The 576,716-nt window shown below is 44.1% G+C and overlaps 6 protein-coding genes, 2 non-coding genes and 6 pseudogenes across 10 annotated transcripts; 9 read left to right on the forward strand and 5 right to left on the reverse strand.

The window, feature by feature from the left end:
- Positions 1 to 1,210: 1,210 nt before the first annotated feature.
- Positions 1,211 to 3,214, forward strand: LOC136383270 (periodic tryptophan protein 1 homolog; annotated as a pseudogene).
- Positions 3,215 to 6,861: 3,647 nt separating this feature from the next.
- LOC136383136 (zinc finger CCHC-type and RNA-binding motif-containing protein 1 pseudogene) lies at positions 6,862 to 7,917 on the forward strand (annotated as a pseudogene).
- A 23,673-nt stretch (positions 7,918 to 31,590) lies between these two features.
- Positions 31,591 to 59,183, forward strand: COPG1 (COPI coat complex subunit gamma 1). Its single transcript, XM_066352441.1, has 24 exons — positions 31,591 to 31,732; positions 32,677 to 32,729; positions 33,349 to 33,429; positions 33,694 to 33,765; positions 33,935 to 34,014; positions 35,491 to 35,566; positions 35,811 to 35,903; positions 36,325 to 36,411; positions 37,659 to 37,816; positions 37,900 to 38,033; positions 40,357 to 40,424; positions 40,658 to 40,846; positions 41,800 to 41,895; positions 45,121 to 45,364; positions 46,025 to 46,100; positions 49,549 to 49,652; positions 50,107 to 50,232; positions 50,795 to 50,863; positions 52,926 to 53,068; positions 53,403 to 53,574; positions 54,253 to 54,350; positions 55,945 to 56,083; positions 56,348 to 56,446; positions 58,726 to 59,183. Exons 1-24 carry the CDS (start codon positions 31,696 to 31,698, stop codon positions 58,854 to 58,856), a joined length of 2,625 nt encoding a protein of 874 aa, XP_066208538.1. The 5' UTR covers positions 31,591 to 31,695; the 3' UTR covers positions 58,857 to 59,183.
- Positions 59,184 to 60,586: 1,403 nt separating this feature from the next.
- LOC136382915 (uncharacterized) lies at positions 60,587 to 62,111 on the reverse strand. Its single transcript, XM_066352305.1, has 2 exons — positions 62,008 to 62,111; positions 60,587 to 61,892 (listed from the first exon to the last, which is right to left on the reverse strand). The coding sequence occupies exons 1-2, from the start codon at positions 62,109 to 62,111 to the stop codon at positions 60,587 to 60,589; spliced, it is 1,410 nt and encodes a 469-aa protein (XP_066208402.1).
- On the forward strand, positions 60,665 to 87,890 carry HMCES (5-hydroxymethylcytosine binding, ES cell specific). Of its 3 annotated transcripts, XM_066352504.1 has the most exons (8): positions 60,665 to 60,702; positions 60,791 to 60,804; positions 62,241 to 62,440; positions 74,242 to 74,385; positions 75,214 to 75,339; positions 76,945 to 77,126; positions 79,964 to 80,156; positions 87,090 to 87,889. In XM_066352504.1, the coding sequence occupies exons 3-8, from the start codon at positions 62,258 to 62,260 to the stop codon at positions 87,324 to 87,326; spliced, it is 1,065 nt and encodes a 354-aa protein (XP_066208601.1). In that variant the 5' UTR covers positions 60,665 to 60,702; positions 60,791 to 60,804; positions 62,241 to 62,257; the 3' UTR covers positions 87,327 to 87,889. The 3 variants fall into 3 exon arrangements, with proteins under 3 accessions (XP_066208601.1, XP_066208603.1, XP_066208602.1); XM_066352506.1 differs by lacking the exon at positions 60,791 to 60,804 and having other exon boundaries at positions 60,674 to 60,737; positions 87,090 to 87,890; XM_066352505.1 differs by lacking the exon at positions 60,791 to 60,804 and having other exon boundaries at positions 60,682 to 60,721; positions 87,090 to 87,890.
- Positions 87,711 to 90,342, reverse strand: LOC136383026 (broad substrate specificity ATP-binding cassette transporter ABCG2 pseudogene; annotated as a pseudogene).
- Positions 90,343 to 111,826: 21,484 nt separating this feature from the next.
- On the reverse strand, positions 111,827 to 113,433 carry H1-10 (H1.10 linker histone). Its single transcript, XM_066352509.1, has one exon. It carries the CDS (start codon positions 112,804 to 112,806, stop codon positions 112,192 to 112,194), a length of 615 nt encoding a protein of 204 aa, XP_066208606.1. The 5' UTR covers positions 112,807 to 113,433; the 3' UTR covers positions 111,827 to 112,191.
- Positions 113,434 to 117,570: 4,137 nt separating this feature from the next.
- Positions 117,571 to 151,540, forward strand: LOC136382916 (dnaJ homolog subfamily A member 1-like; annotated as a pseudogene).
- On the reverse strand, positions 145,433 to 145,508 carry TRNAT-UGU (transfer RNA threonine (anticodon UGU)). The gene has a single exon. It is a non-coding gene; the product is annotated as a tRNA-Thr (tRNA).
- Positions 151,541 to 157,753: 6,213 nt separating the features above from the next.
- On the forward strand, positions 157,754 to 235,206 carry RAB7A (RAB7A, member RAS oncogene family). Its single transcript, XM_066352508.1, has 6 exons — positions 157,754 to 157,980; positions 204,923 to 204,983; positions 207,725 to 207,851; positions 223,707 to 223,925; positions 225,931 to 226,059; positions 233,781 to 235,206. Exons 2-6 carry the CDS (start codon positions 204,931 to 204,933, stop codon positions 233,874 to 233,876), a joined length of 624 nt encoding a protein of 207 aa, XP_066208605.1. The 5' UTR covers positions 157,754 to 157,980; positions 204,923 to 204,930; the 3' UTR covers positions 233,877 to 235,206.
- On the forward strand, positions 159,862 to 160,379 carry LOC136383069 (transmembrane protein 14C pseudogene; annotated as a pseudogene).
- Positions 235,207 to 255,320: 20,114 nt separating the features above from the next.
- On the reverse strand, positions 255,321 to 273,215 carry LOC136382917 (protein FAM210B, mitochondrial-like; annotated as a pseudogene).
- Positions 273,216 to 316,089: 42,874 nt separating this feature from the next.
- On the forward strand, positions 316,090 to 367,415 carry RPN1 (ribophorin I). The gene is made up of 10 exons (XM_066352503.1): positions 316,090 to 316,429; positions 324,299 to 324,363; positions 335,459 to 335,765; positions 342,129 to 342,338; positions 345,943 to 346,135; positions 352,993 to 353,092; positions 355,255 to 355,393; positions 355,621 to 355,740; positions 365,333 to 365,578; positions 366,824 to 367,415. The coding sequence occupies exons 1-10, from the start codon at positions 316,097 to 316,099 to the stop codon at positions 367,004 to 367,006; spliced, it is 1,896 nt and encodes a 631-aa protein (XP_066208600.1). The 5' UTR covers positions 316,090 to 316,096; the 3' UTR covers positions 367,007 to 367,415.
- LOC136383614 (U6 spliceosomal RNA) lies at positions 326,193 to 326,299 on the forward strand. The gene has a single exon (XR_010747439.1). It is a non-coding gene; the product is annotated as a U6 spliceosomal RNA (small nuclear RNA).
- Positions 367,416 to 576,716: the final 209,301 nt, after the last annotated feature.

The raw sequence follows: 576,716 nt of genomic DNA on the forward strand, positions 1-576,716 counted from the left end.
CCGACGCTCTACCACTGAGCCAACTGGCCAGGGCCTAGAATGGCTTTTAGACAATTCAAATATTACAGAGACAGCTAATGTTCCCTTTAACTCTGTTCACCCCAAATTCTACTTTTATTTCCCCCTGCTATAAAAATGTATAGAGCCTTCTGGTCTATTTTTTTATGTTACAGAGGGTCCTCGGGTTTTGACAGTCTCAATATATGACATTTTGAATTTACAACACTCGTTCCCATAAAAACTTTAAAAAATGGAAACATAATTGTTTCTACTTACTCCGTTAGCGTCGTACTTTTTTTACACTCATTTTTGTCATTTTTTTCTGTTACTACATACAGTACAATGTATAGTACAGTATATTTATGTCCTTTTTTCTGTGGCTTAGTTGTGTTTTTATGTTCTAGATTATGACTTTACAACTGCATTAGGATAGGTAAGTGACTTAGGCTAGAGTGTGTTTCAACTTACACCAAAATTTGGGTTACATCACTGTCTTAGGAATGTAACTGTGTCATAACCAGAGGACCCCCTGTATATTATAAGTTCATATATATATATTTATATATATAAAATCTCAAACCATACATGAACAATTTAAAATTTTACATAAATAGTATCATATCTCTTTACTAATTTGTGTTTCCTTACAAGAACATAATACCCACAAAGCAAGGGCTTTATCTGGCTTTGTCTATTTTCTCCTGTATTTCCAGGTTCTAGAACAGCTCCATATACAGGCATTCAAATATTTTCTGAATAAATAAATATCAATCTGTACCTTGCTACTCAAATGTAATATTGTGTTTCTGATATATCTATGTACATATATATATATAATCTCATCTAGTTCATTATTTTATTCTGCTGTGTATTATAAATATACTATATTTTATTTATCCATTCCCCTGTTGAGGGCATTTATGTTTTGCTTTATAGACTATGTTGTAGGGAGCACCCTTGAATATAGTCTCCTCAGGACAAATGGAAGAGCCTCTCTGGAGTATACAAACCCAGAAGGGAAATGGCTGGGGCAATAAAAGGTGTGTATTTTGGGGTTGGGTTTTTTTCCCCTTTTTTAGGGTCTGAGCCTGTGCTCTGCCCAAGCGGCATCCTGGTGCTCATCCTGGAGCGTGTGGGCCAGAGGGCAGCGAGGATCCCAGTTGCACTAGGGCCGAGTGTGCGGCGTGAGGCATCCCTCCAGCCGAAGACCATGAACCGCAGCCACCAGGTGACGTGCGTGGCCTGGGTCTGCTGCGGCGTGGCCAAAGAGGCGCCAGACAAGGTAGAGCTTAGTAAAAAAGAAGTAAAATGTCTCATTGCTGAAGCAAAGGAAAAATTACAAGAAGGTGGCAGTGATGAGGAGGAGATGGGCGATCCTTTAGAAGAGGGCATGCAGAATGCACACACCCAGGTATGACCCAGGGAGTCCCTGGAGGATGGCACCCCTGAGGATGAAGGACAGTGGGTGACGATGGGCTGGCTGAGTATGAGCTAGATAAATATGACAAGGAAGGCGACCCAGATACTAAAACTCTTGGAGAATCTCTGTTGGGTCTCAGTCTACGGGAGTAATGATCAAGATCCTTAGGTTACTCTGAAGGATACTGAGCAATATGAATGGGAGGATTTCTTGATTAAGCCCAGTGACAATCTCATAGTTTGTGGCAGAGCAGAGCAGGACCAGTGCAACTTGGAGGTACATGTTTATAATCAAGAAGATTCTTGTTTATGTACACCATAATACACTGCTGTCTGTATACCCTCTGAGTGTGGAATGGCTGAATTTTGATCCTAGCCCCGACAATTCTACTGGAAATTATATTGCTGTGGGAAACATGATCCCCGTCATTGAAGTGTGAGACCTTAATATAGTGGACTCTTTAAAGCCAGTCTTCACACTTGGAAGTAAACTATCAAAAACGATGAAAAGGAAAGGGAAGAAGAATTCCTCAGCAGAAGGGCATACTGATGCTATCCTGGACCTTTCTCGGAATAAGTTGATCAGAAATGTGCTGGTGAGTGCATCAGCTGACAACGCTGTACTCCTGTGGGATGTCTTTGGGGAAACTAGCAGCAAGCCTGGCTGTACACACAGACAAGGTCCAGACTCTACAGTTTCATCCATTTGGAGCACAGAGTCTAATTTCTGGATCATATGATAAGTCAGTGGCTCTGTATGACTGCCAAAGCCCAGAGGAAAGCCATCAGATGTGGCGGTTCAGTGGGCAGATTGAGAGTGACCTGGTCTATGGCCATACCACCCTGAACGCGCCCGATCTCATCTGATCTCGGAAGCTAAGCAGGGTCGGGCCTGGTTAGTACTTGGATGGGAGAGAGTGACCTGGAATCACTTTTCACCTTGTCATATTTTAGCCAGTAGGGATGATAGCTTTGTATATAATTTGGATGCACGTTCAGATAAGCCAATTTTTTTATTTTTTTTTGTATTTTTCTGAAGCTGGAAACGGGGAGAGACAGTCAGACAGACTCCCGCATGCGCCCGACCAGGATCCACCCAGCACGCCCACGAGGGGCGGAACGCTCTGCCCACCAGGGGGCGATGCTCTGCCCCTCCAGCGGGGGGGTCGCTCTGCCGCGACCAGAGCCACTCTAGCGCCTGGGGAAGAGGCCAAGGAGCCATCCCCAGCGCCCGGGCCATCTTTGCTCCAATGGAGCCTTGGCTGCGGGAGGGGAAGAGAGAGACAGAGAGGAAGGAGGGGGTGGGGGTGGAGAAGCAAATGGGCGCTTCTCCTATGTGCCCTGGCCAGAAATCGAACCCGGGTCCCCCGCACGCCAGGCCGACGCTCTACCGCTGAGCCAACCGGCAGGGCCAGATAAGCCAATTTTTATACTCAATGCACACGATGAAATCTCTGGTCTTGATCTCAGCAGTCAAATCAAGGGTTGCCTTGTTACTGCATCTGCAGACAAGTATGTGAAGATCTGGGACATCCTAGGAGAGAGGCTAAGCCTAGTTCACTCCAGGGACATGAAAATGGGAGTTCTGTTCTGCCCTTCCTGTTTCCCTGACTTGCTATTTATTTATGCCTTTGGAGGTCAGAAAGAAGGGCTTCGGGTCTGAGATATAAGCACAGTCTCTTCAGTAAATGAAGCCTTTGGAAGACGAGAGAGGCTTGTTCTTGGTCATACAAGAAGCTCATCTATTAGCAGCCCTTTTGGGAGCAGGAGCTCAGCCACACCAATGGAGTCTTAATGAAGATCATAGTTTTCCTGTCTGTCTGTTTCCCTTAACTCAGCGTGTTAAAGGCTGCCTAAAAATGGTGCATGTGTAGCGACAGAAACAAAATCCGTTTCCTACTACCTGACCTTCCTCTCTGCAGCTGTGGCAGCAGCAGATGGGCCAGGCTTCATGCTTGTGTAAGGCTCCCATGGCAGGTCTCCTTGGACAGGGTAATAAAAAGTGTTTTGTTTTTTTAAAAAATAATTCCTTAAATATGCCATCTGTCACAGGTAAAATCTAAGTTTGTAAAATAGCTAGTAATCTATATAATTGTAAAAAAGAGGAAAATCCTGTAATCTTAACACATAGGTCAACCCCAGCCAGGAAGACTGTGGTTTGGCCAAGATTGCACAGTAGGCCACGAACTGAGGCAAGTGTCCCAGGGAGTGCACTTTTCAAACTGACCGTTCTCCAGTTAATGCTCATGACAAAAAGTGCTGTTTGGTAACTCGATTAAAAGTGGCATGCCTTTTCTCCCCTAGCATGGCATTCAGTGTTATCAGAGAAAAGAGACATTACATAATGATAAATGTCAGTCCAACAAGAAGATAGGCTATAACATTCATAAATCTTATGTGCCCAACATAGAAGCACATAAATATATTAAGCATTAACAGACCTAAGGGGAGAAATAGCAATACAGTAATAGTAGGGGACTTGAATTCCCCACATTCATCATCAGCTAGATCATTCAGACAGAAAGATCAGTAAACAGTGACCTTAAACAATTCGTTAGACCAGGTGGACTCTACATATACAGAACATTCCATCCAGAAGAACAGAATACACAGTCTTGTCAAGCACACATGGAAAATTCCCCAGGATAGATCACATTACACCACAAAACGTAAGATAAGGATGCCCACTCTCAGTTTTTATTCAACATAGTATTGGAAGCCCTATTCAGAGCAATTATGCAGGGGGAAAGCATCCAAAGCAGAAAGAAGTACAACTATCAGCAGATGGCATAGATAAAAAACCCTATACTGTATTTACCATGTATAAGATGCACCTGTTTTCAAAAAATTTGGGGTCTAAAAACTGGGTGCATCTTATACAGTGATTGTAGATTTTTTTACTTGCATTTGACAGTGATGAGTTGTATGACTTTTATGAGTAAAACTTGAGTTCTTATAAAAAAAGTGTGTATTTTTTTTGCCTTTTTTGTCTAATTTTTAAAATCATGCCTGACCAGGTGGTGGCGCAGTGGATAGATCATTGGACTGGAATGCAGAGGACCCAGGCTCGAGACCCCGACATCGCCAGCTTGAGCGTGGGCTCATCTGGCTTGAGCAAAAAGCTCACCAGCTTGGACCCAAGGACGCTGGCTCAAGCAAGGGGTTACTCGATCTGCTGTAGCCCCATGGTCAAGGCACATATGAGAAAGCAATCAATGAACAACTAAGGTGTCGCAACAAAAAACTGATGATTGATGCTTCTCATCTCTCTCCATTCCTGTCTGTTTGACCCTGTCTATCCCTCTCTCTGACTTTCTCTCTGTCCCTGTAAAAAAAAAAAAAGAAAAAAGAAATCATTTTTTATTTTTCAATTGTCGTTGATATACACTATTATATTACCTTTAGATGTACAACTTAGTGATTAGACATTATAGAACTTAGTGGCCTGACCTATGATGGCGCAGTGGATAAAGTGTTGAACTGGAACACTGAAGTCACTGGTTCGAAACCCTGGGCTTGCCTGGTCAAGGCACATATCGGAATTGATGCTTTCTGTTCCTCCCCCTTCTCTCTCTCTCTCTTGCTCTCTCCTCTCTCTAAAATGAATAATAAAAAAAAAAGAACTTAGTAAGTGATCATCCTGATAAGTCTCATACCCATCTGATACTACACATAGTTACTAGAATATTACTGACTATATTCCCTATGCTGTACTTTATATCCCCCTGACTATTTTGTAACAACCAATTTGTACTTTTTAATCCCTTCACCTTTATCACCCATCCCCCAACCACCCTCTCATTGGGCAACCCTCAAAATTTTCTCTGTATCAATTAGTCTGCTTCTGTTCTGCATGTTTGCTTATTTTGTTTGTTAGATTGAATTGTTGATAAATATATATTTATTGCATTTTATTGTTTATGTTTTATATGGATTATATTTATTGATCACAGACAATAGAAATATAAATTATTGTTCATAACTTTGATTTTCTTATTCTTATTATTTTTTTTATTCATTTTTTAGAGAGGAGAGGGAGAGACAGAGAGAGAGAGAGGAGAGACAGAGAGAGAGAAGGGGGGAGGAGCTAGAGGCATCAACTCCCATATGTGCCTTGACCAGGCAAGCCCAGGGTTTTGAACCGGCGACCTCAGCATTTCCAGGTCGAGGCATAATCCACTGCGCCACCACAGGTCAGGCCTCTTATTATCATTAAAGAAGATCCTTTAACATTTTATGTAATACTGGTTTGGTGGTGATTAACTCCTTTAGCTTTTTCTTCTCTGGGAAGCACTTTAAATATCTTTCCATTCTAGCCCTGGCCAATTGGCTCATGGGTAGAGTGTCGGCCTGGCGTGCAGGAGTCCTGGGTTTGATTCCTGGCCAGGGCACACAAGAGAAGCGCCCATCTGCTTCTCCACCCCTCCCCCTCTCCTTCCTCTCTGTCTCTCTCTTCTTCTCCTGCAGCCAAGGCTCCATTGGAGCAAAGTTGGCCCGGGCGCTGAGGTTGGCTTGGTGGCCTCTGCCTCAGGCACTAGAATGGTTCTGGTTGCAACAGAGCGATGCCCCAGATGGGCAGAGCATCGCCCCCTGGTGGGCATGCCGGGTGGGTCCCAGTTGGGCGCATGCGGGAGTCTGTCTGACTGCCTCCCCATTTCCAACTTCAGAAAAATACAAAAAAATACACACACACACACACACACACACACACACACTAGAAAGCCTGGCGGTCATACGAAATGACCGCTGTTCTAGATATTATAAATTGTAATTAAAATGATTTGTGCAAAGGTGTCTGCTAATTCAAACTGAATTACCCAGGGCAGGTGGCGAGGACGCTCAATTAGTGGAACTACAATGTTTCCGTACTTGCAACATTGAGAAAATCCTTTCTTGCCACGGTCAAATCGATTAGTTTCTAACTTGAAGTTTAAGGACTGACAGTGTTCACATTTAATATTCATGTCACCAGAGGAATGCTCAAAAATTAAAGTTTCTCCGTTTGAAACTGTTTTAATCCTTTTTGCGTTTTGGTCAGCATTACTCTGTCGTTTTTTTGCATTTCTCTCCTGCCTTTGTTCAAGGGACTCATTTTGTCAAGACAGGCTTTTTTGTCTTGCATCTGAGGCAAGCCTTGTTTCTCTATGCTCATCAGTCTCATTTTGCCGAGAAAGACGCATTTGCTCTACGACTGAAGCAAGCCTTGTCTTTCTCTGCTCAGTGGTTTCTTTTTGTCGAGAAAGCCGTTTTTGTGCAGCTTTAGCTCCTTTTCTCTCCTCTTCAGTGCTGTATTTTCTAGGAGGCATTCTTCAAAGAAATTACGTTAAGACGTAGTTTTTATGTAAAACAGATGATTGCCAATGCAAACAAATGTTCACCTTCCCCCTGACACGCTCAATTTGCGTTCAGCCTTATATTGTTTCAAAAGCAGATGAGGCTGCTGCTACTTTCACGTCGGCGGCGGCTGACCCTTCCCAGCACCCGTGATGACAAGGCTGCTGCGAGGGGTGAGGAAGAGTCGGGGTTGAGCCCCAGCTGACCCGAGAGCTCAAGCTCTGTGGATCTTCCGGGCCCGCCCCATCTGAAGAAATGAGTGGTGGATTGGCCCCTAGTAAAAGCACAGTGTATGTATCCAACTTGCCCTTTTCCCTGACCAACAATGACTTATACCGGATATTTTCCAAGTATGGCAAAGTTATCAAGGTTACTATAATGAAAGATAAAGATACCAGGAAGAGTAAAGGTGTTGCATTTATTTTATTTTTGGATAAAGACTCTGCACAAAACTGTACCAGTGCAATAAACAACAAACAGTTATTTGGTAGAGTGATAAAAGCAAGCATTGCTATTGACAATGGAAGAGCAGCTGAGTTCATCCGAAGACGAAACTACTTTGATAAATCTAAATGTTATGAGTGTGGGGAAAGTGGACAGTTAAGTTATGTCTGTCCTAAAAATATGCTTGGAGAACGTGAACCTCCAAAGAAGAAGGAGAAAAAGAAAAAACAGAAAATTCCTGAACCAGAAGAAGAAATTGAAGAAGTAGAAGAAAGTGAAGATGAAGGGGAAGATCCTGCTCTTGACAGCCTCAGTCAGGCCATTGCTTTTCAGCAAGCCAAAATTGAAGAAGAGCAAAAAAAAATGGAAACCCAGATCAGGGGGTCCCTCAACATCAGATGATTCAAGACGCCCAAGGATAAAGAAAAGCACATATTGCAGTGATGAAGAAGAACTTAGTGATTAAAATTATATTTATTATATAAATATCATTTAAAATTTTGTTTTAATCTTAGAGTACCAACTTCGGTTGGGACTAAAGATTGCTTTTAGTATTTGAGCATAAGAATACCACATAATTTTTTACTATAAAATAGGATATTAAAAAGAAATTTTAAAGTACCAGGTATGTCCCAAGTAAAATATCTTGCCTTAGCAGGGTATTAAAAATAAAGATTTGCTGCCCTGGCCAGTTAGCTCAGTTAGTTAGAGCATCATTCCAAGATTTCAGGTTCAATCCCAGTCAGGACACATACAAAAATCAACCAATGAAGGCATAAAAAGGTGGAAAAACAAATCAATGTTTCTCTCTCTTTCTCTTTCTCTCCCTTCCTCTCTGATATCAACAGAAATAAAATTTTAAAATGAAGATTGGCTCATAGCCATTAATCTTGGAAACAATTTATTTAAATAAAAAAGAAAATAGAAAAAAAAAAAGCAGATGATTGCCAATGCAAACAAATGTTCACCTTCCCCCTGACCCGCTCAATTTGTGTTCAGCCGTGGCAACTTCACCCCATTGGCTAGTACAGTTACGCAAGCAACCAATAAGCTATCGGCGACAAACAGACACTTAAGCCGCATATAATAAAGATATATATATATATATATATCTTTTCGTTCTAAATGATAGCTTTGCTGGGTAGAGGGATCTTAGTTGTAGGTCCTTGCTTTTCATCACTTAGTATTTCTTGCCACTCCCTTCAGGCCAGCTAAGTTTCTGCTGAGAAATCAACTGATAGTCTTATGGGTGCTCCCTTATAGATAACTGCTTTTCTCTTGTTTCTTTTAAGAGTCTCTCTTTGTCTTTAACCTTTTGCATTTTAATTATGATGTGCCGTGGTGTGGGCCTCAGTTTCATTTTGTTTGGGACTCTCTGCACTTCCTGGACTTGTATGTCTATTTCCTTCATCAAGGTAGGGAAGTCTTTTGTCATTATTTTCTCACATAGGTTTTCAATTCTTGCTCACTCTCTTTTCCTTCTGGCACCCCCATGATGCAAATGTTGATACACTTGAAGTTGTCCCAGGTTCTCCTTACATTATCTTTATTTCTTTGGATTCTTTTTTCTCTTTTCTCTTATCTGTTCTGTATTCTAAATAGCTGATTTGATTCTCCACTATATCTAATCTAATATAGATTCCCTGTAAATTATTCATTTCAGCTAATGTATTCTTCACTTCTGACTGGTTCTTTTTTATGGTTTTTATCTCCTCACTAAGTTCCTTGAGCATCCTTATAACCATTGTTTTGAACTATGTATTTGATCATTTACTTGCCTCCATTTTGTTTAGTTCTTCTTGAAGTTTCTCCCATTTTTTCATTTGGGACATGTTTCTTTTTTTCTGCATTTTGGCTGCTTCTTTATGTTTGTTTCTATGTATTAGGTAGATCAGCTACAACCATCAGAGATTTGGTAGAGTAGCCTTGTGTAATAGGTGTTCTGTATGGCCCAGTGGTACAGCCTGCCCAGTCACCTGAGCTGGGCACTCCAGGTGCGCTCCTGTTATGGTTGAGCCTTAATTGCTGTTGGCGTCACTGGAAAGTATTGACTTACAAGCCAATTGGCTATCAGGACTGGCTGTGACAGTGGAAGAGATGCTGTCTAGGAGTCAAGTCTACTGAGCAGGACTTGCTTCAGTGGGGCTTTGGTGCTCACTGAGTCTGCCCTGCTAGGCCACTTGGCATGAGCTACAAAGTGATCTGCAGATGACTGCTACTTGTGCTGGGCTTAGTGGTGCCCAGGAGAGGCCAAGCTGTGAACCAAGACTGGCTGCTGGCAGTGCCCGGCCTGAGGTCACTTAGCAAGAGGTATAGTGTACACAGAGGTCAGAGGCTGCTTGTTAGATATTGTAGGAAAGTCTGAAGTAAAAGGCAAGAAAGCGCATTTGTATAGAAAATCCAGTACAAATGGCTTGGATGGTCATGCAAGGTGGGTGGGGTCGGGTCTCAGGAAATCACCAGGGTGAGGCAAACAGAGTGAGCCAGGTCACACTGGAAACTCAGATATGGTGACTGCTGCCACCTCAGTGGGGTGTGGGGTCTCAGAAAAGGAACAATGGCCTCTGCCAGCACTTTTAACTGGCAGAAAGCTGTCCCCCAGGTCTTGCCCTGATGCCAGAAAACCCACTTCTCCCTGTGTGTCCCTGGTTCCTTTCAAGCTGCTGTCCCAGCGCTGGAGTTCAGAGGGAGAGGGTCTAAGTAACGCAGTGCACAGGCCCTTTAAGAGGAGCTACCTGGGACTCTGGCAGCTGTCACTCAACCACAATCGCTGTTGGTTTTTACAGCCAGATGTTGTGGGGCTTTCTCTCTCTGGCACTAGAAACCTTGGCTAGGAGGCCTGGTGAGGGGATGGACCCCTTGCTCCTCAGAGGGAACTTCCATAACTTAGATATCTCTCCTGATTTTAAACCACCACACGTGGCTGTGGGACCAGCTTCTTCTGCATGTCCACCCCTCCTACCAGTCTCAATGTGGCTTGTAATTTAAAAACCTTAGTTGTAGGACTTATATTCAGCTTGATTTCAGGTGGTCCTAAGTAATCTAAAGGTGTGTATTTTAAATATCACTGGTTGCCTGCCTGCCATATTACTCTCAAAAGTGGCCATACCAAATCATACTCTCAACAGCAGTGGATAAGGGCACCATGTTTCTGAAATTTTTGCCAACACTTTATATTGTGACATTATTTAATTTTTGACCAATCTGATGTATGTTCTATGGTGTCTCTATTTTTTTTTTAAAGATTTATTGATTATGCCTGAGCAGGCAGTGGCACAGTGGATAGAGAATTAGCCTGGGATGCTGATGACCCAGGTTCGAAACCCTGAGGTTACCAGTTTGAGTGCAGACTTACCAGCTTGAGCGTGGGGTCACTGGCTTAAGTGTGGGATCATAAACATGACCCATGGCCTCTGGCTTCAGCCCAAAGGTTGCTGGCTTGGCTGTAGCCTCCCAGCCAAGGCACATATGAGAAAGCCATCAATGAACAACTAAAGTGCCGCAATGAAGAATTGACACTTCTCATCTCTCTCCCTTCCTGTCTGTCCCTGTCTCTCCCTCTCTCTTTCTCTCTCCCCCTCGCTTGCAAAAAAAAAAAAAGAAAGAAAAAAAGAAAAAAAAGATTTTATTAATTGATTTTAGAGAGAGGAGAGAGAGAAAGGGTGGGAGGAACAGGAAAGCATAAATTCATTTGCTTCTCGTACGTGCTTTGATCAAGCAGTCCTGAGGTTTTGAACGGGCAACCTTAGCATTCCAGGTCAATGCTTTATCCAGTACCACCACAGGTCAGGTTGGTGTCTTTTTATTGTTTGCTTGTTTTGAGATAACGGTAAATTCACATGTAGTTTAAAGAAGTAATACTAAGAGATACATATATCCTTTATCCAATTTCCCCCAATGGTAACATCTTGCAAAAGTATAATAAAATGTTATAACTAGGATACTAAAATCAATACAGCTGACCAATTTTGTTCAGACTTCCCCAATTTTACTTGTATTCTGTGTGTATGTGTTTTATTTAGTTCTATACAATTGTATCTCATGTGTACATATAGGTCTATATAGCCACCTCTACAGTCAAGATACAGAACAGTTACACCACATGATTCACTCCTGTTGCCCCTTTACAACCACACCTACTTTCTTCCCACCCTCTTCTTCCTTCCTAATCTCTGTTCTCCATTTCCAAAATGTCCTCTAAAAAATGTTATATAAATGAAGTCATGAAGTATGTAACCTTTCAGGATTGGCTTTTGTTACTCAGCATAATTTCCTGAAGAATCGTAGAGTTATGTGTAGCAACAGTACATTCCTTTCATTACTGAGTAGTGTTCCATGGTATGATGGACCAATTTCTTTAACCATTATCCATGGAAAGACTCCTGTGCTGTTTCAGTTTTTGGCTATTCCAAATACAACTATGAACATGTGTGCACAGTTTTTTGGTGTGAACATGAATTTTCATTCATTATCTCATATTTTCTATTAGCATCTCCCGGATTACCCGTAAGGTAGGCTATTCAAGTTTCCTCTTTTGAGAAGGGCCAGTTTTGGTCATGTTTTTCCGTTGAGTTGTTGCCTTTTTCTTACTGAATTGAAAGAGTTCTCTATATTTTCTGGACACCAATCTCTTGTCAATTATACAAGATTGTACATGTTGACATTCCGGTGATCATTGTTTCTCAGAGTAATGTGAAGTTTAGGAAATGATAAAGAATTTCTAAAACTTGGATTTGGATCATTAATGAGGGACAGAGATGCTTCATTCAGGGAATGTCATTCAGAGCCACCCACATTGCGTTTGAGGAGACTGCTGCTTTGTAGCGTCTCTTTTGCATCTGTTAAATGCCAGCAATATGCTTAGACTGTGGCATATTGGATGCTAGGCAAAACATAGCAAAAGCTTTTTCTGCTCGAGAACAGATACCATAAGCCCTTAGATTTAATTTTAGTAAATCTTTTGCCTCATTTTGAGGGGGCATTCAGATGCATTTACTGCATCACAAAGCCATCTTTTTTTCAGCATTTTGACCAACGCTCAGAAACTGCTGACATTACGATGTACTCCTTCACTGGTGTTTCTGCTTTTCCTGGTACTGCAGCCAGAATTTAGAATCCTGACTCACTCTTCAGCCGCAGGGAATGCTCATTATTCTGCTGTGGTTAATGCTCACAAAGTGACTTTGAAGGGGGAAGTAACTATTGGATAAGCCAAAGTCAGTACAATTTCAGGTAATATTGAGGCTTTTTCTTTTTCTCTCATCTACTCAGTTGCTTATTCTTCTTCCTTTGACAGAAGCAGAAGCCCTGTTTCTGCAATCCTGGCCCCAAAGCTGCAGATTATACAAACTGGCACGGCCAGGGGTGTCCTGAGCTCAGAGAGCTGTCTTTCCCTTTTGCACCGAGAGCACACTGAGTACTGGCTGCGATGTGACACAGTAAAATGGTCTGTATACCCTGTATACCTAACTTAACAGTTCCAAATTTCGCTCTCATTTCAATAAATTACCTTATAAAGCATTCACTGCTCAAAATTACCTTGACTGGTTTATTTATATGAACATTGCAATTTCCCAAATTACTGAAGAAAACTTATATACAAAATTTCTTATAATTTCCCTTCAAAACCAAAGCAAAAACTTAGAGCAAGTACCAGGATTTCTAGAAGCATGAAGTTTATACATGTGCTATACAATTAAATGTTGAGGAAAAGAGGGTTTGGACATTTTCAAATGGCTGTGGTAAGGATTAAATAAAGTATAATATATGAAAATGTTTTGTCAATTCCAAAGTGTTTTACCAAGGTAAAGATCAGTTTCTGTCAGCCTGACATATCTAAGACACAAAATTCCTTTTCTACACTGATATAAAGGAAATATTTTGATGTGAATAGGTAATGATAGAATTTCTATTGCATTTGAAGAATGATTGAAAGTAATCCTCAATTAGATGTTGGATTTCTCATTTGATGTTATAAGAATTCTTTTTTTTTTTTTTCTTCTTTTTTTTTGTATTTTTCTGAAGCTGGAAACGGGGAGAGACAGACAGACTCCCGCATGCACCCGACCGGGATCCACCCGGCACGCCCACCAGGGGGCGATGCTCTGCCCCTCCGGGGCGTCGCTCTGTCGCAACCAGAGCCACTCCAGCGCCTGGGCCATCCTCGCTCCAATGGAGCCTCGCTGCGGGAGAGGAAGAGAGAGACAGAGAGGAAGGAGAGGGGGAGGGGTGGAGAAGCAGATGGGCGCCTCTCCTGTGTGCCCGGCCGGGAATCGAACCCAGGACTTCTGCATGCCAGGCCGACGCTCTACCACTGAGCCAACCGGCCAGGGCCAAGAATTCTTAGAGGACTAAAACTGATGCTACAAGACAACAATTTATCCAAAACAAAGTTTTCTTTGGGTGCTACAGAATTCAAGGACAGCTCTGAACTCAACTGAAGTGGGTCATGAATTTGATCTTTTTGTGCTCCCTCTTTTCTTCCTTTTGCATACTTGAAATACACATCTAGTCTTGTAGGGATTTCACTTCCTTCTCCCTTTAAGATTGACCTGCCCCATTCCATCAGGGACACAAACTTCACAGAATCCAGCACACCCTCTCTAGGTAAGAGCTATGGACTTAAGGAGAAGGCATTAGAATCCCAACCTAGTGTTCTTCACAGGATGGGATGCACAGAACGCTTCTCAGTGGTATATGGCAAAGCATCAAGTAAAGTTGCATCACATGGTGGCCCTGGCCAGTTAACTTAGTCCCTTAGAGCAGTGCCCTGAAACAACAAGGTTGTGGTTCAATTCCCAGTCAGGGCACATACAGAAGCAAACAATGAATGCAAACTAAGTGAAACAACAAATGAATGATGCTTCTCTCTCTCTCCCTCTTCCCCTTCCTCTCTCTGTCTCTATAAAGCCAGAGACCTTGGGCTTCAAACCAGTGACCTTTGGGCATAAGCCAGCGAGTTTGGGATTATGTCAATGATTCCACCTGCAAGCCAGTGACCCCACACTCAAGCTGATGAGCCTGCACTCAAACCAGCAACCTTGGGGTTTTATATCCAAGACCTCATTGGCCCAGGTTAATGCTCTATCATCCACTGTACCACATAGGTCAGGCACATTAACATTTTATTATAACCTAATATAAAGTTATACTGTTTTCTTACTTGTAAAGTTTCCTCTTTTTTGCAGATGCACACATACATATTTTATTGTTGAACAATCTGAGAGTAAGTTGCAGAACTTGAATATTTTAAAATCAAGATATAATTGATATATAACAATATTAGTTTCAGGTATACAACATAAAGATGCGATATTTTATATATTGTGAAATGATCACAGTAAGTCTAGTTAATACTTATCAGCACACATAATTACAGTTTCTCTTCTTATGACAACTTTTAAAATCTACTCCTTTGGCAACTTCCAAGTATACAGTATAGTATTTTTTGTTATTTTTTTTAGAGAGAAGATAGAAAGAAATACAGAGGGAACAGAGGGAAGTATCAACTCACAGTAGTAGTTGCTTCTCGTATGTGCCTTGACTGGGCGAGCCTGGGGTTTTGAACCAGCGACCTTAACATTCCAGGTTGACAATTTATCTACAGTGCCACCACAGGTCAGGCTACAATATAGTTGTTTTTTTTTGTTTGTTTTTTTAGAGATAGAGAGAGAGTCAGAGATAGAGAGGGATAGACAGGGACAGACAGACAGGAACGGAGAGATGAGAAGCATCAATCATTAGTTTTTCTTTGCGCGTTGCAACACCTTAATTGTTCATTGATTGCTTTCTCATACGTGCCTTGACCATGGGCCTTCAGCAGACTGAGTAACTTCTTGCTGGAGCCAGCGACCTTGGGCTCAAGCTGGTGAGCTTGGTGAGCTTTTGCTCAAACCAGATGAGGGACCTCGGGGTCTCGAACCTGGGTCTTTCGCATCCCAGTCCGATGCTCTATCCACTGCGCCACCACCAGGTTAGGCTACAGTATAGTATTTTTAACTGTAGTCAGTGTGCTGTACATAACATCCCTGGGACTTATATACTTTTTAACTGGAAGTTTGTAACTTTTCACCACCTTCACTCACTTCATATACCCCTACCTCCCCCATTAACAACCACCAATCTGTTCTCTGTATCTGTGAGTTCATTTTCTTGATGTTTTTTTTTTATTTTAGATTCCACATATAAAAGAGATCATATGGTATGTAACTTACTCTGTCTGACTTATTTCATTTAACCTAACACCCCCCAGGGTCCATCCATGTCATTCCAAATAACAAGATTTCATTCTTTTTATGGCTGAATACTATTTCATTCTACATATGCACACTTCTTTATCTATTCATTTGTCAGTGGATACAGGATGCTTCCAAAAGTTTCCTCTTAAAATAAGAATAAAAGGTGACTTAATTTAAAAATAAATATGAAGTGAATAAGAGAAGTACAACAAAATGTTAACAATCACAAAGACAGTGCACAATGAAAGGTAAACTTGGCAAAAATGGAGCGGGTGGTACGCAAGTGGAATGAGTGTGGGACACCCAGTGAAATCTAAAGGAATGTTTGATGGTGGAAGAGAAGAAGGAAAGTTCATAAGCGACACTTTCACAGCCTCTCAAGCTGATATATTTTGGGTATCTGCCTTCAGACTCTGACAGACCTTGAGGTTCACCTGTATTATCTGTGTGATAACTATGGTAGAAGAAAAGACCTTCAAGAAATATACTATTACAAAAAAGAACAAAAACAAACAACAAAAAAGAAATATACTATTACCATTCATAGTAAGACACAAGATTGTTTTCTCCCTTGGATATGGCAAGAACACTCTTGAGTAATCGTAACACTTTGGCCAACTATCATTGAGGTTTTAGAATGTTTTTAAATTGGGGGAGGACTGAACCAAGTTTCTATTTCTTTCTTTTTAATTTGTTGATTGATTTTAGAGAAAGAGGTAGGGAGAGAGAGAGACAGAAACATTGATCTGTTCCTGTATGTGTCTGACTAGGGATCAAACTCACAACCTTTGTGTACTAGTACAACGCTCCAACCAACTGAGCTATCTGGGGAGGGCCCAAGTCTTTATCTCTGATTCCTTCTGCCTGCAGTCTTCAAAGCAGAAGAACCTGGAACTCAGGGCTGGCACCAGAACATTTGAGTATCTGGAGACCACCTGTTTGATCAGCTTTTCATGTTGACTTGCTATTCTGAGGAAACTGTGTGAGGATGAGGCAGGGAGTAAAGGGCTAATAGGAGGGACATTGAGAGTTTCAGCTTCTGAATGGTGTGTATGTCTTCAAAATTCAGTGTAGGTAGTAGGTGGTAGGCTCTTTAGCCACAGACACCATCCCAAGTTCAGAGCAACAGTCTGTGTGTGTGTGTGTGTGTGTGTGTGTGTGTGGTGTGTACACCTTCATGCAGCACTTCATATACCACTTATTATTGGAAGATTGGAAGAATAACACAGAAGGATAAAGCTCCTGGTGATCAATAATCCTAAGCATGTTGACTGGGCCTCAGGGGGACCTGAGACCCAGTGGGAGGGAGGGTGAAAACTGTCATTGATTTCTACCCCTCTTCTTTTTTACAACTCCCTTTCCCTTTTCTATTATCTGTTCAGTGCTCTTAGGTAATGGTCCTAGCTGAATAACAGCAAATAAATAACTTCCCATTGAGAGGTCAGGGGACATTAGCCAAGGGTTTTAGCTTCCTTGGTTTCTTCCCTGGGTCCTTCCTGAAGACCACATTATATCCTTTGTGGTAGGTTTTACAGAGAGGCTAATAAAATATAGTCTCCTCAAGATGCCTCACATTATAGCCACAGACTCTTACCTACTTTTTCCTCCTACTCACTTTTTAAAACCTTTGGGTTATTGTTTAGGGACATAAATGATGAAACTGTAGTTTAAGATTCACAACAGAGAAAACATAACTCTGAAGGGTGGGGTCATAGGAAGTTTTTGAAAACACACGTCTTGGTTTAATTATATGTCTCTAAACTCTAGACCCTCCAAGGTCAAGGGTTGGTAAGGTCTAATATATATAGTTCCAGTACCTAGAAGGGTAAGGTATACAACATAAGCCTTACATGAATTATTATTGGATAAATGAGGATTTTATTTATCCTCTCAGCATCATGCCTAAGATTGCCCAAATTGTTCATTGTCCTCAGTGCCAGTATTTTTTTTTTTTTTTAGTGAGAGACAGACGGACAGACAGGAAGGGAAAGAGATGAGAAGCATCGACTTGTAGTTGCAGCACTTAAGTGGTTCGTTGACTATTTTCTTATACGTGACCAGCTGAGCCAGTAACCCCTTGCTCAAACCAGCAACCTTTGGGCTTAAGCCAACAACCATGGGGTCATGTCTATGATTTCATGCTCAAGCTGTCAACCCCATACTCAAGCTGGTGAGCCTGCAGTCAAACTAGATGAGTCCAAACTCAAGCCAGTGACCTCAGGGTTTCAAACTTGGGTCCTAGTGTCCCAGGTCAATGCTTGATCCACTACGCCACTGCCTGGTCAGGCTAGAGCCAGCATTTATTATATCTCACTCTAAAGTTGCTAAGACAAGGCATTATTTCATAAGCTTTTCCTGCTTGTTTATTTGTTTCTTTGTTTTTAAGTACCTTCCAACCTTGATTTGCTGCTGACAACATCTTTTTGGCATATGTTTTATGCTGGCCTTCACATTAATAAAATAAACAAAATCTGAAATCTCCTCAATCAATATTAATACAAATAGAACTACCACACAAAGGGAAGGTTTATACTTATCTCACCAGTGTTGTGAGTTTAGAATAATGAAAGAAACACTTTTTTTTAAAAAAGAAACACTGTTTACACTATAAATTGCTATCCATATGTTATTATTATTCAAATATAAAAAAATAACTTATAGGACTTTACAAAGAGTAATTATTCCAGGGCATGTTTACTCTATGTGACAAAGCAGTAGTCTCTAATATTTTTGATCAGTTAATCATTTTATCAAAACACCTCAAGACTTGCTATTTCATTTTTTCTTGGTATACAAGCCAAGAGTTATCCCAGAATAAATGGAAAGAATAGGGCTATTTTTAATTTCTGGTTTTCAATAACTTTATGTGGGAAAGAGAAAAAGGAATAAAAGAAGTGTGGAAAGGAGTTCCAAATACAAGATCAATGATGAGTAGATTCTTGATCAACTCCCAACTCTTCCAAAATCAACTATAATCATATTCTTGATGAAGCAACAAGCAACAAGAAGCCAAGCAAAGCATTAGGGAAACCCAAAAAAGAGCCCAGAGGTAAAAGAACTAATGAACACAGACCTACCACTGTGCCTGTTTTCTTTCACCTCTTAATCTTTAGTTGGTGTTCCTGAAGGATTTGTCATTGTCTGTTCTCTCCTCACTCCCTAATCTCCTTGTTTCAATTACTATCTACCTAAAATGAAGGGAGCCAACTAAAATAACCTGGGGTAGAATGAAAATGATCGAAATGAACCTGAGCATGGGAACCTGCCTGCCTAAAAGCTCCAGCTAGTTGTTATCTTTGGAGAAAATGGGATTAGGCTTTCCAGATGTCTGATTTTTCAACAGAAGTGAAAATTCTTGGTTTTTATAATAAACGTCCTAATTTTCAATTGTTGGCAATTTTATATTTAAAATTTGTATATTAAAATTTTCATATTTAGATTTTTAGGGGGGTGAATCCAGTACATATGATAGTATAATGGCAGACAACATATCATTATACATTTTCCTAAATCCATAGAATGTACAACACCAAGATAACCCTAATGTGAACTCTGAACTTTGGGTGATTATGATGTCAATGTAGGTTTCTTAGCTGTAACAACTATGCCATTCTAATAGGAGATATTGGTAGTACAGGAGAAATATTGGTGGTAGAGGAGGTTGTGGTGTGTTGGAAGAAAGGGGGTAGAGAGGAACTCTCTGTACCTTCTGCTCAATTTTGCCAGGAACCTAAAACTATTCTAAAAAATAATTTCCACTAAAAAAATTGCTCTGGCCAAATGAAACCCATTAACAGCATGGATTTGGCCCACAGGCCACTTTTTAGCAAACTGTGACACATATCTGGCTTTACCCCACACTTCTTTCTTCAGCTTTAGGCCTGTATTTTTTCATTAAAATTTGGGTAAACTAACCTGGACGTTCCCCAAATGGCACAAGTGCAATTTGTATAAACTAGAACATATTTTTGTCATACAAACAAACAAAATGAAACCTGCTTCCCATCTTGAAGTCCCTGTCAGTCACAACCCATCTGTCCAGATTAGTAGCCCTGGAGTCATCTGTGGCCTTCCTCTGTACTTTATTGCTCACCTCCAATTCCTTCAATAAACTTTCACTGAGCATCTTCTAAGTGTAGGTTGTGCTAAGCACCAAGGATAAAAAGATGAACAAATGCAATCTAGGCTCTCAAGATGTTTATGTCCATAGGTAGAAAGGAATAGCTATTTACAAAACAATATTTAACAAGATTTGTAATATGCTTGTTTAAATGCCACGTGACCTTTTTAAATCTGCAAAACAACCTTATGAAATAGTAGTTATCTTTTTATAACAGCTTTATTGAGATATAACTGACATACCACAAAAGTCATTCTTTTTTTTTTAATTTTATTTTTCTGAAGTTGGAAACAGGGAGGCAGTCAGACAGACTCCCACATGCACCCGACCGGGATCCACCCGGCATGCCCACCAGGGGGTGATGCTCTGCCCATCTGGGGTGTTGCTCTGCCGCAATCAGAGCCATTCTAGTGCCTGAGGCAGAGGCCACAGAGCCATCCTCGGCGCCCGGGCAAACTTTGCTCCAATGGAGCCTTGGCTGCGGGAGGGGAAGAGAGAGACAGAAAGGAAGGAGAGGGGGAGGGGTGGAGAAGCAGATGGGCGCTTCTCCTGTGTGCCCTGGCTGGGAATCGAACCCGGGACTCCTGCACGCCAGGCTGACGCTCTACCACTGAGCCAACCGGCCAGGCAGGGCCGCATTCTTTTATTTAAAGTCACTTTTTTTTTTCTTTTAGAGAGATGAGAAGCATCAATCATTAGTTTTTCATTGTGCGTTGCAACACCTTAGTTGTTCATTGATTGCTTTCTCATATGTGCCTTGACCGTGGGCTTTCAGCAGACTGAGTAACCCCTTGCTGGAGCCAGCGACCTTGGGTTCAAGCTGGTGGGCTTTTGCTCAAACCAGATGAGCCCGCGCTCAAGCTGGCGACCTCAGGGTCTCGAACCTGGGTCCTCTGCATCCCAGTCCAACGCTCTATCCACTGCGCCACCGCCTGGTGAGGCTAAAGTCACTTTTATAGTGTACAGTTCAGTGGGTTTTAGTACATTCACAGAGCCATGTATCCATCACCACTATTTGATTCCAGACTTTTTTTTTTTTAGGAGCTGTTTTAGATTTGCAGCAAAACTGAGTGGTGGCCTGACCAGGCGGTGGCGCAGTGGATAGAGCGTTGGACTGGGATGCTGAGGACCCAGGTTCGAGACCCCGAGGTCGCCAGCTTGAGTGCGGGCTCATCTGGTCTTAGCAGGGGCTCACCAGCTTGAGCCCAGGGTCGCTGGCTCAAGCAAGAGGTTACTCGGTATGCTGAAGGCCCGCGGTCAAGGCACATATGAGAAAGCAATCAATGAACAACTAAGTTGTTGCAACGCGCAACGAAAAAAAAAACTAATGATTGATGCTTCTCATCTCTCTGTTCCTGTCTGTCTGTCCCTGTCTATCCCTCTCTCTGTCTCTGTAAAGAAAAAAAAAAAAGTAAAAAAAAAAACTGAGTGGAGAGTTCAGAGAGTTTCCTAATCCCACCCCTGGAAACCCTGGCAACTACAGATCTTTTTGTTATCTTCATACTTTTACCTTTTCCAGATCATCATATAGTTGGAATCAAACAGTAGGTAGCCTTTTCAGATTGCTTCCTTTCACTAATAATATACATTTAAGTTTCCTTCATGTCTTTTTTGTGGCTTGATAGTTCATTTCTTTTGAACACTGAATAGTCTTCCGTTATATGGATGTATCATCATAGTCTAGATATTCCAAGTTTATGTATCCACTCACTGAGGGACATTTAGGTCGCTTCCAAGTTTTGGCAACTATGAATAAAGATGCCATAAATATCAGAGTTTTAGCGTGGACTTAACTTTTTAACTTGGGGTTAAATTCCTGGGTCATATGGTAAAAGTGTGTTTAATTTTTTTTTTAAGTGAGAGAAAGAGAGACACACAGGAAGGGTGAAAAATGAGAAACATTAACTCGTTGTGGCACTTTAGTTGTTCACTGATTGCTTTCTCATATGTGCCTTGATCAAGGGGCTCCAGCCAAGCCAGTGATTCCTTACTCAAGCCAGCAACTTTGGGTTCAAGCCAGTGACCATAGGGTCATATCTATGATCCTACACTCAAGCCAGCAACCCACGCTCAAGCCAGATGAGCCCACACTCAAGCCGGCAACCTCAGGGTTTCAAACCTCTACATCCCAGGCTGCAGCTCTATCCACTGTACCACCACCTGGTCAGGTCAGAAACATTTTGAATGCCAGCTCTGTCACTCAATAGCTGTGTGTTATATATATATACATAACTCTGCTGGCATTCTGTTTTTGTGACTATAAAAGCACAGTATAGGCAGCCATGACCAGGTAGCTCGGTGGGTAAAGCATCAACCCAGCACACCTGAGGTTATGGGTTCAACTCCCAGGTAGGGCACCATACGAGAATTAATCAGAGAATTAATCAATGAGTACACAACTAAATGAAACTACAAGTTGATGCTTTTCTCTCCTCCCTCTCCCTTTCTCAAATCAATGAAGGGAAAATAGCATAGTACAGGCATACAGTATTTAAGAGATACTATGGGTTCAGTTCCAGAACATTGCAATAAAGCAAGTCACACAAATTTTTGGTTTCCCAGTATATATAAAAGTTATGTATATACTATAGTATGGTTTATTAATTGTCTAAAATTATATCTAAATACAATGTACATACTTTCATTTAAAAATCTCTTATTGCTGCCTGACCAGGTAATAATGGTGCAATGGATAGAACCTGGAACACTGAGGACTCAGGTTCGAAACCCCGAGGTCGCAGGCTTGAGCGCGGGCTCACCAGCTTGAGTGCAGGGTCACCAGCTTGAGCGTAGGATCTTAGCCATGACCCCATGGTTACTGGCTTGAGCCCCAATGGTCCCTGGCTTGAGCAAGGGGATCACTGGCCTGGCTGGAGCACCCAAGTCAAGGCATGTATGAGAAAGCAATCAATGAACAAAACAACTAAGGTGCCGCAACTATGAGTTGATGCTTCTCATCTCTCTCCCTTCCTGTTTGTCTCTCTCTGTCTCTCTCTGGCCCACTAAAAAAAAAAAATAACAATCTTATTGCTAAAAAATGTTGACCATCGCCTGACCAGGCGGTGGCGCAGTGGATAGAGCGTTGGACTGGGATGCGGAGGACCCAGGTTTGAGACCCTGAGGTCGCCAGTTTGAGTGCGGGCTTATCTGGTTTAAGCAAAAAACTCACCAGCTTGGACCCAAGGTCGCTGGCTCCAGCAAGGGGTTACTAGGTCTGCTGAAGGCCCGCGATCAAGGCACATATGAGAAAGCAATCAATGAACAACTAAAGTGTTGCAACACGCAATGAAAAACTAATGATTGATGCTTCTCATCTCTCTGTTCCTGTCTGTCTGTCTATCCCTCTCTCTGAATCTCTGTCTCTGTAAAAACAAAAAAATGTTGACCATCATCTGAGCCTTCAGCAAGTCATAATTTTTTTGCTGGTGAAAGCTCTTGCCTCAATGTTGATGGCTGACAACTGATCAGGGTGGTGGTTGCTGAAGGTTGTCTGATCAGGGTGGTGGTTGCTGAAGGTTGTCTGATCAGGGTGGTGGTTGCTGAAGGTTGTGGTGGTTGTGGCAATTTCTTAAAACAGGACAACAATGAAACTTGTGCTTTGATGGACTCTTCCTTTCATGAATAATTTCTCTATAGCATGCGATGCTGTTTCATAGCATTTTACCCACAGAACTTCTTTCAAAATTGTAGTCAATCATTTCAAACCCTGCCACTGCTTTATCAATAAGTTCATGTAATATTTTAAATCCTTTGTTATCACTTAAACAATCTTTAAAGCAACTTCACCAGGAGTACATTTCATCTCAAGAAACCTCTTTCCTTGCTGACCCGTAAGAAGCAACTTTTCACATATTCAAGTTTTATCATGAGATTGCAGAATTCAGTCACATCTTTAGGCTTCACCAGTAATTCTTGTAGGTCTCTTACTGTTTCCACTACATTTAGTTACTTCCTCCACTGGAACTCCTCAAAATTAACCATGAGGGTTGGAATCAATTTCTTCCAAACTCCTGTTAATATTGACATTTTGACCTTTTCCCTTTAATCATGAGTGTTCCTAATGGAATCTAGAATGATGACTCCTCTCTAGAGGTTTCCAGTGTACTTTGCCCAGATCCACATGAGGAATCACTACCTATATGGCAGCTATAGCCTTACAAAATATATTTCTTAAGTAATAAGCCTTAAAAGTTAAAATTACTTAATCCTTGATCCATGTGCTCTAGAATGGATGCTCTGTTAGTAGGCTAGAAAACAACATTAATCTTATTGTACCTCTTTTTTTTTTCTTCCCCATTTGGGCTCTATGGACTGGATCATTACACATCTCTTTGGTGACCAGGTGTAACTGTCAATGAGCAATAATATTTGGAAAAGAATCTTCTCTAGGTCTCCACAGTGGGCTTAAAATATTCAGTAAACCATGTTGTATACCAATGTGCAGTTATCCAGGCTTTGTTGTTCCATTTATAGAACACAGGCAGAGTAGATTTAGCATAATTCTTAAAGAGTCCCAGGATATTCAGAATGTTAAATGAGCATTGGCTTCAACTTAAATTCACAAACTGCATTAACTCCTAACACGAGTGTCAGCCTGTCCTTTGAAGCTTTGAAGCCAGGCACTGAATTCTCTCGGGGTATGAACGTGCTAGATAGCATCTGCTTCCAATGTAAGGCTGTTTCATCAACATTGAAAATCTGTTGTTTAATATATCCACCTTCACTGCAATAACCATTTTAGCTAGATCGTCTGGGTAACTTTTGTTGCAGCTTCTACATCAGCACCTGCTGCTTTATGTTGCTTTTTAAAAAAATATTTATTGATTTTAGCAAGAGAAGGAGAGAGAGAGACAGGAACATCAATCTGTTCCTGCATGTGCCCCGACCAAGAATCGAACTGGCAACCTCCATGCTTTGGGATGATGTTCCAACCAACCAAGCTATCCATCATGGACTACCTTGCACTTTTATGGAGATGATTTCTTTCCTTAAGCCCCATGAACCAACCTCTATTACTTTCAAACGTATCTGGTGCAGCATCCTCACCTCTCTCAGTCTTCGAAGACTTGAAGAGAGTTAGGGTCTTACTCTGGATTAGGCTTTGTCTTAAGGGAATATTGTGGCTGGTTCGATCTTCTACTCAGACCACTAAAACCTTTCCCACATCATCAATAAGTCTGTTTTGGCTTCTCATCTATCGTGTGTTCACTGAAGTAGCATTTTTACTTTCCTTCAAGAACTTTTCCTGAGCATTCACAACTTGGCTAACCATTGGTGCAAGAGGCCAAGCTTTTGACCTATCGCGGCTTTCAACATTCTCTCTTCACTAAGCTTAATCGTTTCTGCTTTCGATTTAAATTGAGAGACATGCAACTTTTCCTTTCACTTGAACACTTAGAGGCCATTTAGGGTTATTAATTGGCCTAATTTCAATGTTGTTGTGTTTCAGGGAATAGGGAGGCTCAAGGAGAGGGAGAGAGTCAGGGAATGGCCAGTCAGTGAAGTAGCCACAATACATATACATTTATCCATTAATTTTATCATCTTTATGTGTGTGGTTCCCCAAAACAATTAGTAACATCAAAGATCATTGATCAGCCTGACCAGGCAGTGGCACAGTGGATAGGATAGAGCATCAGACTGGGATGTGAAGGACCCAGGTTCGAAAACCTGAGGTCACTGGCTTGAGTGCAGGCTCCTCGGGCTTGAGCATGGGCTCACCAGCTTGAGCACGGGTGGCTGGCTTGAGTATGTGATCATAGACATGACCTCATGGTTGCTAGCTTGAGCCCAAAAGTCGCTGGCTTGAAGCCCAAGGTCGATGGCTTGAGCCTAAGGTCACTGGCTTGAGCAAGGGGTCACTTGCTCTGCTGTAGCCCCCCGGTCAAGGCACATATGAGAAAGCAACCAACTAAGATGCCGCAACGAAGAATTGATGCTTCTCATCTCTCTCCCTTGCTGTCCCTCTCTGTTCCTCTCTCTGTCTCTGTCAAAAAAAAAAAAAAAAAAAAAAAAAAAAGGATCACTGATCACACAGATCACCATAACAAATGTAATAATGAAAAAATGTGAAATATTGCAAGAATTACCAAAATATGACAGAGAGATAAGTGAGCAAAATCTGTTCAGAAAATGGCACTGGTAGACTTGCTCAAAACAGGGTTGCCACAAACCTTTACTTTGTAAAAAAACAAACAAACACAACATTGCTTGACCTGTGGTGGTGCAGTGGATACAGTGCTGACCCAAAAAGCTCAGGTCACCAGCTCAAAACTCTGGGTTCGCCTAGTCAACATGTGTACAAGAAGCAATCAATGAGCCCTGGCTGGTTTGCTCAGTGGATAGAGTATCATCCTGGTGTGTAGACGTCCTGGGTTCAACTACCAGTCAGGACACACATGAGAAACAACCATCTGCTTCTCTTCCCCTCCCTCCTGCCCTTCTCTCTCTCTTCTCCTTTCGCAGCCAGTAGCTGGATTGGTTTGAGTGTTGGTCCTGAGAATAATAGCTCAGTTGGTCTGAGCACTGGCGTTAATTGTTTAGGATCAGTTGGTTGATTTGAACATCAGCCCCAGACAGGGGTTGCTGAGTGGATCCTGGTCAGTGCACATGCAGGAGTCTGTCTATCTTCCCTCCTCTCACTTAAGAAAAAAAAAAAGAATAAAAAAAAGAAGCAATAAATGAACAACTAAAGTGAAGCAACTGCGAGTTGATGCTCCTCACTGTCTCGTCTCTCCCTCTCTCTCTAAAAATCAATAAATAAAAATTAATTTTAAAAAGCAGAACATCTGGGAAGCACAAAAAATGAAGTGAAATAAAGCAAAGTGAAATAAAATGAGGTATTGCTATTTACTTTGAATTTTCTTTGGGTGGGTTTAGGATATAATATATGAAGTATCTGTCTACTTATAAGTCCTTGAAAATGTCAGCACTTATATTGTGATCCTCCTACCCATTAAAAATCATAGTTTGTCACAGAGTAGCAGTTTGTAAAGGTGGGTTAGTCATTATCTCATCCTAAAAAAAAGGTTAATATTTATTAATAATAGATTATATGTATAGAGTGCTTGCTCTATTTACAAATGTTACATAATAGCTGGTGTTCAATAAGTGCTAAATGAATGAATGAATGAATGAATGAATGCTTTCAAAGGTGGATGTGAGCAGAGAAGAAATAGGGGACTGTTGCCAGGACTGCAGAACTCATTTTATGAGGCTAGAAGCTTCCCTTAAAGTAAAGGGAGTTCTGAGTCTCCCTGTTATATTTGGGGGCCCTTAGGGAAGGCTCAGAACTCTGAAAGTCCCCGGAATTATTCTGGTGGACAGCCAGGGACTGTCAAGGGGCTCTGCTCTGACTTCTGAAAAACCAGAGGTAAAAAGAGAGTTGGTGTTGCCTGGAGGGTGAAAGTGGACACCTTAGAGGAAGGCTGGGGAAATTTTTAGAACAACACAGTTCTTTTAGTTCTGGAGTGGTGGTGGTGGTGGTGGTGAGAAGGTAGCATAAAAGTAATCTCTGCTTTTTCAATTAGATTTTTATTAAAATAATTGTAGATTATCTGCATTTGTAAAAATAATACAAAGAGATCTTTGGTATCCTTTGCTCATTTTCCTCCAATGATAACATTTTGCAAAACTATAGTATATAGGTCAATAGAATACAATTGAGAGTCAAGAAATAAATTCATACATTTATGAAAAAATTTTTTAGATTAAAAAAAAAATTTATTGATTTTAGAGAGAGGAGAGATAAAAGGGTGGGAGGAATGGAAAGCATCAACTCATATTAGTTGCTTCTTGTATGTGCCTTGACTGGTCAAGCCCAGGGTTTTGAACTGGCAACCTCAGCATTCCAGGTCAACACTTTATCTACTGTGCCACCACAGGTTAGTTGGTTTTCAAGGCCTTTTTTTTCTTTTTTACAAAAGTGCCAACACAATTCAATGAGGAAAAAGAACAATCTTTTCAACAAATGGTGCTGGAATGTCCATATGCAAAGGAACGAAACTGAACCCCTACCTCACACCCTATAGAAAAACTTACTCAAGGCCTGACCTGTGGTGATACAGTGGATAGAGCACTGACCTGGAGAGAGGAGGTCACAGGTTCAAAACCCTGGGCTTCAAGGCACATATGAGAAGCAACTATGAGTTGATGCTTCCTGCTCCTCACCCCCCAAAATCAATAAAGAAAATCTTTTATTTATTTATTTATTTACTTATTTACTTATTTTTATTTTTTTAATATTTTTAAGTGAGAGGAGGGGAGATAGTGAGACAGATTCCCACATGTGCCCAACCAGGATCCACCCAGCACCCCGCTTCTTGTATCGATGCTCGAATCAACTGACCTATTGTTAGCATCTGAGGTTGACGCTGGGACCAACAAGCCATCCTCAGCACGGGGCTGAGGCTCCAATCAAGCTACTGGCTGCAGGAGGGGAAGAGAGAGCAGGGAGAGAGAAGCAGATGGTTGCTTCTCCTGTGTGCCCTAACCAGGGATCGAACCCAGAACGTCCACATGCTGGGCTGACACTATCCAGCCAACCAGCCAGGGCCGATAAATAAAACTTAAAAAAAAAAAAAAAAACTTACTCAAAATGGGCCAAAGACCTAAGTATAAAAGGTAAAACTATAAAACTCTTAAGAGAAAACAGGGATAAATCTTCATGACCTTGATTTAGGCAATGACTTGTTATATATGACACCAAAAGCATAAGCAATAAAAAAAAATAGATACATTGGACCTCATCAAAATAAAAAACTTTTATGTTTCAAAGGACACTATAAAGACAGTGGGAAGAAAACCTACAGAATGGGAGAAATTTGCAAATTAAAATATATATTTAATAAGGATCTAGTACTTGGAATATATAAATAACTCTTAAGTCTCTACAATAAAAGGATAAAAAACCCAAATTAAAAATGGCAAAGGATTTGAATAGACATTTCTTCAAAGAAGATACAAAATAAACCAATAAGCACCTAAAAAATGCTCAACATCACTAGCCATCAGGGAAATGCCAATCAAAACCACAAGATACCACTTCACACACACGAGGATAGTTGTAATCAAAAGGACAGTAACAAGTGTTGGTAACAATGTGGAGAAATTGGAACCCTTATACATTGCTGGTAGGATTGTAAAGTGGTGCCAATGCTTGGGGAAAAAAAGGCAGTTTCTCAAAAAGTTAGACAGAGTTATTATATGACCAGCATTTCTACTATTAGGGGTATACTCAAGAGAAACAAAAACATATGTTGCACAAAAACTTGTACACAAATGTACTTGTATACAAATATAGCAGTATTATTTATAAGAGCCCAAAAAGCAGAAACAACCCAAATGTTCTTCCACTGATGAATAGATAAACAAAATTTGGTATATCCATAAAATGTAATATTATTCAGCAATAAAAAGGACTGGGCCCTGGCCGGTTGGCTCAGTGGTAGAGCGTCGGCTTGGCGTGCAGGAGTCCCAGGTTCAATTCCCGGCCAGGGCACACAGGAGAAGCGCCCATCTGCTTCTCCACCCCTTCCCCTCTCCTTCCTCTCTCTCTCTCTTCCCCTTCCACAGCCAAGGCTCCATTGGAGCAAAGTTTGCCCGGGCGCTGAGGATGGCTCTGTGGCCTCTGCCTCAGGCGCTAGAATGGCTCTGATTGCGGCAGAGCATCGCCCCCTGGTGGGCATGCCAGGTGGATCCCGGTCGGGCACATGTGGGAGTCTGTCTGACTGCCTCCCCATTTAAAACTTAAGAAAAATAAAAAAAAAAAAAAAAAAAAAAAAAAAAGACTGAAGTACTGATTCATGCTACAATATGGGTGTACCTCAAAAACAAAAACGAACAAACAAAAAAGGAGCCAGACACACAAAAGGCCATATGATTCAATTTATATGAAATACCCAGAATAGGTAAACCCATAGAGATAGAAAATAGATTAATGGTTGGGGGAGTCTGGGAAGGAGAATGAAGAATGAAGATGACTGACAATGGATATGAATTTTTTTTGGGGGGGTAATGAAAATGTTCTGAAATTAGTGGTAATGGGAACACAATCTTTTGAATATATTGAAAACCACTGAATTGTACACTTTAAAAGGGTGAATTTTAAGGTGTGTAGATTTTGTCTCAATTTTTCAAAACTAGTAAAATAAATAAAATAATATCACAACTAGGATATTGATATTGGTAAATCTACCAAGGTCATCCACATTCCCCCAGTTTCTGTTACCCCAGAATACTTTCAGTATTCTGTTTTTACAAAGCACTTAGCAATCACCTTGAAGAATGTATATTACACTTTAATTTTTAAAACTCTACTATTATTTACAAGCCCATACTTAAAGCTGGAGTCACAACCCACAGTTTTCATTGTAAGGATGAGGTTTATAAAAATTTCCCTGGGTATATAGTTTTTAAAAATATAACATAAAAGGCTATTTTAACTCAACGTAATTCATCCATATTTCTGTGTCTTAACACAACACTGGGATTCTTTTCTGGTTTTTAACGACGAAGCAAATTTTTTCACCTTAATTATGGCACTTTTACACCCTGCTTTTCTTTTTAAATGTCTTATTTCTTGTAAGAAGTTTGCATATTGCCTCTCAAGTCATCAGAAGTATCCCTTTGTCTAATTACTATGTTGTACACCTAAACTAATATAATATTGTATGCCAACTGTAATTTTAAAACTAAAATAAAAACAACAACCAAACAGAAAAATATTTCTTCATAAAGAGTAAGGAATATTTCATCCCCATGGCTGTACCTTAATTCCCTGGTTGCTAGACATTTAGGGTGTTTCCAAATTTTTTGCTGTAAACCGCTTAAGTGGCCATGTTTATTTTTCTCTTTTGGATGATTTCCTCTGGATAAGAGGTGGGGTTACTGATGAAAGATTTTGAACATATTTCTGGCTCTTGGCAAGTGCATCTTGGCTCAAGATCGCTCTTCCCACCCCTTGCTTCCTGCTAGCCCCAGTCATACTCCCAGAAGCCTGAAGGTTGGCTCTGCCTCCATCACTTCTCTACCAGTTCTGCTGTCATCCTCACCTTCACAAGGCTGTGACCCAGCCCCCTGCTGCCCTTCTCCGCTCAGCAAGGCTCCTTCTCCCCGCCGGTCTTCAGGCTGCCTCCTCCTGAGGCAGGCTGGTCGCAGTTCTCATCATCCAAACTCGGCTTTGCGGTAGCCAATGCACCAATGCAGTAGCCACGTTGGCACGCACCACCCTTACCTTGGTTTCAAGTTGCACCACCCAAGTCCCACATAAAATAAACCCTGGGTATTGTTTCATCCTACCCCCCTTCCGGAATCTCTTCCTGCCCCTAGCGCTAGGCAGCGCATATAGTAGACTTTCGATAAATACCCAAAGTATTTAAAAAGCACATTGAAGTTTCTATGCTGATCTTTCACTTTAAAATACAAAACAAGTTGCACCAGGCGCAGAAGATATAATAGAAGATGAACAGATGTAAATGATAAGAGCAAGTTCATGCTATATCGCTTCTCGGCTTTTTGGCTAAGATCAAGTCCAAGTCCATGCATTAATTCATTCAATAAGAGTTTACTGAGCACACCGCACGGCAGTGCATAAAAGCAATAAAATAAAAAGTATTAGGTGGTGATTCGAGTTAGGCGGAAAAATCAGGCAAAGGAAGGGCGTTGAAAGTGAGGAGTGGCTAGAGAGACCTCCCACATACGGAGACAATGATAAAAACAGGTAACATTAATTGAGGGTTCCAGTGTGCCAGGCGCTTCACTTCCAGAAGCCTGTTTAAACTCCCGCCACAACGCAATGAGTAAGGCACTATTAGACTCCTATTGTACAGAGAGGGTGGGTGTAAGGTGCAGAGCCGGGATGCCCGTCAGTTCCGAGTCCAAGGCCTCCGCGGTGCCCTAAAAATTCCCTAAGGCGGTTCCCAGGCCTCAAGACCCTCCCGGGCAAGACCGGGTTAAAAAAAAAAAAAGCCCAACAAGGCGGTGCGGCCGGAATATACGCAGGCGCAAAGCGCAGAGTGAGCCTGCGCAGAGCGCAGGGTTACGTGGCTGCCGGAAGTGGCTTAGCGGACCGCCATCGGAGCACCGCTGGTAGCCCCGGCGGTCTATCACCAGGCGCTGCATTGCGTCCTCGCCGGCACCACCATGTTGAAGAAATTCGACAAGAAAGACGAAGAATCGGGTGAGGGGGCCCAGGCCTGAAGCTGGGCCTGGGAAGGGCTGGTCCATCTCGCAGGCTTTCACCATCTTTCCTGGGAGCCCTCCTTCGGGCCTTCTGTGCAGCAACCGAGGCCGAGGCCCAATGAGGGGCAGAGGCTTCTGCGAAGGTCCACAGCTGGTCAGTGGCAAGCCTCGCAGAGCCCGAGCATGGTCCACTGCCTTCCATTCATAAGCTCGGGCCGCTTTTCGCGGGGTGACCTTGGGCGGGTCACTCGCCTGTCTGGGTCTCAGTTTCTGCATCTGTCAGGAGAGTAGTAGATGCTCCTTTGTTCCTTTCTCTGTCGGATCTCTTGGGATTCGCCGGGGCTGCGTTGGTTCTGGCCAAACTGGGGTGTTATCCGTGGAGACAGTGTCCTGTGGCTCAGAACTTAGACTCGAGTTCATTTATTCAGCAAACATAATGAGCGCTTACTGCATGCCAGGCACTTGACTGTGTCCTGATACTGCAGTAAAACAAGTAAGACACACTCTGCCTGAGCCGGGGATATTAGAATGGTCATAGGCATAGTGGAGGAGAGAGACATAAACCAAATAATAATAAGGCATGTAGTTATTTGCAAGTATCACATCTGCTGTGATAAAACCTAGTCACTGGAAGATGGTGGTCTCCACATGTAGTAGGGTCTCAGTTATGTAGCTTTTGCATAAATGAATGCAAGACAAGACACTATGAAAGGCACAGAAAGATTAACAGGGCTGCTAAGTGACTGTCAGTGGTTTGGGGCAGAGGATGACTCTTGTATGAGAGAGGTATGATTTATATGCAGGTTATAGAGTTTTGATTGCCATCAGAGTAGTTAAAACTTGACTAGGTAGACAATAGGGACATCTGTCCCCTCTCTATGGAAGAGTTTTGAAAGTCAGGGTCAAAACTTGCACTCAGTCTTCTCTGTTTTCTGACTGTAGGTGGAGGCTCCAACCCATTCCAGCACCTTGAGAAGAGTGCAGTACTCCAGGAGGCAAGTGTCCTGCGCTCCCTCCATCTTTCATCATAATGTTCAGGATGGATGCAGTTGAGATACTAACACATTCAAAGTGCTGGTTTAGAGAACAATAGGGGAGAAGAAACCTGTTCCTGGAAAGACAGGAAAATTATTCCTAAAGAGTTTATTCTGCTTACATTTTTGTTCTTTATTTCTCTTTCTATTGTAGTTAACAAGCGTTTACTAAGTATCTGTTAGTTAGTAAACCAGTCCATTCCTAACATTTAAATTAAAGAAGATTTCAGGAGTTGTTAGATGAATAAAGAAAGAAAAACCCCTAACTCTTTCCTTATGAAAATAAGCTTATCTAAGCAAGTGCATTTATTTACTCTGGGATGTCTCAGCCCTTGAATGTGCTTGAGGATAGTCAATGGAAGGGAAACAATACACCTTTGTGTATTGGGATGATGTCTCACCAACTGAGCCATCTGGGCAGGGCAACAGTGAGACTTGATTGACATTGGCAGGCACCCCTTCATCTGCTAACTCCCTCATCCTTCATTTACTGCTCTCCACATTATGGCAGCCTCCACAGTGTCTGTTTCCCTTTTAATTCTCTGGCCTAATTCTAATATTTTTGGTCACTTTTTCTTAGGCTCGTGTATTTAACGAAACTCCCATCAACCCTCGGAAATGTGCCCACATTCTCACCAAGATCCTTTACCTCATAAACCAGGTAATAGGGGAAGGCTTAGAAGTGCAGAAAAATAGTGTTGTGGGATGCTGGGGTATACAAGTCAAACAGACGTTAGGCTATTTAAAAAGCTTTTGTGTGGTTGTAGCCAGTTGCCCAGCTTTGGGTCCTCAGCAGCCAACTGTGATGTGTTGCCTTTGATGGAGCCTCTGAAGGGTCTGAGGATCTGGCCTGGACTGATCGGCAGGAAGAGGCTTCTGGCTTCTTCTCCATCCCAAGCTGAGACTTCTTTCTTGATTAAAATAGGGGGAGCACCTGGGGACCACTGAAGCAACCGAGGCCTTTTTTGCCATGACTAAGCTCTTTCAGTCCAACGATGTAAGTGCCCCAACCCCAGCTTTCCTTGAGATGGGACAGCTGTGACTGGGGGGTGGGAAGACCAAGGGAAAGTGACCCCACCAGTCAGTGTGAACTGGAGTTTTCTTTTTCTGACCCTGGCCCTCATGCTTGGCTCAGGGTCATAGGGCTTTTTCCATTTCTTTCCCAGCCCACCCTCCGTCGGATGTGCTACTTAACCATCAAAGAGATGTCTTCTATTGCAGAGGATGTCATCATTGTCACCAGTAGGCAAGTCTTGGGTCTGTGGATGGTTCCTCTGATGGGTTCTATTGATGCAGAGGCCATTTTTCCTTATGTATACCAGACAACGGGACTTTTTTTTTTTTAAGTTTATTTACTTATTTTATACAGAGAGGAAGGGAGAGAGAAACATTGATCTGTGTCTATATGTGTCCTTACTGGGGATTGACCGGCAACCTTTGTGTATTGGGATGATGTCTCACCAACTGAGCCATCTGGGCAGGGCAACAGTGAGACTTGATTGACATTGGCAGGCACCCCTTCATCTGCTAACTCCCTCATCCTTCATTTACTGCTCTCCACATTATGGCAGCCTCCACAGTTTCTGTTCCCCTTTTAATTCTCTGGCCTTAGTTTGAGCACAAACCCTTCCTTCCCTTGATTTCTCTCAGTCAACTGAGCCAGCTAGATTCTCACAAAAACTAGTGAGTACCTAGCTCGAACCCAAGAAAGAGGGACAGAAAATGTGGGAGGTATACAAATAGGCTTCTTTACTAAGTACTGGTTTCTACATTAGGTGAAGTGACTCAGGGTACAGATGTGACTAAGATATAATCCCTACCTGTAAGAACTGGGGCTGAGCTCTCTTATTTCTTTTTGTCAAGTTTTTCTGTGGTGGCTATAGAGGAGGAGGTCATATATTCATTTCTAGGTTCATTTAGAAAGTATGTATTAACTGTCTATCCCTGTGTTTAGCTCTGGGAATAGAGCAGCAAACAAGACAGACACGGCCTCTGCAGCCCCTGCATTCCCAGAGAAATAGCCATGCAGTCAGGGCATTCAGATAGGATATAATACAGTTTACTATGGGATGTATGTAGAAGAACTGTCTGAATGGAGTCCTGAAGGAAGAGTGAGAAATAGCAGAAGTAGAGATGAGGGAACAAGGAGTTCTCCAGGCTAAAGAGCTAGCATACCCAAACCCCTGGAGAGGAGTGACTACATGGCTAATTGGGCACCTCTTTGTTAAAGAGTTTATGCTTGGTGGTAATGGCAGTAGGAGGCCTCGGAAATGTTGTTTTAGTAAAAGCAAGGGAGCGACCTAGTCAGTTTTTTTTTTTAATTTATTTATTCATTTTAGAGGAGGCAGAGAGAGAGAGAGAGAGACAGAGAGAGACAGAGAGAAGGGGGGGAGGAGCAGGAAGCATCAACTCCCATATGTGCCTTGACCAGGTAAGCCTAGGGATTTGAACCGGCGAGCTCAGCATTCCAGGTCAATGCTTTATACACTGCGCCACCACAGGCCAGGCAACCTAGTCAGTTTTGAGTTTTATAAAAAAAAAAAATTCTCCATCTGGCTGCTTTATGGAGTTTGGTTTGGATGGGGCAAAAATAGAGAAAACTAGTCAGGAGACGTGTAGTAATCCAGGCAGGTGTGACGCTGGGAGCTCCAGAGGACTGGGTAAGGACTTGGGCTTGGGGAGGGCAGCCCAGACGTGTGGACAGTGCCTTCTCCCTCTGCAGTCTGACAAAGGACATGACCGGGAAAGAAGACAACTACCGGGGTCCAGCCGTACGAGCACTCTGCCAGATCACTGATGTGAGTGAGTTTGCTGCCCCTACCCAGCCATCTGTCCTTTTCCTCTTTTCATCAACGTTCAGTCTCGTGCTTTGCATGCTTTAAGTTGTTCTCGTTCCTGGGCAAAGCACTGAGCCAGCTGATGATGGGTGGGGTGCGCAGGAAACATGTTTGCTTCTTCCTCCCCTCACTTCTCCACATCCCATCACCTGCATTCCTGAAGGTTACTGAGGATCGATTGGGTCCCCACTCCTTGTCCCCACAGAGCACCATGCTGCAGGCTATTGAGCGCTACATGAAACAGGCTATCGTGGACAAGGTGCCCAGTGTCTCCAGCTCTGCCCTGGTGTCTTCCCTGGTGTGTACCTGCAGTTGGGGCCCTGCAGGGCCAGGAGTTGGGGGAGGGGGCAGGATCGGGAAACTGAAAAAAATATCAGAGTTGTTTTTCAATAGGTAATAGTCACATAGATCTTAGAGTCCCACTTACCTTCTTAGGGAAGAGCTCCAGGGAACTCTGGATTGATTGGGGAGGGGCTGGTTGAATGGCCTTGATCGATCCTTTAGGGGGACAGATTGTTGGGAGTTTGGGCCTGGGAGAGGGAGGGTGAGAGCCATCCTGTGCTGTATACCAACCATCTCAAGAGGACCAGGACAATGGAAAGGACCTAGGCTTTAAGGGAAAAACCATGGCTGGCTGAACTGCTGTCCAGCTCAGGTCAGGAATTGTGATGGGAGAGCCTCCTGCCTGCCTGCTCTTTAATGTGCCCTGTTGCCCACAGCACCTGTTGAAGTACAGCTTTGACGTAGTCAAGCGCTGGGTGAATGAGGCCCAGGAGGCAGCATCCAGTGATAACATCATGGTCCAGGTGAGTTGTGAGCGGAGCAGTGGTATTTAAAATACTTAGGCAGATGGTATGGCACTGGCCAGTCAAAATAGACTCTCACTGTAGAGATCCTGGTGGCCCCTCGCCAGAGCAGGCTTTATTCCTTTGGTCATTGGATTTGGGGGAGATTTGGGAGATTTTGCAAAGCAGGGGGAGCTGGAGGCTTGGGTTAGAGACTGCTTACCTCCTGATGCCAAAATATTAAAAGTTATTTTGATAAACAGCCGAGTATTGTTTTGGATTATGCGATGTAACAAACCCGGCCCAGTCAGGCGGAGGGCCTTTGCCCAGCTGGCTTTGTTAGTGATGCATGGAAATAACAAAGCTCTTCTTTAGTGATCTAGGCCAGGAATTCTTTCATCCATGTGGGGCTCAGTTTGCTTGTCTGTAAAGTGGGAGTAAAAGCTTCTGCCTCATAAAGCTGTGAGGATAAAGTGAGACATCTGGAACATCTGATGCATATGGTACATACCTATGGGCTGTCCCTATGTGTTTATCTCTTCACCTTCTCCTCACCTTTGCACTGATTCTCATCTCCAGGGTCAGCTGTGGCCCCTCAAAATAATTCCCAGGGTCAGAGACGCTTCTCACATAGAGGGCACCCACAGGCTTCTTAGTGCTTGAATACCATTCTGGTAAGGAAAAGAGAAGAGCAAAAGAGACAGGAAATAACTTCGTACACCTCACATCTCTAGAATGGAGTTTCTGAATTTCGTTCAGGTCCTCTAGATCTTGCTTTGTCAGTACCAGCCCTGAGTCCTTGGTGAATCAGTGGGCTACTATCTGTCTATGTAAGGTTTACCATTATAAGGCCTCAAATGTGAGGTATCTCGCATGACACTTTACAACACATGTTCATGCTTAGGGCCCAGCCCCCTCTTTCTCTTGTCTGAAGACACTGGGTTTCATCCCATTCTTTCCTCTCTGCGGTGTATGTTGTCCCCTTTCACATCTGTGCTCATGATACCTGTCAGGGCCTTGGCCAGAATTGGGGCAGGCGTGAGAATTACAGATATATTCATGTGCTTTGTTGACCACCTTGTCAGGAGCTGTTTATACAGACCTTCTGGGGCACTGTCGCAGCTGCTCTTTGAGGCAGCTACTGTGGTACTCATTTTAGAAATGAGAAGGCTGAAGCCCAGAGAGATGCAGTCGCTTGCCCGGGGCCACACAGCTAGTAGACCTAGGCTTCTCATGTTTGTACTCTGCTATTATCTTGTGTCCTCCAGTATCATGCACTGGGGCTCCTATACCATGTGCGGAGGAATGACCGCCTGGCTGTCAATAAGATGATTAGCAAGTTCACCCGGCATGGCCTGAAGTCCCCCTTTGCCTACTGCATGATGATCCGGGTGGCCAGCAAGCAGCTGGAGGAAGAGGACAGCAGGTAATGACCTCGTTAGATGATGCCTCATTCAACCTACCATGTTGGGCCATTTCCAACTTCTTCCTGCCTGTGTTCTTTTGTAGCCGTGACAGCCCACTGTTTGATTTCATCGAGAGCTGCTTGCGCAACAAGCATGAGATGGTGGTCTATGAGGCTGCCTCAGCCATCGTCAATCTGCCAGGCTGCAGTGCTAAAGAGTTGGCCCCGGCTGTGTCAGGTTACCAGACATTCCTTCATCCCAGTCTTATACGTTTGTGCCTGCTGGAAACTAGGCCCTGAACCAGGGCTTAGAAGAAGAAAGAAAATTCCCTCATACAGGCCACAATCTAATGTTAAGAAAAGGAAGTCTGACCAGGCAGTGGCGCAGTGGATAGAGCATTGGACTGGGATGTGGAGGACCCAGTTCAAAACCCTGAGGTCACCAGCTTGAGCACAGGCTCATCCAGCTTGAGCGCGGGGTCACTGGCTTGAGTGTGAGATCATATACATGACCCCATGGTCGCTGGCTTGAGCTCAGGGTCACTGGCTTGAGCAAGGGGTCACTTGCTCTGCTGTAGCCCCCCAGTCAAGGCACATCTGAGAAAGCAATTATTGAACAACTAAGGTGCTGCAACGAAGAATTAAGTCTTCTCATCTCTCTCCCTTCCTGTCTGTCTGTCCCTAGCTGTTCCTCTTTCTGACTCTCTCTGTCAAAAAAATTTAAAAAGAAAGAAAAAAAAGGAATTAGTTCCTATAGGCACTTGCTCTGTGCCAGGCACTCTGCTGCGGCCTCTCACATGTGTTACATTTAGATGGTGGGGTAGTTTGAGTTCCATCTTACCACTAGGAGGCTGGGCTCTGGGAAGTGGTGTAGGTGAGCTTCAAATCTGTCTACCCTGTTGGGCTTGCTAGTCATGGCAAGAGGACCTGGTGGAACCCAGGATTAATGAAATCAGGGTGTGCTCCATAGGGGCTGAACTGTCTCAGGTAAAGGAGAAAGCGAGTAAGAGATATTTCAGAGCCTGGACACTGGATCCTGATAGCCAGGGTGAGAGCCCTGGCTCTGCCACTTAGCAGCTCAGCCTGGGCAATCCTCCATCCTCTCCGTGCTTCCCCTTCTCTGGCAGGTGGATAGTAATCATGCCTGCTACATAAGGTTACATTAGGCAGTAGACTTGTATGATCTATACCAGTGGTTTACAATAGTGCTTAGTACCATGGTGAAAGTTTTCTTTGCTGTTACTAAAGAGAATCCACCTGCCTTGAAGTTGTTTTATATCAAGTCTGAGCATTTATTCATTGCCTGTTTGTGCAGGTCCTTGTGTTAGGTGTTGCAATCTCAGTGTATATCAAAATAGCAAGCATGTAAGTATTCTAAGTGGTTGGTACTGAAAAGTGGGTACATTGGAGAGGTTAGAAAAGGAGAGGTTCTTAGGGATGCTAAACACAGATGCAGAGAGGGGGAGAGTTAGGTTCTCTAAGGACAAATCTAATACAAGCCAAGATGTTATGGGAGGGGAGTTTGAGTTGTAGATTTTTTGGAATGAATGAATCTGTTTTTCTGATCTTTATAATAATGGTATAACCTGGCCAGGCAGAGAGTTGGGGTTCATGTTTGGAAAGAGTTTCCCCTTTCTTCTTGGAAACAAAAATACAAGAACTAAATGAATTCATTCACTGATTTGAGTATTCATTCATTGTAATTGTATTTCCCGTATTTCTAGAAATACAAAAGACAAATAAGACAGAGCCTTCAAAATAAGAGTTATTTTAAGAAAAACAAAGATAAGTACTGAAAAAGTGTGAAAGAATAAAAGCCACATTATAGAAAGGAACATGGATACCTCAGAAAACAGTAGTCATGTTTACTACTACCAAGAATGCAAAACTGAGTCCTGAGCTTCCTGACAACTAAGGCACAGGAAAGGATATGCTGCCTGCCGTGTCCCTGCGTAGTAAAGGAACCAAGGCCATTGTTTAAGCCACAGCTGAGGAAGTTCTGTTGGTTTCTGTATGTACCTCAGGAGAGAGGAGTGGAGTTCTTCTTCAAAGGGGTCCGTGACTCGGGCTTCAGGTGCAGACAGTCCTAGATTTCAGTCCTGGCTCTGCCATCTACTGACTGCTAACCTAGGCTTACTTTAGTTGCTTTACTTTGTGCCTCAGTCTCCTTATCTGTTATATGGGGATAACAGTAGCTGCTTCATTAGGTTGTGAAGAATCAAAGAGACAAGGCATAGCAGCTCCTCTGCACAGTGCCTGGCACATAACAAGTGCTTCGTAAACAGCACCTCTTGTCATTCACAAGACCCATTTGGCTGTCACATGTATATTAAGGCTCTGTGCCCATGGCTCAGGTAACCAGGGAGAGAACTTGCCCTCTTGGTTGAGGTGGGGGTGCCAGCAGGGAAATGAGCTGAGTGAGGAGTCTAGGTCTGAACAGTCTCAGAGCCCCTGCATGCTCTTGATTCCCCGTTCCTGCCCATCCCCTGGAGGCCTGCCTGGGTTTTCCCAGCTGCTGAGCAGTGAGGGCAGACTGGCACATGGCATCCGTCTTCCCACAGTGCTCCAGCTTTTCTGCAGCTCCCCCAAGGCCGCTCTTCGCTACGCCGCTGTCCGTACCCTCAATAAGGTAAGGATCAGGGGTGGGCAGAAGTGGGGGCTGGCCTTCTGAGAGGGTCAGGGGAGGTGGCCTGTTGCAACTGGAGGTATTTTCTAGTCTCTGAACTTGGATGAGTGTAGCCCTGGTCCCAGTTACTTTCTACTAGATGGTGAGATGAGTTCATCTAAAGAACCTCTGACCAAGCCAGACGCGTCCAGTGGAATGACAGAGTCCTGTATTTTATCTCTTTCCTCCTAAAATAGGTTGCCATGAAGCATCCATCAGCAGTGACAGCCTGTAATCTGGACCTGGAGAACCTGGTCACAGACTCGAATCGCAGCATTGCCACGCTGGCCATCACCACCCTCCTCAAGACTGGTAGTGAGAGCAGCATCGACCGCCTCATGAAGCAGATCTCCTCTTTCATGTCGGAGATCTCGGATGAATTCAAGGTACCCAGGGCCCTTTGGGAGCACCCACACTCTCCAGAGTCAGGATGATGCTCTGTGCCCTTTGACCTGGGGGGCTGGCTGTTCAGGCTGAAGGACTTAGTGGAGAAGGCTGGTACATAACCATTCCCGGGGTTTGGCCTTGGGATCTGTCCACAGTTCTGCCTCTAGTGTTTGTCTGTATCGTTCCTTTGTGCGGCCAGTTGGCAGGGACTAAGGAGTAATCGTTGTCAGAGATGATGCTGTTTTCCAGTTTGGGGTGATGGTGGTGCTGTTAATTGTTTGGGGAAAGAGGGAGAAGGTTATGTCTTGCATGAAGGAAGAGAAAACATAATTTAATGATAGTGACGGCAGACATGTTGTGTTTGTGGGCACCAGGTGGTTATCTGGTAGAAATTTGGAAATACTGAGCTCAAACAAGAGACTAAGATCTGGGAGTCAATGCATAGAAGAGGTGTTTAAAACCATGGGAGGTGATAAGATGAAGAGACTGTGAGAGGAGAGGAGAGGAGAGGAGAGGAGATAGGAGGAGAGGGGTTGGCGGGGAGGGGGGGGAGGTGTGGGATAGGAGACAGAATACCCAAAGGAGTCAGAGAAGCTGAAGGGAATATCAGAGGAGTGGAGAGTGGTAGGAAGAGAAGCATAGAAGCAGAACAAGTGAGATGGAGAGGCGGTCATAGACTTACCTGGATGTCTGAGTAGCCAAGCGGAGTTTTGGGTCCCAGAGTATGGATCCGGGACTTTTGGGACTGCTCTGCCTGCCACCCTGCCCTGGATGGGCTCCGGGATCACGTGCTTCCCTGAGGGTGGAGATGGAGTTCCTCTTGTTTTCCTGCCCTGTGTCACATCTGGGGTCTGACGTTGCCTAAGGAAGGACATCATTGGCACTTAGTGGAACTAAGTAACTCCACCTTGGTGGCAGGAGGCTGCTGCTTATGCATGTCTGTTTGACTCAGGTGGTGGTTGTCCAGGCCATTAGTGCTCTGTGTCAGAAGTATCCTCGCAAACACGCTGTCCTCATGAACTTCCTGTTTACCATGCTGCGAGAAGAGGTAAGAGTAGGGGGGCATGCAGAGCATGCTGGGAACGACTTGGCTGCTGGCTTCACTCCATGTCAGTTTGGGTTTACCCAGATCAACTTGTTAACTGGGTAGATTTCCTTGTTTCTGTGGCCCTTTAAAAGAACTCCTCATGAACCAGTGGATAAACATATAGCAGTTACTACTAATAATAACAGTAATAATTAAGACTTAGTACCTTGGCTTTAAAGATACAGTAGATACCCTGAGGTGATGCTTGTGTAGATGATGGGGAATCGTTTTTTATACTAGTAGCTAGTGTAAAAATATTCTAGACCATTTCTGGAGCTCCACGGGGGTGTTTTCCTGTGAAACCTATGCTAATATTGTGACATTTGTTCTATTTTTTCCTGACATGAATTAGTGATTCACTTACACCACCTTTCTTCGATGACTCAACAAAACCAGTTAATTCAGAGGGGCAGAAGGAGCATGCTTTTGGAGTAGATTTGATGTCCAGATATATGGTACCCCTTTGCCCCCAGAGTGGCCCTTGGACCAAAGCAGTAGAGGAGCCATTGTCTTGGGTGTTTGGGAACCCCAAGGGAAGGGAGGAAACCACTAATGCTTAGGGAGCCTTCAGCTAATGGCCCGGCACTTTGAAGACACTACACAGCGTACACAATCTTGTGGTCCTCATAACAGGCCTTGTCCGTAGACATTATTTTCTCCCTTTAAAAACCAGAGATTTGAGACTCTGAGAGGTGAAGTAACTGCCTGTCGTTACCTGACCAATACATGTCTGAGCCAAGATCTGAACCCAGATCTTACTCCAGAGCCCACAATTTTCTCTTGAAATTTATGGTTTCATATAACAGTTGAGTGTAATACCTTCACTTATTAGAGTACAGCACTTAGACACTGAGACCTTGTCTTTTAGAAATGTGTCTGTTCCAACTTTCTGCAGAGGTTTGTCATTTTCTAGTTAGAGCAGCTGCCAGCAAAGCCTTGATGCTTTTACTCTGAAATTGGTACCCATCAGGCTGGCTGAGTGGCTATAGAACTGATAACAAAAACAGTGCTTGAAGGTTTACAGTGTACCTACTCATATAACAGCCTTATTGAAAGGTACAAATGCATCTTATTTATTCTTCAAAATAACCTGTGAGGTAAACACACTGATGATCCTCATTGTGAAGGAGTATGAGGCTCAGGTAAGAAAAATGGCTCACAGCCATAAAACAAAACTAGTCTGAGAACAGGGGCCAGATTTGATCCACAGATAAGTTTTACTCGACTTGTACAAAGTTTTAAACATTTCAAATTAGTAGCCATTATTAAAAATTCAGGAAAACAATTACCACCACCACCATAACAGATTTCCACTTTCTCCTGAAAAACTTGTCAGATCTGGCAACACTAGGCTGAGTGGTGGTTTCCCTCTTCAGATGGGACAGGCCCTGTCCATTGCCAAGCTTCCCATTCAGTCTGCTTAGTGTTGCCAGGTTACATGCCTGGTCCCTATTGTCATCTCACTTGCCACCTTTGCCATCAAAGGTAGCAGATCATAGACTTGATCTAGGACCTTCTGACTCTCCGCTGCCCTGTTCTGCCTTTTTTTAAATTGTAGTAAAACATGCATGACAAAATTTACCATCTTAATCATTTTTAAGTATGTAGATCAGTATTAAATATATATAATGACATTGTTGTGCCAACATTTCTTTTTCATCTTACAAAACTGAAATTATACACCTATTAAACACCAACTCCCCAATTTCTGCCCCTCAGCCCTCGGCTACCACCATTCTACTTTCTATCGCTATGAATTTGACCTCATATAAGTAGAATCAAGCAATTCCACAATCTATTTGTCATTTTGTGACTGGCTTATTTCATTGAGCATAATGTTGTCAAAGTCTTACCACATTGTAGCATATGTCAGAATTTTCTTTTTAAGGCTGGAAAGAAAAAGGCTGAATAATAATATTCCACTGTATATGTAGATTACATTTTGTTTATCCATTCATCTGTCAATGGACACTTGGCCTGCTTCACCTCTTGGCAATTGTGAATAAATACTGCTATGAATGTGGGTGTACAAATATCTCTTCAAGAGCCTGCTTTCAATTCTTTTGGGTATATACCCAGAATTGCAACTGGGATCATATGGCAATTCTCTTTTCTTAAAGTTTTGTGGGTTGTTTTTGTTGGGGGTTTTTTTTTTGTATTTTTCTGAAGCTGGAAACGGGGAGGCAGTCAGACAGACTCCCGCATGCGCCCGACTGGGATCCACCCGGCACGCCCACCAGGGGGCGATGCTCTGCACATCTGGGCGTCGCTCTGTCGCGACAAGAGCCACTCTAGCGCCTGGGGCAGGGTCCAAGGAGCCATCCCCAGTGCCCGGGCCATCTTTTGCTCCAATGGAGCCTTGGCTGCAGGAGGGGAAGAGAGAGACAGAGAGGAAGGAGAGGGGGAGGGGTGGAGAAGCAGATGGGCGCTTCTGTGTGCCCTGACCAGGAATCGAACCCGGGATTTCCGCACGCCAGGCCGACGCTCTACCACTGAGCCAACCGGCCAGGGCTAAAGTGTTTTTTTTTTTCCCGTGAAGTGAGAAGCAGGGAGACAGAGACAGACTCCCACATGTACCCGACCAGGATCCACCTGGAATGCACACTAGGGGGCAGTGCTCTGCCCATCTGGGGTGTTGCTCTGTTCCAACTGGAGCCATTCTAGCAACTGAGGTGGAGGCCATGCAGCCATCCTCAGTGCCCAGGCCAACTTTGCTCCAATGGGAGTAGAGAGTTACAGAGCAAGGAGAGGAGGAAGAGTGGAAAAGCAGATAGGTGCTTTTCCTGTGTGCCTTGGCTGGGAATTGAACCCAGGGCTTCCACACGCCGGGCCAATGCTCTACCACTGAGCCAACCAGCCAGGGTCTTTTCTTAAAGTTTTTGAAGAAACAACATACTGTTTGCCGTAGCATCTGCATCACCCACTTTTGTCTTTTATCTCAAAATTAGGAAGAAAATAACTCAAAATGTTTCTATTAAACCAATGTTTGACCTGGAAAGACCCCAGCAAACATTCAATTCAGGTCTTTTGTTTTCTACAAAAAGGAGATTGAGTGCAGAGAGTCGGGTTTCTTGTCTCCAAGTTCTGTGTTTGGACCATTGTCTTTGGTCCTGGTTAGGCTCTGAGCCTCACACCTCAGTCTGGAGTGAGCAACCTCCTTGTTTAGCTCAACCCTTCCCACTGCAGGGTGGCTTTGAGTATAAGCGGGCCATCGTGGACTGCATCATCAGCATCATTGAAGAGAACTCAGAGAGCAAGGAGACAGGACTGTCGCACCTGTGTGAATTCATTGAAGACTGTGAGTTCACTGTGTTAGCCACCCGCATCCTGCATCTCCTGGGCCAGGAGGGGCCCAAGACCAACAACCCCTCCAAGTACATACGCTTCATCTACAACCGAGTGGTCTTGGAGCATGAGGAAGTCCGGGCAGGTAGGTCTGAGAGAGAGCTGAACTTGGGCTTTTAGCTTGTTCTTGAGTAGATGTCCCTGGGAAAGGGCCTGAGCCCCATTGGGAACAGGACACTTGGTGTCCTTAACTCACAAGCTCAGTTTTTGATAATATTGTAGAAGGACCACAGATGCTTGGGAGTCATCTAGTTGAATGGTTAACCTATTTGTTTTATTGTTTTTTTTAAAGTTTCAATTTATATTAGTATTTAACTTTTTTTAACAATAGCCTTGAGATATAATTCACATATCATGAAATTCACTCTTTTAAATGAATGCAATTCATTGTGCAACCATCATATTATTAATTTTATTTTTAATTTGCTATTTTTTTCCTCATGCCCACTAGACAGGTTTTTATTTTCAGTAGGTGGTAGTCATGAAGTAATTAATTGTTCATCTTCTCCTTGATGTTAATTTAACACTTAACTATGTATTAAGGCCATTTGGATACAGAAGCTGAGAAGCCTGGCATTGTGGCCAGCTCCTGGGACATCATCATAATTAATGCTGCAAAGGGCTCCTAGGACCCTAGACTGGGGATGCCAGGAAGTTGAGACCAGGCAGTGGCAGTATCTGCCAGAGCCATTTGTTGTTTTGGCTCTGGTGTATCAGGTATGTTTTATGTGCTTCCTAAACACAGGGGCTGTGAGTGCTCTTGCCAAGTTTGGAGCCCAGAATGAAGAGATGTTGCCCAGTATCTTGGTGTTGCTCAAGAGGTGAGTCTAGGCCTGAGGGCTCTAATGGATGAGAGAGTTCTCTCAGGCTCAGACAGTTTTCCTTGGTCTCTTATTAAGTAAAAGGGAGGAAGGATGAAGTATACAACTATGGATTGTAGGGGGGAAATACAAGGTATAGAAGAGCATGAAAAAAAATAACATACAAATATGCCTTCACCCAGATGTGACTGTTGTTCATTTGAGTTTAAAAAAAGAAAAACTTGCCCTGGCCAGTTGGCTCAGCGGTAGAGCGTTGGCCTGGTGTGCGGGGGACCCGGGTTCGATTCCCGGCCAGGGCACATAGGAGAAGCGCCCATTTGCTTCTCCACCCCCACCCCCTCCTTCCTCTCTGTCTCTCTCTTCCCCTCCCGCAGCCAAGGCTCCATTGGAGCAAAGATGGCCCGGGCGCTGGGGATGGCTCCTTGGCCTCTGCCCCAGGCGCTAGAGTGGCTCTGGTCGCGGCAGAGCGACCCCCCCCCCCGGAGGGGCAGAGCATCGCCCTCTGGTGGGCAGAGCATCGCCCCTGGTGGGCATGCCGGGTGGATCCCGGTCGGGCGCATGCGGGAGTCTGACTGTCTCTCCCTGTTTCCAGCTTCAGAAAAGTACAAAAAATAAAATAAAATAAAAAAATAAAAACTGGCCCTGGCCAGTTGGTTCAGTGGATAGAGCATCAGCCCAGCATGCGGACATCCCGGGTTTAATTCGGACATCCCGGGTTTAATCCCTGGTCAAGACACACTTGAGAAGTGACCATCTGCTTCTCTTCCACTCCTTCTTTCTCTCTTTTTCCCTTCTCTCTTCTCCTTTTCTCTCTCTTCCCTTCCTTCAGTCAGTGGCTTGACTGGTTTGAGCGTCAGCCCAGGCACTGAAGATAGCTTGGTTACTCCGAGCATTTGCCTTAGGTGCTGGAGATAGCTCGGTTGATTTGAGCATTGGCCCCAGATGGTGGTTGCCAGGTGGGTCCTAATTGGGATGCATATGGGAGTCTATCTTCCTCTCACTTAGGAGAAAAAAATTTTTTTACTGAGATATAATTAGCGAACCTTACAATTCACCCATTTAAAATGTATATGATGGCTTTTAGTGTATTTACAGAGTTGTACAACCATTACCACAATCTAAGTTTAAAAGATTTTTCTCAACCCCCAAAATAAATGCTCTATCAATTAGTAATAATTTTATACTCCCCTTAAAATACCAACACCACCATCCCTAGACAACCATTAATCTACTTCTGTCTCTATGGATTTGCCTATACTGGATATTTCATATAAATTCCATCATATAATTTGTGGGTTTTTTTATTTTTGAGAGAGCAACAGGAAAGGAAAGAGCATGTGAGAAGCATCAACTTGTAGTTGCTTTCACTTTAGTTACGCATTGACTGCTTCCAGGGGAGGGAGGAGAGAGAATTTGTGGCCTTTTGTGTCTCTGGATTCTTCAAAATATTGTCAAGGTCCATCCATGTTGCAACATGTACCAGTACTTCATTTCTTTTTATTTACTTTTTTTTTTATTCATTCATTCATTCATTTTTAGAGAGGAGAGAAAGAGTGAGAGAGAGAGAAGCAGGGGAGGAGCAGGAAGCATCAACTCCCATATGTGCCCTTGACTGGGCAAGCCCAGGGTTTCGAACCAGTGACCTCAGCGTAACAGGTCATGTGTATTTTTCTGAAGCTAGAAACAGGGAGGCAGTCAGACTGACTCCTGCATGCGCCCGACCGGGATCCACCCGGCATGCCCACCAGGGGGCGATGCTCTGCCCATCTGGGGCATTGCTCTGTTGCAACCAGACCCATTCTAGCGCCTGAGGCAGAGGCCACAGAGCCATCCTCAGCGCCCGGGCAAACTTTGCTCCAGTGGAGCCTTGGCTGCGGGAGGGGAAAAGAGAGAGAGAGAGGAAGGAGAGGGGGAAGGTTGGAGAAGCAGATGGGCGCTTCTTTTGTGTGCCCTGGCCGGGAATCGAACCCGGTACTCTTGCACACCAGGCTGACGCTCTACCACTGAGCTAACCGGCCAGGGCCCAATCATCAGTTTTTCGTTGCAACACCTTAGTTGTTCATTGATTGCTGTCTCATTTGTGCCTTGACTATGGGCCTTCAGCAGACCGAGTAACCCCTTGCTCAAGCCAGCGACCTTGTGTCCAAGCTGGTGAGCTTTGTTCAAACCAGATGAGCTCTCACTCAAGCTGGCAACCTCGGGATCTCGAACCTGGGTCCTCCGCATCCCAGTCCAACGCTCTATCCACTGCGCCACTGCCTGGTCAGGCTCATTCCTTTTTATTAGCTAATAATATTTCATTATATGGCTATACTACAGTTTATTTAGCCACTCATCAGTTCATGGACATTTGGGTTGCTTCTACTTTTTGGCTCTTGTTAATAATGCTACTATGAACATTCCTATACAAGTTTTTATGTGGACTTGAGTTTTTGGTTCCCTGGAGGATATAACTAGGAATGAAATTACGGGGTCATATTAAATTCTTTTTTTTTAAAAAAAACAATGCTTTTGGATACAGGAGATTGATTGCCTCCCTCACTGGGTGGATCCAGGGAATATGAATATGGTCATCTCCTGTAAACCCTTTGTGGGGTTTTTTATTTTTTATTTTTTTTGGCAGAGACAGAGTCAGAGAGAGGGACAGATAGGGACAGACAGACAGGAAGGCAGAGAGATGAGAAACATCAATTCTTCGTTGCAACACCTTAGTTGTTCATTGATTGCTTTCTCATATGGGCCTTGACCATGGGCTACAGCAGACTGAGAAACCCCTTGCTCGATCCAGCAACCTTGGGCTCAAGCTGGTGAGCCCCTGCTCAAGTTTGCGACTTCAGGGTCTCGAACCTGGGTCCTCCACATCCCAGTTCGATGCTCTATCCACTGCGCTACTGCCTGGTCAGGCCCTTTGTGGGTTTCATGGTTGGATACCACATCTGGGAACTGAGCTCCCAGAACTTTATTTATTTATTTTTTTGTTTATTTTTAGTGAGAGGAGGGGAGGCAGAGAGAGAGAGAGAGACTCCCGCATGTGCCTCGACCCGGATCCACCTGGCAAGCCCACTAGGGGGCAATGCTATGCCCATCTGGAGCTGTTGCTCCTTTGCTCAGCAACTGGGCTGTTGTTGTTTTTTTAGCGCCTGAGGTGGAGGACATGGAGCCATCCTCAGTACCCGAGGCCTATTCCTTGTACCAATCGAGCCATGGCCGCAGGAGGGGAAGAGAGAGAAAGAGAGAGAAGAGAAGGGGGAGGGATGGAGAAGTAGATGGTCGCTTCTCTTGTGTTCCCTGACCAGGAAACAAACTTAGGACATCCAAATGCCAGGCCGATGCTCTAGCATTGTGCCAACCTTCCAGGGCCCCCAGAGCTTTATGAGAGCAGCTTTCTCTCACCACTGATGAAACCCTGCAGGGTCCCAGTCAAAAGTGCCTTGTGTTCTGGCTGCAGGTGTGTGATGGACGATGACAATGAAGTGAGAGACCGCGCCACCTTCTACCTCAGTGTCCTGGAACAGAAGCAGAAGGTCCTAAATGCAGGCTATATCCTAAACGGTGAGCCTTTCCCTGTCTCTCTGTGACTCCTTACCAGAGCAGTGACCCTTCTCATCACTGCAGAGCTGGGTAGGGGTAATCTGAGGTAAGACACTCTTTCCTCGACTTCCATGGCAACTTCATGGCATCCCTGTGAACCCAGGAGACCTTGGGTCATGTGGTTCAGACCAGTGTGGGTGAAAATAGCCCAGTGAATTGAAAAGCTCGTCATTAATAAAAAAATTCTCTATTTGTACAGCCCCTTACCCTTATCAGTCACTCCTGCGTGTATGTTTGTTCCCTACACCATTCCTTTCAAGGAGGTTGTGGATGAGGAAGTAGCAGCTCAGAGTTAGGGGACTTTCTCAGGGTCATGCAAGCTAGACCACAGGACCTCAGTTTTCCATGGGGGGTTCCTAGTGCTCATTCTGCCATGTGTTCCAAGCAAAGTGACCACTCTCCTCCTGGCCTCTAGGTTTGACTGTGTCCATCCCTGGTTTGGAGAGGGCTCTACAGCAGTACACTCTAGAACCATCGGAAAAACCTTTTGACCTCAAGTCTGTGCCCTTGGCCACCGCACCCATGGCAGAGCAGAGAACAGGTAAGTAACACCTCTACTTTTTTCAGAGGCCCTTAGGTTCAGGCCTTCATTGGAGGATTTGCATTGGCCATGAAGCTGCTCATGCTAACCCGGATGGGTGGGGTTGTGCTGAAGGAGGGAATAATCCTTTTTGTCTTTGGTTCCAGGAACTAGAGACAGACAAATACTTACTCTCTTTTTTCTTTTCTTTTTTTTTTTTTTTTTTGAGAGAGAAGCCTCAACTCGTTCCACTTAGTTATGCCATTGATTGCTTCTCATAAGTGCCCTGACTGGGGTTCAAACTGACAACCTCGGGGCTTAAACTGCTGACCGGGGGTTGAGCCAGCACCCTCGGGATTGATGATCCTGGGGTCAGGCCAGCGACCCCAGGATCAAGCTAGCAATCTCAGTGCTCCAGGACATTGCTCTGTGCACTGCGCCACCAGCAGGGCTCTTTGCTCTCTTTCTCACATGTTGTATATTACACACTCAGGAAATGATAACCCCCAAATAACAGCACCATGCTCAGCACCACACTGCCCCGTTACTGCAGTTTCATAATGATGTGTATTTGCTCCTGCAGAAGGCACCCCCATCACAGCAGCCAAGCAGCCTGAGAAAGTGGCAGCTACCCGACAGGAGATCTTCCAGGGTGAGTAGTAGTACTGGGAACTCTCAGGAGCAGGGCTTAGTATCAGGGAAATTCAGAGTAAGAACTGTTGCTTAAAAAAAAAAGAACTGTTTATTGGGTTTGTCCTGACTGCTGGGCCCTGAAACTACTTCCGACAGTATGTTTGATCATCATGTGGAAGATACTGGTTCCATTTGAAATTTGAGGAATTGGATGTTCAGAGAGGGTAATTTGCCCAGCATTGCACAGCAAGAAAGTGAAGGGGCTAGAATTACGATCCAAATAAAACTGGCTCAGAGCTGCCTCTCAGCCTTGGTTCTGAAGGCACAAACCTCTGGAACCCAGGCCAGTTCAGGATGTCTGATTCAGCATAATTGGGGTCAGAGGACAGTGGTACTTTTTCTTGGGTTCCAGATGTGTTCAGTGGATATTGTATTGTAACAATTTAAGTATTTATTTATTCCTCTGCTCTTGCATTTTTAAGGGGGAGGAAGTGTATCTAATTGTCAGACCATTTTAATCATTGAATTTTTACCTTCAAGGACTAGTACATACTCCTTTTCCTTTGTGAAGCCCTCCTTGATCTGCTAAGCTCTCTGTCACTTCTACTTCATATCTTCTGTCTTTTTATTTTTTTAAGTGAGAAGAGGGGAGATAGACTCCTATATGCGCCCCAACCGGGATTCACCCAGCAACCCCCTATCTGAAGCCAATGCTTGAATCAACCGAGCTATCCTCAGCACCGGGGCCAATGCTCCAACCATTTGAGCCACTGGCTGCAAGAGGGAAAGAGAGAGAAGGGGGTGAGGGAGGGGAAGAGAAGTAGATTGGGGAGAGAGAGAGAGGTTGAGAGAGAGAGGAGAGAGAGAGAAAGACAGGAACATCGATCCATTCTTGTATGTGCCCTGACTGGGCATTGAACCAGCAACCTCTGAGCTTCTGGCTAGTGTGCTAACCAACTGAGCTATCCAGCCAGGGCGAGGAGTTCAATTTAATTGGGAAGACAAGTTGAAAGTCTTAGAGCAGAGGTCTTCAAATATCTGTAGATATCAGAGTCATCTGAGGAAATTGTTAGAAATTCAGATTCCTGGGTCCAAAACCCAGAGATTCTGATAAAGCAGATTTAGGATGGGTTCAGGAATTGCTGTTCTTAACAAGCTCCCACCCCCAGGTAATTCTGACAAAGGTGATACATGACCATAGTTTCAGGAATCCTGTCCCTTCCAAAGAATAGGGGAGGGAACAGCATCTTTTTCTTTTTTGGGGGGGGCTTAATTTATTGGGGTGACATTGGGTAATTAAAATTATACAGGTTTCAGATGCACAAATCTACATTACATCATTCATATATTGCATTGTGTGTCCACCACCCCAAGTCAAGTCTTCCTCTAGAGAGCAGCGGCTTTAGCTGTCATAGGCAGACAACATGTGCAGACAGCTGCCAGATGCCGCATTCACCTGGACAGGCCAGGGTGGGGTCCGTAGGGCTAGGCTTGACCTAGCCCACAGATACCCACGTACCATTCAAGTCGGCTTTTTTGCAACACTCTGAACCTGAAACATCTCTTTTTTTAATATATTTTTTGTTTTTTTAAAATTTTTGTATTTTTAAATTATAGCTGACATCTCACTAATACAATACTTTATTAGTTTCAGGTGTAAAATGAAACATTTTTTATTGGCCATTTGTCTTAACTAACAAATGAAGATTGTTCTTTTACCTAATTCTGTAGCTATAAAAGCATTCATCTCATCCTCTTAGTATTTTCCTACTTTCCATCTTCTTTTAAGACTCTTTGTTGAGCTCCTAAAGTTGAGAGGGTTCTCCAGATGGATTATACCTAGAACATTAGGATCTCCCAGTTAGTTTGTTGTTTCTGAGGTCTTTTGTGAAACAGAGGGGAGGACAGTATGAGAAAATGTATCAGTATATTTAGGAAATAGTAAACAGTTGTATATACATATCCACCCATCTCAACAGTATGATAGACCTTAAGAATTGGGCATGAACATTTATTAGAAACCATCACAATTTGATCTGGGAATTGAGAAGCTGAGTAAATGTGTGGCCTGTGGTTTTCAGAACAGTTGGCAGCGGTGCCAGAGTTCCAGGGTCTGGGCCCCCTCTTCAAGTCTTCGCCTGAACCTGTGGCCCTCACTGAGTCAGAGACAGAGTATGTCATCCGCTGCACCAAACACACCTTCACTGATCACATGGTGTTTCAGGTGAGCAGGGAGGGCTGAAGCCCTGCTGAATCCTGAGACCAGGGAATGGTCCCTGGTCTGATGGGTCCTGTAGGATAATGGCTTTCCCCGTACTGAGCTGGTTGGGAGCACAACTTGATGACTGAATCTGTCACCAGCAGTTATGTCTCTGTTATGTCCCTTGACCCAGGACCTTTCTGGTTCCTGAGTGTCCGCATGGAGACAACAACCCTGAGCAGGGTAACTGGGTTGGGAGTCACCTTGGCCCATGGAGAGGTAGAATCTCCTGGCTCTTCCACTGCGACAGGACCCAGACCTAGAGCAGTGTCTGAGTAACCCCCTCCTCTCGGTCTAGTTTGACTGCACGAACACACTCAATGACCAAACCTTGGAGAACGTCACAGTGCAGATGGAGCCCACAGAGGCCTATGAGGTGCTCTGTTATGTGCCTGCCAGGAGCCTGCCCTACAACCAGCCTGGGACCTGCTACACACTGGTGGCACTGCCCAAGGAAGACCTCACAGCTGGTGAGCGCCTCTCGAGATACCAACCTGGCTTCGTGGTAGCCCTCAGGATGGAATGGGGTGGGCAGCTTGTGCACCAGCCACTTAGCTCTCATTGGCGCTTCAACTCCTTGATTTCAGTTCTGAGGAGAAGGGCTATGTGCCAGGTACTTTTCGTTGCTTCCTCATAAGAGACCTCTGGGGATAAGGACTGCCATCCCTGTTCAGAGAGGAGGAAACAGACTCGGGCTAAATAGCTTATCTAAGTTCACATGGCTGTAAGAGGCAGAAGCCAGGTCTCTCTGGTATTCAAACCAATATGCTTTTAATATACCATTAAAGAGTACAAAGGCACAAACACTAAAACATCCTGAATCTACTCCTCCCAAGGAAACCATCTGCTTCTTTTTCCAGGCCTTGGCCATTGGGCCTATTGCTGTTATGTGGACCTAGCTATCCTATGTCATTTCTGCTTTTCTTCCTTCCTTCCCCACAAGGTATTTCTCACGCCCATGATTTGACTCTCCTGCCCTTAACAAGGTGGTACCTTCTGTCCAGATTTGTGGGGTTGGACGGCATGTTGCCACTACTGATAATGTAGCAAAGGCCTAGAGGGCCAGCTGTGGCCACCTGCCCTGTGGAGGAGTTCATCCCCTGTAGGGGCTAGGGACATCCTGATAACCCAGCCTTTCTTTCCCACAGTGGCCTGCACATTCAGCTGCATGATGAAGTTCACTGTCAAGGACTGTGACCCCACCACTGGGGAGACTGATGATGAAGGCTATGAGGATGAGTATGTGGTAAGAAGCTAGTGTCAGGGAGTTCAGTTTTGCTCTTGAGGCTGAGGACAGTTCCCTCCAGGAGCTGACAGCCACATCTTGAAGCATTTTCTTGCTGTTTTGGACTTTAATAGCTCTCTTTGAAGGAAACTGTTTTTAACTTGAAAAAGTGCATGCTCACTTATAAAAAGAAAAGTTGGGAAATACAAAAACAAAGTATAAACAGACATTATCCATAGTCCTTGAGAGTTATTTGGTGGTTGGGGGAGAGTTATATAATTGAGGTCATTCTGTACATTATAGATCTTGCTGTTTTCACTTAAACATGGTGTATTTCCCCATGTCATTACAAATACTTTGTAAACACAATTTTTAATGGCTTTAAAATACTCACATAGCTATATCATAACTCACTTGATTCCTTTAACATTGGGCATCTGGGATTCCACATTCTTACCATTTATAAATGCTGCATTGAACATCCCTTTGGGTACAAATTTTTATCTACATTTCAGATTATTTCGTTAGGATAGATTCCTAGAAGTAAAATAATTAGGTCAAAGGGTAAGCATAATTTTAATTTTAAGACTTTGAATTCATATTGGCAAAATGCTTTCTAGAGAAATGTGATGACTTTGCATCTGCTAGCCAGTTGTTTTTTTTTTGTTTTGTTTTTAGCCAGTTGTTTCTTATATATATAAACTGAAACAACCCTTCCCAGTTTCACTTTTCTGAGCTTGGAAGGAATCATTTGGGCTTTAACCATGGGGGAGTGGCTCAGTACCACCTGAGTGTAGATCACGATGCTTAGTGTAAGGATGGAGATTGTTAAGAGTTCCTTATAACGAGAGGGCCATTCACTGTGGAATACAACTGACATTACTGTTGTGTTGTGTTACCCTAGAAGTGTTGTTGAGGAAGGGCCTTCCCTGAGCCAGCAATGACCCAGTGGGCAGGAACTGCTCTAGGACTAAGCTCCTTGGAAGAAGTGGGTCTGAAGCACTGCTTCTCCTATAGGAGCTGAGTCCTACTTAACACATACCTTAAACATCTGCAAGAATAGGGGCTCAGTGAAGATCTGTTGAGTGAATGAATGGGAAACCTTTACATGCACTTAGTCCAAGCTGAAGGGGATAATTATGTGTCATGTTCAGGGAGAACACAGCTAAGAGGGTAATGTGGGTCAAATATCTGTCAGACTCAGAGGATACAGCTGAGGTAAAGGAGAGGATCTGATGAGTCATAAGAGTGACAGAGCCATAAGAATCAGACCTCTGTGACTGTTCCTGTACAGTCCCTGGATCCTTGAGGCACTGAGTCCAGGCAGGCTTCAGAAGGGATGTGATCTTGTAGCTAACACCATCAGGTGAGTACTTGGGTCAGGATGTTTTCCAAGAGACTGCTTGGCTACCTTGAGTACCTTGAGAACAGGTACCCGCTTAAGTTACTGTGTATTCCCAGAACCTAGTACAGTGTTCAGCACCTAGGAAGTAACTGCTTAATATGTTGCAGGAAAGAGTGAGCAGTGAGTTCAGAGCAGAGGTCCAGAGGTGTGCAGAGCAAGGTCTTTCTCCATTGGAGGTATGTGCCTAACTTTTAACCTTCATCTACTCAGTTGGAAGATCTGGAAGTCACCATAACTGATCACATCCAAAAGGTCATGAAACTGACCTTCGAAGCAGCCTGGGATGAGGTAGGGGATGAGTTTGAGAAGGAGGAAACATTCACCTTGTCTACCACCAAGACGCTTGAAGGTAAAATCCTTGGCTAGTGTTGATATGGTCATCATAATCCCTCCCTGCTCCTCCCCCTGCCCCACTAGGATCCAGGGCCATGTCTAGAACACATACTTCATATGCCATTTCATTAAAAGCCCTTCAGAACAGCATTGGGAAGGGTGGCACAAAGGGGAGACAGGTTATGTGCCTTAACTAATACAAAATAATATTGAATGTAAACTAATTGAAAAAAATTAAAAATAATATGTGTCTTAATGATACTATGATTTCTTTCTACAGAGGCTGTGGGAAATATTGTGAAATTCCTAGGAATGCACCCTTGTGAAAGGTCAGACAAAGTGCCAGATAACAAGAATACCCATACATTACTCCTGGCTGGTAAGCAGCATTTCCATTTGGGAAAAGTGTGGGTAGCTTGTAGCCCAAATGTCACTGCATCCTGGGCTGTGGGCTTCCAGTGGTAACACCAGGACTCAAAATTCAGTGTTGAAAATTCACAAAATAATTAAAGATCGACAGTGAAATGTCTTCCTCCTGACCCTCGCTGCCACTCATCCAATTCCCTTCCAACAGGAAACCATTGTTACTATTACAGACATCAGTATTGTCCTTCTAGTGATTCTATGGTTATAAAAGCTAATGTGTACAGGCCTGACCTGTGGTGGCGCAGTGGGATAAAGCGTCGACCTGGAACACTGAGGTCGCCGGTTCCAAACCTTGGGCTTGCCTGGTCAAGGCACATATGGGAGTTGATGCTTCCTGCTCCTCCCCCTTCTCTCTGTCTCTCTCTCTCTAAAAAAATCAATAAATAAAATATTAAAAAAAAAAAAAAAAAAGCTAATGTGTACATATTTCCCCTTTTTTTTGGACAGAGACAGAGAGAGAATCAGAGGGTCAGAGAGAGGGACAGATAGGGACAGACAGGAAAGGAGAGAGATGAGAAGCATCAGTTCTTCATTGTGGCACCTTAGTTGTTCATTGATTGCTTTCTCATTTGTGCCTTGACCTGGGGGCTACAGCAGAGTGAGTGACCCCTTGCTCAAGCCAGCAACCTTGGGCTTCAAACCAGTGACCTTTGGGCTCAAGCCAGTGACCATGGGGTCATTTCTATGATCCCGTACTCAAGCCAGCGACCCCGCGCTCAAGCCTGGGTCCTCCGCATCCCAGTCCAATGCTCTATCCATTGCTCCACTGCCAGGTCAGGCATATTTCCCTTTTTTTATTCAAATGTTTATATACAAATGGTTTTGCTTTTTACTTGACAATGCATATTGGAAATCTTCCCTATCAACACATAAGAGTTTCCTCGTTTTTTAAAAAAAACTGAAAAAGTATACATAACAAAATTTATCATTTTACCCATTTTTAGGTGTACAGTTCAATGGCATTAAGTACATTTGTATTATTGTGCAATTATTGCCATCATTCATCTTCAGAAGTTCTTTATTCCACTGTGTGGACATACCATATTTTACAGAACCAGCCTGACTGATGAACATTTAGATTGTTCCAATCTTTTAGTGTTAGAAAAAACGCTAACATGAATAATCACATATACACATGTGTACCTACACACAAACTTTATTTTGCTTGTGTGCACTGAGGTCAAAGTGCATTTCTCATTTTGATAAATATTTCCAATTGCTTTCTATTGGAATTGTATGCTGGACAAGGCAATGTGTTATAAAATTTTAATGACCTTTGCCAGTCTGAGTGGAAAATAGCATCTTGGTATAGTTTTATTTTACATTTCCTATATATTGAATGACATTAAGCATCTTCTCAAATGTGAAGTACCATTTGTATTTACTTCCTGTTTTGTGAATTGTTTTCATATTCCTTGTCTAATTTTCTAATAGGAATGGGATTTTAAGCATTTGTCATGGAAATTTTTAAACACACAAAAGAACTGAATAGTTTAGTGAGCCCCCATCTGCTCATCCTCCAGCTTCATACTACAGCATCTATATGCCTGTTTGTTTTCTTCCCTTCCCCTCAAATTATTTTAAAGCAAATTACAAATATAGCATTATATATGTAAATCTTTCTGTATCTGTATGTTCCATTAAGAGATAAAACCTTTTGTTTAAAAAGGAGGGGGACAATATAATTATCACACCTAAAACAATGAACAAAAGGAAATGGGTGAGCTTTTTTGCTGAGTGTTTATAAACACGGTTGGTAGGTACTCTGCTTCAGTGCTCTGCTCACAGCTGACAGCCCCTCAGCCTGTGTTTCCGGCCACAGTGGAGCAACCCTGTCCCCTGGGTCTTGCAGAGATCAGCTCTGTGGTTTTGTCATTGTGGGGCTGTCCCTTCATCTGTACTCTTAGATTCAGCCAACATATGTGAGAGCATCTGTGATACCAGGTATACCCTTAGATATCCATAAATTCATTTGATCTTGGCAGAAGCTTAGAATATGTTAGTACGCTTAGTACCTCCTCCACTTTCTGGTTGAAGATTTTGTAGCTTAGAGAGGTTAAATGACTTGTGCAATGCCTCACTCAGGGATTTCAGCTTGGTTTTCCTGATCCCAGGCCCACTCCCACTTCACCACCCCACAGCTGCCTTGATCAGTTGCTTCTAATGGCACCTCAGCATAGCCTCTGCAGTCCTCTCCTGCCTTACACACTTGTACTTCTCTCTTCCTTTTAGGTGTGTTTCGGGGTGGTCATGACATCCTGGTACGCGCCCGGCTGCTGCTTTTGGACACAGTTACCATGCAGGTGACAGCCAGAAGTTCAGAGGAGTTGCCAGTAGACATCATCTTGGCATCTGTGGGCTGAGGCCAGCTTGCATAGGCCCGACTCCTACCCTTTCCCCCCAGCACTCTGCAGAAGCTGCACCTTCCTCATGGACCCCGTGGAAAGTCCCTCCTAAGCCTCTGTATTCAAAAACAATTAGGAATCATTGAGAATTTTTTAAAATGTAACTTTTGCCCCAAGACTTTCAGGGGGTGACTATTTTTTTTTTTAAGGATGATTTTGCATTTATTCTAGAACTTGCTGCCCTGCCTGCCAGGGAAGGATTAATAAAATACTTGCATCTCCACTTTAATTTATCCCCTAAGACACTAGCTTGTCCCATAAATAAATCGGCGTGTATTTATTGAATGACTGCTACTTCTGCAGACTCATGCTTAGGGGCTCCACCTTCCCCTTCTAGGCCTCCCCACCACCAAGAAAAACACCTACTCTATCCCCTTTGCAGCCATAGCCCTTTGGCTGCTGTACTTACCTTGAGGTAAAACCCTCTCGTGGTCATCAGTGTCCAAGTCGTACAGCCAGGAATAGGAGCAGAGTGGGTTTGCTGAAGAAACAGAATTGAGTTCATGGACTTTTTTTTTTTAAGTGAGAGGAGGGGAGATAGACTTCTACATGCGCCTTGACCAGGATCCACCCAGCAACCCCAGTCTGGGACCAATGCTAGAATCAAATGAGCTCTTTTTAACACCTGAGGTTGACTTGCTGGGACCAGCTGAGCTATATCCTCAGAGCCCAGGCAAACACTGGAGCCAGTCGACCCACTGGCTTCGAGAGGTGAAGAGAGAGAAGGGGGAGAGAAGGCGATGGTCTTGCCTCATGTGGGCTCTGACTGGAATGAAACCTGAGATGCCCCCACTCCCAGCCAAGGCCCTCCACCAGGCCACAGTCCAGGGCCTCATGCACTTATTCTTGCATTTTCACAACCACTCCTCCTTTCCTAGGTGATGGATGGAGGCCCCAGAGGGTCTGGGATCCGGACCTGGGGTCTTTCTAACATCAAGTCTGAAGTGGAGTGTGCAGTGGGTTTGCATGCTCCCTCTTCAGTCCAGTTCAGGGAATGCACAGAGGGGAGAAACGCCTTTAGAGAGCACTGTCTGTTGGCTCCAGATGTAGAAACTGGTTAATGTCCCAAGAGAGCAGGTTGGCAGGCCACCTCAGCTGCATTTGTAAACTAAAGCCAGGTGGTTTACGAACTTTGTGGGTAAAATACACCTGCAAAGCCCGTTTCAAAAAACCTAGGCCTTAGAGATTCACTCTGCCGGGAGGGCAGTGGAGGTGGTGAGGGCTTTGGGAAGGGCTCGTTCTGGTGCCCACTGAAGTTAGAGTGACTTTCGCAAGTTTTCCTGATGGTCCAATTTTTGCCCCAAATTATAAGGCAGTTAATAGGGCTGTAAAGAAAATATTTTCTTATTTCACCCCTACAAAAACCTGGTACCCTAGAACTATGGTTCCCGCTACACAAAGAAGGGCACTTCCGACTCCCCGGCATCTAAGATGCCTGCCAGCGCCGCTGGGAGGAGCCCAGTCGGCACAGACCCTTCCCTACCCCCATTCCTGCGGTTGCCCTGGAAGGGAGTTAACCTCGCAGGGGAACAGGACGATGGAGGAAAGTGGAGTTGCAAGAACCCTAGGGTTGAGGAGTCCCCAAAGGCAACGTCTCCCGGAGCATTTTCAGAAGGTTCAGATTCTGGTGGCCACCTTCCCTCCTCAAGATAGAGGCCAGGGCACTAGGGACGTCACGTGCGCCTCCTCTACGTGGGGGTGGGACTAGGCTCCCCCCACCCCCCGCTTGGGAGGCGGGGCCGGGGCGGGGTTCCCTGAGAGTTGGAGCTGGGAAGTGGACGCCTGTGGCGGCGGGCAGGGCGAGGCGAGGCGGGCGGCACGCGGTGAGGCGGCGGGAGGGCGCGGCGGGAGAGCGAGGCGGGCGGCCGGCGGGGAGGCGGCGGGCGGCCGAGGCGGGCGGCACGCGGTGAGGCGGCGGGAGAGCGAGGCGGGAGAGCAAGGCGGGCGGCCGGCGGGGAGGCGGCGGGCGGCCGAGGCGGGCGGGCTGCCGGCGGGGCTGAGGCGGCGGGAGGGCGAGGCGGGCGGGCTGCCGGCGGGGCAGAGGCGGCGGGGAGGGCGAGGCGGGCGGGCTGCCGGCGGGGCTGAGGCGGGCTGCCGGCGGGGCTGAGGCGGGCGGGCTGCCGGCGGGGCTGAGGCGGCGGGGAGGGCGAGGCGGGCGGGCTGCCGGCGGGGCAGAGGCGGCGGGAGAGCGAGGCGGGCGGGCTGCCGGCGGGGCTGAGGCGGCGGGAGGGCGAGGCGGGCGGGCGGCCGGCGGGGCTGAGGCGGCGGGGAGGGCGAGGCGGGCTGCCGGCGGGGCTGAGGCGGCGGGAGGGCGAGGCGGGCGGGCTGCCGGCGGGGCAGAGGCAGCGGGAGGGCGAGGCGGGCGGGCTGCCGGCGGGGCTGAGGCGGCGGGAGGGCGAGGCGGGCGGGCTGCCGGCGGGGCTGAGGCGGGCGGGCTGCCGGCGGGGCTGAGGCGGCGGGGAGGGCGAGGCGGGCGGGCTGCCGGCGGGGCTGAGGCGGCGGGAGGGCGAGGCGGGCGGGCTGCCGGCGGGGCAGAGGCGGCGGGAGGGCGAGGCGGGCGGGCTGCCGGCGGGGCTGAGGCGGCGGGAGGGCGAGGCGGGCGGGCTGCCGGCGGGGCAGAGGCGGCGGGAGGGCGAGGCGGGCGGGCTGCCGGCGGGGCTGAGGCGGCGGGAGGGCGAGGCGGGCGGGCTGCCGGCGGGGCTGAGGCGGCGGGAGGGCGAGGCGGGCGGGCTGCCGGCGGGGCAGAGGCGGCGGGAGGGCGAGGCGGGCGGGCTGCCGGCGGGGCTGAGGCGGCGGGAGGGCGAGGCGGGCGGGCTGCCGGCGGGGCAGAGGCGGCGGGAGGGCGAGGCGGGCGGGCTGCCGGCGGGGCTGAGGCGGCGGGAGGGCGAGGCGGGCGGGCTGCCGGCGGGGCTGAGGCGGCGGGAGGGCGAGGCGGGCGGGCTGCCGGCGGGGCAGAGGCGGCGGGAGGGCGAGGCGGGCGGGCTGCCGGCGGGGCTGAGGCGGCGGGAGGGCGAGGCGGGGGCGGAGTGGCCGAGGGGGTGGCTGGTGGAGGGACCTTAACCTTGGCGCGGAGGGGCCAGGTGGCGCCAGCAGGAGGCCTTAGGGCCACCTTATGCCAAACTTGGGCCGGGGGCGGGCGGGGACCTTGGGGTCCCTGGTATTGGGGAGCAGGGGCGCCACGACGGACGGGAAGAGGCTGAGTTTTGCCGTCATCGAGGTTAGCAGGTGCTCGCTGGTGAGGCCCTAGCTAATGCAGGAGGGAAAGGAGCGGGGACGAGAAGATGAGAACACAAGTGGTCCCCCAGAGGGGCCCGGGCTCCAAGCTGCTGCCCTGTGATCTAGGTGGAGAGGCGCGGAGGATGTGCGGGCGGACCTCCTGCCACCTGCCGCCGGACGTCCTCACGAGGGCGTGTGCCTATCGGGGCCCGCGGGGCGAGCGCCGCCTCCCGCAGTGGAGGGAGCCCGACAAGTACCGGCCGTCCTACAACAAGGGCCCGCGGTCCGACGGCCCGGTGCTCCTGTCCCGGCTGCACTTGGAGAAGGTAACCCACACCTGGCGGAAGGCTGAAATCGACATTAACTAACGGCTCCCTCTCCAGACCCTTGACTAATAGCCTGCGGCGCACGGAAGCCGCACGGATAACAGTAACCGTAGATTAACATGCAGTCTGTACGTTATGTGTATTATAAACTGCATTCTTACAATGCAGTAAGCTAAAGTAAAGAAAATGTTATCAAGAAAACCATGAAGATAGTGTATTAACAGTATTTACTGAGAAGAAAAATCCGCGTGTAAGTGGACCCATGCAGTTCAAACCCGTGTTGTTCAGGGTCAACTGTGTTTGGTTTGGTGTATGGTCAGCTTCTGAAATAATATAAAAACCAGCCTTTATTTGACCTTCCCCCCTTTTGAGAACCACTCTGGGCATCATTGAAAGGCGTTTTATTGGTATCTTACAATTTTGCACTATAATTTATTACGTATTTCTCAGGCTCAATTCAATGCCTGCTTTATACAAGGCATACTGCCTACCCTTAATTAAGCATGTCAAATTTTATGAACCTTGTAGGGTTAGGGTTAGGGTTTAGGGTTTAGGGTTAGGGTTAGGAAAAAAAAATAATTTATGAACCTTGTATTTGAATACATATTTTAAGACAGCATCTTTCCAGCCTCACTGATCAACGGTCATTTGAGTATATTTTTAAAAAGGGAGGTGGGGCTGGCCGCATAACTTGGTTGGTTAGAGTGCCAGCTGGAATTGCAGAGGTTTGTTAGTTCGATGCCGGGTCAGGGCACATGCAGGAACAGGTCAGTGTTCCCATTTCTTTCTCCCTCTTCCTCTTCCTCTCTTACTGAAATCAGTAAAAGGCAAAACCAAAAAAAAAAAAATTTTCATGCCTCTTTCCAGTGGTGCTGAATCAGAAAGGGTTAAGACTCAATAATCTAAAACGCCTCTGCTGTTTCTTAAACATTGAAATTTCTATTCTTTTTGTTTATATTTTCAATATTTTTGTATTTTCTACTGAAGCTAGAAATAGATGTATTTGGTTTGGTTATTGGAAGATTAATTGCATTCATATTTATAGTATTTACCCATTATAGTGTTGGAATGACCAATAATTTATATTCAGGTTTTGGTTCTTTGCTTTATTTATTTATTTATTTATTAAAGATTTTTTATTTATTCACTAGAAGGAGAGAGAGAGAGAGAAGGGGGGAAGGAGCAGGAAGCATCAACTCCCATATGTGCCCTGACCAGGCAAGCCCAGGGTTTCGAACTGGCGACCTCAGCATTCTAGGTCAACACTTTATCCACTGTGCCACCACAGGTCAGGCCTCTTAGCTTTATTTTTATTATTAGCATGTCTGTGATAAAAATGCTTCATCACAGAAGTTAATGGTTTCTCTGTGTCTTGTTTTAATTTAAATGTTAACCATCCTTCATATGTTTTTAAAAACATAATTGTTTTTATTATGTTTGATCCATAGTGTTTAAATCACTTTATAAAGCTGATTATATCACTGCTACATACTCTTCAGAACTCTTGTGATTATATGGTAGTCAAAAAAAAGACTCATTTCACCTGATCAGGAGGTGGCGCAGTGGATAGAGCGTTGGACTGGGATGCAGAGGACCCAGGTCCAAGACTCCAAGCTCGCCAGCTTGAGCACGGGCTCATCTGATGATTTGAGCAAAGCTCACCAGCTTGTACCCAAGGTCGCTGGCTCGAGCAAGGGGTTACTCAGTCTGCTGTAGCCCCACGGTCAAGGCACATATGAGAAAGCAATCAATGAACAACTAAGGTATCGCAAGGAAAAACTGATGATTGTTGCTTCTCATCTCTCTCTGTTCCTGTCTGTTCCTATCTATCCTCTCTCTGACTCTCTCTGTAAAAATAAACAAAACTCATTTCTACAAAGGGCCACATTACTTGAAATAAACCAAAAAACATTATTCCTTTTGGTTAAATAAGCTATTTACATAAAATAGTTTATTCTTGAGCCATTTAAGAAAGCTTTCTAGGCCCTGGCCGGTTGGCTCAGCGGTAGAGCGTCGGCCTAGCGTGCGGAGGACCCGGGTTCGATTCCCGGCCAGGGCACATAGGAGAAGCGCCCATTTGCTTCTCCACCCCTCCGCCGCGCTTTCCTCTCTGTCTCTCTCTTCCCCTCCCGCAGCCAAGGCTCCATTGGAGCAAAAGATGGCCCGGGCGCTGGGCATGGCTCTGTGGCCTCTGCCTCAGGCGCTAAAGTGGCTCTGGTCGCAATATGGCGACGCCCAGGATGGGCAGAGCACCGCCCCCTGGGGGGCAGAGCACCGCCCCTGGTGGGCGTGCCGGGTGGATCCCGGTCGGGCGCATGCGGGAGTCTGTCTGACTGTCTTTCCCTGTTTCCAGCTTCAGAAAAATGAAAAAAAAAAAAAAAAAAAGAAAGCTTTCTATAGTGAGAGGATAATCAAAATAAAATGAATATCAAGGGAAACCTTGATTGGAAAGGAAACAATAAAATGTTTCAAATGAAAGTGTAATTTGAAGGGAAAGAAGGGTTAAGTGTGTGAGACTTACTCTTTTTTAGCTTTGGTTCTTTTTCTGCTTCTTTTCTTTAGAATTATAAAATGAATGTTAGCTCGGAGAAACATTTGTTTAACAGTTGTAAAGGCAGAAATATAGAAACATTGTCACTTGTCTTAGGTTACCCAATCAATAACAGACAGAGCTGGGACTGAGGTCCAGACCACTGTCCCCACTCAAGTGACTGCTTCCCAGAACTGGGAATGGGAAAGGTAGAGCCCCTAGTAAATAAAAATAGCCCTCCTTTCCTGTCAGTGGTATGAGTTAGCTGATTGATTAGTGTTTTGACACTACTTCTCTAATAAATTTTATTAAGATTGCTAGGGTTTTTCTAACATTTTTTTGTGTGTGTGACAGAGACAGAGGGACAGATAGGGACAGACAGGCAGAAGGGAGAAAGATGAGAAGCATCAATTCTTCGTTGTGGTTCCATAGTCTCCTTAGTTGTTATTGATTGCTTTCACATATGTACCTTGACGGGGAAGGGGGCGACGAAGTGGGGGGGTGCTACAGCGGACCGAGTGACCCCTTACTTAAGCCAGCAACCTTGGGTTCAAGCTGGTGAACTGTGCTCAAACCAGATGAGCCCGTGCTCAAGCCGGTGATCTTAAGGTTTCGAACCTGGGTTCTCTTGTGTCCCAGTTCAATGCTCTATCTACTGTGCCACCGCCTGGTCAGGCACCTTTTTTATTTATTATTTTACTTCTGGGCAATGAAGTAAAATAATACTTCAGTAAAAAATCAGTACCCTTAGTGCTGATTTTTTATTCAGATCTATTATTGACTATTTCTTAACAAATTCTTCTTGCTAATTATTACCAAACAGTGTAAACTACAAAGGTTATAATGTTAAAAGTTTTAATTAGCCACCAAAGAACTAAAAAGTCTCAGAATTGTTCAGCCTCTGAAAGATGAGTACCTGTTTGCTTTACTAAATATCCAAACTATCAGTAATATCTAGACACGTATTTATTTTTTAATTTATTGTCTTGACAGGGTTTCAAGTGTTCTACTCAACATAATACCATCTATATGGCATCCTGCCCTCCCATGCCCATGCAAAGTCTCTTTCCACCCACATTTCCCCCACTTTATTGTGTTCATTAGATTCCAAACATTGGGTTTCCTAATTTTGATAAATAGTTGGTTTCATTTTTCTCAAACCTGTAAATTGTAAAGCAGAATTGGAACCATTTCAGCAGTCAGTTTAATCCACATCATCAACTACCAGCACATATGTATAGATTGCAGTATTTACATTTGAAACCACTGGTTTGCAGATTACTTCCTCTTTTATTCATCTACCCCAGAGCTACCAGCTGTTCTGGTCACAAATCTAAAATGGTAGAGGAAAAGATGACTAATACTGAGCAATATTTTCAGTATTTTGGCTTTGCAGCCACTTTTTCAATTGTTTCCAATATAAGGCAGCCTCACGTTTGGGTTTGATTTATAATTGTCCAGTGAACACACTGAAGTTAAAGGTGAACACTGGAATTTGTAAGAATAACATTTCTCAACCTTGGCACTATTGACGTTTTGTGTGGGATAGTTCTTTGTTGTGGGAAACTGATCTGTGCATGGTAACATGTTTAGCAGTATCACTGGCCTCTACCCACTAGATGCCAGTTGCATCACCCAGGTCATAACAACCAAAACATCTTTTGATATTGACAGTTATACCCACTAGATGTTGCACATCCCCCCTTCCCATCTGCATCTGGTTTTGGGGGAGGTGGTGACGGATTGCGTGAGTGTCAAAATTGTCCCATGTTGAGAACCTTAGATTTAAGAGTTTTGTCTTGCAAATTTCTGATAAGAAATTATTAGTTGGCTATTATGTAATGTTATCTCTTATTCTCATTTCTGCTTTGTGGAGGGGATCTTTTTGATTCTGAAAGAGAGGGTTAGGGTTAGGTTTATAAAGGCTCTGGTCTTCACACATTCTTTCTTCCTTCTAGCTCTGATAAGATGAATAGATTTACATCCCTCCTATCCTTTCTTCTAGCGTTTTCCCTTTTTTAGTAATCCTGTACACTGACTGGTTTTCTTTTTTCTTTTGGCATACAATTGTCAAACAAAGGCCAACACCAGCAGGAAACCCCAGTTTGGGGTGGGGTGAAAAAGGAAACTATTCAGTGCAAACATCTCAACTATGACACTGCAGTGTGGCTGTGAAAACAGAGCTGTTTGGTGGCCCTGTAGCCATGCCCCTCTCTCTCCAGCTAGACATCTCTGCTCTGCACTTCTCTGGTCTGCTTTGGCAAGACCCTTCAGTTTTTCATCTTTGGTGTTTTAGCTCCAGGCAGGGAAACACAGTCTCTAGTCTTTGGTGGAAAGGGAAAGTGCATTCTCAGAGCCAGAAGAGAGCTGACTAATACAGACAGAAGTCTGCATCCCTGGTCTTTGATTGATCTGTCCTCGTGCAAATGAGGATGTGATGTCAAATCCTCTGTCTTACTGATTCAAAAGACACTGTCCTAACTGGTCAGAATGGAGATGCTGATTGGCCAGTGAAGAAGCTGATGAGGGAGAGTGGATATAGCTGTACAGCTCTGATTGGGCAGGGAGACGTCCTATTGGTTGAAATAGGATCCCAGGAACTCCTTTGTAAGAGCTGGCTCAGATGTCAGGAACACAGTGCAGGCTGGCAGTTCAATGCAGGAGGCAGGCAGCTTAATTTCTCTCTGAAATTAAGTTTGCCTGAGAGGCCTGTGTATAGAAATGGCTGCTAGGCTCTGTTTTGTTTTGTTTAAAGTTTTTATTTTAATTTTACAGAAGGGTGGGTAGAGCAAGAAGTAACAACTCATAGTTGTTTCACTTTACTTGTTCATTGATTGCTTTTTGAATATGCAAGCCCAGGGTTTTGAACGAGTTACCTCATCATTCCAGGTGGTGCTTTATCTACTGTACCACCACAGGCCAGGCTAGGCTCTGTTTTTTAAAGTTGAGCCCAGTAAGCCACCAAGTGCCCTTCTTAGTAAGTATCTTATTTCTTAGGGTCCACATAATATACCTAGCTGCTTCTATAGTTGTGGGGGAAAACTACACACACACAGTTGATCCTCATTTATAGATTTTGTATTTGCAAATTTGCTTACTTGCTAAAATGTATTTGTAACCCTGTGGGGAAAACAGCTGTGGTAGGCTTGCTGGCTGGTTTCCTGGCTGCAAGCATGTTGCATAATTAGTGCGTGAGCATGCTGCAGAAAGCCACATGTGTGTCTACGAAAAGCTATGAGTGCTTTCCCTCGGGCCACTATTCTCCCAGATTGCTTTCCCACCACCCTGAAGGGTGGTTTTCCTTTGTTTAGTCGTTCACCTGTCTCTGCGAGCCTCCAATAAATGGGTATGGCCCAACACTTGCCAGCCCCTCAGGTCCTCTACCATCTGCCCAAATTCAGTGCAAACCTGCCTGGCCTCAACCACCAGCATTACAAACTCCCGAAATAATACCCATGTTGCTTTTGTAGCCATTCATGGACAATACAGTGATGAAAATTTGAGTCACCTGATACACATTCCCAGCTGAGATTGAATAAGACAAAGCTATTAAACTAAACAGAAAAAGTGAAGCTCTACCTTCTTGTTTCAGCTCTAATGCTATATAAGTAAGTGTCCTTTTTGCAGTCTGTTTAGTATTATGTTTTTGCATTAGTGATTTCATTGTTTAAAGCTGTCCCTAAGCATAGACCAAAAGTGCTTGCTGCCTAGTATTCCTAAATTTAAGAAGGTGTAATATGCGTTACAGAGAAAATACAAAAAAAAAAAAAAAGAAGAAGATACATGTGTTATTAAATAAGCTTCATTCCAGCATCAGTTACTGTATTGTTGGCTATGAATTCACCATTAATGAATCAACATATATGAAATAACATGTCTTTTTAAAAGAAATTACACATATAACCAGGTGACATATTAGTTGATGAAAATATTGTCACCATAGGCCTATGGGAAACTAGCCCTTTATTTCCCCTAAGAACAGCAGTTTAGGATTCCCTAATTCAATGTTTGCAGCAACATTGTAGAACCTAACTATCATGAAAAATGAGAGTGGACTGTGTGTGTGTGTGTGTGTGTGTGTGTGTGTGTGTAGAGCGGAGATTGAATAATACAGGCAAGATTTTAAAAGAAACAGGACAGGTTTTTACCCAGAACACAGTGGAGGGACTGGCTTTAAACAAAAGGGAATCCCTTCTGAGACACCACTACTGATGATTCCTTTCTTTTCTCATTCTACTTTTTTCTCTCTAGGTATTTCTTCTTAGACTAATTTTTCCTCAGTTCTCTTTTCTCTTTTTGTACCCACAGGTTAAATCTTGTACTTCATTTACTCCCTAAGAAACTTTATCCTAAGGGCTTTAACAGTAACCATTATAATTATAACCTAAAAAAAATTACTAAACTTTAATTTGTATGTGTATTCCATGCCACGCGTATTAATGATTCTGCAAGCAAGGTTCACTCTATTTTGACAAAAAAGGAAACTTGACGGTCCAGGAAATTGAAACTAGTCTGACTTCATGAGTAGCAGAGAAGGAATGCTTGAATCAGGATCTTAAAAATGCCTTATTTTTTCCTCTGTACCAGAAGTTGGCAAACCAGAGTCTTCAGACCAGATCTGGCCCACTGCCTATTTTTGTAAAGAAAGTTTTATTAGAATATAGCTATGCTCATTCATTTGTTCTTTGACTGCTTGCACACTACTTGTGGTGGCAGAGTTGTTGCAACAGACTATATGGACTCACAAAGCCAAAAATATTTACTTTCTGGCCCATTACAGAAAAAGCTTGGTTGGCCCTGGCTGATTGGCTCAATGGTAGACTGTCAGCTTGGCGTGCAGGAGTCCCAGGTTCAATTTCCAGCCAGGGCACACAGGAGAAGCGCCCATCTGCTTCTCCACCCCTCCCCCTCTCCTTCCTCTCTGTCTCTCTCTTCCCCTCCCGCAGCCAAGGCTCCATTGGAGCAAAGTTGGCCCAGGCTCTGAGGATGGCTCTGTGGCCTCTGCCTCAGGCACTAGAATGGCTCTGATCACAACAGAGCAACGCCCTAGATGGGCAGAGCATCGCCCCCTGGTGGGCATGCCGGGTGGATCCTGGTCGGGCGCATGCGGGAGTCTGTCTGACTGCCTCCCCATTTCCAACTTCAGAAAAATACAAAGAAAAAAGAAAAAGCTTGGTGACCCATTCTCTCTACCACGCTGCCTGTCTCCTACTAAACTTTAATTCCACATGCTTTTGGACATAGTAAACAGCTCTATTTGGATTTGATTCTAGTGACTTAAAATAACCTTTATTATGTTCACCAGTGAGGAATTAAGACAAAGCATTGCAGACATGGTTTGTCTCTTCCCCGAACTCTGGGGTCTCAGTTGAAAAGACTTGGCATCTGGGACTAGAATCATCAAGAGCAGGAGTCACAAAACTAGGGCCCTCTGACCATTTTTGTAAATGAAATTTTATGGAATAGAGCAATGTTCGTTTATCTATTGTCTGTCTATGCTTTGTTCATAAACAGCAGTTATAGTTGAAAAGAGACTGTATGGCCTGCACAGTATTTAATATCTGGTCTTTTATATGAAAGTTTGCCAACATCTGATCTAGAGGCATCTTCAGACACTTGTCTGGCAGTTGATGGTGACTCTTAACCTAGGCTGTTGACCAAAACACCTACATGTGGCCTCACCAAGCAGCCTGGGCTTTTTTCACAGCCTGGCACTCTTAGGGTAGTGGGATTTCTTACGTGGCAGCTCAGAGTTCCAAAAGCAAATAAGAAGGAAGCTGAAAATTTTTTTCTGACTTTGCCTTAGAAATTATAGTTCACCTGCCGCATTCTGCAAGTCACCTCCCATTCAAATTCAAGGGAAGGGAACACAGACCCCAGCTCTCAAGAGGGAAAATGGTGAAGATTTTTTCAACCATTTCTTTAAACTTGCTACTATTATCAGAAATTTAACACAAGATCTTTCCCCAGATCAAACCCTTCTTTAGATTTCTTGTTCAATAAGCCATCATTATTTCAGTCTCTGGGCCTGAAAACTTAATCATCCCTGTTTTCTTTTTTCAGTTGCACCACAATTTTATATTTTCTATCTTTTAGATGTCTTTTATTCTCATTACTGTCACCAGAGCTACTGTATCCTTATCACCAGACCCCTGAGCTATTGTAGTAGCTCCCTAAATGCACTCTACTGCTGGTTCTTCCAACCCAACCCATAGTGTACTATATCCCGTGCAGAATAGTGTGTATGTTTATTTTAAAAGATTTCATCAGCCTGACCAGGCGGTGGTGCAGTGGATAGAGAGTCAGACTGGAATGTGAAGAACCCAGGTTCAAGACGCCGAGGCCACCAGCTTGAGCGCTGGCTCATCTGGTTTAAGCAAGGCTCACCAGCTTGAACCCAAGGTCACTGGCTCGAGCAAGGAGTCACTCGGTCTTCTGTAGCCCCCGGTCAAGGCACATATGAGAAAGCAATCAATGAACAACTAAGGAACCGCCAGGAAGAATTGATGTTTCTCATCTCCCTTTCTGTCTGTCCCTCTCTCTGACTCTGTCTCTGCCACAGAAAAAAAAAAAGATTTCATCAGCCTGACCTGTGGTGGCACAGTAAAGCATCGACCTGGAATGGTGAGGTTCTGGTTCAAAACCCTCGGCTAGCCTTCTCCAGGCACATACGGGGAGCATCAACTCGCATATGTGCCTTGACCAGGCAAGCCCAGGGTTTCAAACCAGTGACCTCAGCGTTCCAGGTCGTCGCTTTATCCACTGCGCCACCACTGGTTAGCCAGGGGTCTCAAACTCAACTCAGCATGTGGGCCGCAGAGCAAGATCACAGCCGTTCGGTGGCCCGCACTAGGTCTACAAAAGGCAACTGTTACGCAACACTTTTCTCACTGCAGTTGAAAACAAAAAAAAATCAGTACAACAAGCACAATCGTACATGCAGTTTACTCAGTGTCACAAAACGACCAGAAACTGTAGTTCGCATCACAACTGCTGTTAACTAAGCTAATATCTAGCTAGGATGCTAGAGAAATGAAAAATACAAGTAGGCCCCTAGGCTTACTTAATTTTATCCAAAATATTTTGAACTTCATGGATTAGTCTGCAGGCCTCGAGTTTGAGACCCCTGGGTTAGACGATACTTCTCCATTTTAACCCTCACAAATCACTCCTCATAGAACTTCTTTGACACTCATTGTTTGTACCACTTATATGGTGTAAAGCCAGGAGCCAGGGCCAGAGCCACCATCAGAGCAGCCTGGTCCATGCAGGTTCGCATTGGATTCGGACAGTCGGCAAAGAAACCATGGAGCCAAAAACTGGTGGGCCATAGCCTTTAATCCTACCTTGCACCCGGCGGGCAAGTAAAAATACACACTGGGCTCCAAAACCCAGTCACACTCAGTGCTCACAAAGCCACTGACTTATCCGAGTTTCCTAGAATCAAAGGTTTCTAGCTCACCAGCCTTCTTCTCCTCAGTTCCCCATCTCCTTCCTTATCCCAGATACAAACTCTACACAAACTGGCATCTCACTCAGCACTCCGCCATCTTGGCTGCTTCTCCTGGCCTCCTCCACGTGGCCTCCTTTAGCTGCTGGCTCTACTCTCTCCGCTCTCTCATGCTAACCTCAGGAACCAAGAGCCCAAGCTCCCACTTCGTCCCCATTTTATAGTGTAGCAATCCAAACTCTTAATCCAATATACAAAACAGGGAAGTCTCTAATACAAAGTCACTTCTCTAAGGCATGATTGGATTGTACCGCCCTACATCAAAAAGGGTAGGAAAGGCTTAATCCCAAAACCAAGCCCCAGGCTACAAGGATTCTGCCTGCCTTTAGCCCACCCCAACACACATTAATATCACCTGGGCGACGGCATCTTTAACAAAGTGAGCATAATACATTTTATCTGCCCAACATATGGCCCTTAGCCTACTATTTTTTTCCCATTGATTTGAGAGAGGAAGGAAGAGAGAGGGAGGACAGGAAAGGGGAGAGAGGGAGAGAGGCATCAACTTGTGGTTCCACTTAGTCCCATTTTAGCTGTGCACCCATTGATTGCTTCTTGTATGTGTCCTGACCCAAATGGGATCGAACCCGCGACCTTGGCATACTGGGATGACACTTTATCCACTGAGCCACCCAACCAGGGCCTATCCTACTATTTTTATGTCTTTGTGGACTCATGTTATAGTGTAAGCCCTTTGAGCTAAGCATTCTTCCACATGCCCCTATAGCACCCTCTGTATCCCTTAATCACAGTGTGTACCTCATTGTATTATGCTTGTCTATAACTTGTGCTTTTTTTTTTTTTTAAGTGAGAGGAGGGGAGATAGACAGAATGAGCCCCAACCGGGAGCCACCAGGCAACCCTTGTCTGGGGCCAGTGCTAGAATCAGCTGAGCTATTTTTAGAACATGTGGCTGATTCTCAAACCAACCAAGCTATCTGCAGCACCTGGGGCCAATACTCAAACCAGTCAAGCCACTGGCGGCAGAAGGGGAAGAGAGAGATAAGGAGATAAAGTGGAGCGAAGCAGATGGTTGCTTCTCACCTGTGCCCTGATTGGGGATCAAACCTCAGACTTCCACATGCTGGACTGATGCTTTATTCACTGAGCAAACCAGCCAGGGCCTAACTTATACTTCTTGAGAGCTGGGACCACATGACATTCAGGGCCTAGTACTATGTCTCTCCCTAGTAGGCACTAACTAAGTGTTTGCATAAATGAAACCTCTTTGTGTCCTTTACTCTACCCAAGCAGAATGTCTTACATTCTAATAAATATGATTGTTAGTGAACACAAATTACATCATGATAAATCACTAAAATTGTTCTTGAGTAGAATCTTTCTTTTTTTTTAATGTGAGAGAGATAGACCAGATAGGAAAGGATAGTTATGAGAAGCATCAACTCATAGTTGTAGCACCTTAGTTGTTCATTCATTGCTTTCTCATATGTGCCTTGACCAGGGGGCTCCAGCCAAGCCAGTGACCACTTGTTCAAGCCAGCAACCCCTTGCTCAAGCTGGTGAGCCTGCGCTCAAGCTGAATGAGCCCGTGCGCAAGCCAGTGACCTCTGGGTTTTGAACTTGGGTCCTCAGCATCACAGACTGATGCTCTATCCACTGCACCAACGCTTGGTCAGGCAAATCTTTCCCTTTAATAATCTTTTCTCTATTCTTTGTATCTTGATACTAGTAATAATGTAATGCATGTACTAAATTTGGTTTATGATTTCCTCACTGGATCTTAACCTTTCTCCATGGCAGGGTGCAGACTCATCTGAGCGTGTTATTGTTCCCATGCGATGGGGCTTGGTCCCATCTTGGTTCAAAGAAGGTGATCCTTCCAAACTGCAATTCAATACTAGCAACTGTCGTAGTGAGACCATAATGGAGAAAAGGTCCTTCAAGGTAGGTACCTTACATAGGAAAAAAGCTCATTTTCGGTTCTTTTTTCAAACAGAGCTATTAGTGCCTTATATACCTGAAAAATTAAAAATAAGGTTCTTTTGGGAACCTCTGTTAAAGTTCCAAAGTGTGTTCCCAGTTAATGTTGAATGCTGTTTTATTTATTACTGTGTAACAAACCATGCCTAACAAACAAACAAATACCTAATTATATTATTCCTTATATTCTGTGGATTGACTGGCCTCAAGTGGTCAGTTCTCACTTGGGGATTCTTGTGTGATTATAATCACATGACAGCTGGGGCTAGATGTCTAAGATGGCTTCTTCACCCACATGTCTGACACCCCAGCTGGCATGGGTATAATAATTGGAAGCCTTTCATGTGCCTAGGGTTTCCACTAAGTCAGGGTGGTCAGCCTTCTTCCGGGGCATCTGGCTTACTGAAAGCTTACGATCCAAGACAGCAGAGCAGAAGCTGAAAGACTTTGTGACCTAGACTTGGAAGCCGTATGGGATCACTTCTGTGGCATTCTATTGGCCCAGCCCAAAGTCATTGTGGGAGGGAACGACATGGGATGGCTCACTGGGGAGCCAACTTGGGAGACTAGTGACCATAAGTGCCTATTTGTTAGAGACCTATTGCTGTTGTGTACATTATTTAATCTTTTCAGCATCTGTGTGAATAGTCACTTTATACATATGAAAAATGAGGTACTGAGAAGCTAAATAACTGCTCTAAGGTCACATATTGGTAGACCTAAAATTTTAACTCATGTCTGTGAAACATGATTGTATCGCTAACACCATATCTTGCTCATATTTTCCCTCAGGTGCCTCTGGGAAAGGGAAGACGCTGTGTTGTTTTAGCAGATGGATTCTATGAGTGGCAACAATATCCGGGAACAAGCCAGAGGCAGCCATACTTCATCTACTTCCCCCAAGTCAAAACAGAAAAGGTATTATCAGCACTCACAATAAATATTTAGAAAAATACAGAGAAACTAATCCAAACAAGGACCTTTTTTTTTATTCCCTCATAGAGTTTTTTAAAAAAATAACAGCTTTATTGAGACATAATTTACCTTTTAAAGTATGCAAGTCAGCCCTGGCTAGATAGCTCAGTTGGTTAGAACATCATCCTGAAGCACAAAGGTTGCCAGTTCAATCCCCAGTCTGGGCACATACAGGAATGGATTGATGTTCCTGTCTCTCTCTAGCCCTCTTCCTTCCTCTCTCTAAAATCAATAAAAAATGCCCTGGCCAGGTAGCTCAGTTGAGTAGAGCAGTGCCCCGAACTGCAGAGTTTGCTGGTTCAATCCCCAGTCAGGGCACATATAGGAACAGATCAATGTTCTTGTCTCTTTTTCACTCTGTCCCTTCCTCTCTCTAAAAACAATAAAATAAACATTAAAAAATAAATAATTAATTAATTAAATAAAATAAAAATAAACATTAAAGTAAAAAAAGTATGCAAGTCAGTTATTTTTTTAAGTATAATTAAAGTTGTGCAACCATCATCACTATTTTTTTTGAAAAGCTAAACAAATATTTTATTTATAAAGTATGCAAATTTGAACAGCTAGATTGTACAAGAAATTGCTTGAAAACTCCTTTTTTTTTTTTTTTCTGTATTTTTCTGAAGCCAGAAACGGGGAGAGACAGTCAGACAGACTCCTGCATGCGCCCGACCGGGATCCACCTGGCACGCCCCCTGGTGGGCAGAGCGTCGCCCCTGGTGGGCGTGCCGGGTGGATCCCGGTCGGGCGCATGCGGGAGTCTGTCTGACTGTCTCCCCATTTCTAGCTTCAGAAAAATACAAAAAAAAAAAAAAAAAGAAAGTTATGATTTCATAAATTATCTAGCTTTTTTCTTATTGTGTAAGGTGGAGGTGACACTCTTTCTAGCTTTCTGTATTCTAGGCCTTGAACTGAATCTTAAATGTCAAGTAGGAGTTGGCATGATAAGAAGGGTGGGAAGTCCTGTCCTCTGGTGGCACAGTGGATGGACTGTTAACCTGGAATGCTGTGGTTCCCAGCTTGAAACCCAGATTTGCCCAGTCGAGGCGCATAACGAGAAGCAACTACTACGAATTGATGCTTTTTGCTTTTCTTCCCTCCCCCCCCCCTTTTTCTCCTCTCTAAAATCAGTAAGCCTTTTTTTAATCTTTATTAAAAAAAAGCGTGAAAAGGACATTTTAGGCAGGGGTGGGATGGGTTGTTTCACTAAGTCATTGGGAACAAAATTGCATGATGGCTTCATTATAGACAGCTTGCTTTGGTTCAGATTAACACTGTAAGTAAAAGCTGGAATGATGGGCCAGATCACAGAAGGCCTCAATGCCTAGTGAAGGTATTAAATTGTATTCTGAAAGCATTGCAAGAGGCATAAATCTGTAACGTCAGTGGTTATTTGCCACCAATCCTTTTTCCTTTGAAAGAGTTATAAGACATGGACTAAATTACTTCTAAAATGATTGCAATGCTCTTAATTCTGTGGTAGTGCCTAATATGCATGTAGAAAAAAGCTGCTGAGTATCTATCTGCCCATGTATTTTGCTTTAGTCAGTCAGCACTGATGCTGCAAACAGTCCTAAGGACTGGGAGAAAGACTGGAACAATTGGAGGCTGTTAACAATGGCTGGGATCTTTGACTGCTGGGAGCCACCAGAGGGAGGAGACTGCCTGTATTCCTACACCATCATCACAGTGGATTCCTGCAAAAGCTTGAATAACATACACCACAGGCAAGTCACACTTCTTATTCCTGGGTCTAAAAGGATTCAGAGAGGATTTGTTCTCTTTGATTTTAGATAGGTAGCTTTTGGAATTTAAAGTTTCTATATGCACAGATTTAGACAGGAAACTAAGACACTTGCTTCACAAAATATAGTCAATTTGTGACATGCATCCCTAAAAATCACTACATTATGCAAAATTGTACAATGAAAACCACAGAATTTATTGGAAAAGTGGGGTTAAGAGGATGACAGCCTTGGCTGGATAGCTTGGTTGGTTAGAGAATTATTCCAATATGCAAAGGTTGCCGGTTCGATCCCTGGTCAGGGCATATACAGAAACAGATCAATATTTCTCTCTCAAATCAATAAATAAATTGTAAAAATAAATAAAGATAACTAAAGTTAAAAACTGTGTCAGTGACAAACAAAATAGAAACAGAGGCATGGATACATGGAACAAATAGACAGTTGTCCGAGGGGAAGGGGTTTAGGGGCTGGATGAAAGAAGGTGAAAGGACTAGCCAAAAAAGTATATACATAACACATAGACACAGTCAGCAGTGTGGTGACAGCCAGAGGAAAAGGGGGCTGGAGGTTGGAAAGGGGTCGGGAGGATGGGGACCAAAAGAGATGTTGCCAGGAGCAGAGGGTGCATGATGGAGTGGGCACATGGTGGTTTGTCCAGTTGCCCATTTCGCAACCTAAACCTGTATGGTTTTGCGAACCAACGTCATCCAATAAATTTAACAAAAGAATAATTTGAAAAACATTTTGTGACATATTAAAAAATAATAGAAATCTATTAAAAACTACCACAGTTTTATGCATTTAGTGGTTAAGAAATAGCCTGACCAGGCCATGGTGCATTGGATAAGAGCATCAGCCTGGGACACTGAGGACCTAGGTTCAAAACCCCCAAGATTGCCAGACCAGGCAGTGGCGCAGTGGATAGAGCATCAGATTGGGATGCGAAGGACCCAGGTTCGAGACCCCAAGGTTGCCAGCTTGAGTGCGGGCTCATCTGGTGTGAGCAAAGCTCACCAGCTTGGACTCAAGGTCGCTGGCTTGAGCAAGGGGTTACTTGGTCTGCTGTAGCCCCACGGTCAAGGCACATATGAGGAAGCAATCAATGAACAACTAAGGCGTCACAACGAAAAACTGGTGATTGATGCTTCTCATCTCTCTTTGTTCCTGCCTGTCTGTCCCTATCTGACTCTCTCTCTCTGTCTCTGTAAAAAAAAAACAACAACTTATTTTTCGCTCCATAAGATGCATGTGCATTTTCCCCTCCACTTTTGTGAGAATCTCTCTTTTTTTTTTTATGTGCCTTGACCGCAGGCCTTCAGCAGACCAAGTAACCCCTTGCTTGAGCCAGCGACGTTGGGCTCAAGCTGGTGAGCTTTTGCTCAAACCAGATGAGCCCTCGCTCAAGCTGGCGACCTTGGGGTCTCGAACCTGGGTCTTCTGTGTCCCAGTCTGACGCTCTATCCACTGCGCCACTGCCTGGTCAGGCTTCCCCTCCACTTTTGAGGGGGGAGTGTGTCTTATGGAGCAAAAAATACCATATCTAATATATACACTGGAGTGCTCAGTTTTATGTGCTAGGCCAATGCAAAACATAGTACACACTTCACTGATGAGTAGTACAGTTGATTTTAGGAGAAAAATGCATAAACATCGATTTTAATAATTATTCTCATTTCAACAAATCAAACATACTTTTTAGCCTGACCAGGTGGTGGCACAGTGGATAGAGCAACAGACTGGGACGCGAAGGACCCACGTTTGAAACCCTGAGGTTGCTGGTTTCAGCATAGGCTCATCTGGCTTGAGCACAGACTCACCAGCTTGAGCACGGGGTCACTAGCTTGACCATGGGATCATAGACATGACCCCATGGTCACTGGCTTGAGCCCAAAGTCTCTGGCTTGAGCAAGGGGTTATTTGCTCTGCTGTAGCCCTCCCCCCACCCCCAGTCAAGGCACATATGAGAAAGCAATCAATGAACAACTAAGACAGCACAATGAAGAATTAATACTTCTCATCTCCCTTCCTGTCTGTCTGTTCCTATTTGTCCCTCTCTCTGACTCTCTCTGTCTCTGTCAAAAAAACCCAACCAAACACATACTTTAAAAAATATTTTACAGGGAGTAGGTGAACATTGTGCTCACCTCATCTCATGACGATATCAAAATTACAACTAAATTTAGATCCAGTTATAATTACTGTTCACTGTCTTTGCCATAAAACTTTATAAGTTGGGTCCTGGCCGGTTGGCTCAGTGGTAGGGCGTCGGCCTGGTGTGCGGGAGTCCCAGGTTCAATTTCCGGCCAGAACACCGAGGAGAAGCACCAATCTGCCTCTCCACCCCTCCCCCTCTCCCTCCTCTCTGTCTCTCCCTTCCCCTCCCGCAGCCAAGGCTCCATTGGAGCAAAGTGGGCCCGGGCGCTGGGGATGGCTCTGTGGCCTCTGCCTCAGGCGCTAGAATGGCTCTGGTTGCAACAGAGCAGCACCCCAGATGGGCAGAGCATTGCCCCCTGGTGGGCATGCCGGGTGGATCCCGGTCAGGCGCATGTGGGAGTCTGTCTGACTGCCTCCCCGTTTCCAACTTCAGAAAAATACAAAACACACACACACACACACACAAAACTTTATAAGCTGGCTCTCCCTAATGTTGAGTTTCGTGTCCTGTCAAGTTGTGGTCAGGGAGTACATGGCAGCAATCAGCAAGTTAAGCACAGAGGAAGGGCAAGCTTCCTTTGTGATGATTTGTGCTATCAACTGACTCACATCTATCTCCTTATTCTGCCTCTTCTAACCAATGTCTTGACCTCACTGGCTAGGATGCCTGCCATATTAGATGGAGAGGAGGCCGTCTCTAAATGGCTTGACTTTGGTGAGGTCTCAACTCAGGACGCTCTGAAGTTAATCCACCCCATAGAGAACATCATCTTTCATCCAGTCTCTCCCATTGTGAACAACGTCCGAAACAACACTCCTGAGTGTCTGGCTCCTGTTGACTTATTTGCCAAAAAGGTAAGGGCCTGTGACTGACCGTTCTTTGTGAGTTTTCTCTCTTCTGTCAGTTTAGCATTTTCTTTTAGGATATGGCCTTTTACAATCATAGCTTTAATTTTTAAAAAAGTATTTGATTTCATTGATTGATTTTGTAGAGAGATAAAAGGAGGGAGGAAGAGAGAGAAACATTCATTTGTTGTTCTGCCGTTGGGCAGATAAAATATATTATGCTCACTTTGTTAAAGATGGTGCTGCCCACATGGAAGCCCATCGCCCAGGTGATTAGTTGCCCTTCTTGCTTGGAATGGGCATGATTATATTAATGTGTGTTGGGGTGGGCTGTGTTCAGGCAGGATCCTTGTAGCCTGGGGCTTGGTTTTAGGACTAAGCCTTTCCCACCCTTTTTGATGTAGGGTAGTACACTCTCATGAGGAATACCATTATGCCTCAGATAAGTGACTTTGTATTAGAGACTTCCTTATTTGTATATTGGATTAAAGGTTTTGATTTCTACTCTATAATTAGGGGCAGACCGGGAGCTTGCTTTCTCTGTTCCTGAGATTAGCATTAGAGAGGAGAGCAGAGAAAGGCCACGTGGAGGAGGCCAGGAGAAGCAGCCAAGATGATGGGGTGCTAGGGGAGAACCCAGTTTGTGCAGAGTTTGTGCAGGGAGAAGGAAGGAGATGGGGAACAGAGGTGAATAAGTCTGGTGAGCTAGAAACCTTTGATTCTAGGAAACTCGGATAAGTCAGTAGCTTTGTGAGCACTGAATAAATAGGTTTTGGAGCCCAGTGTGTGTTTTTACTTGCCCGCCGGGTACAAGCTAGGATTAAAGATGATGGCCCACCAGTTCTTGGCCCCAATGTTTCATTACCGTCTGTCCAAATCTAATGTGAACCTGCATGGGCCAGGCGGCTGTGATGGTGGCCGTGGCTACTGGCCTTACATCTGCTTATTATGCATTCATTGTTTGATTCCTTTTTTATTTTTTTGTTAAGTAAGAAATGGGAAGACATTAGACTCCCACATGTACCCCGACCGGGACCCACCCAGCAAGCCCACTAGGGAGCGATGCTCTGCTTCTCTGGGGCAGTTGCTTCATTGCTCAGCAGCCAAGCTATTTTAGCGCCTGAGGCAAGGCCATGGAGCCATCCTCAGTGCCCAGTGCTAACTTGCTGTAACCTAGATGCAAGAGGGGAAGAGAGAGAGAGAGAGGGAAGGGGGAAGGGTAAAGAAGCAGATGGTCGCTTCTCCTGTGTGCCCTGACTGAGAATCAAACCTGGGACATCCAGACACTGGGCCAGTGCTCTACCATTGAGCCAACCAGTCAGGACCCATTGGTTGATTCTTGTATGTGCCTTGACCAGGGATTGAAACCACAACCTTGGTGTATCAAGAGGATGCTCTGACCAACTGAGCTACCTGACCAGGGCCCAAAGCTTTAATTTAAACCACCCCAAAATTGATATTCCTTATTCATGGCAAGAGTGAACTGAGCAGTGAACAGTGATTCAAAGCAGGCTTCAACTCAGAGTCCTCAGGAGAGCTCCTTCAAAATGTAAATGCCTCCTGACCTGTGGTGACGCAGTAGATAGAACATCATTCTGGAATGCTGAGGTTGCCAGTTTGTTTCCCCAGGCTTGCCCAGTGTAAAGCCAATAGCCACTGCCACCATCACAGCCGCCTGGCCCATGCAGGTTTGCATTGGATTTGGACAGACAGTAATGAAACAACAGAGCCAAGAACTGGTGGGCCATTAGCTTTAATCCTAGCTTGAACTCCGTGGGCAAGAAATACACACAGTGGGAAAATATTTCCCTTTCCATTCAGAGCTCCCAAAGCCACTGATTTATCCGAGTTTTCTAGAATCAAAGGTTTCTACCCCACCAGCCTTATTCACCTCTGTTTCCCATCTCCTTCTCTCTGCACAAACTGGCTTTTTCTTCAGCACTCCACCATCTTGGCTGCTTCTCCTCTCCTCCATGTGGCCTTTCTCTGCTCTCCTCCAGCATGGGCTCCTCTGCTCCATTTTATACTGTAGAAATCAAAACCTTTAATCCAATATACAAACAAGGAAGTCTCTGATACAAATTCACTTATCTGAGGCATAAATGTGATTCCTCATAAGAGTGCAGCACCTCACATTATGCAACAGTCAAGGGTGTGGGGAAAAGCTTAGTTTTTAAAAGATCTTAGTATTAGAAGGGTGGAAAAGGCTTAGTCTTAAAACTAAGCCTTAGGCTATAACGACCCTGCCTGCTTACAGCCTGTCCCCCACACCCAATGCAAACTATAAGCGAGCAAACATATACATTATATTTGCAAAGTTATTTGACCCACATTCCACCCCTTTTGCTTTCTTACAATCTAAAGCACAGGTATTCCTGCACAAGGAAATTAGGCACATTACACAAATTACAACAACATGACAAATCATACAGTTTCAACAATTACAAAGGTACATTTCACCAGTCTCTGAGCACTTTGCCAAAAGTGCAAGTGTCCTCGGACTTCTCTTCAGCCATGGGAAAAGCTTCCCGGGGCAGGGGTGTGCTTCCAGCAAAGCCTACCCTTACCCCCATCAGGGTATTTCACATTGTCCAAAATTTGTAAGTCCATCCAACAAAGGAGCCAGTGCCCACTCCGGGTTGTAGTCCAGAAATCAGTCCACACACATGGGGCCTTAGCCACCCCCCTCATCCCTGCCGTCCTGGCAGGTCTTACACTGTCCCAAGGAGGAGCATGTGGCAATGGCAGTCAGCATTTCCATCTCTGCTCCGGAGAGCATGATGGTATTCGCCCCTATGTCCCAAAATCGCAGACCTACCAGGGGTGTAGTAGGTACTCCTTGCTTCTGGGCTCTCACCTTCTGGAGACTGCAGATCGCAACTCCAGCCTGATTCTCCTCATCCTCCAAAGAGGAACTGGAAACACCAGCTCCTGCTGTCAGGCTTGAGCCCCGGGCGGCTGCCGCCTTCTGCTCCATGGGCTTTGCAGCCCCAGCCCCGGCCTCCCACCGCTGCTGGCTCTCCACAATATCCAGGGCAATCTGCAACTCATGAACTTGTGATCCTTCTTCAGTGGCTGCTCAGTTTCCAGGTGAATCTCGTGAACCTGGTCGGCCACCTCTGGTGCTTGCTTCAGCTCCTTCCACTGCTCAGTTTGCAGGTCCTGGGCAGCCTCTTCCACAGAGCTCTTGGTTTCCTTACGCATGGCTGTAAAAGTCAGCCAGCCTGTGGCCCCCAAAAGTACAGCCATGGGGAACCATATCAGCAGCCATTCCTCTACTCCACTGCTCAAAGGTGGTGGTGGCTCCATACCAATCTGTATTCAATCTTGGTGACTACGCCAAATGTAAAGCCAGTAGCCACAGTCACCATCACAACCGCCGGGCCCATGCAGGTTCTCATTTGATTCGGACAGATGGTAATGAAACAATGGAGCCAAGAACTGGTGGATCATTAACTTTAATCCTATCTTGCATCCGGTGGTCAAGAAATACACCCAGTGGGAAAACATTTCCCTTTCCATTCAGGGCTCCCAAAGCCACTGACTTATCCGAGTTTTCTAGAATCAAAGATTTCTACCTCACCAGCCTTATTCACCTCTGCTCCCCATCTCCTTCTCTCTGCACAAACTGGCTTTTTCTTCAGCACTCCACCATCTTGGCTGTTTCTCCTCCCCTCCATGTGGCCTTTCTCTGCTCTCCTCCAGCATGGGCTCCTCTGCTCCATTTTATAATGTAGAAATTAAAACCTTTAATCCAATATATAAACAAGGAAGTCTGATACAAATTCACTTATCTGAGGCATAAATGGGATTCCTCATGAGAGTACACCATCCCCACATCATGCAACAGTCAAGGGTGTGGGGAAAAGCTTAGTTTTGAAATGATCTTAGTATTAGAAGGGTGGAAAAGGCTTAGTCTTAAAACTAAGCCTTAGGCTATAACGACCCTGCCTGCTTACAGCCTGTCCCCAACACCCAATGCAAACTATAAGCGAGCAAACATATACATTATATTTGCAAATTTATTTGACCCACACCCAGTCAAAGGACATAGAGAGGTAACTACAAGTTAATGCTTCTTGCTGCCCCCTTCTCTCTCTTTCTTCCTTTCTTTCTAAAGTCAATAATTTTTTTTAATAAAAAACATAAATGCCAGACCCTATCAACCTACTGAGTCAATCAGTATTCAGGACTGAGCTTGGACTTCTGTAGCTTTAAGAAGCTCTTCAGTGAGGTTGGTAATAAGCCAAGCTTGAGGACTCCTAATCTACAGGGTGATTGTGAGAGAGACAAAAGAGCCCTTGCCCATAATTGTATTTCTACCTATAACCAACTGTGACTTTTTTGGTAAAGACTTTATTTATTGCCCTGCCTGGATAGCTCAGTTGGTTAGAGCATTGTCCCAAAGCATAGAGGTTGCCAGTTTAATTTCCGGTCAGGGCCCACACGGCAACAGCTAGATGTTTCTCTCTCTTTCACTGAAATTAATAAATAAAAAATAAAAATATCTTAACATTCATTTAAAAAACAAATATTATTGACTTGAGAGAGAGAGAAAGAAAAAGGCAGTAGGGGTGTGGTGGGGAGGAGCCAGAAGTATCATCTCATAGTTGTTTTTTGTATGTGCCTTGAATGGGCAAACCCTGGAGTTTTGAACTGGTGACCTCAGCATTCCAGGTTTACGCTTTATCCACTGGGTCTCCAGAAGTCAGGCCCAAATGTGTGATTTTTTATGTCTCTTCTTTGTACCTCTGCTTTCTCAACCACAAATTGGAGAAGTTCTAATCCTTGTTCTCCTTCATGATGACTTGATAAAATTCCTGCCATAAACTTTAACATTTTAGAATTGGTAAGGATCCTGAAGATGTATTTTGAAAGAAGTTGAACAAGCAAATGGCCTGCAGTCGGGAGAGAAGCTCCAGAGCAAAAAACTGGCCCTACTGACATTTGGTGGTAATGGTTTAGGAGTCACAACTGTTTTTGCTTCTTCTTCAATTTTTTTGGAAGACTTTGAGTAGAATAGGAACCAAGTCTTCTTTGAATGTTTGATAAAATTCGCTGGTATAGCCGTCAGGGCCTGGACTTTTATTTTTGGGGAGGTTTTTAATGTTTTTTTCTATTTCTTCTCTACTAATAGGTCTGTTTAGGCTTTCTGCTTCTTCTTGACTCAGTCTAGGAAGGTTGTATTGTTCTAGGAATTTATCCATTTCTTCTAGGTTGTTGAATTTAGTGGCATAAAGTTTTTCATAGTATTCTACAATAATTCTTTGTATATCTACAGTGTCCGTGGTGATTTCTCCTCTTTCATTTTGGATTTTGTTTATATGAGTTCTTTCTCTTTTTTCCTTGGTAAGTCTTGCCAAGGGTTTGTCAATTTTGTTGATCTTTTCAAAGAACCAGCTCCTTGTTCTATTAATTTTTTCTATAGTTTTTCTGTTCTCTATTTCATGTCACAACTGTTTTTTAGGTGGCCTACCGAGTTCTGAAGTAGGACAGGGCTCTGAGTGTTCCAAGAATATGTCTTGGAATGCCTGAGATGTGTTAAGGCAATGATTGCAAGCACAGCTGACCTCTTCTTTAAATCTTTAAAAGTTTTTCATACCTACAGTCAAGTTCATCTATTTTCTTTTGTCTCATTTCTTTGCTAACTCTGCAATCCTGATACTTTTTTAATTAGATGCCTCTAAAAATGATTTTGCACTAGACAATGCTCTTTTTGTGTGTGACAGAGACAGAGAAACAGAGATAGGGACAAATAGGGACAGACAGGAAGGGAAAGAGATAAGCATCAATTCTTCATTGTGGCACCAATTCTTTGTTGTGGCACCTTAGTTGTTCATTGATTGCTTTCTCATATGTGCCTTGATGGGGGGGGAGGGGGTGGCTACCGCAGATTGAGTGACCCCTTGCTCAAGCCAGCGACCTTGGGCTCAAGCTGGTGAGCCTTGCTCAAACCAGATGAGCCCGCGCTTAAGCCAGCGACCTCGGGGTTTCAAACCTGGATCCTCCACGTTCCAGTCTGATGCTCTATCCGCTGCACTACCACCTAGTCAGGGCACAGTGCTTAATTTTTGCCATGGTCTTTACACCAAAAGAATTCACTTTCTGGCCTGACCAGGCGGTGGCGCAGTGGATAGAGCATCAGACTGGGATGCCGAGGACCCAGGTTCGAGACCCTGAGGTCACCAGCTTGAGCATGGGCTCATCTGGTTTGAGCAAAGCTCACCAGCTTCGACCCAAGGTCGCTGGCTTGAGCAAGGGGTTACTGGGTCTGCTGAAGGCCCACAGTCAAGGCACATATGAGAAAGCAATCAATGAACAACTAAGGTGTTGCAACGCGCAATGAAAAACTAATAATTGATGCTTCTCATCTCTCTGTTCCTGTCTGTCTGTCCCTGTCTATCCTCTCTCTGACTCTCTCCCTGTCTCTGTAAAAAAAAAAAAAAAAAAAGCACTTTCTGGAGAGGTGGCATTATGTGAATTCAGAATCTTCAGTTCGGGGAAGAGCAGTGCTGACAAGGAAAGGCTGTGCAGAGGCTGCCCAGTAGGGAAACACCTGTTCAGCCTGAGGCTGAATCCCTACTTGTGGAGGCTATTTGAAACTGCCTCCCCACCTTCATTTCCCATCTCTCTGCCTAGTCCCACCAAGTTACATTATTTTCCCTGAGAATGTTGCATTCTCTGCATGTTTGAATGCCTGTCAGTGCTCTTCTCTGAATGGCCCACATACCTCCGTGAGGCCTTTTCTAAGAGTTATTCCCTACCCCTTTCACCCCTTGGAGCATACTCAGTTGTTTCTTTCTTCCCACTACTGACCCTTAGTAACATTTTCTAAATCTGGGTCAGTACCTTATGTTTCTCCTCCTTCGTTTTTCCTTGGAGTTGTCCTTTTCCCAAAAGCTTGAGCTGACCGGTTTGAGCTTTTTTTGTCTTTTTTTCTAGGAGCCCAAGGCAAGTGGCAGCAGCCAGATGATGTTACAGTGGCTGGCCACAAAGTCACCCAAAAAGGAAGAGCCCCAAGCATCCCAAAAAACAGAGTTAGATGTGCCCCACTGGTCCAGCCAGTTTCTACAGAAGAGCCCATTCCCCACCAAGAGAGGTGGTGCTAGACTCCTGGAAAGATGGCTGAAGCAGGAGGAGGAGGAGGAGCCAGTGGCCAAGCGGCCTCACAGCCAGTAATACAGGACTTTGACAGACCAAGGTCATGGTTTGCTACACTAAACACTCTTGCTGATAACAGATTCTTGCATTCTGTGTCTGTGGATTTGCTTTGGGAGGAGGTAGCACAGTGCTAGTTAACAGTTGTGGCCAGGGGCTCATGGGGGAGTGACTTTCCTGGGTATGACCAGAACCCACAGTGGGCAGCCAGGAAAGGAGAGAGTTCACCTCCCTGAATTTGAAGGGATTCATTATGCCTGCAGCCCTCTCTTGGTGTAGGACTAGTAGAGCCTTCCCTCAAAGCCTGAACCTGTTGGCAATTCTCAGCACCAACCAGACCTGGTGCTGCTAGCAAAAGGCATTTTCTGATCAGCTTTGGGCTCTTTTCAGTCATTTGGAATTAAGTTCTTTTTTTTTTTTTTTTTTGAGATTTCATTTATTTATTTTTAAAGAAAGGAGAGAGAAATGTGGGGTGAGGAAGAGTAGGAAGCATCAACTCATAGTTGCTTCTCATCTGTGCCTTGACCAGGCAAGCCCAGAGGCTCGAACCAGTGACCTCAGCATTCTAGGCCAATGCCTTATCCACTGGGCCACCACAGGTCAGGCTAAGAAAATTTTTTAAGAAAAAAAAATTTTAGGTAGGCAATTGTAAGGAAGATAACAGTTATACAAGCCAGGGCTACATGATTCTTCCACAGGCCCCAAGATGAGAGGTCGACACCCTGGCTTATCAAGAATTCTTCTCCAGTACATATTGCAAAGCTACAGGTATTGTTTGCTGTTACATTGAGTCCCGGGCAGAAGTTTTGTCCCAAAAATTCATTATGCTCCAAAGCCACATTGCCATATAGAGCAATGCTGAAGTACTCAAGCCACGAGATCCAAGGCCCAATTGTTCTGAGATTGACCAACAGCCCTGCAAAAGTCTAACAAGAAGTATGTTATACAAGTAAATATAATACTTTCTATCGTCCTTATGGGTAGTACATCAGCTAACAGTTTCCCAAAGAAATAAGATGACACTCTGTAGTATCCACTGATATGTTCATGTATAAAGAGCTTCTTTGCCACAAAGAGTTCCAGGAAGGCCATACTAGTGAAACACTGTTTGTCAGTCAGGAAGAAGAGCACTCCAGCTCTATTCTGGATTCCTGTAGGGTCATTTTTTAGATCATAGGAAATGACACCAAGAGCCAGTGCTAGGAAAATTGTTACGATTATCTCAGCTATAGAGGCCTGGGGATTACCCAGCAAGTTCTTGAAGGAACGCCTGGAAATCCATCTGACTTGATGACAGAAGGAGGTGGCATAGGTGATCTCCTTGAAGCCCTCGCTCTTCTTCTGAACCCCTGAGAGTTGATCTAACTCAACTTTCACTTCAATGAAGAAAGTAGAGTTGACATTAGAGCTCAGCTAATTTTTCCACGAGTGGCTTATCTCTCTTGGAAGGCTCTTCAATATCGTTTGCTTCTCCATCCTTGTCCTCTCTGGTTAATACCACAGCAGAGAATTCTCCATTAATGATATCCAAGAGGAAGTCTGCAGGGTTATTATAGGGCTCACGGTGGTAACCAGCTGATGCAAAGTATCCCAAGGCCTCATGAGCAGGCCCATGCAACACCAGTCTTCCTGAGGCCAGTAAGGTGAGGCTATCAAACAACTTGAAGATGGAATAACGAGGCTGATGAATGGAGAAGATGAGGGTTCGTCCCTGTTGAGACATCCTCTTCAGGAGCAAAAGGACAGCATTTGCTGTGCTTGAGTCTAAGCCAGTTGTGGGCTCATCCAGGAACAAGATGGACGGGTTGATGATGAGCTCCATTCCAATACTCGTCCTTTTCCTTTCTCCTCCAGACACTCCACGGGTGAATTGAGTTCCAACCTTGGAATCTGCCACTTCCGTCAGACCTAACTCTTGAATGACCATGTTTATCCGTTCATTTTTTTCATGATTCGTCATAGTGGTTGGAAGCTGAACTGCTGCTGAGAACTGTAAATTTTCTCTCACTGTCTAGAGTTCCCATCACAACATCATCTTGTACCACGTAACCTGAGTTACATTTGAAATTGGCAGGTCGAGGTGCTCCGTTTATCAAAACATCTCCAGATAATCCCTGAGGATCTTTCCTTGCAGCTAAGATATCTAACAGCGAAGATTTGCCTCCACCTGTGGGTCCCAGAATGGCGTTGAGGCCAGGTCTCATGATCCCATTGACATTCATTAGTATTTCTTTCTCAACTGTTTTTTGACAAAGTAGAAAGCCACTCTTCATTTTCACACGATAGCAGATGTTATGAAAACTTAACACAGCTCCTTCAGTAAACATCTCCAGGTCGTTGGGGGTCCTCCTTGGGCAGCTGCTAGTTTTCCTATACGCAAAGAACACCTGGGAAGACAGCGCCCTGGGGTCACGGTCACGGTCACAAGCAATGAGCTTCCAGCAGGGACTTCAAGGAGGCAAATGCAGGAAGAGCCGATGCAGGCTTTGCCTCCCACGCTTCTGGCTACAAGCTGGCCACGGTCCCTTCCTCACACCCAGACTCTCCGGGTTCCACGACCGTGGAAGGTGTGGAAGACGTGGTACCGACTGCCTGGCTGGGATAAGTGCTGGAGCCGAGCCCACGTCCAGTGTAGTGCAGGTACCGAGTCCCAGACTGGACCCGCCGCCATCCGTTGGTGGGCTGGCGTCACAGACACGACTGTGCCGCAGCACGCAGGGAAAACCCGAAAGCTTAGTCTCCAGGGTTCGTACGAAATGAGCAGCTGGCAATTACAGGACGCCGCCCCAGCTCATCAGTACCGGTCTAGTAGATGAAGTTGGTCAGCACTGGTGTCCCCTGCACCTAAGCCTGGAATTAAGTTCTTAACACATTTTTTCTGAATAAATTATATTTGATAAACTGTCTATATTTCAGAAAATGCTAGTACTGGTGGGGGGAGTCTGGATCTTACTATTTGGGGCTTTCTGTATAGACAAAATTGCTATTTTGGAAACAATAAAAAGCCTTGGTGGACGGTTCTTTTGTTGAATCTCCTTTCTATCAATATCTTGGAAGCCTCAGTCCTTCAGCTTACAACCAACCTGACTGAATACCTGCCAAACACAAGGGACTGGGGGAGGAACAGCGTACAGAGGCCAAGACCCTGTCCTCACAGACAACATAGAGTCTGGGTGAGGAGAAGGCCCAGCCATAGCCCTCCAAGCCCTCGCACATCCCCAGCTGTGCTGTGCTGTGCTGTGTAGGAGGCACAATACAGAGATGGAATTAACTCACTGATGGATTTTAGGGGGAAATTTATTATGGTTAATAACAATAAAAAATCAAGGCAAAATAAAAAGGGTTTTGAAGTTATGTACTCTAAAGTAGAATAAAGAAATGAAGGCCCTGGCCGGTTGGCTCAGTGGTAGAGCGTCGGCCTGGCGCGTGGAAGTCCCGGGTTCGATTCCCGGCCAGGGCACACAGGGCCCTTGTGCATAGCCTCTGGGAATAAAGAAAGGTCACCACATTCTGAAATAACTAGACCTGCAATCAAGAGATTAAGAACAGCTTGACCAGGCGGTTGCACAGTGGATAAAGCGTCAGACTGGGATGCAGAGGACCCAGGTTTGAGACCCCGAGGTCGCCAGCTTAAGCGTGGACTCATCTGGTTTGAGCAAGGCTCACCAGCTTGGACCCAAGGTCGCTGGTTCGAGCAAGAGGTCAGTCGGTCTGCTGTACCCCCCCCCCCCCATCAAGGCACATATATATGAGAAATCGATCAATGAACAGTTAAGGAGCCGCAACGAAGAATTGATGTTTCTTGTCTCTCTCCCTGTCTGTCTGTACCTCTCTCTCTGTCTCTGCCACCAAAAAAAAAAATTAAGAACATCCTTCCTTGGCCCTGGCCAGTTGGCTTAGTGGTAGAGTGTTAGCCCAGTATGTGGATGACCCAGATTTGTTGAGTCTCAGGGCACACAGGGGAAGCGCCCATCTGCTTCACCCCTCCCCCTCCCTTTCTCTCACTCTCACTCTTCCCCTCCCTCAGTCATGGTTCAATTGGTTCCAGCAAGTTGTCTCAGCATTGAGGTTGGTTTCATAGCCTCTGCCCCAGGGACTAAAAACATGGCTCAGTCACTGAGCAACAGAGCACTGGCCCCAGATGGGCAGAGCATCACCCCCTAGTGGGCTTGCCAGGTGGATCCTGGTCAGGGCACATGTGGGAGTTTGTCTCTGCCTCCCATCCTCTCACTGAAAAATAAAAAAATAAAAATAATATTCTTCCTGGTTGCTGGGGAAATTACAGTAGGATGTTTTATCCCACACTGAGTAAATGAAAGTCATTCCTGTAACCATTTTTTTGGGGGGTGACCCTTATTGTTCATGTTCATTTGAGTTCATATATATTTTTACATACTGTTTCTCCACACCTGCCTCTGGGCAGAGCAGGACACAGGATGATTTGGGCGCCTGGGGTCCAGGCTGGTCAGAGCCCCTATGATTTGCTCTACAGGCTCCTCCTTGGCACTGAATCGCTTTTAGTAGATACCTTATTTGGTGTAGTTACCTATTGTCCCTTTACCCGCCCAGATCAGTAGTTCCATGAAAGTAGGGACTTGTTTTTTCACCATTCTGTTCTCCCAGTGTTAATGGTAGGTATACAAATATCATATTTCTTAGATAAATGTGAGCCTTTACTACAAGGACCCACAGGCATTAACTAGATGCCAGGAGAAGGTCTTCCCAGGGATCCTGGGGAAGGAACCAATGAATCTCCAGAAGCTCCAGGGCTGGTACACTTTTAATTCTGGCCATCGGGGAGACAAGGCCGACAAAGTGCTGTCCCAGTCAGCTGTATGGAAGCAGGCCCCAGACTGACTGGAGGGTGAACTGCTGCACCACCACCACCGCCACAGAACCTCTGGTGGGGTGCTGGCCTAAGCCCTATGCAACTCAAGAATCAAGGTTTTTGCCAATCAGGGCAGCTCTGGCACCTCTTGGCAAGGGTGAGGGTAGAGCGGGCTGTGACCTGGACTCTTGCTACAACCTCCACCCACCCTGCCTTGTCTCTAAAATTATCTTCAGTCACTAGTCCAATGGAGGTAAGAGTGACCAGTGAGTTAGTACTCAGGATTCCTTCACTGAAGGCCAGGGGTGCTTTCACTGACTTCCAGTTTTGTTTGTGTTGATTTGAATGGAGTTTTGGTGGTTATACTGAGAAACTTTAATAATACATATAACTTACCAGAAGTTTGACTGTTGTGATTATTTTGCCATATTTGCTTCAGGTTTAGTGACAAAAACAAAATTCGTTTTATTTTTTATTATTGTCTTTCCATTGTCAGGGTTGTAGATCAGTTTGGTAGGGTCTTTCATTTTAATATGAATGAATAGATCATAACCAGGTGGTGGCACAGTGGATAAAGCGTAGGCCTGGGATGCTGAGGACCCAGGTTCAAAAACCCGAGGTCACTGGCTTGAGCACGAACTCATCTAGCTTGAGTATGAGCTCATCTGGCTTGAGCACTGGCTCATCAGCTTGAACACAGGGTCACTGGCTTAAGTATGGGATCCTAGACATGACCTCATGGTCGATGGCTTGAGCCCAAAGGTCACTGGATAGAACCCCAAGGTCGCTGGCTTGAGCAAGGGGTCACTGGCTCAGCTGGAGCCCCTTGTCCAAGGCACATATGAGAAAGCAATCAATGAACAACTAAGGTGCCACAGCTATGAGTTAATGCTGTTTATCTCTCCCTTCCTGTCTGTCTGTCCCTGTCTGTACCTCTATCTCTCTCTTTCTCTAAAAAAATAAAAAGAATAGGATGTCCTCAGGAACATGCTCTTTTCATTTAGGTTTTCATACTTTCACATAAATGTAATGTTAAAAGCACATTGTTGCCTGACCTGTGGTGGCACAGTGGATAGAGCCTTGACCTTGAATGCTGAGGTTGCCAGTTCAAAACCCCAGGCTTGCCTGACCTGTGGTGGCGCAGTGGATAAAGCGTCAACCTGGAAACACTGAGGTTGCCGGTTCAAAATCCTGGCTTGCTTGGTCAAGGCACATATGGGAGTTGATGCTTCCTGCTCCTCCCCCTTCTCTCTCTCTCTCTATCTCTCTATCTCTCCCTCTCCTCTCTAAAATGAATAAATAAATAAAAAAATTAAAAAAAAAAAAAAACCCCAGGCTTGCTCGGTCAAAGCACATACTAGATGCAGCTATGAGTTAATGCTTCCTGCTCCTCCCCATTTTCCTCTCTCCATTTTCTCTCTCCTCTCTCTCTGAAAAGGTAAATAAAATATTTGTGTGTGTGTGTGTGTGTGTGTGACACAGACAGATAGGAAGGGAGAGAGATGAAAAGCATCAATTCTTTGTTGCAGCACTTTAGTTTCTCATTTATTGCTTTCTCATATGTGCCTTGACCAGGGTTTTGGGGTGGAGGTGGGGGCTAGAGCAGACCAAGTGACCCCTTTCTCAAGCCAGCGACCTTGGGCTTCAAGCTAGTGAGCTGTACTCAAACCAGATGAGCCCGCGCTCAAGTCGGTGACCTCGAGGTTTTGAACCTGGGTTCTCTGTGTCCCAGTCCAACACTCTATCTACTGCGTCACCACCTGGTCAGGCTTATTTTTTATTGTTATTTTTTAATTTAAGTGAGAGAAGGGAAGATAGACTCCCACATGAGCTGCTACCAGGATCCACCCAACTATCCCTGTCTGGGGCTGATGCTCGCAACCAAGCTATTTTTAGCTCCTGAGGCGGAGGCTCCAAGAAGCCATCTTCAGTGCCTGGGGGTGAATGTACTTAAATCAGTGGTGCCATGGCTGTGGGAGGGGAAAGGGTGTGGGTGGGGAGAAGGGAGGTGAAGCAGATGGTCACTGCTTCTGGGTGCCCTGACCGGAAATCGAACCTGTGCCTTCCACACACCGGGTCAACACTCCACCACTGAGCCAACCGGCCAGGGCCTGTCCTTTGTTTTTAAATAATTAATCTCAGGGACAGACAAGTCAGCCTTTACCTGCCTGTCTGTGTGTGGCCCAGTAAGGCTGGGGTGATTAGGACAACCCTAGGATATGGCTGTGTTGCCCCTGGGCTGTGCTCCTGCAGGCAACCCCTCTTCACCCCCCACTCTATGGGGACGATTCCAGGCTATTATTTAGGGGATATTTTCCTGCTCTGTAGCCTCAGAAGTTACAGAAGCTCCCCAACTCTTTAGGTCTTAATAGGCAGGGTGTCCATCCTCCAGTTCGGTCTGCAGTACATCTGGATCCATGTCCTGGTACAAACCACGTGTGCCTAAAACCCACCCCTGCTTTGTACAGAGGCAGAACACACCCAGGCAAGGGAAGGGTTTAGCCAAGGGCACACAGTTGGCATAAGTAAATTGAGGACAAATTCAAGGGATTGCTGGTTGGGGAGGGGTGTTTAAGCTTGGAGAGATCAGCCAAGGTCCTGTTTGCTGCTGGGAAAGCCCAGTGGGCAGTTTTGGAATGGGTACCAGAGCAATGGGTGGCCTCAGACTCCTACCCACCTGAGCTTTTACACCCTCCCTCCCCTCAACCAGAGCAGGGAGCAAGTGATAGGAAAGGTGGAACTTCATTCCTTAGGGAAAAGAGCTTTGGCTCAGGCTGTATGGGAGGGGTTCTCAGTACAAGCAAAACTGACCAAGTCCTTTGTTCTGAGACTTGGTCTCCCGATCTCTGAATGAGGAGAGTGGGTGCTCACAATTGAACTCCCCAACCCAGAGGAAGAACTGCTGGTTGTTGGAGACCCAAAATCTGCCTTTGGGCTGGTGTCCTTCATATGGAGATGGATGGAGGAACCGCCACCCCCTATGTCCCAGGAGAGGGGGACATGCTGCCAACTCTGCTGGCAAAGCTCCTAGTCGGAGGCAGAAGCTAGAGGCCTGTTTGGAGAAGCTGGGGCATCAGTGAAAGGGGCTAGACGGTTGAACTGAATAAAGGGTTGCCAGGCTGAGGCAGGGCCCCAAGGCCATATTCCTAGACCTAACAGGCAGCCACAAGAGAGACAGGAGCTGGGAGAGAAGCAAGAGAAGGTGAGTGAGAAAAGGAGCCTTGGAAGCCCATACGTACAGGGTGCATTGTGCAAGGCTCTGAAAGCCTAATGACAACCCTGTATGAAGAGATTGTCTTTGGTGCAGAACCTCAGAACCCGAACGCTGGATCTCCGCTTTCACTCTATGGCTGTCTTGGTCTCAGTCTCCTTCACAGCGCCACCATCCAGGGCTCTTGTCTGGTGAAGCGGCCAGGGCTCTCATAGATCAAGTTGAGTGATGTCAAATGGAAGACTGCAGGCGACACTGAGCTCACACATGATTTTGTTTGGCCCATAGAGTAACATAAATTTGACCATCTTAACCATTTTTAAGTGTACAGTTCAAAAGTGTTAAGTAATTCATATCATTGTGCAAGCAGTCTCTAGAACTTATTCATCCTGCAAAACTGAAACGTGACCCATTAAGCACCAGCTCCCTATTCCTCGCCAGCCCTGGCAACCACCATTTGACTTGATATCTCTATGAATCTTACTAGATATTTCATATAGGTGGAATCATAGAGTATTTGTCTTTTTGTGTCTGGCTTCTTCCCCTTAGCATATTGTCCTCAAGATTTATCCATTTGTAGCGTATATCAGAATTTCCTTTTTTTTTTTTTTATTGATTTTAGAAAGAAAGAGAAACACTGATTTGTTTTTCCATTTATTTATGCATTAATTGGTAGATTCTTGTATGTGCCTTGACCAGGGATCAAAACCACAACTTTGGTGTATTGGGATGACATTCTAACTAACTGAGCAACCCGGCCAGGGCAGAATTTCCTTCCTTTTTACAGCTAAATAATATTCCATTGTATGGATAGACTACATTTCTTTTATCCATTCATCCATTGATGGACACTTGGGCTGCTCTCCCCTTTTGCCTATTTTAAATAAAGCTGCTATGAACATGAGTGTACAGATAACTCTGTGAGACCCTACTTTCTTTCTTTTTTGATTTTTATTGATTTTAGTGAGAGATGAAGGGAGGGAGGGGAGAGAGAAGAGAGAGACAGGAACACAGATCTCTTCCTATATGTGCCCTGCCCGAACATCGAACCGGCAACCTCTTTTAATTCTTTTGGGTGTATACCTTGAAGTGTATACACCCAAAAGAATTCCTGGGTCATATGGTAATTTTATGTTTTTGTTGTGTTTTTTTTTTTTTTTCAGAGACAGAGTCAGAGAGAGGGATAGATAGGGACAGACAGACAGGAACGGAAAGAGATGAGAGGCATCAATCATTAGTTTTTCGTTGCGACACCTTAGTTGTTCATTGATTGCTTTCTCATATGTGCCTTCACCGCAGGCCTTCAGCAGACCGAGTGAGTAACCCCTTGCTCGAGCCAGCGACCTTGGGTCCAAGCTGATGAGCTTTGCTCAAACCAGATGAGCTCGCACTTAAGCTGGCGACCTCGAAGTCTCAAACCTGGGTCCTCCGCATCCCAGTCTGATGCTTTATCCACTGCACCACCGCCAGGTCAGGCTAGTAATTTTTTTTTTCAGGCTGGTAATTTTATGTTTAATTTTTTGAGAAACCACCATACTGTTTCCCACAGCAGCAGAACCATCTTACATTCCCACCAACAGTGGACAAGGGTTCCAATTTCTCTACCTCCTCATCAACACTTTTTTTTATAGTAGCCATCATAATGGGTGTGAACTAGAATGTTTCTTTTTTAAGCCCACATCTTTTTTTGTGTGTGTGAGAGACAGAGAGAGGGACAGTTAGGGACAGACAGACAGGAAGGGAGAGAGACGAGAAGCATCAATTCTTCATTGCAGCTCCTTAGTTCATAGATTGCTTTCTCATATTTGCCTTGACTTGGGGGGGGGGCTCTAGCAGAGTGAGTGACCCCTTGCTCAAGCCAGCAACCTTGGGCTCAAGCCAGTGAGTAACCTTGGTCTTCAAGCCAGTGACCGTGGGGTTATGTCTATGATCCCATGCTCAAGCCAGCATCCCTGTGCTCAAGCTGGTCAGCCCGTGCTCAAGCCAGATGAGCCAACTCTGGAGCCAGCACTCAAGCAAGTGACCTTGGGGTTTTGAACCTGGGTCCTCTGTATCCCAGTTCGATGCTCTATCCACTGCACCACTGCCTGGTCAGGCTAAGCCAGGAGTTGGGAACATTTTTGGCTGAGAGAGCCATGAACGCCACGTATTTTAAAATGTAATTCAGTGAGAGAGAGCCATACTACGACCCGTGCACTTTACGCATTATCCAATAAAAATTTGGTGTTTTCCCGGAGGACAGCTGTGATTGGCTCCAGCCACCCGTAACCATGAACAAGAGTGGTAGGAAATGAATGGATAGTAATACATGAGAATGTTTTGTTTTATTTATTTATTTTTTTTTTGGTATTTTTCTGAAGTTGGAAACGAGGAGGCAGTCAGACTCCCACATGTGCCCGACCGGGATCCACCCGGCATGCCCATCAGGGGGCGATACTCTGCCCATCTGGGGCGTCGCTCTGTTGCAACCAGAGCCATTCTAGCGCCTGAGGCAGAGGCCACAGAGCCATCCTGAGCGCCCTGGCCAACTTTGCTCCAATGGAGCCTTGGCTGCGGGAGGGGAAGAGAGAGACAGAGAGGAAGGAGAGGGGGAGGGGTGGAGAAGCAGATGGGCACTTCTCCTATGTGCCCTGGCCGGGAATCGAACCCGGGTTCCCCGCACGCCAGGCCAACGCTCTACCACTGAGCCAACCGGCCAGGGCTGTTTTATATTTTTAACATTATTTTTTTTTATTAAAGATTTGTCTGCAAGCCAGATGCAGCCATCGAAAAGCCACATCTGGCTCGCAAGCCATAGGTTCCCGGCCCCTGGGCTAAGTCCACATCTTAAAAGCAGAAGGTTTCACACACCAATTGTTTAGTTTCAACATAAAAAATTCTTGAGAGGTTCCTTAGATGACTGGGCCTCATGTCGGACCACTGCCATGCTAAGGCAGTCTATCCATGCCTCCCTGAGTGGCCCAGGCCACTCCCTTTGCCTCTGAAAGGGGTTCTTTGAAATATTGATTGAGGTGCTGTTGACAGTCTGAACAAATGGGAAGCTCTTGCCATACTAAGCCACATGCTACTTGGCAATAATCATCAGAACTAGATAGTTATTGCCCTAATTCGGGTGGGGTCTGTGTCCTCCAGATGGCCAGAATGCCATCTGGTCTGGTACCTTTGTACCTCCGTGTTTGAGACCCTGGTCTAGTCTCTTCTTAAGCTGATCACACACAGATCTATTTTATAATGGGAAACTGTAATGGCTTTGTCCACTCATCTAGGCTGAACTACATTTCCCAGAACTCCCTTACATTATGGTTCTTGTTAGGGTGGGCCAAGAGGCAGATACTTGCCAGATATGGAAGAAAGCAACCATTTTGGTTGCTGATCTGCTGATAATACCTTTTTGGTTTGAGGCAGCACCGTGGCCTGCAATTACTCTATTTTCCCTGGATTCTCTTTCAGGGTTTTTTATTTTTGTTTTCTACTCCTCAATCGGGTATGTACATGGTTAGCTTTGTGACGAAGGGCCTCAGCTTCTGCAGGATACCCTCATCACCAAGGTCAGAGGCAACAATACTGAACACAGGGCTCCTAGGGTTCCAGCTTGTACCAGTTGTTAGGTTCAAGCTGTGAGTGGCCAGTGCACTGGGGGAAGGGGAAAGCCTCCATTCAGCTTCTCTTGGCAACTGGCAGGTCGGTATAAACCCCCCCCGACGAGGTCTGACCTGGAGTGAACCCAGCGGACTGCCTATGCCCTGTGAGATAGCAGACAGGCTAAACCCCTTCCTAGGTCTAAGGGGTGGGCACTAGGGAGAGCCAAACTGAAAACACAAGGCTGGTGTATTTTAAAAGGAGTGTTTATTTAAAACGCTTGGGTGCAAATGTGCTGAGAGGGACCCAAATGCCATGTTGGCCCCAGGGAGGGTTGGAGTGGGGTATTTATAGTTTAGTCAGGGGTCTTGGAAAAAGCAGCTGACGTCCCTGCCTCTATAGGTACACAGTATATTTTTTTCATATGTGGATTGGAGTGGCGCCACAGTTTCTCCAAATTGCTTATCTCCTGGCTCAACTGTCTAAAGGAGGCCTGTGCTAGTTCAAAAGGTCCTGGGCTGTCCAGGCAGGCAGAGGCTTCAAGCAAGCCAGTCCCTCCTCCTCCCACTGGTTTATACTGCCCTTGGAATGGGGGGGAGGGGTGTCTCTTAGAAGACTTCTCTCAGAAGACAGGGCCACTGGGCCTGTAACTAGGCTTTTACAAACACTTATTGTGATTTAAAACTCCTATAAATGTCAGGTCTTCCCAATGTAAGCTTTCCCTGACATTTCTACATTTCAAAGTGGAGGCCAGGAGTCATTCAGTGAGAGAAGAGCAAGCCCATTAACTATATCCTCATAGTGAGGGAGGAAAATGTGCTGCTTTGAGCCTGGGTAAGAAATTGAGTGAGGGGAATTGTAGTTTTAAAGGAATCTCAGGTTTTAAAAACCACTCTGAACCCAAACATCATGCTAGTGGGTTTCATCCTGCTCATTAGCTTTACCTTCTGACCGGGCACCTCAAATTCCAGCATCAGTCACAGAGATTCAGACTTACAGAAATCGCTTGATCAGTCCAACAAATTTGCAGGCTAGTTCCCTGTAGCAAATCAAATACTATACAGTGGTACCTTGAGATACGAACAGACCAACATACTTTTTTTTTTAAGATACGAGCTGCGACTTGATCTGTATTTTTGTTTGAGATCTGAGTGAAATTCCGAGATACGAGTTGTCATTCGGGAAGCTGACGCTAGCTGGCGCGTTGGCGCATGGGTCCAGTATCGGCAGTTTGATATACGAGTTGACTGACTTACAAGCTGGGTTACAGAACGAATTAAATTTGTATCTCAATGTATAGGTGTCTGTGTGCCTGTATCACTTGTGGTTCTGCTTCTCTGTTGAACTCTGGTACAGGAACCTGAAACCCTCCTAACTATTCCTGCCTCATGATTTATCATTCAGCTCACAGCTTTCACAGCTCCCCAAACTCAGGAGCTTTATTCCTGCTCTTGCTGCTCCAGCCTGGACTGTCCCTACCTGAGAGCTGCGGGTTTACCTGTCCTCCTGCATATGGCTGAGCTCCTCCAGAACAGGGAGCAGGTCTGATAAGTCTCCATCCCTGCCTCTGCTCAGCCAGTATGTGTTCAATTGTCTATGGACTAGGCCCTTGATATAAGAGATTGCAGTCTGTTCTCCCAATACCTCTTCAAGTGTCACGGCCTTCATTTTGCAAGTGCAAGTGTCCCCAAAAGCAGTTTGCTGCCTCAGACTGTTGGAGCTGCCTCTAACCACATCGTAAAGCCAGTATCCACAGCCTCCATCACAGCAGCCTGGCCCATGCAGGTTCGCATTAGATTCGGACAGAAGGTAATGAAACAACAGAGCCACGAACTGGGGGGCCATTAACTTTAATCCTAGCTTGCCCCCGGCGGGCAACTAAAAACACACACTGGGCTCCAAAACCCACTCATTCAGCGCTCACAAAGCTACTGACTTATCCGAGTTTCCTAGAATCAAAGGTTTCCAGCTCACGAGCCTCATTCTCCTTTGTTCCCCGTCGCCTTCTCTCTATACAAACTCTGCACTAACTGGCTTCTCTTTCAGCACTCTGCCATCTTGGCTGCCTCTCCTGGCCTCCTCCACGTGGCCTTACTCTGCTCTCCAACCTGTTCTCTGCTCTAATGCTAATCTCAGGAACCGAGAGAGCAAGCTCCTGGTCTGCCCCACTTTATAGTGCAGAAATTAAAACCTTTAATCCAATATACAAAATAGGGAAGTCTCTGATACAAAGTCCACCCCACATTAAAAAGGGTGGGAAAGGCTTAGTCCTAAAACCAAGCCCCAGGCTACAAGGATCCTGCTTGCCCACCCCCAACACACAATGCAAACTATAAGCGAGCAAACATATATATCATATTTACAAACTTATTTGACCAACACACATCATCCAGGGTCTCATGCCTGGGCACAGAGGTGTCAGTACCCTTGTGCTGAGTGCCCAGACCTTCCAGTAGGTCTTGTGCTCAGCACTACATCCTGCCTTGGCAGAGGGTCAGTTTCAGCTAGATTGGTCTATGGGAGGGAGTCAATTGGGTGGATTAGTAAAGGCTGCACAGCCTGAAAAGGGGGCCTTTTGAGGGCAGCATTGTTGTTCTGGAACCAAGAAATTGGATCTAAAGACTCAGAAGGTAGACCTTAGATCCTTAGGACATTCACAGGGAGGCAAGGTAGCACGAACAGAAAGCAATACACCCAGGAGGAGGCAAGGGTTGGAGACCAGAAAACCTGGAGACCCTGCCCAGAGGCAGTGTATTCAGACCCTTCCTGGTTAGTAGATGAGTAAAAGAAATCTTTCTTTGTTTAATTCATAGATAAAGAAACTGAAGCTGTTGTAAAGTACCATACCTCACTTCTGCGGGTTTACGTAGAGACACCAAGGCCAGATGACTTTTGAAGGGTTTTATTAAAGGAGGAGATTTATTAAATATGTTGACCGCATATAGCTGACACGGGGCATTTGCAGACCCAAATCGTGTGTCCAATACATCTCAGAGGCTGGTTATGTACCCTTGATCACATAGGCTGAATGGGAAGCATGACATCATGACACAAGCTTACAACATTTGTTTAGGGGATCCACAGAAGCATTAAGACTTTCAAGATAATACAATCAAAGATATTTACAATCTGTTAGGGTTCATCTTCCCTTTGCTTAGAGGTATGTTACTCTCAGGATTCCAGGAAGGGAGAAGGAACCACAATCAATGTAGGGTGGTATGTAAATTCTGTCTCTTTTTGAAAGAGAAGTTCCTCAATTAACCTTTATTCTGGATTTAAAACTAAATGATCCATTGTCCTTGTAAGTCAGGAAGCTTCTACATTCTTCTCCCTCCCCTCCCCAAAGAAAGAACGGGACAGGAAAGCCTGACCTTTTCCTCCTAGAATATCAATATTAACTTTGCAGCTTTTTGGTACCTTACTACAAAGCTTTGGGTACAACAGTCTTGCCCCAGACAAAAAGACCAAGTGGAGCCAGGCCCAGAATGTTTGACCTCAGACTCTCGGACTTGTCCCATTTGACTCTGCCTCCTGAACCATTGCTACATAACCTGTCCTTTGCCTCCTTATTGCAAAAATCAAAGGAGGACAGCCTGACTAGGCGGTGGCGCAGTGGATAGAGCGTTGGACTGGGATGCGGAGGACCCAGGTTCGAGATGCCGAGGTTGCCGGCTTGAGCTTGGGCTCATCTGGTTTGAGCAAAAAGCTCACCAGCTTGGACTCAAGGTCGCTGGCTCAAGCAATGGGTTACTCGGTCTGCTGAAGGCCCACAGTCAAGGCACATATGAGAAAGCAATCCATGAACAGATAAGGTGTTGCAACGCATAACGAAAAACTAATGATTGATGCTTCTCATCTCTCTGTCCCTGTCTATCCCTCTCTCTGACTGTAAAAAAAAAAAAAAAAAAAAAATCAAAGGAGGACAAAAATGCCTAGACAACTTGACGAAGGAAGTAGGATTTCTTTAGCTGGTGGAGCAGTGTGAACACAAAAGAGGCAACCAAGCACGTGCTTCTGGAAGTTAGATTTCTTATATGTATTCTTTTACAGAAATACAGGTTTTCATGTAAGGGGCCTCATGATCCCTTTGTCTAGAGCAGGGGTCCCCAATCTTTTTACACAGGGAGCCAGTTCACTGTCCCTCAGACCGTTGGAGGGCCGGACTATAAAAAAAAAACTATAAACAAATCCCTATGCACACTGCACATATCTTATTTTAAAGTAAAAAAACAAAACGGGAACAAATACAATATTTAAAATAAAGAACAAGCCCTGGCCGGTTGGCTCAGCAGTAGAGCATCGGCTTGGCGTGCGGGGGACCCGGGTTCGATTCCCGGCCAGGGCACATAGGAGAAGCGCCCATTTGCTTCTCCACCCCCCTCTCCTTCCTCTCTGTCTCTCTTTTCCCCTCCCGCAGCTGAGGCTCCATTGGAGCAAAGATGGCCCGGGCGCTGGGGATGGCTCCTTGGCCGCTGCCCCAGGCGCTAGAGTGGCTCTGGTCGCAAAAGAGCGATGCCCCGGAGGGGCAGAGCATAGCCCCCTGGTGGGCAGAGCATCGCCCCTGGTGGGCATGCCGGGTGGATCCCGGTTGGGCACATGCGGGAGTCTGTCTGTCTCTCCCCGTTTCCAGCTTCAGAAAAAAAACACAAAAACATAAAATAAAGAACAAGTAAATTTAAATCAACAAACTGACCAGTATTTCGATGGGAACTATGCTCCTCTCACTGATCACCAATGAAAGAGGTGCCCCTTCCGGAAGTGCAGCAAGGGCCGGATACATGGCCTCAGGGGGCCACATGAGGCCTGCGGGCCGTAGATTGGGGACCCCTGGTCTAGAGGTATACGTCACTCTCATGACTTCAAGGTGCAAGGGTGAGTTTAGGTGGGTTCAGAGGATAAGTGTTGAATTTTTTTAATATTTTTTATTTATTCATTTTAGAGAGGAGAGAGAGAGACAGATAGACAGACAGAAAGGAGGAGCAGGAAGCATCAACTCCCATATGTGCCTAGACCAGGCAAGCCCAGGGTTTTGAACCAGCGACCTCAGTGTTTCCAGGTTGACACTTTATGCACTGCGCCACCACAGGTCAGGCAAGTGTTGAATTTTTAATTAAGGTATGTAAACATTGTCTCTTAAAGGCTTTTTTTTTTTTTTTTTTTTACAGAGACAGAGAGAGAGTCAGAAAGAGGGATAGATAGGGATAGACAGAAAGGAACAGAGAGAGATGAGAAGCATCAATTATCAGTTTTTCCTTGCAAGACCTTAGTTGTTCATTGATTGCTTTCTCATATGTGCCTTGACTGGGGGCCTTCAGCAGACCGAGTAACCCCTTGCTCGAGCTCAAACCAGATGAGCCAGCGCTCAAGCTGGCGACCTCGGGGTCTCGAACCTGGGTCCTTCCACATCCCAGTCCAATGATCTATCCACTGCGCCACCGCCTGGTCAGGGTGTCATTTAAAGGCTTTTAAGAAAAGACAAGGGGAAGAGGTTTTCAGATAAGTTCTATCTTCTTTGCTCTGTGTAGCAAGTGGCCACCACCCTTTCAGAGAACTATAGGCAGTAGTTAATCGATAACTCGCTCTCAGTTGCCCCTGCAGGCTCCCTTCCCTTGCATTCTTCTTCTTTCTTCCTTCTCGGGGAAGGGGGGGCCTGCCCCTCCTTCCTCATTCACTGCACTGGAGTCACCTCCCCCAGAAGCCTTCTTCCTGGGCCTTGCAGTGTTATGTGCCTTCAATGTTCATCTGGAATAGAGGCTTTATGAAGCCAAGTCCAAGGAACACAGGAAGCAAATGCTATATTCTGGGCTCCCCAGCTCCATACAGGAGCTGAGTGTGGTGTCAGGGCAGAAAATAAGCCTCCTGGTCTCAGCACACAGGCCAGTAAGATAAAGTATTTTTTTTGTTTGTTTTAAGTATTTATTTATTAATTTTGGAGAGAGGAAAGTGGAGAGATAAACCTGTTCGTATATGTGCCTTGATCAGGTATCAAACCCGCAACCCTGGTACATCAGAATGACTCTAACCAACCAAGCTATCCAGCCAGGGCTTTTTCCTTCTTGGTCTTAGAGGGAGGGAGGAAAAGGAAGAGAGAGGGAGATACATTGATTTGTTCTACTTATTCATGCATTCCTTGATTGATTCTTGTATGTGCCCTGACTGGGGATTGAACGCACAACCTTGATGTATTGGGAGAATGCTCTAACAACTGAGCTAGTTGGCCACAGCTTAGGGTGACTTTTTGAACATTCACCTTAAGGGCTGTGGGGCTGATTTTGACTATCTGTCCTTCAACTTGGGGTACATATCAAAGATATGGGACCCACCCACAGAGGTGTAGCTCAGCTGAAGTGCCTAATTGAGCAAGCTGCAAAGAGAAGGGTAGGGGCCTGTGGGTAGAAAGTGGGACACTGAAGAGTGGTTTCAGGGGAAGAGCAATTCAGGGGATGACAAGGCCCAGGATATGTGAGTATGGGAGGGTAAAGTGAGTCAAAGGCGTGAGAGAGCAGATTGCAAGTGACAGAAAGTCAGTTCAGATTAGCTTATTTAAAAAGCAATGTAGACCCTGCCCAGTAGGCTCAGTGGTAGAGCGTCGGCCCGGCGTGTGGAAGTCCCAGGTTTGATTCTCGGCCAGGGCACACAGGAGAAGCACCTATCTGCTTCTCCACCCTTCCCCCTCTCCTTTCTCTCTTTCTCTCTCTCTTCCCCATCTGCTTCTCCACCCTTCCCCCTCTCCTTTCTCTCTTTCTCTCTCTCTTCCCCTCCTGCAGCCAAGGCTCCATTCGAGCAAAAGTGGGCCGGGCGCTGAGGATGGCTCCATGGCCTCTGCCTCAGGCGCTAGAATGACTGGTTGCAATGGAGCAAAGCCCCAGATGGGCAGAGCATCGCCCCCTGGTGGGCTTGCCGAGTGGATCCCAGTAGGGCACATGTGGGAGTGTATCTCTCTGCCTCCCCACTTCCCACTTCAGGAAAAAAAAAAGCAATGTAGCCTGACCTGTGGTGACACAATTGGCTCAAGCGTCAACCTGGAACCCTGAGGTCGCAGGTTCAAAATCCTGGGCTTGCCCAGTCAAGGCACATGTGAGAGTTGATGCTTCCTGCTCCTCCCCTCTTCTCTCTCTCTTCTCTCTAAAATGAATAAATAAAATCTAAAAAAGAAAAGTACTCTCTGTCCCTGTAAAATAAATAAATAAAATAAATTTAAAAAGCCTGACCTGTGGTGGCGCAGTGGATTAAGTGTCGACCTGGAAATGCTGAGGTCGCTGGTTCGAAACCCTGGGCTTGCCTGGTCAAGGCACATATGGGAGTTGATGCTTCCAGCTCCTCCCCACCTTCTCTCTCTCCCCTCTCTCTCCCTCTCTGTCTTTCTCTCTCCCTTTCTCTCTCCTCTCTAAAATGAATTTAAAAAATTAAATAAATAAATAAAAGTAAAAAAAAAAACCCAACAATGTAGCTTGACCAGGTGGTGGCACCCTGGATAGAGTATCAGCATAGGACGCTAAGGACCCAAGTTCGAAATCCCGAGGTCACCAGCTTGAACATGGGATCGTGGCTTGAACGTGGAATCACAGACCTGACTCCATGGTTGCTGGCTTGAAGCCCAAGATTGCTAGCTTAAACCAAGGTTGCTGGCTTGAGCAAGGGGTCACTTGCTCTGCTGTAGCCCCCAGGTAAAGGCACATATGAGAAAGCAATCAATGAACAACGGAAGTGCCACAACTACAAATTGATGATTTTCATCTCTCTCCCTTCCTGTCTGTCCCTGTCAGTTCCCAACCCCTAATTAAAAAAAAAAGGCAATCTATGCCTGACCTGTGGTGGTGCCGTGGATAAAGTGTTGACCTGGAACGCTGAGGTCACTGGTTCGAAACCCCGGGCTTGCCTGGTCAAGGCACATATGGGAGTTGATGCTTCCTGCTCCTTCCCCCTTCTCTCTCTCCTCTCTCTCTAAAAATGAATAAATAAATAAATAAAAAAAGAAATTAAAAAAAAAAAAAAAAAAAGGCAATCTATCAGCCTGACTAGGTGGTGGTGCAGTGGATAGTTCATCAACCTGGGAGGTTTGAAACCCCAAAGTTGCTACACGGTTTCATTAGGCTTGAGCATGGGTTTACTGGCTTAATCATGGGATCACAGACTTGACCCTATGGTCACTAGCTTGAGCCTAAAGCAGTGGTGGGATTAAAATAATTTAACAATCAGCTCTCTGCCCTAATGACCGTTTTAAGTAAAAAAAGATGTGCCCCAAAACAAAAAGATACACTGAAAGGTAATTTGTTATGTATTTCATGCATTTAATACTTAAATAAGAACAGTAAAAGAGGTACACAAAACTAGATTATAAGAGTTTTAAAATATTAAGTAATACCTGACAAAAACCAATCAAACTTTTATTTCAGATATTCCCATATTGCTTCTTGATTGGTCTCCTCACTTGCAATTTTTTTTCACTTATGGACAGAATGAACATTAATAAGATGCTTAGCCCTGGCCGGTTGGCTCAGCGGTAGAGCGTCGGCCTAGCGTGCGGAGGACCCGGGTTCGATTCCTGGCCAGGGCACACAGGAGAGGCGCCCATTTGCTTCTCCACCCCTCCGCCGCACTTTCCTCTCTGTCTCTCTCTTCCCCTCCCACAGCCAAGGCTCCATTGGAGCAAAGATGGCCCGGGCGCTGGGGATGGCTCTGTGGCCTCTGCCCCAGGCGCTAGAGTGGCTCTGGCCGCAATATGGCGACGCCCAGGATGGGCAGAGCATCGCCCCCTGATGGGCAGAGCGTCGCCCCATGGTGGGCGTGCCGGGTGGATCCCGGTCGGGCGCATGCGGGAGTCTGTCTGACTGTCTCTCCCCGTTTCCAGCTTCAGAAAAGTGAAAAAAAAAAAAAAAAAAAAAAAAAATAAGATGCTTAGAAGATGCTGTTGTGCAGATGAATGTTAAAAAAGAGTAAGATGTTAAGAAAAAAAAAGAGGAAGAAAGGTGTGACCTGACCTGTGGTGGCTCAGTGGATAAAGCATCCACCTGGAATGCTGAGGTTGCCAGTTCAAATCCCTCAGCTTGCCTGGTCAAAGCACATATGGGAGTTGATGCTTCCTGCTCCTCCCCCCTTCTCTCTTTCTCTCTCTCTCTAAAATGAATAAAGTCTAAAAAAATATATTTAATTAAAAAAAAGAGTAAGGAATGTAAATTTGTGCTTTCCACATTGGGCAGCTGCCCAGGCACCCACCTTAACGAGGACCCTGATTACAAGTGCCATTTTAACAACCGATTCTCTGAACTCAACAAAAAAGTAGGTATGGGTTCTGCCAAACCGGTGCAAACCAGCTGAATCCCACCACTGGCCCAAAGGTCACTGGCTTGAGCAAGGGGTCACTGGCTCAGCTGCAGGGTCCCTGCCCCCACCAGGCTATAAAGGCACATATGAGAAGCAATCAGTGAACAACTAAAGTGTCACAACTATGAGTTGATGCTTCTCATTTCTCTCCCTTTCTCTGTATCTCACAAAATGAACAAAAAACAATGTATCAGTGCTAGCCAATGGTTAGAGCTTTGTCCTAAAGCACAGACATTGCCTGTTCGATTCCTAGTCTGGACACCTATAGGAAGAGAGCAGATTGATGTCCTTGTCTCTCCCTTCCTCTTTCTAAATTTAATATATAAAAATTTAAAAAAAGTTTTATTTATTGATTTTTAGATGGGGGGGGGGAGGAGAAGCGGAAAGCATAAACTCATAGTAGTTGCTTCCCGTATGTGCCTTGACTGGGCAAGCCCAGGGTTTCGAACCAGCGACCTCAGCATTCCGGGTTGACACTTGATACACTGAACCACCACAGGTCAGGCCTGGGAAGTCCTAGGATTGACTTTCAATGAACCCACTGGGGTTAAGAACCCATTTTTGACCTAATCATTGTAACAAATGAACAACTAGCTAACCCAACCCTTATTTCCTTTATCTTTAGGTCATGCAACCATCCGCAGGACTGAAGTGGTCAGACTCCCAGAACCATGTGGTGTGAGAGTAGGATGGGGTGGCTTCCCATAGGAAAATTAAAATGTTATTTATTATTGACCCTGGCAGGTTGGCTCAGTGGTAGAGCATCAGCCTGGCATGTGGATGTCCCAGGTTTGTTTCCCAGTCAGGGCACACAGGAGAAGCACCCATCTGCTTCTTCATCCCTCCCGTCGCGCTTCTCTCTCTTCTCCTCTCCTGCAGCCATGGCTCAATTAGAATGAGTTGGCTGCGGGTGCTAAGGATGGCTCCATGGCCTCTGCCTCAGGTGCTAAAAAAATAGGGCTCATTGCAACACAGCAAGGGCCCCAGATGGGCAGAGCATCGCCCCTAGTGGGCTTGCTGGGTGGATCCCCACTGGGGCGCATGCAGGAGTCTGTCTCTGCCTCCCCTCCATTCACCAAAAAAAAATAATAAAAAAATAAACAATTTTATTATCAAATGACTGGGAGGCCTGCTCCGAGGGCTGGTCTACTAGATCTAGTACTCCTGCAGGAGGTAGCCCTTAGGGTGGTGTATACAGCAAGCTGAAGGCCCAGGTCATCAAGGAGCAGAGAGGTGGAGACAGAAGAGGAATGCCACAGCATCAGAGGGAGAGCCAGTGGGAGAGCCAGGAAGTGTGGGCAGCAGAAGAATTTTGGTGGGAAATATGGAATGGCAGTGCTCAAGAGATGTCCTCAAAGGACAGACGGTCACAGGGTGAGTTTTTGGTTAAGGAGGGCTCCAAGGAGATGAAGCTCCATGTGACTAGCTGGGCAGGAAGAAGCAATATGTAATGCAAGTGTCAAGGCCTCTGCAGTAGCCTTTCCCAACCTTCTTTGAATGTCAAAGTGACCTGGGAGCTGGTCTGAAAGCCAAGTTCCAGGCCCCACCTAAGACTCAGACCTGAACAACTGGGGTAAGTCCAGGAGGCATCTAGGCTGGGGTTCTGTTTAGGGAAGGACGCAATCTGAGGGATCACATTAACTGACGCTGATTAGGAGCAGCGTGCCCCAGAATCCTGGGTAGGCTGAGGCCTCTTCCCCTCTAGTGACTGCCCTCCTCACTCACCCTGCAGGCAGTACGGGACAGGAGCTAAGGTAGCACAGTAGCCCAGCAGGGAATGGGACACACAACCCTCCTATCAAAACTGAGTAGATGAAGCTGTTACTGATCAGCGGGTGGCCAGGACATGGGCTGGCAGGATGGGTGGAACTGTCAGCCCTGGTCCACTAGTGTCTCAGTCCCCAACTGAGGCCTCAAACCTGTTTCCTAGATGCCCATAGCTACCCAGAACCAAAACAGCTCCAGCCAAGTCTAGCCTCACATTTCCTCCTCTGCCCTAGTAAGTGCTTCCAGAAGCCATCAGTCACAAGTCTCCACACTCAAGTCAGGACCCAGTCTTGTACTTGGAATTTCTTCCTAGAGAGCAAGGGTGTGCTCAGCAGAGCATTTGTCATAGTAAAATCAAGCAGGGCAGGCACTTGTACTGGTTTTGCCCACTGCCGTGTCCTCCTGGCCTAACACAGGATAAGGTAGGTAAGACTCACACTGGCACCTGGCCCTGCAGTTACTTGAGGCAGGAAGCAGTAGGGAGGAGGCCCCAGAGGAATACAAAGAGACTTAAGGAGTGGCCACTTGCCTTTGTGGGGCACCCAGGCTGGTATGTAGTTGAGAAGTCTACCCTGTGACCCCCACCTTGTGTGCCAGGAGAGGATAGTGACCGCCACACCAGGGCCAGAGGCCCTTCTCCAGTGTGTTCCCTCCCCTTTCCACCCACCCACCCCCAAACCACCTGTAGTATGCATGTGGTTCAAAAGATGCCCTACATCTTTGTTACCTAACCCCAGCCCAGGCCTGCTCAACTTGGCACATATGCCATACCCTCTATTCTAAAGCATACCCTGGGCTTTAGAATTGTCTAACACCGGTTTTGCAGGATTGTCTTTTCATAGAAACACGGCAGAATAGGCTTTGGCCTGCTGCCCAACTCCAAGAACTATTCTATATGCAGGACACTATAGTGTCCCAAGGGCTGAAGGTCATTCTCAATTTGCCCAGCAATCCTCCCTTCCCATCTTGCACTCCAGGTTAGCCAAAACAGGATCAGTGCCCTGCTCTGGCTGCACCTCAGTTAGGAGTGGGAAACTAGAACCCAGAGCCCGGGTATTTCTACCATCTCTGTCGCATCAATACTAAGTCACCTAGAGGCCCTGGCCCGTTGGCTCAGCGGTAGAGCGTCGGCCTAGTGTGCAGAGGACCCGGGTTCGATTCCTGGCCAGGGCACACAGGAGAAGCGCCCATTTGCTTCTCCACCCCTCCGCCGTGCTTTCCTCTCTGTCTCTCTCTTCCCCTCCCACAGCCAAGGCTCCATTGGAGCAAAGATGGCCTGGGCGCTGGAGATGGCTCTGTGGCCTCTGCCTCAGGTGCTAGAGTGGCTTTGGTCGCAACATGGCGACGTCCAGGATGGACAGAGCATCGCCCCCTGGTGGGCGTGCTGGGTGGATCCCGGTAGGGCGCGTGGGGGTGTCTGTCTCTCCCTGTTTCCAGCTTCAGAAAAATGCAAAAAATATATATATAAATAAATACTAAGTCACCTAGAATTCAGAATAGCTAATCTTCATAAAAGCCCAGCCTGGTGTGCCCTTCTAAGAGCTGAGGTTCCAGTAAACCCTTAAAAAGCACTCCTCCTACCCAAGCCAAGGAGCCATTGTTGGGAATGAAACCAGCCTATTTCCATCATTTTTCCACCTGTGCTCACAACGGATCGGTCCCCTGAGGATCCTTCCAAGATCAACTGGCAACTTCCTACCTGCAGAATACCCCGAGCTCCAGGTCTACAAATCCAGGGTGCCAAGAACTCCTGGGGCCCTATCACCACACCCACGTCGCGCGCACACCTTTCTTCTCATAAGAAAATAACGGTTCAAAGGTTTAAACAATTTATTGTGCACACCCACCCCCAAACGCCGAGGAAACGAAGGTAAGCTCTACGCAGTACCGCGCCTGCTTGCGCGCGCCCAGACGATGGGAGAGTGGGGAGCCGTAAAAGGCCGCGCGGCTGCTTCGGCCATTGGCGCCTAGGGGCGGGTAACCGTACCAACAGCCGTTGTCAAGGCCGAGGAGCCAATGGGGCGTCGCCAAGCCGTTTCAAAACAAAATAAACTATCACGGCGGGCGGGGGGATGGGAGGGAAGGCAGGGGCCCTGGCCCGTGCCGGGTAACCGTATAAACTACATACACTTGGGGTACAAAGACCGAACTCCCGCCCATCCGGCAGACCAGCGCGTTCACTTGCGGCCCTTTGGTACTTTGGGGACGCTGGGCTTGGCCGCCTTCTTCACCTTGCCCCCAGCCGCCGCCACCTTAGCCTTGCCGCCTTTGTGCTTCTTGGAGGCAGCGCCCTTCTTGTGCGAGTGATTCTCAGGCTTCTGGTTTGAACGCCGGGAATCCGCCGCGCCCGGGGCCACCTGCTTGGCCTTGCGCACGGCAGCGGCTGGGGTGGTTGCGGCCGCCGAGGCTCCGCGCCGCTCTCCACCGCCTTCCACCTTCTTACGGTTGAGTTTGAAGGACCCGTTGGCGCCGGTACCCTTCACCTGCAGGAGCGTGTCGTTCTGCACTAGGGCCTTGATGGAGTACTTCAGGTAGGTGCGCCCATTCTGTTGGTCGAACCACGCCACTTTCTTGGCCTCCGCGTAGATCTTGGCCAACGACGAGCCGTTGCGCTCGCCCAACCTGCGAATGGTCTCCACCACCAGCTGGCTGTACTTGCCCGGCTGGTTTTTCTTCTTGTTCTTTCTCTTCTTGGATGGGGACAGCGCCGCCGAGCCGCTAGTTTTGGCTGCCTTCTTGCCCGTCCCGTCGGTGGTGGTTAGCGGCAGGGCCTCCTCCAGCTCGACAGACATAGTGGCAAGCGGATTGGTGGAGGGCCGGACGCGGAAGCCCGGTGGCCGCGCCGGGAAGAGGAAAGCGAGGGGCCGAGGGGCCTCCGGGGGGCTGGGGGCGCGCGGCGGCTCCAAGCGGGAGCGGCCGCGGCCGGGCCTGGAGCCAGGCGGCAGGGCTGAGGTGGGGGCCGGGCCGGCAGGCGTCCCGGGCCGAGCCTGGGCCAGAGCAGGAGGAGGAAACCGGAGCAGGGGCTGGGCCGAGAGCGAAAAAGTCGCCCAAACAGGGTAGTTGCTACTGCTGCTACCGCCGCCGCCGCTAACTGTCCGAGAGCCAGAACTCGTCCGCCTGCTCTTTGCGCTCTACGGAGGGGCGCGCCTCTCCTCCTTTTTATGGCTCCGCAGCGGACCACGTTGAGAACAACAACAGCCTGGTCCGGAGCCAGCTCCAATTTGTGCTTTTTGCAGCCTCTTCTCCGCCTGCTGGCTTTGCGGACCGCGCCTCCCCAACCTCGCTGAGCTCATCGCCCTGCTCCTGGGACAGAGCCCGAGGCCAAGGGGCAGCGAAGAGGCAGACTGTGCCTAGGAAGAGCCCGGCATTGGGAAACGAAGGGGTGCACCCTAGGCTGCGGAGCGCGAGAGGAGGGGGACGCCCGGTTTGAGGAGGTATATCGCACGCCCCGGGGGAGGCCCCACGACCCTGAGCTTTGCGGCATGCAGCCAAGAGTGCACCACAGGCACCCAAAACCTGACCAAGTCCAGGAGATGCCGGGCCTGCTCGCTGGACCAACTTTAATTTGTTCGAACTAACACAGGGCACGCCCTCACGTGGTTGGCTAGCACTGTGACGTGAGCGAGGATTTCTTTGAGGGGGATCCGCTGCCCGCCTCCAACCGGGAACCTGTGGTCTTGTTATGCTCCACGGGGCCTGGGTACAATGCGGGAGGAAGCGAGGGAAGACAGCAGTGCCTCTCTGGGGACATTTTCTTGCCGATCCCCACCTCCTACTTCAGATGCTCCAAGTACCCCATTTTGTTGGTTGCCACTACCGCCTCCTCCAAGCCAATGGTGGTTCCTGGGTGAGGCTAATTAGAGGTGTGTAAGGCCGCGGGGGAGTTGTTTTAGTTCGCAAACACACCCCTCTCCCCATTTCTGTGGAGGGAAGTAGAGAGGGTCCTGGAGAGAGATCTCCCAGAACCAGGCAAAGACCTCCATCTTAACTGGGGGCAGTGAGCTTTGCTAGACCCCTTATTGGGGGTGCGGAGGAGGCCTGCAGGACAATCTTGAAGCCAAATAAGCCTAACCTTACGGAAACCAAGACCGAGGAGAGGAGAGCTGATCCCTTGGAATAAGAGCTGTCACGCTCAGGGGCAGAGGGGTGCGAAGGAGAGATTTTTAGGCCTGGAACATGGAGGAGAGGTAGGCAGATGGGAGTCTATAGAATTAGGGTACCAGGGTGCAGAGAGCTGGAGGTTTGCGAGGTTCCTAAAAGGTGGTGGTATACCGGTTTGGGGCCTTCGGTTCTATCAGGTCCCTCGCTTGTTGGCTCTCACCCCTTTCATAGCACTCGCACAGGCCCCATTTGCTCTAGAAAGAGCTAGTGAGTAAGCTCCAGGAGACCAATAATTGAGTCTGGGAAAGGTGAAACTGGGTGGGTTTTTTGGGGGGTGGGGTTGAGGGGATGGTGGTTCAGGACCATGGAGCCCTGAAAACCCTGCCCATCAGAGTAGTGAGTACAGCCATAGGAGAATGGTACTATTTGCCAGGGTTTCATTTTTTCTGTTTTATAGTTTAGAAAGAGAGAAAGAGACATTGATTTCTTGTTCCACTTATTCATCCCGTCATTGGTTGAGTTTTGTATGTACCCTGACCAGGGATGGAACCTGCAACCTCTGGAATGTCAGGACCTAGCTGGGTTTCTGAAAGTGCCCTAAAGCTGAACCCTGGAAGCAGCGCTGGGAAGTGAAAAGAGTCTTGCAGAGACTGCATGTTTGAACCAAGACCTCAAGTTCTGAAATGCAAGGTGTGTGCTGTCTGTGGTTTGTGGGCCAAGACTCAGGGAGGATAAGAGAAGCAGCAAGATGCAGATGCCCCAACCCATGGACAGTTGTCTGCTCAGGAGAGGGAGCCTTTCAAGAATGAGCAGAGGGCACATAGGGGAGGAGCAAGCTGGCCCTCTGGCTGGACCAGAGTGCCTGGATGTGAAATGTGAATGCCCGGAAGAGAGCTGGCCCAGGGAACCCAAGTGGAGAGGGCGTGGCCAGGTAGGGCTTGAGCTCAGGTCTCTGAAAAGTCAAAGGGACAGCAGAGAGTAATACCCTTGATGGAACCCCAGTGTGGACACCAAGGGCACCTCTCAGAATGCCATTCATGCCACCATCACTGGAGAGAAGGTCTGTGGAAATGTGAATCTGGACCTGGTGGCAGCAACAGTCTGGGCACGGGAAAGGAAGGACGTGGAAATGGTGGAAAAGGGAAGCTGCTCCATTGGAGTCACAGGAAGAATGGAAGAGGAAGGAAGAAACTAGGTGTGGCTGGGGTCATGGACGCAGAGGAGGAGGAGGGAGTTTCAACAAGGAAGGGCTGGCCAGTCCGAAAGTGGGTTTATCACCAGAGTGGACAGGTTCAGCAGAGTTGAGATGTTACAAAGTACCGTACCCCAAATTCTGAAAGGCACCGTAACTCACTTCATCGAGTTCACGTAGAGACACCCAGTCCAGATGAATTTTGAAGAGTTTTATTAAAGGAGGAGATTTAATAAATATGCCGGCCACATATGGCTGACACGGAACAGTAGACCCAAATTGTGCAGGCCCAAAAATAGTTCAGGGGCTGCTCATATACCCTTGATCACACACAGGCGGGAGAGAGCATGACATTATGGCACAAGCTGACATTTGTTTAGGGGATACACACAAACATTAAAACTTTCAAGGTAACACAATCAAAGATGTTTACAAATCTTTTAGGGTTCATCTTCCCTCATTAGCCTAGAGGTATTTTATTCTCAAGATTCCAGGAAGGGGGAGGAACTACAATCAATGTACGGTGGTGTGTAAATTCTGTCTCCCATTGAAAGAGAAGTTTCTCCATTAACCTTTATTTTAGATATAAAACTAAATGACCCATTGTTCTTGCAGCCAGAAACATCTACATTCTTCTCCCTCCCCTCCCCAAAGGAGGGACGGGACAGGAAAGCCTGATAGGAAAGCCTGACCTTTCCTCCCAGAATATCAGTATCAATTTTCAGCTTTCTGGTACCTTACAACATAGAAGACAGGTGAACTTCCAGTTATAGAAGCCAGGCTATTCCCAAGACCCACTGGTTGGACTCTTCATTTCATCCAGTGCTTATAAAAAAATATAAATTAGTTCCAGGATTAAAACAAAACAGGTGATTTCAGGCAAAAATGCAGTCCAGATTTCAGATTTCTCATGGAAGACTAATTCCAGGCTTTGGGAGCTGGCAGAGAATAATGTGGTTTCATTCCACTGACCTCATTATGCAGATGGAGTAACTAAGGCCTGTAGGAAGTAGTTAGTGGCTAGAGCTGGGGTCCTGCCAGCCTTCAGGGTGTGGACAAAAAGGGGCCACATGCTAATCCTGACAAACTCTAGGGGGGGCCTGCAGGGTGGCCTTACAAACTCAGAGACCTAACATAGCCACACAGGATGGTCTGAAATGAAAACTTTCTCACTAAAAGCAGTTCAGCGTGGGTAGTTCTGTCCTAGGGAGGTATTTTTCTCTAACAAAGGTCAGTGCCTACTAAATTGGGCCTGTCCTCCTTTGCATCTACAATAACATGCCTCTGAAATGTAAGGGTGATCTTTTCTTCTTTTCCCCTCGGGGTGCAGCCATCCCACCAGAGCAGAAAACACAAATCCAGTCGTTGTTATTATCATGTTAACTATCTCATACCTGCCTATGTAAAAAGTTTGAGTATATATATTTTTACTTTTTATCCAATCACAAAGATTTCCCCTGCTTTGCTTTCTCCTGACTCCCAAATCTATCATCAGTGGGTTCCTGTAACCCCCTCATGTCTTCCCCTTTAATTGTGATGTATAAAATGAGTGGTAAAACTGCCTTTTTCCGGAGTGTTTTCTCAATCTGTTGAGACTTTGCTTCCTGGCAATTCTTGACAATTGGGCTCAAATAAACTTTCTTAGAAAAATTCTTACCGATCTGGACATTTTCTTACATTACATTTACTTGGCATAGTGTGACAGGATTTCAAAGAAGCCCACTGTTGGGCAAATGAGTTTTTAAAATTTGTATTTTTTGAGTTTGTTCACTTTTATTGTTAAAAAATGGTGCTGGGCAGCCACATGTGTGCTTGCCCTCAGAGCAGGGCAGTTGATTGCCAATTACAGATTGCATTCCTGCTTGGGAGCGGCCATTGCTTTGTTAATGTTTGCTGGATGAGGGGTCTTTTGTGGACCCAGCCAATTTTGCAGGGAGAGCAGAGAGTGCAGAGTGCTGAAGAAGAAATCAGTTTGGCAGAGAGAGAGAGAGAGAGAAGGTGTACAGATGGGGAACCAGAGCTGAGGGGCTTTGTGAGCTTCAATGAGACTGATGGGGCCTTTAATTCTAGGAGGAACCAGAGAAGATTCTTCTGGTTGTGAAACCAGAGAATGTGTCAGGGCTTTGGGAGCCCTGAGTGAAAGGGAAGTGTTTTCCCTGTGTGTTTGCTCGTTGGCCAGTGCGAAACTTTAATAAAGGAATGGCCCACCATTTTTTGGCTCCACTGTTTCTTTACTGTCTGCCCGAATTCAGGGAGAACCTGCATGGCCACGACGGTGGCAGCCACTGGCCACACACCCACCCAGGGCTTGGACCTGTGCTTTGGTACCAGCAGGACCCATTTGTGTTCCAACAAATCCTCGTCTTCCTTTTGGTGAACTTGGGTGAGTTGTTTTTTGGAATCCATGGCCTTCCCATGTGTAAAGCCAGTAGCCATGGCCACCATCACAGCTGCCTGGCCAGTGCAGGTTCGCATTGGATTCAGACAGTCAGTAATGAAATAACAGAGCCAAGAACTGGTGGGCCATTACCTTTAATCCTAGTTTGCACCCAGCAGGCAAGTAAAAACACACACTGGGCTCCAAAACCCACTCATTCAGTGCTCACAAAGCTAATGACTTATCTGAGTTTCCTAGAATCAAAGGTTTCTAGCCCACCAGACTTATTCACCTCTGTTCCCTGTCTCCTTTTCTCTGCATAAACTCTGCACAAACTGGCTTCTCCTTCAGCACTCCGCCATCTTGGCTGCTTCTCCTGGCCTCCTCCATGTGGCGTTTCTCTGCTCTCCTACAGCATGGGCTCCTAGAACGTAATCACTCTTCTCCCGGAACAATGTGATCTCTCTTCCTTCTAAAACCTTTTGGTGCGAGCCTGACCAGGCGGTGGTGCAGCGGATAGAGCTTTGGACTGGGATGCTGAGGACCCAAGTTCGAGACCCTGAGGTTGCCAGGTTGAGCGCAGACTCATCTGGTTTGAGCAAAAGCTCACCAGCTTGGATCCAAGGTTGCTGGCTTGAGAAAGGGGTTACTCGGTCTGCTGAAGGCCCACAGTCAAGGCACATATGAGAAAGCAATCAATGAACAACTAAGGTGTCGCAACAAAAAACTGATGATTGATGCTTCTCATCTTTCTGTTCCTGTCTGTCCCTATCTATCCCTCTTTCTGACTCTCTGTCTCTGTAAAAAACAAAAAACAAACAAAAAAACCCCCAAAAACCTTTTGGCACGAAAGTCCTCCCCCAACACATATTAACATAATCATGCCCATCCTAAGCAATCACCTGGGTGACGGGCTTCCACGTGGGCAGCGCCATCTTTAACAAAGTGAGCATAATATATTTTATCTGCCCAACACCATGTTTGTGGTAGAGGGTTGGACTTTATTGGAGCTGTTTTTAGAAAATCCTCAAGGTGAAACTGAAGGTTAAGTGTTGAGAGAACCCAGGCTAAGGGAGGATGGTGGGATAAAGAATAGATGGCTGGGCCCTGGCCAGTTGGCTCAGCGGTAGAGCGTCGGCCTGGTGTGCAGGAGTCCTGGGTTCGATTCCCGGCCAGGGCACACAGGAGAAGCGCCCATCTGCTTCTCCACCCCTCCCCCTCTCCTTCCTCTCTGTCTCTCTCTTCCCCTCCCACAGCCAAGGCTCCATTGGAGCAAAGATGGCCCGGGCGCTGGGGATGGCTCTGTGGCCTCTGCCTCAGGCACTAGAATGGCTCTGGATGCAGCAGAGTGACGCCCCAGAGGGGCAGAACATCGCCCCCTGGTGGGCATGCCGGGTGGATCCCGGTCGGGCGCATGCGGGAGTCTGTCTGACTGCCTCCCCGTTTCCAGCTTCGGAAAAATGAAAAAAAAAAAGAATAGATGGCTGGTTTTAATTTTTGTGTTTTTCAATTAAAACTACTTAATTGCGAGTCTGAACAAAGAACCCTTGAAATTTGTTCAGACTCTGCAGGTATACAAAGAAAACTAAAATTTACATTGGAAATTGTGCCTCTAAGGTCAACAAACCCCAAGAACACCAGCCCCAGTTTAATAATCCTACAAGTTAACTTGCAAGTATTTACTGAAATAGAAAAGTTTCAGCTTGAAATGGCCAAAGTGGGGAACTTTTTTTTTTTACACAGGGTCAGAGATAGAGTCAGCAAGAGGGATAGATACAGACAGACAGACAGGAACGAAAGAGATGGGAAGCATCAATCATCAGTTTTATGTTTTTGACACCTTAGTTCATTGCTTTCTCATATGTGCCTTGACTGCGGGCCTTCAGCAGGCCGAGTAACCCCTTGTTCGAGCCAGCGACCTTGGGTCCACGCTGGTGAGCTTTTGCTTAAACCAGATGAGCCTGCGCTCAAGCTGGCGACCTCAGGGTCTCGAACCTGGGTCCTCTGCATCCCAGTCCAACGCTCTATCCATTGTGCCACCACCTGGTCAGGCCAAAGTGGGGAAATTTTGATACCTCCAGATTTATTTTTCTCCATGCTCAATTAGAAAAGGCCAGCTCTAGCCTGACCTGTGGTGGCACAGTGGGATAAAGCGTCGACCTGGAACACTGAGGTTGCCAGTTTAAAACCCTGGGCTTGCCTGGTCAAGGCACATATGGGAGTTGATGCTTCCTGCTCCTCCCCCTTCTCTCTCTCTCTCCTCTCTCTCCTCTCTCTCTAAAAATAAATAAATAAATAATATATATATATAAAAAGAAAAGGCCAGCTCTAAAATTAATACTGAATGAATGTGAAGCATATATTGATTGGAAATAGAAACTTCTAAGACAGGGGTCGGGAAACTTTTTGGCTGAGAGAGCCATGAACGCCACATATTTTAAAATGTAATTCCGTGAGAGCCATACAACAACTCGTGTACGTTATGCATTATCCAATAAAAATTTGGTGTTGTCCCGGAGGACAGCTGTGATTGGCTCCAGCCACCTGCAACCATGAACATGAGCGGTAGGAAATGAATGGATTGTAATACATGAGAATGTTTTATATTTTTAACATTATTTTTTTTATTAAAAATTTGCGAGCCAGATGCAGCCATCCAAAGAGCCCCATCTGGCTCATGAGCCATAGGTTCCTGACCCCTGTTCTAAAGTAAACCTATTTCACACCCATCATCCCCACTAGAGCAGGGACCCTAACTGTGCACAGGAACAGTAGGTCTTCAATATTTTTATATTTTATTTATTCATTTTTAGAGAGGAGAGAGGGAGAGAGAGAGAGAGAGAGAGAGAGAGGAGAGAGACAGAGAGAAGGGGGGAGAAGCTGGAAGCATCAACTCCCATATGTGCCTTGACCAGGCAAGCCCAGCGTTTCGAACCGGCGACCTCAGCATTTCCAGGTCAACGCTTTATTCACTGCGCCACCACAGGTCAGGCAGTAGGTCTTCAATAAATATTTGTTGAATGGGATTCAAACCCACCTTCAACTCAGTACTTGATGCTTCATGTTATACCACTAACCCTACACAAGTGCTAACTCAAAATGTGTGCGTGTTGGACCCTGCTAGGCCACCTGGCAAAGCAGACAAAGGCCCCACAGGAGTTGACACCTTTGAAAAGTGTAGTAGTGGAAAGCCTCCTGTGATCTTTGCAAGGCTCATAATTTTATTTCATACAGTTATTGCTTGTCCAATCTTGTATATCCTGAAATCCCCTACTAGTCAAGAATGGGTGAACAGCCTGACCAGGCGGTGGCGCAGTGGATGGAGCGTCGGACTGGGATTCAGAGGACCCAGGTTCGAGACCCCAAGGTCGCCAGCTTGAGCACGGGCTCATCTGGTTTGAGCAAAAGCCTACCAGCTTGAACCCAAGGTTGCTGGGTCCAACAAGGGGTTACTCAGTCTGCTGAAGGCCTGTGGTCAGGGCACATATGAGAAAGCAATCAATGAACAACTAAGGTGTTGCAACGCGCAATGAAAAACTAATGATTGATGCTTCTCATCTCTCTCTGTTCCTGTCTGTCTGTTCTTGTCTATCTCTCTCTCTGACTCACTCTCTCTGTAAAAAATACATACATAAGTTAAAAAAAAAAAGAATGGGTGAACAGCTGACTTGAGTTTCCTCCTAAGGTGAGGTCCTCAACCTCAAACCAGACTGCTCCCTAACTGCTTTATCTGAGGGCGGCTGAGAGAATGGAGACATTATGGTTACATTGTGTAGGGAGTAGTAAAGGAACTTGCCACTTCAGGCTGCTGCTGACCACTTACCATCTTCTCCTGTCTGGCCTCTACTTCCTCTGCCTGCCTCCCTCCCAGGTCAGTGCAGTCCTTTCTCCACTTACAGGCTGCCAGAGCAGCCTTTTAAAAAGTGAACCAGAGCTTGTTGCTCTCCTGCTCCAAACCCTTCAGCCACTCCCTCGCCAGGCCTTGCAGCCTCTGGGCCCTGCTGACACCTTTGACTTGATCTCCCAGTGTTCCTACCTTCCACGTGGCCTCCTTCCTCTGTCAGGCTCTCCCCACTGTGTGCTGGGCTGTAGCACTGGCTGCCCTGTCTGCCTGAACCCTCTTCTCCACGCCTCCAGCTCTGATCTCTCAAAGCTCCTTCAATCCTGCCATCCCGATTCCTTTTCTCATAGGTTTTATCCAGCTAAATTACCCTTTATTTATATGCTGAATATCTTCTCCTGTACCTCCAAGACCTCGTCTGTTTTTTTTTTTAAAGATTTTATTCATTTTAAAGAGGAGAGAAAGAGAGAGAGAGAGAGAGAGAGAAAGGGGCAGGAGCAGGAAGCAACAACTCCCATATCTGCCTTGACCAGGCAAGCCCAGGGCTTTGAACTGGCGACCTAAGTGTTCCAGGTCAATGCTTTATCCCACTGCGCCACCACAGGTCAGGGGACCTTGTCTGTTTCATGTAGCAAATGAGAATCTAGAAATGACTCTAACTCCTGGTCCCAGTCAGGATTCAGAATTATATTTGTGGAAGGGGAAACAAAATTAAAAATCAACCAAACTAATACCCAATCTGGAGCCTGATATAAGTGGATCTCAAAAATGTGTTCCTTTGCCTGACCAGGTGGTGGCGCAGTGGATAGAGCATCGGACTGGGATGCTGAAGACCTAGGTTCGAGACCCCGAGGTCACCAGCTTGAGCGAAGGTTCTGGTTTGAGCAAAAGTTCACCAGCTTGGACCCAAGGTCGCTGGCTCGAGCAAGGGGTTACTGGGTCTGCTGAAGGCCTGCAATCAAGGCACATGTGAGAGAGCAATCAATAAACAACTAAGGTGTCACAATGCGCAATGAAATACTAATGACTGATGCTTCTTATCTCTGTCCCTGTCTATCTGACTCTCTGTGTCTCTTGTAAAAAAAAAAAATGTGTTCCTTTAACCCAGAGGTTGGGAACCTTTTTGGCTGAGAGAGCCATGAATGCCACATATTTTAAAATGTAATTTCGTGCCTGACCAGGCGGTGGCGCAGTGGATAGAGTGTCGGACTGGGATGTGGAGGACCCGGGTTCGATACCCCGAGGTCGCCAGCTTGAGCGCAGCTCATCTGGTTTGAGCAAGGCTCACCAGCTTGAGCCCAAGGTCACTGGCTTGAGCAAGGGGTCACTCAATCTGCTGTAGCCCCCCCCCCCCCCCCCCCCGTCAAGGCACATATGAAAAATCAATCAATGAATAACTAAGGAGCCGCAAGGAAGAATTGATGTTTCTCATCTCTTTCCCTTCCTGTCTGTCCCTACCTGTTCCTCTCTCTGACTCTCTCTGTCTCTGCCACAAAAAAAAAAAAAAAAAAAAGTAATTCCATGAGAGCCATACAACGACCCATGTACATTACGCATTATCCAATAAAAATTTGGTGTTGTCCCGGAGGACAGCTGTGATTGGCTCTAGCTACCTGCAACCATGAACATGAGCAGTAGGAAATGAATGGATTGTAATACATGAGAATGTTTTATATTTTTAACATTATTATTATTATTTTATTTTTTTTAGAGAGGAGACAGAGAGAAAGGGGGAGGAGCAAGAAGCATCAACTCCCATATGTGCCTTGACCAGGCAAGCCCAGGGTTTTGAACCGGTGATCTCAGTGTTCTAGGTCAACGCTTTATCCACTGCGCCACCACCGGTCAGGCACATTATTATTATTTTTTTTAAAGATTTGTCTGCGAGCCAGATGCAGCCATCAAAAGAGCTACATCTGGCTCGCGAGCCATAGGTTCCCGACCCCTGTAGTAGATGAATGGATTAGATTTCAGAGTCCAGAAATAAACCCATATGTCTGCAGTCAGTTGATTTCAGTAAGGGAGCCAAGCATTTAATGGGGATGGATGTATCTTTTCAAGAAATGGTACTGGGCAACTGCAAAGAAATGAAGTTAAATTTCTTTCTTATACCATACACAAAAATAATTCAAAATGGATCAAAAACCTAAAAGTAGGCGCTAAAACTATAAAACTCTTAGAAAAAGTATAGATGTAAATCTTCATGATGTTGAGTTGTACAATGGTTTCTTAGATATAATTTGTAAACCACAAGCAAACAATGAAAAAGTTAATAGGGCCCTGGCTGGTTGGCTCTGCGGTAGAGCGTCCTGGCGTGCGGGGGACCCGGGTTCGATTCCCGGCCAGGGCACATAGGAGAAGCGCCCATTTGCTTCTCCACCCCCCCCCCCTTCCTCTCTGTCTCTCTCTTCCCCTCCCGCAGCCAAGGCTCCATTGGAGCAAAGATGGCCCGGGCGCTGAGGATGGCTCCTTGGCCTCTGCCCTAGGTGCTAAAGTGGCTCTGGTTGCGGCAGAGCGACGCCCAGGATGGGCAGAGCATCGCCCCCTGGTGGGCAGAGCGTCAGCCCCTGGTGGGCGTGCCGGGTGGATCCCGGTCGGGCTCATGCGGGAGTCTGTCTGACTGTCTCTCCCCGTTTCCAGCTTCAGAAAATTAAAAAAAGAAGAAAAAAAAAAGTTAATAGGACTTCATGAAAGTTTAAAACTTTCAATGAAAAACTGAGGAGCCACAATGAAGACTTGATGCTTCTCATATCTCTCCCTTCCTGTCTGCCCCTATCTGTCCCTCTCTCTGTTTCTCTCTGTCTCTGTCACACACACACAAAAACCCAAAACTAACTAAATAAAATATATTTAACAAAAAAGAAATCAGCCTGAGCAGGCGGTGGCGCAGTGGATAGAGCGTCGGACTGGGATGCGGAGGACCCAGGTTCAAGACCCCGAGGTCACCAGCTTGAGCGCGGGCTCATCTGGTTTGAGCAAAAGCTCACCAGCTTGGACCCAAGGTCGCTGGCTTGTTACTTGGTCTCCTGAAGGCTCACGGTCAAAGCACATATGAGAAAGCGATCAATGAACAACTAAGGTGTTGCACGCAATGGGCAACGAAAAACTAATGATTGATGCTTCTCATCTCTGCATCTCTCCATTCCTGTCTGTCTGTCCCTGTCTATCCCTCTCTCTGACTCTCTGTAAAAAGAAAAAGAAAAAAAAAAAGAAATCTGGGCCCTGGGCGGTTGGCTCAGCGGTAGAGCATTAGCCTGGCATGCGGGGGACCCGGGTTCGATTCCCGGCCAGGGCACATAGGAGAAGCGCCCATTTGCTTCTCCACCCCCCCCTCCTTCCTCTCTGTCTCTCTCTTCCCCTCCCGCAGCTGAGGCTACATTGGAGCAGAGATGGCCCAGGCGCTGGGGATGGCTCCTTGGCCTCTGCCCCAGGCGCTAGAGTGGCTCTGGTCGCGGCAGAGCGACCTGCCAGAGGGGCAGAGCATCGCCCCCTGGTGGGCAGAGTGTCGCCCCCTGGTGGGCGTGCCGGGTGGATCCCGGTCGGGCACATGCGGGAGTCTGTCTGACTGTCTCTCCCCGTTTCCAGCTTCAGAAAAATACAAAAAAAAAAACCCAAAGAAATCTGAATTCTCATACAGTAATGTGGGAATATGAAGTGATGTAGTAGCTTTGGAAAAAGTTGACAAGTTCCTCAGAAAGTTAATATAGCCTTGGCCAAGTGGTTCAGTTAGTTGGAGCATTGTGCCAACCCACCAAGGCTGTGGCTTCCATCAGCAGTCAGGGAACAGACAAGAGTCAACCAGTGAATGCATGAACATGTGGAACAGCAAAGTGTTGTTTCTCTCCCCTTCTCTCTTTGTAAACTCAATATATATATATAAATTTTAAGTTAAATATAGAGTTACCAAATGACCAGCCAGGATTATACCCAAAATAATTGAAAACACATGTTCACAAAAATCTTGTACATGAAGTTGATTAGCAGCATGATTCATAATAGCCAAAAGGGAAAAACTATTCAGGCCCTGGCCAGGTTGCCCATTGCTCTGATTATCATCCCAATATGCAAAGGTTGCAAGTTCTATCTCTGCTCAGGGCACATTGAAGAAATCAACCAATGAATGTATAAATAAGTGGAACACACATCAGTGTTTCTGTCTCCCTTCCTTTCTGTAAAATCAATAAATAAAATTTTTTAAAAAACGAAGAAAAACAAACGCCCTGGCTGGTTGGCACAGTGGTAGAGCGTTGGCCTGGCGTGCAGGAGTCCCAGGTTCGATTCCCGGCCAAGGCACACAGGAGAAGCGCCTATCTGCTTCTCCACCCCTTCCCCTCTCCTTCCTCTCTGTCTCTCTCTTCCCTTCCCGCAGCCAAGGCTCCATTGGAACAAAGTAGGCCCGGGCACTGAGGATGGCTCTGTGGCCTCTGCCTCAGGCACTAGAATGGCTCTGGTTGCAACAGAGCGACGTCGCAGATGGGCAGAGCATCACCGCCTGGTGGGTGTGCCGGGTGGATCTCATTTGGGCGCATGCGGGAGTCTGTCTGTCTGCCTCCCTGTTTCCAACTTCAGAAAAATACAAAAAAAAAAAACAAACTAAGAAAAACAGGAAAATAATCCACATGTTCATCAACTGATACATAGATAAACAAAATGTGGTATATAGCCACACCATGTAATTTTTTTTTGCCGTAAAAAAAGAATGAGTATTATTAATACATGCTACAACACAGATGCATCTTGAAAACGTTATTGCTAAGAAGCCAGAAACAAAAGGCTACATAATGTATTACAATTAATATGTGTATGTAGACATAATATCTAGATATTGTATTTATATGTATTATCCGGAATAGGCAAATCCATACAGACAGAAAGATTGATGGGTGCCAGGGGCTGGAGAAGTGGGAAATGGGGAGGAACTGCACAGAGTTTCTTTATACGTTGATGAAATGATAAATGATTATGTTTTCACAGCCTGTGAATATACTAAAAACCACTGAATTAGACACTTTTTTTTTTAATAAGACACTTTTAAACTGGTGGATGGTAAATTTTGTGGTGTATGAATTTTTAAATAATTTTATTAATTGATTTTAGAGAAAAAGGAAGGAAGAGAGAGAGAGAGAGAGATCAATTTGTTGTTCCACTTATCCATCCTGTCATTGGTTGCTCCTTGTATGTGCCCTGACCCCGGATGTTGGAATAATGCTCCAACCAACTGGCCTACTTGGCCAGGGCTGTGGTATATAGATTATATCTCAAATAAACAAACAAACAAAAAACAAGTAGATTACAAAATAATGTATATGTGTTGGGTAGGCAGTCTCTAAAATGACCTCAATGATTCTTACTTTCTGGTATTCACACCCTTTGGTATGAACCAAATTTACAGCAGAAGTGAAAAGATGTTTGTTTGTTTGTTTGTTTTAAAAATCTATTTATTGATTTTACAGAGAGAGGAAAGTGTGGGGAGCAAGAAGTAACTCATACTTGCTTTACTTTAGCTGTTCATTGATTGGTTGTCATATGTGTCTTGACCAGGCAAGTCCAGGGTTTTGAACCAGCAACCTCAGCATTTCAGGTAGATGCTTTATCCACTGTGCCACCACAGGCCAGGCAAGAAATGTCTTTTTTTGATATTAAGTTATAAAAAAAAGCATAGTTTCTATACTGGAGACTCCATCTCTATTTCTCTTATTTGCATTCCTTGCTCTGGGGAAGCTGTCATGAGCAGCTCTATGGAGATCAGCTAGTGAAGAGCTAAGTGTTCGGTTAGGTAACTAGTTAGAAATAAGCTGGGACAAGCAAAAGGGGGAGAGGATAAATTGCCCCCATGCATTCCTGCATGTATGCAGGGTCTAGATGAGTCTTTAAGCCAGAAAAGGCCTCACCATACCTAGACTGTTGGTCGCCAGTTCCCTAATATGGTATCAGCCACATAGCAGTACAATAAAGACAGATAAATGAGAGGGAGAAGCTGGAAAAATAAGGGATGGGGAGAACAGAAGCAGGAAAGTCCAGAAAGTAAAAGCCCATAGATAGCTAAATCTCTTTTTTATTAAGTGAGAGGAGGGGAGGCAGAGAGACTCCCACATGCGCCCAACCAGGATCCACTCGGCAAGCCCCCTATGGAGCGACGCTCTGCCCATGTGGGGCATTTCTCCGTTAGTCAGCAACCGAGGTATTCTTAGTGCCTGAGGTGGAGGCCAGGGAGCTATCCTCAGCACTCAGGGCCAACTCGCTCAAATCAATCTAGTGATGGCTGCGATGAGGTGGGGGGGGGGAGAGGTGAAAGGGGGAAGGGTGGAGAAGCAGATGGGTGCTTCTCCTGTGTGCCCTGACCAGGAATCAAACCTGGGACATCCACACACTCCACACACCAGGCTGATGCTCTATCACTGAGCCAACCAGCCAGGTCTGGGGCACTCATTCTTTTTTGTGTGGGTGGCAGAGACAGAGAGAGATAGAGGGACAGATAGGGACAGACAGACAGAAGGGAGAGAGATGAGAAGCATCAATTCTTTGTTGCGGCACCTTAGTTGCTCATTGATTGCTTTCTCCTATGTGCCTTGACTGGGGCGCTATAGCAGACCACGTGACCCCTTGCTCAAGCCCGCGACCTTGGGCTCAAGCAGGTGAGCCTTTCAGAAACCATGAGGTAACAACAAGTGCTTGTTTTTAGCTGCCAAGTTTGGAGGTAATTTTGATACTTCCTGAAGTTTCATAAAACTGGAACTACCTCACCTTGGTGATGGTGTGGAAGGAAAAAAAAATCTATACTTCCCAAAGAACCTACAACTACATGATTCCTTGTCTCACCTCTTCCGGCACTGTGCTCATACAGAGGATGAGTCACTGTGGTAAGACCAGTCCTGCCACTTCTCTGCACATTCCTGAGGCAGGGCCTGTCAGTGCCTTCATCTTAGCAGATGTCCTTAATCATCCTTAAACGTGATGTTCTCAAAGCTCTGTCCTCAAGTTTGATCTCTATTGTCAATACTAGGAAATGGAAAAAGACCTTGTCAATATTTGGATCTAAGACATTCATAACCTATCATGACCTGGTCTCACTTTCTGCTTCCTCCCTTCTAAATGTTCTCTAAGAACTCTGAACCATTGCCTGACCAGGCGGTGGCGCAGTGGATAGAGCATCGGACTGGGATGCGGAGGACCCAGGTTCAAGACCCCAAGGTTGCCAGCTTGAGCGCGGGCTCATCTGGTTTGAGCAAAAGCTCTCCAGCTTGGACCCAAGGTCGCTGGCTTGAGCAAGGGGTTACTTGGTGTGCTGAAGGCCCGCGGTCAAGGCACATATGAGAAAGCAATCAATGAACAACTAAGGTGTTGCAAAACGCAACGAAAAACTAATGATTGATGCTCCTCATCTCTCTCTGTTCCTGTCTGTCTATCCCTTTCTCTGACTCTCTCTTTGTCTTTGTAAAAAAAAAGAACTCTGAACCATCAGCAAGTTCTGGAATGAGTTCTGACACGCTCTCTTTTCCCAAACCTTTGCATATACTAGTCCCTCCGCTGGCAGTAACCTTCCTTTGCCTTTGCCTTCCTTTTCCTTTGCCCAGCAGAGTCTTACTCACCCTTCACGAGTTACCTCAGCACTTCATCCCTTCCCTTGACGATTCTTGCCACCGTGGCTACATCAGGTGCTTCTCCTGGACAGCCTACTCCTTTGCTTCCTTTAGCCTTTTTCAGATTGCAGAGGCAGAAAGCTGCTCACCTGCATTTATTTTCTCTTTCATAGCATACAGCTGTTGCTGGAAGGCAGCTGCCTGACCCAGTCCCAGATTTCTACTTCCTCTTCCATCAAGGTGTGCAATATGACTAACTCTTGCCAAAGTAATGTGAGTAGGAGTATATGTATCACTTCCATACCAAAGCACTGGTGAAGAGGATGTTCCAACGCCACAAAGTTCTTCCTCTGCCACTAGCTGTATTTAGACAATGACAAGATCCTTGGGAATGGTTGTACCACAAGGTAGAAAGAGTCTGATACTCCAACTCAATGTATGGAGAACACCTGCTTCTATTTTGTTTGAGATCTAAATCATTTGGATGTCTGTTTGTTATAGCAGCTAGTGTTGCTTTACCTAATACAGCATTGTAATTTTTTTTTTTTTGTATTTTTCTGAAGCTGGAAACGGGGAGAGACAGTCAGACAGACTCCCGCATGCGCCCGACCGGGATCCACCCGGCACGCCCACCAGGGGCGAAGCTCTGCCCACCCGGGGGCGATGCTCTGCCCCTCCGGGGAGTCGCTCTGCTGCGACCAGAGCCACTCTAACGCCTGGGCAGAGGCCAAGGAGCCATCCCCAGTGCCCGGGCCATCTTTGCTCCAATGGAGCCTTGGCTGCGGGAGGGGAAGAGAGAGACAGAGAGGAAGGAGGAGGCGGGGGTGGAGAAGCAAATGGGCGCTTCTCCTATGTGCCCTGGCTGGGAATTGAACCCGGGTCCCCCACACGCCAGGCCGACGCTCTACCGCTGAGCCAACCGGCCAGGACCTGTAATTTTTTTTATTGGCTCAAAAGCAACACTGATTTATTATCTTACAATTCTGTAAGTCAGAAATCCCACTGGGTATTACTGGGTTAAAATTAAGGTGTTGGCAGGGCTGCATTCCTTCTGAAGGCTCTAAAGGAGAATTTGTTTCTTTACCTATTCCAACTTTAGAAGCCACTGGCATTCTTTGGCTCATGAACTCTTCTTTCATCTTCAATGCGAGAGTTGTAGCACCTTCCAATATGTCCTGTAATGGTGTTTTGTCTCATATATTCTTGCTAGACTAGTCTTGGACAAAATGTGGGAGTTTTTTATGTGAGAGAAGAGGGGTGGGGGTGGGGAATAGGAGAGCAGTGAATTTACCAGTCATTCAAGAAATATTCACTGAGTACCATCTCATGAAGCTAATATTCTAGGAGGGAGAAAGAAGATGTGGTACGTGTATACAATGGAATACTACTCAGCCATAAGAAATGATGACAGTGCCATTTACAACAACATGGATGGAACTTGAGAACATTATACTGAGTGAAATAAGTAAATCAGAAAAAGCTAAGAACTATATGATTTCACACATAGGTGGGATATAAAAATGAGACTCATAGACATAGATAAAAGTAAAGTGGTTACCGGGGGAAGGGGAGTAAAGAAGAACAAATATAAGGTGACAGAAAATGATTTGACTTTGGGTGATGGGCACACAACACAATCAACAATTCAAATGCTATAGAAATATTTACCTGAAACCTATGTACTCTTATTGATCAATGTCACTTCATTAAATTTCTAAATAAAAACTTTAAAATAATAAAAAACAAAAAAAAGGTGAACAAGTAAACAATTACAGAGGATCATTTCTTTTTTTTTTTTTTTTTTTTTTTTTGTATTTTTCTGAAGCTGGAAACCGGGAGAGACAGTCAGATAGACTCCCGCATGCGCCCGACCGGGATCCACCCGGCACGCCCACCAGGGGCAACGCTCTGCCCACCAGGGGGCGATGCTCTGCCCCTCCGGGGCGCCGCTCTGCTGCAACCAGAGCCACTCTAGCGCCCGGGGCAGAGGCCAAGGAGCCATCCCCAGCGCTTGGGCCATCTTTGCTCCAATGGAGCCTTGGCTGCTGGAGGGGAAGAGAGAGACAGAGAGGAAGGAGGTGGGGGGTGGAGAAGCAAATGAGTGCTTCTCCTATGTGCCCTGGCCGGGAATCGAACCCAGGTCCCCCGCATGCCAGGCCGACGCTCTACCGCTGAGCCAACCGGCCAGGACAGGATCATTTCTTAGAGAGGTTATATGGAGAAAATGTTACAATGTAACAAAGTTATAGGATAAAAAAATAAGTGGGAAATAATATTTGATCTAGGATAGTCTCTTTGTAATGTCATTTAAATTATGACGCAAGTGGGGAACTTTCCAGAACATTCAGTGAGAGTCAGAGGAGTGGCGGCTTTCGGAGCTGCGCACAGAAACGCTCTCTTTCCTGCTCCTCCACACCAGCCTCGGCCAGCTCACCACCTCTCAAAAATGGTGAAATAAACCACTTACTATGATGTTTTGGGGGTCAAAACCAGAGGTGGATTTAACGGTGGGCACACAGGGCGCGCGCCCTTGGCCCGACTTCTGAAAGGCCCTGTAAAACCCCAACTATATATATATATATACTTTTTTCTAATGACACCAAGTTTGGTTTCATCTGTGCAATTTTAACATTAATAGTACATAATATTTTTTATTTACTTAAAAACATAGTTAACATGTATTTTTATTTTCCATGTCTCTCTTTATTTTTAATTTTTATTTTATTTTTTCATTTTTCTGAAGCTGAAAACGGGGATCCACCCAGCATGCCCACCGGGGGCGATGCTCTGCCCCTCTGGGGCATTGCTCTGTCGCATCCAGAGCCATTCTAGCGCCTGAGGCAGAGGCCACAGAGCCATCCCCAGCGCCCGGGCCATCTCTGCTCCAATGGAGCCTTGGCTGCGGGAGGGAAGAGACAGACAGAGAGGAAGCAGAGGGGGAGGGGTGGAGAAGCAGATGGGTGCCCCTCCTGTGTTCCCTGGCCGGGAATCGAACCCGGGACTCCTGCACGCCAGGCTGACGCTCTACCGCTGAGCCAACCGGCCAGGGCCCTCTCTTTATTTTTTAAAAGCTTTTATATATTCATTTTAGAGAGGCAAGAGAGAGAGAGGGAGAGAGAGAGAAGGGAGGAGGAGCAGGAAGCATCAACTCCCATATGTGCCTTGACCAGGCAAGCCCACGGTCTCGAATCAGCCACCTCAGCATTCCAGGTTGTCACTTTATTCACTGCACCACCACAGGTCAGGCTCTCTCTCTTCTTTTTAAGGGACCCAATATTTTCTTCTGTGTCTGGGCCTCAACCGACCTTAATCTGCCTCTGGTCAAACCCAGTGCTACCCAGGAAGAACTGAAAAAAGCTTACAGAAAGTTCTTGAAGTACCACTCTGATAAGAATCCAAATGAAGGAGAGAGGTTTAAACAGATTTCTCAAGCTTACAAAGTGCTCTCTGATGCAAAGAAAAGGGAATTATATGAAAAAGGAGGAAAACAAGCAATTAAAGAAGGTGGAACAGTCTGACCAGGCAGTGGTGCAGTGGATAGGATGTAGACTTGGGACCCTGAGGACCCAGGTTTGAAACCCCAAGGTCACTGGCTTGAGTGTGGGCTCACTAGTTTGAGCATGGTGTCACCAGCTTGAGTGTGGAATCATAGACATGACTTCATGGTTGCTGGCTTGAGCCCAAAGGTCACTGGCTTGAAGCCCATGGTCACTGGCTTGAGCCCAAAGGTCACTGGCTTGAAGCCCATGGTCACTGGCTTGAGCCCAAAGGTCACTGGATTGAAGCCCATGGTCACTGGCTTGAGCCCAAAGGTCACTGAATTGAAGCCCATGGTCACTGGATTGAAGCCCATGGTCACTGGCTTGAGCCCAAAGGTCACTGGATTGAAGCCCATGGTCACTGGCATGAGCCTAAGGTCACTGGTTTGAGTAAGGGGTCACTGTCTCAGCTGGAGCCCCCAGGTCAAGGTATATATGAGAAGCAATCAATGACCAACTAAGGTGCCACAGCTATGAGTTGATGCCTCTCATTTCTCTCCCTTCCTGTCTGTCCCTCTCTCTCTCTTTTTTCACTAAAAAAAGAAAAAGAAGAAGGTGGAGCAAGTGGCAGTTTTGGCTCCCCCATGGACATCTTTGATAATTTTTTTGGAGGAGGAGGAAGAATGCAGAGAGAAAGGAGAGGTAAAAATATTGTGTCTCAGCTCTCAGTAATCTTAGAAGACTTATATAATGGTGCAACAAGAAAGCCAGCTCTGCAAAAGAATGTGATTTGTGACGAACACGAGGCTGAGGTGGTAAGAAAGGATTAGTAGAGTGCTGTCCCACTGCCGAGGCACTGGGATGTAAATAAGAATCCATCAGGCCCTGGCCGGTTGGCTCAGTGGTAGAGCATCGGCCTGGCATGCAAGGGGTTCCGGGTTTGATTCCCGGTCAGGGCACACAGGAGAAGCACCCATCTGCTTCTCCACCCCTCCCCCCTCTCCTTCCTCTCTGTCTCTCTTCCCCTCCCCCAGCGAGGCTCCATTGGAGCAAAGATGGCCCGGGCACTGGGGATGGCTCCTTGGCCTCTGCCCCAGGCGCTAGAGTGGCTCTGGTCGCAACAGAGCAATGCCCCGGAGGGGCAGAGTATCGCCCCCTGGTGGGCAGAGCGTCGCCCCCTGGTGGGCGTACCGGGTGGATCCCGGTTGGGCGCATGCGGGAGTCTGTCTGACTGTCTCTTCCCGTTTCCAGCTTCGGAAAAATACAAAAAAAAAAAAAAAAAAAGAATCCATCAGATAGAACCTGGAGTGATCCAGCCAATTCGGTCTGTGTGCATGGAGTGCCAGGGCCATGGGGAATAGATCAGTCCTAAAGATAGATGTAAAAGTTGCAATGATGGAATATCGTTCAAGAGAAAACGATTCTGCAAGTTCAGATGGACAAAGGCATGAAAGATGGCCAGAAGATAACATTCCATGGGGAAGGAGACCAAGAACCAGGACTGGAGCCAGGAGATATTATCATTGTTTTAGATCAGAAGGACCATGCTGTTTTCATTCCATGAGGGGAAGACCTTTTCAAGCGGCTGAAGCATTGTGTGGCTTCCAAAAGCCGATAGCTACTCTTGACAACCAAACCACAGTCATCACCTTTCAGCCAGGTCGCACTACCAAGCATGGAGATATCAAGTGTGTGCTAAATGAAAGCATGCCAGTTTATCGTAGACCATGGGAAAAGGGTTGCTTAATCATTGAATTGAAGGTAAACTTTTCTAAAAATGGCTGTCTCCTGATAAGTGTTCTTTGCTGGAAAATTCCTACCTGCAAGGATGGAAGTAGAAGAGACTGATGAACTGGACCAGGTAGAACTGCTGGACTTTGATCCAAATCAAGAAAGACAACGCCAGGGGTCCCCAAACTACAGCCCGCGGGCCACATGCGGCCCCCTGAGGCCATTTATCCGGCCCCCACCGCACTTCTGGAAGGGGCACCTCTTTCATTGGTGGTCAGTGAGAGGAGCATAGTTCCCATTGAAATACTGGTCAGTTTGTTGATTTAAATTTACTTATTCTTTATTTTAAATATTGTATTTGTTCCCGTTTTGTTTTTTTACTTTAAAATAAGATATGTGCAGTGTGCATAGGAATTTGTTCATAGTTTTTTTTATAGTCCGGCCCTCCAACGGTCTGAGGGACAGTGAACTGGCCCCCTGTGTAAAAAGTGTGGGGACCCCTGGACAACGCCATTACAATAGAGAAGCATATGAGGATGATGCGCTCATACTCAGGATTGTGTTCCGAGTCAGACCTCTTAATGGGGCCAGTGAGTAACGCTCACTGCTGGCCTTTTATATACTGTAGTAAATGAGCAAAGGACTATAATCATAATATGCTCCCTACTTGCTATTGTTTTTGCTTTAATATTCAACTATAGTAGTGTTTTAAAAGTAATACCTTATTATTATTGATATTAAAGAATTGCTTTTTTATTATTCCTTTAAGCCCTCATGATTGCAAGTGTTTTGTGTTCAGTGTTCCTTCACTTAATTTCCAGGCTCCGGTGTAGCAAGACCAGTGGAGAGTTTTGCCTCAAGGTATGGCTAACAGTCCTACTTTGTGCCAGAAATATGTTGCTCAAGCTATCTCTCCAGTACAAAGGCAGCACCCTAAGGCGTACATAATTCATTACATAGATGATATTCTTATCCCTCATACAGATAAAGATACTGCTGATGATTTTGCAACAATTAGAATATTGTTACAAAATCTTTGAAAGAATCAGGACTTTATATAGCTCCTGGAAAGGTACAGCAGTCCTTGCTTTTCTCTTATTTAGGACAAATTATTGAGGGACAGACAGGAATGGAGAGAGATGAGAAGCATCAGTTCTTCATTGCAGCACTTTAGTTGTTCATTGATTACTTTTTCATATGTGCCTTGATGGGGGAGGGGGGCCTACAGCAGACCGAGTGATCCCTTGCTCAAGCCAGCGACCTTGGGCTTCAAGCCAGCGACCTTTGGGCTCAAGCCAGCGACCTTGGCGTCATGTTAAGCTGTGGTGGTGGATGGTTTACACTACCCTTCATGTTCCCCAGAAAGACTGGAGGTAAGTTTTTTCTATCCGTTGTCTGGTGTAAAGTTAAGATGATATGTATGGTGGGGGTTTTCTGCACTCAACACAATAAGAGTAAGAAAAGAGGAATTCTTCAATGTATTGACAAGGAAATGAGAGTTTGCCTTTCAAATATATGCCCAAACATTGAAGAAATGGCTAGGACACATCAGACTCATGTTTCTCATAAACATAAGAGTGAAAAAACTTAACACATTCACGACGGGACCTGCCAAATTTACTAAATCTTACTAAGAATGTATCTATATATATAAAAAGATAACTTTTTTGTCATTTTTTATTTTATAACCCTTTTTTTATGAATTCTAGAAAGCATAACTCAAAAAATGTAACATAAAAGTGTTTTTTAATGTCAGAATAAGTTTAATTATTTTGTTTAATTACCATAAAAGCACACTTGGACTTTATTTTTTTCTTTAATATTTGACTTAATTATTATAACATATTTCTCAGAAATTTGTATATAGTGCACCTACAATTATTTGTAGAATTTTATTTATTTTTATTTTTAATTTATTTATTCATTTTAGAGAGGAGAGGGAGAGACAGAGAGAGAGAGAGAAGGGGGGGGAGGAGCTGGAAGCATCAACTCCCATATGTGCCTTGACCAGGCAAAGCCAGGGTTTCAAACCGGCAACCTCAGCATTTCCAGGTCGACGCTTTATCCACTGCGCCACCACAGGTCAGGCTATTTGTAGAATTTTAAATGCGCCCTGTCTTCAAAAAGTTTGAGAACCACTGGTCTAGACAAAGAAGAGATGAGTAAACAGTCATCAAGCAAGCAGTGTCATGGGGCTGTGACAGGGTATACTATGCACACAGGAGAAGAGAGGGTGGTGCTCAGAAAAGGCACTGAAATGCATGTGGCCTGTGAAGGGAGACACATCTCACAGAGACACACACCTACAGTGTCTCTGCTTAAAACCTTTCAGGACCGCCTGACTAGGCGGTGGCACAGTGGATAGAGCGTTGGACTGGGATGCGGAGGACCCAGGTTCGAAACCCTGAGGTTGCCAGCTTGAGCACGGGCCCATCTGGCTTGAATAAAGCTCACCAGCTTGGACCCAAGGTCACTGGCTTGAACACGGGGTTACTTGGTCTGCTGTAGCCCCATGGTCAAGGCACATATGAGAAAGCAATCAATGAACAACTAAGGTGTCGCAACAAAAACTAATTATTGATGCTTCTCATCTCTCTGTGTTCTTGCCTGTCTGTCCCTGTCTATCCCTCTCTCTGACTCTTTCTCTGTCCCTGTAAGAAAACAAACAAAACCTTCCAGGACCTCTTATCACATGTGGTATGTATTATATTTCAAAGGCCTTACCATGGCCTATGAGAACTCATATGATCTGGTTCTGTCCATTTTACCATCTTACCTGTTTCCACTCATTGAATTGGACACTGTTTCTACACAAGGGTTTGCCCTCACCGTTCCCTCTACCTGTAACATTTTTGCTCAGGTTCCATCTTGTCAACAAGTCTTTGCCAAATGTCACCTCCTCAGTAAGACTTTCTCACTAACTGTGTCTGACATTGCCTCACCTCCAACTTCTATTGCTGTTCCATAATACCATCTTATCACCTGCATCCCGTTTATCACTTTATGGGTTTTTAAAAATTTAAATATTTGATAGTTAATACAAACTCATGGTTAAAACTTAAAGACAGTATAAAAGATATGCCCTGAAAATCTAGCTCTCACACCTATCCCATGCATCAGGTATGGTGGCTTTGTAATGCATTGATTAAACTATGGTTACATTTCCCAGAATTTTCTTCTGTATATAGATCTGCATTTATGTTAGTCATAAGAGATCTTTGCACGTGATTTTGCAAAGGCAAAAGCAGTTCATTGTTTATACTCTGGTCTGCTGGTCTTGCTGACTTGGGGTAATACCGCAAACCCACATCTCCTCCAACCTTGTTAGACTTCCCTCTTCTGTTTCTCTGAGTCCTGGTTAAGCATATTGGCAGCTTTGTGGTAAAGGTACCAGATTTTGTTGCAGGTCACCCATGCACAGAATTGTAGGTGGAGGTGATGAGAGATAGATATGGGCTTCCCTTGGTCCATGTGAGTTCCAGTCATTCTCATGGGATCCAGGATATGATTGTTTTCATCCACATTCAGCTTTTCTTCCTGACAGATGGTCTAGTCGACCTATCGTGGCTGGTATTGGGCTCAACACTGGACATAGAAGCAACAGCCTGCATAGACTTTCTTCCAATTCTGACATTTTTATAAATTCTAATCCCTACCATTAATTCCTTATTCTAATTTCTCTGAGTGTCTTAATTGATATACCAAATAACCAGTTTTGATTTGTTAAAGTATATTTTTAAAAATCTGTATATTTACTTATTATAGAGAGAGAAGGAAAGAGGGCGAAACATTTATTTGTTATTTCATGTATTTACACTCTAACCAACTGAGCCACCTGGCCAGGACCTGCTAAAGTATGTTCTTATTCTACCCTGATAGTTTTTTTTGTTTTTGTTTGTTTGTTTGTTTTTTTCAGAGACAGAGAGTCAGAGAGAGGGATAGATAGGGACAGCAGACAGGAACGGAAAGAGATGAGAAGCATCAATCATTAGTTTTTCGTTGGGACACCTTAGTTGTTCATTGATTGCTTTCTCATATGTGCCTTGACCGTGGGGCTACAGCAGACTGAGTGACCCCTTGCTCGAGCCAGCAACCTTGGGTCCAAGCTGGTGAGCTTTGCTCAAACCAGATGAGCCCGCGCTCAAGCTACAAGCTCTGGGTCTCAAACCTGGGTCCTCTGCATCCCGAACCTGGGTCCTCTGCATCCCAGTTCAATGCTCTATCCACTGCGCCACTGCCTGGTCAGGCTATTTTTCTTTTCAAAGAAAGGAATATATAATATATAATTTTCTGTATCTTGCTTTATCACTTAATAATACTTCTTGGAGATATTTTCATATCTATATATGAAGAATTTTCTCATTTTTTTTACAGTTTTATATTATTCCATTTGCTGGATATATCATACTTTATTTAACCCGTTCCACCTTGATGGAAATATGAATTAAATTCTCATTTATGTGTGTCAGGTTTCTTTGTTCATTTGTTTACTTACACGACGTGTTTTACTACAAAAAGTAATAAGGACCTTGAGACCAAAGGCCTTTTTTTTGTTTCTTTGTTTTATCATCAGCACCTAATAATAACTATCACATAATATATTACTTTTTAATTTAATTTATTGGGGTGACATTGGTTAGCATAATTATATGGGTTTCAGGTGAACATATAATTTATCCTTAGTAAATTGTATATCAGGAGTCCCCAAACTACGGCCCGCGGGCCGCATGCAGCCCTCTGAGGCCATTTATCTGGCCCCTGTCGTACTTCCAGAAGGGGCACCTCTTTCATTGGTGGATCAGTGAGAGGAGCACAGGATGCGGATGCTGGAGTACCGTATGTGGTGGCGCCGCTCACGTACAGTACTACTTCCAGTGACACGGGAAGTATGTGTCACAGCTCCGGAAGTGCATCATATCACTTGTTACGGCTAGCAGTGACAAATATGGAACCGGACATTGACCATCTCATTAGCCAAAAGCAGACCCATAGTTCCCATTGAAATACTGGTCAGTTTGTTGATTTAAATTTACTTGTTCTTTATTTTAAATATTGTATTTGTTCCCGTTTTGTTTTTTTACTTTAAAATAAGATATCTGCAGTGTGCATAGGGATTTATTCATAGTTTTTTTTTTATAGTCCGGCCCTCCAACAGTCTGAGGAACAGTGAACTGGCCCCCTGTATAAAAAGTTTGGGGACCCCTGTCATATATTGAAAGAATAAATATTCACATCCATACTCATTACTACTCTCAAACTGCTTTTTTTAGCCAGGCTACGCTGAGGGACCCAGATCCTAGCTACCCCATCTCTGCCTCAGTCCAGCATATCTAACTGCTTCTTCCACATCTCCACTTGAATATCCCATGGAGGACCTCTGAGTCAGTATTGCCAGAACTGAACTCCTAATTCCTAACCTCTTTCAACCTACCCCTCCTTCTCCCTCTAGGCTCCAGTATTCTCTCTTTACCTCTGATCTCTCACATTCATTTAAATAACACCAGGTCCCACCCATGTTCCACTGATGTGACTAGCTTTCCTTAAGTGAGTTGTATGCATGGATCAATAAATCTCAATCGGGCCCTGGCCGGTTGGCTCAGTGGTAGAGCGTCGGCCTGGCGTGCAGGGGACCCGGGTTTGATTCCCGGCCAGGGCACACAGGAGAAGCGCCCATTTGCTTCTCCACCCCCCCCCCCTTCCTCTCTGTTTCTCTCTTACCCTCCTGCAGCCAAGGCTCCATTGGAGCAAAGATGGCCCGGGCGCTGGGGATGGCTCTGTGGCCTCTGCCCCAGGCGCTAGAGTGGCTCTGGTCGCGGCAGAGCGACACCCCGGAGGGGCAGAGCGTTGCCCCTGGTGGGCGTGCCGGGTGGATCCCGGTCAGGTGCATGCGGGAGTCTGTCTGACTGTCTCTCCCCGTTTCCAGCTTCAGAAAAATACAAATAAATAAATAAATAAATAAATAAATAAATAAATAAATAAATCTCAATCGCCTGACCTGTGGTGGCGCAGTGGATAAAGCGTCGACCTGGAAATGCTGAGGTCGCCGGTTCGAAACCCTGGGCTTGCCTGGTCAGGGCACATATGGGAGTTGATGCTTCCAGCTCCTCCCTCTGTCTCTCTCCTCTCTAAAAATGAATAAATAAAATTTAAAAAAAATTAAAAAAAAATCTCAATCCCTGCCATTCCCTTCCCACCCAGCTTCATATACAACCCTAGCTTAGGCTTCCTCCCCTCTTACCTCCATCAGGAGGACACCAGGTTACCCTTTTGTTTTGTTTTGTTTTACAGGGACAGAGAGAGAGAGAGAGAGAGAGAGAGAGAGAGAGAGAGAGATAGGGACAGACAGACAAGAACAGAGAGAGATGAGAAGCATCAATCATCAGTTTTTCGTCGTGACACCTTAGTTGTTCATTGATTGCTTTCTCACATGTGCCTTGACCGCGGGCCTTCAGCAGACCAAGTAACCCCTTGCTCAAGCCAGTGACCTTGGGTCCAAGCTGGTGAGCTTTCTGCTCAAACCAGAAGAGCCCGCGCTCAAGCTGGTGACCTCTGGGTCTTGAACCTGGGTCCTTCCACATCCCAGTCCGATGCTCTATCCACTGTGTCACTGCCTGGTCAGGCACCAGGTTATTCTTAAAACATCTGATTATGTCATTCCCTTAACTAAAAACTCTGTGGTTCAATCCCCACCTATCACCCAAGCTTGCCTTACTAAAGATCTTCCTCCTCCTCCTCTTCCTCCTCCTCTTCAAGATTTTTGAGAAAGAGGAAGGGGAGGGGAGAGAGGGAGAGAGAGAGAGAGAGAGAGAGAAACATCAACTTGTTGTCCTACTTATTTATGCATTCATTGGTTGATTCTTGTATGTGCCCTCACTGGGGATTGAACCTGCAGCCTTGGCATATTGGAATGATGCTCTAACTAACCAACTGAGCTACCGAGCCAGGGCCTCTACTGAAAGTCTTTTATATAACTGTTCCCTTCCCTTTTATTTTGTGTAGGCTCTAGTCTGGTTATTTATTGCTGTGTAACAATGCAGCCCACATGTAGTAGCTTAAGACAAAATTAATTAGCATTTCTTGATTCTGTAATTGACTAGTTCTCGCTTGGGGCCTTTTGTATGTTTGCAGGCAGATTATAGTTGGATCTGAGTTAACTGATATTTAACATGGGTGGACATCCCAAATGGTTCATATACATGGCTGGTAACTGATGCTGGCTGCCTGCTAGGGGCTCACCTAGGAATGTTGATAAGAATTCCTATACATGGTTTGGACTTTTCACAGCATGGAAGGTAGTTTCTGAGGAGCAGCTTCTACTGCCTGGACTTTCAAATGTTCTGGGAAAAAGGTGTAAGGATTCTACTTGATCAGGCGGTGGTGCATTGGCCTGGGATGCTGAGGACCCAGGTTTGAAACCCCAAGGTCGCTGGCTTGGGGGCAGCCTCACCCAGCTTGAGAATGGGGTTTCTAGCTTAAGCGTGAGATCATAGACATCACCTCATAGTCTGGCTTGAGCCCAGGGTCACTGGCTTGAGCAAGGGGTCACTGGCTCAGCTGAAGCCTCCCCAGTCAAGGCACATATGATAAAGCAATCAACAAACAACTAAGGTGCTACAAATATGAGTTGATGCTTCTCATCTCTCTCCCATCCTGTCTCTCTCGTTCTCACTAAAAAAAAAAAAAAAAAGTGCAAGTCTTCTTATACTCTAGCAGTGGAATTAGAGGTTATAATTGGTCAAACAAGTTAGTAAGGCCAACCCATATTCAAAAGGAAGGGAAGGAGCATATCTCAAAGAAGGGGCAAACAATTTACTTTCACTTCTAATCTTTCTTAGTCCACCTCTGGACTCAAGTTATTTATACTTCTTAAATGTGCAAAATATACTCACCCATGGACCCAGTACATCATTGACTCATAATGGCTATTGTCATGTAAATTAGGTCCAGGTGTGATGAGGCTCTTCACTTATGATTCCTCAAGAACAGATTCCTGAGTACTGTTCCCGTTGATCTGAAGACTTTGAACTACAGACATATTATCTGCTCTCCACAAAGCCAACAAACAGGGTTGACAAACATAAGATAACCAGGGCAGACACGTCTGTTCAAAAAGGGAAAAAACAGTAGTAACAGAGCTACCACTGGATCATAGCAATTCTGAAATCCAGTTAGGCCCCTATTTTGAGCGCTTTGATAAGATCAAATCTTCCTTAGGAAGAATTCTTTATAGTTGTTGACTCCACCCTCTTGGCTCATGGGTTTCTTCTGAATCCTTTCTTTTTTCCTTTATTTTTATTTATTTTATTTTTTGTATGTATATGAGAGAGAGAGATAGGGAGAGAAATGAGAAGCATCAAGTCATAGTCGTGTCACTTTAGCTGTTCATTGATTGCTTCTCACAAGTACCTTGGTGGTAAGGTGGGGGCTCAGGCAGAGCCAATGACCCCTTGGTCAAGCCAGCAACCTTGCTTGGGCATATGCCAGCAACGTTGGCTGTAAACCAGAGACCTTGGGATAATGTGGATGACCCCACACTCAAGCTGGCAATGCTGTGCTCAAGCTAGATGAGCCCATGCTCAAACCAGCAACCTCGGGGTTTCAAACCTGGGTCCTAGGTTGACACTATCCACTGTGTCACCACCAGTCAGGCCACAAATCTCTTTTTATTTGTCTCTTCTTATTTTTGTGATCTTCTTTTTCATTTTTTCTTTTTTTTTGTATATGACAGAGACAGAGAGAGGGGCAGATAAGGACAGACAGACAGGAAGGGAGGGAAATCAGAAGCATAAATTCTTTCTTGCGGCACCTTGGTTGTTTGGTTGCTTTCTCATATGTGCCTTGACCAGGGGGCTATAGCAGAGCAAGTGACCTCTTTTTTTTTTTTTAATTTTTATTTATTTATTTTTTACAGAGACAGAGAGTGAGTCAGAGAGAGGGATAGATAGGGACATCCAGACAGCAATGGAGAGAGATGAGAAGCATCAATCATCAGTTTTTCATTGCGCGTAGCAACATCTTAGTTGTTCATTGATTGCCCTCTCAAACGTGCCTTGACTGCAGGCCTTCAGCAGACTGAGTGACCCCTTGCTGGAGCCAGCAACCTTGGGTCCAAGCTGGTGAGCTTCGCTCAAACCAAATGAGCCCACGCTCAAGCTGGCAACCTCGGGGTCTCGAACCTGGGTCCTCCGCATCCCAGTCCGACGCTCCACCCACTGCGCCACCGCCTGGCCAGGCGCAAGTGACCTCTTGCTTAAGCCAGTGACCTTGGGCTCAAGCCAGTGATTTGGGCTTCAAGCCAGCGACCTTTGGGCTCAAGCCAGCAACCCTGGGGTCATGTCTATGATCTCACGCTCAAGCCGGTAACCCTGTGCTCAAGCCAGCAACTCTGTGCTCAAGCTGATGAGCCCACACTCAAGTCAGCGATCTCGGGATTTTATACCTGAGTCCTCTGCATCCCAGTATGATGCTCTATCCACTACACCACCGCCCAGTCAGGCTTCTTGTGTTTTCTAGTTGCTACTTTATCGTCAAACCTAGCATTTTGAATGGCTGAAGAATGGGTGGGATTATCATAATTCTTTGCTTTTGAGACTGTTCCCAAGTTCCATTCTCTTGAATATTCTGTAAATGGTCCTCATTGAGAACCTAGTGTTTTAGGTATCACTGTTTTAGAAATCAGGGATATAACAATGAATGGGCCTGACCAGGGTGGTGGCGCAGTGGATAGAGCATCGGACTGGGACGCAGAGGACCCAGGTTTGAAATGCCAGGGTCGCTGGCTTGAGTGCGGGCTCATCTGGTTTGAGCACAGGTCACCAGCTTGAACCCACGGTCACTGGCTTGAGCAAGGGGTCACTCGGTCTGCTGTAGCCCCCTGGTCAGGGCACATATGGGAGAGCAGTCAATAGGTGTTTGCTATTGATTGCTCTCAACGAAGAGTTGATGCTTCTCATCTCTGTCCCTTCCTGTCTGTCACTCTCTATATCTCTATCTCTGTCTCTGTCACACACACACAAAGAAGACCCCTCAAAACACAATGAATAAAACAGGCAAAAAATGCTACCCTTGTGGAACTGCTATTATAGTTGAGGGAGATGAACAATAAGCAAGTAAACAAGTAAGCAATATAAAGAAACAAAAAAGCAGGAAGGGAGAGAGCAAGTGGGTATTTTGTATCTAGTGATGATAGAAAGGGAACTTCAGTTTTATTTTATTTTTTGTGTGTGACAGAGACAGAGAGAAGGACAGATAGGGACAGAAAGACAGGAAGGGAGAGATGAGAAGCGTCAATTCTTCATTGAGGCACTTTAGTTGTTCATTGATTGCTTTCTCATCTGTGCCTTGACCGCGGGCCTTCAGCAGACAGAGTGACCCCTTGCTCGACCAGATGAGCCTGTGCTCAAGCTGGCAACCTTGGGGTTTCAAACCTGAGTCCTCCGTGTCCCAGTCCAATGCTCTATCCACTGCACCACCGCCTGATCAAGTGGAACTTCAGTTTTAAATAGAGAAGGCCATTCTCACTGAGAAGATGACATTTAAGACCTGAGGAAAGTAAGGGAGTAGCCATGCATGTATCTGAGGGAAGAGCCTTCCAGATAGAAATACAACTACCAAGGCCTGAATTAGCTATCTGTGCTTTCTCTTTTCTTGGGTTAGTATAGTTGGAATAGATTGATCAGAAGAGACATTAAGAGATGAAGTTAGGGAGATATTTGGGGGTCAGATGGGGTAGGACTTTTTGCTTGTAAAGCCTTTCGTTATTGCTTTGATCTATGGGAGGATTTTGAGCAGACGAATAACATAGTTTGACTTTTTTTTTTTTTTTTTTTGGTATTTTTCTGAAGTGAGAAGCAGGGAGGCAGAGAGACAGACTCTTGCATGCACCTAACCAGGATCCGCCTGGCAGGCCCACCAGGGGGTGATGCTCTGTGCATCTGGGGCATTGCTCGGTTGTAATCGGAGATATTCTAGCACCTGAGGCAGAGGCCATGGAGCCATCCTCAGTGCCTGGGACAACTTTTTTGCTCCAACAGAGCCTTGGCTGCGGGAGGGGAAGAGAGCGATAGAGAGGAAGGAGAGGGAGAAGGGTGGAGAAGCAGATGGATGCTTCTTCTGTGTGCCCTGGCCAGGAATCGAACCTGGAACTTCCACACACAGGGCTGATGCTCTACCACTGAGCCAGCTGGCCAGGGCCAGTTTGACATTTTTATAGAATTACTCTGGCTGCTGTATTGAGAATTGGCAGGAGATAGAGTGGAAGCAGAAAACCAAAGTTATTGCAATAATAGAGGTGTGAATGATGGAGGTTCAGATCAAATAATGGCAGAGATAGAAGAAGTCACATTCTGCATGTCTTTTGAAGGCTCTGATTGAAGAGTACAAGAGCTGAATTAGCTTCCTAGGACTGCTGAAACATACTCACAGACTTGGTGGCTTAAAACAGGAGAAATGGGTTCTAAATGGGTAGCTCAGTTGGTTAGAAAGTTGTCCTGATATGCCAAGGTTGTGGATTCTATCCCCAGTTACAGCACATATTAGAATCAACCAAAGAACGGATAGACTAGTGGGACAACAAATCGATGTTTCTCTATCTCTCCTTTCCTCTCACGTCAAAAAAATAAAATAAAAATAAAAATCAATCGGCCCTGGCCGGTTGGCTCAGCGGTAGAGCGTCGGCCTGGCGTGCGGGGGACCTGGGTTCGATTCCCGGCCAGGGCACATGGGGGAAGCGCCCATTTGCTTCTCCACCCCCACCCCCTCCTTCCTCTCTGTCTCTCTCTTCCCCTCCCGCAGCCAAGGCTCCATTGGAGCAAGGATGGCCCGGGCACTGGGGATGGCTCCTTGGCCTCTGCCCCAGGTGCTAGAGTGGCTCTGGTCGCGACAGAGCGACGCCCCGGAGGGACAGAGCATCGCCCCCTGGTGGGCAGAGCGTCGCCCCTGGTGGGCGTGCCGGGTGGATCCCGGTCGGGCGCATGCGGGAGTCTGTCTGACTGTCTCTCCCCGTTTCCAGCTTCAGAAAAATAAAAAAAAATAAAGAAAAAAAAATAAAAATCAATCAATAAATAAATATATATTTTTAAAAAACAGAAATGTGCCCCTGACCAGTGGTTCAGTGGTAGAGCATCAGCCCTGCATGTGGATGTCCTGGGTTCAATTCCTGGTCAGGGCACACAGGATAAGTGACTATCTGCTTCTCCCTTTCTCTCCCCACCTTCCCTTCCTCTTCCCCTCCCACAGCCAGTGGCTTGATTGGTTCGAGCAGGGCCCTGGGTGCTGAGGTAGCTCTGTTGGAGCTCATCAGCCTCAGGTGCTAAAAATAGTTTGGTACATGAACATCAGCCCCACACGGGGTTTGCTGGGAGGATCCTGGCCAGGGCACATGCAGGAGTCTGCCTCACTATCTCCCTTCCTCTCAGCTAAAAAACAAACAAGTAAACAAAAACATAAATGTATCTTTTCAAATGCATCTCAAATGCAAAAATGCAAAACCAAAATGCCCCCTTCCTTTTTTTATCGCCCCTTTCAGCTTCTGGGGCTGCTAGCATTCTTGAGCTTGTGGCTGCTCACTCTAGTCTTTAACTGCATCTTCACAGGGACTGCTCTTTGTGTTTGTATTCTTTGTCATTTTTTTTAAAGCAAGATAGAGACAGAGAAAGAAAGAGAGATAGATAGGTAGGAAGGGAGAGAGATGAGAAATATCAAGACGTAATTGCATCACTTTAGTCATTCATATATTGTTTCTCATATGTGCCTTGATGGGAGGGACTCCAGCAAAGCCAGTGACCCCTTGCAGAAGCCAACGACCTTGGGGTTCAGTCCGTGACCATAGGATCATGCCTATAATTCCACACTCAAGCTGGCAACCCTGCGCTCAAGCTTGTGAACCTGTGCTCAAGCAGGATGAACCTGCATCAAGCCAGCAACTTCAGGGTTCTGAACCTGGGTCCTCAGTGTCCATGTGTTTCAAGAAATAAAGGAGGACAAAAATGCTCAGATGAGTGCTGGAGGAAGAGGGTTTATTTCAGCCGGCGGAGCAGCATTACCTAAAACAGGCAAGAAAACATGAGCTCCCGAAGTTAGCTTTTCTGAGTCTTATACCTTTATAGCTTTACCTTTCTTATGACAAGTGCCTGATTTCTTTGACTTCTTTGATTGCAGACCTGTGTGACTTTTGTGTCTCTGGGAGGGGAGGGGGTAGGAGAGGAGGTTTGAACCATTTGTCCTTGACTGTTCACAAACCTGTTTTTCTTGCCCCTGTTGCAAGTTATTTCAGGGACTAATAAAGGGGCTACAGCCCCAAACAAAGTGGTTTGTTACTTTTCAAACTTTCTCAGTCAACCCTTCTAGCCCTTCCTCTCTCATTCCACCCCCTCTCCCCCGTGAGACTCCAGAAGTCTCTTTAATACTGGAGTCTCATTTTTTAAAATCCAGAATCTAAAGGAGAGCTTGGTAGTGGTGAATAAAAATGAGCTATTTTTTATTTTTTTTTTGCTATATAGCTTTTCTTCTAGCTGAAGGACCTACACCCTCTGGCTGAATGACTTGTCGCTGTACATATATATATTAAACCTTAGTGTAACCTGACCAGGGTTCCCCTAGACCTTGGTTTGGGCTATTGTTGGTCTATCTATCATTATTTTCCTTATTATGCTACTGTTACTTTTACTTTAAACACTATTGAGGTGGGGGGTTAGAAGACATAGGGATGGTTATTTCCTGGGTCACACACTGAATATTGGGTCTGATTATATGTACAGGTCCCTCTCTGAATTCCTTTACACTCATGGAAACTGTAGAATATCAGGGTGGTGGAAATTCTCTGGCCTTCTTTGGCGACATGGATGCATAATCCGCAGTCCTCTGCCCTGATTTCCCTCCCTCCCCAGAGTCCAATTATAAGGAGCCCCACAATGAGGTTCCTCAGGCTTTGGTCATGCATTGACCAGCCAGCTCCCAGTTTGTGGCTGGCGCAGAGCATGTCGTCTTCTTCCATGTCAGCTTACAAGGGTTGGCAGGGTTCGTCTGTGCTGTCTATGAGAGTGTCTCCGTGGGGGCTGCAGGATTCAGCTGGCTCTGGTGAACCCAGGCGGGTATGCCTTTTACCTGGGCAGCTGTAGGAGTGGTCAGGATTATGGTGTAAGTAAGGTTCCTTCCACTTGGGCCGGAGGGGAGCTGGATTCTAATCTTTGACCTACACTTGATCTCCTGGGGAAAAAGGATGAACAAGAGCAAGCAGACTGATTGGAGCCATTTCTAACACCTAGTTGGAAATGGTTGTGGCCACTCTGCTTAAAGCCTCTAACTGCGTGTGTAGCTCTGTCTCTCCTAGCTCCCGGGGCGGGGGTGGGGGGCTGGCAAGCTATGTAATAAAGGGGGCCTATTGTATAATATCTTATGAGGTAATAGCTAATGTTTTTGGATGGGGTGCACCAGATTTTAAACAATATTAAAGGTAGGGTTTGCACCTATTTAAGACCTGTTTCCTGACATAGCTTGGTAAGCCCTAACTTTAATGTGTCCCACCTTCCCCAAACTCTGAGGCCTGTATGCCACATGAAGCTTCCAAGTTATGTATAAGGCTTGAGCTGTCTCTCTCTCTCTCTCTTTTTTTTGTGACAGAGACAGAGATAGGGACAGACAGACAGGAAGGGAGAGAGATGAGAAGCATCAATTTTTCATCACGGCACCTTAGTTGTTCATTGATTGCTTTCTCATATGTGCTTTGACCGAGGGGCTACAGCAGACTTGAGTGACCCCTTGCTCAAGCCAGCAACCTTGGGCTCAAGCTGGTGAGCCTTGCTCAGACCAGATGAGCCCACCCTCAAGCCAGTGACCTTACGGTTCTGAACCTGGGTCCTCCGTGTCCCAGTCCAATGCTCTATCCACTGTGCCACCGCCTGGTCAGGCTTGAGCCATCTCTTGTACTACTTTAGCCACAAAGGCAGGGCCGTTGTCTGAGCCTATCAGAAGTGGCAGTCGAAACCTTGGAATGACTTCTCTAAGAATCGCCTTTGTCACTTCTCTGGCATTTTCAGTCCAGGTGGGGTAGGCTTCTACCCATCCTGAGTAGGTGCATACTAGCACCAGGAAGTACCGGCAACTTTGGCTTTTGGGCATCTCGGTGAAATCTACTTGCACATCTTTAAAGGGGGCTGCCCCGTAAGACCGAATACTGGAGGTCACTAAAGGCCTTTGTCTTGCGTTCTGATGGCAGGTTGGGTAGCTGACTTCCTTAGCTGAGTTGCTTGGAGAACTATGTAGAAATATCTCCCTAGCAACTTTTCTGTGCTTTTTTTTTCTTGTTCAAAGTCACTTTGCTGCCTCTTATACTAACATAGCTGTAGCTGCTATGCTCTTTGACACAGGGGCCAGACTTTAGCGACACTATTTAATTGTTTGAAAAGGTAGGCAACTGGTCTAGGCTATGACCCTAAGTCCTGGGTTAACACACCTACTGCCATCTTGCTTTTTTCAGAGACGTACAACACAAAGGGTTTTGCTGGATCAGGAAGGCCTAGTGCTGGGGCAATCCATAGTTCCTTTTTTTTTTTTTTTTTTTTTTTTTTACATAGGCAGAGATAGATAGGGACAGACAGGAACAGAGGGAGAGATGAGAAGCATCAATCATTAGTTTTTCGTTGCGCATTGCGACTTCTTAGTTGTTCATTGATTGCTTTCTCATATGTGCCTTGACCGCGGGCCTTCAGCAGACCGAGTAATCCCTTGCTGGAGCCAGCGACCTTGGGTCCAAGCTGGTGAGCTTTTTGCTCAAGCCGGTGACCTCGGGGTCTTGAACCTGGGTCCTTCCGCATCCCAGTCCTCCCAGTCCGACGCTCTATCCACTGCGCCACCACCTGGTCAGGCCGTAGTTCCTTTTTGAGAGTCTGAAAAGCACCGTCCTGATCAGGCACAGACTCCATGGTTTCCTCCCCCCGCCCCACCTTGTGACCTTACGGAGGGGTTTTGCCAGCACTCAAAGTTGGGGATCCACATATGACAGAATGCTGCTGCAACCAGGAACTCTCTGACTTGTCCCCCAGTGGTAGGCCCAGGATATTTTCAGTAACTTGCTTCGCTCTACCCCTGGCCTCCTCTCCCCCTGCTGGAGAATGAATCCCAAGTACTTTACTTGCCCTTGACAGACCTGGGCCTTTTTCTTGGAGACCTTACATCCATTTTCTTCTAAATGGCGGGAGAGCTTGTCTGTCCCTCAGGCACACCCTTGGAGAGTCTCATGGCCCAGCAACAAGTCATCTACGTACTGAAGGAGGATGCACCCAATGTCCTGTGCTGGAAACTGGGGGAGGTCATGAGCAAGGGCCTCCCCAAAGATGGTGGGGGAGTTCTTGAACCCTTGTGGAAGCCGGGTCCAGGTGTGCTGCACCTTTGCTCCTGTAGATGGGTTCTCCCACCGAAAGGCAAACAGCTCATGGCTTTCCTAAGCTAGTCTTATACAGTAAAAGGCATCTTTTAAGCCTAAGCAAGTGAACCAGGAGGCTTGAACAGGGAGGAGGTTTAGGATGGTTGTAGGGCAGGGGTCCCCAAACTTTTTACACAGGGGGCCAGTTCAACTGTCCCTCCAACCATCGGAGGGCTGGACTATAAAAAAAAAACTATGAACAAATCCCTATGCACACTGCACATATCTTATTTTAAAGTAAAAAAAACAAAATGGGAACAAATACAATATTTAAAATAAAGAAGAAGTAAATTAAATCAACAAACTGACCAGTATTTCAATGGGAACTATGGGCCTGCTTTTGGCTAATGAGATGGTCAATGTCCGGTTCCATATTTGTCACTGCTAGCCGTAACAAGTGATATAACGCGCTTCCAGAGCCGTGACACGTGCATCCCGCATCACTGGAAGTAGTACTGTACGTGAGCAACACTGCACTTTGCAAAGGATCCACAACCTGTGCTCCTCTCACTGACCACCAATGAAAGAGGTGCCCCTTCAGGAAGTGCAGCAGTTTGGATAAATGGCCTCAGGGGGCCGCATGCGGCCCGGGAGCTGTAGTTTGGGGACCCCTGGTGTAGGGGTTTGGTACTGTGGGCTGCAAGGTTACTGCTGCCTGGTTTACTGCCCTCAGGACTTGTACCTGCCGGTAGCCATTGGTGCCTGGTTTCCGGACAGGAAGCCGGGGAGTGTTCCAAGGCAATGGGCCCAGGATGATATTGCTGTGCTCCTTAAGCCTCTGCAAATGCGCCTGGACTCCTTCTAAGGCCTCTCAGGGAATCGGGTACTGTCTCTGGCTGACAGGCAGGATCCCATGTTTTAGCTTATCAGCACTGGCACTTGGTTTATTGCTAGCCCAGGAGGATCGTTCTCAGCCCAGACTCCAGACATTTTTGTGTCACCTTTTGGCCGGGCATTTTTCCAGGTGTGGTGGCGAAAATCCTCCACTCCTCCTCTCTGGGGACGGTTAGGGTTAAAACAAGCCTAGGCTTTGGCACCTGCGAGTTTAGCCGGCCATTGTCAGCAAAAGATATAGTAGCCCTTAATTTGCTCAGCAAGTCATATCCCAGTAAGGGCAGTGGGCAGTCAGGCATATACAGGAACTGGAACATTACTTCATGACCTCCTAGGGAGCACTTGCAGGGTCAGCAGAATACCTGTTCTGCCTGTGTTTCAGTGGCCCCTATAACGTCCACTTTACGGGAGGAGAGTGGCGCCACCAGCCGAGTCACTACTGAGTACTCAGCCCCTGTATTAATTAGGAAGTCTATCTGCTGGCCCCCTACCATCATAAAGACCATGGACTCATTGGGGGCTCCTGAGTCGGGTCGACCTCAGTCAAACAGAGAATCTCCTGCCACGTTGAACAGTGTGCCTGCTGCTTGGGGGCGGCCGGCAAGGCTGCCTTCCCCTTGTTCCAGTGAGGACACTCATTCTTCCAATAACCAAATTCCCAACAGGTAGCACACTGATCACATTGCAAGGGGGGCTCACCTGACTACTTTTCCTTTCCCCCACCTGCTTTTTATTCCCCACGTTGGAATGGGGGGATTCCCTTTGCCCCCTTGCTGAGGGCAGCAGCTATGAGGTCAGGCTTCTTTTTCATTCGGCGAACCTCTCCCTTTCTGCTTTCAGCCTCTCTGTTAACAGAAACCTTATTGTCTACTTCTAGAAGCTGGGAGGTATTCATTCCTGCGAAGCCTTCTACCTTTTGGAGCTTCTTTCTTTGTCTCCTGGACTCTGGCTGACAAAAGCTATATTAACCATCTTCTGGTTCTCTGGCTCAAAGGAGTAAAAATCCTGTAGGCCTCACATAACCTCTCACAAAAATCACCTGGACTCTCATCTTTCCTTTGCAAAGTCTCAGCTACTTTGTTCATGTTAGTGGCCCTCTGGCCTCCCTTTCCTAAACCTTGAAGGAAGGTCTCCCTGTATTTCTTGAGCTGCCTCAGGCCCTCCTCATTATTTGAATCTTCTTCTGGCAGCTGGGCCTGCCCATATTCTCAGGGGTTCTGATGTTCCTCGGGGACATTCTCCTCTAGCCACTTAGTCACTTAGTTGCTACCTGAATTACTCAGCGCCTCCCCTTTGTGTTGAACAGAACCAGGAATAACTCCTCCCGTGTAGGATCGTGAGTTTGAAATATGGATTGTGGCCTGACCAGGCGGTGGCGCAGTGGATAGAGCATCGGATTGGGATGCGGAGGACCCAGGTTCGAGACCCCGAGGTCGCCAGCTTGAGCGTGGGCTCATCTGGTTTGAGCAAAGCTCACCAGAAAGATGAGAAACATCAATTTTTCGTTGCACTTCCTTAGTTGTTCATTGATTGATTTCTCATATGTGCCTTGACCGGGGGGCTACAGCAGACTGAGTGATTCCTTGCTCGAGCCATTGACCTTGGGCTCAAGCTGGTGAGCCTTGCTCAAACCAGATGAGCCCACGCTGAAGCTGGAGACCTCAGGGTCTCGAACCTGGGTCCTCCGCGTCCCAGTCCGACGCTTTATCCACTGCGCCACCGCCTGGTCAGGCCTGACCGGGAATCTAACTCAGGATGTCCATATGCGGGGGCTGACATTCTATTCACTGAGCAACTGGCCAGGACCAATAAAACCTTAAAAAAATAATGCTCTCAGGGCTCTGGCCAGGTAGCTGAGCATCGTCTAAATATGCCAAAACTACAGGTTTGATCCTTGGTCAGGGCACATACAAGAATCAACCAATGAATGCATGAATAAGCGGAACAAATAGATGTTTTTCTCTCTCTCCCTTCTTTTCGCTAAAATAAAAAAATAAATAAAACTCTCGGGCTACCAAAAGTGTGGGTGATCATGGATTTGAGAGGACTCACTTATGCTTGCCTCCCACTAGTGAAAGAATGCAACTTGAGCTCAAAGTTCTGTGCAGGTGTGCCTAATGTGTCCACAATGAAGGGAGGAAATTAGGAAGCTGCTTCAAATTCCACCTTCATCACCACTAATGTAAACAAAAATTCAGATACACCTTTGAAAGAAAAATTTAAGAGATTTATTCATATAATAATTTCCAAACTGTAGCCCTTTGTATGAATTGAGAATATGTTCCAAAATGGAGGGAGGAAAATGAAAAAGATAATAATTAACTTTAAAAAATGGAGGGGATAGGGTTGGCTTATAAAAGCAAATGCTGCAAAGAAATGAGTTACTATGGGAAACAGGACCATAAAATACGTCGATGATCTTCTGATTCGTGGGGACAATTGGACTTTCCATGGATAGCTGACTTAGAGACTGAGCAAGTGGGGTTGTGAGGTAAGAACAGTGGGTAATATATGATTCAGCTTTTATCAAGACCTAGTTTCAGGCCAGGCCTATATATTTTAAAACATACTGCTGTCATCGATCATGCAATCATAGTGAAGGAAATGTTTAACTCAGGTTCCTTTCTTCAACTAATTTCCCAACCCCCTTCATTCGCATTCCTCTGACCAGGGAATAGAATGAGAAATAGTTAACTCATTTATCAATTCCCCCAGCCCCCTATGTCCAGTCATCCGACCATTCCTCAACGCCCTTACCTAGTTAATGGTATCCCTATCTTTCTCTTCCACCTTGGTGCGGCCATTTCAACTAGCCAACCGGGAAAAAATAATATTGTACGGTCAGCACTCCAGCCAATGGAGCAAGACCCAGCATCCTGGGGCCGGCGTTAGGTATAAAAACAGAATTTGCCCTCTGCTTATGCGCTTGCTGGCTGGCTTTGAAGAGCAGCAGCACGCCCTTCTGCAGAAGTTATTAAAGTTGCCTTGCGAGGTATTTTGTCTCTATGAGTCTTGCTTAATTTCATCTCTAACAATAGTGTGGAGGAAAAAATGGGTTCTATGGAAAGTAACCTCAGAGGGCGATATGATCATAAATTCCTAACTGGCAGGTCATGGTGGGTGGTCACAGTCTAGGTCTCTTTTTTTTTTTTTTTTTGTATTTTTCTGAAGTTAGAAATGGGGAGGCAGTCAGACAGATTCCTGCATGTACCCGACCAGGATCCACCTGGCATGCCCACCAGGGGGCGATGCTCTGCCCATCTGGGGTGTCTCTCTGTTGCATCCAGAGCCATTCTAGCGCCTGAGGCAGAGGCCATGGAGCCATCCTCAGCGCCCGGGCCAACTTTGCTCCAGTGGAGCCTTGGCTGCGGGAGGGGAAGAGAGAGACAGAGAGGAAGGAGAGGGGGAGGGGTGGAGAAGCAGATGGGCGCCTCTCCTGTGTGCCCTGGCCGGTAATCGAACCTGGGACTTCTGCACACCAGGCCGACGCTCTACCACTGAGCCAACCGGCCAGGGCCTATAACTTCTTTAGTGCAAGATTTTAAGCCAGCCCTGTCCATTGTTCTTATGCATTTAGGTTAACACACCTTAAACTTTCCATTAGAAATATCCTTTGAAGGGGGCATTAACCCTAAAGAGAATACATAATTGTAGGGCTGGGGGCCACCACCGTGGTGGCCATGCAAATACAGGCTCTCATTGGATTCTGGCAGATGGTAAAGGACCTGTGGAGCCAGAAAATGGTGGGCCATTATGTCTATTAAAGTCTTGTAACGATGGACTAGCAAATAGGCAGAGAAGACCGCTTCCCTTTCTCCCAGGGATCCCAAGCCCCTCAGCAGTCCCCAGCCAAACAAGCCTGCCTGAAATCAAGGCTCCCAAGCCCCTCAGCGCTCTCTCTCTCTCTCTCTCTCTCTCTCTCTCTCTGGCTCTCTTGCTCTCTCTCCCCTCCCCAGCCAAAACCGGCTGGGGGAAAAAAGTCCTTCTCTGACAAACAATGGCCCCTCCCAAGCATGAGGCAATCCACAATTTGCAATCTGAGGGCAAGCACCTGCAGCCTTCTGTAGACTACACACCTGGCGCTGCCCCAATAGTAGCAGCAAAACTAAAAAAAAAAAAAACCCACTTGTTTACCCAACAGTAATTTTGTTAACAGTCCTGTAACCCAATCCCCAGCGTGCTTTCTCCAATTTTCCTAATGTCTTCTGCTTAATTTCAAATACATAAAAGAACCTGCAAAACTGTTATTTTCCCAGAGAACTTGAGATCTTGCTCCCTGGCTCATGTCAACAGTTTGGCTCAAATAAATTCATAAAAATTCTCTACAGGTTAGCCCTGGCCAGTTGGCTCAGCGGTAGAGCGTCGGCCTGGCGTGCGGGGGACAGGGTTCGATTCCCGGCCAGGGCACATAGGGGAAGCGCTCATTTGCTTCTCCATCCCCCACCCCCTCCTTCCTCTCTGTCTCTCTCTTCCCCTCCCGCAGCCAAGGCTCCATTGGGCGCTGGGGATGGCTCCTTGGCCTCTGCCCCAGGAGCTAGAGTGGCTCTGGTCTCGACAGAGCGACGCCCCAGAAGGGCAGAGCATCGCCCCTGGTGGGCGTGCCGGGTGGATCCTGGTCGGGTGCATGCGGGAGTCTGTCTGACTGTCTTTCCCCGTTTCCAGCTTCAGAAAAATACAAAAAAAAAAATTCTCTATAGGTTTGGATGTAACGTCAACAAAAGTACAGGTAGTATTGTTTAACAACAAAGCAAGGGATACAATTTATCAAACAGTACAATCAGCACAGGGGGGCTTCTGGCACTCCAGGCTGTTTCAGAGCCCAAAAGGGCAAGGTTATGCTCTGCAAGCAGCTTCAGAACTCAAGCTGTAAAAATCCAAATATTGGGCCACAAATTGTGAAATTAATGTTTTGGGTTTTTTTAATCTTTTGTTTGCTGATTTTAAAGAGAGAAGATGGAGAGAAAGAAAGGTGGGTAGAAGGAGCAGGAAGCATTAGCTTATAGCAGTTGTTTCTCATACAGGCCTTGACTGGGCAAGCCTGGGTTTTTAAAAAATTTTTTTTTACAGAGACAAAGAGAGTCAGAGAGAGATAGATAGGGACAGACAGACGGCAACGGAGAGAGGTGAGAAGCATCAATCATCAGTTTTTCGTTGTGACACCTTAGTTGTTCATTGATTGCTTTCTCATATGTGCCCTGACTGCGGACCTTCAGCAGACCGAGTAACCCCTTGCTGGATGGAGCCAGCGACCTTGGGTCCCAGCTGGTGAGCTTTTGCTCAAACCAGGTGAGCCGCGCTCAAGCTGGCGACCTCCGGGTCTCCAACCTGGGTCTTCCGCATCCCAGTCTGACGCTCTATCCACTGCGCCACCACCTGCAAGCCCGGGTTTTAAACAGGCAACTTCCCCAGTGTTGCAGGTCCATGCTTTATCTACTGTGCCACCACAGATCTGAAATGAATGTTTTTATAAGTCCACACTCTTCTGCCAAATTGTTCTTCTAATGTCTAACTCACCTCTGTTTCTCTATCACCCTACTACCATTGATGCAGTCATTTCCAGTTTCCTAGAATAATACACATTGACATCATAAGTCCCCTTACGGCCACGTACTGTGTGAGTTAGGTCAAGTGACCTGTGTTAGCTTTCAGTTTCCTGTTTGCAAAATGGTGAAAATAATCTTTCCTTAAGTGGTTAAAGTAAGGACAAATGGAGACTATTCAAAGGTCTAGTACAAGTGTACAGTAGATGCTCAGTAAATACAGATGCCCTTCCTCACCCAGCGGTGAATTTGTGAAATAACCACTGTGGTGTCTCCCAGTACTGGAGATTTCTCCCCATTCCTAGAGCAAACTTTGTTGATCCTGAATAGCTCAGGGAACACAGTACAACTTGGTTGACTGAGCAGTGCCTTCAGGAGAGAAACACTGGTGCAAAGTCCACATATCACCCACCCTCACCCCCCATATTCATTATTGTGGGGAACAAGAGGATGGCTGAAACATCGGGTTCTGGGCAGAACATGGCGCCGTCCTTCCCCCTCCAGAAGCTTCAAAGATGGCGATAGCCTGCGGGGGCAGACATGTTTGTCCCACGTGACTCAGGCCCAGGCCTGAGGTTGCCAGAACGTGACGCAGGGTTGAGGCGGGACTCCTCCCCCGCACCCATGACGTAGAGCTCCTCGTGACAGGCACTTCCGCTCGGGGTGCGGCGGTGGCGGAAGTGGGAGCGGAGCCGGAGTCTTGGCCCATAAAGCCCGAGGCGGTGGCTGCATTGGTGCTGGAGCCTTGGAGAGCGCCGAAGAGGTCGCCGGAATCGGAACTTGGACTTCTCTGTCTCTGTCCTCCCTCCCTTCTCCTCGGCGGGAGCCCTCGTGACACGCCCGGCCCGGAGCCCCCAGCCAAACGGCCGAGGTAAGCAGCGGGCCTAGCCCGGCCGGCTGCCTGGCCCCATCCCCCTCTTCAGCCTCTTGGTCGCCAAGGCTTCGCGTCATCCCTTTCTTTGGGCAGGCTCTGGGTCCAGCCAGGCCCTCGCGGGAAAGGGCCGCGTCGCTCAGGGCCCGGGTACAGGCCCGGGATAGGTCAGAGGTCGCTGGTTCTGACCTCTCCCGGGCAGGTGACCGGAGAGCCGGGAAGGTTTTCTGACTTGGGTGGCTGCTGGGCACTGGGAGCCCGGCGTCGCGGCGGGACACGCCAGCCGGTGGCGTTGTGTGGAGCGGCGAGCCGGGCTTTGTCGGAGCTGGTCCTCAGTTACCCTGTGGAGGGACGCGACCCAGGCGTCACCGTCCGTGCGGGCATCGGTCTGAGCCGCGTTCCCATCTGTCTCTTCAGTTGAACAGCCTGACCCTTGTAGTGCGAGATGTTCCCGGATGGCAACTGAATCTAGGCGGTGCGTCAGGTCACATGCACTGAGCTCTCCTCAAACACTTGTATGCATGTGACACGCCTCTGGCTCTGGGAGGCAAGGAACTTTTTATCATAAACATGTTATGGGAAATTCTGAAAGACGTTTCCAAACTTACTGGTGGTTGGCTGTAGAGCTGTGTTTGAATTCCAACCGCGTCGGGGGCCTCTTACTGCATAATGGTTCCTAAAAGTGGGAAAATTGAGAGAGTAATAGCAAACGTTTGAGCACTTGCAGTATGCTGGGCAGCGTGGCCAGACCTTTGCACAAATTATATTTAATTCTCCGAACAAGCGTTATGAAGTACCATTATTGTGCCCGTTTGTGGATGGGGAAATCAGAGAACAGAGAGGTTGAAGTCACACAGCTGATAAGTTTAGGGAGCAATCAGACCAGGTACTCCAGCACTGTACTCAGTCTGTGGATTGTAGTGCTTGCAGATGCTCCGGAAGCTTGTGATTTATCTCATGCCACCCGGTATCTGCCTCTTTCCCTCCGCCTCTTTTCTATTATAGTGATGTCATTTGAAAGCCTCCTTTGGTAGGTAACATTGCTTCTACCTTAAAGCCATAAGATACTCCTTTTTTGGTAGCCTTTTAAAACATCTTCTTGTAGTGTAATGCCAGTAAATTAGGAGCTCTAGAATTCTAGCAGAGTACTTAATTGAGGTTTGAAGATTTTTGTTACCTAAATCTTTTGTCAAATGAGGTAGGCCTGGCACTCTTGCCATGTCAATCTTTTTTATTTTATTTTATTTATTTATTTATTTATTTATTTATTTATTTATTTATTTTACAGAGACAGAGAGTGAGTCAGGGAGAGGGATAGACAGGGACAGACAGGAACGGAGAGAGATGAGAAGCATCAATTATTAGTTTTTCGTTGCGTGTTGCAACACCTTAGTTGTTCATTGATTGCTTTCTCATATGTGCCTTGACCATGGGCCTTCAGCAGACCGAGTAACCCCTTGCTGTTGCCAGCGACCTTGGATTCAAACTGGTGGGCTTTTGCTCAAACCAGATGAGCCCACGCTCAAGCTGGCGGAGTGACCTCGGGGTCTCTAACCTGGGTCCTCTGCATCCCAGTCCAATGCTCTATCTACTGCTCCACCGCCTGGTCAGGCTCAATCTTTTTTTAACGTTTTAAAATTACTGATATTTAGAGAGAGGAAGGGAGAGAAAACGAAACATCAATTTGTTGTTCCACTTTTAATTTATGCATTCATTGCTTGTTTCTTGTATATGCTCTGACCAGGGATTGAACCCCCAACCTTTGGTGTTGGGATGATGCTCCAACCAAAGCAGCTCACTGGCCAAGGCTTCATCCTATCTTAAAACGTTACATAGTGTCCAGCCAATTAGTTCTTTCCTGTTAAAAATACTGTATCTTGGCGGATCTCTGGGAAATTGGTTCGGCCCCTCCTCTGCAGGCACCCACCTGGTGTAGGTACTGTCTGGACAGAGTGAGAAAGAGCAATGCAGAAGGACTCCGGCCCACTAGTGCCTTTACATTGGATTGGCTTTGGCTATGCAGCACTGGTTGCCCCTGGTGGGATCATTGCCTATGCAAAAGCAGGTAGTGTCCCATCCCTGGTTACTGGGCTCCTCTTTGGTAGTTTTGCAGGCCTGGGTGCTTATCAGCTGTCTCAGGACCCGAAGAACATTTGGGTTTTCCTAGTTACATCTGGAACCCTGGCTGGCATTATGGGAATGAGATTCTACCACTCTGGAAAATTTATGCCTGCGGGCTTAATTGCAGGTGCCAGTTTGCTGATGGTCACCAAAGTTGGAATTAGTGTGTTCAACAGACCCCATCAGTCATAGTCATGACCCAGCTTGGATTCATGAAGAATTTTAAAACTTCAACAATTTTTAGAATATTAAGAGAAATAAATGCAGCATTTTCACACGTTATACTGACATTTTACTTAAAAAAGAAAGATACTAAAGTTTGCAGAGAAAAGTATCAGTTGTTATTACAACACTATAAGAGGTGGGTAGACTATAAGAGCTTTTTATAATACCCTCATATAACTAGATTCCTATATATCAATGTTAGTTCTTTCTTTCTGTGTCTTTACATAAAGTCTCAAGGGGTAAAATGTTAGTATCTGTATTGGGGATCCTGAACCCCCACAATCCTATTTTAGAGGAACAGTGTGGAAAAAAAATCTCTTAGATTTAGGATATCTATTCTTTTGCTCATCTTAGAGCATAGACCTATTTTGAATTATGTTAAGTGAATTATCAATGAAAATAAAGTTTGCTATAAATAAAAAAACAAACAAAAATACTCTATCTTGTCCTGGCTGGATAGCTCGGTTGGTTACAGCATTGTCCTGAAGCGCATGGGTTGCCGGTTTGATTCCCAGTCAGGACACATACAGGAACAGATCGATATTCCTGTCTCTCTTTCTCCTTGCCTTCCTCTCTCACTAAAATCAATAAGTAAAAATAAAAAAACAAAACAAGAAAATACTGTATCTTCTCTTTGGGTTCCAAAAGAATAGGCTCTTCCTTGTGATGTAGGCAGTTTTTTAGCTGTAGGACTTCTCATCCATGGAATAATAATCTTCTGTTAGTGTATCTCTTCAGACTTGGGAGAGTTTGTTCAGATTTGAGTCTATGAACTGGAAATTGAGTTGTGAGTACTTCTGAATATACTGTACAAGCTAAAGCATATACTCACAACTCTGTTGTATTGTAATGTCTTTTTCTTTTCTTATTAAATGAGAAGTGGGGAGGCAGAGAGACAGACTCCTGCATGCACCTTGGCCGGGATCCACCTGGCAAGCCCCCCCTATGAGGTGCTGCTCTGCCCATCAGGGGACATCTTGTTGCTCCTTGCTCCAAGGGCAACTGAGCTATTTTTAGCACCTGAGGCGGAGGCCATGAAGCCATCCTCACTCCCTCGGACCAATTGAGCCATAGTTGCAGGAGGTAGAGAGAAAGAGAGAGGAGGAGGAGGAGTGGAGAAGCAGATGGTTGCCTCTCCTGTGTGCCCTGACTAGGAATTGAACCCCAGACATCCAAAATCCAGGCTGACGTTCTACTACTGAGACAACTGGCCAGGGCTCTAATTTCTCCTTTTTTTAAACTTTGCTACCTAACCTAATATATTTAAGTGAGTAATAAGTATGATAGCCTTAAGTAATATGGAAGTTTAAAGGACAGTAATGATAAACACCTTTTCATTCATTCATTAAATGTTTTGAGTATCTACTATGTATCAGGCATTGCTGGATATTGACTCAGGTAGACAGGCATTTTTCCTGTCCTCAAGGAATTTAATAATGTGAGTGATCATGGCCAGGCATTCTCTTGGCGAATGACTTGGCAGTAGCACGTGAGACTTTTAGGAAGAGGAGTTTCTCATCTCTGCAAGTGAACCCATAGTAATCTAGTTTAGTGTTCTGGCTAACTTGAAGGCTTTGTTCATTTTAACAATGTTTGTGTGGTTTGCTCTTGAGGAGAGTATGGAAGAGAATATTGCAGTTTTTAATTGATCCTGTCTTCCCAAGAGTAAACTTCAGCAATCAACCTGTTTCTCCTTTTGCTCTAGTGGCATTTTCTTGTTGAGACGGAGGGAGTTCACGTCCTGCCGTTTAACGCTGCGAATGCTAGCTGTTACAGTGCTCTTTGAAAAAGGCACATTTGGCATTCTGGATTTTGTCCCCTCAGTAGACAGTTAATGTAGTGCATATCAGTCACAGTACCAGTGTCATGCTAGAGAAAACCTATGCCACCCATCTCCCACAACTGTTCTGGTTCCCTCTTCTTTAAAAGGGGACCTGAGTTTGCGTTTATGGTGAAATACACGAGGATACAAACAGAAGGGTGGAATGGAGGAGAAGGCACTCAAAAAAAAGTTTTTCTTTGTTTGTTTTTTTTAGTGTATCACTCCAGCTAATTGTTAGTAACCACTTGGGGCAATATTTTTATTTTATTTTTGTGCCAAATCCTGTAATCAAAGAAAATTGCTTTATATTAAAGTATGTCTTTGAATTCAATTCCTGAGCCCACAGCCAAGTGAAGCAAAAAGGTTTTTGGACCTGACCAGGCAGCGGCGTGGTATAGAGTGTTGGACTGGGATGCAGAGGACCCAGGTCCTCGGCTTGAGCGTGGGCTCATCGGCCTGAGTTGTGGGGTCACTGGCTTGAGTGTGGGATAATAGACACGACTCCATGGTCACTGGCTTGAGCCTAAAAGGTTGTTGGCTTTCTGAAGCCCAAGGTTGCTGCCATGAGCCCAAAATTGCTGTCTTGAGCAAGGGATCACTCGCTCTGCTGTAGGCACCCCCACCCCCAGTCAAGGCACATATGAGAAAGCAATCACTGAACAACTAAGGAGCTGCAACAAAGAATTGATGCTTCTGATGTCTTTCCCTTCCTGGCTCTCTGTCCCTCTCTGTCTCTTTCTCTGTCTCTCTCTCTCTCTGTCTCTGTCACACATACACAAAAAGGTTTTTGGTTATTTAATTAGCTTTGAATTAATCTCCAAAGGATCAGTACTAATAACAGTTTTGCCTTTATTTTTACATTAGCCTTTCTGTGCAAAGATGTAGCAAACCCAGAACACACATATGTGACAATTGTCTTATGTACTACTTCTTTCTGAGATTTGACAATTTGATATATTTGCCATTATTCTTGTGATAAATTGCCTAATATTCTCATGTATAATTTAACATATATGTTTAAGAAAGATTTGAGGTTTTAGGCAAGGTCTTCCCAGGGAAGTAAGGAGAGAGAGAAGTCCTCCTGAGGAAGACTGAAGAGTAGTTCCCCTTGGTACTGATGCCATTCTCTGAAGGTGACTGAAGCTCTAAAAATTAACTGTTCCCTTTCACGCCATTTTGCAGCTACTGATTTTCTGCTGACTCTTATTTCTCATGTAACATTGCTATTGTATTCTCAGGCATCCATTCCTTTGTGTTATCAAACACTTATCTATTAATGCCATCTTATAGATCTCTATGCTTTTCTGCAGTTTTCTGCAGCGACATTCTGCAATATGTCTATATATCTTCGGTTATTTACTCTCACATCGTCTATATTCTTTTTCTTTCCCACATATGTGTTAAACACATAAAAATAGTTTGCATTTATGTTTTAAAACTTCTTAATGGTGATTATGTTAAAAGTGATGTGGCTTGTGAAATCTGAACAGGCTTTTTAAGCACTGTTTCTGATTAGTTTCAGTTTTCATACTCTAGACTGTGATTTCAAAATCAAAGTTAAGAATAGCTACTTGCAAAATGTCTCTTTGGGGAAGGAAGAGAGCTTGTTTATTGGTTCCAGTGGTGACATACAATATTGACCTTGTTCATTTGCCTGAAGATGCAGTACTTAATGCAGGAGACCTCAAGCCTTGCTGACTCTGTTTTGGTGATGTCATCACTGCTTTGGAGATCAGTTTGACTGATTCTGTTGTCCATTTCCTAGTTACCTAGTACTGCTTTATGTAAGTACAGAGAAAATCGAGGAAGCATATTAAAGGAGGCCTCCACACCTGGGCAGTGGTAGGATTTCTGTAACATTGCATGGCTCTCATGCACTTGTGTGACTGTTGCCAGATACAATGAAGGAGCTTCTCTGTTCTCCCTTGTGCTTTCAAATAAAGATGGCTTGCTTCATACTACTGGTTTTCCTGGAGTTAGTTATCCAGCTTGTTTCAGGACTCCTTTAAATTACACTGTAGTATGTCTGAAAGTAATGCAGAATAGTATTGAATGTAAATAGTAATTGAATTTTTTTTCTAAATTTAAAAAATTACCATATTTTTTGCTCCATAAGACGCCCCCCCCCCCCCCCCCCCCCCACCAAGTGGAAAGGAAAATGCCCATGCATCTTATGGAGCATAAAATACAGTATTTTATTAAATATTTTAATACCATTTGGGTCAGAATATTTTTTTCTTATTTTCCTCCTTAAAACCCTAGGTGTGTCTTATGGTCAGGTGACTCCCGCATGCACCTGACTGGGATCCACCCAGCATGCCCACCAGGGGGCGATGCTCTGCCCATCTGGGGCGTTGCTCTCCTGCAACCTGAGCGATTCTAATGCCTGAGGCAGAGGCCATGGAGCCATCCTCAGCTCCCGGGCCAACTTTGCTCCAATGGAGCTGTGGCTGCGGGAGGGGAAGAGAGAGAGAGAGAGAGAGAGAGAGAAAGGAGAGGGGGAGGGGTGGAGAAGCAAATGGGTGCTTCTGTGTGCCCTGGCCAGGAATCAAATCCAGGACTTCCACACGCCAGGCTGATGCACTACTGCTGAGCTAGCTGGCCAGGGTCTAGGTGCGTCTTATGGAGCAAAAAATACGGTACATTGTAAGTAAAGATTTTCATCATTGGTCTCCAGTCTTTGTATGCAATTTTAATTTAAAAGTTTTATTTCCATTTGACAAACCTTTTAGTTTTATTTGAGAATACATGGCAAAGCCATGTGTTAACCTTTAAAAAACCCGATCATGACAACATAGATTTTATGAAAAATGTTCTTATGATATATGTGGTATTTAGTCAGTCTGCCAATAATTCTTGGTGCACCGACAGATCTGAGGATTCGGGTCATCTGGGTCAGCCCGCAGATGTAGAGCTACTCTTAAGTCCTCTGACCTGTGCCATTCAGTGATGGTTGTTAAATTAGTGTTTTGCCCTGATGAGGTGGAGTGTCCTCCTGAAGCGCCAGGGCTGTGGGTTCGATCGCCAGTTAGGATGCATGCAGGAGTCCACCAGTGGATGCTTAGATAGGTGTAATAACAAAACTGATTTCTTTTTCTCTCTCTGAAATCAGTAAGTACATTTTTTAAAAAAGATCATTACTGTTTTGTAGAAATCTCCCTATGCAATATTGATCTTTAAATGCTTTTAATATTTGTGTAGTGCTTAATAATTTACATAGGGTTTTATTTAATGCACACAGCAACTGTGTAGACTTAGAGGGTAGCCATTTCTGTATTTCTAGAAGCCCAGCACTAGTTCTGTTGAAACATAGCTCAGTGTTCTTTCTGAATCACCATCCTGTCTTTTTGATTATTCATGATTGCCCTAAAGGCCTTAGCATTTGACTGGTTATAAAAAAAATGTGTCTTTCTCTTACTACTTTTATTTAAATGACATTTCTCTTTTGTTGATTATTAAGTCTGTCAGTTCTTAGGGGAGAAAAAGCTAGGAAGATACAGAAGTAAAAAAAATAGATTCACTACCTAGAGGAAGACTAAGGTGTTAACTGGTTATTTACCTTAATACCTTCCTTTTTTTAAAAAAAACTCTTTTTTTTTCCTTTTATTTTTATTGTGACAGAGACAGAGAGAGTCAGAGAGACAGATAGGGACAGACAGACAGTAATGGAGAAAGATGAGAAGCATCAATTCTTCCTTGTGGCACCTTAGTTGTTCATTGATTGCTTTCTCATATGTGCCTTGACCGGGGGGCTACAGCAGACCAAGTGACACCTTGCTCGATCCAGATGAGCCTGTACTCAAGCTGGTGACCTCGGGGTCTCGAACCCGGGTCCTCCGCATCCCAGTCCGACGCTCTATCCACTGTGCCACAGCCTGGTCAGGCAATACCTTCCTTTAATGACATTGAATAAAATATATGGTGTGAGAATTTAACTGGGAAGGGGACTGGACACTCTCAGATCCTTTGACTTGTGGAACTTTATTCATAAACACTCAGGGCCTGACCTGTGGTGGCGCAGTAGCTAAAGCATTGACCTGGATTACTGAGGACGCCGGCTCAAAATCCTTGGCTTGTCTGGTCAAGGCACATATGGGAGTTGATGCTTCCTGCCCCCCCCCCCCAAATGAATAAATTAAGTCTTAATAAACACTCAGTGATGAACAGTGGGTTATCTCTTGGAGATCATGAGACTATTTTTTTTTGCTAGTTATGTTTTTCAAACATTTAATGGCAGTAGGTAAAGAACCTGATAAATCTAGTTTTAGAATAAGGTTTATTTGCCATGGTGACACTGGATAAGTGGAATGTTGCTCTTATTTTTAAGTAATTTGTCATTTCTGTAGCTTAGTAAACTTTTTTTTCAAGATTTTCTTTATTGATTTTAGAGAGGAGAAAGAGAGAAAGGGAGGGGGCAGGAGTGGGAAGCATCAGCTCGTGGTAGTTGCTTCTCGTCTGTGCCTTGACCAGGCAAACCTGGGGTTTTGAATTGAGGACCTCAGCATTCCAGGTCGACACTTTTATCCACTGCTCCATCACAGGTCAGGTAAGTAAACTTCGAAGTAGAACATACATACAAAAAGTGCACAAATAAATGAACTGGAAAAATTTCCATAAAATTAGAAGCCCCCTTGTGCTTCCTTCAAGTCGTTATCATGCCCTCCTCCCAGGGTAATGAGTCTGCTGATATTTATTGTTATTATTTGAGAGGCAGAGAGGCAATGACACTTCTGCATGTGCCCTGGCTGGGGTCCACCTGGCAAGCCCACTAGGGGGCAATACCATTTCAGCCTGAGGTGGAGGCCATGGAGCCATCCTCAGCACCCAGGGCCAACTCGCTCAAACTGCTTGAGCCATGGCTGAAGGAGGGGAAAAGAGAGAGAGAGAAGGAGAGGTGGAGAAGCAAATGGTCACTTCTCCTGTGTGCCCTGATCCAGAATCAAACCCAGGACTTAAACATGCCAGGCTGACGCTCTACCACTAAGCCAACCAACCAGGGCCAGGAGTCTGCTGATTTTTAACATTATTAATTTTACCTGATATGGACCTTGTATAAATGGGATGATACACTATGTACTCTTCTGCGTTTGGTTTCTGTGACTTAATATTGTTTGTGAGATTTTGTGTTGAGTGTAGCTATAACTCCATTTTCATTGTTCAGTAGTATTCCATTATGGGATATACTATAACACAGTGGTTTTCAACCTTTTACCGGCTTGGGGACCGGTAAAAATAAGAATTATTGGCCCTGACCGGTTGGCTCAGTGGTAGAGCATCGGCCTGGTGTGCGGGGGACCCGGGTTCGATTCCCGGCCAGGGCACATAGGAGAAGCGCGCCCATTTGCTTCTCCCCCCCCCCTTCCTCTCTGTCTCTCTCTTCCCCTCCCGCAGCCAAGGCTCCATCGGAGCAAAGATGGCCCGGGCGCTGGGGATGGCTCCTTGGCCTCTGCCCCAGGTGCTAGAGTGGCTCTGGTCGCGGCAGAGCGACCCCCTGGAGGGGCAGAGCATCGCCCCCTGGTGGGCAGAGCGTCGCCCCTGGTGGGCATGCCGGGTGGATCCCGGTCGGGCGCATGCGGGAGTCTGTCTGTCTCTCCCCGTTTCCAGCTTCAGAAAAAAAAAAAAAAAAGAATTATTTTGGGAACTGCTAGGGCAAAAATAAAAATCATTAGTATTTTGTGCATTATCTTTTAATTATAATACTATAAAATAAAAATTCTCTAAAATAACCAGATGAATAGTAAAAAATTATGTTTTTAATAGAATACAACTAGAATTTCTACAGAGCAGTATTTAATTCAAGTAAACCTAGTACGAAATTTGCTGTTGCAAGATTTGCAAGAATACTTGATAACACAGGCTGCAGTTCTGTTTCTGAGAGATGAAGTGCTGCATTGACATCTATTTGGTTTCTCTGGTTGGTTTTTATTAATGATGGGGCCAAAATGTCTTCTCATGCGAGTAGGTAGTAGTAAATACTATTAAAAATTTACACTTTGTATAGCCCTGGCGGGCTAGTTCAGCGGTAGAGTGTTGGCCTGGCATGTAGAAGTCCCAGGTTCGATTCCTGGCCAGGGCACAAGGAGAAGCTCCCATTTTCTTCTCCACCCTTCCCCCTCTCCTTTCTCTCTATCTTTCTCTTCCCCTCCCGCAGCCAAGGCTCCATTGGAGCAAAGTTGGCCTGGGTGCTGAGGATGGCTCCATGGTCTCTACCTCAGATGCTAGAATGGCTCCAATTGCAGTGGAGCAATGCCCCAGATGGGCAGAGCATTGCCCCCTGTTGGGCTTGCTGGGTGGGTTGGGTATATACGGGAGTCTGTCTCTCTGCCTCCCTGCTTCTCACTTCAGAAAAATACACACACAAAAAATTACACTTTGCAACTAAGAGATGGATATTCTTCAGTGATATCCAGAATTGTGACAATGATTGCTTTTTGTTTGGACACCAGAGTGACATCAAAAGACAAATCTACCTGTTTTTCTTTTCACAGTGATTAAGGAAGCAAGAGTCGATACCTTCCATGTATGGGTTATTGATCCAGAGGTTACCTCTATGGGGATCCTCATTCTCATGGTAATAATGGTCAAAGTTTTGAACTAACACTCTTAAATGTGTTTTTCTTTTTTCCCCCAACTGAGCTGAGGGAATATAGAGACCCCAACCAGGATCCACCAGGCAAGCCTGTCTGGGGCCGATACTCTGCCCATCTGGGGCTGTGCTTGCAACCGAGCTTTTTAAATTTTTTTATTTTTAATATCACCTGAAGCGGAGGCTCCATGGAACCATCCTCAGTACCCAGGCTGATGCGCTTGAACCAATCGAGCCATGGCTACAGGAGAGGAGAAGAGAGAGAGAAGGGTGAAGGGGAAGGATGGAGAAGCAGATGGTCGCTTCTCCTGTGTGTCCTGACCAGGAATTGAACCCAGGTCATCCACATGCCGGGCGGATGCTCTGCCAGTGAGCCAACTGGCCAGGGCCGATAACACTTTTAAAAGTTGACTTATTATATTAAATATGAATTTCCAATTGATGTCTGCAGCAATCAAAAAATCTTGGAAAGTGGAAACATTTCTACATCTTCTTCCTGTATACAACTTTTCCAAAGAACAAGTTTCTTTTTCAGTGCATCCATCTTATTTATTTTATTTTTTATTTTTTGTGACAGAGACAGGAAGGGAGAGAGATGAGAAGCATCAGTTCTTTGTTGCAGCACCTTGGTTGTTCGTTGCTTGCTTCTCATGTGCCTTGACTGAGGGGGCTCCAGCAAAGCGAGTGACCCCTTGCTCAAGCCAGTGACCTTGAGCTTCAAACCAGCAACGTTTGGACTCAAGCCAGCGACCCCATGCTCAAGCTGGTGAGCCTGCATTCAAGCCAGCAACCTCATAGTTTCGAACCTGAGTCCTCTGTGTCCCAGTCCGACACTCAATCCACTGCACTACTGCCTGGTCAGGCTCTTCCCTAAAGTCTTGATTGTCAGTATACCTCATGAAGCAAAGTAGAATACATGGTTACTCCTGTCACTTGGTTCATCAAGTTGAATGGCAAAACATTTTGATTTCTTTATCCCCTCTACAATTTGTTCTTCAGTATTGTTGGCCATATGAACAATTCTTAGAAAGTAGTATAGCCTCAAGTTTTTGAGTGGCTTGAGGGCCCAAAATTTCCCAAGTGATACCTAAGATGCAAGGCTTTACTAATTCTTGACCAGCAGTGAACAGGTCTTTTTGTTTTTGATATTCACAGGGCAGCTAAATAAGACAATTGAAGCAGTGATTTGTCCTTAGCCATCATTTTCATTTGAATTTTCTAACTTTTCATTTGGTTGTAATCTTTCAAAAAAGCCAGTGGCTTCTCATTAAGATCATTACACTGGGGGCCCTGGCCAGTTGGCTCAGTGGTAGAGTATAGACCAGGCATGTGGAAGTCCTGGGTTGCATTGTGGGTCTGGGCACACAGGAGAAGCGACCATCCCCCTTCTCTCTATTTCTATTTTCCCCCCCTCCCCTGCAGGCATCAGTCACTGCACTGAGGATGGCTCCTTTGAGTCTCCACCTTAGGTGCTAAAAATAGCTTACTTACAAGCATGGCAGAGATGGGCAGAGCATGGGCCCTAGATGGGGGTTGCCAGGTGGATTCCAACCGGGCACATGTGAGAATCTGTCTTTATATCTCCCCTCCTCTCACTTGGAAAAGAAAGGGGGAAGAAAGATCACTGTTTGGAATGGAAATGACAAATAAGGTTGGAAGGTTTCAGGGCATTATTTGACAGAGTCTCAGAACATACTACACACAAGGGCCCTGGTGAGAATTATGACTATCAGAAGCTACAGTGACACCAACTTTTAAATACTTCTAATCATGCTGCCTAACAATTTCCTTTTCTCGGTTTCTGTTTCACCTTCAGCACATTCCTTTTTCACTGTTTCTTTTAAACTTGAAGCACTAGTACTTCGTTTTCTTTCAGTGTCATTCTGCTTTAATTTTGACAATTGTTTTTGATTTTGAAGGTTTAAATGTTTTGTTGTTTAAAATTAACAGCACAATGACACTAAAACATAGTAATTTGCAAACAATATGGACATGTTCTGACCAAACTAGTACATGCATGACTGCTTGTGCAAACGTGAAAAAAATGTACTACTGAGAGAGGGAGGCCAAAATGGAAACAAAGCAACAACTCAAAGTTTGATCATACTGCATATAATAATGCACTGTGGTGCAAGGGGTTCCTTGGTTTCTGAATGCCATACGCATGATACATTGAACACTATATAATAAGTTTGAACATTATTTGTGCAAGTGTGAAAAAAAGAAAGAGGGTGCGTGAGGCCAGTGGCCATGCAGATGCACATTGAATTTGGGCAGACAGTAAAGAAACTGTAGGGCCGGAGGGCGGTGGGCCATTCCAATTTATTGGAGGTTCACAAAGACAGGCAAGCCAAAAGAGGAAAGTAAAGGAAAAAATACGGAGGGGACGGAAAACCTACTTTTCACAGTGGAGGGCAAGGGATCAGGAAACCAGCGCACCTCTCAGTGGCAGGCACTATCTCCTCTCATTGCCCCCTTACAATAGTGCTGTCACATACTCCTGTACTAATTGCACCAAGAGCTTACAGCCGGTAAACCTGTAAGCAAGCCTAACGCAGCTGTTTTCCCCACAGTGGGAGTTAGAGCCTACACCAGCGGTTCTCAACCTGTGGGTCGCCTAAAGCCACTGGAAAATACATAATGCATATCAGGTATTTACATTCCGAATTATAACTAGCAAAATTACAGTTATGAAGTAGCCACCAAAATTATTTTTTGGTTTGGGGTCACTGCGACATGAGGAACTGTATTGTGGGGTCATGGCATTAGAAAGGTTGAGAACCACTGGCCTACACTACCTCTGCTGGCTGGAAATGGAAATATGCAATGAATAAAGTTTTATCTTTATTTGCACGCACGATAGTGTAACACAGTACATGCTAGTGCTTGATTTCTGAACTTCACATGTACAATACATTGAATACTATATACCTAAGTTTGTCCAAAGGCTTTTTTTATTTTTACGGGAGGTGGGGGAATGAGGTAGTAGTTGCTTTACTCCAGCTGTTCATTGCTTGCTTGTCAGATGTGCCTTGACTGGGCAAGCCCAGGGATTCGAACTGGTGACTTCCGCATTCCAGGTCATCACTCTGTCCACTGTGCCTCCACAAGCCAGTGTCCTAAGGCTTTCTGTCTATTGCACTTGATTTGTAGATGCTCTGCATGGTGCAGAAGGATCAAATAAGCCTACAAGTTTCAAAACTATCTAAGACAGCTTTAGTATTATTTTCATCTATGGTACAGGCTGGCTGATAAGTGACAGTTACTCTGAGTATTAGTGAATCCATTCAACAGAGATCATTGAGTCTGTAATCTTCATTGGTGGTTAATTCTTTAGTGGACTGGCACTAGCCAACAGACCAGTGGTTGAAAAACACCGCTATAATGTATTTATTAACTTATTGATAGGCATTTAGGTAGTATATAGTTTACCACTGTTGCAAATAAATCTGTTAAGTGTATATAGATAAATACAGAGGAGTGGAAGACTGAGTTTTAGGGTCTCTTTTTAAAAAAGATTTTATTTATTGATTTTAAAGAGAGAGGAAGGGGATGGGGAGTGAGAAGTATCAACTCATAGTTGCTTCACTTGAGTTGTTCATTGATTGCTTGTTGTGTGTGCTTTGACAAGGGTAAATCCAGGGTTTTGAACCAGGGACCTCAGCATTCCAGTCAATGCTCTGTCCGCTGCGCCACCACAGATTAGGCAGGGTTGGTTTCTGCCAATTTTTTTTTAAATTTTTAAAATTTTTTTAAATTCATTTTAGAGAGGAGAGGGAGAGACAGAGAGAGAGAAGGGGGGGAGGAGCTGGAAGCATCAACTCCCATATGTGCCTTGACCAGGCAAACCCAGGGTTTTGAACTGCCGACCTCAGCATTTCCAGGTCGACGCTTTATCCACTGCGCCACCACAGGTCAGGCGGCAGGGTTGGTTTCTGTAGAAACCTGTCTCCCTGCTTGCAGATAGACCATATGAAACCAACAGTAGAAGATGGTTTTCCTTTGTACATGTTTGTGTTCTAATTTCTTTTTCTTACAAGGACATAGTTTTTAATTTTTATTTATTTACTTTTTATTAAGGTGAGAGGCAGGGAGGCAGAAACAGACTCCCATATGTGCCCCAACCAGGATCCACCTGGCAAACTCCCTAGAGCAGGGGTCCCCAAACTTTTTACACAGGGGGCCAGTTCACTGTCCCTCAGACCATTGGAGGGCCGGACTATAAAAAAGCCTATGAACAAATCCCTATGCACACTGCACATATCTTATTTTAAATTAAAAAAACAAAACGGGAACAAATACAATATTTAAAATAAAGAACAAGTAAATTTAAATCAACAAACTGACCAGTATTTCAATGGGAACTATGGGCCTGCTTTTGGCTAATGAGATGGTCAATGTGCTCCTCTCACTGACCACCAATGAAAGAGGTGCCCCTTCTGGAAGTGCAGTGGTGGGGGGTGGGGGCGGATAAATGGCCTCAGGGGGCCGCATGCAGGGTGATGCTCTGCTCATCTGGGGCTGCTGTTTTACTGCTTGGCAACCAAGCTATATTAGCGCCTGAGGCAAGGCCCTGGAGCCATCCTTAGCGCTTGGGATCAGCTTGATCAAACTGAGCCATGGCTGTGGGGGTTGGGGGAGGAGAGAGAGGGAGGGAGAGAGAGAGAGAGGGAGAAAGAGAGTAAAGGGGGCGGGGTGGAGAAGCAGATGATCACTTCTCCTGTGTGCCCTGACTAGGACTTGAACCTGAAACTTCCACATGCCAGGCCAATGCTCCACCACTGAGCCAGCCAGCCAGGGCCATAAGGACATATTGATTAGGGCCTACCCTCATAATCTTATTTAGTCTTAGTATCCTTTAAAGGGCCTTTCTCCAAATACAGTCACATTCTGGGGTATTGGGGGTTAGGACTTAAACATGAATTTGGGGGGACACAGTTCAGCCCATAACAGTACAGTCATCCCTCACCATATCACGGTTTGCTTTGTGTGGTCTCACTGTATCACGGATTTTAAAATTGTATATATCTAATTTTGTATTGTAGATTTTAAAATTGCATATGTCTAATTTTATATCATGGAATTTTCGCTATATTGTGGGATTTGCTGTATATAGGTATTTTTATATATTATTTTAATTACTTATAAAGTGTTTAAGAGCATACGAAGTGTTTATAATAGTGTGGGAAAGGTTTATAAGAGTGTGGGGAGAGTTTATAAAGTCATAAAATATATATAAATAACAAAATAAATAGAAGGTCACTACTTCGTGGGTTTTTGCCTATCGTGGGGGGTTCTGGAACCTAACTCTTGTGATCAACGAAGGGCCACTGTATCTATTACACTTTGGTAGTTACTGCCAGTTTTCCAAAGTTTTACCAGTTTATACTCCCACCAGTAATATGTGAGAGTTCAACATATTCCATATCTTTGCTGAGTGACACTTGTGATTTCCTGTCTCTTCTATTTTGGCCCCTCTGGTAGAAGCCTAATTCTTTTTCTTTTTTGTGTGTGTGATTTTTTTTTTTGGATTGATTGGGGGCATTCATTTGTTGTTCTACCTAGTTATGCATTCATTGTTTGCCCCACGTATGTGCCTTTACCTGGAATTGAACCTGCAAGCTTGTTTGCGGAGGACACTCTAAGGAACTTAGCTAAATGGACAGAGCATGGGACCTGTTTCTTTCTAGCTCCATTTAGTACCAGGGTAGGCAGTCCTTGAGGGGGTGGGTGGAGCAAAATTTGTCCTAGTTTGAGAGTAAATACTATTGAAATCCATTGGGGTTAGAAAACCAATAGCTAGATGTTGGTCAAATAAGTTTGTAAATATGATATATATGTTTGCTCGCTTGTGACTTATATTGGGTGTGGGGGACAGGCTATAAGCAGGCCAGGTCGTTGTAGCCTAAGGTTTGGTTTTGGGACTAAGCTTTTCCCCACACCCTTGACTGATTGTATGATCTGGGTGGTGCACTCTCATGAGGAATCCAATTATGCCTTGGATAAGTGACTTTGTATCAGAGACTTTCTTGTTTGTATATTGGATTAAGGGATTTTGGTTTTCTACACTATAAAGTGGGACAGACCAGGAGCTTGGACACACAGTTCCTGCTATCACAATTGCAGGGGCTTCCCTGATCCCTGGCCCTTCATGGGAAGAGCTGGTTTTCTGCTTTTCCCTTGTCTTCTTTTGTGGTTTGCCTGTCTTGGTGAGACACCAATAAATAGGATGGCCCCCCATCCTCTGACTCCGCCATTTCTTTATCGTCTGCCCGAATCCAATGGGAACCTGCATGTGAATGGCCACGATGGCGGCTCCTGGCCTTACACTAGATTACATCAGAGTAATGGTGGTTTGAGAGATACCCTTGATCTCTCCCTTTGAAATTTCAACAAATTGAACAGCTTTAATGTGGGGAAAGAACCCTAGCTGGGCTTGCAGACTTGCCTGAAAAGATCATGCAGTGAAACCACTAAAGATGGGAGGGGATAGGAAGGGAGGTAAAAGATAAGCACTTAGTGTGGGCTCCAGAGAGGAGAGAAACCTGGACTATTTAGGTTTTTGTCTGCTGAGGCTCCAGAAAGGGGAGAAACCAGAGTGATTGGGTGTTCTGTGGGATAGAGCAGTGAGATTGGGAAGCAGTTAGGGAGATACTGAACCAAAGCAGTGGCAGAATGAGGGCTCATGGCCAGTGTTTCTGTGGTCTGCCGGCAGCGCACCATAGGCACAGAGACAGAGAAAAATGAAGTGTGGCATCCCCCACCCTCCCAGATCCCTCATTTCTCCCCTTGCGTGATAAGAAGAGTGGCAGAGACATTCCCCACAGCTAGTTCTACAGGACCACTCTTTCCCCAGAAGAACAGAGATGCTCTGTCTAGTCCCCTGGTCCATTGAGATGTGGGGCAGATGCCTAGAGACTGGAAATTGCCATTGCTTCATAATAGGCCTAAAGCCCTCACAGCAGGCACTACCTATCATTGTGCCTGTAGGCCTGTATGACGGCAGTATTTCAGTCAAGGTCAACCCAGAAATGTCACAAAATTAGAACTTGTAATCCAATGCCACCTGCTGGAAGAAAACAGAAAAATGTCAGAACTAGAATTTCTTCTTTTTAAATTTTATTCTTTTATTTTTTATATTTTTTTGTGGATGTTTTTATTTTTTCATTATTGCATATTTTGTGGTTTATGTCTTTATTATTTTAAAGTTTTTCTATTTTTATTGCATTTTATTATTTTATTATTTTTAGTTTTTTGTTTTATTTTACAATACTACTCTTCATTGTCATCAAAGCAGAAGAAAATGAATACCATGACTACACAAGAAAGAGGTGTAGTTCAGAAAGAAAGTTAAAAATCTCCAGGGGAAAAAAATCTCAATCACGTGGAAACCTTGCAGTGAAACGATTGAGAATTCAAAATTGAAGTTTTGAAAATACTCAGATGTGAGAAAACACTGATAGGCAATTTATGAGCTTAAAAAACAAATTAATAAACAAAAATACTTCACCAATGGGATTGAAACTTTAAAAATGAATCAAACAGATGAATAACTCAATATTTCAATAGAAAAATGAGGTAGCTAGTTAAGCTAACAGAACAGGCCAGATAGAGGAGAGAATCAGTAACATCGAAGACAGGCAACTAGAGATGCTATAGAGGGAAGAAGAGAGAGACTCACAAGTTAAAAACAAGACAGAGCTCTACAAGAATTGTCTGACTCCCATCAGGAAGAACGATATAAGAATAATGGTTATATCAGAAGAAGAAGAGAGGGAGAAGGGAATGGAGAGCCTATTTAAACAAATAATTGAAAACTTACCAAGCCTGTGGAAAGAATTAGATTCTTGAATCCAAGAAGCAAACAGGACTCCTAGTTACCTCAACCCAAAGAGGCCTTCTCCAAGGCACATTGGAATAAAACTGTCCAAAAAAAAAGTGACAAAGAAAGAAACCATAAGGCACTAGTGAAAAGAACTTCACATATAAAGGAAGGCCCATTAGGTTATCATCGGACTTCTCAGCAGAAACTCTACAAGCCAGAAGAGAACGGACCCAAACATTCAGAGTACTCCTCCTATTTTCACTGGTCCCCAGGTGTACAAAGGTTGAAAATCACTGCTCTACATCATTCTTACTCCAGCTGAAGGAGTAGCCATAATATAGAGTACTGCTGGCACTCTTGACAAAGTGGGGAAAAGGGTTGGAGGGTCTTGCTCCTGCAGTTAAATGTTTCATACGAGAATTGATATGTCACTTTTACTTAAAACTCACTGGACAGAATGAGTTATGTTGCACAAGAGACCAACAAGTGTGATTCTGTTACGGACTTGGAAAGCAGAGTTGGAAATACCTGGGGAAATGGTGCTAGTGTTACACTGGCTTGCTTTCATGGGAAATAACTGTTGGAGGACAGAATGCTTCCTGTGTAAATTTTTGTTTTGGTGGGCTGGTAATTTAAATGCTAATAAGAAATAACCAGCCTGCCCATCAGCATCACTTATAAATCACCATCCTATCTTAAGAAATCTATTTCTTTTAAATGATAAGTGTGATCACCAACCTCAGTTTATGTGACCTGAAGTATCGTTTGTAGGGCTCTCTTCATTTCTGTGTTAACAAAAACAAATCAACTGAATAAATTTTAAAGATCTTATTGGCTGTAATCAGCATTTCATGAATTAGGCAGTATCCCATCTAGCAGATAGAGAGGAGCTCCAAAGAGCTGTGCAGAATGAAAAACTCACAGGAGGAAGGGGAGACAAGTTAACTAGCAAAGAGTGGATTTTATATTATACGGTCACCTTTCTTTAGAGGGTGCTAGAGGGGTCTGTCAAGCACATACCTCACTAGTGCTGGACAGGTAATTCCAGATTCACTAGTTTAAGATTCCATTAGTTGGGGGAAGCTAAAACTGTTATTAAGTCAGGTGTTAAGTCTCAGTTTGGTTATGTGAGGCTTCGCACAATTAACTCCAGTTTGGGCGTGTGTGTTAAAGATTTTTTTTTCCCCTTTTTTGTATTTTTCAAAGCCGGAAACGGGGAGGCGGTCAGACAGACTCCCGCATGCGCCCAACCGGGGCCCACCTGGCATGCCCACCAGGGGGCGATGCTCTGCCCATCCCGGGCGTCACTCTGCCTCAATCAGAGCCATTCTAGCGCCTGAGGCAGAGGCCACAGAGCCATCCTCAGCGCCTGGGCAAACTTTGCTCCAATGGAGCCTTGGCTGTGGGAGGAGAAGAGAGAGACAGGGAGGAAAGAGAGGGGGAGGGGTGGAGAAGCAGATCGGCGCCTCTCCTGTGTGCTCTGGCTGGGAATCGAATTTGGGACCCCTGCACGCCAGGCCGATGCTCTACCACTGTGTTAAAGATTTTATTTATTGATTAAAATTTTCTTTTTAATATTTATAAAATAATTTGAGAAAGAGAGGGAAGAGCAGGGGAGGAGCAGGAAGAATTAACTTGTGGTAGTCACTTCTCATATATGCTCCGGTTTCAAACTGGTGACCTCAGCATTCCAGGTCCACACTTGATCCACTGTGCCACCACAAGTCAGGCCCTGTTGTCTCTTTTTAATACCTGTCCAGAGAACTTAAAGGTTTTTCATTCCCCTTGGTTGTGGCCTCCACAAACTATCTCGGTCTTCCTGACCTTGGCCTTTTTTTGATGCACATTCTGTATTGTCCTGAGTTGCTTTGGCCATCTTTTCCACACTACACTTTATTCCCTGAACCCTTCAGCTTGGTTTCTGCCACTGCCCTTCATTTCTTAACTGACTCAGGTATCACAAGCTCCATTTTAAAGCTTTTCCTGGCCACTTCAGCTTGTACTTTTCTCAGTTTTCACTGAATTCCTGTGAGTGTATTTTATATGTGTGTCTTAGCCTAGGAGAGGGTCCTCAGGGTAGATCCTACACTGATTTATGTTTACCCCAAGAGTTATCTCTTTGAAAGAACTATAAATATATTCCCCTGGTGGCTTTTGATAGAAGCATGTACACATATATCTTCTGTTCCCTAGCTGAAAAACAAATTCCTCGCGTTTGAAATCAGTATGGTAGAGGAGGTAAGCACTGTGCTTGCTGCTTCTCATGACTGCATCACAGTTGCAACTAAATTATAGAAAAACCACCCTTGAGGACTAGCGACTAGCTTAATAGAACTCCTGTAATTAAGGATATAAAGAAGCAGCTACCTCAAGACAGATAGAAGGAATGGAGATATGGAAGGGTCTGATTCCACACCCACTGCTGGCAGTTAAGAGTCAAATGGAGTATCTTGGCTGCAGAAATCTCTTCTGAGGAACAAGTGATTCCAGCCCCACACCAGACTCCCTAGCCTGGGAAGAGAAGTCCCAAGAATATCTGACTGTTAAAATCAGTGGGGATTACATCAGGGTGAGATGGAGGGCTGCTATACCCAGAGGTTCCCCTGGGTGTACAGCACGATAATCTCCAGGTCCATCCATGCTGTTACAAAAGGTAAGGTTTCCTTCTTTTTTTGTGGCTGTGTAGTATTCCATTGTGTAAATGTACCACAGCTTTTTATCCACTCATGCACTGACAGATACTTGGGATGTTTCCAGATCTTGACTATTGTAAACAGTGCTGCAGTGAGCATGAGGATGTATATCTTTTTTTGAATTGGTGTTTTGGGATTCTTAGGATATATTCCTAAAAGTGGGGTAACTGGGTCATAAGGCAGTTCCATTTTTAATTTTTTTTTTTTCCTTTTTCTTTCTGAAGCTGGAAACGGGGAGAAACAGTCAGACAGACTCCCGCATGCGCCTGACCGGGATCCACCCGGCACGCCCACCAGGGGCAACGCTCTGCCCACCAGGGGGCGATGCTCTGCCCCTCCGGGGCGTCGCTCCGCTGCGACCAGAGCCATTCTAGCGCCTGGGGCAGAGGCCAAGGAGCCATCCCCAGTGCCCGGGCCATCTTTGCTCCAATGGAGCCCCGGCTGCGGGAGGGGAAGAGAGAGACAGAGAGGAAGGAGGGGGTGGGGGGTGGAGAAGCAAATGGACGCTTCTCCTATGTGCCCTGGCCGGGAATTGCACCCGGGTCCCTCGCACGCCAGGCCGACGCTCTACCGCTGAGCCAACCGGCCAGGGCCTAGATTGGAATGAAAGGACTTTGAACAATAACTGAAAGCCTTATGAAGAAATGAAAATCTCTACTAAAGTGAACATGTGATGCCTTTAAAAAAACTATTTTGGCCTGACCTGTGGTGGCGTAGTGGATAAAGCACCGACCTGGAAATGCTGAGGTCGCCGGTTCGAAACCTTGGGCTTGCCTGGTCAAGGCACATATGTGAGTGGATGCTTCCTGCTCCTCCCCCCCTTCTCTTTCTCCTCTCTCTCTCCTTTCTAAAATGAATAAATATTAAAAAAACCAAAACCCTATTTTTTTTATAAATGACTGAAAAAAGATCTAAAACTGCAGCTTCTAGAAGAAACATTTGTTCTTGTCAGTCTTACACCTCTCTTTGAACTTGATCTTGGCTTCCTGTCAGGCCTTTTGTTTTAGAGCAGAGTCTCTGAAGACATCCTTGTTGATGACAGTTTTATCCAAGAGGATCCACAGAGTCTGTTGTGGGCATGAGGCGATTGTAGTTATAAACTTTCACAAGAGACTTGATCTTTTTTTTTTTTTTTAAGATTTTATTCATTTTAGAGAGGGGAGGAGAGAGAGAAAAAGAAGGGGGAGGTACAGGAAGCATCAACTCTCATATGTACCTTGACCAGGCAAGCCTGGGATTTTTTTTTTTTTTTTTTTTTTTTTTTTTTTTTTGTACTCCTCTGAAGCTGGAAACGGGGAGAGACAGCCAGACAGACTCCCGCATGCACCCGACTGGGATCCACCCGGCACGCCCACCAGGGGCGATGCTCTGCCCCTCCGGGGCGTCGCTCTGCCGAGACCAGAGCCACTCTAGCGCCTGGGGCAGAGGCCAAGGAGCCATCCCCAGCGCCCGGGCCATCTTTGCTCCAATGGAACCCCGGCTGCGGGAGGGGAAGAGAGAGACAGAGAGGAAGGGGGGGGGGTGGAGAAGCAAACGGGCGCCTCTCCTATGTGCCCTGGCTGGGAATCGAACCCGGGTCCCCCACATGCCAGGCCGACACTCTACCGCTGAGCCAACCGGCCAGGACCAAGCCTGGGATTTTGAACCAGGCAACCTCAGCATTCCAGGTCGAGGCTTTACCCACTGCACCACCACAGGTCAGGTGAGACTTTAGCGGTCAATTAGCAGTGGAGCCTGAGATGCTTCATTAGTGTTTTTCAGGATAACAGCCTTGTGTCTGGGGTAGTATCTAGCCAGGACAAGCACTACCTTCCCAGGTTTCACAAACTTGCCCTTTTCAAAACAGTAGCCACTTGTGCTTAGAGCAGAAAGGAAAACCACGTGATGATATGAAAGCTGTGGTAACATTGGTTTGTGACTCTACTTTTTGTTTTGAGAGACTAATGTATTAAAAAATAACCCCAATTAGTAATCTGTTTATGGAAACACATGCATAAAAATGTGATTTTGTGGTGAATAACTGAAAGGGGGTGGTTTCAGAACTGTGTAGGAGCAGAGTTTTTATGTTATTGAAATTAAGCTGGTATAAATTTACATAAGAGTGTTACACATTTAAGATGTTAAATGTAATGCCATGGTAACAGAACGAAAATAATTATAGAATATACACAAAAGAAAATGAGAAGAGAACTAAAATGTTTCACTACTTTTTATAGTGAAACAAATGCAAAAGAACACAGCCATGTATGCAATCAATGCGGGACAAAAAAGCTATTAAGGCATATAGAGAAAGCCGATGGCAAAATGACAGACTTTAGTTCTTCGTTATTACCAATTACTTTAAATTAAAGGGATTAAATGCCAATCAAAAGACAGATTGACAGACTAGATAGAAAGACATGATTTGCTGTATATAAGAGACTAACTTTAGATACAAAGACATAAAAAAATGAACATAAGATGGAAAAATAGTTCAGGCAAATAGTAACTAAAAGAGAGCAGACTAGTGGTGCTAATTTCAGAAAATATTGATATTAAATCAGAAAAGGCTACAACTACAAAGACTATATATTAGTAAAAGGTCACTACAGTAAGAACATATAGCAGTGATAATTGCACATCTAATGAGAGGACATCTAAATATACAAGGCAAAAAATTAACAGAACTGAAATAAACAGGTTTATAATAAATGTGGATAGAATCAAACAGAAGATAAATGAGTCCTGATCAGGCAGTGGTGCAGTGAATAGAGCATTGGCCTGGGATGCTGAAGACCCAGATTCAAAACCACAGGATCACTGGCTTCAGTGATGGCTTCTGTGTGTGCTCACCAGCTTGAGCACATGGTTGCTAGCTTGAGCCCAAAGATCACTGGCTCAGCTGAAGTCCCCAGTAAAGGTGCCTATCAAAAAGCAATCAATTAACAACTAAGGTGCCGCAACTACAAGTTGATGCTTCTCATCTCTTTCCCTTTCTGTCTGTCTGTGTCTGTCAATCTCTGTTTCTCTTTCTTGTGCACTTAAAGAAAAAAAGGTGAGCAAGTAAGAGAACTTGAGTTACACAACAAAGCAACACAATCTAACAGACATACATAGGACCCTACTCAACAACAGAATATGTATTCTTCTCAAGTGAACATAGACATCTCTAGAATAGACCGTATTTTTAGACCACCCCAGTTTAAGTCTAAATAGGTTTTGAAAGGTAGCTATTTATTATACAAAGTATCTTCTCTAGTCACAAGAGGATGAAGTTAGAAATCAATATGAGGAAAAGTAGAAAATACATCATTTGTGGAATCTTTTTTTTTGAGAGAGAGATAGGAAGGGAGAGAGATGAGAAGCATCAACTTGTAGTTGCAGCACTTCAATAGTTCATTGGTTGCTTTTCATATGTGCTTTGATGGTGTGGGGGGCCTCCAGCTGAGCCAGTGACCCCCTTGTTCGAGCCGGTGACCCATGCCACCACCGCTCAGGCATATTCACATGCTTCCCCTCCCCCGCCAAGTGAGAGGAGGGGAGATAGAGAGATAGATACCTGCATGCACCCTGACTGGGATCCATCAGGCAATCCCCACCTGGTGCCAATGCTTGAATCAACCAAGCTAGTCTCAGTGCCTGAGGCCAACCCTTAGACAAGCAAAGCTATCCTCAGTATCCAGGGCCAACACTCAAACCAGTGGAGCCACTAGCTGCAAGAGGGGAAGAGAGAGAGAGAGAGAGAGGGAAGGTGAAGCAGAAGCAGATGGTCACTTCTCATGTGTGCCTTGACTGTGAATTGAACCTGGGACGTTCAAAGGAAAGGAAAGGAAAGGGGAAGGGGGCAGGGGAAAAGAAAGGAAGAAAATGCAAAAAAAAAACCACCCACACATTGACAAGAATGTGGAAATATTGGGACCCTTTTGTATTGCTGGTGAGACTGTAAACTGGTACCAGTGTTGTGGAAAGCTGTTTGGTTGTTTGCAAAAGTTGTGCATAGGATTACATATCTTGGCAAAGCTTTGAAAACAGGCTCTCAAACATGCTTATAATTCTGTTCAGAGCAGAACTATTCACAACAGTAAAAATGTAGAAACGACCCACATATCCAATAAATGGATAAGCAAAATGCCATATATATATATATATATATATATATATATATATATATATATATGGTGGTATATTGACTATATAAAAGAATGAAGTTCTGATGTGTGCTACAACATGGATGAACACAAAAGAACAAATATTGTATCATCCTACTTACATGAGCTATTTAGAAAAGGAAAATTCATAGCGACCTTTTACAGAAGGTAATCTCTATTACCTTCTGTAAAAAAAGAAAAAAAATACCAAGGGCTGGGGGAGCAGGAAATTGAGTTATTGTTTAATCTGAATAGAATTTGTTTGCCATGATGAAAATGTTCTGGAAATAGATAATGGCTAAGATTGCACTACAATGTGATATTCTTACAAATGAGGACATGAAGATCAATACCTTTTGTGTGTGTGAAAGAGACAGACAGGAAGGGAGAGAGAAGCATGAACTCATAGTTGTAGCACTTTAATTGATTGTTTCTCATACGTGCCTTGACTGGGGGTGGGGGGTTCCAGCTAAGCAGTGATCCCTTGCTCAAGTCAACGAACTTGGGCTTCAAGCCAGCAACCTTTGGGCTCAAGCCAGAGACCATGGGTTCATGTTTATGATTTCACACTCAAGCTGTATGAGCCTGTGCTCTAGCTGGTGACCTTGGGAATTTAGACTTGGGTCCTCAGCGTCCCAGGCTGATGTTCTATCCACTGCACCACCGCCTGGTCAGGCAATCAGTATCTTCTTTTCAAACAAACTTTTCTCCCAAATAAAAGCCAAACTTCATTTTAACTGTCCAATTTCTGACATTGAAATGTGATTTCATAGTTACATTGAGGTTGATAAATAGCAACAGGGAAACTGAGAACTTCTATTGTAAAGCAGTTGTTTTAACAAAGAAGAGTATAATTGTCAGCTGTGTATAACCACCTGTTAGCATGCTCAACAGTGCGTTGTGAAATCACAGGAATCTAACCTAGGAGTTAGGGTAGTGGTTCTCAAAGCCTAGAAGATTTCCCAGTGCGCCCTATGGTATTCCAGAGAAATATGTGCCTTTGGAGACCAAAAATCCAACAGGGTTTTAGGAGTTTAGATTTTGGGGGGAAAGAGATGTGGGGAATTGGCTGTAAACTGACAGTCTGCCTAACCCCCCACCTTTCTTGCCTGATTGGGTTGCAAAAGGCTGTTAAGCTGTGGTGCTGGATTGTTTACACTACCCCCAAGTTCCCCAGAAAGACTGGAGGCAAGTTTCTTCTGTCCTTTCTTTGGTAAAGTTAAGATGATATGTATGGTGGGGGTTTTCTGCACTCAACACAATTAAGAGTAAAAAGAGAGGAATTCTTCAGTGTATTGACGAGGAAATGAAAATTTGCCATTCAGATATATGCCCAAACATGGAAGAAGTTGCTAGGACACATCAGGCTCATGTTTCTCACAAACACAAGAATGTAAAACTTAACACATTTGCTCCGGGACCTGCCAAATTTACTAAATCTTACTAAGAATGTGTATGTGTGTGTGTGTGTGTGTGTGTATATAAAGATAGCTTTTTTGTCTTTTTTTTTTTTTTTTTTTTTACAGAGACAGAGAGTGAGTCAGAGAGAGGGATAGACAGGGACAGACAGGAATGGAGAGAGTTGAGCATCAATTATTCGTTTTTCATTGTGCATTGCAACACCTTAGTTGTTCATTGATTGCTTTCTCATATGTGCCTTGACCGTGGGCCTTCAGCAGACCGAGTAACCCTTTGCTGGAGCCAGTGACCTTGGGTTCAAGCTGGTGGGCTTTTTGCTCAAACCAGATGAGCCCGTGCTCAAGCTGGCGACCTCGGGGTCTCGAACCTGGATTCTCCGCATCCCAGTCCGACACTCTATCCACTGCGCCACCGCCTGGTCAGGCTTTTTTGTCATTTTTTAAATTTTTTTTTTTTTTTTGTATTTTTCTGAAGCTGGAAATGGGGAGAGACAGTCAGACAGACTCCCGCATGCGCCCGACCGGGATCCACCCGGCACGCCTACCAGGGGCGACGCTCTGCCCAACAGGGGGCGATGCTCTGCCCCTCCGGGGCATCGCTCTGCTGCGACCAGAGCCACTCTAGCGCCTGGGGCAGAGGCCAAGGAGCTATCCCCAGCGCCCGGGCCATCTTTGCTCCAATGGAGCCTTGGCTGCGGGAGGGGAAGAGAGAGACAGAGAGGAAGGAGGGGGGGGGGTGGAGAAGCAAATGGGCGCTTCTCCTATGTGCCCTGGCTGGGAATCGAACCTGGGTCCCCCGCACGCCAGGCCAACGCTCTACTGCTGAGCCAACCGGCCAGGGCCATTTTTTAAAATTTTTTAATCCCTCTTTTTTATGAATTCTAAAAAACATAACAAAAAGTGTAACAGAAATGTTTTTTAATGTCAGAATAAATGTGATTTTATCGTATTCATATCACTTAATTTACCATAAAAGCACGCTTGGACTTTATATATTTTTTCTTTAATATTTGACTTAATTATTATAATATATTTCTCAAATTTGTATATAGTGCTCCAACAATTATTTGTAGGATTTTAAATGTGCTCCGACTTCAGAAAGTTTGAGAGCCACTGAGTTAGGGCATGCATGTCCTTTTCCCTTTTCAGTGTGGTAGTGGTGCGTGCCCATCTTCAGTAACTGTGCAGCAGTGAGATCCCTAAATGTTACCTGAAGCAGGCCATGCTTGGTGATTTTGTGAGAGAGGTGGATCTTTATTTTGCCAAAATCTGGCAAGTACAGTTTGAGTCCCTTTAATATTCTTCTTCAATAATGTAACCTAGGGGTCCCCAAACTACGGCCTGTGCGCCTCATGTGGCCCCCTGAGGCCATTTATCCGGCTGCACTTCCGGAAGGGGCACCTCTTTCATTGGTGGTCAGTGAGAGGAGCACATTGACCATCTCATTAGCCAAAAGCAGGCCCATAGTTCCCATTGAAATACTGGTCAGTTTGTTGATTTAAATTTACTTGTTCTTTATTTTAAATATTGTATTTGTTCCTGTTTTGTTTTTTTACTTTAAAATAAGATATGTGCAGTGTGCATAGGGATTTGTTCATAGTTTTTTTATAGTCTAGCCCTCCAACGATCTGAGGGACAGTGAACTGGCCCCCTGTGTAAAAAGTTTGGGGACCCCTGATGTAACCTTTGAAATGGAAGCAAGTATTTTGAAACTTAACATTTTGTTCTTCAGCACTTTTCCTCAGCCTGAAGGCTGGATGTGTGCTGAGCATTACAGTTTCCCATATTACCTGAAACCTCAAGTGGGTAAGGACTGTTAGGATTTCATATCTACCTGGTGTGATGGTTAACTGTGTGTGTCAACTTGACTGGTCTGGGCTGTCCAGTGATATGCCTAAAGTGTTATTTTGGGTGTGTTGTGAGGGTGTGTCCAGATGAGATAACATTTGAGTCTGTAGACTGAACAGAACAGATTGCTCTCATCCAACCATTGGAAGCCTGAATACCACAGAAGGCAAGAGAGAATTCCTTCTTATCTGAAGGTTTTCTGCTTTCAAACTTAGACTGGATGTTACTCCATCAGCTCTCCTGGTTCTCAGGCCTTAAGACTGCAGACCTTGGGATTTATTCAATCTTCTTAATCATGTGAGCAAGTTCCTTATTATAAATCTCATTTATGTAGCTATATACTTATACATTGTTTGATATATATAAGGTCTACCGGAAAGTTCTGTCCGTTTCTATCACATTTCGACACGTAAGCACGTTTATTTGGCGCATGTGTGCTTCTTTATTTTTATCACTTAATGTATACATACTGATGTAGCAAATTAACTAAAACAAAGTTGATTCACGTTAGTCTTATGTGTGAAGCGATAGTGTACCCATGGCTACTGATAAAGTTCATTTACGCCACTGTAATTTTTATGAATTTCAACAAGGAAGAAATGCTACGGAAGCATGTCTGTCGCATCCACCATATTCCCTGGACTTAGCACCCTCCAACTATCACTTGTTTTTGTCCTTACAAAATTTTTTGAAGGGCAAAAAATTCAAAAATGAAGAAGATATCAAACAAGCACTGGTTCAATTTTTTGCATCAAAAAATAAAACATTTTTCAAAAATGGGATATACAGATTGCCCTCATGCAAGAAATCATTAATAATAATGGCAATTATAAATTTTTTAATAAAGTTTATTGATGGTAAGAAAAATTTGTATTTTGTTTTATTCCAAAAACGGACACAACTTTCCGGTAGACCTTATATAAATCTCATATATATGAAGTTTGTTTATTTTTAATTTTTTAATTGATTTTAGAGAGAGAGAGAGAGAGAGAGAGAAAGGAACATCAGTTTGTTATTTCACTTATTCATGCATTCATTGGTTTATTCTTGTTATGTGCCCTGACCTGGGATCAAACCCTCAACCATGGCACATTGGGATAATGCTCCAAACAACTGAGTCACCAGGCCAGGGCTCTATATGAAGTTTATTTATTTTTTATTTTTATTTTTTACAGAGTCAGAGAGTCAGAGAGAGGGACAGATAGGGACAGAGAGACAGGAACGGAGAGAGATGAGAAGCATCCGTTTTTTGCTGCAACACCTTAGTTGTTCATTGATTGCTTTCTCATATGTGCCTTGATCGTGGGGCTATAGCAGACCAAGTGACCCCTTGCTCGTGCTAGCGACTTTGGGTCCAAGCTGGTGAGCTTTGCTCAAACCAGATGAGCCTGCGCTCAAGCTGGCGACCTCAGGGTTTCGAACCTGGGTCCTCTGCATCCCAGTCTGCCGCTCTATTCACTGCTCCATCGCCTGGTCAGGCTGTCCTTGATATTTATTTAATGAAAGAATATAATGTTAATTTGGTGGTAATGTGGCTTTAGGAGTTCTCTTCGTGGTATGATTATGGCATGATCTTGACTGTTGAGGAAGAAGAATTAAGATGTTTCTGTAAAATATTTGGGCAACTCCTTCTGTGCTTCCCTCACTAGACATTTTTATTTAATGCAATAGTATTGTAATTCAAAGTGTCCTTTTGAAGGATTCTAGTAACTTTTCCTACTGAGTTTTCACCCTAGAGGTGGTAATTCAGAATGGAACAGTAGACCAGCAACCTATTTTTTAATGTTATTACAGTAAAAGTCTTCCTTGGAGCATACAAGTTATGCCTTATCAATGGGCCAGGAATTTCAAGCTGTATAAATTCCAGTGTCTCCCAAAAAATGGAGCAGCCCTGGCTATATGGCTTGTTTGGTTACCGTTAGAGCATCATACTGAAGCTCAGAGATTGTTGGTTCAATCCCCGGTTAAGGTACACAGGAACAGATCTTGTGTACCTGTCTCTCTCCTTCCCTTCCTCCCTCCTTCCCTCCCCTTCTTCCTCTCTCAAACCAATAAATTTTTTAAAAATTATTTTTTAAAAATGGAGCAACTACATAGATTAGTGTAGGTGGACACAAAGCTCTCTTAAAGGACCATGATTCAATAGTGAAGTCCTTTTGGGAGTGGCAGCAGAAGTGAAAATAGTCTTGCAGGTGCCTGTCTTCCAGCTCTTCATTACCCACAGGCTTCTGTGCTGTTAAAGGGACAACAAAAGGGGGCGTGGGCTTCCCTAGGCAGTGAGAAGAGTGTTATGGAAGCTGCTGCTAGGAAGACTTGGGCACTGGGGACAAGGTCAGAGAGGAGTTCTTCATGAAGGCAGTATTTGACCTGAAAGGGAGTGAAAAAAAAACCAGCTAAATATCATGGTGTAGTGAATAAAGCATTGACCTGGAATGCTGAGTTGCCAGTTCAAAATCCTGGGCTTGCCTGGTCAAAGCACAACTGAGAAACAACTACTGTACTTCCCCCTCCCTTCCTCTTTCTCTCTCCTCTCTCTGAAATCAATAAATAAAATCTTTTTTTTTAACCCCAAAATTTAGCAATAGACAAACTTGTGTGTCCTGAATGCATAGAACCTAGATTTAAGACTTTAGGATTATTCTGAAACATAGTTGAATGAAGGAAAATTAGGGATTAGCTAATTAAAGGGCATTGAAAGTGCTCTAGGTCAGTGGTCCCCAACCCCTGGGCCGTGGACTGGTATCGGTCTGTGGGCCATTTGGTACCAGTCCGCAGAGAAAGAATAAATAACTTACATTATTTCCGTTTTATTTATATTTAAGTCTGAACGATGTTTTTTGTTTTTGTTTTTTTTTTGTATTTTTCTGAAGCTGGAAACAGGGAGAGACAGTCAGACAGACTCCCGCATGCGCCCGACTGGGATCCACCCGGCACGCCCACCAGGGGCTATGCTCTGCCCACCAGGGGGCGATGCTCTGCCCCTCCGGGGCGTCGCTCTGCCGCGACCAGAGCCACTCTAGCGCCTGGGGCAGAGGCCAAGGAGCCATCCCCAGCGCCCGGGCCATCTTTGCTCCAATGGAGCCTCAGCTGCGGGAGGGGAAGAGAGAGACAGAGAGGAAGGAGGGGGTGGGGGTGGAGAAGCAAATGGGCGCTTCTCCTATGTGCCCTGTCCGGGAATCGAACCCGGGTCCCCCGCACGCCAGGCCGATGCTCTACCGCTGAGCCAACCGGCCAGGGCCACTATGTTTTATTTTTTAAAAATGACCAGATTCCCTCTGTTACATCCATGAGACTCACTCTTGACGCCTGTCTCGGTCACGTGATACATTTATCCGTCCCATCCTAAAGGCCGGTCTGTGAAAATATTTTCTGACATTAAACGGGTCCATGGCCCAAAAAAGGTTGGGGACCACTGTTCCAGGTGACTTAAGGGAGCGCATAATAATAAAAAGGCAAAGGCTGCTAAAAAGTATAATTCTGGCTTCCTTGCCTAAATGCCTGTTGTGCATCTAGAGGTGTAGTGATCATCCTAACCAATTGCTAATTTCCTGCTTTCTAGTCTAATCCTGTATCAGTTTCTAGAACACTAACACTATCATGAGCTTCCACAAAATGACTTTATGATTCCACAGAAATGGCTATTGTCAAAGCGATAAACTCTTCTTCCTTGCCATATTGGCAGTCTTTCTACTCCTGTCCCCCTGCCTAGAATGAGCTGACTGCCTCTCTTGAGGCTCGGATCCCCTCTGGTAGTCCTGGAAGCATATGGCTGGGCTTCCTACATTTTTGTCTCCTTCACTTTGGTGTACTGCATTTGGTCCCTGTACCATGTGATCCTGGAGTTTCTAAACATCTCCACCTTCATCTTCATTGTTTTCTTATTGATAGGACATTTTTTGCTACTGGTTTTGTTTTGTTTGTTGTTGTTGTTTTATGGTGAGAGGAGGGGAGATAGGCAGATTTCTGCATGCCCCCCCCCCCCATGGGATCCACCTGGCAACCCCATCTGGTTCAGTGCTCAAGAAGGGAGCTATTTTTAGTGCATGATGCTGACATGCTTGGACCAGTGGAGCTATCCTCAGCACCTGGGTCCATGCTCAAAACCAGTTGAGCCACTGGCTGTGGGAGGAGAAGAGGGAGAGAAGGGGGAGAGGGAAGGGGAAGAAGCAGATGGTCGCTTTTCCTTGTGTGCCCTGACTGGGTACTGAACCTGGGACGTCCATACGCCAGGCTGACGCTCTATCCACTGAGCCACCAGCCAGAGCCACTACTGTTTGACAGTATGACTTCAGTTTTAATTCTGTAGCTTTAAAAACATTATTCAGTGATACTATTTTTCTTGCCTCTCACCTGAAACTGTTTTTATTTTTAACTCAAGCCAGGCTGTCACACCCTACCTTTTTTCCTCTTTCTTGTAGTAATTTTCAGTTGCTAACCCTTGGCCACACTTCAACTTCCATCCCAAAGGACACACTGAACATCCTTAAACTATCCCTATGTAGTACTTTATATATATCTATATTTATCTTAACTTTCATGCTCCTCAATTGAAATGATACAGATAAAATACTTAGCCTGGGGACAAGTGCATAATGAACTTTCAAGAGAAGCAGTTGGTGCCCTGGCTGGTTAGCTCAGTTGGTTAGAGCATCACCTAAAACACCAAGGTTGTAGGTTTAATCCCTGATCAAGATACATACAGGAAGCAAACAATGAATACACAGCTAAGTGGAATAACAAAATGAATGTTCTTCTCCCCCAAATTAATCAATAAAAATGAAAAAGGAGCAGTTGGTGCTGAGAGTTGACACACATCAAAGTTGGTCTTTTTGAGCGTAAGTCTCTGTGTGGCTTGTCTTCCTTTGCTTATGCTATATTCCTTGTGCCCATCAAAGCAAACCTCCCAGGTTTTGCTAACCAGTGTAATTTCCAATCTTCCACTTCCTGGCTTGAAGTTGCTATTTAGAGTTGTTTTATATTCTCCTTATGACATTTTATGGCTAGCTCCTGCTGTTCTAGAATCATTGTGCAGTTTCTTTTTTTTTTTTTTTTTTGTATTTTTCTGAATCTGGAAACCGGGAGGCAGTCAGACAGACTCCCGCATGTGCCCAACCGGGATCCACCCGGCACGCCCACCAGGGGGCGATGCTCTGCCCATCTGGGGCATTGCTCTGTTGCAACCAGAGCCATTCTAGTGCCAGAGACAGAGGCCATGGAGCCATCCTCAGCACCGGGCCAACTTTGCGCCAATGGAGCCTCGGCTGCGGGAGGGAAAGAGAGAAATAGGAAGGAGAGCGGGAGGGGTGGAGAAGCAGATGGGCACTTCTCCTGTGTGGCCTGGCCGGGAATCGAACCCAGGACTCCTGCACACCAGGCTGACGCTCTACCACTGAGCCAACTGGCCAGGGCCATCCTTGTGCAGTTTCTTTTTGCCAGTTGGCATTGACTGGATGATAGTAATTGTTGAAAATTCTACCCTTTTTTCTTTAGAGAGAGAGAGAGAGAAGTATCAACTGGTTGTTCCATTTATTTGTGCCACTGACTGCTCTCTTAACGTGCCCTGACCGGGGCTCGAACCAGCCTGCTGCTCTGTCCATTGTGCCATTGGCCAGGACTTGAAAATTCTGCTTTTATTCTGACATTTTGTTTCCATGTTAAGTTCCTCTGGGACAGGAATCCAAATTCATATTCATTTTATTTATTTTTCACTTTGTCTCTCAAACTGATGTTAAATGAAGTTAATCTGATGTGTGTGTGTGTGTGTGTGTGTGTGTGTTTAATGTTTATTTTATTGATTTTAGAAATAGAGGAAGGGAGAGATAGAGAAACAGACAGGAACTTTGATCTGCTCCTTTATGTGCCCTAACTGGGGATTTAACCAGCAACCTCTGCACTTCGGGATGATACTCTGACTGAGCCATATGGCCAAGGCTAACCTGTTTTCAATCAAAATCATAACTTTTTTTTATTTTCACCCCCTTTTAGAAAGAATATGCTAAGTGTTTCTAACCTCAGAGTTTTATGGTGGCAAGACTAGCAGTCTTGCTTGCCCTCCAACCAGAGGCTAGTTATCACATATAACCAGAGATGATTATCAAGCTTTCTTTATTTGTGTGTGAGAGAGACAGAGACAGAGTCAGAGAGAGGGACAGATAGGGACAGACAGGCAGGAAGGGAGAGAGATTACAAGCATCAATTTTTCGTTGTGGCTCCTTAGTTGTTTGTTGATTGCTTTCTCATATGTGCCTTGACTGGGTGGCTGCAGCAGAGCAAGTGACCCCTTGCTCAAGCCAACAACCGTGGGATCATGTCTGTGATCTCAACGCTCAAGCCAGTGCCCCTAAGCTCAAGCTGGTGAGCCCGTGCTCAAGCTGAATAAGCCTGCGCTCAAGCCAGCAACCTCGGGGTTTCAAACCTCGGTCCTTCGCGTCCCAGATCAATGCTCTATCCACTGCTCACTGTCTGGTCAGGCTCAAGCCTTAATCTTGTGTACATTTGCCATAAAAGTTTGTCAAAATATTCCTTTTTAAGATTTTAAAAAATTGATTTTAGAGAGAGGAGAGAGAAAGGGGAAGCAGGGCAGGAAGCATCAACTCATAGTAGTTGCTTGCTTTTTGTATGTGCCTTGACTGGGCATGCTTGGGATTTTGAACCTATAACCTCAGTATTCCAGGTTGATGCTTTAGCCACTGCGTCCCCACAGGTCAGGTTGTTGAAGTATTTTTACTAATGAAAATAAACAATACATTTTTTATTTTTCTTACAAATATTCCTAGTTTGTTAAAAGTATGAATTGCACTTAAAATAAGTATGTGAAAATCTCAGATACATACAAAAGTAGTGAGATCAGTGTTAGGGACCTTGTACAACCATCGCTCAGCCTCCGTTATCAACGTGTCAGACCAGTCTCTGCTCCAGCTTGCCCTCTGTTGTATTTGGAAGTATGAGATGCATTTTTTGATCCTGTTGATCAGCCCAACATAGTAGTTGAGATATGAGGGTCTTTGTAATCAATCCTGGGCTTCAGTCTTACATCTGAATGTTTTTTGAAACCCAGTGACCACCTAATGAACTTCTGTTTTCCCATCAGTTAAATGAAAATTCGACCTGGCCTTGTTTGGAGGATTGAATGAAGGACATCTGTACAGTAGCTGGTACAGAGCGTGTTCAGTTTCTTGCTGTTTCATAGGCTCTCCTCTTCCACTCTTTGGGCCCTAAGACCCTAATCTGATTCCTCAGTTGGAAGGTGAAAAAATGATCTGCCTAAAACAAACACTACTGTTCAGCTTGACAGCTGGCACAGTAATATTTATGACTTCAGATGCCATCCCAGTCTCTCCCCTGTAACCTTCTCTAAAACCTCATTAGCCAGTGTTGGTTGCCTACCTCCATCTGAGTGGGCATCAGTTTTAAAGGTAAGTTTAAAACAAATGAAACAAAGTTCATCAGTTTTAAAGGTAAGATGGGTTGGTCTTCTCTAATGTTCAGGGACAGAGCGTAGAATTTGGGAAGAAAATGGGATGGAGATGTTTCATGCAATTTAAAGTTTAGAATGGTACTTTGAATCTGTTCAGAAGCCTACTACTTCTGAAATCTGTGTTTCCATGATGCTTCCTTCCCAATACTGTATTTAGACTGCAATAAATCACATACTGGTAGATAAAATAGGCAAAGACCATCAGGCAACTAAGAGATACATGGTTCAAATGTTTGACTCTACTAATCTCCAGTTGACCCTCATGTCTAGCTACTGGCAGGTCTCATTGTACCTCACAGGGGTGTGTGTGTGTGTGTGTGTGTGTGTGTGTGTGTGTGTTTAAACAAATTGAAGGGAAGATCCTGTGTCTAGCTACTGGCAGGTCTCATTGTACCTCACAGGGGTGTGTGTGTGTGTGTGTGTGTGTGTGTGTGTGTGTGTGTTTAAACAAATTGAAGGGAAGATCCTGTGTCTAGCTACTGGCAGGTCTCATTGTACCTCACAGGGGGTGTGTGTGTGTGTGTGTGTGTGTGTGTGTGTGTGTTTAAACAAATTGAAGGGAAGATCCTGTGTCTAGCTACTGGCAGGTCTCATTGTACCTCACAGGGTGTGTGTGTGTGTGTGTGTGTGTGTGTGTGTGTGTTTAAACAAATTGATGGGAAGATCCTGTGTCTAGCTACTGGCAGGTCTCATTGTACCTCACAGGGTGTGTGTGTGTGTGTGTGTGTGTGTGTGTGTGTGTGTGTGTGTGTTTAAACAAATTGAAGGGAAGATCCTGTGTCTAGCTACTGGCAGGTCTCATTGTACCTCACAGGGTGTGTGTGTGTGTGTGTGTGTGTGTGTGTGTGTTTAAACAAATTGAAGGGAAGATCCTGTGTCTAGCTACTGGCAGGTCTCATTGTACCTCACAGGGTGTGTGTGTGTGTGTGTGTGTGTGTGTGTGTGTGTGTGTGTTTAAACAAATTGAAGGGAAGATCCTGTACTAGCAAAAGGATTGACTCACTTTATTGAGACACTTAACTTGATTGTTGTGGCAGTGTCTTTGAGGTTGGTCTGTATATGTTTTCTTTTCTAAGAACCTCTTTATTTTGTTGCTGTTTATTTTTATTAATTTTAAGAGAACAAGGGAGAGAGAGAGAAACATCTCCTGTATGTGCCCTGACCAAGAATCTAACCAGCAACCTCAATGCTTTGGGACGTTGCTCTAACCAACCAAGCTACCCGGCCAAGGCTAAGTCTGTACATGATTAACAATGATCTGTGCTAATAGTAGATAGGGTGTGATGAAATGAAAATACTAGTTCATTGCTGGTGAGGGTAAAATTATTTATTCTGGAAAATCATTTGTCAGTATATTTCAAGAGACTTCAAAATATTCATACTGTTCAGCTGAGTCATAACATTTGTGAGATTATATACATAGGTTCATGTCATCATAAAAATAACTGCATACTTGAATATTATGCAATTTCAATGTTAATAACATGGGAAGATATTTAATGTAGAAAAAACAGACTCCAAAGTTATAAATGGTATAATCTCAACCATTTTCAGGAAAACTGGAAAGACCTATAACTGATGCTAATAGTGATTGCTTCTAGGAGATGGAATTGTGTGGGACTTTTTGTCTTTGCTTCATTCTTTTGTACTTATCTGAATTTTTGAAAAGTCAGTACTTTAATTGAAATGTTAAATGGGAGACAAATCAAGTGCAGGTCAGAATGTTAATGGGCTAGCCTGACCAGGTGGTGGCACAGTGGAAAGAGCATCGGCCTGGGGTGCTTAGGACCCAGGTTCAAAAACCTGAGGTTGCCAGCTTGAGCGCAGGCTCATCGGCTTGAGTGCGGGTCATAGACATGAGCCCCTGGTTGCTGGCTCAGCTGGAGCCCCCAGTCAAGGAACATAGGAGAAAGCAATCTATGAACAAATAAGGTGCTGCAACTACAAGTTGATGCTGCTCATCTCTCTCCCATCCTGTCTGTTTCTTGCTTGCTTAGCTTTAAAAAAATGTTAATGGACTGAAAATCCCAGCCTTGTTGAACCTTTAGCATTTATTCAAATGGTTAGCGCCATCATGACAATTTTTTATTAGACACACACGAAAATCAGAACAGTGGTTATTGGCCTCAGTCAGAGTCTCCCAAACTTGGTGCATTTGCTTCAGTCGCCAGAGAGAACTTTTAAAAATGCCTAATGGAGGCCTGCTTCCAGGCTTGGTGAATGACAACCTTTTCACACTTGGGGGCCAGTGAAAATAGAATTATTTCCGGACCGCTAAGGTAGAAATCACCTTAAGCATGTGAATTCCACTAAGATCATTGGGGTCTATAATCTTCATAACAACATCATGGTGATTAACTCTTTCACAGACTGGTAGGAAATGTCTGGCGATCAGCACTGGTCCACAGACTGGTGGTTGAAAAACAATGGGCTATTGAGTACTATTTGCAATAACCGTTTAGCAGGCCTATGTCAAAATGTTAGAGGAACAAAATACCAGCTGTGTGCTAAGGCTCTGCGACTGCTGTAGTGGGGGCTTATGGGACTTCCACACTGCACCCTCAGGTAGTTTCTGGGATTATTATGACGGGTTTGCAGATGAGTCAAGAGGCTCAGCCTGACAAGATGGCCACAGAGATAGGCCTGCATGCAGCCTGTGTGAGCAGAAAAGCACAAGGCAGCCAACATGAAATCTGTCATGCAGGACTATGGAGCTTGTGTATTTCATGTTTTCTTTCTTTCTAATATTAGTAAATAATACTTGTACTCTAGTGAAACTTATTAAACCAATTTATGGAAATACTTTTTCCCATTTGCAAAATTAGTGATCTTCTTAAATATTTTTTCTTTTGACAGAGACAGAAAGAGAGTTAGAGAGAGGGACAGATAGGGACAGACAGACGGGAAAGGAGAGAGATGAGAAGCATCAGTTCTTCATTAGGGCACTTTAATTGTTCATAGATTGCTTTCTCATATGTGCCTTGACTAGGGAGATAGGGGGGTGCTGCAGCAGAGCAAGTGACTCCTTGCTCAAGCCAGTGACCTTGGGCTTCAAGCCAGCGACCTTTGGGCTCAAGGCAGTGACCATGGGGTCATGTCTATGATCACACGCTCAAGCCAGACGAGCCTGGCTCAAACTTGCAACCTCAAGGTTTTCGAACCTGGGTCCTCTGCATCCAGTTTGACACTATCCACTGCATTACCACCTGGTCAGGCCTTTCTTAAATATTCTTTAAGAATTTCTTTGTAAAGCTTCTCTCCTTTTTCTTTTTTTGCTGCAAGAAAGAGGGACAAGAACAGACAGAGGGGAAGGGAGAGAGATGAGCAGCATCAACTTGTAGTTTCAGCACCTTAGTTGTTCATAGATTGCTTTCTCCTATGTGACTTGACTGCGTGTTCCAGCTGAGCCAGTGACCATGAGGTCATGTCTGTGTTTTCACACTGAAGCCTGATGAGCCTGGGCTCAAACCAGCGACCTTAGGGTTTCGAACCTGGGTCCTCAATGTCCCAGGCCAACGCTCTATCCACTGAGCTGCCACCTGGACAGGATTTCCTTTTTCCTAGTTTGCCCTTCTTTGGATTTGAATTTTTTTTTCAGTGTGATATTCTGTCTGGTGTCTAGTCCAAAATGTGCTACCAGAGTTTGGGATGAGATTCTTAAACCTTGGTCAAGGCAGTTCCTGGGGAAAAAGATGGGGCTGTGAGGCTACCAAGGTAACGGGTAGTTTGGAATGTAAACTCATACCTCACTTACTTTATTATGCTTTGCAGAGATTGTATTTTTTGGTTGGTTTGTTTGGTTTTGGTTTTTTGTTATACAAAATTAAGGTTTGTGGTAACTCTGCTTTGAGCAGTTCTATCAATACCATTTTTCCAGCATCTTTTGCTCACTTCATGTCTCTCTTACATTTTGATAATTCTTCCAATATTCTAAAAGTTTTCATTATTGTTATATTTATTATGGTGATGTATGATTAGTGATCTTTGATGTTAATATTGTAATTGTTTTGGGGGGGCACACAAATGTGCCCGTATAAGATGGTGAATGTAATCAATAAATGTGTGTGTTCTTACTGCTCCAGTGACTCGTTATTCCCCCACCTTTATCTCTCGTTGGGCCTCCCTATTCCCTAAGATACAGCAGTATTGAAATTACGCCTGTTATAACCCTTTCAGTAGTATGAACGTTCATGTACATCCTCACTCAAAGGGTTAACAAAAAACCACTCAGGGTTAATAACCCTACAGCAGAGGTTGAGAACCTATGGCTCACGAGCCAGATGTGGCTCTTTTGGTGGCTGTATCTGGCTCACAGACAAATATTTACTAAAAAATATATAACATTAAAAATATAAAACATTCTCATGTATTACAATCCGTTCATTTCCTACTACTCATGTTCATGGTTGCGGGTGGCTGGAGCCAATCACAGCTGTCCTCTGGGACAACACCAAATTTTTATTGGATAATGCTTAACGTACATGGGTTGTTGTATGGCTCTCACGGAATTATATTTTAAAATATGTGGCGTTCACGGCTCTCTCAGCCAAAAAGGTTCCCGACCCCTGCCCTACAGTGTAAGTGTTCAAGTGAAGGGAAGTATCACATGTCTCTCACTTTCAGTCAAAAGCTAGAAATCTTGAAGCTCAGTGAGGAAGGCAAGCCTAATCCAACCACTCTGTGAAGGCCGAGATAGGTGAGGAAGCTGCAGAAGAAAAGTTCGAAGGGGACAGATGTTACTCAATGAAGTTTAAGGAAGGAAAGAAGCCATCTCCATAACTTAAAAGTGCAACGTGAAGTAGCAAGTGTTGGCCAAGTGTTGGCTAGAAAGCTGCAGCAAGTTATCTGGAAGATTTAGCTAAGATAATGAAGGTGGTTATGCAAAACAGATTTTCAGTGTAGGTAAAACAATGTTACATTGGAAGAAGGGGCCATCTAGGATTTTTATAGCCAGAGAAGAAGTCAATGCCTGGCTTCAAAGCTTCAAAGGACAACCTGACTCTGATTATGTCAAGTTGAAGACAGTGCTTACTTGACCATTGTAAAAATCCCAGGGCCCTTAAGAATTATACCAAAATTCCTCTGCCTTTGTTTTATAAATGGAACAACAAAGCCTGGATGACAGCACATGTGTTTACAACATAGTTTACTCAATATTTTACACCTACTGTTGAGACCTACTGCTCAGGAAGAAAAGATTTCTTTCTAAATATTACTGCTCATTGACAATGCACCTGGTCAACCAAGAGATGTACAAGATTAGTGTTGTTTTTTATACCTGCTAACACAGCATTCATTCTACAGCACGTGGATCAAGGAGTAATTTTAATGTTCAAGTCTTACTACCCAAGAAATGCATTTTGTAAGGCTATAGCTGCCGTAGATAGTGATTCCTCCGCTGGATCTGGGCAAAGTAAATTAAAAATCTTCTGTTGTGGATTCACCATTCTAGGTTCCATTAAGAACATACATGATTCATGGGAAGAGGTAAAAATATCAACATTAACAAGAGTTTGGAAGAAGTTGATTCCAAACCTCATGGGTGACTTGAGGGGTTCAAGACTCCAGTTGGGAAGATAACTACAAATGTGGAGGACACAGCAAGAAAACCAGAATTAGCACTGGAGTCTAAAGACGTGACCGAATCCTGCAGTCTCATGATAAAACTTGGATGGATGAGGAGTTGCTTCTCATGGATCAGCAAGGAAAGCCTTTTTTTGTTTTGGGGTTTTTGTTGTTGGTTTTTTTTTGGAAAGTTGTTTCTTGAGATGAAATGTGCTGGTGAAGTTGCTGTTAAAATTGTTAAAATGACAAGAAAGGATTTAGAATATTTCATAAACTTAGTTGATAAAGCAGTGGCAGGGTTTGAATAGACTGACTCCCAATTTTTTTGTTTTGTTTTTGTTTTGTTTTGTTACAGGGACAGAGAGAGAGTCAGAGAGAGGGACAGATAGACAGGAACGGAGAGAGATGAGAAGCATCAATATTCAGTTTTTCGTTGTGATACCTTAATTCATTGATTGCTTTCTCATATGTACCTTGACCGTGGGCCTTCAGCAGATCAAGTAACCCCTTGCTCGAGCCAGTGACCTTGGGTCCAAGCTGGTGAGCTTTGCTCAAACCAGATGAGCCCGCACTCAAGCTGGCAACCTCGGGGTCTCAAACCTGGGTCCTCTGCATCCCAGTTCGACGCTCTATCCACTGCGCCACCGCCTGGTCAGGCTGACTCCCAATTTTTTTTTTTTTTTCATTTTTCTGAAGCTGGAAACGGAGAGACAGTCAGACAGACTCCCGCATGCGCCCGACCGGGATCCACCCGGCACGCCCACCAGGGGTGACGCTCTGCCCACCAGGGGGCGATGCTCTGCCCATCCTGGGCGTCGCCATGTTACGACCAGAGCCACTCTAGCACCTGAGGCAGAGGCCACAGAGCCATCCCCAGCGCCCGGGCCATCTTTGCTCCAATGGAGCCTTGGCTGCGGGAGGGGAAGAGAGAGACAGAGAGGAAAGTGCGGTGGAGGGGTGGAGAAGCAAATGGGCGCTTCTCCTGTGTGCCCTGGCCTGGAATCGAACCCGGGTCCTCCACACGCTAGGCCGACGCTCTACTGCTGAGCCAACCAGCCAGGGCCTGACTCCCAATTTTGAAAGGAGTTCTGTGAACAAAATGCTATCAAACAGTATCACATGCTATAGAGAAATTATTCATGAAAGGAAGAATCAATTGCAGCAAATTTCATTGTCCTGTTTTAAGAAATTGTTGCAGCCACCACCCTAATCAGTCATCTGCCATCAACATTGGGGCAAGTAAGACCTTTCACCAGCAAAAAGATTATGACATGGCCTGATCTTTGGTGGCGCAGCGAATAGAGCATCAACCTGGAACACTGAGGTTTCTGGTTCAAAACCTTGGGCTTGCCTGGTCAAGGCACATATGGGAGTTGATGCTTCCTGCTCTTCCCCCCCCCTTCTCTCTCTCTCATTCTCTCTCTCTCTCTCTCTAAAATAAATAAAATTTTTTTTAAAAAGTTATGATTCACTGAAGGCTCAAATGATTTTTTTTTTTTTTAAGCAAAGCCATGGTTGGTGACCTTTTTTTTTTTTTTTAATTTTTTATTTATTTATTCATTTTAGAGAGGAGAGGGAGAGACAGAGAGGAGAGACAGAGAGAGAGAAGGGGGGTAGGAGCTGGAAGCATCAACTCCCATATGTGCCTTGACCAGGCAAGCCCAGGGTTTCGAACCAGCGACCTCAGCATTTCCAGGTTGACGCTTTATCCACTGCACCACCACAGGTCAGGCCTCAAATGATTTCTTAACAGTGTAGTATTAAAAAAATTTTATTAATTGATTTTTAGAGAGAAACAAGAATTAGTTCCTACATTCATTGGTTGATTCTTCTTTATTAATATTTTTTGTTTATTGATTTTTAGAGAGAGGGGGGGAAAGTGAGAGAAACATTGATTTATTATTCCACTTAGTTATGCAGTCATTGGTTGATTCTTGTATGTGCCTTGACTGGGCGGTCAAACCCATAACCTTGGTATATTGGGACGACACTCTAAACCAGTGGTTCTCAAAGTGTGCGCCAGGGCTCACTGGTGCACTTTAGAATATTTCCAGGTGCACCCTTATGGTATTTCAGAGAAATATGTGCCTGTTGGGGACCAAAAAATCAACATGGTTTTTGGAGTTTAGATTTTGGGGGGACAGGTATGGGGAATTGTCTGCAAGCTGACAGTCTGCCCAACCCCCTACCTCACTTGTCTGATAAGGTTGCAAAAGTCTGTTAAGCTGTGGTGCTGGATTGTTTACGCTACCCCCATGTTCCCCAGAGAGACTGGAGGCAAGTTTCTTCTACCCTTTGGTGTAAAGTTAAGATGATATGTATGGTGGGGGTTTTCTGCAGTCAATTCAAATAAGAGTTAAAAAAGAGGAATTCTTCAATGTATTGATGAGGAAATGAGAGTTTGCCTTTCAAATAATATGCCCAAACATTAATGTAATTGCTAGGACACATCAGGCTCAGTTTTTCATAAACACAAGAATGAAAAAACTTAACACATTTGTGCCTGGACCTGCCAAATTTACTAAATCTTACTAAGAATGTATCTATATATATAAAAAGATAACTTTTTTGTCTTTTTTTATTTTTTAACCCCTCTTTTTTACGAATTCTAAAAAGCATAACAAAAAAATATAACATGTTTTTTAATGTCAGAGTAAATTTAATTTTATTTCGTTTACCATAGAAGCACGCTTGGAATTTCTCTTTCTTTCTTTAATATTTGACTTAATTATTATAACATATTTCTCAGAAATTTGTATATAGTGTGCCTACAATTATTAGTAGGATTTAAAATGCACCCCGACTTCAAAAGCTTGAGAACCAGTGCTATAAACATTTGCAGCTATAGCAGTGATAAAGTATTTGTAATTAAGAAATATGCACTGTTTTTTAGACAGAATGCTATTACACATTTATAAACTGCAGTATAGTGAAAATATAACTTTTATATTCACTGGGAAACCAAAAAATTGGTGTGACTTTCTTTATTGCGATGTTTGCTTTATTATGGTGACCTGGAACTGGACATGCAATATCTGAGGTATGCTGATAGGAAAAAACATAAGAAACCATATGATAGAAGCCTAAAGGAAATGGGCTTCACACAACTCCTTATTTTACACTGTCTCCAAACTAGCATGAGTAGGACTCTTAAAGACAAATATGGGGTACTAAGATACAGTGTCATCATAGACTCTCCATGAGCACAAGGCTTTGGGCACTGAGACAGCTTAAACCTTGAGGTAGTTAATAGTTACTGGGGCCTGGTTTAAGTGGCTGTAAACGTCCTCTAGTCTGGGCCCATTCCCACAATTTCTAAAGACATGGAAAATGTCTCTTTCAGTAGCACAGGGCTCATTATCTAATATTTCCTTTCAGTTTGTGGTCTTTGGTGCAGTACTACTTGTTGAAAGAGAACGGTTGACAGCCAAGCATCTGGAAACAGCAGGGGGTAGTTTAATTATCTTGCCTAATGCTCTGTGACCTGTTTCTCATTTCCTCTGTACTCTTTTCTGGTATTTATTCATCTCTGTCTTTGGCACACATTAAAATAATTTACTAACCACAATATTTTAGCCACTGTCCTGAACATTTTGCTCATTCAGGCTTCACTCTATCCTTAGGACATATGCCTATATCCCTATATCTCTATCCCAACAGAGAAGTTATGCGACTTGCCTAAGGTCACACAACTAATAACAGGTAGCAAAGTCAGAATAAAAATTTAGGTAGTCTGGGATCAGAATTTTATGATTAAGTCACTCCCACTGTAGGCAGAACTATCAGCGCCATCCTTCAGGAAGCTAGGTGGTTAAAGATGAAACTAAAAAGTAGCTTTTCTGAGACCCATTCTTGACTGTTTTATTCTCCCAAACCCAAACTATAGAAGAACACCAGCTAGTTTGAACCTGCTTCCTTACTTACTTGAGTTGGGTGTTAACTTTGTTATTTGTGGACTTCTGCCCTGGCTATGTCAGCGTCTATTGAGGATAATGACCCCAAACCAAAGGTAGGGATTCTCAAAAGTAGTAGATGCCAAATTTCAGAGCATTCATGTTCAGTGTTGAGTTCTGGATTCTAGAGAGCACAAGACTTCTGTTGGGGATTACAAGTGTCTGAGGAGGAGTGCCCCTCTAACTTTAGAGCTTTTTAGTTTTTAGGTAAGTCACTCATGTTGGGGTTCAAAATTTAGAACTCCTACTTCTCTGAAAGTGCCCATTTTCTGAAAGTTACTGATGCAGGCTCTGGGCACTGAGAGGTAATTAAGACAGGAGCTCTGTCTTAATACATGAAATAGAGCATCGTGTTGCCAGTTGTGGAAGAGTGTTAAGCAAAGATTACCTGTCTGGTGAAGGGTATGGAGGGCTGCCTGAAAGGTTTTCTGGAAAAAGCTGGTTCCAAGAGCTTCAAAGTGAAGTATTATTTATGTACTAACCCAATATTTGATATTAATTCTCTACTTGGCCCTGGAGCTACATTGGGCAATAACACTGTCTTTACGAAAATTATTAGAAGAGGGAGAAGGCAGACAAAATAATACATTAAAAATGTCAAGTAGTGGTGATAAGTGCTCTGAAGAAAAGTAAGGCAGAATAAAGGCAAGAGAACAAGTAGGGAGGGATGTGCTAAAGGGAGCACCTCTCTGAGGAGGTGATTGTTCCACAGAGACCTGAAGGAAGTAGGATGGAGCGGAGTAAGCTGGAGCATCAACCCAGCGATTTCCAACCAGTGTGGCCCAAGAGTCTTTTAAAGGATGCAATACCTGACTGGTTAGTCAGGGACACTGACCTCTTTTCCTTTACATTATCAAAATAATTACAACATCCAACACAGCAACAGCTGTCATTGTGAATGGATCAAAATTATTTATTTTTTTTTGATGTGCTACAGAGTTTTACTAATAAGTTTCTATGTGCCATGAGATGGAAAAGTAAAAAAATCTCTGCATTAACCAAATTGATCCCGCATCCAAGTGGGACAGCCCATTCTCTCAGAGCTCTCTCAGAGTACTCTCAGGGGCAGGATGGCCCTGCCATACTGTTTGCCTTACTTTAGGGTCCGGAGTTCTAATGACTGACACTGCTCTCTGTAATAGCCCCTAGGTGGTGGGGAAATAAGCCAGCAGGAAAGCTCAGGGCACAGTTTTCTTGGGGCACTTAGTTGTTTGTGCCAGGGAAAGTGGTTCACCTTGGTGTTTCCACCCTGCTTACAGTGCTTTCTTCTTTTTTCTTTTAGTTTGAAGGATGACCTCTAGGAAGAAAGTGTTACTGAAGGTTATCATCCTAGGAGATTCTGGGTAAGTATTTCTCATAAATTTGAACTGACAAATTGGCTTGGATTTAAACTTCAACTTAGAACCCGTGTAGTTCATGCTGACATTGCCACTTCCTTCTCTAATTGCAGTGGCATTAGGGCTATTCTGGGGCACAGCAGAAATTTGAATTACTCCTTGTTATGTAACTGTATGTTTTCTGATTTTTAGCATGATTTGGAGAGAAGGGTGGCTATTTGACCTCAGCTAAAAATAGTTGCATGGAATTCCTTTTTTCCAAACTGCTTAGACTAGGGACTCCTATTTATGTTGATTGGTTTCTGTTGGCTTTGTGACTATTAGATGTGAGTTTGGGGTATGCTATGCAGTATCTTCCTATTGGTATGCCCATTTCAGGCCTATATTTGAAAGAGCCTTGGAATAGAGAACTCGGTTATGATCTGACTTGACTTCTGAAGTGAACTATGAAAGTTTAGACTTTCTGGAGACTACTTTTTTTTTTTTTAAGTGAGAGAGAGAGACAGGAGAGGCGAGAGATGAGAAGCATCAAGTTGTAGGTGTGTCACTTTAGTTGTTCATTGACAGCCTTGGGCTGAGGCTAGAGACCATGGGATCATGTTGCTGATCCCACATTCAAGCCGGCAACCCTGCACTCAAGCTGGCAACCCTGCACTCAAGCTGCAAGCCTGTACTCAAGCCACGAGTCCATGCTCAAGCTGGTGACCTCTGGGTTTTGAACCTTAGACCCCTCAGCTTCCCAGGTCAGTACTCCACCCATTGTGCTACCACTGGTCAGGTTAAGGCTACATATTTTAAAAAAAAATAAATTAAGGCCCTGGCCGGTTGGCTCAGCGGTAGAGCGTCGGCCTGGTGTGCGGGGGACCCGGGTTCGATTCCCAGCCAGGGCACATAGGAGAAGCGTCTATTTGCTTCTCCACCCCCCCCCCCTTCCTCTCTGTCTCTCTCTTCCCCTCCCGCAGCCAGGGCTTCATTGGAGCGGAGATGGCCCGGGCGCTGGGGATGGCTCCATGGCCTCTGCCCCAGGCGCTACAGTGGCTCTGGTCCCGGCGGAGCGACGCCCTGGAGGGGCAGAGCATCGCCCCCTGGTGGGCAGAGCGTTGCCCCTGGTGGGCATGCCGGGTGGATCCCGGTCGGGTGCATGCGGGAGTCTGTCTGGCTGTCTCTCCCCGTTTCCAGCTTCAGAGGATTACAAAGAAAAAAAAAATAGGAAAATAAATAAATTAATACTAATAGTAAATATAGGTGTGCCTTCTTATTCCAAAGATCCCTGCCCTTTAAAAAGGCAGAGATTTTTCTACTTTGCAGTTTGTTTGTTTGTTTTTGTTTTTTTTTTTGTATTTTTCTGAAGTTGGAAATGGGGAGAGACAGTCAGACAGACTCCCGCATGCGCCCGACCGGGATCCACCCGGCACGCCCACCAGGGGCGAAGCTCTGCCCACCAGGGGGCGATGCCCTGCCCCTCCGGGGCGTCGCTCTGCCACCACCAGAGCCACTCTAGCGCCTGGGGCAGAGGCCAAGGAGCCATCCCCAGCGCCCGGGCCATCCTTGCTCCAATGGAGCCTCGGCTGCGGGAGGGGAAGAGAGAGACAGAGAGGAAGGAGGGGGTGGGGGTGGAGAAGCAAATGGGCGCCTCTTCCATGTGCCCTGGCCGGGAATCGAACCTGGGTTCCCCGCACGCCAGGCCAACGCTCTACCGCTGAGCCAACCAGCCAGGGCCTGTTTGTTTTTTTATCACCTGAGGAGCCTCTTAAAAGTTAACATTTGCCCAGACTAGTGGGGTAAAGCCTGTTTGACGGCACTTAAATTCTCATTCTCATTCTCTCCTGCCCCCTCCCCCTCTTTTGCGTCTCTTCCTCTAATCTTTCCTCTCTCCTCCTCTCTCCAACTCACTCATACACACACACTCTCTTGGTGATTCTGGTGTGCTGCCAGGATGGAAAGCTATTGCTTTTCGGCCTGTGTTACCCGGACTTTCTTGAAAAGAATCACCAGGCCCTTGTTGGACAGATTTCCCAACTGCCTTTCTGGGAATTCTGATTCAGGTGGCTTGGGTTGGAGAACACTGCCGTCAGCTTTATCTGTACTTTCAGATCATCTGCATGTGAAAATGCATGTGCTCCTTTGTGGGAAGGAAAGGTGTTATTGACCATAAGGAAGGCTTTTGCATTATATTCAGCCTGTCCTGCCTAATGTCATCACCCCCCAAAATCACACATTGCATCTTGTTTAATTGTCTTACTGAAAAACATCTCTGGAGGAGCATACTTGGAGGTAGATTCTGGTATGGTGGAATATTGGTGCTTTTTCTCTTTCGGATTTGAAACTTGGAAGAGTAGGTTGGCTGTCACTGTCATATGTGTCTCTTGAAGCCAGAGGCTTTCTTGCTGTTCCTTTCTGGGACTGAATAGCAACTACTAAATGGAGGGACACCTAAGACAGCAGAGATATTTTTGGAGAGCATTTGCTGGCATCCTTCTGGAAGAGAAAAAAATAAGTTCTACCTACTGAGTTGTCTGTTCCAAAACTTACAGGCAGATTATATCATCTGTACCCTGTGTTTTTATCCCAGGAGAAAAGACAGCCTCAAATGAGCAATACTGGAAATTTTGCTCTCTGCCCTCTGTTGTAAGCTCAGTTCTTTGTTCCTCTTCACAGCAGGCAGGTTCCTTCAGAGCTTCAAGTCTCAGAATCAGTTTCACTCCCTTCCTGGTTGATTTATACTTATGGTTTTTCTCCAATTCCAGGGTCGGTAAGACTTCACTTATGAACCAGTATGTGAACAAGAAGTTCAGTAATCAGTACAAAGCCACAATAGGAGCGGACTTCCTGACAAAGGAGGTGATGGTGGATGACAGACTAGTTACAATGCAGGTAAGCACACGTCTCAACTTTGCCAACCAGCTTTGTTAGTTCATTGAATCTTAACCCTTTTTTCATGTCTAGGCATTTTCCCTCCTTGTTCTTCAAGTCCCACTGTGATATTCACGGTTGGCTATGGGTGGTATTGACAGATAAAATACAACACATCAAGTATGTACCAAACATAGCATGAGTCATACTAAAATTTTAACTGGACTTTGTTTTCTGTTTGTTTTGTTTGCTAAATTTAAGATAGGTTCCTTGTATGTCTAAAATGTCTAACTTTTTTTTTTCTTAATATTCTTGCCTAAGTGCTTTAGACCAAAAAAATCTGTGTCTCTCCTAGATTCTTACAGCAGTCATTAAATAGAATCCCTGCTTTTCTGGCTTCTTGTAATCTGTCCTGTCCGTAGTTGTGTTTTTATTAAGCATATCTGGTTTTTTTCATATATCAGCTTAATTTTTCAGGAGCCTGACCAGGTGGTGGTGCAGTGGATAGAGCATCAACCTGGGATGCAGAGACAGGTTCAAAACCCCGAGGTCACCGGCTTAAGTGCGAGGTCATCTGGCTTGAGCACAGTCAGGGTTGCTGGCTTGAGCTTGGGATCATAGACATGACCCTATGGTCTCTGGCTTGAGCCCAAAGGTTGCTGGTTTGAGCAAGGGTTCACTGGCTCAGCTGGATGGCCCCCTCCCCGCCCCCCCCCCCCCCCCCCGTCAAGGCACATAGAGAAAACAATCAATGAACAACTAGAGTACCAGATCTACCAGTCTTTTCCTGTCCGTCTGTGACCTTCTCTCTCTCTCTTTCTCTCTCTCGCTTTAAAAATTTTTTTTTCAAGTGCTTCCCTTCTAGTAGTTAGGATAAAATATAGATTCATTAGTCCTGCCCAGTGGGCACAGTGGATAGAGTGTCGTCCTAGAGAGCCGAGGTTGCCAGTTTGAGCCCAGAGTCACCGGCTCGATCCTAAAAGCACTGACCGATATGAGAAGCAATCAGTGGATGCACAACTACGTGGAACAACAAGTTATTGCTTCTCTCTCTTTCTTGCTTTGTTCCCCACGCCTCTCTCTCTCTCTCAAAAAAAATTACAGATTCCTTATATGGCTTTTTTTTAAATAAAAAAAACTTTAATTAATTTTAATGGGGTGACATTAATAAATCAGAGTACATATGTTCAAAGAAAACATCTCCAGGTTATCTTGTCATTCAGTTATGTTGCATACCCATCACCCAAAGTCAGATTGTCCTCTGTCACCTTCTATCTGGTTTTCTTTGTGCCCCTCCCCTCCCCCCTTCTTATATGGCTTTTTGAAAGCCTTCACATTCTGGCTACAAAACATTCTTCACTCGCCTGACCAGGTGGTGGTACAGTGGATAGAGTGTCGGACTGGGATGCCGAGGACCCAGGTTCGAGACCCCAAGGTCGCCAGCTTCAGCGCGAGCTCATCTGGTTTGAGCAAAGCTCACCAGCTTGGACCCAAGGTCGCTGGCTCGAGCAAGGGGTTACTCGGTCTGCTGAAGGCCAACGGTCAAGGCACATATGAGAAAAGCAATCAATGAACAACTAAGGTGTTGCAGCAAAAAACTAATGATTGATGCTTCTCATCTCTCTTCATTCCTATCTGTCCCTATCTATCCCTCTCTCTGACTCTCTGTCTCTGTTAAAAAAAAAAAAAAAGTAAAACAAAAACAAAAACCATTCTTCACATTCTTCACTCATGCCAGTTCTTCCAGATCATGTGCACATGACTCCAGTGAGGGTGTCCAGGGGCTTCCAGTGAGACCCCTTTGTCACACATGCACCTTTCCTGAAATCTCCAACTAATTTTAGCCAGATGTTATCTCTCTTTTTTTTTTTAATTTTTTTTAAAATTTATTTTATTTATTCATTTTAGAGAGGAGAGAGAGAGAGAAGGGGGGAGGAGCTGGAAGCATCAACTCCCATATGTGCCTTGACCAGGCAAGCCCAGGGTTTCGAACCAGCGACCTCAGCATTTCCAGGTCGATGCTTTATCCACTGTGCCACCACAGGTCAGGCCATCTCTCTTTTTTAATTGATTTGAGAGGGAGAGAAACACACTGATATGTTCCACTAAGGCACACATTCATTGATTGATTCTTGTGTGTGCCCTGACCCAAGATCGAACCTGCAGCTTTGGTGTATCAGGACGACGGTCCAACCAACTGACCTACCCAAACAGGGCCCAGGTGATGTCTTGAAACTCCTACCTCCAGAACAGTTATTCCTTTTCATATTAAAATGATGTCCCTGGATGACTCAGTCCCTAGAGACAAATACAGTTCTTATTCCAAGAATCAAATTTACTGAAATGTTTGAATGATACAGGTTACAGGTAGGTTTTACCTGTGTTGTTCTTGAGATGTAACATGTTTCCAGAGGGTAAGGACTCGACACTTTCTTGATTCACACCTTCAGGACACAGTTATTGTGCATCTCCCTTCCTCACCTTCCCCACACATGCACATAGAGATGTTCAAAATATAACTAATGTTTAAAGAAGCCAAGCTTGAGTAAAGGAAATTTCCAGGTTATAGGAAAGAAGAGAGAACTGAAAGTTTGTGATAAGCTCAGGGGCTCCTGCTATGGTGATTTGCAAATTTATAACAGGGACTTGAGTTTTATCAGTTAGCAGAGACAGAAGATGTGACTGCTTAAGGTGGGGGAGCTAGAACTGAGAATCCCCTGGGACACACATGCATGCACACACTTGGCTAGGACCTTGGAATGGTGTGAGAACAGGACCAAACACCTCAACCAAAGAAAGTGGCAAAGCTTGAATGTGAAATACAGGCATGGGGCTTTGCCTCCTTGTTGGAGAATCTCAGTCTCACTGTGCTCATGTGTGCATTTTGCGTTTATACTCTGCATACAAATCTTCGGAAGAATTTAAAATAAATGCTGTCACTCATGGCAGAAACAAAGATTATCTTACACTCTAAGGCCACTTATAACCTATGGGCAGAAGGTGAGCTCATAGCCAGATGAGGAAATAGTGTACCACAAAAGACTGTTCACAATGACTAGGACTTTTGAAAAAGGAATAGAAACCATAATGAAGAGATACTATTTTAAAAATGAGGATATGGAAAACTTAGAACTTCAAGAAGTGAAAAAATAGTCATTGAAATAAACTAAATGAACAGTTAAACTGCAAATTAAAGAAGCTGTAGAAAAGTGAACTGTAAGAGCTAAGCAGATTATCTTGAAGGAAACTCAAAAAGCATAACACCAAGAGCAACTAGAGAGAACAGACAGATTACTTTTTAAAAGAACAAGAGTTAGATATATGAGTTCTCAGCAGAAGGCAGAAGGCTGCGGGTAAAGAATTTACGTGTGTGTGCTGTTTCCTGTACCAGGAGAAACAGACCTAGATAACCGAGCTGTGGTTTTGATGGTTTGGGAGCTGATTTAGAAGTCAGAGCCCAGCCCCTCTAGGGTTGGGACCATTATATCATACTAGAGCCCACACACACCACTAATCTGGGATTCTGGAGTGCTGTACTTTTGGAGTGAGCACTTTCTGGAGACAGGGCACTGAGTGGAGTCTAGAAAAGGCAGGAAAGAGAATGTGATCCTGAAAGATTGAAACAAAAGGCTGGCCCTTATGCTTTTGCATTCAATTTAAAAGACTTGAAATAAATAAAAGTAAGTGAAAACCATCATCTCTGAACAAAGGCATCATCAACCCAGATATTGAGAGATCCTCACATATTTTTCAAGGGCTTTTTTTTAGCAGCTAACAATAAAATATAATTCAAATAAGAAAACAAGCAAGAACCAGTGTGTGTGTGGTTCTTATATATTGACACACACACACTTTAAGTGAGAGGAGGGGAGATAGTGAGAGACTCCCACATGCACCCTGACCAGGATCCACCCAGCAACCCCCGTCTGGGGTTGATGTTCAGATCAGCTGAGCTATTTTTAGTACCTAAAGCTGACATGCTTTGGACCAACCCAGCTATCCTCAGCCCCCAGGGCCAATGCTTGAACTAGCTGAGCCACTGGCTGCGGGAGGGGAAGAGAGTGCGAAGGGGGAAAGGGACGGGGAGAGAAGTGGATGGTCACTTCTCTTGTGTACTCTAACCGGGAATTGAACCCAGAATGTTTATATGCCAGGCCAGCACTCTATCCACTGAGCCAGCCAGCCAGGACCCAGAAAATATGTTTAGCAGCAGATAAGATACCCCATAAGAGAGCTGAAAGGAACAATGGTGGAAAATATAAGGTAAAAACAGGATTCAGTAAGTAGATCATACCTATTTTTAATCAATCTTAGAAGAGAGAGAATAGATCAAATATAGTATTTGCTGAGTATTAAGCTGGCAGGAGATGCAGGTTTATAAACAAATTTACAAAGACTGGAAAAGCTGAAGCAGAAAATTACTACTTTCTAAGAGGAAAGAACCAAGCACCAAGGTGATAGTGTTGGCCCTGAGTAAGATGAGGGTTGACTTACTTACATTGAGCTTTTTTCAAGGGTAATGTGGTTATTGTCACTAGACAGTTGGGCACAGGACAATGGTATGTTTCTTCAGTTGCCCAGCTGCAGTAGGTCATAAAAATTATCTCAATTGATGGCAGCTGTTTCACAAGGTGGAGGCAGCTTAGCTGGTGGGTTCTTGCTCCTCTGTGTCTGTAAAACAGACTCAAAACTATGTTAGGAGATTATATTAGGAATGAGAGATAGGCCTTTTGGCTTATTTTCATTTTTATATTTTTAAGTGAGAGGAGGGAGAGGTAAACAAATTCTGACATGTGCCCTGGCAGAGATCCACTCAGCAACACCCCCCCCCCCCCCGTCTGTGGCCGATGCTTGAATCATCCATGCTATTTTTAGCACCTGAGGCTGACACTCGGACCAGCTGAACCACTGGCTTTAGAGGGGAGAAGGGAGAGTAGTAGTAGGAGAAGGAATGGGAGAGAAGCAGATGGTTGCTTTTCCTGTGTGCTGTGACCAGAAATTGAACCTGGAATGTCCATATGCTGGGTCACTGAGAATTTTCCAGAACTGATATGGCACCAATCCACAAATCCCAAGAAGCCCAAATTTCAAAAAGGATAAATTAAAAAATCTTCACGAATCATAATGATTTTCTTTCATTATTTATTTATTTATTTTTTACAGTGACAGAGTCAGAGAGAGGGATAGATAGGGACAGACAGACAGGAACAGAGAGAGATGAGAAGCATCAATCATTAGTTTTTCATTGCGACGCCTTAGTTGTTCATTAATTACTTTCTCATATGTGCCTTGACCGTGGGGCTGCAGCAGACTGAGTAACCCCTTGCTCGAGCTAGTGACCTTGGGTCCATGCTGGTGAGCTTTGCTCAAACCAGATCAACCTGCGCTCAAGCTGGCAACCTCTGGGTCTCGAACCTGGGTTTTCCGCATCCCAGTCTGACGCTCTATCCACTGCACCACTGCCCAGTCGGGCACGAATCATAATGATTTTGAAAAGAAAAAAAGGACTGACTTGAAAACAGCCAGAGGAAAAACATGACCATGAATGGCACAGCATTTCCGTTGACTGTCTACATTAATAATGGAAACCAACAGGTAATGAAATATATTCTCAAAAAAACTGTCAGCATATGCCTGACTGGTGGTGATGTAAGTGGATAAGAGTATCAACCTGGAATATTTAAGTCCCAGCTTAAGCGCAGGTCACCGGCTTGAGTGTGGGATCATAGCCCCGCCGTCACTGGCTCAGCTAGAGCCACCAGGTCAAGGCACATATGAGAAGCAATTCATGAACAACAAAAGTGCCACAACTATGAGTTGATACTTCTTATCCTCTCCTCCCTTTTTCTCCCTTCTTCTCTCTCTCTTTCTCTCAAAAAATAAAAACCTGTCAGCATAGTATTCTGTCCTTATTGACAATATCTTCCAAGAATGAAAGTATACATCTTTAAGTTCTAGAAGCAGAAATTCTTTTTTTTTTTTAAGTGAGATGGACACTTGCATGTGCCCCAACCAGGATCTACCCAGCAACTCCCATCTGACCTGTGGTGGCGCAGTGGATAAAGCGGCGACCTGGAAATGCTGAAGTTGCTGGTTCGAAACCCTGGGCTTGCCTGGTCAAGGCACATATGGGAGTTGATGCTTCCTGCTCTTCCCCCCCTTCTCTCTCTGTCTGTCTCCTCTCTCTCTCCTTTCTAAAATGAATGAATAAATAAATAAATAAAGTAAAATAAAATCCTATTAGTATCTTATTTCAGTATAAAGTACCATTTGAAATTTTTCATCCTAAGTAGCAATAAGTATTATATAATTATTAATAGAACTATAAGGATATCATATGACATTTTAGAAGCAGAGCCCATCATGTAGAAAATATTTGTACAACACATTTTTAATTTATTTTTTGATTTTTTTAATTCAGTGAGAGGAGAGGAGGCAGAGACAGACTCCCGAATGTGTCCGGACTGGGATCTAACCGGCAAACCCACTAGGGGGCAATACTCTGCCCATGTGGGCTGTTGCTCCATTGCTTAACAACTGAGTTCTCCTTAGCACCTGAGGTGGAGGCCATGGAGCCATCCTCAGTGCCCAGGGCCAGCTTACTCCAATCGAGCCATGGCTGCAGGAGAAGGTTTGGAGAAGCACATGGTCTCTTCACCTATGTGCCCTGACCGGTAATCAAACCCAGGACATTCACATACTGGGTCAATGCTCTACCACTGAGCCAACCATCCAAGGCCACAGATACTCTTTATTGTATGTATGTGTGTATGTATATATGTATGTATTTATTTTTGTGAGAAAGAGAGAGACAGGAAGGGAGAGAGATGAGAAGCATCAACTGACAGTTGTGACACTTTCGTTGTTTATTGATTACTTCTCTTACATGCCTTGACTGGGGTACTCCAGCTGAACTAGTGATCCTGGGGTCAAGCCTCTTGGGCTTCAAGCCTCTAGCCCCACACTCAAGCTGGTGAGCCCGTGCACAAGCTGACAAGCTCAGGGTTTCAAACCTGGGACCTCAGCGACCCAAGTCAACACTCTATCCACTGTGCTACCATTAGTCAGGCTTTCTAGTGTATATGTATGTATATGTATTTTAGCGGGAGAGAGATGAAAAGCATTAACTCTTAGTTGCGACACTTTAGTTACTCAGTGACTGCTTCTTATACATACTCTGTCTGGGGCAGAGAGGTAGGTTCCAGCTGAGCCAGTGACCCGTTGCTTAAGCCAGCGACCTTTGGGCTCAAGCCAGCAACCATGGAGCCATGTCTGTGATTCCACACTCGAGCCTGTGAGCCCATGCTCAAGCCAGCAACCTCAGGATTTTGAGCCTGGGTCCTCATCCTCTCAGGATGTATGCTGTCTACTGTACCACTACCTGGTCAGGCTCTCTGTTGTATTTAAATAGTAGTTTGTCCGGGGGAGGGGAGGATGAATTTGGGGGGGGGACACTAGAATCTATGTAAACATAATAAATTAATAAATAAAAAAATAGTTGTTTGTCCTTGACCTGTGGTTACACAGTGCATAGAGTATCAATCAACCTGGAACCCTGAGGTCACTGGTTGAAACCCTGGCTTGCCTGGTCAAGGCACATACAAGAAACAATCGATGAACAGCTAAAGTGAAACAACTATGAGTAGATGCTTCTTGCTCTCTCTCCCTCTCTAAAACTCAGTAAATAAAATATTTTTCATTGGCCTGACCTGTAGTGGTGCAGTGGATAAAGCGCTGACCTGGAATGCCGAGGTTGCTGGTTCAAACCCTGAGCTTGCCTGGGCAAGGCACATATGGGAGTTGATGCTTCCTGCTCCTCCCCATTCCTTCTCTCTCTCTCTCTCTCTCTCTTTCTCTCTCTCTCTTTCCCCTCTCTAAAATAAGTAAATAAATAAAAATAATTTTTATTTATTTTTAGGTGAGGGGAGGGGAGATAGTGAGGCAGACTCCCGCATATGCTTTGACCTGGATCCACCCAGCAACCTCGAGTACCGTGCTGTCTTTAGCACCTGAGGCCGACACTTGGGCCAACTTAACTATTCTCAGTGCACAGGGCCAATGCTCAAGCCAATTGAGGCACTGGCTGCAGGAGGGGAAGGGGAAGAAGGAGAGAAGAGGTGGGGGAGAAGCAGGTGGTTGTTTCTCCTGTGTGCTTTGACCGGTAATCCAACCTGGGACATTCATACTCCAGGCTGACGCTGTCCACTGAACCACTGACCAGGACCGATAAATAAAATCTTAAAATTAAAAAATAAACAGACCCTGGTCGGTTGGCTCAGGTAGAGTGTCAGCCTGGCAGGTTAAAGTCCCGGGTTTGATTCCAGGTCAGGGCATACAGGAGAAGTACCCATCTGCTTCTTCATCCTTCCCCTTCTCCTTTCTCTCTCTCTCTCTCTTCCCCTCCCGCAGCCAAGGCTCCCTTGGGGCAAAGTTGGCCCGGGCGCTGGGGATGGCTCTATGGCCTCTGCCTCAGGCGCTAGAATGGCTCTGGCCACAACAGAGCAATGCCCCAGATGGGCAGAGCATCATCCCCTGGTGGGCATGCCGGGTGGATCCCGGTCGGGCGCATGCGGCAGTCTGTCTGACTGCCTGCCTGCCTCCCCACTTCTGACTTCGGTAAAGTAAAATGAAAAATTTTTAAAGTAAAATAAATAAACAGTAATTTGTTACATTTTACTCTGAAGTTATTGAAGCATGTAACTGTAAGTATACAATTATGGAGAGGCTGACAAAAATTAGGTTTTAGCTAGAATGTGGGTAGTATAGTGAATATTCTTAAGCTGGCAGTGGGAATATATTATTGTTGCCTTTTATAGAGGCTACCATTTTGCTCTCCATTGTTGACCACGTGCAATCTAGCATGTCTACCTGTGGGCACAAGAAGAGAAATATAAGAATGCTTATTTCATTCTTGTGTGTAATACCTAAAAACTGCAAATGACTTAGAAGACAAGGGAATAAAGTGTAGTATATTAAGGAATGGAATACTACATTGTGTTAATTTCTAGAATAGAAAAAAGGTTGCAAATGATGTACAGGGTCACACTAAGTGAGACACATCTTCAGGAGCTATTTACTTCTTTGGTGGAAGGAAAAGGAATATTGTGAGGAAGAGTTAACTTTCTTTGAAAAAAACCCTGACAAACTTGCAGTGTTAATATTTGTTACATTAGAGTACATAGGTGTAATTTGAATGTAGATAATAAAATGTTTCTATTAAAAATTTAAAAAGACTGACCAATCAGTGGCACAATGGATAGAGCAGTGGGCTGGGACATGGAGGACCCAGGCTCGAAACCCAGAGGTCGCCAGCTTGAGCATAGGGTCGCTGACTTGAGCATGGAATCATGGATATGACCCAATCGTCACTGGCTTGAACCCAAGGTCACTGGCTTGAGCAAGGGGTCACTGGCTCTACTGTAGTACTCCGGTCAAGGCACATGTGAGAAAGCAATCAATGAACAACTAAGGAGCTGCAACAAAGAACTGATGTTTCTCATCTCTCTCCCTTCCTGTCTGTCTGTCCCTATCTGTCCCTCTCTATGACTCTCTGTCTGTGTCATAAAAAATAAAAATAGAAATTTTAAAAGATCACAGTCAATCATAGAACTGTCCTATTTTCATTTTGAAGTTAAATAAATTTTGGGAATTTGCTAAAAATAACACCCCCGCCAACCCCCATCTCCAACTTTTTTTCAGCTTTTTTTTTTTTTAATTTTAATGGGGTGACATTGATCAATCAGGGTACATATGTTCAGAGAAAACATCTCCAGATTATATTGACATTTGATTATGTTGCATACCCCTCACACAAAGTCAAATTGTCTTCTGTCACCTTCTATCTGGTTTTCTTTGTGCCCCTCCCCTCCCCTCCCCCTCCTTCTCCTTCCTCCCCCTCCCACCATCACATTCTTGTCCTTGTCTCTGATTCTCATTTTTATTTTTCAGCTTTTTTTTTTACAGAGACAGAGAGTCAGAGAGAGGGATAGACAGGGACAGACAGACAGGAACGGAGAGATGAGAAGCATCAATCATTAGTTTTTTGTTGCGCATTGCAATACCTTAATTGTTCATTGATTGCTTTCTCGTATGTGCCTTGACTGCGGGCCTTCAGCAGACCAAGTAACCCCTTGCTGGAGCCAGTGACCTTGGGTCCAAGCTGGTGAGCATTTTTTTTTTTGCTTAAACCAGATGAGCCCACGCTCAAGCTGGCGACCTCGGGGTCTAAAACCTGGGTCCTCGGCATCCCAGTTCGACGCTCTTTTCATTGCGCCACCGCCTGGTCAGGCTATTTTTCAGCTTTTTAAAAAAAAATCTTTACTTTGCCTTCTGTGTATCTGAATTCCAAATACTCATTTGCTTCCAACTCAAATTTCTCACATAGTTCTCCTCTCGGGAGTCTATCCTAAAGAAGCATCTGAAATATAGAAAAGGCTCTGTATGTTACTATTTATTATTAAGTTACTTATAATTATGGAAAATCGGCAGCAGTGCTTTTGTAACAAAAAACAGGAATGCAGTTGTTTATTGAGTTTGTTTTCTGAGTTTGTTGAGCAACACTAAAGATGTGAGTTGTTGCTGGGCAGGTGAATGTTTATGAGAGAGTGTGTGAGTGGTGTGTGGTTTAAGGGTTCAGCTACATAAAACCCTATAATGTTGGTACCTAGAGTAAGACATGAGCTAATGAAAATGGTCTCTGGGAAGATGCTAAGTATTAGGGTTTTTTCTTTTGCTTATCCAAATTACATGATAAGAGTGTTATCTCTGCCTTGGCCAAATAGCTCTGTTGGTTAGAACATTGTCTCAAAGCAGAGGTTGCTGGTTTGATCCCTGGTTAGGGCACATACAGGAAGAGATTGATGTTCTTATCTGTCTGTCTCTCGCTCTCTCCTTTCCTTTCTCTCTAAAAATTCAATTAACAAAAAAAGACTATTACTTATTTAATAAAAAATACTTTATTAGCTATATCCAAACCTGAATTTAAACTTTCCCCTTTTTTTAAATTAGGGGATATTTTATAGTTTCGTATTCATTTTGAAATATCCCCTAATTTTTTTATTACTCTTTTTTTTATCTTTATTATATGTGGCTTAAGTGTCTGTTTGTCACCGATAGCTTATTGGTTGCTTGCGTAACTGTACTAGCCAATGGGGTGAAGTTGCCACGGCTGAATGCAAATTGAGCGGGTCAGGGGGAAGGTGAACATTTGTTTGCATTGGCAATCATCTGTTTTACATAAAAACTACGTCTTAACGTAATTTCTTTTAAGAATGCCTCCTAGAAAACACAGCACTGAAGAGAGAAAAGGAGCTAAAGCTGCACAAAAACGGCTTTCTCGACAAAAATAATCCACTGAGCAGAGAAAGACAAGGCTTGCTTCAGTCGCAGAGCAAATGTGTCTTTCTCGGCAAAATGAGACTGATGAGCATAGAGAAACAAGGCTTGCCTCAGATACAAGACAAAAAAGCCTGTCTCGACAAAATGAGTCCCTTGAACAAAGGCAGGAGAGAAATGCAAAAAAACACCTTTGCACAAATCATTTTAATTACAATTTATAATATCTAGAACAGCGGTCATTTCGTATGACCGCTGGGCTTTCTAGTTTTTTTTTTATACAGAGACAGAGAGTCAGAGAGAGGGATAGCTAGGGACAGACAGATAGGAACAGAGAGAGATGAGAAGCAACAGTCATCAGTTTTTCGTTGCGACACCTTTAGTTGTTCATTGATTGCTTTCTCATTTGCCCCTTCACTGTGGGCCTTCAGCAGACCGAGTAACCCCTTGCTCAAGCCAGAGACCTTGGGTCCAAGCTGGTGAGCTTTGCTCAAACCAGATGAGTCCTTGCTCAAGCTGGCGATCTCGGGGTCTTGAACCTGGGTCCTCTGCATCCCAGTTCGATGCTGTATCCACTGCGCCACCGCCTGGTCAGGCCCTATTTTAGTAGTAGTTGTCTCTCTCTCTCCTTTCCTTTTTCCCCTTTGCTTTGGTCCTGTTTTATGAGCAAAGGCCCACTTGCCACTCTGAGAGATACATTATCATTGTATAATGTTGGAGAACCAGAAACCACAAAGACATCACCAGCAATTCCTCTACTGGTTATCTACTGTTAGTAGAAATCCTATTTTACCTACTGTGTATGTACTTTGTTTATTTTATTGGGGGCAGTATTTAGTCCCCCCATGCTGTTGAGAGGCAGATAGGATAATTAGACTTGAATTTGTCTTTATTGCCCTTTATTCTTATATCTAAGCCATCATTACACCCTTCTGGTTCTGTTTGAGTGGCTACTTCCTTTACCCAGTGGTTTGAGCTATATGCCACATGCAGACATTCACAACAACCTCCTAACTTCATTCCTCTGATCAGGGATGACCTTTGCAGTTGCCTGGGAATGGAGTGGGTTGCCAAGGTCAGGCTCCTGACTACCAGAAGTGTGGCTGAGTCTGGTCAACCACATCGTCATGTACTGATTGTGGGGACCATGTACATCAGAGGAAGAGGCTGAAGTGGGCTTCCCAGTTGCCCTTGGGGATAACCTTTTGGCTCCTGGGAATTACTGTTCAGCAGAAAGCTGAGATGTGCTCTCTGCCAGCACTAACACATAACCACATAGCCCTTTCCAACTTGTTTTTAGCCTGGTCTATTTTTGGCTGACCTGTGAGAGAAAGTTCAGTCTTGTGTAGTGGTGTTGCTCTGGTGAAGCTTCCTTAAGTTTTTTTTTTTTTTTTTTTTTAATTTATTTATTAAATTTAATGCAGTGACATTGATAAATCAGGGTACATATGTTGAGAGAAAACATCTCTAGATTATTTTGACATTTGATTGTGCTGTATACCCCTCCTCCAAAGTTAAATTGTCTTCTGTCACCTTCTATCTGTTTTTTTATGCCCCTCCCCTCCCCCAACCCCTCTCTCCTTCTTCACCCCATCCCCCTCCCCCCACCCCCCACCCCTGTTGCCATCACATTCTTGTTCATGTCTCTGAGTCTCATTTTTATGTCCCTTCTATGTATGGATTCATATAGTTCTTAGTTTTTTTTCTGATTTACTTATTTCACTCCGTATAATGTTATCAAGGTCCATCCATGTTATTGTAAATGATCCGATGTCATCATTTCTTATGGCTGAATAGTATTCCATAGTATATATGTATCAAAGCTTTTTAATCCACTCGTCCTCTGACGGACACTTGGGCTGTTTCCAGATCTTTGCTATTGTGAACAATGCTGCCACAAACATGGGGGTGCATTTCTCCTTTTGGAGCCGTTCTATGGTGTCCTTGGGGTATATTCCTAAAAGCGGGATCTTTAAGGGTTTTAATGCTACCATTTCCAGCCTTCTAGACAATAGTTAAGTTATGGCTCTGCTCCTGTTTGCCACTGTGTCATTTGTGCGAGTCCCCAAGAGTGAAACAACTGTCTGGAATTGGATATTATGTTTTGGGACTCTTTGAGAGGTGTTGGGTTTAAAACATTATGAGCTTTGTTTACCTTGGTAGTAGTAAAGAAATGTGGACCCCGTAATTTCACCCTGTTTTTGCCTTTGTGCATATTTACATATTCTAACCAAGCATCATACCCTTATTTTATATAATGAGGCTCCTCCTACCTGAATTGGGAGTTTAGTCTGTGGCCTGAGTATGGTAGCATGTTCCCCAAGTGTTCTGGTTCACAGGGAGGCAAGTCTGACTGCCTAAGAAGGGCTTCTCAGAAGAGCCCAACTAGCCTTCTGTAGAATCTGGTTCTGGTTATAAAGCAGAACCAGCACGTATTCCATTTTGGCCTGAACCCTGGGCCTCTGAGGGAGTTGACTGGTGATTTGGATGTAAAGTTGGAATTTATTTGGGTTATGAGGACAGTCCAGATTCCCATATTGTTCTAAGTGGTTTTCCTTCAAACAGACTGGATTCAACATTTGAAGACCAGTGTCGGCTGGAAGTAACTGCATGCTGCTCCTGGCCCAGTGCTGGGACGTGTCAGAGCATTCCTCAGAACGCTGGTCATCTCTCCAGGGTGACTAGGGTGGCCCAGTTAGAGATCTAGGGTAATGGGAAGATCCATTCTTGCTCGTGAACTTAGCATGGCAATGAATGATGCAAAATTTTTTGAGCTGGTCACTAGTACCTGGTGTTCTTTTGATTAAAAGCTGACTTCCTTCTGTTCTCTAGAGCAGTGATGGGTAATCTTTTGAGCTTGGTATGTCAAAATTTGCCCAAAAACTGAGCATAACTTGGGTGGTGTGTCGCTTCGAGAAAAAAAACGTAATTTTGTGATATTTATAATTTAAATAACAAAAATGTTAATTGTAATATATAACTGTATTTAATAAACCAAAACCCGATTATTTAACTTACCTGCTTAGTGACTTCTTTGTTCATCTGTCAGTCGGTTTCTTTTGTTGGTCTTGATATTATTTAATTTGTGCGGGGTGCCGTGAACTAAGATAAGTGAGGGGGAATTCTTTAACTAACCTGCCTATTAGTGACTTTTTTGTTGCTGAATTTCATTGGCTAAATCTTCAATTGAAGGTTGGTATTTTGTACACTTTAAGCCCAAGCAAGCGCTACTAACTTCATCAGTCAGTCTGTTTCTTTTGTTGGTTTTGATATTATTTAACGCTGAGAATAAGGTCTCACAAAAGTATGTAGAGGGAAAAATTGTGAGTAAAGCCATTGCTATATTTTCCAGGGTGGTAAAAGTGTCTGGTAATCGGTTCCAGGCACTCCAAATTTCCTGTTTGTAGTGGCACTCCTCTTGATTCTCCAAGCGGCACCTTTCCAGATTCTCAAGCTTTGACCTCAAGTTGACAAACACCTGAGCCCAGATGCTGTCTGGAAATTCTGCAAGTTGCATCTTATGTAAATTAAGATGGCTGCCACTATTTCTAATGGCGGGAAACGGCACCCGTAGCACAGGCCCTCGCCTCTCCCAGCCTCCCTCTCTTATCTCAGTAATGATGGTCAATTAGAAATCCAGGACATCCCAGAACAGTAGATTGGATGATGGTTGCTGTGGTTATGTGGTTGCTGGTAATGGCGATCACAGAGCCCCCAGAGATGCGTCCCCCGCAGTATTCCGCTGCTCCCTGCTCCGCTGGCTGGAATTGAGGTCAAAGATCCTGTAACGGCCTAACTGTAAGTCCCAGAACTAGACGCTCTGTGCCAGAGTTCTGTTGTTTTGGCCTACAGACCACCGGCACAGAGTGTCTACACTACAGCAAATGTTTTATCCTCGGCTACTGCACCTGACCGTGCAGGAGCCGAGGTCCTTCTCGGCATGCGGCCCCATACTTCTCTGGTATGCGGCTGCATGCGGCCACGTGTCATCGAAAATGGGTACACGTCTCAGTGCTGATAGGAGTGTCATAGGTTCGCCATCACAGCTCTAGAGTATGTTCTTGTTGTCTTTTCCTTTATCTCTCTGTCAGGGTTTTTTGTTTTTAAAATTGAGGTATAAATAAACATACTGATTTTTTAAAAATTCTATATAGTAAAAGGCATAGGTTTATATATATAATTTAGCAGTAAGTCACCTCCCTATGGTTCTGTCACCCCCCCTCCCCCAAAGTTCCCAGAGTATGTAAATGTTACGTTTATAATATGAATTTTATATAACTATCTACCACTGTGCCTACCACCTGGAGCAAGATAAAATATTTTCTAGCACCCCAGAGTTCAAACTCAGTATCACCCCGCATAGAAACATGCGCTAATACATGTCTGTTTGTCAGGGTTGTTCTGATACTCTGCTGGTGAAATCTGTTTCCTGAATTCTAAAGTCTCTTGTCTGCGGTGGCCCCAAAATCCATCTTATTTCCTCTCGCATCCCCCTACTTCTGGCGCTCTGACCCTAAGGAATACATACTTTGTTTCTCACAGATCTGGGACACAGCCGGACAGGAACGGTTCCAGTCTCTTGGTGTGGCCTTCTACAGAGGTGCTGACTGCTGCGTTCTGGTATTTGATGTGACTGCCCCCAACACGTTCAAAACCCTTGATAGTTGGAGAGATGAGTTTCTCATCCAGGCCAGTCCTCGGGATCCTGAAAACTTCCCTTTCGTGGTGTTGGGAAACAAGATTGACCTTGAAAACAGACAAGTAAGTGCTGAAGATGGTGGGAATCATACAGGTGTGGCTTACCCTTACATGGGTTACGGCTATTGGATCATAGAAAAGGCCTTACTTTAAAAGTGACAGCTACGTTTGGGATGACACATGCTGTTTTTAGCTTTGATTAGTATAAAGCCACATGCTTCAAGGACCAGCACCCAGAATGTCTGTGTGTGCCCCCACGGTGGGGGTGGGGGGAGAGATAGCTAATGAGTTACCTGCTCAGCCTTTGCAATGGGGTCTTCCCTCTAACTTGGTAAAGGCATACCCTCTTGGCTCCCCCATGGTAGAACAGGACAGTGAAGTCTGCAGTGGTGTCTGTTTGAAGCAGCAAGTCCTTCCTCTGGTGCTGCCTGGACCAGCCACTCTCTTGGTCTGTCCTAGTGAAATAATTTGACTTGAGGCTGTGTGATATTTTACATTTTGTTTTTTTTGGATTTAAAGGCAGAATTGAATTTAAAGCCTGGCTCATGCACTTTTAATTTAGGACTGTTTCTTAGAATGTGAATCTTCACTCACCTAACGAGAACACTGAGGTCGAATGACAGTGAGCCTCAAAGCCCTGGCACCCAAGAGGGCTTGGAAAACGGTGCTTGCCAGCTGTCCCTTTATTACTCTGCTTTCCTATGAGGGACACCTACTTCTAAGGTGTTGTGTGAAATTTAAGGGTTCTGTGCTAAGCCCAGAATTGCTCTAGAGTTTACATGTTGGAGTGAAAACTACCTTCAGGCAGCCTTTAAAGATCAGGGCCCAGGAGACCTGGGTTAAGCCCTATGCCGCGCCAGCTGGCATGATATTGGGCTGTTGCTTTTGCCCGCTGAGCTTCAGGTGCCTTTCTGCACTTGAAAGGAGGGAATTAGATTTTGTCATTCTCAAGTATTCTCCCAATGCCTCAAGGACCTGCCTAGATCATCATTGGTGCAGAAGATTGCTATAAGCTTTGACTAAAATTACTCTGCTTTACGTTCAAATAGCATTTCTCTTGGGGACGTAGACTTTTTCTTTTTCTTTTTTCTTTTTTGTATTTTTCCAAAGCTGGAAACAGGGAGGCAGTCAGACAGACTCCCACATGCACCCGACCGGGATCCACCTGGCACACCCACCAGGGAGCGATGCTCTGCCCATCCGGGGCGTAGCTCTGTTGCAACCAGAGCCACTCTAGCGCCTGAGGCAGAGGCTACAGAGCCATCCCCAGCGCCCGGGCCAACTTTGCTCCAATGGAGCCTCGCTGCGGGAGGGGAAGAGAGAGACAGAGAGGAAGGAGAGGGGGAGGGGTGGAGAAGTAGATGGGCGCTTCTCCTGTGTGCCCTGGCCAGGAATCGAACCCGGGACTTCTGCATGCTAGGCCGACGCTCTACCACTGAGCCAACAGGCCAGGGCCTAGACTTTTTTTAAATTATAGGTAGGTTTATTTCCAACCATTGACCTCTCTTTCTCCCTTTCCTAAGTGACTTAGTTTGACTCTTGTACCTGAAAATGGGCTGAAGTAGGGGAAGAAATTAGGATACGAGAGGCAAAGGTGTTGTTCAGAGCTATAGAATTCTTTGGCACTTGGGTGTGTAGCACAGGTGATGTAACATTAGCAGTAATGGGGAAGGAACTGCAAACCTTCAGACCAAGCTGTCAGGCATTTCCTGTGCTGGGACCTCTGAGGTCCCAGGAAAGACTGTTCACTTCTTCCTAGGCTGGCTTCTTACTCCCTTTACTGTCAGTGTTTGTGTGTAGCTAAGTGTCAGAAGCCATGGGTTGTAGACAGAGAAATGGGCTTTGGGTTTGAATCCTAGCTATAGTGTGCACAGCCAGCAGGGTGACCCAGAAAAGATCTTCAAGTCTCTCCATCCCCTACCTGCAACACACCCTCATCCCTGAAATCTGTTTCCTCACCTGTGCTACCTGTAGACTAGGCACGGTAATCTCCCTGGGATGAATTGAATCAGTGCCAGCTGCTTCTAATATTAGTATGAGCACATGTGCACCCTGCTTCCTCTTCCAGGTGGCCACGAAACGAGCACAGGCCTGGTGCTACAGCAAAAACAACATTCCCTACTTTGAGACGAGTGCCAAGGAGGCTATCAATGTGGAGCAGGCATTCCAGACAATTGCACGGAATGCACTTAAGCAGGTGGGTCTCTGGCAGCTGTCTGGCCTCTGTGGTGATTGACCATCCACCCAGCCCCTGCCTGACTTCCTTGTTGTTAATCTTTTCTAGCTCACTCTTTTCCATGTAGTCAGAAAAACCTATGTTTATCTGGGAAGGTAATGGCACATTCTGCTATAGCTTATAGCAATTCCACTTATTTGTGAATAACCTGAACAATGCTGGGGCAGTGAGGACTACAGCTGAGGCTGCCCTGCTTTGACTGGGCACATTCTTATTCTCTTTGCATGCTCAGGAGATCCGTCCACTGGGAGGTCCTTGGTCCGATTACTCCTGTTTATGGAGGAGATAAACTTGAATTCAAATTCCAGTTCTACTACTTGTAATTAGATCTAGTTTTTATTGTGTTATGAGCTTCCATCCCTCATCTGTAAAATGAGAATGCCAGCTTTGCACAGTGGTTGTACAGGCTAAATGAGATGGACTTACTTTCCTCTTCAGAAAGGTTAACCAGCCTGACCAGGCGGTGGTGTGGTGGATGGGGCATTGGACTGGGATATGGACGGTCCGGGTTTGAAACCCCGAGGTTGCCAGCTTGAGCCCGAGGTCACTGGCTCGAGCAAGGGGTCACTCGGTCTTCTGTGGCCCCCGGTCAGGACACATATGAGAGAGCAGTCAATGGGTAGCTGGGGTGCCGCTGCGAAGAGTGGTGTTTCTCGTCTCTCTCCCTTCCTGTCTGTCCCTCTCTCTGTCTCTCTCTCTCTTTCACGGAAGAGAAGAAAAAAAAAAGAGAAAGTTTAGGAATTGTATTCCTTGAGTAAAATTTGCCTGTATTTTCTTTCTTGTGTTGTTCCCTGAACTGTTCGCAGACAGAAAGGTAATTGTTGGCATGTGGAAGTTGAAGGCTTTTTTGGACTTTGCAGCTCAGGCAGGGCCAGTGAGTTAAGGCAAGTCATGAAGCATTGTCAGTCATCTGTGGTAGTCAGACATATGGATAGAGGAGGTGTGTAATGCTGGTGGCCAAGGCCAGGCAGATCCACATTGGATTCGGGCAGACGGTAGAGGAACTGCAGAGCCGGGAAGCATTGGGCCATTTCTGTTTCTTAGATTCTTACAACAGAGGGTGAGCAAACAGGCAGGGGGGAACTGCTTCTCACAGCAGCAGGTGAGCAAGGAGAAAAATTACCCTTTGTGGTGGCAGGCAAGTGATCTGCGCCAAGGGAAAGCACCTGTAAGTCTTATGTAGACTACACACGTGGCTCTGCCATGTGCTTACACGCTGATCCTGCAAAGTACAAGCGAGCAAGCCTGACAGCTGTTTTCCCTACAAGGTGTCAGAGATGAGGTAGGCATTGGGAATGCAGAGAGCATTTGAGGGAGCACATAGTGGTTGTAAAGAGCCAGGTGGGTTCTCCTTGCTCCAGGAAACAGTACATAGAAGGTGGCAGTTCCCAGCGGGATAGGGCCTCTGGACCTGTGGCAGGGAGATTTTTGGAATGGGTTCTTCCCAGGACTGTTCTCAACTATACTGAGAATTCCATAATGAAAAAGGCCAGCCCTGCCCAAGGAATTGCTCCACCCAAAATGCCAGGAGATCCCCAACTGAGAAGCACTAATACAGCTGGAAGGAGCTGATCAGGATGCGTACTTAAGGCCTTGTTATCTCCCTCTTTCCCCCTGCCTTTAACACACCTCATACCTAGACTTGTGACCTGGTGCTTTTCCTAATTGCATGTATGGGGAGTTGTTTTTCACCAGTTTCCTGTTGACTGCCATCACTGTTGGAGTTTTTCTCTTCAGATATTGCTGTCTTTATATCCTTATTCTTTTTTTTTTTTTTTTTTTTCATTTTTCTGAAGCTGGAAACGGGGAGAGACAGTCAGACAGACTCCCACATGCGCCCGACCGGGATCCACCCGGCACGCCCACCATGGGGCGACGCTCTGCCCACCAGGGGGCGATAATCTGCCCATCCTGGGCGTCGCCATGTTGCGACCAGAGCCACTCTAGTGCCTGGGGCAGAGACCAAGGAGCCATCCCCAGCGCCCGGGCCATCTTTGCTCCAATGGAGCCTCGGCTGCGGGAGGGGAAGAGAGAGACAGAGAGGAAAGTGCGGCGGAGGGGTGGAGAAGCAAATGGGCGCTTCTCCTGTGTGCCCTGGCCGGGAATCGAACCCGGGTCCTCCGCACGCTAGGCCGACGCTCTACCGCTGAGCCAACCGGCCAGGGCTATATTCTTATTCTTATGCTTTCATTTCTATAAGCTAGCCTCTCAGGAGTGAGGTTGTTAGTTCGAAATTTATGTTACAATGCCGGTGGTCAAGGCCAGGCAGGTTCACATTGGATTCAAGCAGATGGTAGAGAAACTGCAGAGCTGGAAAGCATCAGGCCACTACCCATTTATTGGAGACTCGCAGAGAGGCAAGCAAATAAACAAAGGAAAACTGCTTTTCACAGTGGACGGCTAGGGATCAAGAAAACCGGCTCTCACTGTGGCAGCTGAGGGAACCAGCGAACAGTACCTTGCAGTGGCGGAGACCAGTCTGGTAGAATCACCACTGACAGAAAGCACCCAGAGCTCTTCATAGAGACACACACATGGGTTTCTGTTGTGTGCTCACACACTAATTGTGTCAAGTGCTTGCAGCCAGGAAACTAGCAAGTAAGCCTAACACAGCTGTTTCCCCCACATATGTGTATTTTTTTTTTTTTTTTTTTTCATTTTTCTGAAGCTGGAAACAGGGAGAGACAGTCAGACAGACTCCCGCATGTGCCCGACCGGGATCCACCCGGCACGCCCACCAGGGGCGATGCTCTGCCCACCAGGGGGCGATGCTCTGCCCATCCTGGGCGTCGCCATGTTGCGACCAGAGCCACTCTAGCGCCTGAGGCAGAGGCCACAGAGCCATCCCCAGCGCCCGGGCCATCTTTGCTCCAATGGAGCCTTGGCTGCGGGAGGGGAAGAGAGAGACAGAGAGGAAAGTGCGGCGGAGGGGTGGAGAAGCAAATGGGTGCTTCTCCTGTGTGCCCTGGCCGGGAATCGAACCCGGGTCCTCCGCACGCTAGGCCGACGCTCTACCGCTGAGCCAACCGGCCAGGGCATATGTGTATTTTTAAGAGATAATATCAAGGCCCTGGCCGGTTGGCTTAGTGGTAGAGAATTGGCATGAAGTCTGGATGTCCTGGGTTTAATTCCCAGTCAGGTCACACAGGAGAAGTGACCGTCTGCTTCTCCCCCTTCCCCTCTTGCTTCTCTTTCTCGCTCTCTCTCTGTCTTCTTCCTCTTTCCCTTCTGCAGCCATGGCTCGATTGGAGCGAGTTGGCCCCAGGAGCTGAGGATGGCTCTGTGGCCTCGCCTAAGGTGCTAAGAAGAGTTCGGTTGCTGAGCAATGGAGCAACGTCCCAGTGGGCAGAGCATCGCTCCCTAGTGGGCTTCCCAGGTGGATCCCGGTTAGGGAACATGTGAGAGTCTGTCTCTCTGCCTCCCCTCCTCTCACTGAATTAAAAAAAAAAAAAGAGAGAGCAAGATGATATCAGATTGCTTTCCCGAAGGATAGTAATAACTGAGTTCCCACCAGCAATGCAGGGTTTCTTCCTCTAACCTCCTTGTTAGCAAGTAGTAGGCACCATCTGTAACTCTGCTGACACTGTCAGTCTTTGGGTTTTCTCTGGTGTAGATAGCCAGTACATAGCCTGGGCACCTGTCAGTTCTCAGGAGCTCTTTGTGAACTGAAATTACGTTCATCTGTATTGCAAGTGATTGTTCCATTGTGTCCCTGGGTATATATCAATATATATATCCACCATATAAAAAGGTAACTTTTTAGTCAGATATGTCATTTTAAATTTTTGGGTTTCCTATGTCCAGATTATATGATGTCTTATTCAGCTAGAATTTGTTTTGGCTTATGGCAGGAAATGGGGACTGAATTCTTTCAGAAGGATAGCTAGGGCCCTGACCAGTTGGCTAGCGGTAGAGCGTCAGCCTGGCATGTGAAAGTCCCAGGTTCAATTCTGGTCAGGGCACACAGGAGAAGCGCTCATCTGCTTCTCCACTCTTCCCCCTCTCCTTCCTTTCTATCGCTTCCCCTCCCGCAGCCAAGGCTCCACTGGAGCAAAGTTGGCCTGGGCGTTGAGGCACTAGAATGGCTCTGGCCAAAACGGAGCAGCGCCCCAGATGGGCAGAGCATCGTCCCCTGGTGGGCATGTTGGGTATAGCCCGATCAGGTGCGTGCGAGAGTCTGTCTGGCTGCCTCCCCACTTCTAACTTTAGGGGGAAAAAGTACAAAAAAAAAAAAAAAAAAAAGAATAGAAGAATAGCCAGTTATTTCAAATATTAGTAGCTGGTTGTTAAATAAACCCTTTTCCCTACGAGGTTGAAACATGACCTTCCTAATATTAAATGTTCTTGTAGCTTGACCTGTGTTGGTGCAGTGGATAGAGTGTGGACCTGGAATGCTGAGGTCACTGGTTCAAGGTCCCAGATTTGCCTGGTCAAGACACAGGCGAGAAGCAACTATGAGTTGATGCTTCTTGCTCCCAGCCCCCCCCCCCCCCCCCCCCCCCCCCCCCCCCCCCCGCCACACACACCTTTCTCTCTGTCTCTCTCTCACTCTCTCTCTCCTTTGTCTGAAAGTCAATAAAGTCTTTAAAAAAATGTTCATGTATGTTGGGCTCTATGTCCAGTCTTCCCAGTCTGTTCTGGGGTAACATGTGTTTCCTGCCTGGACCATCTTGATTTGACTACCTTTATAGTATGATCTGTCCAAGTCTCTCCTCAATAGTCGTGTTTATAATTTTTACTAGCTATTTTGGTGCATTTTCCATTTAGACTAAGATTAAAAGATTTTAGTTCTACCTGTTTCTTTCCTTATCCTCTTTCAAAACAAAACTTTATTGAGGTTGTGATTGGAATTGCAGTATAACTGGTCTATTAGAACCCTTTTGGAGCCATAACAAAGTACAAACTGGATTGATAAACAACACAATTTTATTTTCTCTCAAATCTGGAGGCCAGAAGTCCATAATCAGGGTGCCAGAAAATTGTGTTTCTCTTCATCTCTTGGAGACTGCTGCTTTCTCCCTGTGTCCTCATACAGCCTTTCTTGAAGACATGCAGAGGGTGGGGGAAAGAGAGAGAACACTTGTTGCTGGTTGCTCCCTCGTGTCTCTTACAAGGACACTAATCCTGTCAGATCAGGGCCCCACCCTTATGATTGCCTTGAGAGGAGGAGAGAAAGACGGACTCCCGCATGTTTCGTGACTGGGCTCCACCCAGCAACCCCCCTGTGAGTCCTAGGCTGAACTCAACCAAGCCGTCCTCAGTGCCCAGGGCCGTTGCTCAAACCAATTGAGCCACTGGCTGTGGGAGGGGAAGAGAGTGAAGGGGAGAGGGTAGGGGAGAGAAGCAGATGGTCGCCTCTCATGTGTGCCCTGACTGGGGATTGAACCGGGGATGTCTGTGCACAGGGCCAGTGCATTCTCCACTGAGTCAGCCGGCCAGGGCCTTATGATTGCATTTTAACCTTCACTACTTTCTTAAGCCAAATACACTGGGGTTTAGGACTTCCATATAGGAATTTTGGAGGGATGCAAACATTTAGTCCATGACAGCTATTAATTTAGGCCTTGTGTTACATCCTTCAAGAATATTTTATAATTTTTCAGATCCTTTGCCTTTTTTTTTTAAGCAGGAGAGAGAGGGGCAGCCTGACCTGCGGTGGCGCAGTGGGTAAAGAGCTGACCTGGAAGGCTGAGGTCCCCGGTTCAAAACCGCGGGCTTGCCTGGTCATGGCACTGTGGCAGTTGATGCTTCCTGCTCCTCCCCCTATCTCTCTCTCTCTCCTCTCTCCTCTCTCTATCTGTCCTCTCTAAAATGAATAAAATCTAAAAATAAAATGACATCTTTATTAAAAATAATAATTTTAACAGAGAGAGGCACAGAAAGGAAGGGAGAGAGATGAGAAGCCTCAACTTGTGGCAGTTTAGTTGTTCATTGATTGCTTTCTCATATGTGCCTTGACCAGGGACTTCAGCTGAGCCAGTGACCCTTTGCTCAAGTCAGCGACCCTGTGCTCAAGCCGGCACCTTCGGGGTTTTGAACCTGGGTCCTCAGCATCCCAGGTTGACACTCTGTCTACTGTGCCACTGCCTGGTCAGACTCAGATCCTTTGCTTTCATATTAAATGTATTCCTAGGTGTTGGTGGGAATGTAAAATGGTGCAGTCACTTTGGAAAATAGGCAGTTCCTCAAAAAGTTAAACATAAACGTAGCTGTATAACCCAACCATTCCACTCCTAAGTACGCAAGAGAAATGAGAACATGTTTACACAAAAACGTGTACATAAATGTTTATAACATTACCCATAATGGCCTTAAAGTGGAAACAGCCCAAACAAATGTCCATCAAATGAAATGTCTGAAATAGGCAAATCTGTTTAAGGCAGAAAATAGATAAATGGAGATGGGAATTAGTTTTTAAAAACATTATTCTTAGAGATTTTAGTTTTAGCTATCATGAATGGAATAATTTTTCCTGGAGAACTTTAAATTTTTTTATTTATTCACTGATTTCTAGAGAAAGAGGAAGGGGTGAAACAGAAACATTTATTGTTCCACTTTCATTGGCTGCTTCCCATATGTACCCTGACCCAAAATTGAAGCCATAACCATGGCGTATTGTGACAATGCTCTAACCAAATGTGCCAGGGCCCCTGGAGAACTTTTTTTTTTTTTTTTTAGCAAGAGATGGATGGACAGATAGGGACAAACAGAGAGGGAGAGAGATGAGAAGCATCAGCTTGTTGTTGTGGCACTTTAATTGTTCATTGATTGCTTCTTGTATGTGCCTTGACCGGGGAGTTCTAGCTGAACCCTTGCTTAAACCAGTGACCTTGGGAGTCATGTCTGATCCTGTGCTCAAGCCAGTGACCTTGGGGTTTCAAACCTGGGTCCTCAGTGTCCCACGTCGATGCTCTATCCACTGTGCTACCACCTGGTCAGGTTGAAGAACTTTTAATAAATAAAAACATTCCTTGCTTCAATCTCCAAATGCTAGAACAGTTCCTGGCACACATGTACCCAGTGTTTAAAAATTGTTTTCCTACACCAGGAAGTAGAAACCTACTCCTCACCGGACTAAATGTTAATTCAGCAAAATTCACGTTAAACTGCCACAGTCTATCTCCTGTGGTCTTTTACCGTAGGTGGTGAGAAAATTCATCCATGGCTGAATGTAGCATTTGGAAACAAAACTTTCCTAAACCTTTGGGAGAAAGAAATAGATCCTAAGTCCAGAAAAATGAGTGGCAAATAGAGAACTGGAAGAATGTTTTGGGACTGGGAGGCAGTTACCAATCAGCTTTAGCTGACTGTTGCCTTGTGGAAATGTTAAGGGTTGCCAAAAATCTAGGCCATATAAAGTCTGACTTCTTTTTAAGTGTTGGCGACTTTGTGGACCATACTGAAAGTATCTGTGAGCTGGCAGGGGCCCAGATTGCAACCTGGTGCAGAGCATGTGTCAGCTTCTGTCCTCGCTTCTCAGTGTGGATTGTTGCTCTTCCTGGAATTACCACAAAACCTTTCTTCCTCTTGTTCAGCTTTTGAGAGTTGGGTGCCTTCTGCCAGAGCCTTCCCTGCACTGCTAGGTCTGTCCCCATGTTCTGTGTACTGGGCCTGGATGGAAGTGTGCCACAGGAGTTCCCCCATGCCTTGAGTAACAAAGCTTTCTGTCTCTCTTTGTCCAGGAAACGGAGGTGGAGCTGTACAATGAATTTCCTGAACCCATCAAACTGGACAAGAATGACCGGGCCAAAGCCTCGGCAGAAAGCTGCAGTTGCTGAATGGGCATTGAGAGCAGAGCACAGAGCCCTTCATAAACCAAGAACACACTTAGGCCTTCCAACACAAACGCCCTCTCCTCTTTCAAAAAAAAAATTAAGTGATCTCATAGCCAGCTGCCAAACACACTCACCCGTTCATATAACACACACACGCGCGCGCACACACACACACACACACACACACACACACATCTGACACAAGCAGACAGACTCCAGCAGCCCGGGCGATGAGGACTCCAGCAGTCTCCCCAGCCACGCCATCAGCCCTCGTGTGGCAGCAGCATGGGCCAGCTGTAGACACTGTTCTGGTGTAGACTTGGCATCAGAAGCTTATTCTTTCTGTCCACCAGGGAGAGAACTGTTTACAGTTAATCTGTGTCCAGTTAGTTATCTGATTTTTTAATGTTCTTGTAATCTTTTTACCCCACCCCACCCCTCCTTGTGAAGGCTATCATTGGGAAGGCTGACGCCCCATGCTCCATTACAGGCTCACACCTAGTCTCATCAAGCTGAGTTTTGTATGTATCTGTTAATGCTTGTTACTTTTAACTAATCAGATCTTTTTACAGTATCCATTTATTATGTAATGCTTCTTAGAAAAGAATCTTATAGTACATGTTAATATATGCAACCAATTAAAAATATATAAATTAGTGTAAGAAATTCTTGGATTATGTGTTTAAGTCCTGTAATGCAGGCATGTAAAATGGAGGGTTGAACCCTGTCTGGATTGCAGAGTATTAGCAGATCAGAATTCAGAAATCCAGCTAGAGGCAGTATTCTGTACAGTAGGCAAAAGAATTATGTATGCCTTTTATCAAAGACTTAAGAGCCAAAAAGCTTTTCATCTCTCCAGGAGGAAAACTGTCTAGTTCCCTTCTGTATCTAAATTTTCCAAAAGGTTGATTTGCATAATACAGTGGTGTATTTAGTGGATAAATGACTGTTGTTAAAATTCTCATTTATCTCTTTTTTCTCCCTATTTGATGAGCATCCTACTTATCAGCAGAAAAGGAAAATCCTAACAGATCTGTCCTAGTGATTTTACCTTTGTTCTAGAAGGCACTCCTTTCAGGGTTGCGGTATCCTTAGGTTAGCAAACCGTTTTCTCTTTTTCCCCAACTCCCCAGTTTGCTCATTATTAATTCACCTGTTTCTTTGGTATAGAACCCTGGCAGTTCTGCGTCCTCCCTAGGATCTGCCCCTGCACTGTAGCTTGCTTAACAAAGCACTTCCTTTTTTCCAAAGGTCTACATTCTAGGGTGTGGGCTGAGTTCTTCTGTAAAGAGATGAACGTGATGCCAATAAAATGTAATAAGAGCAAAGATCATCTGCCTTTGCCCTGTCTTTTTTCCTTCTTCCAGACTGTTGGCTTGGTAGAGCCCATGCTAGCTGATCATAATTAATGCTTTTTTAAGCAAAAGAACACAAATGCCCTCCTCCATAACTGGGCATCTGTGGTGCTTTGAGGCAAAAAGGCCTTCTCACATCCAGCCCTGTAATACTTGTCCCTAGTTTCTTTTGGGTTTTTTTTTTTTTTTTACTTTTTACAGGAGGTCTTAGGGTAGGGACCCTGAATGGAGAACACATTGTCCCTTTAGAGAAGCAACCACAAACTGCTGGTTACCAATGGACCATGCACAGCCTATGAGGGTAACTAAGCCTTTGTGTTGTGTTGTTGTTGTTTTTTTAATCGATGTAGTTGCTAGTATTTAGATATTACATAGTTCTGGATTTCCAGTTTTTCACAGGAGAGAAAGATTTGATAGCGGGGGCCCTGTATTCCAGCATATATAAGCCACCAACTTCAAATGTATAGATGCCTCCTGGAACCAGTTTTATAAAGTAGTAGTGTTTTGCCATGGCCAGATGACTCAGTGGTTAGAGCAGCCTCCCAAAGTACAGAGATTGCCAATTTGATCCCAGGTCAGGACACAAACAGAATAACTCAATGTTCCTGTCTTGCTCTCTCTCCCTTTCTCACTGAAATCAATAAATAAAAAAATTAAAAATAAATAGTATTTCAGTCAGTGGATGGGTATAGATATATTTTGCAGAAATGCCCTGTTGACTTTGCTCTTGGATTCCACGTGTCTAGGCTTTTCTCATTTCCACTTTCCAGGCTACTCTTGTTTTTATTTTTTCTCGTAGCTGCTCCTGGCTCATACTTCATGCATTAAAAAATAGCAATTTTAGCCAGAGCCAAATAACTCAGTTGGAGCATCATCCCAGTACTCAGGGTGCAGGTTCCAACTCCATTCAAGGCACATACAGGAACAAATCAGACCGATGTTTCTGTTTCTCTGTCTCCCTTCCTCGCTCCCTAAAAATCAATTAAAAAAATTTTAAAGCATTTTTAGAAACTCATGATTACAATTCAATGGTAGCTAGGGTGTACAGCTTAAATCTCTGATTGCATTCCCTGAGCTAGGTCTAATTGTTATTCTGTTTGGCTTCTGGAGAAGCAGAGTCCCCTACAACTTGAGACCCAGGAACTGGGCCATGTTTATGCACCCTGTGTGATGCTCACCTCTACAAATCAGGTTACTGTTCCTCTCCGACCTGTTCCTCCAGTCCTAACCTGACTAGGACGTGGAGATTGGACCTTGACTTCTGATCTCGACCATCAACCTAAGAGTGATGATCATCCTAATATTAACCTGCTTTATCTCGAAATAACCTTGAATGTAACCTTGTATGTGGCCCTGATTCCAGTAATAGCTCACCCTAATTTTAATCTTTTTTTTTTTTTTAACAAAAGAAGAGAGGAACAGACAAGAAGGAAGAGAGGTGAGAAGCATCAACTCGTATTATGATTCCCGTGCTCAAGCTGGTGAGCCTGCGTTCAAGCCAGTAACCTCGGGGTTTCAAACCTGCGTCCTCAGTGTTCCAGGTTGATGCTCTATGTCAGGCAACCTAATTTTAATCTTGAACTTAAAATGAACTTGACTGTAATCTTCACCCTTAAAGTCTGTCAGCCATCCTATAAACACATTCCCCATGAAATGACCTTAAAACTGACCCTAATCATAATCTTGATTTTGTAACTTGATTTGGCTCACAGTGTAAGTAGGACCTCCTCTCACTTAACAGCCAGACCCTGCCAGTGACCTCAGAAAACAGATTATTTTATGTGTCTTGACCAGGCATATGGGAATGACAAAATGAACAACTGAACTACTTGGCCAGGAATCCTCACTTTGAAGTCAACATTGAAACCTACTTTAACAACCTTATTCTCCACCTGGGACTAATCAGTCTAATTCCCATCAGCCCACTGGCTGACTGACTTTGATTTCATCGTGTATACCTAAATGGTACACGTACACACTGTGTTCATCTAAACTTGGTTTATCTACCATAAGAAGCAATGGCTAAGACTGAAGTCTGCACTAAAACAACATCTTTTTCTGTATTTGTACTGAGGTTAATCATAAACGTGCACTTTAGAGGAGTCTATTTGCTTCACCAAGCAGTAAGGATTCTTAGTCATACTCCTTAGGTTCATTTGACTGCCCTGCCTCCCAGTAGGAATGTGAATGGAGATGAATGTGTGTTACTGTGTTTACATTCATCTCAGTTTGTTCTAACAAACATTAAGTTACTTTTGAGAATAACGTCTGAGAATGAATTTGTTGCACCAGTACGAATATATTTCAATAGTACTCCTTAGTTTAAACTCACTCTCAGTAGGAATGTGAAATAGAGTACTGCTGTCATCTCAGTTTACTCCAACAAGGTATGAGGAGTCCAGGGCTAAGTTTGGTGCACTAACTGGAAGAGTTCCTCTTTTTTGCTTTTTATTTTACATGCAAAATTTAGTGATGAGGCATAGAAACTCCCAAAGTTGACATTTCCTTTTATTATCCTTGTTATGGAAATTTGTAATTTAGCTGCTCTCATCGATATTATGCAATACAGTATCAATATAAAGGGGATTTACTTTCATAATTCTTGACTGATATAAGCAATACTATAATTTTTTCAAAGTTCTTTATTTATTGGGGTGACATTAGTTAATAAAAACATGTCTGACTTGTGGTGGCACAATGGATAAAGCATCAGCCTGGGAATGCTGAGGTCACTGGTTTGAAACCCTGGGCTTGCCCAGTCAAGGGACATACGGGAGTTGATGCTTCCTGCTCCTCTCCACTACTCTCTCTCTCTCTTTTCTCTAAAAATGAATAAATAAAATATAAATTTATTTTTTTTAAATCATACCAGTTTGCCTGACCAGGTGGTGGCGCAGTGGATAGAACATTGGACTGGGACACAGAGGACCCATGTTCAAAACCCTGAGGTCACTGGCTTGAGCGCAGGCTCATCTGGCTTGAGTGGGGTCTCACCAGCTGGAGCACAGGGTAGCTAGTTTAAGAATGGGATCATAGACATGACCCCATGGTTGCTGATTTGAAGCCCAAGGTCGCTGGCTTGAGCAAGGGGTCACTTGCCCTGCTGTAGTACCCCCCCCCCCATCAAGGCACATATGAGAAAGCAATCAATGAACAACTAAGGTGTCGCAATGAAGAATTGATGCTTCTCATCTCTCTCCCTTCCTGCCTGTCTGTCTCTATCTGTCTCTCACAAAAAAATAAAATTATACCAGTTTCAAGTGTTCAGCTCCATAATACATCATCTGTATATTGCACTGTGTGCTCACCACCGTGCCCCCAGTCTCCTCCTCTCACCAGTTGTGCCCCCTTTACCCTCTTGTACCTCACCTCCTTCCCATTGGCATCACTGTACTGTTGTCTGGGGCTGGTTTGGTGTTTTCTGTTTGTTGGCTTAATCCCTTTACGTTTTTCATCCAGTTCTCCGATCCCCCTCCCATCTGACAGCTGTCAGTCCATACTATATCTGTGATTCTCTTTCTGTTTTATTTTTTGATCACTAGAGTCCACATATAAGTGAGATCATATGGTATTTGTCTTTCTCTGCCTGGCTTATTTCACTTAGAATAATGATCTTAAGTCCACTCATGCTGTCCAAAAAGGTAAGATTTCATTTTTTCAATTTTTTATTTTAATTTATTGTGTTTACATGGATTCAAGTGTCCCACTCAATATAACAGCCTCACCCCTACCCCCATGTCCCTATTTATACCCCCTTTGCCCTCTTTCCCCAACTCCCTCCCCCCCTTCCCTCTGGGATTTGCTGTCCTGTTATCTGTATATATAATTTTACTAATCCCTTCACCTTCTCTGATCTCGTCTCCTCATCCCCCTTCCCTCTGACAGCTGTTCCTCTGGTTCCTGTGACCCCCGCCTCTGCCTCCATTCCATTCTTCAGTTCACTTTGTTCATTAGATTCCACATATAAGTGAGATCATATATTTGTCTTTCTGCCTGGATTATTTCACTTAGCATAATAATATCCAGGTCCATCCGTGCCATTGCAAAAGATAAGATTTCCTTTTTCACGGCCACTTAGTATTTTATTGTGTGTATGTACCAAAGCTTTTTAATCCACTCATCTACTGGTGGACACTTGGGCTGAGTAGTATTCCCCTGTGTAAATGTACCACTGGATTTTTTTGTTTTAATCAGAGAGAGAGGGACAGATAGGGACAGACAGGAAGGGAGAGAGATGAGAAGCATCAATTCTTTGCTGCAGCAACTTAGTTGTTCATTGATTGCTTTCTCATATGTGCCTTGACCAGGAGACTACAGCAGAGCAAGTGACACCTTGCTCAAACCAGCAACCTTTAGGCTCAAGCTGGATGAGCCCACACTCAGGCTGGCGACCTTGGAGTTTCAAACCTGGGTCCTCTGTGTCCCAGTCCAATGCTCTATTCACTGCGCCATCGCCTGGTCAGGCACTACAGCTTTTTTTTATCCATTTATCTACTGATGAGTACTTGGGCTGCTTCCAGATCCTGGCTATTGTAAATAACACTGCAGTAAATATATGGGTTCATATATTCATTTGAGTTAGTGTTTCAGGTTTCTTCGGACATATTCCCAGAAGTGGGAACTCTGGTTCATAAGTGAATTCCATTTTTAATTTTTTTAGGAAATGCCATACTGCTTTCCCCAGTGGCTGTACAAATCTGCATTCCCACCAATATTGCAGGAGGGTTTCCTTTTCTCCACGTTGTAACCAACACTTGCTGTTTGTTGATTTATTGATGATAGCCATTCTGATAGGCATGAGGTGATATCACATGGTTTTAATTTGCATTTCTATGATTAGTGATGTTAAGCATCTTTTTATATGTCTATAAGCATCTTTTCATATGTCTATTGGACATCTGTATGTTCTTTGGAGAACTATCTATTCAGGTCCTTTGCCCATTGAAAAAAAATATTTTTTCCTCTGGCTGGATAGCTTGGCTGTTTGGAGCATCGTCCCAATATGCAAAAATTGCCGGTTTGATCCCGTCAGGGCACATGCAGGAATATGTTGATGTTTCTGTTTCTCTCCCTTCCTCTCTCTAAAATGAAATAAATTTTAAAATATAAAAGTATTTTTTGGGTGTTGAGTTTTGTAATTTCTTTAAAATTTTTGGATTTTAACTGCTTATAAGGTGTATCATTGGCAAATAGGTTCCCCCCATTTTATTGGTTTTCTTTGCTGTGTAAAAACTTTTAAGTTTGATGTAGTCCCATCTGTTTATTTTTTCTATGTTTTCCTTAGGAGATAATATCAGAAAAGTATTGCTACTAAAAATTTCTGAGATTGTGCTGCTTGTTTTCTTTCAGGATTTTTATAGTTTCAAGACTTATATTTAAGCCTTTCATCCATTTTGAGTTTATTCATGTGTATGGTATAAAGAAGTGGTCTAGTTTCATTTTTTTTTGCATGTATCCAGTTTTCTCAACACCATTTATTGAATAGACTGTCTTTATTGTATGTTCTTGCCTCCTTTGTCAAATATTAATTGACCATAAAGGTGTGGATTTATTTCTAGGCTCTCTATTCTGTTCTGTTGATCTATATGTCTGGTATTTTTGCTGGTACCATGCTGGTTGTTGTTGGGGTTTTTTTTGTTTTGTTTGTATGTTATTTTTTTTTATTTTTGCGAGAGACAGGCAGGAAGGAGAGATGAGAAGCTTCAACATGCAGTTGTGGCACTTTAGGTGTTCATCGATTGCTTCTCATACATGCTTTGACGAGGGGTGGAGGGAGCTCCTGCCCAGCCAGTTGACTCCTTGCTCAAGCCAGCAACCTTGGGCTTTAAGCCAGTGACCATGGGGTCATGTCAATGAGCCTACACTCAAGCAGCAGCCTTGGGGTTTTGAACCTGGGACTTTATTGTCCCAGGTTGATGCTCTATCCACTGTGCCACCACTGGTCAGGCAGTGCCATGCTATTTTTTAATTACTGTGGCCTTGTAGTATATTTTGATATCAAGTATCATGATACTTCCAATTTGTTCCTTTTTTCTCAAGATTGCTGAGACTATTTGGGGTCTTTTGAGGTTCCATATAAATTCTTGGAATTTTTTTGTTGTTCTGTGAGATACACCATTGGTATTTTAGTAGGAATTGTGTTGAGTCTGTGGATTGCTTTGGGTGGCATGAACATTTTAATGGTGTTAATTTTTTCTATACATGAACACAGTATATGTTTTCACTTATATCTTCAGTTTCTTTCTTCAGTATCTTATCATTTTATGAGTTCAGATCTCTAACCTTAACAGGAAGAGTTCTTATCCAGACTCCTATTCAGATTAATCCTAATTTCTCCTATCACTCAAAATATGTCTTTGAGATTTATGTGTTGCTCATGTTCATGTTAGTTAACACTAACCAGGTATAAGGTTTTACCTTGGCGAAGAATGTGTGAGGCTGAGCTTGTTTGCACTAGTTAGATTCATGCTGATTCACTCTACTCAAAGTAGGAATGAATCATGGAGATGAATATAACATGAAATTAGGAGTTATGTAAATTCAATGATTGAGACTGAGCTTGCTTACACTAATACAGATTATTTTCATTATTACTAATTACTTAGTTTATTATGTTCATCTTATTTCACTTATCCTAACCCAGACCCTGATGCTCTCAGCCAGATACAGTCTAAAGTATACTCTAAAGACCCGTGATTTTGTCCCCAGTCAGAAATTGAACATGGAACTTGACCTTAATGGTCAACCTCTTACCTTCTTGATTCTGAAGGACTTACTGGACCTCATATGGACCATGACACCTCTTGACATGGAAATAACCTTGAAACTCTTATTCTGACCATGTCTAACTTTGAACTTGACTCTGAAACAGATTCTCATTCTGATTAAGACTATATTTTATGCTAATTTTAAGTTGAACTTGTACTTTACCTGAAACTGGATCTTTATCATGAACCTGATCTTGACCCACCATGGCTTTGAAATGACCTTCAACTCAATCTTGCAAAACTGACTTTGATCCTGACCTGTGGTTCCTCGTGAATTGCCCTAATTTTTTTTTTTTTAAGCAAGGGAGAGACAGACTGGAAGGGAGAGAGATGAGGTGCATGAACTCATAGTTGCAGCACCTTTGCTGCTTGCAAAAAGCAAAACTCCATTCCCCAACCTGCTTTATTTATAGGGCAAAGAGAGGCCATTGGCAAATCAAAGAGATCATTAAAGCAAGGTCACATTTCCAAGGCAACCCAAGAATTCTCCCAAGTATGGAAAACCTCCATCATGCATAACATTTTAACTTCACAAGACAAAGGATAAAAAGAAACATGCCTCAAGTCTTTTTGAGGAACATGGGGGATAGGATGAGTATAAATCTAAAAAAATACAGCACACACAAAAAAACAATCTAGCACCATAGCAAAATAGCCTTTAGCAACTTCACAGAACAAGTGAGGTGGGGGTTGGGCAGACTGTCAGCTTACTGCCAGTTCCCCACACCTCTGTCCCCCCCAAAATCTAAACTGCAGTGACCCTGTTGGCTTTCAGTCCCCAACACAGCTTAGTTGTTCACTGATTGCTTTCTCATATGTGCCTTGACTGAGGGGCTCCAGCTGAGGCAGTGACTCCTTGCTCAAGCCAGTGACCATGAGGTCATGTCTGTGATGCCATGCTCAAGCTGGCAACCCTGTGCTAAAGCTAGTGAGCCCATGCTCAAGCCCATGACCTCAGGGTTTCGAACCTGGGTCCTGAGCATCCCAGGTCAATGCTCTATCCATTGTACTACCACCTGGTCAGGCAAATTGTCCTAATTTTGAGCTTGACATGAACTTGATCCTAAATGTCACTAATATTCATCACAACCTTGGAATAAGTTGGAGTTCACTTTAAAATTGACCTTCAAACTGATGGTAGCATGTTAGCCAAGGTGAGTGCTGAACTTACCCTTGAATTTGATTATCTCATAGTCGCCCTTAAAATTGACTCTTATTCTTGCCCTGGCTGGATAACTCAGTTGGTTAGAGCATCATCCAACTACACAAAGGCTGTAGGTTTGATCCCTGATTAGGGCATGTATAGGAACAGATTGATGTTTCTGTCTCTCCCTTCCTTTCTAAAGTTAATAAATCAATTAAAAAATAACAATACATTAAAAAATTAAAATAAATTGACCTTATTCTGACTATAGTCATCCTTCTAATTTTTATACTGTGTCACTAATTTTAACCTTGAACTTCTTGACCTTTGTATACTGGCTATCCTATTATCTCCTTGAAGTGACCTTGGATTGGCTTTGAAATGAACTTGGAACCTGACCTTGATTCACTAATGTTCTGACCGTGTGTCACTTTTTAAAAAAAATTTTAAGATTTTATTTATTTACTTTAGAGAGGGTAGAGAGAGAAGGGGGGAGGAGCAGGAAGCATTAACTCCCATATGTGCCTTGACTAGGGATTTTAACCCTTGTTCTTACCCCAACCATCACACTTACATATTTTGCACTCATTATTAACTTGTCCTTGAAATTGATATGAAGCAAACACTGACACTGGCCATCTGACGCCCTAAGTTTATCTTGATTTTTTTTTCTTTTTTAGTGAGAGAGAGACAGGAAGGAAGAGAGATGAGCCTGCACTCAAGCTAGTGACCTCAGGGTTTCAAACCAGAGAACTTGGCATCCCAGGTCTACACTCCATCCACTGTACCACCATCACTCAGGCCAACCTTTCTTTCTAAAAGTTGGTTTCTTGCTGGTTTTCTTTCCTGGCTTGTTTTAATAGTACAAACTGCGCTCTTTGTAAAGAAAACAACTTAATTACTTGCCAAAATTTGGCTGGAAGAAGGTTTCTTTTTCTCAAGCCTGGCTGTATATTATAATCAACTGAGACTCTGGACACTACTCAATTTACTGAACTTTACAGCACTGGTGTGGGGCCCGGGTGTTCATTTTAAAACTTCTCCAGGTAATTTTAATGTGCTGCCATAGTTGAACTGGTGTAAAATTTTTCCCTAAGTATTTTGTCCTACAATTATGTGTTAAGGCCTATTGTTGTTTCATAAGACAGATTTTTAGCCTTCAAAAAAATAAAGATCTCAAAGATGCTCTTACACTCCTCACCAACACCATGGTTATAATCCTGCACATATGTTTGACCCACTCCCCCTACACGTATCTAACCAATATTTAAAATTGGGAAATACCATACAAAATTCACTTTTCTAGCTGCTCATGAAATTGAAAGAAAATGCAACACTGTGTTCTCATTCCTGATGAGTAATTGAGGACCTACCTCATTTAAAACTTACATGTGGACTACACTAAGAGGAATTTATAACCAAGCATCACCAAAGGAAACACACTGACCTGGTAGGAAAGGCGGAGACGCAGAAAGGGGTGCCCTGCTCCCAGGAGTGAGCAGCAGCCTGGAGGATCTCTCACAGCTGGGTGGGTTTTTAGGAGAGTTGTGGACCCTCAGCCTTAGGACCGGAGCCCCAACCTGGAGCCTCATACTAGAGGAGGCATAGGGACATTAGTTAACTGAACGAAGAGACAGGTTACTATTTGCAAGAGAGAGACAGAACTCAGACTCAGGCTCCATCTTAAAGGGACCATGCAGAAAACCTCATTCACAGCCACTGACCCAGGGCTCCGGGAGCAGGGAGCGCCAAGAGGACTGGAGTTGCAAGAGGAGAGTGTAGTGTCGGGGCACAGGGAGAGACTGGGGGGGACAGCTACCCTGCCCCTGTACTGAGTCACTCCCCAAACCTAAAGTGCCCATTCTTCCTGGGAGAACCAAGCCAGCAAAGGGAAGCAATTACCCCACCCACACCAGAGGCTCTCCTGCTCAACAGTGCAGAGAGACACTTTGAAACGGGACGAATCAGGGACACAGGATTTGAGTCCTGAGGTCTGGGCTACACAGCTGCCCAACATGCTAAGTACCTTCTGAAGGGCCGCAGGTGGGGGGTGGAGCCTAGCAAGGCAGCCCACGCACCCATAAGGGCAGAACCCTGCAGGGCAAGAAGTCCTCCGTGCCAGTGGACCCCAGTGGGGTGAGGCATCCTGTGTGCTCAGGGGAGATGGAGCCTGGCTAGGGGTAACATGCCCACAGGGGACAGCCAGGTGGCCCAGGCAGAGATGGTGAGGGGCGGAGGCCAGAGAGGCAGCGGGAGCACTGGCAAAGGGTGTATCCTAGCAGCCGGTGCCGCAAAGGAGAGGGTTAGAGCCTGAAGAGGTGTTCCACGTGCTGACGGAGGCGGGGCCCAGCAAGGTGAGTACCCCGTGCCTGTGGAGCAGCCAGAGCTGCAACCGTGCTGGTGCCTAAGTGCCTGAGGAGGCGGAGGTGGAGTAGGGCTTGCGGAAAGACCTCACATCAGGAATAGAAGCCACAAACACTGACCAAGAGTAGATAAAAGCCAGCGTAGGAGTGCAGCTGGTAGTTACAATTGCATCAGGCCCAGCAGAGGCAACCACAAATTCTGGATCGCCTGTAGCTCCAAGGAGGTTGCTAAGGACCAGCCAAAAGCAGTGACCCCCACTGGTCTGCGCCTGGTTCCAGCCAGGGAGGTCCAGGGATGGTACATCCAGCAGCTCAGCACCTACCAACCATAGTTAGAGTGGTATCTAGTCTATGCAGGGACAAAATGGGAAGACAGAGAAGTGCAATTCAAATGAATCAACAAGAGAAATCCCAAGAAAAAGAACTGAATGAAATGGAAATAAGATACCAGATGCAGACTTTAGAATAATGACTGTTAGGATGCTCAAGGATCTTAGAGCAACAATAGATGGACAAAATGAGCACCTAAATAAAGAAATCGTTGAGATAAAAAATGATATTGAAATCATAAATGACAACATCAGAAAAGAAGACTAGAAGAAATTAAAAGTTGGATGAAGCAGAAGAGTGAAGCAGCGATTTAGAGGACAAGATAAGCAAAAGCACGGAAGCAGAACAGCAAAAAGAAGAGGATCAAAAAGTCTGAGGAAACTCTAAGAGAGCTCTGTGACAACATGAAGAGAAACAACATCCACATCAGAGGAATTCCTGAAGGAGAAGAAAAAAAACAAGGGATAGAGAACTTCAATGAAGAAATTAGCTGAAAACTTCCCAAAATTGATGCAGAAAAAGTCACAAGTTCAAGAAGCAGAGAAAATCCCCTTAAAATGGAACCCAAAGAGAACAACACCAAAACACATAATTAAAATACCAAAGTTAAGAGATAAAGGAAAAATACTAAGAGCTGCAAGAGAAAAGCAATCACCTACCTACAAAGGAGCCCCCATAAAGATGACATCGGACTCTTCAACAGAAACACTTGAGGCCAGAAGGGAATGGCAATAAATATTTAAAATAATGCAGAACAAAAACCTACAACCAAGACTTCTTTATTCAGCAAAGCTATCATTTAAGATTGAAGGAGAAATAAAAAGCTTCCCAGACAAAAATAAAACTCAAGGAATTTATCACAACCAAACTAGTGCTGCAAGAAATATTAAAGGGCCTGTAATAAACAGAACAAAGAGGGAAAAATAAATCTAGTAAAAGAGGAATGTACATTTAAAGAATAAAATGGCAATAAACACCTACATATCAATAATATGCTTAAATGTAAATGAAGTAAATGCTCCAATCAAAAGACATAGGGGCCCTGGCCGGTTGGCTCAGTGGTAGAGCGTTGGCCTGGCGTGCGGGGGACCGGGGTTCGATTCCCGGCCAGGGCACATGGGGGAGGCGCCCATTTGCTTCTCCACCCCCCTCCCCCTCCTTCCTCTCTGTCTCTCTCTTCCCCTCCCGCAGCCAGGGCTCCATTGGAGCAAGGATGGCCCGGGCGCTGGGGATGGCTCCTTGGCCTCTGCCCCGGGCGCTGGAGTGGCTCTGGTCGCGGCAGGGCGACACCCCGGAGGGGCAGAGCATCACCCCCTGGTGGGCAGAGCGTCGCCCCCTGGTGGGCATGCCAGGTGGATCCTGGTCGGGCGCATGCGGGTGTCTGTCTGACTGTCTCTCCCCGTTTCCAGCTTCAGAAAAATACAAAAAAAAAAAAATAGACATAGGGTAGCTGCATGGATAAGAAAACAGGACCCGTACATATGCTGTCTACAAGAGACCCACCTCAAAACAAAAGATACATGTAGACTGAAAGTAAAGGGATGGGAAAAACTATTTCATGCAAATGGAAATGAAAAAAAAGCTGGGGTAGCAATACTTATATCTCACAAAATAGACTTTAAAACAAAGGATATAGTAAGAGACAAAGAAGGTCACTACATAATATAAAAGGAGCAATTCAACAGGAAGATATAACCATTATACATATCTATGCACCTAATATAGGAGCACCTAAATATAATAAAGCAGATTTTGATGAACGTAAACAGCAAGATCAACAGCAATACTATAATAGTAGGGGATTTCAATACCCCACTAACATCACTGGATAGATGCTCAAGAAAGAAAATTAACAAAGAAACAGCAGACTTAAAAGGACACACTAGATCAACTGGGATTAATAGATATCTTCAGAACCTTTCACCCTAAAGCAGCAAATTATGCATTTTTTTAAAATTGCGCATGGTACATTCTCTAGGATAGACCACATGTTAGGGCACAAAACGAGTCTTAATAAATATAAGAAGATTGAAATCATATCAAGCATCTCCTTAGATCACAATAGCATGAAACTAGAAATCAAATACAATAGAAAAACTGAAAAACACCCAAACACTTGGAAACTAAATACAGTGATACCTCGGTTCTCGAACGCCTTGACTTTCGACCAAATCGGTATTCGACCAGGAAATTCGAGAAAATTTTGTCTTGGAATCCGAACAAATATTTGGAACTCGAACGTCCGAGATTAGCCGAGTTGAGCCGAATGGCGTTCATTCGGCCGAGCGCGCCTTGCCTGCGTCATCAGTGTGAGTCACGCTTTGTCACGCTTTGTGGAGAGAGAGAATCACGTTTTTGTGGAGAGAGTCACGCTTTGTGGTGAGAGTCACGCTTTGTGGTGAGAGTCACGCTTTGTGGTGAGACTCACGCTTTGTGGAGAGACTCACGCTTTGTGCACACTTTGTACACTGAATTTAACCCTTAGACATGGATCCAAAGAAAGCCAGAAGTGGTAATGCAGACAAAGGTAAGCGGAAAGCTGTGAGAACAACGATTGAGCTGAAAAAAGAAATCATTGCCAAATATGAACAGGGCACACGTGTTTCAGATCTGTCTGCTGAGTATGGCATGCCAAGATCTACTATCTCAACTTTCCTTAAGAATAAAGCTGTTATAAAGGCTGCCAATGTTGCCAAAGGTGTTACATTGTTAACAAAGCAAAGGCCTCAGATAATGGAGGAAATGGAGAAGCTGCTTCTTATTTTCATTAAAGAAAAAGAGTTAGCAGGTGACAGCATCAATGAAGTCGTTATTTGTGAGAAAGCACCAGTAAATAGGCATATTTTTGGGGCTTGGAACAAATTAATCCAGTTTCCATTATTTCCTATGGGTTTCATTGTTTCGGTTCTCGAACAATTTGGTTCTCGACCGTTCTCCGGGAACGAATTATGTTCGAGAACCGAGGTATCACTGTAGCATGTTATTAAATAACAAATGGGTTGCCTGACCGGGTGGTGGCACAGTGGATAGAGTGTCGCACTGGGATATGGAGGACCCAGGTTCAAGATCCCAAGGTTGCCAGCTTGAGCGCAGGCTCATCTGGTTTGAGCAAGGCTCACCAATTTGAGCCCAAGGTTGCTGTCTTGAGCAAGGGGTTACTTGGTCTGCTGAAGGCCCATGGTCAAGGCACATATGAGAAAGCAATCAATGAACAACTAAGGTTTCGCAACGAAAAACTGTTGATTGATGTTTCTCATCACTCTCCATTCCTGTCTGTTTATGCCTCTCTCTGACTCTCTCTCTGTCCCTGTTTAAAAAAAAAAAATTAATCTGGAAGAATGAGAAAACCTAAATAGACCAATTATTACAACAAATGAGATCAAAACAATTATCATAAAACTCCCAACAAACAAAAGCCCTGGGCCAAATGGCTTCACAGGCAAATTCTACCAAACATTCAAAGAAAAATTAACTCCTATTCTTCTCAAACTATTTCAAAAAATTCAGGAGGAAGGAACACATCCAAGCTCCTTTTATGAGTTAAGCTTAATCCTCATTCCAAAACCAGTCAAAGACAATACAAAAAAAGAAAACTGGAGGCAAATATCCGTGGTGAATTTATATGCTAAAATACTCAGGAAAATATTAGCAAACTGGATCCAGCAATACATGAAAAAAATCATACATCATGATCAAGTGGGACTTATTCTGGGAGGCAAGGCTGGTACAATATTCGCAAATCAATTAATGTGATTCATCACATAAACAAAAGGAAGGAGAATAATCACATGATAATTGATGCAGAAATATCATTTGATAAAATCCAGCACCCATTTATGATCAAAACTCTCAGCAAAGTGGGAACACAGGGAACATACCTCAACATGATAAAGGCAATCTATGACAAAACCACAGCCAGTATCATACTCAATGGGTAAAAATTCAAAGCAATATCCATAAGAGTAGGCACAAGCCAGAGGTGCCCCCTTTCACCACTCTTATTCAACATAGTTCTGGAATTCCTAGCCACAGTAATCAGACAAGAAGAAGAAATAAAAGGCATCCAAATTGGAAAAGAAGAAGTAAAGCTATTCTAATTTGCTGATGATATGATACTGTACATAGAAAACCCTAAAGTCTCAGTCAAAAAACTACTAGACCTGATAAATGAATTCAGTTAGGTGGCAGGATATAAAATTAATATTAAAAAATCAGAGGCATTTTTATACACCAACAATGAACTGTCAGAAAGAGAAATTAAGCCTGACCAGGCGGTGGCACAATGGATAGAGTGCCGGACTGGGATGTGGAGGACCCAAGTTCGAGACCCCGAGGTCACCAGCTTGAGCGCAGGCTCATCTGGTTTGAGCAAGGATCACCAGCTTGAGCTCAAGGTCACTGGCTCAAGCAAGGAGTCACTCGGTCTGCTGTAGGCCCCCAGTCAAGGCACATATGAGAAATCAATCAATGAACAACTAAGGAGCCGCAATGAAGAATTGATGTTTCTCATCTCTCTCTCTCTTCCTGTCTGTTTCTATCCCTCTCTCTCTCTGACTCTCTCTGTTTCTGCACACAAAAAAAAGAAATTAAGAAAATAATCCCCTTCATTATTGCAACAAAAAAAATAAAGTACCTAGGAGTAAATTTAACCAAGGAGGTTAAAGATTTCTACTCAGAAAATGATAAAACATTGATAAAGAAATCAAGGAAGACACAAGTGGAAGCATATACCATGTTCATGGTTAGGAAGAATAAACATCATTAAAATGTCTATATTACCCAAAGCAATTTATAAATTTAATGCAATCCCTATTAAAATACCAATGACATACTTCAAAGATATAGAACAAATATTCCAAAAATTTATATGGAACCAAAAAAACCACGAATAGCCTCAGCAATCTTGAAAAAGAAGAATAAAGTGGGATGTATCACACTCCCTGATATCAAGTTATTCTACAAGTTCATTGTACTCAAAACAGCTTGGTACTGGCATAAGAACAGGCACACAGATCAATGGAACAGAACAGAGCACTAAGAAATAAATCCACACCTTTATGGACAACTGATATTTGACAAAGGAGGTAAGAGCATACAATGGAGTAAAGACAGTCTCTAACAAATTGTGTTGGGAAAATTGGACAGCTACCTGGAAAAACATGAAACTAGACCACCAACTTACACCATTCACAAAAATAAACTCAAAACGAATAAAAGACTTTAAGTTGGGAAACCATAAGCATCTTAGAAGAAAACATAGGCAGTAAGCTGTCCAACATCTCTTGCAGCAATATATTTGCTGATTTATCTCCACGGGCAAGTGAAATAAAGGACAGGATGAACAAATGAGACTATATCAAACTAAAAAAGCTTTTGCGCCTGGCCATGTGGTAGCACAGTGGATAGAGCATCGCACTGGGATGCGGAGGACCCAGGTTTGAGACCCCGAGGTCACCAGCTAGAGTGTGGGCTCATCTGGCTTGAGCAAAAAGCTCACCACCTTGGACCCAAGGTCACTGGCTCAAGCAAGGGGTTACTCGGTTTGCTGAAGGCCCACAGTCAAGGCACATATGAGAAAGCAATCAATGAACAACTAAGGTGTCGCAACGAGAAACTGATGATTGATGCTTCTCATCTCTCTCCATTTCTGCCTGTCTGTCCCTATCTATCCCTCTCTCTGACTCTAAAAAAAAAATTAATAAAAAATTATAAAGAACTTCTAAAACTCAACACCTGGAGATAAACAATCCAATCAAAAAATGGGCAACAGAAATGAATAGACACTTCTTCAAAGAGGACATACAGATGGCCAATAGGCAGATGAAAAAATGTTCAACATCACTAGTCATTGGAGAAACGCAAATTAAAACCACAATGAGTCTGACCAGGTGGTGGCACAGTGGATGGAGCGTCGGACTGGGATGCGGAGGACCCGGGTTCGAGACCCCGATGTCACCAGCTTGAGCGTAGGGTCATCTGGTTTGAGCAAAAACTCACCAGCTTGGACCCAAGGTCATTGGCTCAAGCAAGGGTTCGCTCGGTCTGTGAAGGTCCGCAGTCAAGGCACATATGAGAAAACTAAGGTGTTACAACAACATCAACAACAACAAAAAAACCCACAATGAGATAAATCACCTCACACCAGTCAGAATGGCGCTCATCAAAAAACAACACATAATAAGTGCTGGTGAGGGTGTGGAGCAAAGGGAACCCTCCTGCGCTGCTGGTGGGAATGCAGACTGGTGCAGCCACTGTGGAAAACTGTATGGAGTTTCTTAAAAAAATTAAAAATCAAACTGCCTTTTGACCCAGTCATTCTACTCTTAGGAATATATCCCAAGAATACCACATCACTGATTCAGAAGAAGAAATGCACCTCCATGTTTATTACAGCATTGTTTACAATAGCGAAGATCTGGAAACAGCCCAAGTGTCCGTCAGTGACGAGTGGATTAAGAAGCAGTGGTACATATACACAATGGAATACTATGGGGCCATGAAAATGAAGGAAATCTTACCTTTTGCAACAACATGGATGGACCTGGAATCTATTATAAGTGAAATAAGCCCGGGAGAGAAAGAATAATATCATATGACCTCACTCATTTGAGGAATCCAATGAACAATGTGAACTGAGGAACGGAATAGAGACAGAGGTGGGATCTAAGTGTTTAGAGGGAAAGCGGACAGAGGGAAAGGGGATGAGAGGATGGGATCAGAGAAGGGAAAGAGATTGGTGAAATTATATACACATAGCACAGTGTTATAGAGAGCAGAAAAGCAAATCCTGGAGGGAAAGGGGGAGGGCATTATGGGGAGGGGAAAAGGGAGATGTCGAGTGGAACACAGGGAAGGGGGGATGTATTGGGGGGACACTAGAATCTATGTAAACACAATAAATTAAAATAAATAAATAAATAAAACTTACCTGCCAGCTCCTGTGTTTTAAAAAAATAACTAAACAACAACCTGTGTGTTGTTTGTCAATCATATCCCCAAAATGTAACATTCTTTCATGATAAGAGCACTGAAACTTCTATTGCAATAGAAGTAAATGTCCTCAACTTATTAAAAGCCATGTACTGTATAAGCCTGACCAGGCAGTGCCGCATTGGCTACAGCATCAGCCTGGGATGATGAGGACCCAGCTGTGAAACCCTGAGGCTGCCAGCTTGAGCATGGGATCATATACACGACCCCATGGTTGCTTGCTTGAGCCCAAGGTTGCTGGCTTGAGCAAGGGGTCACTGGTCCAGCTAGAGCCCCCTGGTCAAGGCACATACGAGAAAGCAATCAGTGAACAACTAAGTTGCTGTAGCTGTGAGTTGATGCTTCTCATTTCTCTCATCTGTCCCTTCATCTCCCTCTCTTGCTAAAAAAAAAATAAATAAAAAATAAAAGCCATGTATCAAAACCCCCACAGCATCATATTCAGTGAGGGAAGCCTGAAAGCCTTTTCCCTAAGACTGTGCATGACTCCTTACGAAACTAGTAGAGGATTTGGAGTCACTGTATTTCAACATACATTGTCCTGTAAGATGACAGGCTGGCTAGAGACGAAAGGTTTATTTCTATTTCTGCTTTGTGTGTTTCTGTGTAAGAAATGAGAAATCCCTTTTGTTTAATCAGTGGGAAGGCTGGAGAATGCTCTTCACATGCCCTGGTGTGTGCACATAAATATGGTTACTGAAGGAATTTGTGGAATGGCAGACCTGAATCTGGTGCACCGGAGTGGTGTGTTGGGTAATGAACAAAAGCAGGTTGCTAGTTAGCACATAAGGCAGCCAAAAAGTGGCCCAAGAACTAGTTTCTGCTTTTTGGCGCTGAGTTTGGGAACGTCAGGGCTGGGTGTGAGCCAGACCCATGGAAGTTGCCGGGAGCTGCTCTGCCAGACAGCTGTGCTGCTGCTCTCTCCCCTGACCTCTAGGTTCAGCAGTGCTAGGAGGACCTTGGAGAAAGTTAGCTCCACGTCCGGGACGGGAAGTTAAAGGGAGAAAAAAGCACTCTGGCGGTCAGTCTGGCAATGCTGATTGGCCTGTAGCAGTGAGGCCCAGACACCGAGGTGCCTCGGCCAGCTCCCTCTTCTGGGGCTTCTTCCAGGCTGGGTTTCAGGATCGGTTTGGTAAAGAAACCTTGGCCAGCTGCTACTTCTCCATAAGCAGATTTCCTGGCATTCATGAAAAACCATGTCAGGAAGCTGAGTAAGGCAGGCAGGGGCTCCTAGACTCCTGGGGCTGTCTGCACCAGCCACAGGCAGAAAAGGTTGGGGGTCTGCACGTGATATGTTTAAATGAAGTTTTGATAAGTTCATGGGCACACAAGTTTGACTCTGTAGTAAAGTCCAGGATTGTTAACAAGCAGGCAGTTACGGACCAACACTGAACTACAAGTGTTTTTTTTTTTACTTCTTGCAATTTTTAAATTTAATCTGAATTTTGAATGCTCCAATGTTTAAAAAACAAGAAATTAAATGTTTTAAAACAGTGTGTCCACTTCTTGTCAGGATATCTTGCAGCCTCAGGCCTACCTTCCGCTTGGCATCGCAGCTGGGGCTGGCCTCAGCTGCCCCTGCGTGGGTCCGCTACGTCCTTCAGGTCTCCAGTCCCTCACAGTCACTCTGGTTTTTGTGTTATCTACCTGTTCAGGTAGGCCTAAAAATTTGTGTTCTCTGGAACATATAAAAATAAATCCTTTTGGTTTCTTGTGTGGCATCCTGGGACAAAATTTGAAAAGCATTCCAGACAGAGGTGCAGGCAGCATGGAGGAGAAAGGCACTAGGTAGGGAGCGTGGTAGGTCTCTCTGCGAACATGTCTTGGTGGTGGTATGATCAGACAGGTCTGGGAAGCAGCTGTCCCCAGCATCCAGCAGAACCAGAGGGGCTTGCAGTCTAACCGCACAGGAATGGTCGGGGGTACTGGTTAAGGGTTACTTAACCCTTGGGCCACTTTTTTAAACTCTGGAAACCAGCTCTGTTAGTTGGCATTGTGGCAGGCAGATTGGGTATGCACCAGCTTTCACTTTGCTGGATCACCCCAGAAGTCAGCTTTCAGGTCAGCCTGCCCCCTGTTTATTTTTAACACACTGGATGTAAGGTTGGCCAAAGGAGGACACCCAAGATCAGGTAAGAAAAGTTTATTAGGGGTCATCTGCTGGGCTGAGTCCTAAGGCGGAGGTCAGCACTGGTTCTCTAACAGGCAGAATAAATAGGGGATTCGAGGGTGGGGGCTGGTGGTCGTTATGGAGGAAAAAGGATTGACCATAAAAGTAAGCTAGGGGAGGTGATCTGGAATGCCCAGTTTTTTAATGTCCCTTCATCTGCTTAAGGGAGGAGGAGGCCATGGCCCCTGCCTGCAACCCTATCATTCTAGCCTTTTCTTATATGTTAAGGGGCAATGATCATTTTTCTATAACTGCTTCCTGCTGACTAGGGGCGGCTGGCCTCAGGCTGCGGTGGCAAAGTAGGGACCTTCTGGTAGGTGGCTTAAAGTCACAGGAGCTCATGGATAGTCTGGATAGTGAAGGCCTTCAGGCGGTCCTGGATAAAATTAGAGAAAAGGTGCAGGAGACAGGGACCACATGCTAGAACAGTGGTAGTCAACCTGATCCCTACCACCCACTAGTGGGCGTTCCAGCTTTTATGGTGGGCGGTAGAGGAGCAACCAAAATATAAATAAAAAGATAGATTTAGCCTGACCAGGCGGTGGCGCAGTGGATAGAGCGTCCGACTGGGATGCGGAAGACCCAGGTTCGAGACCCCGAGGTCGCCAGCTTGAGCGCAGGCTCATCTGGTTTGAACAAAAGCTCACCAGCTTGAACCCAAGGTTGCTGGCTCGAGCAAGGGGTTACTTGGTCTGCTGAAGGCCCGCGGTCAAGGCACATATGAGAAAGCAATCAATGAACAACTAAGGTGTTGCAACCTGCAACAAAAAACTGATGATTGATGCTTCTCATCTCTCCATTCCTGTCTGTCTGACCCTGTCTATCCCTCTCTCTGTAAAAAAAAAAAAAGAATAAAGTTGAGCTTTTTTTTTTTTTTTTTTTTTAAAGATTTAACTATAGTAAGTTGTTTTATAAAGATTTATTCTGCCAAACAGCGAAAATCCAACATAAAAAATACTTGGTAAGTAATTATTATTATATGCTTTAACTAGCTGTAACTCTGCTTTATAAATTTTATAAAGTAAAGTTACTTCCCTACTTTATAAATCACCATTACTGTGGAACCGGTGGGCAGTTAGAAAATTTTACTCCTAACAGAGATACAAAAGTGGGCGGTAGGTATAAAAAGGTTGACCACCCCTGTGCTAGAATGACAAAAATGAGTGAGTGGGCCAATAAATGGTAATAACCAAGACATCCAGTTTGTGCAGAGCCACTGATCCCAAGACCCCTCTTGTCTTTCACGGATTTGTTGAGCCTGCTTCTTTAGCTTTGTTTCTGCGTCTCTAACCAGCCCTGACTGGAAAATACAGACACCTTGAGCAGTAAAGCATAGGGAGGCAGGTGAAAGGAGGGGGTATTAAGAGTGACTGGCCCTTGAGCAGAAGGGCTTTAGGGTTATAATGTCTCTAGCTGGGATAGTAGGTCTGGTATCGCCTGTCTGCTTGGTCTGCACCTGAGGTGGGGTAATCTCCTGTGAGAGTGTCAGCTCTCTGGAGGAAGGTGGCCTCTTTCTAAATCTTGTACATAGAGTGATGTGAAGGAGATGAGTATTATTAAGAGGAATAGGGAGAGCTGAGTAAGCTGAAGATGACATAGACAGACATATCCAGCAGTTGGCTGCATAGGAGGCATTAGTCTTAAGAGATTTTGTGTAAAAGTAAGAGAGCCTTCTAGATGTGAGGATTCCAAGAGGGAGGGTATGGGGGCAGAGAATGCCTTTAAGGGTAAGGAGATAAGAAAGCATAGAACAAGCTAGAATCTGTCCTGTCTGCCATCAGGGGGTAATCATAGTTAATCATGGCTTACGGCTGTTCTTCTGGGACTTTAGTCAGACTGACCTTGGTGGGCCCTAAGAGGGAGCAGGTGTATCTGGGTGATGATTCAGGTAGACTGGAAGGGTCCTCCGTAGGCATGTGTGGAGATGGGAGTTTCCATCTTCTTTAATGTAGAGAGATGAAACCAGGGGGCCTTTTCCTGGAGTTTTGCAGCTGTAAACGGGTGGTGAGGAGAACTTTTAAGATTCACTATGCTGGGTGGTAGAGGTAAATTTGTAACAGAAGTGGGAAAATCTGGCTGGCTGAGAAACAGTAACGGCCAACTTTGAGGACGGGAGGTGAAAGGAGAGAGAGTCTCTGAATTTGGAGAGTAGGTCCTGGCCTAAAATATGCATGGGGCATCGAGGTAGGAGGAGAAAAGAGTGTGTAAAGGAGACACTATGTATTAGACAAGGCAGTGGATCCATGGCAAACAGGGAGGAAAATAAGACCATCAACACCCGCAACAGGTTTTCAAGGTATGAGCAGAACATGAGTATTTAGGCAAGGAAGAGTAAATGGTCCCTCGTCTATAAAATGAGATCAGCTTACCTGCTATTTGGATGGTCACTAGGCTCATTGATGATGATATGAGATGGGGCCAATGGCCCTGGGCACCTTCAGTCTTCAGTGGTTGAGTCCCAGCAGGCTGGGCAAGGTTAGGTCAGAGGCAGACGGGGTAGGGCTGGAAGAGACTGAACCCTCCCTTGGAGGAACGAGGGGGCAGTCTACCCTCCAGTGTCCCTATTTCCCACAGCAAGGGCCTGGCCCTGGCGGGGGCCGAGGAGCCAGACAGGCTTTTTGCCCAATGACCTTCTTTTCCACACTTGAAGCGGGGCCCTGATGGAGTCTTACTAGGTACCTTAGGGATGTTGGAGTGTTAAGGGCAGCTGCTAAGAGCTGGTATTTTGCCTGATCTTTGGGCTCTGTCTGACTTCTCTGTTCCTCTCGGTCATTATTGACCCTAAAAGCCATGCTCAGGAGATCTCGCTGAGGGGTTTGAGGGCCCTCCACTGCCTTTTTAAGCTTTTTCCATATATCGGGGGCTGATTGGGAGATGAAATGAGTGTTAAGAACTATGATCCCCTCGACCGAATTGGGGTTGATTTTAGTATATTTTTGGAGTGCCTCTGTTAGGTGGGACAGGAATGGGACCAGATTTTTGTCTGCTCATTGTGTAAATTCTTGGAGTTTTTCATAATTAACTGCCTTGTGAGTGACCTCTTGGAGTCCTGCTATTAAGCAGGCGACCATATGGTTACAAAGGTCTCTGCCAGGTTTGTCAATTTTTTTTTTTACTTTTTTTTTTTTTACAGAGACAGAGAGAGAGAGTCAGAGAGAGGGACAGATAGGGACAGACAGACAGGAATGGAGAGAGATGAGAAGCATCAATCATCAGTTTTTTGTTGTGACACCTTAGTTGTTCATTGATTGCTTTCTCATATGTGCCTTGACCACGGGCCTTCAGCAGACTGAGTAACTCCTTGCTCGAGCCAGCAACCTTGGGTCCAAGCTGGTGAGCTTTGCTCAAACCAGATGAGCCCATGCTCAAGCTGGTGACCTCGGGGTCTCGAACCTGGGTCCTCTGCATCCCAGTCTGATGCTCTATCCAATGCGCCACCACCTGGTCAGGCAAGGTTTGTCAATTTGATAGTCCTAATTAGGGTCTTCCCGGGGAACAGCTGCTGCTCCCACAGGGTGTTGATTGTTCTGTGGAGGTCATCAGCATGTGCCTGTGTGGCCAACCAGACTCGCTCCTTCTCCTCAGGCAGTAAAGTGGAGGAGAGGACGATATAGAGGTTATGCCAGATCAGATCATAAGACTGGGTTAGGTATTTAAATTCCTTAACATAGGTGTCTGGGTCTGTGGAGAAGAAGCCTAGTCTCTTCTCTGTGACAGGTCCAAGAGGGAGAACGGAACATGGACTCTAACAATTCTCTTGGTCTGCTACCTCACGGAGAGGGAGGAGGGGAACCTGAGGGCCCTGGGGGGTCCGTCGCATTGGATGGGAGCAAGTATGAGGGGGGGAAGGGAGGTCTGGGGGATCAGTATCTGATCCTGAGCTTGAATGATCCCCAGATGGTGGGGAGTTGTCAGCATAGGGAGGAGGAAGAGAGGGAGCAGACGGAGGGACAGTGTGATCAGCTGGATCGAAAGAAAGAGGGTCAGAATCTTCAGGAGGAGAAGGTTTGGAGTGTGCTAGGAGGATCTGATATGTGGAACATATTTGACAGAGAGAGGGATGAGAGTGGAGAGCAAAGAAGGCCTGAACGTAGGGGATTTCCGACCACTTGCCATTGCATTGACAGTGTTAGAATCCATTGGAGTCTGAAAAGACCAGCGTAATAGGCTTTAATGAAAGGAAATCTGCCTGGCTGTCTCGTAAGGGAGCTTGGCACCAGGCATAGACCAGGACCATGCTTTTTTAAGGGCTAGGGGAGCAGGAGCAGGAAGGGTTGTGAGGCATCAGCCGATTGGCTGCTGGACAAAGGATGGTCTTTTATGGAAGTTTGAGTATGTTTAACTTCTAGCGGTTTTCTTTTTTTTTCTCTTTTTTCTTTTCTTTTTTTTTTTTTTTTTTTTTTTTATTTTTATGAAGCTGGAAACGGGGAGAGACAGTCAGACAGACTCCCGCATGTGCCCAACCGGGATCCACCCGGCACGCCCACCAGGGGCAACTTTCTGTCCACCAGGGGGCGATGCTCTGCCCCTCCGGGGCGTCGCTCTTTTGCGACCAGAGCCACTCTAGCGCCTGGGGCAGAGGCCAAGGAGCCATCCCCAGCGCCCGGGCCATCTTTGCTCCAATGGAGCCTTGGCTGCGGGAGGGGAAGAGAGAGACAGAGAGGAAGGAGGGGGGGTGGAGAAGCAAATGGGCACTTCTTCTATGTGCCCTGGCCGGGAATCGAACCCGGGTCCCCCGCACACCAGGCCGACACTCTACCGCTGAGCCAACTGGCCAGGGCCAACTTCTAGTGGTTTTCAATCACCCAGGACTTCTCGGCTTGTGACATCAGACATTCCTTTGTGGTCATCTGCTGCGAGCCCTGAAACAGACTTACCGGCAGGGTTAAAGAAATGAAACCTAAGATTCCCGACTATTTGATATAAAAAAAAAGGAAAGAGTGTGGTTCCTAGAGAAGCCTCAAGGGAAAATGGGCGGAGGTCATTATCTTCTGTAACTTCTTCCTGCTGAGTAGAGGCGGTGAGGAGTTTTGGCCTCTCTAAGGATTACTCTCAGTGAAGGGAAGAGAGATGTAGTGAAGGCTTCTTGTCCGGTAGGAGTGTATTTATAGGGTTCCATATTTTTCTTTCATGAGGGCAGGTTTCAGGGTTGGTGTGTAGGGTTAGGTAGATTTTTCCAATTTTCTGATTGGCAAAGGTCTGCATGCGGTTCTGTAAGAAACTAGTGAACAAACATAAGGGCAGGGTCCAAAAGTTAGAAAAATAAATAGGAGAGTGAGTGGACCAATGAAAGGTCAAGACACCCAGTTTGTGCAAAACCACTGATTCCATGACTCGGTTTGTTTTTTACAACTTCACTGGGCTTGAGAGAGAGAGAGAGAGAGAGAGAGAGAGAGAGAATAAGACAGGGCAATGGCCAGTCCCTCTACCCCTAGACCTATTTTATAGAAAATTTTAAAGCAACAAGAAGAGGAGTTACCTGTATAGTTTGTTTGGTCCTTAGATTGATGGGTAGTATACTAGGAACTGGAAGAGGCTCATGGGGTGGGATTACATTGATATTTAGGGTGAGATAGATTAGGGTACAGGTTTCTGCCCAATTAGTAGGGAGACACATATAGGTGTTGGTCCCACACAAGTAGAAAGCCCCTGATTGGGTGATACAGGGTGAGAGGTGGATAGAGAATTGATGGACAAGGGGTCGGTTTCATCCATCTGACTCTGAACTCCAGACGGTCAAGGTGGAGGAAAGTGCAGCCCCGACTAGGGGGAGACATGGTCAGAGGCCTGCTCTGAGCACTGCAACCGTGTGGTAGGGGTAGTGAGCCAGGGACATAGCTGTGTGCTGGGATAGGAGCATTTATGTTGTGAAGCTATAAGAGTAGGGGGTCCTGTGAATTGAACAGAATTAGAAAATAATCCATTTGTTTTTGGAGAAACTTGATAGTTGACTCGATGATTGTGATAGTCTTTGGGAAATTGGATAGTTATTGTGGTGTTGCAGAGGTTAGATGGGAGGTGACCCATTGGGACAGTACCTTGAGCAGTAAAGCATGAAGGGCAGGTGAAAGCAGGGGGTATTCAGGGCGACTGGTCCCCGAGCAGGGGGAATTTGGGGTTTTAATTTTTGTTGTTTTTTTTTTTGTACCTTTCTGAAGCTGGAAACGGGGAGAGACAGTCAGACAGACTCCCGCATGCGCCTGACTGGGATCCACCCGGCACGCCCACCAGGGGCGACGTTCTGCCCACCAGGGGGCGATGCTCTGCTCCTCTGGGGCACCGCTCCATCGCGACCAGAGCCACTCCAGCACCTGGGGCAGAGACCAAGGAGCCATCCCCAGCGCCTGGGCCATCCCTGCTCCAATGGAGCCTTGGCTGCGGGAGGGGAAGAGAGAGACAGAGAGGAAGGAAGGGGTGGGGGTGGAGAAGCAAATGGGCGCCTCCTCTATGCGCCCTGGCCGGGAATTGAACCCGGGTCCCCCACACGCCAGGCCGACGCTCCACCGCTGAGCCAACCGGCCAGGGCCGGGGTTTTAATTTTTTTGAGCTGAGAATAATAGGTTTGATATAGCTTATTTGCTCGGTTGGCGGCTGAAGTGGGATAATTCCCTATAAGAGTGTCAGCTCTCTCAAAGAAGGAAGCCCCTTTTTGGGTTTGGTATATGGGAACTGTCATATACTGTAGAAAGTGGGGGTTGTTGTTTGGGATAGGGAGGGCAGAGTAGGCTGAGGAGCACATAGACATACACATCCAGCAATTAACTGCACAGGAAGAATTAGCTTCAATTAAAAGTCTTTGAGTGAGGTTAAGAGAGCATTCTATATACGTGACCTCTAGGAGAGAGGAGATGGGGGCAGCATATGTGGCGCCCAGTAAGAGAGAATAGAGCTGGTGTGAGATCAAGAACTGGGGGCATGGTGGTTGGGCTCAGGGGTGATTAAAAGGAAGAGAAGAAGAAATTGAAAAGCCGCCGTTTCTTTGGAGAATATTTAAGTAGAGAACCTTGTCAGGCCAAGTCCCATATTTAATTGAGGAGTTTGTCAATTTTACTGGAGTGAGGCCTAAACCAGGAGAGGTCCTCGAAGGCCTGAAGAAGGGAGTAGAAGAATCTGGCACGGTGGTAATTGGCAGTTGCCTGTTGTGAGTGCCTGCTGGACTGGGCGGAATGGCGGGATATGACCTCTTGGAGGAGCATTATGGGATGGACTGGTCTGGTTCTTCTTGGACAGGGGAACATGTGGAGATTTTGAGAGACAGAGGACCTGTGGGGGTGGAGATGTAGGTTTTAGGGGTATTGGTGGGATAAGGCTTAATGTGGGAGAGGTGAGTCTCCTTCCACTTTATGGCCGAAGGGGTGGACAGGATAACAGTGTGGGGCCCTGTCCAGGTAGGCTGGAGGGGTTTTTCCCCGTGTCCTCTTGTAGACCTGGTCCCCAGGGAGGATTGATAGGTGTGAGTCCGTGGTTGGAAAGGGCTGTGGAAGGAGCTTGTCAAGCTGGGAATAGTAGGTTTAGTATAGCTTATTTGCTCAGTTTGTAGCTGGGGTGGGGTAATCTCCTATGAGAGTGCTGGCTCTCTCACAGCAGGTGACCCCCTTCTGAATCTTGTACATAAGAGTGGTGTGAAGGAGATGAGTATTATTAAGAGGAATAGGGAGAGTTGAGTAAATTGAAGATGATGTGGACAGACATATCCAGCAGTTGGCTGTATAGGAGAAGTTAGTCTTGTGTATGAGATTTTAATTAAGATTAAGAAAGTTTTTTTAGATGAGAAGATTTTAAGAGGGAGGGTATGGGGGCAGAGTATGCCTTTAAGGGTAAGGAGATAAGAAAGAATAGAACAAACTGGAATCTCCATCCTGTCTTTTATTAAAGGGTAATCATAGTTACAGCTCAGGCTGTTCTTCTTCTGGGACTTTAGCCAGACTGACCTTGGTGGGCCCTAAGGGGGAGCAGGTGTATCTGGGTGACAATTCAGGTTGACTGGAAGGGTCATTCATAGGTATGTGTGGAGATGGAGCTTCCGTTTTCTTTAACCTGGAGACATGAAACTAGGGGGCCTTTCCCTGGAGTTTTGCAGCCGTGGGGGTGGTGAGGAGAACCTTGGGATTCACTATGCTGGGTGGTAGAGGAAAATTTATAACAGAATTGGGCAAATCTGGCTGGCTGAGAAGCAGTAACAGAGCCAACTCTGAGGACAGGAAGTGAAAGGAGAGAGAGACTCTGAGTTTGGATCGTAGATTCCAGCCTAAAATAGGCATAGGGCATCGAGGCAGGAGGAAAAAAGAATGTGCAAAGGAGACACCATGTATTAGACAAGGCAGTGGGTCTGTGGCCAATGGGGAGGAAATAAGACCATCAACACCCACAACAGAGATCTTTAAGGGATGAGCAGGACCCGAATATTCAGGCAAGGCAGAGTAAGTGGCCCCTGTGTCTATAAGAAATGAGATTGGCTTACCTGCTACTTGGATGGTTACCCTAGGCCAGGGGTCCCCAAACTACAGCCCACGGGCCACATGCGGCCCCCTGAGGCCATTTATCCAGCCCCTGCTGCACTTCCGGAAGGGGCACCTCTTTCATTGGTGGTCAGTGAGAGGAGCATAGTTCCCATTGAAATACTGGTCAGTTGGTTGATTTAAATTTACTTGTTCTTTATTTTAAATATTGTATTTGTTCCTGTTTTGTTTTTTTTACTTTAAAATAAGATCTGTGCAGTGTGCATAGGGATTTGTTCATAGTTTTTTTTATAGGCTGGCCCTCCAATGGTCTGAGGGACAGTGAACTGGCCCCTGTGTAAAAAGTTTGGGGACCCCTGCCCTAGGCTTTTTGATGGTGATAGGTCACAGGTGGCTGGAACAGGGCTAGAAGAGACTGAACCCTCCCTTAGAGGAGTGAGGGGGCAGTCTACCTTCCAGGGTCCCTTTTTCCCACAGTGAGGACAAGGCCCTGGTGGGGCTGAGGAGCCGGGCAGGCTTTGTGCCCAATGACCTTCTTTTCCACACTTGAAGCAGGACTCTGGTGAAGTATTATGAGGCCCCTTAGGGGCGTTGGAGACTTTAAGGGCAGCCGCCAAGAGCTGGTATTTTGCCTGATCTCTTTTGGGCTGTCTGCCTTTTCCTGTTCCTCTTGATTACTAGACCTTAAAAGCCATGCTTAGGAGATCTCGTTTAGGGGGTTGGCTAAGAGAGAAAAATTGGGAATCCAGTGTCTAAAGAAGCCTATTATACCAAGGAAAGAAAAGATTTGATTCACGGTGGTAGGTGGTTGGAGACTGTGAAGGGCCTGAGTTCGATCTAGGGTGAGACCTCAGATGGTGGGTGATGCCCAGATAGACTACAGACTTAAGAGTGAAGTTGAGCCTTAGCAGAGAAGACACTTCCTTCATGGCGAGGAAGTTAAGAAGGGTGGTGGTGTGTCTCCTTGAGGCAGGCAGGGAGGGGCTGCAGAGGAGTAGGTTATTTACATATTGTAAGAGAGTACTAGTTTTGAGATTGCATGCTGCTAAATCCTGAGCTAGTGCCTGCCCAAACAGGTGTGGGCTGTTTCTGAACCCCTGGGGTAAGATGGTCCACATAAGTTGCTGGGCTGCATTAGTGTTCGGGTCAGTCCTCCAAGTAAAGGCAAACAGAAAGTAAGAGGGTGTAGAGGCATGGTAAAGAAGGCATCCTTGAGGTCTAGGATTGTGAAGTGAGTGGTGTTTGAGGGAATGTGTGACAGTAACCTGTAGAGATTAGGGACTACTGGATGGAGGGAAACTACCGCCTCATTGATTAGGAGTAAGTCTTGTATGAGGTGATAAGCTCCTGAAGGTTTTTGAACAGGAAGGATGGGGGTATTGCAGGGAGAGTCCATGGGGATGAGTAAGCCTTGATTTAAGAGGTTGGTAATTATTGGTTTAAGGCTTTAGAAACAGACACAGTTACACATTAAACAAAGATCTTACATATAAATTATAAATTAAGAAATTTAAATAAGCACACTTTACTTGTTTCAAATAAATTATATTAGAGGTATTTTCTGACAAACAAAGAGACAAAAGAGATTACTTACTCACACAGCTTAATATACAACTCTGCCTTTTTAAGCTTTTCGAGGTGGCAGGATAGAGGGGAGGAAGAGAGAAAGCAGACGGAAGAACAGCTGGATGGAAAGAAGGAGGGTCAGAATCTGCAGGAGGAGGAGGAGGAGGCTGAAGTGCTTGTGGTGGTGCCACGTGGTCAGAGGAGTCAAAAAGATTAGAGCTCTGAGGAGAGGGGAGGGGACGAGGGGGAGAAAGGCCCAGGTGCCTGTGAGGAGAGGGGAGGGGGCGAGGGGGAGAAAGGCCCAGGTGCCTGTGAGGAGAGGGGAGGGGGCGAGGGGGGAGAAAGGCCCAGGTGCCTGTGAGGAGAGGGGAGGGGAGGAAGAAGAGAAAGGCATTTGCAAGTGAATGAGAAACAGGATCCCCAAAGGGAGGGGGCTTTCTGGAGGGAAGAGACTCGTACATAGGTCGCTGTATGGCTCTCACGGAATAACATTTTAAAATATGTGGCGTTCATGGCTCTCTCAGCCAAAAAGGTTCCCAACCCCTGCTCTATCCACTGCACCATCACCAGTCAGGTTGGTGGAAGGAGAATCTTAAAATTAGCTTAATGAAGTGTTGCTCTTTAAGAACTTAAAGGAGTCCCTTTTGTGTAAAAACCCTCACTGATGATCCTCCAGGGGAACATTTTGCAAGCTAATGGTTTTGTTAATATGAAATGTCACCTGACCAGGTTGCTGGCTTGAAGCCCAAGGTCGCTGCCTTGAGCAAGGGGTCACTCATTCTGCTGTAGCCCCCAGTCAAGGCACATACAAGAAGCAATCAATGAACAACTAAAGTAGTGCAGCTACAAGTTGATACTCTGCCCTTCTGGGGCCATTGCTCCATTGCTTGGCAACCAAGCTATTTCAGCACCTGAGGTGAGGCCATAAAGCCATCCTCAGCACCTGGGACCAAATTGCTCAAACCATTCAAGCCATGGCTGTGGGAGGGGAGGAGAGGAAGAGAGAAAGAGAAGGGGGAAGTAAAGGGGAGGGGTGGAGAAGTAGATGGTTGCTTCTCCTGTGTCCTGACCAGGAATCGAAGCCAGGACTTCCACATGTCGGGCCGGTGCTCTACCGCTGAGTCAACTCTCCCTTCCTGTTTGTCTGTCTCTAAAAAAAAAGACATCTAATTTGTGTTCTGTTCACATTTTAGATAATGTATAAAAGCTCTATGATGAATAGTACTAACTATTTATAAAGCAAAAATTTACAATTATTCAAACACCTGAATTTTGATGGCAAAAGTAACACTTATCCACGAGAACACAGAAATAGCTCTTGTCCCCTGGTCCCCCACCAGAAATACTAAGAACCCTACAATCCCAAAACCAATAAAAATGTGTAACTTAAAAGAAATGGAATTTTTGTCCCACAATTGAGTTCATCAAGGCTTTGAAGCAGGAGGTTTAAAAAAAATCCCACTTTCTGCCTGAATGATGGTGGATAAAGCATCAACCTGGGATGCTGAAGTTCCAGGTTTGAAGCCCTAAGGTTGCTGGCTTAACTACGGTCTCATCCTGCTTGAGCACAGGATCACCAGCTTGAGCGCAGGGTCAGTAGGATCATAGACATGACCCCATGGTTGCTGACTTGAGCAAGGGGTCATTCGCTTGGGTGGAGCCACCTGGTCAAGGCATGTGAGAAGAAATCAATAAACAGCTAAAGTGCCACAACTACGAGTTGATGCTTCTCATCCCTTTCTCTCTCTTGCAAAAAAGAAAAAAAGAAGAAATTCTACTTTCTGAAAATATCTGACAATCAAGGGCATGGAAACTAAGGTAATGGTGATTCTTATAGATGCAAACAACTTGTGAATGGCATAGTCACCACAAAGGGGCTTGTGCCTGCAGCCATTTCTTACTGTATTGATGCCTTTAAACCCAAGCAGTACGGCAGGTATGTCCACACCACTTACAACATGCCCAGGGAGACTAATGAGATTCCAGTGTGCAGTGACAGACACTCCAGCTCCATATACATATATTTTAAGTGAGAGACAGAGATGAAAAGTTATCAACTCATAGTTGCGTCACTTTAGTTGCTCATTGATTGCTTTCTCATATGTGCTTTGATTGGGGGGGGGGGGGGCTCTCCAGCTGAGCCACCGACCCCTTGCTGAAGTCAGCGACGTTGGGCTTCAAGCCAGCGACCATGGGGTCATGTCTAGGATCTCATGCTCAAGCCAGCGACCCTGCACTCAGGTAGGTGAGCCCATGCTCAAGCCACATGAACCCACGCTCAAGCTGGAAACTTTGGGGTTTGAACCTAGATCCTCAGTGTCCCAGGTTGATGTTCTATCCACTGTGCCACCACCTGGTCAGGTTACATATTCTTTTTTTTTTTTTTTAAAGATTTTATTTATTCATTACAGAGAGGGGAGAGGGGAGGAGCAGGGAGCATCAACTCCCATATGTGCCTTGACCAGGCAAGCCCAGGGTTTTGAACCAGCAACCTCAGCGTTTCCAGGTTGACGCTTTATCCACTGCGCCATCACAGGTCAGGCAGGTTACATATTCTTGAAAAATCTTTTTCAGTTGCTGTGATTTGCTTTTTCTTCTCTATATTGCTGATGTCACTGCCTGTTGCCACTGTGATTTTGCTGGGGTCCTGGTGGCCCTCACTGTCCCTGAGGGCCACAGACAGAAACCCAGTGTCTAGCCCTGCCAGAGCAGAGGCAGGAACAGAACCTGTGGGGTACAGGGGGCAGCAACACCCAGGAGCCAGGTGGCATGAAGCCAGACCAGGTGCCCACCCTCCCTGCTGGGCCTAGCAGGCACTGCAGACTCCTTATTTCTTCTTATTTTTTTGAGAGGCGAGGAGGCAGGGAGGCAGAGAGACAGACTCCCACATGAGCTCTCAACAGGATCCACCTGGCAAGTCCCCTACAGGGCAACACTCTGCCCTTCTGGGGCCTTTGCTCCTTTGCTTGGAAACCAAGCTATTTTAGCACCTGAAGTGAGACCATAAAGCCATCCTTAGCACCTGGGACCAAATTGCTCAAACCATTCAAGCTATGGCTGTGGGAGGGGAGGAGAGGAAGAGAGAAAGAGAAGGGGGAAGTAAAGGGGATGGGGTGGAGAAGTAGATGGTTGATTCTCCTGTGTCCTGACCAGGAATCGAAGCCAGGACTTCCACATGCCGGGCCGATGCTCTACCGCTGAGTCAACTGGCCAAGGCCTGCTTTGTTTTGTTTTTTATTTATTAAAAAATTTTTTTTTGTATTTTTCTGAAGCTGGAAACGGGGAGAGACAGTCAGACAGACTCCCACATGCGCCCGACCGGGATCCACCCGGCACGCCCACCAGGGGCGACGCTCTGCCCACCAGGGGGCGATGCTCTGCCCCTCCCGGGCGTCGCTCTGCCGCGACCAGAGCCACTCTAGCACCTGGGGCAGAAGCCAAGGAGCCATCCCCAGCGCCCGGGCCATCTTTGCTCCAATGGAGCCTTGGCTGCGGGAGGGGAAGAGAGATACAGAGAGGAAGGAGGGGGGGGGTGGAGAAGCAAATGGGCGCTTCTCCTATGTTCCCCGGCCGGGAATCGAACCCAGGTCCCCCGCACGCCAGGCCAACGTTCTACCGCTGAGTCAACTGGCCAAGGCCTGCTTTGTTTTGTTTTTTAATTGAATTTATTAGGATACACTGGTTAAACAAAATTATACAGGCTTCAGGTACACAATTCTGCAACACATAATCTGTAGTGTGTTCACAATCCCAAGTCAAGTCTCCATTCAATATCCTTTATCCCCTCCTCTACCCTCCACTCTTCCCTACACCAATCACCAAACTACTGTCCATTTGTTCTTCATCTCTTAGCTCTTTCTACCCAGTACCCCGACCTCCCCACTTCCCTGGCACCCATCAGTCTGACCTCTGTATTTAGGTGTCCCTCCTCTTATTAACCGCCACACCTTGGATATGGAGCCAGCCTGCTCTTGTGTCTCTGCCCCACTTACTAGTCTCAAGGTGGCTTCTTATATCCTTAGTAAGGGAGGAAGAGCTGAGTTAGTTCGAAAAGTAACAAACCACGGCTGTAGCCCCTTTATCAGCTCCCTGAATGAACTTGCAGCACCAGCAAGAAAAACGATATGTGAATAGTCAAGGACAGACAGTCCAAACCTCGCCTCTTACCCACTCCCCTCAAGTCACATATGTGACTTGAAGGTCACATATGTCTACTCACAAAGAGGTAAAAGAAATCAGGCATATTTCATGTGAAAGCAAAAACTGCAAAGGTATAGAAGACTCAGAAAGAGTAACTTTGGGGCGCTTGTGTTTTATTGCTTTTTTTATGTAATGCTGCTCCGCCGGCTGAAATAAACCCCCTTCCTGCAGCACTCGTCTGAGCACCTTTGTCCGCCTTTGATTCCTGCAACATTGGTAATAGCAAACCTGTTCAGCAAATCTTCAGGTGGTTCGCGATGAGAGTTGTTCTGTAGTTTAGTTGTAATTTTGATGAGGTGGTGGAAGTGAGCACGGTGTTTATCTACTTTGCCATCTTGAAAGGGAGTACAAATAGAAGCTTCTTTTTCATGTATTAAGAGCTCATCTTTGTTGGCCCTGGCTGGTTGGCACAGTGGAAGAGTGTTGGCCTGACGTGCAGATGTCCTGGGTTTGATTCTCAGTCAGGGCACACAGGAGAAGCACCCATCTGCTTTTCCTCTCCTTCCTGTCTTTCTCTTCCCCTCCCACAGCCAAAGTTCCATTGGAACAAAGTTGGCCCAGGTGCTGAGGATGGCTCCATGGCTTCTGCCTCAGGTGCTAGAATGGCTCTGGTTGCAACAGAACCACGCCTCAGATGGGCAGAGCATTGCCCCCTAGTGGGTATGCTGGGTGGATACTTGTTGGGTGCATGAGGGAGTCTGTCTTTCTGCTTCCCTGCTTCTCACTTCAGAAAAATACAAAAATAAATAAATAAATAAATAAGAGTCGCCTGACCTGTGGTGGCGCAGTGGGATGGGGCATTCACCTGGAATGCTGAGGTCGCTGGTTCAAACTCTGGGCTTGCCTGGTCAAGGCACATATGGGAGATGATGCTTCCTGCTCCTCCCCTTCTCTCTCTCTTTCCCTCTCTCTCCCTCTCCACCCCCTCTGAAAAATAATTGAATAAATAAAGTCTTTTTTTTTAAAAAAAAGAAAGAGTCCATCTTTGCAGTATCAGGGAGCCAGTCTCCAAATATACTGTTTCTCAACTGTCCCTGGGTATATGCCCTAGTCTGCATGGCCTCACGTGACTTACTGCCTACTAGAAGAAATATGCCTCTGTCCTTTGGAAGACCTTAAGTTGTGCATATCCTACATCCTATAGGCCAAATTTAATTGTATGGCCAAACATAGGTGCAAAGGAGGTTAAGAAATGCAGTATTTGAGCCTGATCTGTGGTGGTGCAGTGGATAGAGCATCAACCAGAAATGCTGAAGTCGCTGGTTGAAAACACTGGGCTTGACCAGTCAAGAAGCAACTATTGGCCCTGGCCGGTTGCTCAGTGGATAGAGCGTTGGCCCAGCGTGTGGATATCCTAGGTTTGATTCCTGATCAGGGCACACAGGAGAAGCGACCATCTGCTTCTCCAAGCCTCCTCTCCTCTCTCTCCCCCACCGGCAGCCATGAACCAATTGGCTAGAGCGAGCTGGCCCCAGGCACTGAGGATGGCTCTCTGGCCTTGGCCTCAAGCTCAGCTGCTAACGAATGGAGCAACGCCCCAGATGGGCAGAATGTCTCCACATAGAGGGCTTGCGGGGTGGATCCAGGTCAGGACACATACAGGAGTCTGTCCTCTGCCTCTCCTGCTCTCACTTCAAAAGAATTTTAAAAAGCACCTACTACAAGTTGATGTTTTCTGCTTCTCTCCCCCCCTTTTCTCTCTCCTGTTCCTATAATCAATAAGTAAAATTTTAAAAAATGGTACTATTTGATCTGGTTGACCATATATCCAGCTACAAATGGACGGTTATGATAATTTGAAAAGTAGTGGAGAACTGATTTTTGGCAAAATTAGCATTCTCTCCTACAGTTTCTTTCTTTTTTTGTTCTTTTTCCAAGTGAGAGGAGGGGAGATAGAGAGACAGACTTCCCCATGTGCCTCAATCAGGATCCACCCAGCAACCTCCATCTGGGCTGATGCTCTGCCCATGTAGGGCTATGCTCGCAGCTGAGCTACTTTTAGTGCCTGAAGCAAAGGCTCTACTAAGCCATCCTCAGTGCATGGGGCAGATGTGATGCATTCAAGCCAATTGAGCCATGGCTGTGGGAGGGGAAGAGAGAGAAAGAGAGAGGGGGAGGGAGAGGGGTGGAGAAACACAGTTGCTTCTCGTGTGTGCCATGACCAGAATCCACACGCCAGGCCGACGCTCTACCACTGAGCCAACTTGGCCAGGGCCAAATTAATCCTTTTTATGTTTTATAAGTTTATATATCTAAAATTTTTCAAAAAGGACTTTTTGTATTTATTTTGAAAATATCTGCTATACTGCATCATCATTTTTATGTTAAACGCATTAATCAGGTTGATAAACTTAAACCTTTGAACTGTACCCTGTTTTAGTCTTCTTTATTTATAAATATGCCAGGAACTGAAAGGATTTGGCCCCGACTTTGCCCAGCTGTGTAAACAAAGACAGATGAGATCTAGTCCCTACCCTCTTGGTCTAGTGTGGGAGACAAATATGTAAATAAATCATATACACAAAAACTATAGAGGCCTAGAACAAGATTTTCTTCAGGGGGTAAGAGAAAGCTTCTAAGAAAAGGCAATCCAAATTCACCTGGTAGAAAAGGCAAGAGCATTTCAGACTAAAGGAACATCTTGAGCAAAGAAATTGAGTGGTCAGCCTGACCAGGCGGTGGCGCAGTGGATAAAGCGTTGGACTGGGATGCAGAGGACCCAGGTTCGAGACCCCGAGGTTGCCAGCTTGAGTGCGGGCTCATCTGGTTTGAGCAAAAAGCCCACCAGCTTGAACCCAAGGTTGCTGGCTCCAACAAGGGGTTACTCAGTCTGCTGAAGGCCCGCAGTCAAGGCACATATGAGAAAGCAATCAATGAACAACTAAGATGTTGCAACGCACAATGAAAAACTAATGATTGATGCTTCTCATCTCTCTCAGTTCCTGTCTGTCTGTCCCTGTCTATCCCTCTCTCTCTCTGGAAAAAAAAAAAAAAAGAAAAGAAATTGAGTGTTCAATTGAACATAGGTGGATGGGTTAGCTGAGTGTCTGCAGATGAGGCTTGAGAGAACGCCCAGGCCCAGGTCTTAGAGAGGAAGATGCTCATTTGTTCAACGTTGGGGTTATGGTGAACTAGTTCTCATCACTCATTGAAATCTTCTAGTGTGCCTTCACATGCCGCAGAGGCTAGAAAGCTGAAAACTACGTTTTCCTGCTGTCCTTGCAGATAGAATTCTGGATAAGAGTCATCTCTTCCAGATAAATTCACTGCTGCAGCTAGGAATGTGTTGGGGCCCTTTTTGCTCTCTGGTTATAATTGCTGGCTAGCATGGCCAGGGGCACATTAGGTTGTAGCAACAATTCAGCTTTGTGGAAGCTAAGAGTTAAGAGAGCATTGCAGCAGTGGCAAAGGCTTCCTCGGATCTGAATCCGTTATGGTAACAGCCTCCTAACTCTCCCCTTCGTGTCCCTCCCCGATTCTGCTGTCTTGTTCTAAGTGCATTCTCGGTGACCCACCCAGAACCATTCCTCTAGGCCTCCCAATGATTTTGTAAGCATCAAATTCCTTGTATTAAATCCACCTTCTGATTAAAATGGCTAGAACATCTGTGTTTCCTGTAACTGAACCCTCATTAATGCAGAGGCTACGCAGTTGGAATTGACTATCCAGCTGCCATTTCACCTAAAATGTGGCTCTAATTCAGTCTCTGGCTCACATTCTGAAGAGCCTCTTGCTGTCATGCCCAGAAGGGAATGTGGACACCTTTTACCAAAAAGCTCCCTTGGCCTGGCTTGGCCAGCTGCAGATGAAGAATAGGCCACTTCTTAAGGCAAATTAGGGCAAGCATAAAGACAGCCTTCTCTGCAGGAATCCTGCTTCTGACACATCTGGTCTTCCCTTTCACACCCAAAGGTAGCGGTTGTACAATGCTAACCAAGACTTAGGCCAGTGGAATGTCTGCAACAACTTACTGAATGGTTTAAAATACCTGTCGTCATAGAGATCTGGGGACTCTCTCATTTCCCTGCAAACAAGCCATTGGAGTTAAATCAGAGAGCAAGGTAATGGAGAGGTATTGGTGGAGATGCAGATGCAGGGAGGAGGCAGTGACCACTCTGCATACGTTACTCCACAATAGCACACATATGAACCACTTTTAATTTTTTTAAATAAATTTTCCATTGATTTGAGAAAGAAATACCAACTCATGTTCCACTTAGTTGTTTCATTTAGTTGTACACTCATTGGTTGCTTCTCATATGTGCCGAGACCTGGGATTGACAGCATGACTTTGTGTGCTGGGACAAAGCCTATCTATTGAGCTACCCGGCCAGGGCCGAACCACTTTTAATTTTAAACATTATCTAATTATTTAAGTAGAGTAGGAAAACATAATATGTAAAATAAAACAAATTTTGTGAGCAGTATACCTTCAGGACATGGCCACATTTACAAAGCAAAAACAATTAGGGGGGGATTATTAGGTAAATAAGAAAACTGGTATGAAAATATGGTCTAAACCAGTGGTTCTTAACCTTTCTAATGCCGTGACCCCGCAATACAGTTCCTCATGTTGCGGTGACCCCAAACCAAAAAATAATTTTGGTGGCTACTTCATAACTGTAATTTTGCTACAGTTATGATTCGGAATGTAAATACCTGATATGCATTATGTATTTTCCGATGGCTTTAGGCGACCCCGCCGGGGTCACGACCCACAGGTTGAGAACCACTGGTCTAAACCATGCAGGTGGCATGCCAAGTCCTAAGATTTGGAAAGTCCATTGCAGGATCCTATCTAGTTCTTGTGACAATTGTAGAAGTTACTTTTTTTTTTGTCCCCACTTTTAGAATGGAAGTAAGAGTCAGAAAATTGAAATGATCTACCAGGGTCACATAGCTGTTGATGGTCAGTGACAAAGTTGGTCTTCATTCATGGCCCATAGCTTCTTCACCTTATTCCTACCCCAGCTTGTCAAATATGAACTCTGACACCTACCACAGTCACCTACCCAATCCTGGTTCTCCTCTGTGGGCCTGCTCCTTTGCAGAGAGAGCTCAGAAGATCCACCATGCCTTTGGCCTGTACATCCAACCTGGCTGCCTCCTCCAGGGTGTAGGTTGGAAGAAAGCAGCTGTCTTCAGGTTCAGGAGAGAAGGAAGAACTTGTCTGGGTTTCTGCCACTCTCCTTGCCCTCTTCTCTGGGTGATAGTATATATCTCAGGAAAACAAGAGAAGCGCAGCAGAAATGGCTCGGGGGGTTGGGATGCCAGCTGAGCACAGGCTGAAAGTTTCTTCTTAAAAGCCAATGACTACCTTGGTCAAGGCATGTATGAGAAAGCAATCAATGAGCAACTAAGGTGCCGCAAGGAGGAAGTGATGCTTCTCATCTCTCTTCCTTCCTGTCTGTCCTGCTATCTCTGTCACACACACACACACACACACACACACACACACACACACACACAAGCCAATGACTAATGTGGCCCCAGGACCCACGATCAGAGCTGTTTGGGCTACAAATGTAAAGGGGGAATGTCCAAGTCAGCCTTCCTGAAAAGCCAGTGGCCATCAATGTTTTGTTTTTTGGGTTTTTTAAAAATTGAATTTAGTGAGAGAAGAGGGAAGGGGGAAAGAGAGAGAGAAAGAGAGGAGTATCAAATTGTTCCTATATGTGCCCTGACTGGGTGCTTTTTTCATGGCTGTTTTTCAAACTTTTTATTGAATTTGTTGGGATGACATTGGTTAATAATTATTTAAGTTTCAGGTGTACAATTCTATAATACACCATCTATTCCCTCTCTACCCTCTCCCACCTTCCTGCACTCTCCTCAATATGCCTTTTGGACCAGAGGTTTCAATGTTGTCCTAGTGCAGAGGCCGACCAGCCGTGAAGGTCTTCTGGGCATGGCTGCAGCCCACTACTCTTGCCTCACTTCAAACAACTCCATTTTATGTTTTAGATTTCTAAAACTAGTTCGAGAAACATGGTCCTAACATCTTCTAGGCCTCAGGTTTGAAGAAATGCTTACAGGGACTCAGTTAGCCACTGACTATGGAGAGAGCCAGGGCAGAGATAGACAGGATGGGAGGAGCATGGCAATGGAAAGTTCTGTTAGAAGGACCAGAGGAGCAGGAAGGATAGTGGGTCCCAGAAGCCAGCCTTTATTAAACCCTTTTTTAAAGTGCTTCCTGGTTATCCCCCTACCTAGCTTTAAAAAAATACATGTTGATCTTGAAGGGGAGCAGAGTAAGCCACCCCAAAATGTGCCACTTTGGCATGTGGATTATATTTAGCTGAAGGGAATCAAGACCCACCAGACTAAAGAAAAATGTTTACCTCTTCATAACTGCCAAAAAATTACCAAACATAAATTTAAAAAATTTTTAAAATTTATTTATTGCCTGATCAGGCTGTGGCACAGTAGACAGAGTGTCAACCTGGGATGCTGAGGACCTAGGTTTGATGCCAGCCAGAGTTCAGGCTCATCTGGCTTGAGTGAGGGCTTACCAGCTTGAGTGTGGGGCCACCAGCTTGAGTGTGGGATCATAGACAAGACCCCATGTTTACTGGCTTAAGCGCAAAGACTGGCTTGAGCAAGGGGTCACTGGCTCAGCTGAAGCATCACCCCCTTCTGGTCAAGGTATGTATAAGACAGCAATCAGGAGAGAGACAAGATGGCGACGGAGTAGGCGGAGGTTCCAACTCCCACATCCCAAAACCAAAGTGGATTACAACTTAATTTTGAGAACAGTCATCTTGAAAGACCACCTTTGGACTAAACTAAGAGGATTCTACAGCCAGGGACCACCAAAGAACCCACACTGAGACTGGTAGGAAAGGTGGAGAAGTGGAAAGGGCTGCCCTGCTCCCGGGAGCGAGTGGCGGCCGGGAGGGACTCTTGCGGTGGGGAGGATTGCCCAGCGAGTTGTGGGTTGTGGGTCCTCAGCCCCAGAACTGGAGTCCCCAGCCTAGAACCCTAGAACCTGGAAGGGGCAAACGAACTGTATTTGGCTGAGAAAGGAGCCTAAATACCGTTTGAGAGAAAGAGACAGAACTCTTGGACTCAGGCTCCATGTTAAATGGGCTGCATGGAGAGCCCAGCTCACAGCCACCTGCCCGGGGCTCCGGGAGTGGGGAGTGCTAAAAGTGCTGGAGTTGCCAGGGGAGAGAGTGGTCTCGAGGCGCAAGGGGAGACACTTTGAAGGATGGACACTAACCCCTGGGCTGAATCAAGCCCCAAATCTAAAGTGTACATTTTCCCTCAGACCAGAAACACCAGCAAAGGGAAGAAATTCCCCACCCACCAGAGGCTCTCCTGCTCCAGTCAGAACAGAGAGGCTCTTAGAGGCAGGCAGCACGTTAGGGACACAGGTAGTGAGTGCTGGGGTCTGAGCTACAGCACCCCCCCAACGCTGCTGAGTGCTCCACGGGGGTGGACGGCCGGCGGAGGGGTGCGTGGCTGCAGGAGGCAGGGCGAGAGCACAGGCCCACCTGGGGCACCAGCCCAGGCGACTGTTAAGGCTGTTCCAGCTGGCCAGGCTGGCCCGGGTTGGCGAGAGAGGAACCGGGAGCCACAGCAGCGGCTGTGAAGGTCCAAGCTTGCGCGCAATCCCACCCACTCTTGGAAGCAGAGGGGGCCCAGACAACAACGGAGGTGGTTGGAGCGGCTGCGCGTGGGCCCGCCCATAGAGGCAGAGGCCATGGCAGCTGCTGCGGAGGTCTGAGCTCAAGCACAATCACGCCTGCAGCGTAGGCCCAACCCCAGCGGTGGCTGAGACCTGGGCTACAGCAGAAATGGTCCAAATGTGTGCACGTGGGCCCGCCCATAGAGGCAGAGGCCATGGCAGCTGCTGCGGAGGTCTGAGCTAACAAGCAATCTGGCCTGTGGTGTGAGCCCGCCCTTGGCCGTGCTCAGAGCAGACACCCGTGGGCCCACCAGGGGCTGCGGCAGCACCCCAGGGTAAATGCCAGACGGGACAGACCACAAATCAGGAGTACAGAGGCCACACCCACTGGACCCCTGAGACCACAGCTTCTGAGTGCTGAAAAAGAGTAAATAAATAAATAAATAAATAAAATAAAGCCTGGTTAGAAAGACATCTGAGGCTAAGGGGAAAGCCACATCCAGTACCGTATCTAATCACTGAATTAGAATACTGAGCCCAACAACAAGTAGATAGCAATAAAAGGCAACAGAAAGCAAATCTCAGGAGAACTTGAAGTTTTAAAGGAACTTCCCCCAGGCCAAGAGTAGATAAAAGCTAGCCTAGGAGTGCAGCTGATATTTATAACGGCACCTGGGCCCAGCAGAGGCAGCCACAAAATCTGGATCACATGTAGCTCCAAAAAGGTTGATAAGAGCCAATCATAGGCAGTGACCCCTCAATGATCGGTGCCAGGCTCTGGCCAGGGAGGTCCAGGGAAGGCACATCCAGTGGCCAGATATGGAGAGCATCAGTTCAGGACCTAACAACCCTTGTTAGAGTGGTAGCTTAAGGAAGAGCTCCTCACACCTGACCCAGCTAAGACATAGAAAACGCCAACAAAAATAGCAAAAAGAATAGTGATAGCAGATAAGTAGTCCACAGCGGATTACAAACAACAGCTGATGCCAACACAAGAAGACCTAGAAACAACACAACTGAAAATTGGAGGCAGACAATACCAACCCTAGAATCAACTAGCTACACAAACAATACACCCCAAGGAAGAGTGTATACACAGACAAAATGGGAAGACAAAGAAATGCAATCCAACTGAATCAACAAGAGAAATCCCCAGAAAAAGAACTGAGTGAAAGCCCTGGCCGGTTGGCTCAGTGGTAGAGCGTCGACCTAGCGTGCGGAGGACCCGGGTTCAATTCCCGACCAGGGCACACAGGAGAAGGGCCCATTTGCTTCTCCACCCCTCCGCCGTGCTTTCCTCTCTGTCTCTCTCTTCCCCTCCCGCAGCCAAGGCTCCATTGGAGCAAAGATGGCCCGGGCGCTGGGGATGGCTCTGTGGCCTCTGCCTCAGGCGCTAGAGTGGCTCTGGTCGCAACATGGCGACACCCAGGATGGGCAGAGCATCGCCCCATGGTGGGCGTGCTGGGTGGATCCTGGTCGGGCGCATGCGGGAGTCTGTCTGACTGTCTCTCCCTCTTTCCAGCTTCATAAAAATTAAAAAAAAAAAAAAAAAAAAAAAAAAAAAGAACTGAGTGAGAAGGAAATAACCAAATTACCAGATGCAATGTTTAAAACAATGATTGTTAGGATGCTCAAAGATCTTAGAGCAACAATGGATGTACATAATGAACACCTAAATAAAAAGATAACAAGTATCAAAAAGGACATTGAAATCATAAAAAAGAACCAGACAGAAATGACAATCACAATATCAGAAATGAAGACTACACTAGAAGGAATTAGAAGCAGGCTGGATGAAGTAGAGGATCGATACAGTGACTTAGAGTACAAGATAAGTGAAAGCACTGAAGTAGAACAGCAAAAAGAAAAAAGGATCAAAAAGTCTGAGGAAACTCTAAGAGAGCTCTGTGACAACATGAAGAGAAACAATATCTGTGTAATAGGGGTTCCTAAAGGAGAAGAGAAAGAACAAGGGATAGAGAACTTGATTGAAGAAATTATAGCTGAGCATGACCAGGTGGTGGCGCAATAGACAGAGCGTCAGACTGGGATGTGGAGGACCCAGGTTCAAGACCCCGAGGTCGCCAGCTTGAGTGTGGGCTCATCTGGTTTGAGCAAAAAACTCACCAGCGTGGACCCAAGGTTTCTGGCTTAAGCAAGGGGTTACTTGGTTTGCTGTAGCCCCCTGGTCAAGGCACATATGAGAAAGCAATAAATGAAAACTAAGGTGTCCCAACAAAAAACTAATGATCGATGCTTCTCATCTCTCTCCATTCCTGTCTGCCTATCCCTATCTATCCTTCTCTCTGATTCTCACTCTGTCTTTGTAAAAAATAAATAAATAAAAATTAAAAAAAATTATAGCTGAAAATTTCCCTAAATTGATGCAGGAAAGAGTCACACAGGTTCAAAAAGCAGAGAGAACCCCATTAAAAAAGAACCCAAAGAGACCCACACCAAGACACATCATAATCAAAATACCAAAGCTAAGAGCCAAAGAAAGAATACTAAAAGCTGCAAGAGAAAAACAGTCAATCACCTACAGAGGAGCCCCCTTAAGGATGACATCTGATTTTTCAACAGAAACACTTGAGGTCAGAAGGGAATGGCAAGATATATTCAAAATAATGCAGAATAAGAACCTACAACCAAGACTCCTTTATCCAGCAAGGCTATCATTTAAGATTGAAGGAGAAATAAAAAGCTTCCCAGACAAACAACAACAACAACAACAACAAAACAAAAAAACAAATCAAGGAATTCATCACAATCAAACCAATACTGCAAGAAATGTTAAGGGGCCTGCTGTACACAGAACAAAGCAGGAAAAAAAATCCTGTAAAAGAGGAATGTAGATTTAAAGAATAAAATGGCAATAAACAACTACATATTAAAAATAATCTTAAATATAAATGGTTAAATACTTCAATGAAAAGACATAGGGTAGTGCCTGACCTGTGGTGGCACAGTGGATAAAGCAATGACCTGAAACACTGAAAAGACATAGGGTAGCTAAGTGGATAAGAAAACAGGACCTGTATATATGCTGACGACAAGAGACCCACCTCAAAATAAAAGATACATAAACACTGAACGTAAAAGGATAAAAAAAAAATTTCATGTAAATGGAAATGAAAAAAAAGCTGGGGTAACAATACTTATACTTGACAAAATAGACTTTAAAACAAAGACTATAGTAAGGGATAAAGAAGATCACTACATAATGATAAAGGGAACAATTCAACAGGAAGAGATAACAATTATAAATATCTGTGCTCCTAATATAGGAGCACCTAAATACATAAAGCAGACTTTCATGAACATAAAGGGCGAGATCAACAGCAATACTATAATAGTAGGGGATTTCAATACTCCACTAACATCACTGGATAGATCCTCAAGAAAGAAAATTAACAAAGAAACAGCAGAATTAAGGGACACACTATATCAGTGGTAGTCAACCTGGTCACTACCGCCCAGTAGTGGGCATTCCAGCTTTCATGGTGGGAGGTAGCGGAGCAAGCAAAGTATAAATAAGAAGATAGATTTAACTATAGTAAATTGTTTTATAAAGATTTATTCTGCCAAACTTAGGGAAAATCCGACATAAAGTACTTGGTAAGTAATTATTATTATATGCTTTAACTTGCTGTAACTCTGCTTTATAAATTTTATGAAGTAAAGTTACTTCCCTACTTTGTAAATCACCATTACTGTGGAACTGGTGGGCGGTTAGAAAATTTTACTACAAACAGATACAAAAGTGGGAGGTACGTATAAAAAGGTTGACTACCCCTGCACTAGATCAACTAAATTTTTTTTTTTTTTTACAGTGACAGAGAGTCAGAGAGAGGGATAGATAGGGACAGACAAACAGGAACAGAGAGAGATGAGAAGCATCAATCATTAGTTTCTCATTGCGACACCTTAGTTGTTTATTGATTGCTGTCTCATATGTGCCTTGACTGTGACGCTACAGAAGACCGAGTAACCCCTTGCTCGAGCCAGCGACCTTGGGTCCAAGCTGGTGAGCCTTGCTCAAACTAGATGAGCCCGCGCTCAAGTTGGCGACCTCGGGGTCTCGAACATGGGTCTTCCGCATCCCAGTCCGATGCTCCATCCATTGCGCCGCTGCATGGTCAGGTGTAGATCAACTAAATTTAATAGATATCTTCATAACCTTTCACCCTAAAGAAGCAGAATATACATTCTTTTCAAGTGCTCATGGTACATTCTCAGACCACATATTAGGGCATAAGATGAGTCTCAACAAATTTAAGAACATTGAAATCGTATCAAGCATCTTCTCTAACCACAATGGCATGAAACTAGAAATCAACTACAATAGAAAAACTGAAAAACACTCAAACACTTGGAAACTAAACAGCATGTTATTAAATAACGAATGGGTCAACAATGAGATCAAGGAAGAAATAAAAAATTTCCTTGAAACAAATGAAAATTAGCATACAACAACTTAATATCTATGGGACAAAACAAAAGCAGTCCTGAGAGGGAATTTCATAGCATTACAGGCATACCTTAAGAAGCTAGAAAAAGCTCAAATACACAACTTAACCCTGCAACTAAAAGAACCAGAAAAAGCACAGTGCCTGACCAGGTGGTGGCACAGTGGATAGAGTGTTGGACTGGGATGCGAAAGGACCCAGGTTCGAGACCTCAAGGTTGCCAGCTTCAGCGTGGGATCATCTGGCTTGAGCAAAAAGCTCACCAGCTTGAACCCAAGGTCGCTGGCTTGAGCAAGGGGTTACTTGGTCTGCTGAAGGCCCACGGTCAAGGCACATATGAGAAAGCTATCAATGAACAACTAAAGTGTTGCAACGAAAAACTGATGATTGATGTTTCTCATCTCTCTCCATTCTTGTCTGTCTGTCCCTATTTATCCCTCTCTCTCTGACTCTCTGTCCCTGAAAAAAAATAAATAACAGCAAGTAAAGCCCAGAGGAAGTAGAAGGAAGGAAATAATAAAGATCAGAGCAGAAATAAATGACACAGACACTAAAAAAAACAATATAGAGGATTAATGAAACCAAAACCTGGTTCTTTGAAAAGGTAAACAAGATCAATAAACCCTTACCCAGGCTCACCAAGAAAAAAAGAGAGAGGACTCAAATAAATAAAATTAGAAATGAGAGGGAGCAGTAAAAACTGACACAGCAAAAAGGATTGTAAGACAATACTATGAAGAACTGTATGCCAAAAAATTAGACAACCTAGGTGAAATGGACCTTGAAATATATAATCTTTCTAAAATCAATCTGGAAGAATCAGAAAACCTAAGTGGAGCGATTACAACAAATGAGATCAAAACAGTTATCAAAACACTCCCAACAAACAAAAGCCCTGGGCCAGATTGCTTCACAGGTGAATTCTACCAAACATTCAAAGAAGAACTAACTCCTATCCTTCTCAAGCTATTTCAAAAAATTCAAGAGGAGGGAAAACTTCCAAGCTCCTTTTATGAGGCGAGTATAATTCTGATTCCAGAACCAGGCAAAGAAAACTATTGGACAATATCCCTGATGAATTTAGATGCTAAAATGCTCAACAAAATATTAGCAAACCGTACAGCAGTACATGAAAAAAATCATATATCATGATCAAGTAGGATTTATTCTGGGGAGGCAAAACTGATACAACATTCGCAAATCAATCAATTTGATTCATCACATAAATATAAGGAAGGAGAAAAACAACATAATAATATCAATAAATGCAAAAAATTATTTGATAAAATCCAGCACCCATTTATGATCAAAACTCTCAGCAAAGTGGGAGTACAGGGAACATACCTCAACATGATAAAGGTCATCTATAACAGACCCACAGCCAACATCATACTCAATGGGCAAAAATTAAAAGCAATCTCCTTAAGATCAGAAACAAGGTAGGGGTGTCCCCTTTCACCACTCTTATTCAACATAGTTCTGGAAGTCCTAGCTACAGCAATCAGACAAGAAGAAGAAATAAAAGGCATCCAAATTGGAAAAGAAGTAAAACAATCATTATTTGCTGATGATATAATACTGTACACAGAAAACCCTAAAGTTGCAGTAAAAAAACTACTAGACCTGGGCCCTGGCTGGTTGGCTCAGTGGTAGAGCATCAGCCCGGCTTGTGGAAGTCCCAGGTTCGATTCCCGGCCAGAGCACACAGGAGAAGCGCCCATCTGCTTCGGCACCCTTTCCCCTCTCCTTCCTCTCTCTCTCTTCCCCTTACACAGCAAAGGCTCCATTGGAGCAAAGTCGGCCCGGGCGCTGAGGACAGCTTATGGCCTCTGCCTCAGGTGCTAGAATGGCTCTGGCGGCAATGGAGCAATGCCCCAGATGGGCAGAGCATCGCCCCCTGGTGGGCATGCCGGGTGGATACCAGTAGGGTGCATGCAGGAGTCTGTGACTGCCTCCCCACTTCTAACTTTGGAAAAATACAAAAAAAAAAGAAAAAGAAAAAGAAACTAATAGACCTGATAAATGAATTCAGCAAGGTGTCAGGATATAAAATTAATACTCAGAAATCAGAGGCATTTTTATACACCAACAATGATCTGTCTGAAAGAGAAATTAAGGGAACAATCCCCTTCACTATTGCAACAACAAAAAATAAAGTACCTAGGAGTAAATTTAACCAAGGAGTTTAAAGACTTGTACTCGGAAAATTATAAAACATTGATAAAAGAAATCAAGGAAGATACAAACAAATGAAAGCATATACCGTGGTCATGGATAGGAAGAATAAACATCATTAAAATGTCCATATTACCCAAAGCAATTTATAAATTCAATGCAATTCCTATTAAAATACCAAGGACATTCTTCAAAGAAATAGATCAAATATTCCAAAAATTCATATGGAACCAAAAAAGAACACAAATAACCTCAGCAATCTTGAAAAAGAAAAATAAAGTGGGTGGTATCACCCTTCCGGATGTCAAGTTATACTTCAAGGCCATTGTACTAAAAATAGCTTGGTACTGGCATAAGAACAGGCATACAGATCAATGGAACAGAAGAGAAAACCCAGAAATAAACCCGCACCTTTATGGACAATTGATATTTGACTAGGTTGGTAATAGTATATAATAAAGTAAAGACAGCCTCTTTAACAAATGGTGTTGGGAAAACTGGACAGCTACCTGCAAAAAAATAAAACTAGACCACCAATTCACACCATTCACAAAAATAAACTCAAAATGGTTAAAAGACTTAAATATAAATAATGAAACCATAAGCATCCTAGAGGAAAACATAGGCAATAAGCTCTCCGACATCACTCGCAGCAATATATTTGCTGATTTATCTCCATGTGCAAGGGAAATAAAGGACAGGATAAACAAATGGAACTATATCAAACTAAAAAGCTTTTGCACAACTAAAGACAATATGATCAAAATAAAAAGGCAAACCACACTATGGGAGAACATATTCGACAGTATGTCTGATAAAGGGTTAATAACCAAAATTTATAAAGAATTTCTAAAACTCAACACCAGGAAGATAAGCAATCCAATCAAAAACTAGGCAAAAGAAATGAATAAACACTTCTCCAAAAACAACATACAGATGGCCAATAGGCATATGAAAAAATACCCAACATCACTAATCATCAGAGAAATGCAAATTAAAACCACAATGAGATATCATCTCACACCAGTCAGAATGGAGCTCATGAACAAAACAACACAGAGTAAGTGCTGGCGAGGATGTGGAGAAAAGGGAACCCTCCTGCACTGCTGGTGGGAATGCATACTGGTGCTGCCACTGTGGAAAACATATGGAGATTCCTCAAAAAATTAGAAATCTAACCTCATTTTGACCCAGCCATCCCACTTTTAGGAATATATCCCTACAACACCACATCAATGATTCAAAATAAAAAATGCACCCCCATGTTTATGGCAGCATTGTTTACAATAGCCCAGATATGGAAACAGCCCCAGCGTCCATCAGTGGACGAATGGATTAAAAAGCAGTGGTACATATGTACAATGGAATATTATAGGGCCATGAAAAAGGAAATCTTACTTTTTGCGACAACATGGATGGACCTGGAAACTATTATGTTAAGTGAAATAAGCCAGGCAGATAAAGAAAAATACCATATGACCTCACTCATTTGAGGAATCCAATGAACAATGTGAACTGAGGAACGGAACAGAGATGGAGGCGGGATCAAAGGGTCCAGAGGGAAAGTGGATGATAGGATGGGATGAGAGCAGAAAAGCAAAACCGGGGGGAGGGCACTACAGGGAAGAGGGCAGGGGGATGCGGTGGGGAACATGGAGGGGAGGTATTTGGGGGGACACTACAATCTATGTACACTCAATAAATTAAAATAATATTTTTTAAAAAAGAAAGCAATCAAAGAATAACAAAAGTGCTGCAACAGCAACTTGATGCTTCTCGTCTACCTTCCTGTCTCTCCTTGCCTATTCCCCCCCCCCTCTCTCTCGCTAAAATAAATAAATAAATAAATAAATAAATAAATAAATAAATAAATATTTACTGATTTTAGGGGGGGAAGACAGAAACATCTATTTGTTGTTCCACTCACTTATGCATTCATTGGTTGCTCCTTGTACATGCCCTGACTGGGGATCAAACCCGCAACCTTGGCATATTATGACAATGCTCCAACCGAGCTACTTGGCCAGGGCACCAGAGATAAGTTTTTATCTGAATGACTTACCTCTATAGGAGAGCAAACATCTGATTACCAAGCATCTGCTCTTCTTATTCTCCTGAGCATCACCTTTCACTTTGAAGCCCTTGGCCCCTATCCTATTTCTTAGCTCAGGATGGCATATAAGCCTCAATTGTCTGAACTGCCTTTGTCTCATACTTTTATGGGGTTCCTGTATGTGTGAAATTAAATTTGTTTTTCTTGCCAGACAGGGTGGTGTGTAGTGGATAGAACGTTGGCCTGGTATGTCGATTACCCAGGTTCAAAATCTCAAGGTCACCAGCTTGAGTGAGGGCTCATATCTGTCTTGAGTGCGAGCTTACTAGCTTGAGCATGGAGTCGCTGGCTTGAGTGTGGGATCATAGACATGACCCCATGGTTGCTGGCTTGAAGCCTGAGGTCACTGGCTTGAGCCCAAGGTCGCTGGCTAGAGCAAGGGGTCACTCGCTCTGCTGTAGCTGCCCCCCCCCACCCTGGTCAAGGCACATATGAGAAAGCAATCAATGAACTAAGGTGCCTCAACGAAGAATTGATGCTTCTCATCCCTCCCTTCCTGTCTGTCTGTCCCTTTCTGTCCCTCTCTCTGACTTTTTGTCACAAAAAAAGATTTTTAAAATTTTTCTTTTGTTAATATGTTATGCCAAATTAATTATTAGACCTGCAAAGAACCTAGAAGGGTAGAAGGAAAATTTGAACCTCCCCTACACTTCAAATATCTCCCCACAATTATTTTTCATTTTATTTTATTTTATTCATTTCTTCATTTTGTGATAGAGACAGAGAGAAGGACAGATAGAGACAGACAGACAGGAAGGGAGAGAGATGAGAAGCATCAGTTCTTCATTGTGGCACCTTAGTTTCTCATTGATTACTTTCTCATGTGTACCTTGACCAGGGGGCCAGCAGACTGAGTGACCCCTTGCTCAAGCCAGCGACCTTGGCGTTTTGAAACCGTGTCCTCTGTGTCCCAGTCCAACACTTTTTCCACTGCACCACCTGTTCAGGCTCATTTTATTTTGAAAATTAAATTTAATGGGATGACTGATCAATAAGAGTATACAGCCCTGGCCGGTTGGCTCAGTGGTAGAGCGTCGGCCTGGTGTGCAGGAGTCCTGGGTTCAATTCCTGGCCAGGGCACACAGGAGAAGCGCCCATCTGCTTCTCCATCCCTCCCCCTCTCCTTCCTCTCTGTCTCTCTCTTCCCCTCCCGCAGCCGAGGCTCCATTGGAGCAAAGTTGGCCTGGGCACTGAGGATGGCTCTGTGGCCTCTGCCCCAGGTGCTAGAATGGCTCTGGTTGCAGCAGAGCGACGCCCCGGATGGGCAGAGCATTGTCTCCTTGTGGGCATGCTGGGTGGATCCCGGTCAGGCGCATGCGGGAGTCTGTCTGACTGCCTCCCTGTTTCCAACTTCAGAAAAATACAAAATAAATAAATAAATAAATAAAAATAAGCGTATACAGGTTCTAGTTAAACATCCCTACAGCATTTGAACTGTTGACTGTGTTGTGTGCCAATCATCCAAAGTCAAATCATTTTCTGTCACTGTGTATTTGTCCCTCTTTATTCCTCCTTTCTTCCCCCATCACAATTACTTAATAATTACAAAACAGTAACTTTACAGTAGAATTTGGACTTCCTCTACCTTAATCAAACAATCATATTTAACATTAGCAATATTAGGATAAAGTAACATGACAGACCTCCTGATATGATGAACTGAGGAGGACACAAAATCACATACAATATTTCTGCCAAAATTGCAAAGCCTGGATCTACTGAAAAGGAAATATCAGGCAGACCCAAACTGAGGGATCGTCTACAAAATAACTGGCCTATGCTCTTAAAAAATATCAAGGTCAAAAACGACGAAGACTAAGAAATTGTTCCAGATTAAAAGAGACTAAAAGGACATGAAAAGAAAAGGAAATGCATGGTCTTGGATTAGATCTTGGACCAGGAGAAAACACTGTAGAGAACATTACCGTGACAATGGAAGAACCGGAATATGGGCTGTGAACTAGACACCAGTAGTGTATCAATGCTAAATTGTACTCTGGTTTTGTAACAGAATGCCTTTGTTCTTATGATATAAACTGAGAAGTTAGGGATTAAGTGTAAAGATGTTTTCAATTTACTCTCAAGTGGTTTAGAAAGAGAGGAAATTATAAAGAAAAAATTACATAAATATGTTCAAGTCAAATCACATAGCATAAAGAAAGGTAAAAATCTCTCCCACATCCCTATTGCCACCTCCCAGACAGACATGAGCAATATCTTTTACTTCTTTCTCTGTGCTCAAATAATCATCTATACACAGATGCATGGTTTGTTGGCCTGAGCCCAGAGGTCACTGGCTTGAAGCCCACAGACATTGGCTTGAGTCCAAGGTTTCTGGCTTCAGCAAGGGGTCACTGGTTCAGCTGGAGTCTCCACTCAAGGCATATATGGGAAGCAATCAATGAACAACTAAGGTGATGCAACTATGAGTTGATGCTTCTCATCTCTCTCTCCTCTCCTCTCTGTCTCTCTGCCTCTCTCTCTCAAAAAATATAGGTAAATTCCTACCTGTACTCAAATATTATAAGACTCTGAAGAAACAATTGAAGAAGATAACAAATTATTGGAAGTATATACCACGTTCATAGATAGGAAGAATTAACATAATTAAAATATCCATATTACCCAAAGCAATCTATAGAGTCGATTCAATGTAATTCCTACCAAGATGCCAATGGAGTATTTCACAGAACTAGAACAAATATTCCAAAAAATTTTATGGAATTAAAAAGACTCTGAATAACCAGAGCAATCTTGAGAAAAAAAGAACTAAATTGGAGGTATCCCACTACCTGATGTCAAACTATACTACAAGGCAATAGTAATCAAAACAGCATTGTACTGTCATAAAAACAGACATATAGATCAATGGAACAGAATAAGAGAGCTCAGAAATAAACCCATGCCTTTATGGTCAATTAATATTTGACATTGGAGGCAAGAATATACAATGAGTGAAAACAATAAATGGTGTTGGAAAATTTGGACAGACATGTGCGAAAAAAATGAAACTAGGCCACCTTCTAATGCCATACACAAGAACAAACTCAAAATGGATCAAAGACGTAAATGTTAGACTCAGAACCATAAAAATCCTAAAGAAATCATAGGCAGTAAAATCTCAGACATCCCTCATGGCAATATTTTTTTCTGAAATATCTCCAAAGGCAAAGGAAACAAAATAATAAAATAAACAAATGGGGCTACATCAAACTAAAAGGGTTTTGTACAGCAAAGGAACCCATCAACAAAATGATAAGACAACTGACTGGATGGGAGAACATATTTGGCAATGATACACCTGATAAAGCATTGATATCCAAAATTTATAAAGAACATATACAACTCAACACCAAAAAGACATACATCCAACTTAAAAAGGAGAAAAGAATTTGAATAAACACTTCTCCAAAGAGGCCATACAGATGGCCAATAGATATACAAAAAAATGCTTAACATCACTAATCATCAGAGAAATGCAAATTAAAACCACGATGAGATATCACTTTACACCTGTCTGAATAGCTATCATCAGTAATCAACAAACAAGTGTTGGTGAGGGTGTGGAGAAAAGGGAACCCTCATGCTCTGTTGGAGGGAATGCAGACTAGTGCAGCCACCATGAAAAGCAGTATGGAGTTACCTCAAAAAGATAAAAATAGAACTGCCTTATGACCCAGCAATTCCACTCTGGGAATATATGTATTAAAAGAAACCTGAAACGCTAATTTAAAAGAATATGTGCACCCCTATGTTCACTGCAGCGTTATTTACAACAGCCAAGACCTGGAAGCTGCCTAAGTGTCTACCAATAGATGAGTGGATAAAAAAGCTGTGGTAGCCTGACCAGTGGTGGCGCAGTGGATAAAGCGTAGAACTGGAACACTGAGGTTGCTGGTTCGAAACCCTAGGCTTGCCTGATTGAGGCATGTAGGAGAAGCAACTACTATGAGTTGATGCTTCCTGCTCCTCCCCCTTCTCTCTCTCTCTCCTCTCTATAAAATCTAAAAAAAAAAGAAAAAGAAGAAAAAAAGCGGTGGTATATTTACATAGTGGAATAGTACTAAGCCATAAAAAGAAGGAAATCTTACCCTTTGTAATGCATGGATGAACCTAGAGAGTATTATGCTAAGTGAAATAAACCAGTCAGAGAACGACAAGTACCAAGTGATTTCACTGAAATGTGGAATCTAATGAATAAACAAACAAAATAGATACAGACTCATAGATACAGAGAACAGACTGACAGCTGTCAGAGGGGAGAGGTTGGGCGATTGAATAAAAAAGGTAAAAGGGGGCCTGGATAGATAGCTTGGTGGTCATCCTGATGCACATAGGTTCCTGGTTCAATCCCTGGTAAGGGCACATACAGGTTGATGTTCCTGTCTCTCTGTCTCCCTTCCTCTCCTGCTAAAATAAAACTTTAAAAAAGGTAAAAGAATTAAGAGAAAAAGAAAACCTCATAAACAGACAACAGTGTGGTGATTACCAGAGGGATTGGAGTTTTGGGGCAATTAGAAGAGGGAATAGGGAGCTAAATGGTGACGGGCTGTGAACACAAATTATAACACACAGATGATGGATCACAGAATTGTACACCTGAAACCTATATAATTTTATTAACCAACATCACTCCCAATAAATTCAATTAAAAAAAATTAAGCCCTGGCTGGGGAGTTCAGTTGATCAGAGTGTTGTCCCAACATGCCGAGGCTTGTGAGTTCAATTCCTGGTCAAGGTACATACAAGAATCAACCAATGGTCCTGAAGCACAGAAGTTGCCGGTTCGATCCCTGGTCAGGGCACATAATACAGGAACAGATCAAAGTTCCTGTCTCTCTCTCTCTCTCTCGCCTACTCCCCTTTCTCTCACTCTAAAAAAGAAAACAATGAAATAAACATTAAGAAAGAATCAATTAATGATGGCATTAATGCATAGAACAACAAATCGATGTTTCTGTATTACTCTGTCCGACTTTCTCCCTTCCACTCTCTTAAAAAATCATTAACAAAAAATTTAGCCTGATTAGGTGGTGGCGCAGTGGATAGAGCAGGGGTCGGGAAACGTTTTGGCTAAGAGAGCCATGAACGCCACATATTTTAAAATGTAACTCCACGAGAGCCATACAACGACCCGTGTACATTACACATTATCCCATAAAAAAATTGGTGTTGTCCCAGAGGACAGCTGGGATTGGCTCCAGCCACCTGCAACCATGAACATGAGCGGTAGGAAATGAATGGATTGTAATACATGAGAATATTTTATATTTTTAACATTTTTTTTATTAAAGATTTGTCTGCAAGCCAGATGCAGCCATCAAAAGAGCCACATCTGGCTCGCGAGCCATAGGTTCCCGACCCCTGGGATGGAGCGTTGGACTGGGATGTGGAGGACCCAGGTTTGAAACCCTGAGGTCGCCAGCTTGAGCAGGGGCTCATCTGGTTTGAGCAAGGCTCACCAGCTTGAGCCCAAGGTCGATGGCTTGAGCAAAGGGTCACTCAGTCTGCTGTAGCCACCCAGTCAAGGCACATATGAGAAAGCAGTCAATGAACGACTAAGGTGCCGCAACGATGAATTGATGCTTCTCATCACTCTCTCCCTTCTTGTCTGTCTCCCTATCTATCCCTCTCTCTGACTATCTCTCTGTCTCTGTCAAAAACAATAAAATTTTTAAAAAAAATTCAAAAGAGCCTGACCAGGCGGTGGCGCAATGGATAGAGTGTCGGACTGGAATGCAGAGGACCCAGGTTCAAGATCCCAAGGTCGCCAGTTTGAGCGCGGGCTCATCTGGTTTGAGCAAGGCTCACCAGATGGTGAGGTTGCTGGCTCGAGCAAGAGGTCACTCAGTCTGCTGTAGCCCCCCCCACCCCCCACCCCCGTCAAGGCACATATGAGAAATCAATCAATGAACAACTAAGGAGCTGCAATGAAGAATTGATGTTTCTCATCTCTCTCCCTTCCTGTCTGTCTGTTCCTCTCTCTGACTCTCTGTCTCTGCAAAAAAAAAAAAAAAAAAAATCAAAAGATATTTAAAAAGCTAAATTCCTTCCATATATACCATGCAGTCTCTAAGATAATAAAAATAATAACATTCCTATAGCAACCTGCCTATTTTTAAAGTGTCGCTGCAAAGTCTCAGAGGCAAAACAACTCAGGGTTGATTCCAAATAATAATTGCTAATATTTATTGAGCATTTAGTACAGGTTAGAAACTTGGCTAAACCCTACACCCATTACCACGTGTAATACATCAAATAATCTAGAGTAGTATGTGCAAGAGTATCCACTTGTCAGTACCTGGCACACTAATAAAAGCTCAGTAATGCTCAGTTGCTCCACGATGGAGGATTGGTACTTCTTCCATATTCAAATATGTGATTCTCAAGATAAATACCAATTTGAAACTGCTACTACTTCATTGACTTTAAGACAGAATAGGGTTTGAACTCTAATGCAATGCTACCATTGTTTTCCATTATTCTAACCCTAAACGCATAGGAAAATACAGCAGCAACGGAAGCCACTGAGATGTGTGCACATAGCAGAAAAGCATGCATGCATCCAATAATGTGCTATTTTCCCTTTGATATAACCTTATAAAAGAAACTTTGCATGTTTATTCATATAATTAATATTTGCAGAAATTATTTTTCCTGCCATCTCTGTTCATCTTTTCATTTCTATTTTTTGTTAGATTTAGCAATCACTGTTACCAGTTTTTCCGTCTTTCCAGCGATATTCTACGCCTATCCAAACTCATATATATCTTTTTTATTTTTTAGAGAGAAAGAAAAAAAGAGACCTCTGGAAGGGGGAGAGAGAAGTAGCAAGTTGTTGCTGCACCTTAGTTGTTCATTGATTGCTTTTTCATATGTTCCTTGACTGGGGGACCCCTGGGGAGTCAGCAATCCCTTGCTCAAGCCAGCAACCTTGGGCTCAAGCCAGTGACCTTGTGCTTCAAGACAGTGACCTTTGGGCTCAAGCCAGTGAGCCTGGGGTCATGTCTGTGATCCCATGCTCAAGCCAGAGACCCCATGCTCAAGCTGGTGAGGCTGCGCTCAAGCTGGTGACCCTGGGGTTTTGAACCTGGGTCCTCAGCATACCAGGACGAGGCTCTATCAATTGCACCACTGCCTGATAGGGCAAGCCTATATATATCTTATGTGGGTCTTAAAAAAAAGTGAGAGGAAAAAAAATGTGAACAGAAATGGATAACATTTTTCTGAGCTTTCCTTTTTTTTTTCTTACTATATCTGGGAGTTCCACATTAGTATATAAACTGCTGCTTTGCTTTTTCTAGCGATGGCAAGTTACTCCTCCGAAAGGCTGGACTCTCATTGATTTTACTGTTATACTCTGGTTTCATGGATAGATAGGGAAAAGTACTTTTCTCTGCAGAATCAGTTTGAAGGTACTAAGAAGACTCATCCTGTCCACCTCTCCACATTATTGGGAGGGGGTCCTGGCCAGTAGCTCAGTTGGTTAGAGTACTGTTTTTCAACTGCAGGTTTGCTGACTGGTCCCTGGTACACAAAAGCGTTAACCACCCTGATGTTGCATGAAGGTTATAGACCCAGTGATCTCAGTCCAATTCGCTTATGCTTAGCGTGATTTCTACTTTAGCGGTCCCCAAAATAATTCTATTTTCACCAGTCCCCAGTGTAGAAAAGGATGGGTGTCCTCTGGACATGCTGAGGTTGCAGCTTCCAATCAACCAATAATGACATGAATAAGTGGAACAAGTGCACGTTGCTCTCTGTGTCTCTACATTTCCGAACAAAAATAACAATAATAAAACGTTGGGAGAGAAAACCCTTTAATTAGAGACAATGGGGTACAATTTTTATGGTTCTGAGTTAGTGCCCAGAAGAGCCTTGGCAAAAAACAGCCAGGGGCGGACAGATGTCGCGGTCCGCCAAGACCCAACGCGAAAGTCCGGCCTCTCTCGCGGGCTGCGGTCTAGCCCAGAAGCGGGTAAGCTCCACGGGTACACGCTTCCACCCTCCCGTCTGCGTGCGAGTGACAGGCTGGTTCTTCTTGCCACCTACTCTGTCATTAACCCTGCGCCGCAGCCACCTTTCGCAGGAAGCCTGCGCTGCCATTACTGAGCTCCGATTACCGCGCTCCCCAGGAACGGGAGAGCGTTTCGGCGTTCCCCGCCACCACAAAGGGAGCAGCCATCTTGTACGGCAAACGCCTCCATTTCCGGGACGGCCGGCGACGTCAGTAAAAAAGGAAGGTGTGAGCCAACATACGCGACTCTCTCTCCCTCTAGCGGCCAGGCCGGAGCAACGATGTCAACTTTGACCTGTTGGAGATTCTGCTTCCGGGTGGGCTTGGGCCGGGCCTTGACGTTGGGGGTCCCGCGATGAACGACAAGCTGGAGCGACGCTAGAGTGAAACCTGAGCCTGCGCATTGCGCGAAGAGATGCAGTGTGACGGGTCCTAGGGATGGGGCGTTGGGGGGAAGGGCGGATGGGCGGATGGGGAAAGGAACCAGCATTTGTTAAGGGTCTGTTAAACCTACCCACCACGTGGTGGGGCACTTCTTTTTTTTTTTTTTTTTTTTTTTCTGAAGCTGGAAACGGGGAGAGACAGTCAGACAGACTCCCGCATGCACCCGATGGGGATCTACCCGGCACGCCCACCAGGGGCGAAGCTCTGCCCACCAGGGGAGATGCTCTGCCCCTCCGGGGCGTCGCTCTGCCGCGACCAGAGCCATTCTACCGCCTGGGGCAGAGGCCAAGGAGCCATCCCCAGCGCCCGGGCCATCTTTGCTCCAATGGAGCCTTGACTGCGGGAGGGGAAGAGAGAGACAGAGAGGAAGGGGGTGGGGGTGGGTGGAGAAGCAAATGGGCGCTTCTCCTATGTGCCCTGGCCGGGAATCGAACCCGGGTCCCCCGCATGCCAGGCCGACGCTCTACCGCTGAGCCAACCGGCCAGGCCTTCTTATTCCCTCCTACCGGTTTTCTGTAAATTCTGGGAGATTGTTACAAGTGTTTAGTTTTTAGATTATAATGCCTGGTTGTTAATGAGGTTATGCATAACACTGGGGAACAATTTTTTTTTTTCATTTTCTGTTGCATGAGGTTTTAGAACTGTTTCTATATATTTCTGCATCGTTGATTCCAAATCTGAAATTCGTGTTTTGGTGCACGCTCTAGTTTTTATGCAATTTTAATTTCTTTTTGTTACAGTTAATAGCATGCATTGGTTTTTAAATTGGAGTTAAAGCGCAACGACTCTTGGATTGAATATAACCACAAGGCAGTTAATGTTTTATAAACATCACTTTTACATAACTGTAGTTGTTTTTAAATGTAAAAAATTATTATCTGATAAAAACACCCTCTTATTTTGTTTTAAGATTGAATCATGGCTTCTTCAAGTAGGCGTAAATGTAAGAATAGTCCTGACACCTTCTGTTATATATGTGGCTGTTACACACTTCAACATCAAAGGCGCAATATTTCATCATTTGTGACACGTGCATATATTGCCTATTTTCAAGTTCCCCTTGGCGATCAAGACAAGAATTGGGCCCCTCATATTGTGTGTCATAATTGTGAGGAAATGCTTTGTGACTAGACAAAAGGAAAATGTGAAGGAATACCTTTTGGTATTCCCATGGTTTGGCGTGAACCTAAGGACCACAGCAGTGACTGTTATTTTTGTCTGATCCATACAAAGGTCATCGGCAAGAAAAAAACGGCATATGATCGTATATCCTAATATTCCTTCAGCAATACGACCTATCCCACACTCTGAGACACTCCCGGTTCCAGTTTTCAATGGTTTTATTTCTTCTAAGGACGAAGAAAGTGAACATGGTGATCAAGTGTATTTTGACAAGATGCATGAGGAAATGGCTATAGAATCTGAAGGGTCTTCTTCTGATGCCAAGCAGTCATTAACCCCTCAGTAGTTTAGCCAACCCTAATTGAATGACTTAGTAAGAATGACATAAAAATTGTCCTCAACTTTCTGAAGTATGAGGAGCATAAGGGGATCACTTGTGTGGATCTTAAAATGGTAAATTTCCTGCTAGGACAACAGAGAGGTTTCATGAAGTATCCTTGCTTTCTGTGTTTGTGGGACAGCCGAGCTCGGGGGAAACACTGGACACAGAAGGAGTGGCCAAAACATGAAGCTCTGGAAGTAGGGATGCAAAATAGTGTGACTGAACATGTAGTTAATCGAGACAGGATCATTTTCCCCCCACTTCACATCAAACTTGGCTTAATGAAGCAGTTTGTTCAGGTTTTGAATAGAGAAAGTGAATGCTTTCAACATATTATTTCTGCTTTTCCTGCCTTGTTTTTCTTTTATTATTATTTTTTACCGAGGCAGAGATAGACAGGGACAGACAGACAGGAACGGAGAGAGATGAGAAGCATCAATCATTAGTTTTCCGTTGTGCGCCGCGACTTCCTAGTTGTTCATCGATTGCCTTCTCATATGTGCCTTGACCACGGGCCTTCAGCAGACTGAGCAACCCCTTGCTGGAGCCAGCGACCCCGGGTCCAAGCTGGTGAGCCCCTTGCTCAAGCCAGACGAGCCCGCGCTCAAGCTGGCGACCTCGGGTTCTCGAACCTGGGTCCTTCCTCATCCCAGTCGGATGCTCTATCCACTGCGCCACCACCTGGTCAGGCCTGCCTTGTCTTTCGAGAAGATAAAAGCAGGTGTATTCAATGGACCTCAGAGTCTAACCCTCATACGTGACGAAGAATTTGCCAGGAAGATGAATAAGGAGGAGAAAGCAGCATGGCAGTCTTTTGTGGCAGTTACAAAGAACTTCCTTGGCAACAAAAAAGCAGAAAGCTATGAACTGTGGTTCAAAGGATGCTGTTGGCTTTCCGCGATATTGGATGTAACATGAGCATTAAGATTCACTTCCTGAACAGTCACCTTAATAAGTTTCCCGAAAATCTTGGAGCTGTTAGTGATGAGCAGACTTCTGCTGGAGCATCAAACGAGATTGTCCTCAACAAGTACACAAACACAGGAGCTACAGATGCAAATTTTTGCCTGAATAGAATTTAAATAAGTTTTGCACAAATTTTTTGATTAAAATAAATATTTTAATATGTTCTGTTTTGAAATTGTAGACAAATTCTGATGCAATCATATCTTTTAGTGTATTAGTGTATTTACTGCATTATATAAATTATTATATTTTCACAAGGATGATGCCCAAGAAGACATTCTACTTCATTATGTTAAACTAAATGTTGAAAATTTTACAATAAGATGAAAACCTAAAATCTTAAATTGCAAACAAACTGTAGCTTACAGAGAAAAACTAATGTCAGATTTGAGATCAGCACACTTGAATTAGGTAAGAACAAGTGTTTTTGTGGATGCAACAAAAATTTTGTTCCCCAGTGTTATTTTACTTTCTTCTCCAAAGAGGCCAGACCACACAACTTTATCCCTGACCTGTAAGTGGTGATGGGTTGTCCTGATGGTGTTCTGGTACCACCTGGCTCTCTGCTTTCTTAGGACCTTTTCTGAGATTGGGCAGTTTTTGGAAGGCAGTCCTGCACTGCCTCAGCCTGGCAGCTTGGCCTCCTGGGGAGTATTCCTACTTGTCAAGGTCTTCATAGGAAGAAGGACTAAATATATATATACTTTTAAATATTTCATTTATTGATTCATTTTAGAGAGAGAGGAAGGGAGAAAGAGAAACATCAATCTGCTGTTCCACCTATCCATGCATTCATTGGTTGATTCCTGTATGTGCCCTGACGGGATCAAACCCGCAAACTTAGCATATCAGGAGGATGCTCTAACCAATTGAGCTACCCAGCCAGGACTTCACTATCTTCTGTAGTCACACTTCCAAGATCCATAGCACCAATTTCTTAAGAAGCTGCAAATAAACAGTGATTTGAGGAATCCAGAAAACATCACTTGCTCTACCTGCTTCAAAGCATCAATCAGGCCACCTTCAATTTCATCAGGATAGTTTCCTGTTTCTGGAAATTGGATGCGTTCGGGAGACCTCTTCCTTAAAGCGCAAACTTACCTTCATATCTGTTATCAATTCCCATGCTGGTTATAAGCACTCCAGAAGTGATATGTTAAACATGTCATTTTTTTTTTTTTTTTTGTATTTTTCTGAAGCTGGAAACGGGGAGAGACAGACAGACTCCCGCATGCGCCCGGCCGGGATCCACCCGGCACGCCCACCAGGGGCAACGCTCTGCCCACCAGGGGGTGATGCTCTGCCCCTCCGGGGCGTCGCTCTGCCGCGACCAGAGCCACTCTAGCGCCTGGGGCAGAGGCCAAGGAACCATCCCCAGCGCCCGGGCCATCTTTGCTCCAATGGAGCCTTGGCTGCGGGAGGGGAAGAGAGAGACAGAGAGGAAGGAGGGGGTGGGGATGGAGAAGCAAATGGGCGCTTCTCCTATGTGCCCTGGCTGGGAATCGAACCCGGGTCCCCCGCACGCCAGGCCAACACTCTACCACTGAGCCAACCGGCCAGGGCCAAACATGTCATTTTTTAAAAAAATTTTACTTTATTTATTTTAAAGAGGAGAGACAGGGGGTGGGGTGGGGAGAGGAGCAGAAAGCATCAACTCTCATACGTGCCTTGACCAGGCAAACCCAGGATTTTGAACCAGCAACCTGAGCGTCCCAGGTCAACGCTCTATCCACTGCACCACAACCTGTCAGGCTACACATGTTATTAAAGGCACGTATGAGTCACAAGGTTTCATAATTATCATCATCATCGTCATCACAATCCTGGGTGAGAATCTAATTCCTAGGGAAGATGCTGTTTCTGTCTTTGGGAAATACACAAGGTTTGTTAACCCAGGTATGCAAATGAGCAGCTATTATTGCCTTATTGGGGAAGAAATGAAGTAAGGAAATGTATTTTTCTATGACTAACAGATTGAAATTCTACAATATTATCCTTAAAGTTATGAATGACATGTTAGAAAACACAAACCAAAAGAAGCAGGAACAGGCCCTGGTCGGTTGGCTCAGTGGTAGAGCGTCGGCCTGGCGTGCAGGAGTCCCGGGTTCGATTCCCGGCCAGGGCACACAGGAGAAGCACCCATTTGCTTCTCCACCCCTCCCACTCTCCTTCCTCTCTGTCTCTCTCTTCCCCTCCCGCAGCTGAGGCTCCATTGGAGCAAAGTTGGCCCGGGTGCTTAGGATGGCTCTGTGGCCTCTGCCTCAGGCGCTAGAGTGGCTCTGGTTGCAACAGAGCAACACCCCAGATGGGCAGAGCGTCGCCCCTGGTGGGCATGCTGGGTGGATCCCGGTCGGGCGCATCGGGAGTCTGTCTGACTGCCTCCCCGTTTCGAACTTCAGAAAAAAAAAATAAATAAAAATAAATAAATAAATAAAAGAAGCAGCAGGAACATTATGAATGACTTTGGTTTTCCCCCCACATAATATATATAATTAATACTTTTTGCAGTTGTCTTTTAAATCAGATAGAAGGGAAAAAGCTACAAACAAAAAGTACATTTATGTTGTCTTTTAGATTTACCTAAGCATTTACTTCTATTGGTGCTCTTTATTTTTTTCATTTGTAACAAAGTTACTATCCAGTCATTTCATTTTAGTGGGAAAGATTCTCATTTCCTGTATTGCAGGTCTGCTAGTAACAAATTCTCTCAGTTTTTGTTTATCCTGGAAAGTCTTTTTTTAAATTAAAAAGTAGTTTACTTACTGATTTAGAGAGAGGGAGGAAGAAGGAGAGAGAAAAACATCAATTTGTTGTTCCACATTTATTGGTTGATTTTTTTTTTCTTCTTTTCCAAGAGAGAGGAAAGGAGATGGAGAGGCAGACTCCTGCATGTGCTCTGACCCGCATCCATCCTGCAACCCCTGTCTGGAGCAGATGCTCTGCCCATCTGGGGTCTTGCTGGCAAAGGCTTCACTAAGCCATCATCAGAGCCCAGGGCTGATGTGCTTGAACCAATTGGGCCATGGCTGCAGGAGAGGAGAGGAGAGAGAGAGAGAGAGAGAGAGAAAGAGAGAAAGAGAAGAGAGGGGGATGGGTAGAGAGCAGATAGTTGCTTCTTCTGTGTTCCCTGACTGAGAATTGAACCTGGGAAATCCACACACTAAGCTAATGCTCTACCACTGAGCCAGCTGGCCAGAGCTGATTCTTCTTATTTATTTATTTATTTATTTATTTATTTATTTATTTATTATTTTAGAGGAGAGAGAGTGTCTGAATGGTGGTGGTACAGTGGATAGAATGTCAAGATGGGACACTGAGGTCCCAGGTTTGAAACCTCAACGTCACCAGCTTAAGCACAGGCTTGTCAGTTTGAGCACAGGGTTGCTGGCTTGAGCATGGGATCATCAAAATGATCTCAGAGTTTCTGGCTTGATCGTGGGGTCATCAACATGATCTCAGGGTTGTTGGCTTGAGCCTAAAGGTTGCAGACTTCAGAAAGGGGTTGTTGGCTCCCCCCACATCGAGGCCCATGTGAGACACAATCAATGAACAACTAAAGTGACTCTACTATGAGTTGATGTTTCTCATCTCATTCTCCATCCACTCTCTCCCTCTCTCCCCCTCCCTTCCTGTCTCTCTGCCCTCTCTTTCCAAAAAAGAGAGAAGAGAGAGAAACATCAATTCACCATTCCACCCATTTATGCATTTATTGGTTGATTCCTTTTTTTTTTTTTTTTTTTACACAGAGACAGAGAGAGAGTCAGAGAGAGAGATAGACAGGGACAGATAGGGTCGGAGAGATGAGAAGCATCAATCATCAGTTTTTTGTTGCGACACCTTAATTGTTCATTGATTGCTTTCTCATATGTGCCTTGACTGCAGGCCTTCAGCAGACTGAGTAACCCCTTGCTCGAGCCAGCGACCTTGGGTCCAAGCTGGTGAGCTTTTGCTCAAACCAAATGAGCCCACGCTCAAGCTGGCGACCTTAGGGTCTCGAACCTGGGTCCTCGGCATCCCAGTTTGACACTCTATTCACTGCACCACCACCTGGTCAGGCTATTGGTTGATTCTTGTATGTGCCCTGACCAGGGATCAAAACCTCAATATTGGTTCATTGGGAGGATGCTTTAACCAACTGAACTACCCGGCCAGGGCTGGGAAACTCTTACTCTCTCTTTTATTTTTATTTTATTCTATCATTATAATATATTACATTAATTGATTTTGGATGTTAAACCAACCTTACATTCTTGAGAAAAGGCCATTTGACCATTGTGTATAATTATTATTTAAAATTTAGTATTTTTATTTATTGATTTTAGAGAGATGGAGGAGAGAGAGGAACATGGTTCTGTTTCTGTATGTGCACTGACTGGAGGTGGAACTGGCAACCGTTGTGCTTTGGGATGACACTTTAACCAACTGAGCTATCTGGCCAGGGCATTGTATATAATTATTTTTATATGTTTCTGCATTCTGTTTGCTAATATGTGTTGGGAATATATGCATACATATTATAAAAGGTATCAGTCTGTAGTTTTCTTCTCTTGCAATGTTTTTCTCTGGTTTTGGTGTTGATAATACTGGACTCATCAAGTGAGTTGAGAAGTATTCCTTCCTCTTCTATTTATGATAAGAATTTAGGAAAAATTGGTACTAATTCTTCTTTATTTTTATTTTTTAGAAAGGGGGGTAGAGAGAGAGGGTGGAGAAGTGAGAGAGTGAGAAGCATCAACTCGTAATTGCTTCGCTTTAGTAGTACATTGATTTCTTCTTGTACATGCTTTGACTGGGAGGATCAAACCAAGCTAGTGACCCTTTGCTTAAGCCAGTGGCCTGCTAGCTCAAGCTAGGAGTCTTGGGCATTAAGCCAGTGACCCTGTGCTCAAGCTGGCGAGTGCAACAAGTCCATACTCAAACTGGTGACCTTGGCGGTTTTGAATCAGGGACTACAGTGTTCCAGGTCAATGCTCTATCCACTGTATCACCACAAGTCAGGTGGTGCTAATTCTTCTTTAATGTTTGGTAGAATATACCAGTGAAGCCCTGTGTCCCTAGGCTTTTTATTGTGGGTCGTTTTTAAAACTTTAGTTCAATATCTTTACTTATTATAGGTCTATTCAGATTATCTATTTCTTCTTGAGTCAATTTTGGTAGTTTGTGTTTTCTTAGGGATTTATCCATATCATCTAGGTTGTATATTTTGTTAGCATATAAAAGTTCACAGTTTTCCTTCATAATCCTTTGTTTCTGAAAGGTCAGTAGTAATGCCTTCTCTTTCATTTCTAAATCTAACAGTTTTCATCTTCTCTCTTTTTTTCTTGTTTATTCTTTTTGTAGATTTGTCATGTTTGTTGAACTTTTCAAAGAACCAGCTTTTGGTTTGATTTTCTCAGCATGTTTCTATTTCATTAATTTATCCTCTAATCTTTAATATTTTCTTTTGTCTCTTTGCTGTTGGTTTAATTGGCTCTTTTACTAGTATCTTGTGTTCAGTGATGTGATCTTTCTTTTTTCTTAATGCAGATATTCACAGTTATACATTTCCATCTAAGCACTGCGATAGCTGCATCCCATGAATACAGCTTGTCTTCATTTTTATTTATCTGAAAGTATTTTCTAATTTCTCAGAAATGGTTGATAGTTTCTTATTTTTTTTATTTGACCACTTTGAATGTGTTATCCCACTGCTCTATGTTCTCCATTGTTTCTGTTAAGAAGTTAGCTGTTGCCTAACCAGGTGGTGGTGCAGTGGGTAGAGCATTGGACTGGGATGTGGACGAACCACGTTCAAAATCCCAGGTCACCTGCTTGAGCGCAGGCTCATCCAGCTTGAGTATGGGCTCACCAGCTTGAACATGCGATCATAGACATGACCCCATGGTCACTGGCTTGAGCTTAGAGGTCGCTGGCTTGAAGCCCAAGGTTGCTGGTTTAAGCCCAAGGTCACTGGTTTGAGCAAGGGGTCACTCGCTCTGCTGTAGCCCCCCGCCCCCCCCCACTGGTCAAAGCACATATGAGACAGCAGTCCAGGAACAACTAAGGAACCACAACAGAGAATGTATGCTCCTCATCTCTCCCTTCCTGTCTGTCCCTATCTGTCCCTCTTTATGTCTCTCTCTCCATCTCCCCCCCCCCCCAAAAAAAAGGTTAGCTGTTAATCTTTTTGGAGTTCACTTGTTTAACTTTCAGCATTTTTATGCAATGTATCTGTTTGTGAACCTCTTTAAGTTTATCCCACTGTGATTTTGCTGAGCTTCCTAGATGTATGTGCAAATTATTGTTTTTATTTATTTATTTATTTATTTATTTATTTATTTATTTATTATTTTTTAGCCTGACCAGGCAGTGGTGCAGTGAATAGAGCATTGGGCTGGGACACAGAGATCCCAGATTTGAAACCCCGAGGTCGCCGGCTTGAGCGCAGGCTCATCTGGCTTGAAGCCCAAGGTTGCTGGCTTGAGCAAGGGGTCATTCGGTCTGCTGTAGCCCCCTGGCCAAGGCACATATGAGAAAGCAATCAATGAATTACTAAAGTGCCACAACGAAGAATTGATGCTTCTCATCTCTCCCCTCCTGTCTGCTTTCCCTATGTGTCCCTCTCTCTGTCTCTCTCTCTCTCACAAAAGGAAAAATATTTGAGAAATGGTCAGCCATTATCTCTTGGATTATATACTTTTTTCTGCTCCTGTCTCTTTCCCTTTTTCTTCTGGTGTGCCTATTATACGTATACGATATTTTGATGTGTTTAATGCTATCCTGTATTTCATTGAGGCTATTTTCACTTATTTTTATTCTTTTACCCCTCTCTTCTTTGGTCTGTATCTTTACTGATCTATGGTAAGTTTGCTTATTTATTTATACATTTATTTATCTATCAAGAGAGGCAGGGAGAGAGAGATAGGAACATGGCGCTGCTCCTGTTTGTGCCTTGACCAAGGAATCACATTCTTTTTCTTTATTATTAAAAAATTATTTATTGATTTGAGAGAGAGAGAGAAACATCGATTTGTTGTTCCATTTATTTGTACATTCATTGGTTGATTCTTTTCTTAAAATCTTTATGTATACCATATTTTTCGCTCCATAAGACACACCTGACCATAAGACACACCTAGGATTTTAAGGAGGAAAATAAGAAAAAAAATATTCTGAACCAAATGATGTGTTAAAATATTTAATTAAATACCATATTTTTCACTCTGTAAGATGCATGGCCATTTTCTACTCCACTTCTGGGGGGAAAAAGTGCATCTTATGGAGCAAAAAATATGGTTTATATATTAGATTTTATTTATTCATTTTTACAGAGAGAGGAGAGAAAGAGAGAAAGAAAGAGAAGGGGGAGGAACAGGAAGCATTAACTCCCATATAAGCCTTAATCAGGCAAGCCCAGGGTTTCGAAATAGCAACCTCGGCATTCCAGGTTGATGTTTTATCCACTGCGCCACCACAGTCAGGCCTCTGGTTGATTCTTGTATGTGCTCTGGGCAGGGATTGAACCCACAACCTTGGTGTGTCGGGACAATGTTCTACCCAACTGAGCTACCCAGCTAGGGCAAGTTTTTTTATTCTCTTTTTTTTCTTTAATTTTATTTATTGATTTTTAGAGAAAGAGGAAGAGAGAGAGAGAGAGAGAGAGAGAGAGAGAGAGAGAGGAACACTGATCTGTTCTTGTATGTGCCTTGACCAGGGATGGAATTGGCAACCTCTGCATGTTGGGACAACACTCTAACTAACTGAGCTGGATATTCTTTATTCTTCCAGTTCAGATTCATTTTTGAGTTCTTCTAGTGAATTTTTTATTTCAGTACTTTTGGGCCTGACCAGGCAGTGGTGCAGTGGATAGAGTGTGGGACTGGGATGCGGAGGACTCAGGTTTGAGACCCCGAGGTCGCCAGCTTGAGTGTGGGCTCATCTGGTTTGAGCAAAAGCTCACCAGTGTGGACCCAAGGTCACTGGCTCAAGCAAGGGGTTACTCACTCTGCTGTAGCCCCACGGTCAAGGCACATATGAGAAAGCAATCAATGAACAACTAAGGTGTCGCAATGGAAAACTGATGATTGATGCTTCTCATCTCTCTCCTTTCCTGTCTGTCTGTCCCTATCTATCCCTCTCTCTGACTCTCTCTCTGTCTTTGTAAAAAAAAAAAAAAGGACTTTTAGTACAGTAATAATATTGTACTTTATAAGTTTTATAACTTTAGAATTTCCATTTGGTTCTTTTTAATAATTTTTATCTCTTTATTGATATTCTCCATTTGATGTGAAATTGTCATCATACATTCTATTACTCTTTTTTTTTTTATGTGAGAGGAGGAGAGATAGTGAGACAGACCCACACTTGCACCCTGACTGAGATCCACCCAGCAACACCTGTATGGAGCCAATGCTCAGTCAACCAAGCTACTTTTTGTGCCAGATGTTGACATGCACAGATCAACTGAACCATCCTCAGTGGCATGGGCCAACACTCCAACCATTCAAGCCTTTGGCTGTGGGAGAGGAAGCGAAAAGGGGGAGAGGGAGAGGGAGAGAAGCAGATGGTCGCCTCTTTTGTGTGTCCTGACCAGAAATCAAACCTGGGATGTCCATGCTCCAGGCCAATGCTCTATCCACTGAGAAAACTGTCCAGGGCCTCTTTTACTCTTTATTCTTGGTTTCCTTTAATTCTGTGAACAGGTTAATAATGACTGTTTGTAGACTTATTTTGATAAAACCATCTGGTCACTCTCACAAGTAGTTTTGGTTGTCTACTTTTTTCTCTTCTGGTTATTATCTTTCTTTCTTTCTCTCTTTTTTTTTGACAGAGATGGAGAAAGAGTCAGAGAGAGGGACAGATAGGGACAAACAGACAGGAAGGGAGGTGGGTGAGAAGCATCAATTCTTCATTGCAGCATCTTAGTTGTTCTTAGAATGCTTGTTCATTGATTGCTTTCTCATATGTGCCTTGACCAGGGGGGCTACAGCACAGCAAGTGGCCCCCTGCTCAAGCCAGCAACCCTGGGTTTAAGCCAGCGACCTTTGGGCTCAAGCCAGCAACCACGGGGTCATGTTTATGATCCTAAGCTCAAGCCAACAATCCCTCACTCAAGCTAGTGAGCCTGCGTTCAAGCCGGATGAGCCCATGCTCAAGCAGGTGACTTCGGGGTTTCAAACCTGGGTCCTCCACATCCCAGCCCAATACTCAATCCACTGCACCACTACCTGGTCAGGTCACACTGTTTCTTTTTTCTTTCCTTTTTTTTTTTAGTGAGAAGGGGGGGAGGGAGTGACACACAAGGACAGACAGACAGGAAGGTAGAGAGATGAGAAGCATCAACTCATAGTTGCAGCTGCTTAGTTGTTCATTGATTGATTTCTCATATGTGCCTTGATGGGGAGGGGTACTTCAGCTAAACTAGTGACCCCTTGCTCAAGCCAGTGACCTTGGGCTTCAAGCCAGCAACTTTGGGCTCAAGCTAGCGACCGTGAGGTCATGTCTGTGATTCCATGCTCAAGCCAGAGACCTCACGCTCAAGCCGATGAGCCTGCGCTCAAGCTGTAACTTGCAGTTTTGAACCTGGGTCTTCAGCATCCCAGGCTGACAATCTATCCACTGTATGATCACCTGGTCAGTCCACGCTATTTCTTTTCATGCCTCATAATTTTTATTGGAAACTGAACATCTTAGGTAATGTATTTTAGTAAGGTGACCAACTTTTTTTACAATTAAAAGGAGGGCAAAAATAAATGGAAGGAAATTATATCATAAATAAAAGAGGCTATTGTTTTGATAATGTCTGCTGGAGAAGAGGCAGAGAAAGAAGTTATGTTTGCAAAAAGAAATAAAAAGGAAAAAAGCAGCAGCAGGGATAGTACCACCTCCATAGTGTTCAGGGCCCTCGCTGCGCTGACCTATGCTCCAAGGAGCAGTGCCAAGTGGCAACTCCTCACGCAGCTCCCGATGCCTGCTCCCCCTTGGGCACCAGGAATCCCAGGCGCTCCTACCCTTATGTTGACTTGATGGTGTAAAGCACTGTAGGTTGAAAAGAGGGTTAGCATCTCTTATGCCAGCTGCATAGCTATGAAATAGTGAGTGCATTTTTTTTTTTTGTAATTTTCTGAAGCTGGAAACGGGGAGAGACAGTCAGACAGACTCCTGCATGCGCCCGACTGGGATCCACCCGGCACGCCCACCAGGGGCGATGCTCTGCCCACCAGGGGGCGATGCTCTGCCCCTCCGGGGCGTCGCTCTGCCGCGACCAGAGCCACTCTAGCGCCTGGGGCAGAGGCCAAGGAGCCATCCCCAGCGCCCGGGCCATCTTTGCTCCAATAGAGCCTTGGCTGCGGGAGGGGAAGAGAGAGACAGAGAGGAAGGAGGCGGGGGTGGAGAAGCAAATGGGCGCTTCTCCTATGTGCCCTGGCTGGGAATCGAACCTGGGTCCCCCGCACGCCAGGCTGACGCTCTACTGCTGAGCCAACCGGCCAGGGCCAGTGAGTGCATTTTGACCATTTCTTATTTTTCTCAGTAAATCAGTGGTTCATTGGGGGGGTAGTAGTTTACAATCTTCTTATTGTAAATTGTACTAAATTTGTACTAATGATGTGACCTATAAAATTGTATAGTCTGCCAAATACAAAGACTTGCCTTTTGTACTAAAGATCCGTTGTTGTGGAAAAAATATTTCTATGTTAGAGATGTATATGTTATTTCAAGAGTCTTTTGTTAATTCTTTTTTTTATTTGCAATTTCATAGCCTTGTGATGTTGAAATCTTGGTTTAAATATTAGGAGATATGTAATGATTATTAATGATATCTTTTTATATGGTGTATAAATGTTCCACTTATTATCATTTCTGAAGCCGTTAAAGGGGTAAGGTCCAGTCTGCTCATGAGCATGTAGACCGTGAAAGCAGTTGTTCAATATTTGGTGACTAATATTACTGTTGATTAGCTTAACGGTGGAAAGGAGAAAATAGATGACAAATTGTGGGAGTAGGAAACATTTAAGTTTTGTGCCCAGATTAAAAGGGCTAAAGGATGTGAACAGAAATCCATTTCTCTTGAGCTTTTTGGACATTATCTTTTAGGGTGCATAAAGTTACAGCATAAATAAGGTATGTTTTCTTAGAATGTAAAAAGGTTGGCCTGACCTGTGGTGGCGCAGTGGATAAAGCATCGACCTGGAAACGCTGAGGTCGCCAGTTTGAAACCCTGGGCTTGCCTGGTCAAGGCACATATGGGAGTTGATGCTTCTAGCTCCTCTCCCCTTTCTCTCTCTCTGTCTCTCCCTCTCCTCTCTAAAAAAAATGAATAAATAAAAATAAATAAATAGAATGTAAAAAGGATTTATGATTAAGTAGAGTATCAGATTTATTTTATGAAGTATTGGTCATTTCAGTTGGTGCTTTTAACTAGATCTTTAGAATTTGAAGCATAAATGTAATAAGACATAGTTTAAATCCCTTTTTTTCCTAGCCTGACCTGTGGTGGTGCAGTGGATAAAGCATTGACCTAGAACTCTGAGGTCGCCAGTTCGAAACCCTGGGTTTGCCTGGTCAAGGCACATATGAGAGTTGATGCTTCCTGTTTCTCCCCCCTTCTCTTTCTCTCTCTCTCTCTCTGTCTCTCTCTCTCCTCTTTCTAAAATTAATAAATAAAAATCTAAAAAAAAAAAGCCAGCATGGTTTCTTCTCCTCCTCCTCCTCATCTCTCCATCTCTTCCTTGTGATTTAAAAAGAAAAGAAAAAAAATCCCTTTTTTTCCCCAAGTGACCTATAGAATTAGAAAGCTCAGAATTCACTTTCTCGAGGAAGGCTCAAGCCCTAACAGGACTGTTAGAATCTGTACTGTACATACACTGCCCCACTTAGGACAAGCCAGACCACCTCAAGAAAATGTTTCTGGTTGCCTGGCCTAAGCAGGACCCTAACACCCAAGCTGGAGAGGAAATTTTGGACACTTTCCACCAGTTTCTGTTAGCCAGGATCAGGGAAGATACTAAGAAAAGGAACCATAAATTTGTCTAAGGTGTCAGAAGTTATTCAGGATTCTCAGAAGACCCCCTCAGCTTTCTTAGACTGTGGAAAGCTTACAGAGTCTATGCACCTCTAGACCCAGAGGTGCCAGAAGATACTAAGACAGTCAACTTAGCCTTTACATAGCATTCAGCTCTAGAAATTAGAAAGGAAATGTATTACAAAAATTAGAAAACTTCCTCAAGGTAAGTTTTTAAAAAGGTAGAAACATCAGCTGCTAAAAATAAAACAAAGTTAAGCATTTTGGAAGGGACATTGCTTTTCCCTCACTCACATAACTCTGTTTGGCCCCTAAGATGGCTGGTTTACCAAAGATGGGTAAGATTCCTGAAGGCAGGAACAACCTAAGACAAGCACAGTTGAAGAGGGGCCATCAGGAGAAGGCTTAAGAACTAACAAAGGGGCCTAACCAGGCAGTGGTGCAGTGGATAGAGCGTCAGACTGGGATGCGGAGGACCCAGGTTCGAGACCCGGAGGTTGCCAGCTTGAGCGCGGGCTCATCTGGTTTGAGCAAAAAGCTCACCAGCTTGGACCCAAGGTTGCTGGCTCGAGCAAGGGGTCACTCGGTCTGCTGAAGGCCCATGGTCAAGGCACATATGAGAAAGCAATCAATGAACAACTAAGGTGTTGCAATGAGAAACTGATGATTGATGCTTCTCATCTCTCTCCGTTCCTGTCTGTCTGTCCCTATCTATCCCTCTCTCTCTCTGTCCCTCTAAAAAAAAAAAGTAAAAAAAAAAGAACTAACAAAGGTGAGGCTCAAACCCTCACCCCAACAATGCAGGAGCCTGCTCCCCAGAAATAGTGACCATCACCCACTGTCCAGAGCACCAAAAGGGGAGACTCCCTAGAAACTCAAGAAAAACAAAGCAGCTGCCTGACCTGTGGTAGCACAGTGAATAAAGCATCTACCTGGAATGCTGAGGTCGCCGGTTCAAAACCCTGGGCTTGTCTGGTCAAGGCAAATATGGAGTTGATGCTTCCTGCTCCTCCCTTCTCTCTCTCTCTCTCCTCTCTAAAATGAATAAATAAAGTCTTAAAAAAAAAAAAGAAAAGAAAAACCAAGCAGCTGATGATACTGCCAATAAGGTAGCCCTAAAATCAGTGGGGTTTTAAGGAAATTTTGGTAACTTTACTAGAACTCTTGTTGCCAAAGGTTTTTGCAACCAATTAGAAAAAGATTTTGCCAGCAGGAAAGGGAGGACTAAGAATAAGAAGAAAGCCTGACCTGTGGTGGCGCAGTGGATAAAGCGTCGACCTGGAAACACTGAGCTTGCCGGTTCAAAACCCTGGCTTGCCTGGTCAAGGCACATATGGGAGTTGATGCTTCCTGCTCCTCCCCCTTCTCTCTCTCTCTCACTTTCTCTCCCCCCCACCTCTAAAAAAATAAATAAATAAATAAATTACTGTTAAGAATAAGAAGAAATAATTAGAAAAACCAGACTTAGAATCTATTGCAGAAGGCTTAATGTCAGACTGTTTAGTCTGTGCTCAAATAAATACTAAGCAAAGTAAAGAAATTATAAAGAGAAACAGGGAGAGAGAAACTGTTCCAGGTAAACATTTAGAAATAGATTTTACTCAAGTAATGACACCTTTCTAGGATAGGTAGAAGTTTTTCTTACTAGAAATGAGACCACAGTAACAGTTGTTAAAAAATTGTTATATGGGACATTAGAGTAATGGCGCGGTAGGAAGCGATACTGATAAATCTCCCCCAAAACTCAACAAGATCTTCAACCAGAAACAGAAAAACCTATCCTTGGAGCCTCCAGATGTTTCGCAATACACCCGAAGGTATGGTCCAGCGACAAAGAACAACAACAACAAAAAAACAAAACTACAAGTAAAAGCTCCAAGAAGAACACAATAAAACCAAATTTAAACTGTGACAACAACAAAAAGAAAGGGGGGGGGGAAGAGGATGGAGATTAACAGTAGCAAAGGACGATGGAGTGCAAAAGCACTCACAAAATAGTGCACTACAATGAACAGGGTAGGAACCGTTTTCATTACTTAAAGGTAACCACCATTGAAAAAACCACCACAGAAGCACATGATTTAAAAAAGATAGCAACAGAGGAAAGATGTATGGAATACAACCAAATAAAAACAAAAGATAGAAAAATGAAAGAGAAGGAAAAAAATTTGTTATATGAAATTATTCCCAGATTTAGCTTGCCCATTAATATTGGGTCTAATGATGGACCTGCATTTGTATCCAAGATCTCACAGCTAGTAGGAAAGGCACTCAATATTAATTGGAAATTACATTGTGTTCAAAAGTTCGGGGCAGGTAGAATGCATGAATCAAATCTTAAAGGTAACTTTAACCAAATTTGTTTTTAAAACTGGTGAAAAGTGGCCCACCTTACTTCCCTTAGCCCTCCTTAGGGCGAGGTACACTCCCTACAGCAGGGGTAGTCAACCTTTTTATACCTACCGCCCACTTTTGTATCTCTGTTGGTAGTAAAATTTTCTAACTGTCCACCGGTTCAACAGTAATGGTGATTTATAAAGTAGGGAAATAGCTTTACTTTATAAAATTTATAAAGTAGAGTTACAGTAACTTAAAGCATGTAATAATAATTACTTACCAAGTACTTTATGTCAGATTTTTGCTAAATTTGGCAGAATAAATCTTTATAAAACAACTTACTATAGTTAAATCTATCTTTTTATTTATACTTTGGTTGCTCCGCTACCACCCACCATGAAAGCTGGAATGCCCACTAGTGGGCGGTAGGGACCAGGTTGACTACCACTGCCCTACAGGGAAGGATTCACTCCTTTTGAAATAATGTTTGGAAGACTCCCTTCCTTACTACCAAAACTCAGAGAAGAAATAAAAGCTGAGTTAAGTAACCACTCCTTCCTTAAGTACTTACAGGGTCTACAGATTACTCAGCAGTCTGTCCAAAGACTGTCCGAGAGGCACTTCCAGCACTGCCAGGAGATCTGGTACATCTTTTCCAGCCTGGGGATTCAGTCTGGGTAAAAAAGTACACTACCCAAGGACTGACTTCCACGTGGATGGGTCCACACACCGTGATTCTGACGACTCCCACTGCTGCCAAAGTAGAAGGCGTACCCGCCTGGGTCCACCACATTGGTTGAAGCCTGTAGCCCCAATGGAGATACCCTTGTGGACAGCGGAGATTGACTGCCCCAACCCCTGTAAGTTGACCCTGAGAAGGACAGCATGCCCTGCTCCAGCCACAAACCGTAAGCTTGCTGGTCCATGGATAACTGATGCCTGAGGAAACTCACCGAGGAACTCCTTTGAATTAGACTTTGGGGAGGGAGGAAAACTAAGGTAAAGGGAAGTCAGAACAAGTTGTCTTAAGGTTTGATGCATGTACTGCTATGAGTCATACAGAAGGGAGATATAAGTCCCTTTGCTAGAACAGAAGCTACAAGGTAAATGAAAAATATATATGTGCTTATAGCTACCCCTATAAAGTAACCTATAAATATTAGCTACTTAGAGGGAGGACACTTTCAAAATTTTTTTTGTATTTTTTTTCTGAAGTTGAAAACAGGGAGGCAGTCAGACAGACTCCCACATGCGCCGGACCAGGATCCACCCGGCACACCCACCGGGGGGCGATGCTCTGCCCATCTGGGGCATCACTCTGTTGCAACCAGAGCCATTCTAGTGCCTGAGGCAGAGGCCACAGAGCCATCCTCAGCGCCCGGGCCAACTTTGCTCCAATGGAGCTGTGGCTGTGGGAGGGGAAGAGAGAGACAGAGAGGAAGGAGAGGGGGAGGAGTGGAGAAGCAGATAGGCGCTTCTCCTGTGTGCCCTGGCCGGGAATCGAACTCGGGACTCCTGCATGACAGGCCGACATCCTACCACTGAGCCAACTGGCCAGGGCGAGGGAGGACACTTTCAAAAAGAAGTATACCTTAAAGAAAAATTACTTATGGCCAGCTTGATTGTCACTAAAGGTTAAGATTTTTAAAATTAAGAGTTCTGACTAGAAAGGAATTGTATGGTTTTGATAATAAAAGGTATAAAGTGTAGAAATACTTTTGAAAGAAAAAGGAAGAAAGTAAGTTGTTATGAAAGCCAGTTATTTGTGAATAGATAAGAAAGTTCATAAAAATTAAGGATTTATGTAAGTTGCAGAAGTACAGGTTGTAAGAGATTAATCAGTAGCATTTGTTTCTTCAGTAGACTGTATTACTGTTAATGAAAACATCAAGGCCCTGGCCGGTTGGCTCAGCGGTAGAACGTCGGCCTGGCGTGCGGGGGACCCGGGTTCGATTCCCGGCCGGGGAACATAGGAGAAGCGCCCATTTGCTTCTCCACCCCCGCCCCCTCCTTCCTCTCTGTATCTCTCTTCCCCTCCCGCAGCCAAGGCTCCATTGGAGCAAAGATGGCCCGGGCGCTGGGGATGGCTCCTTGGCCTCTGCCCCAGGTGCTAGAGTGGCTCTGGTCGCGGCAGAGCGATGCCCCGGAGGGGCAGAGCATCGCCCCCTGGTGGGTAGAGCATCGCCCCTGGTGGGCGTGCCAGGTGGATCCCGGTCGGGCGCATGCGGGAGTCTGTCTGACTGTCTCTCCCCATTTCCAGCTTCAGAAAAATACAAAAAAACAAACAAACAAAAAAAACCCCATCAAGTCTACCTATTAAATATGAACAAAAGGCATCACCCTTTCTGTTGCATGTTATAGGCTGATGTTCCTACTTACAGGATCTTCAGATCACTAATCCTAGCCTTAACTTTAGGCCCCTGCCTACTCAACAGCCTCATGCATCTCATTATAATGAGTCAAGGATTTGACCCATGATATAAAACCAGTGGGGAATGTGATAAGGTGCTAGGGAACTGTAAAACTTAGTATTATCAATGCCATTTTAAAGAGGAAAAGTCAGGCTTCTTACCCCCTCTTTTCTGTAGAGAATGGAAAGGGAAGAATGCAGGAGCTTCCTGGCTTACAAGGACAACTGGGTCACCTAGTCATATGTTGGTCAAATAAGTTTGTAAATATGATATATATTTTTGCTCGCTTATAGTTTGCATTGGGTGTGGGGGACAGGCTGTAAGTAGGCCAGGTCATTATAGCCTAAGGCTTAGTTTTTTTTTTTTAAAGGTTTATAAATGTCTTTGATATTTATTTATTTATTTATTTTTTAAAAGACTTTATTTATTCAATTTTAAAAGAGGAGAGAGAGAGAGAGAAGGAGGAGGAACAGGAAGCATCAACTTCCCATATATGCCTTGACCAGGCAAGTCCAGGGTTTTGAACTGGCGACCTCAGTGTTCCAGATTGACGCTTTATCCCACTGCGCCACCACAGGTCAGGCCCTAAGGCTTAGTTTTAACACTAAGCTTTTCCCTACACCCTTGACTGTTGCATGATGTGGGATGGTACACTCTCATGAAGAATCTCATCATGCCTCAGATAAGTGACTTTGTATCAGAGACTTCCTTATTTGTATATTGGATTAAAGGTTTTGATTTCTATACTATAAAATGGGGCAGAGGAGCCTATGCTGTAGGAGAGCAGAGAATGGCCACATGGAGGGAAGGAGAAGCCAGTTAGTGCAGAGTTTGTACAGAGAGAGGAAGATGGGGAACAGAGGTGAATAAGGCTGGTGAGGTAGAAATCTTTGATTCTAGGAAACTTGGATAAGTCAGTGGCTTTGAGAGCCCTGAATGGAAAGGAAAGTGTTTTCTCTCTGTGTGTATTTCTTGCCTGTTGGGTGCAAGCTAGGATTAAAGCTAATGGCCCACCAGTTCTTGGCTCTGTTGTTTCATTACCGTCTGTCCGAATCAAATTCGAACCTGCATGGGCCAGGTGGCTGTGATGGTGGCCGCGGCTACTGACTTTACATCATAGTTCAGTTAATTCCTAGAATTCTCTGAAAGGGTGTGTGGGGCCACTTGACACACAGAGCAAAGAAGATAGAATTTATCTAAAAACCTTTGAAAACAATGTTTATGTACCTTAATCAAGAATTCTTATACTTGGACTCACCCTAAAGTCATGAGAGTAACGTATACCTCTAGACCAGGGGTAGTCAACCTTTTTATACCTACCGCCCACTTTTGTATCTCTGTTAGTAGTAAAATTTTCTAACAGCCCACCGGTTCCACAGTAATGGTGATTTATAAAGTAGGGAAGTAACTTTATTTTATAAAATTTATAAAGCAGAGTACAGCAAGTTAAAGCATATAATAATAATTACTTACCAAGTACTTTATGTCGGATTTTTGCTAAGTTTGGCAGAATAAAAATTTATAAAACAACTTACTATAGTTAAATCTATCTTTTTATTTATACTTTGGTTGCTCTGCTACCGCCCACCATGAAAGCTGGAACACCCACTAGTGGGCGGTAGGGACCAGGTTGACTACCACTGCTCTAGACAAAGGGAGTACAAGCCCCTCCTTACCCACTGCAACCAGAATGTGATTTGGTCTATAAAATCAGCCACAGAATTGTAGGGACTCTCTACATGATCTGGGATTGTGGTGTCCTATGTAACCGCAGATTAAAATACAGTACTTTACAACAAAGGGACAGTGGAAGCAGAAAATGGTGGATCATTCCCTTTATTAGAATCTTCTAAGGGCAAAGTAGCAAGCAGGCAGGGAAGACCACTTCCCTCTCACTCAGGGCTCCCAAAGCCCTACTCCCTCTGTCTGCACCGAATAGACAGGTCCCCTAAGGTGACCAACTTTTTTACAATGTAAAGGAGGACAAAAATAAATAGAAGAAAACAGTATCGTAAATAAAAGAAACATTTTATTCATTGCAACAATAATACACTATAATGTGAAAAATGCATAATAAAACATAATATTTTATATTGTAATTATGCTTACATGCTTATTAATTTTTAATAATTATAAGAAAAAAGTACTCATTTAGATACAAATACGTCACATCATATGCAGTGGATCAACTCTGCATCGATCGAATAGGGACATTTACAGATTAGTCTTCCAATATCAAAAAGGAGGACATGTATGTAGGAGGACACTTTTCCAGGGAGGACGGAACTTACAAAAGAAGGACTGTCCTCCCTAAAGGAGGAAGATTGGTCACCTTAAGGTCCCCCACACGCCTCAGCAGGGTTCCCAAGCCCATCAGCACTGTCTCAGTCTCTCTGCACTCACCTAGCCAAAAACTGGCAGGGGAAAAGACCCCATCTCAATCAAATATTAGCATACACTGGCCCTTCCCAATTCTCAATTTGCAATTTGATGCCCTGAGGGCAGGCACTCAGCCTTCCATAGACTATGCACATAAGGCATTGCCGCAATGCAAGTAGCAAACAAAAAATATTTATTTACCCAACACTAGGCTTTCACTTTCTGAACTTGTTTTAAATTTTATTATCTAAAGGAGCAGAAAGGCCAGTGTTATTGAAAGGGACAAATGACAGAGAGTTGGCAGGGGATAATTCTTATAAGAATTAGATTAAATTCGGAGCCTGCAATCAGGCGCCAGCAGGCTGCCCGTTGCCCTGGAGACGGGGTCCTTCTTCCTTGGGTGCCGCCACCTTGTGGCGCCAGTCTGGGCCCAATGAGCGGCTGCGCGGTGGCTGGAGGCAGGGCGGTGGCACTGGGCGGCCTGTGGCTCCTCATGGTCCGGGTCATGGAAGTCCGTGCCTCCCCGTTGCTGGCGCTCTTGCTGCTCGGGGCCTGGGCCCAGGCGCCAGGTAGTGCCTCTGCCGATGCACCGCCGCTGGTCAACGAGGACGTGAAGTGCACGGTGGACCTGAGTAGCCACCTGGCCAAGGTGACTGCCGAGGTGGTCCTGGCACACTCGGGTGGCAGCTCCACCTCCCGCGCCACCTCCTTCCTTCTGGCTTTGGAGCCGGGGCTCGAGGACCGGCTGGCACACCTCGGCGTGCAGGTGAGTGAGGCGGGCCTCGGTCGCGCCAGATGCCCGTCAGACGCCGCGGCCCTCCGCCTCCGAGGAAGCGTGGAGCGCTGGCGCTGGCGCGGCGGCCCCGGCTCGGGACACGTCAGCGTAGCGTGCTGCGCGGGGCCGCGACTCCGGCTGGGAGTCCTGCGGGCGGCGTGGCGCGCGCCGCCCACCCGGCACCTGGCATCCCACTCGCCCTGGGGAACGGCGCTTACCGCCTCGGCCGCGGGCTTCCGGGCCTGCCAGTCTCATTTCTTAACGCGGCAGCCCGCCTGGAGGATGAATGAATGTTAAAATTTAATCTCTTTCATTCAGTACCTGGTACTTTGTAGGTGCTTTTTTTCCTAGACTTAATAAGATCGGGAACGTAATAGGGAGCCTTAGCCGGGTTGCTTTAGTTGATGGGAGGGTCGTCCCCAGTATTGCAAGGTTGCAGGTTCCTTGCTGTCGGGTACAGGCACGAATCAACCACGGAATGCATAAAGTGGAACTACAAATCCTTGTCTCTCCCACCCTTTCCCTTCCCCCCTCTCTATGAAATCAATCAATAAAAATAGTAATAAAAAAGAAACGCAATATGGGTAGGTTCCGTGTTTAATTTTGTAATAATTTGAAACCATTGTTAATATAACACTTTTTTAAAAAAACTTTTCTTGTGTCTTTTTTGTTGTTGGTTTTACAGCGAAAAGAGAAAGGAGGTGGGAAGGGAGCGGTGTGTGCCTTCCCAGGCAAGCCCAGTGTTTCCACTGGGTGACTTCATAGTCCCAGCTCCAGGCTTTATCCACTGTGCCACCGCTTGTCAGGCGACATAACACACTTAAGGTCGCTAATAAATGGGTTTTAAAATGTCATCATTCTTTTAAGTTTTAAAAATTATGCAAGGAATAAAAGCCTGTTTAAAGTGTACAGAAAAAGTCCAGTTCTCTACCTTCTCCCTTCTGATTCTCACTCACACTTCAACTCACACGTTTGCTTGTTTACTTCCAAGTATTTCATTTACTACTTTTTTTTTTTTTTTTTTTTGAGAGAAACGAGGAGAGAGATAGGAACATCAAGTTGCTCCTGTATGTACCCTGACCAGGGAATCAAACCCGCAACCTCTGTACTCTGGGACCAGGCTCCGTAGTGGTTCTCAACCTGTCTAATGCCGTGACCCCGCAATACAGTTCCTCATGTTGCGGTGACCCCAAACCAAAAAATAATTTTGGTGGCTACTTCATAACTGTAATTTTGCTACAGTTATGATTCGGAATGTAAATACCTGATATGCATTATGTATTTTCCGATGGCTTTAGGCGACCCTGCTGGGGTTGCGACCCATAGGTTGAGAACCGCTGAGGCTCCAACCATCTGAGCTATCCTGCCAGGTTGCATTGAACACTTTTGTACAACTCTCAAGAGAAGAAAATGTTGGCTTTGGGAATAGAGGGAATATACAACGACAGGGCTTTATTTTTTATTGCCTTTTTTTTTGACAGAAAGTTGGAGAGAGGCACAGATACGGACAGACAGGAAGGGAGAGAGAGGCATCAATTTGTTGCAGCACTTTAGTTGTTCATTGATTGCTTTCTCATATGTAACTTGATGGGGGAGGGCTACAGCTGAGTGAGTGACCCCTTACTCAAGCCAGCAACCATGGGATCATTTCTATGATCCCATGCCTAAGCTAGCGACCCTGTGTTAAAGCTGGTGACCTAGTTTGTGTGTGTGTGTGTGTGTGTGTGTGTGTGTGTTTTTCTGAAGTTAGAAGTGGGGAGGCAGTCAGACAGACTCCCGCATGTGCCCTGCAGGGATCCGCCTGGCATGCCCACCCGGGGGCGATGCTCTGCCCATCTGGGGCATTGCTCCTTTGCAGTTGGAGCAGTTCTAACTCCTGAGGCGGAGGCCATGGAGCCATCCTCAGTGCCCGGGCCAACTTTGCTCCAGTGGAGCTTTAGCCGTGGAAGGGGAGGAAAGGGAGAAGAAGGAGAAGGGAAAGGGTGGAGAAGCAGATGGGCACTTCTCCTCTGTGCTCTGACTGGGAATTGAACCCAGGACTTCCACACTCTGGGCCAAAGCTCTACCACTGAGCCAACCACCAGGGCTGACCTTGGGGTTTTGAACTTGGGTTGTCTGCATCCCAAGCTGATGCTCTGTTCATTGTACCAGTGCCTGGTCAGGCAAGGTGTAGGATTTTACTGCAGGTGAGGAGTTTGTAATCTGGGATGCTAAGTTTAACACCTTATGTGAGGGTTTTTTTTTTAATCTTTAAAAAAAATTTTTTTTTTACAGAGAGAGGGATAGATAGGGACAGACAGGAACACAGAGAGATGAGAAGCATCAATCATCAGTTTTTTGTTGCGACATCTTAGTTATTCATTGATTGCTTACTAATATGTGCCTTAACCATGGGCCTTCAGCAGACCAAGTAACCCCCTTGCTGGAGCCAGCGACCTTGGGTCCAAGCTAGTGAGCTTTGCTCCAACCAAATGAGCCTGCGCTCAAGCTGGCGACCTCAGGGTCTTGAACTTGGGTCCTCCGCATCCCAGTGCGATGCTCTATCCACTGCACCACCGCCTGGTCAGGCCTTATGTGAGGTTTTAAAGTGGTGAGTGAATCAGAGTGTAAGCTAGGTTAGGTTCATACTTTGTATGCATTCTTTTTTTTTTTTTTTTTGACAGGAACAAATAGGGACAGATGGGGAAAGGAGAGAGATGAGAAGCATCGGTTCTTTGTTGCAGCATCTTAGTTGTTTGTTGATTGCTTGTTCATTGGTTACTTTCTCATATGTGCCTTGTCGGGTGGGGGTGCTACAGCAGAGTGAGTGACTCCTTGCTCAAGCTAGTGACCTTTGGGCTCAAGCCAGTGACCATGGGTCATGTCTATGATCCCGCGCTCAAGCCAGCGACCTTAGGGTTTTGAACCTGTGTCCTCCACGTCTTAGTCTGACGCTCTATCCATTGCGCCATTGCCTGGTCAGGCTGTATGCATTCTTCACAGCCCCACATTGCCTCTTCTGACCTGGATGGCTATAACATAAGGTTTTGTTGGGGTACAAGACCTGTATTCGCATCACCAGATATGTTCAGAATTGCTTGTTGATTTTGTAGTACAACAAAACATTTCAATGGATATACGGGCTGCTTTATACCCCTTTCCTAATCAGAGATATAACTGGATGATGTGTGTTTTCCAACAATTGATTTAGAAGATTTATTGAAGTTACTAGAAATTTTCTTTTTCTTTTAGAGAAAGAGAGAGAGAGAGAGAGAGAGAGAAAGAGACAGACAGGGACAGACAGACAGGAAGGGAGACAGATGAGAAGCATCAGTTCTTCATTACAGCACCTCAGTTGTCTATTACTTTCTCATATGTGCCTTGACGAGGGGGCTTCAGCCAAGCCAGTGACCCTTTTCTCAAGCCAGTGATCTTGGGCTTTAAGCCAGTGACCATAGGGTCATGTCTATTATCCCATGCTCACGCAAGCGACCCCGTGCTCAAGCTGGTGAACCTGCACTTAGTCTGACGACCTCGAGGTTTTGAACCTGGGTCCTCAGCGTCCCAGGCTGATGCTCTTTTCCACTGTGCCACTGCCTGGTCAGGTGAGAAATTTTTTAATAGTCACACTACTAGAGAAGAAACAGAAAATTTTTCTGGTATTCTGATTGCAATAGCTTATTCTGGTATTCAGTTTGTAAGCTTCTGAAGTTGGATTCCAGTCACAACTGAAACAGTTCAGAAATGCCTAGAGAGCTTTTTTTTTAAAAAAATTATTTATTTATTCATTTTTTAGAGAGGAGAGGGAGAGACAGAGAGAGAGAGAGAGAGGAGAGAGAGAAGGGGGGGAGGAGCTGGAAGCATCAACTCCCATATGTGCCTTAACCAGGCAAGCCCAGAGTTTCGAACCGGCGACCTCAGCATTTCCAGGTCGATGCTTTATCCACTGCGCCACCACAGATCAGGCCTAGAGAGCTTTTAAAGCCAAATTCATTAGCCTCAGCTTAGTTTTCTGCTTAATTCTTAGTCTCAAAAAAGAAAAGATATTTTTTCAGTGTATTACCTTTAATCCTATATGATTGATTTTAGAGAGTGTGAGGAAGGGCTGGAGGGAGAGAGAGATATTGAGACGAGACATGAATTTGTTGTTCCACCTATTTATGTATTTATTGGCTGATTCTTTTATGTACCCTGACCTGTGGTTGAACCTACAACCTTGGCCTCAGGATGGCGCTCTAACCAACTGAGCTATCCAGCCAGGGCTGTTTCTCTGTTTTTATTTCTTCTTTTGTGAAAGATGAGTTAAAATGTGAAATGAAGAGTAGAATTACAAATTAGATCCAATTCCAGAACCAAGATGAGAGATGATATAGATTAAGGCAGTGGTGGCATTCAAATAATTTAACAACCCATTCTCTGCTCTAATGATTGTTTTAAGTATAAAAAAATGACATACTGCAAGGTAATTTATTATTTTATGCATTTTTTTTAATTTATTCATTTTAGAGAGGAGAGGGAGAGACAGAGAGAGACAGAGAGAGAAGGGGGGGAGGAGCTGGAAGCATCAACTCCCATATGTGCCTTGACCAGGCAAGCCCAGGGTTTCGAACCGGCGACCTCAGCATTTCCAGGTCGACGCTTTATCCACTGCGCCACCACAGGTCAGGCTATTTTATGCATTTAATACTTAAACAAGAACAATAAAAGATGTACATAAAACTAGATTGTTATGAGTTTTCAAATATTAATGAAAAATATTAGATAATTCCTGACAAAAAACAATAGAATTGTTATTTAAGATATTTTCATATTGCTTTATTTTTCTTAATTTTTCTGAAGTTAGAAGTGGGGAGGCAGACAGACAAACGCCTGCATGCACCTGACTGGGATCCACCCGGCATGCCCACCAGGGGGCGATGCTCTGCCCATCTGGGGCATTGCTCCACTGCAACCCGAGCCATTCTAGCGCCTGAGGCGGAGGCTGTGGAGCCATCTTTAGCGCCTGGGCCAACTTTGCTCCATTGGAGCCTTGGCTGCAGGAGGGGAAGAGAGAGATAGAGAGAAAGGAGAAGGGGAGGGGTTGAGAGGCAGATGGGTGCTTCTCATGTGTACCCTGACCGGGAACTGAACCCAAAACTTCACATGCCAGGCAGACAATTTACCACTCAGGCAACTGGCCAGGGCCTCCGTATTGCTTCTTGATTGACATCCTTACTTGCAATTTTTTTCTCTTATAGACGAATGAACATTACTATGAGCACTTAGAATACACTGTTGTGCAGATGAACGTTACAAAAGAGTAAGGAATGTAAATTTATGATTTCTACACTGGGTGGCTGCCCAGGCGCCCACCTTAGTGAGAACCCTGATTACAAGTGCCGTTTTAACAACCAGTTCGTGGAATTCAACAAAAAATTCGGTATCGGTTCTGTCATACTGCTGTGACCTGGCAGAATCCCATCACTGGATTAAGGCATTAGCATTGTGGCTAGAGAAGGAAAAATGCGAGTTATAATAGACTGAAAGGCAGTGGAATCTATAGTATTTGATGACATGTTGAGTGTAAGTGGTAGAGTGTAAGGAAAAGTGAAGTCTTTAGTTCAGGTGGCTGGGTAATATGTTAAAAGGTTTATGAACCTCTAAGCTGGTAAAGTACAATAAACTGATTAAATATATATGTAAAAAATACACTAGAAGGAAGTATTTAAGATTAACAATGGTAATCAGTAAGTGATGCAATTATAGATTATATTATTTCTTTTATTGGATATGTCAGTATTTTTCAAATTAAAAAATTAATAACTTTTAGAACTAGGAAAAATACAATAAACATTCCTTTAATAACTGCACGTGAGCCTGACCAGGCGATGGCACAGTGTATAGAGTATTGGCCTCGGATGCTGAGGACCTAGGTTTGAAATCCCAGTGTCACTGGCTTGAGTGTGGGCTCATCTGGCTTGAGTGTGGGCTAATAGACATGACTCCATGGTTGCAGGCTTGAGCAGAGGGTCACTAGCTTGGTTGGAACCCTGCCCCCTATCAAGGCACATATGGGAAAGCAATCAATGAACAACTAAGGTGTCACAACTCTGAGCTGATGCTTCTCCTCTGTCTCCCTGTCTGTCTTTATCTCTCTCTCTCTGTCTCTGTCTCTCTTACTAAAAAAAGAAAAGTTCAATTTTTTAAAAAGATCTAGTAGTACCTGAGCAGGTGTTGGCACAGTGGATAGAGCGTCAGACTGGGATGCAGGGAATCCTGAGTTCACAGGCTTGAGCACGGACTCATAGACATGACCCTGTTGTCGCTGGCTTGAGCCCAAAGGTCACTGGCTTGAGCAAGGGGCCACTTGCTCTGCTGTAGTCCCCACCCCCATCAAGGGACATATTGTTTGAGAAAGCTATCAATGAACAACTAAGAATCCACAACAAAGAGTTGATGCTTCTCATCTCTCTCCCTTTCTGTCTGTCTGCTCCTATCTGTCCCTCTCTCTGACACTCTCTGTCTCTGTCACACATACAAGAATAAAGGTCTGGTAGTTTAAATACTTTAATGTGAACATTCTGAGGCTGTTGGTTAATTATTGACTCAAAATTTAGAGGCCAGCCTGACAGGTGTTGATGCAGTGGATAGAGCATCAACTTGGGACGCTAGGTCCAAGGTGTGAAACCCCAAGGTTGCAAGCTTGAGTGTGGGATCATCAACAGGATTCCAAGGTTACTGGCTTGAGCAAGGGTCACTGGTTTGTCTTGAGCTGCCCAGTCTAGGCATTTATGAGAAGCAATGGCCTGACCTGTGGTGGCGCAGTAGATAAAGTGTTGACCTGGAATGCTGAGGTCACCGGTTCAAAACCCTGCACTTGTCTGGTCAAGGAACATATGGGAGTTGATGCTTCCTGCTCCTCCTCTCTTTCTTTCTCTCTCTCTCTCTCTCTCTCTCTTTCTCTCACTCTCTAGTCTTTAAAAATGAATAAATAAAAAAATAAAAAATTAAAAAAAGAGAAGCAATGAATGAACAACTAAAAAGAGATGCAACTACGAGTTGCTATTTCTCATCTCTCACTTCCTGTCTCCCCCCCCCCCCCCCCAAAAGAGTCCAAAAGACATATAAAGGAAGAATCATTTTGCCTGACCAGGCAGTGGTGCAGTGGATAGATCGTTGGACTGGGATGCAGAAGACCCAGGTTTGAAACCCAGAGGTTGCTGGCTTGGCTTGAGCTTGGGCTCATCCGACTTGAGCGTGTGGTCACTAGCTTGAGCGTGGGATCCTAGATGTGACCCCATGGTTGTTGGCTTGAGCCCAAGGTCACTGGCTTGAGCAAGGGGTCACTTGCACAGCTGTCACCCTCCCCCCACCCCCATAAAGGCTCATATGAGAAAGCAAAGAACAGCTAAGGTGCCACAATGAAGAATTGATGCTTCTCATTTCTCTCCCTTTCTGTCTGTCTTTCCCTATGTCCCTCTTTCTCTCTCTCTCTCTTTCTCTGTCATTAAAAAAAAAGAGCCTGACCAGGCGGTGGCGCAGTGGATAGAGCGTTGGACTGGGATGCTGAGGACCCAGGTTTGAGACCCCGTGGTCGCCAGCTTGAGCGCGGGCTCATCTGGTTTGAACAAGAGCCCACCAGCTTGAACCCAAGGTCTCTGGCTCCAGGAGGGGTTACTTGGTCTGCTGGAGGCCCACGGTCAAGGCACATAGAGAAAGCAATCAATGAACAACTAAGATGTTGCAATGCTCAATGAAAAACTAATGATTGATGCTTCTCATCTCTCTTTCTTCCTGTCTGTCTGTCCCTGTCTGTCCCTCTCTCTGACTCACTCTCTGTCTCTGTTAAAAAAAAAAAAATTAAAAAAAAAAAGAAAAATAACCTTTTTTACATTTTTATAGGTGAAGGGAGAAGATGAGGAAGAGATCAATCTGGAAGTACGGGAAACCAAAATTAAGGGTAAAAGGTAAGCTAATGAAGGGTCAGAATTTCTGTATCTGTTTTTGCCTCTGGTTATAGATTATCCTGTCAGGGTTAGAATCATAAGCTAGAAGGGTTGCTTAGGAAGTGCGTGGTATATTAGAAGCTGTTTCATTTACTACAGTGTGTGGTAGCAAGCTACATGCTGTAATATATTCTGGACCCTTTGATGGTATTGTTTCTAATAATTATTGCTGAAGTTGGATTCCCCTAACAGTAACCATTTGTTTTGCAAAAAGAAAGTAGTTACTTTCTATCCCAGATTTCTCTAATCTATGTGGCAGTAGAGATGCCCAAGCAATAGATGGGGAGCCAGGGAGAACTCCAAGCTGTTTGCCTTAGCAGATATCTTTTTATCAATAACTGGCTACTACCCTGGCCGGGTAGCTTAGTTGGTTAGAATGTCATCCTGATATGCAAAGGTTGTGGGTTCAATCCATGGTCAGGGCACATACAAGAATCAACTAAGGAATCTATTGATATAAATCAGTGGAACAACAAATTGATGTTTCTCTCTGTCACCCTTCTTTTTCTCTCTGAAATCAATGAAAAAAATTTATATATAAAAAAAACTGGGCTACTATCCTTTTTCCAAGGGACATACAGTACTCCCCTCTACTTTAAAGACCTCGGTGTATAGAAGGTGATGCTGCTTTGGAGGAAGTAGACTGAGCTGTATGAATAGGGAGTTGGATTTCCTTTGTTTTCTGCTTTAACTTCAGCACAGCCTGGGGCCTGGCACTTATTAGTTATTTATATTAAAACACTTTATTGGCCTGATCAGGCGGTGTCGCGGTGAATAGAGCGTTGGACTGGGACACGGAGGACCCAGGTTCGAAATCCCGAGGTTGCCGGCCTGAACGCAGGCTCATCCAGCTTGAGTGTGGGGTCGCTGAGTTAAGTGTAGGATCATAGACATGACCTTATGGTCGGTGACTTGAAGCCCAAGGTCTCTGGCTTGAGCAGCGGGTCACTCACTGTGCTGTAGCTTACCCCCCTTCCCCATCAAGGCACATATGAGAAAGCAATCACTGAACAACTAAGGAGCTGCAACGAAGAATTGATGCTTCTCATCTCTTTCCCTTCCTGTCTGTTCCTGTCTGTCTGTCTCTGACTGTCTCTGTCAAAAAACTCCCCAGCAAAACAAAAAACACACTTGATTGTCTGACCTGTGGTGGTGCACTGGATTAAGCGTTGACCTGAAACAATAAGTTCACTGGTTCGAAACTCTGGGCTTGGCTGGTCAAGGCACATATGGGAGTTAATGCTTTTTTCTCCTCCCTCCTCTCTCTCTCTCTCTCTCTCTCTCTCCTTCCTAAAATGAATAAATAAAATATTTTTTAAAAAAGATTTTATTTAGGAAATTAAGTTTAACAGGATGTCATTGATCAGTAAGAGTACATAGGTTTCAGGTAAACATTTCTATAGCATTTGAAATGTTGATTATGTTTTATACCCATAATAAAACATTTTTTTTAAAGAAAATTCATTTTATTATAATTCTTTATAAAGTTAAAAACAGAGGCAGACCCTTCTCAATAAAGATTCTTTGCAAAAAACAACAAAGGGTCACTCTATTAAGAATCAAATCATCTAAAAAATACCAAAAATCCCATGTTATTAAGAATATTTTTCAAATACACATTGAAAGCATGATGAATTGTATAAAGAACTCTTATATATTCCTTCACCCAGTTTCATTTATCAGTGTTTTGCATGGTATATCTTAGGCACTGAAATACTTGCTGAATGAATGTTGTGGAGAGAAGAAATATTTTTAGCTCAGTGAAATTTTTTTTAATTTAGTGAGAGGATGTGCTTACTTTGGCTGCACATATACTAAAATTGGAATGATACAGAGAAGATTAGCATGGCCCCTGCACAAGGATGACACGCAAATTCTTGAAGCGTTCCATATTTTAAAAATAAATAAATAAATTTAGTGAGTGGAGGGAAGGCAGAGACAGACTCCTGCATGCACCCCGACCAGGATCCATCCGACAAGCCCACTAGGGGGCGGTACTCTGCTCATCTGGGGCCCTTGCTCTGTTGCAACTGGAACCATTTTTTTTTTAGTGCCTGAGGTGGAGGTGGTGGAGCCATCCTCAGTACTTGGGGCCACCTCAGTCCAAATGAGCCATGGCTGCAGGAGGTGAGGGGAGAGTAAGGGAGGGGAGTGAGAGGAGTGGGAGGGGGCGGGGTGGAGAAGTGACGGTCTCTTCTGTGTGCTCTGACTGGGAATTGTACCTGGGACATCCACATGCTGGGTTGACACTCTGCCACTGAGCCTACTGGCCAGGGCCAAATTTTTTTTTTCTTTTAAGTGAGACGAGGGGAGATGGACAGACTCCCGCATGTGCCCCAACCAGGATCCATCTGATGATCCCCATCTGGGGGCCAATGCTCAAATCAATTAAGGTATCTTCAGCTCCTGAGCCTGACACTGGGACCAACTGAACCCTTCTCAGTGCCTGGCTGACACACGAACCAGCTGAGCCACTGGCTCTGAAAGGAGAAGAGGGAGAGAACGGGGGGGGGGGGGGGGGGAGGGAAAGACAAGCTGATGGTTGTTCCTCATGTGTGCCCTGAACGCGGATGGAACCCAGGACGTTTGCACCTTGGGTGGACGCTCTATCCACTGGCCCAGCTGGCCAAGGGTAGCTCAGTGATTTTTACTGGAGTGAACATCCTACAATGCCCAGGACAGGTACCGCCTCCCAACAAAGAATTATCCCCCCCAGAGTATCAAGTGCTAAAACTCTGCTTTAGCTTATGCTGTAGATTATCATAGGAACAAATGAAAAATTGGTTGCTGTGCTCTCCCTCTGGGGAGGACGCCACAGCCTTTCCCTTTCCCCTCTTCCACCCCGCAGGCGTGTTCCTTTTGCCCTTCCCTCTCTCCTGAGCTCTAAGGGCCCGTCTTCTGCTTCTGTGATTTGTTTCCTGAGTCTGTGGAGGCCAGCTGCCTCGATTCTAGTAGTGCACTTTTCTCTTTTAGGTGAGAGGAGGGGATATAGAGAGGCAGAGCCTCGTCACTGGCTGCCCGACAGCAAGAGAGAAAAAGGGTGGGGAAGAGGCAGATGGTCGCTCTTCCTGTGTGTCCTGACCACCGGGATTCGAACCTAGAATGTTTATATGCCAGGTCAACGCTCTATCCACTGAGCCACTGGCCAGGGCTTTGTAACTTTCTAAATAAACTTTCTCTTATAACATGAAAAAAGAAAAGAAAATTTGGTCCTTTTTACTTCTGAAAAATATTTTATGTATACATAAAGCAACCATCCACTCCCCCCCACCCCCCGCCAACCATAGCTTTATTGGTTGGAGTGCATCAGTCCTGGGCACGAGGATGGCTCTGTGGAGCCTCTGCCTCAGGTGCTAAAAATTTCTTGGTTGTGAGCATGGCCCCAGACAGGTTGCTGGGTGGATCCCAGTCGGGGCACATGCTGTAGTCTGTCTCTCTGTTTCCCCTCCACTCACTTGGAAAAGAAGAAAAAACATATTTTACTTATTGATTTTAGATATAGGAAAGAGAGAGAGAAAGGCGGGGATGGAGGATGAGTGGGAAGCATCAACACATAGTTGTTAATGTATGTGCTTTGACCAGTCAAGCCTGGGACTTTTAACTGGTGACTTCAGCATTACAGGTTGAAGGCCTATCCACTGCAGAACCACAGATCAGGTGAAAAATTGGTTCTTGACCAGCAAATAATTGTGTCTTAGAACTGTCAGGCTGCATGTGATTTGGCAGATGTTAAATTGGGCCTCCCTGCTTGTCAGAGTTTTAAAAACTTTTTCTCATTTATTTTAAATTTTAAAAAATAATGAGCCTGACCAGGCGGTGGTGCAGTGGATAGAGCGTCAGACTGGGATGCGGAGAACCCAGGTTCAAGACCTCGAGGTCGCCAGCTTGAGCACAGGCTCATCTGGTTTGAGCAAAGCTCACCAGCTTGGACTAAAGGTCGCTGGCTTGAGCAAGGGGTTACTCGGTCTGCTGAAGGCCCATGGTCAAGGCACATATGAGAAAGCAATCAATGAACAACTAAGGTGTTGCAATGAAAAACCGATGACTGATGCTTCTCATCTCTCTCTGTTCCTGTCTGTCTGTCCCTATCTATCCCTCTATCCCTCTCTCTGACTCTCTCTCAGTCTATGTAAGAAAAAAAAATGAGAATCTGATTTAGGAATGACCTGGTGTTCTTTTTTTTAGTGAGAGAGGGAGAGGGAGAGAGATAGCAAAGGAGAACGATGAGAAACATCAACTCATAGTTGTGGTTCATTGATTATTTTTTCATATGTTCCTTGACTGGGGGCTCTAGTAGAGCCAGTGACCCCTTGCTCAAGCCAGTGGCCTTGGGCTTCCAAGCCAGCAGCCTTTGGGCTAAAGCCAGCAACCATGGGATCATGTCTGTGATCCTATATTCAAGCCGGCGACCCCATGCTCAAACTGGTGAGCCTGTGTTCAAGCCAGCAACCTCGGGGTTTCTAACCTGGGTCCAGCACCACCACCTGGTCAGGTGATAACTGTGTTCTTTTTTTTTTTTTTTTTTTTTTTTGTATTTTTCTGAAGCTGGAAACGGGGAGAGACAGTCAGACAGACTCCCGCATGCGCCCGACCGGGATCTACCCGGCACGCCCACCAAGGGCGATGCTCTGCCCACCAGGGGGCGATGCTCTGCCCCTCCGGGGCGTCACTCTGCCTCGACCAGAGCCACTCCAGCGCCTGGGGTAGAGGCCAAGGAGCCATCCCCAGTGCCCGGGCCATCTTTGCTCCAATGGAGCCTCGGCTGCGGGAGGGGAAGAGAGAGACAGAGAGGAAGGAGGGGGGGGGGTGGAGAAGCAAATGGGCGCCTCTCCTGTGTGCCCTGGCCAGGAATCGAACCCGGGTCCCCCGCACGCCAGGCCGACGCTCTACCGCTGAGCCAACCGGCCAGGGCCATAACTGTGTTCTTAATGCATATGTTTGTACATACATGATTTTACATATGGGTATCAATGGGATCACATTTAAATGTATTATTCTATATAAAGCTAAACAGCAACATTAAACAAGTTCTGTATCCCTAGCATAAAAACTTACATATTTTTGTTTTGGACAACATCCACTTGCAGATATATTTTACATTGTTTCAATTTCTGTGTGAACCTGCTTATAAACATATTTAATGATCGCCTGAGGCAGTGGCACAGTGGATAGAGCATTGGACTGGAACACGCAGGGCCCAGGTTTGAAACGCCAAGGTTGCCAGCTTGAGCATGGGCTTATCCGGCTTGAGCCATGGGGTTGCTTGCCTGAGTGTGGGATCATAGACATGACCTCATGGTCGCTGGCTTAAAGACCAAGGTTGCTGGCTTGAGTAAGGGATCACTCACTCTGCTGTAGTCATGTCATGTGTGTGTCTGTGTGTGTGTCCACCCCCCCTCGTCATGGCACATATGAGAAAGCAATCAGTGAACAACTAAGGAATTGTAATGAAGAATTGATGCTTTTCATCTCTCTCCCTTCCTGTCTATCTGTCCCTATCTGTCCCTTTCTCTGTCACACACACAAAAAAAATGATTGATTTTAGAGAGGAATGGAGAGACAAGAGAGAAACATCAATTTGTTTTTCTACCTATTTATGCCTTCATTGGTTGATTCTTGTGTGTGCCCGGACTGGGGATCAAACCTGCAACCTTGACATATTTGGTTGATGCTTGAACCAACTGTGCCAGGGCCTGATCCTACTTTTTTTTTGTTTTTTTATTTTTATTTTTCTGAAGCTGGAAACGGGGAGGCAGTCAGACTCCCACATGCACCCGACCGGGATCCACCCGGCACGCCCACCAGGGGGCGATGCTCTGCCCACCAGGGGGCGATGCTCTGCCCCTCCGGGGTGTTGCTCTATGGCAACCAGAGCCACTCTAGTGCCTGAGGCAGAGGCCAAGGAGCCATCCCCAGCACCCGGGCCATCTTTTGCTCCAGTGGAGCCTTGGCTGCGGGAGGGGAAGAGAGAGACAGAGAGGAAGGAGAGGAGGAGGGGTGGAGAAGCAGATGGGCACCTCTCCTGTGTGCCCTGGCCAGGAATCGAACCCGGGACTTCCGCACACCAGGCCGATGCTCTACCACTGAGCCAACCGGCCAGGGCCTGATCCTACTTTTTAATCTTTATTTTCCCCTCCCATATAACATTTTCTGTTTTCTGTATGGTGTCATAGTTTCCTTTTATTATTACAGTTAATCCTCCTTGAGTTGCTTTGATTTGTTTTCTTTCTTTATTTTATTTTTTAAGTTTTTTAGGTGAGAGGAGGGGAGATAGTGAGATTGACTCTTGTATGTGCCTCAACCAGGATCCACCTGGCAGCCCTGTCTGGGGCTGATGCTCAAATCAGTTGAGCTATTTTTAGGACCTGAGGCTAATGCTCAGACCAACTGAGCTGTCATCAGCACCCTAGCCGATGTTCCAACCAGTCGAGCCACTGGCTATGAGAGGGGAAGAGGGAGAAAAGGGGGAGGGAAGGGAGAGAAGCAGATGGTGGCTTCTCTTGTGTGCCCTGACCGGGAATTGAACCTGGGATGTCTATTTGCCAGGCTGACGCTCTGTCTACTGATCCAACTGGCCAGTGCTGAGTTGTTTTGATTCCATGTACAAAAACATCTGGGGAGCCATACTATAACACATGGTGATTACCTTGATTTTTCCAGTGTTGTCTCAATGCATGAAATGGGTGTCTTCACCAGCTCTGCCAATGCCAGAACTGAGTTAGCCTTATAAGTTGTTATTAAACCTCCTCCCCCTTGTTAAGATTTCAGACTCTTCCCTCTGTGGCTGTTAGAGGCCCTGTCTGTGTTTACTGGCTCTCACGGTCTACAGCACATCTCTTGGAGAAGCAGAATGGCATAGCTGTTAGGAGTGTGGTCTTATGCAGCCTTACTCCAAGGGTTCAAATCATATCTGTTTCTGTTTACTGGCCATCTGGCCTAGGAAACTGAATAATATTTTCCTCTCAGTAAAGTGATAATTCAGGGGTCGGGAACCTTTTGGCTGAGAGAGCCATGAACGCCACATATTTTAAATGTAATTCCATGAGAGCCATACAACGACCCGTGTACATTACGCATTATCCAATAAAAATTTGGTGTTGTCCCGGAGGACAGCTGGGATTAGCTCCAGCTAGATTGTAATATATACATGCGAATGTTTTATATTTTTAACGTTATTATTTTTTTTATTAAAGATTTGTCTGCGAGCCAGATGCAGCTGTCTAAAGAGCCACATCTGGCTCGCGAACCATAGGTTCCCTACCCCTGTAATAATTCCTGCCTTATATGATCATGGTTAAGATTCATGCAATTAATACATAGAATGTACTTGGAACAGAACCTGGTATATAGTAATTGTTCAGTAAATTTTGACTTAATCAGTAAGAGAACTTAATAAAGAGAAGGAGCATGCCAGGCAGAGACATCTGCAAAGATACAGAGATTTGACATTTCATGGTGTGTTTAGTTCACTGGGCTTTCAGAGTGGCTGGGGCTCAGCGGAAAGTGTAAAGAGGGCTGAGGTCATTTTAAGGGTGCTTTGTATACTATTTTTAGGGATGTGGACTTTACCCTTTAGTCATTGGGAACACTTGAGAACTTTTTTAACAGCATACTATTTTATTTATTCCTAATTCTGAGTACCGTACATGCATTACACAGATTTATCTTTATTGCTCCTTCCTGCCACAGAAACTGACACTACTCAGTAAATTTGTTTCAGTAAATGAGTAATTGCTTTACTTTATCTAATAAAACCAGGTCCATGACAGAATACTCTTCCATTAGGTCCAGAAGGAGAAGAGAGCTAGGAAAAAAATCTGTCTGCTTCTTAGACACCAGCACTTCTCAGCACTGTGTTGTCTATCTAGCCCAAACTTTTTACACAGGGGGCCAGTTCACTGTCCCTCAGACCATTGGAGGGCCGGACTATAAAAAAAACTGAACAGGCCCTGGCCGGTTGGCTCAGTGGTAGAGCGTCGGCCTGGCGTGCAGGAGTCCTGGGTTTGATTCCTGGCCAGGGCACACAGGAGAGGCGCCCATATGCTTCTCCATCCTTCCCCCTCTCCTTCCTCTCTGTCTCTCTCTTCCCCTCCTGCAGCCGAGGCTCCATTGGAGCAAAGTTGGCCCGGGCGCTGAGGATTGCTCCGTGGCCTCTGCCTCAGGCACTAGAATGGCTCTGGTTGCAACAGAGCAACGCCCCAGATGGTCAGAGCATCGCCCCCTGGTGGGCATGCTGGGTGGATCTCGGTCGGGCGCATGCGGGAGTCTGTCTGCCTCCCCATTTCCAACCTCAGAAAAATACAAAAAACAAACAAACAAAAAAACTGAATAAATCCCTATGCACACTGCACATAGCTTATTTTAAAGTAAAAAGCAAAACGGGAACAAATACAATATTTAAAATAAAGAACAAGTAAATTTAAATCAACAAACTGACCAGTATTTCAATGGGAACTATGCTCCTCTCACTGACCACCAGTGAAAGAGGTGCCCCTTCCTGAAGTGCGGCGGGGCCGGATAAATGGCCTCAGGATCTAGCCTTTTATCAATCAGAAACCTTCATTAGCTGGTGCTTTGACATTGCAATAAGATTTGATGTTCATAATGAAGATACTGGAGCACTGAGTGGTTTTGAAGTATTTTCTGAATCAGTTATGTTAGTAATATTTAACATAAAATTAACATAAAAATTAACGTGGGAATGACACTGTCAGATTGTGTTAATGGCTGGCTGGAGGGAGATAGAGATTGGAGATTAATTAGGAAGAGATGCAGTAATCTGGGCAAGAGATAATATATGTATAGTTTTAATTTTATTTTAATTTGGGGAGAGAGGGAGAGAGAGAAGCATCAACTCATTGTTCTACTTAGTTGTGTAGCCATTGATTGCTTCTCGTATGTGCCCTGACTAGGGCTCGAACCAGCGACCTCAGGTTTGAGTGGGTGCCCTTGGGATGGAACCAGAAACCTTTGTACTTCGTGAGGACACTATCCACTATGCCACTGGCCAGGGCACGAGATAATGCTTTGAACTGAGGAAGAGACAATGGGAAGCCAGGAAGGGATAGATCTGAAAGACATTCTCAATCAGGATAAACCCAATATTGGGGATAGGGTAGTGTGAGGCATCAGAAAACGCCTGAGGTTTCTCTCGCTTATTGTTGCTTAGATGGTAGCAGTGTTAACAGAAATAGGGAATTGGGATCAGATGGTGAATGGTATCAGATATTGGATATGTTGAATTGCTTGTGGGGTGGGTGGTGTTGTCTAGAGTGAACACTTGAGAATTTGAGTTTAGAGTTCAGGATAGAGAATGGAATGAGAAGCAGATTTGAGAGTTGAAACCAAGAACTGGTTAAGACTTTTCCTAGAGAAGGTGTAGGGCTGATTATATACAGGTACTTCAGAGTAGCGCTAACAAGAATAAAGTTGTGACTGATGAATACCTTTAAGAACTCGAAATACCATGGAAGCATGTTAAGATGCCTTCAGTTTTCCACTAATGGTTTCTGGGTCTATGAAGAACTGGAATCCTGGCAGATTCATATTTTAAGTTAATACTCTGAATTTTAGTAGTTTCCAGGTCATCTCTTTTTCTTTAAAGTGCTAGTAGCTTTATTTCTTTCAGGTTATGGGAGTAAAACAAGCTTATGATAAAGCAAACGGGTAGAAAACAATAAAATGAAGATTATCTTCCTACCCTGAGACAGTTCCCATTAAACATTGTGTGGAACATTCATTAAAAATCTTTCTTCACATTTGTATATGTATATACATGTATATATATTTAATTACTTATTTTTTTCATGAGAGAGACAGACATAGATAAAGCATCAACTATAGTTGTGTCACTTTAGTTGTTCATTGATTGCCTTGATGGTGGGGGCCCCAGCCGAACCAGTGACCCCTTGCTCAAGCCAGCGACTTTTTGGCTCAAAGCCAGTGACCATGGGATCATGTCAGTGATTCTGCACTCAAGCTGGTGATCCCATGCTCAAGCTGGTGAGTCTGCATTCAATCCGGGGGCGATCTTGGGGTTTCGAACCTGGGTCCTCAGCATCCCAGTTCAACTTTATTCCTTGTGCCACCACCTGTCAGGCATATATATATTTTTAAAAGGAATCATGCTGTGACTTGTAAACTGCTTTGTTATTTACTTTGTACATGGAAATGTTTAATATAGTAGATCTAAGCATCTTTTTTAGTAGCCTCCAGTAATCCATTTTGTGGCTCTCTACTGAACTTTTTTGTTATCCTGTTGTTGGACATGTAAGTTGTATTATACCCTTTTGCTAGTATAAACAACCTTGAGATGAACATCCAGATACTTGTCTCTAAAGGTTATTTTTTTTTAATTTAAGGATTTTATTGATTGATTTTTAGAAAGAGAGAGAGAGAGAGAGGCAGGGGTGGGGGCAGGAAGCATCAACATGTAGAGTCCTTTTGTATGTGCCTTGACTGGGCAATCTCAGGGACTTGAACTGGCGACCTCAGCATTCCAGCTTGACGCTTTATCCACTGTGCCACCACAGGTCAGGCTGGAAAGATTTTAAATAATAGGTTAAAGGCACTCTTTAAAAAAATTTTTTTTTCATTGATTAAAAAAAATTATTGATTTTTAGAGAGATAGGAAGGGAGAGAGAGAAACAGAAACATGGACCTGTTCCTGTATGTGCCCTGACCAGGGATAGGATCGGACCTGCAACCTTTGCATATGGGGATGACATTAACCAAGCTATGGTCAGGGCTAAATTTTTCCCTTGATTTGAGAGAGAGGAAGGGAGATAGAGTCGGGAGAGGGGGAGGGAGGAGAGAGAAGCATCAACTCATTTTATTTAGTTGTGCACTCACTGATTGCTTCTCTTACACCCCTGACGGGGGATCAAACCTGTGACCTTAGTGCACCAGAATGACGCTATACCCACTAAGCCACCTGGCTAGGGTTAAAGGTGATCTTTTAAGGTAACTGCTTTCATCTTGGGTACAAAATTTTGCTGAAGCTTTGAATTCCTGTGTTTTTAATTGCCTCAACTCTCTTGCCTTATTCTTGCTGCAGTGGGAGATTCTTCACGGTCAAGCTCCCAGTTGCTCTCAATCCTGGGACCAAGATTTCAGTCGTTGTGGAAACAGTCTATACCCACGTGCTGCAGCCATATCCAACCCAGATCACTCAGTCAGAGAAACAGTTTGTGGTATTTGAGGGCAACCATTATTTCTACTCTCCGTATCCAACAAAGATACAAACAATGCGTGTGAAGCTTGCCTCGCGAAATGTGGAGAGCTACACTAAGTTGGGGAACCCCACGCGATCTGAGGACCTCCTGGATTATGGACCTTTCAGAGATGTCCCTGCCTACAGTCAGGTAGGCTCGTGGAGTCTAGCCCTTCCTCGTCGACTTCAGAGAAGGTCTTCTAGTGCGACTACTGGCTGATAGGGTTGGTTGGTGGAGGGTGGGTGGAAATCCAAGCTCACCCCTCAGGTTTTTAACCTGCTGTGGAATGATTTCATGGAGTCACTATTCTCATTGTGGTAGTGCATATAGGGTCTGTGTGTTTAGGAAGAACTTTTTAAAGGAAGTAGCATTTGTAGAATTGGAGTGGGAGTTGGGGAAGAAGGAAACAAAGCATTCTGTGGAGAGGCAATAATAGGGCCAAAAGGCTAGGGCTATGAAAACTGATGGAGAAAAATTAAAGAAAAAAGAAAAAGAACCAGATGGGAAAATATGTGGTGTGTTGTCTAGTGAGGCTGGGGTAGCTGCTCTAGAGAGTAAAGCTGCAGCATTGCTGAGCCTAGGGGTTGGGCCTTAAAGTTTTCAGAAAGAGCAATTAAGGCTTAAAGAAGATTTTATTATGAAAAATTTCAAATATATATATCAGAGTATAGAGATAGTATAACAAACGCATACACCCATGACTTAGATTCAGTGGTTGTCAAGATGTTAGCATACTTGCTTCAGCTATCCCTTTTTTCTTTGCTGTAATAATTTTATTTTTTACGTTTATTTTATTATTTTTAGATTTTATTTATTGATTTTAGAAAGAGGGGAGAGAGAGAAGGGAGGAAGGAATGGGAAGGATCAACTTGTAGTAGTTGCTTCTTGTATGTGTGTGTCTTGACCAGGCGAGCCCAGGGTTTTGAACTGGCGACCTCAGCATTCCAGGTCAGTGCTCTATCCACTAAGCCACTGCACACCAGGCTATTTTATTGTTTTTAGAGAGAGAGGAAGGGAGAGAGAGAGACAGAAACATCAATCTGTTCCTGTATGTGCCCTGACCAGAGATCGAACCAGCAACTTCTGTGCTTTGGGATGATGCTCTGACCAACTGAGCTATCTCGCTGGGGCAGTGCTTATATCTTAGGAGTCATATCATTTTACCCTATTATCTCTTTAAAAAATATGGATATTTGAGACATTTATGATTTCTCTGCATCTCTTTGTATCCAGAACGTATGTCACTAAGGATGTACAATCAAAATAGTTTATTCTAACGTTGTTTGAGTAGTTTCTTTGTTTTCTCTGTCTCTCAGATGTCAGTTTGACATATAATTAGGGCTGTTCATTTTGGGTTTTTTAACTTTTATGAGTTTTATATAGGTTTAATTTTTTGGAATATAAAAAATGAGCATGTCATAGTCAAAATTATATAATAAGGTATATTCAGAGAATTCTTTTCTTTTAAATTTTATTTATTTATTTATTTATTTCAGAGACAGTGAGTCAGAGAGAGGGATAGACAGGGACAGACAGACAGGAGACTGGGGAGATTGCATCACTGGGCTCCACAGGACATCTACTACCTAAGATTACCCTGCCCAGACTGGGAGACAACAGATTATCTCATCCAGACAAACACAGAGGAGGCCAAAACGAGAAGACAAACATTTACAAGATGAAACAACAGGACAAAACTACAGAAAAAATTAAATGAATTGGAGGCAAGCAATCTACCAGAGTTCAAAATATTGGTTATGGATGCTCAGTGAACTTACACAAGGGGATAGAAACCATAAAACAACCAGTCGGAAAATACATTAGGTGGAATCAAAAGCAGATTGCAGTATCAAATCTGCAATTTGGAAGACAAGATATCAAAACACTGAATCGGAACAATGAAAAGGAAAAGAATTTTAAGAAATGAGAATAGCTTAAGGGACTGCTGGGACAACATCAGGCATAATACCATTTGTATCTTTAGCATACCAGAAGGAGAAGAGCAAGAGCAAGGAATTGAAAACCTATCTGAAGAAATAATAACAAAACTTTCCTAACCTGGCAAAGGAAATAGACATACAAGTCCGTAAGTGTCCCAAACAAGATGAATCAGCCCAAAGTGGCTCTCAGAATAAATCACACATTAAAGTGGCAAAGAGGAGAGGAAAAAACAAAAGCAGCACAGACAAGCAGCACTAGAACAAATGATTCTAAAATTTATTTGGAACCACAAATGACCCCAATAGCCAAAACAATCTTGAAAAAGATCAAAGTTGGTGGTATCATGCAACCTGATACCAAACTATACTACAAGGTTCTAGTAATCAATAGCATTGTACTGGCATAAAAGTGGACACCTAGAGCATTGGAAAAGAATAGAAAGCTCAGAAATAAACTCAGCCTATATGGTCAGTTAATCTATGACAATGGAGGCAAGAATATACAATGAGGTAAAGATAGCCTCTTTAATAAATGGTGTTGGGAAAACTGGATAGATATATGCAAAAAAAAATTAAAGCTAGACCAATTTATTATTATTATTATTTATGTATTTTCTAGTGAGATTGGTAGACAGAGACAGACTCCCACAGGCTCCTGAGTGGGATCCATCCTGGAAGCCCACACTGGAGTCATTTTTTTACCACCTGAGGCAGTGGCCACAGAGCCATCCTCAGTTCCCGAAGCTAATATTATTATTATTAATTTTAGTGAGAGAGAGAGAGAGAGACAGACAGATAGATGGAGAGAGATGAGAAGCATCTATTTTTTGCGGCACTTTACTTGTTCATTGATTGCTTTCTCATGTGTGCCTTGGGTGGGGGGCAGTGGCACTCCAGCCCAGCCAATGATCCCTTGCTCAGGCCAGTGACCTTGGGCTCAAGCCAGCAACCATGAGGTCATGTCTATGATCCCATGCTCAAGCCAGCGACCTTGGGATTTCAAATTTGGTCCTCTGCATCCCAGGCTGACCCTCTGTCCACTGTGCCACCGCCTGGTCAGGCTAGACCAAATTCTTATGTACAAGAATGAACTCAAAATGGATTAAAGATACGATGAAATCATAAAATTCCTAGAGGGAAACATGCAGTAAACTGTGATATTGCTCTTTTTTGAAAAAAGTTTTTATTGATTGATTTTGGAGAGAAAGGAAAGGGGAGGGAGAGAGAGAGAGGGAGTGTGAGAGTGAGAGAAACATCAATTTGTTAAACTATTTATGCATTCATTGGTTGATTCTTGCCTGGGCCCTGACCAAGGATCAAACCTGCAACCTTGGAGAATTTGGATAGTGTTCTAACTGATTTAGCTTCCCAGCCAGGGCTTGACATTGCTCTTAGTATTGTTCTTTTTTTTTTTTTTTTTTGATATATCTCCTTGGGCAAGGGAAACAGAAGAAACAAATTGGAGTACATCAAACTGAAAAGGTGCACAGCAAAGGAAAGCAACCAAATGAAAGACAAACTCCTGAATGGGAGAGACACCAATAATGTACTGCTCACAAAAATCAGGGGGTATTTATCACTTCATATTTGCTTTGAAATGTCCCCTAATTTTTGTGAGTAGTGTACATCATTTTTTTTGTGTGTGTGTGTGGCAGAGACAGAGAGTCAGAGAGAGGGACAGACAGACAGGAAGGGAGAGAGATGAGAAACATCAGTTCTTCATTGCGGTTCCTTTGTTGTTCATTGATTGATTTCTCATATGTGCCTTGACCAGGGGGCTACAGCAGACCGAGTGACTCCTTGCACAAGCCAGCGACCCTGGGCTCAAGCTGGTGAGCCTTAGCTCAAACCTGATGAGCCCACGCTCAAGCTGGCGACCTCGGGGCCTTGAACCTGGGTCCTCTGCGTCCCAGTTCGACGCTCTATCCACTGCGCCACCGCCTGGTCAGGCAGTAGTGTATATCTTGTAAGTGGTTAATATACAAAACATATAAGGAATTCACCTTGCCTGTGGTGGTTCAGTGGATAAAGTAACAACCTGGAATGCTTAGGTTGCAGGTTTGAGACCCCGGGCTTGCCTAGTCAAGGCACATATGAGAAGCAACTGTTATGAGTTAATGCTTCCCGCTCCTTCCCCACCTTTCTCTCCTCTCTCTAAAAATTATATATATGTAATAGATATTTGCAGACACATGTATATTTATGTATATATGTGTGTGTTTGTGTGTATGTGTATATATATATATATATATGTATGAGTTCCATATATACGGATTCATACAACCTAATCATTTCGAAAACAAACATTATGAACAAATGGGCAGTGGACCTGTTGAAAAAGAGGACATACAGTTGGCCAATAGACATATGAAAAGATGCTCAATGTCAGTAATCATCAGAGAGTTGCAAATAAAACCTGTGGTAGCATGGTGGATAGAGTGTTGACCTGGAACGCTGAGGTATTCGGTTTGAAACCCTTGGCTTGCCAAGTCAAGGCACTTACAGCAAGTAACAGGCAAGCAAGGAACAAATAGAGAAGCAACTGAGTTGATATTACTCACTCACCTTGCTGCCCTTTTCTCTCTGTAAAATGAATAAATAAAATCTTTAAAACAAAAAAATCCCCACAATGAGGTGTCACCTCACACTTGTCAGAATGGCTATCAATAAGTCAACAAACAATAAGTGTTGATGAAGATGTGAAGAAAAGAAAATTCATACTTTTTGGCCTGATAGCGAATTGGTTCAGCCAGTATGGATGTTTCTCAAAAAATTAAAAATAGAACTGCTGTTTGACTCAGCACTCCCACTTCTGGGTGAATATCAAAAGAAATCCAAAATATTAATTAAAGAGATACCTTGCATCCTTGTGTTCACTATAGTGTTATTTAGAGTAGCTAAGATAGGAAGCAACCTAAGGTCCCCCTATCTGTTCATGTATTGGATAAAGAAAATTTGGTACTTCCATGCAATGGAATATTCCTTGGCCATAAAAACAATTAAATCTTGCCATCTGTGAGAATGTGGATGGACCTAGAGGGTATTCTGCTGAGTGAAATAAGTCAGGAAAACAGATACTATACGATTTTACTTACGTGTGGAATCTAAAAAACCAGACCAAACAACATTGAAACAAACTCAGATGTAGAGAACAAATTGACGATTGCCAGGTGGGAGGAAGTTTAGGGGCCGGGATGAAAATGGAGAGGGGTTAAGAAGTACACATTGGCAGTTACAAAACAGCCACTGATGTCTAGTACATTTAGGGAATATAGTCAATAATGTAGTAAATATGGTGTCAGATGGATACTAGATTTATTATAGGGCTCACTTCAAACGTTATATAGATGTCCAACCACTATGCTATATTGAGTGTCAACTGTAATTAAAAAATGAAAAAATTAAAAGGAAAAACAAGGAGAAAGTAGAAATAATCTATAATTCTGCTTCCTGTCTTTGTTGAGATTATTTTTAACTTTATTTATTGATTTTAGAGAGCGAGGAAGGGAGAGAAAGAGACAGAAACACTGGTCTGTCCTGTATGTGCTCTGACTGGGAATCAAACTGGTATACGTGCATTGGGCAATGCTCTTTCCACCTGAGCAGCACGTCCAGGGCTTGTATTGAGATTCTTATGTATTGCCTTTCAGAATCTTTTTTCTCACGTAGTTGCTATGAGTGGAGTATAGATGATTTTTTAATTTTTGTTGTTTTTTATTTATTCATTTTAGAGAGGGGAGTAGGGGAGAGAGGGAAAGAGAAGGGGAAGGAGGAGCAGGAAGCATCAACTCCTATATGTGCCTTGACCAGGCAAGCCCGGGCTTTTGAACTGGCGACCTCAGTGTTCCAGGTCGACACTTGATCCACTGTGCCACCACAGGTCAGGCTAGATGATTTTGTTTTTATTTTTTTAATTGATTTTAATTTATTGTGTTTACATAGATTCTAATATAGCCCTGAATGCATCACCCCCTCCCTGGATTTTGTTTTTAAAACAAATGCTACTTATGTTGGAACCAAAAATAATTTTGTATAATCTATTTTTCTTTTATTTTTTTCTTCAAGTGAGATGAGGGGAGATAGAGACAGACTCCTGCATGCCCCTGACCAGGATCTACCTGGCAACTGCTGTTTGGGCCCAGTGCTCTTGGGTCCAGTGTTCGAGTCAACTGAGCTATCCTCAGCCCCTGAGCCTGAAGCTCAGACCAGCCGAGCAATTCTCAGCTCCTGGGGCCGATGCTCAAACCAGTTGAGCCACTGGCTGTGGGAATGAAGATGGAGAGAAAGGGGTATGGGAGTGGGGAAGAGAAGCAGATGGTCACTTCTTTTATGTGCCCCGACCAGTAATAGCATAAGAGATGTTCATACGCTCTATCCACTGATCCAACTGGCCAGGGCCTATCCTATTTTTCTAATTAATAACTTGTTTATTTATGTTCATATGATATTAAAAATTCTTAGTAAATATTATGTAAAAATGTTACATGTATTATAATTTAACCATTCTGTTGCTGATATACAGTTGCAATCAATTTGACTTGAACTTTGAACTATTTGTTTCCTTCCTTTGCAGGATACTTTTAGAGTACATTATGAGAACAACAGCCCTTTCCTTACTATCACCAGCATGACCCGAGTGATTGAGGTCTCTCATTGGGGTAATATTGCTGTGGAAGAAAATGTGGACTTGAAGCACACAGGGGCTGTTCTTAAGGGGCCCTTTTCACGCTACGATTACCAGAGACAGCCAGATAGTGGTATATCTTCTATCCGTTCTTTTAAGGTATGTAGTATTCAAATTGGACATTGGGAGATATTAAGACTTTATTATATCTGCTCTTTTGTCTGTTTGGTTTTTATTTCTTTTTAAAGATTTTATTTATTGCTTGACCAGGTGGTGGTTAGGGCATCAACCTGGGACATTGAGGTCCCAGGTTCGAAACCCTGAGGTTGCTGGCTGTAGTATGGCTCATTAGCTGAGCCCGAGGTCGCTGACTTGAGCAAAGGGTCACTGGCTCAGCTGGAGCCCCCCAGTCACGGCATGTGTGAGAAAGCAATCAGTGAACAATTAAAGTGCTGCAACTGTGTTGATGCTTCTCGTCCCTTTCCTCTTCTATCTCTCTGTCTTTCTCTCTGAAAAAAAAAGATTTTATTTATTGATTTTAGAGAGAAGAAAGAAAGAAGGGGGGAGGAGTGAGAAACAGCAGCTCAGTAGTAGTTGCTTCTCGTATGAGCCCTGACTGAGCACGGCTGGGTTTTGATCTGGTGACCTCACTTCAAAATGCTTATCCAGCCTGACCTGTGGTGGCGCAGTGGATAAAGCATCAACCTGGAAATGCTGAGGTTGCCGGTTCGAAACCCTGGGCTTGCCTGGTCAAGGCACATATGGGAGTTGATGCTTCCAGCTCCTCCCCCCTTCTCTCTCTGTCTCTCTTCTCTCTCTGTCTCTCCCTCTCCTCTCTAAAAAAAAATGAATAAATAAAAAATTTAAAAAAAAAATGCTTATCCATTGCACTAGCACATGTCAGGCTTTTGTTTGCTTTAAAAAACTTTTTTAAATTGATTTTAGAGAGACATGAGAAGCATCAGCTTATAGTTGCTTCACTTTAATTGTTGATTGATTGCTTCTCATATGTGCCTTGATATGGGGGCTTAAGCTGAGACTGACTCCTTGCTTAGGCCAGCGATCTTGGGCTCAAGCCGGTGACCTTTGGCCTCAAGCCCATGACTCTGCACTCAAGCTGGAGATTCTGCGCTCAAGCCAACGACCTCAGGGTTTCGAACCTGGGTCCTCAGTGTTCCAGGTTAGTGCTCTACCAACTGCGCTATCACCAGTCAGGCTCATTTGCCTTTTTTTTTTTTTGTGGCAGAGACAAAGAGAGTTAGAGAGAGGGACAGATAGGGACAGACAGACAGGAAGGGAGAGAGATGAGAAACATCAATTCTTCGTTGCGGCTCCTTAGTTGTTCATTGATTGCTTTCTCATATGTGCCTTGACCGAGGGGCTACAGCAGACCGAGTGACCCCTTGCTCGAGCCAATGACCTCGGGCTCAAGGCCTTGCTCAAACTAGATGAGCCCGCGCTCATGCTGGCAACCTCGGGGTCTTGAACCTGGGTCCTCTACATCCCAGTCTGACGCTTTATCCACTGTGCCACTGCCTGGTCAGGCTTATTTACTTTTTGAAAGTAACTAAATATGGACAGTTGTTAAAAACTGATGAAAAATCTCAAGTGGTTGAGTGGCAGGATTAGAACCAAGCGGAAGAATCTTGAAAAAATGCTCTTACTTATATAACTAGGTCATTTTTAAAATTTTACTGTTATTAATTTAGAAATGAAACTTAGGGGGGTGACATTGGTCCAAAGGAAGACACAAGTTTCAAGAGTACATCTTCAGCCTGACCAGGCGGTGGCGCAGTGGATAGAGTGTCAGACTGGGATGCAGAGGACCCAGGTTCGAGACCTCGAGGTTGCCAGCTTGAGCACGGACTCATTTGGTTTGAGCAAAAAGCTCACCAGCAAAAAAAAAAAAAAAAGCTCACCAGCTTGGACCCAAGGTCGCTGGCTCAAGCAAGGGGTTACTTGGTCTGCTGAAGGCCCGTGGTCAAGGCACATATGAGAGAGCAATCAATGAACAACTAAGGTGTTGCAATGCGCAATGAAAAACTAATGATTAATGCTTCTCATCTCTCCGTTCCTGTCTGTCCCTGTCTATCCCTCTCTCTGACTCTCTCTCTGTCTCTGTTAAAAAAAAAAAAAGAGTACATCTTCATGGCACGTGATATTGTGTGTGCCCATCACTCAAAGTCAGACCACCTTCTCTCACTGTGTATTTGGCTCCCGGTACCCTCCATTACCTCCCATCCCCCACCCTCTGGTAACTACTTCACTTTTGTCTATGTCTTAACTGATTTTAGAGGGAGAAGGGGGAGAAACATTGATTTTGTTGTTTCATTCACTCACTCATGCATTCATTAGTTGCTCCTTGTATGTGTCCGGACGTGAGATCAAACCCGCAACCTTGCGTTTTGGGACAGTGCTCTAACCCAGTGGTCCCCAACCTTTTTTGGGCCACGGACCGGTTTAATGTCAGAAAATATTTTCACGGACCAACCTTTAGGGTGGGATGGATAAATGTATCACGTGACCGAGACAAGCGTCAAGAGTGAGTCTTAGACGGATGTAACAAGGAATCTGGTCATTTTTAAAAAATAAAACATCGTTCAGACTTAAATATAAATAAGATGGAAATAATGTAAGTTATTTATTCTTTCTCTGCGAACCGGTACCAAATGGCTCATGGACCGGTACCGGTCTGTAGCCTGGGGGTTGGGGACCACTGCTCTAACCAGCTGAGCTATCCAGCTCAAGCTGAGTCATGTTTTCTAAAGAAAATATGAATAATAGTAAAAGGAAAAACATAATACTAACCTTCATATACTAATATTGTGACATTTTATTTAATTAATTAATTATTTTTACAGAGAGAGAGTCAGAGAGAGGGATAGACAGGGACAGACAGACAGGAACAGAGAGAGATGAAAAGCATCAATCATCAGTTTTTCATTGCGTGTTGCAACACCTTAGTTGTTCATTGACTGCCCTCTCACATGTGCCCTGACCGTGGGCCTTCAGCCGACCGAGCAACCCCCCACTGGAGCCAGAGACCTTGGGTTCAAGCTCGCAGGCTCCTGCTCAAACCAGATGAGCCCACGCTCAAGCTGGCATCCCTGGGGTCCCGAACCCGGGTCCTCAGCATCCCAGTCCGACGCTCCACCCACTGCGCTACCACCTGGTCAGGCAATATATTGTGACATTTTAATATTATTTCTTTTAGACTTTTAAAAAAGATTTGATCATATTTTACAGTTTTATATTTTCTTGTCTTAAAATGAGATCTTACAAGTATTTTTATGTACTTATATATTATGGAAGGCTCACTGTATGAAAAAGATACTACATTTTTTCTCTGATTATCAAAATATAATTGCAGATTTAGAAGATACAATAAAGAATATTAGGTGGAGAAAACACTTCTCTAACCTTGCCTGTCACCTAGTCATTTGATGTAATTTCCCTCATATTTAATTTTCCTCTATAAAATAACTTTCAGACTGCTTTTACATTTGTTCTGTCTTTAGTATTTGCAAAGGTATTTATGATTCTCTTTATTATTTACTTGTAGAAGAATTTTGCTATTTATCATTCTTTTCAGAAGTAGATTTTATATCTAGACATTTTGAAGCTTTTGGGGAAAAGTAGGACTTTGTAGGTTGTTGATAGTTTGGGGCCTGTTTTGATCATTACTGTGATGAAGCCCTCGGTGCAGGAAGCCTTCTGTCTTCGGGATCATTTCCTATGAAAAGGTGTGCTTTCTCTCTTGCAGACCATCCTCCCTGCTGCCGCCCAGGATGTTTATTACCGGGATGAGATTGGCAATGTGTCCACCAGTCACCTCCTTATTTTGGATGACTCTGTGGAGATGGAAGTCCGTCCTCGTTTCCCACTGTTTGGAGGGTGGAAGACCCATTACATCGTTGGCTATAACCTCCCAAGCTATGAGTACCTTTACAATCTGGGTCAGTGTTAGCAGGGAGGGAGTAGAAAGGGGAGAGACCATCTTCTCTTTAATTTCCTGCCGTTATTGTTAACTATTAATTTTGACAATTGCCAGGCCTAGATGGGAAGAGAGAATATTCTTCTTTTTAATTTTTTAAAATTTACTTTTTCATTGATTGAGAGAGAGAAGAAGGGAAAGAGATGGGAATTGAGGGGGAGAGGAGAGAGAGAAGCATCAACTTGTTGTTCCACTTAGTTCCACTTAGTCGTGTACTCATTGATTTCTTTCTGTACGTGCCCTGAGCCGAGATTGAACCTGCAGCCTGAGCGTGCGGGGACAATGCTTTATCCATTGAGCCACCCAGCCAGGGCGAGAGAATATGGGATATCAGGAGCAACTTTTCATGGGTGGGTACAGGTTACTGTTACAAAAGTAATATATGCGTAAGGTAATCAAACAGCAAAACTCCTTCCAGTTTAATTATAACTGGATGGAATTGCTTAAATTCTTTTATTTTGATATATTTAAAAATAAAAATTCAGAAAATAAATATTTTTGTACAGGCACCCATATGTTTATATATTTTATTTTAGTTTTTTAAAACCTTTTTAATACAAAATAAAATACAGAAAATCACGCAAAACTAACATATAGCTTGGTAAATTTTTTTAAGAGGAATACCTGGTCAACACTACTCGGGTCAGCAGATTGAAATTTGCCAGCCCCTCAAAAGGCCCTTCATGGACCTCTTCCTTCCTCACAATAGGAATCACCATCTTGACTTTTGAATTTCTTCAATTTTATCACCCAAGAGTATATATTTAGATACTCTGGTTTTATTATTTTCAAAAAATTCGATATAACCCTGACTGGGGAGTGCAGTTGGTTAGAATGGCGTCCTGATACAACAGGTTGTCGGTTCAGTCCTCGTCAGTGTACATACAAGAATTAGCCAGTGAGGCCTGACCTGAGTTGGTGCAGTGGGTAAAAGCGTTGACCTGGAACGCTGAGGTCGCCGGTTCGAAACCCCAGGCTTGCCTGGTCAAGGCACATATGGGAGTTGATGCTTCCTGCTCCTCCCTCTGTTCTTTCTATTTCTTTCCTCTCTCTCTCTCTCTCTCTCTCTCTCTCTCTCTCTGTGTTTCCTCTCTCTAAAAAGATGAATAAATAAAATGTAAAAAATAAATAAATTGTAAGAATTAGCCAATGAATGCATAATAAGTAGAACAACAAATCCGTGTTTCTCTCCCTCTTCCTCTCTCTAAAATCAATCAGTCAATAAAATGATATATATTAAAAAAGGTCTGATCAGTGGAGGTGCAGTGGATAGAGCATCTACCTGGAACACTGAGGATCCAGGTTCATAACCCTGAGGTTGCTGGCTTGAGCACAGGATAGACATGATCCCAAGGTAACTGGCTTGAAGCCCAAGGTTGCTGGCTTGAACAAAGGGTCAGTGGCTTGGCTGGAGTCTTCTGGTCAAGGCACATGTGAGAAGCAATCAATGAACAACTAAAGTGATACAACTATGAGTTGCTGCTTCTCATCTCTCCCTTCCTGTCTGTCTCTCTGTCAAAAGAATTTTTTTTTTTTGTATTTTTCTGAAGCTGGAAACTGGGAGGGAGTTAGACAGACTCCCGCATGCGCCCAACCGGGATCCACCCTGCACGCCTACCAGGGGGCGATGCTCTGCCCATCCGGGGCGTCGCTCTGTCGTGACCAGAGCCACTCTAGCGCCTGGGGCAGAGGCCAAGGAGCCATCCCCAGCGCCCGGGCCATCTTTTGCTCCAATGGAGCCTTGGCTGCGGGAGGGGAAGAGAGAGACAGAGAGGAAGGAGAGGGGGAGGGGTGGAGAAGCAGATGGGCGCCTCTCCTGTGTGCCCTGGCCGGGAATCGAACCCGGGACTTCCACATGCCAGGCCGACGCTCTACCACTGAGCCAACCAGCCAGGGCCAAGAAATTATTTTAATGTTCCAAAATTATATATAAAAAAATGAAAATGCATCTACACATATTTTGATTTTTTTCTTAGCAGTTTCTATTCCATACTTTCCTCTTCCATCTGTTATTTTTTTCTTAAGTGAGAGGAGGGGATATAGACTCCTGCTTGGGCCTGACTGGGATCCATTTGGCAAGCTTTCTCTGGGGCCAATGCTTGAATCAACCAAAGCTTTTTTCAGTGCCTAAGGCTTTTGCTCGGACCAGTCTAGCCACTGGCTGCAATCTAGACACTGGCTGCAGGAATGAAAGAGAGAGAGAAGCGGGGGAGGGACGGGGGAGAAGTAGATGGTCAGTCTTCTGTGTGCCCTGACTGGAAATCAAACTCGGGATGGCTATATGCCTGGCCGATGCTCTGTCTACTGATCCAACCGGCCAGAGCCTCCATCTATTTTTTTAAATAATTAATCTGTTGAAGGACTTGAGCCTACTTGTAGTGGATCCTATAGTTAGGATTTTGCTGACTGCTTACTTAGTGCAATGTAGCATATTTATGTCCTCTCTATTTGCAAATTTACAGTTATCCCTGCAGGCTGGATCAGACTGAGGTTTGACCCCTTTAGCAAGGCTCAGGTGATGACATGTTATTTCACTGAAAGGCATGTAAATAATATCTGGTATCACCTTTTGTGATGCTCAGTGCCTAGATTCTAGTTCTTTCCTTCAAATTGCTGATCTAATTCTAGCATTTTTCCCTCCATTTATTAGGTAGAATTCATATGGAGATACTTCCCCTTATCTACTCTAAGGTTTCTGAGTGTTGCAGTTCATATAGGAAAGGCAGGATACATACTTGATTCTTTTCCTCTTATTTATTAGGTGACCAATTATTTTTTTTAAAAAAAGTCATTATACAGTGTGTCCGGTAAAGTCATGGTGCACTTTTGACCGGTCACAGGAAAGCAACAAAAGACGACAGAAATGTAAAATCTGCACCAAATAAAAGGAAAGCCCTCCCAGTTTCTGTAGGATGATGTGGCAGCATGTGCGCATGCGCAGATGATGACGTAACACCGTGTATACAGTGGAGCAGCCCACGGCCATGCCAGGCGAGATGTGGACAGTACAGAGGAAAGTTCAGTGTGTTCTGTGGCTCGCTAAATTCGAATCTGTGACCAAAGTGCAACGTGAATATCAGTGTGTTTATAACGAAGCGCCACCACATAGGAATGACATTACTCGGTGGGATAAGCAGTTGAAGGAAACCGGCAGTTTGGTGGAGAAACCCCGTTCTGGTAGGCCATCAGTCAGTGACGAGTCTGTAGAGGCTATACGGGATAGCTACCTAAGGAGCCCTAGAAAATCTGTGCATGAGCCCACATCGAACTGCACTGAATAGGTATGAAACAGGGAGAGTTTTCCTTTTATATGGTGCAGATTTCACATTTCTATCGTCTTTTGTTGCTTTCCTGTGACCGGTCAAAAGTGCACCATGACTTTATGGACACACTGTATACTTAGAGATTTCCGATCAGACGAGACCGGGCGTATTCAGGGTGGTGCTCACATTCTCCCATCTTTAGTCACTGAGGGTCTTTTCAAGTTAAGTTCCTGAATTGTTTTGATATGACACTAGTAAGTCTGTTAGCTTCCTTGCTGTCTTATGAAAAGGCATTCTTTGCTCAACTTGTATATTTTATGTCCCAAACCTGGAGCAGCAATTTCTCCTTGATACTCTTTGTTTCTTCTAGTGATAAAAACGCGTTTGGCCTGACTAGGTAGTGGCGCAGTGGATAGAGCGTTGGACTGGGATGCGGAGGACCCAGGTTTGAGACCCCGAGGTCACCAGCTTGAGTGTGGACTTATCTGGTTTGAGCAAGGCTCACCAGCTTGAGCCCAAGGTCGCTGGCTTGAGCAGGGGATCACTCAGTCTGCTGTAGACCCCAGGTCAAGGCACATAAGAGAAAGCAATTGATGAGAAACTAAGGTGCCACAATGAAGAATTGATACTTCTTATCTCTCTCCCTGTCAGTCTGTCCCTATCTGTCCTTCTCTCTGTCCTTTTCTGTCTCTGTCACAAAACAAAATAAAACGTGTTTGAAGACCACAATCTGATAACTGGTAATACTCATTACTCTTGGTTTGGTTAATTTCTAGGCCTTTTCAGTTAACAGAGCTAGGTATGTATTATCTCCCTTATTAAAAATTTATGCATTCATGCAGTTACTTACAGTATGACCTATAGAGATTTTGCTTTTATGTTTTGTCTATATCTAATTCCATATTGAGAATCCTGATTGTGAAGGACTCAGGATAATAGAATTAGAATATTTTATAGTGATTTGTTTTATCTCTCACCTAATATACAGCAGTCAATAAAAGTGGGCCTACTACCTCTTCCAATATGATTACTGAAAAGAGTTAATTTTTTTTGCATATCCTTTCCTTTCTTCATGGTACCCCATTTTTTTGGTGTGCTATATATGTATATTGTCAGAAAAACAATAGCCATTACATAGTATGCTTTCTCCCTGTTAACTAGAGGCTTCGTTCTGCTGTGTTTCACTATATTTAATGCTCAGCATCAGTCCTTACATTGATTGATACCGGTAGTCATTTTGGTAATCTGGTGTTCATTCTCTAGTAGAGGCCTCAGGAAGGGCTCAGGATGCGTTCCTGCAGGTTGGAAACAGGTTCTGCCTTTTGTGCTTATAAGTCTCTTTTGCTGAGTATAAAATCCTTGGCTTACATCTCTTTCCTTGAGTATCTTATATGCTTTTCTTTTTTTGGTATAAAGTATTCCTGGCAAGATCTGATGATCACTTGATTTTTTCCCTTCATAAGTCACTTGCTCTTTTTATCCTGGATGCTAGAGAATTTTTTTTCTTTAAAGTAAATACTTTTATCAGAACATGGCAGTGGTTGCTATCATTGGGTGTTCATTATGATCTGTGAACTTAGAGTTTCAAACTTTTTTGAAAGTTTTCTACAGTGGGGACTCCTGTTATTTCAGTGCTGAATCTTTGCCTGTTTTCAGTATTTCTTATTTTCTCTAGAATCTTTTCTTCATTTAAACCTTTTCACCTTTTTATGATAAGGCATTATCTGTTTATTCACTCACATTTTTTTCTAACTTAGCCTTCATTTCTTTGTTATTTTTTAAATTTTATTTACATATTGACGTTAGAGAGGGGGAGAAAGAGAGAGAGAGAGAGAGAAACATTGATTTGTTTCTCTTATTTATGCATTCATTGGTTGATTCTTTTATGTGTCCTGACCGAGGATTGAACCCGCAACCTTGGCCATTCAGGACAGTACAAGGCTCTAATCAACTGAGCTATCTGGCCAGGGTCTAAAAAATTATTTTAATTATAGTTGACATTATAACTTTTTAAAAATATAACAATCTAAAAAAGGGAGTCTTATACTTTTCTGTTGCTTGTTTTTAATGTGGACTTTTAGGAGGAATAATTGTAATTACCAAATTCTCTGCTGTCGTAGTGTAGTATAAAAAATATGGTGGCTCAGGCCCTGGCCAGTTGGCTCAGTGGTAGAGCGTCAGCCTGGCGTGCAGGAGTCCCGGGTTTGATTCCCGGCCAGGGCACACAGGAGAAGCGCCCATCTGCTTCTCCACCCCGCCCTCTCTCCTTTCTCCTTCCTCTCTGTCTCTCTCTTCCCCTCCTGCAGCCGAGGCTCCATTGGAGCAAAGTTGGCCCGGGCACTGAGGATGGCTCCATGGACTCTGCCTCAGGTGCTAGAATGGCTCTGGTCGCAACAGAGCAATGCCCCAGATGGGCGGAGCATCGCCCCCTGGTGGGCGTGCCAGGTGGATCCTGGTCGGGCGCATGTGGGAGTCTGTCTGACTGCCTCCCCGTTTCCACTTCAGAAAAATACACAAAAGAATTTAAAAAAATGGTGGCTTGCTTTCTGAGCTTACGCTGGCTTTTCTTGTAGCTTTCTTGTCCCTGTTATACTTGATTTTGATTTTACTCTAGCAGTTTTTTCTCAGTGTAGGACACTGTCCTGGAAGGGGAGCTCAATGGGCTTTTCAAAGTTCTCAGGGACTAGACTTCTTTAGACTTCCAGATCTTCGGCAGGCCCACTGTACTCACCCATGGTGCGGTGTGTAGGACTCCTGAGTCTTAGTTCTTCTCCAGTTGGCCTGTCACGCTGTTGTCTGTTAGTGGCTCTGTGTTGTCAGGTCTATCAGTTGTCCGGTTGCTTCCCTCTACTTTCTCATTCACAGATAATACTAATGAGTAAGTCTTGTGCTGTTAGTGTTCTGTGGACCACACCCTTTTGTAATTTGGGTTCATGGAGAGTTTGTTGTGAGTATGGTCAATGGGTTTTTTATTTTGTTACCTAGTTGGTCTTTCTTTATGTGGCAATTGGGGAAGACGCACAATCTGAGCTGTCACCACCACTTCTCTCTCCAGAGTCTCTTTTTTTATTATTATTATTATTATTATTTTTTATTTTACAGAGACACAGAGGGATAGATAGGGACAGACAGACAGGAACGGAGAGATGAGAAGCATCAGTCAGTGGTTTTTTGTTGCGTGTTGCGACACCTTAGTTGTTCATTGATTGCCCTCTCATATGTGCCTTGACCGCGGGCCTTCAGCAGACCGAGTAACCCCTTGCTTGAGCCAGCAACCTTGGGCTCAAGCTGGTGAGCCTTGCTCAAACCAGATGAGCCTGCGCTCAAGCTGGCGATCTCGGGGTCTCAAACCTGGGTCCTTCCGCATCCCAGTTCGACGCTCTATCCATTGCGCCACCACCTGGTCAGGCTCTCCAGAGTCTCTTGTCCGTTGACTTTAGGTAGCACCTTTACTCTTCTCTGTGTAAGAGGGGAGTGCTCATACTCTGTACTTCCTCTAGCTGCTATTCCATATTCTCAGTTTTCCACATCTTTGCATGTTTGCTTGATCCTTCAGGTGACCAGTATGCACTGAAGATGAGGTTTGTGGACCATGTGTTTGATGAACAAGTGATAGATTCTCTGACTGTGAAGATCATCTTGCCTGAAGGAGCCAGGTGAGTGTGACTGTCTTTTCCTCTGTTCCCCGTGTCTCTGTGAATGCCCGCGGTACCTCAGGGTAAGTCTGTTCATGGGCACAGAGTAAGTCTCAAGACATAGCTTTGACTGAGAAGCCTGTAGGGACCTTCTTTTTTCAGTTTTTATTTTTTAAGAGAGAGAGATCGGAAGGGAGAGAGAGACAGGAATAGAGGGGAAAAGAGAGAAGTATCAACTCCTTGCTCCACTTAGTTGTGCATTGATTGCTTGTTTGTGCCTTGACTGGGAATCGGATCGACAACCTTGGGATCCAGCTGGTGACCTCAAGATTGTGTTGATGACCCTGCTCTCAAGCCAGTGACCTCAGCATTCCAGGTTGAGTCTGTCCACCATGCCATCCCTGGTCAGGCTGTAGGAACCTTCTGGGTGGAGTCTAAATCCAGAAGTTAAATTCAGATGAGGGAATAAGATTTATTTATGAAATATTACTCAAACACAGTGCTCTTGTGTGACAGGAGCAGTATCCAAAGTCACCTAGACCAGTGGTCGGCAAACCATGGCTCGCGAGCCACATGCGGCTCAATCAGATTGAGGACGTTTTTAGCAAAGGCCAGCTTAGGAGTACCCTAATTAAGTTAATAACAATGTACCTATCTATATAGTTTAAGTTTAAAAGATTTGGCTCTCAAAAGAAATTTCAATCGTTGTACTGTTGATATTTGGCTCTGTTGACTAGTGAGTTTGCCGACCACTGACCTAGACAGGCCACAGTGAGGGCCTGAATCTGATGCGATGATCTGCAATAGGAAATAATTCAGAGCCAGGACAGTCAGGTAGCCCTTGTGGTATGTTGACAGAATGAAGAAGAACGGAGCAGTGGCTCCATTTTGTTCTGGGTTCTTTTTTTTCTTTCTTTTTTTTTTGTATTTTTCTGAAGCTGGAAACAGGGAGAGACAGTCAGACAGACTCCCGCATGTGCCCAACTGGGATCCACCGCACGCCCACCAGGGGGCGACGCTCTGCCCACCAGGGGGTGATGCTCTGCCCCTCTGGGGCATCGCCTGCCGCGACCAGAGCCACTCTAGCGCCTGGGGCAGAGGCCGAGGAGCCATCCCCAGCGCCCGGGCCATCTTTGCTCCAGTGGAGTCTCGCTGCGGGAGGGGAAGAGAGAGACAGAGAGGAAGGAGAGGGGGAGGGGTGGAGAGGCAGATGGGCGCCTCTCCTGTGTGCCCTGGCCGGGAATCGAACCCAGGACCTCTGCACGCCAGGCCGACGCTCTACCACTGAGCCAACCGGCCAGGGCCTGTTCTGGGTTCTTTAGACCAGGTTCAGAAAGGTGGGCGCGGAGGGAATTTCAGATGGCGTGTAAGAATTCTGAGGTTACAGTTGGTAGAAACTGTCTTTGACCAATTTAAGCAGTAGGGAATGAACTTGGAATGGTACGAGATATCATAAAATGACAGTACAGTCTGAGGAAAGCCAGAGCCAGAGTATCTCCAGGACTCCAGTGGTTGAAACTGATGGCTACTCACAGGGGTACCTGCCCTTGGCATGAGTGACACACATCTTGTAGGCTTTGTGTCATTGCTCTTGACTCGCATTAAAGGGGAATATCTACTTGCCCTCTCTGGGGTTCCTTGTCTACTCTGATCACCAGAGGGAGAGGCACAGTCATTGTTCTTCCTGTAGAGGACATTCAGTGGGGATGGGCAGTTCCTCCAGGTGAAACTAGGAGAAGGGACAACGAGTGTGCGGACAACAGCAGCACATGCCCACCACACCATAGTGTAAGTTGTTAGTTATGTGAGGAGACGACATTTGGAGTAACTTTTCAGGGGCCCCTTCAGTTCCCTGAGGAGCTCTTGTTGGGTAGAACGCAGAGTTCTGTGAGCTGTGTGACTGAGGAGAAGGCCAGTGCTGGTGGGCCCTTGTGAGCAGGATGCAGGGAGACAGACAGGTGTCGCCTCAGCAGAAGGATGGTCTTGTGCTCAGGGCTCTCTGGCGGTGGGTCAGCTGCCTCAGGTGGTAGGGGACCCCTGGTGCGGAAGGGGAGCAGAGGGGAGTGTGAACTTAGTGACCCTACAAGGCCCCTGACTGATCCTTGGAATTTACCAACCCTAGATAAACCTAGTTGGTCAGTGCAGTTTGTCTGAGGCTATATTTTATTCCCATCTGCCTCCAGGAACATCCAAGTTGACAGTCCCTATGAAATCAGCCGTGCCCCAGATGAGCTGCACTACACCTACCTGGACACATTTGGCCGCCCTGTGATTGTTGCTTACAAAAAAAACCTGGTAGAGCAGCACATTCAGGATGTCGTGGTACGTGGCTCCACTGTTCTGCCTCCTATGCCTCCTGTGCCGGGGGCCAGGACGGACCCGCCCCTTCCCTCCCTGGGCGGCAGTGGTTTGAACACAGCGTCCTCTGGGTAGGGCTTGGCAGGTAGGGGGGGTAGCCTGGGTGATGGTTGGCTTGGCGCAGCCCCTCGGATCCCAGGCTTCTGAGTGTGTAGGCCTGTCAAACCCACCTTTTCTGCTCCTCCCTCCAGGTGCATTACACGTTCAACAAGGTGCTCATGCTGCAGGAGCCTCTGCTGGTGGTGGCCGCTTTCTACATCTTGTTCTTCACAGTCATCATCTACGTCAGGCTGGACTTTTCTATCACAAAGGTACTGGCATGGCTTTCTTTTCTTGTCACTTAGTTATTTTGCACCCTCGACAGTGTGTTTCACTAGCTTTACTGAGCATTGGTCATTGAAGCAAGCCCAAGCAGAGCCTTCTTGCCCAGAAGACTCCTGCCTGTGGCTTCTGCTAATCCTTTCTTTAAAGATACCTTGTTTTTGTGGCTGTGATCATGGAGCATGTGCGGGTTGCCTTTGGTGGGTCAGTACTCAGGGAACAGGGCAGCAGGCACAGTGTGGCTTTAGGTGGTGGGGCCTGAAACGGTTACCCGGAGGAGGTGACAGGCAGGAAAAGTGGGGAAGGGCACTCAGCCAGAGGGAACAGTTTGTGGGACCGCAGGGGGTGTCCCAGGGACCTGTGGGCAGTAGTAGTGTACATGTGAGCAAGGATGTCGATCTAGCTGGTTCCACAGACCAGCTGCCCAGGGGTCAAGGTGGTGCAGCTGGGGCAGCTGCTGGCAAAGCTTATCCCGCAGAAGGGGCCGAGTCCAGGTTTTACTATGCAGCAGCCTATTTCTTAAGCTATAAAAATTGCCTCTGTTTTATACTTTTTTAAATTTCACATTTGTAGAAACCTTGCAGGAAAGATAAAGGAAGATAAAGGTAACTCTTTTAGCCCCTCGGTTAGCTCTGTTGGTTAGAGCATCATCCTGAAGTACCAAGGTTGCAGTTTCAACCCCAGTCAGGGCACATACGGGAAACAGTGAATGAGTGCACAACCAAGTGGAACAGCAAATGAATGCTTCTCTCTCTCTCTCTCTCTCTGTCTCCCTCTCTTCCTCTCTGCTCTAAAATCAATTAAAAAAAAAAAAAGCGCCTTTACATGCCTATCTCCTAGGCATAGCAGTTAATATTTGGCCTCTCTATCTATACCATTTTTTTCTGAACCATTTGAGAAGTTAGTAAACATCCATGCTCCTTTATCCTTAAATACTTAAGTGTGTGTCTGCAGCCTGAGAACAAAGGTATTCTTTTATGTAACAATGATGCAACAATCAAATTCAGGAAGTATAATGTTATGTTAATTTCACCAACATGCAGTACATGTTCAAATGTTGCTGATTGTCCTTCTGATAACCTTGATAGCAATTATTGTTTTTTTAAGGAATAAAAACATTTTTAAAAATTTTAAGAAAAATTTTAAAATAATTTTTTATTTTTCAATTACAGTTCACATACAGTATTATTTAGTTTCAGGTGTACAATCCAGAATTAGACATTATATAACTTACTAAGGGATCATCCTGATACGTCTCATACCCACCTGACACCATACATAATTATTACAATACTACTGACTGTAGGCCCTATACTGTACTCTACGTTCCCCTGACTGTTCTATAACAACCAATTTGTACCTTGTAATCCTTTCACCTTTTTTACCCATTCTCCCAGTCCCCCTTCCATCTGGGCACTGTCAAAATGTTCTCTGTGTCTGTGAATCTGTGTCTGTGCTGCTTGTTTGTTTACAGTGGTCCCTCTTCTAACATGGGGGCTAGATTCCAGAACCCCCCGCAATAGGCAAAAAGCTGTGAAGTATTGACCTTATATTTATTTTTTATTTTTATTTATTTATTTTTTTCATTTTTCCGAAGCTGGAAACGGGGAGGCAGTCAGACAGACTCCCGCATGCGCCCAACCGGGATCCACCCGGCATGCCCACCAGGGGGTGATGTTCTGCCCCTCTGGGGCGTCGCTCTGCCGCAATCAGAGCCATTCTAGCGCCTGAGGCAGAGGCCACAGAGCCATCCTCAGCGCCCGGGCCAACTTTGCTCCAATGGAGCCTCGGCTGCGGGAGGGGAAGAGAGAGACAGAGAGGAAGGAGAGGGGGAGGGGTGGAGAAGAAGATGGGCGCTTCTCCTGTGTGCCCTGGCCGAGAATCGAACCCAGGACTCCTGCACGCCAGGCCGACGCTCTACCGCTGAGCCAACTGGCCAGGGCCGACCTTATATTTATTTTATTACTTATATATATTTTAAGGCTTTATTTCTATTTAATATTCTTTTAATATGTTTTAATTAACATTTTTACATATTTTTATACTGTTTTCAACTTTTTAGGCTAGAAAATGCTTATTTTACCGCAAAAATAGTTAAAATAATAAATATGTAAAAATATCTATATACCGAAAAATCTCACAATACAGCAATAAATCACAATACAAAATTAGATAATATACAATATTTTTTATTTTTATATTTTTTATAGGGACAGAGAGAGAGTCAGAGAGAGAGATAGATAGGGGCAGATGGAATGGAGAGAGATGAAAAGCATCCATCATTAGTTTTTCGTTGTGACACCTTAGTTGTTCATTGATTGCTTTTCTCATATGTGCCTTGACCACAGGCCTTCAGCAAACTGAGTAACCCCTTCCTCAAGCCAGTGACCTTGAGTCCAAGCTGGTGAGCTTTGCTCAAACCAGATGAGCCCGCACTCAAGCTGGCGACCTTGGGGTCTTGAACCTGGGTCCTCCGCATCCCAGTCCAATGCTCTATCCACTGCACCACCGCCTGGTCAGGTGATAATATACAATTTAAAAATCCATGATACAGTGAGACAGCGAAAAGTGAGCCATGATATGGTGAGGAACGACTGTATTTTGTTTTTTAAATGTTTACTTTACTGATTTTAGAGAGGAAGGGAGAGACAAGAGATAGAGAGAGAGACAGGAATATTGTTCTATTCCTGTATGTCAGGGGTCCCCAAACTACGGCCCGCGGGCCGCATGCAGCCCCCTGAGGCCATTTATCCAGCCCCCGCCGCACTTCTGGAAGGGACACCTCTTTCATTGGTGGTCAGTGAGAGGAGCATAGTTCCCATTGAAATACTGGTCAGTTTGTTGATTTAAATTTACTTGTTCTTTATTTTAAATATTGTATTTGTTCCCGTTTTTTTTTTTTACTTTAAAATAAGATATGTGCAGTGTGCATAGGGATTTGTTCATAGTTTTTTTTTATAGTCCGGCCCTCCAATGGTCTGAGGGACAGTGAACTGGCCCCCTGTGGAAAAAGTTTGGGGACCTCTGCGTATGTGCTTGGCCAGGGATTGAACCGTCAACCTCTGCATCTGCACTTTGGGATGATGTTCCAACCATTTGAACTATCTGGCCAGGGCGGTTTATTTTGTTTTTTAGATTCAATTGTTGACAGTTATGTATTTATTGCCATTTTATTGTTCATATTTTTGATATTTTTTTCCCTTCTTAAAGAAGACCCTTTAATATTTCATGTAGTACTGATTTGGTGGTGATGAACGTCTTTAGCTTTTTCCTGTTTGGAAAGTTCTTTATCTGACCTTTGATTCTAACTGATGACTTGGTTGGGTAGAGTAATTTTGGTTATATGTCTTCACCTTTCATCACTTTGAATGTTTCGTGCCATTCTCTTCAAGTCTGCAAAATTTCTTTTGAGAACTCAGTTGACAGTCTTAGGGGAGTGCCCTTGTAGGTAACTAACTGCTTTTCTCTTGCTGCTTTTAATATTCTCTTTTACCTTATATATTTTAATTACGTTGTGTCTTGGTGTTAGCCTCTTTGGATTCATCTTGTTTGGGACTTGGCACTTCCTGGACTTGTATTTCTAATTCCTTCACCAGGTTAAGGATGTTTTCTGTCCTTATTTTTTCAAATAGGTTTTCAATTCTTGTTCTCTCTCTTTTCCTTCTGGCACCCCATGATGTAAATGTTGGTTGGTATTATTATTATTATTATTTTTAATGTTTGTATTCTAGATGTTGTCCCAGAGGCTCCTTACACTATCTTCATTTTCTTTCTTTTTTTTTTTTGCTGTTCTAATTTGGGTGTGTTTTGCTTTCTTATATTTCAAATCACTGATTTGATTCTTGGCTTCATCTCTGAAAATTATTCTTCATTTTGGTAAGTGTACCCTTCATTTCTGACTGGTTTAGTTTTATGGTTTCTATGTCCTCACTAAGTTCCTTGAGCATCCTTATAACCATTGATTTGAACTCTGTATCTGATAGTTTGCTTGACTTCATTTTGTTTAGTTCTTTTTCTGGAGATCTTTCTTGCTCTTTTATTTAGGACATGTTTCTTTGTCTCTGCATTTTGGCTGCTTCCCTCTACTTGTTATATGTATACTTGTTACCGTGTACTAGGTAGAGCTGCTCTGTCTCCCAGCCTTGGCAGAGTGGCCTTGTATAGTTGGTGTCCTGTAGAGCCCAGTGGCACAGCCTCCCCAGTCACCTGAGCTGAATGCTCCAGGTGCACCCCTGTGTGGGCTATGTGCATTGTCCTATTATAGCTGAGCTTTGATTGCTGCTGGCGTACTGGGACAGATCGACCCCCGAGGCCAGTCGGCTGCAAGGACCGGCTGCAACTGCAGTGGAAGAGCTGCTGTGCAGGAGTTGACCCTGTGGAGCAGGACTTGCTGCATTGGGGCTTTGGTACTCACCGAGTCTGCCCCTTGAGTGTGTTGCTTGTGGAGGTGGTTACAATTGTTACCTGGAATGGTAGTTACAATTGTTACTTGGAATGGTCTGAAGCTGTATACCTGGTGCTGTGGCTCTGGGGTCTCTGGGGAGGTTCAGGGTCAGCCACTCACTGCTGGTGCCCTTCCTGGGGCCACTCGGCATAAGCTACAGAGTGATGTGCAGATGGCTGCTACTTGGAGGTGCTTGGGGAAGGCCAAGCTGTGAACCAAGGCCGGCTGCCACTAGTGCCAGGCCTGGGGCCACTTAGCAAGGGGCACACAGTATGCTCCTTGCTTGAGAGATTTTAGGAAAGTTCAAAGTATGAGGCAAGAGAGGCCATTTGTATGGAAAGGTCATGGAAATGGTGTGGATGGGCTCGCAGGCTGTGTGGGGCAGGTTCTCAGGAAAACACCTGGGGGTGGGGCCAACAGTGTGAGCCAGGTTGATGGAGACTAAGGTATGGTGCCAGCCTGCTGTGTGTAGGGGGGTGTAAGCCAGGCTGATGTCAGGCAGGTTCCCATTGGATTTGGAGCTGGAAAGCTTTGGACCATTCCTGTTTATTAGATTCTCACAACGGCAGATGAGCAAACAGGCAGAGGAGAACTACTTCTGTCAGCAGCAGGCGAATGATCAGGAAAATGGCCTGTCGGCAAGTAACCTGTGCTGAGGGAAAGCACCTGTGGCCTTATGCACACAGGGCTCTGCCACGTGCGTATGCACTGATCATGCGAAGTACAGTGAGCAAGCCCAACACAGCTGTTTTCCCATCACCACCCCTTTAGGGTTGTTCACCTTACAGTCTACACTACAGATATCTTTTGCTCTGGTCTCTGAGCAAGGAGTGAGGTACATTACAGAAACAGACTATAGCAACCGAATTACAAAGGCACAGGCTATATAAAAAATTACAATAACTACAAAGATGCCCTTCTCAATGACATCTCCCCGAGCACCCAAGGGATACCACAATTCCGCCTTACCCAGCCAGGTGCCACTGCCCAGGGAGTCAACTGGAAGCCCATCTCTAGCCCCGTACGCCATGGTGCCAGCCAGGCCACCCTTCGTATGTGTGGGGGCCTGCATAGTCCAGAGCTACGTCCTTTGAACAGTGTCCTTGGCGTGTCTCTGCAGCTGGTTGGGAGCAGCTTCCCAGTGCAGGAGGGCCTGCACAGCCCCTCCGCCCCCATCAGGGTCTCATTACTTTCCACAACAGGCATTTCCATTCAGCAAGGGAGCTGGTGCCCCCTTTTGTTGCAGTCCCTACTTCAAGAGTCCATTACACTGCTCAGTGAATAGTCCGTGATAGGCAGCCCAGCTGTCTGTGCAAACCTCTCAAGGTGAAAGTCCATTTTAGGCAACTAGCCACACAGCTCTTTGATAATGGACCTCAGCGCCTTTCCATAAGTGCTCTGTCTGGTGCCACAGGCCTCATCCAAACCCCCAGCAAGCACACAGGGCCTGGTGGGGTCAAACACATTCAAGGCCTGTGTCACCTTGGTAGTTCTCTCAGCTGCTGCAGTCTTGTAGCAATGCAGTGCAAATGCCAGCCATTTTCTTGGCCTCTTACTTCTCTCACTTTTTTAGGGGCTGGAACCTCTGTTGAAACTTAAGCTGCCACCAAAGCTCTAACAGGACGCTATTAGACCTGTCATCTAATTTCTCTTTATCTGCCCTGGCTGCATCAAATCTACCCACATCTGTGTTTATGTAACCATTACAGTCCTGTTTCTCTGGGGGGGGGGGGGGGGACAGCAGCCCTCACACCCTTATGGTGCCACAGTGCCTCCGCTCCTCCACCCCCAAAATCTGCCACCATCCATGCAGCATCATCAATGGGCTTCCCCAAATAGGGGCTGAAGATAGCCACCAGTTACCAAAGAGGGCTGACGGGGCACTACAGAGAATGAGATTCCTCATCCCTGCCATAAACTCTTCCTGCTCTGGCCCACGGGACCTCGGGTTGAAATCAGCGTTCCTCATCTAGTTCCTGGAGGATCTGCTGCAGCTCAGTATACTATTGCCACCTACTCACCGCCCCTGGCAAGTCCCCAGCATTCTGCCAGACTGTACAGATGGCAGCCATCACTCATTTTAACAGGGTATGTTTTCCTGGTTGTCATTGCAGTTCTGAAGACACTGCCTTAAGGAGGCGTGCGTGATAACGGCAGCTAATTTCTCCATCTCTGCTCCGGAGAGCATGATGCCATCCGCCCCCATGTCCCACAACCACAGCAACCAGGCTGCCAGGGGCTTGGTGGGTTTCTGCCTGAATTTCACCCCCAACTCCATCAACTCTGTCTGGGTGTAGGGACGGACCACAGAGTGCTCCACTATCTGCATAGGGGGTTGTTCCTGCCCCTGGGGCACTCTTGGCTGCTGGATTTTTACCTTCTGGATGACTACCTGCTGGGCTCTGAGTTGGCTGATGACAGTTTCAGCCCAAACCTCCTGAATCCATAGATTACTTTGAACAAAATGGACATTTTAATGATGTTAATTCTTCCTGTCCATGAACATGGTATATGCTTCTACTTGTTTGTATCTTGCTCAATGTCTTTTTTTCAATGTCCCTTAATTTTCTGAGTACAAGTCTTTTACTTCCTTGGTTAAATTTATTCCTAAGTCCTTGATGTTTTTGTTGAAATAATAAATAGGGTTGTTACCTTGATTTCTCTTTCTCATTGTTTATTATTGGTGTATAACAATGCCATTGATTTCTGAATATTCATTTGGTATCTTGCTACTTTGCCGAATTCATTTATTAGGTCTAGTTGTTTTTTGAGGAGTCTTTAGGGTTTTCTATGTACCATATCCTGTTGTCAGCAAATGACAGTTTTACCTTCGTCTTTCCAGTTTGGATGCCTTTTTTCTTCTTGTCTGATTGCTGTGGCTGGGACTTCCAGTACTATGTTGAATGAGAGTGTTGAAAGGGGGGCACCCCTGTCTTGTTTCTGATCTTAAGAGGATTGCTTTTAGTTTTTACCCATTGAGTATGATGTTGGCTGTTGGTTTGTTCATATATGGCCTTTATTATTTTGAGGTATGTTCTCTCTCTCTCTCTCTCTCTCTCTCTCTCTTTCTCTCTCTGTGTCAAAAAGAAACTCACACTTTGAATGTCTGAGCTGTAAGCAGCTAAGCCCAGTAGGTAGGATATCCTGTGACTTAGCAGGGTTAATCCAAACAGCTTCTCCTTGGCAGTGATACCTGCAGTCCTGTAGAAGGGGTGGCACTTCTTTGCCTTCCCAGGATTAGCTGGGCTGGAGTTTCCACACATTTTGCACCCGCCTGTCTCTCTCCTGGACCACAGCTTCCCCAGGAGACAGGCTTGAACAGACCTGAGTCGGCACCGCACTGTGATCCCCCAGTGCTCTGTGTGCAAGGCCAGATCGCCCCCGTTCACCGCACTCTTTCTTCAAGGTCCCGCCAACTTTCTCCCTTTGGGGGTGGGGCATGCCAGCCTGTAGAGGAGAACATGGGTCCTCTTCCCCTTTCTGGGGTCACAGGGGCTGGGTTCGCAAGGAGACAGGAGTTGTGCCCCTGCAGTGTCTCCACAACTCACAGCTTCTGCCTTTCTAGCTCCTGGTTCAAAGCTTCCCTGAGGTGACAAAGCTTCCCACGGAATGTCCTGGCCTCTCAAGGTGCTGGGAGCTCTTCCCCTTTTCAGAGCAGCAGGGACTGTGTCAGCAGGGCTTGTGTCTGCTGCAGATACAGGAGCAGCGCCCCCATAGTGCCTCCAAACAGCCCTGCTCCCGCCGCTCTCATTCCTGGACAAAAGCTTCTCTGGAGACAACTATGCGCTGGGGGTAGGAGACTGGCCCTCTTTGCAAGGCCCCCCAGTTTAGACACTGTCTGGGTCTCCACTAAAAGCCTCCACAGAATAAGGGCACCACCAAAGCCACTCCTAGGATGGAGCATGCCAGTCGGGGTCAGGTTTCACCGCCTGATGCTATTCGAACTTTTCTTACTGTCTCTGTTGTTCTGGGTTGGGGATCCTTGCAGGGGTTTGGGAGCTCCCCCACTCTCCTGGGGGAGGGAGCTGCATGCATGTGATATCCCTTGCTTTTCTGCCACTGCATATAGGTGCAGGGGTTACCCCTTTCTGTACCTCTACCCTTCTTACCAATCTCCATATGTCTTCTTCTGTAAATCCTTGGTTATATATATTTTTAGTTCAGTTAGCCTTCAGTTGGTTCTTCTGGTTGAATGACCTATGTTTTAGCTGTGAATCGGTTTGGGGCCAGGAGCTGATGAGTATAGCATTCACCTACTCTGCAGCCAGTTTAGAACCAACCCCATTACTTTTTTTTTATTTTTATTGCTGCAGAGTACTTCATTATATGGATAGGTCATAGTTTATTTAACCGATTTCCTCTGTATACATGTTTTACTTTTTAATGTTTTTTTTTTAAATTTTTATTTATTGATTTTAGTGATTTAGGAAGCGGGGGTAGAGAGAGAGAGACAAACATCAATCTGTTCCTGTTGTGTCCTGATCAGAGATCAAACTGGCAACCTTTGTGCTTCTGGACAATGCTCTAACCAGCCAAACTATCCAGGCAGGCCCATGTATACATCTATTTTAAAGTCTTGATGATTTATTGAGAAAAAACTAATTGTGTACCAAATGAACCATCTGCAGACTAGATTCAGCCTTCAAACTGACAAGCTAGGACCTCTGTCGTAGATAACTCATGAAAGGTGATTCTGGAAGGTCTGTGTGTAGGGCCTCATCTAAAGGGCCTTCAGTGGTAGGACAAGGAGTGAGGTTTCTCCTTTCGGCCCTGGGAAACCCTTGAAGTCTTAAATGGAAGAACATAATGAATATCCTGGCAGCCTTCTCTGACCTAAGCTGAGATTTCTCTTTCCTCAGCACCTTACCCCTGTCATGGTGCACCCTGCTGTTAGAGCCCTTTCCACATCTCTCTCTGCCCTCCTGGACTTTGAAGTGAACACCTGTTTCATCTTCATGTTGCCAGTCTTGCCCATTGCTGAACTGGTCCAGATTCAGTGTTAGTACAGTTTTTATTCTCTGACTTTCTAAGAAGATGGCTTTTTTTCTTTGTACAGCTGGTTTGGGAGTGATCTTTGGGAGGTGAAGGTCAGAGTGGGCTCAGGCCTGGTTTCATCACACACGGTGTCTCTCCTCCAGGATCCAGCCGCGGAAGCCAGGATGAAGGTGGCATGCATCACAGAGCAGGTCTTGACCCTGGTCAATAAGAGAATAGGTCTCTACCGTCACTTTGATGAGACTGTCAATAGGTACAAGCAGTCCCGAGATGTGTCCACTCTCAACAGTGGCAAGAAGAACCTGGAGACAGAACACAAGGCCTTGACCAGTGAGATTGCGCTGCTGCAGTCCAGGCTGAAGACAGAGGGCTCTGATTTGTGCGATAAAGTAAGTGTCTGCCAACACTGAGTTGCCTGTGTTGTTGCCTGCCATGCCCACTGTCTAGATTTAGAGCACGTGGCTGCTCTGCCCGGGTCAGGTACCAGGCAGCTCTTGCTCACTGCTGGCTCTGGGGTGATCTCCTGCACTGTTGTAGACCTGTGGCATGGCTAGTACTTGTGGTTGAACTAGAAATTTTCTTGTCTCACACACAAGCTGAGTTTGGAGAAAGCTTTGCCAGCTCTATAGGACTCTCTTCAAACAGCCGGTATCGAGAGCAGCTGCTTCCTCTCTTGGAAGCCAGACTGAGCAGGTAAGAAGAACCCAGACTTAGAAGAGTGGATTTGGATCCAGTCTCTGATTCACTTTGTAAACCGAGGCAGGTTATCTCACTTCTGTGCCTCAGTTGCCTCACCTGTAACTGGGGATGCTGTTATATTTACCGCATAGTGATTGTGTGTGTGAAACGAGTTATGTATGTAAAGTCTAAGAATCCTGCCTGGGACATGCTGTGTGAGCTCTGTGAATGAGGGTGGGGACCTCCCCACCCTGGAGGTGTCCCTCAGAGCTCCTGACTACCCTCTCTACGTGCCACGCCCCACACTCTCTCCTTACCCTGTGCTGTTTTCTTCATAGCATCTACCATTTCCTGAAACTGTTTATTCATGTGTTTTCAGTATTGATAATCTGTCAGCTTTGTGTGGGGCAGATACCTCATCTGTCTTTAGTGCTGTTTTCCAGAACCTAGAGTAATGCCTAGCACAATGGCTCACTAAATATTTGTTGAATGTTGAGTGAATGTGCTTATAAAAGTCCTCAGCCTAACTCCGAGTCAGTGATAACGTGGGAGTCATTCAGTTCCACCGCCACAGCCCTGCCATTGGTCTTTTGCCTGTATTGATTCCTGTATCTAATCTGGCAAACTGAAGGGAAGAGAATGAGGGTCCCTTTAGTACCTGCTGTATGCCTGGCAGCATGTGAGGTGATTCCACGTATTTTCACACTCAGTCCTCACAGTCCTCCTCTACAGTTGAGGCCCAGGGATGGTGCAGGGCATTCTCACAAGGGTCGGAGCTCGAAGGAATGGGGTTGGTAGGGTTGAAGCTGGCATTTGAAGCCAGGGCTGTCTCCCCCCCACAGCCAGCCCCTCTGGCCGGTGAGTTCTAGACTCTGTAGACACGGGAGGTGGTGGGCCCTGCTGGGTGAGGATGAGAGGACCACTGTCAAGCCCTGCCCTGCTCTTGCCTCGGTCAGGTGAGCGAGATGCAGAAACTGGACGCCCAGGTCAAGGAGCTGGTGCTGAAGTCCGCAGTGGAAGCTGAGCGGCTGGTGGCGGGCAAACTCAAGAAAGACACGTACGTCGATAACGAGAAGCTGATCTTAGGAAAGCGACAAGAGCTGGTCACCAAGATCGACCACATCCTGGATGCTCTGTAGCCCCTGCGGCTTGTCCCCAGGGTGCTGCACTTACAGGCGGCAGGGGTGTGTGTGGGGTGGGGGTAAGGGGGGACACTGAGGCCAGTGAATGCCGGCCCCTGTGTTTTGCAAAAGGCCCTCAAGGAAGATAAGTCTGGCCCTGTCTCAGACAAAACAAGAAGCTTTGTCCCTAAACCGTTCCATTAAAACAACAAAATGACTTAAATTTAATTAAAAATAAAATATCTTTGTGTTTTGAACAAAAATTTTCAATGATTATCTTGTTCTGAAGCCTCGGATATTATTTCAAGCCTGTAAGCTCCTTGTTTTATGCCCTTCTAATTCCTTATTTTTGAGTATTTTGCAAGTGTGGGCATGTTTCTTAAAGCGTGTGTGACCAAAAGAAAATAAAGGAGGGACTGGGAAATACTTGTTTTGTTCTGTTGAAAATCTCTCATAACTTCCTTCTTAACTTTGAGTGTAGTCCTTTTATCAAGTGCTTTTTATCCCTTAAGTGTCGGGCTCGCTCCAAAGAGCAAGCGTACACGGTGAGTGTCGGTTATGTTTGAGCACTGAGGCCACAGAGGTGAAGTGCCTTCATAAGGTCGCAGAACAGAGTGGTGGGTGGGAGCTTTGTTCTTGCCTGTTGTGATTACCTGTTCCTCATCCCATGCTCTGCTAGGCACTAAAGAAGTGATGATGAGCAGCCTGACCAGGCAGTGGTGCAGTGGATAGAGTGTCGGACTGGGACGCAGAGGACCCAGGTTTGACACCCTGAGGTCGCTGGCTTGAGCATGGACTCATCTGGCTTTCACCCAAACTTCGCTGGCTTGAGCGAGGGGTCACTTGCTCTGCTGTAGCCCCCCAGTCAAAGCACATATGAGAAAGCAATCAGTGAACAACTAAGGAGACTAAAGAGCTGCAACGAAAAATTGATGCTTCTCTTCTCTCTCTCCCTTCCTGTCTGTCCCTATCTGTCCCTCTCTCTGTCTCTGTCACAAAAAAAGTAAAAAATTAAAAAAAAGAAATGATGATGAACAAAGCAGAGATGATTGTTATGGTGGACAGATAGTCAAATGATCAAACAAATTCATAATTACAGACTGACAAAATCCTGTGAGGAAAAGGAACAGGGTCCTCTGGTATACTGGACAGTACTGGACTTATTCTGCAAGGGAGCTGGGCAAAGGCTCAGCGAAGGAAGTGGCTTTGAGCTGGGCTCATAGGGGGCTCAGCGAAGGAAGTGGCTTTGAGCTGGGCTCATAGGGTTCCACAGCTGCCAGGCTGTGTGGGGTAGAGTACTCCGGGCGGAGAATGCAGCAGTGCAGAGGCTTCTGGACAGGCCAGGGCTTGACGTGATGGGATCCCGACAGTCAGCTGGACAGTGTAAGACATAGGGCAGCAGAGGAAAAGTCTAGAGCAAGGTAGGGCTTTATAAGTCTGTCATAGGTTTTGCCTTTACCCTAAAATGACAGGAAGACTGACGAGTGTGTGAGAGACACGCTCAGATCTGTATTATGGCTGAGCATGAACTGAGGAAGGCTGTAAGGGTGGGAGAAAACCTGAGAGCATCTTGTAATCCAGGCAGAAGATGACGGCTTGGGCCAGGGTGGTGGTAAGCCAACAGAGATGCAGGTGGTGACTGAGGCGAGGAGATGGGCAGTGCAGAAATGAGTGCCATGCCTTCTGCTCTTTCCTCTCTGGGGTATAAAACTATCTTCACCTAGTTAATTTCTGTTCATCCTTCAGAGCACAGTTTACGGTTTCTTTCTCTGGGACCTTCCAGGACGTCTCAGACTCAAACGCCATTGTGCCCTCTTGTTCTAACTACCTCTCCACATTATACTGTGCAGTTAGAATGTGTGTGATTACCGGAGTAGCTCTGCTAGTGCAGGGGTTTTGTCTGGCATGCTCGCTCTTACGTTATCAGATCAGTGTATTTATACATACTAGGTGGCTTACCGAATGGATGAGTAACTTAAATATTGGTGGGGCGGGTTGAGGGTAGATTGTGCCTTTCATTTAATACGGGAAGATCTGTAAGACTAGGTTTAAGGAAGATGATGATGAGTTCTGTTTCTGGTAAGGTGGGTGTGCTTGAGACATGCAAATGAGAACGCCCGTGGGCAGTTTGATATTGAGGCCTGCAGCTGGGAGGAGAGATATGGTATGGAAATGCTAAGTGTGTGGATCATTAAGCATGAGATGGAATGGTGACATGGAGGTTGTGGTGGGTGAGGGGGCCTGGGAAGGTGCTGAGTAAGAAGAAACAACTGAACGCTAGGCCTTTACATACAGTGGCCACTTGTAGCGCAGCACTGCACACCAGCTGAGAAGTGGCCAGTGAAGCAAGAGAAAGGCCAGGACCATGGAATCCGAGTGTGAAGCTGTGTCAAGGAGGAGCAGTCAGCAAGTGCTGCCGAGAGTTGTCAGGCCAAGGGAAAGTGGGAGCTGTCTGTTGGTTTTAGGAGCAGGTCATTCACGTCATTCTTCGGTGACTGTAGAACGGTTGTGGAGTGGTGGGAATGGGGATTGGACTGAGGTTAGGCTTCTTCTGAATATTGACTGCATTTCACAGGCTATGAAAGGGATGAGTGTGTAACTGTGGGAGGATGTGCAGCTGAAAGTTTTAAGGTGGAAGAGATTCAAGTGTGTTAAATGCTGTTGGGAAGGATACAGTGGAAAATTGGAGTCGGAATATATAGGAGAGAAAGTGGTTGTGGACAATGAGGTATTTGATGCAGTGGTAAGATACGGGGTCCGAAGGACTGTGGACGGACCAAGGCTTGGGGATGGAGGAGGACACTCCTTCAAGGGTGGGGCTCTGTAGTCTGAGGGTCTGCTTGGAAATTCAGTTCTTGCCACCCACCGTGACCTTAGACAAGGCTTTTGGGCATCATGTTCCTCCCTTGAATGCTTTATTAGCTGTTTGGCAGGATGCTTTAAGGATCACACGAGGTAATAACTGAAATGGCGTATTGTAACTGCCTGTTAAGTATTAGCAGTTCATTCCGTCTTGTCTCACTCGATCTGTTTCCATTCCTCTAATCATAGCTTTTCTGGCCCGAGCCTGGGTCCTTGGGGTGTCCTGTTCTCAAGGGTCAGAAACTGGAGGCTAAACTTGACCAATGTTTACATGGTGTCCTCGTGGGCCCAGCTCCACTCATCCCTGGTCCCTGGCACCCTCCGTGGGACCAAGCCAGGCCTCTTCCTGTCCCCCTTGAACTGCCCAGTTGTCCAGGAGCCCTGCAGCCGCCCCTCTGCATCTCTAAGGAGGCCCAGGTGCAGGGATGGGGCACCCAGTGGGCAGGTACCACCTCAGCCCAGTCTGGAAAACAAAAGTTGGCCAGGGTTCATGCTGGCAGGCCTGGGCAGGGAGCTGTACTTGTGCCCTTGTGTCTCTGAAACCCAGGGACACGTATGTCACTGCGGTTCCAGGAAGTGAGGCTGAGTGTGCAGGCACAGAGGGCCAGCTGGCTTGGAAAAGCAGTGCACGTGCAAGGTTGCACCCACGTTAAAGGCGGGGAAGCTCTGTCTTTCCCCAGAGCCAGAGTTTTGTCTATGGCACCACCGCGTCCACGTGGACTAGAACTGGGTCTGGGATCAGTGAGCCAGCTGGGCTGTGGTGCAGATTTCAGGCACTGCGGATGGGGATTTGGGCTCCTAGGTTCCCTGTGCTGGATGTGGGGCCAGCTGGGCTAGACAGAGCCCATGGCTCATCCGGCATTCTGGGCTGGGGCAAGGCATCCCACACCCATCCTCACCCCAGGTCCTCTTACCCATCCTGAGCTCTGGGTATAGTGTCTTAGGCCAGGGCTAGCTGGCCTTATACTTCCCTGGTCTTCCATTTCCCTGTGGCAAACACGGCCTCACTTTCTCCTCTGTAAATCCTGGAGTGAGGGGTGAAGTGAGGCCCTGTGTATGAAGCCTTGACTAAGCCCTGCCCCGTCCCCTAGGCAAGGTGAGGCACCCCAGCGTCCTGGCACCTCTCATTTGGCTTCAGACCCGGCCTGCCCTGTCTGTGGCCCTTGTGGTGGGTGTGTGGAGAGGAATGCTGTCCCCAGACTTCGAGGACCACGTTCCGACCCCCAGGCCAGTCCCGTGTGTGCGGCGTTGGCCAAGACGCCCTACCCCAGTGGCCTGGCTCCAGCTTCCATCATGGCCCCGGCTGTCAGCTGCCCCTACAGCCAGAGGCGGTCGTGAAACAAGCCCCTGGCCTGAGCAGCTGCCCACAGCCTGGCGTTGGGCTTAGAAGGGGGACAGCACAGCTGAAGAAGGAGGGCTGGGTGTCACTTTCCCTCCTCCATTTGTCTTGGAGGCTGACACGGGAGAAAACCCCAAAGGGCCAAATGCACCCTCACAGTTTCACCACAAGTATCCTGACCGGGCATCTGGTGCCGAGCTGATAGTGCAGGCCCTGGCCGCAGCCTCACCGGAAACCGCGCTGCCAGCGGTTGGAGGCCGCAGGCCCAGACAGGAAACACCCTCGGATGTACCCCTGTGCCCATGGCCTCAGCACAGGCCTGCTTCCTTGGACCAGGCCTGGCGCCATTTTGAAGCTGGGCTGGACCCTGGGACTCTGGCCCAGGATCTGGGGACTGGCCTGTCACCTGCCTGCACAAGTTTGGGAAATGACAGGGTGGGGAGACAGAGCCTCCAGACTGGGCTAACCAGGAACTAGAGCGGCCTGTTTCCGACCATGGCCAAGTCCTCCATGGTGCTCCCAACCAAGCCCTTTAAATTCTCAGCTTCCGTCTGGTAGTTGGTTCCGTATTTGCCATAACGGGCCTTGAATTATACGCAAAGGACACAGCAGTGAACACAGTAGTATTGGGCATTGGGAAAAGCAGACAGAAAAGGACCCTAGTTGGGAATCGTCCCGATTTGCAGGATTTGCCTGTGGGTGATGATGGGGAGTGAGAAACCTAGATGCTGTCCCCCTTTTTTGCCTTTCATCCAGGAGATGGAATCCAGGAAGCTTCATTTTAGGATGGCTAGGTAGGAGCCCATTCACATGTTCGTGGGAAGTAAGGAGGCTTTCGGGAGGTAGAAGTTGCAGGTCAAGGTGCGGAGGGGCCGAGTGAGAAGGGAGTCCTGGGATGGAGGGCTGAGGGGAGAGATTTAAAGGGAGGTCACTCGGGTTGGCCCTGCCTCCCACCAGCACCTCGAGGAAGCTGGCGGAGAACCATACAGGCTTCTCCTGGGTGGCCTGCCCTGTTCCTCGGGGAGGCCCCTGCCTTTCAGTATCTGGCTCTGCCCTTTCGTGTGCAGTGGACTGCCTGCCTCCCCACACTGGGAGCTCTCTCCGCAGAGTTCAGGAGGCAGCACATCAAAGGCCGATTCATTTAACATAGATCTTTCCTCTGTGTCTCAGGCTGTGCTTAAAGGTACCAGGGGTATTCAGTGGGACAACGTTTTGTGTGACTTTTAGAAAGGTAAGAAACTAGAAAATAAATTATTGATCCTGACCTGTGGTAGCACAGTGCTCCCCTCCTCGCCTCTTTCTCTATCTAAAATCAATAAATAAAATCTTTTTAAAAAAAGAAATCATTGCAGACAGTAATGCAGAAAGAAATAAAACAGGTGATCATTGGGTTTAGTCTGAAGGGCTGGGAGACGTCTTTGGGAGCAGACAGCGGAAGGGGCAGGGGCAGCCCGGCAGAGTCTGGCTGGACAGGTGAGTGAGTGCTGCTCTTTCCCTCCCTGACTCCTCCCTGCCTTGCCCCACGCAGGCCCTGGTGAATACAGGTCCGGTTTCACAACACACCGTCTCTCCAGGGTAGCCCAGCGACCCCTCCCCAGGCCGGGGTCCTCGTGCCCTCTTGGCCCTGGCTCTCACTGTCTTCCCCAGTCCCTGTTGTGGTCACTCACCTCCCCAACCCCCTTTTGCATCAAGGCACGGCCATACTGGAGCGCCATACCGGAGCCAGGCTTCTAACGGGGTGTGCGACCCACCGGAGACTCGAGGCTTGTGTTTGTACTCGAGCCTCATACTGCTTGCCTGGAGACCGGGGACATACGATATGAGGCCTGAAAGAACTCAGTAGCGGGATGCAATAAAGCAGGGGTCCCCAAACTACAGCCCGCGGGCCACATGCGGCCCCCTGAGGCCATTTATCCGGCCCCCACTGCACTTCCGGAAGGGGCACCTCTTTCATTGGTGGTCAGTGACAGGAGCATAGTTCCCATTGAAATACTGGTCAGCTTGTTGATTTAAATTTACTTGTTCTTTATTTTAAATATTGTATTTGTTCCCATTTTGTTTTCTTACTTTAAAACAAGATATGTGCAGTGTGCATAAGGATTTGTTCATAGTTTTTTTTATAGTCTGGCCCTCCAATGGTCTGAGGGACAGTGAACTGGCCCCCTGTGTAAAAAGTTTGGGGACCCCTACAATAAAGTCTTCCAACAGTGCTGGCTCAAGAAACAGTCTCTTCCCCCAACAGGTACTAGAGTGATCAGCATAACCCTTTTGTTGGAAGAGTGTAGCTGTTTACAAAGTGCCTGTATGAATGTCTATTACTCACATTTCAGGTGGCGGATGGGGGTCTCAGTACATTGGGGTGAGGTCCAGCTCTGGAGCCAGCTCCTGGGTGGTCTTGGGCAGCTCCCCTCCCTCTCCAGGCCTAAAGTCTTCCTGTGCAATGACACGTCTGGGAACCTTGCTGGTGTTGACACTTCGGGATGCTGGGGCCAGTCATGTGTGGAGACGTGGGTGGAGGCACAGGACATTTTTCTGTTTGTTTTGCCAAAGTCTGGCTTTTCTCCTGAGCTGGGCTCTCAATGAATAGAGCCGAGCCTGGTGTGTGATCCTGGTTTCTTGTTGCCCTGTCAGTGAGCGCTGAGGCCCTGGGATGTGGAGCTGGTCCCTCGTGACCTGCGCTGGCAGTGGGCGACAGTCTCCCTCTCTGCCTTTATTTAATGTGTGTTCTCAAGGGGGGCAGTGAAGGCACACAGCCGCTGGTGAGCAGCCATTCCAGTGATGGATGTCCCTCCCCCTTCCATGCCCATGGTTCTTGCCAAGGCGTGCACTCAAAGACGGACACACGGATGTACGGGCTCACCCCCCACGTGCTGGGTGCGTCCTGGGAACACTGGGCACTGGGCAGAGTTCCCACCCTCATGGACTCTGGAGGCCCACAGACACACTGCCATAATATCAGCTTACACTCAGAGCACTAGTGCAGGGCCAGACACTGCCCTGGTCACTTTGCGCATCTTACTGTTAATGGTCAGAGCCACTGTCCATAGATGCTGTTATCCCACTTTGCAGTTGAGGGAGGTTGCACAGCAGATAGGCCTGGCATTCTGGGGCATGCAGGCTGCCGAGGGGCCCCCTCACTTTAGAAACACTTCTGTGCACCCTTAGACCCTCCACACGATGTGCTCTCCACATGCACCCTCTTGTCACAGCTTTCCTCCGCCCTGCGCCAGTGTCCTGCTGGGCTCCTGAGGGCTTCCTTCTGGAGAGGACCTGTTCTCTCAGTCCGTCCCAGCACCTGTGGTTCTGACCCGTCCCGCTCAGGGCCTGGTTGGTGCTTCCCTCACCAGTCTGGGAGCCCAGGGGCAGGTCCTGGCTTTTCTGTCTAGCACAAGGTCTGGGGTGGGGAATGTGGATCTCTGTATGTAGTGAGGGAGTATTGGATGAAAACTAGATGAAGGCCCAGCCTCTCACCCACCGGTACCCAGAGCTCTTCTAGGGAGCTCAGGTTTTTCTGTGTTGTGCGGCCAGGTCACGGGTGGGGTGCTGCTTGGAGCCCGGAGGGAGTCAGGGAGGAGACCAGACGCAAAGTGCAAAGCGGGCTCTGTGGTGAGTGAACCTGGGCGAGGTACGTGAGCAGCATGGGGGGGAGGTGAGTGACCTGTCAGAGATGAAGACAACCCTGAGCAGGAGGCCCCTTTGAACTTGACGGGGCTAGAGAGGGTCGATTTGGGCTGGGTACACATCCGGAACACAGGAGGGGCAGAGACAACTCTAGGCAGGTGTTACACTGGGCTGTGGTGTGTGTGTGTGTGCGTGTGTGTGCGCGTGTGTGCGCGCACGCGTGAGCGTACGCATGCGTTTCTATGTGTGGTGGTGGTGGTGGGAGGCAGGTTGGGGAAGTTGGAATTGTATTTTGGTTCTGTGAGTCATATTTTTTCCCACCTGATTCCTAACTCAAATGATGGGCTAAATAATACCTGTGTTATAAGGATAAAAAATATGTAAGTAAGTATCCTAGCACAGAGTATATGTGCTCGATACACAGCAGTTGTGATTTAGTTGTGTGTCAGGGGATCATTTCAGGACCCTGTAAGAGGTTGTGATATAATTGCCAGTGTGGCCATCCTGTGACTCTGGGGACGTTGTCCACCTGTAACTTAAGACCCAGAGTTGCCTCCTGTGGGCTGGGCACAGGCAGTGGTCCTGCTGCTGGGGTTCTCATCTGACAGACACAGGACACAGATTCGGTTCCCCAGAGATGGCCTTCCCCATCGACTGGTGGCTGCTCACCAGCGGCTGTGTGCCTTCACCGCCCCCCTTGAGAACACACATTAAGTAAAGGCAGAGAGGGAGACTGTCGCCCACTGCCAGTGCAGGTCACGAGGGACCAGCTCCACATCCCAGGGCCTCGGCGCTCACTGACAGGGCAACAGGAAACCAGGATCACAGACACCAGGGTCTACTGCTAGGACTGGAGGCCCAGGTTATTAAATCCGTAATAGATTTGACCCTGTGCTGGGCTCTCTAATATTAATTTTTTTTTAACTTTTACCTTTTTCTTCTGATTGGGAGACACTGTCTCTATCTCTGCTGTGTCTTCACTGGTCCTGACCCCACTCTCTCCCCACTGTGTAGGGTGCACACCCTCAGATGGGTGTGTGTGTGTGTGTGTGTGTGCGCGCTGCTAGTACACGTGGTGTGTTTCCGTGCACATGTGTCTGCTTTGCTTTCAACACACTGCTTCTTGCTGGTCTCACTTGGCTCCATTTTTTGGGGGGGTCCATCCATCTGCTGTGAGTGCTTCCAAATAGCCTACACTGGAGTATCTCACTGTGTGTCGCCTGCCTTTCAGTACTCCCTGGTAATGGTCACCCAGACCTCATCTTCCTGCACCTACCACCACCCACTCCCCAGTGATGGACGCCCACAGGCTCCATCTTCCCTCTGTCCCCAGAGAGGCTGCAGGGATGCCTGGCCACACAGCTGGGGCGGGAGGACCAGCGGGCCACACAGGCTCTGCCAGGATGGCCACCAACTTATCCCTTCTCGCGATGTCCACCCTGTTTTGTACACTTTGCCTCCAGGATCTGTTTAGTTCCTATAGCAGGTCCGGGAAGGAGGTACAGTTCATCTTTATTTCCAGTGAGGACTGGAAACTAGAGTGGAGAAATCACACTTTTGGGGGCCCAACAACCATCGGGCAAGTCTGAGGCGCGAGCTGGTGGCAAGGACACCCAGAATGACAGCTGTGTGGCGCAGCCCTCAGTGCGGGGAGCGCTCAGCCTGGCAGCCTGCTGCGCAGCAGCACCCCTGAGCGCCCCCGGCCGGTGCTGGGGAGGAGATAGGGAGGTGTGGTGCCTGGCAAGGTGAGAAAACCTCTGAGGGTGGGTCTTGAGAGAAAGGCCAGGGTGGTTAGTTTGGGTCTCACCCTCCTGGAACAGAAAGCTCTGTCTCTACAAAGACAGACCGTCTCCTGAATCTCAGGCTCTCCAGTCACTTGAGTATCTGGGGAGTGGAACCCTTTCTCTTGATTAACATTTTGTTGTTGTTACCTTTTATTTAGGCAAGTGCAACTGGTTTTCCACCACCAAGTTTCATGTAAAACTAAATTAGACTACGAAACGGACCTGAGCAGGGAGGAGGTGGTATGGTAAAGAGCTTTAGCCCCACTGGCTCTGGGCAGGCTGCCTGCGTTGGATGGTTTAGCTTTGCCATTTCCTAGCTGTGTGACCATGGACAAGGTACTGAGCTTCCCTGTGCCTCAATACTCCTCTCCATGAAATGAGGGTAATACTAATTTTTGACTGAGAGAGTTGTTGATGAGGTGGCAGGGGCCAGGCACAGACCCACGGTAAACCCTAGGTAGGGATCTGTTATTGTGGGAATATTTATTTAGACTAAGGGATGGGAGCATATGGCCCAGGCTGTGAAGGGGGAACTTGAATGCGGGTGAAACACATCTAATTCAGGTCCCATTTCAGAGGGGAAACCGAGTCTCTTGTTTTGCACCATACTCCACGGGACCCAGTGGAACACAGGGGCAGTTAAGAGGTGGCTCTCTGGGAGGCTGCCCTTCAGGGTGGCTTTGGAATCAGCGGGGTGTCGAGCCCAGGTTCTCATCCATAGGCTAGGATAACCCCAGAGAGGGGGATAAAGACTGTCTTTGACCAAATTCTAGTCAGCTCCTATGAACTCTCTTCTCTCTTTTTTTTTAAAAAAATTAAATTTTAGAGAAGGAGGGAGAAAGAGAGAGAGAAAGAGAGAGAGAGAGAGAAAGAGAGAGAGAGAGACAGGAACATCAGTCTGTTCCTGTATGTGCCCTGGCCCGGGACTGAACCAGCAACCTTTGTATATACTTCAGGAAGAAACTCTAACCAACTGAGCCATCTGGCCAGGGTTAAACTCTCAACCAGGCTTTGACTTTTGGGCTTCTGTGTTTATTTCTACATTTCCAGTTTTAGCAAGAATCCTGCTACGTCCGTTTAGCCAGAATCCGCCACCCATGATGCCTGATCAGGTTCCTTAAGCCCCACCGTCTCCCAGGTGGTGTCTGATCACCTGGCCACCTCAGCAACAGTCCTGTTAGGTTGATGAGCCAGAATCGCTCCCCTTGGCCCTGATATTTCCTCTTAGTCATTTTTCATCCACCAACGCCCACCCTGCTCTGTGGCTATAAATTCCCTCATCCATGTACAGGGGGTCTTCGGCTTACGACAGTCTCGACAGATGTTTCGAGTTTATGATGCTCTCACTCCCATAAAAACTTAAAAAAATTGGGGGCGTGAGTGTTTCAGCTTACGCTGTTAGCGTCGTCCTTACAGACTACGGGTGAACTAGTTTGGTTGCACGTGGCAGAAGACGCAGTAACATGGCGTGTTTGTATTTTTATGTTCTAGATTAGGATATTACAACTGTGTTAGGATAGGTGAGTGACTTAGGCTAAGGTATGTTTCAGCTTACACCAAAACTCGGGTTACGTCACTGTTGTAGGAATGGAACTGTGTCGTAACCCAAGGACCCCTGTATTCAGGGATGAGCTCCATCTCTCTTCCCCACTGTAAGACCCTGTTGTAGTAGTCCCCCTTGAGTAAGTCTTTGTTACTGTCTTTAAAAAGTACCACGAATAAGTTTTAAAAGGGGTAACGGGAGACCATGCATGTAGAGCACACAGGAAGCATTCAATAAATGCTGTTGTCCCCCCTCATCCCACAGGGCAGTCACTGGGCCTCAGGTCTGGCTTCTTCCAGTTCTGTTATGGATGTGTTCTTTGGCTTTGGACAAAGTTTCTGCTCTGTTCTCAGGGCCTTGGTTTCTTCTTTGAAGAGTGGGGCATCCGGGTCCTGACCCCTGAGTGGTGGGTGAGGTTCAGGTAAGAGCTGAGCCCGCCTCACCTTCGACCTTGCTCCAAAGACCTGAAGTGGATGTGAGATCTGTGCCCATCACCACCAGAGGGCGGCCCTGCCCAGGAAATCCACTCCTGTCCTCAAGGGTGGGCTGGGCACTTCTCACTGGCTGTGGGTCACTTCTGCCAGTCCAGGGAGAAGCTCCCTGGAGGGTGGCCACCTTTTGCTTTGGAAGGGTGAAGGAGTGTGGCGCCTGCAGGGTGTGGTAGGACCGCCTGGGTGCTAGAGCCCGCTGGGGTTAGATTCCAGCTCCCACACTCACCGCTGTCTGTGGCCCCGCCTGCCTCAGTTTTCTCACCTGTCACAAAGGCTTATCACTGGAACTACCACACGGGGCTCTTGTGAAGACCAAACAAATTGATGGTGGAAGAGCACTTAAGCAAGTGAGTACCAGATAAATGTCAGCAATTACGGAGTTCCCGTATAACTTGACATCCTCATACCGTTGGTTTCTCACAATTACCTCCCAGATGGAGCTGCCTAAGGAAGGTGGAGCTTAGGGAAAGACAGCTAAAGGTCCCAGCGAAGTGAGTAAATGTCTCACTGGTTTTGAACCTAGTGACTGACCGGCTCCCAATCAGGGGCGAGTCACGCCATATATATATATATTTTTGTATTTTTCTGAAGCTGGAAACGGGGAGAGACAGTCAGACAGACTCCCGCATGCGCCCGATCGGGATCCACCCGGCACGCCCACCAGGGGGCTACGCTCTGCCCACCAGGGGGTGATGCTCTGCCCCTCCGGGGCGTCGCTCTGTCGTGACCAGAGCCACTCTAGCACCTGGGGCAGAGGCCAAGGAGCCATCCCCAGCGCCCGGGCCATCTTGCTCCAATGGAGCCTTGGCTGCGGGAGGGGAAGAGAGAGACAGAGAGGAAGGAGGGGGGGGGTGGAGAAGCAAATGGGCGCTTCTTCTATGTGCCCTGGCCGGGAATCGAACCCGGGTCCCCCGCACGCCAGGCCGACGCTCTACCGCTGAGCCAACCGGCCAGGGCCAGAGTCGCGCCATATTGCTCAGAACCTGCAGGGTGGCCAGGGGTCTCCTGGACCTCTGAGAGGTAACTCTGGTTCAGGTCCTGTGGGGACCGGGAAATCCTCAGGCTGCAGTCCCTGCTCTGGAGTCACCCTGTGGCAAGAGGAGATAGCCTTCCTGGAGCCCCAGCCAGATTTCCTGGCCCTTGACATTGCCAGGCTCATTTCTTCCTCCAGGTCTGTGCTTGTCCTGTGCTTACTACCTTACCCCTTTTCTTTCTTTCCTTTTTTTTTTTTTTGTGAACAACAGACAGAGAGGAACAGACAGACAGGAATGGAGAGAGATAAGAAGCATCAATCATCAGTTTTTCACTGTGGCACTTTAGTTGATCATTGATTGCTGTCTCATATGTGCCTTGACCGTGGGCCTTCAGCAGACTGAGTGACCCCTTGCTCAAGCCAGCAACTTTAGGTCCAAGCTGGTGAGCTATGCTCAAACCAGATGAGCCCACGCTCAAGCTGGCAACCTCGGGGTTTTGAACCTGGGTCCTCTGCATCCCAGTCTGACACTCTATCCACTGCACCACCACCTGGTCACGCCCCCCGCCCCCTTTCAAATCCTCTCTTCCTTCAAGGTCCAGTTGAAGCATGTCTGTTCATAAACTTCATGAAACCTTCCCCAGTGACCCCAACAGCCACTGATTTCCTTGATCTGCAAGGAAGCTTCCCTTCTCATCTGCCTGGAGAAGATCCTATTTACTCTCTGAAACCCAGCCCCCGGCATTCACCTTGAGAAGGCTACTGCCACTCTCCCCCTCTCCTAGATGGAGCCAGTTACTGCCTTGCTGGGCTTTTGGTGCATTCAAATTACAGTGTCTTAACAGTGTCCCTGCATTGGTCTCCCTTTCTATTGGCCCCCAGTTGCCAATCTCCCTCTCCCAGAGGAAACTTGTTACCAATGTTTGTGAATCCCAGGACACTCTCCATGCCTGTACAAGAGTGCTCACACTGTTTCATTGTGCTGCCACGATCTGTTCTGTGCATCGCTCCAAACCCAACTCCCTGAGGCCTGGATATGAGTCTGACTTGGCTGGGTGCCCCACGCCAGCCCAGTGCTGGGCCCAGAGACGATGCTCAGAAGACGTTGCCTGGCTAGTTTTGCACCTCCACGGCCCTGCCTGGCTGCACGGAACATGGGACCCAGCAGGTTGCCTGGATGCTGACTGCAGGCTGTACCAGCTGGCCGACAGATGTATTTTTTATTTCTGCAGAACGTTATTATTATTATGAAAAGTTGAATTCGTGTTCAACATTTAAATTAAGAGAGATTCCCTAAAATTTTGATTTTTCTACATCTCTTGAAAAAAAATTCAGATGATCGAGCCATGTGGAGCCCGTGCTCTGCCCAGTCCAGACAGCATCCTGTGTTCTCACTGCCACTGTGATCCTGGTGCTGCAGTATGCCCCTAACCAGGACCTCGGACCCTGCCTGTGTGGCCCTACCTGGCTACTGACTGATGAAGACAGGCTCGGAGGGAAGTCATCAGTGACGGAGGTCTGTAGCAGCTGTGTGCCGAGTGGGGACAGAGGAGTGACTGACAAGGAAACAGGTGTCTCTGCAGACCCCAGGCCCAGTCCTCTGGGGTGGTTTCACCCAGAGTAGCGCTGGGCTCCCACTCTGGGTTCTCTCTGTTCTGTGGGTAGAAACCTCAGTTGCACAGAGATGGCGCAGCCTGGGGCAGCGCCTGCAGCCTGCCCCGTTGTAGATGCCATTGCCCCTGGCCAGGGGGTGCAGACACACGTGGGAGCTATGCCACAGTGATGGGTGGGACCTGGACTGAGGTCCTCTGGCTTGAAACACACAGGCCAGGAGCAGGTTGACGAGGTGTGGGTCACTTGTGGCACAGGGCTGACTCCACATAGCACTGAGGACAGGAAACGAGCACAAAGCGGGGTGTTTGCTGCAGAGAAGAGCAGGGGCCGGGAGTGAGTGAGTGGGGCAGGCGTGGCCTGAGGAGCTGGTGGCTGTGGCTCCCCTCCCAAACCAAGCTGGAGTATCGCTTAAACAGGCATCCCCAAACTACGGCCCCTCAGGCCGCATGAGGCCCCCTGAGGCCATTTATCCGGCCCCCTCCGCACTTCCGGAAGGGGCACCTCTTTCATTGGTGGTCAGTGAGAGGAGCACTGTATGTGGCGGCCCTCCAACGGTCTGAGGGACAGTGAACTGGCCCTCTGTGTAAAAAGTTTGGGGACCCCTGGAAAGAATGGACTTAAACATTTAAAGATGGAAACCCAATTACTCAGTGGTGGGATTCAAATAATTTAGCAACCGGTTCTCTGCCCTGTTGACCGTTTTAAGTATAAAGAAAATGATATACCGAAAGGTAGTTTATTATTTCCTGCATTTAATACTTAAATAAGAACAATAAAAGAGGTACACAAAACTAGATTGTGTTATAAGAAAGAACTTTAAAATATTGATGAAAAATGTTAAATAATACCTGACAAAAAACAATGAAAGTTGTCACCCCCTGGTTGGCACTTTTTATATTATATGTTTGTTTACTGAAGTAACAAACACGAGGGATTTGAAATGTAGTATTTCATCAAAGGCATAATGAGTTTCATGAAATGAATAAATAAATATTACAAGTATAGTTGTGTTAAATTTTTTTCACCTTTGGATGAGATGAACATTGCCACAAGCGCTTAAAAGACTCTGTTGCGCAGATGAATGTTATAGAGTAGGGAATGTAAATTTGTGATTTCCACATTGGGCAGCTGCCCAGGCACCCACCTTAGAGAGAACCCTGATTACAAGTGCCGTTTTAACAACCGGTTTGCCAAAGGCAACAGAAAATTAGGTATCGGTTCTGCCAAACTGGTGTGAACCGGCTGAATCCCACCACTGCGATTACCCATGTATCAAACTAGACTGCTCACAAGAATTAGGAGATATTTCAAAATGAATATGAAGTGATAAAAAAAAAGCATTTGATATTTTTTTTAATTAAGAACATCAGAAAAGCAAACGACAAGTCAAAGAAAGTTGTCCAATTATGCAAATAAGATGCAAAACCAACTTTTATTTCATTGGTGAAAATGCACTGTACAAAACGCTGAAAGTACTGGAGTACCTGCACGATCTCTGATCCCCTAATTTTTGTGAGCAGTGGAAATATACCAGTGGCTCTTCAGTATACCATGTCTGACTGGCTAGTACAAGAATTTCTTCAGAGAAAAGGTTTCATTTTTTTCCCCTAAGAAGTGGGGATCTCATCATCTCAGAGTACAGGGAAGCCATTTCCGTGAGTGCACTTAGCTCTATAGCAAACCCACTGGGTGGCCCTCAGGTTGCTGGTTTCCTGGTGAGGAGATAGGTGTGAGGGAGGGAGGCCCCTGAACATGGTGCCTCTAGAGCCACCCTGGACCCGCCTCCCTCCTGCTGTGTCCAGGCCTGGAGTCCCTACTCAGCTGCAGTGCTCGGAGGGGCCCGCCCGCCAAGGAGGAGCCCAGTCCTTCAGCTCATTGGCCAAGGAGGCCTCCTGGGTCTGGAGCCCTGGTTGGTCTGAGATCCCCGTCCTGGGCATGGGAGCTCTGGACTCAACCCATTTGTGGGATGCTTCCAGGCTAAAAGGGCCCCTAAGGCTCCCACCCATCGCCCTGCACGTCAAGGGCCTGCTCAGGCCAAGGGCCAGCTCAGCAATAAACCCGCTGCCTTGATGCTTGCTCAGCCTTACACCTCAATCTCTTCCCGCTCGGGGTACACAGGGCCAGGCCCTGTAGGTTGCAGGGCGAGGCTAAGGCTAAAGGATTGGAGCAAGCCATCCATCTTTTGCCTATCTCTGAGGCCTCTCTGTTCTTCCTTTCCCCGCCTGCCCCTGTCCCCTTGTAAGGGTGCAGCGTGTTGAGAGGTTGTTGACAATTTGTGCATTAATCTCTCTGCCCGGGGCCTCCTGGTCAGGTGGTGCTTATCAGGGTTCCGCTCCTGTCAGATGGGCCTTCCGGAGCCATGGGTGAGGGCGGGGCAGCTGCGTGCGCCCCTGCTGCAGGCCTGGAGGCTGCCTCACCATTCTTGGGCCTCTCACCACCACTACCACCCCTTCCCCCCCTGCGGGCTGCCTTCTTTACCACATCAGGATACAGAACATTGCATGAATTCCGGTCTCAATGGAATTATTTCAGAATTCTGGTCAACCGCAAGCTCAGGGCGGTGGGGGTGGGGGGGTATTTCACAAACTATCTATCACTGCTGTGTGGTGGGGAGAACGTGGGCTGGGGGCAAGTAACGGATTCAGGGTGGCCCCTGTCCACTGTGTGTGGGGGCTGTGAGTTCCTGCCCACCTCGCTGGCCTTCCTGGCGGTATCCATGATTTTGTAGGCAGATGCCCACCATGGCTACAGGGGTTTAGGGTGGGTAGGGGGTTTCAAAAGAGGCAGCCAGGGTCCAGGACCTGGGATGGGAAGGGTGAATGGGGGAGAGGCAGAGAGCACCCAGGTGTGGGGTCTACTCCCAACTCCACCATCTATGTACTAGCTGTGGGGCCTTGGCAAAGCACTTTGTGAGCCTCAGTTGTCTCAATTGTGAAATGGGGTTATGATACGCACTCCTCAGTTCAACAGCCATTCAGAGATCAGTAAGACTCCAGCTCTCACTAATGCTACTAATACTGTCAGGACTGTTATGGGATATACCTGTAAATGCCTGGCAGGCACTCAGTAACTGCCAGCTATGAAAAGGGCAGTAGAAGTAGCACTAGTACTAGTGGAATTAGTGGCGATTCTGCGAATAACCTCTCCCTCTCTCTCTCTACTTGAGAGCATGCTTATAACTCCAGGATGGCAAATATACGGTCTGTACACTGCAAGTCTCATTCTGCATTATGCAGACATGGCCAATAGATAGATCATTAATACATTCTCCCCTTCAGGCTAGGGCAGGTCAGAATCCTTGTCATCGTAGTGTCCGGGCAATGCCATCCATGGACCAGAGTCGGCCATGAGTGGAAGCTTTGTCATTCTGGCCCCAACTGATGGGAGTGGTGAAGATTGGCAAGGCAAGGGGTTTCCACTCTGCTTCCTGTTTCCTGAGATCCTCTGAAAGGTCTTGGCCCTTCATCATCCAGGGAGCTACTTTCTCAGTGGACCTGAGCAGGGCAGGAATTGGAGGGGCCAATCCCATCTCCTCTGTGGGCCTCTCTCAGATCAGGGGCGAGGCAGCCCCAGCCCCGGTGGGTGTTGGGAGGTGTGGCAGAGAGGCCAGGGCTTGGTTGGCACAGGATTTGCTTTTCAGAAGGGGCCGGGATTCTGGGGTGTCAGTTCAGCAGGATGCTTACACGTGACATTGGCCAGGCTGGGCCGGAGTATCTGAGGGTTGCTGCAAAGGTCTTGAGCCAAGCCCAGTGCCAGCCCCTGTCCATGAGAAAGCAGGGCCCATGTCCTGGTCAGCCCTGTTCCTCCTGAGGGCGCTAATGGGGGTGATGGAGGAAGTATTTGAAATTGGGATGGTCCCAGAAAACACAGGACCTCTGTCCTCTGGCAAGGCCCGAGGGCTAACTAAATTAGTGCTCACACTCATTTCTGCTTTCTTGTTCTCTTCATGCGGATGGCTGCTGTCGTTCTGAGTGCTTCACTAGGTGGTGGGTCTGTGAGCTCAGTTCAGGCAACTGTGATCTTCCACGAACGAGAGTGTATTACCACACTACCTGTAGCACCTAGCTTCTTCCCCTTTTTTGGAGATTGTTTATATTCATCTGCCTCATTCTTTTATTTTTAAACTTTTTATTTTGGAATAAATTTAAACTTACAAAAAAGTTAAGAATAAGAACAGTATAAAAATCACTGGGATATCATTTACCCCAATTCATCCATTGTTACATTTTATTTATTTATTTATTTATTTTAATTTTAATTTTATTTATTTATTTTAGAGAAGAGAGAGACAGGGAGAGAGAGAGAGGAGAGAGAGAGGAGAGAGAGACAGCGGGGAGGAGCTGGAAGCATCAACTCCCATATGTGCCTTGACCAGGCAAGCCCAGGGTTTCGAACCGGCGACCTCAGCATTTCCAGGTCGACGCTTTATCCACTGCGCCACCACAGGTCAGGCCCATTGTTACATTTTATCATTTTCTCTCTGCTCTCTTCTCCTCTCCTCTCTCTCTCTCTCTCTCTCTCTCTCTCTCTCTCTCTCTCTCTCTGTCTATAAGTATATGTAAGCTCATAGTATTATGTGTTTGTGAAAATATACATTTTTGAACCATTTGAGAATAAGTTACATGCATCTTCAAGACTTTAGTATGCATTTCTTAAGAATAAATTTTTTTTTACATAGATACAACACAGTTATTAGTCTTGGCACATACTTTAATCCAGGCATCCCCAAACTACGGACCGCGGGCCACATGTGGCCCCCTGAGGCCATTTATCCGGCCCCCCACTGCACTTCCGGAAGGGGCACCTCTTTCATTGGTGGTCAGTGAGAGGAGCACTGTATGTGGCGGCCCTCCAATGGTCTGAGGGACAGTGAACTGGCCTCCTGTGTAAAAAGTTTGGGGACCCCTGCGTATTGTCTGTAATCCTTTGAATAATATCCCTTCAGCCGAGGGTCAGGGACTGCACTTGGTTTTACTGGGACTTGGTAAAGGTTCTAGAACGTGTCATCACCCTAATTGAGTGAGCTGCCCCAGTGACAGGGATTTTAGATGTTCCTACTGAAAACCCTCTGGCTCACATATGGACACCAATCCAGTGAATTCCCAGGTGTGGGTCTGCTAGATCAGAGACACGTGTCTGCCACGTTACCTGCCGATGTACTGCCCGGGAGGGTAGGCCCTGCCATCACCACACAGCCTCACCCGCACCGGGCTGTGCATTTTTATACCTCTCTTGTCCCTGTCATTATGTCTGACAAAGTTCAAGAAAAAGATGGGAAAAAATATGAATTTTAAAATGTCTCTGAATTTGCCTATGAACCAACTATTATATGACATTAATAAAATATGTTGTTGTTAGTGATCGTACTGTATTTTGACTATGTAGAAAAAGGGTCTAATTATTTATTTATTTTTATTTATTCATTTTTTAGAGAGGAGAGGGAGAGACAGAGAGAGAGAGAGAGAGAGAGAGAGGAGAGACAGAGAGAGAAGGGGGAGGAGCTGGAAGCATCAACTCCCATATGTGCCTTGACCAGGCAAGCCCAGGGTTTCGAACCGGCGACCTCAGCATTTCCAGGTCGCTGCTTTATTATTTTTTTATTTTTGACAGAGATGGAGAGAGAGTCAGAGAGAGAAACAGATAGGAACAGACAGACAGGAAAGGAGAGAGATGAGAAGCATCAATTCTTCGTTGCAAAACCTTAGTTGTTTACTAATTGCTTTCTCATATTTCTACAGCAGAGCAAGTGTCCCCTTGCTCAAGCCAATGACCTTGGGCTTTAAGCCAGTGACCTTTGGACTCAAGCTAGCGACCATGAGGTCATGTCTATGATCCCCACGCTCAAGCTGGTGAGCCCGTGCTCAAACCAGATGAGCCTGCGCTCAAGCTGGCGACCTTGGGGTTTTGAACCTGGGTCCTTTGTATCTCAGTCCGATGCTCTAACCACTGCGCCACCGCCTGATCAGGCCCGATTTCTTTTCTTTCGTTTTTTTTTTTTTTTTTAATTGACTTTAGGCCCTGGCCGGTTGGCTCAGTGGTAGAGCATCGGCCTGGCATGCGGGGGGACCCGGGTTCGATTCCCGGCCAGGGCACATGGGAGAGGCGCCCATTTGCTTCTCCACCCCCCCCCCCCTTCCTCTCTGTCTCTCTCTTCCCCTCCTGCAGCCGGGGTTCCATTGGAGCAAAGATGGCCCGGGCGCTGGGGATGGCTCCTTGGCCTCTGCCCCAGGCGCTGGAGTGGCTCTGGTCGTGGTGGAGCGACGCCCCGGAGAGGCAGAGCGTTGCCCCCTGGTGGGCAGAGTGTCGCCCCCTGGTGGGCGTGCCAGGTGGATCCCGGTCGGGCACATGCGGGAGTCTGTCTGACTGTCTCTCCCCGTTTTCGGCTTCAGAGGGGTACAAAAAAAAAATGACTTTATTGGAGTGACATTGGTTAATAACATCACATAGGCTTCAGGGGTACCAGTCCCTAACACACCCTCTGTGCACTGCCCCACATGTTCACCACCCCCGTCCAGTGTCCTTCCACCACCATTTATCCCTCCTTTACCTTATAACTTCTCTAAGATGTGCACTGAAGTTTGAGGAGGGGTGACATAATGTCTGTGATTTCCTATATAATATGTCAGCATAGAAAATGGAATGAATGAAAGCTGAGGAGAGGGCTTCAAGAGGGGGGAAGGGGCCGAAGGGTCCAGCGGAGGCAGCAGGTGGTCGGGGGGCTGGGGCAGGTGGCCCTTTGGCACCCAGTCTTCTCTCCTCTGCCTGTCGCCTGCAGTGGGAAGGGTCTCATAGAAGGTTGAGTTTGGGATGCATTTGGGGTTGGAAATGGGCCAGGTGACACTGGAGAGTGATAGGGGTTCGGGTGAGTTTCTGAGTCAGAAATGACGGCACAACCCGCTGTTATCATTACTCACAGCAACTTATACGGACTTATTAAAAGCTAGATGCTATTGTTGAGCCCATTTTGTTTCATTTGATTTAAAGAAAATTATTTATTGATTTGAGAGAGAGAGAGAGAGAGAGAGAGAGAGAAGAGAGGAAGGGAGAGAGAAACATTGACTTGTTGTTCCACACATCCATGCATTCATTGGTTAATTTTTGCATGTGCCCTGACCAGGGATCGAACCTGCAACCTTGGCTTATAGGGAGAATGCTCTAACTAACTGAGTGACTTGGCCAGGGTTATTGTGCCTATTTTAAAAATCAGGAAACTTGCCAGAGACACTCAGCAGGGGCGTGGAAGAGCCGCCCTAGGAACCCAGGAAGCCTAGCTCTGGATGGAGTCGTGCTCCTGGCCACCAGCCGCATGGCTAAGGGGGGTTGGGTAGCCTGGAGTCTTTAAGACACATCACATTTTAAGGTGCATTGATTTAGTCTGAATTATCAAACTTACATAACGTGTAGAAAGTTCTCAAAACAACAAAACTAAAATGAACAATCTTTCACCACATAACTACCGTTCCCACTATGATGATTTGGATGTGTTTTTGCCCAGTGGTCATTTTTATGAATAAAACTATTTTGTCTCTCCCGTCCTTCTTCCCTCCCTCCCTTGCTCATTCCCTCTTTTTCTGACTTTCTAAGGCTAGATTTCTAGAAATAGATAAGTAGTGCAAGGGAGATAAGTTGATTTTTTTTTTTTAGTGGTTCTTGGCAGCTATCGTGTGAGGCTCAGTCTTTCTTTTTTTTTTATTAAGATTTTATTTATTGATTTTTAGAGAGAGGAGTGAGAGAGATAAAGAGGGGAGGGGAGGAGCAGGAAGCATCAAATCATAGTAGTTGCTTCTCGTATGTGCCTTGACCGGGCAAACCAGGAGTTTGAACCAGCGATCCCAGCATTCCAGGTCGACACATTTATCCACTGTGCCACCCCAGGTCAGACGAGGCTCAGTCTTTTTTTTTTTGCATTTTTCTGAAGCTGGAAACAGGGAGAGACAGTCAGACAGACTCCCGCATGCGCCCGACCGGGATCCACCCGGCACGCCCACCAGGGGGCGACGCTCTGCCCACCAGGGGGCGATGCTCTGCCCATCCTCGGCGTCGCCATGTTGCGACCAGAGCCACTCTAGCGCCTGAGGCAGAGGCCACAGAGCCATCCCCAGCGACCGGGCCATCTTTGCTCCAATGGAGCCTTGGCTGTGGGAGGGGAAGAGAGAGACAGAGAGGAAGGCGCGGCGGAGGGGTGGAGAAGCAAATGGATGCTTCTCCTGTGTGCCCTGGCCAGGAATCGAACCCGGGTCCTCCGCACGCTAGGCCGACGCTCTACCGCTGAGCCAACCAGCCAGGGCCGAGGCTCAGTCTTAAACAAGAGAATTTCCATCTGTGGAGGCTGAATACAGGGGTTTCCCAGATCGGAAGACTTATCTTAGATCCCTTCTCAGAGGCTTATGGGAAGTGCTGACATCCAGGCGTCATTATCACTGATGGTCATTTTCATTATTTTATCCAAGGCACTTACAGGAAGTGCCTGATCTGTCAGAGATTGACACAGTCCCAGACTCAGCCTTGCCTTGGGGGTTTTCCCTCGAGAAACAGAGGTACACCACAGAGATCAGGCACGTATAGGACACGTAGAAGGACCACCTTGAATGCATGACTCTGCCATTGCAATGCCAAGCCTCCTGGGAGCACTGTTCTGTCAGGCCGTGCAGGGTGTGGACTACCAGAGGTGCCACTGATACAGACTACTGCTGAGCGGGGCCCCTAGAGATGAGCAATGCAGAGCCTTGACAACCTCATAAGGCAGCTCAGGCCAGCTGGCAATGCATGCGAGTGAGCAGGCTAGGTGTCTTCAGACTGACTCCATATAAATATTCATCACTTCCTACAAGGTAAAACTTATGGCCCCTTGATTTACTTTCTATTTTTCAATTTTTGATAGACGTAGTACCAAGAACTATGTCTCCACCATACGAAGAGCAACAGGGTAGGGCCTTTGGAAATGGAAACAGTCTCTTGGCTTCAGTGTCAGTGGCAATAAGGAATAGGGGGACTGTGGTGAACTTGTGAGCACATGCACTGTGTACAGGGGTACAGGGGTGACCGCTGCTCAGCTCCGGCGGACCAGGGCTGCGTGGGAAGTGTACTCTTTCAGTAGCTTGATCTCCGACTGTCTCATTTTCCTCATCTGGAAATGGGGATAAAAGTAGAAGCGTTTGCAGATGATCATTGTGAGGATTAATTCACCTAAGTCCAGCACTTGAAGCTGTGCCTGGCTGTGAGAGAGAGAAGGACATCAACTTGTTCCACATAGTTTTCCATTTTAGTTGTGCACTCATTGGCCGTTTCTCCTATGTGCCCTGACCAGGGATCAAACCTGCAACCTCAGCATGCTGAGACAACTCTCCCTCCACTGAACAACCCATCCAGAGCCGTGAATATTCTTTTCTTTTCTTTTTTTAGATTTTATTTATTGATTTTAGAGGAGAGAGAGAGAAAGAGAGAGAGAGAGAAAGAGGGGGAGAAAGAGAGAGAGAGAGAGAGAGAGAGATAGGTGGGGGAAGCGCAGGAAACATCAACTTGGAGTAGTTGCTTCTCTTATGTGCCTTGACCCGGCAAGCCCAGGGTTTTGAATGAGCAACCTCAGTGTTTCAGGTCATCGTTTTATCCACTGTGCCACCACTGGCCAGTGTCTTTAAAAATTTTTTTTTTAATTGATTTTACAGAGGAGGGTTGGGGAACAAGAAGTTTCAACTTATAGTTGCTTCACTTTTTAGGTGTTCACTGTTTGCTTGTTGCTTATCTTATGTACGTTGACTGGGCAAGCTCAGGGTTTTGAAATGATGACCTTAGCATTAGTTTTTTTCCGATCAAAAAACTGATGATTGATGCTCTATCTACTGCACCAGCACAGGGCAGGCTTCTCTTCTTTTTTTTTTTAAAGAAAGATTGACTCACACTAGACATCCTCTTTAGCAATTTTTTTTTTCATTTACTCATGAATCTCTCCATGTTTCTACATGTCTACTGTAGATCTTTCTTCATTTCCTTCTTTTTAAAATCTATATGCATTTTAAAAGATACTACATTCCTGTTATTTAAGATCCAAAAGGTACAAAGGCATACACATGACAGCCCCTCCCCCCACTACCCCGTCAGTTAACACTCTGTGGGGACAGCCAGTATCATTGGTTTGATGAGTTCTCATACAGACAGCTTTCTCATATATTATACAAGCATATATGTATATAAATTCTCCCATCCTTTATTTCACTGAGATAATATTAAGTTAGCATCAGGTGTACAACAAAGTGATTGATAATTGTATATATTGTGAACTGATCACCACAATAAGTCTAGTCAACATCCATCACCACAGACAGTTATAAAATTTCTTGTGATGAGAATGTTTAAGATATTCTCTTGGCAATTCAAATATTCAGTAAGTACTGTTATTATCTATAGTCACCATGCTCTACATTACATCCTCAAACTTATTTTATAACTGAAAGTTTGTACCTTTTGATCCCCTTCATCCATTTCACCCCCACCCCCACCCACATCCCACCTTTTTCCTTTGTGTCTGTGGGCTTGTTCTTGTTTTTTATTTTTTTGACGGAGACAGTCAGATAGGGACAGACAGACAGACCGACAGGAAGGGAGAGAGATGAGAAACATCTGTTCTTCGTTGTGGCACCTTACTTGTTCATTGATTGATTTCTCATATGTGCCTTGACTGGGGGACTACAGCAGAGTCAGCGACCCCTTGCTCAAGCCAGTGACCTTGGGCTCAAGCCAGCGACCTTAGGCTTCAAGCCAGTGACAGTGACCTTGCACTCAAGCTGGTGAACTTTGCTCAAACCAGATGAGCCTGCGCTCAAGCTGGCGACCTCTAGGTCTCGAACCTGGGTCCTCTGCATCCCAGTCCGGCGCTCTATCCACTGCACCACTGCCTGGTCAGGCTCTTGTTTGTTTTTTTGTTTTTAGATTCCACATACAGTATAAGTGAGCTCATAGAGTATATATATTTAAATTTATTGAGTTTAGAGAGGAGGAAGGGAGAGACAGAGAGAGAAAGAGAGAGAAACATTGATTTGTTGTTCCACTTATTATGCATTCATTGGTTGATTATTGTATGTGGCCTGACTGGGGATCAAACCCACAACCTTGGCACATCAGGATGATGCTCTAACCAACTGAGCTACCTGGCCAGGGGGTAGTTTTCCTTTTTTTTAATGGCTGAATAATAGTCTTCTACTGCTCCTTATGCCAGGGTTCTACCTCTTTGGTTTTTTTTTTAAAGATTTTATTTATTGATTTTACAGAGAGAAGAGAGAAAGGGGTGGAGGAGAGAGAAGTATCAACTCATAGTTGCCTCACTTTAGTTGTTCACTGATTGGTTGTCGTATGTGCCTTGACTGGGCAAGCCCAGGGCTTCACATCAGCAATTTCAGCATTCCAGGTCAACACTTTATCCGCTGCACCACCACAGGCCAGACCAGGGTTCTGATCTTGGTTTTTCTCCCTGAACAATGTCTCGGAGGCCCACTGATGTTACTTCCCTCTCTTTTATAGCTGTGCAGTATTCCATTGCAATCTATGTACCATACCTTATTTAAGCTGACTCTTCTAGCCATTTCGGCTGATTCCAATCTCTTTTTGTGATAGGCACAGAAAAAGAATTTGGGGGCAAGAGTTCCTGAGTGCTTTTGGGAGCATGTGTGACCCCCAGAGGTCAGGTGTCCTAGAAGCCTGAAGGGGCCTCTCTCTGCCCAGTTGTCATGAAGACATGTGTCAGCACGTTTCCTATCAGTGACATTTACAGATTGGCGACTCAGAATTCTGTTTAATATTTATCTTACTTCCTTTCTGCCCTTCACTTTTTCTAGCTTCTCCCCCTTCTGTCCTGCCCGCAATGAGCAAAACCAAATCTAGGATCCTTTGAGGACCTTCAGGTGTTATTGAGTCAGAAAGGTCATCCCGAACCAGTACTTAGAATTTTGGTTCCTTATTGCGTTTATTTTGAGATAAATGAGAGCTGAGAAAATTTGGCTAAGACTTCTGATTTGAGATCTCATGATCAGAGACACGGTGGTGACGTGTGTCCTTCCTGGGGGGGCTGCAGAGAGAGCTGCAGTTCTGCTTTGACAGTTGATGAATTTGTGTGAACTTTGCAACAACTCAGGCCCAAAGAGACCAGCTGGGCTCCTCCTGCCTGGTGTCGTGTTTACCTCTTTGATTATTTTTGGTGGTGTGGGTTTTGAAAAGGGACATCAAACACCAACAATTTCAGGGTCATGCCCTTAAAGCAGCTCGTTTTGTTAAGTCGGAATATTTCACTGCAGGTTTTCCTTGGAATTCAACTTCCTTACACGGGGGCCCTAGGGATGGTTTGAACTTGGGTTGTGGGTTTTAAATATCTCAATTTTCCTGGGTGCATGGCATAGGTGACAGAAAAACCTGATATTTACATTTGGTTAGTGCCCTTTGAGGACCTGACCCTTAAAAGTGCCAGAGATGACATGTCCACTGGGTCTTTGAGTGAGGAATTGTGACAAGCTTCTGTAGTAGCTCAAGTAGGGCCCCTAGTGACAGTATTGGGGCTGTGCTGCCTCCATACTTAGGTCTTCTGGATCCCTGCCTGCCCATCCTGACAAAGAAAAGTGCCCATAGATCTGCCTCCATGACATCCCAGCAGTGTCACACCAGCCTTGGGGACAATGTCACACAGACTTCACTTCCCAATAGGGCTCCCTGCTTACGACCAGGCTGCCTCCCAGTGTTTCCTCGACTTCCCCTGCCCTCTACACCTCCTCTTCCTCACCCCCATACCTTTATCCCCCCGCCCCCCGTGATTTCCTTGGGGTTCCCTGACTCTCTCCTTTCTTCATGCTTCACCCAGGTCCACACCTCCCCTGAGAGAGGAGCACCTGCGGGCTCTGCCTGTCACAGGCCCCTCCCTTCACCCCTCCCTGTGAAGTCTAGTTCTCTTTGTCGCCGGCCCTTCCTCACCCCTCAGGAACCATGCCACACTGGTGGTGTTGCACAGGGGTGGGTAATCAAACTCAGCTCTTCAGCGTTCCTTCTGAAAGAGGTCTAACACGAAGAAAATGAAAAGACAAGCCCCTGACTGGGAGAAAAATCTTTGCAAAAAACTTATCTGATAGACTATTGTCCAAAATATACAAAGAACTTAAAAACTCAACAGTAAGAAAACAAGCAACCTAACTGAAAATACGCCCGAGATCTGAACAGACGCCTCATCAGTGAAGATATACAGATTACAGGGAAGCATATGGGAAGCTGTTTCACATAACTTGTCATCAGGGAATTGCAAATTAAAACGAGACGCCACTACATACCTATTAGACTAGCTGAGATCCAGAACGCTGGTAACAGCAAGTGCTGGTGAGGATGTGGACCCATTCTCATTCATTGATGAGAACTCTCACTCACTGAGGTGGGAATGCAAAATGGTGCAGCCACTTTGGAAGACAGTTTCAGTCTTTTTAACAGGCTAGCCATGTTCTGTCCCTCAGGCCCTTCTTCTTTCTCTTGTCGTCTCCTACCCAAGCCTCCCATTCCATGAGCGATCCTGAGATGGGCCTCCCCTCCTAACATTGCCCCTCTGTGACCTGCAAGGCCTCACGCCACTTTGCCCCAACTCCGCTGGTTCTGTCTGCCTGCAGGCCGCCCTCCCTTGGAGCCCCAGCCGACCTCCAGAGTCCCCTCCTCGGGCACAGGAGCCACCACCCTGGCTGGAGCTTCTACAACCCCCAAGTCCCATGGGGGCAAATGAGCAGACAGGGGTTTTTCTAATTCCGCCATTCCTGGTGTTATTCTGAGCTTAGATTTGTTGCTTGGGAGAAAGGAGACATGCAGTTGCAACAGAAAAGGTTAAGAATCTCATGTTATTGAACCTGATTGGAAGTGTGAACATATGTATTCTACGTTAAAATGTTACATGTATTTTATTCAATGGACGGCTATAAAACAAGGCCAGCTGGCAGTAGTAAGGACGCTTATACCCAAATTGTGGTCTCTGACCACCCTTCCCCAATGAATAAAACCAGAGGTTCATTCAGAAACAGCTGATTTCAGGTCTGAGGCAGATGATACACCAGGTGAGTATTTGGAACGTTTGGTCATATGAGATGGCAAGGTAGCTACCTCAGACTAACAGCGTCATGTCCAAAAGACCCAGGAGACAACTTGAATGATTCCCACTGGTCAGGTGGGACAACCACCTGTGCATCCATAAAAATAAGAACTGTAATAGATTATAAACATATCAAGTCTGCTTGAATCCATGAGTTCATAGGATGCTACAGACAAACACAGAATAAACTCATTGCCACCATTGGGAACATACTCATTGTTTTGAAAAGTGGTATATAAGAGGGAAAGAACTAAGCATTTATCCTTCTTTTCCTGTATCAACGGTACCACTGGGTAACCAAATAGAATGGGAAATCAAAGAAGAACGAAAATAAATAGGTAATGGAAATGGATGCCGCCGTTTTGCCACCTTAATAAATGTAGGCATCGATGATCAACTTCTGCTAGCGTTATAACAGAGGGACAACCAGGCATGACACGCCTCCCGACGAAAGGAAACTCACCACCTACACCATAGTCTTCTCTCCAAAAAATCATACCTGAATTTGATCAAGCCTCGAGCTCCAACTACCAATTTTAAAAAAGTGCAAAGAAGAACATGTAACTCTTGTGCTTCCCAGATCCCAGCATGTTTCTGGATTCCTGGGGAGCCCATGAAAAGGAAGTTCTGGTCCAGCAGGTCTGGGTGAGGCTGAGACAGGCTCCCTGTCCGTCAGGTCCTGGACAATGCCGCCGCCCCTGTGGAATGTTCACCCTGAGCAGTCAGGGTTTAACGATGCTATGGGGACGCAAACGGCAAAGTCTGCACCATAGTCAGCTCTATAGGACAACAACATTCCTTTCTAACAAGTAAATTGCAAGAAAGAAAGATTAGAAGAGTCTTAAGAGCCTGACCAGGCGGTGGCGCAGTGGATAGAGCATCGGACTGGGATGCGGAGGACCCAGGTTCGAGACCCCGAGGTCACCAGCTTGAGCGCGGGCTCATCTGGTTTGAGCAAAAGCTCACCAGCTTGGACCCAAGGTCGCTGGCTTGAGCAAGGGGTTACTCGGTCTGCTGAAGGCCTGCGGTCAAGGGACAAATGATAAAGCAATCAATGAACAACTAAAGTATCCCAACGAAAAACTGATGATTGATGCTTCTCATCTCTCTCCGTTCCTGTCTGTCCCTATCTATTCTTCTCTCTGACTCTCTCTCTGTCTCTGTTTAAAAAAAAAAGAGTCTTAAGAGACTTATTAACCAGTCATAATAGGTGATCCTTGTTTGGATCTTGATTGTAACAGACAAACTAAAAAAAAAAAGAAAAAAAAAGTGACATTGTTAGATAATTGGAAATTGGATTGTTGTTGAGATTAGTTTCCTAGGGCTACCTTAACAAAGTACTGCCAAGTGGATGGCTTGGACTGACAGGAATTCATTGTCTGAGAGATCTAACAGTGAGAAGCCCTAAGTCAAGCTAGTCCTGGTGGGGCTATATTTGCTCTGAAGGTACCAGGGAAGGATCCTTGCTTGCTCTGGTGGCCCCAGATGTTCCTTGGCTCATGACAGCCTAACTCCAATTTTACACGCATTCTCCCTGTGTCTCTTCCCATTATGTTTCCTCTGTGTACATCTCTCTTTGTGTCCAACTTTCCTTCTGATTAGGACACCAATCAGATCAGATTAGCGCCCACCCTAATGACCTCGTTTAAGCTTGATCACCTTTATAAAGACCCTATTGCCAAATAAGGTTACATTCTGTGGTAGTGGGGAGTTTAGGGTTTCAATATATCTTTTTTTGGAGAGAGGGGATACTATTCAACTCACAACAGTAGATATTTGATAATATTAAGGAAATCATGGTAATTATTATAAAACATTCATTATAAAACAAAGGTGTTATAATGATATTATGATTATGTTTTTAAAGTTTCGTTTTCCTTCAGAGAAACATGCTAAAATATTAGGGTGTATACAATCTATAAAACAACATGGGAGCAGTTATGAGGTAAGTACATGGCAGCACCAGATGAAGCCACACGGGCTGAGTTACTTGTCCAACCTGGGGGATGATGGATGGGGATATGAGGGGCCATTCAGTATTCTATTTACTATGACAAAAGTTTGAAGTTTTTGATAATAAAGTTAAAACAAAAAAATATGAATAACAAACAACAAAAGTGAAACATTTCCCACAGAGCTGACTTGCCCCCATCCTTCTATCTCCAGAGGGTCCCGCCAGGCCACCGTCTCCCATTCCAGGAGTCCCCTCATTTAGGCAGGCTGGCTGGAGCTTCCTTCAGGAGTTCCTCAGGAACCGCTGAGACCCACACATCCCGGTGGGAGTGCACAGCCCCTCTCTCCCCTGGAAACGTCTCTACTCCCCTCCCGTGTAGTACCTTCCTTCCCCTCAGTCAGTTCTCCCTGCACAGGGAAGTGCCTGGTTACATGCAGTCTTTGTCCTCTTGGGGGCAGCCACTGCTCAGGGAAGAGATGCTGCAGCCCCAATGCAGCAATAGGCTGAGAGCTCAGGTGGGGGTTAGAGGTGAGGGTGGGGGTAGGGGTGGGGGCAGTGCCCTGTGCCCCCTCTTCTGCACCTAAGCGCAGGCCATGTGGCCTTTGAAAGGACGGTGGCTTTGGGACGTGCTTTCTTTTTTTTTTTTTTTTTCCATTTGTAAAGTGTTTATTTATTTATTTATTTATTTATTTATTTTATTTATTTATTTTTTTAATTTTATTTTTTTTAATGGGGTGACATCAATAAATCAGGATACATATATTCAAAGATAACAAGTCCAGGTTATCTTGTCGTTCAATTATGTTGCATACCCACCACCCAAAGTCAGATTGTCCTCTGTCACCTTCTATCTTGTTTTCTTTGTGCCCCTCCCCACCCCCTATCCCTCTCCCATTCCCCCCTCCCCCCCGTAACCACCACACTCTTATCAATGTCTCTTAGTTTCACTATTATGTCCCACCTACGTATGGAATAATACAGTTCCTATTTTTTTCTGATTTACTTATTTCGCTTCGTATCATGTTATCAAGATCCCACCATTTTGCTGTAAATGTTCCGATGTCATCATTTCTTATGGCTGAGTAGTATTCCATAGTGTATATGTGCCACATCTTCTTTATCCAGTCATCTATTGATGGGCTTTTTGGTTGTTTCCATGGGACGTGCTTTCTTTGAAGAGAATTGGACACGACTCCATTTGCAGTCATTTTTTAATATTAAATTAAAATTTTAAATTGAATTGATTGTGTTGACACTGGTTAACATGATCACACAGGTTTCAGGTGCCCAATTCTGCAACACATCTCTGTACACCGTATTGTCTTTCTTTTCCAGCTCTCTGAGGTGTTAGGGGCCAGGCCTCAGGGTCAGGGCACTAAGGCCTAATGGTCCCCAGCAGAGATACTCCGTTCATCAGGAGAAGAGAGCCACAAGCAGAGGGTCCCCTAAGAACACCGTGACAGTCTTCTATCCCAGAGACTGTCCTTCCAGGAATGAGACAGCCTTATAGGATATCAAACATGTAGACAAGACAGAATAGCATTGTGACTAATTGTGAGATTTTATGATTGTTTAAATTGCACAGTCCTGGCCAGATAGCTCAGTAGGTGGGGCGTTGTCTTAATATGCAAAGGTTACCAGTTCGATCCCTGGTCAGGGCACAAACAGATTGATGTTTCTCTCTTTCTCCCTTCTTTCTCTCTAAAATCAATCAATCAATAAAAAAATAAATTGCACAGATCAACACCTTTAAAAAGACTTCTATAGCTATAACCTCACTTGAAGATAATATAAAAAGTGTGAAAACAAGGCTTAGAAGAAATGGTCCCTGGCCTCTTCTGAGCTACCTCATTGACCCCTGTCCTGGTTTTCCATGAGAACTCTGCCGATGGCAGCCGTTCTTCCAGGAGCCTCCCTCACACTTGTGAGCCCAGGGCTGGAGGAAGGAGAGAGGGAACGAAGAAAGCAGGATGAGTTCTTCAAAGCGTATGAAGGAGAGAGGTCTTGGCCTCATGGTCTCTAGCCCAGCTGTCATTGCTGGAGGACTGAGTCATCGCCTCAATTATGCAAAGCCTCAGAGAGGCTGGCTGGAGGTCAGCCACTGACGTGCTTCAGCTTGTCCCTCATACATAGTCAATTCTTTCCAAAATTGTTCTTTGGCCCTACTGTCTGCCAGGGACAGCTCTAAGTTCCTGGGGTACAAGAGTGCACACAAGACACAAACATCCCTGCATTCTGGAGGGGGTGCTGACAAGAACAATGAAGAAGCAGAGAAGTAAGTTGCTAAGTGTTAGGCGTATGGGCCATGGAAACATCGTCAGGTGGAGCAGAATAAGTGGGTGGCTGTGGCCAACAGGTAGATGTCACCTAAAGAAAACCCTAAGTTTAGGATCTCTTGAAGAATAGGACTTTCTGGCAACCCCCTGTGCCTCGATCATGGCTGGCAGCTATGGGTGGGAGCCACAGCTGTGAGGCCCGTGGTTAGCCACAGTCTCCAGCACTCCTTAACATCTCCTATGGGCCACCCCGCTCATCTACGCTTTCTGCTGATAGGTGTGGATGTCACCCTGGGGTAGGAATGTATACATGCTTGTCCTGCAGCACTTTCAAGTTTGGGCCAGGGCTGCTCAGACTTTAATGTGTTTCAATCACCCAGGAATCTTGTGAAACTTTAGATTCTGAAACAGTAGACCTGGGGCGGGGTCCCGGAGGTCTTCCACTTCTGATGAGTTCTTGGGTGGTGCTGATGCTGCTTGCGCGTGGACCACACTCTGAGTAGCGAAGGATTCATTGATCTAATCCCTTGACTTGAATATACCCATGCACATTTACTTAGGACCAACTTCAAAAACCCTACTTGTCTTATAAAATACAGTCAGTCCAGGCTGGTCTCTGTTCTGCAAGGTTTGTTGAAACCTGCTTGCTGTGCTCAGAGGATTGAGCATCACCAGTGAGTGATGCTGTGAGCTCATCCCAGCGGCTCTACCCTGTCCGCATTTTGGATTCATCTCAGAGGCTTTCCAGAAATACTCCATGCCAGATTAAATGAATGGCTTACCCAGAATGGCTCTACAGAATGGCTCTACATGCTTTACAGGGGACTTCAGTGTGTGGTCAGGGTCAGAAGTCAGAAAGGTGCCTGCAGCACATGAGATGAGGCGTCAAGAAGCAATCGTGGAGCAAATGACATAGCAGGTTTTTTGTGGACTGTGTCAAAGGAGAGAGTGAAAGGGCCCATGATAAGGGAAGAATGAAACAAGGGAGGGGAATTTGAATGAATTGATTCAGAAAGGACTCCTCATGAGCCTCTTTTTTTTGTTGTTGTATTTTTCTGAAGCTGGAAACGGGGAGAGACAGTCAGACAGACTCCCGCATGCGCCCGACCGGGATCCACCCGGCACGCCCACCAGGGGCGACACTCTGCCCACCAGGGGGCGATGCTCTGCCCCTCCGGGGGTCGCTCTGCGCCTGGGGCAGTGGCCAAGGAGCCATCCCCAGCGCCCGGGCCATCTTTGCTCCAATGGAGCCTTGGCTGCGGGAGGGGAAGAGAGAGACAGAGAGGAAGGAGGGGGTGGGGGTGGAGAAGCAAATGGGCGCTTCTCCTATGTGCCCTGGCCGGGAATCGAACCCGGGTCCCCCGCACGCCAGGCTGACGCTCTACCGCTGAGCCAACCGGCCAGGGCCCTCATGAGCCTCTTGAAGAATACCTTACTTTCACAGAGACTTGAGGCAGGACGTGAGCAGGTGGGAAGAACTGCTGGCATGCATGGCATCCACTGCCACCTGCAGGGTGGGCATTCTGAGACCGAGAGGACCGGCAGTTAGTGTGGTGGGCGAAGAAGGACGTGAGTCCCGGGATTTCGCCTCATTTGTGGATTCTAAACAGGACTGGGTTTATGTTTTAGAGAAGCTGCTGTGTGGAGGAAGAAGGTAGCTTAGAGGCTGGTGTTAGGAAAGCCAAGTTCAGAGGCTCCTGGTGTGTTGGGAAATGACAAGAGCATGTCCCTGAATCAGGGACTTGAGGGACGGCTGTGGGGAGTGTGGGGGGATGTGGAGGATGTGGAGGGCGGGGAGACTCCTGGGAAGGCCCCAGAGTCCCCCATACTCTACAGACAACTTTCCCAGCCTAGACCTGTTCAGTGCGTGGGACCAGGATGTGGCCCCAGGTCAACTGGGGAGAAGGCTGGCAAGGAAGTTCAGCTGCCTTTTGCTAAGATGATTCTTGCTCCTCAACTTATTTTTTCAAGGCTTGGAGCCTTAATTCTCATTGCCACCATTCACGACGTCATCACTGGAGGGAGTGTATTTGTAAGTTGTCCTGACTGTCCCAACACTCACTAACAGGAAGGTGAGATGACCACAAATGACCTCACTGCCCCTTCTGTGTCTCTTGGTGGTGGTGTGGAGAATGCCAAAGGGAACAAGACTGAAGACACTTTTCCCAGGGATCTGCTTTGCTGGGTAATCTATCCGTTCTTTCAGAGCAGACAACGATGGCCTTTTGTTCCTTTTGCACATCAAGTTGATTTGATTTCCTGTTTCAGAAACCATTTTCTTTTCATTCACTCCCAAACATGTAGCACAGTCCGGTGTTTATAGAGGAAGACAAGACTTAGGAGGCAGAGTAACCACGGGTAGCTAGTGTTGGAGTTCTTCTTAGGGGGTAGTAAAATACCTTTCTGAAGTGTGCTGGGGGCACAAGAGCCGTGGTTTGGAAGGAGATTAGAAAATAACGAGTTACACAGTTGTGCTAAAAAAAAAAAAGAATAGGCTGGAATTTGGGAAAGCTGGGAAGAAAGGGGAGGGGATAGGAAGGAGGGAGCCAAACAAGAAATTCTTTTTTTTTTTTTTTAATTTTTTTTTCTTTTTTTTCATTTTCTGAAGCTGGAAACGGGGAGAGACAGTCAGACAGACTCCCGCATGCCCCCGACCGGGATCCACCCGGCACGCCCACCAGGGGCGACGCTCTGCCCACCAGGGGGCAATGCTCTGCCCCTCCGGGGCGTCGCTCTGCCGTGACCAGAGCCACTCTAGCGCCTGGGGCAGAGGCCAAGGAGCCATCCCCAGCACCCGGGCCATCTTTGCTCCAATGGAGCCTTGGCTGCGGGAGGGGAAGAGAGAGACAGAGAGGAAGGAGGGGGGGGTGGAGAAGCAAATGGGCGCTTCTCCTATGTGCCCTGGCCGGGAATCGAACCCGGGTCCCCCGCACGCCAGGCCGATGCTCTACCGCTGAGCCAACCGGCCAGGGCCTCAAACAAGAAATTCTTGGTGATAGAATTGCCGCAGAACTCTTAGTTATTCTTTATTTTCTGCGAGAGGAGGGGAGATAGAGAGACAGACTCCTGCATGTGCCCCAGCTGGGCTCTACCCAGCAACCTCCATCTGGGACCGATACTCGAATCAACTAAGCTATCCTCAGTGCCAGGGGCTGATGCTCTAACCAACTGAGCCACTGGGTGAGAGAAGAGAGAGAGGAGGAGGAGAGGGAGGGGAAGAGAAGCAGGTGGTCACTTCTCATGTGTGCCCTGAATGTGTGCCCCAACCAGGATTGAACCCAGGATGTCTGCACACCAAGCCTATGCTCTATCCACTGAGCAAATTGGCCAGGGCTACATTATTGTAATTTAAACTACCCTAAGAATTCAGGAAAATCCACATTCTTAAGTGTGTTTTGTGAGTAGTTCTGGATGCACATGGGAGTGGATTAAGGAAAAGGGAGAAGTTCTATCTCAGAGTCAGAAATGAGATGAGGGGAGATACAGGACACAGAGGGATGAGTGAGAACAGATGTTCCAGAGAGCAGGAATCCAGGGACACCTGTGGAAATCTTGGGGAGAGTATTGGACAGGCCATAGGGTGAAGGATTGGTGGTGTGACCAAGTGCCACTCAGCTGCTGAGTACAGGAGCAACATAGACCCTATGCTGGACCTACCACATCAATACCCACTAAGGGTGAGGTAGCCACATGTCTGGGCACATGACTAAGCTCAGCTAGCTTCTAGTCAAAATTAAGAAAATATACTAGTTGTTTTCTGAAGGGCTGCCTGTAAGGCAAGTTCCAGGAGAAATGTTCAAAAGTGCACTTTGCTTGAGATAACAGAAAAATGCAGTTAGTTAGCTAGTTAAGTACAAAACAAGGATAGCTTAAACCAGCGATTTTCAACCTTTTTCATCTCACGGCACACATAAACTAATTACTGTACTAAAATTCTGCGGCACACCAAAAATATTTTTTTTTGCTGGTCTGACAAAAAATATGGATATAACTTTGATTCATTCACACTGGATGGTTATTGTTGTGTTGGCTGTTGTCAATTTTTTTTTTTAAAGTGAGAGGAGGGGAGACAATGACATAGACTCCAGTAAGTGTCCTGACCAGGATCTACCCGGCAAGCCCATCTGGGGCCGGTACTCGAATCAACAGAGCTATCCTCAGCTCCTGGGGCCACGCTCAAACCAATTGAGACACTGGCTGCAGGAGGGGAGGAGGGAGAGATGGGGGGAGAGGGAGAGGGAGAGGGAGAGGGAGAGGGAGAAGGAGAGGGAGAAGGAGAGGGAGAGAAACAGATGGTCGCTTCTCTTGTGTGCCCCAACCAGGAATCGAACCCAGGATGTCCATATGCCGGGCCCAAGCTCTAACCACTGCCAGGGCCTGTTGTCATTTTATTTTATTGGACAATCTAACAGAAAAGAGGCTAATGCCCCTAAACAGTAAGGTACTGCATGTTTTAAAAATTCTTGTAGCGCCTGACCAGGCGGTGGCGCAGTGGATAGAGCGTCGGACTGGGATGCAGAGGACCCAGGTTCAAGACCTCGAGGTCGCCAGCTTGAGTGCAGGCTCATCTGGTTTGAGCAAAGCTCACCAGCTTGGACCCAAGGTTGCTGGCTCAAGCGAGGGGTTACTTGGTCTGCTGAAGGTTCGCGGTCAAGGCGCATATGAGAAAGCAATCAATGAACAACTAAGGCGTTGCAATGCGCAATGAAAAACTAATGATTGATGCTTCTCATCTCTCCATTCCTGTCTGTCTGTCCCTGTCTGTCCCTCTCTCTGACTCTCTCTCTGTCTCTGTAAAAAATAAATAAATAAATAAATAAAAATTCTTGCAGCGCATCAGGCTGCCTGCCGCGACACACTGGTTGAAAATTGCTGCCTTAAACAGTGGCGATAGTCACAAGATGTCTAGTTTCTGCTTTTTGCTTTAAAGATAACATCACTGATACACAATTATGAGATATTTTGCAGAATCTTGGTTCTTCAACTCAGCACCTCTTGTTCTCACAGTATAATTTTGTGTCACTGATGTACTGTTTCTTTGTCAAGCATGAGGAGATAACTCCAGGGAGAATTTATAAGTCTATTTTACAGAAGGAACATATGCCTTTTATGAAAGTTGTGACTAGCTGCTGCCGCCCAGAATCTGGGTGTACAGAATGGTAACTGTGATTGAAGAAACACAGACTTTCCCCTTGGTTCCCTGAAACTCACCCCTCTTACCCCTTAGTTACATAAACACTCCCTAGTTTTGATTTTTGGGGAAGACAGATTTGAGAGATTTTGCTCTCCCATCCTCTTGCTTTGGCCAAATCTAATACATTGTTCTCTATCTTCGAGTGCCAGTGTCTCAGTGTTTGGCTTACTAGTGCATTGGGCACATGAACCTGAACTTTGGGAGGTGAAGGTGATTCAGTTACTATAGGACTCCAGGCTTTCCCAGTTCTTGGCTTTTGGTTTCTTTGCTGTTGGCCTTCTTCTCAGACAGGAGCCCCCCTTGTTTGTGGCAAGAATGAAATGCAGGATTTTGTGGAAATTTTTTTTAAAAAGGAGAAGAAATATTGCTGAATAATGCCAACAGAAACCTGTTGACAGGGTGTAGCTGAAGGGAGTTTCTGTAAGCAGGGACAGGTGTTAGCTGTGAGCCTTTGCTTTTGGAGGTAGACCCCTTGTTGCAGGAGAACAGAATAAGTTGCAGTAGAGTTGAGGCAAGAGAAAAAGTAGATGGGCAGAGGCCCTTTGAGCTAGAGGAGGGCTTCCCTCAGTTGAAATTGGTTCTTGGTCTAAGCCTTACATGGGGCTTGCCTTCATTTTCCCAGCCTCCTTTGCAGCTAGGATGATCATGTGACCTGCTTTTGTCAATGAGACATAAGTAGTTCTCTGCTTGGAGGATTTCAGCCAAAGCTTTTGCTGTCCTTGGAAAAAGCTATGGCAACCAAAGCTGTGCTGACTCTCCCCTGCCCTCTTCCCTTGGGCCCTGAAGCTTTGGCAGCCATCTTTTTATTTTTAATTTTTTTCTACAGAGACAGAGTTAGAGAGAGGAACAGATAGCTACAGACAGACAGGAAGGGAGAGAGATGAGAAGCATCAATTCTTCGTTGCACCTCCTTAGTTGTTCAGTGATTGCTTTCTCATATGTGCCTTGACTGGGGGGCTATAACAGAGCAAGTGTCCTCTTGCTCAAGCCAGCAACCTTGGGCTCAAGCCAGTGACCTTGGGCTTCAAGCCAGCAACCTTTGGGCTCAAGCCAGTGACTATGCAGTCATGTCTTGGATCCCACGCTCAAGCCAGCAACTCCTCGCTCAAGCTGGTGAGCCCATGCTCAAGCCAGATGAGCCCACACTCAAGCTGGCGACCTCGGGGTTTCGAACCTGGGTCCTCCATGTCCCAGTCTGACATTCTATCCACTGCGCCACCACCTGGTCAATCTGGTGGCCATTTTCTGACCCTTTTTTATCTTTTGAGTGAAGACATACCTTGGAATCCCTACTTCAAAAACTGTTTAGCTCTTCTTAAACCACATGATTAAGAATATATATATTTTTAATTTAAAGATAATAGATACTCAATATAAAAATTAAAATAATACCCAGGTATGTATACTAAAAAGTGAAAGTCCCTCAGCCCCCTTCTTTCTCCAATGCTGACTCTGCACAGGTAGCCTTAGTTAACAGTTTGGGGAGAAGTCCCACAACATTTCCTTGGGCTCTAAATGCTATGGGGAAACTTTTCCCACTGAATTCTTTTCACAAACACACACTTTCAAGTAGCTCCAAAGTAGTCCCATGGTGGGGCTCTATCGTAATTTATTTAGTTATTCTTCAATGAATGGACACTGAGTGGATCAACTAATATTATTTTTAGTTTTATTGCCCGTTCTCCCAAGAAAAAAGAAGCCATTGTCACTGTCCTCATCAATTGTCATTTAGTGGGTGGTCACTATATACAGGACACTGTGCTTGGGAACACAGAACAGAATGGACAGGATCCTTATTATGAGGGCTTGACTGGGTCAGTATGTCAAAAAATAAGGTCACACTTGAGCTCTAAATAAAAAAGTTTGGGAGGAGAGGCCCTGGCCAGTTGGCTCAGTGGTAGAGCGTTGGCCTGGCATGCAGGAGTCCCGGGTCCGATTCCTAGCCAGGGCACACAGGAGAAGCGCCCATCTGCTTCTCCACCCCTCCCCCTCTCCTTCCTCTCTGTCTCTCTCTTCCCCTCCCGCAGCCGAGGCTCCATTGGAGCAAAGTTGGCCCGGGCACTGAGGATGGCTCTGTGGCCTCTGCCTCAGGCGCTACAATGGCTCTGGATGCAACAGAGCAACTCCCCAGAGGGGCAGAGCATCGCCCCCTGGTGGGCATGCCGGGTGGATCCCGGTCTGGCGCATGCGGGAGTCTGTCTGACTGCCTCCCTGTTTCTAGCTTCGGAAAAATGAAAAAAAAAAAAAAAGTTTGGGAGGAGAGAGTGAGAGTGGGTGGTTGGGGGTGGTCCCCGCATGAAGAAGCCATCGGAACTGATTCTGGAAGGTTGGGTAAGTGGCTGGAAGGGCACATGGGCGGGTAGCAACGTGGTCGGAGGGGCAGGGGCAGGGAGAGTGAATGGACCTAGTTCTCCAGGCACTCCCTAGGGTATCTGGGAAGCATTCTTCTTCCTCAAAAAAGGTAAAATTTAAGGTGATAGAACTTTTTATCTGGCCCTTCTCAGGGCTCAGAGACTCATACCTGCTGCTGTGGGGGTATCTTTTTTTTTCTTTTTTTCTCACCCTTAACTTTTTAAAAAATAAAAAATAATTGTGAAGGGATCAAGATGCCTTTCTTTAATGACATCTCAGCACTTAGGTTCCAGCAGTGCGTTGCTGGCAAAGAATATCTCCTGTCACTGTGGCTGCTTGCCTTTATTTGAAGTGTCTGGCTGAGCTATCTTCTTGTGACATGCTTCTTTCAGAGCAAATTATTCATGCCCCCTCGGCCCCCACTGCTCCCCCAGCCCCTGCTCATTCATCCCGCAGGTGTGAAGACAGGCCCTGCCTTTGTGTGTGCGAAGTGTGTCTCCCTCCCTCCGCTCCGGCTTGGACCCTCTCCAGGCCTGTCAAGGTTTTCCTCGCTCTGGGCTGTGAAGAGTGCGGGCTGATGTCTCCTGTCGTCTGGAAGAGGGTTGCATAGCACCCAGCCCGCCTGTAATCTTCTCCTCAACAAAGGGCAGCCCTGTCACTCTGGGGGACTGCCATCCACCCTACTCCGGTCAGAGGAAGAGGGGCCAGCAAAGCAGTCTGAGTCCTCCAAAGGCCAAGCTGCCGGGGAGAGGGAGCAGAGGTTCCTGGGCGGAGAGAGGGAATGTGGAACCGTCTTGGGCTAACAGAGTCATGGAACCAAGCTTATATGGGAGAAAGGTGGCGGCACTATGTACCAAGTGAAACCTCAACCCCGCTGGCTAGGAGTTAGTGTTGGGGGGATCTGGTGACGGTCTCAGGGTCGCTGTAGGAAAAAGAAGTGACTATACAAACAAGGTCAATGGCTCCATCCTCCATCAGATTCCCCATCTCTTCCCCTCATTTCTAAATGGATGGTGATGAAAGCATGATGGAGGGAGGCAGGAATGCAGTGAGCCAACTGGGACTGGCGGGTGCCAGGCCAGCCAGTGTGCTTTTTCTCCTCCTCTGTGCCCAGGAAACAACACAGTGCGTGGCACCCGCACACAGTAGGTGGCCACTGTTACTATTGGATGGTGGTGCAGAGCACAAGGCTGTTTAGGAATTTATTGTACAAGTTACTAACATGGGAAAATGTGGAGATTATATATGGAAATCTGGCCCCACATGGCCCACATTACTTCGAGGTAACGGCAGGCTGTAGCTGAGTGGCACCTGTCCCCTGAAGGTGGCACAGGTGCCCCCAGCTCTCCTCAACCCTCCACTGCTCCTTATCTTTGCATACCCAGTCAGCATCGTCCAGTTTTGTGTTTGACCTGGTTCCTGGAGGCATTTGAGTCTGAGAAAGCTCTGGACCCGGAACAGACCCACTACTGCCATTTACGACCTGTGTGACATCTCCAAACTTCAGTGTCTTCAACTGTGACACGGGACTCACACTTCCACTGAGGGAGAGCAGAAAGAGCACGTGTACGTCATCTACCGCACCTGGCACGATGGGACTCACACTTCCACTGAGGGAGAGCAGAAAGAGCCCGTGTACGTCATCTACCGCACCTGGCACGATGGGACTCACACTTCCACTGAGGGAGAGCAGAAAGAGCACGTGTACGTCATCTACTGCACCTGGCACGATGGGACTCACACTTCCACTGAGGGAGAGCAGAAAGAGCTCGTGTACGTCATCTACCGCACCTGGCACGGAGTGGGTTCTTAACACAAAGGAAGACACTGTCAGTGAGGTTTGGCTGTCTTTGTTTGTTATGGGACCAGTGTGGTGTGGTGTGTACACCGCAGGGCTAGACTCCTCCTGCCCGCCTGTGTGGATCAGGGGGCCTCAGACTCCCAGAGCCTCTGCTGCAGCCCATACGGACACATGGCCGAGGGGCAGCCAGGGGGGTTCTGTAAGAGGCAGTGTCCATGTAAAGGGGGACAATCCTGAAACCCCCCTGCCCCCTGAAGCTGGCTTCTCAGAGGGGAGAACAGGTGCCCAGTGCCAACTCGCAGCTCCCAACTCGGATTAATTTAAATCTCCCCAAGCAAGTGCTTCCTGTCTATTTGGGACAATGGACAATAAATACAGCCAGCCCTCTGGACTCTGCCCTCTGACCTCAGAGGCTTCAGGAAGAATTTCCCAGTGCACTTGTGTGCATGTGCGCCTGTGCGTACATACACACACACACACACACACACACACACACACACACGCACACACACACACACCTCTGTGGTTGAGCGCTTGGCATTGTTCTTAACTTGGAGCTGAGCTGGGCCCCTTTTCTCAGGAACCTCCAGCTCATTCTGGAATTGAGTCCGAGGAAACTTCACTTATCCCCCAAGACACACATTTCCTGGGGAAGCAGACCCCTACATGACGTATATTGAATAAGATTCCTTCGGTTCAGTTTCATTTGATGCATTTATGAAGACCCTACTATGCATAGGACCTGTGCACTTCTTGGCACAGCACCAGAAAGCTGTTGTTTAATCAGAGTGCCACGTACACACGGTTTGAGGTGGGCACTCAGGTGATATGCACATGGACAGGTCCAAATAGTCCCATCTTATTCGGGAAGCTTAAACTTGGGTACTGTCTTAGATCACCAGCAAGTAAGGACAATTAGGAAAGTTATTAGTTATAATTGTCAACCCCAAAGATAATCATTATGTAAGCAAGACTGGCTTGAGTCATTTTCTTGGGCCAGTGCAAGCTCTGGAGGAGGCTGGCTTCTTGAGTGAAACGAGGGTCCCACGGTCTGGAGGGACACGAGGCTCCTTTCTGACTCCTGAGGCTGATAACCAGGATCATGTGGTTTGAAGGCAACAGAAAGCTTTAGGAATATAGGCGTGAGTGCACGCACTGGCCACAGAATTAATAGCCATTCTGCCTTGTCTGGGGTCATGTTCACATTTTGCCTCATTAAGAATAATGGGCTAGTGAATTTTTAGAGAAGGGAAAAGGAGAAGACTTGAGTCCGGTTGGAAAGGAGGCAGGGATACATTCTGAAAGGTGTTGGGCAAGATCTGGGCCTGACTCTCCCATTTTTCTTGCACAAAATCTGAGAAACTGGTGAGGCCAAGCGACCTGTGCTGGGTCAGCCCTGCAGCTGTCCAGCTCCTGGGTGAGTAGATGCTCAGAGATATGTCCGGAAAATTCATGTTCAAAAGGAACTTTTATTTGTGGGTCCTGGGACTGCCTGCGGAGCAGGGCTGGAGGAGGCGCTGTGGCCGGTGGGGGCAGGCGAAGCCGTGGGCTCTGTTTTTGCGGGTGCTGTCCCTACGGCCAGGCTTCTCCCACTCTTGGCTCTCTGGGGAGGCCCCATTAGAAGGTCAGACCTTCCTGTTCTCTCTGCCTGACCATAAATGAACCTCCCTCTCTCTCTTTTTCCTTTTTAAAAACTGTGTCGTTGGAATCAAAGAGGCCCTCTGGTGACTCAGACATTTCCCATTGCCCTATTCCAGCATCCTCTACTCTTAGCCCAGAGAGTTTTTCATGTCCTATTTGGAACTGATAGGAAACCCTTTCATTGTTTCACTACGTGGATATTAGCACTGATGAAGGAAGCGTTCCATCAGATAATTGACTGCTGCAGCGAACTAGCTTCCACCATGAGTTTGACCAAAGTCAGTGTGTCCCCAGACTTATAGCCACTGGGGCACCCTCAGTCAGGGTGAACAGGTGTTCTGGGCAGCTGGGGGCTCTGCCAGCTGAGGGACACAGGGGTCCATGCTGACTCTGGCTCCTGTCCCCACTACCGCTGCCTCCTCTGCCATTTAAAATGGACCCCCTTCTTTGAGAGAGAAAGAGAGAGAGAGAGAAAGACAGACAGACAGAGAGAGAGAGAGAGAGAGAGAGTTGACAACATTAGAAATGGAAACTGCTGCCTCGCTGATGGTGGCGCAGTGGATAGATAGTCGACCTGGACGCTGAGGTCCCAGGTTCAAAACCCCGAGGTTGCCAGCTTAAGCATGGGCTCATGTAGCTTGAGTGTGGGGTCACTGGCTTGAGTACAGGATCATCAACATGATTCCAAAGTCTCTGGCTTGAGCCCGAAGGTCACTGGCTTGAGCCTAAGGTCACTGGCTTGAGCATGGGACCACTAGCTCGGCTTGAGCACCCTCCCCCCACCCTCCATCAAAGGATGTATGAGAAGCAATCAATGAGCAACTAAAGTGATACACTATGAATTGATGCTTCTCATTTCTCTTCCTTCCTCTCTCTAAATAAGTAAATAAATAAGAAAAGGAAAGGAAAGGAAAAAAAGAAATGGATATGGCCCTTTTCTGAGTGCCCACAGTGGGCCAGGACTCTGCCTGGCCACCTCAGACATTCCCTCATTGCCCCCTCTCGAACCAGTTTCCATTACGTTCCTTGAAGGCTCTTGGAGATATTCCTGAAGATCTCTGAGCACCTTCTTTTTGATCTGTTTTCCGTGGACTATTTAAATGAAGCATTTGCTGCAAAACAGTTGTTGGAAGAACCACAGCTTGACCACAGATTTCTATGGTAAATATTTTATTTTGCAATTAGATATTTGTGAATGGTTTGGCTAAAGCTTGATTCTCCTACTGGACTGTCAGTATGTGAGGATAAGGGCTGTGTCTATAGTGTTCACTGTGGTTTCTGGGCCCTGACATGAAGGCTTAACCTAGTAGGTGCTCAATGAAAATCTCCTGAATGAATGAATGACTTCTTGCCATCCTCCTCCTTCTTGGGCTCAGAGAAGGTAAGTGATTTTCTCAAGACGCACAGCAGGATTTCAACCCAAGGTATTTTTCTTCCTGGGAGAGGCTGCATTCTGGGGATGGGGATGGTGAGAGGAAAGATGACAGGTGTTCCCCACAGTACCATTCTGATTTCTGGTAAGAAAGGATTTCTCCTTGACATCTTCTGTCTCATTTTTGAGTTAAAATGACAAGCTATGTCCACACCCCTGATTAAAGGTGTTCCCACTCCAGGAAACGTATGCATTTGGATGGAGCCATGTGCTAAGGAGTTGCTCAGAGGAAAGGGCCACACTGCCTGGCAGGTCTCAGTTGCCACCTTTGTGCTGGGACCTCTCCCAGCTCTTGAATCCTAACCACAGCTACATTTCGAATGTCTAGTATGTTCCAGGCCCTGTTCCAGGTACCTGATATATGTTATGGCCAGTCTTCAAAATTAACCTTACATAACGGGGGTTGGATGACCTGCTCAAAGTCACACATACCCGGTGATTGCAAACCTGGAGCCTTCTAGGCTTCTAAGCTGCCCAGCTTTGATACCTCAATAGATTGAGCATTCAGAAGGGTTTGGGGCTTGTGAAAAGCCAAAAAGATTCAGGCCCTGGCCGGTTGGCTCAGCGGTAGAGCGTTGGCCTGGCGTGCGGGGGACCCGGGTTCGATTCCTGGCCAGGGCACATAGGAGAAGCGCCCATTTGCTTCTCTACCCCCCTCCTTCCTCTCTGTCTCTCTCTTCCCCTCCTGCAGCCAAGGCTCCATTGGAGCAAAGATGGCCCGGGCGCTGGGGATGGCTCCTTGGCCTCTGCCCCAGGCGCTAGAGTGGCTCTGGTCACGGCAGAGTGACGCCCCGGAGGGGCAGAGCATCGCCCCCTGGTGGGCAGAGCGTCGCCCCTGGTGGGCGTGCCGGGTGGATCCCGGTCGGGCGCATGCGGGAGTCTGTCTGACTGTCTCCCCGTTTCCAGCTTCAGAAAAATACAAAAAAAAAAAAAAAAAAAGCCAAAGATTCCAGGACTTACCCTTGGTGATTCTGATTCAGCAGGCAGGGACAGAATTCAGGAGTCTTCATTTTGACAATTGCCCAGGTGATTGCCACACACAAGCAGGTTTGTAAATTGTTGGTCTGTGATTCATTGTCTCAGGCTTCCCCAAACTATGGCCCTGTGGCCGCATGAGGCCCACTGAGGCCATTTATCCGGCCCCCACAGCACTTCTGGAAGGGGCACCTCTTTTACTGGTGGTCAGTGAGAGGAGCACTGTATGTGGCGGCCCTCCAACGGTCTGAGGGACAGTGAACTGGCCCCTGTGTAAAATGTTTGGGGATCTCTGATGGTTCTCCTGGCTTAGACACAGAGAGTTGCTTTTCCTCCATAGTCTGGCTGAGATAATGATGCTAGTGGGAAAGCAATCTGTTCTCTGATCCCAAAAATCTGAGCCAGAAGGATGTCCTAGGGCCCAGGCTATCTTACCTTGAGACAAACAAAAAAAATCTTATGTATGGTCATCTTTTAATAAAAAAAATCTTACCCACTCTCAGTGTTGATTTTAGATTAATTTTATTTATTTATTTATTTTAACATAGTGAAATAGACATAGAATTTGCCATCTTAATATCTTTAGGTGTTTAGTTTAGTGACATTTGGTACATTCAGTGTTGTAAAACCATCCTCACCATCTGTGTACAGAACTTTTTCATCTTTCCAAACTGAAAGTCTGTGCCCATTGAACACTAACTCTTCGTGTCCCCTGAGCCCCTGAGATGACCACCGGTCTATTGTCTCTATGAATTGACTATTTTAGGGACTTCACATAAGTGGAGTCACACAGTATTTGTCCAATTATGACTGGCCTATTTCATTTAAAAGAGTGTCTTCCAGATTCAACCATGTCACGTGTGTCAGCACTTTCTTTTTAAGGCTGAATAATATTCTACTGTGTATATAGCTCACATTTTGTTTATCAGTCATTTGTCAATGGACACTTTGGGTTGCTTCAATTTTTGGCTATTTTGTGACTTTAGCTTTATTTTAACATTATATAATTTAAGTACACCCAAAACTAAACATCTGTGCACTTTACTTTCACAACAAATGTATAAATACAATAAAAATGATAACACTAATGAAGTCTAAATGAACAACATAAACATACATCAGTGCATGATGTTGTCTGATTGAAAACTTGGTTTTTTTTTTTTTTTTGTTTTGTTTTTCTGAAGCTGGAAACGGGGAGTCAGTCAGACAGACTCCCGCATGCGCCGGACCGGGATCCACCCGGCACACCCACCAGGGGGTGATGCTCTGCCCATCCGGGGCGTCGCTCTGTCGCGACCAGAGCCACTCTAGCGCCTGGGGCAGAGGCCAAGGAGCCATCCCCAGCGCCTGGGCCATCTTTTGCTCGAATGGAACCTTGGCTGCAGGAGGGGAAGAGAGAGACAGAGAGGAAGGAGAGGGGGAGGGGTGGAGAAGCAGATGGGCGCCTCTCCTGTGTGCTCTGGCTGGGAATTGAACCCGGGACTTCTGCACGTCAGGCCGACGCTCTACCACTGAGCCAACCGGCCAGAGCCTTGAAAACTTGTTTAAACAGAGAGCAGGTTGGTGGTCTTGGAGCAGACCCCATGGAGTCTTTAATCACTGTGATGACACAACTTTCCTACATTTTTCTCTATTTGAACTATTGCAAAGCCTTAGTTTTGGTATCACATGCAAATGCTGTTTGCCTTTCTTTTGTCATGAAAACATCTTTCACATCTTATGCCCACCTTTGTTCTTTCCTTAGTGTCCTATGGCACCTGATCGCCAGCAGGCGATGACAGACTTAAATACTGGTACCGGAATTTTGTGACTGTCCTTGGTTAGAAGGGAGTCATGCAAATGATTATGAAAAATGTCTTGCCAAAGTTAAAAGCTCTTGATAAACTTGCAGAGCTTGGTGACCATACCCAGGGGCCCTAGTTTGAGAAACACTGGTTTAAGCACTTGTTCAGGCTGCTTCCACCTGCCTGTGATATCAGGTATTGCCTATACTATCTAATCTCCCAGGTTCTTAGCGGACTTCCAGGGCATTCTTGCTGACTAAAGGCGGCTTTATATTGTATTTCAAAGTTTAGAGTCTCTCTGAGCCTGACCAGGCGGTGGCATAGTGGATAGAGCGTCGGACTGGGATGCAGAGAACCCAGGTTCAAGACCTCGAGGTCGCCAGCTTGAGTGCAGGCTCATCTGGTTTGAGCAAGGCTCACCAGCTTGGACCCAAGGTTGCTGGCTCAAGCGAGGGGTTACTTGGTCTGCTGAAGGCTCGCGGTCAAGGCGCATATGAGAAAGCAATCAATGAACAACTAAGGTGTTGCAATGCGCAATGAAAAACTAATGATTGATGCTTCTCATCTCTCCGTTCCTGTCTGTCTGTCCCTGTCTGTCCCTCTCTCTGACTCTCTCTCTGTCTCTGTAAAAAAAATAAAAATAAAAAAAATAATAGAGGCTCTCTGAGACTTCTGTTCAGTTCTTCTTTACTTTTAATTGTCAGTTTATTGCTGAGCTGAGGTTCTGGGCAAGGTCTGAGATCAGAGAAACCCATCTCTTTATTTTTTATTTATTTATTTTTTTTGAGAGAGAGAGAGACAGATAGACAGACAGGAAGGGAGGTGAGAAGCGTCAACTCATAGTTGGAGCACCTTAGTTGTTCACTGATTGCTTTTCATATGTGTCTTGACCTGGAGATTCCAGCCAAGCCAGTGACCACTTGCTCAAGCCAGCGACCTTGGACTCAAGCCAGCGTCCTTGAGCCTCAAGCCAGCGACCTTTGGGTTCAAGCCAACGACTATGGGATCATGTTTATGACCCCACACTCAAGCAGGCAACCCTGCGTTCAAGCTGGTGAGCCTGCGCTTCATCCTGCAACCTCAGGGTTTTGACCAGGGACCTCAGTATCCCAGTTCGATGCTCTATCCTTTGCACCACCGCTGGTCAGGTGAAACCCACCTCTTCAGATAGGCTCTACCCATGCCCCTGTGCACTTGGACTTCTCCTCCATACCTTTCTTCTTTTCTTCCCCAAGCATGGACCTTGTAGAACTTTATTTTTAATGATACAAGTCACCATTTATTGAGTACCTACTATGTGCTACAAGCTAAAGCCAAGTTCTTGACACATGTTGTTTCTGAATTATCACTACCCTCCAGGAAGGATAAGGTTTCCTGACTTTTCACATGGGACCCTCGTAGACAGCAGTAGTTTTCTCAGGGCCACATGTGCAGAAAGTGGCAAAGCCAGGCCTGGCTGACTCCTCTGGAACTCCGTGTCATCCCCACCATGGGGAGTGACTCTGGGAATATTCTTGGGTCATCACCATCTAACTCTATCAGTAGGAAAGAATGGGCTTTGAAGCCAGTTCCCACCCTTGCCTGCCCCAGCATGGAGAGGTAGCTGTACTCCTCCAGGACAGCGCTTCCTCAAACAGCTGGTGTTGAGATGAACAGACATCTTTTTCCTGACATCAGTTTCTCCTCACATGGGTAATATCGGTGACTACAGTACAACCTAACCAAATCTATTCTTAGTCACTATAAATGCCTGGTGGCCCATCTAGGTGTGATGGGTAAACCAAACTTGGGGAGGTTCTTTGGGGCACCCTCAGCCACTTATATGATAGCATTGTTTATGTGGGAAAACAGTTTGGCCATCCAAACAACAGCCTTACAAAAGAATTCTAGGAGCACAATTAGTTCATAAATTGTGCACTTCCTGTCTTTGCTAGGAGAGGAGGAGGTGAGCACAATAGCTAGTCTCAAACACAGAATGTGATAATACATACAAAAGCCTTCAGCTCAGTGATTAAACCCACTCAATAAAGTAGTCACTGCTAAATTATTATTGTGTTATTATTATTTTTTTATTTATTATTTTTTAGCAAGAGAGAAGGATGGGATAAAGGCAGAAAGGAATGGAGAGAGATGAGAAGCACTGACTCATAGTTGTGGCACCTTAGTTGTTCACTGATTACTTTTCATATGAACCCTGATTGGGGGGCTCTAGCTGGGCTAGTGACCTCTTGCTCAAGCCAGTGACCGTGAGCTCAAGCCAGTGACCATGGGGTCATGTCTATGATCCCATGCTCAAGCCAGTGACCCTATGCTCAAGCTGGTAAGCCCACGTTCAAACTGACAGCCTTAGGGTTTCAAACCTGGGTCCTCAGCATCCTAGGCTGATGCTCTATCACTGCCTGTCAGTCTGTTATTGTTATTTCATGTGAAGGTAATATCTGTGTGGCTCAGGATATCAGGACTAGGACAAGTGAGTACATGTTTCCTAAAAGAAAGGCTTCCTGATCCATTAAGGCTGTTCAAAAATGGAACCGACTGGGAGTAAGCCCCTTTCGCTGGGAGTGCCAAGCAGAGGTGAGCTGTTGAAGAAGACAATGTATACGATGAAGGAAGGCTTGGGCCGTAGGACCTTTGAGGTTCCACCCAAATGTCACAATGACCATGAGGTTCTACCTTCCCTTCTCTCATTCCCCCACACTGGGTTGAGTCAAACTGACTCTCCATCTCAGCTAGCACACATCTCTGCTTTGTTGTGCAAAATTCTTCATGGCACCATCAGTGGACTTGCTCAGTCAGCAGAGCAAGGACTTTGGAGCTAGTCTGAGTTTGAATCCTGGCTTTGCCACTGGCCAAGAATTTAACTCTAAGCAAGGTACTTACATTTTCTGTGCCTGTCAAATGGAAGTATGGTACTGACCAGCTGGAGTTGTTGAAAGGATGAAATGGGATAAAATACGTAAGGTGCCTAGTTTGGAACATGACTCCAGTTGTATTACTTGCTGGTTGGCAAAGCCACAATCTCTCTGAGTGTATCTAAATTCTGAGTGTCAATATCTTTAACTTTAGACGAGACGAGATCGGGCGCATTCAGGGTGGTATGGCCGTAGACAATCTTCAACTTTAAAATTGGGGGATGATACCTAGCAGAAGGTTATGGTCATTGTGACATTGGCAACCTCTATGAGATTTACCTGGCAAAGGGTAGGCCCTTGGCAAATGACTATTTCAGAAATCCTTCCCATGAGCCATTAAACCTTCCTTATTTTTTTTCTAATAACAGTCAACATTTACTGAGCACTTACTATGTGCCAGGCATGGTTCTAAGTGAATTACATAATACTTTTTCTCATCAAAACCGTACGTATGGCAGTATATTATATCTGCAATACAGAGGAGGAAAGAGACTCTTAGAGAGTTGAGGTGGCTTGCCAAGAAGTTACACAAATAGTTAAATGGCAGAGCCAGGGTTTGAATCTGGGTCTGTTTGACTGCAAAGGTCTTGCTTAAGAGAGACTCAATCTGTAGACTTGGGGTTGCTTGGCTGGCTGGGCCCCTGATGTTTAGTTGCATTTCCTTTGCAGCTTTGGCAGGTGGCACCAGGATGCTGGACTGCAGTCTATCTGGGAATGGAAATGCACTCACTGGCTCAGGAAGAGCTTGAATCTCCCCTCTGCTCCTGCCAGCGCCATGTTCTAAATCTCTGCAGACGGTGAGAAGTCCGTCCCAGTCTCAACATCCATAGCTCAGGGCACTAAAGCCTGGACTAGAGCAGAAGGGGGTGACCCAGAGGCAATGCAGGAAGTGGTAGTAGGTAAGGAGGCAGCAGTCCCACCTAGCCCATCTACCAATGGCTGTGACCTTGGGCAAGTTGGTTAAGCCTTCTGAATTTCTCTTTCCTTCCTTTTTAACTAGAGGGTCACTAGAGATTTCCCAATAGCGATTCCAACACAACATTGTTCTGATTGTTAGGACAAGAACCAGAAAGAAATAGCATATATATTGGTGGGAAAGTGGGTTAGGGCAGTGGTCCCCAACCCCCAGGCCGCGGACCGGTACCGGTCTGTGGGCCATTTGGTATCGGTCCGCAGAGAAAGAATAAATAACTTACATTATTTCTGTTTTATTTATATTTAAGTCTGAATGATGTTTTATTTTTTTTTATTTATCTTTTTTTTTTTTTTGCATTTTTCTGAAGCTGGAAATGGGGAGGCAGTCAGACTCCCGCATGTGCGCGACTGGGATCCACCCGGCATGCCCACCAGGGGGCGATGCTCGGCCCCTCTGGGGCGTCGCTCTGTTGCATCCAGAGCCATTCTAGCTCCTGAGGCAGAGGCCACAGAGCCATCCTCAGTGCCTGGGCCATCTTTACTCCAATGGAGCCTTGGCTGCAGGAGGGGAAGAGAGACAGAGAGGAAGGAAAGGGGGAGGGGTGGAGAAGCAGATGGGCGCTTCTCCTGTGTGCCCTGGCCGGGAATCGAACCTGGGACTCCTGCACGCCAGGCCGATGCTCTACCACTGAGCCCCGGCCAGGGCTGATGTTTTATTTTTTAAAAATGACCAGATTCCTTCTGTTACATCCATTTAAGACTCACTCTTGACGCTTGTCTCGGTCACGTGATACATTTATCCGTCCCACCCTAAAGGCCAGTCCGTGAAAATATTTTCTGACATTAAACCGGTCCGTGGCCCAAAAAAGGTTGGGGACCACTGGGTTAGGGCACTACAGTCAAGAAGAGAGATCTTAAATGAGGCTGAATGTAAGGAAGTGGCTAAAATATTGACTAAGATTTCTCTTGAGATCCTAGAGTTCCAATCGCAAATAAATTGTTCCCTTTGGTGAAAACTAAGGTGTGAGGATAGTGGGCAAAAGGACTGAGTTTGGAGCTAGGGTATAAGGAAAAGGAAGTGTTGACCAGGGGCTGTCCTGGGTCTTTCTTCATCGGCAGATCTCCAGAATCTGTTTTCTGTATAATTTCTTCGCTGTCATATTTTGAGGCTGAGGCTTGGCAATCAAAATGCTTTCCTAATCTGTGACTTGATTTTGCACCTTTGTTTTCCATTTAGGTGCATTGTCTCCCATTAGGAAATGCTGTCACCAAGTGGCAATGCTGTTTCCATGTAGCCTACAGGCTCAGAGGTTGATGGCGCCTGTGGTATGATGGAATTTGCAAGTGTGGAAACAGGATTCTGCGTTAGTGTTTTGGCTGGTGGTTGCCAACTCTATAAATACTGTCAGCCTTTAAGACTCCTTCAGAGCAAACCCCTGCTCTTAATTCTCAGCAGTAGGGATGCAAAATCATTGAAGATAACTCTTTGGGAATTAATATAAGGTACTCTTTCTTTTGTGGAATAGGAAGTCATGACTTTTTCCTTTAAAAAATAAGGTAAGAGTTTTGATTCTTTTTTTTTTTTTTTTTTTGACAGAGAGAAAGTCAGAGAGAGGGACAGACAGATAGGAAGGGAGAGAGATGAGAAGGATCAATTCTTTGTTGTGGCATCTTAGTTGTTCGTTGAGTGCTTGTTCATTGTTTACTTTCTCATATGTGCCTTGACCCGGGGCTATAGTAGAGCGAGTGTCCCCTTGCTCAAGCCAGCGACCTTGGGCTCAATCCAGTGACCTTGGGCTCAAGCCAGCGACCATGGGGTTATGTTTATGATCCCACACTCAAGCCAGCAACCCCACACTCAAGCTTGTGAGCCCACGCTCAAGCCAGTGACCTCAGGCCTCAAACCTGAGTCCTCCATGTCTCAGTTCAATGCTCTATCTATGGCGCCACCACCTGGTCAGGCAAGAGTTTTGATTCTTGTAAAGATGATTGTTTTGTGCCAACCTGGCAAGCAACTCTCAAAAAGTTTCAGAGAAATAATATAATACAGATATGTTCTCTGACCACAATATTATTAAGTTAGAAATAATGACTTAAAGGATAACTAAAAAAATACTTTAAAAATGTTTTATTTATTGATATTACAGAGGAGGGTGGAGCGAGAAGTATCAGTTCATAGCTGCTTCACTTTAGTAATTTGCCGATTGTTTGTCATGTTCTTTGACTGGGCAAGCCCAGGATTTCGAACCAGTAACCTCTGCATTCCAGGTCAAGCTTTATTCACTGCACCCAGTGGTGGGATTCAGCCGGTTCGCACTGGTTCGGCAAAACCGATACCTAATTTTTTGTTGAGTTTGGCGAACTGGTTGTTAAAATGGCACATGTAATCAGGGTTCTCTCTAAGGTGGGTGCCTGGCCAGCTGCCCAATGTGGAAATCACAAATTTACATTCTTTATTATTTTTTAACGTTCATCTGTGCAACAATGTATTCTAAGCATCTTTAGTAATACTCATTCCATCCATAAGTGAAAAAAATTTGATGGAACTCTGCTTACAATTTTTTTTTTTTTTTTTTTTACAGAGACAGAGAGTCAGAGAGAGGGATAGATAGGGACAGACAGGAACGGAGAAAGATCAGCAGCATCAGTCATTAGTTTTTCATTGCGACACTTTAGTTGTTCATTGATTGCTTTCTCATATGTGCCTTGACCACGGGCCTTCAGCAGACAGAATAACCCCTTGCTCGAGCCAGCGACCTTGGGTCCAAGCTGGTGAGCTTTGCTCAAACCAGATGAGCTCTTGCTCAAGCTGGCAACCTCGGGGTCTCGAACCTGGGTCCTCTGCTCCCAGTCCAATGCTCTATCCACTGCACCACCGCCCAGTCAGGCTGCTTATAATATTTATTCATTTCATAAAACTCATTATACCTTTGATGAAATACTACATTTTTACATTCACTGTAAAAAAAAATGGAGGACTGGATAAAGAAGATGTGGCAAATATACACCATGGTATACTATTCAGCCATAAGAGATGATGACATCGGATCACTTACAACAAAATGGTGGGATCTTGATAACATTGTACGGAGTGGAATGGGTAAATAGGAAAAAAACAAGAACTGCGGGATTCCATACATTGGTGGGACATAAAAACGAGACTAAAAGACATGGACAAGAGTGTGGTGGTTACGGGGGGCGGGGGGAGGGAAGGAGGAAGAGGGGGAGGAGGTGGGGAGGGGCACAAAGAGGGCTAGACGGAAGACAATCTGACTTTGGGTTAAATGTATGCAACAGAATTAAATGACAAGATGAACTGGACATGTTTTCTTTGAATATATGTACTATATGTACCCTGATTTATTGATGTCACCCCATTAAAATAAAAATTATTTATATATATATAAAAAAAGAAATACTAATTTTAATTCCCTTGCATTTGTTACTTCAGTAAACAAACATAACGTAAAGAGAAAAGGTGTCAAACAACCAGGGGGTGACAACTTGTACTGTTTTTTGTCAGGTATTATTTAATATTTTTTCATTAATATTTTAAAACTCTTTCTTATAACAATCTAGTTTTGTGTACCTCTTTTATTGTTCTTATTTAAGTATTAAATGCATTAAATAATAAATTACCTTTTGGTATATAATTAATTTTTTTTTATTAATTTAAATTTATTGTGTTAACATGGATTCAAGTGTCCCACTCAATATAACAGCCTCACCCCTATCCTCATGTCCCCCATTACACCCCCTTTGCCAACCTCCCCCTAACTCCCTCCCCCCCTTTCCTCTGGGATTTCCTGTCCTGTTATCTGTATCTATGTCTTGTGTGTGTGTGTGTGTGCGTGCGTGTGTGTGTGTGTGTATATCCTCATCTGCCTGACTGCTGTCCCTCTGGTCCCTTGACCCCACTTCTGCCTCTATTTCGTTCCTCAATTCACTTTGTTCATTAGATTCCACATATAAGTGAGATCATATGATATTTGTCTTTCTGCCTGGATTATTTCACCTAGCATAATAATCTCCAGGTCCATCCATACCATCGCAAAAGGTAAGATTTCCGTCTTTTTCATGGCTGCATAGTACTCCATTGTGTATAAATGTACCACAGCTTTTAAGTCCACTCTTTCACTGATGGACATTTGGGTTGTTTCCAGATCTTGGCTGTTGTAAACAATGCTGCAATAAACATGGAAATGCATATCTTCTTTTGAATCAGTGAGTTGGTATTCTTAGGATATATTCCTAAAAGTGGGATAGCTAGGTCAAAAGGAAATTCTATTTTTAATTTTTTGAGGAAATGCCACACTGTTTTCCACAGTGACTGCACCAGTCTGCATTTCCACAACCAGTGCAGGAGGGTTCCCTTTTCCCCAAATTCTCACCAGCACTTATTGTGTATTGATTTGTTAATGAGCGCCATTCTGACAGGTGTGAGGTGGTAACTCATTTGCATTTCTCTGATGATTAGTAACCTTGAACATTTTTTCATATGCCTATTGGGCATCTGTATGTCCTCTTCGAAGAAGTGTCTACTCAGTTCCTTTGCCCATTTTTTTTGTGTGTGTGTGTGACAGAGACAGAGAGAGTCAGAGAGAGGGACAGATAGGGACAGACAGACAGAAAGGGAGAGAGATGAGAAACATCAATTCTTCGCTGTGGCTCCTTAATTGTTCATTGATTGCTTTCTCATATGTGCCTTGACCGTGGGGCTACAGCAGACCGAGTGATCCCTTGCTCGAACCTTGCTCAAACCAGATGAGCCCACACTCAAGCTGGCGACCTTGGGGTTTTGAACCTGGGTCCTCCTGGGTCCTTCCCAGTTCAACGCTCTATCCACTGTGCCACCACCTGGTCAGGCCTTTGCCCATTTTTTAATTGGACTGTTTACCTTTCTGGTGTTGAGTTCTTTATAAATTTTGGTTATTTACCCCTTATTGGACATATCAGCGAATATGTTCTTCCATTGTGTGGGTTGTCTTTTTATTTTGTTAATGTTGTTTTTCACTGTTCAAAAGCTTTTTAGTGTGATATAGTCCCATTTGTTTATTTTATACTTTATTTTACTTCCCTGTGGACATTTAATCGGCAAAAATATTGCTACGAGAGATACCAGAGAGTTTACTGCCTATGTTTTCTTCCAAGATGTTTATGGTTTCGTGACTTACATTTCAGTCATTTATCCATTTTGAGTTTGTTTTTGTGGATGGTATAAGTTGGTGGTCTGGTTTCACTTTTTTGCATGTACCTGTCCAATTTTCCCAACATCATTTATTGAAGAGACTGTCTTAACTCCATTGTGTGCTCTTAGGTCCTTTGTCAAATATCAATTGACCATAAAGGCGTGGATTTATTTCTGGGTTCTCTGTTCCTTTCATTGATCTGTATGCCTGTTTTTATGCTGGTACCAAGCTGTTTTGATTACAATGGCTTTGTGTAGTATAAATTGATATCAGGAAGTGTGATATCTCCCACTTGGTTCTTCATTTTTAAGATTGCTGAGGCTATTTATGTTCTTTTTTGCCATATGAATTTTGGGAATATTTGTTCTATATCTTTGAACCATGCCATTGATATTTTGATAGGAATTGCATTGAATTTATAAATTACTTTGGGTAGTATAGACATTTTAATGATGTTTATTCTTTCTTTCCATGAACACAGTATATGCTTCTACTTGTTTGTATCTTCTTTGATTTCTTTTATCAATGTCTCAAAATTTTCTGAGTACAAGTCTTTTACCTCCTTGGTTAAATTTACTCCTAGGTACTTTTTGTTGTTGTTGTTGCAATAGTGAAGGTGATTGTCTCCTTAATTTCTCTTTCAGACAGTTTATTGTTGGTGTATAAAAATGCCACTGATTGCCTGACCTGTGGTGGCATAGTGGGTAAAGTATCGACCTGGGACGCTGAGGTTGCTGGTTCAAAACCCCAGGCTTCCCTCAAGGCACATATGGGAGTTGATGCTTTGTGCTCCTCCTCCCTTCTCTCTCTCTGTCTCTATCGCCTCTCTCTAAAATGAATAAATAAAATAATTAATTAATTAAAAATATTCATACTGAGAACTGAAACAAAAAAAAATGCCACTGATTTCTGAATATTAATTTTATATCCTGCCACCTTGCTAAATTCATTTATCAGGTCTAGTAGTTTTTTGACAGAGACTTTAGCGTTTTCTATGTACAGCATCATGTCATCAGTAAATAATAATAGTTTTACTTTTTTTCCAATTTGGATGCCTTTTATTTCTTCTTGTCTGATTGGCGTGGCTAGGACTTCCAGCACTATGTTGAATAAGAATAGAGAAAGGCACTTGTTCCTGATCTTAAGGGGATTGCTTTTAATTTTGGTCCATTGAGGATGATGTTGGCTGTTGGTTTGTCATACCTTTATCATGTTGAGGTATGTTCCCTGTATTCCTACTTTGCTGAGAGTTTTGATCAGGGGTCCCAAAACTACTGCCCGCGGGCCGCATGCAGCCTCCTGAGGCCATTTATCTGGCCCCTGCCACACTTCTGGAAGGGGCACCTCTTTCATTGGTGGTTAGTGAGAGGAGCACAGGATGCATCCACATCCTGTGCTTCTGGAGTATTATATGTGGCAGCGCCGCAAAGCGTGGCATCGCTCATGTACAGTACTACTTCCGGTGACATGGGATGCACATGTTGTGGCTCTGGAAGCACGTCATATCACTTGTTACGGCTAGCAGTGACAAATATGGAACTGGACATTGACCATCTCATTAGCCAAAAGCAGGCCCATAGTTCCCACTGAAATACTGGTCAGTTTGTTGATTTAAATTTACTTGTTCTTTATTTTAAATATATTTGTTCCAGTTTTGTTTTTTTACTTTAAAATAAGATATGTGCAGTGTGCATAGGGATTTGTTCATAGTTTTTTTTTTTGCATTTTTCTGAAGCTGGAAACAGGGAGAGACAGTCAGACAGGCTCCCGCATGCGCCCGACCGGGATCCACCCGGCACGCCCACCAGGGGGCGACGCTCTGCCCACCAGGGGGCGATGCTCTGCCCATCCTGGGCGTCACCATGTTGCGACCAGAGCCACTCTAGCGCCTGGGGCAGAGGCCACAGAGCCATCCCCAGCGCCCGGGCCATCTTTGCTCCAATGGAGCCTTGGGTACGGGAGGGGAAGAGAGAGACAGAGAGGAAGGTGCAGCGGAGGGGTGGAGAAGCAAATGGGTGCTTCTCCTGTGTGCCCTGGCCGGGAATCGAACCCGGGTCCTCCGCACGCTAGGCCGACGCTCTACCGCTGAGCCAACCGGCCAGGGCCATAGTTTTTTTTTATAGTCTGGCCCTCCAACAGTCTGAGGGACAGTGAACTGGCCCCCTGTGTAAAAAGTTTGGGACCCCTGGTTTTGATCATAAATATGTGCTGGATTTTATCTATTGCTTTTTCTGCATAAAAATCATGTGATTTTTATCCTTTCTTTTGTTTATGTGATGAATTATATATATATATTTTTACAGGGACAGAGAGAGAATCAGAGAGAGGGATAGATAGGAACAGACAGACAGGAATGAAGAGAAATGAGAAGCATCAATCATCAGTTTTTTGTTATGACACCTTAGTTGTTCATTGATTGCTTTCTCATATGTGCCTTGACCGTGGGCCTTCAGCAGACCAAGTAACCCCTTGTTTGAGCCAGCAACCTTGGGTCCAAGCTGGTGAGCTTTTTGCTCAAGCCAGATGAGCCCACGCTCAAGCTGGCGACCTCGGGGTCTCAAACCTGGGTCCTCCGCATCCCAGTCTGATGCTCTATTCACTGTGCCACCGCCTGGTCAGACTGATGAATCATGTTTATTGACTTGCAAATATTGTACCAGCCTTGCCTCCCCCAAATAAACCCCTCTTGATCATGATGTATGATCTTTTTTATGTATTGCTGGATCTGGTTTGCTAATATTTTGTTGAGAATTATAGCATCTATGTTCATCAGTGATATTGGCCTATAGTTTTCTTTCTTTGTACTGCCTTTACCTAGTTTTGGAATAAGGATAATGCTTGCATCAATAAAGGAGCTTGGAAGTCTTTTCTCCCCTTGAATTTTTTGAAATAGCTTGAGAAGGATAGGTGTTAGTTCTTCTTTGAATGTTTGATAAAATCAGCTTGTAAAACCATCTAGTCCAGGACTTTTGTTTGCTGGAATTTTTTGATAACTATTTTAATTTCATTTGTTGTAATTGGTCTGTTCAGGTTTTCTGATTCTTCCAGATTGAGTTTCAAAAATTGTATGTTTCTAGAAATTTATGCATTTTACCTAGGTTGTCCAATTTTATGGCATATAGATCTTCATAGTATTTTCTTACAATCCTTTGTATTTCTGTGGTATCAGTTGTTATCTCTCCACTTTCATTTTCACTTCTAATTTTATTTATTTGGGTCCTCTCTCTCTCTCTCTCTCTCTCTCTCTCTCTCTCTTTTTTGATGAGTCTGGTTAAAGATTTGTCAAAAAAAAAAAAAGATTTGTCAATCTTACTTACCTTTCAAAGATCCAGCTCCTGGTTTCATTGATCTTTTCTATTATTATTTGAGCTTTTTCTTACTTATAAGGTATGCCTGTAATGCTATAAACTTCTCTTTTAGGACTGCTTTTGCTGTGTCCCATAGGTTTTGAGTAGTTCTATGTTCATTTTCATTTGTTTCAAGGCAGTTTTTGAGTTCTTCCTTGATCTCACTGATAACTCATTTATTATTTAATAACATGCTATTTAGCCTCCAAGTGTTTGAATGTTTTTCAGTTTTTCTCTTGTAGTTCATTTCTAGTTTCATACCATTGTGATCAGAAAAGATGCTTGATATGATTTCAATCTTTTTAAATTTATTGAAACTTGTTTTGTGTCCTAACATGTGGTCTATCCTAGAGAATGTACCATGAGCATTTGAAAAGAATGTATATTCTGCTGCTTTGGGTGCAATGTTCTGAACATATCAATAAAATCCAGTTGATCTAGTGTGTCATTTAAGGCTGCTGTTTCTTTGTTAATTTTCTGTCTGGAGGATCTATCCATTGATGTTAGTGGGGTATAAAAATTCCCTACTCTTATAGTATTGCTGTTGATCTTGCCCTTTATGTCCATCAAAATCTGCTTTAAATACTTACGTGCTCCTATATTAGGCACATAAATATTTACAATGGTTATATCCTCCTGTTGGATTGCTCCCTTTATCATTATGTAATGATCTTTTTTATCCCTTATTTTTGTTGTAAAGGCTATTTTGCCAGATATAAGTATTGGTTTTCCTTCATCAATTTACAGAAATATTCAGCTATGATTTCTTCAAACAGGTTTTTTATTTCTTGTTCATTCTCTTCTCCTTCAGGAACCCTTATGATGCAGATGTTGTTTCTCTTCATGTTGTTACAGAGGTCTCTCTGAGTTTCCTCAGTCTTTTTGCACCTCTTTTTATTTTTTTTGCTGCTCTGCTTCTATGCTTATGTGTTTCTTGTTTTCTAAATTGCTGATTCAATCCTCTGCTTCACCAGCCTGCTGTTGATTCTTTCTAGTGCAATCTTCATTTCTGATATTGTGTTTGTCATCACTGACTGGTTCTTTTTTATGATTTCAATGTCCTTTTTGATGCTTGCTATCTCCTTATTTAGGTACTCATTATAACTATCCATTGTTGCTCTAAGATCCTTGAGCACCCTAAAAATCATTATTTTAAACTCTGCATCTGGTAGTTTGGTTACTTCCATTTCATTTAGTTCTTTTTCTGGGCAATTTCTCTTGTTGATTCATTTGGGTCACATTTCTTTGCCCATTTTGCCTATGTATTAGATAGCACTTTGAAATTTTTGTGGCATCTTTATGAGGAAGATGAGCTCGATAGCATTGACCTCCAGGCCACCTGTATTGTTTTTTGTTGTTGTTGTTTTTCTAGGAATGTTTCTTGAGGGTACTATTTTCCCTCCAGTTATATTGGAGTATTGAATGCAGTTGGTCCTTTCGTAGGTATGGTTATCCTTTCATGCTGGCTGGCTCTAAGGGACAACCTTGATCATGTGTATTACACACTGTGCACTGTCTGTCCTGTTGGGCGTATTTATTCTCCACAGTGTCTGGTGCCTGCTAGACTCCTCCTTTGTATATGCTGCTTGTGTAGGTAGCTGAGCCTAGGGTTGGTGCTGTCTGCCACCCAGTACCAGTTGTCTTGGTTCTAGATCTTCTTGGGTTGGCATCAGCTGTTGTTTGTAACCTGCTGTTGGCTACCTATCTGCAGCTACTTCCCTTTTCACTCTTTGTGTCTGCGTTTTCTGTGCTTAGTAGTGTGGGAGAGGCCAACCTGTGTATAAGGATTAGCTTCCTCCTGCTTAGAGATGACAGTAGCTCTGTAAAAGCCCCAAGGTCTGTAAGATTTGCCTTCACCTTTCAGCTGCTCTACTTCCTCTTGCAGCTGCCTGGTCTTCTCACAGAGTCTTCTGTAGAAAGACTATAGTGTGGGTCAGACTAGCCTCACCCAGCCAACCCCTCTACAGGTTGCAAGCTTGTTGGGTTAGGGCAGATGAGGTTGGGAATACAATGTTAGTGGGACCCCTAGTTCAGGGATCTGTGGGTCAGGAACTCAATTAGGGGAATGTGGCCCTTGTTCCGGAACCTTATCCCTCAGTCACTGGTGGATACTCAAATTTTATTTCTTCCCAAGGTGTGCAGCAGGTTCAGATTGAGTGGCACTGACAGTCCCTTCTGTAGAAGTTCTTACAGCTGGTGACACCCTGGTCTTAGGGAGGAAGACTTTGAGAGGCTTCTCCTGGGGCTGACTGGGCCTCCCCAGAAAATGGCTAAGCTCCTTGACTAGATCCAACAGTAGACTCACAGGAACCCACAAGTTAAATGCTCATGCTCCAAGCCTCTCTCCCTTCCCTCTGTGGAATCTAGCCCAGCAGGGATGGGATATCCAGCAACCAGACCAGCTGACTGTGAAACTCCACCCCATCCAATGTACATGAGCCGCTGTGCAGGTGCTGATCACAGAGAGCAGAACTCACCTCAGCTGGGCCAGGTGTGAGGATCCCTTCCTTAGGATACCCCACCAGCCAGGGTTGTTAGGTCCTGAACCAATGCTCTCTGCAGCTGGCCACTGGATATGCCAGCCCTGAGCCTCCATGTCAGGAATCTGGCTCTGATCATTGGGGGACACTGCCATTGACTGGTCCTCAGCTACAAGCAATCCAGGGTCTGTGGCTGCCTCTGCTCGGCCCAGGTGCTCATGGAAATACCAAGCTGCTCACCTAGGCTGCCTTTTACCCACTCTGGGCCTGTGGAAAGATCTGCTTAAAAGGCCAAGGTTCCCCGAGTCCCACCTCCTGTAGCCTCTATCTGCTGGCTGCTTGTTGGGCTCCAACACTGAAAAAAACTTTGGTAGAGTCTAGAGCAGGGGTCCCCAAACTTTTTACACAGGGGGCCAGTTCACTGTCCCTCAGACCATTGGAGGGCCAGACTATTAAAAAAACTATGAACAAATCCCTATGCACACTGCACAGATCTTATTTTAAAGTAAAAAAACAAAACGGGAACAAATACAATATTTAAAATAAAGAACAAGTAAATTTAAATCAACCAACTGACCAGTATTTCAGTGGGAACTATGCTCCTCTCACTGACCACCAATGAAAGAGGTGCCCCTTCCGGAAGTGCGGCGGGGCCGGATAAATGGCCTCAGGGGGCCGCATGTGGCCCGTGGGCCGTAGTTTGGGGACCCCTGGTCTAGAGCCTGTGGCAATTTGAAGATTAGAAAGGGTGATGTGTGTGGCTGGGTCCCAGGTTTCAGTCTGTCCAGACTTTTTTCACAGACCTCAGTAGGGTGTGGCCTCTTTGACCCATAAGTGTGTTCTGCTTGCAGTCTAGATAGTTTCTACTGAATCTGTGGTGAGGCAGAATCATCAATCTTAGACTCAGGTACGTGCGGGGGAAAGCTCTGGCTTCAATACTGAAAACCGAGTCACTGACGTGTCTCCTGCTTTCTGGCTTCACAGCACCATCCAATCTTTATGATTGGGGCAGGAGAGAATCCTGAGAGTGGAGCAGTTGCTTTTCTCCAGGCTGATGCTGCTTAGCAGGGACTGCTTCACTGAAGAAAGATGGCGACTGCGGTATTGGAAAATGACTCAGCACAGGGGTTCTGGTGGCTGTCTCCCACAGTATCTCTCCCTGGGCCTCCAAGTTTATACTCTCCTCATGCAACTGTAGTCCTCTCAGCCCTCCCTCTGCCGGAGCCCTGGGTAAGTGGCTGTGAACAGGTTTTTGTGCATTGGCTCTTTAAGATGAAGCTTGTGTCTCCGAGAGCTCTGTCTCTTTCTTGCAGACAGAAACCCAGGCTCTTTTCACCGCAAATGCTGTGTGGGCACCTCTTCTAAGCTCTGAGGATTTAGGCTAGGGCTCCTGGCCTGGGGCTTAGCACTCATACCTCTCAGGGCGACCATCTCTGCAGTGAGAGTCCCTCCAGAACCTCAGCTGCTGCTCGCTCCTGGAAGCAGGGCACACAGCCCTTTCCACATCTCTGCCCTTCCTATCAGTCTCGATGCGGCTTTTTCTGTGATCCTTGGTAATAGACTCCTTTTTGTTTAGTTCAATATTGGTTTTTCGCCCTGGCCGGTTGGCTCAGCGGTAGAGCGTCGGCCTAGCGTGCGGAGGACCCGGGTTCGATTCCCGGCCAGGGCACATAGGAGAAGCGCCCATTTGCTTCTCCACCCCTCCGCCGCGCTTTCCTCTCTGTCTCTCTCTTCCCCTCCCGCAGCCAAGGCTCCATTGGAGCAAAGATGGCCCGGGCGCTGGGGATGGCTCTGTGGCCTCTGCCCCAGGCGCTAGAGTGGCTCTGGTCGCAACATGGCGACGCCCAGGATGGGCAGAGCATCGCCCCCTGGTGGGCAGAGCGTCGCCCCATGGTGGGCGTGCCGGGTGGATCCCGGTCGGGCGCATGCGGGAGTCTGTCTGACTGTCTCTCCCTGTTTCCAGCTTCAGAAAAACGTAAAAAAAAAAAAAAAAAAAAAAAAAATATATATATATATATATATATATATATATATATATATATATATATATATATATATTGGTTTTTCAAGGTGATTGTTCATAAATTAAGTTGTAATCTTATTTGGTCCTGGGAGGTAGCAGTTGGAATGTTGACCTACTCCACTGCCATCTTGGAATCTCATTTTTTTTTTTTTTGACAGACAGAGAGGGACAGATAGGGATAGACAGATAAGAAGGGAGAGAGATGAGAAGCATCAATTCTTTATTGTGGAACCTTATTTGTACATCAATTGCTTTCTCATATGTGCCTTTACCAGGGAGGCTACAGCAGAGCTAGTCACCCCTTGCCCAAGCAACCTTGGACTCAAGCTAGCAACCTTGGGCTTCAAGCCAGCAACCTTTGGGCTCAAGCCAGCGACCATGGTGTCATGTCTATGATTTCATGCTCAAGCCAGATGAGCCCGTTCTCAAGCTGAATGAGTCCATGCTCGTGCTGGCGACCTTGGTGTTTTGAACCTGGGTCCTCCATGTCTTAGTCTGACACTCTATCCATTGTGTGGTATATCAATTTTTTTTGTACTTAAAATGGTCATTAGGAAAGATAATTGGTTGGTAAAGTATTTGAACCCCACCATTGACTGCACCACCACAGGCCAGGCACTATAAAGCATTTAAAAAATTTTTTTATTGATTTTAGAGAGAGGAAGGAAGGAAGAGAGAGAGATGGAAACATGGATCTGTTCCTGTATGTACCCTGACCAGGGATCTAACCAACAACCTTTGTGTATCAGGACACTTTAACCAACTGAGCTTTCCAATCAAGGATAAAAATCACTTAAAGAATTGAAATGTTGTAAACATATTATGTAGATACTTGTGTAATTAAGATTTTATTAATGTTCATAGTAGAGAAGTTTAAAGTCTTTGCAGTACTAAAATATTACATCCTGAAACAATCTATAGGTTATAGAGAAATATTTGAGTGTGCAACTTTTTAATCTGACAAATGTTCCAGATAGTAACTAAGCATGAGATTCTAGGAGAAATTTCATTAAAAAGGAAAAGCATGTTCTATAGATTACTGAGCAAGGTAAGAGTGTATTAATATGTAGACTTGACCATTTCTCCTTTTTTGTTTTCTGTGGTTGTTTCTTCTGGTTTTCATTCATGTGATCTTGTCTCTGTCTATGACTTAGTCAAGAAAATGAAGAAAAAAAATGAAACCATGTAAAAATAAATTAGCTTGGGTCAAAGCATCATGTTTTCAAATAGTCTCTCTTCCCCAGCCTCTCAATTTAACTGTACGTGGAATGCAGTTAAAGTCATACTTAGAGGGAAAATTATAGTCTTGATACATACATTAAAAAAGAGGGAAGTTTGAAAATAAATGTACTAAGCAGTTTCTCTTTTTCTGATTTTTTAAGGTGCACTGGGAGAGCCTGACTTTACAAAAAGGTAAATGAGGGCACGCTAGTTTTGCATCTTGCCCATATCAGGTTTAACATTTTTGTGTGGCAAATGTTATATACATCACCACAGAAGTCCTCATCTAATCTCACATGTCAACAGCATTTAATATGGTTGATCACTTGTTCATTCTTCTAATTCTTTCTTGTAACTCTTTCTTCACTTGGTTTCCAGGCAGTGGTGAGCAGGAGGCAGCTCATATCAGCTTGCAGGGGTTGAGTGTGTGCCAACAGCTTGTTCAGTGATATCATCTTGGTACCTTGAAATAGACCATGGAAATAGGAAAACAATACAAATCAGTGCATCTATTTTCTATCTATCTATCTATCTATCTATCTATCTATCTATCTATCTATCTATCTATCTATCTATCATCTATCTATCATCTATCTATTATCTATTATCTATCTATCAATCATCTCTATTATCTATTTATCTATCTATCATCTATCATTTATCTATTACTCTATCTGCTGATGATCAACAATCTATCTATTCATCTACCTGCTTTCAGTGAACACGTTTATAAGTTTTGACACGTTTATAAGTCCCAGTGCCACTGGAACACCACTCTCTCCAGCTTCTCCGCACCTTCACTGGCTGCTCTTAATCAGTCGCCAGAGCTGGTTCTTCTCCAGAATGCTAAACTTTGGAGTGCTCCAGGGATCAGTCCTCAGATCTCATCTCCTCTATCTGCTCATTCCCTTGGTGATCTTATTCAGTCTTGTCTTTAAAATTGTTATTTATTGATTTTAGTGAGAGAAGAAGAAAGGGAGGGAGGGAAGGAGAAAGAGAGAAAGAGAGAGAGAGAGAGAGAGAGAGAGAGAGAAACGTCAACCTGTTCTTGTATGTGATCTGACTAGGGATTGATCCAGCAACATCTGCGCTTTGGGACAATGCTCTACCCAATTGAGTTGTCTGGCCAGGGCTCGGTCTCATGTCTTTAAACATCATCTGCATACTGATGACTTCCAAACAGATTATCTTCAGTCCTAATTTCTCTCCTGACTCCAGACTCATATATCCCATTGCCGACCTCATACTTTTGGACAGTTTTATTTGGAGTACCCACTCAGACATGCAGGTGGATGTGGGCTGACTCTCCTTAGTCATGGCTTTCCAGGACAATGGGAAGGAGGAGTTGCCATCAACCAGGATAGGAAATCTGAGGGGGGAAGCAGGTTAGAAAGGTAGGAGAGTGAAGTGGCTGCCACCAAGAGCTGTTAGGATATATCTAGGAAGAACTGAAGTTTAAGTACATTATTTAAAGTTGAACACGTGGGAGGAATACCTCTGGGGGTATGGAGAGAAGGTGTTAGGTAGTATGCCAATGGACATGGATATTTGTTTAAAGATGTTTTAGCATAAGATTAAAAAAAAGATAGTGACATAAAAGCTTTTTCTCAAAATACTTTCATTTTAAAAACAAGTCAATCAAAAGAATAAATAGCAAGAAATGATAATGTAGGTGCTAGACAAAGAAAAATTGTGAAGTTGGTATAGTAATGACTGATGTTTGAGAACTTGATGCAGGAATCAAACATCAAAACTGGGAGGAGGTGAGGTGGCAGAAGCTAACTAAAATTTACATTTGTTTTCAACACTCTGCTCCTTTGGGACCTTCCATTGTGGAGGCTGGATAGTCAAATACTTCTGCAGGATCCATTATAGCCAGAAGTGGCATGTAACCCAGTTTTTGCCTGTGACATATTAGCAGATATCTGCAGGAGGTGGCTTTGAAGAAGGCCTTTGAAGAAAGTCTTTTTTCCCTTGATAAAAAGAGATGGATCCAACTGGTCCAACCCTTCCTCCTTCCTCCTCCTTGCCTGGAGTGTGGATCTAATGGCTGGAATTACAGCAGTCATCTGTGACAACAAGAAAAGAATCCATCACAGATATTTCAGCCCAGGTATGCTTTAGCAACTGAACAATATTTTGGATTTTTCATTATGTGAGAAAAATAAATCCCTATTTGTTTAAGTAACACACATTTTTATGTGTGTGACAATCCTCACTGTCTCCTAGTCTGTCATAAACTAGTTAACATAATGGTCTTCCTAAAACAGGCACAATTGTAACCCTCTCCTGCTTGAAATCCTTCCCTTGGGAGATACCATATTTCTCTATCAGACTAGCAAACAGAGAAGGTTGAGCATACTCAATGCTTGGAAACTGTAGGGAAACAATTCCTAGCATTCACAGTGGAGGATACTATAGAATGGTACAACACTTTGGGGAGAATAATGGGCAACAGCTCTCCAAGTTAAAGAAACTCATCACCTAGAGAGAGAGACACACAGAGAGAGACACACACACACAAGCATCAACTTCTTGTTCCACTTACCGTATCTTTTGCTCCATTAGATGCACTTTTTTTTCTCCCAAAAGTGGAGGGGAAAATGCCCGTGCATCTCATGGAGCGAATATTCATTTTTTTAAAGCTGCTGTGGGGCACTGAGCTGGTAAACATATGTAGAATGAGCACCAGCAGGAGCGTAATTATATCTGCCATGGCAGCCTGTGGAACCCCAGCATCTGCTGAGTGATCTCCTGGTTCCGGTTTCCACAGTTGCATGCAGTGCAGGAGGGAAGGCAAACGACGTTGTGTGGGCGCATTCATCTGGCATCATGGAGGGCAATGTGAGAGGTGTGCTGCAGCAGTGGAGGGCTGCACTGCAGCTGCTAGAGCTCTGTGTGAGGTGCTGACGTCACTTGTTGCCAGCTTAATAGCATTTCATTGGCTGGCAGGCTGGCAGATAGGGGAGGGGCCAAGGGTGCTAGAGGGCTTCTGAAAAAATCTGCCCTATTAGTGCTTGACCAGTTTAGGGCACATATTAGGGAACCACACACACACACAAAAAAAAACCTTTAAAGAAGTGAAGACTTATCTAGCTGTAATTCCTGGGGTCTTACCAGCCAGTTACAACCTCTCGATGTTTCCATCAACAAACCATTTAAAGTCTTTATGCGAGAAGAGTGGAACAAATGGATGGCTGCTGGTAATCATGATCTGACACCAACTGGACCAATGAAGAGACCCACTATCACTCAAGTTTGTGAGTGGGTGAAAACATCATGGCAGTCAGTGAAGAACGAAACTGGTACGGTCATTCAAAAAACGAGGCATTAGCAATGCCTTAGATGGCACTGAAGATGGTATCATATATGAAAATAGTGAAGAAAGTGATACCAGTGATTGTGAGCAACTGAGCTTCTTAAATTGTGACACTAGCAATGATGAGTTCCTGGGGATCCCGGACAACTAGGAGAGTATTTGAACATTAAAGTCTCTTCTCATTTGTTAATAACAGTGCTAATGGTTGTTAATACTACTGTTGAGTTTACATTGAGGAAATATTATTGTGGTATATTTTATTAAATATTTTAACACACTATTTGGTTCAGAATATTTTTTTTTCTTATTTTCCTCCTTAAAACCCTAGGTGCGTCTTATGGAGCGAAAACTATGATAGTTGTGCACTCATGGATTGCTTCTTGTCTATGCCCTGACTGCAGCATCATACCGGCAATCTTGGTGAGACAGGATGACACTTTATTGGCTGAGCCACCCGGCCAGTGCTGCTCACAGCTTTCTTTCCAGCAATTCCACAGAGTCAACAGAGCACTGACCCCCACACCCTGACCCTAGCCCAGGGGAACACCTCTCACTGGCTGGTGAAGCTAGGCTCAGGGAAGCTGTGGGCCTGTCCTAGCGAAGGCCAACGTTGTTGTGACTGGTGGCCGTGGGTTTCCACCCAATTGCACAGGATTGCAGCTGGGTCCCGCCTGACAGTAATAAAGAACATGGGACTCTGCTATTCTGCCACAGCCCAGCTGCAGGAAACATTCCAAGAGCACCTGTTTCCTGAGGAGCTCCCGGGCACCATCTGGGCGCTGTCCCACATGTTGTTTGCATTAGGACTTTAGAAAAACAATTCAACTTTGACTAATCGTTTTTTAATTTTTTCAGGCACATCCCAGAGCCTCACCCTTGCCCCTCTCCCTCTTTCTTTCCAGCTCTTCTCAGTTCTCTAGTCTCTACACACATATAAATAACACACATATTTCTGTCCTTGTTGTCACACATATAAATACACACTTGCACACGTAATGCACTCACACCTACACGCATTCACCTATACACTCAACTGCACCCATACACACATATAAATGCAGACAATGCTGTAAGTCACACATTCAACATGCACACTGACAAATGCACATCTACACACACACTTGCACACACATTCACACAAACTGTTCATTACATAGTTCTGAAGAACAACTTGCTTCTTAGAGGTAGGGTCTTACTTCTTTGATGTTTGCAGGGGAAGGGTCAGCTGAAGGCATCAGTGGTCCTAGGAACACAGCTTTGGAACAGTGTCTGTGCGCACAGACCCTGGGGCTGAGGTTGGACCCCAGTTCTGCAGCTTGCTCACTGCTATGCTCCATTCTCCTCCTTGGCCGCTGCCGGCACCTTCATACAGGGGAAGTGCTCAGAGCAGTGCCTAGCACAGGGTAAGTGCTATTTATTTTGTTTAAAAAAATTCCAGCAAATCAAAGTAACACCCAATTCAGTACTGATATGAACATGATTTTCCTCCAGATTTTTCTGATTGCATAATTCTGAATCAGTTCCCTGCAGCTGAATGTTTCTCCTCTCATGAATGTCCTTGTTTTGCTCTGCCTGTGTGGGAAACTGAGGCCTCCTATAAAGCAGAGGAAGCTGAAGCACAGAGAGGTTAAGTCTCATTCCTGATGTCACACAGCCTGCTGAGGATGGGGGCAGGTCTGCAGAGCTTCCATTGTGAACTATCCAGGGAATGCCCCAGTTCAGTGCTCAGCAGGTCACCACGCGGAGGCTGGGCCATGGCAGCTGGGGGTGGGGCTAGGTGAGGGGAAGCAGGACAGGCGGTCTCTGTTGAAGACAGTGGGCATGACCCCAGGAAACTGGGGTGGCTTCAGCGAAGCCCACCAGCTGGACCAGGCCCAGTATCCAGGTGGCTCAAGAGCAGGGGCCCAGGAGGGGCTTTGGTGCTGGTGGGATGGAGGGTGCCTGGAGGAGGGCAGCCAGGCATTGCGGGGTAGTGTCCAGCGCCATGGCTGGCTGCGGCTCTCTCACGCCTTGTTCTGGTCTGCTGCCCAAGCCACTACACAGGCCTGCGGCCATAGCTGGGCTGCTGCCTGAGAACAAAGCGTCCTGCAGGAATTCCGGCTGGTAATGTGATGTATTGTGGGGCCAAGCAACCTGCCAGGACAACCCACCCACCCCCGCCTCACCGGGCTCACAGTCTGGGGGCTTGGAAGGGACCACCAGCACTTAAGATGGCAAGGACCCTCTTACTGGGCCCACCTCCAAAATTCCACAGCTGCTTTGATGCTCACCTCACTTCTCCCCTTCCTGTCCTCAAAAGTGTTTGCCTTTGACCAGTAAGGGCTGTGGGAGGGGCCACTTCCTGGCTGGGCCTGACTGCTGGGCTGAGCAGGAGACTTCCAGACTATTATAGCAGCAAAGATTTCCTTCCTGAAAAACACACCAACCTCTGCTTTATGTCCCTCTGTGTTTCTCTTCAGAGAGAGCCTGGGCGGCCTCAGCTTCTCAGCCCTCAGCTATGGGCCCGGCCCATGTGGACAACCAGCTCCAGGGACATAGGAAAAGTTAGCAGTCACTTGTGGGCAGGTGACCCGTCTTTGGTGAGGTCAGGCTGCAGCACCTGGCTCTCACAGACAGGCAGGGTGGCCACCAGTGAATTAGAAAGAGGCAGTTTCTTCCTCTGGTTGCCCCTTCAGCCAGGCAGGCACTGTGATTGCACATGGCCTGCTGAGGCTAACTCAGAGTTCAGAGCAAGTTTCCTAAGCTCCTGTGCCCCTGTTTTCTTATGTGTATATGAGAATCTCTTTTCCTCATGCCCTCATCTAATCTGTCTGCAAATCCTGCCAGCTCTATCTTCACAGAGCATCCAGAATCTGGCCCCTTGGTCCCAGCCTGCCCTGAGTCCCCAGCCCCTGCCTATGCTCATTTTGTCCCAATACAACCTCTTCTCTACGTGGCAGGCAATGGGATCCCCTCCTCTTTTTTTTGTATTTTTCTGAAGTTGGAAACGGGGAGGCAGTCAGACAGACTCCCCCATGAGCCTGACCGGGATCCACCCGGCCCACCCACCGGGGGGCGATGCTCTGCCCATCTGGGGCGTTGCTCTGTCGCAATCAGAGCCATTCCAGCGCTTGAGGCAGAGGCCACAGAGCCATCCTCAGCGCCCGGGGCCAACTTTGCTCCAATGGAGCCTCGGCTGCGGGAGGGGAAGAGAGAGACACAGAGGAAGGAGAGGGTGAGGGGTGGAGAAGTAGATGGGTGCTTCTCCTGTGTGCCCTGCCTGGGAATTGAACCCGGGACTCCTGCACGCCAGGCCAAAGCTCTACCACTGAGCCAACCGGCCAGGGCTGGCAATGGGATCCTATTCAAACCAAAGTCTCCCTTTTGCTGCAAACACTCCCAACACTCCCACCTCATTCAAAAAGGTCTTCCCTTCTCCTTTCTCTCTCCTTCCCTCCAACCTCACTACTTCTACCCAGCCACAGTGGCTTCCTCACTGCTCCTCACACCCACAGGCACACACCTGCCCCAGGGCCTTTGCTCCCTCTTCCTGAAAGGCACTTACCTCAGGTATGACCAAAGGTTTGTTACCTTATGTCCACTGAAGCTCTATTCAAAAAATCACCTTCTGTTTTCAAGCGCCCCCCCCTTCATTGTCTCCCAGGTGTTTTCCACTTCCAAGGATTTGCTTAATTAGCTGGAATGTTAGCATGAGGGTGGAAGATGGGAATGCTTGCTGCTCTGGTCACGGCTGAGTCCTGACAACCAGAGTGAGGCCTGGTCTTTGGAGGTGCTTCTAAACAACTGTTGCGTGAGGAATGATGAACACCTGCCTAACAGGCTGTCGAGAGAACTGAGTGAACCATCAAGTCCTAAGATGGTTCTGACATGGAACAAGTGCTCAGTAGACGGCACTTGTTATTATTCATAATAATATTGTAGTTTTGGTGGCTCTTTGTTGGAAATCCCTGGTGGAGCAGCAACCATTTCCTCACTTTTTGCTAACTCACCCCAATTCCCTCTGGGAACTACCCATACCCCACTCTTGGTCCATGTGTTTGGCTGGGACTGACCCCGTTTGGCTCTGGACTGGGCCACCTCAGCTGTGGCTAATCAGTGCCCTGTATTCCCTTGTCCATAGCAGTGGGCTCCGAGATGGGCATGATTAAACTTCAGCAAAAGATATTTCTGTTTCCTGATGGCCTCGAGGCTGAGCAGATGTAGGGGCTAGAACTGCTGCAACCATCTCTCCACCAGGAGGAGAGTGAATCGGTCAGAGGAGGGTCGAGCTAAAAGAGCGAGGCGATAGAGATGATGTTTAGAACTCTCTTCATCTGGACCTGGTCAGTCTGGGTGTTTCAGCTACTTATGTCAATAATCTGACCTGAGATCCTCATACTCACCCTTCTCTCTCCAATTATCTGTGAGGTCCTTCTTAGCCCCCTCTGCCTAGAATTTGGCTACCAGTGCTACCTGTCTTTATTTGGTCCTCATCTCTATCCCTGCTACTTATTTTTGGTGTTTTATGCTATTTGTCTTGTCCCTGGTGGCTAATGTATATGGTTCCTGCCCTTTTGAGGAATCAGAACTTAGGACGAGCTTTATTATCTATTATCTATCTATCTATCTATCTATCTATCTATCTATCTATCTATCTATCTATCTATCTATCGATCTATGTATCTATCTATCTATTATCTATCTCTCTATCATCTATCTATCTATCATCTATTTATAGCTATCTATTATCTATCTATCTATCATCTATCTATCTATCTATATCATCTACTTATTTTAAAAGATTTTATGTGTCAATTTTAGAGAGAGAAGAGAGAGTGAGAGAGAGAGAGATGAGAGAAGGAACGGGAAGCATCCATGCACCATAGTTGCTTCCTGTATGCGCCTTGACCAGGCAAGCCCGGGGTTTCAAACCAGCAACCTCAGCATTCCAGCTCAATGCTCCATGCCCTATGCCACCACAGGCCAGGCAGGATATATGAGTTTTTAACACATTCATTATTCACTCATTTGCCAAATCAAGGGCAAAAGCCTTGTTAGTGGACATAGGACTGGGGCGGAGGAGTTTTATTAATCAGAATTCTGGTTTACTGCGAGTGGCCATGCCCTCTCTAGCCCAGCTCCAGGGCCTGTCCTCTCCCTCCTTCCCTCGCTTACTTCATCGCAGCTATTCTGCTTTGTGTGCTCCCTGGGTATGTCAGGTCCTTTTTTGCATCAAGAACTTTGCACTGGCTGTTTTCCTTGTCAGACTATCCTTCTTTCAGATCTTTCCATGATGCCTCCTTCTCATCCTTCAGTCCTCAGCTCAGTTGTCATTTCCTCTGAGAGACTTTTCCTGACTAACTTGTCCCTTTTTATTTCAATATGTCCCCCCCTTTTTTTTGTATTTTTCTGAAGCTGGAAATGGGGAGAGACAGTCAGACAGACTCCCGCATGTGCCAGACCGGGATCCACCCGGCACGCCCACCAGGGGTGACGCTCTGCCCACCAGGGGGCGATGCTCTGCCGTGACCAGAGCCACTCTAGTGCCTGGGGCAGAGGCCATGGAGCCATCCCCAGCACCCGGGCCATCTTTGCTCCAATGGAGCCTTGGCTGCGGGAGGGGAAGAGAGAGACAGAGAGGAAGGAGGAGGGGGTGGAGAAGCAAAGGGGCGCCTCTCCTATGTGCCCGGGCCGGGAATCGAACCCGGATCCTCCGCATGCCAGGCCGATGCTCTACCGCTGAGCCAACCAGCCAGGGCTGTCCCTCCCCTTTTGGCAGCACTTACCACGTTTGGAAATTATTTTATCTACTTGTTTATTTGTCTTTCTTGCTAGAATATAAGGCGTGAGGTCGAGGGTTTTGTCTGTCTTACCCAAGCTCTTCCCACGGTGCCACGCTGCCTTATTTGCTTCTTTATGTAAATGGAATCTCCTTGATCCCGGCCACCTGGGTTGGAGACTACCATGTCATTCTTCATTTCTACTGGCATCAGTTACTAGGTGGCTTATTCTTCACCTCCTACCCTCCCTTCTGCTCCACCCTATTGTCTCTGCCTCATGGCAGGCTCTCTCTCTCTCTCACATCATGCAGTAACTCCGACGAGGCTCTGCCTCTCCCTTTTTCTCCTAGTCGCCTCATCTGAAACATTCTTTTGTTCCCTGTTTTCTGGGTATCTCAGTTGTCAGAAACAGAAGTCACTCGAGGTGTTTTAAGCAGGAAGGAAATTTAATACAGGGACTTGGGAGCCCCTTTGGAGGGGCTGGTGGAATGGATCTATCTCCAAGATGATCCCAGGAAAACAGCAGAAACGGCCTGAACTCTGCTATCATTGGGGATGTTGCCACTAAAACTGCTAGTTCAAGAACATTCATGGCATTTCCACTGTGATCCAGCAATCAGAGTCCTCTTCAGCTGCCACAGCTGCAAATTGAACCCCTTGAAGCTGGAGCCTGGACCCCACAACATCATTGTTAAGACCCAGCACCTCTCTGACTATGCTAATGAGCAGAAAGTCCCCACAGGCCTTTGGAGATGACTTCTTCCTTCTGTTTGCCTTCCAAATAACACATGGTGGAACCTATTTTGAACCTTGTTGTAAAGGTGTCTGGGACATGAAATTTATAAAGTTTTCTAGCACCTGCATTTACATTGCGGTTCATAAAAGGAGGTGGGAATAAATACTGGGGACCCATCAGCCCTGTCTGCACATTAGCCAGTCCATGACCCCTGATCCTTCAGGTCCAGCTCACGGAAGCCTTCCTGATGAAGCAGTGTGTAGGCCAGGCCTCCTTTTTGGCACCCTGTGCTTTTTCCCAGAGCACACACCTTGATTAGTACTGATGGGTGTGCGTGGTGACCACCAAGGCCTATGCTTCCACAGGGTGGTCTGTCCATGGAGCAGGATGCTCCCCTCCTGTGAGAGGGAGGCCTGGCATGGGGAAGGAGCTTTAAGTGAACAGCATTGCTGAAGGAACCCCACAGTCTTTCTCTCCACTTCTGAAGCGTTTCCTGCTTGGATGGCCTTTCTGACAGCTCGCACCTGCTATTTTGAACAGCTTTTTGTCTTTGGAGCCTTCTCTCTCGGAGCCCCTTGTAAGAACACTTGACTGTTACCTCTGATCTATCCAGATGCCTGCTAGGTTGCAGTGTTTGTCCTTTAGGTTATATAGATTTTTAAGGAAGAGACTTAAAAACAATCTGAAATGTTATGCAGCTGTGAGGGAGGACATTGAGTGGAGAAGAGAAGTTGGATTAGACTCTAAATAAAAGATGTAAGGAGGAAATGCTTTCCAGGGCACCTGCCAAGGTGGCCTGGGCAGCGGCTGGAGCAACAAGAGCCTTGACTTGTTTTGGGGGAAACCGCTGTGTTAGGCTTGCTTGCTTGCACTTCGCATGATTAGCGCATGAACACATGGCAGTCACGTGTGTACAGCCTATATAAGGCTACTGGTGTTTCCCTCAGTGTGGACTACTTGGCAGCCACCATGAGGGGCCATTTTCCTGTTTGTTCACCTGCTGCCATGAAAAGTGGTTTTCCCCTGCCTGTTGGCTCATCTACAGTTTGTGAGAATCTGTTAAACAGGAATGGCCCAAAGCTGTCCTGCTCCACAGTTTCTCTACCGTCTGCCTAAATCCAATGTGGTCCTGCCTGGCTTTGGCCACCGACATTACATCTGGCGCAGTGGGAAGGATTTGGATCGGATTGGTGTGGAGCCACCACCAACAACCTTGAAGGGTGGGATAGGGGAGTTACTGTTGTCCCCCTCATATGGTTCCCTGTGGCTATCCTGTTCGGGGCTGTGTGTTTTTTACAGCCCTGCAAGAAGAAACCAAAAGCTCTGTGTGAGAGGCTGTGTGAGGTCAAAAGCTCCAGGATGAGTTGCAGAGTGAGCAGCGACAGCAGCTTGAATTGCAACAGTTGCTAGAGAAGGAGACTGACTGTTTTTGAGAGCTTCAGTGTGAAATGCAGGCTGAACACCAACAGCACCTGGAATTGGAATGGTCACCTGAGAAGGAATTACAGGTTTGAGAGCTGCAGTTTGCCCTAGAAGCTGAATGCTGGCAGCAACAGTTGTTAAAGAAACAACTGCAGGTTCAAAAGCTCCAGTTTCAAAAGCTCCTCTGAGGAGGAGGAGGTTTGGGAAGAAACTGCTGTTGGCAGACTTGGGACCTGGCCAGTGTTCACCCAGAAGGTGAAAACCCAGCAGCCAAGGGCACCTCAGGGGCAGGCGTAACTCCCTCCACAAATAGTTGAGCACTCTGTAGTCTGGCCTTACACCAGACAGAGTTGATGAAGTTGGGGGTAAAATTCAGGAAGAAACCCACTGAGTCCCTGGCGGCTTGGTTACTATGGTTGTGGGACATAGGGCTGGATGGTATCATGCTCTCCAGAACAGAGATGGAGAAATTAGCCACCATTACCGCACACTCCTCCTTGAGGCAGCGTCTTCAGAATTACCATGACAACCTAGTAAACCATACCCTACTAGAATGGGTGATTGCCGCTATTTGTACAGTCTGAGAAAATGCTGGAGACTTGGGGAAGTGAGTCAGTGGCAGTCATATACTGAGCTGCAGCAGGTCCTCTGGGAACTAGGTATGAAGAATGCTGCTTTTAACCTGAGGTCCTGTGGGCCAGATGAGAAATTACAGCAAGGATTACTTTCCTGTCTGTAGTGTTCCATCAGCCCTTTCTGGGTCATTGGTAGCTATCTTGGGCCCCTATGTGGGGCAGCCCATCAACACTGTTACATAGATGGTGGCAGATTTGGGGAAGGTGGAGGCAGCACGGCACCATAAGGCTGTACTGGCTGCTGCCCATGCTGTCCCCCTCCCCCGCAACTAACAAGAGAAACGGGCCTGTAAAGGCTACCTAAACACAGATAGGGGTAGATTTGATCATGGCCAGGGCAGATAAAGAGAAATTCGATGGCAAGTCTAATAGAGTCCTGTTAGAGCTTTGGTGGCAGCTTAAGCTGCAAGAGAGGTTCCAGCTGCTGAAAAAGTAGAGGAAGTGGGTGATCCTGGCAGCTGCTAAGAAAATGGCTGGCATTTGTACTGTATGGCTGCAAATGCAGCAGCTGAGAGAACTGTCGAAACAGCACAAGCCTTGATTGAACGTGTTTGACACCACCAGGCCCTGTGTGCTTGCTGGGGGTTTGGATGGGGTTTGTGGCAATGGAAAAAGCACTTATGGCACTTTATTAATGGACCTCAGTCCACTTATTAATGGACTGAGGTCCATTAATAAAGAGTTGTGTGGGTAGTTACCTGTAATGAACCTTGATATCTGCTTTCTTCTTTCCATGGTCAGAGAACTTGCAGCAAGACACACGACCATTTCCTAAAGTTTATCCCCACATTCTTTTAGTTAGGGGAGTTCTGAACCATCTTCTGTTCTCTCTCCATCCTGCTGACTGGAAGGGAGTCATGGGGATGGGCCCTCTTGGACTTTTCTGGGACAGTGGAGCAACAAGGCAGAGAATTCCCGGAGCTCTGACACTCTGGAGCCATCATATCAGCCCCGAAAGGCTTAAACCTGTAGTAGTGGGAAGAGAGAAACCAACTTCTATATTGTTTATGCTACTCTTATTTTGAATGTTTGTCCTATAATTGAACTAAAATATGAAGGAGGCACCTCCTGGGGTAAATGTCATGGGGGGGGGGGGTCACAAAAGTCTGAGAGGGGACCACCAGGGAACAGCTTCTCTCCAACTCACCAATAGGATTCTGTGTCCAAGATCTCTCCAAACTTCTGCCAACCCCAAATCAATGAAAGCCCCTGTGGCTCGCCTCTCTGTCCCTCTCTACTCCAAGCACTTTCCTGGTTGGAAGTACATACAGCTCATAAATAGGACAGCTCACTCTCCTGGCCTGAAGCATGAGCTAGGCCCAGAGTAAGACCCCAGTGCTCCCAGTTACTGTCTCTTCAAGTTCACTTACCCTTTTTTCTGTCCATGGCCACCCCTCCTGGAAGCCCACGGAGGGGTTGCCTGTCACCTCCCTCTCTGTTCTCAGCTCAAGAACTCTCCTGCTCTCCCCACCTCACCCCCACAGGCTAAGAAGTGCCACGGCGACCCCATCTCCGAAAGGGAAGGCCAGATATGCTGCTGCTGAGGTGAGGACAGGCTGCCCTTTCAGAAACTCCCAGCCCCTTCCTGCCTGGCTTCCTGCCAGAGCTCTTCCTGGAAACCGGGCCCACCCTGCCCCCAGCCCAGGGTGCCAATATTTCCACAATTCAGAGGTGATTTAGTCAGCCTTCCTTGGGTGGGGCCCCCTCCTTTTACTCATTATACTAAAAGTTTAAAAAACAATGTGGGGGTGGGAAGGAGAACCCAGGCCATGGCCCCACCTTTATCCCTACCCTACTCCCACTTGACCCTGAGGTTTCCAAAGAGGGCAGGAAAGATGAAGGAAAGAATGTAAGAATTTCTCTTTAAAGGTTTTTCTAGGACTTCCGGTCAAGATGGCAGCATAGGGAAACATGGCGTTCGAATCTTCCCACAACCACATCAAAATTACAACTAAACCACAGAAAAAAACCATCATTCAGAACTGCCTTAAATCTGGCTGAATGAAAGCCCTATAACTAGGGATTTAAAGAAGAAGCCAAATCCAGACTGGTAGGAGAGGTGGAGACATGGAATGGGCTGGTTCCTTACACACATGTGGCAGATTAAAATCAGGAGGGCTATCTCAGCTGTGGGAGTTACCCCTGAGCAGTGAGGGGTCCCAGCCCCATACCAGACCTCTCAGCCCAGGGTTCCAAAGCTAGGAATAGAAGTCCCCATAACTTGTGGCTATAAAAACCAGTGGGGGTTGTGGCTGAGCGAGAGGGAGAGCTGCGGGAGTCCCAAGTGTTCCTCTTATAGGGCCTGCACATGGACTTACTGAGACTCACTTCCTTTGAGCTCCAGCGCTGGTGCAGAAGATTGAAAGAAATCAGGGACATAGTGGGAGGAACTGGATTGTTGAACATCAGAACAAGAGTTTGGGGGGGCAGCGGCAGCTTTCAGCTAAACAAAAGTGCTGTCAGAGGTATTGTTCCTTTTCTGAGACACACCCCACCATCCACACACACATAGAGCTGGCAGGTGGGCACTATGAGTTTCCATTAACCTGGGCCTCACTGTTTACCCTGCCCAGGTAATTCCCTGAGACACCTCCCTACCCAATGTACAGGCCTACCCAAGCCATTTCCAGTGGCTTTTCCAGCTCATGCTTTAGACTTTCTTAAAACCTCTCAAACAAGCACCATCTGACCTCTGTGTACCTCAGGGGTCCCCAAACTACGGCCCGCGGGCCGCATGCAGCCCCCTAAGGCCGTTTATCTGGCCCCCACTGCACTTCCGGAAGGGGCACCTCTTTCATTGGTGGTCAGAGAGAGGAGCATAGTTCCCATTGAAATACTGGTCAGTTTATTGATTTAAATTTACTTGTTCTTTATTTTAAATATTGTATTTGTTCCCGTTTTGTTTTTTTACTTTAAAATAAGATATGTGCAGTGTGCATAGGGATTTGTTCATAGTTTTTTTTTATAGTCCGGCCTTCCAACGGTCTGAGGGACAGTGAACTGGCCCCCTGTGTAAAAAGTTTGGGGACCCCTGGTGTACCTCATACCTCTTGCTAAGTGGCCCTAACCCTAGCATTAGCAACAGCTGGTCTTGGTTCCAGCTTGGTCTTGTCTTAGCACCTCCAAGCCCAGAACAAGTAGCAGCCATTTGCACATTCCTCTGTAGCTCATGCTAGTGACCCCAGGAAGGGCACAGGCAGTGCCTGACTTTGCACCTCTTGGGAAGTCCCAGAGCCAGTGCACATGTAGACAACTTCAGACCATGCCAGATTACAACCCTACCACCTCCACCAGCAACACACTCAAGGGGTGAACTTGGTGAGCACCAAAACCCCACTGAAGCAAGTTCTGCTTTGTAGAGTTGACTCCTGCACAGCAGTTCCTCCACTCTAGTTGCCACCAGTCCTCAAAGCTGATTGGCTTGGGGGGTCAATCCCTCCCAGTAATACCAACAGCAGTCAAGGCTCAATTACAATAAGATAGTGCATACAACCCACGGAGGGGTGCACCTGGAGTGCCCAGCTCAGGTTTCTGGGGAGGCTGGGCCACTAGGCCTCATAGGACACCTACTATTCAAAGCCACTATACCCGATCTAGGAGACACAGCTGCTCTACCTAGAAACAAACACAGAGAAGCAGCCAAAATGCAGAGACAAAGAAACATGCCTCAAATCAAAGAACAGGAGAAATCTCCAGAAAAAGAACTAAACAAAATGGAAGCAAGCAATCTATCAGACAGAATTTAAAACACTGGTTATAAGAATCCTCAAAGAACTTAGAATGCCAACAAAGAAATAATAAGCGAGAAAAAGGACACAGAAATCATAAAAAAGAACCAGTCAGAAATGAAGGATACACGAACTAAAATGAAGAATAATTTACAGGAATCAACAGTACAGTAGATCAGGCTGAGAATCAAATCAGCGATTTGAAATATAAAGAACCAAAAAACACCCAGTCAAAAGAGCAAGAAAAAAAATTTAAAAAAAGAAAAAAAAAAGAAAAAAAAGAAATATTGTAAGGAGCCTCTGGGACAACTTCAAGAATGCCAGCATTCACATCATAGGGATGCTAGAAAGAGAAGAGAAAGAGCAAGAAACTTAAAAACCTTTCTGAGAAAATAATGACAGAAAACTTTCTTAAACTGGTAAAGGAAATAGACATACAAGCCTGGAAAAACAGAGAGCTCCAAACAATATGAACCCAAAGAGGCCCGGACCAAGACATTTTATAATTAAAAGGCAAAAGAATCTTAAATACAAAGAATCTTAAAAGCAGCAAGAGAAAACAGTTATATACAAGGGAGTGCCCATAAGACTGTCAGTTGATTTCTCAACAGAAACTTTGCAGGCCAGAAGGAATTGACAAGAAATATTCAAAGTAATGTAAAGCAAGAACCTACAACCAAGACTACTCTACCCAGCAAAGCTATCATTTAGAATTCAAGGACATATAAAGAGCTTCCCAGGTAAGAAAAAGCTAAAGGAGTTTATCTTCAGCAAAACAGTATTGTATGAAATGTTAAAGGGTCTTCTTTAAGTAGAAGAAAAAAATAAAGATAAAAAATGTGAACAATAAAGTGGCAATAAGTACATATCTATCAATGGTTGAATCTATAAAAACAAACAAACAAACAAGCAAAACAGAAACATACTCATAGATACAAAGAATATTTTAATGATTGCCAAATAGGAGGGAAATTAGGGGGATGTGTGAAAAAGGTAAGGGGATTAAGAAGTAGAAATTGGTTGTTATAGAATAGTCATGGGGGTCCGGGCCAATTGGCTCAGTGGTAGAGCATCAACCTGATGTGTGGAAGTTCCAGGTTTGATTCTTGGTCAGGGCACACAGGAGAAATGACCATCTGCTGCTCCCCCTTCTCCTTCTCTTTCTCTCTCTTCCCCTCTTGCAGCCTGGCTCTATTGTATTGATTCTAGCGCATTGGCTCCTAGCGCTGAGGATGGGTCTGTGGAGCCTCTGCCTCAGGCACTAAAAATAGTTTGGTTGAGAGCAGTCCCAGATGAGCAGAGCACCAGCCCCAGATGAGGTTGCTGGCTGGATCCCAGCTGGGGCACATGTGGGAGTCTGTCTCTGTAGTTCCCCTCCTTTCACTTAAAAAAAAAGAAAAAAAAACAGTAGTCATAGGGATGAATGTAAAGTACAGTATAGAGAAAATAGTCAATATTTTAATAACTATGTATGGTGTCAGATGGGAATGAGACTTATTAGGATGAATACTTGGTAAATTCTATGATGTCTAGTCACTGGGGTGTACATGTGAAACTAATGTAATTTTGTATATCAATTACAATTAAAAAATAAAAATAATTTTAAAAAGTTTATCTAACAATGGAATTAATAAAACTTTATTAATACATAAAATGCTAATAGAATTGCAGCCAGTATGTAAGTTAAAAATAAATATATGGATATCGGGGTGGTTGCTTAAAAGTTCTTTATTAATAAGGTACATCATCAATACTTTGGTGACCATCAGCCAAAGGCTATTTCTGCTCAGCCTCACACCCAGAGATTGTGTTCCTCTGTGGGAGTGAGGGGCCCTGTACCACCAGAAAGGGAGAACAGACCAGAGGGACAGACTGTGAGTATCAAAGAAGGCTGGAGGGGCCTCTGGGCAGGAGGGAACGCTGGCATTGTCTGCTGGGAACAGCCCGGTTGTATGTGTGTGTGTCCAGTGGTGGGATTCAAAAAATTTACCAACTGGTTCTCTGCCCTAATGACTGTTTTAAGTATTAAAAAATGATATACTGAAAGGTAGTTTATTATTTCATGCATTTAATACTTAAATAAGAATAATAAAAGAGGTACACAGAACTAGATTATGTTATAAAAAGTTTTAAAATATTAATGAAAAAATATTAAAGAATACCTGACAAAAACCAATAACACTGTTATTTAAGATATTTCCAATGACAGCTTGTCACCCAGTGGTTGTTTGGCACTCCTTATATGTTTGTTTGCTGAAGTAACAAATGTGAGGGAATTAAAATGTAGTATTTCATCAAAGGTATAATGAGTTTTATGAAATAAAAAAATATTACAAATGCAGTTTCATCAAATTTTTTTTACCTAGATGGAATGAACATTACTACAGGCGCCTAGAATATGCTGTTACGCAGATGAAAGTTTAAAAAGAGTAAGAAATAACAACTGACAAAACAGAAATACAAAATATTGTAAGAAAATACTATGAAGAACTGTATGCCAAAAAATTAAACAACCTAGGTGAAATGGACAAATTCCTTGAAACATATAATCTTCCAAAAATCAATCTGGAAGAATCAGAAAACCTAAACAGACTGATTACAACAAATGAGAGCAAAACAGTTATCAAAAAGCTCCCAAAAAACAAAAACCCTGGGCCTGATGGCTTCACAAGTGAATTCTACCAAATATTCAAAGAAGAACTAACTTGTATCCTTCTCAAGCTATTTCAAAAAATTCAAGAGGAAAGAAGACTTCCAAGCTCCTTTTATGAGGCGAGCATAATTCTGATTCCAAAACCAGGCAAAGACAACACAAAGAAAGAAAATTATAGGCCAATATCCCTGATGAATTTAGACGCTAAAATCCTCAACAAAATATTAGCAAACCGGATCCAGCAATACATGAAAAAAATCATACACCATGATCAAGTGGGATTTATTTTGGGGAGGTAAGGATGGTACAACATTCGTAAATCAATCAATGTGATCCACCACATAAACAAAAAGAAGGAGAAAAACCACATGATAATACCAATAGATGCAGAAAAAGCATTTGATAAAATCCAGCACCCATTCATGATCAAAACTCTCAGCAAAGTGGGAATACAGGGAACATACCTCAACATGATAAAGGCCATCTATGCAAACCCACAGCCAACATCATAATCAATGGGCAAAAATTAAAAGCAATCCCCTTAAGATCAGGAACAAGACAGGGGTTCCCCCTTTCACCACTCTTATTCAACATAGTCCTGGAAGTCCTAGCTACAGCATTCAGACAAGAAGAATAAATAAAAGGCATCCAAATTGAAAAAGAAGAAGTAAAACAATCATTATTTGCAGATGATATGATATTGTATATAGAAAACCCTGAAGTCTCGGTCAAAAAAACTACTGTATCTGATAAATGAATTCAGCAAGGTGGCAGGATATAAAATTAATACTCAGAAATCAGAGGCATTTTTATACACGAACAATGAAATGTCAGAAAGAGAAATTAAGGAAGCAATTCCTTTCACTATTGCAACAAAAAAAATAAAGTACCTAGGGGTAAATTTAACCAAGGAGATTAAAGACTTGTACTTGGAAAATTATAAAACATTGATAAAAGAAATCAAGGAAGACACAATAAGTGGAAGCATATACCGTGCTCACGGTTAGGAAGAATAAACATCATTAAAATGTCTATATTACCCAAAGCAATTTATAAATTCTATGTAATACTTATTAAAATACCAATGACATAATTTAAAGATATAGAATACATATTCCAAAAATTTATATGGAACCAAAAAAGAACACGAATAGCCTCAGCAATCTTGAAAAAGAAGAATAAAGTGGGAGGTATCACACTTCCTGATATCAAGTTATACTACAAGGCCATTGTACTCAAAACAGCTTGGTACTGGCATAAGAACAGGCATATAGATCAATGGAACAGAACTGAGAACCCAGAAATAAACCCACACCTATATGGACAACTGATATTTGACAAAGGAGGTAAGAGCATACAATGGAGTAAAGACAGTCTCTTCAACAAATGGTGTTGGGAAAACTGGACAGCAACCTGCAAAAAAATGAAACTTGACCACCAACTTACACCATGCACAAAAATAAACTCAAAAGGAATAAAAGACTTAAATGTAAGTCATAAAACCATAAGCATCTTAGAAGAAAACATAGGCAGTAAGCTCACCGACATCTATTGCAGCAATATATTTGCTGATTTATCTCCACGGGCAAGTGAAATAAAAGACAGGATAAACAAATGGGACTATATCAAACTAAAAAGCTTTTGCACAGCTAAAGATAATATGAATAGAATAAAAAGACAAACCACACAATGGGAGAACATATTCGACATACATCTGATAATGGGTTAATAACTAAATTTATAAAGAACTTGTAAAACTCAACACTAGGAAGACAAATAATCCAATAAAAAAATGGGCACAAGAAATGAATAGACACTTCTCCAAAGAGGACATACAGATGGCCAATAGATGAAAAAATGTTCAACATCACTAATCATTAGAGAAATGCAAATTAAAACCACAATGAGATACCACCTTACACCAGTCAGAATGGCGCTCATTAACAAAACAACACACGATAGGTGCTGGTGAGGATGTGGAGAAAGGGGAACCCTCCTGCTCTGCTGGTGGGGATGCAGACTGGTGCAGCCACTGTGAAAAACACTATGGAGATTTCTCAAAATAATAGAAATGGAACTGCCCTTTGACCCAGCCATCCCACTTATAATACTATATCCCAAGGACACCATATCACCAACTGAAAAAAAGAAATGCACCCCCATGTTTATGGCAGCATTTTTTACAATAGCGAAGATCTGGAAACAGTCCAAGTGTCCGTCAGTGGACAAGTGGATTAAAAAGCAGTGGTACATATATACAATGGAATACTTTGGGGCCATGAAAAAGAAGGAAATATTACATTTTGCAACAATATGGATGGACCTGGAAACTATTATGTTGAGTGAAATAAGCCAGGCAGAGAAAGAAAAATATCATATGACCTCACTCATTTGAGAAATCCAAGGAACAATATGAACTGAGGAATGGAATTAAACCTGAAGGGAAGGGGGGAGGGAGCTTTTGTGAGGGAGGTAAGGGAGATGTTGAGGGGAATACGAGGGATAGAGGATGTTTTTGGGGAGACACTAGAAGATATGTAAATTTAAAAAAAGAGTAAGGAATGTAAATTTGTCATTTCCACATTGGGCGGCCTTAGAGAACCCTGATTACAAGTGCCATTTGAACAACTGGTTTGCCAAACTCAACAAAAAATTAGATATTGGTTTTGCCGAACCAGTGCAAACCGGTTGAATTCCACCACTGTGTGTCTCAGATCAAGAGAAGGCCATGAAGGGCAACAAGATGACTAGAATGATGATTTGGGGCATGGAAGGTTTTATTTTCTTACTTGAGAGAGGAACAAAGTTTATGCCTTGTGAAACAAATGGAACCCTAACTTGACCTTCACAGTTTATTGTATCCAACAGAATTGTTTTATTGTATGTGACAGGAACCTAACTCAATGCCTTAAGAAAAAAGGAGAAATTATTGGTTTATATAATTGAAAACCCTACCAGCTTATGAATGGCTGGCTCCCGGCCTCTGTATTGGGTTCTTTTTCTGGAGGCTTTCTCCTTGTTCTCTCCAGATAGTTCCAGTAGCTTCAGGCTCATAAGTAGTCAGCTTAGCAATTTCAGTGAAATGACAACTTCTCTTTCCCATTAGTTCTAGAACAAAAATCACAAGGCTAACTGACCGTGGGCTCAGACTGGGTCACACAACCATCTCTGAATCAATCACAGTGACTCTAATTGGCTCAGAATGCATCACATGATATACTGTTGGTGCCTGTGCTGAGTATATCCTACGTATGTCTTAAGGCAGGGGTCAGGAACCTTTTTGGCTGAGAGAGCCATGAATGCCATATATTTTAAAATGTAATTCCATGAGAGCCATACAATGACCCGTGTACGTTATACATTATGCAATAAAAATTTGGTGTTGTCCTGGAGGACAACTGTGATTGGCTCCAACCACCCGCAACCATGAACATTAGCAGTAGGAAATGAATGGATTGTAATACATGAGAATGTTCTATATTTTTAATATTATTATTATTTTTTATTAAAGATTTGTTTGCGAGCCAGATGCAGCCATCAAAAGAGCCACATCTGGCTCGTGAGCCATAGGTTCCCGACCTCTGTCTTACACGATTCTCCTTAGAAAGACCTGCTCATTGAGGAAGGGGAAATAAAACTGGGGCAATGTCTTTCACATTACATATCTGACTTCAGGGGTATCTAGTTGTTGCCACATATTTTCAGCATTTGCATGTTTGTTTTTTTCTTTCCTTTTTATTCAACTTATTTGGGTGACACTGGTTAACAAAAGCATACAAGTTTCAGGAGTACAATTCTACAACACATAATCTGTACACTGTATTGTGTGCCCACCATCCCAAGTCAAGTCTCTGTCCATCACCGTTTATTTCCTACCATTCTTCACTTCCCCCTACCCTGCTTCCCCCTGGTAATTACCACACTATCGTCTGTGTCCATGAGTTTTTAAATCTTTTTTGCTCAATCTGTCCACTCCATCCCCACCCAACCCCCTAACCCCAGACTCGGCAGCTGACAGCTTGCTCTCTATTTATAAGTCTGTCTTTATTTTGCTTTTTAGTTCATTAGGTTCCACATGTAAGTGAGATCATATGATATTATTCCTTCTGACTGGCTTATTTCACTTAGCGTAATGCTCTCCAAGTCCATTCATGCTGTTTCTTCTTTTTTATGGCCGAGTAGTATTCCATTGTGTACATGTACCACAGCTATTTATCCACTCATCTACTAAGGGACATTTGGGCTGCTTCAAAAATTTGGCTATTGTAAATAATGCTGCAATAAACATAGGGGGTGCATATATTCTTTTGAATTAGTGTTTTGGGTTTCTATGAATATATTCCCACAAGTGGAATCTCTGAGTGTGGTGAAAACAGCTGTGTTAGGCTTGCTCGCTGGTTTACTGGCTGCAAGCACTTTGCCTGATTAGTGTGTGAGCATGTGGCAGTGCCACGTGTGTATGGTCTATGTAAGACTATGGGTGCTTTCCCTTGGCAGCGATCCTCCCAGATTGCTATACCGCCACTGCGAGGTATGATTTTCCTGCTCCCTTGCCCTTCACTGTGAGAAGCAGGTTTTCCTTTGTTTACTAGCTCTTTTCCTTGTTTGTTTATTCATTTGCCTGTCTTTGAAAGCCTCCAATAAACGGGGATGGCTCAATGCTTTCTGGCTCTGCAGTTCCTCTACCATCTGCCTAAATTCAATGATAACCTGCCTGGTCTCAACCACCAGCATTACACTGGGTCATAAGAAAGTTCTATTTTTAAGTTTTTGAGGATCCTCCCTACTGTTTTCCACAGTGACTGTACTAATCTGCCTTCCCACCAGCAGTGCAGGAGGGTTTTCTTTTCTTCACATCCTTACCAACACTTGTTTGTTGATGTAATTCATGATAGCCATTCTGAAAGGTATGAGGTAATATCTTATTGTGGTTTTAATTTGTTCTTCTCTAATGATTAGTAATGTTGCGCATCTTTTCATATGTCTGTTGGCCATTTGTATGTCCTCTTTGGAAAGTGTCTATTCAGATCCTTTGCCTATTTTTACATTGGATTGTTTGTTTTCTTTGCTGTTGAGTTTTATAAGTTCTTTATAAATTTTGGATATTAACACCTTATCAGATATATATAAGTCAATATGTTCTATTCAGTGAGTTGTCTTTTTATTTTGTTGATGGTTTTCTTTGCTATGCAAACACGTTAATCCTATTTAATTGTGTTTTTTTTTGTTTTTCTTGCCTCAGGTAATATATCAGAAAAAATATTGTTATGAGATGTAGCTGACATTTTATTGCCTATGTTTTCTTATAGAATTTTTATGGTTTTGATTCTAATATTTATGTCTTTGATCCATTTTGAGTTTATTCTTGTGTATGGTGTAAGAAAGTGAGTGGTCTAGTTCAGTGGTCGGCAAACTCATTAGTCAAATATCAACAGAGCCAAATACCAACAGTACAACGATTGAAATTTCTTTTGAGAGCCACATTTTTAAATTAAACTATATAGGTAGGTACATTCCTTATTGAGGTAGTGCCCGCACGTGGTATTTTGTGGAAGAGCCACACTCAAGGGGCCAAAGAGCCGCATGTGGCTTGTGAGCCGCAGTTTGCCGACCAGGGGCCTAGTTCCATTGTTTTTTGTGGGTTTTTTTTGCACATAACTGTCCAGTTTTTCCAATATTATTTATTGAATAGACTATCTTTACCCTATTTTATGTTTCTGCCTTTTTTTGGTCAAATATTGATTGACTTTAAAGATGTGAATTTTTGCCCTGGCTGGTTGGCTCAGCAGTAGAACATAGGCCCGGCGTGTGGAAATCCTGGGTTTAATTTCCAGCCAGGGCACATGAGAGAAGTGACCATCTGCTTCTTCTCCCATCCCCCTCTCCTTTCTCTCTGTCTCTCTCTTTCCTTCCCACAGCCAAGGCTCCATTAGAGCAAAGCACCTGAGATGGTTCCATAGCCTTAGCCTCAGGTGCTATAATGGCTCATGTTGCAACAGAGCAACACCCCAGATGGGCAAAGCATCGCCCCTGGTGGGCATGCCAGGTAGATCCCAGTCGGGTGCATGTGGGAGTCTGTCTCTCTGCCTCCTTGCTTCTCACTTCAGAAAAATATAAATAAATAAATAAAAGATGTGGATTTTTTCTGGGCTCTCTCTTCTGCTCCATTGATGTATGTGTCTGTTTTTATACCACTACCATGCTATTTAGATTACTATGACCTTGTAGTATGGTTTGATATAAGGTAGCATGATTTCTTCAACTTTGTACATTCTCAAGATTGCTGTGGTTGTTCAGGTTCTAATGTGATTTCATATATATTTTTGGAATATTTGTTCTATTTCTGTAAAATGCACCATTGGTATCTTGCTAGAAGTTGCATTGAATCTAGAGATTGCTTTGTGTAGTATGGACATTTAAAAGATGGCAATTCTTCCTATCCATGAACACGGTATATGCTTCCACTTGTTTGGATCTTCTTCAATTCAGTGTTTTATAATTTTCTTAGGTCATGTCTTACATCCTTGGTTAAATTTATTCCTAGGTATTTTATACTTTTTGAAGCAATTGTGAATAGAATTGTTTTTCTAGTTTTTTTTTCATTTCTGATAGTTCATTGTTGGTGTATGAAAGTGCAACTGATTTCTGTATATTTATTTTGTATCCTGCTACTTTATTGAATTCATTTACCAGTTTAGTAGTTTTTTGGTGGAAGTTTTAGGGTTTTCTTTATACAGTATCGTGTTGTCTGCAAATAATGACAGCTTTACTTCATCCTTTCCAATCTGGATGCCTTTTATTTATTTATTTTTTGTCTGATAGCTGTGGCTAGAACTTCAATTACTATGTTGAATAAAAGTGATGAAAACAAACATTTCTGCCTTGTTTCTGATCTTAAGAAAAATGCTTTTAATTTTTTCTCTTTGAGTATGATGTTGGCTGTAAGTTTGTCATATATGGCCCTTATAGTGTTGAGGTATGTTCTCTCTATTCTCATTTCACTGAGAGTTTTTGTAATATATGGATGCTGGATTTTACAAAATGTCTTTTCTGCATCTATTGATGTTATCATGTGGTTTGTACCCTTCATTTTGTTTATGTGGTGTATTACATTTATTGATTTGTGGATATTGAACTAACCTTGCATTTCCAAAATAAATCACACTTGATCATGGATATATTTTCAATATATTGCTGGATCAAGTTTGCTAATATTTTGGTGAGGATTTTAGCATCTATGTTCATCAGGGATATTGGCTTATAATTTTCTTTCTTTGTAGTGTCTTTACCTGGTGTCAGGATTAGGATAATGCTTGCCTAATAAAATGAGCTTAGGAGTCTTTTTTCCTCTTGAATTTTTAAAGAATAGTTTGAGAAGGATTAGTGTTAATTCTTTTAATACTGGGTAAAATTCACCTCTGAAGCCATCTAGTCCAGGACTTTGTTGGGAGTGTTTTGATTATTGCTTCAATTTTACCACTTGTAATCATCTATTCAGATTCTCTGATTCTTTCTGATTTAGTTTTGGAAGACTATATATTTCTAGGAATTTATTCATCTCATTCGGATTGTTCAGTTTGTTGGCATATGTTCATATTTTTTTCTTACAATTTTTTATATATCTATGGTGTCACTTGTTATTTCTCCTCTTTCTTCTCTGATTTTATTTATTTGAGTATTCTCTTCTTTTTTCTTGGTGAGTCTGGTTAAAGGTTCCTCAATCTTGTTTACTCTTTTAAAGAACCAGCTCTTGGCTACATTGATTTTTTTGTATTGTTTTTTAAAACTCTATTTCATTTCTTTCTGATCTGATCTTTATTATTTTCCTCCTACTCACTTTGGGCTTTGTTTGTTTTTCTTTTTCAAGGTTTTTAAAAATTGATATTAGAGAGAGGAAGGGAGAGACAGAGAGAAACATCAACTTGCTGTTCTGCCTGTCCATGTTTTCATTGGTTGATTCCTGTATGTGCCCTGACCAAGGTTCAAACCTGCAACCCTGGGAATGACACTCTCACCAGCTGAGCTACCTGGCCAGGGTTTTTCAAGGTTTTTAAATTATAAAATTAGATTTTTTATTTCATATTTTTCATGTTTCTTTATGTAGGCCTATAATGCTATGAATTTCCCTCTTAGGACTGCTTTTACCATGTCCCATAGATTTGGGGTTGTTGTGTTCTCATTTTCATTTGTTTCAAGGTATCTTTTGATTTTTCTTTGATCTCATTGTTAACTTATTTATTGTTTAGTAACATGTTATTTAGTCTCCATGTCTGTGTGTTTTTCAGTTTTTTTTCTTGTGGTTGGTTTGTAGTTTTATATCATTTGGTCAGAGAAGATGCTTGAAATGATTTCAATATTTCCAAATTTATTGTTTGTTTTGTGTCCTAACATGTTGGTCTAGTATAGAAAATATTTCATGTGCAGTTGAAAAGGATGTATATGCTTCTGCTTTGGGGTGTAATGCTCTGAAGATATTAACTAAATTGACCTGATCTAATGTGTCATTTAAGGCCACCATTTTCTTGCTGATTTTCTGTCTGGAAGATTCTTCCATTGATATCAATAAGGTGTTAAAATCTCCTACTATAACTGTATTACTGTCAATCTCTCCTTTTATGTCTATCAAGATTTGTTATTCATATTTAGGTGCTCTTATGTTGGGTGCATAAATGTTTACAGGGGTTATATTCTTTTACTGAACTTCTCTCTTTATCTTTATGTGTAGTCCTTCTTTGACTCTTACTATAGCCTTTGTTTTAAAGGCTATTTTGTCAGTTATAGGTTTTGCTACCACAGCTTATTTTTCATTTTCATTTGCATGAGATATCTTTTCCCATCCTTTTACTGTGTGTATCCTTCATTCTGAGGTGGGTCTCTCATAGACAGCATATAAATGGATCTTGTTTTCTTATCCATTGAGCTACCCTACGTTTTTTTATTGGAACATTTAAGCTATTTACATTTAAAGTGATTATTTACAGGTAAACATTTATTGCCACTTTATTCTTTAACTATGTTCTTTTGTTTTTCTTTATTTCTCCTCCTCCTCCACTCCTACTCCTCCTCATCACCATTTTCCTTCTCCTTCATCTCTTCCTCCTTCTCTTTCTTTTTCTTCTAAAAGCAGGCCCTTTAATACCTCTTGCAATGCTTGTTTGGTGGTAACAAACTCTTTGCTCATCTTGTCTGGGAAGCTTTTTATTTCTTCTTAAAAATATTTTCTTCTTTTTCCAAATGAGAGAAGGGAAGATAAAAATTCAGACTCCCACATGAGCCCCGACCAGGATACACCCAGCAACCCCTTTCTGGGGCCAATGCTCTGCCCAACTGGAGCCATGCTCACAACTGAGCCATTTTTAGTGCCTGAGGCAGAGGCTCCATGGAACCATCCTCAGCACTTGGGGCTGATGTGGATCATGGCTGCAGGAGGGGAAGAGAGAGAGAGAGAGAAGGGGAGGGGGAAGGGTGGAGAAACAGATGGTTGCTTCTTCTGTGTGCCTTGACTGGTAATTGAACCTGATATGTCCACATGCCAGGCCAATGCTCTAACACTGAGCCTGGCCAGAGCCTTCTTCTTTAATTTAATTTTTTGTGTGACAGAAACAGAGAGAGAGAGAGAGAGACAGAGAGAAGGGACATATAGAGACAGACAGACAGGAAGGGAGAGAGATGAAAAGCATCAATTCTTCATTGCAGCTCCTTAGTTGTTCATTGATTCCTTTCTCACATGTGCCTTGAACTGGGGGACTACAGCAGAGTGTGTGACCCTTTGCTTAAGGCAGCAACCTTGGGCTCAAGCCAGTGATGATGGGGTCATGTCTATGATCCCATACCCAAGCCAGCAGCCTGTGCACAAGCCGGATGAGCCTGCACTCAAGCTGGTGACCTCAGGGTTTTAAACCTGGGTCCTCTGCATCCCAGTTAGATGCTCTATCCACTGCACCACTGCCTGGCCAGACTTCTTCTTCAATTTTAAATGATAGCCTTGCTTAGTAAAGTAGTCTTTGTTGTAGGTCCTTGGTTTTCATCACTTAATATTTCATGCCAATCCCTCTGGCCTAAAAATTGTTTCTGTTGAGAAATCATCTGACAATCTTAAAGGAACTCCTTTTTAGGTGACTAGAGGTTTTTCTCTTGCTGCTTTTAAGATTTTCTTTTTGTATTTAACTTTTGCCATTTTAATTATCATGTGTTTTGGTATGTGCCTCTTTGGTTTTTATTGTTAGGAACTCTCTGAGCTTCCTAGACTTGTCTGTTTTTTGCCTTCAGCAGGTTAAAAAAGTCAGTATTTCTTCAAGTAGGTTCTCAATTCCTTGCTCTCTCTGTTCTTTTTCTTGCCTGCTAGGATGTGGATGCTGTTACACTTCATATTGGCCCAGAGGTCCCTTACTATTCTCATTTTGGGGAGCAAATTTTTTCTTTTTGCTGCTCTGGTTGGGTATTTTTTTTCTACTGATTCTTCCAAATCACAAATTTAATCCTTTGCCTCATACAACTTACTCTTTATACCTCATTTCAGATATTATAGTCTTCATTTCTGAATTGTCCTTTTTTATGTTTTCTATGTCCTGTTTAATGCTGTTGAGCATTCTGATAACCATTACTCTGAACTCTATATCTGATAAATTGCTTGCCTCCATTTTATTTAGCACTTTTCCTGTCATTTGGGGCCTTCTTCTTTGTCTCCTCAATTTGGCTCGCTCTTTGTGTTTGTGTATTAGATAAATCTTCTAAAACTTCCAGTTTTGTAGGGTAGCCTTATGTAGTAGGTGTCCTGTGGGGTCCAGTGATGTAGTCTCCTTGATCATCTGAGCTGGGTGCTCCAGGATATGTCTTTTGTGTGGGTAAGGGGTTGGGAACCTATGGCTCGCGAGCCAGATGTGGCTCTTTTGATGGCTGCATCTGGCTCGCAGAGAAATCTTTAATAAAAAAGTAATAACATTAAAAATATAAAACATTCTCGTGTATTACAATCTATTCATTTCTTACCACTCATGTTCATGGCAGTGAGTGGATAGAGCCAATCCCAGCTGTCCTCCGGGACAACACCAAATTTTTATTGGATAATGCATAATGTACATAGGTTGTTGTGAGGTCAGGAAGTAAACTTCCCTCCTTTTAATCAAGTAGTCAGCTAGCTAATTGCAGAAACCCTTTTGACAAAGAAGATGGCTAAAAGAAGAAAAAAAAAGAGGAGTATCATACTTTTCAGCAGGAACGGACAGAGGAATTCGTCTTTGTGGAGAGAGCAGGTTCTGCAGTGTGTCTAATATGCAATGATAAAATTGCATCGATGAAATGGTCAAATATAAAGTGACACTTTGACACACGCCATACTACATTTGCATTGAAATATCCAGTGGGGGACAGCAGGAAGAAAGCATGTCAAGAGCTACTGTGCAGAGTGCAAGCTAGTCAGCAGCAACTCCGTGTTTGGACCCAATAAGGTGACTGGAATTCGGCTAGCTTTGCTGGTGCTTTAGCAATTGTGAGAAATGGAAAGCCATTCACAGATGGGGAGTATGCCAAAACATTTATGCTTGATGTTGCCAATGAACTTTTTGATGACTTTTCAGATAAAGACAAGATAATCAAATGAATAAAAGGCATGCCTCTGTTGGCAAGAACTGTTCACGATCATACCATCATGATAGCAAATCAAATTGAGGCAACACAAGTGAAGGACATAAATGCAGCACCATTCTTTTCTCTCGCTTTAGATGAGTCAACAGATGTAAGCCATTTATCCCAGTTAAGCGTGATTGCAAGGTATGCTATCGGTGACACACTACTTGAGGAAAGTCTTTCTGTTTTGCCTATGAAAGAGACAACAAGAGGGGAGGATTTATTCAAGTCTTTCACTGAGTTCACTAAAGAAAAAAATCTACCAATGGATAAACTTATTTCGGTGTGTACTGATGGTGCTCCGTGCATGGTGGGGAAAAACAGAGGATTTGTAGCACTTCTTTGTGAATATGAAAAGAGACCCATCCTAAGTTTTCACTGCATCCTACATCAGGAGGCTCTTTGTGCTCAGATGTGTGGCGAGCAGCTTGGTGAGGTGATGTCGCTGGTCATTCGGGTGGTCAACTTTATTGTTGCCCGAGCTTTAAATGATCGCCAGTTTAAAACACTGCTGGATGAAGTTGGGAATAATTATCCTGGTCTGCTTCTGCACAGCAATGTGCATTGGTTGTCAAGAGGGAAGGTGCTCAGTCATATTGCGGCTTGTCTGAGCGAAATCTGGACTTTTCTTGAAATGAAAAACATCGAGCATCTGAGTTAGCTAACACTGAGTGGCTCCTGAAGTTCTACTATCTCGTGGACATGACTGAAGATCTGAACCAGCTCAATGTGAAAATGCAAGGCATTGAAAATACAGTCTTATCCCTTCAACAAGCAGTGTTTGCATTTAAAACAAGCTGGAACTCTTCATCACTGACATTGAAACAGGTTGTTTACTACACTTTGAAAAACTGGGAGAGTTTAAAAATGCATGCATAGCAAGTTACCCTGCTCAACATCTTGATCTCCAGCAGCTAGCGGGCTTCATGTCTAATCTCCTGCAGTCATTCAAAGTGCACTTTGGAGAATTTCGTGAGTGCACTCGTCTTTTTAAGTTCATCACCCAACCTCAAGAGTGTGCAGTGGACGGCGCCGACCTGGGTCACATCCCCAGTGTCTCTGTCAGAGATTTTGAGCTACAAGCTGCTGACTTGAAGGCCTCAGACATGTGGGTGAATAAGTTCAAGTCACTGAATGAAGATTGGAAAGACTTGCACGACAGCAAGCAGAGTTGGCGAGCAAACACAAGTGGGGAGAAATGAAAAAACTTCAACCTGCGGACCAGCTGATTGTCAAAACTTAGAACATGCTTCCTGTCACATACCACACACTGCAGCATATGAGTATTGCTGTACTGACAATGTTTGGCTCTATGTATGCATGTAAGCAGTCTTTCTCACATCTAAAGAATGTTAAGACCAACTACGATCATGTTTAATGGATGGAAGTCTCAACGCCAGCATGAAGCTTAACCTCACCAAGTATCAACCAGACTACAAAGCCATCAGCAAAACCACAGAGCACCAGAAGTTGCATTAATGGTAAGAAGTACTTTATTCATCATTGGTTAGCAACAGCATAACAACATTATTAAAAAGAAGTCAGAGACTTATTATACTTTAAAAGTGTTGGTCTTACATAAAATGCATACATTTCCTTGTATTTAGTGTTAAACATATTGTATGGCTCTCACGAAATTACATTTTAAAATATGCGGCGTTCATGGCTCTCTCAGCCAAAAAGGTTCCCGACCCCTGGTGTGGGTTATGTGGGCCTTACTGTTGTAACTGAGTCTTGACTATTTGTGTGAGGAATTGTCCCTCAGTGTGGCTGATTGCAAGACTCGTCTCCAACCTCAGCATGTTAACTGTGTGCAGGTACTAACCATATGAAGTGAAATTCACCTCAGTAGGGTTTGGTGCCTGCTGATATTTCCCTTTAGATATTCCACTTGTGATGATTATTGGGTCCTGCTCTGATGTTGTGTGAAGCTGGCTAATTGGGTGTTAGTTCTGGCCCCCTTGGGAGGGACTCTGGAGTGGGCCAATGTCAAATGCTGCCTGTTTGGAGCTATAGGCAATCCACGGTTTATGACTGCCTCTCCTGGGTATGGATGCATGCAGAAAAACCAAGCTTCACATTAAGGCTGGCTTTTTACCAATATGAGCCTGGGAAACATCAACAAAAGTCCCAAGGCACCTCATCTGCCTTTACCTGCTGAATCATTGAAAGAGTCTTTGGGTGTACTTGAGTTGCATGAGGTAGGCTCACATGGAGTCACTAGGGAAGCGTGGTGTTCACCAGGTTGATATCGGCTCAAACTTGTTGCCAGTGCTGGGTCTGAGGCCACTTCACAAATATGTTTGCATATACCAAGACCTCTGGGTACTAGCACACCTTTTTTGTTAAACTTGTGTCCCAGGAAGTCATCAGGGTGAGGCCAGCAGAATTAAGCCTAAACAGACCAAGATTTGGTCATGTGAAAAGAGCTCTGCTCCAATCAGATGTGAGAGGGAAAAATGCCCCCTGTTTTAAACCTATACAGCTCAGTCTGTCACAGATTCTGCTGGGAGGAGTTGGAGGAGTTGAGAGTCAAAAGGATGGGGCTAGTAGATCTCCTGTGAGGGAAGGTCTCAGTTAGGCTTCAGGGAAGGGGTGTATGTGGCTGCCTCCCCAGAACCACACCACTTAGTGTGTCCAGGATTTCTCCCTGACCTCAGAAGGATAAAGCCACTAGGAGTCAGGTAGGTCAGGACTCTGGAACCAAAGCTAGAGCTTGGTAGGTGGTGTTAACTAATCTCATGTGAGGGGAAAGCACCAGTCAGGTTCACAGGAAAGTGGAGGGAGTAGCCTCCACCCCAAAGCCACACAACTCAATCACTGACATCCCCTGAGTCTGCTCAGACCTTGACACCCTGGCAAAGGCAGCTGACTCCTCATCAAGGCATAAACTTCACAGGGTGAGATGAGAGGAAGTTCAGAACATTAGTTTATTACTTTTCCCCAGGCTGATGCGACATGGAAGGGAGTGCCCCACCCCAAAACGATGGTATATGTGGTATGGGAGAATGACTCAGCACAGGAATTTCAGCAGCTGTTTCTTCAGCTCTCCCCCCAGAGCAACAAACCCAAGGCTCTTCTCATGTGACTCTAGTACACTCTACCCTCTTTCTGTGAAAGCTCAGGATTGAGTGGCTGCAAACAAATTTTTTTTTGTATTGGCTCTTTAAGGGTACCCTGTGTCTCTAGCAGAGTCCTGTTTCTCTCAGGTGGACAAAAACCCTTCTGCTTTTTACAGCCAGATGTTATATGGGTCCCTCTTCATGGCTCTGGAACTCTGGACTGGGAAGCCTGGCTTGAGATTTAGTCCCCATGAGTCTCAGGGGGGAGCCTTTGCAGCTGAGAAATCCCTCTACAACTTCAGCTGCCAACTGTGGTAGTGGGGCCAATCCTTCTTATCTGTTTTCCCTTCTTACTAGTCTTTTTTTTTTTAAGGAATCTTTTTTTAAAAAAAATTTATTTTATTTATTCATTTTTAAAGAGGAGAGATAGAGAGAGAGAGAGAGAGAGAGAGAGAGAGAGAGAGAGAAGGGGGGAGGAGGAGCAGGAAGCATCAACTCCCATATATGCCTTGACCAGGCAAGCCCAGGGTTTCGAACCGGCAACCTCAGCATTTCCAGGTCGACGCTTTATCCACTGCGCCACCTCACAGGTCCTTCTTACTAGTCTTGATGTGGCTTCTTTTGTCAATCCTTGGTTATAAGACTTCTTTTCAGCTAGTCTTCAGTTAGTTATTCAGGATGATTGTTCTATAATTTAGTTGTAAGTCCAGTTTGTTCCTGGGAAGAAGTAAGTGTAGCTTCCACCTAATCTCCCTTCATCTTGGATCTTTCATGTTTGTTTTTCTTCTAGGAAGTTTGAGGGAGAAATATGTCCCTCTAACCCGATAACATGTATTTGAACACCAGAAGGGGGTTGGTAGGACCTCTGTCAAGGGCTGGGTGCAGGACTTGAGCAACCAACCAAGGCTTGTTGCCAAGGAGTGGGGCAGTGTGGTCCTCCCTTGGTTCTTAGTCCTGAGTGCTAGAGACGATCAGGTTGGAAAACAAAAGGCAGGTCAGCCATGTAAGCCAGTGAGGATGCTTTCCTATCACTTAGGTCTGGGTTCAAATCCCAGCTCAGTCATTGTATTGTGGGTGACCATGAGACAGTGACTTAACATCTCTGATCTTTGGTTTTACCCCATATAAATAAAATTCAATGCTCCATGCACCCAGAGTAATTTTGAGGATTATACAAGATGATATGTCTAGAGTGCAGAACACAGTTTCAGGCACACAGTAAATCTAGTGAACAAGATTATTATTATAGACCCTGGGATTGTGTGCTGGGAGAGGTCTGGCCAAAGCACGGAGGCTGCCTTGCTTATGCCAAGATAATAGCTATGGTTGGCCCTGGCCGGTTGGCTCAGCGGTAGAGCGTCGGCCTAGCGTGTGGAGGACCCGGGTTCGATTCCCGGCCAGGGCACACAGGAGAAGCGCCCATTTGCTTCTCCACCCCTCCGCCGCGCCTTCCTCTCTGTCTCTCTCTTCCCCTCCCGCAGCCAAGGCTCCATTGGAGCAAAGATGGCCCGGGCGCTGGGATGGCTCTGTGGCCTCTGCCCCAGGCGCTAGAGTGGCTCTGGTCGCAACATGGCGACGCCCAGGATGGGCAGAGCATCGCCCCCTGGTGGCCAGAGAGTCGCCCCATGGTGGGCCTGCCGGGTGGATCCCGGTCGGGCGCATGCGGGAGTCTGTCTGACTGTCTCTCCCTGTTTCCAGCTTCAGAAAAAGTGCAAAAAAAAAAAAAAAAAATAGCTATGGTTGGCCTGAGTCAGCAGATGGGAGAAACTGTAGTTCGAGGCCTAGATTTAAGAGTTGGCACAAGGAAACTCCTGCCACAGTCTTCTTTTCCATAGCTGAAGGACTCACCCTCTAAGAAAAACCTCCCATGAAGCCCTCAGCATGGGTGCATATTATGAGCAGGGGCTCAGCACCCATGTCATCACCTTCTGGTGTCCTTCCTGTACAGCAGAAACTATAAAACAAAAAAACACATTTTCTAGACTCTTTTGAAGCTAGGGCTCTGGAAATAATTGAGATCTGAACAATTAAGTACTCATTTATTCCTGGGGTAAATGGTCTAGATGACATTTTCTTGGCCAGAGCTTTCAGTAATACATTAGTGAGGGGAACATCAGAATTTTGAAAGGCTTTGTCATTATTAGTTTTACAGGCCAGTGATGATGGTGATATTCTCATTGAAATGAACCCCTTGAATTAATTGTAGAAATATCCATGGATTTTTTTCCTCCTGTATCCACAACATTTTGCAACTCTTCCCAGGTTATAGCTATTTCTGCACATCTTGTTTCTGGGTTTAAATGTGTGACCTGCTTTGGACATTAGAACAGTAATAAAAACCCCAAACTAAGGCTAGAAAAAAGTATATGTGCATTGGGGATTGTTCGCCCTTTCCTTTTGCTTTGATGCTGGCATCTGGTGAAAGTGTCTGGGCTACACTAGTGGTAGCTGGCCTCAATTCACATCTTGGCCTGTCTCCAGCATTTCCAAGCCCAGTACAAGTAAAAGCTATCTGAAGATTGCTCTGTAGCTTGTGCTAGGTGGTGCTGGGCAGCGCTGATCATGGCCTGTATCTCCCAAGAGGTCCCAGAGCCAGTTCACCTAGGCCAGCTTCAGACCACACTGGAGCACCATCCAACTGCCTCTACCAGCAGCACACTCAAGGGTACCAGAGCCCCGTGGGGTCAAGCCCTGCACAGCATCTCCTCTGCTGTGGTTAAAGCAGACCCCACAGACCATTGGGCTGGGGTAAATATCTATCTTCCATTGAACATGCCAACAGCAGTCGAGACTCAGCTATAATAGGAGAGTGCATGCAGCTCCTGGGATTGTACCTGGAGCTCTCAGATCAGGTGATCATGAAGGCTGTGTCATTGGCTCGTACAAGACACCTACTACATCATAAGGCCACTCTACCAAGACTGGCACATGTAGCAACTCTACCTAACTCATAGAAACAAACACAGGGAGGCAGCCAACTGAGAAGAAAAAGAAATATGTCCTGAATGACAGAATAAAACAAAGCTCCAGAAAGAGAACTAAACAAAATGGAGACAAACAACTGAACAGATGCAGAGTTTAAAACATTGGTTGCAAGGAGGCTCAATAATCTCAGTGAGAATTTTAACAAAGAGATAGGAAACATAAAAGCAGAGACAGAACACCTAAAAAAGGACCAGTCAGAAATAAGAAATAAACTATCTGAAATGAAGAATGCAATGCAGAGAATCACCAGAAAAGTAGATGAAGCTGAGAATCAAATCAGTGATTTGGAATATAAAGAATCAAAAACCACCCAATCAGAACAGAATAAAGAAAAAAAAATTCAAAAAGAATGAAGAAATTTTAAGGAACCTCTGGGGCAATTTCAAGTGTACCAACAGTCACATCATGGGGTGGCTGAGAGAAGAGAGAGAACAAGAAATTGAAAACCTATTTAAAAAATGACAGAAAATTTTCTTAACCTGGTGATGGAAATAGACATACAAGTCCAGAAAGCACAGAGAGTCCCAAGCAAGATGAACCCAAAGAGGCCCACACCAAGATACATCATAATTAAAATGGCAAAAGTTAAATACAAAGAATCTTAAAAGCAGCAACAGAAAAGCAGTTAGTCACCTTCAAGGGAGCTCCTGTAAGACGACTTTTCAGCTGATTTCTCAGAAACTTTTCGGGCCAGAGGGATTGGCAAGAAATATTCAGAGTGATAAAAAGCAAAGACCTATAACCAAGATTGCTCTACCCAGCAAAGCTATCGCTTAGAATTGAAGGTCAGATAAAAAAAGAGCTTTCTAGCCAAGATAAAGGCTAAATGAGTTCATCGCTTCCAAACCGGTATTACAAGAAATAGTAAATGATTTTCTTTAAGAAGAAAAAAAAGGGGAGATAAAAATATGGATAATAAAATGTTAATAAATATATATTTATTAACAATTATGTTAAGTGCAGATAAATTAAGTGCTCCAATCAAAAGACATATGGTAGCTGAATGGATAACAAAAGATCTTTACCTATGTTGTCTAAAAGAGACACGCTTCAGATCAAGAGACACACAGAAACTGAAAGTAAAGGAACAAAAAACATATTTCATGAAAATTAAAACAAAACAAAACAAAAGTTGTGCTAGCAATACTTATTACTAGATAAAACAGACTTTAAAACAATGACTATAACAAGAGATGAAGAGAGGCCAGTAATTTCACTTCTGGATATTTATCTGAAAAAAACAAAACACTAAATTAGAATGACATATATAACCATATATTCATTGCAGCATTATTTTCAACGATAGTCAGGATATGGTAGCATTATTTGCAATAGCCAAAATATGGATCTAAATGTCTATCAAGCAATGAATGGATAAAGAAGTAGTGGACAAAAGAATATGAGTCAGCTTTAAAAAAAGAATGAAATCTTACCATCTGCAACAACATGGATGGATCTAGAAAGTATTATGTTAGGTAAAATAAGTCAGAGAAAGACAAATGCCAATAATTTCACTTATATGTTGAATCTATAAAACAAAATAAACAAGCAGAACAGAAACAAACTCTTAGATACAGAGGACATTTTGACAGTTGCCATATGGGAATGGGTTTGGGGAATGGTGGAAAAGGTGAGGGGATTAAGAAGTACAAAATGGTAATAACAGAATAATCATGGGGATGTAAAGTACAGCATAAGGAATATAATCAGTAACATTGTAATAACTGTGTATGTGCAAGGTTTCTGTCTGTGAAGAAGTGATGAAAGATCTCAGTGATGCAGGCAACCTTTTAAAGGAGCAATGCAGAAAATTATGTTCACAACCATTTACCTATAATACCCCTTTATATAATAAAGGGGTATTATATTTATTGAGGTGATAACTTTGTAAGTTATATAAATATAAATCACTATGTTGTATACTTGAAAATAATATAATATTGTATAATAACTGTATTTTAAAAATTAAAAAAAAATTAAAAACAAAAAAGGAAAGAGAATTGTGGCAAATTGATGACAGAGTAGGCAGAGGCACATTCCACTGGCCTCCTCCCAGGACCAAACTGGAGTTATAACTAAATTTAAGAACAATAATCCTGAAAAACTAACTCAGGACTAAATGAAGGAGAGTCTATAACTAAGGATTCACAGAAAAAGCCACATTGAGACTGGTAGGAAGGGTAGAGATGCAAAAAAGGGCGGCCCTGCTCCCAGGAGCAAGCAGTGGCTGAATGTACAGAGGGGTATCTCAGCTGAGGAAAAGTTTTCCCTGATAGGAGTGGGTCCTAAACTCTAGGCTCAGAGCCCCAGCATAGAGCACCAGAGCCTAGAAGAGGTATCCACACAGCATTTGGCAGTGAAAAGAAGCAAGCTTTCTGTCTGTGAAGAAGTGATGAAAGATCTCAGTGATGCAGGCAACCTTTTAAAGGAGCAATGCAGAAAAAATTATGTTCACAACCATTTACCTGGGCTCTGGCAGAGGGAGGGCTGAGAGGAGTAGAGTTGCATGAAGACAGTGTGAAATTGGCAGCCTGGGAAAAGACACAGTGGAAGACAGCCACTGGAATCCCTGTATTGAATCATTCTCCAATACTGCAGTGGCCATCTTTCTTGTGTGGAGCAGTCCCCTCTGAGCAGTATCAGGCTGGAGAAAAGCAACTGCCTCACCCTTGGGAGTCTCTCTTGCTCACCTTATAGAGATTAGGCCCTGCTGAGAAGTAAGCAGCCTTAGCCAGGAAGCAGGGTCAAGGGCAGCTGAAGAGACTCAGGGGATTTGAGTGATTTAGTTTCCCCCAACTTTTCCAAGAATATAACAGATGCTTCCACCTCATAGGAGATAAGGAGAAACTGCCCAGACTATGAGCAGACCAAATCTCTGGGTTTCAGAAGTCACACTCATTGGACTCCTAGTTGCCACACCATACTGAGGTCTGAGAAAAAAATTCAGAACAGACCAACATGTGGGGCCCTGGGGTGAGAACCACACCCATCACCTTTCTTGATGTTTGATTAGCCCCAAACTCTAGACTCTACCATAGATTTTTTCAGGGACCAGCTTAATAAGCAGCCAGCAGACAGAGGCAACAGGAGGTGGGTCTCAGGGAACCTTGGGCCTTTTGCTCACTTGACCCTAGGCCCAGTTCTGGTAAAGGCAAGCCTATGTGTGCAGCTTGGTTCTTTGATGAGTACCTAAACCCAACAGAGGCATCCACAAATTCTAGATTGCTTATAGCTCTAAAAGGGTTGTTGAGGGCCAGGCATAGGCAGGGTCTTACACTGGTCTGTACTAGATTCCCTTCTAAGACATTCAGAACCAACACCTCCAGTGACCAGCTACAGACAACATCAGAGAAGGATTGAACTAGCATTACTAACAGCATATCCAAAGGGACAGTTCTTCAGGCACCAAATCCAGCTGAGGCAAATTCCACTTTCTGTGGTTGGCACCTGCACAGCACCTTACACACATTGAATGAGGTGGAGCCTCATAGCCAGACAGTCTAAGTCCTGGGTACCCTACCCCCTGGGCTAAGTTCCACAGGGGGAAGAGAGAGATGCTTAGAGTTCAGACACTCAAAGTGTAAGTTTTTTGGAGCCTATTGTTGGGACCAGTCAAGGGGCTTAGCCACTCTCTTGGGGTGGGTACAATCAGTCACATTCAAGAATTTCTCAATCTTCCTTCCTGAGACCAGTGGCTTCTCAGCTGAAAAAGTGTCTACAGTGGAGACTGTCAGCACCACACAACCTGAACCTGCAGCTCACCTCTCTGGAAAGGAAGAAAATTGGAGTATCCATCTGTGGCTGAGGGATTAGCCTCGGAGTAAGAGCCATTTTCCCTGTACTGAGTTACTGACCAAAAGACCCCCCCCCAAGTAGGGGGTCCCACTAATATTGTCATCCCAAACTCAGTTGCTCTAACCCACTAAGCTTGTAACCTGTGGAGGGTTTGGTAGGGTGATGCCAGTCTGAGCAAACTCTATAGTCTTTCTACAGAATACTCTGTGGGAGGACCAGGAAACTGCAAAAGGATGCAGAGCAACTGAGAAGCAGAGGTAAATCTTAAGGAACTTGGGTCTTTTTATGGAGCTGCTGTCAGCTCTGTGCAGGAAAAAGTTAATTTTTATACACAAGTTGGCCCCTCACCCATACAACCAGGTACAGAAAATGCAGACACAAAAAAATGAACAGAGTGGTAGCTCCAGCAAATAGTCCACAGTGGGTTACAAACAACATTTGACATCAACATGTAACCAAACCCCACCCAAGAAGATGCAGAATCAACACAATCAGTAGTGGGGGGCAGCCTGCACCAATGCTAGACTTAACTAACCACACAAATGGCATACTCAAAGGAGGAGTCCAGAAAGCACCAGAACCTGCTGAGAATAACTACACCCCAGAGGACAGACACTGCACAGTGCCTAATACATGTGACCAAGGTTGACCCCTAGAGCCAGCCAGCCTGAAGGGTTAACTTTACTCATGGAAAGGCCAACAGCATTCAAGACTCACACACAACAGGAGGGTAAATATAACCCTCAAGGAACATTCCTAGAGCAAGAAACTCAGGTAGCCTGGAGATTATTACCACTAAGCCCACCTTCCTTATAATGACATAATAAATTCAAAGGTCAGAGCACAGCTATGTATGCTCCAAATGAATCAACAAGGGAAATTCCCAGAAAAAGATTTAAATAAAATGGAAGCAACCAAACTACCAAATATAAAGTTTAAAATAATAGTTATTAGGATGCACAAGGGTCTTAGAGTAATAATGGATGGTTTCACTGAGAACTTAAACAAAGATAGCAAGCATTAAAACAGATACTAAAATCATAAAAAAGAACCAGTCAAAAATGACAAATATATATCAGAAATGAAGCCTATACTAGAAGGAATCAACAGGTTGAATTATGCAGATGATCAAATAAGCAATTTAGAGGAAAAATAAATGTAAGCAAAAAGCAGAGCAGAAAAAAAAGAAGAGGCTCAAGAAGTGGAGGAAACTCTAAGAGACCTGTGTGACAACATCAAGTGAAACAACCTGCATCATAGAGGTTCCTGAAAGAGAAGGAAAAAAGGGATAGAGAACTTTATAGAAGAAATCACAGCAGAAAACTTCCCTAAACTGATAAAGGAAAAAGTCATACATGTTCAAGAAGCATAGAGTCCCATTAAAGATGAACCCAAAGAGGCTCACACCAGCACACATCAAAATCAAAATGCCGAAGATGAGAGAGACACACACACAAATACTAAAAGCCACAAAAGAAAAGCAGTTAATTACTTACTATAAGGCTGACATCTGACTTCTAAACAGAAGCACTTGAGGCCAGAGGGTTTGACATGAAATATTTAAAGTGATACAAAACAAGAACCTACAACCAAGACTACTTTATCCAGCAAGGCTATCATTTAGAATTGAAGGAGAAATAAAAAGCATCCCAGACAAAAAAAGACTCAAGGAATTCATTACAACCAAACCAATACTGCAAGAAATGTTAAGGGGCCTGCTATAAAAAGAGCAAAGGGGAAAAATGGAGAGAAAGAGGAATGTAGGTTTAAAAAATAAAATGGCAATAAATAAGTACATGTCAATAATAACCTTAAATGTAAATAGAGTAATGCTCCAATCAAAAGACATATGGTAGCTGTGTGGATAAGAAAATAGGACCTGTACATATGCTGTCTACAAGAGACCCACCTCAGAGAAAAAGGTACACAGAAACTGAAAGTGAAGGGCTGGAAAAAAGTATTTCATACAAATGGAAATGAAAAAAAGCTGAGATAGCAATACTTATATCTGATGAAATAGCCCTTAGAACAAAAGCTATAGTAAGGGACAAAGGTCACTACATAATGATAAAGGGAGCAAACCAACAGGAGATTATAACCATTGTAAATATTTATACACCTAATATAGTGTATAATATAGTGTATAAGCACCTAAGTATATAAAGCAGATTTTGATGGACATAAAGTGTGAGATTGACAGCAATACTATAATAGCAGGGAATTTTAATACTCCACTAACATCAATGGATAGATTCTCCAGATAGAAAATTAACAAAGAAACAGCAGCCTTAAATGACACACTAGATCAACTAGATTTCATTGATATCTTCAAAATCTGTCACCTCAAAACAGTGGAATATATATTCTTTTCAACTGTTCTAGGGTAGCTCACATGTTAGGACACAAAACAAGTCTCAATAAATTTAAGAAGATTAAAATCATATCAAGCATCTTTTCTGACCACAGTTGCATGAGATTAGAAAGCAACCGCAACAGAAAAACTGATGAACATTCAAGTACTTGAAGACTAAATAGCATCTTATTAAATAAGAATAGGTTAACAATGAAATCAAGGAAGAAATAAAAAATTTCCTGGGAACAAATGTGAATGAATATACAACAGTACAAAACCTATGGGACACAACAAAAAGTAGTCCTTAGAGGGAAGTACAGAACACTTTAAAAGCAAGAAAAAGCTCAAATAAACAATCTAATCTTGTGCCTTAAAGAACTAAAAAAAGAACAACAGATAAAGCCCAGGGGAAGCAGAAGGAAGAAATTAATAAAGATCAGAGCAGAAATAAATGATATAGAGTCTAAAAAAATGCAAAAGATCAATGAAACTAGGAGGTAAACAAGATTAAGAAAGCTTTAATCAGACTCATCAAGAAAAAAAGAGAAAAAACTCAAATAAAACAAAATTAGAAATGAAAAAGAAGTAACTGACACCACAGAAATATAAAGAATTGTAAGAAAATATTATGAAGATCTATATGCCAAAAAATCAGACAAACTAGGTGAAATGGATAAATTCCTAGAAACAAACAATCTTCCAAAACTTAATCTGAAAGAATCAGAAAACCTAAATAGATCAATTACAAGAAATGAAATTGAAACAGTTACCAAAAAATTTCCAGCAAACAAAAGTTCTGGACTGGATGGCTTCACAGGTGAATTTTACCAAACATTCAAAGAAGAACTAATATCTATCCTTCTCAACCAATATATTTCAAAAAATTCAAGAGGAGGGAAGACTTCCAAGCCCATTTAATGAGACAAGCATTATCCTCATTTCAAAACCAGGTAAAGACACTACACAGAAAGAAAACTATAGGCCAGTATCCCTGATGAACACAGATGCTAAAATTCTCAACAAAATATTAACAAACTGGATCCAACAATTCATTAAAGAGATTGTACATCATGATCAAGTGGGATTTATTTTGGGGAGGCAAGGCTGGTACAATATTTGCAAATCAATAAATGTGAGTCATCACATAAACAAAATAAAGAATAAAAATCACATGCTTATGTCAATAGATGCAGAAAAAGCCTTTGGTAAATCTAGCACCCATTTATGATCAAAACTCTCAGTAAAGTGGGAAAACAGAGCACATACCTTAATATAATAAAGGCCATATATGACAAACAGCCAACATCCTCCTCACTGCGCAAAAATTAAAAGCAATCCCCTTAAGATCAGGAGCAAGATAAGGGTACCCTCTTTCACCAGTCTTATTCAATATAGTTCTGGAAGTCCTAGATACAGCAATTAAACAAGAAGAAGTAATAAAAGGCATCCAAATTAGAAAAGAAGTAAAACTGTCATTATCTGCTAATGACATGATACTGTACATAGAAAACCCTAATGTCTCAGTTGAAAACTACTAGACCTAATAAATAAATTCAGCAAGGTAGCAGGCTATAAAATTAATATTCAGAAATCAGTGGTATTTTTATATATAACAATAAACTGTCAGAAAGAGAAATTAAGAAACTAATCCTCTTCATTACTGCAACAACAAAAATTAAGTGCCTAGAAATAAATTTAACCTAGAATGTAAAAGTTTTGTACTAGAAAAGTTATAAGACATTGAAAAAAAATCAAGAAAGATACAAACAAGTGGAAGCATATGCCATGTTCATGAATAAGAAGAATTAACATCATTAAAATGTCCATACTACCCAAAGCAATCTATAAATTCAATGTTATTCCTATTTAAATGCCAGTAGCACACTTAACAGATCTAGAACAAATATTCCAAAAATTTATATAGAACCAAAAAAGAACCCAAATAGCCTCAGCAATCTTGAAAATGAAGAACAAAGGGGGAAATTTTACACTTTCTGATATCAAGTTATACTACAAGGCTATTTTAATCAAAAGAGCTTGGTATTGGTGTAAGAACAGGCATATAGACCAATGGAACCCAGAAATAAACCCACACCTATATGGTCAATTAATATTTGACAGAAGAGACAAGAGTATGCAATGTCGTAAAGACAGTCTTTTAAATAAATGGTGCTGGGAAAATTGGACTGGTACATGCAAAAAAGATGAAACTAAACCACCAACTTACACCATTCAGAGAAACAAACTCAAATAGATAAGACTTAAATGTAACTCATGAAACCATAAAAATCTTGGAAGAAAACATAGGCAGTAAACTCTCTGATATCTCTCATAGCAATATTGTTGCTGATATATCTCAACAGGAAAGTGAAATAAAGAGCAAAATAAGCAAATGGGACTATATCACACTAAAAAGCTTTTGAACAGCAAAAGACAACATTAACAAAATGAAAAGACAACCCACATAATGGGAGACTGTATTCTCCAATATGTCTGATTAGGGGTTAATAACAAAAATTTAAAAGGACTTTAAAAATGCAATACCAGAAAGCTAAACAATCATGATCTCACTTATGTGGAATCTAATGAACACAATAAGTTGAGGAACAAAATTGAAACAGAGGCGGGATCCCAGGGAACAGATAGATAGCTGTCCAAGGGAAGGGGAAAGAGGATATGGGTTCAAAGGTGAAGGGATTAGCCAAATTGTATATATATAACACATAGATACAGACAACAGGGTAGCTATAGCCAGAAGGAAAGGGGGTGTGGAGGTAAGGGGAGGGGGACAAAGGTGGAGAAATCGGGGTAGAAAGAGACTTTTCATGGAGCATAGGGGACATGATGCAGTGTGCAGAGGGTGTTATATTGAATGAGACACTTGAAACCATGTCAACATGATAAATTAAAAATAAAAATTTTAAATTAAAAAAGAAAGAAAAAAGAAAAGTTCAGGCTAGCTTGAAAGACAATTGGTCTCCCTGTTCCTGTCACTTTGGCCAACAGCCAGCCAATTACCAGATATGTGAGTGAGTGAGGCTGTACTAGGTCATCAGCCACCAGCTGATTAGAGGCACATGGAAGAGCTCAGTAAGCCAACCAGGACAACAAGAACTACTCAGCTAAGCTAAATGAAAGGTTGGTGTTTTAGCCATTAATTCTGGGGAAGTTAATTGATTCAAGGAAGCAGGAGAGTACTGTTGGTGGCTCCTAACCACTAGAGATAAGATGGGCAGCTGGGCCATAGCAATAATAAAGATGGCTTGATCCACAGAAATCTTCCATGATGGCTAATTGATCATGGTGTCCCTGAAATAAAATACAGTGGTACCTTGACACATGAGTTTAATTTGTTTCATGGCTGAGCTCGTGACTCAATTTGCTTGTGTGTCAAATCAAATCTCCTCATTTAAATTAATGGGAATACAATTAATCCATTCCAACCCCAAACACCACACAATTTTTTTGTTTTGTATGCTTTTAAATAAGAAAGTGTATTTTTAAAATTAATTTTAATGGGGTGACATTGATAAATCAGGGTACACATGTTCAGAGAAAATATCTCTAGGTTATTTTGACATTTGATTATGCTGCCTTCCCATCACCCAAAGTCCAATTGTCTTCCGTCACCTTCTAACTGGTTTTCTTTGTGCCCCTCCCCTCCCCCAATCACCTCCCTCTCCTCTCCTCCACCCCGTAACCCCCACACTCTTGTCCATGTCTCTGAGTCTCATTTTTATGTCCCACCTATGTATGGAATCATATAGTTCTTCGTTTTTTCTGATTTACTTATTTCACTCTGTATAATGTTATCAAGGTCCATCAATGTTGTCGTAAATGATCCGATGTCATCATTTCTTATGGCTGAGTAGTATTCCATAGTATATATGTACCAAAGCTTTTTAATCCACTCGTCCACTGACGGACACTTGGGTTGTTTCTAGATCTTCGCTATTGTGAGCAATGCTGCCATAAACATGGGGGTGCATTTCTTCTTTTCAAACAGTGCTATGGTGTTCTTGGGGTATAAGAAAATGTATTTTATAAATAACAAATATATATATATATATATATATATATATATATACACACACACACGTAATAAGAGAGAATGTAAAGAAATAAACTGGTTTATGAAGTGTATTTACCTTCAAGGTCAGGGGAAGATGCCGGTGAAGGGGGAGGAGACATTAGCATATCAATGGCCCTTCATAGCAATTTCACAGACAGCTGCTTAGCACCATTTTTAACAATAAAAATGAGCAAACTCAAAAAACACATATTTTACAAACTTATTTGCCCAATATTCCACCCTTTTTGCTCACTTTGCAATTCATACTACAGGCATTCCTGTGCAAGGAATTAGGCACAACACACAAAAAAATTACAGCAATAGTATAAGTCATACAATTTCAACCAGACCTGCTCCTCCCTCCATCAGGATCTCTCATATTGTCCAAAAGCCACATGTCCATCCAACAAGGGAGCTGGTGCCTCCTCTGATCACAGCCCAAGAGTTAATCCACACACATGGGGCCTCAGGCCTCCCTCCTCATCCCTGCCATCCTGGCAGTTCCCCAAGGGGGATGTTTCCCCAAAGGGGAGCACGTGGCAATGGTGGCCAACATTTCCACCTTTGCTCCAGAGAGCATGCTGCCATCCACCCCTATGTCCCATAATTGTAGCAAACCTACCAGGGGCTTAGTAGGTACTCTTTGCTGCTGGGCTTTCACCTTCTGGAGTCTTTGGATGGCAACTTCAGCCTCAGTCTTCTCATCCTCAGAAGAGGAGCTGGTCCTGCTGACTCAGAGCCATCTCACCTGCACGGCTCCAGCTTAGGCTCCTGAGGCTGCCAGCTCTCCACAACTTCCAGGCCAAACTGCAACTCATGAACCTATAATTCCTTCTCCAGAGACTGCTCCATTTCCAAGTGCAACTTGCAAACCCGGTCGGCGTCCTTCTCAAGTGCTTGCTCCAGTTCCAGGATCTGCATCTCTTTCTCCCATGGCCATTCCAACTCCTTCAGCTCCTCGGTTTGTAAGCCTTGGGCAGCCTCTTGCACAGAGCTCTCAGTTTCCTCTTGCAGGGCTGTAAAAATCAGCCATCCCATGGTCCCCAAAAGGACAGCCGTGGGGAACCATAACAACAACCAGTCCTCTACCCCACCCCTCAAGAGTGGTGGCGGCTCCATATTGATCTAATCCGAATCCTGCTGCAAACTATGCCAAATGTATGGCCAGCAGTCACGGCCGTCGTGGCCACACACATGCAGGTTCCCATTAGATTTTGGCAGACAGTAAAGAAACAGTGGAGCCAAAAAATGGTGGGTCATTCCTTCATTCAAGACTAGTACCAGCCAACAAGCAAATACACACAGGGTTCCAAAAGCTACTTACACATTCTCTGGTTTCAGTCTCAATCATCTCTGGTTCCCCATCTGCACACCTTCTCCCTTCTCCTCTCTGCACAAACTGGCTTGTTCTTCAGCACTCTGCATCCTCTCTGCTCTCACTCTGCTATCATGGCTTCTTCTCTTCCTCCTTCTCTTCTTTTTAAAACTTTTCTGGCATCAAAACCTTGCCTCTAACCAACATTAGCATAAGAATGGCCCCTCCCAAGCAGGACGGTAATCTTCAATTTGCAATCAACTGCCCTGCTCCGAGGGCAAGCACACACGTGGCTGCCCAGTGCCATTTTTAAAAATAAAAGTGAGCAGGCCCTGGCCGGTTGGCTCAGTGGTAGAGCGTTGGCCTGGTGTGCAGGAGTCCCAGGTTCAATTCCCGGCCAGGGCACACAGGAGAAGCACCCATCTGCTTCTCCACCCCTCCCCCTCTCCTTCCTCTCTGTCTCTCTCTTCCCCTCCCGCAGGCAAGGCTCCAGTGGAGCAAAGTTGGCCCGGGCACTGAGGATGGCTCTGTGGCCTCTGCCTCAGGTGCTAGAATGGCTCTGGTTGCAACAGAGCGACGCCCCAGATGGGCAGAGCATGGACCCCTGGTGGATGTGCCGGGTAGATCCCGGTCGGGTGCATGCAGGAGTCTGTCTGACTGCCTCCCCGTTTCCAACTTCAGAAAAAATACAAAAAAAAAAATAATAATAAAAATAAAAGTGAGCAAACTTAAAAACCACAAATTTTACAAACTCATTTGCCCAAAACTCATGATTCAAATATCCGCTTGTGACTTAAAGCAAAATATTCCATGAGTGACTGCTCGTCTCTCAAATTCTCGTGATTTCAAGTGCTTGTGTTTCAAGGTACCACTGTACACAGGCAGCCCAGTAAACCTTACTTATTTGTGTGCCTCATATTTTAAGATGTCATATTTTTATGTTGTTCAAATCCTTTTTATTTTCCCTTTTAATTTCTTCTTTGACTCATAGTTTATTTAGAAGTGTATTGTTTAGCCCTGCCTGGTTAGCTCAGTCAGTTAGAACATTGTCCTAAAGTTCCAGAGTTGTGGGTTCAATCCCCAGTCAAGGAACATACAGAAAGCAACCAATAAACACACACTTAAGTGGAACAACAAGTGAATGCATCTCTCTTTCTTTCTTTTTTCCTCTCTCTGTCTCTCTGAAAACAAACAAATAAACAAACAAACAAACAAGTCTGTTGTTTAGTTAGTTATTAAATTTTAATTAAATTCTATTGTGGTGAGAGAAAATTAGTGTTAGAAGAATTTTGCAGGATTTGAATCCTTTTAAATGTACAAGACTTGTATTATCATGCAAAATATGTCTTATTTTAACATGCAAAATACAATGTGTTTTGATAAATGTTCTCTGTGTACTTGAAAAAAGTGTGTATTTAGATGTTGTTGGGTGAAATGTTTTATAAATGTGAATTAGGTAAAGTTGGTTGATAATGGGGTTCAAATCTTCTATATCAGGAATTGACAAATTTTTTCTGTAAAGAACCAGATAGTAAGTATCTTTGGCCTTGCAGGCTATTTTGTTACAACTACTCATCGCCACCCTGATTGCATCATGAAGGCAGTCATCAACATGTAATAAATGATTGTGGCTGTATTCCAATAAAACTTTACTTACAAAAACAAGGATGATCTGTTTGCTGATCCTTGTTTTATATCCTTACTCATTTTCTGTTTATTTGCTCCATTAATTATTGAGAAAAGTGTGTTGAAACCTCTGATTACAACTGTGGGTTTGTTTCTTTCAGTTAATCAGTTTTGCTTTATGTATTTTGAAGCTGTGTTATTATGTGTATTAACATTTAAGATTATTTTTATTTTGATCAATTAACCTTTTTATCATTATGAAATGCTTCTCTTTATTCCTGATAATAGTTGTTATTCTGAAATATACCTTGTGTGATAGTATAGCCACCCAACTTTTAAAAAAAGAAATTGCCTGGTATATAAGCAAACATTTCCACTTTTTAACTTTTCATCTATCTATAGCTTTATATTTCAGGTAGGTTTCTTACAGAAAGCATAGGTTTTTCTTTTTTATTCAATCTGGCAATCTTTACCTATTAATTGGAATGTTAGACCATTCATATTTTTGTGTGTGTGACAGAGACAGAGAGACAGAGAGAGGGACAGACAGGAAGGGAGAGAAATGAAAAGTATCAATTGTTTGTTGCAACACCTTAGTTGTTCATTGATTGCTTTCTCATATGTGCCTTGACCAGAGGGCTACAGCAGACCAAGTGACCTCTTGCTCAAGCCAGTGACCTTGGGTTCAAGCTGATGAGCTGTGCTCAAACCAGATGAGCCCACGCTCAAGCCGGCGACCTCAGGGTTTTAAGCCTGGATCCTCTGCATCCCAGTCTGATGCTCTATCCACTGTGCCACCGCCTGGTCAGTCTAGAGGACTATTAACATTTAATATAATTATTGATATGACTGAGTTTAAATCTAGTATATTTCTAATTCCTTTCATCTGTCCTGTTTGTTCTTTTCTGCCTTTTTTCCTTCTGCAGTATCTATTGTGCTATTAATCCTATCCACTGTATTTTTATTTGGATAGGTTTGATTTTGGTCTATCTTAATCACGTTCGTGTTTTCCTCTATGTTTTTGAATACATTGAGTATATTTATAAAGCTTTTGCAATAGCATTACCAAATCATTCTGTCATTTCTGGGTTTGTTTTTATGGATTAATTTTTTCCATTCACTTTCTGCTTCTTTGCATGCCTAGTGATTTTTTATTGGATGACAGATATTGTAAGTTTTATGTTCTTGAATGCTTAAATTTGTTTGCTTTGTATTTCTCTACATCTGGGGCTTTGTTCTTGGATATAGTTGATTCTTTTGAAGGTTTTTTTTTTAATGCTTTTTTAGGTCCAAAACAAGCCTTTGTCTAGGGTTAATTTGGCCCTATTACTGAGTTAGGAGAACTTTCCACTCTGGTTGGTGGGAACACCAACTCTGTAGCTGTGTAGAATTTGGAGAAAAAGAATGATTTGAATGGAAGAACAGAAAGGAGAAGAAAATGGTGTTCTTTTTCTGTGTAATAAACCATCTCAAAATGTAATAATGTAAAATAACAATTCTAAAATGCTCTCAAGTTCTGTGGTCTATACATTTACATTTGGAAAAAAGACAGTGGGTATCTTCTGTCTCTGGATGTCTGGGCTCTGGACTGGGATGACTGAATGGCTGGGGTAACTATGACAGATGGAGGGATGAAACAGTTGGGGTTGATGGATCCATTTCCAAAATGATTTTATCACTCATGTACCTGGACTGGGAAGACTGAGGGATAGACTCAGGTAAGATTGTCTACGGAAACACCTATGTGTGACCTCTCTAGCATGACAGAGAGGTAGTTGTACTCAGGATTTTTGGACTTCTAACATGTCAAAGAATGTGCAACCATGTTTTAATGCTATCACAAGTTTTATCTTGGACCAGAGCTAGAGATTGGTAGTTAACAGCATAAGATGATCCTGAATGAACAGGTATATTGAGGTAAAAGAGGAAACTGTTGAATTCAACAGTGAAGCCATCATCATAGGAATTATCCCAAGGACCAAATGGGGGATTTGGAGGCAAGAAAGCCAAAAACAAGCAGTGTAGACAGCAGGAATGCTGCACATACTTCCTACCGTAGGTGAACTCATCAGAAAAGAAATCTGTAACAGACACATCTTAGGAACTTCTGAAAAGAGTTGTTTACACACCTAACTTCTACTTCTTTACTGCTTGGAAATATGGCTTCTCCTCATACTGTTACTAAGATGTTTCTGGACAGTACCTCTCTCATTTGCTTGGACCATCTGAAGCACTTGATGTATGGGTACTTACTTTCTCCTTTGACTATTCTATCTTTTGCACTCTCTTAAATTCCTCCTGATTTTATGTCTGTTTCTTCTTTGATGACAACTTTCTCTTTCATCACTGAAAAGGCAATGTTTTGTTTTTGTTTTGTTTTTGTTTTTTGTACTTTTCTGAAGCTGGAAACGGGGAGAGACAGTCAGACAGACTCCCGCATGCGCCCGACTGGGATCCACCCGGCACGCCCACCAGGGGGCGATGCTCTGCCCACCAGGGGGCGATGCTCTGCCCCTCCGGGGCGTCGCTCTGCGGCGACCAGAGCCACTCTAGCGGAAAAGGCAATGTTTTTCAAGGATATTAATTGGTTGCTCTTCTCTTTTGACCATCACTTACTTGTCTACTTTCATGGCTTCAGTTTTCACCTTTTGGTTGATAACTATCAAAGCTGTGTCCTCACCAGGCTTTTCTCCTGCACTTTAGACTTCAATGCTGCATTGCTTCATGGACATTAGAATGTCACATGTGCATCTCAAATTCAGAATATCCAGGCCCTGGCCGGTTGGCTCAGTGGTAGAGCGTCAGCCTGGCGTGTGGGGGACCCGGGTTCAATTCCCAGCCAGGGCACATAGGAGAGGCGCCCATTTGCTTCCCCACCCCCCCTCCTTCCTCTCTGTCTCTCTCTTCCCCTCCCGCAGCCAAGGCTCCGTTGGAGCAAAGATGGCCCGGGCGCTGGGGATGGCTCCTGGCCTCTGCCCCAGGTGCTAGAGTGGCTCTGGTCGCAGCAGAGCGACCCCCCGGAGGGGCAGAGCATCGCCCCCTGGTGGGCAGAGCGTCACCCCTGGTGGGCGTGCCAGGTGGATCCCGGTCGGGCGCATGCGGGAGTCTGTCTGACTGTCTCTCCCTGTTTCCAGCTTCAGAAAAATACAAAATAAAAAAATTTTTTTTTCAGAATATCCAGTGTTGAATTCGTTATCTCTCCCTTTCACTTGGATCCTCTTTTTGGTTCTCTGTCTCAGTTAAGAGCCTCCAAAAACATTAAATTAGGAGATCCAGAAACCTCCACATTGTCCTGAGTTTCTTCCTCTACCACATCCAATCAATCAATCAATCATCAATCAATCAGTAGGTTCTATAGAACTTACTTCCTAGATAATTTCTTCACTCACATCTTTCTCTTCATATTCACTGTTGACCATCACAGTTTGAACTTCCATCAAAAGTACATTATATATATAGAATCACTAAAAAATATAGATCAAATATTTAAAAACCATTTATTTGGAAAAATACTATGACAATAAGGGATTGCAAGGCTAAGATATGGGAGACATTATTACGGACCTAAAAATATATAAAGAATTCATAAAGACATACTATAAACAACTGCATCCCAATAAGTTAGAAAACTTAAGAGTAAATAAAAAATTCTTAGAAAGTCACAAAGTACCAAAACTGACACAAAAAGAAATAGACAATCTGAATATATCTGTAATAAGTGAAGAGATTGAATTAGTAATAGAAAATAAACTATCCACAAATAAAATACTTCCAACTCATTATATGAAGCCAGAATTACCTTGATACTAAAACAAGGCAGAGATATCATATGAAAGGAAAATTACAGACCAGTATCTCTTATAAATGGATGCAAAAATCCTAAACAAAATGCTAGCAAACTGAATCCAACAACATATATGAAGGAATTATACACCATGATCAAATGGAATCTATCTCAAGAATGCAAATTTATTTTAACCAGTGGTGGCACAGTGGGTAGAGCATCAACCCCAAATGTTGAAGTCTCCAGTTTGAAACCTTGAGGTCGCCAGCTTGAGCATGGGGTCACTTGCTTGAATGCAGATCATCAACATGATCTCAGGATTGCTGGCTTGAGCCCAAAGATCTCTGGCCTGAAGCCCAAGATTGCTGGCTTGAGCTCAAGGTCACTGGATTGAGCAAGGGGTCACTGGCTCAGCTTAAGCCTTCCAGTCAAGGTATGTATGAGAAACAATCAATGAACAACTAAAGTGAAGCAACTATGGTAGATGCTTCTTATCTCTCTTTTCCCCTATTTCTCCCTTTCTCTCTCTCATCTCTCTAAAAATAAATTAATAAAACATTTTTTAAAAGAATGCATATTTAATATCTGAAAAAAAGAATCAATATGATGCACAATATCAATAGGATGAAAGACAAAATACACATATAATTATTTCACTAGATGAGAAAACATTTGACAAAACTCAACAATATTTTATGGTTAAAAAAAAGCCACTAAAAAGTCTTGGCCTAGATGAGAACTTCCTCAATTTAGTAAAGGGCATCTATAAAAATACCATAATCAATACCATACTTAATGGTGAAAGAGAGGATACTTTTCTTTTAATGACAGGCACAGGAAAAGAATGGCAACTCTTGCCACTTCTATTCAATATTATCCTAGAGGTTCTAGTCAAGGCAATTACATAATTAAAAGAAGAAAAATGTATCTATATTAGAAAGAAAGAAGTAAAACTGTCTATTCATAGATAATGTGATTTTCTATATTGTATAGAAATCCTTAGAAAACCACTGAAAGACTATTAGAACTAATAAACAAATTCAGCATAGTTGTAAGATACAGATTAATATATAAAAATCAATAGTATTCTACAAACTTGCAAAAAATCACCTGAAAACAAAATTGAGAAAAGTTCAATTGACAATAGAAATAAAGAGAGTAAAAAACTTAGCAATAAATTTAACAAGAAGTGCAAAATTAAACAGCACAGTATTGGTAGAAAACCAGACACACAGACTAATGAAACAGAATTGAGAGCCCAGAAATAAACTCATATGTTTATGAGTAAAATATTTTTGATAAAGGAGCCAAAAACATACAATGGAGAAAAGGAAGCCTCTACAATAAACGATGCTCAGAATATTGGAAAACCATATGCAAAAGAATAAAATTAGACTGCTATTTTTGGTACCATACACAAAAATTAACTCAAAGAAGATCAAAGACCTAAATACAAGGCCTGAAACAATAAATTACATAGAAAAAAAACAAGGTATTAAACTTACAGAACTTGCCCTGGCCGGTTGGCTCAGCGGTAGAGCGTCAGCCTAGCGTGCGGAGGACCCGGGTTTGATTCCCGGCCAGGGCACACAGGAGAAGTGCCCATTTGCTTCTCCACCCCTCCGCCGCGCCTTCCTCTCTGTCTCTCTCTTCCCCTCCCGCAGCCGAGGCTCCATTGGAGCGAAGATGGCCCGGGCGCTGGGGATGGCTCCTTGGCCTCTGCCCCAGGCGCTAGAGTGGCTCTGGTCGCAACATGGCGACGCCCAGGATGGGCAGAGCATCGCCCCCTGGTGGGCAGAGCGTGGCCCCATGGTGGGCGTGCCGGGTGGATCCTGGTGGGGCACATGCGGGAGTCTGTCTGACTGTCTCTCCCTGTTTCCAGCTTCAGAAAAATGCAAAAAAAACAAACAAACAAACAAAAAAAACTTACAGAACTTGTTCTTAGGATTTTTTGAATTTGATCCCAAAGGCAAGGAAAGTAAAGAATTCATATGACTCAATACCAAACAGAAAAACAAATAAACAATCCAAATAAAGTACTATACCTAGGAATAAACTTAACAGAGGATCTGAAGGACATATATATATATATATTGAAAACTACAAAAACATTATTGAGGGAAATTAAAAAAGACACTATGAAATGGAAAAATATTCCATGTTTATGGATTGGAAGAATCAACATAGTTAAAATAGCCATATAACCCTAAGCAATATACAATTTTTAAAAATTTTTATTTAGACAATTAATTTTAGAGGGTGACATTGATCAATTAGACATAGATTCAGAGGAAGCATCTCCGAATCATTTTGAAATTTGATTATATTATATACCCATCACTCAAAGTCAAATTGTCTTCCATCACCTTCTATTTGGTTTTCTTTATGCCTCTTACCCTCCTCCTACCCCCTCCCTCTCCTCCCTTCTCCTCTCCCTGGTAACCACCACACTTGTCCATGTCCATGAGTCTCAATTTTGTGTCCCACCTATGTATGGAATTATACAGTTCTTAGTTTTTTCTGATTTACTTAATTTACTCAGTATAATGTTATCAAGTTCCATCCATGTTGTCGGAAATGATCCGATGTCATCATTTCTTAAGGCTGAGTAGTATTTCATAGTATATATGTACCACATCTTCTTTATCCAGTCATCTATTGAAGGGCTTTTTGGTTGTTTCCATGTCTTGGCCACTGTGAACAATGCTGCAGTGAACATGGGGCTGCATGTGTCTTTACGTACCTATGTTTTTTACTTTTGGAGGTATATACCCATCAGAGAAATTGCTGGGTCATATGTTAGTTCTATTCTTAATTTTTTGAGGAAACACCATACTTTCTTCCATAATGTACCACTTTACATTCCCACCAACAGTGAATGAGGATTTCTTTTTCTCCACAGTCTCTCCAACACTTGCTATTACCTGTCTTGTTGATAATAGCTAATCTAACAGGCATGAGGTGATATCTCATTGTAGTTCTGATTTGCATTTCTCTAATAGCTAGGGAAGATCAGCATCTTTTCATATACCTGTTGCTATTTGTATTTCTTCTTGGGAGAAGTATCTGTTCATGTCCTCTTTCCATTTTTTTACTGGATTGTTTGCTTGTTTGTTGTTGAGTTTTGTTAGTTCTTTGTATATTTTAAATATTAGGCTCTTATCTGTGCTGTTGTTTGAAAATATCATCTCCCATTTAGTTGACTGTCTGTTTGTTTTGATGTCAGTTTCTTTTGCTGTGCAAAAGCTTCTTAGTTTGATGTAGTCCCATTCATTTATTTTTTGCCTTCACTTCCCTTGCCTTTGGAGTCAAATTCATAAAATGCTCTTTATGGCTGAGGTCCATGAGTTTAGTACCTATACTTTCTTCTATGTAATTTATTGTTTCAGGTCTTATATTTAGGTCTTTGATCCATTTTGAATTAATTCTGGTACAAGGGGACAAACTGTGGTCAAGTTTCATTCTTTTGCATGTGGCTCTCCAATTTTCCCAGTACCATTTATTGAAGAGGCTTTCTTTTCTCCATTGTGTGTTTTTGGCTCCTTTATCAAAGATGATTTGACCATATATATGTGGTTTTATTTCTGGGCTCTCTATTCTGTTCCATTGGTCTCAGTGTCTATTTTTCTGCCAATACCATGTTATTTTGATTATCATGGCTCTATAATATAATTTGAAGTCAGGTATTGTAACGTCCCCGCTCAATTTTTTCCCCCCTTAAGATTACTTTGGCTATTCGGGTTTTTTTTTATAGTTTTATATAAACCTGATGATTTTTTGTTCCATTTCTTTAAAAAATGACATTGGAATTGATGAAAATTGCATTAAATTTGTATATCACTTTGGGTAATATGGTCATTTTGACTATATTTATTCTTCCTATCCAAGAACAAAGAATATTTTTCCACTTCTTTGTATCTTTTTCGATTTTCCTTAACTTGAAACACAAGATTTTGCGACTTACATTTAAGTCTTTTATCCATTTTCAGTTTGTTTTTGTGAATGGCGTAAGTTGGTGGTCTAGTTTCTTCTTCTTCTCCTTCTTCTTCTTCTTCTCCTTCTTCTTCTTCTTCTTCTTCTTCTTCTTCTTCTTCTTCTTCTTCTTCTTCTTCTTCTTCCTCTTTTCTTTTTCTTCTTCTTCTTCTTCTTCTTCTTCTTCTTCTTCTTCTTCTTCTTCTTCTTCTTCTTCTTCTTCCTCTTTTCTTCTTCTTCTTCTTCTTCTTCTTCTTCTTCTTCTTCTTCTTCTTCTTCTTCTTCTTCTTCTTCTTCTTCTTCTTCTTCTTCTTCTTCCCCTTCTTCTTCTTCTTCTTCTTCTTCTTCTTCTTCTTCTTCTTCTTCTTCTTCTTCTCCTCCTCCTCCTCCTCCTCCTCCTCCTCCTCCTCCTCCTCCTCCTCCTCCTCCTCCTCCTTCTTCTTCTTCTTCTTCTTCTTCTTCTTCTTCTTCTTCTTCTTCTTCTTCTTCTTCTTCTTCTTGCATGTACCTGTCCAGTTTTTGAAACATGGTTTATTAAAAAGACTCTCTTTACTCCATTGTATGCTCTTACCTCCTTTGTCAAATATCAATTGACCATAAAGGCATGGGTTTATTTCTGCATTCTCTGTTCTGTTCCATTGATCTGTATGCCTGTTCTTATGCCAGTACCAAGCTGTTTTGGTTACAATAGCCTTGTGCAGTATAAGTTAATATCAGGAAGTGTGATACCTCCCACTTTAGTCTTCATTTTCAAGATTGTTGAGGCTATTCATGTTGTTTTTTGGTTCCATATGAATTTTTGGAATATTTTTTTTATATCTTTGAAGTACGCCATTGGTATTTTAATAGGAATGGAATTGAATCTATAGATTGTTTTGGATAATATAAACATTTTCATGATGTTTATTCTTCCTATTCATGAACACAGTATATGCCTCTACTTGTTTGTATCTTCCTTGATATTTTTTTTAATGTCTTATAATTTTCTGAGTACAAGTCTTTTACTTCTTTGGTTATATATACTTCTAAGTACTTTATTATTATTATTTTTGTTGTAATAGTAAAGTAGATTGTTTTCTTAATTTCTCTTTCTGACAGTTTATTTTTGGTGTATAAAATGTCACTGATTTCTGAATTTTAATTTTATATCCTGCCACCTTACCGAATTCATTTATCAGGTCTAGTAGTTTTTTGATTGAGACTTTAGGGTTTTCTATGTACAATATTATGTTCATTAAAAAATAATGATAGTTTTACTTCTTTTTTAATTTGGTTGCCTTTTATTTCTACTTGTCTGAATGCTGTGTCTAGGAATTCCAGTATTATGTTAAATAAGAGTGGTGACAGGGGGCACCCCTGCTTTGTTCTTGATCTTAAGGGGATTGATTTTAATTTTTGCCCATTGGGGATGATGTTGGCTGTCAATTTGACATAGTTTGTTTATATTATGTTGAGGTATGTTCCCTGTGTTCCCATTTTGCTGAGAGTTTTAATCATAAATGGGTGCTGGATTTTATCAGATGCTTTTTCTACATCTATTAATATAATCATGTGATTTTTATAATTCATTTTATTTATGTGATGAATCACATTTATTAATTTGCAAATATTGTACCAGCCTTGCCTCCTTAGAATAGATCTCACTTGATCATGATGTATGATCTTTTTAGTGGGTCTAGTTTGCTAATATTTTGTTGAGAATTTTAGCATCTATGTTCATCAGGGATATTGATCTATAGTTTTCTTTCTTTGTAGTGTCTTTACCTGGTTTTGGAATGAGGATAATGCTTGCTTCATAAAATGAGCTTGGAAATGTTTCCTCTTCTGGAAGTTTTTGAAATACATTGAGAAGGATAGCAATTAGTTCTTCTTTGAATGTTTGGTAAAATCTGCCTGTGAAGCCATCTGATCCAGGACTTTTGTTTGTTGGGAGTTTTTTGATAACTGTTTTAATTCCATTTGTTGTAATTGGTCTGTTTAGGTTTTCTGATTCTTCCAGATTGAGTTTTAGAAGATTGTATGTTTCTAGGAATTTGTCCATTTCCTCTAGATTGTCCGGTTTTTTGTCATATACAGTCGTTCCTCACCATATTGTGGTTCACTTTTCACAGCCTCACTGTATCGCAAATTTTAAAATTGTATGTATCTAAATTTATACGGTGGATTTTTTGCTATATCATGGGATTTTGCAGTATATAAATATTTTTATATATTTATTAGTTTAATTATTTTTGTGGTAAATTTTCTATCTTAAATATTTGAAAATGATATAAAAATATTAATTAAAAACATATTAGTATTCACTGGTGAGTACCTATATAGAATTTTATATGTTGTTAAAATTATATAGGTTTAAGATATAGAAAGTGTTTAAGAGAATAAGAAGTGTTTATAAGAGTGTGGGAAAGGTTAATAACAGTGTGGGAAAGGTTTATAAGAGTGTGGGAATGGTATATAAAGCCTTAAAATATATATAAATAATAAAATATATATAAATAATAAAATATATATAAGGTTGCTACTTCATTGCTTTTTGCCTATCATGGGGGGTTCTGGAACCTAAATCCTGTGATAGATGAGGGACCACTGTAGATCTTCATTGTATTTTCTTACAATTCTATGTGTTTCTGTGGTGTCAGTTGTTACTTCTCTACTTTCACTTCTAATTTTATTTATTTGAGTCCTCTCTTTTTTTTTCTTGATGAGTCTGATTAAAGTTTGTCACTCCTGTTTATCTTTTCAAAGAACCAGTTCATTAATCTTTTGAAAATATGGCATTTATTTTTACTCCGATCTTTATTATTTCCTTCTTTCTACTTCTTCTGGGCTTTGTTTGTTGTTGTTTTTTAGATACAGGGTTAGGTTGTTTATTTGAGCTTTTCCCTACTTTTTCAGGTATGCCTGCAATGCTATGAACTTCCCTCTCAGGACTGCTTTTGCTGTGTCCCATAAATTTTGAGATGTATATTTATTTTCATTTGTTTCAAGAAAATTTTTTATTTCTTCTTTGATTTCATTGTTAACCCATTTGATATTTAATAACATGCTATTAGCCTCCAAGTGTTTAAATATTTTTCAGTTTTTCTATTGTAGTTGATTTATAGTTTCATGCCACTGTGATCAGAGATGATGCTTGATATGACTTCAATCTTCTTAAATTTACTGAAACTTATTTTGTTTCCTAACATGTGCTCTATCCTAGAGAATGTACCATGAGCACTTGAAAAAAAAAATGTATATTCTGCTGCTTTGGGGTGAAAAGTTCTGAAGATATCAACAAAATCCAGTTGATCTACTGTGTCACTTAAGGTTGCTGTTTCTTTGTTAATTTTCTGGCTGGAGAATCTATCCATTGATGTTAGTGGGGTATAAAATAAAACTGTCTACTATTATAGTATGGCTGTTAATCTTGACCTTTATGTCCATCAAGATCTGCTTTATATATTTAGGTGCTCCTATATTAGGTGCATAAATATTTACAATGGTTATATCCTCCTGTTGGATTGTTCCTTTTATCATTATGTAGTGACCTTCTTTATCCCTTACTATAGCTTTTGTTTTAAAAAACTATTTTGCCAGATATAAGTACAGGCATCACAGCTTTTTAAAAAATTTTTCATTAGCATGAAATACATTTTTCCAACTCTTCATTTTCAGTCTATGTGTATCTTTTGTTCTGCAGTGGGTTTCTTATAGATAGTGTATATATGGGTCCCGTTTTTTTTATCCATGCAGCTTCCTTATGTCTTGTGATTAGAGCATTTAATCTATTTACATTTAGGGTTATTATTAATATGTACTTATTTATTGCCATTTTATTCTTTAAGTCTACAATCCTCTTTCTTTTGATTTCTTTTTTCCTTTGCTCTTTTTATAGCAGGCCCCTTAACATTTCTTGCAGTACTGATTTGGTTCTAATGAATTCCTTGAGTCTTTTTTTGTCTGAGAAGCTTTTTATTTCTCCTTCAATTTTAAATGATAGCCTTGTTAAATATAGTAGTCTTGGTTCTAAGTTCTTGTTTCGCATTACTTTTATATTTCTTGCTAGTCCTTTCTGGCTTCAAGTGTTTCTGTTGAGAAGTCTAATGTCATCCTTATGGGGGCTTCTCTGTAGGTAATTAACTTCCTTTCTCTTGCAGCTTTTAGTATTCTTTCTTTTTCTCTTAACTTTGGCATTTTAATTATGATGTGTCTTGGTGTGGGCTTCCTTGGGTTCCTATTTAATGGAACTCTGTGCTTCTTGAACTTATGTGAATTTTTCCTTCATCAATTTGGGGAAATTTTTCACTATGGTTTTTTTCAAACAGGTTCTCTAACTTTATTCATTCTCTTCTCCTTCAGGGCTCCTATGATGCAAATCTTGTTTCTCTTTATGTTGTCACAGAAGTCTCGTAGAGTGTCCTTAGTCTTTTTGAGCCTCTTTTCATTTTGCTGCTCTTCTTTTGTGCTTTTGTTTATCTTGTCCTCTAAATTGCTGATTTGATTCTCTGCTTCACTCAGCCTGCTGTTGATTCCTTCTTGTGCAGTTTTAATTTCTGATATTGTATTTGTCATTTCTGACTGGTTCTTTTTTTAAAAAAAATAATTTCAATGTCCTTTTTGATGCTTACTATTTCTTTATTTAGGTGCTCATTATGTCCATCTATTGTTGCTCTAAGATCCTTGAGCATCCTAAAAATTGTTATTTTAAACTCTGCAATTGGTACTTTGGTTACTCCATTTCATTTAGTTCTTTTTCTGGGGATTTCTCTTATTGATTCATTTAGTTCATATTTCTTTGTCTTCCCATTTTGTCTCTGTATTATGTAGTGCTGTCTGACTTTGATATTTTTTTTGGTTTCTTTATGAGGAGGATGGGCTTGGTAATAGTGACCTTCAGGCCAGCTCAGTTCCTTGCTTTAGGAATTCTTCTTGAGGGTAGTACTTACCCACCTATTGTATGTGAGTATTGAATGTAGTTGGTCATTTTATGAGTGTGGTTTTCCTTCAGGCTGGCTAGTTCTAAGGGTCAACTTTGATCATGTGTAATAGATACTCTGCAGTGTCTGTCTTGTTGGATGTATTTATTTTCCACAGTGTCTGGTGCCTGCTGGACTCCACCTTTGTACTTGCTTCTTAGGTAGTTAGCTTTATCTAAGGTTGGTGCTGTTTGCCTTCAATCACTGGTTGTGTTGGTTCTAGGTTTTCTTGGGTTGGCATCAGACATTGTTTTTAACCTGCCATGAGCTACCTGTTGGGAGATACTTCTCTGTTCACTGTTTGCTTGCATTTCCTGTACCTGGGTAGTGTGGGAAGGGCCAATATGTATATAAGGATCAGCTTCCTCCTGCTTAGAGATGACAGCAGCTCTATAAAAACTCCAAGTTCTGTAAGATGTGCCTCCACTTTTCAACTGCTCCACTTCCTCTTGCAGCTGCCTGGTCTTCCCACAGAGTCTTCTTTAGAAAGAGTGTACCATAGGCTTAGACTGACCTCACCCAACCAACCCCTCTACAGGTTGCAAGCTTGTTAGGTAAGGGCACCTGAGGTTGGTAATACAACATTAGTGGGACCCCTTACTTTAGGGGTCTGTTGGTCAGGAGCTCAATATAGGGAAAATAGCCTTTACTCCAGAGCCTAATCCCTCAGCCACTGCTGGATACTCAAATTTTATTTCTCCCCAATAAGGTGAGCAGCAAGTTCAGATCAAGTGGGGCTGATAGTGCCTTCTGCAGAAGTTCTTATAGCTGGTGAAACCCTGGTCACAGGGAGAAAGACTTCAAGAATTCTCTCCTGGGGTTGACTGTGCCTCTTCCAGAAAGTGGCTAAGTACCTCGACAAGACCCAACAATAAGCACACAGGGACCCACAAGTTAAATGTCCATGCTCCAAGCCTCTCTCCCTTCCCTCTGTGGAACTAGCCCAGCGGGGCAGGATACCCAGCACCCAGGCCTGCTGACTGTGAATCTCCACCCTATCCAATGCACATGAACCACTCTGCAGTGCTGATCACAGAGAGCAGAACTCAGCTGGGCCAGGTTTGAGGAGACCTTCCTTAGGATACCCCACTAGCAAGGGTTGTTAGGTCCTGAACCAATGCTCTCCACAGCTGGCCACTGGATGTTCCAGCCCTGTGCCTCCCTGGAGGGAACTTCCAAGCAGCAGGAGACACTGTCCATGACTGGCCCTCAGCAACCTTCTTGGAGCTACAAGCAATCCAGAATTTGTGGCTGCCTCTGCTGGGCTCAGGTGCACATGGAAATACCAAGCTGCACACCTACGCTGGCTTTTACCCACACTTGGCCTGGGGGAAGGTCTGCTTAAAAGGCCAAGGTTCCCTGAGTCCCTCCTCCTGTAGCCTCATCAGATGGCTGTTTGTTGGGCTTGGCCACTGAAAAAACCTCTGGTAGGGTCTAGAGACTGTGGCAATTCAGGGATTAGAAAGAGTGGTGTGTGTGGCTGGGACCCAGGTGTCAGTCTGTCCAGACTTTTTCACAGTCTTCTGTAGGTTGTGGCCACAGGTATCTGGTGGGTGTGGCCTCTGAGACCTAGAGGTATGGTCTTCCCACAGTCCAGACAGTGTCTACTGAGTCTCCTGTGGGGTGGAAGCACCAGTCATAGATTCGGAAGCATGTAGGGGAAATCTCTGGCCTCAATATGAGAAAACTGAGTCACTGACACACCACGTGCTTCCTGGCTGACTTCTCAGAATGGCCTGGTATTTATGGTGTGGGCAAGAGGGATTCCTAAGCATGGGAATCTCTCCCCCAGGCTGATGCAGCTCCGAGGGGACTGCTCTACCCAGAAAAGATGGTGACTGTGGTATTGGAAAATATATCAGCACAAGATTTCCAGTGGCTGTCTCTCACAGGGTCTCTCCCTGGGCTTCCAACTTCACAGTATCCTCATGCAATTCTAGTCCTCTTAACCCTCCCCTTCTGGAGCCCTAGGTAAGTGGCTGTGAATAAGATTTTCTGCATTGGCCCTTTAAAACAGAACCTGCATCTCTGTGAGCTTCTATCTTTTTCTTTCAGACAGAAACCTAAGCTCTTTTCACTGCCAACTGCTGTGTGGGTGCCTCTTCTAGGCTCTGGGGTTCTAGGGTGGGGTGCTGGCCTGGGGCTTAGGTCTCTTCCCTCTCAGGGTAAACCTCTCCATAGTGAGAGTCCCTTCGAACCCCCACTGCCACTTGCTCTTGGGAGTGGAGCAGCTCTTTCCACATTTCCACCCTTCCTACCAGTGTCGGTGTGGCTTCTTCTGTGATCCTTGGTCATAGATTCCTTTTAGTTTAGTCCTAAGTTGATTTTTCAAGATGATTGTTCTTAAATTAAATTGTAATCCTGTTTGGTTCTAGGAGGTGGCATTTGGAATGTCCACCTACTCCACCACCATTTTGGATACTCCTCCAAAGTCATTTTTTAAAGAAATAGAACAAAAAATTACAAAAAAAAAATAGCCAAAGCAATCCTGAGGAAATAGAATAAATCTGGAGGTATCACACTACCTGATTTCAAATTATACTATAGAACCAAGATAATCAAAGCAGCATGGTATTGGCAGAAAAACAGACATACAGATCAATGGAACATAATGAGATCCCTGAAATTAAACCACATATATATGGACAATTTATCTTTGATAAAGGAGCCAAAAACACATAATGGAAAAAAGAAAGCCTCTTCAATAAATAGTGCTGGGGAAACTGGAAAGCTACATGCAAAAGAATAAAACTTGACTCCAGTTTGTCCCCCTTCACAAAAGTTAATTCAAAATGAACCAAAGACTTAAATATAAGACCTGAAACTACAAATTACATAGAAGAAAACATAGGTACTAACCTCACAGCCCATGGCCATAAAGAACAATTTATGAATTTGACATGAATGGGCAAGGAAGTAAAGGTAAAAATAAATAAATAGGTCTATATCAAACTATAAAGCTTCTGCACAGCAAAAGAAATTGACAACAAAACTAATATGCAAAAAAACCCCCACAAACTAATATGCAGCCAAGTAAACGAGAGATGATATTTGCCAACAACAGCTTCAATAAGGGGTTAATATCCAAAATAATAAAGGACTCACAAAGCTCAGCAACAAATAAGCAAACAATCCAATTAAAAAATGGGGAGAGGACCTGAACAGACATTTCTCCCAGGAGGACATACAAATGGCCAATAGATATATGAAAAGATGCTCATATTCACTAGCTATTTGAGAAATGCAAATCAAAACTACAATGAGATACCACCTCATACCTGTTAGATCTGATATTATCAACAAGACAGGTAATAAGAAGTGTCAGAGAGGATGTGGAGAAGAGAAACCCTCATTTACTGCTGGTGGACAACCACTATGGAAAAAAGTATGGTGGTTCCTGAAAATATTAAGAATATAACTACTATATGATCCAGAAATCCCTGTACTGGTTATCTATCCCTAAAACCCAAAAACATTGGTATGTAAAGACACATGCACTGCCATGTTTATCACAGCATTATTCACAGTGGTAAAGACATGGAAACAACTGAAGTGTTCCTAGATAGAAGATTGGATAAAGAAGATGTGATATTTATGTGTGTGTGTATATATATATATGTGTGTGTATGATCATATATATATATACACACACACAATGAAATACTACTCAACCATAAGACATGATGACATAATGACATTTACAACAATATGGATGGACCTTGAGAACATTATACTGAGTGAAATAAGTAAATCAGAGAAAGCTAAGAACTGTCTGATTTCACACATAAGTGGGATATAAAACAGACTTACAAACATAGATAAAAGTGAAGTGGTTATCAGGGGCAAGGGATGATGAAAGAGGGGGAAAGGGACTTGAGTGAATGGGGACAGAGAAGCTGAGTGGGAAGGGTTTAAACAAGGACAAATATAAGGTGACAGAAAATGATTTGACTTTGGGTGATGGGTACACAACATAATCAACAGTTCAAATGCTGTAATAATGTTCACCTGAAACCTAAGTACTCTTATTCATCAATGTCACTCTGTTAAAGTTAATTTTCTAAATAAAATTTAAAGATTTGAGAAAAAAAGTAAAAAGATATCCCATATAATGGGAGATAATATTTGAATATCATGTATCTGATAAGAACTTATGTATAGAATATATATATATATAACTTATGACTAAAAATGACAACCCATTTCAAATATGGACAAAAGATTTGAATAAAAAAAAAGATTTGAATAATCATTTTTATAAAGAAGATATACAAATACCCAATAAACATATGAAAAGATGATTGGTATCATTAGTTATAATGGAAATGCAAATCAAAACTATGATATACCACTTCTTGCCCACTGGGATGACTGTAATAAAAAAGTTAGACAATAACATGTGGAGAAATTAAAACCCTCATACACTGATGGTTAAAATTTAAAATTGTGCCACTTTAGAAAATATTCTAGCAGTTCTTGAAATGGTTAAATGAAGAGTTACCACATGACTCAGCCATACCATTCTTAGGTTCCTACTCAAGAAATGAAAATAAATGCTTACACAAAAACTCATGCACCAATATTTATAAAAGTATTATTCATTGCCCCCACTGTTTGGCTCAGCAGTAGAGCATCATCCCGGTGTGTGGATGTCCCAGGTTTGATTCCTGGCCAGGGCACACAGGAGATGCGCCCATCTGCTTCTCTACTCTTTCCCTTCTCCTTTCTCTCTATCTCTCTCTTCCCCTCCTGCAGCCAAGGCTCCATTGGAGCAAAGTTGGCTTGGGTGCTGAGAATGTCTCCATGGCCTCCACCTCAGGTGCTAGAATGGCTCCAGTTGCAATGGAGCAATACTCCAGATGGGCAGAGCATTACCCACTGGTGGGCTTGCAAGGTGGATCCCGTTTGGGCACATGTGAGAGTCTGTCTCTCTGCCTCCCTGCTTTTCACTTCAGAAAATACAAAAAAAGAAAAGTACTATTCATTATAGCCAAAAAATAGAAACAACCCAACTATTTATCAACTGATGAATTAAATAATTAAGATGTGATCAATCTATACAATGGAATATTAATGTGCCTTAAAAGGTTGCAACAATGACCCTTGAAAACATTGTGCTAAGTTAAAGAAGGCAGTCACAAAGACCACATATAGTATGATGTCATTTATATGAAATGTCCAAATAGGAAATATATACAGACAAAGAGTAGATTAGTGGTTGCTTAGGGCTATGGGGGGAGGGTAGAAGTGATAAAAGAGGTGATAGCTGAAAGTACAGAGTTTCTAAAATTGACAACAGTACAGGTTGCACATATCTGAATATTCTAAAAACCATTGAATTTTATACTTTGAATAGGTGAATTATATAGTATGTGAATTATATCTCAATTGAATTACTATTAAAACAAAACAAAAGTGAATTGGGAATAGGCTATTCCTCATAGGATTGATGCTTTGTTTTGAACATCTCCATGGCTAGAGATTTAGATGTTCTTGAATTATAAATATTTCTAGCCTAGCAACTGTCCTAGCAAATGTCCTCCAAAAGCAAATGTAAATCGTTTCTGAAGAAAGATAATATCATCCATTATCTCTACGATTTTTATTGTCTCTATGGTTTTTCATGCGCAAGATCATATCTAACAATTAAAAATCACCAGAGCTTGACCTGGTGGTGGTCCAGTGGATAGAGTGTTGGACTGGGATGTGGAGGACCCAGGTTTGAGACCACGAGGTCGCCAGCTTGAATGGGGCTCATCTGGTTTGAGCAAGGCTCATCAGCTTGAGCCCAAGGTTGCTGGCTTGAGCAAGAGATCACTCAGTCTGCTGTAGCAACCCCCCTCCCCGTCAAGGCACGTATGAGAAAGCAATCAATGAACAACTAAGGAGGCGCAATGAAGAATTGATGTTTCTCATCTCTCTCCCTTCCTGTCTGTCTGTCCCTATCTGTCCCTCTCTCTGACTCTTTCTGTCTCTGTCACCACACACAAAAAAGTCACCAGACATATGAGAATACATATGAAATCCCAAGGATAAAAACCCAGAAATAGATCTCATTATCCTTCAAATTTCAGCTGAAATATTGCTTTCTCAGGAGAGTTTTTTTTTTAATCTCTTGGATTTATTAAATTCCTAAGTAAATTTAGTCCCATTTCATTCTATGCTGCTGCCTTATTATTTTTTTGATTAATTTTAATGGGGTGACATTGATAAATCAGGGTACATATGTTCCGAGAAAACATCTCTAGGTTATTTTGACATTTGATTATGCTGCATTCCCATCACCCAAAGTCTAATTGTCTTCCGTCACCTTCTAACTGGTTTTCTTTGTGCCCCTCCCTCCCCCAACTCCCTCCTTCCCCTCCCCCCCCTGTAACCCCCACTCTCTTGTCCATGTCTCTGAGTCTCATTTTTATGTCCCACCTATGTATGGAATCCCATTTCATTCTATGCTGCCGCCTTATTACTTGTCCAATATCTGTAAGCAAATTATTGAACTGTTTACAGTATGTGAGTTTTGCACAAATTAAAATTTAACTTGTGCCTGACTGGTGGTGGTACAACAAATAAGAGTGTTGGCCCAGAAAACTGAGGTCCCCAGTTTGAAACCTCAAGGTCGCCTGCTTGAGCACTAGCTAGTCAGTTTGAGTGCAGGCTTGTTTTCCTGAGCATGGGGTCACTGGCTTGAGTGCTGGATCATCCACAGGATCCCAAAATCCCTGGCTTGAGCCCAGAGGTCACTGGCTTGTACTCTCAAGGTCACTGGCTTGAGCAAAGTGTCACTGGCTTGGCTTGAAGCCTTCCCCCACCCCCAGCAAGACACGTATGAAAAGTAGTACTCAATAAACAATTAAAGTGAAGTAGCTATGAGTTGATGCTTCTTTTTTTTTTTTTTTTTTTTTTGTATTTTTCTGAAGCTGGAAACGGGAAGAGACAGTCAGACAGACTCCCGCATGCGCCCAACCGGGATCCACCCGGCACGCCCACCAGGGGCGATGCTCTGCCCACCAGGGGGCGATGCTCTGCCCCTCCAGGGTGTTGCTCTGCCTCAACCAGAGCCACTCTAGCGCCTGGGGCAGAGGCCAAGGAGCCATCCCCAGTGCCCGGGCCATCTTTGCTCCAATGGAGCCTTGGCTGCGGGAGGGGAAGAGAGAGACAGAGAGGAAGGAAGGGGGGTGTGGAGAAGCAAATGGGCGCTTCTTCTATGTGCCCTGGCCGGGAATCGAACCCAGGTCCCCCGCACGCCAGGCCGACGCTCAACCACTGAGCCAACCGGCCAGAGCGAGTTGATGCTTCTTATTTCTCTCTTTTCTCTCTCCCTTTTTCTCTCTCTCTCTTCTCTCTAAAATCAATATAAAAATTAAAGAAATTAACTTGTTATAGAGCTTCTGTCATATCTAGCTTATCCTAAGAAAAACTAAAATATGTTATTTTTTCACCTACATTTTAAAGTAAAATTTTGTTTTAGTGTAACTACAGAAAAATTTACAACTCTTAAGTATAAATATTGATGGATTTTCACAAACTAAAAACATCCATACAATTAGCACCCAGAACAAGAAACAGTACGTTCCCAGCACCCCAGAAATTTTCCTGTCTCTTTTCAGTCACCAGTCTTTCCCAAGAGGAACTAATTTCTTGTCTTCTAACACTTGTCTTCTAACACTTCTAAGATTACTTTCGCTTATTTTAGTTCAATGTATTTTCAAAGCACAAATAATGACTACCCTAATATCACTGCAGTTTCATTTATGGTAGCAAAGGGTTGAAAACAACCAAAAAAAAAATATCCAGCAATTGGAAAGGGAACAAATTTATTATGGTCCCTCTTACCATAAAATTTTATGCAATTATTAAAAGGAAAGATCCAGATATGAAAACACTGACATGGAAAGATATATAAGATACATTAGAAAAGTGGAAAATCAAGTTTTATATCTATCTGTCTGTCTATCTGTATCTAATTTATGTAAAACGAGAAAAAGGCTGTTTTTATATGCTATTTGTGTGTTTGTAAATGCAGATTAAATAGTCTGGAAATATGCATGCCACTGTTCACAGTGGGCAGAAGGACTAAGATAGGAAGGAAAGCAACTTGCAGTTTAAAAAACAAATAGCTATTTCTTACAAGAAGCATACTTATTTCTTTTGCAACTTTAACTGAAATTCAAACATATAGGAAAAATGATAGTACCTGAAACTTGCCTCTGGGATTAAGGTGACTGAATTGAAAATTGTATTTAGTTATTAATGAATTTTTGCTACCTGTATATATTAAAATTATAAATGCACATTTTCTCTGATACAGAATTCCACTTCTTTGGAAGTGAATCCTTTGTTTATATTTGCCAGAAAGCATCAATGAAGATGTTCATTGCTTGTAAGAGTGAGAATAAACTCTGTGTAGATTTGTAGAGGAAGGGCTAAATAAACCACAGTGTAATCATTTTTAAAAATAAGGCAGTAGTTATGGAGAATAAAGTTATTATATATATTTTTTAGCATGAAGAAGCATCCAAGATATATATATATATATATTTTATTTATTTATTTATTTATTTATTTATTTATTTATTTATTTTTTTTAAGTGAGAGAATGGGAGATAGAGACAGACTCCCACATGCGCCCTGACCAGGATCCACCCGGCAACCCCTGTCTGAGGCTGACACTCAGACAAGCTGAGCCACTGGCTATGAGAAGGAAAGAGAGAGAGAAGGGAGTGAGGAGGGGAGGAGAAACAGATGGTCACTTCTCATGTGTGTCCTGACTGGATATTGAACATGAGACATCCACACTCTCAATCCATTGAACTAACAGACTAGGGCCCGCAATATATTCTTGTGTGTGTGTGTGTGTGAGACAGTGAGAGACAGAGAGAGGGACAGAGAGAGGAACAGACAGAGAGGAATGGAGAGAAATGAGAAGCATCAATTCTTTGTTGTGGCACCTTAGTTGTTTATTGATTGCTTTCCCATATGTGCTTGACCGGGGTGCTATAGCAGAACAAGTGACTCCTTGCTCAAGCCAGAGACCTTGGGCTCAAGCTAGCGAATTTGGGCTTCGAGCCATCAACCTTTGGGGTTAAGTCAGCAACCATGGGGTCATATCTATGATCCCATGCTCAAGCCAGGGACCCCGCGCTTTAGCTGGTGAGCTCGCGCTCAAGCCGGATGAGCCTGTGCTCAAGCTGGCGACCTTGGGGTTTCAAACCTGGGCCCTCCACGTCCCAATCTGATGCTCTATCCACTGCACAACTGCCTGGTTAGGCCCAAGATATATTCTTGAATGAAAAAAAGCAAGGTACAGAATTAAATGCAAAATACAATATTTACATAAATAACCCCTCCTCGGTGGATATGCATATATATGTACATAAGGCATATGAAAATGTCTAGAAGGATGCATATTGACCTGATGTCAATTTTTGTCACCCTTGGATGTGGTGAGTTTTTAATATTAGGTTTTGGTTTGAGGATTTAATGCAACCAGTTGGTGAGATTGAAATACATCCAACTTTTCTTGAGCATTAACTATGTGCCAAGGGCTCTCACGTCTTTCATCTCATGTAATCCTCAGAGGAGACACCACAGGCTAAGAGAAGGTAAATGACCTAGGATCACTTAGAGAATGAATGACAGAACTGGGATTCATATCCAGGCAGGTTTGATTTCCAAGCCTGTCCTCCGTCCATTCCCCAATGTTGGAGGGAAGTGTGGAGCTCCAGGGAGCAGGAGGGACTTGGTAGATCTCTCCAAGGGCACCTACCTTCCTGCTTGATTTGCAAAATACCTCACTCTCCTCGGGACTCCCAATTTCTCTGTGTGGTGAGCTGCATCTCCAGGACAGGGCACAGATACCACTTAGATTATTCTTGTGACATCAAGCATCTGATTGTCTAGTTCCTTCCATGATAATGAGCTCACTCCCTTTTGTCACTCCATATCACCATGTAGAGTTTATGGGGGGAGTTCTTTCTGATATGGGACTGGGATCTGCTACACTGTGACTTTTCCTCAGGTCCCATCTTTGTCATCTGTGTCCCTGAATGCCACCTGCTTTCTCCATATTGGGACAGCCCAACGAGACTTAGAGGGTCAGTGAGTGGGTCCCTTCACATTGCCATTCTCTGGGTTGAACCACATCAGTTCCTTACAGGATGGAATCTCCAGCCTCTTCCCCATTCCAGTTGTCCACTGTAGACCCCTCCCCTAGGTTGGCTCTGTCTCTTTCTAAGGTGGTATTTCCTATCTGCGAGGGCTTATAACCCTCACAGCTTATAACCTTGAGAAGCAGCATATAACCAAAATTGACTGTTTTCTGGAGTTTCAAGAATGTGAAAAAGAGCAGCCTTGGAGACCCTCAGAGACGATACCAGCAATGTTAGGTCTTGTAGGTCATGTGTTACAAGGGTGACTTCAGGAAAGATCTGTTCTTAACATCCACAGCCTGGGCCACTCTAGACTGCTAATGTGGAACCCGAGCCTGTGGCCAAGGTGACCAAGCCAGGAGCCTCTGCTCCAGGGAACATCTCACAGTGGTTTCCGTAAGTTGGTGGCTATTGCATAACTTTCACCAACTGCCATGCCGGATATATTTTGCAATCCAGATTGCTGTGCCACATGTGTCCGCTGGCACAGCCAGTCCTCCCACAGAGGCCGGATGAAGTCTGAGAGTGAAACACAACTGGCAGTACCTCCCAGGAACCTGTCAGCCACAACACATGCTTCATTCTCTCAAGGTCATGCCTATGGGCCCCTGCTGGGCAGAGCAGGAGCTTCTCAGGGTCCCAGTGTCATCTGGTCAGGAAAAGGAGCTGTTAAGCCCACAGAGCAGCCAGAAGGAGGTGTGGACTTCTGAGAAGCCACCATCATATGCCAAGAGCTCTTCTTGGTGTTCAAGTGAAGATATGCCCCAAAAATTCCATTGGAGGGAGACCCCTACCTATCATGCCATGAGCAGAACCCCACAAGACCATGTGCCAGGAGAGGACCCACAGGTGCATGCAGTGAAGCTCAGCACCATTCATAGCAGGTATGGCAGAGTGAGTTTCAGAGTGAGTTCTGAGGGATGGGGTGGATACTTTGGCCAGTCTAAGAAGCAGGGTTGGTCCACTGGCTGACAAGAGAAGAGAGAGGATATCCCACTAGCCTGTGCACTTCTTGCCAAGGACAGCTGTGAGGTGCTGACCAAGAGGCTTGAGGATTGACTATCTGCCCACAGTGTGTTGGGTGCTGGCATCCCACAGATTTGGGATTTAAATGGCTTTGTGGTACTCCCAAAGCAAAAGCCAGGAATTGCTGGGAAAATGGACCCAAGCATAGAGAAAGACTAGGGACAATTTCACTTTTTAAAAAGATTTTTGGCATGGTCAGGAGGTACAGTGGACACTGTAATGTGTCTCATAGATCCTCAATTCATCTCCCAGCTGTTCGGGGTGCTGGCTGCTGATGGCTCCCTGCTGAGTCCCTCTCCAGAAATTACTTTTAGCTAAAGAGAGAGGCCTCTCCCAAGGCCAGTCCCCCTTTTTTTGGAGACAGCCTGCATCCAATGACTGGTGAGTGTATGAGTCTAAAGACCCAGCCCCATTGCTCCAACTCAGGACAACTCTGAGGGCCATCTTAGCCCCAGAGCTCCTCAAGAGGTTGGCTAAATCTTTGTGGTGACTGTATCACCGCCCAACTTCTCTTTCAGCTGAACCCTGCTTCTCTTGTTCCCTCACAAGGTGTTGATTTGGAAGGCTTTCCAATAAACCTCTTGACATTTGTTCCCTGGTAACCCATTCTAGGAGAGTGTGCCAAGCCACAGGAGAGTCCTCTTGTACTCAAGGGTATAGACCAAACTAATACAAATATTTTCTATTTAAACTAGTGATTCTTCTGCTTGTTGGTGTTAGTCTATGCCAGCCAAGGCTATTCTCCTGACCACCCTTGTTGGGGCAGTCACTGGACTGCCTTAAACCAAAAAAGGCACTCGCTGGTTGGAAAGAGAAAAACAGTTGGCCATTAATGAGAAGATTTAAAGACATAAGTGCCTAACTGAGACTGTCTAGTGAGGATTTCTTAGAAGATAAATATTGAACAGTAGAGTTTTGGGTGGGTATAAACACTTGTGAATTATGTTATTTTGGAAGATCTCTAGAACATTTTTGGAACAGAAGCCATCTGATTGCCATATATATGTGTGTATATATATATATATACATATATATATATATATACTGATATCAGTATATATATATATATATATATATATATATATATATATATATATATATATATATACAGTCTGAATGACTAGCTCAAAATTCAAGACAACTTTATTTATTTTTTGTTCAGAATGGTGTTGTGTTATAGGACAAAAAGATCTCATGGACAAAAAAAAAGTTTTTAATTGCATTAATATAACAAAATCAGGAATTATGTGCTGGTACCACTCAGATTACAAAGTGGCCCTAAGCAAGCCATTCTCCCACACCTCACAGAGAAAGGACATCAAGAGCTAAAAATACTTAGAAAAATCAAATGGCACATGTAACATACTCTTATATGAAGCTCAAGCTTATAAATTATTAATTAATCCATGGTGTTCAAAAGTGAGAAAATTAAATATAAGGCTAAAATTGGGAAAATCTCATTTCCTATTCTTTGTAGAATATAGCTTTTCTTGAAGTGTAACCAGGACAATCCCTTCACACTATTTTCTTAAATATGACATTATTTCTTTTTTTTTTTTTTTTTTGTATTTTTTCTGAAGCTGGAAACGGGGAGAGACAGTCAGACAGACTCCCGCATGCGCCCGACCGGGATCCACCCAGCACGCCCACCAGGGGCGACGCTCTGCCCACCAGGGGGCGATGCTCTGCCCCTCCGGGGCGTCGCTCCTCTGCGACCAGAGCCACTCTAGCGCCTGGGGCAGAGGCCAAGGAGCCATCCCCAGTGCCCGGGCCATCTTTGCTCCAATGGAGCCTCGCTGCGGGAGGGGAAGAGAGAGACAGAGAGGAAGGAGGGGGCGGGGGTGGAGAAGCAAATGGGGGCTTCTCCTATGTGCCCTGTCCGGGAATAGAACCTAGGTCCCCCGCACGCCAGGCCGACGCTCTACCGCTGAGCCAACCGGCCAGGGCATGACATTATTTCAACTGTTGTCAATGCATAAAAATCCACCAATAAATACCTTCCTCTCTTGTGCTGCCAACTGTGCTCACAGATCCTGTTAGGACGCGCTCCTTCACCCAGGTTTTCCAAGTTCCTCACCATCACTGGACTGTCCCTCAGGGCTTCTATTTTATGTTTCAGAGACAGCAGTCTCTGGCCACTGCATGGCTTTTAGGGTCAAAGCCAGTTCCTAATAAGGCATGCCCAAATGCAGGATGTGTGACCCTGAACCGAGCCAGCTCCCAGGACAGTGGGGAGACAGGGACCACGTAAACCTGAAAAGGCGCTCGGCTGGAAGGCTCCTGGGAAGCAAAAGTGCCATCTGATTGCCTTTTAATTGCGACAGCAAAAGTGTCCATTTACTGCTATATTCAGGCAGAGCAAAACTAGGACTAGCCACTGGCAATTTTACTAACCCATCCAGCAGGAATAATTTCAAACACATTTGACCGATTTATTATATTATATTTATTAATATTATTCATTATAACAGTGGAGAATCCCAGAACTTCTTTTTTATTATTTTAATTTTTTACATTTTTTAAAATGGTTTTTAAAAAAATTTTATTTGGACAATTAATTTTAACGGGGTGACATTGATTAATTAGAGTACATAGATTCAGGGAAGACATCTCCAGATTAATTTGACATTTGATTATGTTGTATACCCATCATCCAAAGTCACATTGCCCTCTGTCACCTTCTATTTGATTTTCTTTGTGCCCCTCCCCTCCCACCTCCCTCTTCTCCCTTCCTCTCCCCCTGGTAACCACCACACTCTTATCCATGTCCATGAGTCTCAATTTTGTGTCCCACCTATGTATGAAATTATACAGGTCTTAGTTTTTTCTGATTTACTTATTTCACTCAGTATAATGTTATCAAGATCCATCCATGTTGTCGGAAATGATCCGATGTCATCATTTCTTATGGCTGAGTAGTATTCCATAGTATATATGTACCACATCCTCTTTATCTAATCATCTATTGAAGGGCTTTTTGGTTGTTTCCATGTCTTGGCCACTGTGAACAATGCTGCAATGAACATAGGGCTGCATGTGTCTTTACGTACCAATATTTTTTAGTTTTGGGGGTATATACCCAGCAGAGGGATTGCTGGGTCATATGGAAGTTTTATTCTTAATATTTTGAGGAACCACTAGACTTTCTTCCATAATGGTTGTACTATCAATATTTTACATTCCCACCAACAGTGCTCCCCTCAGAGCATCCAAAAGGAATTACCCTATTAACAACTTGACTTTAGTCCAGTAAAACTGATTTTGGACTGCTCACCTCCGGAACTGTAAGAGGATAAATTTATGTTGTTTTAAGCCATTAAGTTTGTTGTCATTTGTTTCAAAGCAATGGAAAACTAATATAGATTTTGGTACTAGAAGTGGGATGTTACTATAAAAAATAATTTTAAAATGTGGAAATGGCTTTAGAATTGGGTAATAAATAGAGACTAGAAGAATTTGAGAAGCATGATAGAAAAAGCCTAGATTGCCTTGAGCAACCTGTCAGCTAATACACAGACATTCTAGGTGCTTCTGGTGAGGGCTCGGAAGAAACTGAGTACCATGTGGTTAGAGACTAGAAGAAAAGAAATCCTTTTTATATAATGTCAGAAAGCTTAGCTGAATTATATCCTATAATTATATGTAAAGCTGAACTTGTGGTAAAACTGGATATATAGTAAAGATTCCAAGAAAAATGTTGAAAATGTGGCCTGATTTCTTTTTGCTACTTACAGTAAAATGTGAGAGAAAATAGGTGAATTGAAAGAATTGTTAAGCAAAAAGGAATCAGGACTTGATGACTGAGGAAATTTTAGCCTTATGCCAAATTTAAAATATGCTAAAACTAAGAGGTCACTGTCAAGAAATTGTGCTCTGGAGAGAAAGCCAGGAATGATTGAACAATCTTGTTCAAATGCGTAAGAAGCATCAAAAAAGTCCATATATTCATTTGCACAGAGGGTTGTTAGAAGAAATTAGGTGTGTGACTCATGGATCCCTCTCTACCGTTTTAGCAGATATCGGGAACAGAGGTGGAATAATCTAGGAATGATCTGTGGAGAAGCTTCTTGCCTAATGTATTAAACTGTCACATACACAGGAGACCCACAACAATTTTTGGAATGGTATTAATCAACATAAACACTCCTAGCCTGGATTGGAAGGGACTGCTCAGTTTAAAACATGTTATCTGTTATGGACTGAATTGTGTCCCCCCTGAATTCATATGTTGAAGCCCTAACCTACAATGTAAATGTATTTGGAAATAAGGCCTTTAAGGAGGTAATTAAGGTTAAATGATATACCTAATTTGATAGAACTAATGTCTTTATATGAGGAGAGTTAGACATCAGATATTTATCTATCTATCTATCTATCTATCTATCTATCTATCATCTATAATCTATCTATCTATTCATTTATAATCTACACATGCACAAAGAAAAGGCCAAGTAAGAATACAGTGAAAATGTGGCCATCTGCATGCCAGGAAGAGAGACCTCACCAAAAATTAACTATGATGACACCTTAATCTTAGACTTTTATCTTCCAGAATTTTGAGAAAATAAATATCTATTGCTTAAGCCACCCAGCCTGAGGTATCTTGTTATGGCAGTCCAAACACATAAATAGAAAGAAAGGTCCAGTGGGTGAAGACATGGGCTTCAAAAACCGTGCCTTGAACCACAGAGGATTATTCTTAGGCTATAAAACTTAATGGAGTTTGCCCTGCTGAATTTCAAAATTATTTAGGACTAATGGCTCCTTTTTTCCTTCCATTTCCTCCCTGTTGAGCAGGATAGCTGGTATCCTGTGCTCTTTCCACCATTGTATTTTGGGAGTAGGTAATTTATTTACTAGTATCACAGATCCATAGATGGAGAGGAATTTGGCCCAGAATGAATCAAACCCAGAGTCTCACCCATACCTTATTTAGGAAATTTAGATGATGAGATTTAAAACTTATTTTCACCATTAATTAATTGATTTAGTTATTAATTTTTTTAGATATTTATTTATTCATTTTTTTAGAGAGGAGAGAGAAAGACAGAAAGTGGGAGGAGCAGGAGGCATCAACTCCCATATATGCCTTTACCAGGCAAGCCCAGGGTTTTGAGACTTGTTTGGAGGTTCTAGCAGGGGAGCGCAGCTACTCGTATACCCTTGACCGAAGAACGGTCCTCTCCTCTAGCGGGGAAGGTCGTCCTCTTCGACCGAGCGCGCAGCTTCGGGAGGGACGCACATGGAGCGGTGAGGGAGGAAGGGGACACCCGCCTAGCCAGCCAGATCAGCCGAATCAACCCTGGCGATCAATGGGGTGACAGATGTCGCAGCCAGATCGCCCTCACATCCAAGCCCAGGGTTTTGAACTGGTGACCTCAGCATTCCAGGTTGACATTTTATCCACTGCACCACCACAGGTCAGGCTAGTTATTAATTTTTTAAATTTATTATATTAACATGGATTCATGTGTTGCACTCAATATAACACCCTCACCCCCAACAACGTGCCCCCATTAAACCCTCTTTCCTCTCCACCCCCTAACCCCCTTCCCCCCTTCTACTGAATTTGCTGTCCTGTTATCTGTATCTATGTGTTAGATATATATAATTTCACTAATTCCTTCACCTTCTCTGATCCCATCCCCTCAGCTCCCATTCCTCTGACAGCTGTCCCTCTGCTCCCTGTGACCCCGCCTCTGCCTCTATTCTATTCCTCAGTTCACTGTGTTTACTAGATTCCACATACAATGTGAGATCATATTATATTTGTCTTTCTCTGCCTGGCTTATTTCACTTAGCATAATAATCTCCAGGTCCATTCATGCCATCACATGGCATGGTAAGATTTTTCTTTTTTCACAGCTGTGTATTCCACTGTGTATAGGTACCACAGACTTTTTATCCACGAATGGGCACTTGGAATGTTTCCAGATCTTTGCTATTGTAAACAATGCTGCAATATACACGGGGGTGCATATCTTCTTTTGAACCAATGTTTTGGGATTCTTAGGGTATATTCCTAAAAGTTTGATAGCTGGGTCTAAAGGCCATTCTTTGAGGAAACACCATACTGTTTTCCACAGTGGCTGCACAAGTCTACATTCTCACCAGCAGTGCAGGAGGGTTCCTTTTCTCCACACCCTTGTCAGTACTTGTTGTTTCTTGATTTGTTAATGAGAGTCATTCTGACAGGTATGAGGTGATATCTCATTGTTGTTTATTTTGCATTTCTCTGATGATTAGTGACATTAAATATTTTTTCATATGCCTATTGGCCATCAGTATATCCTCTTTGGAGAAGTGTCTATTCAGATCCTTTGCCCATTTTTTAAATTGGATTGTTTATCTTTCTGTTATTGAGTCTTATAAGTTATTTATAAATTTTGTTATCAAATTTTGGTTAACCCTTTATCAGACATATTGGTGAATATGTTCTCTCATTGTATGGGTTGTCTTTTTATTTTGTTAATGATATTTTTTGCTGTACAAAAGAATTTTAGTTTGATATAATCTCATTTTTTATTTTGTTTTTTATTTCATTTGCTCATAAAGATATATCAGCAAAAATATTGCTACGAGAGATATCAGAGAGTTTATTGCTTATGTTTTCTGCTAAGATTTCTATGATTTCACAACTTACATTTAAATCTTTTATCCATTTTGAGTTTGTTTCTGTGAATGGTGTAAGTTGGTGGTCTAGTTTTATTTTTTTTGCATGTGCCAGTCCAATTTCCCCAACAGCATTTATTAAAGAGACTGTCTTTACACTGTATGCTCTTACCTCCTTTGTCAAATATCAATTGACCACAAAGGCGTGGGTTTATTTCTGGGCTTTCTGTTCTGTTTCATTGATCTGTACGCCTGTTACTATGCCATTACCAAACTGTTTTGATTACAATGGCCTTGTAGTGTAACTTGATATGAGGAAGTGTAATACCTCCAACTTTATTCTTCATTTTCAAGATTGCTGAGGCTATTTGTTTTGTTTGGTTTTTGTTCTATATAAATTTTTCAAATATTTATTCTAAATCTGCCAAGTGTGCCATTGCTATTTTAATAGGAATTGTACTAAATCTATAGATTGCTTTGGGTGGTACAGACATTTTAATGATGTTTATTCTTTCTATCCATGAACACAGTTTATGCTTCCACTTTTTCATATCTTCCTTGATTTCTTTTTTAATGTCTTATAATTTTCCAAGTATAAGTCTTTTACCTCCTTGGTTAAATTTATTCCTAGGTACTTTATTTTTTTGTTGCAATACTGAAGAGCATAGTTTCCTTAATTTTTCTTTCTGACAATTTATTGTTGATGTATAAAAATGCCACTGATTTCTGGATATATTAATTTTATACCCTGCCTCCTTGCCAAGTTTATTTATCAGGTCTAGTAGTTTTTTGACTGAGACTTTGGAGATTTCTATGTATAGTAGTATCATGTCATCAGCAAATAATGACAGTTTTACTTCTTCTTTTCCAACTTGGATACCTTTTATTTCTTCTTCCTGTCTGATTGCTGTGTCTAGGACTTCCAGAATTATATTGAATAAGAGTGGTGAAAGAGGGCATCTCTTATTCCTGATCTTAAAGGAATTGCTTTTAATTTTAACCCATTGAGTATGATGTTGGCTGTTAGTTTGTCATATATGGCCTTTATTATGTTGAGGTATGTTCCCTGTATTTCCACTTCCCTGAGAGTATTGATCATAAATGAGTGCTGGGTTTTATCAAATGCTTTTTCTGCATCTATTGATATAATTGTGTGATTTTTATCCTTCTTTTTGTTTATGTGATGAATCACATTTATTGGTTTGTGAATATTGTACCAGCCTTGCCTCCCCAGAATAAATCCCACTTGAACATGATGTATGATCTTTTTTATGTATTGCTGGATTCAGCTTGCTAATATTTTGTTGAGAATCTTAGTATTTATGTTCCTCAGAGATATTGGCCTATAGTTTTCTTTACCTAGTTTTGGAATGAGGATAATGCTTGCCTCATAAAAGGAGCATGAAAGTCTTCCTTCCTCTTGAATTTTTTGAAATAGCTTGAGGATAGGTGTTAGTTCTTGTTTGAATGTTTGGTAAAATTTGCCTGTGAAGCCATCTGGTCCAAAACTTTTGTTTGCTGGGAGTTTTTTGATAACTGTTTTAATTTCATTTGTTGTAATTAGTCTGTTTAGGTTTTCTGATTCTTCCAGATTGAGTTTTAGAAGAATGTATTTTCCTAAAAATTTATCTATTTCACCTAGGTTGTCCAATTTTGGCATATAGATCTTTATAGTGTTTTCTTACAATCCTTTGTATTTTTGTGGTGTCAATTGTTACTTCTCCACTTTCATTTTTCATTTTATTTATTTAGGCCCTCTGTCTTTTTTTCTTGATGAGTCTTTTTAAAGGTTTGTCAATATTATTTACCTTTTCAAAGAACCAACTCTTGGTTTCATTGATCATATGTGTGTGTGTGTGTGTGTGTGTGTGTGTTTTAGCCTCTATGTCATTTATTTCTGCTCTGATCTTTATTGTTTCTTTTCTTCTACTTCCTTTAGACTTTGTTGTTCTTTTTCTATTATTTTTAAGTGCAGGGTTAAGTTGTTTATTTGAGCTTTTTCTTGCTTCCTAAGGTATGCCTGTAATGCTATGAACTTCCCTCTCAGGACTTCTTTCACTGTGTTCCATAGATTTGGCATAATTTTATGTTCATTTTCATTAGTTTCAAGAAAAATTTTAATTTCTTTCTTGACCTCATTGGTAACTCACTCATTATTTAATAACATGCTATTTAGCCTCCAAGTGCTTGCATGTTTTTTAGTTTTACTATTGTAGTTGATTTTTAGTTTCATGCCACTGTGATCAGAAAAGATGCTTGATATGATTTCAAGCTTCTTAAATTTATTAAGACTTGTTTTGTGTCCTAACATGTGGTCTATTCTAGAGAATGTACCATGAGCACTTGAAAAGAATGTATATTCTGCTGCTTTGGGATGAAAGGTTCTGTTGATCTATTCTAATGTGTTATTTAAGGCTGCTGTTTCTTTGCTAATTTTTTGTCTGGAGGATCTATCCATTGATGTTAGCGGGGTGTTAAAATCCCCTACTGTTATAGCATTGTTGCCAATCTTGCCCTTTATTTCCATCAAAATCTGCTCTATATATTTAGGTGTTCCTAAACTAAGCACATAAATATTTAAAATGGTTATATCCTCCTGTTGGATTGCTCCCATTATCATTATGTAGTGACCCTCTTTATCCCTTACTATAGCTTTTGTTTTAAAGACTATTTTGCCATATATAAGTACAGGTATCCCAGGTTTTATTTTTATCTCCATTAGCATGAAATACTTTTCCATCCCTTTACTTTTAGTTTATGTGTATCTTTTGCTCTGAAGTGAAACCGGTCCTGTTTTCTTATCCATGCAGCTACTATATGTCTTTTGATTGGAGCATTTAATCCATTTACATTTAAGTTTATTATTGACATGTGCTTATTTATTGTCTTTTATCTTTTAATCCTGCAATCCTCTTTCTCTCTTTTTCTTTTGTGTGTGTGTGTGCTCTTTTTATAGCAGGCCCTTTAACATTTCTTGCTGTACTGGTTTGATTGTAATGAATTCCTTGAGTCTTTTTTTTTTTTTTTTTTTGTCTGAGAAGCTTTTTATTTTCTCTTCAATTTTAAATGATATTTTTGCTGGATAAAATAGTCTTGGTTGTAAGTTCTTGTTTTGCCTCACTTTGAATATTTCTTGCCAGTCCCTTCAGTTCTGAAGTGTTTTTGTTAAGAAATCAGATGTCATCCTTATTGGTGCTCCTTTCTAGGTAATTAACTGCTTTTCTCTTGCAGGTTTTATATTCTTTCTTTGTCTCTTAACTTTGGCATTTTAATTATGATGTGTCTTGGTGTAGGCTTCCTTGAGTTAATCTTTAATAGGACTCTGTGCTTCCTGGACTTGTGTGACTTTTTCCTTCATCAATTTAGGAAAATTTTCAGCTATGATTTTGTTGAACAGGTTCTTTATCTCTTGTTCAATTTCTTCTTTTTCAGGAATCCTTATGATGTGGATGTTGTTTCTTTTCATGTTGTTGCAGAAGTCTCTTAGAATTTCCTCAGTCTTTTTGAGCCTCTTTTTGTTTTGCTGCTCTGCTTTCATGATTATATTTACCTTGTCCTGTAAATACTGATTTGATCCTCAGCTTCATCCAGCTTGCTATTGATTTCTTTTAGTACAATCTTCATTTCTGATATTGTATTTCTCATTTCTGACTGGTTCTTTTTTTGTGATTTCAATGTCCTTTTTATTATAGCAAGAGATACAGAGAGAAGGACAGATAGAAACAGACAGACAGGAAGGAAAGAGATGAGAAGCATCAATTCTTTGTCATGGCACCTTAATTATTCATTGATTGCTTTCTCATATGTGCCTTGACCAGAGTACTCCAGCAGAGTGAGTGACTTCTTTGCTCAAGCCAGTGACATTAAGCTCAAGCCAGCAACCCTGGGCTTCAAGCCAGCAATGTTTGGGCTTAAGCCAGTGACCATATGGTCATGTCTATGATCCCACACTCAAGCCAGTCACCCTGCACTCAAACTGGTTAGCCTGTGCTCAAGCCATATGAGTTCATCCTCATGCCAGCCACTTCAAGATTTGAACTTGGGTCTGCTGCATCCCAGTTCAATGCTCTATGCACTGTGCCACCAGCTGCTCAGGGTCAATGTCCTTTTTGATGTTTTCTATCTTTTTGTTTAATTTCTCATTGTTATCATTGATTGTTTCTCTAAGATCCTTGAACATCCTAGAAATCATTATTTTAAACTCTGTGTCTGGTAGTTTTGTTTCTTTCATTTCATTTAATTCTTTTCCTGGGGATTTCTTTTGTTGATTCATTTGGTTAATTTCTTTGTCTTCCCATTTTGTCTGTTTATTAGGTAGTGCTGTCTGAGTTTGAAATTTCTTTTGGTGTCTTTATGAAGAAGAAGGGCTCAGTCATACTGACCTCCAGTTCACCTGAGTTCCTTGCTCTAGGAATGCTTCTTGAGGGTAGTATTTACCCTCCTTTTGTACATGAGTATTCAATACAGTTGGTTCTTTCATGGGTGTGATTATCTTGTCAGGCTGGCTGCCTCTAAGGGTCGACCTTAATCATGTCTATTAGGCACTGTGCAATGTCTGTCCTGTTGAGTGTATTTATTCTGCAAAGTGTCTGGTGCCTTCTTGACTCTTCCTTTGAGCGTGCTGCTTGTGTAGCTAGCTGAGTCTAGCATTGGTGTTGTCTGCCACCCACTACTGGTTGTGTTGGTTCTGGGTCTTCTTATGTTGGCATCATCCATTGTTTGTAACCTACCATTGGCTACCTGTCTGGAATTACTGCTGTTTGCTGTTTGTGACCGCATTTTCTGTGCCTGCTTAGTGTGAGAAGGGCCAACTTGTGTATAAAAATCAGCTTCCTTCTGCTTAGAGATGACAGCAGCTCCATAGAAGCTCCAAGCTTCATAATATTTGTCTCCACGTTTCAGCTGCTCCACCTCTTCTTGCAGCTGTGTGGTCTTCCCACAGAGTCTTTTGTAGAAAGACTGGTGTGGGCTCAGGCTGGTTTTCCCCTAACTAACCCTAGGTTGCAAGCTTGATAGGTTAAGATAGCTGAGGTTGGGAATACAACGTTAGTGGACCCTCTACTTCAGCGGTCTCTTGGTCAGAAGCTCAATGTGGGAAAAGTGGCCCCTACTCCAGAGCCTAATTTCTCAGACAGTGCTAGATACTCCAATTCTATTTCTCCCCAGCAAGATGAGCAGCAGGTTTAGATTGGGTGGGGTTAACTGTCCCCTCTGCAGACATTTTTTCAATTGGTGAGTTCCTGTTCTGAGGGAGGATGAATGAGTGATTCCTCCACTGGGGCTGTCTGTGCCCTCCCAGAAAGTCGCTAAGCCCCTTGACCAGACTCAACAATAGGCTCGCAGGGACCCACACTTTAAATGTTCATGCTCCAAAGCTCTCTCCCTTCACCCTGTGTAACCTTGCCCAGAAGGGTAGGCCAGCTGGTTCTGAAGCTCTACCCCATCCAACATACATGAGCTGCTGGGCTGGTGTTGACCACAGAAAGTAGAACTTGCCTCAGCTGGGCCCTGTGTTTGATGAATATACCACCAGCAAGGGTCAGTAGGTCCTAAACTGATGCTCTCTGCAGCTGGCCACTGGATGTGCCAGCCCTGGGCCTCCCTGGTAGGAACTCAATGCAGACCAATGGGGTACATTGCTTGTGACTGGCTCTTAGCAACCTTGTTGGAGCTATAAGCAATCCAGGGTTTGTGGCTGCCTTTGGTGGGCCCAGGTGCACATGCAAATATCAAGCCACACACCTAATCTGGCTTTTACCCACCTTGGTCCTGGGGGATAGTCCACAAAAGCCCAAGGTTTCCTGATCACCTCCTCCTGTAGCTTCTATCTGCTGGCTGCTTGTTGGGCTCAGCCACTAAAAAAACCTCCAGTAGAGTCTATAGCCTGAAGCAATTCGGGGATTAGAAAGGGTGGTGTATGTGGCTGGGCCCCAGGTGTCAGTCTGTCCAGACTTTTATACCAACCTCAGTAAGGTGTGACCTCTGAGACCCAGAGATGTGGTCTGCCCACTGTCCAGACATTTTCTACTGCCTTTCTCATAAGGCAGAAGCACCAGTCATAGACTCGGGAGCGTGTGGAGAAAGCTCCGGCTCAACACCAGAAAATTGAGTCACTGATGCACCGCTTGCTTCCTGACTTCTCAGAATATCCTAGTTCCCATAGGGTTCAGGCAAGAGGGATTCCCGGGGGTGGGGCAGTTTCTTTCCCCCAAGCTGATGCCACATGGAGGGGACTGCTCTACTCAAGAAAGATGGTGACTGCAGTATTGGAGAATGACTCAGCATAGAAGTTCCAGTGGCCAGCCCCCAGTGTCTCTTCCTAGGCCTTCAACTTCACACTCTTATGCAACTCTAGTCCTCCCCTGCCAGAGCCCTGGGTAAGTGGCTGTGAACAACATTTTCTCTATTGGCCCTTTAAGATGGATCTTGCATATCCGAAAGCTCTGTCTCTTTCTTGCAGACAGAAACCTAGGCTCTTTTTACTGGCAAATGCTGTGTGGGCACCTTTTCCAGGCTCTGGGGCTCTAGGCTGGGGTGCCAGTCCTGGAGCTTAAGATCCTCCCCACTCAGGCTGAATCTACCAACAGTGAGAATTCCTCTGGACCCTTAGCCACTGCTTGCTCCTGGGAGTGGGGCAGCCTTTTTCACATCTCTGCCCATCCTACCAGTCTCATTGTGGTGTCTTCTGTGATCCTTGGTTATAGACTCCTCTTTGTTTAGTCCAAAGTTGGTTTTTCAAGATGATTGTTCTTAAAATTAAGTTGTAATCCAATTCAGTCCTAAAAGTTGGCAGTTGGAATGTTTGCCTATGACAGGGTTAGAGGTAGGGGCCATGACCTCTTGCTCCCTTAGATGGACAAAGAGACACTGACAGACTGTATGTTTCAGGTCACTACCCCCTGGGCATCCGGGTGACTAATCTGGCTGTGGAAGGTCTTCTACTTACTTACAGTTAATCTTACATAAATCGCTAAAAGCTACAATTTTCCTTAATGACTACCAGCCCCCACCCTTGAATCCTCTATTTAACCCTACCTGTTAGAGAACCAGTTGCTGACCTCTGACTTAGGAGTCATCCCAACAGATGACCCCCTAATAAACTTTTCTTTTCTTTTTTTTTCTTTTTTTTTAATAATTTTATTTTTTTAATGGGGTGACATCAATAAATCAGGATACATATATTCAAAGATAACAAGTCCAGGTTATCTTGTCGTTCAATTATGTTGCATACCCATCACCCAAAGTCAGATTGTCCTCTGTCACCTTCTATCTTGTTTTCTTTGTGCCCCTCCCCCTCCCCCTTTCCCTCTCCCATTCCCCCCTCCTCTCCATAACCACCACACTCTTATCAATGTCTCTTAGTTTCACTTTTATGTCCCACCTACGTATGGAATAATGCAGTTCCTGGTTTTTCCTGATTTACTTATTTCGCTTCGTATCATGTTATCAAGATCCCACCATTTTGCTGTAAATGTTCCGATGTCATCATTTCTTATGGCTGAGTAGTATTCCATAGTGTATATATGCCACATCTTCTTTATCCAGTCATCTATTGACGGGATTTTTGGTTGTTTCCATGTCCTGGCCACTGTGAACAATGCTGCAATAAACATGGGGCTGCATGTGTCTTTACATATCAATGTTTCTGAGTTTTGGGGGTATATACCCAGTAGAGGGATTGCTGAGTCATAAGGTAGTTCTATTTTCAGTTTTTTGAGGAACCACCATATTTTCTTCCATAATGGTTGTACTACTTTACATTCCCACCAACAGTGTATGAGGGTTTCTTTTTCTCCACAGCCTCTCCAACATTTGCTATTACCTGTCTTGCTAATAATAGCTAATCTAACAGGTGTGAGGTGGTATCTCATTGCCGTTTTGATTTGCATTTCTCTAATAGCTAAAGAAGATGAGCATCTTTTCATATATCTGTTGGCCATTTGTATTTCTTCCTGGGAGAAGTGTCTGTTCATATCCTCTTCCCATTTTTTTATTGGATTGTTTGTTTGTTTCTAACAAACTTTTCTTAACCTAAACTCGGGTGTCCTCCTTTGGCCGACCTTACATTTTGGTGCCAAAACCCAGGATGTGTGCCTGCCAGGACCTGCTGGATCACCCTTCTCTCCCGCTTCCCTTCCCCTGGGCTTGATCTGCTTCCCGCTCACCCCTCCTGAATCTGCCAAGAGGACGCCCTTCTCTGGGGCTTTCCACCCTTGCCATTGCTGACCCTGCAAACATCACCAGCCTGATTTCTTCTCTTCTCTCATGGGTGAGTAATGAGGTCTCCTAGCTCTCGGGTCTCCTGGCTCGCTCACTCTCTCGGCCCCCAGCCTCTTGAAAGTCCTAGGCCAGGAAGACTCTCTTGGCCTTTGAACCTGATCCTCACAGATTTGGGGATGCCCAATTTGTGAGTGATCTTAGCTCTCGTTTTCAGAGACTGGCCAAGGAACAGGGATGCCTCTTCCCTTGGCTCTTCTTCCTTCTAGGATTTTTCGCACTCACCCTTCATAGCCTCCAACTTCACATCATGGAAACATTGCATTCTTGCCCTCAAAAGGGGACCCCATTAGAATACCTCTTTTCTCATTTCTCTCTTGATCTCTGAGAAGTAGTCAGACACAAAAGACTATTACTGTAATACTGCTTGACCCGCTTACTCTCATTTTTGTCATTCTAGCATATGGTCCCTGTCTCCTACACCTTTTCTCTGATTTCCTCCAGGACCGCCTGAAGGCCTTCACTAACCAAACTGTCCATGAACTCCTGTTACTCCAAGCCACCTACCAGGAAGTCCCTACTTTGCCTCTGCAGCCCGAGGCCAGCTGTCCCTTCCCATGACTCGCTGCCCCTTACCAGCAGGACGTAGCTATATAAAAAAAATGATCATTGCGGGCCCTGGCTGGTTGGCTCAGCGGTAGAGCGTCGGCCTAGCGTGCGGAGGACCCGGGTTCGATTCCCGGCCAGGGCACACGGGAGAGGCGCCCATTTGCTTCTCCACCCCTCCGCCGCGCTTTCCTCTCTGTCTCTCTCTTCCCCTCCCGCAGCCGAGGCTCCATTGGAGCAAGGATGGCCCGGGCGCTGGGGATGGCTCCTTGGCCTCTGCCCCAGGCGCTAGAGTGGCTCTGGTCGCAACATGGCGACGCCCAGGATGGGCAGAGCATCGCCCCCTGGTGGGCAGAGCGTCGCCCCTGGTGGGTGTGCCGGGTGGATCCCGGTCGGGCGCATGCGGGAGTCTGTCTGACTGTCTCTCCCTGTTTCCAGCTTCAGAAAAATGAAAAAAAAAAAAATGATCATTGCCCCTCAAGCACATAACAAAAAGCTAGCATGATAGGGTTGCAGGTAGGGGCCAGGACCCCCTCCTCAACCTTAAGTGAACAAAGGGACACTGAAAAACTGGATGTTCCAGGTCACTACCCCCTGGGTATCTGGGTGACTAACCCGGGTGTAGAAGGTCCTTACCTTATGATTAATCTTACATAAATCTCTAAAAGCTAAATTTTCCCCATAACAACTACCAGCCCCCACCCTTGAATCCCCTACTTAACCCTACCTGTAGTTAGAGAACCAGTTGCTGACGTCCGCCTTAGGAGTGAGCCCGACAGATGACCCCCTAATAAACTTTTCTTAACCTGAACTCGGGCGCCCTCCTTCGGCCGACCTTACAGCCTACTCCATGGTCATCTTGGAATCCCCTTGTATTATTCTTATAATGTCTTTTCATAATCTTCCACTATATGTAGTTTTTAAGAATATATTTTGCTAGATATTTTTCCTTATCATCTCTTCAATTTAAAATTAACCTTCCCTTGATCACTTGTCAATATATTGTTGTCAGTTCCAAGAGTCTGATGACTGGCTTTAATTATCTCCCCTATGATCACTAACAATGCTTTTCCATCACTATGCTCGAGATTTTAAACCTTTGAGTTGATAAGACTTAGTTAAGATTTTAAACTTAATGATGCTGTAATTGGCGAGTTGGGATTGAGTGAATATATTTTGGGTGTAGAATGGATGTGAATTTTTGAAGGCCAGAGAGTAGACTGTGATATTCTGAAAAAAAAAAAAAAAAAAAAAAGCCTCCAAGTGTGTCCACATCCTAATCTCAGAATCATGAATGTTGGTTTATGTAGAAAAATGGACTTTGCAGATGTGATCACATTAGGGAGATTATTCAGGTGGGTCTGATGTAATCACAACAATGCTTATAATAGAAACATAGGAGGAGCCAGAATCAGAGGAGAAGGTAATATAATGAAGGAAGCAGGGATTGGACTGGTATGCTTTGAAGACAAAACAGGAGCCACAAGCCAAGAATACAGTCAACCACTTAGAAGCCACTTAGAGAAATGTGAGATAAGTTTCTCCTTTTGTAGCTTTTAGAAGGAACCAACACTGTTATACCTTGATTTTTAGCCCAGTGAAATTGATTTCAGACTTTTGACCTCCAGAATGGTAAAAGAATTACTTTGTGTGTTTTTTGAGCCACTGCATTTGTGATCATTTGTTACAGCAGCAAGAGGAAATGAATACAGTAGGCAACCACAACATTACTGCGGAGCTTTGCAAATTATCCTGGTGGTTCCACATTGAAGTTCAAGGAAGGAAGTGATGGGTGATGATGGGGATGGGGAAACAGGAAGCAGTCCTAAGTATCCTAATTACAGGTTTCCACTTTAATCTTCACAACTCAGCAGGAATTAGGTATTATTTGAATGATCCAGTCAAGGTCACACAGTTTCTAAGTGGTGGAAACAAGATTTAAATCCAGATCTGTCTGGTGCTGATAGCCAACTGTACTTCCCAACCTCATGGACCCACAACATTTACAGAGATATCTTCTGGGAATGGGAGCTAGAGGAAGAAGCAATGGACTAAAAAATTTTATAACAACAGCTATCATTTATTGAGAAATAAATGATAAATGTAGATAAGACATTTAGTATTGTTTGTATTACAGAGTTTTTCTGTAAATTATTATTGTTAATAATTCTATTTTATAAGCATGAAAACTGAAGCTCAGAACAATTAATTGTCTTATTAAAAAAATCACACAAGTAATCAATGAGTGTTAGAATTGAATACAGGTTTGCCTGACTACAAAGTCATGGCTTTTTCTGTGGCATCATGACATTTATGAAATTGCAATGGGCAAGATGACTGAGTTGCCCAACATAAGATTCACCAAAATTATAAGCCCCTTAAGGCCATAATTTCTATATTATTCAGGTCTATGTTCCTAGTACCCAGCACTTGGTGTAGCACAGTGAGTATTATTCATTTAATTTGTGTGAAAACACCTTCCTCTATCCCTGTTTTAGTTTATAATAAAGAAAAATATAGCAATCTAATGACTCTCCATAAGAAACATTTTAATATCTTTTCTATAGGTCTTTTTAAAAATAAAAAACCCTCAAAATATTACAGATAAAGTTGAAGAATATTTTTTCCTGTTCTTTTCTCTTTCTTATGCTTTTTTCTTATGATAAACAATGCTGCAATGAACATTCTCATATATGGGGAAGAGTTTCTTTGGGGTCTATGCCTGATGTTATACCATAAAAATTCTGGGTAGTAAAGCATTACAATATTAACTCACCTAGATGTCGAAAATGGTTCATCAAAAGTGTTCCCTGTGTCTTTCATTTTCTTTCTTTAATAGTAAAAAAAAAATGATCAAAGCTTTATATACACAGATTTTTAAAAACTACTGATTTAGAGAGATGAGAGAGAGAGAGAGAGAGAGAGAGAGATAAAGGAAGTGGGAAAAGAACAGGAAGCATCAAATCGTAGTAGTTGTTTCTCATATGTGCCTTGACTGGGCAAGTCCCAGGTTTTAAGCCAGCAACCTCAGTATTCCAGGTCAATACTTCATCCACTGTGCCACCACAGGTCAGGATACATATATAAATTTAAAGAGGCAAATAGTTCTGCAAGACTTTTTATAAGAAATAGCTTTCTTCCAACTTGTTCCTTTCAAAAAAGTCTTGACTTGTTCTTGTAATATTTACCTACATATCTTTAAATAGTATATTTTCCATAACACTTGTCATCATACATAGTTATTATAGTATTATTGACTATATTCTCTATGTTGTACTTTATATCATCATGACTATTTTGTAGCTACCAATTTATACTTACTAATTCCTTTATCATCTCTCCAAAGCCCAGTCCCCTCTGGCAACCATCAGTCTCTTCTCTTTGTCTATGAGTCTGTTTCAATTTCGTTCATTTATTTGTTCATTAAACTCCACATATAAGTGAAGTCATATGGTATTTCTCTTTCTCTGACTGACTTTTTTTACTTAACATAATACCTTTTAGATCTATCCATGCTGTCACAAATAGTAATATTTTATTTTTTATTTATCTATTTATTTATTTTTTTATTTATTTTTTTTATTTCCTCTTTCTGAAGCTGGAAACGGGGAGAGACAGTCAGACAGACTCCCGCATGCGCCCGGCCGGGATCCACCCGGCACGCCCACCAGGGGCGACGCTCTGCCCACCAGGGGGCGATGCTCTGCCCCTCCGGGGCGTCGCTCTGCCGCAACCAGAGCCACTCTAGCGCCTGGGGCAGAGGCCAAGGAGCCATCCCCAGCGCCCGGGCCATCTTTGCTCCAATGGAGCCTTGGCTGCAGGAGAGGAAGAGAGAGACAGAGAGGAAGGAGGGGGTGGGGGTGGAGAAGCAAATGGGCGCTTCTCCTATGTGCCCTGGCCGGGAATCGAACCCGGGTCCCCTGCACGCCAGGCCGATGCTCTACCGCTGAGCCAACCAGCCAGGGCCAATATTTTATTTTTTAAAAAATTTATTTATTTTTTTATCGCTTCTCGGCCTTTTGGCTAAGATCAAGTGTAAAAAATTTATTTATTTTAGAGAGGAGAGAGAGAGAAAGTGGAGAGAGAGACAGAGAGAGAAGGGGGGGAGGAGCTGGAAGCATCAATTCCCATATGTGCCTTGACCAGGCAAGCCCAGGGTTTCGAACCGGCGACCTCAGCATTTCCAGGTTGACGCTTTATCCACTGCGCCACCACAGGTCAGGCCAATATTTTATTTTTTTATGGCTAAGAAATATTCCATTGTATATATGTATCACAATTTTTATCCAGTCATCTATTGATGGGCACTTGGATTGCTTCCATATTGTAATTAATACTGCAATAAACATAGGGGTACATATATTCTTTTGAATTAGTGTTTTGGTTTCTTCAGATACATACTCAGAAGTGAAAATGCTGGGTCCATTTGTAATTTCTTGAGAACCTCCATAATGTTTCCCATAGTGCATGCACCAATCTTCATTCCCAGCAACAGTGCATGAGGGTTCTCTTTTCTCTACATCCTTACTAACACACTTGTTTTTTTATTTATTGATATGTCATTGTGGATTTAATATGCATTTTTCTGAAGATTAGTGACATTGAGGATCTTTTCATATATCTGTTGTCCATCTGTATGTCCTCTTTGGAGATGTGACTATTTAGGTCCTCTGCCTATTTTTAAACTAAATTGTTTATGTTTTGATATTCAGTTGTCTGAATTTTTTATAAAGTTTGGATATTAACCCTTTACTGGATTTATTACTGGCAAAAATTTTCTTTTATTCAGTAGGTTGTCTTTCTGTCTTGCTGACGCTTTCCTTCACTGCGCAAACACATTTTAGTTTGATGTGGCCCCATTTGTTCTTTTGTTTTTCTTGCCTGAGGAGATGTATCAGTAAAAACATTGCTATGAGAAATGTCTGAGATTTTACTGCCTATGTTTTCTTCTAGGATTTTGAGATATATGTTTAAGTCTTTAATCCATTTTGAGTTTATTTTTGTGATTGGCATAAGGAGGTGATCTAGTTTTATTTTATTTTATTTTTTGCATGTATCTTTTGCATGTATTTTTTGCATGTTCAAATTTCCCAACAGCAATTTTTAAATAGACTGTCTTCACCCTATTGTATGTTCTTGCTTCCTTTGTCAAATATTAACTAACCATGCAGACATGGGTTTATTTCTGGGCTTTCCATTCTGTTCTATTGCTTTATATACCTGATTTTATGTCAGTACCATGGTGTTTTAATTACTATAGCCCTGTAGTATAGTTTGATATCAGGTAGTGTGATATCTCCCACTTCATTCTTTTTTTTAAAGATTGTGTTGGCTATTTGGGGTCTTTTGTAGCTCCATATAGATTTTTAAATTACTCATTCTATTTCTGTGAAATACACCATTTGGTATTTTGATAGGAATTGAATCTACAGATTGCTTTGGGAAGTGTGGACATTTTATCAATGTTAATTTTTTTTCTATCCGTGAGCACAATATATGCTTTCATTTATTTGTATCTTCTTCTGTTTCTTCAGTCTTTTATGTTTTCTTAATTTCTCTTTTTTTTTATTTATTTTTATTTTTCTGAAGTTGGAAACAGGGAGGCAGTCAGACAGACTCCCGCATGTGCCCGACCGGGATCCACCTGCATGCTCACCAGGGGGTGATGCTCTGCCCATCTGGGGCGTTGCTCTATTGCAACCAGGGCCATTCTAGCACCTGAGGCAGAGGCCATGGAGCCATCCTCAGCACCTGGGCCAACTTTGCTCCAATGGAGCCTTGGCTGAGGGAGGGAAAGAGAGAGACAGAGAGGAAGGAGAGGGGGAGGGGTGGAGAAGCAGATGGGCACTTCTCCTGTGTGCCCTGACCGGGAATCAAACCTAGGACTCCTGTACGCCAGGCTGACGCTCCACCACTGAGCCAACTGGCCAGGGCTTAATTTCTCTTTTTGATAGTTCATTATTGGTATATAAAAATCCAATAGATTTCTGGATACTTATTTTGTATTCTAATACTTTGCTGAATTTATCAATTCCAATAGTTTTTTGTGTGTGAAATCTTTAATGTTCTTTATATATAGTATCATGTTATCTGCAAATAATGACTATTTTACTTTTTATTTTCCAATTTAAATACATTTTATTTCTTCTTCTCGTCTGAGTGCTGTGGCTAGGACTTTTAGTACTATGTTAAATAAAAGTGGGGAAAGAATAACCCTGTCCTGTTCCTGATCTTTAGGAAAGACTTTTTGTTTTTTTTTTCACTGAGTATGAAGATAGCTGTGGTTTATCATGTATGATCTTTATTATGTTGAGGTATGTTTCTTCTATCACTGCTATGCTATGAGTTTTTAAATCATAAATTGATGCTGGATTTTGTCATATCATTTTTCTGTATCTATTGATTTTTATTGTTCATTTTGCTTACATGGTGTATCATGTTAATTGATTTTCAGATAGTGTACCAACCTTGCATCTGAGGGATACATCCCATTTCATCATATTGTATAATCTTTTTAATATATTGCTATATTCACCTTGCTAATATTTTGTTGGGTATTTTTGCATGTATTTTTTTTTAGGGATACTGACCTATAATTTTCTTTCTTTGCAATGTCAGTAACAGGTTTTGAAATTAGGATAATACTGGCCTCATAAAATGAACTTGAGCATTGTTCCTTCTCTTCAATGTTTTGGAATAGTTTGAAAAGGATAAATGTTAGTTTTTCTTTGAATGTTTGGTAGAATTCACCTGTGAAATCATTTGATTCAGGACTTTTGTTTGTTGGAATTTTTATTTATTACTGCTTCAATTTAATTGGTTGTAATTGGCCTGTTGATGTTTTCTGTTTCTTCTTGATTCAGTGTTGGGAAATATGTATGTTTCTAGAAATGTATTTCTTTCAGATTGTCTAACTTGTTAGCATATACAGCAGTTGTTTGTAATATTTTCTTATTATTCTTTTTAAAATTTTTTAAAAAGGTTTTATTTGTTGATTTTTAGAGAGAGAGGAAATGAGAGAAAGAGGATGAGAAGCATCAACTCATTGTTGCCTAGCTTTAGTTGTTCATTGATTGTTTCTTATATGTATCTTGACGGAGCAACCTCAAAGTTCTAAACTAGCAACCTCAGTGTTCCAGATCAATGCTCTATTCACTGTGCCACCACGGGTCAGGCTTCTTGTAACTTTTTATATCAGTTGTCACTGCTTTTTTCTATCTGATTTTATTTACTTGGGTCCTCTCTCTTTTTCTTGATGAGTCTTATTAAAGATTAATCAACCTTGTTTATCTTTTCAAATAATCAGCTATAGGTTTTATTGTTCTGTTGTTTATGTTTTTAGACTCTATTTTGTTGATTTCCACTCTGATTTTTATTATTTCCTTTCTTCTGCTCACTTTGGGCTGTACTCTTTGTTCTTTTTCTAGCTTCTTTAGGTATAAAGTTAGATTGTTTATTTAATATTTTCCCTGTTTCTTGAGGTAGGCCAGAATTGCTATGAAATTTTCTCTTAGGACTTTTTTGTTGTGTCCCACAGATTTTGGGTTGTTGTATTTTAATTTTTATTTGTCTCAAAGTATCTTTTGATTTTTTTTTCTTGAGCTCATTGTTAATCCATTTATTGTTTAGTAATGTGCTATTTAGCCTCCATGTGTTTGTGTGTCTTTTAGTGTTTTTTTTTCCCCTGTAATTGATTTCTAGTCTTATACCATTGTGGTCAGAGAATATGCTTGATCTGATTTCAAACTTTAAAAAATGTACTGAGACTTGTTTTGTGTCCTAACATGTGATCTATCCCTGGAAAATGTTTCATATGCATTTGAAACAAATGTATATTCTGCAGCTTTGTGGTAAAATGGTATGAAAATATTAGTTAAATCCATTTGGTCTAGTGCATCATTGAAGGCCAGTGTTTTCTTGTTGATTTTATGTTTGGAAGATCTATTATTGAGTTTCATGAGCTATTAAAATTCCCTTAAAAAACTGCACTATTGTTGATCTCTCTTTTTATGTCTACCAATATTTGCTTTATATATTTAAGTGCTCTTATGTTGGGTGCATAAATGTTTATAGAATTATATCCTCTTATTGTATTATTCCATTTATCATTATGCAATAGCCTTTACCTCTTCTGATGATCTTTGTTTTAAAGTTTATTTTTGTCAGTTATAAGTATTGCTACTCCAGCAATTTTTTTATATTATTCTTTGCATGAAATACCTTTATTCATTCTTTTACTTACTGTCTATGTGTTTTTCATTCTGAATTGGGTTTTGTAGACAGCATGTGCATGGGTCTTATTTCCTAATCTATCCAGCTACCTTATGTCTTTTGATTGGAGCATTTAATACATTTACATGTAAAACGATTATTAATATGTATGTACCTATTTATTGCCATGTATTTATTGAATGTAATTTATTATTTTTTTTCTTTTTCCAAGTGAGAGGAGAGGAAATAGAGAGACAGACTCTCGCATGTGCCCTGACCAGCATTCATCTGGCAACCCCTCTCTGGGGCCGATACTCTACCCACCGGGGGCCACTCACAACTGAGCTATTTTTAGCATCTGAGGTGGAGACTCCCCAGAGCCATTTTTAGTGCCCAGGGCCAATGTTCTCAAACCAATTGAGCCATGGCTGTGGGAGAGGAAGAGAGAGAGAAAGAGAGAAGAGAAGAAAGAGAAGTGGAGAAGCAGATGGTCATTTCTCTTATGTGCCCTAACCGGAAATCGAATCAGGATATCCATACACTGGGCTGATGCTCTACCACTGGGCTAACTGGCCAGGGCCTACATAATTTTTTCTTGATCTTCTTCTTAAAGAAATCCCTTTAACTTTTCTTATAATACTGGTTTAGTGGTAATGAATTCCTTTAGTTTTTTTCTTGTCTGGGAAGCTCTTTATTTCTCCTTCAATTTTATATGATAGCCTTGATGGGGAGAATATTCTTGTTTGTAGGGTCTTGCTTTTTATCACTTTGAATATTGTGTGCAATCCTATCTGGCCTATCTGGCCTGAAATGTTTATGTTGAAAAAACAGCTAACAGTCTTATGGGAGCTCCTTTGTAGGATACTAACTGGTTTTTTTGTTTTTTTTTTTAAGATTCTCTTTGTCTTTAAGCATTGCTGTTTTAATTATGGTATGACTTGGTGTGGGCCTCTATGGGTTCATCTTGTTCGGGACTCTGCACTTCCTGGACTTGTATGTTTTTTTCCTTCACCAGGTTAGAAAAGTTTTTAGTCATTATTCAAATAGATTCTTAATCCCTTGCTTTCTACAGTGTGTCCGTAAACCCATGGTCACAGGAAAGCAACAAAAGATGATAGAAATGTGAAATCTGCACCAAATAAAAGGAAAACCCTCCCAGTTTCTGTAGGATGATGTGGCAGCATGTGTGCATGCGTAGATGATGATGTAACACCGTGTATACAGTGGAGCAGCCCACAGCAGAGGAAAGTTCAGTGTGTTCTGTGGCTCGCTAAATTCGAATCCATGACCAAAGTGCAATGTGAGTATTGGCGCGTTTAGAATGAAGCGCCATGACATTAATCACTTAAAAAAGAGAATCACAGATGTTATTTACTCTGATACACCAGACATCCTTACCCATGTGTGGCAAAAACTTCACTATCGTTTGGATGTGTGTAGGGCAACAAATGGAGCCCACATCAAACTGCACTGAATAGGTATGAAACTGGGAGAGTTTTCCTTTTATTTGGTGCAGATTTCACATTTCTATCATCTTTTGTTGCTTTCCTGTGATTGGTCAAAAGTGCACCATGACTTTATGAACACACTGTATTTTCTCTTTCTTTATCCTTATAATACTAATGTTGTTATGCTTCATGTTGTCTTAGAGGTCCTTTAAACTATCCTCATTTTTTTCTTTTGTGTGTGTGTGTGTGTGTGTGTGTGTATCATAGTTTATTCGTTTTCATCACTGAGTAGTACTCCACAGTGTAGATGTACCACAGATTGTTTAATCATTCATATATTAAAGGACATCCAACTTGTTTCCAGTTTTTGGCTGTTGTAAATAAAACTGCTATAAACGTCCATGTACAGGCTTTTGTATGAACTTAAATCTTTACTTCTCTGCAATAAGTGTAGAGGAGTGAAACTGCTTATATGGTAGTTGTATGTTGAATAGTTAAAGAAATTACCAAATTGTTTTTCCAGAGTGATGGTGCCATTTAAATTCCTATCAGCGATTTAGTTTCTCTGTTTCCTTGCCAACATTTAGGATTGCCATGATTGTTTATTTTAGCCTCTCTGATAGGTGTGCAGTGCTCTCTTATTGTGGTTTTAATTTGCATTTCTCTGGTGAACAATAATGGTGAATAAACATGTCTTCATATATTATTTGCCATCTGTATATTCTCTTTGGTGACATATTTTTTTATTTTTACATTGCCTTTGCCCATTGTCTAATTAAGTTTTGTTTATATACTGTTGAATTTTGAGAGTTCTCTATACATCCTGAGTACAGTCCTTTTTTGAATAAGTGGCTGACAATTTTTTTCTCCCAGTCTGTAGCTTGCTTTTAATCATCAGAAATTTTTACAAAGCAAAAATTTTCTACATTTTGATAAAGTTCAATTTATCAAGTTTTACTTTTGTGGATCATGCTTTTGGTGTTAAGTTTAAAAATTCATTGTCTAGCCCTAGATCCCCAAGATTTTCTCCTATGTTTTATTCTAAAAGTTTTATAGTTTTATGTTTTACATTCATATCCATGATTTATTTTGAGTTAATTTTTCTATAACATGTAAAACTTCAGTCTACTACATAGATATACAATAATTTCTTTAATATTAATTTTTCTTTTTTAAAATGCTTTTATTTATTTATTTTATTAGTTTTAATTTATTGTGTTAACATGGATTCAAGTGTCCCACTGAATATAGCACCCTCAACCCCCACCCCAGTGTCCCTATTTAACCCTTTTGACTCCCCTCCCTCTAACTCCCTCCCCCCTTTCCCCCTGGGATTTGCTGTCCTGTTATCTGTATCTCTCTGTTATGTATATATAATTTCACTAATTCTTTCACCTTCACTGATCCTATCCTGTTATCCCCCTTCCCTCTGCCAGCTGTCTCTCTGGTCTCTGTGACCCTGCCTCTGCCACTATTTTGTTCCTCAGTTTACTTTGTTCCTTAGAGTCCACATATAAGTGAGATCATATGATATTTGTCTTTCTCTACCTGATTTATTTCACTTAGCATAGGTCCATCTATGCTGCTGCAAAAGGTAAGATTTTCTTCTTTTTCACAGCCATGCACTAAACCATTGTGTAAATGTACCACAGTTTTTTAATCCACTTGTCCACTGTTGGAAACTTGGGCTGTTTCCAGATCTTGGCTGTTGTAAACATTCTCCAATAAACATGGGGGTACATATCTTCTTTTGAATCAGTGATTTGGTATTCTTAGGATATATTTCTACTAGTGGGATAGCTGGGTCAAAAGGCAGTTCCATTTTTAATTTTTTGAGGAAATGACATACTATTTTCCATGGTGGCTGCACCAGTCTGTATTCCCACCAGCAGTGCAGGAGGGTTCCCTTTTCTCCATACTCTCATCAGCACTTATTGTGTGTTGATTTGTTAATAAGCACCATTCTGACAGGTGTGAGGTGGTATCTAATTGTGGTTTTAATTTGCATTTCTCTGATGATTAGTGATATTGAATATTTTTTCATATGCCAATTGGCCATCTGTATGCCCTCTTTGAAGAAGTGTCTGTTCAGTTCTTTTGCCCATTTTTTAATTGGGTTGTTTACCTTCCTGGTGTTGAGTTTTAGAAGTTCTTTATAAATTTTGGTTATTAACCCCTTATCTGATGTATTAGCGAATATGTTCTTCCACTGTGTGGGTTGTCTTTTTATTTTGTTAATAGTGTCTTTTGCTGTACAAAAGCTTTTTAGTTTGATATAGTCCCATTTGTTTATTTTTGTCCTTTATTAAAATAAATCAGCAAAAGTATTACTATGAGAAATATTGGAGAGTTTACTGTCTATATTTTCTTCCAAGACGTTTATGGTTTTGTGACTTATATTTAAGTATTTTATTCATTTTGAGCTTATTATTGTGAATGGTGTAAGTTGGTGGTCTAGTTTTGCTTTTTTTGCATGTACCTGTCCAATTTTCCCAACATTGTTTATTAAAGAGACTGTCTTTACTCAACTGTATGCTCTTACCTCCTTTGTCAAATATCAATTGACCATAAAGGTGTAGGTTTATTTCTGGGTTTTTTGTTCTGTTCCATTAATCTGTATGCCTGTTCTTATGCCAGTACAATGCCGCTTTGATTACAATGATCTTGTGCAGGGTAACTTGATATCAGGAAGTGTGATACCTCCCACTTTATTCTTCTTTTTTAAGATTGCTGTGGCTATTCGTGTTCATTTTAGGTTCCATATAAATTTTTGAAATATTTGTTCTATATCTTTAAAGTATGCCATTGGTATTTTGATAGGGCCAGGTATGAGGAGTTTTTCCTTAAGATACCACTCTAGCAAGGATTTTTAGGTCCTGAATCGGTGCTCTCCACAGCTGGCCACTGGATGTGTCAACCCTGGGCCTCCTGGCAGAAACCTGGTGCAGACCAGTGTGAATCACTTCCCGTGACTGGCCCTCAGCAATCTTCCTGGAGCTACAAGTAATTCAGTGTTTGTGGCTGACTCTGCTGAGCCCAGGTGCACATGGAATATGTAACTGCACACCTAGGCTGGTTTTTACCCACTCTGTGCCTGGGGGAATGTCCGCTTAAAAGTTCGAGGTTCCCTGAGTTAGTCCTTCTGCAACCTCTGTCTGCTGGTTACTTACTGGGCTCGGCTGCTGAATAAACCTCTGCTAGAGTCTAGCACCTGCAGCAATTCAGGGATTAAGAAGGGTGCTGGTTTGGTTCAGCCCCAGGTGTCAGTCTGTCCAGACTTTTTTTTACAGACCTCAGTAGGGTATGGCCCCAGAATCCCAGTGGGTGTGGCGTCTGAGACCCAGAGGTGTGGTCTGCCCACCCTTCGGACAGTTTCAACTAAGTCTCCCTTGAGATGGAAGTACCGGTCTTAGACTCAGGAGCATGTGTGTGTGTGGGGGGGAGGGGCGGGTAGCTCCAATCTCAACACCAGAAAACTGAGTCACTGACCTACCCCTTGCTTCCTGGCCTCTCAGAACAACCTTTCGCCCTGACTGGAGTAGGAAAGACTCTCAAGGGTGGAGCAGGTGCTTTTCCCCAGGCTGATGCAGCACAGAGGGGATGCTCCACCAAAGAAAGATGGTGACTGCAGTATTGGAGAGAGACTCAGCACAGGGCTTCTGCTGGCCATCCCCCACAGTGTCTCTCCGTTGGCCTCCAACTTTACATTCTCCTCACGCAACTCCAGTCCTCTCAGCTCTCCCTCCACTGGAACCCTGGGTGAAGTGGCTGTGAACGAGATTTTCTGTGTGGGCCTTTTAAGATGGAGCCTGCATCTCAGAAAGTTCAGTCTCTTTCTCACAAACAGAAACCCTGCTCTTTTCACTGCCAAATGCTGTGAGGATGCCCCTTTTAGGCTCTGGGGCTCTAGGTTGGGGCCCCAGGCCTGGGGCTGAGCACGCTCACCTCTCAGTGTGACCCTTCCTGCAGTAAGAGTCCCTCCAGACCCTCAGCCACCACTTGCTCCTGGGAGAGGGCAGCCCTTTTCGAGTCTCCATCCTTCCTAACAGTCTTGGTGTGGGTTCTTCCGTGCTGTCCTCATTTTTTCAAATTCTCTTTTTGCTTCTCTGATTGGGTGGTTTTGCTATTCTTATCTTCTGAATTAATTATTTGATTTTTTGGGTTATTTAATTTAATGTTGATTTCTTCTAGTGTATTCTTTATTTCAGCATTGTATTCTTAACTTTTGACAATTTTTTTTTTACAGGAACAGAGAGAGAGACAGAGAGAGGGACAGATAGGGACAGACGGACAGGAAGGGAGAGAGATGAGAAGCATCAATTCTTTCTTGTGGCACCTTAGTTGCTTGTTGATTGCTTTCTCATATGTGCCTTGGCCAGGGGGCTACAGCAGAGCAAGTGACCCCTTGCTTGAGGCAGCGACCTTGGGCTCAAGTCAGCAACCTTGGGCTTCAAGCAAGCCACCTTTGGGCCCAAGCCAGCAACCATGGGGTCATGTCTATGATCTCATGCTCAAGCCAGCGACCCTATGCTCAAGCTGGTGAGCCTATGTTCAAGCCAGATGAGCCCCTTCTCAAGCCAGTGACCTCGGGGTTTCAAACCTGGCTTCTCTGCATCCCAGTCTGAAGCTCTATCCAAAAGGCCTGCCAGGTCAGGCCTTTTGATGAATTTTTATGATGTCTGTGTCTTTTTTTATGCTTACTATCTTGTTTAAGTTCTCATGAAGTTCATCCATTCTTTCCCTAGGTTTCTTGAGCATCCATATAACCATAGTTTTAAACTCTGTATCTGGTAGATTGTTTGCCTCCATTTCATTTAGTTGTTTCTCTAGAGATTTTTCTTGTTCTTTTTTTGGGGGGGGGCATGTTCCTTGTCTCACCATTTGGGTTGCCTCTCTTTATTCATTTCTATATGTTAGGTAGATCGTCTGTGTCTCTCAGTCTTGGTTTGACAGACTTATGTAATAGGTATTCTATTGGGCTCAGTGGCTCAGTCTCTATAATCACCTGAGTTAGGTGCTCCAGGAATGTCCCTTGTGTGGGTTATGTGAGTCTTCTTGTTGTAATTGAGCATTGATTGCTTTTGTCCTATTTATGAGTGGTGTTAAACCTTAGGTTGGCTGACTATGAGGAACTACCCCAGCCACAGTGTATGAACTACTGTGCAGGGTTGATCCCAGGAAAGAGAAGTCATCCAAGCAGGGTGTGGTGATTGCTCAGATATTCCTTTGGGTGTGCCACGTGTGGAGCAACTGTGATTTGAGGCCCACCATCAAGTGTGTTGGTTCTGTGGCCTCTTAGGAGGGACTTAAGTGCAGGTCTATGTCAGATGCTGCTTGTGACTGGCCTTGGGCTACCTGTTTGGAGCTACAAAGCAATTCATGGTTTGTGTTCTCTGGTGGGCCTGGATATAGGTGGGAGAGGCCAAGTTGTATACCAAGGTTGGCTTCAAGCAGGTCATCAAAAGGCCCAACACACACTAATATCTGCCTTCAACTGCCAGCTGCCTGTTAGGCTCAGTCACTAAAGAATCTCTGGTGGTACACGTGTTGTGTGAAGTAGGTCTCATTGACTCATCAAGTAGTAGCAAGTGGTATTCACCAGGTTTATACAGATTCAAACTCATCACTACTGGGTTGGAGGCTACTGAGCAAAAGTCTCAGGTACACCTAGGCCAGCTGCCAGCTGCCTGTGGCCCACAGACATTTGTTGTGAGGGTTGTTCTCAGACAGTTGTCAGAGTGAGGCAGCAAGAGTTCATCAACCTAGAACCAACCAGGATTTGGTCATGTGGAAAGGTCTACATAAAAATGGTAACACAGGTTGGGCATGCCAGGATAAAATGGCTCCCAATCTATAGCTACACAACTCAGTCTTTCCCTGTATGTATATGACACCCTGTGAGTCTGCCAGGACCTCCTAAGGAAAGTCTGAACAGTGAGTACAGGCTAACTGCAGCCATCAGACTCCTCTATAGCATACAAGGTTGTCAGGGCAGGGATACAGGGAGTCCAGTTTAGAGGGTAGTGCCCAACCCAGGATGGTGCCTGTGGGTGGTATGGGACACAGCACAAGAAATTTTGGAGCTATCCCTCCAGCTCTCTTCCCAAAGCCACACAACTCAGTCTCTTCTTGTATGACTCAAGTCCACTCTTAGTCCTCTTTCCTCTGCCAGAACCCAGGGTGAGTGGTTGTGAACAATATTTTGTGCATTGGCCCTTAAAAAGAATACTTGAGTTTTTATGAGACTCTTATCTCTTCCTGGCAGACAGAAGCCTCACTGATTTTCACAGCCAGTTGTTATGTGAGCTCATCTCCCTGGCTCTGGTTCTCCAGGCTGTGGAGCCCAGTGTGGGGCTGAAACCCTTCATCCCTCAGAGGGTACTTTTTCAGCTGAGATATCACTCTAGATTCTCAATGACCTCATGTGGTGTGCGGCCAGCACTTTTTGCCTCTCTGTTTTTCTACCAGCCTCAATGTGGCTTCTTTTGTAATCCTTGGTTATCTTTTGTTCAATTGGTCTTCAGTTGGTTATTTTTGTTGATTGTTTTATAGTTTAGTTGTAATTCTTGTTTGATCCTGGGAAGAGATAAGTGTAAGTTCCATTTACTTTCCTGCCATAATGGACCCACCTTTTTGTTTTCTTACACAATTTTATTTTTATACCTCAGAGTTAGTTTGTTCTGAATTTCTGTCCTCTTTGTTTAGTGTTCCCTATATATTTACTGCTAAGTTAATCAAGACTCTCAACAAATTGTCTAGCTACCCTGTAAAGATATTTAGATGCATCACATATTCTCTTGTTTCAATTTCTTAGTACAACATCTCTTTCAGCCTTTCAGCGTGTTCCTTCTCCTTTTACTTGGTAGCCTATCTGGGGCCTGAAAGTTTCCTTCACTTTGTTCTTGTATTTTTAAATCCTCTGATTTTTCTATGCCAGTTCTTTCTTTCTCCTGGTTTTCCCTCATTATGGTGATACACATCTCCAGGGATTTATTTGTGGAGGGCAAATGTTTAGAACTTGTATGTCTGAAAATGTCTTTATTTATCTTTATACATGGTTGATATACTATTCAGAAAAATTAGGGAATATTTTTTTGCTTCATATTTATTTTGAAATATTCCCTAATTTTTGTGAGCAGTATAGTTTGGCTGGATATAGACTTTTAGATACAAACTAATTTTTTATGTTTTTCATACACTTACTTATTCCCAATTCTCAACATAGCCAGTGTTGTCACTTCTAATGCCTACAGGATTCTTTGATGTCAATTGGGTGAATTCTTAACTTTCCCTATTGCTGGTTTAATATTCAACCTTTTGGGGGTTTGTCAAGATCCTGTTCTTAAGAGTCTAAAATGGCTGTATTGGGGTAAAAGGAAAACATAGGACCTATTGTCTCAGAAGTCAGAATCAGAAGCTATGGAGAGAGTTTCAGGGAAGTAGGGTTCAAATTATGTGAATGTCTTTTACATAGAGCTCTGAAGAGTCTTCTTACAAAGAGGGAGCCTGTCATCAAGAAAGGCATGTAGGCAGCAAGATGGCGGTGGAGTAGGCAGACATACAAACTTCCACCTCCTAGAACCAAAGTGGATTACAACTTAATTTTAAGACCATCATCTGGAAAAACCAACTTTGGACTAAACTAAGAGGACTCTTTAACCAAGGAACACTGAAGAAGGCACACAGAGACTAGTAGGAAAAGCAGAAACATGGTGAGGGCTTCCCAGCTCCCGGGAGCAAATGGCAGCCCGGAGAGACTCAAGTGGTGGGAAATGAGTTTAGCGGAGAGGGGAGGGTCCTGCACCCCAGGAGCAAAACCCCAGCCTGCAGCTCCAGAGCCTAGAAGAAGCGTATGGATAATATTTAGCTGCGAAACAAGTTAGGATACTGTTTATGAGAACGAGACAGATTTCTTAGACCCAGGAGTCTTCTTAAAGGGACCATGCAGAAAACCTCCTTCACAACCACTTACCTGGGGCTCTTGGGAATGGGGAGAGAGGAGAGGACTGGAGTAGCAGAAAGAGAGTGCAATCTGGGAGGCACAGGCAGAAACACTTTGAGGGACAGCCACCCTAACCCCTGGGCTGAGTCACTCCCCAAATCTGAAGTGAATATTTCCTCTGGAACCAGCAATACCAGCAAAGGGAAGCAGGACACCAGCCAAACAAGCTCTTCCATGGCACTCAGAACAGAGTTGCTTAGAAGGAGGGAGCCTTAAGGAATACAGTATTGAGTCTTAGGGTCTGAGGTACAGTGCCCCCAACCACACTGCTGAGGGCTAGCCAAAGGGTGGGCAGCGGGACACGGAAGTGCAGTCCCATCAGCAGGGGTGGAAGCCAGGCCAGCCATGACTGAGGCCCAGCTTGAGCTCAGTCTTTCCCAGTGGGGGCAGAAGGGGTGCACAAAAGCAGTCCAGCCAGCTGTAGGCCCGCCTGAAATTCTGCCCACAGGGGAAAGGTGAAAGCCTGGGATCTGCAGAGACCCGCAGCTGAGCGTGGGCACACAGCCCCACCCAGCTCGCAGAGCTGGGGCTTGCGGCCCGATGAATGAGCACAACTCAGCCTGCAGGGGCGGGGCAAAATCCCAGGAACAGATGAAGAACCGCAGCTCAGCGCAGGTGCACAGCCCTGCCCAGCCTGTGGAGCCCGGGGCTTGCGGCTTGTCTCACAAGTACAGCTCCACTTGTGGGGGCAGGGTGAAAGCCTGGGAATAAGTGGAGACCCGAAGCTGAGCAAAGGTGCTCACCCCTGCCCACGGTGCCAAGGCTTGTGGCCCCGGGCATGGCATGCAGAGCCACCCACAGCAGCAGGGTGAAAGCCAAGGCCTGTAGACCCAGACATGTGAACACAGCCCCTCCCATGGAAGAGAGGTGGAAACTGCAGCAATGCCCATACCACAACGCCCAAGGCAGCTGCAGAAGGGGTGGTGGGCCTGCAGGTGGACCACACCTAGCGAACACAGAGGCCACACCCATTGGACTACAGTGGTCACACCCTTCTTATACACAGACAAAAATGAGGAGGCAGAGAAATGCAACCTAATTGAATCAAGAGAACTTCCCAGAAAAGAACTTGAATGAGTCAGATATAACCAAATTACCAGATGCAGAATTTAAAATAATGATTGTTAGGTTGCTCCAAGACCTTAGAATAACAATAGATGATCATAATGAACAACTAAATAAAGAGGTAGCAAGTATAAAAAACAACATTGAAATAATAAAAAAGAATCAGTCAGAAATGACAAATACAATGTCATAAATGAAGACCACAATGGAAAAAATTAAAAGCAGAATGGATAAAGCTGAAGGTTGAATCAGTGAGTTAGAAGACAAGATAAACAAAGGCACAGAAGCAGAGGAGCAAAAAAAAAAAAGACTCAAAAAGTCTGAGGAAACTCTAAAAGAGCTCTGTGACTACATGAAGAGAAATAACATCCGCATCATAGGGGTTCCTGAAGAAGAAGAGAAAGAACAAGGGATAAAGACTTTGTTCAAACAAATCATAGCTGAAAACATTCCTAAATTGATGCAGGAAAAAGTCACACAAGTTCAAGAAGCACAGAGAATTCCATTAAAGAGAAACCCAAAGAAATCTACACCAAGACACATCATAATTAAAATACCAAAGCTAAATGATAAAGAGAAAATATTAAAAGCTGCTAGAGAAAAAAAGGCTTTCAGTTACAAAGAAGCCCCCATAATGATGACATCCAACTTCTCAACAGAAACATTTGAGGCCAGAAGAAAATGGCAAGAAATATTCAAAGTAATGCAAAACAAGAACCTACAACCAAGATTACTTCATCCAGTAAGGCTATCATTTAAAATTGAAGCAGAAATAAAAAGATTCCCAGACCAAAAAAAAAAAAAAACTCAAGGAATTCATTACAACCAAACCAATATTACAAGAAATGTTAAAGGGCCTGTTGTAAACAGATCAAAAGGGGAAAAGAATAGCAAAAGAGAAATACAGCTTTAGAGAGTAAAATGGCAGTAAACAACTACATATTAATAATAACCTTAAATATAAATGGATTAAATAATCCATTCAAAAGACATAGAGTAGCTTCGTGGATAAGAAAACAGGATCTAAACATATGCTGTCTATAAGAGACACACCTTAAAACAAAAAATTCACATAGACTGAAGGTAAAAGGATAGAAAAAAAAAACATTTAATGCAAACAGAAATGAAAAAAAAGCTGGAATAGTAATACTTATATCAGACAAAATGAACCTTAAAACAAAGGCTATAGTAGGAGATAAAGAAAGTCACTACATAATGATAAAAGGAGCAATCCAACAGGAAGATATAACCACTATAAATATCTACACACCTAACATAGGAGCACCAAAATATATAAAGCAGACTTTGATGGATATAAAGGGCGAGATCAACAGCAAAACTATAATAGTAGAGGATTTCAATACCCCACTAACATCACTAGATAGATCCTCAAGAAAGAAAATTAACAAAGAAACAGCAGACTTAAAGGACACACTAGATCAACTCGATTTAGTAGATATCTTCAGAACCTTTCACCCTAAAGGAGCAGAATATACATTCTTTTCAAGTGCTCATGGTACATTCTCTAGGATAGACCACATGTTATGGCACAAAAGCAGTCTCAACAAATTTAAGAAGATTGAAATCATATCAAGCATTTTCTCTGACCACAATGGCATGAAACTAGAAATCAACCACAACAGAAAAACTAAAAAATACTCAAACATTTGAAAACTAAATAGCATGTTATTAAATAATGAACAGGTTAACAATGAGATCAAAGAAGAAATAAAAAAATTTCTAGAAATAAATAATAATCAGCATACAACAACTCAAAATTTATGGGACACAGCAAAAGCAGTACTGAGAGGGAAGTTCATAGCATTACAGGCATACCTTAAGAAGCTAGAAAAAGCTCAAATAAACAACTTAACCCTGCATCTAAAACAACTAGTAAAAGAACAGCAAGTAAAGCCCAGAGGTAGTAGAAGGAAGGAAATAATAAAGATCAGAGCGGAAATAGATGACATAGAGGCTAAAGAAACAATACAGAGTATCAATGAAACAAGTATCTGGTTCTTTGAAAAGGTAAACAAGATCAATGAACCCTTAACCAGACTCACCAAGAAAAAAAGAGAGAGGACTCAAATAAATAAAATTTAAAATGAGAGTGGGGAAATAACAATTGACAATACAGATATACAAAGGATTGTAAGAAAATACTATGAAGAACTGTATGCCAAAAAATTAGACAACCTAGATGAAATGGACAAATTCCTTAAAACATGCAATAATTTAAAAATCAATCGTAAAAATAAGACTCAGAGACATGGAGAAGAATGTGATGGTAAAAGGGGGTGTGGGGGGAGGGGAGGGGCACAAAGAAAACCAGATAGAAGGTGACGGAAGACAATTTGACTTTGGGTTTGGGGTATACAGCATAATCAAATGTCAAAATAATCTGGAGATGTTTTCTCTCACCATATGTACCCTGATTTATCAATGTCACTGCATTAAATTTAATAATAAAAAATGTTAAAAAAAAATCAATCGGGAAGAATCAGAAAACCTAAACAGACTGATTACAACAAATGAGATCAAAACAGTTATCAAAAAGCTCCCAAGAAACAAAAACCCGGGGCACGATGGCTTCACAATTGAATTCTACCAAATATTCAAAGAAGAACTAACTCCTATCCTTCTCAAGCTATTTCAAAAAATTCAAGAGGAAGGAAGACTTCCAAGCTCCTTTTATGAGGCGAGCATAATTCTGATTCCAAAACCAGGCAAAGACAATACAAAGAAAGAAAATTATAGGCCAATATCCCTGATGAACATAGATGCTAAAATCCTCAACAAAATATTAGCAAACCGGATCCAACAATATATGGAAAAAATCATACACCATGGTCAAGTGGGATTTATTCTGGGAAGGCAAGGCTGGTACAATATTTGCAAATCAATGTGATTCATCACATAAACAAAAGGAAGAAGAAAAACCACATGATAATTTCAATAGATGCAGAAAAAGCATTTGATAAAATCTAGCACCCATTTATGATCAAAACTCTCAACAAAGTGGGAATACAGAGAACATACCTCAACATGATAAAAGCCATCTATGAGAAATCCACAGCCAACATCATACTCAATGGGCAAAAATTAAAAGCAATCCCCTTAAGATCAGGAACAAGGCAGGGGTGCCCCCTTTCACCACTCTTATTCAACATAGTCCTGGAAGTCCTAGCCATAGCAATCAGACAAGAAGAAGAAATAAAAGGCATCCAAATCAGAAAAGAAGTAAAACTATCATTTTTTGCAGATAATATGATATTGTATATAGAAAACCCTAAAGTCTCAGTCAAAAAACTACTGGCGCCTGACCTGTGGTGGCACAGTGGATAAAGCATTGACCTGGAAATGCTGAGGTCGCCGGTTCGAAACGCTGGGCTTGCCTGGTCAAAGCACATATGGGAGTGATGCTTCCAGCTCCTCCCCCCCTTCTCTCTCTCTGTCTCTCCCTCTCCCTCTAAAAAAAAAAAATGAATAAATAAAAATTAAAAAAAAAAAAAAAAAAAAAAAACTACTGGCCCTGATAAATGAATTCAGCAATGTGGCAGGGTATAAAATTAATACTCAGAAATCAGAGGCATTTTTATACATCAACAATGAACTGTCAGAAAGAGAAATTAAGGAAACAATCCCCTTCACTACTGCAACCAAAAAAATAAATACCTAAGAGTAAATTTAACCAAGTATATTAAAGACTTGTACTTGGAATACTATGGGGCCATGAAAAAGAAGGAAATCTTACCTTTTGCAACAAAATGGATGGACCTGGAATCTATTATGTTAAGTGAAATAAGCCAGGCAGAAAAAGAAAAATATCATATGACCTCACTCATTTGAGGAATCCAATGAACAATGTGAACTGAGGAACGGAATTGAGACAAAGGAGGGATCAAAGGGACCAGAGGAAAAGAGAACAGAGGGAAAGAAGATGATAGGATGGGCTAAACCTGTAGGGGAGGGCGCTATGGGGAGGGGGGCAAGGGAGATGTTGAGGGGAATACGGGAGAGGGGAGATGCATTCAGGGCAACACTAGAATCTATGTTAACACAATAAATTAAAATCAATTTAAAAAAGTAGTGTAAAGCAGTGAGTGATACTGAGAAAACTGGAATAAACACAATGAAATATTAAAATAAAAAAGAAAGGCATGTAAGCAAAGTCTAGAAGAATATCTGATAGAGGTGTTAATGAAAGACTTCCTGACTTTCTGAAGGGTTGTTCTTACGGACCCAGTAGGTCCCATCTAGCTAGAGTCTGTGAATTTGAATTAAAAGCCTCTACATTCCCAGTTAGGGTCCCTACCAGTAGAACCCAGGAGTTAATGTTGAAGGCCCCAACAATCAGCAGAGATGGGTTCTCATAGGCTATCCTAATTTAGGGAGGCAGCATTGACCTTGAGCCCTCTTGAAGGCACTGAACAGAACAGCTTTGGACAAATCTATTCCAAATCCATCCATTAAGGCCAGCTCTCCCAAAGAGCCAATTTGCCTAAGGATCATTTCACTAAAAGCCATTTTTTCCCATTATTCTATGTACAATACAGTGACAAGAAGAATATACCTCATAAAAATGTTTCATAGATCAAATAAATAAGTTAATATGCTTGGTAAAATTGGAAGGCTTTCAGAAAATTGGTGGGGTTTTTTTCCTCTTGATGGCAGACTAGCCTGCTTCTGAGGGGCACATTCCTGACAAAGATGATCAGGGTGTTTCTTTTCTCTGCCCTTTTAGAGGTCTCCTTGGTTTCTTCACCTTTAAAGGAAGAGAAATACTAGTTCAATGATTTTATAAACATGTCAGCATTTAGATGTAGCGCCTTTCTCTTCATGTCATAGGAAAGATAAAGTATGTGGCTGCAGACTGCTTCCTAATTGCTCTTTCCAGCCATGACCTCTTTCCTGGCTCCTATGTGTCCAACAGCTTCATGAACTCTGTCTCCGACTGTCACGTAGTACCACAGACCCTTCACCTCTGTCTCACATCACGTTTCCTGGAAGCAGAGCAAAGACAAAGATTGGAGAGTCTGTGGTTTTGGGAGGGCTCTCAAGAGAGCCCTAGAAAGGGACAGGGCGGCAGGGCAGACAGGGGAAGAAGCTTAGGAAGAAGGTGCTCTCAGTTGGAGTAGGGTTTCAGCCTGATCCTACCAGGAGCTCTGGGGCATAAATGGCATCACAAAGTTAGTCCTTGCTTGAGGCCAGTGCTTGAGGCTTTTTGTCCCTCAGGCTGCCTCACAGGGAGGGCTGTAATCAGAAGAGAAGTCTGAATGCAACGCAGAAAGGGCAGCTGTGAGCTTTTAGCAATCAACATTCCCAGCAGCTGGTGCACTGACTCAGTAAAGGGGCCTGGGGCAGGGCCCTAAAAACATCCACCGCAACATCCAGACTGAGGTTACCACCTCTCCGTCAGACTGAGCGTACATTCCTGGGAGTGCTGGGACCCTCTTCCAGGCCCCGCCCTGACCTTAGCTCTTCTCCCAGCACTCCCAGCGTCCTTGGGTGAGGAGGTGCTTCTGCAGAGGGAACCCCGGCAGGGACTTGGCAGCCAGCACTCCCAGCAGCTGCGAAAAGAGTGTGTGGGTCTGAAAGGGCATCTGGGTGCTGCACCACAATAGCCACTCCATGTAAACATTATTTCCCATTTTGCAAGGTAAGAAACTAAGTTCAGAGAGATTAAAGAACCTGTCTAAGGTCACATAGTTGCTGAACACAGAGCTATGACAGATACCAAAAAGTAGAATTTCTGAGTCATATGCAGTGAAGTGGTAGAAAATATTTAACATTCTCCAGGGAAATAAAATGTCTTAATTTGTAGTCTTGCCAATTTCCACAGCTGGTTTCAAAGGATGTCACTGAGAACCGACTTGGGAAGAGCTGCACACCACGGTATGGTATTTTCATCATTAAGATACAATCGACATGCCTGATACCAGGCGATAGCACAATGGATAGAGTGTTGGACTGAAATGTGGAGGACCGAGGTTCAAAATGCCAAGGTCTCCAGCTGGAGTATGGGCTCATCTGGCTTGAATGCAGGCTCACCAGCTTGAGCGCCGGGTTGCTGGCTTGAGTGTGGGATCATAGACATGACCCCATGGCCACTAGCTTGAGCCCAAAGGTCACTGGTTTGAACCCCAAGGTCGCTGGCTTGAGCCCAAAGTTGTTGGCTTGATCTAGGGGTCACTCGCTCTGCTGTAGCCCCCTGGTCAAGGCACATATGAGAAAGCAATCAATGAACAACCAAGATGTTACAAGGAAGAATCGATGCTTTTCATCTCCCTTCCTGTCTGTCTGTCCCTACAGTCCCTTTCTCTGTCTCTGTCACAAAAAAAAAGGAAAAAAGATACAATCGACACAAGTAACCTCAAGAGCATAGAAAACTGTAAAATCTAAAAAATAAATTAGGAAGTGATGAATTTTAAATATTTATTATGTTATTCTTATATGTTATTTAATTATAAGTTTATGCAGTTTAATTTTTAATAATGTGTTTAAAAACTGGCTCACAAATTTCTTGTAAATTTAACAATCAATTCTGTGAGTGGGTACAAGTCATTTCGAGCACACCACTGGAGAGTTAGATTTTATTGGGAAGCAACCCTCCAAAGCTCAAACAAGATTGTGTATTTTCCTCACTCAGTTACTCAGTGGCTTCCCAGTACCTCGGGAGAAAGTCCAGAGTCAAGTTATTTTTCCAACCTCATGTCTATACCTTTGTCTCCCCTGATTCTTCTGCCAATCTGTGGCTCGAGCCCTTCCTCTTTGTTCATTCTGGTCCTCCTGTCCTGCTTTCACTGCCTTCTCTCCTCCTGGGAGGTCCAGAGTAGCCCCACATGCCTAAGCATGCCTCCGAAGTCAGGGAACACTCCCTTCTCTGAACATAATTATCCCCACTGATCTCTGATTGGTGAGGGTCACGCCAGCTTCTCTTACAGATGCAAGTTGAAATTGTCATGGCTTAACAACCCTAGCTTCTCTTACAGTTGCAAGTTGAAATTGTAATGGCTTAACACGACAGAGGTGCATGGCTTCCGAAGAATGACTAGGGCTGATGTGGGGGAAAGGCTCTGCTCCACGCTGTCATTTGGAGCTTCAGGCTGACAGGCTCAAGCCTCTTCCAAAGGCCTTTTCCCTGGGCACTGATGATGCCCAGTTGCAGAGGGAGTAGATGAATGGGGTGGAGGCTGTTATGGGGTGACTTACTTCACTTCTGCCCATGGTCCCTTGCACTACACTTACTTGCAGGCCCATCTAACTGCAAGGAAGGCTGGAAAATAGAGTCTAGCCAGTGTTCAGGAGGAAAGGGGAATCTTTCCTCAGTCACCTCAAATCCACATGCTTGGCTTCATTCACTGATTTCCTGGGCCTCTGGGACTTGTTTTCCAAAGAGAGTGAGAGTGCCTGAGGCTACAAAGATAGCACCCTACCATTTGTACATAGCAGATGCTCAACATATGTGGAATAAAAATTATAATTTGATTCTCATAACAGCCCCATGAATTAGGAATTCTTATTATCATTCTACAGGTGAAAAAACTGAAGTTTGGGAAATTTGTGTCATAGCAGGCTCAAAGACAGGTTTCTTTGGCTTCAAGCCTTGGGGTTCCTCCCTTGAATCGTAAATGAATAAACGATTGCATAAGTGAACAGCTGAATAGGTTTGTGGATGGCAGTTCATCCTCCCTGGCCAGCCCAGTGAGTGCAGATAACACACGCAGCGGTTTTGTGGATGAGTTGTCCGTCCCTGCTGGAGTCTCTTCCACCAGGTCCCACAGTGCTTTCCACACTCCAGCTCTCAGCTTCCTTCCTCCTGTTCAAGGACCTACCCCCTTTGTGAGCACCAACTTAATGACAGGTCTGTTTCAGATAATGGGAATAGAGCTTACATCACATTTATTTATTTATTCATTCATTCATTTATTTTCATGCCTAGTATCATATTTTATTTGAAAAGGAAGGAACTTCAAAGCAACTGTAGAAGAAAATTCAGATATTACAAAGCAGAGAGGTAGGTATACAGGAAATGCTTACTATGTTACTTCTTAAACTTTTCTAGAAGTTTAATATATTTCATGATTTTTAAACTTTTTTCTTCAATTTTATTTTTCTTTCATCAAATATATCTAAATCCATTATTTCCAAATAGTTCTTGTCAACCCACGGTCATTGGCACCGTTTCAATACTAACAGGCATCCCCAAATTGCGGTGTGGTGAAGAAGAAAAATGTATCCCGTGCAAATAACTCAATTGTGGCACAACACAGGTGTGACAACAGCATGGTTGTGGGACAGCACAACTGTGAGGTGGACCTGGGGCACGGCTGCCCTGGGGCGAGGCCCCTATGGGGCTGGACAGTTCTGCTCTGGTTTGTTCCACTTGTTCTGATCCAAGCCACCCTGCCCTGTGTCAGTCCACTCTGCTCTATTTCTGGAGCTGTCTTCTGAGTTTCCACTCCAAGCCATGGAAATGCAGTCATCAGTCTACAGCGGAAAGGGAAAGTGTGCTCTCCAGACCAGAAAGGAGCTGACTTATATGGAGAGAAGTCCTTGCCCCTGGTCCCTGATTAGAATTAAAAGGGAGTGGCATGGATTAAAAGAAATCTAAGAAAGGTACCAACCCACTGCAATATATCATATAAACCTTATCTGGCTCTTAGTTGAAACAAATAAGCTGTAAAATAAGAATTATGAATCAGGAACATTCACTCTCTGACTAGATATTTTATAGTATTAAGAAATTACTATTAATTTTTTTAAACAATGATAACTTCATTGTAGTAATATTTTTAAAAGCTCTTATCTTCTGTGATCGCATATTGAAATATTTATAGATAATGAGATAATATGAACCAGTTTAGGTACAAAAAATATCAAGGGGGACACTAGGTCAAGTATATCATTGTCTAACCATTAAGTTGTACACCTGAAACCAACATATAGTAATAATAAAAAAGATAATATGCTATGTCAGATTTTCTTCGAAATAATCCAAGGTGGGGTTTGGGTAAGGGCTCTGGATGGCTGTGGATTGATCCTTGTTGAAGTTGGGTTAAGGATACAGAGGAGGAATCGTTTCCTGTTGCTTTTGCAACAAATTACCACAAACCAGGTGGCTTAAAACAATAGTTTATTATCCTGTAGCTATGTGGGTAAAGAGTCTGTCATGGGTCTTGCAGGACTAAAATCAAGGTGACCCAGGGCTGCATTCCTTCTGGAAGCTGTCATTTCTAGCTTCCAGAGGTCACCTGCATTCCTTGGCTCATATCCCCTTCCTCCTTCTTCAAAGTCAGCAATGTCACATCTCTCTGAATCTTTTCCCATAGTCACATCTCTTTTTCTGACTGTAGCCAGAATTAAAACCTCTTGGATTTTAAGCATTTATGTCATTAAACTGTGCCCATTTGTATAATCCAGGATAATCCCCTATCTAAAAGTCTTTAATCTTAATTACATCTGCAAAGTTCCTTTTACCATGTGAGGTAACATATTCTCAGGTTCAGAGATTAAGATGTGGACATCTTTGGAGGGCATTATTCAGTCTACTATAGAGCATTATTATCTTATTATCTCTACTTTTGTGTATGTTTGAAATTTTTTTGCAGTGATAAGTTAAAAGAGTTTGCTAGATATTGCTGACTGGATGCTGATTTTTAGGAAGAATGATCAGACATCTCTTTGAAGCAATGACATCTGAGCTAAGATCTGATACATGGTGAGCACTCCATAAATGGCCCCTATAGCTCCAGTGAAGAGCAGCAGGGAGTAGGTAGGTCTGGAAGACAGTGAGACCCCTCATTCATTTATTGTCTCAGCTGCAGGTCAGTCTGGGAGCCCTTTGCAACCTCTGTGGTCTGAGAAATGCGGTGCAGGACCTCTTGCAGTTGGCAGCTCCTCAACTCATTTTATCTGGCAAGATGGGGGCTGACAGGGTCTAACTAGTTTTAAGCCTTTACCTTCAAATCAGGAGGCTTGCTCTGCGCTCTACTGTAGCCAGCCTGTTGTTGGCTCTGCCGAGAAAGACAAAGCCCTCTGCTTTACCCTTTGTCCAGCAGTGGCCTCAGGCAGGGACTGGCCCAGGCATTTCAGAATGTATGTCTTGCAGCCTCTTTAGTATAAATGGTTCCTAGAGTTCACTTTGTATCAGACACAATTTTAAACTCATTTTATCTTTACCACTACCCCATGAAGTAGGTTGTAGAGTCTGCCACTTTTAGATTGGTTCGATCAGAGGGGCAGAACCAACAATCTAGTTCTCTATAGTAAGGGATTTACTGCAAAGAATTATGCAATGTGGGGGCTGTCTAGGCAAGTCCAAAATCCTTAGGGCAAGAGGTTAAGCAGGACAGGCTGAAACTGAAGGTGCTGTCCACAAGTGTAACTTCTAGAAAGCCTCAATTCTGCTCTTGAGGGCTTTTAACTGATTGAATCAGGCCCACCTCAATTCTGGGATAAGCTTTTCCTTTTCTTTTCTTTTCTTTTTTTAAATTAAGTGAGAGGCAGGGGGCAGGGAGTCAGAGACAGACTCCCACATGTGCCCTGACCGGGATCCACCTGGCAAGCCCCCTACAGGGTGATGCTCTGCCCTTCTGGGGCCACTGCTCTGTTGCTCAGCAACTGAGCTATTTCAGCACCTGAGGTAAGGTCATAGAGCCATCCTCAGCACCTGAGGCCAAATTGCTTAACTATTCAAGCCATGGCTACAGGAGGGGAGGATAGAGAGAAAGAGAGGGAGAGTGTGTGTGAGAGAGAGAGAGAGAAAGAAGGGGAAGAGGGAGGGGTGAAGTAGCAGATGGTAGCTTCTCCTGTGTGCCCTGACTGGGAATCAAACCTGGGACTTCCGCATGCTGGGCAGATGCTCTACTGCTAATTACATACTACTTTAATCCCACCCATGAAATACCTTTACAGCAACACCTAGGTTTATATTTGTTTGAATAACTGAGACTGTTGTTTAGTGAGCTGACACATAGAACTACCATTACAGATGGGAAGATTTAGGCACGAGGCTGTGACAGGACTGGGCTGAGGTCTCACAGCGAGTAAATGACAAAAACAAGGCGTGAACCAGAGGATCCGGAACCCATTCTCAACGTGCTTTCCCGTTGCTTCTCTGAGTTAGTTGCTGGTAATAAAGCTAACCCTGCTCTTGGATGCCTTCTTCTCTCTTGTCACACGGGGACTGATGCATGTGCTGGAGTCAGAACTGTGCTGGACTGTAGCTGTGAGGGCTTGGGGTGGCTGGTGTCATGGCTGGGAGCACCGGCTCTGCAGCAAAACTTTCTAGATTCACTTTCTGACTGCTCTTAATAGTTGTCTGGTATTACTGTGCAGATTAAAAAAAAACAACCTCTCTGTGCCTCAGTTTCTCCATCTGTAAAATATGCATAAAATAGTACCTGACTCGTAGGGTCTTGTGGGAATAATCAGGATCAGTTGTCGGCAAACTCATTAGTCAACAGAGCCAAATATCAACAGAGCCAAATTTTTTAAACTTAAACTATATAGGTAGGTACATTCCTTATCGAGGTAGCGCCCGCTCATGGTATTTTGTGGAAGAGCCACACTCAAGGGGCCAAAGATCCACATGTGGCTCGCGAGCCGCAGTTTGCTGACCAGGGATCTAGATAGTAAAGATAAATACTCAGAATAGAAAGACTCCGTGAATGTCAGTTCTTAAATTTGGTTCAATACCATACATACTATGTCCCCCAACCCCAGCTGCTGTGGGCTCAGTTCCAGGACCTCCCCAGAGTTGCCTGCCTCTCAGCCTTGCAAACCTTTGGCCCCTCAGGAACCTGCTGGCATTGTCCCATGGCAGACAGTGGAAGCAGCTCCTCCAGCAGTTGCAGCTGCCTGAGTCACATGGCTTCCGACCCGGCACTGCACTGCACAGAGCTGGATGCTGGCAAGGAGAGGCAAAGAAGCCTGGCCCAAACCCATGGCTATTCCTGGGATCAGCAGGTACTCCAGGCACAGAGGAAGCCTGAGGTGGAGGAGAAGTTCTATGGAAGGAAAGGTTGGCTCTCAGGTGCTGGGAGCGGTTAGGGCCCTGGTCAGTAAACCGCGGCTCGCAAGCCATATGCGGGTCTTTGGCCCCTTGAGTGTGGCTCTTCCACAAAATACCACATGCAGGCGCTACCTTGATAGGAATGTACTTACCTATGTAGTTTAAGTTTAAAAAATTTGGCTCTCCAAAGAAATTTCAATCGTTGCACTGTTGATATTTGGCTCTGTTGACTAATGAGTTTGCCGACCACTGGGCTAGGGAAGCATGGGTGCTCAGGATGCTGACCAACTGTGCACAAGCAGATTGGCGAGGACTGCAGGCTAGGGACTAGGAGGGGTGAGCTCTAGCAGTCTTTGCTAAGGGAAGGAAGATTATACAGGCCCTCACCTCCCACACCTTGATTTTGAAGTCTTAAAATCAAGGTGTTGCAGGCTAGTTCCTTCTAGAGACTCTAAGGGGAGAATCCATTTCTCAGACTTTTTCAACTTCCAATAGTCCCCTATATTCCTTGGTTCATAAATTCCATTTTCTGTCTTCATTCCAGTCACTGCTTCCAACATCACATGACCTTCTCCTCTGACTCTGACCCCTCCTACTTTTTTTTTTATATATATCCAATGGACCTGTGGATTACATTGGGTTTATCAGGACAATCCCCCATCTCAAGATCCTTAACTTAATCATAACCACAAAGCCCGTTCTGCTATATAAGGTAACATATCCACAGATCCTAGGGATTAGGATGTAGACATTTGTGTGGAAACCATTATGTGGCCTTCTGCAATTGCTGAGTAATCGTTCATCTTATGCTTGTACCAGTGTGTCTATCCATTCGCCAGTTGAAAGACAACAGCATGCGTTTAGATTATCTAGTCAACTAACTTTTCTCCCTGCAAAAAGTGAGGAAAACATACTGCACCTTGAGATGAAATATAAAGAATTGTAAAAGGACAAACCTCTTTATTTGGTTTTAAAAAGATATTAATTTATAAAAATACCTATATTGAGGTATAATTTTTTTTTTTGTCTTTTTCTGAAGCTGGAAATGGGGAGAGACAGTTAGATAGACTCCCGCATGTGCCCGACCGGGATCCACCCGGCACGCCCACCAGGGGCAACGCTCTGCGTCGCTCTGCCGCGACCAGAGCCACTCTAGCGCCTGGGGCAGAGGCCAAGGAGCCATCCCCAGTGCCTGGGCCATCTTTGCTCCAACGGAGCCCCGGCTGCGGGAGGGGAAGAGAGAGACAGAGAGGAAGGAGGGGGTGGGGGTGGAGAAGCAAATGGGTGCTTCTCCTATGTGCCCTGGCCGGGAATCGAACCCGGGTCCCCCGCACGCCAGGCCAACGCTCTACCGCTGAGCCAACTGGCCAGGGCCGAGGTATAATTTATATATAACATTCTTTCATTTTAAATATGCTGTTTGATGAATTTTGGTAATTGAATAGTTATGTATCTTTCACTATAATTAAGATCTGGAATAGTTCCAGCAGTCTAAATATTATTCTTATGTCTCTTTTCAATAGACCCCCTCTCCAGCCCAGGTAACCAATAAACTGCTTTCCTTTTTATATTTTTAAAATTTTATTTAGAAAATTAAATTAAACATGGTGACATGGAGAAAGAAGAGTACATAGTTTCAGGTAAATGTTTCTATAATGTTGGAACTGTGGATTATGTTGTGTACCCATCACCCAAAGTCAAATCATTTTCCATCACCTTATATTTGTCCCTCTTCACACTCTTCCCCCACCCCTCCCCCACATCCACCTCACCCTGGTATCCACTTCACTTTTATCTATGTCCATATCCCACCTATGTATGTATGGAGGAGAGGGTTTGGCACCAGAAAAGTTTTAAAAAGGAGAGAAGAAGAAGGAGGAAGAGAAGAGCCCTGATGACAGAGTGAGAGCAGAGAGATGCAGAGTGCTGAAGGAGGAGCCAAGATGGCAGGGCACTGAAGGAGAAGCCAGTTTGTGCAGAGAGGAGAAGGGAGAAGGTGTGCAGATGGGGAACCAGAGATGACTGAGACTAGTGGGGGCCTTTGATTCTAGGAAATACTGAAAAAGATTCTCCTGGTTGTGGAACCAGAGAATGTGTAAGCAGCTTTTGGAACCCTGTATGTATTTGTTCATTGGCCAGTACAAGTCTTGAATAAAGGAATGACCCACCATTTTTTGGCTCCACTGTTTCTTTACTGACTGCCTGAATCTAATGGAAACCTGCATGTGAATGGCCATGATGGCCATGACTGCTGGCCATACATTTGGCATAGTTTGCAGCAGGATTCAGATCAGATCGATATGGAGCCACCACCATCCTGAAGGGTGGGGTAGAGGACTGATTGTTGTTATGGTTCCCCACGGCTGTCCTTTTGGGGACCATGGGATGGCTGATTTTTATAGCCCTGCGAGAGAAAACAGAGAACTCTGTGCAAGAGGCTGCCCAAGGCTTACAAACCGAGGAGTTGAAGGAGTTGGAATGGCCATGAGAGAAAGAGATGCAGATCCTGGAACTGGAGCAAGCTCTTGAGAAGGATGCCGACTGGGTTTGCAAGTTGCACCTGGAAATGGAGCAGTCTCTGGAGAAAGAATTACAGGTTCGTGAGTTGCAGTTTACCCTGGAAGTTGTGAAGAGCTGGCAGCCGCAAGAACCTAAGCTGAAGCTGTGCTGGTGTAGTGGCTCTGAGTCTGCAGGAGCAGGCATTTCTACTCCTCTTCTGAGGATGAGGAGACTGAGGCTGAAGTTGCCATCCAAAGACTCCAGAAGGTAAAAGCCCAGCAGCAACGAGTACCTACTAAGCCCCTGGTAGGTTTGCTATGATTATGGGACATAGGGGTGGATGGCAGCATGCTCTCTGGAGCAAAGATGGAAATGTTGGCTGCCACTGCCACATACTCCTCCTTGGGGCAGCATCCTCTTTGGGGCAGCGTCCCCCTTGGGGAACTGCCAAGATGGCAGGGGTGAGGGAAGGCCTGAGGCCCTATTTGTGTGGACTGACTCTTGGACTGTGACCAGAGGGAGCACCAGCTCCCTTGTTGGATGGACATGTGGCTTTTGGACAATATGAGAGACCCTGCTGGAGGGGGAAGCAGGTCTGGTTGAAATTGTATTACTTATGCTGTTGCTGTAATTTTTTGTGTGTGTTGTGCTTAATTCCTTGCACAGGAATGCCTGTGGTGTGAATTGCAAAGTGAGCAAAAGGGGTGGAATGTTGAGCAAATGAGTTTATAAAATTTGTGTTTTTTGAATTTGCTCATTTTTATTGTTAAGAATGGTGCTGAGCAGCTGTCTGTGAAATTGCTAATTACCTTCCTGCTTGCGAAAGGCTATTGTTATGCTAATGCAGGGCCCCCCAAATTTTTTACATGGGGCCAGTTCACTGTCCCTCAGACCATTGGAGGGCCGTACTATAAAAAAACTATGAACAAATCCCTATGCACACTGCACATATCTTATTTTAAAGTAAAAAAACAAAATGGGAACAAATACAATATTTAAAATAAAGAATAAGTAAATTTAAATCAACAAATTGACCAGTATTTCAATGGAAACTATGGGCCTGCTTTTGGCTAATGAGATGGTTAATGTCGGGTTCCATATTTGTCACTGTTAGCCATAACAAGTGATATGACGTGCTTCCGGAGCCGTGACATGTGCGCCCCACATCACTGGAAGTAGTACTGTACATGATCGACACCACACTTTGCATCCACATCCTGTGCTCCTCTTACTTACCACCAATGAAAGAGGTGCCCCTTCCGGAAGTGCAGCAGGGGCCGAATAAATGGCCTCAGGGGGCCACATGCGGCCTGCGGGCTGTAGTTTGGGGACCCCTGTGCTAATGTATCCTCCTTCTTTGCCATCATCTTCGCCTGACCTTGCAGGTAAATACACTTCATACACCAGTTTATTTCTTTACGTTCTCTCTTATCGTGTGTGTATATATATAATTATTATTTATAAAGTACATTTTCTTATTTAAAAACATATAAAACAAGAAGTTCGTGTGTTTTTTCGGGGCCGGAATGGATTAATTGCATTCCCATTAATTTAAATGGGAAAATTCGATTTGACACACAAACAAATTGAGTCACGAGCTCGGCCATGAGACGAATTAAACACGTGTCAAGGTACCACTGTATTTTGAATTGAAGGGCATATAAAGAGCTTTCCAGACAAGAAATAGCTGAAGGAGTTCATCACTACCAAACCAGTATTACATGAAATGTTAAAGGGTCTTTTTTTAAGAAGAAGGAAAAACAAGATAAAACATATGAACAATAAGCAATGGCCAGTGGCTCAGATGATAGAGCATCAACCTGGTGTATGGACATGCCAGTTTTGATTTCTGGTGAGGACACACAGAAGTGACTCTGTGCTCTCTGCCTCTTCCCTCCCTCTTTCCTTTCAGAACCAGTGGCTCATTGGTTCAAGCATAGCCCTGGGTGCTGAGCACAGTGTGTTTGCCAAGCATGCCAGCCTCAGGCACTAAAAAAAATTAGTTGGTTCTTGAGCATTTACCCCATATAAGGTTTCCAGGTGGATCCCAGTTGGGGTGTATGTGGGAGTCTGCCTCTCTATCTCCCCTCCTCTAACCTTAAAAAAATAAATTGAACAATAAAATGTCATTAAATACATATCTATCAACAATTGAATCCAAAAAAACTAAATAAATGAATAAGCAGTACAGCAACAGACTCATAAATACAGAGAACATTTTGATGGTTGCCAGTAGGGATGGGGGCTAGGGGAGTGGGTGAAAAAGGTGAAGGGATGAAGAAGTACAAATTGGTTGTTACAGAACAGTCACAGGATATAAAGAATAGAGAATATATCAATAATATTCTAATAACTATTTATGGTTCCAGATGGTTGTGAGATTTATTAAGAAAATCACTCATTACACTAGGTTGTACAGCTGAAACTAGTATAATATTATTTGTCAGCTGAATTGAAAAGTGAAAATAAGCACTCCCAAGAAATAAATGTCCCGGACCAAAATATAAATAATAAAATGGTAATAAATGCATACCTATCAATAATCACTTTATTTATTTTTTGTACTTTTCTGAATCAATAATCACTTTAAATGTAAATGGATTAAAAGCTCTCCAATTAGAAAACATAGGGTAGCTGAATGGATTAGAACGGAGATCCATATACATGCTATCTACAAGAAACCCACTTCAGAGAGAAAGACACACAGAAACCAAAAGTAAAGTGATGGAAAAAAGATGTTTTATGCAGCCTGACCAGGTGGTGGCACAGTGGAGAGAGCATTGGACTGGGACGTGGAGGACCCAGGTTCGAAACCCCGAGGTTGCTGGCTTGAGTGCGGGCTCATCTGGCTCAAGCGTGAACTCACCAACTTGAGTGCAGGGTTGCTGGCTTGAGTGTGGGATCATAGACATGACCCCATGGTCATGGCTTGGAGCCCAAGGTTGCTGGTTTGGACTGAGATGTGGAGGGCCCAGGTTCAAAACCCCAAGGTTCCAACTTGAGCACAGGCTCATCCGACTTGGGCACAGGCTCACCAGCTTGAGCGTGGGGTCACTGGCTTAAGCGTGGGATCATAGACATGCCCCGTGGTTACCTGCTTGATCCCAAAGGTTGCTGGCTTGAGCCCAAGGTTGCTGGCTTGAGCAAGGGGTCACTTGCTCTGCTGTAGTCCCCCGGTCAAGGCACATATGAGAACGCAATCAATGAACAACTAAGGAGCTGCAATGAAGAATTGATGTTTCTTATCTCTCTCCCTTTCTGTCCGTCTGTCCCTCTCTCTGACACTCTCTCTGTCTCTGTAAAAAAAAAAATTACAAACAACTATATGTCAACAAATGAGAAAATCTGGAAGAAATAAATAATTTCTTAGACACATCTAATCTTTTAAAATGGAATCAAGAAGAAACAGAAAAATTGAACGATCTATTACAACTAATTAAATTGAAGCAGTAATAAAAAAAACTCCCCAAAACCAAAAGTTCTGTATTTGAAGGCTCACAGGTGAATTTTACCTAACATTCAAAGAAGAACTAACACCTATTCTTCATGAACAATTCCAAAAATTTTAAGAGAAGGAATAACTCTCAAGTTCAATTTATAAGGACAGCATTATCCTGATTCCAAAACCAGATCAAAATGCTACAAAGAAAGAGGCACTAGTCAGTTGGCTCAGTGGTAGGGCATCAGCCCAGCATATAGAGATCCTGGGTTTGATTTCTGGTCAGGGCACACAGAAGAGGCACCCATCTGCTTTTATACCCCCCTCTTGCTTCTCTCTCTCTTTTTCTCTCCTCTTCCTCCTGCAGCCATTGCTCAATTGGAGCAAGTTGGCCCTGGGTGCTGAGGTTGGCTCCATGGCCTCTTCCTCAGGTGCAAAAGAAGAGCTCTGTTGCTGAGCAACGGAGTAATGCCCCAGATGGGCAGAGCATCACCCCCCAATGGGCTTGCCAAGTGGATCCTGGTCAGGATGCATGCAGGAGTCTGTCTCTCTGCCGCCCCTCTTCTCACTGAATAAAAAAAGCAATAGGTCAATATCCTGAAAAACTAATGCAAAGATCCTCAACAAAATATTAGCAAGGTGAACTCAACAATACATTAAAAATATCATACACGGTTTTCAAATGGAATTTATTCCTGGAATGCAAGGATGGTACACTATTTGTAAATCAATCCCATTTATAGTTGCATAAAAAATTAATAAAACCTAGAAATAAATCTAACTAAGGAAGTAATAGTCCAGCACTCAGAAAATTATAGAACATTGAAAAAATTAAAGATAATATAAATAAATGAAAGCATATACTATGGTTATGGATAGGAAAAGTTAACATTATTAAATGCTCATATGGGATAATGTCAGAGTAATGGCAACATGAGAGATACTCCTGATCTCTCACCTTGAAATTTCAAATAATTGAACAACTATAACACAGCAAAGGAACCCTAGCTAGGATCAAATGTTCAACTGAAAGATCCACACACCGAATGGAGTAAAAGTGTATGGGTTGTAAATGGGGTGGAAGATAAAATGCATTCATGGTTGGCTCTGGAAAGGATACAAACCCAGAGTTACTGTTTTGTTTTTGCTTTTTCTCTGCTGAACTACAGGGAAGAAGGAAGCTCAGGCTGCCTGGGTTTTGTCAGAGGGGTATGGAGAGGGAAACTGGGAGTGACTGTGTTTCTTTCTGCCAGAAGGAGCAGTGAGATAGGTTGGCAGAGGAGGAGGTAAACCAAAGAGGCAGCTGAGCATGGGGTCATGGCCAGTGTTCCCCTGGTCTGCCTGCAGCCTGCACTCAACAGAGACAGAGAAAACTAAATGTGCCCCCCCTTGCCTTCCACACCCCATCTCCCTCACTTTGCCAATATGGAGAGCAGCAGAGACAAACTCCACAGCTAGTTCTCCAGGGCCACTCACTCCCCTGAAGAACAGAGGTGCTCTGCATCTGGTCCCTTGGTCTGTTGAGACCTGAGGAGGAGCATCCTGCAGCCTGAGATAACCATTTCTAGAGCCATAAAGCTCAAGTCATAAAACCAAAAAGCCGAAGGCATAAAGACTCACAATATACCCCACCCATCAATGCAACTGCAGCCCAGCCTATATCATTGCAATGGCAACACTTCAGTGGAGGACAGCCCAGAAATTTCACAGAACTAAAGCTTGTAATACAGTGACACCTACTGGAAGAAAACTAACTTTTCAAAACTGAAATTTTATTTTTCATTTTTTATTTTTTTCTTCTAATTCTTTTTTATCCTCTTTTAAATTTAATCTTATTTAATTTTTATATTATTTATTTAATTTTTGTGTATGTTTTTTTTGGCTTCTGATGTTTGTCTTCTGTGGTTTTTCTTTTTTACTTACTTGTCATTTTTAATTTTTTATATTTTTATTGTATTTTTAAATTTTAAAAATATTTTAAATTTTTATTTAGAAAATTAACTTTAACAGGGTGAAATTGATCAATAAGAGTACACAGCTTTCAGGTGAACATTTCAATAGTATTTGAATTGTTGATTATGTTGTATACCCATCACCCAAAGTCAAATAATTTACCATCACCTTATATTTGTCCCTCCTTACACCTTTCCCCTCACCACCTTCCCCCTCCCCATTCACTCAAGTCTCTTTCCCTTTTCCCCATGTTCCCTTCCCCCTGGCAACTACTTCATTGTTATCTATGTCCATAAGTCTCAGTTTTATATCCCTCCCATGTGTCAAATCATACAGTTTGTAGCTTTCTTTGATTTACTTATTTAACTCAGTATAATGTTCTCATGGTCCATCCATGTGGTTGTAAATGTAACTATGTCATCATTTCTTTCTCTTTTTTTTTTTGACAGAGTCAGCGAAAGAGTCAGAGAGAGGGACATATAGGGGTAGACAGACAAGAAGGGAGAGAGATAAGAAGTGTCAATTCTTCATTGCCACACCTTTGTTCACTGGTTACTTTCTCATATGTGCCTTGATCAGGAGGCTACAGCAGAGCAAGTGACCACTTGCTTAAGCCAGTGACCTTGGGCTCAAGCCAGCGACCTTGGGCTTTAAGCCAGTAACCTTTGGGCTGAAACCAGTGATCAAGGAGTCATGTCTATGACCCCATGCTCAAACCAAATGAGCCTGCACTCAAGCCAATGACCTCAGGGTTTTGAACCTCGGTCCTTTGCATCTCAGTCCAATGCTCTATCTACTGTGCCACCACCTGGTCAGGCTGTCATCATTTCTTATGGCTGAGTAGTATTCCATTGTATATATGTACCACTTCTTCTTTATGTAATCCTCTATCAAAGGGCACTTTGGTTGTTTCCACATCTTGGCCACTTTGAATAATGCTGCGATGAACATGGGGTGCATGTGTCTTTATGTACCAATGTTTTTGAGTTTTAGGGGTAGATAGCCAGTACAGATATTTCTGAATCATATGGTAGTTTTATTCTTAATTTTTTGAGGAACCATCATACTTTCTTTCATAATGGCTGTATTAGTTTACATTCCTACCAGTAGTGAATGAGTGTTCATTTTTCTTCACATTCTCTCCAGCACTAACTACCTGTCTTGTTGATAATAGCCAATCTAACAGGTATGAGATGGTATCTCATTATAGTTTTGATTTGCATTTCTCTAATAACTAGTGAAGATGAGCATCTTTTCATATACCTGTTGGCCAATTGTATGTCCTCTTGGGAGAAGTGTCTGTTCAAATCCTCTCTCCATTTTTAATTCAATTATTTGCTTGTTTGCTGCTGAGTTTTTATGAGTTCTTTATATATTTTGGATATTAACCCCTTACCAGAATTGTTGTTTGAAAATATCATCTCCCATTAAGTTGGCTACCTATTTATTTTGTTGTCAGTTTCTTTTGCTGTGCAGAAGCTTTTTAGTTTAATATAGCCCCACTCATATATTTTTGCCTATACTTCCTTTGCTTTGGATTCAAATTCATAAATTGTTCTCTACAGCCAACATCCATGAGTTTAGTATCTGTTTTCTTCTATGTAATTTATAGTTTCAGGTCTTATATTTAGATCTTTGATTCATTTTGAATTCATTTTTGTACAGGGGAACAAATTGTAGTTAAGTTTCATTCTTTTGCATGTGGCTTTCCAATTTTCCCAGCATTATTTATTGAAGAGGTTTTCTTTTCTCCATTGTGTGTTTTTGGCTCCTTTGTCAAAGATTATTTTGATAGGGAACACATTAAATTTGTATATTGCTTTGGGTAATATGGCCATTTTAATTAGGTTGATTCTTCCAATCCATGAACATAGAATATTTTTCCATTTCATTGTGCTTTTTTAAATTTCTTTCAATGATGTTTTGTAGTTTTCAGTATATAGTCCTTCATATCTTTTGTTAAGTTTATGCCTAGGGTTTTTGTTTTGTTTTGTTTGGTTTTTTTTGCAATTGTAAAAGAAATTGTTTTTTTAGTTCATTTTCCAAAGTTTCGTCATTGGCATATAGAAAAGCAATAGACTTTTGTATTTTGATTTTGTACCCTGTGAATTTACTGTATTGGTTTATTATTGGTTTATTGTTTCTAATAGTTTTTTGATAGAGTCTTTGGGGTTTTCTAGGTACAAAATCATGTCATCTAAAAAAAGTGATACCTTTACTTCTTCTTTCCTGATATATATGCTTTTCATTTCTTTCTCTTGCCTGATTGCTCTGGCTAAAACTTCCAGAACTATTTTGATCAAGAGTGGAGAGAGTGGGCAACCTTGTTTTTTTTCTGATTTTAGAGGAAAAGCTTTCATATTTTCACCATTTAGTATGATATTTGCTGATGGTCATATATGGCCTTTATTATGTTGAGTTACTTTCCTTCTATTCTGATTTTATTGAGTGTTTTAAACATAAAGCAATGTTGTATCTTATTGAGTGCTTTTTCTGCATCTATTGATAGGATCATATGATTTTTGTCCTTTGTTTTATTGATGTGGTGCATCATGTTGTTTGATTTATGTATGTTGAACCATCCTTGTGCTCCTGGAATAAATCCCACTTGATCGTGATGTATTATTTTTTTAATGTGTTGTTGTATTTAATTTCCCACTATTTTGTTTAGGATTTTTGCATCTGTATTCATTAGACATATTGGTCTACAGTTTTTATTTTTTGTGTTGTCTTTGCTAGGTTTTGGTATCAGGGTTATGTTGGCCTCATATATTTATTATTCTATAACTTGCTTTCTCCCACTTGAGATAAATTATGAACGTTTTCTATCAGCACATACATATCTAACTTATCCATTTAAAAAGTGGCATAACAAGCCAAATAAGAATGGTTGTATCAAAATCTATTTAACCAATCTGTACAATGGACATTAAAGCTGTTTCTAATAATTTTGCTATTTGTAATGATGTTTCTACATTCATTTTTTCATTCCTAGTATTTCTGAATAATATATTGCTACTTGAATGACTGTGGGTATGTACTTTAAATTAAATTTATAATAGATAAGGCCCTGGCTGGTTGGTTCAGTGGTAGAGCATCAGCCTGGTGTGTGGAAGTCCTGGGTTTGATTCCTGGCCAGGGCACACAGGAGAAGCGCCCATCTGCTTCTCCACCCTTCCCCCTCTCCTTTCTCTCTATCTCTCTCTTCCCCTCCTGCATCCAAGGATCCATTGGGGCAAAGTTGGCCCAGGTGCTGAGGATGGCTCCATGGCCTCCACCTCAGGAGCTGGAATGGCTCTGATTGCTTTGGAGTAATGCCCTAGAGGGGCTGAGCATTGCCCCCTGGTAGGAATGCTGGGTGGATCCCAGTTGGGCGCATGCTGGAATCTGTCTGTCTGCCTCCCCTGCTTCTCACTATGGAAAAATAAAAAAAATAAAAATAAATTTAGATAGATTATAGTTAATTGCTCTTCCAAAAAGGTTATATCAACTTATACTCCCAACAATATTGGAACGAAGTGCTTCCTCTTCTGTAGGCTTGTCAGTGATGGATGTTATCATTCATGCTATTTGTGTAATTTTATTTGTGTGGCCAATCTGTTAAATTAAAAATGGTATTTCATTGTTGTTTTTAATGTTCATTTATTTGATTATAAATGAGGGCATGTTTTCTTTTCATATGTTTACTGACCATTATATTTCTTCTTGTATGAATTGTTCATTTTTCTATTGGGTTGCTTATCTTTTCCTTATTGACTTTTAGGAACATTTTGCATATTGTAGATATTGACTGTTACTTCATCATATGCATTGAAAATAGTCTCTCCCAGTCGATCGTTTGTCCTTTAAGTTTGTTTACAACATCTTTTACTATACAGAAGTTGGAAGTTTTTATGTAGCCCAATGAATAAATCCTTTTCTTTATATTTCCTTTTTTATTTTATGCAAAGCTCAGAAAATCTCTCCCGACCCCAAAGTTACAAAAAAAGCTTTACATTTTCCTCAACTATGTGGTGAATTCTTTTATTTTCTTTTTTATTCATTTTGGAAAGGAGAGAGAGAGAGAGAGAGAGAGAGAGAGAGAGAGAGAGAGAGAGAGAGAGAGGAGAGAGAGAGAAGGGGGGAGGAGCAGGAAGCATTAACTCCCATATGTGCCTTGACCAGGCAAGCCCAGGGTTTCGAACCGGTGACCTCAGCATTTCCAGGTTGACGCTTTATCCACTACGCCACCACAGGTCAGGCCTGTGGTGAATTCTTTTTTTTTTTATTTCTTTTTTTTTTTTTTTTTGTATTTTTCCGAAGCTGGAAACGGGAGGCAGTCAGACAGACTCCCACATGCGCCCAACCGGGATCCACCCAGCATGCCCACCAGGGGGCGATGCTCTGCCCATCTGGGGCGTCGCTCTGTTGCAATCAGAGCCATTCTAGTGCCTGAGGCAGAGGCCACAGAGCCATCCCCAGCGCCCCGGGCCATCCTTGCTCCAATGGAGCCTCAGCTGCGGGAGAGGAAGAGAGAGACAGAGAGGAAGGAGAGGGGGAGGGGTGGAGAAGCAGATGGGCGCTTCTCCTGTGTGCCCTGGCCGGGAATAGAACCCAGGACTCCTGCATGCCAGGCCGACGCTCTACCACTGAGCCAACCGGCTGGGGCCAATTCTTAATGATTGTATTTGTTTTCATGCTTAAGCTAGTTGTTGGGTATATAGATATTTTTATATTATTCTGTTTAATCTTTTGTGTGCCTAAAATATTTCACAATGCTTTTATAAAGAAACAAAGAGAAGAAAAAACCTAATATGTTTTTGATGGTCTAGCACTGCCAGAACAAAAATCCAAGTCTGGCAAAAACAGACAAATAAAGGACTACGTGACATTATCGCTAAGCATAGACGATCTTTAACATCTAGAACCTGCACCTTCAGGAGCTGGCTACTAAAGAGATGAAAATCCCAATGCTTAACTCCAGTAGGGCCATGGAAAAGGGTGGGCAGGGAACCATCTCTAAAGGGCAACTAAACTGGATGGCCAAGAAATTCATGAAGAAGAAGTTCTGACATATGCTACAACATGGATGAACTTTGACAATATTATGCTAAGTGAAAGATGCCAGTTTCAAAAGACCGTCTAGTGTAAGCTTCCATCTGTCTCTAATGGAGACAGAACACAGATTAGTTGTTCCCAGGGTCTGGGAAAGTAGGGAATGGAGAGTAATTGTTAATGGGTACAGGGTTTCTCTGGGAGATTATCAATATTTTCCAAATTTAGACTGTGATAATAGTTATCAACTCTGTGAAAATACTAAAACCATGGTATAGCCATTTACTACTAATCTCCTTGTTTATGTTGTAGTCTGTGTTGGTATTTTGTTTCTTTTCATGGCCAAATAATATTTCATTGAGTGGATAGATTACAATTTGTTTATTCATTCATCAGTTGGTTGACATTTTGGTTGTTTCCAATTTGTGTCTCCATGAACAATGCTATTAATAACATTAGTGTACAAGTGTTTGTGTGGACATATGTTTTCATGTCTCTTGGGTACATACCTAGGAAGTTGCATTGCTAAATCATATGGGATTTTTATGTCTAACAGTTCCCAATATTCCTGTTAGGAAGCCTTGAGATGTACTATGGGCTAGTGCCCATTGCTGTGGTCATCTACTCTCTCTTTTCCCATATGGAAGTTGATATATTTTTTCCTTTTTTTCTGCACAAGTCTTGTTAATGGTGATGGGGAGTTAAGCTTAGATCTCAGCATTGGATCACTAGAAACCTGATCCTGGAGTTGAATGTGTAATGGTAAGAGGTGTGTTGCCTACAGTCTTCCTTTTTCTGTTGCTGCTGTAATATTTACCATAGACTTAGAGGCTTAAACCAACATTCCATTTAGTATCTTACAGTTTCTGTGGTTCAAGGGTCCAGCAGAGCATGCCTCAACTGGGCTATCTGCTCAGGGCTTCCCAAGACTGAAATCAAGGTGTTGGCAGATTGGGCTCTTTCCTGGAGCCTCACTGGGGAAGAGATCACTGCTAATTGAGATTGTTGGAAGTATTATTTGTTGTTGTAGGTCTGGGGTCCCTACCTTTTTCCCAGGCGACCTCTTCCATCTTCAAAGCAGTAATATGTTTACAATCCTTCTTGAGAGTTGACTCTTTTTTTCCCTTTGTCTACCTTTCTCTAACTTCCTCTTCTTTTCTGACTTCTTTTATCACCTGCCAGGGAAAGTTCTGCTTTATAAGCCTGAAATGATTTACACTGAACTCACTGGGATAGTCTAGGACCATCTTCCTGTTTTAAGGTCAACTGATTAGCAACTTTACATCTGCAAAGTTCCTTTGACTATGTAAAAAACAAATTCACAGGCTTCAGTAGTTTTCAGAGGTTTAGGGAACATAATTCTGTTTAACACACTCCCCTCAGAAGTGAACATGGGAGGATGTTTATGGATGGTAGATGATCAAGGTGTGAGCTCGGGTAGGCTCCTGTGGGTTTTGCCACTCAATATCTATTCCCATTTCAATTTTTTAAAAATTTTTATTAATTTTAATTTATTGTGTTAACATGAATTCAAGTGTCCCACTCAATATAACACCCTCACACCCAAACCCTGTGTGTCCTTTTACACCCCCTTTGTCCCTTCCCCCTAACTCCCACCCCAACTTCTCTCTAGGATTTGCTGTCCTGTTATCTGTATCTATGCATTATGTATATATAATTTCACTAATCCCTTCACCTTCTCTGATCCTACCCCTTCATCCCCCAACCTTCTGACAGCTGTCCCTCTGCTCCCTGTGACCCTGCCTCTGCCTCTATTCTGTTCCTCAGTTCACTTTGTTCATTAGATTCCACATATAAGTGCGATCATATGATTATTTTCTTTCTCTGCCTGGTTTATTTCACTTAGCATAATAATCTCTAGGTCCATCTATGCTGTCACAAAAGGTAAGATTTCTCTTTTTTCACAGCTGCATAGTATTCCATGGTGTATATGTACCATCGTTTTTTAATCCACTCTTCCCCTGATGGACACTTGGGCTGTTTCCAGATCTTGACTATTGTAAATAATGCTGCAATAAACACAGGGATGTATATCTTCTTTTGAATCAGTGTTTTGGTGTTCTTAGGATATATTCTTAAAACTGAGATAGCTGGGTCAAAAGATAGTTCCATTTTTTTGTGTGTGTTACAGAGTCAGAGAGAGACAAAAAGAGGGACAGACAGACAGGAAGGGAGAGAGATGAGAAGCATCAATTCTTTGTTGCAGCACCTTAGTTGTTCATTGATTGCTTTCGTATATGTGCCTTGACTGGAGGGCTACAGCAGACCAAGTGACCCCTTGCTCAAGCCAGATGAGCCCGGACTCAAGCTGGCGACTTTGGGGTTTTGAACCTGGGTCCTCCGCATCCCGGTCCGATGCTCTGTCCACTGCACCACCACCTGGTCAGGCAAGGCAGTTCCATTTTTAATTGTTTGAGGAAACACCATACTGTTTTCCATACTAGCTGCACAAGTCTGCATTTTCACGACCAGTGCAGGAGAATTCCCTTTTCTCCACACTCTCACCAGCACTTATTGTGTGTTGATTTGTTAATGAGCACCATTCTGACAGGTGTGAGGTGGTATCTTATTGTGGTTTTAATTTGCATTTCTCTGATTATTAGTGATGTTGAACATTTTTTCATATGCCCATTGGCCATCTCTGTGCCCTTTTTGGAGAAGTAGCTGTTCAGTTCTTTTTCCATTTTTTAATTGGATTGTTTACCTTCCTGGTGTTGAGTTTTAGAAGTTCTTTATAAATTTTGGTTATTAACCCCTTATCAGACGTATTGTCGAATATGTTCTCCCATTGTGTGGGTTGTCTTTTTATTTTGTTAATGGTGTCTTTTGTTGTGCAAAAGCTTTTTAGTTTGATATAGTCTCATTTGTTTATTTTGTCCATTATTTCACTTGCCCGTGGAGATAAATTGGAAAAATATTGCTACGAGAGATATTAGAGAGTTTACTGCCTATGTTTTCTTCCAAGATGTTTATATTTTCATGACTTACATTTAGGTCTTTTATCCATTTTGAGTTTGTTTTTGTGAATGGTGTAAGTTGGTGGTCTAGTTTCTTTTCTTTTCTTTTTTTTTCATATATCTGTCCAATTTTCCCAAAACCATTTATTAAAAAGACTGTCTTTAGTCCATTGTATGCTCTTACCTCCTCTGTCAAATATCAATTGACCATAAAGGTATGGGTTAATTTCTGGGTTTTCTGTTCTGTTCCATTGATCTGTATGCCTGTTCTATGCCGGTACTAAGCTCTTTTGATTACAATGACCTTGTAGTATAATTTTTTTTAATTTTTAAATTTTTTTTAATTTTTTTACAGAGACAGAGAGAGTCAGAGAGAGGGATAGATAGGGACAGACAGACAGGAACAAAGAGAGATGAGAAGCATCAATCATTAAATTTTTTTGCTGTAACACTTTAGTTGTTCATTGATTGCTTTTTCATATGTGCCTTGACCGTGGGGTTACAGCAGACCAAGTAACCCCTTGCTCAAGCCAGTGACCTTGGGTCCAAGCTGGTGAGCTTTGCTCAAACCAGATGAGCCTGTGCTCAAGCTGGCAACCTTGGAGTCTCAAACCTGGGTCTTCCGCATTCCAGTCTGATGCTCTATCCACTGCACCACCACCTGGTCAGGCTGTAGTATAGCTTGATATCAGGAAGTGTGATACCTCCTACTTTATTCTTCATTACAAAGATTGCTGAGGCTCTTTGAGTTCTTTTTTGGTTCCATATAAATTTTTGGAATATTTTTCTATACCTTTGAAGTATGCCACTGGTATTTTAATAGAAATTACATTGAATCTATAGATTGCTTTGGGTAGTATAGACATTTTAATGATGTTCATTCTTTCTATCCATGAACATGGTATATGCTTCCACTTGTTTGTGTCTCTCTTGATTCTTTTTTTTCAACATCTTATAGTTTTTCAAGTACAGGTCTTTTCTCTCCTTGGTTAAATTTACTCCTAGGTACTTCACTTTTTTGTTGCAATAGTAAAGGGGATTGTTTTCTTAATTTCTCTTTCAGACAGTTTATTGTTGGTATATAAAACTGCCACTGATTTTTTAATATTAATTTTATATCCTGCCACATTGCCAAATTTATTTATCAGGTCTAGTAGTTTTTTGACTGAGACTTTAGAGTTTTCTATGTACAATATCATGTCATCAGCAAATAATGATAGCTTCACTTTTTTCTTTCCAATTTGGATGTCTTTTATTTCTTCTTCTCATCTGATTGCTGTGGCTAAGACTTCCAGACTGATATTGAATAAGAGTGGTGAAAGGGGGCAACCTTATCTTGCTCTTGGTCTTCAGGGGATTGCTTTTAATTTTTGCCCATTGAGGATGATGTTGGCTGTTGGTTTGTCATATATGGCCTTTATTACGTTGAGGAATGTTCCCTGTATTCCCACTTTGTTGGAAGTTTTTATCATAAATGGGTGCTAGATTTTATCAATGCTTTTTCTGCATCTATTGATATAATCATGTGATTTTTATCCTTTCTTTTGTTTATGTGATGAATCACACTTATTGATTTGCAAATATTGTACCAGCCTTGCCTTCCCTGAATAAACCCCACTTGATCATAATATATGATCTTTTTTATGTATTGCTGGATCCAGTTTGCTAATATTTTGTTGAGAATTTTGCATCTAGGTTCATCAGATATATTGGCCTATAGTTTTCTTTCTTTGTTGTGTTTTTACCTGGTTTTGGATTGAGGATAATGTGTGCCTCATAAAAGGAGCTTGGAAGTCTTCACTCCTCTTGAATTTTTTCAAATAGCTTGAGTAAAATAGGAGTTAGTTCTTTGAATGTTTGGTAAAATCCGCCTGTGAAGCCATCCAGTCCAGGACTTTTGTTTGCTGAGAGTTTTTTGATAACTGTTTTAATTTCATTTGTTGTAATCTGTCTGTTTAGGTTTTCTGATTCTTCCAGATTGAGTTTTGGAGGATTGTATGTTTCTAGGAATTTATCCATTTCACCTAGGTTGTCCAATTTTTTGGCATATAAATCTTCATAGTATTTTTTTTTACAATCCTTTGTATTTCTGTGGTGTCAGTTGTTACTTCTCCACTTTCATTTTTTATTTTATTTATTTGAGTCCTCTCTCTTTTTTTCTTGGTAAATCTGGTTAAAGGTTTGTCAATCTTGTTTACATAAAAGAAACCAGCTCCTGGTTTTATTGATCTTTTGTATTTTTTTCTTCTATGTCATTTATTTTGTCTGTGATCTTTATTATTTCCTTCCTTCTACTTCCTCTGGGCTTTATTTGTTTTTCCTTTTCTTGTTCTTTTAGATGCAAGGTTAAGTTGTTTATTTGAGCTTTATTCTTGCTTCTAAAGGTATTCCTGTAATGCTATGAACTTCCTTCTCAGGATTTCTTTTGCTGTGTTGTATAGATTTTGAGTTGTTTTATATTCATTTTCGTTTCAAGGATATTTTTGTTTTCTCCCTTGATCTCATTGTTAACCCATTCATTATTTAATAACATGCTATTTAGCCTCCAAGTGTTTGAATGTTTTTTTCCTATTGTTCATTTCTAGTTTTATACCATTGTAATCAGAGAAGATGCTTGATATTATTTCAATCTTCTTAAATTTATTGAAACTTGTTTTGTGTCCTAACATGTGGTCTGTCTTAGAGAATGTACCATGAGCACTTGAAAAGAATGTATATTCTGCTGCTTTGGGGTGAAAGGTTCTGAAGATATCATTAAATCCAGTTGATCTAGTGTGTCATTTAAAGCCACTGTTTCTTCGTTAAGTTTCTGTTTGGAGGACCTATCTATTGATGTTAGTGGAGTATTAGAATCTCCTGCTATTATTGTATTGCTGCCAATCTCATCCTTTATGTCCATCAAAATGTGCTCTATGTATTTAGATGATTCTATATTAGGCTCATAAATATTTACAATAGTTATATTCTCCTGTTGCATTGCTCCCTTTATCATTATGTAGTGGCTTTCTTTATCCCTTACTATAGCCTTTGTTTTAAAGGCTATTTTGCCAGATATAAGTATTGGTACTGCAGCTTTTTTTTTTCCATTTCCATTTCTATGAAAAACTTTTTTTCCATAACTTCACTTTCAGTCTGTGTGTATCTTTTTTTCTGAGATGGGTGTCTTGTAGACAGCATATGCATGGGTCCTGTTTTCTTATTCATGCAGCTACCCTATGTCTTTTGTTTGGAGCATTTAATCCATTTACATTTAACATTGATATTGATATGTACTTACTTACTGACATTTTATTATTTAAACCTACGTTCTTCTTTTTCTTGATTTTTTTTTCCTTTTCTCTTTTTACAGCAATCCCTTAAACATTTTTTTGCAGTACTGGTTTGATTGTAATGAATTCCTTGAGTTTTTTGTTTGTCTGTTTGTTTTGTTTTTGTTTTTGTCTGGGAAGGTTTTTATTTCTCCTTCAATTTTAAATGATAGCCTTTATAGATAAAGTAGTTTTGGTTGTAGGTTTTTGTTTTGCATCACTTTGAATATTTCTTGCCAATCCCTTCTGGCCTCAAGTGTTTCTGTTAAGAAGTCCAATGTCATCCTTTCGGGGCTTCTCTGTAGGTAATTAAATGCTTTTCTCTTGCAGCTTTTTGTATTCTTTCTTTGTTTTTTAACTTTGGCAGTTTAATTATGATGTGTCTTGGTGTAAGCTTCCTTAGGTTCCTCTTTAATGAGACCTTGTGCTTCTTGAATTTGTGTAACTTTCTTCTTCATCAATATAGGGAAATTTTCAACTATGATTTTTTTCAAAAGGTTCTCTATCTCTTGTTCATTCTCTTCTCCTTCAGGAACCCCTATGATGGGGATATTGTTTCTCTTCATGTTGTCAAAGAAGTCTCTTAGAATTTCCTTTGTCTTTTTGCACCTCTTTTTGTTTTGCTGTTCTGCTTTCATGCTTATGTTTATATTGTCTTCTAAATCGCTAATTCAATCCTCTGCTTCATTCAGTCTGCTGTTGATTCCTTCTAGTGCAGTCTTCATTTCTGATATTTTATTTGTCATTACTGACTGGTTCTTATTTATGATTTCAATGTCCTTTTTGATGCTTGCTATCTCTTTAGGTACTCAGCATAACCATTCATTGTTGCTCTAAGATCCTTGAGCATCCTAAAAATCACTATTTTAAACTCTGCACCTTGTAGTTTGGTTACTTTCATTTCATTTAGTTATTTTTCTGGGGATTTCTCTTGTTGATTCATTTGGGTCACATTTCTTTGTCTTCCTGTTTTGTCTGTGTATTGGGTAGTGCTGTATGACTGAAATTTTTGTGGTGTCTTTATTAGGAAGATGGTCTCAGTGGTACTGACCTCCAGGCCACCTGTTTCTCTTTTTCTAGGAATGTTTCTTGATGGTACTATTTTCCTCCTGTTGTATATGAGTATTGAATGCAGTTGATCCTTTTGTGGTATGGTTATCCTTTCAGGCTAACTGGCTCTAAAGATTCACCTTGATAATGTGTATGACACACTGTGCAATGTCTGTCCTGTTGGTCATATTCAATCTCCATAGTGTCTGGTGCCTGCTAGACTCCTCTTTTCGGCATGCTTCTTGTGTAGCTAGCTAGTCTAAGGTTAGGGAGGTCCTCCGCCCACTACCAGTTGTGTTGGTTCTAGATCTTCTTGGGTTGGCATCAGCTGTTTTTGTAACCTGCTGTGGTCTACCTGTCTGCAGCTACTGCTCTTTTTGCTGTTTGTATCTGCATTTTCTGTGCCTGGGTAGTGGGGGAGGGGCTAACATGTGGATAAGGATCAGCTTCCTCCTGCTTAGAGATGACAACAGCTCCATAAAAGCCCCAAACTCTGTAGGATTTGCCTCCACTTTTCAGGTGTTCTACCTCTTGCAGCTGCCTGGTCTTCCCAAAGGGACTTCTGTAGAAAGACTGTAGTGTGAACTCAGACTGGACTCATCCAACCAACCCCTCTATAGGTTTCAAGCTTGTTGAATAAGGTTGCTGAGGTTGGGAATACAATGTTAGTGGGACACCCTACTTCAGGGGTCTCTTGGTCAGGAGCTCAGTACTGGTGATGTGGCCCCTACTCCAGAACCTAATCCCTCAGCCTCTGCTGGATACTCAAATTTTATTTTTCTTCAACAAGGTGAGCAACAGGTTCAGATCAAGTGGGGTCAACGGTCCTCAGAACTCTCTGCAGAAGTTCTTGCAGATGGTGAGACCCTGGTTTCAGGTGAGAAGATTGAGAGAGTCCTCTCCTGAGGCTGACTGTGCTTCCCCCAAGAGTAGCTAAGCCCCTTGACCAGATCCAACAATAGGCTCACAGGAACCCACACTTTAAATTTTCATGTTCCAACCTCTCTCCCTTTCCCCTGTGGAAACTAGCCAAGCAAGGCAAGATATCCAGCACCCAGGCCAGCTGACTGTGAAGCTCCACTTTATCCAATGTATATGAGCCACTGTGCTGGTGCTGATTACAGAAAGAAGAACTTGGCTCAGCTCGGCCAGGTATGAGGAGTGCTTTCTTAAAATACCTCTCTAGCAAGGGCTGTTATATCCTGAGCTGATGTTCTTTGCAGATGGCCACTGGATATGCCAGTGCAGACCAACGGGAGAAACTGCCCATGACTGGCCTACAGCTACCTTGGAGCTACAAGCATTCCAGAGTTTGTGGGGACCTCTGCTGGGCCCAGGAGCACATGGAAATATACACCTAGGCTGGCTTTTATACACACTGGGCCTGAGGGAAGGTTTGCTTAAAAGGCCAAGGTTCCCTGAGTCCTGCCTCTTGCAGCCTCTGTCTTCTTGCTGCTTGTTGGGCTCTGCCACTGAAAAAAACCTCTGGTAGAGTCTAGAGCTTGCAGCAATTCAGGGATTAGGAAGGGTAGTGGGTGTGGCTCCACCCCTTGGCCCCAAGTGTCAGTCTTTCTAGACTTTTTTTACAGACCTTAGTAGGGTGTAGCCCCAGGATTCCAGTGAGTGTGGCTTCTGAGACCCGGAGGTGTAGTCTTCCTGCACTCTGGACAGTTTCTCCTGAGTCTCTGGTGAGGCAGAATCACCAATCTTAGACTCAGGAGCCTGTGGGGGAAAGCTCCAGCCTCAACACCAGAAAACTGAGTCATTGATACACCCCTTGCTTCCTGGCTTCTCAGAAGGACCCAGTTTCCATGATTGGTGCAGAAGAGACATCAAGGGCTGAGCAGTTGCTTTTCCCCAGGCTGATGCCGCTCTAAGGGACTGCTTCACCTAAGAAAGATGGTGATTACAGTATTGGAGAATGACTCAGCACAGGGGTTCTGGTGGCCATCCCTCACAATGTCTCTTTCTGGGCATCCTACACTCTCTTCATGCAACTCCAGTCCTCTCAGCTCTCCTCTGCTGGAGCCCCAGGTAAGTGGCTGTGAACAAGATTTTCTACACTGGTCCTTTAAGATGGAGCCTGCATCTCTGAGAGTTCCATCTCAGAGTGCTGTCTCTTTCTCACAGACAGAAACCCTGGCTCTTTTCACTGCCAAATGCTGTGTGGGCGCCTCTTCTAGGCCCTGGCATTCTAAGCTGGGGTGCCAGGCCTGGGGCTTAGGACCCATACCTCTCAGGGCGACCCTCCTCATGGTGAGAGCCCCTCCCTTCCTACCAGTCTTGGTGTGACTTCTTCTTTGATCCTTGGTTATAGACTCCTTTTCATTTTGTCCAAAGTTGGCTTTTCAAGATGACTGTTCTTAAATTAAGTTGTAATCCAATTTGGTCCTGGGAGATGGCAATTGGAATGTCCACCTACTCCATTGCTATCTTGGAATCAACCCATTCCCATTTTTCTGAAACTATATTCCAATTTTTCTCTGGGGTCATTGCCTTGCCCTCAGTCAGTTGATTAGGGTGGGCTCATGACTCATGCTGGGCCACTCTGGCCACTGTGTCATCCTGGCCACAGAGTCTGATTCTGGGATGAGCACATGACCCAACTAAATATAATAAAAATTTTCAGAAGGGAAATTTCTGGAAAGAGATCTCACATCTTCCTGCTGATCTTGGATATGAAAGGTTGTAGGAGCTACATCCTGGCTGGTTGGCTCAGTGGTAGAACATTGGCCTGGCATGTGGAAGTCCTGGGTTTAATTCCTAGTCAGGACACACAGGAGAAGCACCCATCTGCTTCTCCACCCCTCTCCCTTGCGCTTCTCTCTCTCTCTCTCTCTCTTTCCCTCTCCCTCTCTCTCTGTCCTCTTCCCCTCCTGCAGCCATGACTCGAATGGAGCAAGTTGGCCCTGGGTGCTGAAGATGGCCCAAGGGCTTCCACCTCAGGTGCTAAAAAAATGGCTCCAGTTGCAATGGAGCAAGGGCCTCACATGGGCAGAGCATTGACCCCTAGTGAGCTTGCTTAGTGGATCTCGGTTGGAGTACATGTGGGAGTTTGTCTCTGCCTTCCCTCATCCCACTAAAAAAAAGATAAAAGAAAGAAAAGAAAAGATGTAGGGGCTGAAGCTGCTGCAGCCATCTTGCAACCATAAAGACAGAGCCTATTAGAGAGCAGCCTGTGTGGATGTGTGGGTGTGGTCTATGCCCTAATTCAAGTTGCCCAAAACAGTCTACCCTGGAGGTTTAAGTTCCATGAGCCAATCAATTCCTTTTTTTCTTAAACATAATCAACCAAGTGAATGCCTCAAGTGTGTGCTTTAGCCTTAATGATGCATATCTGTGAAAATATATGGCCTTTGAATACTAGATGCTAAGTGGGGCCAGAGAGACCAGAGCCAGAGGCGTGGACACAGGATGCCCCCTGGGCAGAGAAAGGCTGTGCTGGAGGACAAACATTGGGGGCTATTTTATAGAAAAGAGGTTTTCCTCATTTTGGATGATTTTTAACTGATATAAATTCACATATACTCTTGACCTAGATTTATGAATTGTTATTTTGTTCTATTTGCTTTATCATTCTCTGCATATTTTCTCTGAAACACTTGAGAATATGTTGAAGACATGATGTCCCTTCCCTATCACATAATTCAGTGTGTATTTCCTAAGAACAAGGACTGTCTCTTAACATAAACACTTATCACACTTGTCAAAATCAGGACAATTACCACTAACACAATACTATTATCTAATCCCACAACCCATATTCAAATATCATTAATTGTTTCAAAGATGTCCTTTATAGTTATTTTGGGACTGTCTAGAATCCAATAAAAGGTCACACAGTGCATTTGGTTGCCACGTCCTTTTAATGGAGGAAGTGGTATTTGAACTCAGCTTGGAAACTCAGAGTGGGTCCTTGACTTCCAGGAGAGAAATCTGAGAGAAGAGTAATGCCTTGGTGGTAGGTAGCTCTGTATGCCATTTCAGTGTGTATCTGGGTCATTTAGGGTGCTTTCAAAGCAGCTAAGAATGACTTAGGCAACATGGACATTTAATTTCGTCAGGTAAGAAGTCTGGAGGTGAGAGCTCTAAGCTTGGTGTGGCACTCAGTGTTGTTCTCAAGGACCCAGGTTCTTTACTTTCTGCTCACATTCCCAGAGTGCTAGTTTATTCCGTAATCTCACTACGTGCTTGCCGGTGAGCTGCCACACACCCACGTGCCATAGTTCTAGTGCTAGTTTGTTCAAAGAGCTCATATTCATTTTCTAGGGTTGCTATAACAAGACCACAGACCAAGGCACTCAAACAGCAGACATTTATATCCCCACTGTTCTGTAGGCTGGAAGTCTGAGATCAAGGTGTCAACAGGGTTAATTTAATTGAGGCCTTTCTACTTGGCTTGCAGACAACTGTCTTCACCATGTGTGTTCACTTAGTTGTCCCTCTGTGCAGTGTCTTAACTCCTGTTCTTATAAGGACCCTATTCCTATTGGATT

Source organism: Saccopteryx leptura, chromosome 11, assembly GCF_036850995.1.
Source record: "Saccopteryx leptura isolate mSacLep1 chromosome 11, mSacLep1_pri_phased_curated, whole genome shotgun sequence".
Taxonomy (NCBI): domain Eukaryota; kingdom Metazoa; phylum Chordata; class Mammalia; order Chiroptera; family Emballonuridae; genus Saccopteryx; species Saccopteryx leptura.

Excerpts from the sequence above, each read along its gene's own strand:
- LOC136382915 (XM_066352305.1), bottom strand. The coding sequence starts at position 62,111 with ATGACGGCAAAACTCAGCCTCTTCCCGTCCGTCGTGGCGCCCCTGCTC. Across the intron at positions 61,893-62,007 it reads CGGCCCAAGTTTGGCATAAG|CCCCGCCGGCAGCCCGCCCG; the intron begins GTGGCCCTAAGG and ends CCGCCGCCTCAG.
- COPG1 (XM_066352441.1), top strand. The coding sequence starts at position 31,696 with ATGTTGAAGAAATTCGACAAGAAAGACGAAGAATCGG. Across the intron at positions 32,730-33,348 it reads AGAGTGCAGTACTCCAGGAG|GCTCGTGTATTTAACGAAAC; the intron begins GCAAGTGTCCTG and ends ACTTTTTCTTAG. Across the intron at positions 36,412-37,658 it reads GTGATAACATCATGGTCCAG|TATCATGCACTGGGGCTCCT; the intron begins GTGAGTTGTGAG and ends TGTGTCCTCCAG.
- RPN1 (XM_066352503.1), top strand. The coding sequence starts at position 316,097 with ATGAGCGGCTGCGCGGTGGCTGGAGGCAGGGCGGTGGCACTGGGCGGC. Across the intron at positions 316,430-324,298 it reads TGGCACACCTCGGCGTGCAG|GTGAAGGGAGAAGATGAGGA; the intron begins GTGAGTGAGGCG and ends ACATTTTTATAG. Across the intron at positions 353,093-355,254 it reads ATCTTGCCTGAAGGAGCCAG|GAACATCCAAGTTGACAGTC; the intron begins GTGAGTGTGACT and ends ATCTGCCTCCAG.
- HMCES (XM_066352504.1), top strand. The coding sequence starts at position 62,258 with ATGTGCGGGCGGACCTCCTGCCACCTGCCGCCGGACGTCCTCACGAGG. Across the intron at positions 74,386-75,213 it reads TGGAGAAAAGGTCCTTCAAG|GTGCCTCTGGGAAAGGGAAG; the intron begins GTAGGTACCTTA and ends ATTTTCCCTCAG. Across the intron at positions 80,157-87,089 it reads TTGACTTATTTGCCAAAAAG|GAGCCCAAGGCAAGTGGCAG; the intron begins GTAAGGGCCTGT and ends CTTTTTTTCTAG.
- H1-10 (XM_066352509.1), bottom strand. The coding sequence starts at position 112,806 with ATGTCTGTCGAGCTGGAGGAGGCCCTGCCGCTAACCACCACCGACGGG.
- RAB7A (XM_066352508.1), top strand. The coding sequence starts at position 204,931 with ATGACCTCTAGGAAGAAAGTGTTACTGAAGGTTATCATCCTAGGAGAT. Across the intron at positions 204,984-207,724 it reads ATCATCCTAGGAGATTCTGG|GGTCGGTAAGACTTCACTTA; the intron begins GTAAGTATTTCT and ends CTCCAATTCCAG. Across the intron at positions 223,926-225,930 it reads TTGACCTTGAAAACAGACAA|GTGGCCACGAAACGAGCACA; the intron begins GTAAGTGCTGAA and ends TTCCTCTTCCAG.